At 43.1% G+C, this 576,716-nt stretch overlaps 10 protein-coding genes and 2 long non-coding RNA genes across 27 annotated transcripts; 5 read left to right on the top strand and 7 right to left on the bottom strand.

The window, feature by feature from the left end:
* Nucleotides 1–24,774: 24,774 nt before the first annotated feature.
* HSPA2 (heat shock protein family A (Hsp70) member 2) lies at nucleotides 24,775–27,222 on the bottom strand. Its single transcript, XM_050334940.1, has one exon. It carries the CDS (start codon nucleotides 27,066–27,068, stop codon nucleotides 25,164–25,166), a length of 1,905 nt encoding a protein of 634 aa, XP_050190897.1. The 5' UTR covers nucleotides 27,069–27,222; the 3' UTR covers nucleotides 24,775–25,163.
* Nucleotides 27,223–29,137: 1,915 nt separating this feature from the next.
* On the bottom strand, nucleotides 29,138–57,834 carry ZBTB1 (zinc finger and BTB domain containing 1). 4 transcript variants are annotated; one of them, XM_050334939.1, is made up of 3 exons: nucleotides 57,230–57,390; nucleotides 45,797–47,708; nucleotides 29,138–35,002 (listed from the first exon to the last, which is right to left on the bottom strand). In XM_050334939.1, the coding sequence occupies exons 2-3, from the start codon at nucleotides 47,686–47,688 to the stop codon at nucleotides 34,966–34,968; spliced, it is 1,929 nt and encodes a 642-aa protein (XP_050190896.1). In that variant the 5' UTR covers nucleotides 47,689–47,708; nucleotides 57,230–57,390; the 3' UTR covers nucleotides 29,138–34,965. The 4 variants fall into 4 exon arrangements, with proteins under 4 accessions (XP_050190896.1, XP_050190894.1, XP_050190893.1 ...); XM_050334937.1 differs by lacking the exons at nucleotides 29,138–35,002; nucleotides 57,230–57,390 and adding an exon at nucleotides 57,691–57,834 and having other exon boundaries at nucleotides 39,678–47,708; XM_050334936.1 differs by lacking the exon at nucleotides 29,138–35,002 and having other exon boundaries at nucleotides 39,678–47,708.
* Nucleotides 57,835–60,670: 2,836 nt separating this feature from the next.
* ZBTB25 (zinc finger and BTB domain containing 25) lies at nucleotides 60,671–64,481 on the top strand. Of its 2 annotated transcripts, none has more exons than XM_050334935.1 (3): nucleotides 60,671–60,794; nucleotides 61,477–61,656; nucleotides 62,827–64,481. In XM_050334935.1, the coding sequence occupies exons 2-3, from the start codon at nucleotides 61,484–61,486 to the stop codon at nucleotides 63,962–63,964; spliced, it is 1,311 nt and encodes a 436-aa protein (XP_050190892.1). In that variant the 5' UTR covers nucleotides 60,671–60,794; nucleotides 61,477–61,483; the 3' UTR covers nucleotides 63,965–64,481. The 2 variants fall into 2 exon arrangements, with proteins under 2 accessions (XP_050190892.1, XP_050190891.1); XM_050334934.1 differs by lacking the exon at nucleotides 60,671–60,794 and adding an exon at nucleotides 60,837–61,397.
* Nucleotides 64,482–72,678: 8,197 nt separating this feature from the next.
* AKAP5 (A-kinase anchoring protein 5) lies at nucleotides 72,679–77,414 on the bottom strand. Its single transcript, XM_050335585.1, has 2 exons — nucleotides 77,396–77,414; nucleotides 72,679–77,169 (listed from the first exon to the last, which is right to left on the bottom strand). Exons 1-2 carry the CDS (start codon nucleotides 77,412–77,414, stop codon nucleotides 75,047–75,049), a joined length of 2,142 nt encoding a protein of 713 aa, XP_050191542.1. The 3' UTR covers nucleotides 72,679–75,046.
* A 105-nt stretch (nucleotides 77,415–77,519) lies between these two features.
* Nucleotides 77,520–79,125, bottom strand: LOC126650828 (uncharacterized). The gene is made up of 2 exons (XR_007631510.1): nucleotides 78,989–79,125; nucleotides 77,520–77,761 (listed from the first exon to the last, which is right to left on the bottom strand). It is a non-coding gene; the product is annotated as an uncharacterized LOC126650828 (long non-coding RNA).
* A 2,980-nt stretch (nucleotides 79,126–82,105) lies between these two features.
* MTHFD1 (methylenetetrahydrofolate dehydrogenase, cyclohydrolase and formyltetrahydrofolate synthetase 1) lies at nucleotides 82,106–123,467 on the bottom strand. 2 transcript variants are annotated; one of them, XM_050335401.1, is made up of 28 exons: nucleotides 123,307–123,467; nucleotides 115,169–115,253; nucleotides 112,931–112,990; nucleotides 112,195–112,248; nucleotides 111,685–111,821; nucleotides 111,449–111,549; nucleotides 110,998–111,134; nucleotides 109,484–109,595; nucleotides 104,818–104,945; nucleotides 104,046–104,143; nucleotides 102,881–103,054; nucleotides 102,247–102,383; nucleotides 101,911–101,957; nucleotides 99,486–99,593; nucleotides 99,310–99,384; nucleotides 97,419–97,521; nucleotides 96,177–96,253; nucleotides 95,127–95,267; nucleotides 92,174–92,242; nucleotides 91,499–91,610; nucleotides 91,160–91,299; nucleotides 90,694–90,735; nucleotides 89,588–89,688; nucleotides 88,499–88,676; nucleotides 88,147–88,254; nucleotides 87,297–87,449; nucleotides 83,234–83,342; nucleotides 82,106–83,058 (listed from the first exon to the last, which is right to left on the bottom strand). In XM_050335401.1, exons 1-27 carry the CDS (start codon nucleotides 123,345–123,347, stop codon nucleotides 83,253–83,255), a joined length of 2,808 nt encoding a protein of 935 aa, XP_050191358.1. In that variant the 5' UTR covers nucleotides 123,348–123,467; the 3' UTR covers nucleotides 82,106–83,058; nucleotides 83,234–83,252. The 2 variants fall into 2 exon arrangements, with proteins under 2 accessions (XP_050191358.1, XP_050191357.1); XM_050335400.1 differs by lacking the exon at nucleotides 123,307–123,467 and adding an exon at nucleotides 117,010–117,077.
* Nucleotides 123,468–144,714: 21,247 nt separating this feature from the next.
* ESR2 (estrogen receptor 2) lies at nucleotides 144,715–213,582 on the top strand. Of its 4 annotated transcripts, none has more exons than XM_050336096.1 (12): nucleotides 144,715–144,786; nucleotides 154,971–155,194; nucleotides 176,916–177,008; nucleotides 177,928–178,022; nucleotides 181,336–181,808; nucleotides 186,008–186,183; nucleotides 188,952–189,068; nucleotides 198,523–198,822; nucleotides 204,317–204,455; nucleotides 206,983–207,116; nucleotides 208,881–209,055; nucleotides 211,101–213,582. In XM_050336096.1, exons 4-12 carry the CDS (start codon nucleotides 178,020–178,022, stop codon nucleotides 211,288–211,290), a joined length of 1,707 nt encoding a protein of 568 aa, XP_050192053.1. In that variant the 5' UTR covers nucleotides 144,715–144,786; nucleotides 154,971–155,194; nucleotides 176,916–177,008; nucleotides 177,928–178,019; the 3' UTR covers nucleotides 211,291–213,582. The 4 variants fall into 4 exon arrangements, with proteins under 4 accessions (XP_050192053.1, XP_050192054.1, XP_050192052.1 ...); XM_050336097.1 differs by having other exon boundaries at nucleotides 144,716–144,786; nucleotides 181,487–181,808; nucleotides 211,101–213,581; XM_050336095.1 differs by lacking the exons at nucleotides 144,715–144,786; nucleotides 154,971–155,194; nucleotides 176,916–177,008 and having other exon boundaries at nucleotides 177,864–178,022.
* A 3,047-nt stretch (nucleotides 213,583–216,629) lies between these two features.
* SYNE2 (spectrin repeat containing nuclear envelope protein 2) lies at nucleotides 216,630–388,103 on the bottom strand. The gene is given in 119 exon segments (XM_050335581.1): nucleotides 216,630–217,739; nucleotides 218,519–218,565; nucleotides 218,784–218,873; nucleotides 219,562–219,750; nucleotides 220,245–220,373; nucleotides 220,738–220,938; nucleotides 223,397–223,608; nucleotides 224,896–225,019; nucleotides 225,940–226,076; nucleotides 226,880–226,948; nucleotides 227,304–227,586; nucleotides 228,419–228,613; nucleotides 229,488–229,625; nucleotides 230,905–231,087; nucleotides 231,563–231,713; nucleotides 231,870–232,057; nucleotides 235,507–235,669; nucleotides 247,371–247,537; nucleotides 248,505–248,663; nucleotides 252,261–252,416; nucleotides 254,347–254,472; nucleotides 255,190–255,384; nucleotides 256,828–257,062; nucleotides 258,340–258,434; nucleotides 259,558–259,705; nucleotides 260,050–260,204; nucleotides 260,743–260,871; nucleotides 262,311–262,490; nucleotides 264,412–264,616; nucleotides 265,092–265,225; nucleotides 265,939–266,115; nucleotides 268,453–268,602; nucleotides 269,478–269,633; nucleotides 271,381–271,557; nucleotides 273,137–273,283; nucleotides 273,719–273,901; nucleotides 274,671–274,803; nucleotides 275,008–275,204; nucleotides 277,008–277,139; nucleotides 277,724–277,897; nucleotides 279,156–279,356; nucleotides 279,522–279,641; nucleotides 280,624–280,725; nucleotides 281,805–282,014; nucleotides 282,267–282,419; nucleotides 282,989–283,120; nucleotides 284,076–284,217; nucleotides 284,859–284,971; nucleotides 285,840–285,965; nucleotides 286,950–287,117; nucleotides 288,927–289,142; nucleotides 291,841–291,948; nucleotides 292,707–292,826; nucleotides 293,764–293,838; nucleotides 294,403–294,597; nucleotides 296,987–297,112; nucleotides 300,173–300,355; nucleotides 302,141–302,263; nucleotides 303,232–303,417; nucleotides 303,664–303,801; nucleotides 304,082–304,264; nucleotides 304,593–304,733; nucleotides 307,387–307,542; nucleotides 309,730–309,886; nucleotides 310,673–310,938; nucleotides 311,303–311,518; nucleotides 312,246–312,390; nucleotides 313,358–313,680; nucleotides 315,169–315,266; nucleotides 315,269–317,274; nucleotides 318,390–318,655; nucleotides 319,024–319,179; nucleotides 321,966–322,112; nucleotides 323,151–323,312; nucleotides 324,192–324,326; nucleotides 324,807–325,163; nucleotides 326,015–326,179; nucleotides 326,956–327,268; nucleotides 328,616–328,785; nucleotides 329,515–329,803; nucleotides 329,912–330,031; nucleotides 330,398–330,600; nucleotides 331,351–331,463; nucleotides 332,218–332,383; nucleotides 332,692–332,892; nucleotides 334,073–334,174; nucleotides 336,710–336,871; nucleotides 337,572–337,730; nucleotides 339,457–339,607; nucleotides 340,269–340,448; nucleotides 341,087–341,685; nucleotides 342,833–342,980; nucleotides 343,417–343,574; nucleotides 344,433–344,556; nucleotides 345,158–345,276; nucleotides 345,870–345,945; nucleotides 346,225–346,436; nucleotides 347,115–347,270; nucleotides 347,428–347,553; nucleotides 348,476–348,649; nucleotides 348,921–349,079; nucleotides 350,835–351,008; nucleotides 352,237–352,401; nucleotides 352,555–352,742; nucleotides 352,902–352,998; nucleotides 354,761–354,917; nucleotides 355,584–355,696; nucleotides 357,559–357,723; nucleotides 358,561–358,698; nucleotides 359,447–359,548; nucleotides 360,296–360,396; nucleotides 360,849–361,045; nucleotides 362,682–362,863; nucleotides 363,881–363,973; nucleotides 364,066–364,143; nucleotides 364,404–364,499; nucleotides 365,448–365,509; nucleotides 375,775–375,890; nucleotides 388,078–388,103. Coding segments are annotated over 118 exon segments (21,018 nt in total). The 5' UTR covers nucleotides 375,854–375,890; nucleotides 388,078–388,103; the 3' UTR covers nucleotides 216,630–217,513.
* Nucleotides 388,104–431,025: 42,922 nt separating this feature from the next.
* On the top strand, nucleotides 431,026–449,681 carry SGPP1 (sphingosine-1-phosphate phosphatase 1). The gene is made up of 3 exons (XM_050336168.1): nucleotides 431,026–431,855; nucleotides 441,692–441,781; nucleotides 443,368–449,681. The coding sequence occupies exons 1-3, from the start codon at nucleotides 431,238–431,240 to the stop codon at nucleotides 443,917–443,919; spliced, it is 1,260 nt and encodes a 419-aa protein (XP_050192125.1). The 5' UTR covers nucleotides 431,026–431,237; the 3' UTR covers nucleotides 443,920–449,681.
* A 7,298-nt stretch (nucleotides 449,682–456,979) lies between these two features.
* On the top strand, nucleotides 456,980–481,805 carry WDR89 (WD repeat domain 89). Of its 6 annotated transcripts, XR_007631520.1 has the most exons (3): nucleotides 456,980–457,024; nucleotides 472,835–474,746; nucleotides 477,410–481,805. XR_007631520.1 is itself a non-coding variant. In XM_050336169.1 (2 exons), exon 2 carries the CDS (start codon nucleotides 472,866–472,868, stop codon nucleotides 474,033–474,035), a length of 1,170 nt encoding a protein of 389 aa, XP_050192126.1. In that variant the 5' UTR covers nucleotides 456,980–457,024; nucleotides 472,835–472,865; the 3' UTR covers nucleotides 474,036–476,024. The 6 variants fall into 6 exon arrangements, 5 of the variants coding, with proteins under 5 accessions (XP_050192126.1, XP_050192128.1, XP_050192130.1 ...); XM_050336169.1 differs by lacking the exon at nucleotides 477,410–481,805 and having other exon boundaries at nucleotides 472,835–476,024; XM_050336171.1 differs by lacking the exons at nucleotides 456,980–457,024; nucleotides 477,410–481,805 and adding an exon at nucleotides 457,601–457,655 and having other exon boundaries at nucleotides 472,835–476,024.
* Nucleotides 481,806–497,468: 15,663 nt separating this feature from the next.
* LOC126650464 (uncharacterized) lies at nucleotides 497,469–501,561 on the bottom strand. The gene is made up of 2 exons (XR_007631434.1): nucleotides 500,577–501,561; nucleotides 497,469–500,117 (listed from the first exon to the last, which is right to left on the bottom strand). It is a non-coding gene; the product is annotated as an uncharacterized LOC126650464 (long non-coding RNA).
* A 346-nt stretch (nucleotides 501,562–501,907) lies between these two features.
* Nucleotides 501,908–576,003, top strand: PPP2R5E (protein phosphatase 2 regulatory subunit B'epsilon). Of its 3 annotated transcripts, none has more exons than XM_050335289.1 (14): nucleotides 501,908–502,466; nucleotides 505,181–505,344; nucleotides 544,223–544,419; nucleotides 556,471–556,572; nucleotides 559,220–559,312; nucleotides 563,799–563,929; nucleotides 564,014–564,073; nucleotides 564,722–564,830; nucleotides 565,802–565,855; nucleotides 565,958–566,008; nucleotides 566,862–566,981; nucleotides 568,060–568,187; nucleotides 569,944–570,030; nucleotides 572,709–576,003. In XM_050335289.1, the coding sequence occupies exons 2-14, from the start codon at nucleotides 505,188–505,190 to the stop codon at nucleotides 572,806–572,808; spliced, it is 1,389 nt and encodes a 462-aa protein (XP_050191246.1). In that variant the 5' UTR covers nucleotides 501,908–502,466; nucleotides 505,181–505,187; the 3' UTR covers nucleotides 572,809–576,003. The 3 variants fall into 3 exon arrangements, with proteins under 3 accessions (XP_050191246.1, XP_050191245.1, XP_050191244.1); XM_050335288.1 differs by having other exon boundaries at nucleotides 501,911–502,466; nucleotides 505,184–505,344; nucleotides 569,944–570,045; XM_050335287.1 differs by having other exon boundaries at nucleotides 501,911–502,466; nucleotides 569,944–570,045.
* Nucleotides 576,004–576,716: the final 713 nt, after the last annotated feature.

The raw sequence follows: 576,716 nt of genomic DNA, 5'->3' as shown, positions 1-576,716 counted from the left end.
CCCAGTCCAGGCCTTTGTGTGACAAGAGTCCCCCACCTCTGATGAATGAGTTGGACATCTTAAGCTGCAATTTCAAAGTGATTTACTTAGCAAAGTGAAACCATGGCACTCAACACAGGCACCACTTCTGCGAGTTGATTACAATCACCTTCTGCCCTTGCACCTGAGAGCACCGTGCTCTGACCACTCAGCCTTGTTTTGGGGGCTTCTCAGAAGGTGGCAAACTGAGGTCATTTGTCAGGATAGTGAAACCACTCCTTATTCATCCTTGTTCTTGTTCTTCCTCCTCCATCATCCCATCAGGCATGCTCATCCAGGGTTTACTCTCGCTCCAGCGATGCCCTCCCTGTTAGAAAACATCCTGTTAATCTGCTTGAAACAATAAAGCAAAGAAAAACAGGGGAGAGGGGTACAGATCAGTAATGTTTCTTCGGCAAACCAGCAAGGAACCTTGCCCCCTCTGGCAGAGAAGGCCTGCTCTGCTGTCCCCCAGGGAAAACCAAACAGCTGTGCTGGAAGCCTCGGCACCTTGCACGCTACACGGTGTTCCCGCCTGGAGTGGGCACACGCACAGCATGGATTGCAGACGTCCCAGTGAAGCTCCCCAGAGAGTTTGGCCCTTTTGCATGTGAATTACATGACTCTGTGCATAATGTATAAAGACAAGATGCTCGGGATGCACCCGACGATTCCAAAATAATTACCTGTGCGTTTGTAGCAAATTTCACGCTCTCAGTAAATACCAGACTCCTTGGTTGTGTGGTGTAGAAATGTCCTAAGATTTTGCATGCACAGTGCTGTAGCAATCACGGGATTGCCAGAACGCTGAATATTCAGACAAATGAAGGCAATTCTTAAATTCTCACTTCCAGGCAAATGAAAAGTTATGAGGGTAAGTCTTAAAGGGAGATTTCCATACACTTCAGCAGAGCAAAACTGATTTACAGTGGTGCTGTTTACATGAGTTATCACATTTAAAAGCACTGCAGTGATACCACTGTTATCCATGACTGGATGGGAAATGGAATTCCTCTCATATGGCATACCCAGGCTTGAAAAGATTTTGCGTTTATTAATCATGAATCAAAAAAAAAGGTTCTATTTCTGTTATAGCTAAAATTACATTTTTAAAGCACAATGTAGTAACAAAATGACTTTTTTGGAGTAAAATATATCAGCGATGTCTGATCAGAACAATATTAGAAACTAAAAGTCAAGAATAGGAAGTTGGAATGATTCATGAGCAGGGAAATAAATCCCATTTTGATTTTGAGAAGTTTGGATGAATTTCTGCTCGAATTTATGTTAATGCATATTTCCTTTCCCCAGAAAACATAGGATTTTTACCAAAGCACCATGATGGACAGTAGTTGCTTTGCCCTGACAGCAGTAGCGCTGGTGAGCACTGGTGAACCATGCTTTTTACAAAAGGATGCTTGGCACAGACTTTTCTTCAAAGAAAACAAATGTAGGTGTTGCCTCAGAGTATTTGGACATGTTGGGTTCCCCAAGGACTCACCAGGGTGTCAAATGCGTGCCTCAGGCAATCACACTGTATCTGCATTAGCAGACTGGTCTCCTGCTTTCTGCAAGCCAACATTGTTCCTGTCTCTTAGAGCAGGATCAAACACATCAGAGCAAAGGAGCCTGCTGATTTCTTCCCAAATCACTTGGAAGTGCTTCCATCTGAACACAAGCCAAGCCACATAGCTGCCGAAGATGTAGAAGCCCTAAACTGGAAATGCAGATCCCTTCTTCACTGAGAAAAAGGCCCAGAGTCCCACTGCATAGAATCACAGAATATGCTGAATTGAAGGGACCCACAAGGATCATCAAGTCCAACTCCTGGCCCTGCACAGGACCATCCCCAAGAATCACACCACGTGCCTGAGAGCATTGTCCAAACACTTTGTGAACTCTGTCAGGCTTGGAGCTGTGACCACTTCTCTGGGGAGCCTGTTCAGTGCCCAACCACCCTCTGGGTGAAGAACCTTTTCCTGGTATCCAACCTAAACCTCCTCTGACACAGCTTCATGCTGCTTCCTTGGGTCCTGTCACCAGGAGTGAAGAGATCAGTGTCTGCCCCTCCACTTCCCCTCATGAGGATGTTGAAGACCACAATGTCTCTCCTCAGTCTCAGAGTGCAGGATGACACAATTCCACTACACTGCCAGTAACCATTTGGCATCAAACTTTACCATGCACGCACCAGGGAAGACTCGAAAGGACTGGTTTTTTAAGAGTATGCAGACAGATGAGGCTAGAAACAGAGTGAGCTCAGGTGGATTTTATCTTGCTCAACTCTGACAAGTTTGGCTTAGTCTTGGCTAGTGTAACCTGGGACCACCACCTTGTTTCCTTCAGTAATCAATGGAAAGAGACTGATGGGATGAGCCACTTTGTGAGGTTCCTATCACACACATTTATTTCAATAGGCAACAATTAACCCTCTGGCTGAACTTCTTTACTCCACAGTGGCTGTTGAGGAAGCTGAAGGGCATGGTCTGACTGGACAGATAGTGTTCAGGCAGCAGCAGGTAGACAAGATGATCCCTACCCTGAATTACACCATTATTATCAGGGAAAATATCACAACCAAATACAAATTCATTGCATCTCACCTCCACATGTCTGCTTACAGATTCAAAAACCAAAACCTAGTTTTTCACTCCTATTTAACATTTGTTATCCCTGGCATAAGCTGAATCAACTCCCAATAAATCAAATCTCTACCAAGTCTGTTCTTGAAAAGATGGCATTGCTGGGTCTGCTGGGTATTCTTGGGATTGAATCCACAGCTCCCCTCTTTCAAGGAAAAGCTTCCCAGTTTATGAAGTACAAAGTATAATTTGGGCCCAGATGTTCTGCATTAATCTACTGAAGCCCTGCTGCACAGCCAGTCTCATAAATGGCTGATAGGGCTGTATGTGGCAGGCAGGGAGGTTACTGGCACCTAGAAATGTCACCAAGGGCAATGGAAATGAAAGACTGTACATTTTCTTACCTACACAGATGAAACTGTAAGGCCATGATGAGAAGAAATATACAGAGCAGACGGCTCAGAGGGACCTAAGGCTGTGGTGGGAACTGCCTGCGGTCCAAGAGCCACCAAGGGACTGAAACTCCCCAGCTTAGGGCTCCAAGGGGAAAAGGTTTGGGCTGAAGGGCAAAGGGATGGGATTTTACAGGTACACCTAAGTCCTGGAGGTTACATTTTATCCTAGGTGCTCTGCCCTACAAGTAAACTACTGGGGGAACCAAAAAGGAAAGAAGCATTTGGATGTGCAAGGGAGGGACACGCTCTTGGCTGACAGTCACACTCTCCGTTTATCTTTGTGTCTTTCTCTCCTCAAAGAAGCTCCAGTCTTTCTGCAATGATGTTTTTCTCCTAAGGCAGTGAACAAGAGCACAAAATTAATAGCAGCAGTTGTCCTTTCAGTTCTCTGAACAGAGCATTGAGTATGACTCATGGGGTTATGCCAAGCTGGCATTTCACCAGGGCAATAAAGTTGTTGCTGGTAGATCCTCATTACCAGCATGCAGAGACCTACTGCCCAGGAGAAAGACAGGACCTCTGCATTGCCTCAGAAGGAGAAAATGCAAAATATGGTGTGGCTCAGTTAATTAAATCTGACAGAGAACAAAGCTGGATGTGATGAGCGGGCGAGGCTCCCCTGCTATGCTATCTAGACTGAGCACTCTGCGTGGGCCTCTCAAAAGTGGTCAGTGCTGATCTAACCCAGTTCCCACTGAAGTCAACAAAAAACTCTTCCTGACAGCACTGGAAGAGCAACAAGCAGAGTTACTGGGGGGCACAAAGCCAGGCCAAGGCTGAGACAATAAACTTGAAAATCACCCAGGAGGTGCCTGATGTATCTCCAAGAAAAGATGTGAAACATGACCAAGAACGACAATGGAGCCTTTGTTAAAGAAGCAGCAATTTGCCCAGTGGAAGCTTGAGAGATGCTCTCACCCCCCACTTGAGCCTGGGGTTGTCACACAAAGCCAAATGACAGTCTATCACGGAGGCAGCCATTAAGCAGAGGGTGCTGCAAACATTCCAGCAGCCACTCAATTCTCCTGGAGATGGCACAACTCACCCTCATGGAAACACAAGCACATCTTCCCTGACAGCCTACAGATCCCCACAGATCTGGCTTGGTCCTGCCAGAAACACAGGAAAGCCTGTCACCACATCAACTCACAACTCCTGATGTGCCCCTTATCTTCCTGATAACATCAAGTGTTCCACACATCGAGGGCATCCCCAGCTGCCATCACCCCAGAAACATCAATGCAGAGCAGCCCATCAAGATAATACTTTCAGCCCTATAGCTTTATTTACTATGTTTAGACTTCCATTTACTGATTTGTTTGATCAAGAGGACCACATATCTCCCTGCCTGGCTCCCACCAGCCATAATCCTGCTGACACTTCACATATCATGCAAGGGTAAAGAAGCTTGACTGTGCACACACAGAATGGCCCTTTGCCAAAGAGAACTCCCAGAACACCTCTGATTATTTGGGTTCTTTAAGGATTCTGGTAAATCACAGCATTCTGTGTTCACACTATCAGACTGGAGAAACCTAAAGAGACCCCAGGTCCTTAAATCTAAATGTGAAACCCAGCTTCACCTTTAACATTCTACAGCTCGTGCAGTGTCTTGGAACTGAGACTCTAGTTTAGCAGAAAAACATATGTAAAAGCCAGGAACAGAAAATAACACTAATAATTAGAGTCAAATAAGGCCAAGGGTCTTCACTCTTCTTTCTCCCAGTGCTTTCTGCGCTGAGGTGAGGTACTAAGCCAAAACTGAAGTTAAAGTTTCCTAAAATAAGTACTGAACTAAGAGGCACCTCCCATGTCTAGGGCACAGTTGCTAATTACGAAAATACAGAAAGGGTCAGGAAAACATCCTGAAGAAACAAGCTTCAGGATGGGACTTGTAAGAAATTTGAAAGAGTGAGCAAAAAGCCTTCTAGTAACACAGTAATGCTGATTACAGTATTGATACAGTATTGATTTCGCTGAGCTGGGAAGGGGATGGGATGAGTTCATGCACAAAACAGGAGAACAGCACAGCCAAGGGCAGCCAGGGCAGCAAGTGTGGGGTCTGGATGCAAGGTGATAATGGCTTCGGAGGTCTGCAAGAACTACTGTTGTGCACAGGGGCACGTGGGGAAGAAATGCTTCCTGTGCCATTCAGCAGCTCCTGCCACCACAGCTGGGACTCTACCCATGGATCAAGCCAGATCCAAGGATCAGTAAGGGCTGTGTCTGCCCCACTGGTGGATGGGAACACTTGGGAACACTCTGTATTTTTCCCATTATGACAAATGCCCATAAGGAAACTGGCACTACAAAAAGGTTGCACAATCCCCATCCACTTAAAAGGAGAAAGCCAGACACGCCTATTCCTTCCGTAGCATTGGAGGCACGAAAGGGACTAATGCTAACATATACAAATAACAGGTCTGGAGGAACTCTCTCAAATTCCAGTCTGGGATAGTATCAAGATAGGATTAATGCTGCATTTTATAAAGCATGTAAATGGTTAAGATGAAGATGCTCTTCACCTAAGCCTCTCTTGTTAAAATTTTAGAGAAACCACTTCCATGAAAAATCAATACTTTCACATGAACACATGGACATTTGGCAGATCTGGCAGAGAAAGCACTTTACCAACATAGTATAAGATTTAATTTGTTTCTATGGTGAATTGGAGTGAAAAGCAAAAGCTTCAACACCATTAAGAACCCATAGTTGGGTTGTAAGAAAATATAGTAAAACTGGAGGTGATGCATCATGAAGAGTTCCTCAGCTTTTTAGTCTAAACATTTCTCATTTTAAAATTGAGAAATAACTTAGCAAAAGCAACCTTCCCCACAGTTTCCATTTCACCCAAACCCATGTGTGCTCAAAAAATTCCGAACCATCTTTTATAATCAAGAGTGTTAATCAGTTCTGTCCCTTAGCTCTTGTATTTGGCAGTTCATATAATGGTTTGGGAGGATCCAGATAACATTTGAGGCTTGAAAATGAGTCATCCTGGAAAAGATTATGTTCATCTAATTGCAGCATGGTATGGGAAGTGTCCTATATTATAACCCGCTCAGCGTTAGCCTGACTCTGAAGGCAGCTGTAGTCAGCCACCCTGCTATGACTAACTCACTGAGGTCTCTCCTCACACAGCACCTTTCTTACCTCATGAAGGCTTTAAGACACAGCTCTTTTCCAGCCTTTGTGTTTTCACAGCCTGGACACCAACATCCCAGCCCACTGCCAGCCTCCAACTCCCACTCTGATGGAAATATTAAAGAACACAGTTTCTCTCACTTCAACGCTGGTGGTTTTTTGCCACTAGATCGCTTTTGTGCCTCAATCATTCCCATCTGCCAGACAATGTGAGTGACTGAGGAGGCAGCAGAGCTAACTGGCTGTTTCATCCAGCTGCATCCAGTTCTTGGATCCAAGTTACTGCAGGAAGTTCCTCCAACTGATGCTTAAAAGTGCAGACATTGGGGCTACTCAACAAGTAATGAAATGTTGCCATGACCCTCCCTGTCCAACCAGCAAGAAGGCTGCCTCTGCTCAGCAGGATTTGGGAGCAGGAATCTGGCAGGGAAGACTGCTCCCAGAGTGCCCAGTGAAGTTCTGACGTGCCAGGATGCAAAGGGAACACGTTCTTAATTCTCAGTGTCCAACACCTTGTGGGATGGGACACACTAAAATGGAAGCCCTGCTGGGACAGCAATTTCAGCCGCCCTTTGGCTCCATCATTTCATGGGTTACCTTCTCCTTGTGATCAGAAGGAAACCCAGGTTCCCCCACCCCAGCCAGAAGCAAGGTTGACTGAAATTGTGCTGCAGGAAGGCAGGTGCATGTTTGTGACTCCATTGGGGGACTGGCAGCAGTTTCACAACAACTGACTGGAAGAGTTCTCCTAAAGCTGCTCTGAGAAGATCCCAAGGGAGCGGAGTTATGTGTGGGGACTGACAGCTCCTTTCTGCTGCCCAAGAAGTGAAACATTGTGTGGGAACATGCATGGCTGACAAAAGAGTCCCTGGCACTAGCACGGTGTAAGGTCTCTCTGTCATTACATTCTCCTTCCATTAACCATTTTTTCATGGTGCTTAGTTGCTGGCTGGGGTTAAATCACACCACCTTCACCTCCTGTTAAAAATCCCCTTTTCTTGTCCTCATCATTCCTGTAGTTTCTCTGCCTTCCCATCCTGTCCTGCCTTCTTCAGGTTCTTTTTTGAGATCTCACTACGAGTTTGTCTCCCATTTCAGTTCATGGTTGGGATCATCACATCTAAAGAGTCCTTGGTCTCCAACACTCTGAAATAGCCACGCACCATCTTCCCCACTCAGAGGTGGGAGTCCTACACTTCCAATGCCCAAGCACAACCTCTTCTTACCTCTATTCCCTGCACTTGCTGCCCTTCAGGTACACAGTCTCCCTCACTTGCTAGACTAGTCTTTATACTATCTCAAACTTGGCATAAGAGGAAGTTTATGCAGGGATCAGTGGCAACCAGCAGGCACCTAAGGATTTGCTTTCAAGATTGAGTTAAGTGGAAGTGGCAGGGGTAAGATCCAGGGCTGGCAGTGATTTTTGCCCTGCTGACTTTCATGTTGAGCCCATTTAAGTTTTCTGCTCTGTATATTCAGCAACACTTCCGCATACCAGGGCTAGAGCTCTCCAGTCTGGTATCCAGAGCTCTGCTGCAGCTCGTTGTGGCCAAATCAGTTGGCAGCAGCTCACCAGAAACACTTTTGGAGTCGGTTATGAGATGAGATAGATCTGCAGGAAGATCAGGACGCCTCTCTGTCTCATGGGCCCATAGCCCTCTGTGACTCTTGGGCTCACAAGACATTTATTACCCTGGGCATTCACTTGTGTCATGCAACAGAGACCTTGACCCTGGGCTACTGAGGCCCTTGACACAGCCAGAGTGCCCAGAAGGGAGTGGCTTGTGGTGCTGCTGTGCCATGCTTCATCCAAGGATGAGGTTACAGTACACCTTGGCAAGGCAGATCCTGGACACGCTTAACTTGACCAGCACATCTTCTCCAAAAATATCACAGTCCCTTTTAAAACAAAAAAGCAGAACAGTTTTCGGGGAAGGGGCTCTGGACAGAGGGGATGCAGGAAGAGTGAATTAAGTGTGAATTTCAGGCAGCTAAACCAACGTGCTGCATGACACCACGGTCAGAGGACCCCATTGTAGCATGGCTGGGATCAGATGCTTCCAGAGCAGCTGGGCAGTGCTGGTGGGGACACGAGGCCTGGGGCTTGGGCTCAGACAGTCCTTCTTGCCTTACACAACATATAAGCTCCTTGCCCACAGCCCGTCAGGTTGCCGTCTTTGATCCTGTGTAGCTTATGAGCCCTTCCTGAAGCCAGCATGAAAGCCCTGGAGGTTGGGATCCCCAGGCACTGGCTTTCTCCCCGGGCAGCCTGAAGCTGTGGGTCTGGCTCACCCAGAGACACCACTTACTGCTCTTCAAACAGGCACACGAAGCGCTTTTGGGACCGCCCCCAAACAGGAACGGCTGACACCGCAAGCCTGTATTTTAAACCAATTCAGATCAAACACTAAGGAAATTCCAAACCAAAGAGCTTTCTATTTCCTCTCCTTCCCCTGTAATCCACCTGACTGTCTGCAGGTGCCTGGGAGTGCTGCTGGCCTAAAAGCTACCAACCTCCTCTCACACTCGGGAGAGTTGGTTTTACCTGCCCTATCCCTGATGGGCTCCAGCTCTAAAGCTTCCTACACAAGCCCCCTTTAATAAATTAGGACAACTACTCTGGGCTTCTCAAGGATAATTGCTAAAATTCAGCAGATTTCCCCCAAGAGACATGAAAGGGTTGGAAGCAGAAACAGAAACTAAAGGAGAAAGAAAATGCAGGACAGAAATAATAGCCCTTGTTCCGTTCATGTCTCATCCACCACTGGTGAGTTTTTGTTCTTACAGTCACATATCTCAGAGGTGAATCCTCCCAAGCTGTCCCCAGCAGGGGAATGCCTCATGCTTGCTGCTTTGGAAAGCTGGATGGTTATTTTTGAAGTTAGTTTACAAGATCTTCCCAAACCTAGAAAAAAATCATGACAGCCTCAGGCTTGGATTTACAAAGAATCAGCATGGAATCAACAAAAGACAAAGTCACAAGAAGAGAAAGATGTCCAGATTCAGCCTGGCTTTCTCTGACAGGAACCCCTTCCAATCCTTTATTTTCCAAAGACAGTTTAATGCACAAAAGCAATGGATTCTGAAGTCCCATGAGGCACTGTGGACACTGATATTTCTATGTGGTCTAGGTTCAAGATGGCTGAGGAGTTATTTAGACCATCAGGTCTGGCTCCTTGTCTACAAAATTAGACCCAGCAGATGAGTTAAGCACCTCAAATAGGCAGCCCAAATGGCAGGAATCCCCAAACACACCAGCGAGGAGGAGCAGGAATAACCAGTGCTGTTTTCTGTGTTATTAGGTTATCACACTGGGTCCACAAGAAGAGCAGCTGGAGGACTGCAGAGCATTGGATGTGTCTATCACTCGAGAACAGGAGGCTGACAAAGGACTAGGTGGGTCACCAAGCCCTGTCTCCAAGTAATCTGTCTGTCGGCTTAACTGGGAGCAAATTACAGGCACCACTAACGAGAAACACGAAGTGGTACAGGCATGTCTTGCCTCCTGTCTGTCTCTCCTTGTGGCACATTGCCAGTACTACACAGGAAAGCCAAAGAGCCTCTGAAACTCAATTATATCTTGGAGGAAGGGGGAGGAGTTTTCATCCTGAGCCGGCCACCAGTGACAGCCCTGAGCATGGGATTTATGTGGGATAGGTAGAGGAAAACAAATGACTATGCAATCTCCTTTCACATCCGCTCACATACATCAGCATATCACAAACCCAGGGATTCTTATCGCAAGTGTGATTTTATGTCATTATGATTCTGTTCTGCAGTTACAAAACCCCTTTCACAAGATCTCAGAACTCCACCTTGAGAAACACAGTTTTCTCGCCTGCCCTGGCTACCTCCTAGTGGAAGACCATTCCAGAACTTTACTCCACAGGAGGGGAAAGACAGTCCTTGCTACATTTGATTTGAAATATAACACATATAAGTTCATAATTAGACCGTGTGGATGACAAGAAATGGGAGGTCTTGAATAGGGAAAGATTTCAATATCAGAAAACTCTTCACACCATGACTAATATCTCCCTGCTTCTCCAAGTGAGCTAAGATGCTAAAACAATTAAGGTTGAACTTCAACATTGAATAGGACCTAAAATTGCCTTTTGTAATTTTATTTTTCTTACTTGTATTTATTGTGTATCGAACCATGCTGATAATTTTCTTTATTTATGAATTATTCCTTGCACAATGAAACACCTGTCGATCTATGGATGTAGAACAAATCATTTCCTTAAGGCCACCAATCCTCCAATGCTCTTTTCTTCAATCCAGATCAATCCAGATATATCTGCCCCTCTTTATATCATGGCCTCATGAACTGTGAAGTAAGTAATCATTAAGTGTTTTAAGAAAATGGTCGGTCAGTTCACAGAGATTATTACAGACTCCAGAAAATCACTGAAGTTTCTTACAGTCATGGTTTGTAACCCTCAGTGCTTTTTCCCAAGGCATACAACCCTCCAACACAGCAGCTCCTCAGCTATTCCCTTGGCATCCCCACTTCCACTCTGCAAGGCAGCAAGTGTGGTCACACACCCTAACTTGGGAACTGCTTTCCTAGCACATATTCCTCATGTTGCAACATGTTTCTAGCACCTCAGAGTCATCCCAACCTGCTTTGCAAAGTATTTAGAAATTAAGTCTTAAAGCAACGTCACCCACAGCACAAATTAACACCCAGCAGATTCATTTGTGACTATTTGCAGGCAGAAATGACCGAATGCTAATGTTATTCCTCGGAAATGGCATTAAGGGATGGTAATTCAGTTCAGGGCACTCGCAGAGATTTAACACTGGTGGAAGAAGTAATGATTTATTCAAATTGCAGCATTACCTTGAGGAGCCAAGTCACTTGGTGACCCCATTGCAGCAGGACTGGACCCAGCCACCAGTTTGAAAGGGAGACTGTGGGGGGTGCCATGGGGTGTGAACAACAGCACATACCACTCTGGGAAAGGCTGGGGCAAAGAGGGGTTCCAACCCTGCCAGAAAATCTGCCTCTCCATAGTCAGAGAAGCCTGTGTCCTGAAGAGCACCCAGGACAAGGGGATGGGAGACATAAATAGTCAGACTATAGGGTCTTTGTCCATCGTATTCCATATATATATTGGGCCAATAGAGCAAACAGTCCCTGCTCATATGCAGCATCTCACTATTCTGACCTGAACAACTGCCCTGTGCCTCCAGATTTGCTGGGGCAAGCTTTGTGTGCTTATGCCCCTAAAGCCTTGTACTCACAAAATCAAGGATCTGCATTTTTATTCCAGGGCAATTCAATTTTTTTCCTGGTGAAAAGATAGGTAGAAGAACAGGGCCATGAAGGACACATCCAGTTTCTCATTCCTAAGTAGAAGGTAGATGGTCACTGTGAAGTTTGCAGATTTGCAGATACAGACACCACCAGACCAAAGAACAAAGTCTCTGCTCAAGGGCTGCATCATATCAAATATCAGCTCTGATGGGGACAGCAGCAGCACAGTCACATTAGCACTCCTGGTGCACATAGCACTGTGGATGTCCTGATTAACATGGAATTTAAGTGAAAGTAAAATGGATAACAACTTTGGATATTGAGGCCCAAATTCTTGGCTCCCTTTAGGTAACAGAGTGGAAGGCTTTCAAACAGCTGATAGGATTATTTCTTTGCACCTGTTGAGGACTACATGCATTTGGTTCTGTTTCCCACTGAACCTCACAGATGAGAGATTTTAAACCTCTAATATTTCCTATTCTGCTTCTTAAACACCCTGGTCCCCCCACTAACAGCTACACACACATAATTCTCAGAACAAACTCTGCCATATATGACATACCTTATAACTGCTGCAAATGGTAGTGTTTGCTCATTTGCTTCTTTCAAAAGCAGAAAATCTGAAAGAATACAGAGGAGAAAAACAGTATTTCCTAAAAAAAAAAAAATCACTAGTGTCAGCAGAAACAGCTTTCTAACTTGTAGGGGCAATGCTTTGCTGATGCAAAATACCAGCAATTACTCACATTTTTACATCATCCAACGTAACATATTCCTGCTGTACCCACTCGGACAGGCTTGCAATCTTCCCCTTTTGTCAGCCTGCCTTCTTCCAGGGAGCATTGCACTCATCTTGGGAGATGCTAATGGTTGACCAATACACAACATTCAAGGACACAGTGCTAATTCCAGTCTGAGAATATTATCTGCCTGGTACATACCCTTTTCATTGCACTCAGTTTCAAAGGGACAGGCAGTGAAATGTGTTTTGCAGGTACCCTGAACTAACCTTCAACTATTAAAACTACAAACCAGGCTGGGGATGTTGAGAGAAATAGGACATTTCACCTCTAAGGTTGCGTCTGAAGTTGCTCTTTTAGTTGCTAATATAATAAATTGCGACTGCGTTATTTAGATCAAAGAGGCTTTAAGTAATGGATGAAAGTCAGCTATACCGTGTTGTGAATTTATAAAATTAATAATAATAATAATTTAATCTTTGAAGTGCCTTACACAGATGAATTAATTACCTCACAATGCTCTTTGGAGTAGATGAGAATTACTACCTCGTTCTGAGCGATCTGCAAACAGCAACAAAGATGATGGATGACTTTACCAAAGTCATACCAGGCTAGTGCCTGAGCTAGCATTCAACACCGGGCATGTCTGACTCTGTTTTTGTGTTCAGACCACTCATCCACCACCCTGCTGAAATGACAGCTGGCTTCCTGCTTCGTGCGCTTTGTTCAGACATGATCCTCAGACAATGGATGAAAACATTCCCACACAAACGATCTTGTTTCTTTTTGAGCCAGGCTAGTCGAGTCGAAATACCTCTTTAATGTCTTAACACGCATTTCCTGAAAGCCAATATTTTTTTTCCTTCCTTAAGGTTTTCCTCAGCTGCTGGACCAGAGCTGAGATATGAAGTATGAGCGTGCAGTACTCTGATTTTAAATTACTAGCAGCAGTATGAAGAGGTCAACATCCCAGGACATGAAGGCACATCTATTTTGGCCTCTAGCTGACACTGACAAAACATCTGCGTTGTGGTGAGGTCAGTGTGAGACGTCTGCTTTCAAGAACACAGAAGCAAAGAACAAAGGGGTTTCCTGTGGTCCCCCTGCTCTGTCTCCTGCCCCATATGCCCTGTGCCACGTAAACCCTTCAAGTAGTGCCTCGAGTGGCTTTCAGAAGATTTTGGATGCCAACTGCTCCATTCCAGAGCTCTTCTTTGGGATCACTGAGGGCAGATCAGGCAGAGGTCACCAGGGAGCCCACGCTCCTCCCTGGAGAGCCACCGGGCAGAGTCGTCGGCGTTCCCAAGCCCAGTGGAGAAGGTGGATGAAGCTGCTGAGCCACAGACCATGAAAGGCTCCTGCAGTAGCCGTGTGACCAGGTGAGAGAGATGAGCAGCCCGGCTCCACCTTGGCAAAGCCTTGGAAAATGCCATCAGGGCAGGAGGCAGCATGGGGCAGCGTTGTGAGTGACCCACAGCTGCCACGCTCCACCCGCTCCCTGCCCCTGAGAATAGCACAGGGGGTTCTAGTTTGGGTGGGGGTTGGGGTTTCTTTTTTTTGCCCCAGTGGTTTAAAAGGTCTGATAATGTCCTAATCCACAACTGCCACAGGCATTCAAAGCAGAGTTAAGGACACTTTCTCCTGTGCAGAGCTGTGGTTTCCCCAGAGTTCTGCAGTGCTCTGGTGCTCCCCATTGCACAGGGTCAATACATAACACCAGCAACAGGGAATGTCACTCTGTGGACCCCCCACCCTCACGTCCAGCACTGCTGCCCCAGTGTGTGGCACATTTCTGACACACAGGAGGACTCACACACACTTTAAACCATTTCCTTGTAGCCAGCTTAAGCCCACTATGGAGTAAATGCATATTTCTCGCTTTCTCCATTAACATGATGCAAGAATTTGTCCCACAGTTGATTATTCGGGTAAAAAAAAAAATTAGACTCTGATTTTACTTGGAACTGCTGTATTTATCAAGGCCTAATCCTGCATAATTTGCAACTGAACATCATACTGTTACCTTGAAAAGTCAAGGGTGTTAGTATCATCTTTCCAGTACCACTCACCTTGAATTAGTTTTATCATCTGCAAGAAAACATAGGCACTTTCTATCATTCTTCAGTCTGCTTTTCCTCCTGGTGTTTTTTGTGTGTTATCTGAACAGAAGTTCTCGAAGGCTGCCATTGTAAGAGAGAAAAATGTGTGTTTGTTCTTTTTTGTCTTTCAGGTTATGAATAAATAATTGGAAGTTTGCTAAGGAACATCAATTCTTGGATTAACAGTGAATCAGTGAAGACTAAGAAATCAAATGGAGCCATGCATTAAACAATACATTGCTTTTGCATTTTTTATATAGTATTTATGTAATTGTAGAGTCTAAGTACTCTTAGAGTACTTAGAGGGAAGGAAACTTTTATTTAAAAATGGAATATATTGTGTACATTCCTGATATTCTGAGAACTTTAAATAAACACCAGATAGACTCTGCAGGGGACACTGGACAAAACTACTAGTAACAACATTCTACAGCATCTATATTTTTTTTAAATTCCAAACAAAAATATCCTCTGGAAACAAATGAGGTCTATTAGTCTTTCTTAATTAACAAGAGAGAACTTGCAAACCCTTAACTATTATTTGCGGGGTCACCTTTAAAGCAAAATGACTCTTATTGCTGAAATCCTTCTGCCTACAAATTTAAACCGAGTGAAACGTTGAGGCTTCCTGTGACTTTTTGCCAGGTACCATTCAGCCAGGCAGCCACAAGGCTCTCACAAATTCTTACTCAATCTAATTTGGTAGTAGAGGCTGGATATGGGACAGCAGAATAATTCCATGTCAGCAGTCTTCAGCCCATGCGATGGTTAGACCACAGGGATGAATGTTAGGAAACCATGGCTCTAATCCTTTGACAAAAAGTGGTTATTTCGACTTGTCTGTTCTAGTCTTCGGTTCCAGCTTTCTAATAGTGTTTTACAACTCTTGGATGAAAAGGCCCACGCAAATGCTGTGCCTTTATGTTACACAGCAGGGATTATGAACCATGAAAGAAAAACAGAAAAGGTTGGTGATACAGCATAGCAAGACCTACCAGCACACCACAGGAAGGAGAAAATTCCACTCCTGTGTCTTCAAAACACATCTCAGCTGGCTTCTCATACCAATGGATGAATGACTGTCCCTTGGTCACTGTGCTCCCTGGCTGGGGCAGAGGGATGGGCAGACCCTGCCCACCCATGGGTCCTCCTGTGGCCCTCAGGTTCTGCTGCAAAGGCAAACATGTGGACAGCAGTAACAGGATGGAGCTGGGAAAGGCAGGAGACTCACAGATAGCATGGTGCTGCCTGGGAGGCTGCCATCAGTGAAGGGGATAAGGTGACACTGTTTACGGCCGTATCCTGGTGACCGTCTGCTGTCCCCTAGGAACAACAGATCCCGGCATGCAAACCCCCCTTCAGCCTCCTCTGCACATGAGACTCATGGCCAATGTCCTCTGCTCCTTCCCAGCCCTGCTAAGCAGCTTCCCTGGGTAACATTTTAGTCCAAACAGGGAAAATTAGGTGTTTTCCATGAGATAACATCTCTACAGCCATTTGTTTAGGTTTACTGTGGCTTGGATGGTTGGAAGCTGTGGAGGTTTTCCTGGTTTTCCCAGGACCAGTGGCAGTGAGGGCAGCTGGTCCTGGTCCCTCAGTTATGGGCAGTGATGTCTGTACAGCTCTCTGGATGTTAAGCATACTTTAGCTTTGGACTTACCAGGTCACAAAGTCCCTGTGCGAGCCATCAGCTCCATATTGGGAAGTCGCACCTGGAAATTATTCCCATCTGCTAAGGCAGGTCACTTTAGGGCATGATTTTGAGGTTTGGAATCTTCGGGATATTGTGAAGCCTTTGCTTTTGCGAGCAGAGAATCTCTCCCACATCCTTCACAGCGGATCAGTGTCGTGGATAATGGGTGCTGCTTAGATCACACCCAAAATTGGTACAAGTTATGTTGACAAAGGCACTTTTTATCAATCAAAGTCAAGTCCCCATGAAGGGTGAGGTTTCATGTTACAGCTAACACAGCCTAAAGGCCAGTTATTGATGGAAGAAGCATTCTTGCCCCCATCATTTATCTTTGTGTTGATTATGTATCTTCTCTGACCACACAGCAAGGCAGCTCCCTAAACTGTCAAAATAGTCATGCAGCAAAAAATAAATGAGAATCGTTTCTGCTGAGTTAGCATTTAACATCAGTCCATGGTGGAGTCAGAGAAGGGCCAGTGGAGATGCAGATAAATATGAGGAGACAAGGACAGAATCACACCTCTCAACAAACCAGGTCAGCTATAAGGTGAAAACCAGCCACAACCTAAGAAAATATTGCTTCACTAGGCCAGTGTGTCCTCTGAAAGGATGAAAATACCTGACCTAAGACTTTTAGACAGATCAGTTCAGTAAGACAGATCAGTTCCTGTGCTTTCACCTCTTAAAAATGGCATCATTCATTTCTGCAATAGTTTCCAGCTAAGGAATATGCTCCTGAAAACAACACTGAGGTGTTCAAGACCACACGGGAAGAACAAGTGATCAACGCAATGTGGGGGAAGAAAATTTCCACAAATCAACCTGTCCCTAACCTCCCCCATTTCCAAAGCCTTCCAAACACTGCATCTGTTCTCCTGTAGGTGCTCTTTAAAGGTTTATCCATGCAAGCACAATCAGTTCATGGATAGCTAAGCAAGAATCTCAAATCAGCCTGAAAAACTCAGCCCTGGCTCTGTTCTGTACAGCCATCTCTCTCTTTTTATTTTGACGATCGTACTGTGTATGTTGTGTTCCCTGTTGCTATTGCCGGCTGCCAAGTACATATCCATGACTTGGCAGCCAAGTTACATATTTAAGAGGATGAGAGAAGCAGGTTTGGGAACAACCTCAGATCTCATCCGTGACAGCCAGGCAGCGCTTATAGAAATAGGCTCAGGGGAAAGGGGGACGTATGGAACTGATGGCTCATCAGCACCTTTTTAGAGAGCGGGGCTGTCATCAGCCCCAGGAGACCATCAGCCCACCGTGGCTCCAGTAAAAGTCATGCTAAAAGAACTGGCAAAAGCAAAGGATGTGTTGCAGATACTCAGGGGTACCCGTGCTAGCGTTTGAGGTGCAGGAGGCAGTGGAGACAAACCTTCGGCTGTACTGGAGTTGGGGGAAGACTGTCACAAAAAGATGGGGAGAAACTGAGAATTACCTACATCGAGGACAACCACGGAAGCAAAGACTGGGACTGAGAGCTAAAGACAGAGATGGTTAGGCAGGTGGGGAATGCCTGGGAATCAGTGCAGCAGACAAGTGAACCAGGGGAAAATGAAGACAAATCCAGAAGGCATTTTGGAAGGGAGGGACAGAACTGTCTCTGGCCCTGTAAAGGGGGTAGGACAGACATCAGTGTTAGAGAGTATAGCCACTCACCATAACCGAGATGCCTCAGTTACTAGGAGAGGAGATCTGGGATACTCGGATGCAGCACTGTGCTACCCTTAACAAAGCGCCTGCTGGAGGAGATCAGTCCAGGTATTTCATGAGCTAAGGCTGCAGAGGGGAACATCCCACCTGTCCTGGTGGCCCAAATGAGTATCAATCTGGGAAAAAAAAATTAATTAAAAGCCTGACATTGTGTAACAAAGGCGAATAGAGTCAGCTGCATCCACGCTTCAGCCTTCCAAAAGCTGGAAGCTCTAAAACGAAACACAAGATTACAAGAAATTAAGGTGCAATGGTTGAAACAGTGAAGGCTGTGAGAGAAGCTGATTTCCACATGGACTTCAGTCACAGAATGCCAGGCAAACCACTCCAACCCACATTCAGCCCCAATGTCCATAATTTCATGCTCTCCTCTTTCTGAGACAACAGCCTGGCTTCATAGAAGTCTGAAATGCAGGATTCAGTCTCCACAGCTGTGACTGAACGAGAAATCTACTTTGAACAGTCCAAGAAGTGCATAACACTAAGCTCTGTGAAGAAAAAAGCTCCTTGGCATTTCCAGTGGAAGACCCCACAATATACACATGGCATTCGGCTTTTGCTGATTTATCACCTTCTTTCTGTGGGAACTGTGCACATTTCAGGATTGGAAAGCTATGGATAATGGATAATGTTGTGAAGCATTCAGGATGTGATCGTCATGGCATCCACAGGCAGCATCCTAAGCAATGATTCTTCTTTAGAGCTGGGGCTGGACAGCACACGGTAAATAATGTGTATGTTGAACCATGAAATACTACTTAGAGCATACACTGCCCATTGTGGGCAATGACTGAGGCAGGTGCCCTGCAGAAGAAAAAAAAAAAGTTAAAAAACCTGTTAGTGCATAATTAAAAACTGGGTTATGAGGCATAAGCACAAAGAAAGCAAGAAAAAGGCTTGCTGCAATTGTCATAATTCTGAACAACTGACCTTGCATCCTTAATAGGCTTCTTTTAGTGTTGTTTCTTGTGGTGTTTGTGTGTCCATGGGCGTCCCAGTAGCTGGAAACACTCAAAGTATGTATATGTACCCATTCTTTAGGTATATCTAATGTTTAATTTGGATATCACACCCAGAAAATAAACACATGCATAAACTCAACAAAAATATCACTGACTCACCATCCAGCAATCCACCTCTTCTCTGCCTCTTGTTTCTTCCTGCTGTGTCAAGCTTCTGCCTTCCATACCCACTGTATTAATTTCCTCCTCTTCTCCCAGGGGCAGTTAAATGTCAGCCCTGTTTTCTCTGGGAATATTAGACTCCACGTGTGCTCACTACTGTTTGTATTGGACACACAAGTACAGAATTCAATTTCACAGTAGCTAATACTGTCCATGACTAGGCCATTTACCTGCCAAGCACTCTGCCTGCTCATTAAAAACAGGATCATGCCATATGAATGGAATAAATACTGTCCTTAGGCACAGTACTGTGAACACTGGCGTGGCATTTTTTGCTTCAGATTTGTGTGACATTTGAACCTCCTAATTCCTTTGTTCTCAGCAATTTGCACTGTTTTCACATATCAACACTGCTGCAATTCAGTGCACTCCTTGGATCACCCAAAACAAAGGGAAATTAGGTAGCTTTGTAACTTCTGGAGAGATGGTGTGTCCACCTCACATCCTCATCTTCCCGGGACACCAGCACCAGCCATGCCCCAGAATCAGAGCCCTGTGGCCTCACAGCTACATCCACAGCAGCAAATTGGCTACAGGTGTTTGAGAGGCAGAGGCAAAATTAGCTCCTGAGCCCAGACCAAGGGTCTAAGGAAACTCAGGATGCAACAACTACCCAGCAATCCTCACAGGCACACAGGCTGCTTTTGAAACGCCAGAAAAAACAGCTGCACTTTCTTCCACTGACATCCTCGTGCAATTACTCCCTCTGTGTGGTGTTATCAGGTGAGATTATTAAACAGGAGCAGTTGTCAGCCCTTTAGAATTAGGGGGAAAACTGTGAAAACTTAGCATAGAAGTACTATAAACAAGATCTTCACTATTCAGATCTGTGAGCTTTGAAGGAAAATATGGCATTAGAGAACTTTAGTGCATTAGAGAGATTTTTAGCTTATTACAATTTTTAATTTAGTTATCTCCCACCTGTAGTGCTGGGGGTAGGACTAAGGACTCACTATCATCAGTTGTCTTTAACCAGGCTGTGTTGGTACATTTGCAAACATGTGAATGAGGTCTGAGGCACAGAAATAAGGACTCTGCCAAATGAGAAATAAACGTGGTTTTGAAAGAAATACGTTTCCATTTTCAGATACAGCCTGTCAAAAAGAAATGCTGCTTTCAGCTATGACATGTGATTTCTAGACTGTCAGAGTCACTGTGCAGCAGCTCTTACAAGGATTGACAGAAGGTATTTCGTGATGCTTGCCAGTGAATATAGCAAGCCAACTAAGACCCCTGAATGCGTGGGGGTTTCTATAGAGTCCTGCCTGAAGTACACAGCATTGCCACTTCTGGAAACGTTTTTGTCTCCTCAATCCTGTTCCAAACAGATTTTAACTCCTGACCTGCAAATCATTTGGAACCATAACATTTTGAACAGCTCCAGCTGTGAGGGTACAGGTGCTGCTACCTAAGCACGGGCAAGAATGACCTCACACTTCTTGGCCCAGGATGCAACAGAAATCTGTCAACTTTTGCTCAGGCCAACACGCAAAAAACAATTCCTGAATGGTGGGAGAAAACATCTTTAGCAATGGAAAAGGAGCACACATTTCCTATACTCTTGATTTTGTTTAAGACTACAAACAAAAGTGTTGGCTCTCAGAGGGAAATTTCTCCTCTCTCTAAAATCCCTGGCTCGTGCTGTTATTGGGATGACAAGAGGAACCAGCTTGTCTGTGTCTCCACCCTACTGATGAAGGAGAGAGTAAAGGCAAATGGGTCATGCAAGGGTGGATCAGGGGGTTTTAATACTGCTGTTTCATATGTGGAAGCGAAATATGTTGTTGCATCTGGAAATGCTGGCCTGCCCAACTCTATAATCAGCACGCTGCTGCAAGCAAAATCTGCTCTAGAGGCAGGCCTATGCCATAGGCTTCTGCCTGCATAAATATGTGGATGAGAGTGGTGAGGAGATGTGATACCTGACCCACATAGGTGTGCTAAAGAGGCTTTACTAGCATAACTTGTTTCGCTGTGGGGTAGGGAGGGGTGATAACTTTTCCTGTGATGAACAATTACAGAACATAATTTCGCTGCTGTAAGAGCATCCACATGCTTTGCTGGTTTAATATCACAGGATTCCCCTGTGCCAAGGTACAGTGTCCCTGAAAGAGCTGAGATTAGACCGTGGTACTCTCTCTAAAGGGACACAGAAAAGGAAACTCAAGCCAGGCACAGGGCCAGGCAGGAGAAATGAGGAACACCTTTGAAATAAGTAGAGCTTGGAGTGCTATTACCTTGCAACACATTGACAGGACTGAAAAAGGGAAGTTTAAAATTAAGCACGCACGCTATGTTATTTAATGTAAGTGCCAAGACTGGAAATGTGAATCCCATGAACATTTTTTCCCCTTTCTTCCTGTTCCTCACAAGTATCCGCAGGAGTAGCTCACAATGGGGAAGACAAAATTTATGGTGCAGTCCTGAGATCCTTCATCTCCTTCCTTGGCTGCACCCCACAGAGCCCCAAAACCTTCAAGGAGAACCATTCAAATAAATGACAGGCAGCTCCCAGGAGAAACGCTGCCCAGCCTGCAGGGCTCCACGCAGTGTCTCCCGAGAGATAAAAGGAAGGCTGCTGGGATGTATTCATTCCTGCCTTTAAGATGGTATCACAAGGGATGAGCAGGGCTGCAGCCTGTCTGCTCAGTCCTCTGCAGAACTTCAAACAGACGCTCCGGAGGCGGCGGGGCACGGGCTGACTCACCCGGCCGGCTGGGTGGACACAGCCTGCCCAGGCACGTCTCAACTTTCCAGCTGCCGAGTGGGTTGCCCTCAGCCACCTCCCTTGTCCTCAGCTCCCTCTCCGAGGGCTCTCACATGGCACGTTATTTTAGTAATGCTTTCGGCTTTGTCTTTTCTTGGCTCTTCCCCCTCCCCTGCAAAGCGAGGAACTGCAGGGCGACCTGCACCACACACGGGAGGGGTGGCTTTGCATCACTCCACACCTGGATGCACCGTGAGCAAGGTGCTAAGGCACTTAAGGGGTTTAATTTGGGTGATTAAATTCTCCAGTATTAATGCTACGGGTGTTCCTCCGTTGGAGACAATACCATCCAAACTCAATCAGCAAATATATGGGGCCATCAAAAATTAATACGGCAGTTGCACAAGCGCTGGGAAGTTACAACCACTTTATATTCTTCCTGTGGGCTTTATCTTTCTTGCACAGTCCTGTTTGAGAACAGCAAAGTTCAGAAGCCCAGGCCCCTGATTCTGACAGGAGCAGCTGGCTTTCCCTGTGAGTCAGGACAGTGCAAAGGATGAGAGACACTGGCTGTGAAAGCAATGAAACTGCAGATTTTAGACAAGATTATTTTCCTGGCATTGCAAAATTCATTTCAAACATGCAACTACTCCCCAGAATGACACGTACACACCAAATGCACCTATTTGCAAATGAGGAGCAGCATTTGGGAAATTGACTTTACTTCTTTAAGAAACTGCAAGGGGGTGAAAATACAGACCCACTGGATCCTGTCAGTGGTAAGTTTCCACTAACAGGATCAGAGTTCACTCCATGGTAACTACACTATACTGAAAATCAACTCAAAGTTCTTCTTTGTTTTATAAACTAAGGGAATGAATGCAAGGAATCCAGCTCTGAGCCCTACAAGTTTTCTGCCTCTTGCGTTCTGGGGGGTTGTTCACATACTTGAAAAGCTACTCTGTGCCTCAAGACTTCAAATCTTTTCCCAAGCATGTAAGTTAGCAGAAGTTTCCAATCCTTTACATACCCCACACACGGTCTAGGTGTGTCCAACCAAATAATATTCCCTTTGTAGAAAAAAATAAAATAATTATTTCAGTGTTACCCTGTTCTTGTCCTCAGCCCTTGGGGTAATTTAACCATCTGGACAGGGACTCCACTGTTTTCCCTGCCTGCCCCACTGCTGAAACAGGCACAGGGCAGCAGTGGCCGAGGTGAGGGGAAGGACAGACGGCAGCACAGGCGTGTGACAAACTGCTGTGCACATTTAGCTACATTAGCCCTGCAGTACACTTAAATAACAAAAAATTGTGTTTAATAACTGAGAAGCGACGCTGAGGAATGCAAACCAAGGGCTGAAAAGTAAAGGAAACTATGCAGCAAGAGCAATTACCAGTTGGTTAATAGAAAAAAAAAAAGTTAACCTGCATTTACAACGAAAATGGGCACCACCTCTTTCTTATTGTCATCCCAGGGTAGTGGGATTTCAGTCAGGAAAAAGCGTATCTGACAGAGTAGTACATTTTGCAACAACAGCTTTTCACCTATAGATAATGTCATCCTATTCATAAATATATTTACCTACTAGTTCCTAGCTAAGAAAAAAAAGTCACAGTATGTTCTCATTCTCAGGGGTCCTTTAAATGTCACAGCCTGGAAATTAAGAGGCTGGCTGCCAGAAAAATGCTGGGTACCTGAACACCAAGAGCATCCAGCCTGACTGCAGCCTTCAGAGATCTCACAGAAGCTCTCAACAGCTGCTGAAGTTGCTGCAATTGACTTCTCCAATCTCACTGCGACAGCACTGCCGTTTACCTACAGACCATTCAATAAACCTGAAGTGGTTTTGAACCACTTGCAACAACAGCTGATCCAACAAGCTTTTTACAAGCCCCACATTCCCCCCACGACGACTGTAACCCCCACCTGTAGCCAGTGAAATAAAAACCCACAGACAGTGCCCTGGAAAAAGAGCTGAGAGAAATCCACGTCGTAAACCCGTGTCTTACACCTGTGCTGATGATTAAATACTGAACAAGTTTATTTTTTGTCTGCCTTCTTATCGCAAAATATTTTTGATAGATTTTCTTTTTGAAATATACATCACCTACAAGTTTAAGGAATCAGAGTCCTGAAAGTTCCTTGCGGCAGGGAGGGCTGGCGGGGCAGCACTCGCCGTGGTTCCCGGGACACCAACACTCCCACACACAAACGAGCAACAAACCAAAACACGGCGGCCGATTCCCTCCAGCTGCCCACGGCTCCGCAGTTTCTTCCCTTAAAGGACAAGCCAGCCCGAAATGTGCGTGCCATCTCAGGATCCTCCATGAGAGCTCATTAACTCGCAGCGCCTCGGACTCTGAAACGCTGCCTGCAGAGTTTTGTTTTTTCTTGTTTTTTCCTTTTTTTTTTTTCTTTCTTAAACAAATGAACAACTCTGCAGACAGTTTGCAGCAAAGTCAGGCAAGTTTAACTACTACAGATTTTGCCTATTCTATAAGTCCAGCATACTGGTTTCTTACTCAGCACTCCCAGCTCTGGGGGCGTACTCCCCAGCTTTACTTTGACTGTCTTAAAGAGGGGGGTAAAACACGTTCAGTAAAGTATTGAAAGCTCAGAATGCAGACAAGCAACCCAAGAATAACTCAGCACTTTGTACAGCTGCCCACAAACCGGTCTCTGTTCTATCGAGCCCCAGCACCCGCCAAGCAACACTAATTTCTGTTCTCCTCATTTCCCCACTGTTCTCCCCCAGCCCACGCACACAGCCACCATTCCCGTGCCGGGCGCTCCAGCCCCAGACACCATTTGCGGGGAAGAGCAGGTCCTGCCCCAAAACAGCACCCGCACCTCTGGGGAAACTTTTCCCTGCCGCGGCAGTGCTGGGGACCAGCAGGTTTTGGGGGCTGTGACACCAGCACCCTCCCCAGCTCCCAGCCCAGGCTGGGCTCCCCTCGGGAAGCCCCCGTGCTCTCTCCCACTGCCCCTCGGGGAGCACCAGCCACCCCTCCGAGCCCGACATCCCCCCTGCTCCACTGCCACCACCCTCGTCACCCAGCAGGGCAGGTCCCAGAAGCCACAGACACTGCCAGGAAAGTCCTTTCTCACCTCAACCCCCTCACCCCCCCACCGGCTACTACCCCTTCACAGAGCGGAGAAAAGAGGATAGATTTATGCTTTAAATACATTTTATTTATTACCAAAATTTCCAGAAGCCGAACTGGGCATTTTCTCTTTTAATCTTCTGTAAAGATTATCATGCATAACTTGAAACTTGTCAACTGCAACAGTCAAGTGGTTACTTTAAGAACAGACAGAGACAAACATCCAGAGTACAAACAGCTGTATCTGAATTAACAAAATTTGGCTATTACTAACCTTATAAAGCAGGACGTGCCTTCCCTCTTATCAAAACCAAGCTGACAGATCTGCCTTTATACACACCCAACAGAATAAACTCTGTTATCGGTAAGGACGTTTTCCTTAAACGTTAGAAAAAACAACAACAAAGCAAAGAACGGAGTGACTGTCCATAAACCAGTCTGTCCTTCAGTCCTCTTTAATCTACTTCTTCGATGGTGGGGCCGCCGGAGCCGCCCGCCCCGGCCCCTCCGTCTCCCCGGTACAATTTTGTGACGATCGGGTTGCAGAGTTTCTCCAGCTCTTTCTGCTTGTGCTCGTACTCCTCCTTCTCAGCCATCTGGTTGCGGTCGAGCCAAGAGACCACCTCCTTGCACTTGTCGAGCACTTTCTGCTTGTCCTGGTCGCTGATCTTTCCCTTCAGTTTTTCGTCTTCCACCGTCTGCTTCATGTTGTAAGTGTAGGACTCGAGGGAGTTCTTGGCTGCCACCCGATCTCTGTTTGCTTCATCCTCTGCCTTGTACTTCTCTGCCTCTTGCACCATGCGGTCGATGTCGTCCTTGCTGAGGCGACCCTTGTCGTTGGTGATGGTGATCTTGTTCTCCTTCCCCGTGCTCTTGTCTACAGCGCTGACGTTCAGGATACCATTGGCGTCGATGTCGAAAGTGACTTCGATCTGGGGGACTCCTCGGGGTGCTGGGGGGATGCCGGTGAGGTCAAACTTGCCCAGTAAGTTGTTATCCTTCGTCATGGCCCTCTCGCCCTCGTACACCTGGACAAGGACGCTGCTCTGGTTGTCTGAGTAGGTGGTGAAGGTCTGAGTTTGTTTGGTGGGGATGGTGGTGTTGCGCTTGATGAGAGCAGTCATCACTCCTCCAGCTGTCTCGATGCCCAGGGACAGAGGGGTGACATCCAACAGCAGCAGATCCTGCACGTTCTCAGACTTGTCTCCCATCAGGATAGCTGCTTGCACTGCAGCACCGTAAGCCACAGCTTCATCGGGGTTGATGCTCTTGTTGAGCTCTTTGCCATTGAAGAAGTCCTGTAGCAGCTTCTGGATCTTGGGGATACGAGTAGAGCCACCCACCAGCACAATCTCCTGGATCTGGCCCTTGTCAAGCTTGGCATCACGCAGAGCCTTCTCCACCGGCTCCAGGGTGCCACGGAAGAGATCAGCATTGAGCTCCTCGAAGCGGGCACGAGTGATAGAGGTGTAGAAGTCAATGCCCTCGAAAAGGGAATCAATCTCAATGCTGGCCTGCGTGGAGGAGCTGAGGGTGCGCTTGGCCCTCTCACAAGCCGTGCGCAGCCGCCTCACCGCCCGCTTGTTGCCAGCGATGTCGCGCTTGTGCTTGCGCTTGAACTCCTCCACAAAGTGGTTCACCATGCGGTTGTCAAAGTCCTCCCCACCCAGGTGGGTGTCACCAGCTGTGGACTTCACCTCAAAGATCCCATCCTCGATGGTAAGGATGGACACATCGAAAGTGCCCCCTCCCAGGTCGAAGATGAGCACATTCTTCTCTCCGGCCCGGGTTCCTTTCTTGTCCAGGCCATAGGCGATAGCGGCTGCAGTGGGCTCATTGATGATGCGCATCACGTTGAGGCCAGTGATGGTGCCGGCGTCCTTGGTGGCCTGGCGCTGGGAGTCGTTGAAGTACGCCGGCACCGTGATCACGGCGTTCTGCACCTTGCGCCCCAGGTAGGCCTCAGCGATCTCCTTCATCTTGGTGAGCACCATGGAGCTGATCTCTTCTGGGAAGAAAGTCTTCATCTCCCCCTTGTACTCCACCTGCACCTTAGGCTTGCCGCCCTCGTTCACCACACGGAAGGGCCAGTGCTTCATGTCTGACTGCACCGTGGGGTCATCATACTTGCGGCCGATGAGGCGTTTAGCATCGAAGATGGTGTTGGTGGGATTCATTGCCACCTGGTTCTTGGCGGCATCGCCGATGAGCCGCTCGGTGTCAGTGAACGCCACATAGCTGGGCGTGGTGCGGTTGCCCTGGTCGTTGGCGATGATCTCCACCTTGCCGTGCTGGAAGACGCCCACGCAGGAGTACGTGGTGCCCAGGTCGATGCCGATGGCCGGCCCTTTGGCAGACATGGTGTCGGCTCTCTGCTCTGCGCTCCGCTGCCTCTGCTGTGCCGCCCCCTCCCGCTCCCGCTGCCGCCGCGGCGCGATATGCCGGGCTCGCGCCGCCGCCGCCGTTTTTATAGCCGCCGCCGCCGCTTCTGGAACCTGCCAGAACCCTGACGGCCAATCCGGACGCCTCGCGAGCCTCCCGCCGGCCAATCGCCCCCGCAGCCCGCCCGGCAGCGCCCGCCCCCCGCCTCCTGGCCAATCAGAGCCGCGGGCGCGCGCCCAGCCGGCCCCGACCCCGCCCCTACGCCGCGATCCTTCCGGGTTTTTCCTCATGCGCCACCGCCCTCGGCCAATCAGCGCCCGCTCTGCGCGCTGGCCCCGCCCCCGCCGCGCGCCTCTGCTAGAAAGTTCCAGCGCGGGGCTGACGTTATGCCGATGATTGACAGCGGCACTGCCCAATGGCGGGGCGGGGGCCGGGCTGTGGGGCCGCCCCGCCTCGCCCGCTCGGACCCGCGGGGCGCGGGGCTGAGGGGGCCGCTGGTTCGCGCCCGCTCCCGCCGCCCGGTGCTTGTCATTCCTGAGCGCGCAGCCCGGCGCTGGGGAATTTACCCTTATTTGGTAGCTGGGCGGCAGAAATTCCGCCCTCTCTCCCTCACAGACACAAACACCCCCTCTCTCAGCTTCTCCCCGCTTGTGCCGGGGCAGAGCGGCCGCCGCCCGCCCCCCGGGCGCGGAGACTCCCGAGCTGTCATGTCGGAACGCCCCACACACAAACACACGTACCCCGAGCCCTCCCTCCGCGGCTGAGGGAAGGTCCTGCCGAGCCCCGTTTTAGCCTTATTTCGGCCGAGCTTGGCGGGCTGACACGCCCCGGTCTCCGCGGGGACAGCGGGGCCGGTTTGTCCCCGAGCCTCTTGCCGCTGCTGAGGGGCTGCTGTGGGGGTGCACCTGAGGGCAGGGAATGGCACCGGGCTGTCCCCTCTCATCCCAGCACTAGAACTGTGTAAGGCACAGCTCTCCCCTGCTGCCCCCGCACCAGAACTCAGGGTGTAACCCACAGATCTACCCTCCTGTCCCGGCTCCAGGACTCAGGGAATGGCACCAGTGAGGGATTTGGGGGCCCTGTTGCTGCGTGTTCCTGCGCGGTGACCATTCTTGAAGCGCCTCCAAATTCTTGTCTGTTGTGCTAATGTGAGATGTCGTCACGGCTACGTTTAGCAAAAGCTATGGAGCTATTAACTCGGAGCCAGGAAAGTGCTTTGATGAAAATATATTAAACATGAAAACCTGCTGTGGTTCCTCCAAATTATTCCTCCTTGCTTTGAGACAAACACTGCAAAATATTCCACTTCTAGTAAGGAGGGCAAAGCACCATCCTGAGACCTTTTTTTTTTTTTTCCGGGTAGTCTCAGTGAGTTGCTCCTTTTCAGTAGCTGCTTTGTAAGCATTACTAAAAGTCTGCTGCCTTTAGACATTAGAAGGTACATGAGACAAGGATTAAATTCGCTGTGTGATTAAATCATGTTTCATTAGCTTTGTCCCCAGCCCTCAGCACTATGCTGCAGCAGGTCTCGTAGAAAATATGTCACAGCTTTTCCCAGAGTGATTTGTACTCACATAATTGTTACAGGCACTGGAACTCCCGATCAAAAACATCCTCGTTTCCATTAGTGTGTTTTTCAAAGCCTTTCTATAAGATAAGGGTTCCACCTCTTTTGTGTATCACGTGTATGTAGTTTTGAGGTGGAAGAGCCTCAATTTCTGACCATAAATATTGCATGTGCTTAAATAACTATTATTCTTCCACAGGTCATGGTCTTTTTTTTTTTCCCCACACGAGTTCTGACAGTTAGAGAAATCCGAAAGAAGTCAATGGAAAATGGAAACACTTGGCTGTCCCCACCTCCAACAGGAGCTGCTCTGTATATACTGTGTGCATATTTCTTTGATGGGAAGGGTGTCGGTTTCTCTTGTAGTTAGACCAGTAACTGATTCATCCCTGAACCATCTCTTCCTGTAATTCACTGCTACTTCATTCAGCTGATTGCATTATATGGAGCAGGGAGAAATGCCAGGGCAATACAAAGAGCGGTGGTTGATAAATTCCGTTTCAGCTGAAAAGCTGATGTTGTTTATTATTTGTATCCTTGTGAGGACTGTCCCTTAGGAACCCTAGTAATGCACAAGAACACTGTCGTGGTAGCTGCAGTACAAACTCAGACCTTGTTATTTCAGAGTAAAAAGAGGATTCCTGTCCCAAAAACATATGTACAGAAACAAGAGATGGAAAGAACAAATGGAGGAAGAGATAACACAACAATATTGATATTGTTGCACAATATGCAGTCTTTGCAGCAAAATTAGTTTGATGTCTCATTTAAGTATAGCTGTAATCTAACAGGTTTTATCAGATTTCATTAATTTAGCCCAAAGCTTTTACCTATGTTTTATCAGCCCAGGCACAAAATATGAGCTCCAGACAACACTTGTTTGGGGTTTCCTTGGCCCAATAACTAGTTTGGCCCAGGTATGGTTGTGCTGACACCCAGATGTGCTGATAACCTGCTAAAGAAATGTTTCCAGTGACTGGGTTGCTGCTCATGCTGAGAGTATTTCCTCGGTCCTGTTTATTTCATCACTTTAATTGTTTTGCTATAGAAATTTGGGGGAAAAGATCTTGAAGGAATGTATGAGCACACCATTTTAATGCCAGTGGTGTAAATGAGACACTTAAGGCCATTCTCAGGAAAAATCCAAAGGTCTGTGGACTAAGGCTACCGAATGTTTCATTCAGCCTGTTGCAGAAGTATTTCTTTTCCAGCTGACCGTGCAGGTGCTGTTTTTGTCTTACACAATGATATGTCCAGGTCTGAGCCGTCTTTTAAGCCTCCATTCCTAATCAGAAGTTCACGTGATGTTCTTGCCATTGTCTCTTACTGATGTCCTTAGAGAAAGTCCAGTCTAACGAGAGGGAGCAACCTCTAAAACCTCATTAGACTTATTCTCTCTTCTCAGCAGAGCTATTACCAGCCTGCTTTTTGTCAGCAGTTTGTGAACCAACTCATCCATGCAGTCATCCTCTCATATGGGAAGAGACACATGATTCTCTTTTATGTTGCTTCATATGCAGTCATGCTACAGGTGAGCCAAACCGACTGGTTCAGAAATTAAAGAGTGAGCTTTATGGGGAGGACTTCAGCACAAGTCTGATTTTCGCTTTAAAAAAACATTTGCTGTTATTCCCTCATCCTGAATCTGTGAGCTGTAACTTCCAGAAAAACCAGTCAGCACCTCTGGAAGTGGCAGGTGCCTTTCTGATCCATTAATTTGTGTTTAGGATCGATACTGCACCCCTGTCTCCTGTTTGGCCACGCTGTGTAATACACTGTAGGCTGTTGTCCATTACACCACCCAGCCAGAAATGAAGATGATATGTAGATTTCTTCAGTGAAGCAAGAGCTCAGTATCTGGAGCAGAACTGAGAACTCAACCCTTATCTTTATCTTGATAAAAGGAAATTTTTTCCCCACGTGTTTCATAAAGCACTGGAGTATAAAAATAGGACTGAACCCAAGTTACAGTTCAATCAGACATCAGCCACTCAGATCATTACGATAAAGTTGAAATGCAATCAATGGTCTGTTCAGATCTGACAGTCAGAAGACCTTAGACCTTAAATTCTGATATCCATTTTCCTCATATCCATTTACCTAGAAAAACTATCCAGAAAATTGCATAAGTCAGATTGTATTGGTGAAAATGAATTATTTTATAATACAGCAATCAGTTCAGAAAAGCCTAAGCAACTGCTGTTCTAAGAACGAATAACACTTTGTCATAATACCTTTTCATCACCGAAATTCTCCATCTTGTTTATATTTGCAAATGTACGCATAGTACTTGGAATTCAGACAAGAACTACCAGGGTATAAAATGACAAGATCCTTCTCACAAGGTGTTGCATAAAAAAATCGTATTTATGTGGAGGGAACTATGTAACTTATCTTGTATTTATGTACCTCCAGGTTTTGTGCACAGCTGCTCCTTGTTAATTTAAAAGGCAGCCACAAGACATGATCTTTCTTGAATAAGTGTTCCTTTGTTTTTGTGAATAACAAACAGAGTTCTGCAAATCCGTATAACATGTTTTTGGCAAATTACACAAATGCATGATTAGTACTATGGAAGTATTCAGAAGAGCAGAATATAGGGCACTGTAATTTTGTACTGCCAAACCAGGAGTTCAAAAATCATGAGTCAGATATCCTAAAATTATAAACCTAGTTTAAAATTATGAGCTTAAAAAACATATGTGGCTTTGTTCACCTTCTGGCTTTTTAATCTTTAGCATATGTTCAGATTACACTTTTAGGATTTTCCATGTAATTGGCAGATCCAATTTTTTTAAAATAAATAGAACAGCTGATTACACCATCTCACAACTGAAACCAGGCCGCCTCAGGTTGATTAGACTCAATAAAATCATGGAAGTTGTCAACACTGATTAAACTACTGCTTGATGTTTCAAGGAATAATTATTTTATAATTAAGTGGTTTTAAAGCGCATTTATTTACATAGACTTCTGACAGTTTGCTGAGGCATGATTAAAAGCTGAGGTTAGTATCACTAGTACTAACTAGATAAACTGGTGTGCTGTGCATTTAAGGGAGTCAGTTCTTTATTCCTTCCTGTAACTGCAGCCTCCTTTTCTTGCAGCCACTGCCAGCTCTACTGACAGTCATAAGCAAGTGACTTTAAAGCAGAAAGTTTGCAAGTAATCACAGAGTCAGATCAGAGAAGGACCTTAATAGGTCACTTAGTCTCATTTTGTGTTTAACCAAAATCTCCTTTCTTGCAATTTAAAGAAATTATTTTTATTCATGTTGACTGCAGGTATGAGAAACAGTTGTGCCGTTTTTCTTTGCAACCAGCTCTCATATATATGAAAATGATTGTGTTTTGCCTCCACCATCTCTTCTGTAAAATTACTTAAACTCACTCAGCCTGTGCTCACAAGGGAAGTTTTCTGTTTCCAGACATTCATTGTTTTCTTCTGGATTCTCTGCATGCACCCTGTATCTTAGTTTTCAAGTGCTATGATCAAAACTGGAGACATCACCAGCTCATGCCTCTGTGGTTCTGAAGGAGCAGATTTATACCCCAGTTTAGACATTTCAGTTTTTACCTTTATTTGCAACAGCAGGATGTTGCAGACTCATTTTCAGAATTTGATTGGGAATAACCCATTGATTCTTTTCAAGAGAAATTGAGAAGGCAGATTTAGTTTAGATGTAAGGAAGAAATTCTTCACTATGAGGGTGTGAGGCCCTGGCACAGGTCACCCAGAGAAGCTGTGGCTGCCCCATCCCTGGAAGTGTTCAAGGCCAGGCTGGATGGGGCTTGGAGCAACCTGGGATACTGGAAGCATCACTGCCTGTGGCAGGGGGGTGTAACAAGATGATCATTAAGGTCCCTTCCAACTCAAACCATTCTGTGATTCCATGCAATTAAGCCCCTGTTCCTTTACTTGCACGTCTTATAATTTCAGCTTGCACTTGTTCCTATTAAACAGTACCTTATGTTTTCAGATCACCAGGATTATTTTGAATTCTCATCTTATCTTTTAATGCACTTGAACTATGCTTGGTCTTGTTTGAAGATATTAAAAGGATATTCTATATAGTCCAGGGGGTGAATAAAGGAAACCGAGAATTTTAACTAGAACTGCTCTGATGGGGTTAAAACAACATACTCTAATTATTGGCAGTAACTGTAAAACTGGAAAATGATGATAAATCTTAAACAAGGGAAATGGTGTACTGTAAACACAGACAAAGACCAATACTTCATACTCAGAAATCAATACAGTGGGATTAGTCTCTCAGATTCACTTAAACACTGAGTGTAAGGAATTTTCGTAATTAAACTGTAGCGGTGCTGTAATATTTTCTTATTTTTTTATTTCTAAGATTATTTAATTTTTATTCATCTCCATTTTTCCTCGTCATTAGCAGGTGAATGGGAAAAACGCAGGAGCAGATGAAGCAGGTGGTAACTGGAACTTCACCCTGTTGCCAGGACTGTTATTAACTCAGGTATAAGATGGAATTAAATGAAAATAATAAGCAGATTTGTAAGATTATTTTATTAAAGATACTGTAGCAAAGCACAGAATAAGCTTTAAAGATTATGAAAACTAACTTGGAATGTCTTTACTGATAACTCTACATAGACTACAATTGCTGAGTTACAGAACAGTCACAGCCTGTTCTAGGTGTCCTACACTTTGTATACTGTTGAAGGCCTGTCTTTAGATGGTGCTGTAATATTTCCCTTCTCTGCTTCGTGGTGGTCCTACCATGCAGGTCCTCTCTGTTCTCTATGGAAAGGACATCCCATTTTCATTTAGATTTCCCACCTGTATTGTGCCTTCTCCCTGTAGAGTCCCCGGTGGTATCTGGCTTTGCCCAGATATTGAGTCTTCCCCTTTGCTCCCTAGAGCCAGTGGGGCAGAAGTGTCAGCATTCCAATACTGCACTGAAGGCTTTTAAAATGCCTATATTAATGTTTAAGATGTTATGTGTTAATAGAGCTGATGCCTTCAACATCTGTATGCTAAAACTTTGGGGGCTATGTAATTAGATTAAGCAACCACATTCAAAGATACCTGAACATCTTTTCTTGCATTTGTATAGCAACTTTATAAACTCAAAAAGAGTAAAGCAAGCACAGACACATGCCCTATACAAGCTGCAATACAGACAATATTGTACACACTTGGTAACAACAGTAATGAAAATGATGCCAAATATAAATAAAATTATAGACAGACTCTTCTTGAGATAACAGTTATAGTGAACAATGAAACATCCTTTTATAATCATGAGTAGAATTAGTAAGATGCGTAACTACAGCAGAATATAATCAGCATATTTAGTCTGCTTACATGTCTTAATTTGATCCACTGTTGTCTGGGGGAAGCAAAAGAAATTAGTATTTTTCTAATCCATGCTTGCTCTAATTTGAAGCATTTACTGCCTTATTGTTTTTTTCATTAGGTGGGTTTTTTTACCCATTAATTTAACTGGAAACATTAGGATTCCTAAGATGTTCAAATCTGAACATGAATGCCTGATTCTCCTCTTCAAGCCAGCTTTTGCAAGGCTTAGATGCAGAACAAGGTGCACCCTGTGCCTTGTGAAGATTATTTCACATTTATTCATCTCCTTGTTGGTAAAAACTTTTCACCATTCTTGTAATAAGACCAGAGCACCATTTCTTTACTTTCCACATACAAGCACTGTGCTTCGTGGAAGGTCCTCTTCAGCTTGCAAGTGATGATCATGGCAGCAGGGGGAATCAGGTCAGCTGGATCTCTCTCACCATCCTGTCTTTCCTCAGGGCCCCTCTGTCCTCAGTTTTTAAGATTTTTTTTCTCCTTTTACTCTTTTTCTCTTTTTTTTTTAACACTTGATAGTTTAGCATTGTACGTGAGTATACACTTGTAATGTTTAAACTAAAAAATCTAAACAGTTTTTGACAGCAGCTCTAAGAAGCCTCATTTCAGAAAAGGAGCACTCCAGCACATGAATAGCAAATTCTGCAAACTCATTTCAGTGCAGCCCTGAACACCTGGCATCTGCCTCTTTTGGCTGTCTGCTCCAGGAAAGACTTCAAATTTGTTTGTAACAGGTGTAAATAAGAGTCACAAGTAAGTAAGTTTTATAATACAGAGAAGAGTCCAAAACAACTTTTACTGCATGTTCTAATTTGACTGCTTTGGTGCCTTTTGCGATTGCTGCAGTGTGTCAAAAAAGCAAAGGTGGTGCCAACTCAGATCTGGCACACGTGGTTCTGAGTTTTATGAAATCTTTTGACGACCAGTTCTTCCTCATGTCTTCTTCAAACCTGGTTCTCTCAGTTGTTCAGAAGCTTAGAGGTCCCTATTTCACTACTGCCATGCAGAAAAGAAATGCAAGAAAAATATTAAAAGTCAGAAGCCCACACTGCAGTACTGTATTTGCTAGCACGACGTGGTCCCTCCCACCTCAGCATGTGTGGTTTTACTCTAAATACCCATCCTTCAGTTATATTCAGAGCACCCACCACAGTCAGGAGCTCTTTTTAAATGCCATACAGTTCATTTCCTTCAACCCCTACCCCACCAAAACACAACCTTAAACAATGCTGTGATATTGTTTCAGAAACTTGTTCGTTTCTTTCTCCTTTGCCTTCCATTTTCAAAACAGCCAAAGACTCACTGAAGAGAAACTTCACTTGCCAAACCTCACAGAAGTTATTTTTGATACTCTGTGTGTTACTTTCCAGCAGTGGTTTATGGCTTGGCTTAGTGGATGCTCAAAAAATTGCATGAGTATTATTTCCCCTCAGCCTGGACTTCTCATACCTTGGAACATGCTCACTACGGAATACTTCTTACTGCTTCACATTTGCCTTTATTTTTGGTTGGGTTTTTTTTTCCCTTTTTTTTCCCTTGCCTAACTCAGAGGTAACTGCTATTACTATTTACTTAGCTCCCTCCTCCTCAAATTCTTATTTTAGGTTAAATGCAGAAAAATTATACAAGTATTTGAAATTTCTGTCTCTTTTGACCAAACTATTTTATGACAAATATGAGTAGCTTTGTATCCGATACAAACAGTCAAAAAATTGGAAATGCATGAATGTAACTTTTGAGGGCACGGGGGTTTTTTTGGTACACTGACTTTTTTATCTGGATATGTAAATCACATTGTACAAAGTATATGACTGTTCCACTTCTAATTTACACTTGATGTTTCTGTGCACTCTGTGACAGTCCTGGACTGTGGTTATGTCTACACTGCAGAGCAGGGCAGGCTTCAAGGCTGCACGTGAAGCCGGGTTTATCAGCTCTCTGCATTACTTACCTGCCAGAGCATCCTCAAGGCCAGCTCAGGGCTGAATTTTTCTGGCACACCTCCGAGAGGAAAGCCTGGAGAGTGGTGCTCCACACTTGGTGTGCACTGCAGGGAGCCCCGTGTGACACATGGCCAGGCCCTCACCCACAGCATGTGCCAGGCCCAGGCTGCTCTGCATGTTCTATCTGCCCTCTGTGCCATGTCACACACTTGGTGGGGGGCAAAAAAGCACACTGGGACAAAAGGCTTTTGCTTCCTGCCGTGAGGGTGATGTGGACAGGGGAAGCAGGTCTTGGGCAAAGTACTACTGTCAAAGTACTGCTGGTTCTGGTGGCAAATCCATGTGTCTACCTAACACGTTCTTAAAATCTAGGAGGGGAATTCACTGGACCGATGCTGTTATCGCAAAGTAGCTCTTATATAACTTGCTCAAAAGTCAGGAAGTGCCTCTTTTCTTTTTTTTTTGTAAATTAACAAAGAAGAAAAAAGCCATTCTAACTACAGTATGCATGTGAGCATTACTTTTCCCTGGGCAACACCAGTGTTTAGCACTGCTGTTTATTAGGATGCCGGCCTGCAGATCTCACGCGGCTCACGCACACGACTGAACTTCATTACACCACCACCCTCAAACACATCGACTGTGCTGTGTGGGACCACCTCTGAGTGAGGGAAGGTGGGCTGCCTGTGAATATTAAATATTTTTCCGATGAGACTGCAAAAATACTGCTAATCAGTGCCAACTGTGGTGGTGTGTGGTGGTGAGCACACAGAGCTGCTGGCGCTACAAGCCGACAGCTTGTAGCCCACAGTAAGCCAGATTAGAGGCAAAACGTTGTGCCCCCCTCGCAGGCTCTAAAATCCCCCAGCTGCCCTAAGAACAGAGGCTGTTTTGGGGATGCACAGCTGCGGGAGGATCAGCTTCACCCTCCTCTCAGCAAGCGGAAACGTTGGAGCCTTTGGAATGGGAACACGCGCGTTCCCAGCGAGCCACGAGATGGCGCCCACAGCCCCATTCCCGTATCCCTGAACATCTGCAGAATTCCAGCCCTTCGGAGAGGTTACAGAGGATGCAGCTCCTTCCACTTCATCAAAGTCGGAGGAAGCCTGTGATTAGCTGGATGTTTACAAATAAAAGGAGGATCTGGAGACAGATCAAAGATGACTCTCCAGATTTGGCACGATACCGTGTACTTATGCTGACAGCATCTGTGTGGGTTCGACTGTTACATGAAGTGGCTGAACTTGGTGTATCTCATCATGCATTAAAAATGCTTTTTTAATGCTTAGTGCATTTATTAGAAGTCTGAAGATTCAGCCAGCTAAGAACCTGACAAAAACAAAAAAACAACTCCTCCCAGCTAACAAGATCTTACAGGCTCCGTTTAAGAGAAGCACCATTGGGTTCTTCCTCAGCCTGCTTTCTGCAGTATAAAGGGAATCAAAAAGCAAAGATAAGCACTGTTCCAAAATCCAAAGGATGTAGTACTTCAGACTCAGTAAACAGGAGCACTAGCACTCAAAAAAGCCTGTTCTCCAGTGATCTAAGTAGCTTGGCTGGTCCAATCCCACTATATACGCTCTTCACTGGGAAGTCTATAGTTCATCCAGGGTCTCAGTTACTTTGGCACAGCCCAAATGACAAGGGAGAGAAGCAGATGGGAGATAAAAGATGTGGTGTGTGAACTACACTGAGTTAATGTATATCTGTTCCAAGGGACATCTTTGTTTTGACTCTGTCTAACAAACCAACATAGCTTGTGACGTCTGGAAGGCCACACTAGACTATTCCTACTCTCATAGTAGTGCTCTGTTTGAAGTTGGTATTTCTATTTGGGGTCTAAAGCCACACTGAACTTGATCAAATAAACATTCTCCAGAGGAAACTGCCTTTGAACTATTTAACTCTCTGCACAGCAAACTGAAGCTGAAAGAACTGTAACAATTACTTAAGATCTCCAGTTTTTAAGTTACTGTTCATCAGGACCTCTGTCTTTTCTGGCAGTAGTGACTGTGGTAGCAACAGTCACTAAAATCTAAGTAAAGCACAACCCCGTCTGAAAGCAGACTAGGTGGGGCTAACCCTCAGACTTGCAGGCATGCAGACTGTGTCATATTTTACAGCATATGTAAGTGTACACAGCTTCTGTTTAATCTACCTGATAACAATGCAGCACAGAGATCCGAGCGCTCTCCTGAGCTGTAGGGTATACTAAGACAATTTCTTCATCAGCTCCAAGGGATCCTAGCCTGTATTTCCTCCTCCTCCACTACTACTGTATTTATCCTTTTCCCGAAGGAGGGATATTTTAGATTCTGTCTCTTAAAATGTCTCTACTTTGCAATAATTTAATAAGCAATTAAATAACCAATGGTTAGAGAACCTCGATAGTTTGGTAGCTGGGACTCTCTACCAGCAGGTACCAGTAGGAAACCCAGAGGCAGGGAGGGAGCAGAGGCTGAATCTGAATAAATGCTCCAGTGATGACTTGTGTAAAAGGGAGGAGCGTAACCGATACCAGAAGTCTGGTGTATCTGCTGCCAAAACCAAAAGCAATCTATGGTATTCAGCAAACTCTATTTTTAGGCAGTGTATCTGCATTTCCACAAACTTTCATGGTCTTTGTGGCTTTTGCCATGGAGAGAGAGACCTTATGTTATTTTTCCCATTCATTTTCTGGGGAGTCAGAAGCAGCAGTCCCACTGGCGACCATCCGCAATGTAGTGGGATGGTTACCTAAAAAGGGGAGAACAGGAGTTACTGAGTTGTGTAGGTTCAGCTGAACACGTGAGAACTATTAAAAAAGGCAAGTTCTTAGCCCTGGTCATTGCTTTAAAACAGGAAGAAAGCAAAGCTTCCCACTAAGGAAAACCAAAAAAAAAAACAAAACAGAAGGCCAAAGGGATGAATTTTTACAAGAGCAACCTTGTCATCAGCGGAGATGGGGGAGAAGAGAGGGGGAAAGATTGATTTTTGCATCTTTCATGTTGGCAACACTGCTGCTGCAGAGACCTTGGCAATGGCTGACACTGGTGGCACTTTGCCTGACAGACAAGTTGAGAAACCAAGGATTTACAACAGTCCTGACTTCCAGTGGATTTCCTACAATCCACACAGCTTCCAGGATTTGGAGGCCTTTAAGGAATGCTCTCTTTTCATTGCCTGTCAGGAGTCTTGCGATATCTACAGAACCACAAGATACACTTATCTAAGATCATGTCTTATTTGCAAACAAAAAAAGTACACCCCAAAATCTCACTGATGCAAATCATAGTTGAGTTTGAGTGAAAACAACAGCAGCAACAGGACTCTGTCAAAGAGGAAAACCCTTGAACTATTTTTTTTCTCCCACCGGAAAGTCTAGGTGCAGCATTGTTTTTGTGGTTGTAGCTGCAGGAAGATTGGCTATGGTTTCAGTAAGCCAGAAGGCACAGGAAAGGATTGAACCTTTTCATTTTCCTGCAAAGAGAATCAAAGACATTGACCATGTCTGAACATCGAGGTTCTCGGGGTGAGGTGTGCCATGCTGGCTACACAAAGCAGACAGTCAAAACCTGGCCTTGGACCACTTGCTGATTTCTCATCTCATAATCTTGTTATGTTCCCTTGAATACAATAATATGAAACTTTAAAAACATATTTCCAGCTACTCTTATATTGGGGATGTGTGTGAATTACTGAAAACAGTTTCTCTAAAAGCATGAGGCACAGTATTGTTTTCCTGTGTCTTTAATTAAAAAAAAAAAAAAATCCACCCTACAAGACACTTGAGGGCAAAAATAAGTGAAACAAATATCTGATAGCTTTTCTCCTGTAAAATTGGCACTGGTCATTCAAGTACATGAAAAGGAACATGGGGCTGTTTGTTTCAGGGCTGAATATTTATAGTCATGATGAAGTGACTCCTGAGTCATGAGCTCTGTTGTCCTGTTACAAATTAAGATTTGTCTTTCTTCGTGAAAAAAACAAAATCACAATTAATTCCAGATTTGTAGAAGTGACTGTAAAAGTGGCAAAAGACATTTAATTTATAAAATGTGTACTGATTTTTGCCATCTTTCCCCTGCAAAATCTCAGCCTACTCACATGTCTCAAGAATACACTGCACAGCAAAATTTTAGGATTTTTTTGGAAGCTGGAAGAAAACACAGAAAACTGGTTCATAGCCGAGAACTACAGAAATGTCAGCTTTTAAAAACATGTTCCTAATTTCTAGCCTTCAGCAGACTTTATAAAGTCAAATTAGTCATGCTTCATCTTGTAGGTCTTCCAAGTCTGTGAGAAGTATCAAACCAACTGAGAACTAGGGAAGTCAGAAGATTTGATTTTTAGCACTTTCAGATTAAAAAGTACTTAAAAGTCAGGAGCAAGCACACGGGGATGGTAACAGATACTGCCAGCATCTCCCTATCTCACACACGGAATTATCCTGAGCTTCCAGTATTAGACCAAAAATGAGATGACTTTCTCCCCTTATGAAAAGCAGTGAGGGGCAGAGGGCAGCAGGAGAGCTCCACAGCTGCTCCCGGGCCCACAGCTGGAGGGCATGAAGGCCAGAGGAAGGTGGGAGCCGTTCCTGGTGTTTGGCCAGACAAGGCCAAGCTCATTCCTGGCCCCGGGCCAGGCCAACCACACAAGCCCAGTGTCATGGAGCACTACACAGCCTGCTTCGAGAAGGACTGAGAAAGCTCCAGAGCATATTTGCGGGATGAGCTGAAGGCAGGAAGGTTTCCAGTTCTCACGAAGAGGGCAGATAGCAGAGATGTGTCTCATTTGTAAGAAGCTGGGCTGCCTTTTTCCTTATCAGGAAACAGGACATGAATGTAAGAGTTCAGCTTGCCCGAGGATGCTTGGGGGAGACAGAGACCGACTTAAACTCGGGACATACTTTGAGTTCTGGTACAGCTTGCTTAAGCAAACGAGCCCCCTCCCAGCCACTCATTCCTCCCCTCGTGCCACCCCTTCTATTGTGCTTGCACAAGATCTGACACAGAGACGGAGAGGGAAGCACAGCGGGAAACTGGTCCAGCCAAAAAACAGCCCCATAGGGAATAAAAAAAAATCCAGTTTTTGGATTCAGTTCATTGTGAAGCTACATAAATACGTGCTTTTTTTTACAATGGAGAGGGTGGCACACAGGGGATATGAGAGCTGAAACTAATAGGGAGGAAGAAGGGGCTGCCAGGGCTCAAGGTGGCACTGCCTCCAGAAGCAAACTCACGTCCTCACCAGTAGCTGACTCTTGATGGTTTAGCACTAATGCAATTCAAATGCAATGCTGTAGTCAAACTTTTCACATTTATAACAATGTATTTTTAATATATTCTCCAGGGCAGTACATTTTCTGTCTTCAGCTTTGATTTAAAAATATGCTGAATTGTATTTTCACCATCAACTGAAAATATGAAATAGAGAAGACCCCTAACAAAAGCCTCAATTCTTAGAATTCTGGGATGTTCTAATCTACTCAAATGAAGATTTCGCCACAGACTTGGCTACAAATATCATTATACACAAATGTAAATACTATTTGAACCAACAAGTTGCCAACCAGCATTTACAAGTATATATATATTAACATTTGAAAAATCTCCTGTAAAACTGAGAAAGAAGTGCAACAGCTTTTGTGATATTTTAAAGCTCATTCTAGGTCTTCATTAACTCCCTTTTTTTACCTTCCAGTAAATCCTGAAAGCTAAGAGCTAGGCTGGATACTTATAAATTATTTTCAGGGTTGCAGCCCACACCACTGCCAAAATGAGAAAAACAACAGGACAGAGAGAAGGAGAAGGCCTCCAAAAATAAGAAAAGCAAATCACTTAAAAATACAAGTTAGAGAACCCGGCAAATCTTTCTTTCTGGCTACGCCTTGTGCAATGATACACTCACACCCCCAGTTTTAAAGGTCTTAAGTGCTTTAACACTCTAACACTCCCCATAGTGCACTAAGTAGATGCAAAGGAACAATGTTATGTGACTGAAAAGTACAAATCAGAGGAAACAGAACTCTTAATGAAACATTTTTGCTTCCCCTTCAAGAGACAGCAAAACTTCTAGGATATCATAACTGCCATTGATTTTTTTTTCATGCCTGCTTTCATTCTGTCTCCACATTAAATCACTGTTATCATGGTAGGAGCATTGAAACACCGTCACTTCACTCTCCTGAGGATGCTGTCCCATTCTGGGAAGGACACTCAGGACTGGCCAGCCCAAGGCTGCCTCAGCACTCAGGCCATCTCCCCATTCACAGCAGCCAAATTCCTTCTGTCACTGCAGGCCTTTTCTTTAATGCTCCCATGCTGTTCCCCTGCACGCTTTCACATGTCACCTTAAACACTCTCCCCATCTACTTGCAAGCCAGGCTGACTTGCTTATGCCTTAGCATCTTTGATTTGTTCTCTTATACTGCCCTTGATCACTTCTCAGGCTACTTCAGTCATTTTGCTTTTCTCTGTCTACATATAAGTAGATCTGCTCTTAAACTTCCCTGCAGTGTAATTCATGCTCTTTGTGAGCCTTAGTCTGGACATTCATACATGTGCACTCCAAGGTTTTGTTTCACTAGAACAGGAAAAAACAGCAAGTTGAGTTGCAAAGGTTTAACAAACTTATTTTGTTACTACAACACAGCTTGTAATTGCAAACAAAGGTCCTCCAGGGTGTTTATAAAGTTTGGTAGTACACATAAGTACCATCATTCCCAGTTCCTCCATTTAACTTCTGTAGTTGGCAGGTCTACTTACACTAGGAAGTCGCTTTTTTTGGGAAACATTTCTGGGTCAAGTGCAGACCAATACACTGTTAACAAGGGCTCCTGATCCTGAGCAACAGGCTCCATAAATCACCCTTAGCCCTTCACTGTATTCAAGAGTGATCCCTTAGACTGCAGAGGTCACCTCCTCCTTTTCAACAAAGTCTTTAATCTGGGCTGTGCTGTGGCCCTGCAGCCCCTGGGGCAGCGGGGTCGCCGTCCTTGGTACGAGCTCCGCAATCCGAGTTTGTGCCGTAGTGAGCTCATGGCTCCGGCCGACAGCTCTCCCAGCCAAGCTGAGTCATTCTCACTCCGGTCTCACAGGCGTCTGCAGGACATTTTATCCACTCCTCCAGCCACCCCTGCTATGCCACCTTTGGGATTTGCTTCCCACTGCACAGCTCTAATCCTGCCCCGCTGCCGTTGCCACTCCCTCCCACTCAGGATCTCTTCTCCCACTCAGTCTTCCCACTACTCCAATGCCACAAGACTCTCCCACCAACTCCCGCAGTGCTCTCCAGTTCTCCTTCACAGCTTTTCCCAATCCAGCCACAGCTGATATCAGGAGGGATAACATGCCTGTCAGAGAATCACTTTGTGCAGTGTATGAACCCCCAGCTCCTCCCCTACAGCACCTGACTAACTGCTTCACTCTAAGACAATCATTATAGCCAAATATTTTGTCTTTCAAAGAGTCTCATCATCACCTTAGCAACAATTCCAGTGCTAAGAGGTGTTAAAATACCCATCCCACTTACTCTTTGAACCCTTACACACTGAGCTTCAGCCTGGTTTGGAATGGGGAGCATGGAATAAATCCTAAGGGATGAAGTTCTGAATTAACTGCAATGCTGGAGTGCATCCATGGCTGTGCTCTTTTTGGCCCCAGTGTTGATCAGGACTGGGTTGGCTTCAGCATCACATGAGAAAACACAGGATTGAGCAGTTAAAGCAAAACATTAAAGGTCTGAATTGCACCCGAAGCAATTGGTGCCCAGGGCCAGCTGCCAGTTCAGGACTGAGGTGTGGTGGGGGAGCCTCCTCCATCAGTGCAGAAATGCACACATCTGCCAGCCAAGAGAAATCCTAATGGACATTTAAAACTGAATAAATGCAAGGCAATTCATACTGATTTGAATAGTTTTAGTGGAGATTCTGTACTATGTTCATTTCTCTAAACAGTTTAACATTAAAGCTCAATACTCCTCATAATCCCCAAGAAACAAACTCAACTCTGACAGCAACAAGCTCGTGAAAGCCCTGGAGTAGACCCTCAGCTCCTGGCTCCTATTCACAACCCCACCACTGGCACATGGGGTGATAGAGTATTTCAGCTGGAAGGGACCTACAATGATCATCTCATCCAACTGCCTTAATTGCTGATCTAAATTACTTTCCTCCCTCCACATCTCAGTAGGAGATAGCATTACCCACCCTCTCTGATAAAGTGAGATCTGCTGGGAGAAAGTACTGCTAGGTTTTAACTTTTAATCATTTTCTCCACCATTACATATCAGGATCCTTTCCTCCTCCCCCCCATCACAAATCACACACTTAACAAAGGTTTAGACAGCTGGTGCCTAAGAGTCAAAGCCAGTAGTTCTCTCAAAGGCCAAAGTGCCTCACTGAATTGATGTCAGCTGGTACTTAGCAGGATTTTTAAATTCAATTAAATTAAGAGACAAGCTACGCAGATTAGGGCTCTGCCAGAGTCAGAAAGGAATCTTAAAAGGCATAAAATGTCTTTACATTTATTAAGCAAACTCTGCAGTCTTTTCTCGTTAAATTCTTGTTGAAAAACAAAACATTCATAAAGTATCATGAAAACCAGAGGCAAAAAAACTAAGGTTCACATGAGCCACACTCCCCATTCCCCTCCCCACCCAAGCAATGGGACTATCTTCACACCCATCCTGCTTTTAACTTTCCAACACAAGCAGCCAGGCACGGTTCACAGCTAGGCTGAGAATGCAGTCTCCAGTGCACGTGGCCACGCTGCATTCCTAGGAACCCACCACGGCCACTCCTCCCCTGTATGTTAGCATAAGCAGGTTAAATATACCCACAGAGGTACAGACAGTAAAAGAAAGGCCAATGTCAGTTGAGCAGTTCTGCTAGGACTTCAAGTCTGGAAAACGACCACTGTGCTAGGAACTCCTGGGTTATCCCGACAGTCAGTAACTCCCTTTCCCTTTGTGCACTCCCAGTCCAAGCCTGCGAGGTTTAACTGAGCCTATGTGCTCTCACCCTGGGATGCACATTCCAACACAGCCAAGAGGCAGGGGACCAGGACAGCCAGCTCTGTCCTTACGGCAGAGGCAGAGCACAAAGGATTATTTCTTGGCATTGTTGTTTTGTTGGGTTTTTTTTTTTTCATTTTGAAAATTAATTTGGGGATTATGAACAATTATTCTCTTGCACATTAATCGCTGTGATCTAAAATTTTCACATGAAGAAACAACGCATGGAAATATTAAAGCACTCATCTTACGGACATGGATCCGAGAACTGTTTAATAGCAGTCAGTGAAGGGGTAACATTGTGCTTTTAATCTACAGTTTAAAAATAATGATTTGTATATCTACTTAGTAAAACAATAAAATTAAGAACAGAAACTGATATTAGGAAACAGTGAAAATGTAATAATTAAACACATGATGCTTTTCAAAGCTATATACTTAATGAGCCTAAATAGACACCTATGGTTAGGAGGGTCTTAAAAAAAATAATAAAAAAAGAGACTTATTTTCAAATTTTTTTTTCCTTTTCAATTTTTTTCTACTATACTTATGCTTTGCTTTGGTGTTCTCTCTGCTGCCAACTTAATGCTTTTAACAGTATGTTTATGCTTATGTTCTTTTCAAATGCTTGGCATTATAGTGAGATCTCATATCTTTCCTCAAATTAAATTTTGCTCCACATACTCCACATGTATACAGATGAACATCCATGTGCTGCTCCAGTTGCTCATTATTTGGGAATATCTGAAAGCAGACCTGGCATATAGTCTCTCCAGCTGATAAATGAGATATCATATGCCGTACATGGTCATGTTTTCGGAAGTTTCCTTGATCACAAATGGAACAGACATACCTGGCCATGCCTTTGTGCATATCATTGTGGAGCCGCAACTGGCGCTCTCTTAAGAACTGCTTCCCACATGTCTGACAAACAAACTGTTTTTCCTTGGTATGAACGGTATAGTGTTCCCGCAAGTGGCAGCGCTGGTAGAATCCTTTCCCACAAAGATTGCAGAAATGCTTACGTCTGTGATCCCTCTCGTTCTCTTCCAACATGGAGTTCTTGAACAGATCTTGCTCCAGGCAGTTTGACATATGTTCAACCACCAGGTTTTCAGTTTCAAAACGCTGACCGCAATTAGGGCATCGGAAAGGACAGGCAGAATGCTTGTATAACTGTTTTTTTTGAAGGCTGTTCATTTGGAAGTGACTGTCCCTGAAGTCCTCTAGCATCTCTGCAAACATCATGTCCCTTATTTCCGACTGCTCCTCGGGGTTTTCTTCCAAGTCCATTTTCTCCTCGGAATTCCTGACCCCGTTCATGGTCAAATCCTGGGGTTCTCCACAGGTCTGCGCATGATCCTGTAACTGCTTGCCTTTGACCAGTATTTGACCACACTTGCCACAAGCACATATATTTTCTATGTGTTTGGATAAATAATGAGAGGACAAATCTTCCTCGGTGATTGTTAGCCCACAAAGTTCACAGGGAGCGTTCTCCACGTCTTCCTGCACTGAAGAAGCCTTCCTGTTAAGGTGCCGTGGACTTTTCAAACACTTTCTTTCATCCTCGTCCATGGATAAACGGGGCTTTAAAGTCTTCCGAGCATTTCTCTTCTCTCTCATCTCTTCCTCAACGTAGTACCTGTAGAGCGGCTCTTCCTGTTCATCATCCAGGTCGTCATTGTCGGAAGACTCGTTGCAGTCTTTATCCGCCACCTTAATAATATTAAAATCCTTCAGCTCATCTGTAGGATTGTCCTCCGGTTCCATCTTGATGATAATCCTCTTCCTCTCAGAGGCTCTGCTTCCGTCTTCACCTGAGGTCTCGGAGGCAACCGTGCTGCTTTTCCTGCTCGTGATGTTTGACACGGGAGATGAAGAATCGTCTGCGGCTTGGCTCGAATCCCCCTTGTACTTTTCTGTTTGTGTGGAGATCATTTTAGAAGTAGAGTCCTTTTCACTATAGTCTATCTTCTCAGTACTGTAGTACCTGGCACTTTGGTAGGAATGCCTGTTGGTGCACGTTAACACATGCTCATCCAGTAGCTTTTCACAGCTAAAACTAAACCCGCAGCTGTCGCAGGTGAAGCTCCTTCCGAACCGGCGCGAGTGGGACACGCGCTCTTTCGTGTGAGAGAATTTGGACGTGGTGCTTTTTTTGCAGACATCAAACAGTTGCTCGGGGAAGCTGTTTAGCTGCAAAGCTTCTTCGTCAGGCTCTTTGTTATGGGATGTATTCACTGTTGAACTTGGCGGCTCCATGCCCCACCTGTTCGCTTCGCTGCCATTTCTAGCGAGCGCGTCTTCATACATTCTCACGCCAAATATCATTTTACTATTCTGGGTGCTAGAAGCAGAAGATGAACATTTTAAACTAGATGAGTCTGTATCCTGTATATCTTCTAGACATTCGGGTACGTTATATAGCTGTAAATAGTTCATGGCCACTTTAAATTGTTCAAAATTGGCAGGGGCTGTCATGATTTTTCCTAAATACATGAACTGTAAAATAAGATCAAAGCATTCAGCGCTAATCTTCATGTTGCTTAGATTCAGCTGGGCTGTAGTGTGTTGATGGTTCATAAAAAACATTCTAAAATAGGAGCTGCAGGCAGCAAGGACTGCTTTATGTGCCTGAAAATAAATATCATCGATAGCGATGCAGCAGTCGCACAGAAAGCCCCACTCTCTTTGGTTGTTTAGCTGCTGAAGGACATAGTTGCTATGGCTGGTTCTTGCCATCTTGTACTTCGATTATAGCCCTGCACAGAGAAGAAGATATCTGTTAAATCACGAGCACAAAACCCCAAACCTACTTAAACGCAGGGAGGAACTGCCATCGTTTTGCTCTCTAGATCTTCCTATTCTGACAGTTTGCGGTACAGCTTCCTGTCTGGAGACCTTTGCTGGTAACTACTCATGAATACTGATGCCAGTGAAAACATACATAATTCCATGTGCTCACCACTAGACTTACAAGACTAGTAAACTAATAAACATCACCACCACACATGTCAGTCAGAGCTATGCTGCTTGAATATAAATTAGCAAATATATCTCAAAGTCCTCCAGCCAAGATTTGCAGATATGAATTCTGAATGCAGAACTTCAAAAACTTCACAGGGTAGACTTCTGTAAGATGGCCCCAGGACAACACCTATACAAGGTAAGCTGCCTGTCAGAAACCACTCTTCAGTCTCAACTTGCCCTTTTACCTGTCAGTCCAACGGCACATGATGCAACTCATACTCCAAAACAGGCCAGGCTCAAACTGGTCTGTCCCTCCTCATTAAAGGAAACTAAGAGGCATCAGTGGAGCACCCACACAAGCTACTCCACGCATTCTGCTCTTCATGGCAGCTCAGGGACTGTCTCAACCTTCCTGCAAACCAGGAACCGCAGAGTCAAACGCCTTCTGAGAAGCAGAGGGCAGCCCGGCTGCGGTGGCACGTCCCACGTACGAGCCCGCTGCAGATGGTGACCATGCGAGCTGCGTGACAGCCACAGGGGCTGCACAGGCAGGAAGTGGTGCACGCCGTGCCTCCAACTGCTCTCAAAACCACCAGTTCAGAGCGCTGAAACGTTACCAAAACACGTAGATGGGAAACAGGACAAAGAAAAACTCAGCAATGGAGAACTGAGAGAGCCAAGCAGGCCAGAGGTGGAGCCACGGTGAAATGAAGCCTTGACAAAGACTGGGGAGAAAGGCCTGCGAGTGCTGAGGGTTGCTGCATGTGACAGGACTAACTTGTCCTCAGGAGAAAAGAGGAAGAAAACATATTGGTTTATATTAACAAAAATATCCAGAAGAAATGCACTGTATACAGGAGATGTGCGTTTGATTTATAGAAGAAAAACTTAACCAAGTGTGGCCAGATCCAACAGTTAGTCACGACTCACTTTGGAAAACCTTTACTGATGTACATAATCTGTTCTAACTGCACAGGGTGAGGGAGTGACAAACCAAAAGAAGGTATAAAGAACGCCCTAACTGAAATGAAAAACATAAAGCAGTAATGAGCATTCTTAACATTTTGAAAGGTTATCACAAACAATGCAAATAACTGTAAGAGAGTTGTACAAATAAAGTACAAGCTAGGAAATGACATACATTAAATGGCATTTTATGACTCAGTGAAATGCATGGATTGATTTGCAACCAACTCTTTCAACTGTCCAAAATTTAAACACAATACACACACAAATGCTCCCTTTTTCTTCTTATTCCCCTAACAGCTTACATCTCCAAGGGGGAAAAACGGGTAGAGAAATTACAATTACTGTTGAATTCGCAAGTCATAGGCGTTGCCTGGCTCGTTAAGCAGCAAGCCTAACATTAAGTCCCCGTTCTCCATTCCACAAAGGACTGCCACGGAGGAAATGCACTCAAGCTCCCAAGACAAGAGCATGCTCACCCCACCCAGCAATATTCCCTACTGCCAACTCATCCAGCAGTACCTCTGGATCACCACCAGCACAGGACCTCGTCTGGCAACAGGAACCTTGCGATTTGGGCTGAACTACAGCTGCTGACGAGCATCTGCATGGCAGCTGCTCCTCTCCTCTCAGCCCAACCCTCCACACCCAGAACTCCAGGCAAGCACCCTGCCATAATAATTCTCGGACCGGTTTGGCCCAGTGATGTTCACTGTAGAAATGACACTCGTTGCATGGAATTCATTTAATGGTTTTCTCACTAACTCGCAAAACAGCGGCTTTGAAAGTAGGAGAATCTCTGAAACCACACCTTTTCTACAGACATTGATCATTGTCTAGGTCACTGGGTAATTTCAGATATTTCTGCGTAGCAAAGCTCTCGACATCAAGTAATAATAAAAGTGCACTTCATATTCTTCCAAGGGGTAACGTGTTTTGGACTTGAGGCAATTCATTAGATGCTAAATGTAATTCAGTCTACTGTATCAAGAACAGCAGCTGCATAATGACAAAGAACTGACTTCAACTTCCACACTGTAAGAGTGAAAACCGGTGAGAAAATGAGATGACAGAGTCTAAGGTACAATTGACCTCTTGGTGTGAACTCCCAACACAACAAGAAAAGACTCAGGACAACTCATATTAATCTCCCCATCCTCATACAGTGACAAGTTTTAAATTTATTGTTTAATTGTGTTTTGTCTACACTAAAAGTACTCCATCCTGTCCACCAACAGCAAAACAGCAGTCCAAGCAGCGAGCCTGTACCAAAAAGGTGGCCACAAACTATCTGCACACACCTGCAGATGGGAGCATTTCCAAATGATGGGAATGACGAGTGCCAGCACACAAACTCGCCTTTTTTAAGTATTTTTCTTTTAAAAAGGTGAAAGGTATTTCTCCTCCTGACAGAGGAATTCCTGCAGAGCTTTCAGCACGTGGGTCCCAACACACAAAAAAGACCCTTTGGCAATGGTTTCCTCCTGGGAACTCTGGGAAGAAACAGCTGGAGCACGAGGTGGCTTGAGCAGGATGGCAAAGGGCTCAGATGCATACCCGGCTTCTACTGCAGTAGTACTATATGTAGGTATGAAAAGACTGTTTGGGGTTATTTATGTTAATGAAAGTAATGGCATCCTCCCTCTGGATGCTGTATTAACCTGCTGCATGTAACTGTGTATTTACAGCTGCCAACACTTCCCACCATGAGAGCCTGGGTTGGGCTATTTAAAACTTTAACACATTTCAACCAGCAAAGGCAAAACTTTCCTTCTGAATTGTCTACTTTGGACCGATTTATTTGCCCCTCCACCCCTTCCACAGAAAAGGTCAACTAAAACGGTTCATAAAATGAAGCTAAGAAAAAGTTTTCATATATGTAGATTAATATTCTTTTAAAAATAAAAAGTTTCTCTTCCAAAATCTTTGAAGAGACACTTTATGGGGGAGAAAGCGTTATTTCTTGGATACGTTGTCAGGATATAAAAATCTGCCTGAATTTGGCCAAGCTATAATTTTGAGGGAGAAAAGGTAAAAAATACCAGTTTATTCACACTTAAAAATTTTGTTAATTATTAACATCTCAGATACAGCCTGGCTGAGAACATTCCATCCTCTCGCAGCTCCTTTGTACGTGGGGGCCTGCCTGAGCTACCCCACCTGCAGTGAAACCCCCTTTTTGCACAGAGCTCTGCCACGGTTTTAAACTACAAAGAGGTTGTTTCAGACAGAAGAAAGGAAGTTTTTATGATGAGGGTGGTGAGGCACTGGCACAGGTTGCTCAGACACGTGGTGGATGCCCCATCCCTGGGAACATTCAAGGTCAGGCTCTGAGCCACCCTAATCTAGTGGAAGATGCCTCTGCTCATTGTAGGGGGTCTGAACTAGATGACCTTTTACGGTCCCTTCCAACCCAATTCCATGATTCCATGTGCCTCCTCCACAAAGGCAGGAGCTGATAGTAGGGCTTGCTGGAGATTGCTCCACATGACAATTCCCTGCTGGGCTTTATCATCCCTCCAGGTAGCTGGATGGAGAGAGATGCCCAGTTCTGGCTGATGGCGAGCCAGACCCAGAAGAGGATGTAGTGAAAATGCAGGGAGACTGGGAAATGTAAGAAGGATGTGATAGAAAACCTCTGGAAGTTTGAAGGGCAGGGAGAGGCAGGCTGGGAGCGGAGCGCTGAGGCAAGAGGGGAGACTGGGATTAGGAAGCAGCAGTGGGAATTAAAAGTGGGGGCAATGAGGGCCTAAACAGTGGAGGGAAGCTGCTTGGGCAAGGGACTGGGAAAAGCCAAGGTGCAGGTCCTAGGGCAGAAGGGCTTAAAACACAGAGATGCTTTTGCTAGGGAATGGGTGGAAAACAATTATAGCATTCACCCCTTCAGAGCAGGAACTGCACCTCAAATCTCCAATCCTGCCATCCCTCTGCTATCAGCAAGCATCACAGGCTTCCTGACAAACTCCTTCCCAAAGAGAGCAAGCTCTCAGAAAATGATCGTTTATCATTATTTTGTTACTTTAATTGCTAAAGTGGCAGCGATCTGCATTCATCACCCATGTGGGTGGTTCAGTACTGCAAACTATTTTTGAAGTTTGCTTTGGAAAAAAAAAAAGCAGGCATTAGAATAAAAACAGGTCTTTTTACAGAAAACACAAGATTTCAAAGTTAAATGTGTGCACAAGAAATGCTGTAATTAATGCAGGACTAATTCAGCTGCCATTTACATATCATGTATTATGTATATACACATATTATGTATAGATCATAGTAAAACTTCCCTTACTCAGCGCATCCTATGGATCTGTCCAGGCCTGGATATGAGCAGCAACAAGACAAGATCCCTGCTCACTTGGTAAAGCATTTGGAGGATGTGAAGTGAATGGGAGGCAGGGGACAAAAAGGAGGATCTCACAGCAATGAGCATTTCTTGGAGAACATCATCCCATTGCTGCCAGTCCCACAATAAGTCACTTCAACCTTTTTTTTTTTTAAGTCTGGCTCGCATTTTTCAGATGTCCAGTTTATTCACACAGGTAAACACCATCGGCAGCAACTAAGGCCAGTGGGAGCTATTCTCTGTATATATTAAACACCAAGTGTCTTGGAAAATTAAAGCTCCATGCAGGCAAGTTTGTCAATCCAAAATTTTAAATTATTTCTCATCCTCTCTGATTCTTCTATTTTAAAGAGGGGAGAAATGGCAGCCACTTGTCCAATGGACTACCACACTGCCTTTTGTGAAGCATCCCAGTACTGGAGGCACCAACCTCACAAAGCCACAAGGAACACAAGTAGCTCCAACTTCAGCAAGGATTGATTTGTGCAGTAAATGCAGCATGGGCCACACTGTAAGCAGTGCTGAGTAATGCAGAGGTGTTCTGAAAAAATGTGCTAGGAAAGCATCCGATATGAAAATGAAATCTGAAGATATTGAGTTGGGTATTTTCACTCTGATTTTCAAGTTCCAAGTCTCCATATACATTCTATTGCCCTGGTCAATGTTTATTTTTACACGGTCACACTTTGATTCAAGCTGTTTGTCTGCCACTAGATTTTTTTCTTTTGAGACACCACTTAGATGCGCTATTCAGATGTGACTATGAACAAGGTAAGTTGCACTACTACACCAACCAAATATGTTGTTTGTAAGCCTAACAAAAAAGAACAGGTATTTACTACAGCTCCACGCTGTCATTTCCTCAAATTCAAAGTTTTCTGAGATGTTTTGAAACAAAAGAAGTAAAAGATCCTCAAGCAAAGAACTGGTAAAGTTCTTTTGCTGGCTCCTCTGTCTTTAAAACAGACATACCACAAGGTTCAGAATTTAGGAGCCTTTCGGCTCCTAAAATTAGTAGGTGGTTTTCAAAACCCAGCATTTCCACTGCTGAGCACGCAAAAACATAGCGCTTACATTGTTAGTTACTGGCTGCTTTTCTTTGGAAACCAAGAACAGGCTGGACAAAAGTGCAATAAATGAGTGGAGAATTTGGTGCTAATAGAAAACGAGACTGGAAAACCTCAAGCAAACAACGCCCAGTTACCCAAAGAAACAAGCACGTGGGCAGCAGAAAGCAAATCCCCCATCACAGTCTGACACTGTACCCCACCCTGCCACGGGTTCCCAAGAACTCTCCTCCCTAAAGTATTTTGCCTCTGGGGGTCAGATCCACCAAAGAGCCTGGATTCCTAAATGACAGCGTCAAGATGCTGCAGAGAAAATCCTACACAATGTGTATAAATTCTCCATGTGATGCCCAAGGAGTTTAAGTGTTCAGCTACCGCATCAACCACAGAGCTCTCGACAGGCTACAACTTTTACCTACACATAGTCAATAGGAAGCCACTGAGACTGCTCTGGGACTGCACAGTCCCAAGTGCCTCAGTTCACACAAACACTGCAAAACCAGCAAAGAACTTGGGGCCAGGTGACCACCGTCCACCTCAAGAGTGGCTAAGTTCGCATTGCAAGCATAGCCTAGGTCATGAATTAACACAACTATGGGAATTCCATGTACTGCCAGGGAAAATGTAATTAAGCTCCATTATTCAGGCTATGAAGGACTGAAGGTATAATTTACCCTCCTCCCATAGCCCTTCCAATCGGCTGCCTCAGGTGTGCTAGCTGGAAAGATTATTCCAACGATGGAGATACTCATCTTCAGACACATCCTGATGGCTGAATCAACTCATTTTAAACAGACTCCTGGACAACATAGAGAACCAAGTTTTATGGCACTTGAACCAGGGAAAAGTCAGATGTTCCAAAAACCCCCAACCATGAGCTCTTTGGGCTACTCAATCCCCTCCTCAGCCAGCAGTTCTCTGCTCATTCAGCCTCCATGTCCACAAATGAGAAACGGACGTCAAAATTTAGCAAGTTACAATTCTCAACTGCTTATTGAGAATTAGTTAAAATGTGTTACATGGTCTTAGGTAAGAACACTCCTCGAAAGACCCAGGATACAGTGTCAAAAGCTTGACAGAGTAAATTAAGAAAAGGGAGTTTGTGCTAAAGCCCCATCTCAACTTCAAACAACTTAAGATCAGTTCTAGGGAGTAAAAGTACTAGAAAGATCTTATGCAGTCCTTTAATGTAACTTGCTAGCCACAAAGGACTACTCTAGAAAGTCACAGTTATCTTTTATCTGTCACCTTTACAGCTGCCAGGCAACACGGTAATGATATGTTTAAAAGAAACAATTAGTGGGGAAAAAAATTATATCCAATTTATGCTTTGTGGCAAAAAGATGAGCCTTTTTACCTAGGCTCTCCGAGTTACACGAACTTTCAACTTCAGGAGGCATCTTGGTGGTTTAACCATGTCTTGAGACCCTCAAATGAAGTCACAAGTGCCTTCCAGGAAAGCATCCTTGGCTAAATACAGGTCGTACTTCAGTTTAACAACTTGCTGGATGCACGTGAATGAAGCACAGTAACTTGTGACACACAAGCAAACTACAGATTTTGTTGACTCTTTCTTATATATTTCACATTTTACTTTCAGCACATTAAAAATAAAAATAAGGCTACTAAGGTCTCCATCCAATTAAATAGGTTTAATATGGGTAAAAAGGCAACAGCCAGTGAATTCTGGAGTTCTGCAGTGATACAGCACACACAAAGAAAAAAATTACCAGACAAATATGAGGATATAAACGGTCTTCATGCAAATTATGTCAGCTGTTGCGCCCACATGCTGTGTCCGCAGCAGAACTCTGGGTGATGGTGTTTACTGTGCCCAAGCAGAGGCAGGGCAGGACAACCCAACCACTGGGGAACCACTGGCCAAACTGAAAAATGAATACATGGCTTTTCATGCTACACGAGTGTAAGGTCTGGGGGGACTCTACTGAGAGGTCCAGCTGTAACAACTAAGAGAAAGGACACCGGGCTTTTATCAGGTAACTTTCACTATCTCAGTTCTGAGCAGCTATTTTATTTCCATTCAGCAGGTAAATAACTACTGTGGCTTTGTCCATCCTGGATTTTCAGGGCTCTCCACTGTCAGCAAGAACAGAAATCTGTGAAAGAAGTGGCTTCTCACATTCAAGTAAGAAAGCATCTAAAAACACAAATCCCTGGCTGGCATGAGCACCCTCAACATAATCACTGCGAATTCCTGTGCCAGTGACAACAGTGGTTGAGTCTGATGAAGAAAAGACTTGTGCAAGCAGAGCTGAAGCATCTGTTAAGTCTGTGATCTTATTCCACACAAAACTTTCCGGCTACTAGGAAGAAGTGTCTTCTATTACTTCTCTGAGCTTCCCACGCAGCACAAACCCATGTCTTCATTACCTGCATCCAACCCCCGCGGGTCGGTGCCTGCTGGTTCCCTGTTACCTCAAACAGCAGCAGAGTGCAATTAATACTACTTGTTACTCCTCAGGTTTTCTGGCCAGTCACCCAAAAATCTCTCCACAATCTTGTCAATTCGCTGTGCTGCTGCCTAGGAAAAATCTCTGCCAGTGCTGCAACCGCTCGTGTTTGGCCGGTTTTCCCCACGGCCATATGGTCCCAACGCCTCTCCCCCAGTCGCCATGAAAGCTTAAGTTGTAATTTGGTAAAAATGAGAAGCCCGCATCCCCCTGCTCACGGCTGCTGTGTGGGTTTTTCCAAGAGCTGTAATGAGGAATGTTAAACAAACACCTTTAATTAAAGGAATGTTTGTTTAATGTAATTAAATGCCTAAAGAACACACCGCACTGTTGCAACCCCAGATAGTTTTGCAGCGTGTGCTGTGCCTCGCGATACTCTAGTGCGAGGGAAATAATGCAAGTAAATGACATAACCTGCCAGTAAACATCCAAATATTAAGCAGCATCCAAACCATGCTACCCATTTACCAAATGCCTACGTGTCAAGAGGAACCCGCACTCATCTGTCAGCCGAAACAAGCCAAACTTGAGAATGTGAGTTACAAAAAATGCTGAAAAACAGAAAGGAGTAGAAACCCAGCCCCAAACCCACATGAGTTTTCAGTCCCTTTTACTCTCTTTACTACCTTTCTATCCGAACAGAAAAGATGAGTCCTTTGAGGAACGAGACTTTCGACACCGTTCCCAGAGCGGCACGGAGCTTGTTTTTAATGTGACAAAAGTATTCCCCTTCCTTTCCAGCCGCCTCCGAGGCGATCCAGCGCGCTGCCAGCCCCGAGTGAAACCCAAGTCTCCCGCCTGGCAGGGTGGAGCATTCCCCGGGGCTGCGGCTCCGCTCCGTTTTTCGCCGAACCACCGCAACTCGCTCGAAGTTTTGGGGTGTTTATTTCGTAAAGACAAAAGGAAGAGAAGCGGCGGGACCCGCCGGGGAGGGGGGGCAGGGGGCGGGCGCGATAGCGGCACCCGAGACGTTTACCGCGACTTCGAGCCCCGGAGCCACCCGGGCGGCGCGGTGCCCTTCCCTTCCCCGCCTCACGCCCCTGCACCTCCCTAGGCCGCTTCTCGCTCCCCAGCGCGGCATCCCTCGACCCCCGCCCACCCCGCAGGTGGAGCGCGCCTGCCGCGGCCCCGGCAGTGCGGGCGGGAGGGAAGGAGGGAAGGCGGGCGGGAGCCGGACCTGCCGCGGCGGCGCCGCCGCTCGGCCCCCGCGCAGCCCGGGCGGCGCCGCTCCGAGCGCCCCGCGCCGTGCCCGGCCCGGCCGCCGGGCGCAAGGTCACCGCGGCGGCCGCCGGCCCAGGCACCGGCCGCGGCTGGAAAGACCCTACCTGGCAGCGCCGCCGCCGCCACACTATGGCGGGCCGCGCCGGGCCACGCCGCCGCTCGGCACTTCCCACCTCCCGCCGCCGGCGGGAGCTGCGGCCGCCTCCCCGCCTCCCCCTCCCCGGCTCCCGGCGCCGGGCCCCGCTTACCGCGGCGCGGGGCGAAGCGGCGGCCGCCGAGGGGAGAGCCGTGTCCGCGCCGCTCCCGCCGCCGCTGCTGCTGCTGCTGCCGCCGCGGCTGCAACAAAGGACTTCCGCCCCGCCGCGCTGCCGCTGCCGCAGCGCCGGCTCCGCCGCGACCGCACGGGGCCGGACCCCTCCCCTCGGCGGCCGCGGCTCCCGGCGCCGCCGCTGCCAGCGCTGCTGCGCCTCCCGCCGCCAATGCCGGGCCCCGGCGGGCGGCTCCCTGCCGCGCTCCGCTCTCCTCCCATGCCGCCGGGGACGCGGCGCGGCGCGGGCTGGCCCTGCCGGCGCCCCCTCCCCGTGTGCCGCAAGCCCGGCCCCTGGCGGAGCCCCCCGGACCCGCGGCGGGCGCCCACCGGGACCCCGCGCCTGGGCTGTCCCGCCCCGCTGCTCTCCCAGCCTCGGGAATCCGCCCCTTCCCCGCGCACCCGGGCTCGCTCCACGGATCGGGGTGTCTCTGCTCTCCCCTCGGACCAGCGGCGACTGGTGCGGACGGGGAGGCTCCGGTCCACCGTGTGGGTGTCCGGCGCTGGGGGGTTGTACCCGCAGTCCCACGGCCCCCGCGTGGGACAGTTTAAAGGCGAGAAAACCGCTGCGAGCTGCGTGAGAAAGTATCTCCTCCTCGCTGCGATTTCACACGTTCATACCACCGCCCGCCCTCCTGGAGCTTCACGGTGATGCAGGAGCGCAGGGCTGGCAGCCACCGCCACGCTCTGTCACAGAGCCCGAGGACAGCGCTTTTTTTCATCTTCCCAGGAGCTGTCTCAGGCCCTCTTCCCACCAGTCTCTGGACCTCTCCTGTCTGACAGCATCCAGCTCCTCAGGAACTATCCCATGTGAGCAAGTGGGATTTCCGGCCCCTCTGCTAACCTGCCACAGATCTGAGAGAAAACATAAGCCAGGGCAGGCTTTCCTCCCGGTCTTGCCACTTGACTTTTCCACCCCCAAAGTGACATTTGTCATTCAGCGCAAGCACTGGAACTGTTTAATCTGCACAGCTCTATCATTCAGTCACAGTTTCTAGAGATACCTTTGTTTTTATGTTGTTGCAGCTAAGATCCCTCTTACCTTCAGACAGGCCAAAAGGGCAAACTTAATCACAGCAAAGTTAAAAGATATTATTACAAATTTGAAAGTGACAAAAATAACCAAAAAAAGCACCAAAATAAAATGCCATATTGTTAAAATATACCAGCATCCATCCCTGCTTCATTGACCTCTAAGGTTTTCCTGAAGCATCCCTCCACTATTTAAGCAAACAGGACAAATCCAATTAACAAAATCCTAGTCGTTCCTCCTGAGTTTGTCTGGGGATTTTCTAACCACTACAGAATAAAGCAAGAGCTTTCAAAATGTGTCTTTCAGAATGTGTCTCAAAAAAATCCCCTTGTTTCCCTTTTCACTCTGCCACAGCCTTGCCTCAGGGGTGTCGTAGCAGTGCCAAGGGGAAAAAAACCCCTCTGTGGCTGTAAGGCACCGTCCCCACAGAAGGTGGAGGGACCCCCACAGTACAACTTCTCTGTAGGGCTTTTTGTTTCATAGGAAGTTAAATAAATGGCCTCCATAAGCTGATACCATCATGGTTTTCAAATCACATGGAAAAGTTGCTTTTCTCATGGCTCAAGGGTCTTTTTCTCCCCAGCTCTTTACACAACTCAGGGCAGCACAAGCCAAGAGTGCCCATGCCGGGCTTCTGGCACCTCCCGTAAGATGGGGCACAAGGCAGTCCCCCTTTCTCACTGCCCTTGTTCTCTCATGGCCCTCCTAACCATGCTTGCCTTTCCAGTTTACTTTTTTATGTATTTATTGTCTGCTGAGGTGTGTGATACAATCACCTGCGCTTTGTAGCAAAACACCAGATTTCATTCCTTACCATCGCTTCCATCAGTTTGGCTCCCGCTTCTGTAAAGCTCTTCGAAGTCCTCTTTGGACCAGAGTCAACCTAAATAACACGTAAATAATTAATCATTTAAATAAATAACGTGCCATCGGCAAATAGCAACTCACTCTGTACGCGGGTTAATAAATATGTTAAATAACCCAGAGCACGGTACAAAACCTTCAGCCATCTCCTGCCAACCTTTTGGTGGGAAGAAAAGTAGCTACTGATATTTACAGGAGGAGCAGGATTACAACTTCATCATCTCTCAATCCTGCTGCTGCGAAAACACAGGAGGGAAAGACTGGCCCTGAGTCCCGTGAGCTCCTGGGAGAAAGAGAAGAAATAAAACATAGGGCAATGGAAAAGAGAAAGTTGTGCTGGCCAGTGGGATAAGCAGCAAACACTGCATGGATCGAAGTGCTTTGAAGCCTACACCTAATTTTCTCTGAGCCCATCTCCATCCTCTGCTCAGGCTCTGGCCACTTGGAAACAGTCTCATAGACTGCTGGACTGCTGGCCAGGGGCATTATTTGCCCTAAATATTCAAGAATTGCAATTATGGGAATGCAATAAATATAAAAATATCAAATGCTGAGATAAAGCCAAGAGGGATAATCCAAGGTACTGAATGTCTTCTGCAGAGGCTCTGAGGCAGGAGAGACGCCATGGAAGAGGTGGGTGTGACAGATCTTAGAAACTTCACCAAAATCATGACAAAAGCACACAAATAGCAATTTTCACTGCCTTTTCCAGCTGAGAAACAACCTGTGGACATCAAAACAACCTGCTGGCAGCAGGAGGCTGGACAGACTGGAAGTTTAAACAGGTTCAGGAAGCAGTTTGGTAACATTCATTGTAAAGACACCTCAGAGTTTGTACTGAGCGCCAGAGCTGGGGCTCAGGGGGACCCTCAGGAGGGGCTGCTGGTGGCCAAGGGATCGGGGGAGGGTGGCACTGCTGCCTGTGCCCCCTTCTCTGCCAGGCACCTCACCCAGAGCGGCTGCTCTCGCCTAAAACAACCCCTGGTTTAACATCATCGAGAGACGGGGGGAGGCCTGACAGGGAAATGGTGTGTCCACAGGATTCGTGGTGGTTAAAGCAGCCCCGAGGCCGCAGACACTGGTGAGGAAGTCAGATGGTATCTTCACATCCATTCTCATGAGCGGGTGGACCGGAGAAGGCTCCTTCCACAGTTGGTTTTTTTTTTCTGTTAAAAAACCAACAAAAATCCCCCAAAAAAACCAGCCCAGCAACAACAAAAAAAAATCCACTTCTATACCGACAGCCGAGGTGCTCAGCAGGCCATACTCTGCCGCCGAGAAGCAGAGTGCCCCCAGCCCAGGGTGAGCCCAGGGGAAAACACACACCCTCCCCCCAAAAAAAAAAAAAAAATCCCCCCACGGGGGTGCCCACGATCCCTCCCTCCCTCAGGAGCTGGGGCCGCGCAGGGGCCGCGCCCACCGCCCGGCCGGGGCGCGCAGGGAGCGCGCAGGGGCCGCGCTCACTTTTTCCAGGAGAAGCCCATCCCAGCCCATCCCTGCCCATCCCTGCCCGGCCCGCCCCGGCGGCGGCAGGAAGCGCGGGGGGGCAGCGCCCACCCCATCCGCCGGGCGGGCAGCGGGGGCGGGCGGCCTCGGCGCTTCCTGGCGGGTAAGCGGGGGCCGGGCCGGCACGGAGGGAGGGAGGGAGGCAGGGGATGGAGGGGAGGGCGCTGGTCCCGCTCCCCGGGGGCGGCTGCGCTCGCCGCCTCCCTCTTTGTGTGTGTCGTTCGCTTCCCCCTCCCTCCCTCCCCACCCCCCCAAATAATTTTCTGCTGAAACAATAGCAAATATCAGCGTTTATTTGCAAAGGGGCCGCTGGCGAGGCGGGGCGCGGGCGGCTCGGCCCCGCACAATGGGGGCTTTGTTGGGCGCACAGGGCTCCTCTGTGCGGGAGCCGCCGGGCTCGGCCCCGCCGCCAGCCCCGCGCCCCCTGTGCCCCCGCGGGGCAGTGGGAAGCACCACCGGATCAGCGGGAAAACGCGAGCCGGGTTTAAAGTTAGCGCTGGCACCCCACCGAGCGTAGTTAATCGGCGGGAGGAGCAGCTCCGAGTGTTGCTGGGCAGACGGAAAAGTCCCCGAGAGGTTCTGAGCTCATTGAACGTGGTTTTGGGCACCAGCGGTGGTATCGGTAGGAGAAACTATTGAATTGGGGTGCGGGGACCGTCTGGAGGAGGGAAGAAGCTCCGTGACAGGCGCCCAACTCGTTTCAGTGGTGAGAAACCCACATTTGAGCCTCTGGGAGCTGTGTGATTTCTTCATGAGATGAACATCTTGTTCTCTTTTGCTCCCAGGCACACCATGGATACCACCGGCCACAGCATCCTCCTCCTCCAGCAGCTGAACATGCAGCGGGAGTTTGGCTTTCTGTGTGACTGCACAGTTGCCATTGGAGATGTTTACTTCAAAGCCCACAGAGCGGTGCTCGCTGCTTTTTCAAACTATTTTAAGATGATATTTATTCATCAGACAAGGTAAGAACACACACTTCTATCCTCTCAACATTCTGCTTTTTCTCCTTTCTGAAGGCATCAAAGTCTAAAAGAGTGTAAGTGGGGATGGGATGTTAGGTGACTTGAGATTATTTTCCTAACCCAGCACAGGCCTTGGCTCCCTAAACGTTCCCAGTCCAGAACATACTGCCCTTTAAAACCACTCTCTTAGTCAGCATATGGTAACATCAGGCCCTGCATTTTGGAGATGAGACATTTGTGTGACCAGATAAAATAAACATGTAAGTACCACTGTCTTCCTGCAGCGAGAACTTTGCAGATTTGGAATCCAGGGATAACCTGGTACCTCCTCTGTCCGTGTCCACTACTTTGCATTAGGTTGTAGGCAAGCTGGCTGGGTGGGACTGTCCCTTCTGGCAGGATCCATGGGCTTGAAGCAATCAAGAAGCTGTAGACTTATCGCAGTTCTGCATTTCAGACTCTTGCAGATAAGGGCCAAGACTGAGATCATCATTTCAAGTTGTTGTTCAGATGCTTCACCTGGCCAGGTCAGGAGTGGTTCTGCAGGTATAACAACACTTGTGCCAAGGTCTGGCCCCTGACCTGGAGCTTGGTGCTTGCAATGGATTAAACCCTTCTCAATTCCCCTTCCTTTTTGAGGGTGATGGCCTCCAGCACCTTCACAAAATAACCATTAGGATCAACTGTACCGCCCTTTGGCGGGAAGTGAGATGAGTTAACTGCCTTTCCCTGTAGATGTTGTTTGCTGACACTTAAGCTCAACGCTCATAAAGATTACACAGCAGCAGCAGCTGAATTTATTACCTAAACACAGACATATTCTTTGCCTGGTGTTACTGGAGTGGCACACCCTGGTGATGCTTGCATGGCATCGCTGCAGTGCCGCACAGCTGCGGTTGGCTCTGCACGTGAGTGAGGGGTGACCGGGAGCTGGCCCCTCGCACCGTCCCCAGCTGTGGCTGTGCACATGGTCTTTAGAGTCACAGAGGCAGGCTTGGGCACTCTGCTGTGCAAAACAGGGCTTATGCACTTCTGCAGGGCTTGGCAGGGAGTGCTGCTCGTAAACTGGGAGGCAGGCAGCAGCACACGTGCTCTGACAGCAAATGGGCAAGTAATGGATCAGGACTAGCTTGGATCCCTGTATGTACTCAATCATCTGTTTTGTTTCAGCGAATGCATAAAGATTCAGCCAACAGACATCCAGCCTGACATATTTAGCTACTTGTTACATATCATGTACACTGGGAAAGGGCCAAAGCAGACCGTCAGCCAGAGCCGACTGGAGGAGGGCATCCGCTTTCTCCACGCAGACCATCTCTCCCACATTGCCATCGAGATGAATCAAGCCTTCTCCCCAGAGCCGGTCCAGTCTTCTAATTTGTACGGGATCCAGATCTCGACGGCACACAAACTGGTGAAGGAGCGCCTGGGAGCGAAGGACAGCCTGCCCAAGGCGGGCAGCAGGGCTGCGGCACAGGGCGATCACCCTCAGCTGCAGCTGTCCCTGGCCATCGGCCTGGACGATGGCCCCCTGGACCAGCAGGTCGCTCGCCCCTCCGCCCCGCCCGCCGCCCTCGCCAAGACAGCAGAGGAGCGTCCGAAGCTCTCGGTCTCCATAAAGCAGGAGAGGTGCGACTCAGAGCCCGTGGTGTCCCAGAGCTGCACCCCTCCTTCCCCGGAGGTGGCCAGCCCCGTCTTTGCGAAGGCCAGCCTGAAGGTGCACTTGTGTCACTACTGCGGGGAGCGCTTCGACTCCCGGGGGGGGCTGCGGCAGCACCTGCACACCCACGTCTCGGGCTCGCTGCCCTTCGGCGTGCCGGCCTCCATCCTGGAGAGCAGCGACCTGGGCGAGGTGCAGCCTCTGGCTGAGGACAGGGAGGCTGGGGATGACCACCGGCTCAGGGCCTTCCTCCTCAAGGAGGATGAGCATCAGCTGGAGCATCCAAGCTGCAGCGACCTGGAGCCTCTGCAGATCGGCCAGCTCTCCCTCATCTCCAAGGACCACGAACCGGTGGAGCTGAACTGTAACTTTTCTTTCTCAAGAAAGAGAAAAATCATCTGCACTGTCTGTGGCCGCACATTTTTCCGGAAGAGCCAGCTGCTGGAACACATGTACACGCACAGGGGGAAGCAGCACAAATACAGCCGCTGCCAGAGGCTGGAGAGCCCCGCCACCCCCAGGTTTCATCCTTACTGTGACAGCGAGAGCGTGGGTAAGAGCTCCAGTTTGTCCCAAGACCACTTAGATGAATGTATACTGGAGTCAGATCTCGTCCAAGAAAGTGTTGATACGATCCTGGTAGAGTAGTTCTCGCCCTGTGTTGCCTTCAGATACTGAAACTCTCTGGATGTTTTGGCATTTTCCACCTAGGGAGTGGCTGCTGTCTGCAGCAGGTTTTGTTCAACCACCATTCCCCTCACCCCCAAGATAACTGTGAAGGACTGTGTACTTTGATTTGTGTACTTGCTTTTTTACTTCTCTAACTTTGAAACTCTAGCTAATTCCCATCTAAGTCCTTCTTGGAAGCCTCTGTGTAACTCGGTTACATTTTTCCTAAATGTGAACTTATTCCTGCTCTGCTTTACTAGAGTTAAGACTGTATTGCTGGGTGTGAGGTTTAAACATTGTCCAATACTCTGTGCGGTGCCTAGGACTGTTTGTATCCCATAGAATTGCTTTTCTGAAACCAGATGGGTGGAAATGTAGAGGGAAATGTGTATTGTGTTTCCCAAACAGTTTGTTTTTAATGAAAATAAATATCTCAAGGAGATGAATCCTGAAGTTCGCGTTCTATAACTGCAGTTAATAAATCTTTGCGTAAGTATGTGAAGGAGCCATAAGGCTGCTCTTTTCAAGGGAATTGGCAGTGTTGATGTAGGGGTGGCAACCTTCACTTTGACAAGCCCTGGAGTCCTCGTCGGTACAGCCTTCTAAATTTACTTTTAAACTCTAGGGATTTGCATGTGTTTTTCCTCCTTCCTACTCCTCCCTCGTTAAGCGCTACTGCATTAGCAGAGACAGATTTTGATGCCTCTCTAGGAGCATGTTTCATTATTGGACCAGGACCACCTTCTCTGCAAGGAGGAAGGAAAGCTGCAAAGAAACTGTCCTCTCTTCTTGGAGAGGAGTCACATCGTCACCTTTTTAATCTTTAATCACATTTAATCTTTACAGGATTAAATACCTCGCTCGTATTTTCTGAGTGAAGAAGATTTCTGACTCTGTAAACAGCTTGGAGCAAACACAGTCTTAAATATTACAATCTGTGTATTTGCTAAGAGCAAACATATAATGTGTTATTTCTTCTCTGCTTGCAGAGCCACCATAAAATGTTAACATGCAAGTTTTTTGCCTTTCATATAAACACAGAACGGTTCAAGTTGGAAGGAATTTTAACGATCACCTAATTTCAATCCCCTTGCCATGGGCAGGGACACCTTTCACTGGACCAGGTTGTTCAAAGCCGTATTCAGCATTTCATTTATCATTACTTCTTATCTGAAGGGTAATAACTTCAGATTTAAAGGGGTTTAAAATTGTATGTGTTCCTCTTGGATTCGTATTTTGCCCCTCTCTAGTTTTTTACCTGAAATATCCCAGGCTTCCTGCCAGATGGGTTCCAACCCATCCCACAAAGATGCTCTTAATCACAAGGCCCCGAGGAGGCACACAAAGTTCTTAGAGCGCAAAGGTCTCTTCTGCAGCTCAGGGCAAAAGCCTCGTGAGCTGCTCCCATAATCTCATTACCCAGTTTTTGAGAAGCTGGAGGCTCCCTGCCAGTCCTGGTGGAGCCGAGTCATTGCCTTTGGAAAGGGGGAGCCCGAACAATGGTGAGAACAGTTTACTGTCAGAATGCCTGCTCCAAAGCTCTTTGTAGTCGGGACTCTTGAGCTGTCTTCTTTGAAATTGTCCTGGAGCAAGTGCAGCAATTAAATCACTGCCGAATTAAAAGACCATCTGAGGTCTTTGTAAGGGTCGGCTGCTGCTTCTCCTGGGCAGGGAGCTACACACTCCAGGGGATGGATTGGCCACCGAGCTGCCAAATCGTGTTTTAAGACAAAGGAGCAAAACAAACAGGCTCTGAGCCTGCCCAGATGATGTCACAAAATGCAGGCTGTGGTTTGGGGTGTGCTTCCCTGCTAGCCCCAGTGCTCCTCACTGTGTGTGCCCGTTAAAGGGGGCTGGTGAGAACGCATTTTAACTCTGCTTTAAAAGCCTTTCTTTAAAGCAAGCAAACAAACAGAGCACTGCCGACACCCAGGCCTGTGGATGCTGCATCTGAGCACGCAGCGATTCACACAGCGATTCATAGGGAACATTTCCTAGAAGAGAGCCGTCTGCGTCTCTCCCAGGCTAATAGCATCAGCTAAATCACATCCAGCACGGGCTGCCTGTAACTGGGGCAAATGCCCTCCGGCTTCCACTGACCTCTATTTCTACATGATGGGTAAAAAAAAAAAAAAAAAAGGTATTTTATGATAATTCCCTATTTGTATGTCCATTTTACCAAGTGGGCTGGCTTCTCCAGATGCTCCTTGCTCACCTTGCTACATTTAATTTAAAAACAGGGAGAAGCATCTGCTGGAGTGGCTATAGCTGTAGAGAGACTGATCTATCTACTATTCAGTCCGTAGATAAGCACCTTGTATCGTTTACTAGATGCCTAACTTGCCTGAAGTAATTGGTATTGAAAGTCAAAGGGCTCTTGATGTCTCTGCGGAGATAACAGGGGACAGCAGTGGGGACAGCAGCAAGGATAGCAGGCAGCACTGCTGAAAGCACCTCTAGGACATGCTGCTCATCTTCAGGGGCGTGGGCAGGACTGTTTTGTTCACTTCTTGCCCATTGAAAAGGGAGCTTTAATAAAAACTGTGATCTTGGGTAGAGGAGCCAAGTGTCCCTCAGCTGTGTGTGCTGTGTGTGTGCTGTGGTAATGACTCCATGGTGCTGACTGCAAACACACCAGCAAAGCCAAAATCATACCAAAACCTGGGCTGTGTTCATGTGTGTGTCCTGTATGTCTTTGAAATGTTACAAAAGAGATTATTTTTTTGGTACCTTCACATCCTCTTTTAGGGTATACTTTGGTTAAGCTTTGTGGTGCTGAACATCTGTGACATCAAACATCTGCCAAAGGCATTTTTTGCAACATTTGCAATACAAGAAATGCCTTTTCAGCAGTTTTCTCCTGCAAGCATTAAAGCACTGTTATAATTAAAGCAGCAGAAAAAGCTGGAGACAGAAGTCGTCAGCTCCGAGTTATGTTAACATGAAAATACCGTTCTCTCCAAGTCTCATGAATAGAAAATAATTTTACAGGGCAGTTACATTTGCTAAGCAAGGGCAGCAGCTGCTCCTGGATACATCATGAGAAGTTTTATTACTGTGTGTGGAAGGCACTTGAATTACTGAGTGCTTAACCTTTATGCCGGTGCATTCTTGGAAATCAGCCCAACTTGCACAGCTGGGTTTGGCAAATACTCATTTCTTGTAGTGTTTTGTTGTTTGTTTGTTTTTTTTTTATAAAACCCTAAAAAAAATTGTCTCAGTGTGCAGAATAATGGTATTGATGATTCCTTCTGGATATCTGTAATTGGCTGATAGATCACATGGGCTTAGGCAAAGAAAGACTCAGGGTGAGAATACTTTAAGGCTCAAAGTCTCAAAATTCTCAAGATAGGTAATTTGAAATATTTTGAATTATTTTTAGTGCTCTGATGGTGAACAGAGTCCAACAGGGGCCGTGTTTCTTGGGCTGCTTAGGGTGCAGTAAAGTGTGTAGAGAAAAGTTTATTTATCCCCCTTGCAGCATGGGCTGTGGTTATTTTACTGAGAAACTTGCTTTTCCCCACCTGCTGTGGTGTCCGGAGTTGTGGTTTAGTAGCACTTGCGCAATGAAAGCATTAGGTTGAACTTTTCCTGAATTACCAGTGTCAGAGGAGCGATGTTACTTCGGTGCCTGTTACTTGTGCTCAAGTTGTGCTTAAAAGGTAATTTGTCCCCTCCAGCATTCACCTGCAAATACTCGGATTTTACCTCTTCCACCTTGAATTTTTGGTCATCTAGGGCAGAGTGATGCTGGCATTTCCCTGCTGCTGCCTGGAGGTGATGCTGGTGGCCGGGCCATGTTCACCCCCAACTCCATGCAGGATAAAAAATCCTTCAGCTCCTTTTACCTCCTGCACAGACTGTGGGTAAAACACGTGTCTCCTGCCATCTGGCTGCAGCAGCCTTTCGGGCAGGCTCTTCACTCACATGTTGTCTGTCAAATCACTGCAGAGTCGGTTGACAGCAACGTGCAGGGGGTGTGGAAGGGCTGACATGCCCTCTGTGGGTGCAGTGCCCCTTGGCAGAGGGGTTTGGGATGTTTGTGCACGCTGAGGTGATTGGACAGGGAAAAGAAATTTGCTGTTGGGATGTAAACCTGAAGCAGATAAAAATCAGACTACGGAGTACTGCTATTGTGAGCTTTCATTTTCATTCCTCTTTAGTGTAATGCTGATACTGAACAGTTTTCTACTATTTTGGAAGCAGAAAGTATTAATCCTGTGTAAGTGATGCCTTTAGAAGTGCAGTAAAAAGTGACCTCAGCATATGCAATTCAGCATCATTGAATGGGACCATGGGCTGTCAGTGGCCAAAGCAGGAGGTTTCCTCTTGGCTTGTCACGGCAATCTGCCAACAACAGGTTGTGCCATATCACTGCCATGATCTTCAGATTCCCTGTTTAATAAAACTCAGCCTTTTCTTTTCCCCTCTTGTCCAGGGTTGCCAAAAGGGGCTGCAACTGAGCGGGCTTCCCAGCGCTAGGGAAATATATTCTGTGCAAAAAGAAATTGGGAGGAAAAAGGTAATGAGGATGGATGTGCCCTAAATGATATGCCAGTTAAATATTTACAGCCGGAGCTGTGTCAGGACTGAGTTCCCTGAGATGCAATCGCAGCGCCTACAGGATTTGCATGTTTCATTAGGACACAGTAATGACACAACTTCAAAAGAGCCTACCAGAGGAAATGTTTCCACTAACGCTTCCAAACCAGAGGCTGCACCCTTCGAGCAGAGGTGCAGCAGAGCTCTTAAGACCTTCTCTGCTGCATTAGGCTGGGTTTCACCTGAGCTGAGATGCCCATGGGAAGCCTTGTGGGGTTCCAGGCAGCACAGCATTCCATGGCTGGGTGTACCTCCCGGGATGCATGGGGCAATGCAGCAACCAGGCAGTGTTTAGTCCACATGAATCCTGCTGCTATTGGGACAAACAGTGTAAGAAAACACCACATAAAGGGTTCTGTCCCTTCTGGTGCTGGATTTGCAACCCACCCTTTTCAGGATGTAGGCATCAGGATAGGGAAAACAGAGCCACGAGGCATGGGGGGTGATGGATGTAGGAGAAGAACTCCCCTGGCAGGCAGGACCGCGGTGTCAGCCACCAAGACAGGGATCCGGCGGTGGGCGTGCAGCCTCGCCAGGCTCGGGCCGAAAGCGCCGGGGGCGGAGGCTGATGCTGATGCTCGCTCAGCGTCGCCCCTGTCCCTGCAGCCATCCCGCAGGGACCCGCTCCGGCTGCGGTCGCCCCCGCCGCCCCGCAGCACCGCCGGAGCCAGCAGAGCAGGCACCCAGGCCTGTCATTAGGGCCGAGCATGCCCTGCCAGCCTGTTTTTACCCCCACGGTGCGGTCGTGAGGCGCTGACTCACCGCCCTAATGAGCGGGGTGCAGGTGTGCGTTCCTGTTGTGCCTGTTGCACACCCGCCCCCTCCCTCACGGCTGCTCCACACGCTCCAGGGAGGTGCGGGACGAGAAGCTTCCAGCGCCTCGGCCTTCCCCGCCTTGCTCCAGCTAGCAAATGGGATGCAAATTCACCTACAGGCTGTCTGGGCTGCGCCAGAGCCCGACGCCTTCGTGCAGCAGCAGTCTGGGAGCGCTCGGCAGGCACAGAGCGAGCGGCGAGGGGATGCGCTGCTCCTCCTCCCCTGTGGGGATGCTCGGCAGCTCCGTAGGAGTCGGAGTACTTGCGCTTCCCACCCAGCTGCCATCTCAGCAGTCTCCCGTCACGCGGAGCTGTCACAGCACCGAGCCTTGGCGCATCGGCTCCTCGGCCTCGTGTCTGCACCAGCACGGCGAATGCAGAGAGCCGGCGTGACGCGGTGTTGGAGCGCGGGCCTGGCATCCCTCTCCAGATTTAAACTTTCTCTCGGGGACAGTGGCCAAGCGGCGCTCAGCGTGTCCGTGCACGGCGTGCCCCACGCTGGGACTTGGCACCGCCTGAAAGGACATCGGTACCTGCAGAAGGGACCCTGCTGGGGCACCCGCCCTGGTGGGGGGATGTCACCTCCTCCAGATCAAAGAAGTTTGGAAGACTGATCTCTGCCAGGTCTAAACTTAAGGACTGACAGGGTGACTGCCAGCCAGATACTTTCATCTTGGCAATCTGAATTGCAAAATGTGTTTTCCTGACGTCTCCCTCCCTTTTGTAATCCTCCTCTTTGTCAGATTTTATATATAAAAAAACCCTATTCTAAAATGCTGGGTTTGGGTATTTTTGCTGAAACTCGCTTTTCAGCTGAAAGGACTTTGACCCCACAGCAGCATCCCATAATTTGGCAAAGAAAAACTGCACTCTTCGCAATTTTCTGCAAAAAGAAAGACACATGAAAGCTGTGCCTCCTAAAAAATGTTAACCTATATTGTTGCTTAAAAGACTATGTAAAAAGTAACATCCTCTGATTGGTTTGTTTTTTAAAAAAATCACATTTAATGTTGAGATTTTATCTGTTTGTAAATGAAAATATTTAATTATTTTAATACCACCCAACAAGAGCTAACAAGAACCATTTCTCTGGGAAATAAAACTGCAGAGGTAAAATCATATTAAAGCAATTATTTAAATCAATCTGTTTTCTTGGAGCACTTTGTCATTTTGAGTTACTCATGTTGAAAGCTTCTAGCTGGAAGACAGGCAGTATTAGGGCTTCATTGCCCTAACACGTGAGTCTGTCAGCAGGGTCTGGCTTCCACCCATCCATCCATCCATCCATCCCAAGTGCAGACCACGATTTCTGTGTATTTCACGAGTTTACTCAATTTCTTACATACATTTGTGGAAAAAAAAACAAAAACAAAAGACAAACCAAGAAAACCCCCAAAAATCAAACCCCCAAACAACAACACCAACAAAACCCACAACTGGATTTTCAGTTATACATGAGGACACATATGAGAACTTCCATCATTTATGCAGGGATTGCATCTTGGATTCAAACACGATTTCTGGCTGCGGGAGGGTTGGTCCTTTGAAGCGTAAGGAGCTGCCGTGACCTTCAGCCGCTGGAGATCCAGCCCTGTGCATTTCTAATGCACTTTGGGTGTCCCAGGGCAGGAAAGAAAACACAGTATTTGTTTGTGCCATCATTGTCTACCATCAATTTCCACAAGGAACCTTTCAGTGGATACACTTGCTTTCTTCTGGGCTCATTGTTGACATAACAGAAAAGCTTTTTATCCCCCTGGAAGCCTTTCTGGGCAAGAGTTATACTATTTAAACACTCTTTTCTTTGCTGCTAATATAAAAAAGCTGTGGGAGATGAAAATGTTCAAAATGACACAGCAAAGCAGGGATAGAGAACTTGTTGAATATAAAGCCAAATTGTCCCTGCTGTGAGCAGAGCATTGGAAACATCTGGGACAAAAGCAGCAGCACAGTCTGTGGGGTGAGCAGAAGAAAAACTTCCATAATTCAGAGAGCAGCAAGCAATGTATTTCTTGTATTGATAAGGAGCCAGACAGCTCAAAAGCAATCTGAATGGGGCTATAAAAATGATTGGATATCAGGAAAAGTTCCGTCCCTGAGAGGATTCCCAAACATTGGAACAGGCTGCCCAGGGAAGTGGAGGGGTCACCACCCCTGAAGGTATTTAAAAGGCATGGATGTGGCACTTGGGGACATGGCAGCCCTGGCAGTACTGGGTTAACAGTGGGACTTGGGGATCTTAGAGGTCATTTCCAACCAAAATGATTCTATGATTCTATGTTTATTCCAGTTTATTTCAGCTGTTGGTGAAGAACACGGTCTTAAATCCAGGCCACCCTTTGGTGCTCTGGCACAACCACACAGCCATATCTTCACAGGTTTCCTGGCCCAGTACTCCTCTATAATAGTAAATTTATCATTCCTTCTCCAAAAGAATAAATGTTTTATTCATGTTCTACTCTCTAATCACAAGGAAGGAGTAGAGAGTCTTAATTAAGTCATTAGTGGCTGTTATGAGCCCATATTTTATTCTGTAAACCTGAAAGAATAAATAGTATTAATACTATTAAATATGTATTACCTCTTTCTCCCATATTTTCTGAATGTTGTAGTGTCTAAAGAAATTACATGGAAGATATTATGCAAAAAACACATAAAATAGGATGCGGGGTCCATTTGAGCCATCTCAGAAAGTGCTGATGCACCAAACTCACTGCTCCCCCTCCTGAAGTGCTGTCCCTAAAATGGACCCCATCAGCACCAAACTACACACCTGGGAACAGCAATCCCAAGCCTTGGGAGCAGGAATCACAAACCAGTGGCTCGCAGAGAAAACCAAACCACTTGCGTGGGATCAGCAAGAGCTGTGCCATTCCATGGGCAGCGGGGTCTGACCCCTGTCAGTCTGCAGAGCCTCAAACATTTTCCTCTAGCACTACTGGGCATCTAACAGGGAATTTACCCATGGGGCAGCAGGATGGTTTTTCTTAGCTGCTAGAGATTTGTGATCCCTCATAAATTCCTTATAGCAGTCCCTGGGCAGCCGGGGCTCTGCAGTAGAAAAGATTAGCCAGCAACCAGAAGGAAAGGTTACAGAAAGAGCAGAGGAAGAGCAAGCCTCCGAAGAATTTGGGTCTGCAAGCAACTTTAAGATTTCTTTCTGTTCGCTGTATGGCTGCCTGAAAAAGCTGGACCCAATGGGGCACCAGTGTGAGTTAATCCCTTCACATATAAAATCTCTCCATAGCTGCCCACTCAATCACAAGGCAAGGAAACAACAGGTACATTCAGCTTTAATGAAATAATCATCAGTTCTATGTACACCTATAACAGAGAGAAAACCAGCTACAGAGAGGATGCAAACACAACCCTGGACACAGAGCAACACTCGCAGGGCAGGGCTGGACCAAAGCATTTCTGCCATTCTCCTCCAGTTTGAAGACGTGTTTCGCCTAAGAGGCAATACTGAAATAACACAAAACCCTCCCAAAACCGCTTAGTGGGCTGACAGAAGATGACAGCCTGGCCCCATGGGATCTTTTTCTGTTTATTTACTAGAGCTTGGACATCCTTCTCCACAGCCAACCCCAGCAGGGCCCCACAGCAGCCCTTTGCTCGGCACCAACCTGCCACAGTGCCCACTGTAATTCCATAAGCAACCCCCAATATCAGTATGGCTCTTCTTGGGCGCTGCAGCAGCTCCAAAGGTGCATCATAAAGTCCTTTAAAAGTCCCTTTCAAAACTATGGCGAAATACCTGGAAGGACCAGTACGAAGTACAAAGCCATTAAAATTGCACACACTGAATTATCGATATCTGATAACTTAATAAATAAATACACAGAAAAAAAGACACTTTTTTTTTTTTTTAACACCCTCTGATTTTTCTAAAGTTTCACTTGCACAGAAATGAGCTGTGGCTCTCGCTGCTCGCAGGCCTCTCATAACAACGGAGATGCTTTATCAGAGTTTAAAATGTGGTTGTGCACCAGGTACTAGGGACACGTACAGCCCTTGTATTTTAGCAGGAATCCAAATCCTACGCTGGGAAGGGAAATCTCAGCGCACCGCCCATGGCCAGGGAGCAAGTGCCAAGCGCGGCTGCTATTTCTGTATCGGCTGAGAAATATGCAGGAGAATTTTCTCAGAGGAGCACACTGCCTTGCCCACAGCTGGACATAAATCCCAGCCATGCAGACACAATCCCAAATTATTAAAGGGCCCCTTTCTCTTGGAGGGCTTGCAGTGGGAGGCGGTGCTTGCACATGCACAAACCCCCTTGGAGCAGGGCAGTTCATGGGTTTTGACGGCAGTAGGCTTGTCCAGGCATTTTCCAGCCATGTCCTCAGGCCCTCCATGTCTAGATGTTTTCCCTGAGGACTTCGGTAAGATTGCTCCAGCATTTCATTGCGTGTTTCAGGGCGAGCTACATGGCGTGCCAGAGCCAGCCGGAGCCTGGTGGCAGCGAGCCGGGCATAATGCACGTTTCCCAAGGGATGCCTGGGCTGGGATGAAGGCAGGCGGGCTTTGTGGAGAGCGGGGAGCGGTGCAGGGCGGCTGCCGCCAGCACCCAGGGACGCCAGCAGTGCCCAGACCAAATCAAAGCAATTCCAGTGCCGGCAGAACATCGCAGCTACCCAAACTATGCTGACTGCTAACACGCATGCAGCTCACTGCTATTTATATCACATGCCATATATATATAAAAAAATATGCTACATCTGAGGACAGCTTCACCACGACACCAGGATTGGGAGGGAGGACGGCCAGGGAGGAGAGGGGCTGCCCGCAGCAGGCACCGCTCCCGCCCAGCCCACGCCGCTGATGCCGCAGGGAATTTTCGCCCGTTGAGCTTAATGGTGCAAAAACAGGGCCCCCCTTCCCTGAAGCGCTGTCGCTTTCCTGGCGTTTGTGCAGCCCGGGGTCAGCAAGGCGAGCGGCTGATGCTGTGCTTTAACGTGTCTGGAGATGCACAGGCTGCTCGTGGCAGGGGGAGAGGCCGAATGCAGAACGCAGAACGCTGCTCGCTGCAACCCTCCGGCTTCACACGATGTGACAGCAGCGGTGACCCCGGCTCCTGGCGCCCGTAGGTAGCGAATGCCTGCAGTTCACAACACTAAACACTGGCCTGAGTCCTTCTGACAGTGATGTCTTCAAGTTAACACTGCAGTTGCTTTGCTCTCCCTCATCTCCAACACACCCCAGGCAAACCTCCAGCTGTTCCAGCCCTCCCCCAAATCCAGCCCAGCAGCAGGTCAGGCACTCGCTGCCTCTCAGGACCTTTCTTTAAACACATGGAATATACAGACCTACAGCATGAACACTGGGGGAACCTGGCATGGGTGCTGGCAGAAATGCGGCCTTGACATAAATATGCCAATAAATGAAAATACAGTCACTGTAACACCTTCATTTTTCTGCAGCTGCAGTCAGTGGTGTTGTCTGAGGCCCCAGGGGACACAGTGTATGCAGCAGGGCCTGCCCACGTCCCAGGATCCATTTCACATAGACACACAACTGAAGGGGCATGCAGAATTAACTACACCTCGGCCCTGGGAGCCCTCTGAGCTCTCCACATACCCCCCAGGACAAATGGAGCTTTAAATCACTCCCTCTGCTCTTCCTCTTGGGGGCAAAGCTGCCCTCACAGAAAACTGTTGTGTTTATTCTGTTCCAGGGCCATTTCATTGACCAGCTGCTCTATGGATGACTGAATGGCCGCCTTCACGAGGGAGGAGGCAGTTTCTATGAGGAGCAATTCGTACTGCTCCCCAGTTCTGTGCCCCTGGTCACCCAGACTTTTGTCCTCTGCCTGGGGACCGCCACCAGCCTCAGGGCCCTCTTTTTTACCAACATCAGCATTCCTGTTTGATTTTTTATTCCCTTTTTGCTTATTTTGGTGCAGAACTGGGGACGGCTCGTAGGCCTGGTCGGAGTCGGTGTTGTCAGAGTCCTCAGCCTCAGTGATGGTGATGACGATGCCGACGCCGATGCCGATGCCCGCGTTTGCCTCTGATGTTGCCTGATGGCTGGAGCATTCCTGCACACTCGCTCCATTGTCTCTGGATGTCGACTCACTGAACTCTGATACAGTCTCCTGGGCTTTGCACTCCTCAGGAAGATTTGGGCTCTTCTCTGATTCATCCCCTTCAGGCAGCTCTGTGCGGATATTAGGGATTTCCTCCTGCTCGGTGGTTTCAGGGGCACTGTCGGGTTGATCCTTGGAAACAGGTGCTTTGGGAGCTTCTCTGCCCTCTGCATCATCTGTGGTTTGGGGTAGGCTCCCTTCCTGGAGTTTGTCCTGGGCTATTTCATTAACTGTCTCTGAATCAGTTATCTCTGACTGAATGGTGCACTCCGTACGTTCCTCCACACCAGGTGTGTGCTCTGTTGAGGGCTCACTCTTCTCAAAAGAGTTGTCACTTTCCTTTGCTGTATCCTGGTCCTCCTTCACGATAGCCTGGTCCTCCTTCACTGTAGCTTGGTCCTCCTTCACTGTAGCTTGGTCCTCCTTCACTGTAGCTTGGTCCTCCTTCACTGTAGCTTGGTCCTCCTTCACTGCAAACTGGTCCTCCTTCACTGTAGCTTGGTCCTCTTTCACTGTAGCCTGGTCCTCCTTCACTGCAGCTTGGTCCTCCTTCACTGCAGCTTGGTCCTCTTTCACTGTAGCCTGGTCTTCCTTCACTGTAGCCTGGTCCTCTTTCACTGTATCCTGATCCTCCTTTACTGCATCCTGATCCTCCTTTACTGCATCCTGGTCCTCCTTTACTGCAGCCTGGTCCTCTTTCACTGAAGCCTGGTCCTCTTTCACTGTAGCCTGGTCCTCTTTCACTGTAGCCTGGTCCTCTTTCACTGCAGCCTGGTCCTCTTTCACTGCAGCCTGGTCCTCTTTCACTGCAGCCTGGTCCTCTTTCACTGCAGCCTGGTCCTCTTTCACTGCAGCCTGGTCCTCTTTCACTGAAGCCTGGTCCTCTTTCACTGCAGCCTGGTCCTCTTTCACTGTAGCCTGGTCCTCTTTCGCTGTATCTTGGTCCTCTTTCGCTGTATCTTGGTCCTCTTTCGCTGTATCCTGGTCTTCTTTCACTGTAGCCTGGTCTTCTTTCACTGTAGCCTGGTCCTCCTCTGCAGAGACTGGGCTGAAGGATTCAGATTTTTCCATCGGGGCCAAATCCTCTGGCTCTTCACTGGCCTTGTTCAAAACACCCACCACTTCATTTGCTTGAACGCTGCCCTCTGACTCCTCCACTGCTTCTGAGGGGCTGGGTTTCTTCTTGCCCCTGGAGAACCTCACGCAGGGCATCTTCACCCCAGAGCTGGCCCGTTTCTTTGGGAGGTCTTGTGCACAGCTCTCCTCAGCATCCACCTCCAGCTGCACCTGTGAATCGGACGGCGCCTTCTTCCGCGAGGAGGATTTCTGCCTTCTCCGAGGCCTTGCAAGGTTTTTGATGGCTGCCCAGGCTCCTTTGGAGGACTGTGATGGACTGGAAACTTTTTCCTCCCCTTGGTCGGTGCTGACACATTGGCTTTTCTCCTCTGAGGCTCCTTCGCACCCATCCTGCACAGTCAGCCCCTTCTTACAGGGCTTCTTCCGCTTCTTAAAACAGAGCATGGAGGGTTTCTCTGCTTGTTCCTCTGGCGGGGAGCACGTTGCCCCTGTGCTGGGAGTCTCTACCTCCTTTGGGTTCTCCATTTGAGTTTCCTTAGCTGCCCTCACCACATTCGCTCCTCCTTCGTCTGCGTTGTAGCAGCGATTTTCTTGATCGATGCCTCAGACACAAGAACTGCAGAGATGCTCAAAGTGCATTTTTTCCTCGAACAGTTCTCCAAATAACATTAGTTGCTTTGTAACGAGCGGATGTGGCAGTGAAAAGAAGTTCTGCTGGAGCGATCGCATCCGCTTTATAACTCCCACTTCGTCTTATTACTCACTTGATCACCTCTCCAAGGAATCCTGGGCAGACGTGGTGTTGAACAGGCTTCTCCTTGGCTTTGCTGGCCACAGTCACTCTCATCTCCGGAATAAACCCACTCCACGTTGTGCTTGGTCTAACAGCAGGGACTATATAATGGCCAGTCTGACATACTTTTTTTTTCCCCCAAAGGATGACAAATCAAGCCAAGAGTTAACAATTTTTATTCACCCCACGGACCTGGAAAGAACTTGCACTTTGTGAGCTCTCTGCAATTCCACATTGCACAAGGGAGCTTGATTGAAGCACCAGTGGAACCAGTGGCTGTTTTCTGCCCCCCAGTGACAAGGTCAGATGCTGCTTTGCCTTGGCTTTCCTTTCTCCTTCAGTTCCCTTCACAGGTTACATGAAGTTTGCTGTGAAGTCTGACCAAGGCTTTCATCTTTTACCTGGAACATAACAAACAAATGATAATACCTGTAGAGCAATTAAAAAAAACCCAAACGTATTGAAAACTTTTTTTTTTCCTCTAAATATTTCATGTTGGGAGGCAGACTGGATGCACTATAGAAGTTTATTTCCACTAATTAGCATCAATATCCAAAGGCAAAATCAGGCCACAAGATGTCAACCCAGTGATGCTCCACCACAGAAAGTACTACTTTGCTATTTTATGTGGTAAAAGGGGACTTTTTTTATGTAACTGCCCATATTATGGTGAATACATATTACACATGCACACATATTTTTTTTCCTAAGGTTTGCTAAATCCTTTCCCCACTGCTCCATATGCACTCATAGTTCCAGCTAGGGAAATTACACCCTGAGACAGCAGATATTTTTATCTTTAATGCACCATATGACAATATGCAAAACCAGAGAATACAAAAAGGAGGCTTGTGGAATACAAAAGCCAAATCACATGGCAAGAAGGGAGCTTATTTATACTACGTGCATGCCTCCCATGGCAACCTCAATTAACACCGCGTGTGCTCATCAAAGAGGTGATGTTGTAAGATGTGTGTCACCCTTAACAAAAAAAAAAAAAAAAAAAAAAAAAAAAAAAAAAGGAAAAAAAAAAAAAGAAAAAAACCCAAAGACAAAACGAAAAAAAAAAAAAACCCGCGCTGCCTCGAAACATTATCAGAACGTTTTGGGATAGAAAGATGCAAAAATGTGTTACCGCAAACAACTTCTGCAGGATGGGCTCGGGGGGCTCCGGGCAGGGCTTTTCACGGCGTTCTGTGCTCTGCTTTTCAGGAGCAGGGCGATTAAAGGGAGGCTCCGGGGCGCGCTTCCCCCGCAGCACATTTGGGGTTTTACAATCATTATTACTATTATTTTAATTATAATCTTTCAAGGGAGAAGGAGCGGAGCTCGGAGCCGTGCGAGCGCGCACCCGCAGCTCCCGGAGCGCCGAGCGCAGCCCGGCTCCGCCGCCCCCGCGCCCGCGAAGTTTTGGGGGCGTTCGGGGGTGCGGAGCAGGAGCCGCCCAGCACAGCCGCTCCCCCGCCCCAGGCAAGGGGAACCCCCAAAGCCGGACCCCTCCGAAGGGATGGGGACGGGGGGTGCTCCTGGGGCAGCGCCCGCAGCGGCGGCCCGGGAGCCCCACGCGTGTCGCCGCCCCAGCGGGTCCCCCCGAGGCGGTGCCGCCCCCTCGCCCCCCGCGCCCTCACCTGCATCCTGGCACATCCCGGCACATCCCGGCCCATCCCGGCTCCGCTCCGCGCGGCTGCGCTGCCGCCGCCGCCGCCTCCGCCGCAGCCGCGCCCCCCGGGCCGGCGGGGAGGGCGCTGCCGGCAGCCCCCCGCCCTCCGCCGCCAGCCCCCGGCACGCCCCCCGCCCCGGCCCCGCTCCGCCGGCACCTGCTCGCAGCCTCCTTCCTCCTAGGGGAGAGCATCTCTCCCTCTTCGCTGATCAGCATCCCTTCTTTGCGAGCATCCCTCCCCGTAGCGGGATAGCACCGCTCTTCTGGCGGGCGGCATCCTTCCCTTCTGGAAGGGCAGCATCCCTCCTTGTGAGGCAGGATCCCTCTCCCGCTGGCAGAGTAACCTTTCGTCCCCTCCCAGGCTGTGCACAGCGGCAGCAGACACGAAAACCACGAATACAACTAGAGGCAAAGGTCGTCCTAGGAATCGAGCTGTGGTTTGTAGATCCCAGTGACAGCAAGATGCACGGGAAGGGAGACGGGTGTACACCCCGCAGGGAGGAGGGACCGCTGGCGTTTGCCTGGCTGTGTGGGAAGGAGGGTGGGGGATCTTGCTCTTGGCAGCTGTTTTTCAGGTACCACCTGAAATCTTCACAGCTTTTAGCACACACTGCCGGGGGTGCTGCAGGAGCTACACCTTTGGAGGTGGAGGTAAGGACAGCCAGCTCTTGGCTTTAGACTAATCCCTGCCCAAAATACCAGGGAAAGTGCCTCTTTCATATGAGCTTTTTTTCTGTCCAAAGCAGCTGAGATCTGACTTTAAAAAAATCACGTCTCCAGCTGTTATGATTGATGGGAGAGCCTCTGGAGAAAGGACTACCAAGTGGAGCTGATGAACTACAGGAAACTATAGTTGAGATGCCTGAACGTCCCCATTCATCTCCACGGGGAGTTGACTGACGCCCACAGAGGTTTTGCAGACATTAACTGCTTCACAGCGTGTTTGCACATAAGCAACTGGGCGAAGCAGCACTTTGAACCTCCAAGTGGCTTCCAGTGTAGGCCAGGCTTAGAAAAATACACTTGGCCTCCCCCCTCTTTGGCTTCTTCATGGGAAAAAAAAGGTACAAAACGGGTTCGATGGGCTGAAACGTCAGCCAGGAGGGCAGGAAAGTGCATCAAGCATCATAAGGAATTGCCTTTTTAAAAGCTCCCCTGCGAGATGTGTTTGCTCGCATTCACTCGGGATAATAATAAACTTCATTTGGAAACGGCTTCTCCCCCGGTGTGGGCGGTGGGTTCTAATTACAATCCACTTTGCATTAAAGCCAAGCGAGGCCCCTCAGCTTGAGGAGCTTTTCGCTCCTTGCAGTCGGAGGCAGCAGGAAGGAGGGTGGATAATGTGAGGATGGGGAATGTGTGTGCTGCCTCAGGGGTGGTGTGATGGAGGCACGCTCCCATCAACTCCATTTGGGAACACTTTGCATGGAATTCAATTATTCCTGATGCTCCAGGGGCAGGCGGTGACACCACAGGCTGTGGCCCAAGGGAAATAAATAAAAGGCTCTGCAGCAAGCCTGAGATCTGGTCAGAAAAAGACCCTGGCCCAGCTGGAACCAGTTTTCTTTCTGGGCCTACGCTCCAGTGCTGGTGATGTGCAACAAGCCAACCAAGCAACAATCTCTCCTTTTGCCCCTTGCACTATTCCAGAAAATAAATGTGTTATTTCTTACACGAGGTGATGCAGGACTCTCATTACAGCACAGCTCAAGGGATGGATGGTCATAACACCAACAAAGGGCTCTGGGCCCACAAATAGTCCACAGAGAACAAATTCGTACATAATTAGTTTTTTCTCCAGGCAACAGGAGGAGAAGACAACCTTCCAGTACTTAGTTAGAAAAAATTAGGTGTCCTCTGTGTCCCATTTGAAAGGACAAGACCTAGCTGGCATGCTTAGCTGCAAAGGAGAGAGTTAAAAAAACAACCTATTTATGTATCATCTTTGCAAGGCCAAGACTAGGGAGAGGAGAGATCACATCCCAAGTGGTTGAAAGTGCAGGTTAGGAAACATTCCCCTCAGGAAATGCTCAGGGCCATTTTTTGGCCCTTGGGGCTATTTTTTGGCTCTCATGCCTTGTTGCCACCAGTCCTGCCGTGCGTAGCCAACCCTCCAACAGCTCCTGCCTGATCTGGGGCTGTGCCTCACTGCAGGAGGTGGACTAGCAACCTCTTGAACCATCTCCCTCAAGCACATGGCTATGATCTCATGCTAAACTAAAATGAGGCTAATCTTAGCATAAATTTGCACTTATCCCATCTTTCATAAGCATAAAATGAAGGTGGAACACAGAGCACTCACAGAAAAGCAGTGTAGCAGAGAAGATTAAATGTAGGAACTGACAGCAGACTTGGCAGCATCCACTCTGGCAACTTGCTTGGAAGGGAGACTCGGCCGAGGAGCTGCAGGTGAAGAGGCCTCGTCACCCAGGCAGGGGGCTGGGGCAGCCATGGGGGCACAACCCTCCCAACCCCCTGCAAGGGCCCTGAGTGTGCTCTGACTGCCAGTAAATCCTCAGCAGACCACCATCAAAAGGAAAATTTTAGGAGGCTGTGAATGCATCTCAAATGCTGTTACCACTATTTAAACTGTTCTGCCTGCTTGTGTCACAACCAGGTAACTTTTATATAAATTATTGCCCCCTCTTGAACAACTGAAGAGATATAGATCTCTCTCCATATATACACACACACAATATATCTGTGTACTACAGATGCTCCCCTGCGTTGGTGCACACCTACATCCTGATCCTCCCCGTTCTCACCAAAATCAGAATGTTTTTAGATTTCAGTTCTGATACAAGCAGATGGGCCCCACAAGTTTTAATTCAGATATTCTGCAGTCAGCTGCAAGTACGTCAAATTCACAGAATATTTCAGGTAGTTTATTTCCTACAGATGACACACATCATGGAGGGAGGGAAACCAGATTAAATGCACACACACACCCTGGTGCATTGCAGGCAACTTATTACTGCAATAATCACTCCTACTTGTCAATACAAGGATTGCTGCTTGTGTGCAGTTAATCACAAAAATAAGCTCTACTTCAGTAATCTCAGCACATACATTAAAACCCCAAAAGTTGATGTATTTGCCAGTTTATTTGTATTAGTTTAAAAAAAAAAAAAAAATCGACAGCAACGCTATCTTCTTGTTACAAAATGATTTTTGGCCTGTGGACAAAACCTCCTACAACTCACTTGATCACTATTCACGTTGTCTCTCTTCACCGAAAAGGTACCTTTGGAGGCAAGGCTTGTCAGTGGTGTAACTGCACTTACTGTTGAGCATTAAATGGTTCAAAAGACACATTTGGTACAAGCCACAGTTACGGGCCAGAGATCCAGTCCCTTCACATCTGATATCCAGAGGTTTCATTCCATTAGCAGTAAAATACAGCAGTCACAGCTGGGCTTTCTAACAGGGAAATCTGACGTGGCTCAGGTGCCTGCAGGAATGATGCATAGCAGAAGCCAGGGCAAGCACTTCTGGAGAGAGATGAGGAGCGGAGGGGATTCCTCCTTGCTCCCTCTTTGAAATGACATTGGCGCAGTTTCAGAGCACGGTGGTTTCCCCCCCACAGTGCGAGAAGTGGAACAGAGAACTCAGGATGGCAAGTGGGAAACGGCAGTGTACGAGACTCTCAAAGATAATATATGCTACAAAACCCCTATGGTTAAGACAATTAAGTCCCAAGACTGTTTCAAAGAGCTCCAGCTTTAGGATTTTTAATTATTAAAATCATGTCACTGAATCAAAAGAGGTCACTAAACCCAAGCTTCTCTATTCTGCTTCAGCTACAATTTCGAAGTGGGAGGTCTGTAGAGGAAGTATGGTTTATATGCTCAGTGTGGACTAGCTTGGAATGCAGCAGTGCAAAAATTATTACAGATTACATGTTAGTGGTTGATTCTTCAGCACTCCTCCTTCCAGTCAGTTCTTGCACTACATTCTCAGTCGTATCTTGTTCTGGCTTAAAAAAAAGATCAGGGCACAAGTTCCATTTACTTGACTCATCAGGTGTTCTTCTGGGAGCTAAAAACAAAAACATATTTAATTACTATTATATACTACTGCAGGAAACTTTCAGGATGAATTATAATCAAATGTCATTTGGAGACATATGGCATAATTTGGGATTGGCTTAACTCCATTATCTCAAGATGAGACATAAAGCCCAAATACTGAAAGCCTTCAAGAAGGTACCTACCTTTGGTTCATTATTCCTTTCAGAACAGCCCATTTACTCCTCCTGACACTGGGTCCAAGTCTATATCATAGAAACAGGGTCTTGTAGGAAGTCCTGGCATAGTGCTCATCTGGACAAGAAGAGAGAGAACGTTAAAATGGCAGCAGCGGCATTTTGTGCACAAGATACTGAAGACTTCGATGGCAGCAGCCAATGCAGCTCCTTACACATGAGCAGACCAGCAGGATGGTGGCCATGGACCCTTTTGAAGCACACTGTGAGAAGCAGGAACTCCTGGATGAGTAGATAGGTCTGAGTTTTCCTTTCTATGATGAGCATTCAGTTTGGTTTCTGCAGCTGCCAATGACTGAGCCCAAGATTTGGCAAAGTGCTTGGATAACCCGCTGACCAGGTCACTGCTGGAGGAGTGTTCATGGATTTTGCTGTAGTGAGATAATTACTTGTGGTAGCTTTCTGGGTACTAAAGTGAGGATACATGTTTTAATACAACTTTGCTGACTGTAAAGTCCAAGTTGATTACAACTCTTAAAAGAGTCTAGAACTAGAAGTATTATATAATTAGGAATAATTACTGTTGAGAGTTTAATCAATTTGGGGTTCGTTTTTTCTAAACTGGGATAAAGCTTAGGAAGAGATGAAGAGGTCCATCCTCCTGACTGGAATGTTTTCAGGAGGGCTGTGCAGTGGCAGAGCTCACAGAGCAGCTGCCAGCACCAGGCCTGCCTCAGGCCAGTCCTCTCCGCTTGTCCCACTGCTGAGCACCCCGTTTCAGGGATGCAGAATGCAAGGCTGGCAGGAACTACACTTGGCCTGATTTATTCATGCAGCTGAGAATATTTCTCCCTCCCTAACTCAGCATTTAGCCCAGCAGTACACACAGGCTAGATATGGATGCTCTACAAAAGCGGACAACTTGTGCCTATGTTTGGTAGTTTGTGTCAGTGGTCATTAATTGCTATAATAAAAAAGGGAGACCTTGAAAGGTCTCATTTTCTATCTGCATCACCCAGCCTCAGCTTTCACAGTCAGTATTGTTATGCCTGTCTCCATTAGATTAAAGATCTCTTTGGCAACCTGGTATTTTCTCCCTGAGCAAGTATTTTGCACGCTAATCAAATTACCTCCCCATCTTCCTTTTGATCATAAGTTGAGCAGCAAGGAGGCAAAACTCTGCTGGTGAGGCCTTTTCTGCTGTTCTCAAAACTGTCTGGGGAGCCTTTGGAGTTCCAGCCCATTTTCCTAAGCTGTTGACAAGTGCTAACTCCAGTCCCACAGGTACAGCACCACTGCAGGTCTTCCATGGCTTATGCAGGGGCGAAAGTCACTTCGGGTCTCCTCTTTGTAATGAATTCTAGGGCTGCAACAACTTTTTGTCAGAGCCACTGCCTTCCCAGACAGAGACTGGGGGGGCCATGGAGAGGTCCCTCAGTCCTTATTTTTGTGTTTAGCTGTATGAATATTTTGCTCTCAAGAACCTCTCAGGAAGGTATTAAGAGGTTCAAAGTACCCAGAAGGGTTTTCCTGTTCTCACTTGCCAGTCTCTGGTCATGCAGAGCGAGAAATTTCCTATTTATTTATGTATCACTGAGGAGCCACGGAGCTTTGCAGTTCCCCACCTCCAGATTCAGAGGGCCACAGCAGGGGCTGAGAGAGTGACATTCAATAGAGTAGGAGGTGCTGTAGATGTGCCTGACTTTGCCATTTCTTGCACTTTCTATTTTGAAATGAACAGTCAATTTTTCCTCCTTTCTTTTCATCCACAGTGGCTACTCTGCTATCTATTACTTAAAGGTAGTCTGCTTAAAACCCCAAATTTTCATGCAGTACAGAGTAATTTCCATCCAGGCTACTAATTTTCTGTACAAATATCCACAATGCCGAATGCACTCAGTTATTTTCAAAGCTGAAGTAATGAACTTCTCCATTATCCTCCTCCCCTTTAATACAAGTGCTCAAAAAGAATTCACTATTTACTTACATGAAAAATTAGCCCACATGATTATCATCAAACCCCTTGCAAGATTTCAAATAAAAACTAATACCAACTCAACATGTATTATTTATTGCTCTTGTGTAACTTTCAAAAAAATTGCTGTTTAGCAACTAAAAAAATAGTTGAATAAAGGATTTGACTTCAATTCAGCAGCAGCACCAGAAAAAAAAGCCCAACCAATCTGAGTCCAATGATTTATTTCATTTTCGCTTCAAATCTAGATAACTTTTGAAATTATATTTACTTTAAAATCTCAAAGTATTTCATTGAAGTACAACAGTTTCAACCCTGAGCCAGAAAGCGAAAAACCAAAAACTCAGAACCTGGGAAAAAAATAAAATGCGACATCCTTTGTGATGACTTCAGATAACAAGAGTATGCACACATTGGTGATTATTTTCACCTCACATTTATCCCAAAAGCTTCTCCACAGAGCTACATATTTGTTGCATTTTCAGCTCTCAGTTCAATGACTGCTGCCAAAAATTTATTCTGAGGCTAACAGATCCCCTGCTGAATGGGTTTAAAATAGTGATCTGACTCAAAATGCTCTGGATTGTTTCTCGAGAGGACATCCATTCCCTGGGTTTGTAGACACCACAGAAGAGTGATCATGTTCCTAACCAGAAGACCTACTGTTAACTCTAGAAGAATTAACACCATGATTTACCATATACCCAAGAAAAAAATTAGGAAACTGGGAAAGGAGCAGAAAGGAAAAAGTGCAACTCTATAGAAACTGAAGACACCAGAAAAAGACCCAAATTGTTGGTTTTAATGTCTGAAAACATCTCTCTCTCTTGTGTAGCTCATTAATGCAGTGTACCCTTTCCTTCTCCAATGCTTATGCAATAAATAATAAAAATAAATAACTGTTTGGATTAAATCTTGGCTTGCAAAAAATGCCATTTATAACAGCAACAGGCATGTTATCTTTCATTCTATCCCAAAACACACATTAGTCTTTAGAATATGGATGAACCAGATTTCCATCAGGATGTGGTTATTTTATTTATGTTGGGTAACTTGGAAACCCTTACCTACCATTATTTTTCTAAGGAAGTAAAAGAAAAGGTACCCAATATTTGGCTCTAGCAAGCATTTGAAGGAAGAGCGGCTCCAACTCTTAAATCAGCAAATTTCATCATCTGAGTCATGCACTCCTAATGCTTTTGAAAGTTTATTATAATAAATATGTTGCCATTAAGACTTCAGAAAAAGCTTCAGGCACAAAAAACAAGAAAAAGGCAGAGTTGCTTGCTCCAACTGCCTCATCCCCCAAAATACTCTCATTTGTTACTTAACATCTGCCCAGAAGAGATTCCCCAGGTAAGATTTCCAGAAGATCCCTTCATCTTAATGTTTCTGTCTATGGATGCAAACCTGAACTTGAGTTCATTTTGCAGGTAGCTCCTCTTTCTGCCAGGCAATTCATATCAAAGCTGTTCCAGGATCCTGTTTCCATTGTTGCTACTGTCTCCCCTCTCAGCTGACATTATGCCAATCACGTCAAAGAACAGAAACTAAAAACTCAAGGGCACAGTGAAATGAATTGTTGGAATTGATGCTGAACAGCAAACAGATGGTCAGCAAAACCATGAGAACCAAACAGGAGGGGAGCCCGATAAATGATTAATAGCACAGGTCAGCCTCTCTTTGGAGGTGTCTCATCCAAAGCTGTTTGCTTTGAAAGCTTTGGAGGAGCTGCCTCGTTCTACCCTGATCCACAGGTGCCCGCAGAGCTCACCTGCAGTACTGCAAAGTGCTTTCATCAGGAATGCAAAGTCCAGTGGCAATCAGGTGGACCAAGGATTTTTCCCATGCCCTCTACCAGATGCTGTTCCTAGAATTCACTAACTACAGAGCTCAAAAAATCTAGGAAGAGAGAGATGTGGGACCTGAGAGGTACACTAGGGGAAAAAACTTAAGGCATCTAATACACTGGACTGCTAGAACACCAACCATGACAAGGACTCTCCTAATTTAAGATACTTAAGAGTAACTGATTACTGGAATGCACATCAGGTTTCTTCCCCTCACCCCAGCTGAGGGTTTCACCCAATCACATACCGTTCCCACCAGTGGATACAGGAATCCAGCTCCAACACTGGCCCGAATGTCTCGGATTGGCAGAACAAAACCTGTAGGTGCTCCTTTTTGTTCAGGGTCGTGAGACAACGATAAGTGAGTTTTAGCCATGCAGATTGGCAGGTTTCCAAATCCCTGAGAAAAGAGAGAGAAAAGAAGAGAAATTAGTGGAAAAAACCAGTAACTTTTCCTATACCCAAATGTAATTGCTCTATTGCTCTGTCATTCCCTGCAGACATCAGACATTTTATCAGGACATTTCACTCCTCACCAACTGCTTCACCCACAGCCTGTCAGATCCATTGACCATTCTGCACCCCATTCCTTCTCTTTCAAACTCTCTCTGAGTCCCCCACTAAGTACTAAAGAAAGAACTACCACGGCCCCCAGCATATCCAGTGAGGAAAACACTATAAAAGTGTTAGATATACAACCCTGATAGCCATCTTACTTTCTACTCTCTTCCCAAAACGTTAAACAGCACAAAGTTTCGTTCAGCTGAGATCAGTTGATAGAAATGTTTGCTCAATATAATTGCAGGTCATGAGGAAGTGGCAATTACATGCCTAGAGGATTTTGATAGGCTTGTAAAGGAATATACAAGAAGCAGGAAAGCAGGAAGCTATGTAAGGCAGTAGTAAATGAACTGCAAAAGCAAAATTATTCGAGCACCCTGTAACCAGCAAATGGCCAGTTCACCCACTGTCTTCTCTTCACAGACTTCGAACAATGCAGAAGCAGGTAAGTTCACAAGCATGTCATGCTAGAGAAGAGTAAAAGCAACACAGCAACCAGAAAGCACCACTGCTATCAGATGATGTGGAAAACTCACTTGCTTAGTGTAGATGTCGACTTTCTCCTGTGCTTCTGGAAGTAGCTCGATGTCTCTTGCCCCATAGACCTGCTGGGCAATAAGCCTGATCTTATCTACAACAGGAAGCTAGGGAGAAAAAATAAAAAACAGGCAAGTCAGTGTGGCCAAACTACAAAGATGTGCAGCATCACAGCAGCTTCCCACCCCTTCTATGTGTTGTGCAGTGCCCAACTGTAGACATCAGACTTAATCCCACTTGCTGTAGAACAAAGCTGTACAGTACTTTGAGGGTTTTCAAAACAGGTTTCAATGTTTCACTGGTTAGTCAACACAACGAGAGCCAACTCTCTGTAATACTGCAAGTTCCTACCTCCATGTTATACAGGAACCTGAAGTTGCTGGGTGCCTGGGATGCTCTCTGAACAGCTCGGGCCAGTGCCAGCGCTCCTTTCCCTCCCTCTGCCCAGTGAGTGCACTCCACAGCATCAAATGCTCCTGCCTCCTTTGCCTTCTGTACTACAAGGGCCAGTTCAGCCTTTGTATCTGTCCTGTAAGGAGAAAAACTGGCATGTTTGCACCAGAACGCACACACAGTAAACCAACTGTTTGTTCCTGACACAATCCAAAACCTGTCCAAAGAAATCACAGAACCCTGCCATCAGGAAGCTGCTCACGGGCTATCCATCACAGCCTTCACCTTGGTGAAGGAGGTTACTCCCTGGAGGAACACACAGCAACAGGTAGCTCTGGAACAACATGTGGACATCCATGACTTCTGACAGAGCAGCATTCCAGGCCTTCTGCCATTTCTGTCCTGCTTTCCAGTTTTCAGGAGCAAACTCAAAGGTGTTAGTACTGCAGATTGAGAGATGCTCAGGTGTGCTGTATCACAGGCACACAGCAGGCTAAAAGCCACCATTCTCTAGATGAGACAATATGCATTTACTTCAGATGAAGAACCTTAGCTGCCTACTCCCCTTCAACTGGTACCAGCTTTAACACCCCAGCTCAAAGGTCGCCTGCTCTCCTAAAACAACCACACAGAGGTTCTGTTTCCTGTGCAGTTCAATGTGCAGAGCCCAAAATGTTCCTTAGCAGGGCACAATTATTCCATACAGCCAACCACTGAACACAGTGTGGTCAACAACACAGGCACCTCACCACCTATTATGAGCTTAGATTCCACACTGTCACGGGCACATCTGCCCATAATAATTTGGCCAGGCAGGGTGTTAAGTGATGGCAGATACTAGCCATAAAATCCTGGACTAATTAAAAGTCAGGAATACATTTGAAATGACTAAGCAGAGCTCCCCCACTTCTTCAGCATCTTCCAACAATGCAAGATGCTGCAAACAATACATCAACAGAACTGAAGACAGGAGTTTGTGCTAAACATAACGTACAAAATGCCACAATTTTATACCCATGCATCACTTCCAAGTCCCAGCTCACTTACTTGAAAGCATTGACAGCCACAACTACTGGGACACCAAAGAGCCGTGCATTTTGGATTTGCTTGTTTAGATTGCTGCAGCCATTTGCCAGCAGTTGCAGGTTCTGTAAAGAAGACAGCAAGCAGGAAGTGTGTTTCATCAGGGGCAGTGGAACTTTTGTTCCAAATCCACTACATCCACAGCTAATGGTAAAAATGTCAAAAAAGGAATGACACCACAAAGGCAAATACTCAGTGGTGCTTTCTGAACAGTCCAGACCACTGCATGCTCCTGATAGAGACAGGAAAAAGAATTACTACTTCTAATAATCACTGGTTTCAGCTGTCAAGCCAAGGTAAGAGAAACCACTTTTTGTTATTCTTAGTAAGTTAATATCTGTCCCCATTAACTCCCCACAGTAAAGCCTCAGTCTCCTCTCTGTCACATTTCTCTTTATGTATTAAATATCACCAGCAGTGAATTTCATGACGTCCTTTTGAAGTCTGTGGCAACAGCTTTCAGTTTACATGTATTTACATTTTGCAGCATCAGAGACTATTCCTGGAAATTCAGACATTTCATCCCTTCCTATGCAAAGAATAATCCATGCAGAACCTCCACAAGTAAAAAAGCTGCAGCAATGTAAAGAGAGCCAGACCAATTATCCAAGTGTACACAACTATTAAAAGCCCAAGGATGGAAGGTGAGACTTAAGTTCACTTTCCTCTCTTGCTTGCAAAGGTGTGGGGGATAAAAAAACCCAAACTACAGAGCATATTAGAGAGGCATTCTGAATATTTTCAGATAATATTTCAGCCAAGCAATTACTCCACATTGAGAAGGCTGGGGATACAGAGTAGATATTACTATGAAAAACTGAGCACACAGACAATAAGTTAGGGAGAAACAAAAAGGCTCTGAACACTGACTAGATCAAGTACAATAAATATTTGAAAGAGCAGAGCCAAAGTAACATCATTAAAAAAAACATAACATTGCAGCTTGTATGAGGAAGCATTTCCAGGGCAGCTAAAGAAATGACACACTAGTAACCCAGGCATGCACTGCATGACATCTTGATGTCATGACCACAGTTATTCGGCCAACTGTCACACCACCTCGAGATTACCTCTTCTGTGTATTCCTTTGGTAAAGGCACCCCAGCAGTGACCTGGGGAAAAAGAAGAAAAAAAAAAATGGCGCCCCATAAGATTTTCATCCATGACATCAATCCGTGCTTGATTCATATTAAGTGGCATCAAGATACAACATTCTACTCCATGCCGATCCTTTCTTTGTAAGAAAAAAATAAAAGGAAGAATAAAAGACTTCAGGATGCACTCATGAAAAAACATATGACCGTCTCTGGGACTTTCACAAGTGCCCCAGCACACAGGCTAATAAAACAAGCAGGTATGAACCTGTAATATACTGCAGTGAAGCTGCTGACAAGCAACAGAAACACATCGATTCCTTTTACAACTTGAACCTCAAGACAATTTCAAGCGGATCAAACCCTACAGGGCTTTAAGTGACTGGATCAGAACAACAGGAGTGGCCCCTCAGGTCTATGGAAAACCTTCCCCAGTACTTACTGCAGGCCCCCCTCCGTGCATTTTCAGAGCTCGGACAGTAGCAACCAACACCACCACGTGAGGCCGGAGACCAGAGTAGCGGCACTTAATATCAAAGAATTTCTCCATTCCTATGTCTGCACCGAATCCTGCCTCTGTAACTGGAGTAGGAAATCAAAGAAGAGAAGCTCGTGAAAGGTTGCTGGGTGGAAAAATCACGCTCTGATTATATAAATCAGAAGCTTCTTCCAAGGCAAAAAAAAAAAGCCCGAAGACAGTCATAATAAAAAGAGGCGGATCCCTCCCTCCAAAACAAACAAAAAAAGGGCAAAGAAAATACCCCACACTCGTTGCACTTACCAACAAAACCATCTTTACCCACAAGCTTCAGTGCTATTTTGTCTGCCAACACTGAGGAATTCCCATGTGCAATATTGGCAAAAGGTCCAGCATGAACAAACACTGGTGTTCCCTAGAAAAGGGGGAATGTGGGAGAGAGAGAAAGAGAAAAATCAGAGAGTACAATTTCACAGATCTCCAGCATTTCAGGAGCTAAGTACTGTGGCACCTGAAGGTAAAGAAAAACATTTTTAGAAGACAGATCTTAAAGCCTTCTGATCAGACATTTGTTATCAGTAATAAGGACTACAGGGCAAACAGGATTATTATAATCTGCACAAGTGGAGGTATTAATCCGCTTAGCAAAAGGATGGTTAAATCCCAGCAACTTTGAATTTACAATCTTTGTCATTCTCCTTCATCCACACCATTTAAATTCCCCAAGCACTTCCTGACATTAAAGACAACAGAACAAAGACACAGCAAAGTTTAGTGCATTTCCTCAGGGTCATCCCACATGCCAATGGCAGACCTAGAAGGAAGCCAGCCTTCCCCCCTAGCCCTGAGCCTTAGGCAGGAAACCACAGTAAACCTCCAACTCTGAGCTAAGTAGGCCCACACTGATTGTGATGAATGAAATAAACCAGTTGTTTCTTGGCTCTGAGAACGCACCTACAGCAAATCATCAGTGCTCACCTCTAGAGTCTGCATGAGGTTTGGCTTAATAGCATCTTTCATCAAGACAGCCAGAGCTCCAGTCACTCCCTAAAAGAGAAAAGGACAATCAGTTTCCCTGTGTACCGAGACCTTGAGACCGTTCCTATGTAGTGCTGAGGCTCTGCTTTTGTCCTGGTGGGCTTTCAGGACCAGAACCAGCAGCTGCTCTACACAGAACCACCTCTGGTCAGGGCAAGGCAGGAGAATGACCTTTACATTCCTGTAAGAGGATCTGTGATTTCTGGCGGGGACAGCCTCTTGGCTGTGACCTTGCTGGGCCATCACTTTGTAGCAAAGACATAAAGAACAATTAACTGCTGTTTCAATGCTATGGCAAGGTTAGTAAATTAGAGCAGTGAGAGAGCAACTTTCCAGTACATATGGTTTACTGTAGCCCATTCAGTGGCACGAAATAATGTTCCTAGGTTTTGAAGGCAGATTTGTCTTGAACTTTTTTCCTTCTTCTTTTTAGCGACTCAGCTCCTCAGCTCTACAAACTGGCCTTAAAATGTCATAACAAGCTGCTACATCCTGCTCAAGTCTCCTGTGCAAAAATAACTTTTAAAGTGAACCTTTGTGCTCGTGAGAACAACCAGGTAGACATAAAAAGCAAACACTGCAGCCCAGGTTTCCTCTGAGGTGCAGCCACGTACCCTGATGAATTCTGATTCCAGTGAAAGATTATGATTTCATCCCCATATGCTTTGAGAAGAGAAAAATGAGGGCTTGGTCACCTTTGTGACTGACACAGTCCAGTGAAAACCAAACCAGCTGTTACCCAGCACTTGCAAAAGTAACTGAAATTGCTGTCACGAGTCCTGAGCCAAACGTTCACAGCAGTTATGAAAACCTTGAACCATGATCTCTTTTTCTTTCCTTTCAATTTCAAGTGGATTGCAGCACTCAATTACAGGAAAGATTATTTTTTTATAAGACATTCCGTGCTTTGTTTCATTAGTTTCAATCTTGCCACATGAAAGCTTATTTAACATTTAATGGATAAGCTTTAAACTTCAGTCATCTCCAGAATAATGAAAACTACAGAGCAAGATTTCCATGGCGACATTTCAGGCCTGTGTCACTCAGCGGCACTTCAGTGCATCCCATCTCTAAAAACCTGTTGTCAGTTTTCGATTCCACTCTTCTTCCCAGCTTTTTTTGCACTTCCTGGTAGCACACTCCTGACATTGGTTTTATCACAGCAGAAGGACCCAGGCTGGTCTCTGTGATCACCACATTTCTGCTTGCATAAGGAGTATTTAACACGGCCCTAACGACACGAGCCACTGGCTGCCATCAGTGCAAACATATAACACACAGGAGAACCTGCTGGACAGGTGTGATATCACTCTCCATTCTGCAGTTGCAATGGACAAAAATTAACCATATTTAGATTTAAAAAAAAAAAAAAGAGTAAAAAAAATGAAATCTTGAGATGAAAAACTTCTATCACTGGATTCTACAGAAAACTCAAAGCAGCTCCCAACCCAAGCACCACCTGCCTCCACTGCTGATGGGCAGTAGGAGAGTCCTGTTTTCCAGAAAAAGGGTTTAACTCAGGTACTTAAGGTTAAACTGGCAGCATGCTAGGTGTAAGAATAAAAATCTCAAAGCTGCCTACAGAACTTTGACACATGCCCTCCCCATTCCCAACAAATGTATCACACAGGGATTAAGAGAGAAATGGTTCCCAGTCTAGCCCTTTTCCTGCAAGGCCAGAGTCAGGCCACAAATCTGCAGTTTCTTAGCTTTATCCTGGGAGAAGTAAAACAAAGAAACAAAAACCTCCCAAACACAAGAAAACAGAAATCCCTCAGGAAGATAGCAACAGCTGGGTAAGCCTTAGTGCTGTGTCCACCTTACTGGAAACACAAGCCAGGAAACCCACCCTCTGGATTTCTCTCTCCCACTGGAAATGTTCATTCAGAAAACACCACAAACCTCATTAACACCACGTCATGCAAATTTGTAACACCCTTGTCTCTTGCAAAGCAGGCCGTGAAGTATCTGCTATACAGGCAGAGCTCTAAGCACTAATGCTGTATCTCTATTGACCAGTCCAACAGTCCTGAGCCTGTTCTCTCTCTTGGGGCCAAGTGGCAGGGCACTGTTCACACAGAGGGCTCAAACCCCCTCCCTTCTCCAAACAGGGTTGTCATCTTCAAAATGTTCACTGGAAGAAGTGTCTGGGGCACAGGGCATTCCCCTGAAACCACCACTTGGGAGGGTGCTAGTGGACATGCTCCACGAACATGCCAAGAACTGCACTATAATTATTGCATGGGCAGCTGCAGGACAGTGCTGCAGCTTGCAACTACTGCCTAGGACTGCTTAAACACCGGTAACAGGCATCACCAGTGCCATGACATCCAGTGTTTCGTGTGATGGAAACAAAGGATTTATGTCCCTCCTCAAAGGCTGCCTTATGGAGAACACACACACTTTTTTGAAAAGGTTTTGGCTTTTACAGCATTCACAGCCTCCCAGAATAAGGTATTTCACAGTCTTGTAATTAAGTTTGCATGAGGCTTTGCTCCTGCTCAATGTTTCCCTCACTCCAGGGAGCCCGAGAAGCAGGATGGCCAGCAGGATGCGTTTTGAGTTCTTCCGATTCATAAACATGCTTTTTACGTAGAAGCCACCGCGTATTTCCCCAGTAATTCCTGTGGTGCCAGCTTCAACCTGACACACAGCACATCACAGGACATCACACAGGACCCTTGTCCCTTGACCCAGGTCTTACACACACTCTCTGGACAAGGTGGTAGCTACACTGAAGCAAAAAGCTTTCATTAACTGCAGGGGCTGAGATTTCACCTTTGATCTTTTATAAGTTAAAGATCTTTTCTGCACAGAGCCATCTTTCTGCTTTTCAGTCCAAAGACTTTCAGAAGTAGTAGGAGGAAGCATTTAATAACTGCATGACTCTTACAAGGTCATCTGCTGTAACTGGTTGTCCTTTCTTGCTGGAGGCTACGACCATTCTGCCGAATCGCTTTTTCATATCATCCAGCCCATCAGCCAGTGCTAGGACTGCCATGATTTCACTGCTCACAGTGATGTCAAACTGAGCCTGCGAGAGATGAACAAAGAACGTGAACTCATCAAGATTCCCCAGCAGCAATTCTTACCTCCTGTAAATTCTTGAAACAAGGCCAATCATCACCATCGTAACAAAAAACCAGAAAAGAACCCCCCAGATGTACAAATACACAAGAAATCCAAAGCACTGCTCTCAAACACAGTTAATTTGACTGTTTTAAAGTGGATCTTTTTTCTGCAAAATTAAGTAAAACCTATTTATTCTGTTGACATTATGTGTCTCTCCTGGCACACACATTAGTGATTCATGCAAGAACACTTAACGCTACTAACAAATTATATTTCTGAAGGCTGAGCTTACTAACTCATCTGATTATCATCACTAAACAATACAGTAAATGACAAAGAATCCCAACAAAAACCCCGGATTCTATAGGAAATGAAGGGTATAATTCATCTGACATAATGCAGACACTTCCATCTTAGGGAAGCTAAGCACCCTAAGGACATTTCAAGTCAATAGAAAGAGGCTTTTCTGAGCATGATTCATTTGAACTATTAATTTGACAGTTACTTAAGGGATGAGGGGAGTCACAGCCCAATTGCCTATTTTACTCTATTGATTATACAGTGAATCTAGACAAGCTAGCCTAGCTTTGGCCAGATACACCCCACCAAAAGCATCTGCATTGGTGAAGATGAACCATTGCCATGTGCCACAGTCATCCCAGTCTGGGAAACCAATATTCATGAGAGAACAGGAAAGGAGGAAACAGATAATGAAATATGCACTGATAGCAAATTTAGCTGCTTGGTTTAAAGGACTTTCTGCTTTCTCTTTAACAAGATACTGGTAAAAGATGAAAATATCCGGAGTTACAGAAACTTGCCTCAGGAACACATTTTTCAAAGTACTTATGCAAGAAAAGGGAGCAATTACCGTTCGTGAGAAGCCTTTCTCTGTTGGAGACTGTCCAATAGTGATTTTCCTAAGGAACCTGTCATTTGTATCCAGTACTGCAAGGAATGCAGAGAGATAAGATGTCACATTGCAAGTCATAAGTCACATCTACGCCCTGTGAGAAACACTTGGCCAGTTCATCCATGAAGAGAGGACAGCAGTTTGAGATATCATCCTCTCCTGAAGAGTGGCAAACGCTTCTCAACATGATTCCTCCCCCAAAACTGAACAGCAACTAAGTTAAGACACCCAGAGACACGTCAGACCCTGCCACTGCATCCAGGGGGAGTCTAAATCCATTTGTGTGCACTAACCACAAGACCAGAGCTTCTCTGAAGAGCAGAGCTGTTAGCATTATTCAAATTGATTTTTCACCATCATTAGTCAGTGTGAATTCAGGGAATTACTACAGCCAAAGGGAAATAAAATTATCATTTTATAAGTTAAGTGATAAAACGGTCAGACACTACCATTTAGTGAGAATTGTTTCACGTAGCTCCATTAACTCAAATTGCCTTGGAAACACAAACTATCAAACAGCAGCTTAAATTTGCTGTGTCTTACTATCTGCTTGGAATATTCTAAGTATTTTGTAAAGTATGTCCCATGAGGCAAACTACTTTAGCCTCATTACAGGTTATGAAGCAAATTTTGGATAATACATTTCACACTGTATTTTAACAGAAAGAAGAAAAAAGCAATACTCTTGGAGTCTAGCTCAAGAAAAAAAGTCCATTTTGAAATTTCTTTTGCTAGTGAAATATTAAATCTGCCAGACCAGAGATTGATGTCACCTTCAGGTAATTTAAAAAACCTTTAAAAATCTGTCCTTCATTTGCTGTCAGTCCCCAACAGAGCAAGTGGGTAGATTAAAACTGAGTTTAATCCCAGACCAGAACCCTCTCCTTTCTCACAGAGCAGTCAGGTAAAAAGACTGTTGGCTACAGTTGCCAAATTCAAGTCTCTCAGTGACTGACAAATCCAGAAACACAAACTTGCACCAATTAGCAGAGTCTTAATCTTTGTGAATTGAGTGCAGATTCAAATCCCTGTGTCAGACCCTTTAGAAATGGGATCCCAGCTGCAGGCATCTATCCCACAGACCAGCCCTGTCTTCTTTCTTATTTTTCCAGGAAACACAATTTCAGCTGTACTTGCAAATGTCTCCTTTGACACATGGTTTTGTTTCTTAACAATTCTTTCATTCAGTGTATCTTGTACCTCTTTGCCATGTTATGGTGCCTGGGTCGATGTCCAATCTCACAAATGCGTTTATTTCTTCCTTTGTCAAAGCCGCGGGATCAGTTTTGTTAATGCCCAGTTTCTATGGGAAGAAAGGACAAATAAAAGAAAAAAAGGGTATGGTGAAGAAATTCACATAAATGAACCTTTTACTGCAGCAATGAAGCTTTGGCAGCAGCATCTGCATATTCAGAAATAAGGAAGGGCTGCCTTTTTGGTGCCTCTTCTCCCAGACCCCGCAGCACTGTAAGATGATCCACACCACGGTGTATCTGGAAGCAGAGCTTGCTGCCGGCCAGCTCATAAAAGGGCAAGGCAGACAATGCAGCCCATTAGGGCAGGTTGTCACCAAGCTTTGTGCAAGGCACCTCCAGAAAGAGTAAGAGAGAGAGCTCTGCAGTTCCTTACACGCCTTGTTCTCGTCATTAGTCTCACATGCTTACATCCATTTCTCATTAGTTTGCCTGGGGTCACTGCACACAGCCATACGCGTTTAAAGCCACTGCTTTCAGCACGCTGGTTAAGCGGCACAAAGGAAGAATTAAACAATTCAGTCACAAGGCTGTCAGCATCCCAGAAAGCCGATCTTGAACATACTGAGAGGATGGGCAGTTTGCCAAGTTGCTTAATTGAGAGAAGAATTATCTCAAGAAGCCTGATACAAGCACAGGCTTAGGAATGGGGAAAACGATTCAGTTGATTTATGAACGAGCAAGGTTGTTTTAATTAACTAGACAGTCAAGTCGTATTTTCCCCCTGAAGAACAGCAGGGAAGAAGAAAGTCTGTTCTCTTCCTCTTCAAGCATATCATTTAGAAAAAGAAATAAACAACAATAAAGATATCATCTTTCTGGAGCATTAGCATCCTGTCACATCTCGACATTTAATAACCAGAAGAGTGGTCAGGGTAGAGTTCCCTCAGCGGTCTGTCAGGAACACCAAGCAGTGTGACATAGCTTCTTGCTCAGCAGTGAAAGCAAACCACACATTGTCTAATGGTTGAGACATTATAGCCAATTAATATAGCAGAGTTTTAGCTTGCTAAGTAGTCTGCCTATTGCTCCCAACTTCCAAATGGGTAACTGATCCAGCCTGAATATCCTACAAACAGGCTTGTACTTTAAGTGAGCTCAGCAGGGCCCAGTCTGTGCTCCTAGCTGAAAGGTTCAAGCCCAGTGCAAAACTATGTCTCAGTTAATCCTCATTTTTTCAGAAGTCAGCATGTGAACTAGCATGTGTCCTTATTTCTGAGGATAAGAGGAGCTGTGGGCTGCTCAGCGACTGCCACTCAATGACAGGGCTGCTCATCTAACTGGGAAATCTTTTTTGTAGAGAGGAGGAGTGGGCAATGCAGGGAAGAGGTGTTTTTTCCACTTTTCCTTGTTTTCTCAATCTGGATAAGACAAAAAAATTCTCTCTGTTCTCTTCCTGCTGAATTTTCTAAATTGCCTTTTTTTGTCCTGCATTATCTATATGGCTGTCACATGGGAACCATTAATCTCTAGCTGTAAATGTGTGTAAGGTAGAGAAACCAATTCTAGTCCTTTCTTAAAACTGCATTAAGGACACTGAAATGCCACTACTAATAAAGGACACTAATCCCTTTGCATCTTCCCACTGTGTTACTCACAGAGCACATGACAGAGTTATATCAATGATTCTTCCTCTTGGGGCTGCATCTCACTGTTTTCTGTGCTACCACTGCTATTTCTGTGTTGTATGAAGGGTTGCCACACTTCTGCACACTTTATAAAATAAAAAATAAATGCCAGCAGAATGACCTAGGGGACAACATGAGGGTTTCTGTAACATAGCTCTGCTTATCTAAAGTATGAGTAAGTTGAACAGAACCAGAAACCAGTGATCTCACCTGTAGTCTTCGGATCTGAATGTCTGAGAACTTCCTAACGCCATTGACAGAAGGCACCAAACGGTTGTAGAGAGCCTTGGAGAATGAAACAGGTGGTCAGTTAGCACTGTTGGCACACCCAGAACAGCCTGGTCAAACTGGGCTGGGATCAAATACATCACAGGAAAGGGTTGTACCTGGTCTGTCTGAGTCAGCTCGTGGAACATACGTGCGTCAATAGCAGCAGCAACCAGGTTGTTGGCTGCAGTGATAGCATGGATGTCACCAGTGAGGTGAAGGTTAAACTAGAGGAGATAAAACATATCAGTTACCTCATCCTGCTGCAATTTTCATTTATTTCAATTCATCGTAGACAGATGGAAAGAGAAGTATTAATAGTACTGTTAAAGTGGGTGAGGGTGGAGGGGGAGAGATTGCTCAGTGCAGTATGTGGAAGAGAGGAAAGAATTTCTCTAAAACAGAAAAATGCCTCCCCCACATTTATGTCATTTTACAAACTTCTAGAACAAAGCTCCCAAATAAAAAGTTTTTTGTTTTTATTTTTCCCCCTCCACAAGAACAGTCCTCTGAGGCTCCTTATAACACTTGATAAGACCGTAGTATGGCACATCTGCATCGCTCCTCCTTCACCTTCCTTCTAATCCCCTCATTTGCACAGCAGGTTTCACACACACATTAGCTGAACTTGCTGCTGCTGCTCCCACAAGGGAATCTGAGTTAAACTGGAACTAGCAACCTTGTGCAGCACTAGCAGTGGAGCTGTGGTTGCACAGAGCTCTGCATAAGGTAACCACCCAAACACAGTGTCACAGGCAGAACTTGTACTACACAGTGACACTGCTAGTAGTTTTCCTAGTTCTATCTCATTAAAAGATACTTTGAGTGGGTTTGCCTACGTGAGTTATCTGGCTGCACTGTAGCTGTGAAGCTGGAGAAGGGTCTGGATTGGATATTAAGAGAAAATTTCTCCACACAAAGGAGTTGTCAGCACTGGAACAGGCTGCTCAGGGAAATGGTGAGGGTCACCATCCCTGGGAGTGTTTAAAAGACACGTGGACACAGCGCCTGGGGACATGGTTAAGTGGTGGGCTTGGCAGTGCTGGGTTAACAGTTGGATTTGATCTTAGAGAGCTTTTCCAACTTAAACAGTATGATTCTACACTGTCAAACAGTTTAGGATATATAGCTTCCATGACACACCTGCATTATGGCAGGTGAGTAAAAGGTGTGGTTAAAACAACCTTTTTCCTCTGGAGCAGAGCAGCAAAGGAGGAAGATGAAAGGGAAATATTAGAAAAGATAATATGACAGAAAACTTTACACATCATTTTGTTGAAGCCTTGCTACTTTTGTTGAAACCCACAGAGCTAAACCAGAGTGCAACTAGTCACACACTGATTATAAATCCTAATTAGTAAATGCTAATTGTTGTCTCATTCTGCATAAATGCAACAATAAGCTATTATCTTGGTTCTGCAGTATGAACTCCAAAGTTTTTCACTTACTATTTTTTTTCCTAGGATTAAAGCTGCATGCAGAATTATTACATGATATATCAAGGTCATTATTGTAACTAGTGACTCCAGATACTTTAATTTTACGAGACATGCATTGATTAAAACACTCCCAACAAAACTATGTGTATTTGTTCCACATGGGTCATAATTAAAGAAAGCTGTTTCAGCCAGTTTGGTTCCTAAAGCAGGGCTGTCTCCCACTGCTGCACGCAGTCAAGTATTTTGGCTTGCCTTATTAACACTCTTAAAGAGGAGGAGATTATTTTTCCTGTCACATCTATCATTGACACACGTTCTTGGCACATGACTAAATCAATATTCTGCCTCCTTTAACATTTTTATCTTTTATGGACTTGCTGCATCAATTAGAACAAACAGCCCTTTCGATCGTTCCTGCTTTTCTTCCTGAAATTGCCCTGTGTCAATCTATAGTGCTCAAGACAAAGGCAGAATTCTACAGGCAATTACTCTGAGAGTTGAGGGAAGCATGAGAGCACGAGCTACACGTGCCTTTCAATTCCCTGACTCCAAACACAGAATTTTACTTGTTGCCAAGCCACACTGGAAATATGCTCCACTGCCAGGCCCCCACAGACTGAGGTCTTGACACTACTGATTCCCAATTTCCCTCTTCCTAGTTCATGTTAGTAATCTAAAACACAAGAACACCAAAACAGCTCACAGAAAGAATTGGTGACCACCACAGCTGACAGAACTACTTAAAATGCTTCCAAAAGGCATTAAGCCATTATCATCTTCATTTCAGTGCTGGGAAAATGAGGCATAGGATGTACTTTGCTCAAGGGTATGCAGCAATTCAAGGCAGAGGTGGGAAGGGAACGGAGGAACTGGGAATTTGTAGTTCTGTGAAGTTCCCTGACGATGTAGGCACACTTCTGAATCAACCCAAACATGTTTGCCTGGTTTTTTTTTTTTTAATAAAAGCTTTCCTAAAATCAAGCATGCAGTTCTTGAGAGTGCTACACCAGGCCATAAACTCATGGGCTTTCCAAGTTATCTGACTGCAGTATCTTTCTGAAGTCTGGGAGCTGTACGTGCAATGAGGCTCTGTATAAAGAATTACCTCTTCCATGGGGACAACCTGACAGTAGCCACCACCTGCAGCTCCACCTGCAGAGAGACAACAGTCAGAATATACAATACAAGTGTGTCCAGCCTAGATTGCTATTACATGTGTTTACTTAATGGCTTTAGGAGGCCAGCTGCCATCAAGCAGCTTAGTTTAAATACCAGTACAGCACTTGAAGACGAAACTGAAGAACTTACCCAAAGTTTTCCTTTCTTGAAATAAATGCAATCGTAACTGGGAATTATGTAAAACTCCAGTGCAGCAGAATACAATCTCTGAATGCCATCTTTCCCCACCTAGGCCAACTGCAAGCAACAGAGCAGCTCATACCTTTTATACCGAAAGTTGGCCCCTGAGAAGGCTGCCGAACACAGGCAAAGACATTCTGGTGAAGGTGAGCTCCCAGGGCTTGAACGAGGCCAACAGTGGTGGTGCTCTTGCCCTCTCCCAGGGGAGTGGGAGTTATCCTGCAGCGACAAAGCAGAAGAGACACATTTAAACCCTTGTAGTGGGTGAGACTTAAACCACAGGGACAAGGGTCACCCAGTGATTGCAATTAATGAGAATTCAAATTCTGGACTGGGTCAGACTTCAGCTAATCTTCATCAGTTCAAAACTGGAATGAGGCTGGCAAGTTATCACACAACTGCTGATGACTTTCCTCTGAAACAACTTTCTAGTTCCTGCTGAGGGCAGGCTACTAGATGAGGAGAACTTTGACTAGGAATAGCCTGCCCTTCATAATCCTGACCTGCAGGCCAAATCGATTAATCTCCTGGAGAGAAATGTTAAGCTACATCCCCACTGTTTGCCACAAGCTACTTCCCAAACCACTACATTTTTCACCATGTGATTTACTAAAACCCCATACAGTCACCCTACCAAAAGACAATACAACAAGCCATGCTAGTAATATTTCTTTTCATCTTGACATCAGGTAAGTCTCAGCTAAGGAAGTACCCACCCAGTAACAACAACGTATTTGCCATCCGGTTGGTTCTTCAGACGATTCAGAGCTGAGAGCTGGACCTTGGCTTTGGTTTGGCCATAGGGCTCCACCTCATCAGGGAGCAGGCCAACTTCACTGGCAACTTGTTCAATAGGTTTGGGCACGCAAGACCGTGAGATTTCGATATCACTTAAAGAGAGAGAGAAAAAGGTGAATTTATATGTCAAAGAACTTCTCATGAATTCCCTGCTTCTGGATGGCATGAACTACAAACACCTAATCTGTATTTCAGAAGTGAAGCTTTAACCCCTCCTAGTTAAATGAATCAATATTAGCTACACTGGAATAGGCACATCCTCAGAGTTGCTTTTTTAAAAATAAAAGAAAGTAAATCCCAAACCAAAGAACAACACCCACACACCCCCCAACCCTCCCCCACCTCAAGAATGCCTTCTTGTAGGCAATGTGTTATGCTCCCTTGTGGTATTTCGCATATTTCAGCTGCTCCTTGGGAACTTGACACCAACAACTCCTACTTCAAGATGCTATCTTTTTGCCATATCAGATTGAAAACATTCAAAAGTGATTCCTGTGTGTTTACAGCTTCCTCATGAGGGAATGCAGAGTGGTAGAGACTGATCTCTTCTCTCAGGTGACCAGTAACAGGGCATGGCCTGAAGTTGTGTCAGGGGAAGTTTAGGTTGGATATTTGAAAAAGGTTCTTCACCCAGAGGGTGGTTGAGCACTGGAACAGGCTCCCCAGGGAACTGGTCACAGCACCAAGTCTGACAGAGTTCAAGAAGCATTTGGGTAACACCCTCAGGCACATGCTGTGACTCTTGGGGATGGTCCTGTGCAGGGCCAGGAGCTGGACTTTGATGATCCTTGTGGGTCCCTTCCAACTGTGAGTATCCCGTGATTGTTTCACTATTTGCTGAATCACCAATTATCTAGCAATATTATCAGGATGATCCAAACCTACACTTCAACAGATGTCACAGCACCACTGCAGGTTAGCTCTGCTCCCTCAGGAAGGCCTCACAGTGCTTTCTCTCTACTCTCCAAACCTCAGTCTCAGCCAGTCTACATACACATATGCCCTGTATTACACAAAGCCTGGGAACAGAGGTGGATACTACACTGCATGAATACTGCCAGGAGCTTCATTTGAAAGCATTACCTTGGAACAGGCATCTTTAGGTTAAGCTGGTTGTATTGGATGGTCCATTTTCCAGGTTGGAACTTCTCCAGAAAACGCTGTGCACTCTCCACTGTGCTCTGAAATGAGGATGAGAATCCATTACAGCAACCACCACTGCATGAACCACGCTGGCTAACAGAGAGACCAGAAAGGTTCGCCCCTCTCCTCTGTCTTGCTTTGGAATTAAACCAAGTACTTTCATTAAAGCACTTATTAATAACCCGAAATGAGATTCTGCTTGTAGTTTTCTTAGAAGGAAAAAAAAACCCCAAACCCCACCATATTTATCTCTCTATTGATCTTGCAATGGACTGGAATTTTGTGAGTGTTCTGTGCCAGCAGGGTTTCTTAAGCAAGGCATGGAAAAAGAGGGAGTTGGCTCATACTGTTACTCTCCTTCTTTTAATCCAGTCACCCTATGAACAGTTTTAGAATTACAGCCATTATCATTACATGACAAAAGCCTTTCTCATGGTTTTGTGTGACCACACCCAAAAGCCTTTAAAAAACCCAACAAACAACAAAAAAAAAACTCCCAGAAAACCCAACCAAAAACCTCTGTCTTAACATTTCCTTAAAGCCCATTTTTTATCTCAGTTAACTAAATCCCAATTTTATGGACTAGAAGTTGGAAATCCCAGATATATCTCTGTAAGAGCAAGAAGGAAGCACCAGTTGCTTGGGTAGTGTGCTGGTGGCTCTGCAGCAACATAATTCAAAGCCAAACACAGAGAAGATGACCACAGTGTACCTGCATTAACATGGCCACAGTCATGGGCCCAACGCCACCAGGAACTGGGGTGATGTAGGAAGCCTTCTCCTTTGCTGTATTGTACGCCACATCTCCCACAACTCTTTTTCCACTGGCCTTTGTGCTGTCTGGGGATTTAAGGAGAAAGTAAATTTACACATGACATTTCACCAAAACAACAGAGGAGACAGCACTAACTGAAGTTGAAGCCTTTTCTTCTGCTGCAGTAAACAAAGCAGAAGCTGAGTGCCCAGGAAGCTGCTCAGTAAGATGAAAAAGCTAAAACAACATCACAAGAGGAAGCTGTTATCATAGTTCACTCAGAGCGTGTCAACAGCTCATGCAACATATCCTCCCCTTAAGCACCATTTATCCTCAGCCACACAGATTTCCCTTTCCTAGGGGATGCAAGTTGTTTCTTAGTGGAACATGGCCCACAGGGCAGTCTGAAGATGACTCCAAAACAAATGCAGAGGGACCAAAGAACAGACCAAGTTTTGTATCTCTGCAGTAATAAAATATAAATGGGATGTACAACAGAGATGTCACCTGAACCATCCCCTTGCAGCTCTTACTGTTATCTCTCTGAAGGATTAGTATAGTTTACAATGGGAAGGAGACATAAGGCAGTGGTCTAGATGGAGATGAGAGAAGAAACATGACTGACTTGTTTCAAAACCCCAGGTTTACATTTGGTCTGTTCCATTTTGGACACCTAGGCCTTAATATTGAATAAAATCACCTGCCTTTAGAGAAACTGAAGACATAAAGTGCTGAGCTTTTCAATCAGTCATTGCTATTTTAACGATGGACCAGTAAATACTGCAGTTCACAGAGATCCGTCTTGTCAAAACAAACCTCACAGGTGGCTTAAGAGAGCTTCAGTAGAATAATCTCCTTTCTCTCTGGCAAAAAAGTTTGCTGCATCCTGCTGCACTACATGACCTGACAGTTCAGAAGCAGATATAGCCCTTTTTTTTCCCCAATGGTGACCTTTAAGCTCGCCCATAGAGAGAAAGATAAAACGTGTTATAAACTAGCACAGTCATCTAAGAAACCCACTGATTATAGCACATAAAAGCAGAAAATTTAAGTTTCTCCCGGAATGGCAGATTCTCATTTCAGATAAATGACTCAAGGGAACATCTAAGCAGCATGAAAAACCTGAAGATAGATTTTAATGTTGTTATATTGAAATATTATATTGCATACAATGTGTGTATGTTTGAACAGAACACAATCAATAACTTTACCGTACATTTGGTGAGGGGGAGGAATGGAAGAGAAACCAAACTCCCAAACAGCTGATTATCTTAAAATCAAAGGGAGAACAAGAGCAGCTCCTGCCAACACTAATTTTTAGCTGCACTGTTACTGGCAATTAGCAGCTTGGATGTTTTGCTGTGTTTGTGTTTTAAGCAACACTTCTTCTCCCTAAAGCTCAAAGCCTGAACAAGCACCACAGCTGTTAGCCAGTGTTTCTACAGCCACTGTCAGCTTTGCTGCCCTGAACTGCAGACCAGTCTGGCCTTCCAGCCCAGAGACCAGTTTAATTAAGGCTGCAAAAGGTAAATAACTTAATTTTATTTTCTTCCAAGATGCCAAGCAGGCTTACTGGCCACCCTGGCCAGGAAGACTCCAGGCCCAAGAATGAAGCAAACAAGCAGGCACTCCAAACACAAACAGCCTCATCTGTTACACAGGCACAGATGAGCAGAAGCCAAACAACTCCCCAGTCCCTGCTTCTGCATCTGCACTGCACGCCCAGCAGGGCTGAGCACATCTTAGGAGATATTCAATTAACTGTAGAATATCCTTTGAATGACAGATCACATAGAAGATTTGCCATCTCTCCCCATAAATTCACCTTTCACAATATTCATCATCCCACTTTTAAAAAATACAAACTAGTAACAGGGAGTATCAGTGGCACTATAACCATTCCCAGTGCACGCATCTTTGGCCCTGTAGGTTCTCTAGCCAGCTGCATGACACCAAAGAGAGCATCCAAGGACTTGAGATCAAAGAAGTGAAGGACATGCCTACACACATGGAATGAACAGGTATGATGATCTCCAGAGACAGCTGCACAAGAGACAGCCTGACTGCAGCTTCTGGACTGGAACTAATTCACAGCCCTACTTTCACCAGGCAAGGGTCGGGAATATCCCCATGACTTCCAAGAAAACTTGTGCTAATGTACATGCAACTAACATGTTTCTGGTGGATATATGACTGCAAACACACAAGACCATATAGGACCTTCATCTATAACACATGAGGCCACCTTGCTTGAAGTGTGTTTCTGTTTCTGGACACCTTTGGGACAGGTGTTCCGTAAGGCATCCAACACAATCTGATCCAATATGCTGGTGATGCCAGCTTGATTCTCAGTGCATGAAGATACAAACAGAGAAGCAAATCAAGGTTTTCTACATCTTTCTAGCTCCTCTGGTGTTTGAAGACCATGGCACTGAGATCTACAGAAGCTGATCCTCCTCTGCTGCTCTCACATCCCACTGTTCAAGGCTCCCTGTTAGCAAGGGCTGCAAAATCCTATAGCAGAGGAGGACTTTGTTCAAAAGAGTTGCTTCTTCTATCAGGACCCAGAGATCCTCTGCCTGCTTCGCTTTCCCTTTCTGTGGCAGAGCAATTTCTACAGGCCTGGAATAAGGCATTCAGAGCATTTGCTGGACTAGCCCTCCAACTGCAGCAGTTGGGAGAGAAAGACAAATACAATCCAGCTTGCAAAGTAAGACATGCTTGTCTACTGTAATAGAAGTTTCAGGAGATCCTTTCTTCCTCTCTGTCTACCTGGAGACCTGGAAGAAATTCTGTTCAGCTGCAGTACACATCAACACAAAGCCAGATGTGCCCAAACTGCCTGTTCTAGCCTCCAAACTGGCACCCTTGGGAGTATACATGCCATCCTGCACTCAAAAGCACAACAGCTGCATTTGTACGGGGTTACATGGCTATAATTTGTTATGACTCCAGCTTGGCAAGACTGCATGAAGTCAGTGTCCTGACATGTCATACATCATTTGGGATCTGCCTGTACAGGGTACCCTGACCAGCAAAGTAAAGGCATATCCAGAGATTGACGTGTCTTCCAGCTGCAACTCACAGTTACACCTGGGAGGCACCTAGTTGGGTGCACTTACACCTGTGGTAAGATGTATGGCAACTGTGCTCTTTCTCACCCCTTCACATTCAAAGCATCACCACAGCTAGCAGCAATATTCTATCTGTACAGTGATTTAGCTGGAGAAGCTGTCATTCTTTCCATAGCCCTACAATTCCAGCACTGATTTCCCACAAGATTCATCTGAAAACTTTTTTGCAAGCTATCAGAGGGGAAGAAGAAAGCAAGAAGAACTCAGCAGCTTCAGAAAACCATGGGGGGGGAGGGGAGAAAAAAAAAAAGGTCTGTGGCATCCATCATTTTGAAATGTGACAATTTCCATGGTACTCTACCAAGCCCCGATCCCTGAGTCTCACACTGCCACCGAGCACATTCCGTGCCACACAAACTAGGCTGGGTGCACTGGAAGCTCAGATGTCAGTGCACTGCCCAAGGCAGGCTAATTGCAAAGGAACAGGGATGTGTCCTCAGAGATGCAGTTCACATCAAGCCTGAAAAAACAGGTCATACCATCATATGTCAGAAACACAATGGCAATTTTATTTGCAACATGTCAGCTGGGGAGACTCCAGCCGTTCTGCTTCATGCACATCAGCAGTGACCCCGTGGGTTTTGGCAAAGAGTCTAAGTTTGGGTAGCTTGGAACAAATACACCCAGCAACAAACAGCAACAGCAGATGACTTTTTAATTTTAATTAGACGGAGGACTAATGTTTTTAAATGCAGCTCAATGTCACCTCTGAGGAACAAGACTGCTGAACAAAAATTTCTTTACATTCTGTTAAATAATGGCAACAAAATGACTGATTAATTATGAAAACTACCTTTTAAAAGCCTTGTGGGTGTAGCACAGAAAGAGTGACTAATTTTCCATATCATTCAATATCTGTAATTTGGATTTAAAATGAGATGAAAACAGAAATTGCCAGACTGTCTGTACCTCCGCTATAAGGAAGGAGTAGCTAAGTGAAACCCTACCCTAAAATCCATTATGTTAAAGCACTTTATTCTATGCCAGAGCCACTGTCACCAATACTCTTGCAGAATCTGCTTTGTTTCAAGATAACAGCCATTCAAGCCTAAGAAATTATCGCTGTGATTCAACAAATCCACAGCTACTTTAGGAGACTGCTTGTCATTTCTGTATCTCAAACAGAACAGCTTCATCAGATCTAACTGCAAAGTAATGACAGCAAAGCCATACCCTCACAAGTGACAACAGCAGCAAGACTTCACTGGATATTCTGTTGTATAATTTCCTAGGCCTTCTCTTTCCTCTATTAATCATCAGCCTTGTTGAGGGCAGAATCAAAACTGCCACTGATCTGCTTTAGGGCAGTACTTAAGACCAGCTTTTTTTCACTCTGGTATCTTCAGAGATTGCCATCATTACTTAAGACAGAAGATAAAGAAGTCCACATGGACTAGAAACACCAAGGAAACAGTATTCATGAACCTACTTAGCAACTGCATTTATATACAAATAAACACATCCCCACTCGTTATACATTACCCACGCACCTGGCACATGGTTAATTCCACAGTCTATTACAATTGCACCAGGCTTGATCCATTCACCTTTTACCATTTCAGCTTTACCAGCTGCAACCACCAGGATATCAGCTTTGCCAACCTATTAAAAAAACAACAACACAACAACAAATAAAGAACTGTGTATCACACTGGCAGTGGAAAAAACAGCAACTTAGATCAGCTGCAACTGCAGTGAAACTGTGCTCACCCACTGCCATCAGAGGGATGGAAGGGCACTGTCAGCAATTAAAAGTAGCTGGCAGTTCCTTGGCAAGGACAAAATCCTGCAGCCAGAAATTATGGCTTATTTTCACACTCCTACCCTGAACTATTGCTAGTCAACACTTCAAAACCTCCTCTGAACTCCTCCATGATTCCCAAGTGGATCATACAGACTACATTTAGATAAAATTAAAGCCTTCTGCATATTCTTCTCTTCCTCCCTTCAAATATCCCTGCACATTCAGTGCTAGAAATACACCCAGCACTCATCAGACAGCAGCCAAGAACAACCCCTGCACAGAACCAGGCAGCGCTTCACTTGTGGCAGCACTGCCTTGTGGTTTTCATGTCCAGGACTCTGTAACACACAACTCCAGGGGAAGCTGATTGTATTTCAGCACTAATAAGTGCTCAGGGAGTACTGAATTTGACAGATCTGCTCACGAAGCTGGTGTTAGAGACTCTGACTAAAGCTCCTTGTCAGTTCCTGCATTGCTTCATTCATGTTTGCTTCGGAAGCTGCTATCGCCTGGAATTTTCTTCTTTTAATCTTCAAGGGAGATAAGCTATTTTTTAGATTTCATTAAGAATCAGCACTTCAATTTTTAATCAACCTAATGATGGTCTTATTGAACAGCAACTTAATGGCATGAAGCATTGCGGCGTTTCTGATCTTTGTGAGTTACATTCAAATACACCTACTCGCTTTTCAGCTTTAATACTTGCCTACAGAGCCTGGCAGTGTTGATGGCTCTACAAAATCCAAGTAGGTGGCAGCACAGCAACACACTATTTCTGTCACTCTCACTGCTAAAGAGGAAAATGGTACCAACTCCCAGTGATACAAAATAGACTGAAAAAAACAAACCAACTGAGAAATCATTTGGCCTAGCATTTCTCAGCCATTAGAGCAGAAGACCACCTGGCCTTTTTGGTAAAAAACCCAAAACAAACAAACAAACAAACAAAACAAAAAAACCAACCCCAAACCCAACACATATGCTGCTTTGCCAGCCCCTACACAGAGATTAGGAAGGGATAATTAAATCTCGGCCCTTGCTCAAAGAAAACCAAAATAATAATTTTATTGTTATAATTAAACCCCTCTAATTAAGTGCCAAAAATAATCAGGATGCTATTCCAGCAGAAGTATTTACCCAACCACGCAGTGAGCAGGACTGGGAAACTGTTTCAGATGAAAGACACCCCAAGACCTACTGACTCAGAGTAGCAAGACACCGAGCAGCAACGTGCAGTGAATGCCTCCAGCCTGTCCTTACCTCCTCGGCCAGGGTGGAGGTCTTGGAATGGCAAGTGGTGACGGTTGCATTGTTCCAGAGCAGCAGGTCGTGCATGGGAGCACCGACGATCTTACTGCGACCGATCACTACGGCTCTTTTCCCTGCGACCTGGACACCTGCGCCACAGAGAGTCAGGAGAGAGTGAACAGAGGGCACTGTGCATCCCAAACTAACTTGGACCGCTCCGGAGTCTTTTGGTCCGTGCAAGTCTGGCCCTGGTACTTCAGAACATTATTTTTCTTTTTTTTGTCATGTGTGAGCTGGGAGGGAGGAAGGAAAGACTGTTCTAAAGCTAGCTCTTCTACTACTTGAAAGGAAATGTGGCATCTCGACAGAAGTTTCAATGTGAAGCACAGCCTTGCAATGTGCGGAGTTTCTCCACTTATTGAAGATCCCTGCACTCATGAATAATGTATGGAAGCCTCCTTACCTGTCTGCCTGATAAGTTCCATGCATCCCTTTGGCGTACACGGAATAAAGCAGTCTCCCAGGTCCCCTCTAGAGAGTTTCCCGGCATTGATGCTACTTAAGCTGCATTTTGAAAGAAGAAAGGCCAAGTAAGATTCCCAGCCCCACGATCAGCATTCAAAAGAAAAAATAAAAAACAACAAAAAGGGTTTCTTTCTGGAGTAGCTGTCATGCTCTCCAGGGGTGAAGTCAGTTTACCCATCCACGTCCTTCTCAGGTGCAACAGCATTGGTTATCTTTTCCGTGTTGATGGGTTTGTCGGAGTCGAGGGGCAGCTGCACGATAAAGCCATGAACAGCAGGGTCTGCATTCAAAGAGGCAATGCACTTGAGCACCTACAACAAGCAAAGACCAAACAAACTAATGGCTGATAAACTGAAACGTGACTGATGTAAATGAAAAGACATCATTCTATCTAGATTAAAAGATACACTCTTTACGTTTAGATTTTCCACTCAACAGAATATATCACTCATATTTTTTATTTAAAAAAAAAAAAAAGCTGTTAAAGCTTCTAAATTTTACATTGTAGTGTTTTAATTTTCTTTAAAAAAACCAAACATCTCAGCAGATTACAGCTCTTTTCTCGTGACTTAATATCTATGGGCAAGTAGTCTTTTTTATCCAATGACAGGGCAAATATAAGTTCATATCTTGAGCTCAACACCAAAGTTATATGTTTTTTCATCACTTCGTTATATTACTTACATCAGCTTCTGTTGCTGTGTTTGGCAGTTTTATGTGATTGGCACTGATCCCAATCTGCAAATGAGAATAACAACAAATTATCTCATTTCTGAATTGACATTTGATTGATCTGACTAATCTTTCTATCCAGCTCAATCACAGCTGCATTCTGTCACATTTCCCAGGTCTACCTCCTGTTCCTGTGGCTACAATCCTATTATTCAGAAACACCATCAAAAAAAAAAAAAAAAAAAAAAGATTAGTGCTTTGCCTGTTTAGATTGGTCCTTTAACTGTCCTATTGACCTTTTGACATGAACAACATCATCTTTGCTTGACAGCACATTGCCTTGAAGTGCCAGCAGAGAAGATGCCAGGCATCACTCAGGGAAACAGGGATTCATCTACGTTCCTGCCCTGCTGTAGCACGTAAGGTACCACTCAGTGACAGACACAAGGCAGCTGCACAAGGCCACAGGCCAGGAAAGACAAGAGCATCAGCACTTCAGACACATGTCATCTGTGACGATCACACACAAAGTGGCACCGACTCACACTGCTGTGACCAGTGTCCCTCACCTGGCTCTCAGGTTACACAAATACACTGTGTCCTTGTAACAAAGAATTCAGGCCAACAATGGGCTCTCTAATATGGGCAAAGCTTAGACAAAACTATTTTGATTTGCATCTGGTTTTTCATATTCAGATTTGACTGACTCCAGGAGGATAAAAAGCAGTACTAAAAGTCTGGGCATTACCTCAGCAGCTGCTTTCAGCTTCATATTGATGTAGAGGTTTGAATCATCCCGATTTCCAACCTAAGGATGAAAAGACAGTTGAATCACAGCACAGAATAGAGACTCAGACACAGGTTGAGATGGGCTTAACCTTCAGCTTCCTTGGAGCTACATCAAGGAGACAGAGGTATTCTTGATAACTAAAACACACTGATGGAGGCTATAAGTAGCTGGAGCTAAGAGGGAAATGTTCTTTCAAGTAAGAGGCAGCTAAAGACAAGTTGTCTGATCTCCTGAATAAGCATCTGCACCTGCTGAAAAACCTTAGAAACACAGTGGTCTCCAAAGCAGAAAATAGTCCCTACCATCTGATCTGAGAAAGTTAAATCCTTAGCTAATTAACATGATCAGCAGGTGCTGATAACATTCAATTATCTGATTAAGGCTCTCAGATAAGTTGGGCCTCTTTGATACCCAAGAATCCTAATTTTATGCACATATGTGTGCTTTGATGGAGACATTTTTTCCACTGCTGTTTCAAACCTTGAGAATTTTCCAGCCAAACAAAAAATAAAACAAGAACAAAGTGATGCACAAAGAGAAAGCTGCAAGTGGAACAAATGCCTGTGGTTTTTGGCAGTATTGTGTGCTTCCAGTACAGCTGTACTTCAGGAGACAGCTTGCAACATCCAGTAAGTTTGTTAAAGGTGATACTGCTTCTAACCTTAAGAAAATGAGGGGGAAATAAGGAAAAGCAAACTCTTGTGTCGTGGTTACTTGAAAGAACATTTCCTGGTGCCAGTAGATGTCAGCAAACACAACACATATATTGTGCAAAGGGGGTCATTCCTGACTACAGGGCAAAACAATAAAGATTATCTGACTTTATTTTGTTGAGCTCAGAGGACATCAGATGCCTCTCAAAAAAAAGCACATATTGTGTGGAGTGCTACACAGAACCATCAGAAACAGCTCATTGTCCTGACTTCACTGAAGGATAACAGCAGCAAATATCAGTATTAGAGATGAACTCCAAGCCCAGACTGTTTGGCTGCTTACAAAAGTGTCAGACAGCCAAAGAGCTTTACAGGTTGTAAAGGACTCTGAGACAATCCAGGACTGAAGAGAGCACAGGCCAAGCATGGAAAAATCCAATAATGCAACAAGACAGCAATTTTTGAAGACAGTTCATGAGGTCAACAGTTCAGCAACTTTGATCAAAGCATTCCTTATTAAATTTTATTTAAAAAACTTTCCTACTTCCTTCTAAGCACCTGAAGACAAATTTTCTGTAGAGACAATCTTCTTAAAGCCAGTGGAAAACAAAACCAGAAAAAAACCAACAAAATACAAACACAAATTTGTTCCTGGCATCGAAGAGGAGTGTGGTCTTTGTGTGCTATGGCAGTATTAGCACTGGAATCCTCAGATAGGCACCAAAAGCTCTGCAGGAGCCCAAAACACTGAATAAGGACAAAAGTCACTTCTCTAGCAGCCACTTACATTCCCCATCAATCCTTTGGGGACACACAGTTCCTTCCTGTTACATGACACTTGCTACTGCCAGTCACCTTCTGATATAAGCATAAAGACTTTCCATTTTTTACAGCTCCAAGGGCAAAAAAGTTCTGCCAAACACAGCCCAAACCCCTGTACTGACTGAGTGCTTTTCACCTCTGCAAGCACTTCTGTGCAGACTCAAACACTTACTCACACTTCTGATAGACATCTGATTCAAAAATGGGATTTTGTTCTAAAGTCTTGTTGGTCAAAGGTAGTTTTGGTTGGGTTCTCTCCCTTCCTCTGCCCCTCTTATCTCTCCATGTTCCAACATAACATCAGACCAAATCCCTTAATGAACACCCCATCTGGAAGTTTTCTGGGACAAACACATCTCTGAAAGCTGACAGTCTTTGGGGCTCACTCAAGTGCAGAGACTTGGAACAGAGTTTACAAGCACTGCTTCCTCTTAATAGGCAAGCAGTTTAATTTCACCATTTCACAACCAGAACACTCAAACAGAGAACAGGGTTTGAAGAAAGAAAAAAAAAAACTGAAAAATCCAAAAATGTTTTTGGGCCCCAGTACCTTGGGAAAAGCCACCACAGAACTCTCTTACCATTCCACAGAGAACTCTGGTCTTCTGTTCCTTATAAAATGCTCCCACTGCAAGCCAGCTTTGATGAAGCTCATCAGCTGTGCACTTACCATTGCAAAGCAACTCAGATTTTCTGTAGCTGTCATTAAAGAAAACAATACCTGCAAAATTGCGAGTCCCGGTCTGAAGCCTGGAAATTTCTCTTTCATCTCAACAACTTGCTGCTTCAGTCTGTCTCTCACTTGCCTGAAGAGGGGAAGAAAAAAGAAAACAAAACCAAGGTAGAAGTTAATCAAGGGGCTGACTTCTGATACAGTGATAAATCAGGAGTTGAAAAGGTGACAGATGGGCAGACTGGCGAACAAGTCCCAGCAATTTCCAAATAAGATTCATGTCCATAAATCATTAAGACACTTTGGAACCAGGTTCATTCAAACTTATTTAATTTTTTTTTATTTTTAAGTCCACAATGTGCTTCCTCACCCTCCTCTTCATGGTCACATAGGGATACAAGTGTAAAAAAAAGTTCAGAAATTGGCATGGAAACCCCATGGATTTCAAACTCCCTTCTCAAAAGGAAATCCTCTTTCCACATATGTTGTACTGCCCCCAGTGTGCTTCTGAGTGAGAAAATGCCCCCAGCCCAAGGGCTTCCAAACAAGACCAAGATTTTGCCATGGGAGCACAGAGGAGAATGGGGGGTGGACAGAGGTGAGGAAAAGTAGCTAAACCCCGGTGCACAGCTCAGATCAACTCTTCAGGAAAGGCAAGTTTAAGAATACAGTTGTTAAAACACAACTTTGAAACAGAGCATGAGAGGATTCACTGATTAATTACTCTAGCTCAGATGTAGGCTCACGCTCAGATTACTAGGGAATGTTTTAGAGATAATGAGTACCCATCACTGACAAATTAGCCACAGAAAGTTCAAAAGCCACTGTCACCACCTCCCCCCGTCCTTGCACTGCTAATTTCTCAATCACTCTCTGGCCCAACACGCATGATCCTTCACCAGGGAAGGTGGAGGGGAGGAGGTCCTGGTGCCAGGCCCAACATGCTCTTTCAAATCAGAAATTCTGCCAAAAGCCCAGGTGCAGACCCAGCACCACTGCTCTGCGTCCTCACCAAAGGCAGTTGGGATTCAGAGAGAACAACTGACCATCTTATGGGCTCATGGCACTGAAAGGAGGCTGTGGCACTGAACTGCACACCTAAGAGACACTCAGAAGCAAAAGCCAGGTATGCAAAACCTCACAGGACAGCAGAGGATTGAGAGGTCTGACCTCCACATGATCTCCAGCCCATGTCCCATCCACTATTCTCAGAGAGGAGAAGGTGCCACCATCACAATTAACAAATCCACCCTGTGCCAAACACCCTTCCATTTAAAACACAGGTGGTCTCCTTTGCTGATCGACCCTCAAAGGAGTATCACCAGGTCTTGCTACTTCCCAAGTGGAAGCAGATTTCCCAGACTGGAGGATGTGCTGTTGCTGCCAGTTCATTAAAATTCAAACAGCAAGGGTACAGGGACAGAGTAGGCAGCTGACACCAGCTGGAAGGCTGTGATTCCTCCCACATGGGGAAATTCCAGGACGACAAAAAGCCAGTGAAGCCAACTCTACCCTGCAACTATAAGCTCCAAATCAGAAGTGCCAGAGGCAGGAAGAGAGGGAAATGGGAGCAGTACATACTCTGCTGCAACCCAGCAGCACTGATCCCAGGGGACAGCTGCAACTGGCCCAGCCAGAAGCAGCCCTAAGGCTGTTCCAACTCTCATCTCAGGGGGAGTCACAGTCTCCAGCTACATCCCAAATCATACATCTCTCCTGCTGCATCCCAAGTCACACAGTCAGAGCTCTGCTGCACCTAAGGAGCAGCTTCAGAGTATTTATAGGTGTTTGGCCAAGTGGTTCAAAGTCTCTTAACAAGCTTCAGCAGAAGAGGTTGTTTTCAGCCTCAATTAAAAAACAGTAGTTCCAAGGCTTCCTTTGGCTATTACCTCAAGATGACTTGACACCAAGACTGGCTGATGAGTTCAGAGAAAAGTGTCATAGCAAGGCTTGTCCTAGCAATTCTTCGTGCTTAAGTGACAAAAGTTCATCTCCTGGGTAGCAAAATCACCAACTGCCTCTCCTTACAGTCCGGCTGCAAGCCCCTAGCGAAGGCACCTGAGCTGGATCATGAGCAGCCTGGAACAACAACACAACAATCTCAAGGAGCATCAGAAACCCCCTGCACCTGCTCTGTGAGCCGGGGCTGTGGATAGCTCTTAGAGGGAACTATTTCTGAGAACAGTCTCTGGTGTTTCAGTAAGGAAAAGGCAGCACTGCTGTGTGGCTGGCAAACAAAAAGAAATGCAAACAAGCATGAAATGTATTACAATTTATGATGCCCTCATAAGGGACAGCCAACTGGAAAGAGTCCCAGGTCTAGGTATTACTTTTACTCCAGTCTTCTCAGCTGAAGAGTAACAAGCCCACCCAATTTCCCCTGGCCTCTGTGAAGCAGGGTTGTGGTGTGCTTTACCCCCAGAAGCCACATCTAATCATGTTGCTGTCCTTTGCTGTAATTAGGCATTAGCTCGCTTGCCCTTCAGCTACAGAAGGAAGGTAACACACAAACACAGGAAAGTGGTGCTGTCAGTGCTGATTTGCTTTAGGAGCCTTGAATCAAGAAATCACTTGCTAGACAGCCACCTAGTGTTAGGCACCACTGCTCTCCAGAGACCACAAAAGCCACAGGGGCAAAGGTTTGAGAGAAAATTCAGGAAAAATGAAGAAATCCTTGTTTTAACTTAGACTTACAAAAACTTTATAAAACAATCTTTGCAAGCCAGCAGCTATTTAGAGATACAGTCTGCAGGTCCTCCTAAAGATAAAAGTTCATATTGATAAACCAACACCACTTTTTTACTAGCTGCATGAAAATTCTTTTAAGTCTTCAAACAAAAAATTTGAAATTCTCTGTGGCTGTTTCTCCAAAAGCCTTCACTCGGACTCTGAGACCCTTTCTGTGCCCTTCCACAAACAAACTCACACAGCAAACAAGAGTCCAGGGTCCACATAGGTCAAGGACAGCACATGGCCCTAGGCATACAATGCAACAGCCAGCTCCAAAGATTAAAAAACTTGTTAGCCTTTCTTTCTCTAGGCTGCAACAGTGACTTGAATTTAAATTCATTAAGTGAATTTCCCAGAACAGCAAAGGACAAACCACACTCCTCCAGCTCTGCTGTAAATGGAGAGAGGAGCACAGCTCCCACACCAGGCAGAAACCTCCCCACACACCTGTGGGATGACGTACACACACTGCTCAGCTGGTGAACACACACAGCACTGTACTGAAGGTGACACCAGGCTGTGCTTCTGTCCCTTCTGTGAGTAACAGGGTCCAGGGTCTCTGTGATACTGCCAAACATAGGACCTGGCAAATACCTCCTCACAGGCAGTGATGCTCTAGAAGATGCCTGTCCCCAGAGAGGAGGGTTTGGCCTTACTGCCTGGATCACAGATTCCCCAAGGGTTTCAGAAACATGCAGCAGAAATGCTCTTGCTGCAGCCCTGCAGAAATGGCTGTATGAGGCTGATGGTCCTCCCCAGGTCCTGCACCATCCTGGGCACAGCTGTTGTTCCTGCAGCCATTCCTCCTTACAGCCTGCAGCACTGCCACTGCTCACCTTCTGTTGCTCCCATGACAAACCAACACTGTAGTGTGAAGAAACAAGTTTTCCCTTCTCCAAACCACTGTGGCACCACGTCCTAGCACAGGACAACTGCATTACCTTCAAATGCTGCGAAGAGGCTGCAAGCAACCACACCACAAAACACCCCACCAGTACCCTAATGAGACACAGAGAAGTCTCTCCTCATGGGAGTCACAGGTTGGCTGTGTGAATGAAGTGACATTGGGATGGGAAATGCCTTGGGAGAGTCCATCAAAACACAGTTGGCAATTCAACAGATGCCTCCAGTTGAGGGAAGACACCATTAGACAAGAGAGCTGGAACCAGTTCACAAGTCTCCCACCCTTTCGTCTCGTGCTCCACCACTGCATGATCCTGGCACACTGTCGTTATCTCTCAGGAGAAATGTCTGCTACTTGCTACCACTTCCACACTCCCAAGGCTTTTAATCACTTTTTTTGGTTGTGCCAGCTCAAATATTTGCATGAGACTTCTTCAGACCAGATAAATACATGAAGATGTTTTTGCTTTTTAGATGTTTTTTCATCATGTCTGGAATTTTAATCCAAGGTGGGCTACAAACAAATCCAACGTGGATCTGAGTTGCAAAAGCAATCACCCGTAGGGGGTGGGAGAAGCAGCAATTGAGGCACTTCTAAATGTGGCTGGCTGCCAACAGAACAACAGAGTTTAACTTTAACATAAAGGTGAGTCTTAGAAGAGTTTGCCCCAAACATGAGTTATGATATCATGAACTGTCACGACCAGCTTTCCATGCTGCAGCATTAATGACTCTGATCAGGTCTGCTTCCCAAAACAGATGCTTCCTACAACACCCAACTATCACGTGATTTAATTAGAGGAAAACAGATGAGAAACAGATAAAGACTCAATCCACCTTTGTGGGGTTGCAGGCATTCCAGACAATAGTCTAGGCCCTTCTACAATGCTTTGTGTTCACAAGGAGAGATACTGAGATTTTATTCATTCCCCAAAGGAACAAATGTTCTTTCCCTTCCATCCAACCTGGTGCTGATGTGCACAGATCACAGCACTGTGGCCCTTTTGTCCACCAGACAATGTTTTCTCTTGGCTTATCACCTCTTTGGACCAGGGCCCCACTTTTTTTTTTAATTCTGTGTCTGCACAGCACTGAACACAAGGGGCTCTTGCTCATAATTGGAGCGACCCAGTGTCACTGACAGTTCACTTTAATTTAGCACATCCATAGTGTCGTATCCTTCAGTGCAAGCCTGAAACATTCTGGGTAGGATCTGGTAAATGAGATCTCAGACAGGGGAATTTTTCAGTTCAGACCAGATTTACCTGGAGTTTCAACAGGAGCTCAAAAAAACTTCTGAGTTCCAGTCTGAAAATGCTGAGAAGTTGTTTATTGCACTGTTACTTCCAGTTATAAGCTGAGCCTGACCATTCTTATACCCAGCTCTTTAAACTCAAAGCACCCCTTGCCCTACTCCTAGGGGCTGTGAGGGGTGTTAAGTCTTCCCTGCCATCATAACTCATCAGCCACTCTTTCCAGACCAGGAATGTTGGTCCATTCCTGGTGCTATCAACCAATTCAGGCCAAGCCAGAGGTTTCCAAACCTGGGCACCTTCAGACTGTAAAGAGTGAACACACAGCTCACTGCAGGGGACACAAGTTGTAAAGAAGAGCCACAACCATGTTTTACTCTGAGTGTCTATTTCAGACACAGAAACAGAGCTTGGGTTTTTTTCAGGGAATACCAGCAATAAAAGGTGTATAATACTGTATTTTTATTACTTTCAACCCTCTATGTTCTGCATACTTACTAGTATGCTTCTCTTCCCCTTACTAGTTATTTGTTTACTGTGCTGTTACACAATAACTTGTCTTTTGCAACTCATTTGCCAATAAGGCAAATTTAACTTGTAGCAAAATCTAAGGATTAATTACTAAACAGCCACTCAGACAAGTAGAGGAAAGCCACCCTAAGGTAACTAACCAGCTCAGACTGATACATAACCCATCCAACATTTAATATCTTTCACAGACTGTTCAGGCACAAGAGTTTGTTTGTACTGAGAGAAGCAGCCTTTGAGAGATGCACTAACATCAACACTAAAATCCTATACAGAAAACAATGTCTTCTGTGTTCTCCTTCCCATGCACAACCTAACCACATTCACAATCCTCACAGGTAATATTCAAAGCCACTGAAAATGTCAATTTTCTTTTGTACCTCTTTTGAGCCTTCCAAGACTTTTTAGGGTGTGAACTAACTTTATCAAATTTTCCTTATTCATAGAGCAAGCAAACTCTCTCAAAGTATTTATTCTCTTTACAAGAATTATAATGCCACTATCTACCTGATTTTTGTTTCAATACCTGGCATGACTGAATTAGGTATTTCTTTTGCCTGTCTTTGGGGAAAGGGTGCTCAGTGGCTGGAGAAGAAAGTTCACAATAATTATGAGCTGGGATTTAAGTCACACAAAACCAAAGACTTATGTAGATGGAACACTACTTGTTTGATTCAACTCATTTGTCAATATTTGACTGACTTAAAAACAAATATTTTTTTTCTCGATTAAAGGGTAAAGTAACAAAACCCACCCCCTAAAAGATAGTGACTGAAAAGGTTTTGCAGTAGATGAAAAGTCAGGGACACTGCCTTTCTACAACAGGCAATTCAAGTGAAAATTCTTAGAAAAACCACATGCCTGTCGCTTCTGCTGCTGCTCCCAGACTCTTGGCCTGAAGGTGAACTCTGGATAATGAGAATTCTCTAGACCAGCACTTCTCTAGAGGGTATGGAAGAAAGGCACAGGTATCTGCAGGGCAGATAGCCCAGTTCCTCAAGCCTCCTTCAAACATTCCACTAGGAAAAGGCAGAACCAGGCAAGGCCCACTCCTGCAGAGTAAAAGATGTTTTTGCTACACTGGACATAAATACAGCAGAAATAAAGGAACTGAAGGACAGCTGCAATTATTTTTCCATTTTGTGGTGCCTTCAGGTCAAGATTTAATGACTCTGGAAGGCAGACTTGAGCCAAATACCTTAGGGATGTGCTGGAAGCTAAGCAAACCTTTCTCCTATATGTGCCTATTAAAAGCTCATGTTTGCAGCTGCTACTACAATACAGAAAACAAATAGATAGAAAAAAAATTCACCACTGTATCCATAGATAAAGTAATGCAACATGCACAGGCAAGGAAGCTAAAAGTTTTAACGTGAAAGCTCAAAACACATTCATTGTACTCAAACTAGCATCTTTCCGGTTTCTAATCACTTTTAAATAGCAGTAATATGTAGCTTGAAAGGACATACTGCACTTCAGGGTCACTTTCTAAGCCAGAAAAGAAACCTGCAACAAGTAAATCACTTAACACCCATCAGCAGCATGCACAGGCATTGCAGTGTGCTGGCTCCAACACTGCCAAGAGGATCAGGTGGAATGGAGCACGTAAGACTGAGAGACTGCAACACACAGCTGGCACTGGCCCAAAAATTACCAGGTAAAAAATATGCAGGCAGCCTTTCATCATGGATATTCATATTCAAGGCACATTAGGCCTACTTTTCAGAACTGCTCCACTGCTGGTCAGATGTAGCTGTGTTGTCCAGAGCAATATCTAAGAGCAGGACTCACAGCTTTTCTGACATTACTTCATACTCTTTCACACTTATCCTTTCTGTCTGAACTCCCTGATTATAGACAGGAGGTACCCAATGACCCTACCTAACCAAACTCTGTTTGCACAGAATGTAATGGAAACATTACACTGCATTTTCCTAGGGTTAGGGAAACTTATTTGGCTTTCTTACCAGATGTGTATGTAGAGTGGCAGACAGCAGGAAAACCAAACAAACTAGAGGACACAACACAGGCTCACCTATACTCAGGGCTTACCAGCTAAGTAAATGCTGAAAAGTAGAAGGAAGCTTTTTCCTTTAAGGTCTCTCAAATCTTTCAAATAGCTTTGGCAGGACACCGATGAACATTCAACTTCCTGTTATCCGATACATGGATTAACTTATTTTGCTTTAAAGAAGAACAATCAACGCCTGTAGCGTATCAACAGAGACCATACCTAAAGCACACGTTCCCAACTCCTGCATCCTAAACAGCCCTGCTCACACACAGAGACTGTAGGTCAGCCGGCAGCTTCACACCTCCCTGGGCACTCATCTCATCTCCATCTCGTCTCATCAGCACAGCGATGCTCAGCGGTCGCCACCTGCTCCGTGGGGCTGGGGCTGCCAAAGAGACCCCATCAGACTCACAGCTGGTTTCTGGGGGCGGGGAGGGCGCACTGACAGCAGTTTACACTCTCCCGAAGACCTTTAACACTGTGCTACATCTCGCAACTCCCAGTTTCCAGCCAGGAAGAAGCGAGCTCTGACTGCAACGTAGTTATAAAAGCTTCAAGGTGCCTCCAAACCTGCTTCGCCCCCGCAGAGCCAGAGCAAAGGCCCCCACAGCCCCAGCAGAGCAGGGGCGCCCCTCAGCTCCCCAGCCACACCGGCTCCTTCCCGAAAGGCAAAACCCCCGCGGCTCCCAGAGCTTCCCGCCCCAGGGAAGCCGGCCCAGCGCGGCGGGCAGGGCGGGCGGGCGGCCCCGGGTACGTACGCGGAGACAATCTTTCCGCTGAGGATCTCGGCGGGGGCCATGGCGGAGGAGGGCGGGCAAGCAGCAGGCGAGCGCGGCGAGGCTCCCGGAGCGACTGGAGGACACGCAGCCCCCGCGGCCGCTCCACTCCCGCCCCACGTGGCCCCGAACTTTCGGCGGGCTCCGGCTCCGGCCCCGGCCCCGCCGCGCAAGCGCTGCCCCCGCCCCGTCCCGTCCTGTCCCGCCCCGGCAGCGATGGGGGTGGCCCGGGGCTCCCTCATGGGGCGGCGGGGCTGTGTCTCCTCCCGCCGCCGCACAGGGCAGCGGGGCTGGGACCCGCGGGGAAATGGCCGCCTAAACGGCCTCCCGAACGCCTCCCGGGCGGCGCTCCCGGCCTCTCCCGGTCCCGGCTCTGCGGAGAGCGAGAGCTGGCCCGGAGGGAGCTGGGGCTGAGGGGTGCGCAGGGCTGGGCTCTGCACAGCGAATGCATAACCGTATCTTTAAAAAAAAATCCCGAGTCAGTATAAGAAGAATCTGCGTTTCATGTCCTGTGGAACTCGTAACAGGTCGCGCTGAGACTAGAAGCTAATAGCTGAATCATAGAATCACAGAATGGTTTGGGTTGGAAGGGACCTTAAAGATCATCCAGTTCCAACCCCCTGCCATGAGCAGGGGCACCTTCCACTAGACCAGGTTGCTCAGAGCCCCGTCCAGCCTGACTTTGAACACTTCCAGGGATGGGGCATCCACAGCTTCTCTGGGCAACCTGTGCCAGGGCCTCACCACCCTCACAGGATCACAGGATCATAGAATCTGCTGATCTGAAGGGAACTGTCAGGGTCGTCAAGTCCAACTCTTAGCCTTGCACAGGACCATCCCCAAGAGTCACACCGTGTGCCCGAGAGTATTGTCCAAATGGTTCTTGAGCTCTGTCAGGCTTGGAGCTGTGACCACTTTCCTGGGGAGCCTGTTCAGTGCCAAATCACCCTCTGGGTGAAGAACCTAAACATCCTCTGACACAACTTCAGCCCATTCCCTCAGGTCCTTTCACTGGGCACCACAGAGAAGAGATCGGTTTTTACCTCCTCCCTCTCCCCCTCATGAGAAAGTTGTGACTGCAATGAGATCTCCCCTCAGGCCCCTCTTCTCCAGGTTGAACAGACCAAGTGGCCTCAGCTGTTCCTCATACGGCTTCACCTCAAGGCCCTTCTCCATCTTCGTTGCCCTCCTTTGGACACTTTCCAAAGTAAAGAATTTCTTACTAATAACTAATTATCAAATAAAGAATTTCTTCCTAATATCTAATCTAAATCTACCCCCTTTACTTTGAAGCCATTCACCCTTGTCCTAACACTACATGCCTTTGCAAAATGTCTCTTGTTCTTATTTGCATAATAAGTAATCCTTATTTTTCAGGATTTCAACATGTTTGTCCAGCATAGAGTCACCAAAACAGTGGTTAGCCAGAAAGAGAGCAATGAAGAGGAGGCTTAGAGTGTGGCCTGAAGTTCATAGTAGCTGTCAAGAGTGAGAAACAGGTTCCTAACATTGGCCTGCAAGGGATGCATTTGCAGTAGGTAATCCCATTAGAGCTGGTGAAGGTGCAGCTTCCAGTCAGATCCATGCAGTTGTCCATGGGTACTGTTATTTGTATAACCAAGGCTTTTCTTTACCCTGCAGGCCAGTGCAGACGTTATAGGGCCTTGCTTAGAGAGTTGGCTGTCAGTGGTTTTTCTCACACATATGGCAAGTAAATGATTAGGGTCCAGCCAGAGGTGGAGATGGAACAAGCAGTTAAATGTCACTGAAGCAGACTTGCCCAGGCAAGATAACTCTGAGACCCAGAGAACTGTTAAGGAACTCATCAGTGTTCCTTTAGCACATGGTTAGAGAGCAGGTCCATGACTCAAGAAACTGGTGATAAAAGGTTCAGGGGCTGAGAACTGGCAAATTAGGATCAATGCTGGGCTGACCCTACAGCATTAGATTGCTGTAGGGGAGTAGTAGCACATTCCTCCAGTAAAGCAGTGCTCTAATTGTTTTGGGACCTAGCAACATCTGCCACATGTGTTGACAGTACAGCAAAGAAATGGAGTAACCTCACTGCAAATTAACAAGCTAAGGAGAATCAGGGTTGGATGCTAAAACAGCAGCTTTCCTGCTGAGAGTTGAGGCTTAAAAGGCCTGTGTGAAATGCTTTCCTGTAGAATGCATAGGTTAGGAAAAAGAAAATGTCTGTTCCCAAGAGTTTGCTGAGAAAGCATTCAATCCCATTACTCCATAATGTAATTGATTCAAAAAGGAATTTGGGGAACTCTCAGATTTTGAGAAGACAGAAGTGCAGGCCTCGCAGCTTCCACCTAGGGCACAAAACTGTGAGGATGGAAATATAAGGGCCCTTCTGTCTCAGAAGCTCAGAAGCTTTAAGGTTGCTTTTCCAGTATTCTAGGAGGAGAGTATAAACCATACATAGTTCAAAAGTTCTCTCAGAATAAGGCTTTTCTTCTTTTTGTTTCCTTTTATAGCCTAACAAGTGACACATTTTCTACGTTTTTCTGCTTTCTTTCCCATTGAGGGTAGAGATTGTTACCTTGAGTGATTACACTACCCCAAGTTAACATCATGTTGTAATTGTAGGATTAAAGGTCAGAAATTTCTCTCTAAAAGTGACTTGGAAAAGAGAGAAAGCATTGTGGTTTAGGACTTTTATATGCTAAATAGAAAAACATAGGCATAAACAGAAAAGTCTAGAAAGAACTTCTTTTCCCCTTTCATTATGTATTCCCTGTATTTCCTGGAATGCTCCAACAGGCACTTGCAGTATTATACAGTCAAAACTGAGATTCCGCTATTAGCAGAGAGAAGGGATTTTTCTTAGGCTGCTTAAAATTCTGTGCCTTCTTTGTTTCTTCTGGTACCTTTATCTGAGGCCTGAATAAACCCTTGGAGGGGGAAACGACCCTGTGTTTAAAAAAAAAAAATGCAAAAGATGGAACCCCTTCAGTGAAGGACAGGAAAAGCTCCCCAAAACAACTTTTGCCAAAAAAAAAAAACAAACAAACAAAAAAAAAAAAAAAAAAAAAAAAAAAAAAAAAAAAAAAAAAAAGGAAAAAGCCACATTATTTAAAATATTCAGGTGACCTTATTAGAAGAGTGAGCAGAAGAAACCATTACCATCAGGAGCTGTAGATTCCTACACAGAGCTGCAAACTTCCATGATTTACATGTGTGTGTGAGCAATAAATCTCCCTTCCTGCTTTTCTTAACACTCCAACTCCTGAAAAATAGATGTGTCATGGTGATAGATAAAACACTGAGAATTATCTGAACTTATTGTAGGAAAGGAATAATAAGAATAATTCCAAACAACTTCTTCTACTATTTCTTTACTTTTGATCCAGATTCTCATTTTCAGGAAGGGACAGACTCATGAATTTTAAATTCTTATGCCATAAAATCAGACTTGCTAACCTCCTTTTATCACAGCAGGAAGTTCTTTTGTATTTCTAACTTGTCTCATGTGGTAGTCAAGTACTAAAGCTGAAATTGTTCCTCAGAAACTGTGCCCATCATGTCTTTAGGTAAGAACATGTTCTTGAACATTTATTCTTAATTGTCGTCCTGAGATCAAAATGCTGGAAAAGGAATGGGAAAGGAACAGAAAAGGGATTATGTGATGGGAAATGGCCAAACAGATCCTTCTGCTCAGCTCATATCAGAGCCATATCCAGCCCCAAAATACGGTAAAAAAGTTAAAGCGTCTATTCATGTATAGGAAGTCTCAGAGAAACACACCGGCAAAGGAGACAAACATTGTGAAAATGTTTACAAACAACAAAGATCAATGTTTTAAGCATTCAGCACCAAAGCAGACTTATTATCTAACAGTTGTTAGAATAAAGGATAAAAACAGTTACTTCAGGATAGGCTGAAGCGTAAGAGAGATCCCTCTGCTCTGAGTGTTGCCCCAGCATAGTTATTCTCCCTCATCTTCCTGCCAGCATCCCTGGGTTTGATTTGGCAACTCCCACAGTTTGGTTGTTTACCTTTGCATCCACCCCCTCTTACCCAACATGTCAAAAGTCATGGAGGTTGCTCTTTAAAAAACCCATGAAGGCTGCAAAATGCACGCCAGAAACACTTGCAGTGTTACTGGTGAGCCAACAGCTGTGCCTGTGATGACACAGGGCCCCAGAAGCTGTGATTTGTCATGAGAAACTGATCCCAAATCATCAAACTAAGGAAGAACATTAAGCTTTGCTTCACCCCTTTAAGTGGGATGATTAGGGTAGGACATTGTCTCCAGTAAAGGAGGAGGAACAGAAAAGTTAGGTTAGCTTTATAAACCTTGGTCAGAAAAGAGATTTTGAGGAAACCTGTTTGCAGGACCATGCCAGAAAACCAGTATTAGACTTTGATTCTTCAAATGTTTACAGGGAACTTTTACCTCTTAGAGATGCCCCACTGAACAATGAATGACATTACCCAAGAATGTACCTTATTTGTATGCACCATGATGAGGAACACAACTTTGTAACAGGTTAACAGTGAAACATTTAAATAGATGCTATTGGGTCACTCTCCCTTTAGTCAGAAAATGACTAAACTTTGACGTAAAGCTTGAGATTGACTCAACGTACGTACTTTCAAACAGCCCTAAGCTGTGCTGATGAACTCGGAGATAACTGGAGCTATGATTTGTTCCATCATAAAGTGTTTCTCGAATGTAGTTATCCCTTAATCTCTTTAGCCATATCATGTGCTCTATCCATTTTAGACATGTCACTGGAGTAAGAAGGTGGTGATGCAGCCAGATGTTGCACAGTCACTGCAAAAGTAGCTCTCCTGGTTTAGGATGGTATTTGCTCTCTGGCCTTCTCCTCAGGGTTCCTGGTCCAATGGCTGAAGTAGCAGAACTTGTGGTGCTCTTTGTCCACTTCAGTGCAAAGGCAGACAGAGTGACCAAATCACTTCCAAGAGCAGCTTTAACTACAGTGAACTGATTTTCTGTAAAGCCAGTGAAGGGTGCTCTCATCCTAGCTATTTCTGGCAGGGAGGTAGAGCTGGTTGTGTCCCAGAGTGGCAGTAACAAACAGGCCTCTCAAGGGCTTTCCTGCCCCCTTTCTCAAGCTTGCTGATCACTTGCCTTCCATGAGGGGGGCTCATATTGATTATCTGTCACTCTAAAACCAGCAATAACCAGCTCAGACCGTCTCTGAACTTCTACTTGTGTTACGATGCCAGTGACACAAATTTGTACATACTTGAGTGGATTTTCCGTTGACTGCTTTTCTTGTTGCTCTTTTAGCTGGCTTCCTTTAACTACATCACCTTGCCTTTGAACAGAACTCTTCCAACACTTCCCAGTGACCTCTTTGGGATCCTGCAGATGAAAGGTATCTTGTTAACTGATTGAAGACTTTTTCATCACACTTGATTCCACTGAGAACAGTGCCGGAGTGCTCAATAAATATGGGCTCTAGGTTGTCCTGACTCTTTGATATTAAGAGATAAAATTCAGAGCAAAGAAACAATTTTCTAAGTAGTTTGCTCTCACATATAGTAACCATTTCTGATACTTCTGCAGTATGTTGGGGCACTCCCTGCAATAAACAGCCTGATTCACTGTCCCAGCCTCTCTGTCAGTGGTTTATTACCACATTTTCTGGAAGGATTTATTGATTGCCTAAAGCAGAATACAAACATAAACAATGGAGCTGTGATTAACTACCTTGCCATTCTCACCTCCTTCTAATTCTCTCTGGCTAGTAGTTTTTAGTTAATGGCTTACAGCTACATGGGATGTTCCTTCTTTTTCCAACTGCTAAAATTCAGTAGAAAACAATGAAAAAAGCATTTCCAACATTTTCAAAAGAAATACCACACCAATTTCACCTTTCTAACTGCATAGGGAGTTGCACACACTGACACAGGCAGAGGTAGGCAGGGAGAAGTGTGATTTTCAGGGCTGCAGGTAGATTGTCCAAAAGACAATGTTTCCATTGCAGTTTAATCCACACTGCCTTCCAGATAATTCTCCCAGTCCAAGCAAGGACATCCTTGGCAGAGCAAGATTACATAGCTGATTCTGTACCATCTCTGCAAGAACTTTCACAGGGCACTCTCTCAACCAAGCTAATCCTGTCCTGAAGAGACAGGAGTAGAGTAAAAAGATCCTGTGAAGTCTATGGTGGTAGAAGTCCCAGAAACCAACTTCTCTACAGACCATAACTCCAGCAAGTGGGTATTTGGAGGAAAAAATAGGTAATTTTGCACTTCAGACCTGGGTGGTGCATCATTATGCTTCTTTTCATATCCAGCTTGACACACTGAGCAGTGTTTGAGGATGCACACAGTTCATAGTATGAAGCAGGCTTAAGAAATTGTACCCTCAGTGTGCTTCTACTTATAGCATTCCCAATGCCAGTACATGTATTTTTTCTGTAATTGCCTCTAGATCACTGAACTGTCTATAACAGATCAGACACAAGGTTATCCCATCACAGGGTCATGGCTCTAATGGTGGCCAGATGGAGATGTGTAAGGAACACTATAGGAATGGGGCAAACAGATGATATTCCTGGTCTCCAACCATTTACAGCTGCAAGAATTCCTAAGACAAACAGAATAATGGAAATGGGGGAGAAACAGAGCAAAGTTAGGAACAAACAACAGTCTGAAGCCTGTGCCTTCTATTCTCAGAGGTTCATGAGAGACATAGATAATTTCATTTTGATATATAATATACAGAATATATTGATTTTTCTCAACACACAGGATCTTAGGGTTCTTCCCCTTTTCCATAACCTCTTGGCCAGGTGAGTCTGTTGGTTGGTTTTAATGGTAATAGTATGAGGTACCTTTGAATGCTGCAGTGAATGTTTTTTTCCCTTATCTGTGCATGCTTTTTCTGTCTCTGAAATGTGGATTTATTTGCCCATTGTGCTTCGTTATCTCCCTGTTGGAGTTGTTCATAATTAGGCTTTAATTTCCCCCAGGTTACAAAAAACAGGACAAGAGGAAACAGCTTCAAGTTGTGCCGGGGAAGGTTTAGACTGGATAGCAATAAAAATTTCTTCATGAAAGGTTGGCCAAGCAATGAAACAGGCTGCCCAGGGAAGTAGTGGAATCACTGTACCTGGAAGTGTTAAAAAAATGTGTAGATGTAGAGCTTAGGGGTATGATTTGGTGGTGGACCTGGCAGTGTTAGATATTAGACATTAGACGTCATTTCCAACCTTAATGATTCTCTGATTCTTAGCATTAAAACCAAAAATCCATATTTATCCCCACTGCCCATGTTTGATGATTGTTGTTTGTAGTTAGAAAGGAACAGTAAATTGAAGGAGGAAGAGGCCTAACTGAACTGCTCTGGAAAAGCAGATCTTTGTGTGATGTTCATATGAGCACATGTCCACACATACATGAAACAAACCTTTCCTTGAAGGTCTCCTAATTGAAATATTTGGAGCTGAGTTTTAGATTTGTGAGAGCTCAGCTTGAAAATGTCAAAAAGTGCTGATGCACAGACTATTCAAGTATCTCTTTCTTCTTCATCTCATAACTCTGAACAGTATGAACATAACTGAGCTCAGTGATGAAAGCTTGTTCCACAATTGTTTATATATGTGCCTATGTCTATGGGCACGTATTTCCCAGTTTTATATATATATATATATATATGCCTTATATTACAGACCATTTTATCCCAAAAGTTTTTCAGCTTCTAGTCAGAGTGATCATGTTTCCACCCTTTCCTTTTGCCTAAGAGCTGTGTGATTTGTCTGGTATTTAAAACAAGAACCGCTCCATTTATAAATGATGCAGAGCCTGGTGGAGGCACCAGATTTGCAGACACACGGCCGATGTTTGCCCTGAAGCTGTGGTGTGTGTCCCTTCCCTCATGCTCAGCTGCATCAGAGAAGAAAAGCAGTAAATTAACCTCACAAGTCTGCAGAGCTTTAGTGTCTATCCTGCACATCTCTGGGAGAAAGATTTCTCAAAAGAACAGCACGGCTTGCTCATGTCTGCTGCTGTGATCTCTCTGAGCTTTCTGATTCACAAAGCAGATACAGAACTCATTGGAAAGTCTGTGCCACGTCCTTTGCTGCTGCCTCTGAGAGCTTTAAGTAGTCCAGAAGGGCAGTGTAATGTTTTGTCCTATATCAACCATAGCTGGCAAAAAGCACAGTAATGACCCTTCTGGTCCCCTCCAGCCATCCTTTTGAAGCTTTGCAGTTTGACATCTCTAGCCTGAGCAGCCTGGTGCAGGTGCTTGCCCTTGGAGTAGTTCTGCTCTGCAGCCCCACTGCTTTGCAGAACAAACTGTGGGGAGCCTGTGCTCCCAGACTGTGCCTAGGGAAGAGACAGTGCCTGGCACTTGCCTGGGCCACAGGAAGATGCAGAGCCCATAGACCTGCTGTGGAACAGGAGTATGGTGAGCTCAGCAGGGAGGAGTCTGCTTGGCCTCTGATTCCTCTTTATCGCTTAGAAACCTGGAGAAGGAAATGAATAATCCTTCCAAGAGGAGCTGTGCCAAGCCAGGATGTTTCTGATGTCTCTTGTGCCTGCCATAGCAGTGTAGGACTGCCAGAGAGATTAAGAAGGAGGCTGAGTCCTTGTGCTAATCATACAGGATCAGCAAAGACTATATTGTAGCAAAAAGTCAACAAGACAGCTTGGGCTCTGAGACCTTTCCTACAGTGGATTGTAGAGAGGATTTTTCTTTAGATGTGACATTGTTCATCATCATAGATGTTAGCAACATTAGTGGAATTTTTAAGAGTGAAAAGAATAACAAATAATAGTTGGTTATCCTATAAAGAGAAACTACCATCCTCACCCAGGCCAGGGCCTTAGATTCTGTTGAAAAAGGAGGCTGTCAGGGGCGTTACTAACATAAATATTTCAATAGATTTTATGTAGAGAACTTTTTTTTTGCACCCATGGCGGAGTGAAGTCTTTTAAACTGAGGATATTCAGCCATGCTGCTGCTGTATGTTAGGCTGGATTACTGGAAGTTGTGCAAAGCCTTCTCTGCACACTTGGCAGCAGCCTCTGCTCCTGTAGCACTGGCATCTCCCACAGCTGCAGCTGAAGAACTAGAAATTCAAACTAGAAATGACTCTATGCTGGAATGGAATTGACCCATCTGTCAATAACCTAAGGCACTAGTCACACAGGAAAGGAATAATTCTGTGTGCTTTCTCTTGCCGCACGTGGGGAAGCTGCAGGGTGGAACAGGGCTGTGAATCCTGAGAGGTCACGGCTCTGTGTGGTTGCAGGCCTGAGTCCAGGCACAGGGAGCTGTGTTGGGAGCTGTACATACTGTACAGTGTGTACATCTGCACTGCCCTCAGCTCATGTCTTGTCTGATACAGCTCCTTCCCCACCTCAATGCTCCTCGTGTGAGGCATTCCACAATTACCTTTGGAATGTAACAACTGATGCCGGTAGCTCTCAGTGCGATGTTTATTACATCTTACTTAAGCGGGATTGTTACAAGGGAAAGAACATCCATGGTATTAGCTAAAATTGCTTACAACCACAAACACACTTTCCTTTACCCTCAGTGATTTACCATTTTCAGTTGCCCCAGTTCTGCTCAGTGAGCAGGAAAAGCAGCTGGGATATGGACCTTGGCTTTTGTCCTAGCTGATTCCCACCGGTGCCCATATTATAGATGATGCAGGCTTAGACATGGAAGATTTATGTCATGTTATGACAGGTGTTCTGTGAAGGAGAATTGGCCAGTCTGTCTGCTTGATGTTGGCCATAGGACATCCCTTGAAGGCCCTGGGAAGTTGGGAATGGAGGAGTCTGGTGGGTGGCCAAACAGCACTGCAGAGTAGATGTGGCAGAGCCTGTGCTGAGCAAATGGATGACCTCAGGCTTTCCTTCTAACTATCCCAAATCTCACCATGACATAAACATTTGCTTCTGCTCTTGGACTTCAAAGCAGGCAGCTTGACTGCAAGATGAATTTGGGCTTAAAGCTGAGCAGATTGACTGACTGAGAGTGAACCAACAGTGGTACTCAGATCCATACCCAACCTCCCAGCTCATACTCTCCTGTGCTGGTCACTGCAGGCCTATTGTGCCCAGTCAGGGAAAAGGTACCTTGTGTGACTCCAAGCATTACAGTACTCAAGGCACCAAGATTTTCTGCAAGGAGACACCAAATTTCTCTGTTTGTGCAAGGGGATGCAGTCAAATACATGTATGTGGTCTCCAACCATGACATCCTCATACAAGGATCAATATTCCCAGTGGGCAGAGCCAGCATTAGACCTGTGGGTTCAAGGTATTAGCATGGGGGCCCCTCCTTCCTATTCATGTATATGATCACTTGCACTTCATTCTGGCTTATTTTAGCCCTCCACAGCTTGAGCCCCAGATAATCGTGTATTTACTCACTGTGAAGAAACTAAACTCCACCTCAGACTAAACCAGTGCAAACTGGCCTAAAAAAAATACATTTAGAATTTCTTTATAGTCATTTTCATATTGGAAAAACAAAAAGGCTGGGGACAAGTGGCCACTCTTGATGTCCAGGCTTTGTTGCATCTTTGAAGCCAAGCAAGTTGTGGTGGGATAGAGAAATAAGAAAATTCATACAGGGTGGGAGACATTTCAGGGAAAGGATTTTCTGCAGTGACATTTCAAAGTGATATTTTTCTTCAGTTTTTGGGTTGCATTATGCTAGTTTTTGCAAAAGGTGACACTAATGAGGATATGCTCTTCTGTTGACTCATCTTCAGTGATGAGTGTACTCTGGGTTTATGGAACATGTGAGGATGATTTGCTCTAATATCTGCCACCTTTGGCACTGGGCTTTCTCTAATCTAAAATTTCAGGTGTTCAAAAACTTGTTAGCAAGAGCTCTTTCCAGGTTTTCATGGGAACAGATCTCCCATGTAAGTACTGCATGTCCCTTCTTTAATTAGTCAGAGTTCTCCAAGGTAGAAGGACAAACGTATGAACCAGTGTTCTGTTTGTACAATGCTCCCTATAGCTTTACAATTGGTACGGTCTTGATGTGTGAAGAAATTAGAAAATGTGGGCATAATGCAAGTGTCCATGCCTCCCTGATACTTTCTAAGGAAGACAAGGTGAACTCTTCAGCTCTTAGCACTTCTGATGTGGAGCTGGCTCTCATACATTAAGAGTTTGATTGCGTCACTGGTCCTTTCAGAAATTATTTATTCCCAGAATCATCAGTCGGGAACATTTGAGACATTTACGTCATAATCTCTTAGTAACATTGTTTCCTGGCCTTAATTTAGCAAGTTTTGCTAATGTCTTCTTCTCAGTCCTAGCCTCTGGATCCAGTTGTTCTCTCTGCTGTTGTGCCAATACTTGAGGCTGGAAGGGACCTTTTGAGAACCTCTGGTCAAACTGCTCTACTCAAGCAGGGTCAGCTAGATCAGTCTGCCCAGAGCTGTGTCCAGTTCAGTTTTGAAGATCTACAAGGATGCAGAGCCCGTAACCTCCCTGGCCAACCTATCCCAGTGTTCAGCCAACTTCACATCTCCTTTATTATTGTTGCTTTTCCCCTTTTGTCTCAGCTTGAACCGCTCCTTATGCTGGACTGTGCACTCTGTGCTCGGTCCATCTTTAACTTGTACTTCTCCCTCCTGAGACCCACCTCATGTTAGGAAGGTCTGAGCCAAACCAGAACAGTTGGCAATCCCACCATAGGACAATATTCCTAGAAAGCTTTTCTTCTTGGCACAACTTGAATGTGTGGGCTTGGACTGCTTAAGAAACCATAATTTGTTTTATAAACCCTGAGTGTTGCCTATCCACTGAGAGTAACTTCTGTGCTTTTTCAGCTATAAGCAGTCTTCTCAAATTCTTGAATACTTAAATTCAGTAGGTGCCCTGAATGTTGTCAAGGCAAAAACACACCTGAATCTTGCAAGTCCTTAAACAGGGGAAAACCTTTCTGAATCAGCTTTACAGAGCGGAATGAGCAATTAATTAGTACCTAAAAAGGACAACATAACCTCCTATCAGTTGCTTCATACTTTTTCAGCACTGTATTTTAGGAAGTTCAGAGCATTATTTTGTTTTCTTTTGCGGGATTTGTTATAGTAAGGTTGCTATCGGCAAGGAAAAAGGCTAAAATTCAACCCAGCCTGATTACTTTTTAGTCTGGAATTTGCTGAAGACTTTGCGCACTCACATTAAGTGCCCAGTGAAAGCTAACATTTTAGGGATTTTGCTGAAGTCATAAAATTATGTCCCATATTCAAAATTAGCTGATCTCAAATACTTCTTTACAGCAGGTTAAGAAATGAACAAATAGAGCTGAGTGATGCGAAGAGTGCCCCTACTGAAACCTATACTTGGGCCAACCACTCAGACTTGAGTTTGCCCACAATACCAGGCTAGAAGTCCCTCATTGGGTTTTGGATGCCACTGTGCTGTGGGACACATGGTCCTGAGGTAGTGCTGTTCCTACTGTGATGGAACACACGTGACATCCCAGCCCACTGAAGTTGATGGGAATTCTGCCATTTGCTCTGTGACTGTCAATGACTTCTCTTATCGCAGGTGATGCAACGTCTGTGCTACAGTGATACAAACGTCACAGTGTTGGTGCTTGACCCCGTGGCAAAAAAACAAACAGTTGCAGCAGCCACCAACCAAGGCAAATAAAGAGCTGGAGGAAGGTAGGTTGTACTTTTTTTTTTTTAAAAACTTTTACAAAGTGTTCTGGATACACACAGGATTTCTTGTGTGTTAATTGTGTTCTTGTTGTTAATTATCTCTGAAGAAGAATTTGTACAACATTTTTTAAGTATTGAGAAATACTCTGGCTGTAGCAGAAATCCAAAGTAAATGCTCCTCACAGAGCAAGAGTGGGAATCAGTGCTGGAGAAATATGAATTTCACAAACAACTTCTTTAATTTTACTCTGTGAGGTCTAGAATGGGCTATTTGTCAGCTGTGTCCATTGGCATGCTGAGACCTCTGGAAGCCAAGGGGCCAGCCAAAAGCAATCACCTCAGATGTGGTTTGAGCCTTTCTTAATCTGGCCCTGACTCTGCACAGGTATGGCAGATACTGCATCCAGTAATGGTGGAGGTGAGCACAAAGTGAAAATATGCCCAGAGCAGAAGGGACATTTTAAGCTGCATGCAATGAATGTCACAAGCTCATTTGGTGCTTTTCTACAAAACCCCAACAGCTGTACCTAAACAATCCTGAAGGACTCTGCTGGTAAAAGGCAGTGCTGTGACTTCCCGTTGTGAGGCAGCAATGGGTATGAACTGGGCCTTTCCCCCACCCTCTCATGACAAGTGGCAGTGACAGCACATGCTGAACCCATTCAGACAGTGGCAGTATTCCCAGGGAAGTACATGGTCCCCTGAGCTTCAGGAGTGGAGCTGGCTAGACCTGACAGCATTTTGCCCAAGGCCTTTCCATGCTCCCAATTCTACTTGGAGAGAGCCAGTTATTTATAGAAGGCAATGTGAGTTCTCCTGCATCAGTCTCTTCCCTGCAAATCATTGGCATTTCAAGGAATTTTTTGGCAATGCTATGTTCAAAGTGGTAATATAGTCAAAAGTCTCTCTTGGAAGAGTCTAGATATCTTACTTGGAGAGTCCTTTGCACCATTCAAAAATAAATAAATAAATAAAATTAAAAAAAAAAAAAAGAAGGAAAAATATCAGATTGAATTCAACAGCCTGTGAATTAAGCACAACCCACCACTCCAGCATGTTTTATGAATACTTGCAGTTTTCATTAACTTGAACAAGAACTTTGTGAATCTAATTGTGTATTTTACCATTTGTCCTATTTATTTGTGGAATAAATCTGGTAAAATAAAAAAATGTTAAAAGGCAAAAGAGTTCCCCAGTGTCTGGTGTGAGATCAGTAGACTGAGAACAGTCAACAGAATGGTTTTCTTGTGAAGTGACCTGCCTTTGGTTTTCTCCCCAGAACCTCTCCTACAGCTGTAAAAATGAAACAGGTTACACACATTTCCATCAGAGTATTTTGGTACTGCATTTGCACTTCAACATGTAAAAAAACATGCTCCACTGTACACTGAGTTTAGTGACCAGATGGCCCTTGCACGCCAGAACCTGGACGACAGGACCTGAGGTAGATGCAAATAAATTGTGCAGCTACAGCTGTTATTCAGACGTGTGACACCAAGGGGAGCTCTGGTAACAGAGAAGAGAAACTTGCCCTGCATCGCTGAACGGGAAAGGATGGTGTAAGGCTGTTTCCAGCCCTAGCCTTGTCCTACGGCTTTATTTGCAAAAGCTAAGTGTGTTTATCTCATTTGTTAATAAAGAGCTCTCTTTATGCAGGCAGCTAAAGCTCCTACAGCTGGTGAGATAATCTCCTGTGTCTGTGCTATGGAGCTCCTGCTTGCCTGGCTGAAGACAAAAGATTTCTTTTTGTCTTTCTCGTCTTATAGGTTTCAGGCACAGTTCTACAGGCTACAGATTAATTCAGCTCATATGACTTAGTTCATGCCAAGTTAAAAAACAGGGTACATACTTTATCTGAAGGTGAGATCCTCTGTTATAAGATGACCTCATTTGTATCGAGATCATATATTTATCTTAACAAAGGAAACAAAATACTCACATTTAATTACTTCTTTTCTGTTTTCTGATGGGCAGAATAAAGGCAGAAGGAAAGTTAAGAATAGCTTAAATTGTGGGGAATTGTAAAATAATTGTCAGGGAGCAGCAAGGGCTGGTTGTTCCCTGAGAGAAGGTGAGCTGGGAGCAGAGGATGATTCCAGCCTGGTCGATGTCTTCACTGATGGCTGGTCACAGAATCACAGAACGATTTGGGTTGGAAGGGACCTGAAAGACCATCTAGTTCCAAAGCCCCTGCTATGGGCAGGGATGACAGCCACTAGATCAAGTTCCTCAGGGGCCTGTCCAACCTACCCTTAAACACCTCCAGGGATGGGGCATCCACAACTTCTCTGGGCAGCTTACACCAATGCCTCACCATCCTCATAGTTAAGAATTTCTTCCTAATATCTAATCCAACCTCTAGTTCTCTTTAATATCCAACCTAAACCTTCTCTGACACACCTTCATGCCATTGCCTGGGGTCCTAACGCTTGTCCCAGAGCTGCAAACTCTGTAGTTTCTGTTATCTTTTATATTATTGTACCCCAGTTAGCCCAGTAGCACTTCTCTCCTCTGACTGTCCAGATTGTTTAAGGAAGATGCTGCTCAGTGTAAGGGTCTCACCAAACACTTTTACTTGTGAAAGACTTGTCTAGAGCACAAGATGTGATGATTCCTTGTTTAGTTATTACTGTCTTTCATCCCATCTAGGAGGTCTCTGACATTTTCCTGTGAGTCTTACAGACCTCACGTTTTGTCAGGTGGAACCATATGATTGGACAGGTGCTGTGGCAGCAGGTAGGTAGCACAAAAACCTGGTTAGTTCTTATGGCAAATAGGAATTTTACCCATGAATAAAGTTGCTTGTGTCCTCCCTGTTCTAGATGCCCTGCATGTCCAGTCACACACCTCTTGTTTCTGATACAAAGCCATCCATGATTGCTTGTTCCTGTTGTATATAATGCACCTGCCTGCTTAGTCATTCAGATGCTTCATTTCACTTTAAATTTTGGCTTTTCTGCAATCTAGTCATGCTCTTTATACATATGTAGATACATTAGGATCCTATGGATAATTTCAAACCCACAGTCTCCCCAGTTGAATTTGTATATCATTGCTTAAGTCAGAATTTCACCGGGTCGTTTTCTGACTAGATGGTTGGCTCCTCTGTTAGATCAGCTTATTGAAAAAGATCCCACAGAGTGGCAGAGTTGGTTTTGAATCTGAAAGCTTTTGCAAGTTGAGAGACTACTGTTGCTTTTCAGGGCAAAAAAGATCATGGATCATCTCCAGCTGCTCTCGTTTGCACTGGCCAGTGGATGTTACCAGACTTGCTAACTCTGGCATGACTCAGCCAGACCTGATCCAGATAGAAGTGACTTTTGGATACTTAAAAAGTGATGAAAACTGCTCTAAAATATGGTATGACACTGGTCAACTTCATCAGAAGAACAGCCAGGAAATAACTAGCAGTGACTGATTGGATTTTATAATGTGCTCAAATGGATTAGAATTTCAAAATAGTTGCAGCAGTGCTCGCAGATTCATACCACATCAATTATAAAAAGATATGATAAGGACTGGTAATTTGTTACCTGGAGACTGTACCAACCACCTCATACATGCACAGGTTGGAACTTGTTTTCTCTCACTCCAATGAGTGCAGCAAAAGAATGGCAAATAATTGATATAGGGAAAACATCTATCAAATATCATATTTAGAAAAAAGAAGGGGCACAGTCATACCTATACCTAATCATGTTTTTTTTTTTTTCCAAAGGACTTTTTTAATATGAAACTGTGATTAGTTTAAAAGTACCTACTTCTGGCACTTGTTTCCATGACAACAAGAGCAGCAGCTAGAAATGACATCATTTGAGTTCTTGTTGGTTGCACAGGCTCAGGAAACTGCAGGTGTATACAAGCATTGGGACCAATCAGCAGAGTACAGTTAGGAGAAGAGGAAGGTTTCATGGTGTGTTAAAATCCCTTAACGGACTTATAGGAAATCCTTGCAGTTAATGTTATTGTTATTTTTCAACACCACCAAAAAAATTAGGATAATTTTCAATTTAAAGCTAAAAGTATTAGTAAGAAGTAAATTTTGCTTTGGAAAACTGCACCTCTCAAGCAGATAATAACATTAAGCTTGGAAAAGAGCCAACATGACTGTATTATTGTGACAACATTATTGTATTGTTCTGAGCCTGTAAAAGTGTCTGATAAGAACTTACTTGCCTTTTATCACATCCTTTCCTTAATAGTATTCCTTTACATCTAATTTTAATATGTGCTGGCAAAACATCTTATTATGTGTTGCTGAATCACATATTTACTTTGAGTGAGTTACAATAAACAGTCTCAGTTTTCTATGTGATTTGCCCAAATATTTTCTTGGACCAGAAGTGTTTTGCAATGGTAAATTTAGGCATGAATTCCTCCTTAGCTGGGCAATACTGTAAAATCTGGACAGTAACATAACCAGCATGATGTAGTGTTATACTTCTGAGGAAGTTGTTCAGATGGCTTTCTGTGCAGTCATTTAAACAATCTTGCTTCAGTCATGGGCAGAGGAAAACATAAGGCTTCAGTGCAGGCAGAACCTCAGCGACTGCAACTGTAGCTGCAGATACTGCATCAAACCATCAAATCTCACCTTTTCAACTTTGATTATGAACTGCAAAGTTTCTGAATGTTTGCGAAGTATCAGATCTGAGCAGCCCTGGACTAAGTATGACAGCTTCCTGCTTCTTCCACAAATTCACTCTCCTAAGAAATGCAGAGCGTTCCTTCAGCCCTAAAGTGTATTAAAAACATAATTTCTGAGTCATAACACCTATGAATTAATACAAGGTTTAGCACAAAGTTCTACTTAGAAAAATATCTTATTTCTCTGGCTGGTCAATAATTGATGTCCAAGAAAAAGGGTGAAGAAGGCTCATATGACTCCTTCTGACAATCAGTAAACTAAGTTTAGTTTTTGTGTGAAAGTGTAAACCCCTTTGTCCTGTATGTGCTTACAGGTAATTAATTGTGCAATCTTTTTTTCCTAGGCTCATTCTTCAATAAGTTGTTGCATGCCACGCTTAACAGTGTTGAGTTAATTGTGCTGTGCCTATGTGAAGGCAACAATTTTTCTCCCAGAGGGAAAAACTCCCAAAGAAGAAAACCTAGAGACTGCAGGTACCTCATGTGTATGCTGCTTTTGCAGGCAGAGGTTGGATAGCTTGTGATTGATGAATTTTTTGCAGTAACAAAATGTACCTGACCTTCTGTTGATCAGTTTTGCAGCTGTTACAGCTTTTAACAATTTGGTTGCACTGATGGTGACCTGATCACAACCTCTCTTGCCCCTTTTCCTACCCCTGGAATGTTAAATTAACACAAATAATGCTGGTACCCTCTAGCAGCAGGACATATGAAAAGAGAATGTAACAGGTTTGTACTGATTAAATTCCGGCTAAACCATGGAAGGCAGCAAGGGTGCTATACAAGAATACTCTTTCAAATACCATCAGAGTATGGACACTTCATAATTTTTGGTATTGAGTAGTATCATGTGCATTTAAGAAATATTATGCTACCAAAATATCAGTGGATTGCCTCTCACTAATAGAAATAGGCTATGAGAACAGTATGTGAACAATTTAATTTACTGTTTCCTCTAGGGGGAGGCAATTTGAACAACAGTATTAAACTCTCAACACTCACTGAAGCTATATCTTAACACTCATTTTCAAATATTTTAATTTAAAAAGAACTATTACAGACTGTCATGTATAGTCCCATGCCCAATCCATAAGAGCATTCATTGTCTCTGGGAAGGTCCAGCTGCAAAGATATTCGAGCCCTCACACATAGGCTATGCTGCAGCTTGTTGTAAACAAAAGTAACTATTCCTTGAAATGTTTCCTTAACTTGAACCATCTTATCCCTGAGAAGCCAAGAAATATGAAAGAGATGTGCAATTTTAACTTTGTTGATATTTGCTTATCCCTAGATACCATTTTCAGCCAATTTTGTTCTAAAGAGCGCTCATTCATATTTTATTCTGGATGTCCTACAGGGAGAGACACAGAAGAGCAGCAACAGCGTAAGAGGAATCTGAGAAGCCAGAGGCAGGTTATCCTCTTATATGACGTTAATGGCAAGAGGATCTGCTGGGATTTCTACTAATAAAGGTGAGGGTATTCAAGTCCCTCTTTATTTGCAGAGATTATGGTGGGAGTCATTGCAGTGACTTGCTGGGGTAGTTTTCATGGCTTTGCTCCTCTGTGCTGCCAAGGGAAATAAACTTTAGTCTGTTATAAAACTCCTTCCAGAGGGGACATGCTTTTGTTGTTGGCTCTGGTCAGATCCACCACTCATTTAGCAGGAGAAGGTGAAAGAACTTTTGTGCCCAGCTTAGAAACTCCAGCAAATGTAGAGCTTATTTCTGTGTCGTTGGGTGCAATTGACTTTCAGCTGAAATAATAATCCTTCAGGGTGACAAAGACCGAGCACACACCCCCCACTGTGGGGTTTTGAAGTCTTAGCTATTAAGGAGGTAAGTTGTGATATCCAACTGTGAGTGACATTCAGATAAAGCCACAGGTGAATTTAAATTCTCATGTTCCTGCTTTGTACTGACACTCCATAAACACACCCATAGCTCAGTAACATGTAAAACATGCTCCTAATCCTCTCTCAACTATTAGTACCAGCTCCCACCTGAGACCAGTACTTTCTAAGAATGCACAAGTGGATTTAGCTGTGTGTTAGCATCAGAATCTTTCTGTACCTGCAATGTATCAACAGTCATGCTGTGTCTGGGACCAAGACCTCAGTGGGTGTGAAGAGAGTCAACAGCTCTTCTAAGAAACCAGTATTATCTCCTTTATAAATTTAAAGCAATTTGCCTCTCTCCATTCCTACCTGAGGTGAACTCTAGGTTAAAAACCACAGTGATAGAGCAATGCTGGCAGAGCATCCATGGTACATATTTTTTTGTGCTGAAATTAAAGGTTCCAGGAAAACCTGGTGCTCTCTTTGAAGCGTTATGTACATGGATTCCTCCCCGCAGCCAACATGTTCCTGTAAAGTAATTTCCAGCTGGTGAAATGTCCCTAGAAGAAACATCCTCACCAGCTGCTTCAGGTCAGAGTAATCAAAGGCATCTCAGAGGTACAAAACAACTTTGTTGACTTGCCATTCAACTTGTTACACCCACAAGTACATGAAAGTTTTGTGTAAATGATAAAAGGTGTTTGCTGTTGAGTGACACTGCTGTTCCCATATTATGTTATATACTGTTCATTACTTTCATTCCCTGACTTGAGCCATAAGTAGGACAGCAAAATGTGTCACTTCCTTTGGGCATCTGCCTTTCCAAACTCTGTGATTCACAATACCTTGAAAGAACAGTGGCTGGGGAAGGCCAGCACTGCACTCTTGAAAAACGGATTGGCTGCTCAGGAAATTAAACTTAAAATTAATAGGGAAGCTAAAGTGACTTTACCTTGAGAAATAGAGCAAAGGGAACAAGCAGCAGCAGCTGGCTTCACTGAACAACAAGTAATAGAATGAAAAGGTAGGAAATTCTTCTTATTTATCTCTCCTACTGATTGCTATCGGTTGGCTGCATCACTGTGGAGATGATAAATAACTGCTATGTTATTTAGCAAAAAGGAAAGCATGGTGCACTTTTCTCCTTGTGAGAATTTCCTTGTGCATTAATTTATGGTACCTTGAACTGCTACCTGTTGATGTTCAAGGGAGTATTTACCAAGGGCAAAGTACTTGTTGTTCTCAAGTTCAACAGTGGATCACTGGTTAAAAAGTTATGGGGGTACGAGATGATGCAGGTCCTGAAACTAATCCTTCAGCAAGGAGCACAAAGAACAAGTGCCAGCCTTGCCACAGGCGTGAGCAGAACATTGTTTTTCTCCCATAAAATAAAATAAAATAAAATAAAAATAAAATACAATATTCTGAAATACAAAAGGGGTTTTATCCTTTTTTGGAGATGCACAACTTACAGGGAAACAGAGTACCCTCTATGAAAATTGTGTTGTGGGAATACTGTTGTATTTAGGAGTCATAAAAAGATTTAAGAAGAAAAAAACTAAGAAGATACAATCTTTCTCTTAGAAAACAGTAGTAACATGCACTATTTAACAGGCAGGAGAAAATAAATGCTGTTTTTCTGAATGATGTTGGTAGCTGGTGACCATCATCACAGCCTGAGAAGCAATACCTTGATGTGGTTTGGTACTGATGACAGAGAGGAGATGGTACTGACCATGCAAAATACTGAATGGAACAGTAATATTTTCCTAGAGACAGGTAAAATATTTCCCAAGGTCTAATTCCACAAAATTCCACTAAAGAGGAGAAGAAAAAAACCCTAAGTTAAAACACTCTTCACCTTCAAGGACAAGACCACAACTACCCAAAACTTACCTTTGTTGGCTAAACTCCTGAGCAACAGATTCTTGACAAATTGAGATTGAAACAGTGAAGAAAAAAGATACAATAACTCTCTGGCAACGAGTATTCCAGAAATTTGCAAGATGGATCTCTCTAATTTAAAATGCCATTTCCTTTAGGTTTTATAGTAACTCCTCAAACATAGAACTTTGTCTCTTCCATTTTATTACTGGGCACATCCCTTTCCTGCAATTTTACAGTGTACATTATTTCCAATAGGATTTCAAGTGCTGCAGTTACATCAACTTGAAAAATATGGCACACAGAACTATATGCCTTTTTCTAAAAGAGTCTTTATTTATGTTTTGCTTCACCTGAGCATCATGAAAATCCACAAGCATTGCAAGCAGCCCTGCAGAAAAGGACTTGGGAGTTCTGGTGTATGGAAAGCTGGACATCAGCCTTACCAGTTGATATTCAGGTGAGCATTAATATGGAGTGTGCTCTTTTCTGAAGAGGCTGTGTTTGCAACATATCCTTAAAGGTAAAAATGTTATTAAAAGCCTAAACCTGACAAAAAATAGTTTCAATTTATTTAAAAATACATACAGATGATAGAAAGCTTTAGATGTGTGAATTCCTACTCGACCTGGCAATAGGGAATACTTTTTCAGTGCCTTTTGATGTTATTTTGAGCATCTTCCCAAGGTGACCAGCATCCCTGAAAACCCTCAGATCACCTTGTCCTTCCTTTCATGTGCCTGGAGAACTTCTGGGCTTACATTGCCCTGGGCAATTTGTGGTGCAATAATCAGACTTTCTCCGTCATTCTTTATCATGGTTTGGGGGAATGCTGGACATCCCCAGGACCTGCCCCTTCTAGGACTTCTAGGGAGGAGGAGTAGCTACAACCTGTCCTGCAGTGAAGGCAGGGCCAAAGGATTTTCAGGAGCAAACAAACCAAGAGATGGCCAGATGAACTGTCAGATGGTGCAAACTCAAGCCAATCACACAATCATAGAATCATTAAGGTTGGAAAAGACCCCCAAGATCATGAAGTCCAGCCTTCAGCTAAATACTGCTGTGGCCACTAAACCATGTTTTGAAGTGCCAAGTTTACTCACTTTTTGAACACTTCCAAAGATGGTGACTGCACCACTTGCCTGAGGAGTCTGTTTTAATGCCTAACCACTCTTTCAGTGAATTTTTTTTTAATATCCAACTCCCCTGGAGCAGCTTCCACGATACTTAAAATATTTAAAAATTTAATATATAGAAAAAAAAACCAAAAAAACCCCAAAACCAAAGCATGACAATCTTGAACATATTCATCACTGAAGATCAGTAGCATGAGATTTGGACACCCAGCATAAGGCAGGACCAGGCATTTTGCTGCCTCATGACACACAGGCTGTTTTCCCCTGTTTGTAGCACAAAATGTGGTGTTTGCTGTGAGGAGGATGCTGTGGGCTCCCTTTGCCGGCATAACCTTTATGCCCCGTCTTAACTAAGCTTGAAAGGCTAAGGACTGCATGTGAGGAATGGGAAAAGGAACTAGTCAGATTTGAATTAATAATTTTTCCTTTTCTGAGATTCACATTTGACAGCAAAGCTGGGAGCCCTGGAGCACGCAGTGACTTTTTGAGACCATGGAGCTTCTCCTGCCCTTTTTTGTCCTGCACAAGGCATTGCTGTGGCTCCCAGGGCAGGCCTGCCAGAGTTCATCTTTTCCTTTTTTCCCCCCAAAACACCTCACCTTGTAGCCATGGCAACTTGCTGCCAGGAGCAGGCAGCATCAGTTCATGGTCCACAGCATCCCTTCATGGGCTGCTCCCACATCTGCACCAGGGGTGTGGAGATGCTGGATGAGACTCCACCTTAAATCTGAGCAGGGGAATGGGTCTGTTTTCTTTGGAAAGGCTGTTCCCAACATTTGTGTTTGCTGCTGTCACAAACAGCCCTGTACCACAGTGCACATTTTGTCTGTCTCAAAAAAAAAACAAACCTCTCCACTGAGAAGTGTATTCTGGGGTGAAAAAGGAATGTGATCCTTCTCCAGCAGCAAGGTTAAGGGTGTTAAAGGGATGGAGTCAAGCAGCGTGGGATTTTGCTCTTGGGCTTCTTGCTGTTGTTTGTTATTGCAGACATTTTTTACACCCTGCATTAGATGGGTTGTCCTTTAAGATATATTCTCATTCTCTTCACCCTCCCTTAGTGAAAATATCTTCACGAGGATTTCTTAATGAAAGCCTTTATTTAAGGATTCCAATATGTTGCTCTTCTTTATTCACACGAGCAGCCCAAACCCTTTCCTTTCATTGCCTTTAGGAGTCATCCACCTGAGGGCCTGAGGAAAGAGAAGATGCAAGAGAAGAGCAAACCCCCACACTCTCTTGATCCTGACTGCACTTTCTTAGGCCTGAGAGAGCAACTGGGGGCAGCTCCCTCAAGGCATCACCCTGAGGTGATGGGTGGAAACCTTGGGGGCATCCTGACCCAAGCCAGCAAGGGAGCAGGCTTGTGTGAGGCATGGCTCCATCCTTGCTGTGCACCTCCTGCAGTCCATCTCCTGCTTTGCTTACACAGAAGCATTGCTGTAAGCAGGAGCTGCAGCTCCACAAGTCTTCGCACTGATCCCCGTGGAGTCATTCCGGCTTTGCTGGAAGAGGCAATGCTATGCCTGCAGAGCCATGGGTTCCAAAAGCCAGAAAAAAGGCCACACAGGAGCCTTAGATCTGCACTGCTCATAGTCTGCAGTGCTGATATTCCTGTGTGCCCAAGTGCCCACCCCTGGGTTTCACACCAAGTGTCATTTCTAATATAATGATACTCCTGGAAAAGTGCGAATCTCTTGATTCAACACATCCATTATGACAGTGGAGATGGGGAGACCAGACTGGCTGAAAAAGAGATAAAACTGTGATGACACTTGTAAAACAGGGAGCAATCCACAGGCATCATAGAATCATAGAGTATGCTGAGTTGGAAGGGACCCATTAGGATCGTCAAGTCCAACTCCTGGCCTTGCACAGGATACCCCAAGAAACACACTGTGTGCCTGGGAGTCTTGTCCAAACACTTTTTGAACTCTGTCAGGCTTGGTGCTGTGACCACTGCCCTGGGGAGACTGTTCCAGTGCCTGACCACCCACTGGGTAAAAAACCTTTTCCTGATATCCAGCCTAAATCTCCTCTGACACAGCTTCACACTCTTTTCTCGAGTCCTTTCACTGGTCATAATGGTGAAGACATCAGTGTCTGCCCCTCTGCTTCCCCTCATGAGGATGCTGAAGACCACAATGAGGTCTCCCCTCAGTGTCCTCATCTCCAGACTAAACAAACCAAGTGACCTCAGCTCTTCCTCATACGGCTTCCCCTCCAGACCCTTCACCATCTTTGTTGTCCTCCTTTGGACACTCTCTAATAGCTTTATATCTTTCTTATATTGTGGTGCCCAGAACTGCACACAATATTCGAGGTGAGGCTGCCCCAGTGCAGAGCAGAGTGGGACAATCCCCTCCCTCGCCCGGCTGGCGATGCTTTGCCTGATGCCCCCAGGGCACGGTTGGCCCTCCTGGCTGCCAGGGCACTGCTGACTCATTTTCAGGTTGCCACTGACCAGGACCCCCCCAGGTCCCTTTGCTCATGGTTTCTCTGCAGCCTCTCATTCCCCAGTCTATACACACACACGGGATCCCAGGTGCAGAACCCATCACTTGACCTTGTTAAACTTCCTATGGCTGGGGGATTGCCCCTGTCTCTGATTTGTCAAGGTCTCTCTGCAGGGCCTCTCTGCCCTGGGTCAACAGCTCCTCCCAGTTTAGTGTCATCATCAAATTTACTTTGTATTCCTTCAAGTCCTGCATCCAAGTCATTAATGAAGGGGTTGAAGAGAACTGGGCTGAGGACAGAGCCCTTCGGAACCCCACTAGTGACCGGACACCAGCCTGATATTACATTACATTATATTTGAATGTATTATATTATTCCAAAGAGAGGAGTCTATTGGCAGATTATCAGAGCCTTCTGGATCTGCAGAGATCTATTTGATCTTGTACAGGTGCACAAATGATTCAAACACTCATAGACTAGAGACTGTTGATGAGGCCTTCTTGCTTCAGCTTCTGGAATCATCGGGATCACCAAGTATCAGCCTGATTTCAACCTCAGAGACGTCTGGTGGGAGGTCAGAGCAGTAAGCTCTGAATGATTGAGGAGATTCCCGAGGCTTCCTTTGCCTGGTCTGCCACCAGACCACGGTGAGCAGGGCCAGGGCTATTGCAGTGGTCCAAAATGGCCACTGCTGCTGCAATGTAGAAAGGAGTGTGGCTTCCTTCTTCCTTTCCTCAATCTCCTGCAGCAGACGGATCATCTCCTGACGCAGATGCACTTCACGCTCCAGGATATCCTTGGCTGTAGCCACATCTATCTGGTGATCCTGCTTCAGGCCAGGCTGGAGGGTCAGCAGGAAAAGGAAGAGCATGGTTGCTGCAGACATGGTCCTGAGAAGGTGTGAGGAAGTGGGTTCATCAGGTCTGGGTGGGAGTGAGTTGGGGAGCTGAGGGCACCTGGCACGTCCCCAAAGTCTCACTGGGCAACTGCAACCACCAGGAGCTGCAAGTCCCTCTGCCCCCAGCCCTGAGGGCAGTACTGTGCCCTGTCCCAAGGGGCTCAGCTCTCTCTCTGGGTTAGAAACCCCCTGGGCATCTGCCACATGCCCCATCCAGCCCAGGCTTCCACCTGCAACTGTACTTGCCATTTGTCCGAGTCTGACTGCAGTGGGGCTGGGGCTCTCTGTGGATGCCCCTGGTGACAGCTAGTGATGCACAGCTACTTGTGCAACAAGCTGGTGATGGCCCTGGTGACAGCTCCCACTGTGACCCACCCTCCATGATGTCACAGCCACCAGAGATTCATCACCCAGCTGGAAGCCCAGTCCTGGGCATCATCACACTGAGTGCAAACCCGTCCCAGGGGCTCCCTGGGCAAAGCAGGCAGATTCCCCAGAGCTGTGACTGAAACAACATGCCAGTCATCTCCCTGGTGCAAGTGGAAAAGAACCACCACTAAACCATGTCCCCAAATGCCACATCTACATGTCTGTGTTAAGGAATGGATTGATTATGAAGAGCTGTGTGTGAGGAACAGCCACAAACACGTTGAGAGCCTGTGGACAAAATCTGAGGACCAGGCCAACAAAGGGCACTTTGTGTTCGGAGCCTGCTACAGGGACCTGACCAGAGGAGACTGTTGGTGAGGCCTCTTGCTTCAGCTACAGAAGCATCATGTTCCCAAGCTCTTAGCCTGATGAGGGGTTTCAATCTCCTGATTTTTCTGCTGAGAGAGCAGCACAACTGGCTGTGAGCAATCTGGGAGACTCCTGGAGAGTGTCAACAACGTCCTGGCTCAGGTATTGGACAAAAAGCCAGAGGAGGAGCATTACTGGACCTGGTGCTCACATACACAAATAAACTTATCAGAGAAGTTGAGAGTGGCCTGGGTTGTAGTGACTGGGGGAATTTGTGATCTCAAGGAATGGGCCTGGTGAGGAGTAGGGTCAGGACCCTGAACTTTGCAGGAACAAACTTCCAGCTGTTTAAAGAATCAGTGTATGAGCAGTGGGCAGGTGTAGTTTGCTTTGTAGCCCTGTGCTTCCAAGAAAAACTAAAGGCAGGATTTTAGTAGAATATGTGAGGTTTACTTCAGTGAAGCTTTCTTCCTTTTCAGGCTTCCTTTATACCTGCTACAGCAGTTCTGTTATTTGCTTTTTCTCCACATATGAGATTTGGATTGAACATAATCACTTTTCATAGATGTGGCAGACACCCCTGCTGCTTTTCAGCCTTTCTGATAAATCTGAAAGCAATAAATCCTGCATGATATATGACTGTGTTGAAAACTGCCTAGTCTCCAAATGTCTGCCCTATTAGTTTTGGAATAACCCTGAGTGACAGTGGGCTAATTTCATATACAGTGAAATTTAACAGATTATGAAGAAAAGGTAAGATACATGATTTCTTCCTGAAAACTCTTGCTAAAATTTTTACAATGAATTAGATCTTTTCATAGGAAACCATTTTGTCTTCTTTTTTTTCCCCAGAAGTTAGGAAGTATCCTTTCCCTTCCCACCCTCTGCTGCTTTCCTGTAGTCCCCTCAAAAAAACCTTATTCCCTTCCTTTGTAGTTTTTGGATTAAAGACAGTTGGTGGAATGCAATTGTAATATCAGTTCAGATACTGTTTGCTCTCAAATAACATATTCTTTACATAAGGGAAGGCATAGTGGTAAGCAAGAAATGGATTCACTTTGCTTTAAATGACAAATATTTTAAAAAAACATTTTGTGACTCTAGAATAATAACAATCACAGCTGGTGAAATGTCATTGATTAAATTTTAGTTCTATCAGCTTGTGGAAAGATCCCTTCATTAATTATATTGTTCCGGAAAGTACTTAAATAATTTTTCTCAATGATTTTTTTTGAAATTCTTTTGCTCCTCTTCCCTGTTGTATTATAAAAGAAACAGATGAGTAATTGTGTAATATAATTTTGATGAAACCATACTAGAGATAATAAGACATTTAGCAATATTTTTGTCATTTAATCTATTGGATTTGCTTTTGTTCTCAAAGATTTCAAATTAAAAACAAACTCACGGCCAGTTCTCCGTGAAATTTTAGAGTAAAACGCCCTCCTACACAAATTGACATAACGTCTGCTGACACTTAATTAAAGATAATGATGCAATCTTCAGAATTCACAATGCAAGCTGCTTGCTGGTAAGCAGGAAGATACTGGCTATGCTGTTTAATATTAGATACCCAGTCTGAAACATTTGAATGGTTTTATTTTCCTTGGGTCTGTATTGCAGGTGGCAGCCTCGTATAGACCTACTAGAAGCCAACTAGCCTTGGCATCAGAGAGGTTACAACTTCTTGGCAATAAAGGCTGTGTGAAATACCAAGTTGTCCCAGTTAGATACTCCTGGAACTTGCACTTACTAAAGCTATTTTGAATGTCTCTATAGTACAGGCAAACTATGTGATATATCGACAACTGTTTTTGAGACAGAATAAGTAACAAAATGGGTAATTGATTTCCCTGGCTACTGCAGTCCACTCTTCCTGAACTCCTTGACTTCTGGAGGAATGTAGGAGTACTTTGGATGTTCCCTTCCCCATACTGCAAATGCAGATTAATAAAGGCAGAGCACAGCTCTTTTATTCAGTGTTTTTGTGGGGTGTCATTCTCACTTTGTGGTTAATGAGAGTCTGGAAGCAAATTCTACCAAACTGCCTCGTGAAATACAGTCTCAAGTGAGGAATTATTCATTAACTGGCAAGTGTTGCAGTTCCTTTGTCACTGAGTATTGTAAGCAAAAGCTGGATGCAGGACCACATGGGCTTGCCCTTCTGCAGAGCACCCTCTGCACTACCCTATTGAAACATTATCAGTGGAAGAAAAGCTTCCATGATAGCTCTTCCTGCATGGATTTGTTCACAAGGAAGACATGAAGGAAGCAGTGTCCAGTACCAGAGAGAACTGATGAATTGCAGCAGTCACAGTCACCCTATGTTGAGCCCAGTAAATGGTCACCAAGATGAACAGAGGGATGGAGCAAATAATCACAGAATCAGATAATGGGTTGGGGGACCATAAAGGGACCTTAAAGATCATCTAGTTACAACCCCCCTGCCATGGGCATAGACACCTGCCACTAGACTAGGCTGCTCCAAGCCCCATCCAGCCCAGCCTTGAAGCACAAGGAGAAGCCAGCTGAGTAGGTTTTTTCAGCCTGGAGAAAGGAATGGTCTAATTAATCTAATTCAAATATGTCTATGAACACCCACTAGAAAACACACCCAGAGTTTCCGTTCATGTGAACACTGAAAGGACAAGAAGCAACAGAAATAAATTTCAGCAAGGAAAAATCCAATCAGATATAAAGAAAAAAATTCTTTGGCATGAGGCCAAACCAACACTGTTACAAACAGCCCAGAGGGGTTCTGGAGCCTCAGCCTTTGGAGACAGTCAGAATTTGACTGTGCTGGGCAATCTAATGTGACTACAGAGGACTCTGCTTTAAGCCGTGGAGTTGGACCAGATGACCTAAAAAAAAAAAAAAAATCCATCACTAACCTGATATGTAGGATAGCAGTGAGATCCCTACCACAAGGCATTTGTAAAGCCAGAGAAGTACTTCAAAGATTTGAAACACTGGGAAAAAGAAAGCTTGAGGAAGAAAGTTGACATACAGAGAGAACAAGATAAAAATGAGAGAACAAGATTAAAAAGAAAGAATAGTGGACCTTGTTAAAGGCACAGTCTGATTCTGGCAATTAGCAATTCTGACATCCCACTGACTAATTCAAACTATTTAGCCTTGATGAGGCAGTGACACTGAGTATAAAGCAGGAAGGAACCATCTCTTAAGGCACTGGTAACTCTCAGGTTTCCTAGGGGTTTAAAAACACTCAACACTTCCAGGGAGTGGAACTCCTCTAGGGCGAAGGGGTAGATTTTAACAAGGTAGAAGAAGAGCCCAGTGAGCAAATGAACTGGGAACTCTGTTACTCTTTCCTTTCATTATGTTTTTCCCTCAGGTTTGGTTTTTTTTTTTTCATTATTATTCATGGCTCTTCTTATTTCTCTTTCCTATCAATTTCTCTGATGCTTCCAATCACATACATCCATTTATTCTAGAAGGTTATACATGGGTCTGTGAGAAGACAATGAGTATGAGTGTTGATTTCAGGGTCCTTCTGGCAGCATCCATCTTCTCTGTTCCCTTTGCTGCTGTACAGAGTATGAAGGAACATCTGATTATATTCTTTATGCCCAGGTACATCTTAACTCAATTCAGCTGAATAATCAAATAGAACTGAGGTATTTCTGTTTCTCATGAGATGCTTTGGGATTAGAGCTTTGATGACATTTCTTATACAGTAGACACCATTCATGTCTTTGTACATGGAATCTGAGATAATGTGCCTCAAAGAAGGGAATTCTAAACAGATTTCTAAAAGACAGAGACTATTAGCTGATTTCTTAATAACTTTGGCTACAAGGTGTTCTTGGAAAAAGTGGAGCAGTTTGAAGAATGAGACCTGACTACCTGTGCTCCTATGAATTGTTGCACACCTAACCTGAAGAGAAAGTCAGTGTAAGTTTCCAATTTCACATGCAAAATCCAGTGTGATTGATTCCTGCTATCTTAGGATGGCGAATCGATGTTACCAGGAGGTTGTAGTCTTGTGTCCATTTTTGCGATTCCATGGGAAACTGTGTAATAACTGGATGAGCAGAAACGTAATATATTGAGAGATGGATTATTGATCTAATGAATACTCATTAGTCAACACTAAAAATACAAAAATATTCCTCTTTCTACAACAAAGTCTTCCTACAGGGCACAGAAATCTGTAACTTTAATCTGCAAGTACTTCAGATACAATATTGGTTGCAAAGTACTACTAAAAACAGCAATACTTTCCATATGTTAAGACAAATTTTCTTGAAGCAAACTTCAGATGAAAATCTGGTCAGTAGAGTTGAAAAACAAAAAAATCCATGTTTGCTAACCTTATCTGAAAGTAGAGAGTGAGCATATGACACCTGAAGCTCACCCAGGTCTTTGGCAATATTTTCCTGGTGAAGCCTCATCATGGGAGAAATTTGGGTCTTCCCATTCTTTAGAGGAACACACTGCTTTTCTCCCTCAGAGATTGCTGGACATTTTCAGTGCTTAGAAACAATTCTAGTTTACTTCCCAGGCATCATGTAAGCCATTAACTGTTACTGAAACAGTAAATTCATAAATTCATGAAGGCACTTTGGAATGTATGTTGAGAAGCGACTGTGTCATCTTGCCTTTTCATTCAAACCTGTTCATCAGGTTATCTTTGTTTCAGAGAAGGAACATCAAATGGAGGAATTCAAGTTTTTCATGGTTCATGCTCTATAAAATTAATTCTTGTAGTATGGGTAAGGTTTCCTTTGAGGGAGGGGAAATAAATGTGCAGAACAGCATATAAACAACAGAGGAGATTTAATCAGCCTGAGAGGCGAAGGCCAACAAGGCTGTTTCAATGCTGAAAGTTTCTCAGAACCTCAAAACTCACAATGGTGCTGAGAAACTTCAGGAATATCTCAGTGAAAGGACGATCTCAAATCAACAGCCACAGCCTCAATTCACAATCTGAACAGTAAGTGCAGCAATCCTATTTTACTGACCAGGTAGAGGGCATTGCTGCAGATTGCTAACACAGCAGCACCAAGGCAGTTTTTGACAGTTCTTCTCAAGTCAGATGACTGAGGACAACGTTACCGAAGTTACAGCAGTGAGCAAAAGTTATCAGCTGATGAAGTTCTAACATTTTAACCCAAATCTGTATCAACTGGAACAAGATGTGTCCATCTGATCGTAGGTGCTTCAAGCAGATCAGTAAGTACATCAGTTTCTTCACATACTTCACAAAATTTAGATAATGATTTGAAAATTTGCCCCATCTTATTCTTTCCACATCAAACTTCTTATTGGATGAATTACAGTACAGATGTGTCTGACAAAGCCACTAGTTTGGGGAACTTAGCTTCTTGTTCACAATTTGAATGTTTGAATGTAATTTCTGATTTATTTCCTGTATTTATGACATACATTTCTCAGGAAAAAGACCCACAGCAGAACCCTAAGTCTTTTGGAATGATTTTAGAGGACAAGAGAAAAAGAAGTATCTGGAAAGGTGGTCAGTTTGAAAACAGATCAAGTTTCCACAGGCTGTGAAATAGAAGAAGATGAAGACAGCATATGTTGGAAGCAGTCACTGATGAGCTGCACTCGGCCAAAAGAGCACTTGAAGAAATAGCAAGATGGGGAAAAAAAAGAGCCAGGTACTTTTTTTCTCTGTATTGCTATTGCAGTGAATCATTAAGGTCTTTTAAGTCACTCTTTAAAACCTTATTAAATAGTTTTTGGATGCTCTAGCTAATGCAAGTTGGCTCTCTGTTCAAATGATGGTAGCTTAAGGATTTTCTAAGAGACTTCTTCAGCAACCTGAAAGAATAAGTTTTGTCACAAGGAGAGATAGAATACATTGCAGAAGGACTGTTTGCAATAGAGGAGTCTTGAGAACCTCATTGTTCCTTTAAAAGGCAATCAGGAGTTGGTTTATTCAGAGTGTAAAAAAAAAAGAAGGGGAACAAAGAACAGTTTTAGAGTTTTAATTAAAAACAATCTTGATCTTTTATTAAAAATCATTCTAGTAACAGTCTCACTGCTTTCATATTTTTCTGGGGAAACTATTATTAGCACATTGCTCTGAAAGTAACCACATTCAGTGGTTCACTACAGCATGCTGGCTTCACTGAATATGCTGTGAAGATTATGTACTTTAATAGAAATTAATTGGTTTTAAACATTAGATGCTTAGAGCAATTGTTGCAGTCACCTAAAGAACTAATCAGAACTTTCAACTGTTGGGTTCTTTAGCATCAGAGCAACTAGGATGTCAGGAAATACATTCAGTAAAATCAGAACTGGGATGACAAGGGCACTAGTTTCAAGTGATCAAGATGTGAGACCATATTTATGCCTGGCTCTGCTCTTGTTTGCAATACATGAACAGCTCTCTTTCCCTCTGCCTTTGTATTTATTTATATCAAGACTGCAGGTGTTCAAAATATTTTGGACATTTTAAGCTGAAGACAAAACAGGTTCTTTTCCTATGGAAGGCAGAGAGATGAATGCAGAACAAATGTTCAGTAAATAGGTACACCTCAGGAGAAGAATTATTGGAATGCCTCTATATTATGTTTATCTTAACTCTTCTTCTCACTGTTCTGCTACAGCTCTATCCTATAATTTTTCAATACAAACCCCCTTTGCTATGATATCTTTCTAACATTCATTCTTCTCACAACATATAGGGGGGTTAAAAATATCCTGTGAGCATGGTCAAAGAAGTAAACCTAAATAAAATATATCATAAAATAAATAGATGTAGTTGTAGATCTGGTCAGAGGAAATGTTCTTTGGGATAAAACATAGAGAAGGAAGAAACTCAGACCCAAGGAAATTAAATAATTATGCCTTTTTTTTTTTTTCCTAAACTTTTCCTTCTGAATGAATGCCCAGGTCTAATTTTTAAGAGACACCTCAAACTGCAGGTACCACCACCAGAGATATTATGTTACACATCATTGTCTTCTCAAAGTCCAACAGCTTTCTTTAAAATTGCCAGGGAGTCAGTGAAGTTCATGCCTGTTGCTGTTGAATCTGAATAATTTGCAGAAGAAGAAGGAGAATATATTCCAGAAGAACAGTTGCCAAGCTGGAAAAAAAGTTTTAAAAAATTCTTGAAATTCTTGATTTTATCACAGATGTTCTTATTGTTTAAAACTGTCAAAGAATATGCATAAGCCCTAAAGAGAGGAATTAACACCAGTAACTCTGATTTCTACCTACATTCTAAACTCAACTTTCTGACATTATCCTTCACTGACCAACTGTCTTGCAGAAATCCTACAATTCTGCTGCACATCCATTTTAGGCACTTACTTAGATAGACTTCATGCTGCTTTCAGTTCTGTAGTCTCTGTCTCAAATATTTGGACCAAATGAGGCATTTCTGGGGCCTCAAGAATATATGCCTTTGATATCTGCAAAGGTGGTTAACATAAATCATAGTAAAGGATCTATTTGTCAACTGTTCTTGTGTATTTTTGTGACTGGATTATTTTGCTGCAGGGTAGTACAAGCAAGGGAATGTCACACTTCATGAGAGAACATAACATATGCTTGGTAAACTTTATGTCATGTAACTTTTGAAGAAAGACATGTATTTTTCTCATGCTGTAATTTAATGAATGGATAGCCTTTGGACTTCTAGCAGTTCATGGCAGACAGTAGCCCAGCTTAATGTAATGCCTTCATTATTAGCTGCACTCTTTCCATGTGTGACAAACAAAGAAATATCTTATTTAAAGTATATTAAAAAATGAGAACATTTATTTTCCTTAGCCATTTAAAGTACAAAATGTGAGAGGGAGTGTTGTTTGCTTGATAGCTCTTCCAGAATTGCAATGCTAATCTCACCTGGATGTGGATTCGCAGCTTTATTTTGAAGTACACTCATTTTACTTGCTTGGTCCCCTAACTGAGTTCTTACACTGAATGCTAAAAAAACAAGCAGTATTCCAAAAGAGGCCCTCCTCCTCTTGCCTATTTACTGGCACATTTTCATGACTGAACAAGTGGTAGAAGAAGAAAAAATTATCACAAGTGACCAGCTGCTGATCCAAAAACTCAGAGGAACACTCAGGTGAGTGTCTTTTGTTTTGTTTTTGCAGAACTATACTTAGAATTAGATATTAAAATAGATCTGGAAGTAAGTAAATAATACATACATATGTGTGTATGCATATTATGCTTAATTTTATGTTTCAAGCAGCCTTTTTGTTAAATTGGTTGCATCGCCAGATGCAGGTGGATAATGATGATAGTAAGAGATGCAAAAGTTGCTTTTCACGAGAGAAACCTAGGGATTACAAACTACATGGAATGTTTTAGGATCATTTATACGCAGGCAAGCAAAGACTCACAGTTTAGAAAGTCATTTAAACAAACTTGTATACAGATGGACATCTCATGTTCCAGTACATGGAAAGTATTTACCGCATGCTTTTCCAATTACAGTCTTGTAAATTGTCTACTCCGCTTTTCTGTGGATGGGAAATTGGAAGGAATTAAAGTGAATTAAAAATCAAAAGGGGTGAAAGTTGTAGTCAGGAGATAGTGAAGTCCATTACATGTAGATCTAATACATGTATTTTTTCTTCCCAAAAATGTAACTGAAGAAATAGTAGGCAAGTCCAGTCCTACTGCATGCTACATCATGGTAAACTAGTCTGTTTCCTCACAGCTATGGATCGTGACTTCCAGGGAAAACTTCTTTTTACTACCTTTGGACCACCTTCAAATTGACATATTTCAGGCTATATATCTTAGAGGTGTATTCCAGCTCTGGAAAATATATTTAATCGAGGTTGTTTCACTCATGGAAGTGGAGTTGAGCATAGCAGTGCTTGTGAAGCACTCACCCTGTGACACAAGTGGGTCTTGGCAAGTAGGTGCAGTCCAGGGAAAAGATAGCTGGCACTGCTGGGGCTGCTCTTGGCAGCCCTTGAGCATCCCAGGGGTGGGTTTAGCTTCCCTGACACACAGAAATAGTCTACAAACAGCCTTCAAAGCAAAACCCCTTATGGTGATACAAAATCTCTGCTGTTTTGGTGGGCTCAGATAACTGGCTTCAGGACATTTAGGTGCTGGGAACCTGAACATGCTGTTTGTCTTTGCTCTTCTTTGGTTAATCTTGGCACAGAATGCAAGTAAGGCCTAGTCAATGGAGTCTTGGGATGATTCTGGATTTTGGATGCTAGTTTTCTTGCCATTAATCCCATAGGGAAGTAGTGATTCTGTCCCTGGGGTATTTAACAGCAAGACTTCGACTGACTACAGCAAGGACAGAACTTCTCAGAGAGACCATGCCCTTCCATCAGTAACAGCTTCATGAAGCTAAGAATTTGGAGACATAGCTAGAAAGGAGGTTACTTTCCCAGAAAAAAATAACTGAAATAGTTTTGAAAATGATTTTTCCAACACTAATAAAGAAAATGTAATAGACCATTTTATGCTCCTGTCCTTAGCCTGTGCCTTATACCATGATCAATATAAAAGAAAATTATGTTTCCTTGATTACTCATTCAAGCAGAAAATGAGTCCTTTTACCTGAAAATTTTGGAGTTTCCTGAGTAATTGGATAGCCTTTGTACATCTTCAATTTTTGATGTTATTGGGTAGTTTATGGTATTTACTAAGATGTTTTAGTCTAATCATTTTTTTGACAGGTTAAAATATCACTATTACAGTGGGAACATTCTCTTGACAGAGGAGATCATTTAACAAATTAGATGCTGAATACAATTTTCTGGTCAGCAATGCAGAATATACAATGCATGTGCAAAAAATAGTTTAAATATCAACTAGAAGCTACTTATGTAAATTACACAAAAGAATCCTGCATTGTGCTGGCTTTCTCTTTCTTCCAAGACTGCAGAAGACACTGGCAGAAATAATATGAACATCGCAAATAAATTATATAGAAATGTGTCTGCTCCAGAATTACAGGCTCTCCTTTCAGTGCTGAGCACACTTTATTTTAAAAAATAGAGTTTAAGATTTGAAGGAGAGTGGATTAACCAGCAGTATTCACTCAATTCCCCCTGGTTCTTATAAAAGAGTCATCAGCCTTGAGGGACATCTGCCAAAGACAGGCCGATATCCTTCAAAGCGTTCGCAGGGAAGTTCTGCCAACTTGGCCTGCGAAAGTGTCCCTGAGGCACCCCAGCCCTGGTGCGGGGCCTTGTTTGGATCTGTGACTACTGCACAGCAACAGCAGCAGTTCAGAAGGTGACAAAGAAAGATCTCCCAGTTCTTGCACCTGCTGAAGTTTCAGCAGAGTTGTGGTTTAACTCCAGCCAGCACATCCCCACACAGCCACTTGCTCACTCCTTCCCCCTCAGTGGGATGGGGAGAGAATCAGAACACATCCTCACTACCCATCCCTTGAGACAATACAGAAAAAACATTCCCTTAGTCTATGGACCATCCCAGCCAAATGTCCATAAAACATCCATAAATGTCCACAAAACGCCCAATGAGTTCAATTATTAGTCCATGACTTTGTGCTCCATCTGTTATGGTGGCCACTCAGGACAGTGTTGTGTTGTGTGGAGTCACTGAGCACCAAAGCCCACCCAGGTCAGGTCACTGATGCACTTGTAAAGCTTGTCCTCCACTGCTTCTGGATAGCTCCTGCTATCCTAATTCCAGAACATGCAACTCAAGTCCCAGGTTAAACAATTTAAAGATATTTCCATTACAATCTCCACCCCTGGTCCATTTGAGACAGGTTATATGGTTTAACATTGCAGTGAACTCCTCCATTTGTTCCTGATTCAACTTGGACTTATCCACAAACTGCAGTCACTTAGGGTTGTACCTGCTCCAAGTGGAGCCTTCTCCATGAGCCACAGTCTCTCCAGGGCTGTGCCTGCTGCAGCACACACTTAGCCACAGCCACAGTCACTTTGAGCAGCACCTGCTCCAGCGTGGCCTCACCCACAGCCACAGTCCCTTCAGAAGTGAACCTGCTCCAGCATGGCCTTGGTCCTGCCTGCAGTCCCTCTGGGGATCTACCTCCTCTGTCTCAGGTCTATCCATGGACACAAGTTTTGAGGTGCTCCAGCACAGCCTCATGCACAGCCACTGATGCCTCCAGGTGTACCTTCTCCACTGTGGATGCATCCTTGGGCCACAGTCCCTCCACAGGCTCACCTGCTGCAGTGCAGACATAACAATGGCCACAGGTGCTTTGAGATGTACCTGCTCTGCCAAGGGCTCCTCCACAGCCACAAACATTTTGGGGTGTCCTGCTCCCATGTGGATTCACCCAGAGGTCACCATCCCTTTGACTTGAATTCACCCTGGAGTTCCAGCCTGTCCAGTGCAGCACAGGATCAGCAGTGTTGCTCCTGTCAGCCCAGTGCACTGCCATGGCCATGCCCAGGATGTTCCCAGGCACGGCAGGGTGAGGCCATTGGCAGCACAGCAAAAAACAGCCCCTGATGAGCACCAGACTCTCCTATATGGTCAGGCAAGCGAGCCCCATGGCAAGCACAGGAGCTGCCAATTAATAGCTAAACAACCCTGACAGCTGTAAATTCGATTTAGCACATTCCAATCAATTCTATCATTATATTGAACCCTTTGAGCCCCACACTGGGTGCCAAAGAGGTCTGACGTGGTTTAAGCCCAGATGGTAACCAAACATAACCCAGCCTATTGTTCACTCTCCCCATGTGAGATGGTGGAGAGAATCAGAAGGGTAAGAGTGAGAAAACTCGTGGGTTGAGTGCCATGACCTGGTAATCACAGTGGGGTTGGATTTGGTTGGATTTGGTTGGACTTGATGATCTTGGAGGTCTCTTCCAAGCCAGTTAATTCTATGATTCTATGACAGCGAAAGCAAGAGCCAGGCATGCAAGCAAAGCTAAATATTGAGCACAGAGGCAAAACTAAAATGGAATAAAGCCCTTCTCATGTTTGCCTTTCAGCAACTGGCTAAGTGCCATGATCTTCCAACAGACACAGTGTTTGCCTAAAGGAGAAGTCAGCATGGTAAATATACAGCGGCTCACAGACTACTGTTATTTCTAGATTTTATTTGTGGTCCCAGGAGATGAGTGACTTTCACTTAGTCAGAGATGCAGAGGCAGCTGCAGTTCCTCTTCGTTTCTATAACCTGAAACGTGCTGCAGAGTATTGAGAGAATAGTTTCCTCCAGCCTTCTTCTTCCCTATAAAACTATTTCAGTTGTGCTAAATGCTGTGACTATATATTTCCAATAGTTAAAGGACCTAGTGTGTCCAAGTTTAACTTCTCAAAAAAGCTACTGAGTGCTTGTAAACACTGATGCTAGCTCAGTTTAGTTACATGCTGCCCCTCTAGTGCCGTCCTATGAGAGATGTGATGAGAAACTGAGGTGGAAGGTCATGGAATGCTGATCTTGGCATGCCTTTTCCTTCTTGCCAGGAAGATAAAACTACTTCTTTGGTCTCATCTCACATGGACCACCCTTGTGGGAATTGGTTGAAATTTTCTTCTGGTTGGTGGTGGATTCTGCAATTGCACTCTGAAATCACTGTTTGTCAGTGAGGTAAGGAAGTGGGGTGGGCTGTGCAGAAGCCCAAAGATCTTTTCTAAAATTAAACAAGCTAGCACTGTATGGTAAAGTCTAAATATGTTTGAACAGTAAATGGTTGTGGGGCTCTTTTAAGTGTGCTTGATGCCCACTAGATTGAAATGTTACCAGAAACAATTTAATATCCATATATATATATATATATATATAAAACTACCTTTGGAATAAATTTGAGGATGCTGCAGGTAGGGATGGGAGAGACAAGAGAAGTAAAGAGAGTTTTATTTTCTAGTTCATGCACAGAATCACAAAAAAAAAAAAGGCAATCCAGTGAATATTTGTGCCTTTCATCCTTATATTTCTTCAGGCATTGGACTCATGTATTGTCTTCTTGGCAATTTCCCCATTAGCCCTAGACTGGATGTATCTTTATATGTTTCTTTTGACTTTGTCTTCCTATAGGTAGACTTCTGGTTTTGCTTTTTGTTTGCTCTTTTGTGTTTTTTTTCTCTGAATCTTTCAAAAGAGATATATTAGCCAGATGGTTTTAGTTTGCATGTTACAAAGGTTTTGTCTGTATGGAATAATTGAATAGAGTCCTTATTTTATGTGTAAAATTTGTTCAGGAATGGACTTCTATTGAGAGGCCTGTTCTATTCCTTCCTAATTCCTATCATCGTTATTACTACATCTCTTCACAATGCTACCCAGGCAGAGATTGACAAAATAGGAAATTAATTAATGAAAAGTCTCTCATGTTCATGATTTTTTTGGCTATTCAAGATAAAATAGCTTTGAGAGATAAATCAGAATGATGTTTGCACTCAACTGCAGCCACAGTTTCACAACTGGCACCTTTTTTATTGCATTCGTTACTGATGCAGCAGAAGTTAATGACTGCAGTCTCTGCTGTGTTCAGTATTCACAATCCTGTGGATTCTGTGAATGTCCTTTTCTGACTTTCTTCCTGCCTCCTTGTTTCATGTGAGGATCCCTCAGAGTTTTGCCCTTCATCTTATAGATGAGGAAAGTGACAGAAAGAGATTAAGGTTAAAATGTCAGGTTTCTCTCAATTTTAGGCGTTGATTTCATGTGTTCAGGTCCTGATCCTTTCAAGTGCACTCTGCATTATTGGACTTTCAGATGGAAGCTGCCCTTTGAAAACTAACCATTGTTGCTTCTTGCTTTCCACATCCTTCTTGTTAAAAATCTCTATAAACTGAAGGGTGTTCTAGTTGCTTTTCATTCTAGCAGAGAGTGGGAACAATGATGTTCCTCTTTGTTTAATAATAATTGGAACATGGGAAGCTACTTCAGAGACCACTCTGAGTGCAAGTACAAGCTGGAAGTGTTGATCTCCTTGTGGGTGGGTGTGTGATTAAAATAAGCAAGGAAAGAGGGAACTGAAAAGAGGACTGTGTCTAGTATGAGCTTGAGAGAAAAAGAAAAATTGCTTGGAGCTTTTTGTGCAAAATATTTCTGAAAGAAAAAAAAAGTGAACCTCTGAATGATTGCTACCCTGATCAGAGAAGAAGTGGTTTATGTGTATTCTGCAAATAATACAATCATCTCTGAGAGAGATATGATTGCAGACCTTACATGGTATAACAACATAGGCTTAGAACAGAGCTCAACCATAAACACTCACAACAAAATGGTTTAATGAGCACTTGGATTAAAATCATCAGATGCATGGTAGTTTGGAAGTCCTATAACTGAGCTCACCAGGATAGTCTTCACTTACGTGCTGTGTATCTTCTGTATTTAACTTCCTAGTGCTGTAGTGGGCCACATAGTCCCCTCCCTGAACTGTGCTCCAGGAATGAACACGTTGAGTGCTGAAAGATGCAGGGCCTTTGACTGCCTGGTTTCATAATTTATTGAGTAAACATGCCAAAGCATAAAACCAAGCTTCTTCGGGGAAAAAAAAAAAATAAAAAGGATAAACCAGTCAAGATGAATGACTCTGAACACTGTTTTTTATTATGCCAATGCATTATATAGCACTAGGTGAGTTTTTAAAATTGAGTGGTTCAGGTGCTTATCTTTCCCCATTGCTATTCCACGTGTAGTCAGGAATCTAGGTCTAGCTCTTCTGATTTTGAGAAACCAGGCAACAGACAGCAAAGATTTCAACACAGCAAGTGTGCAGCCACAGCCAGTCACCCAGCTGATTATTCTTCTTGATCCTCTCAACTGGATAGCCAGACTTCTTTGAGACTGTAGCTGCTTTTTTTTTTTTTTCTTGAAGATTTATTTTTTCAAGAGTTCAAGCAAGTCAGAATCTGCTACTTCCTTGCCCCATTACATTTCCTTTAGCAAGGTAATAGGTGAGAAGAACATGTTCTATGCTAATACACTGGCAGCATATTTTCTCTAAACTTCTACTACATTTAAAACCTATTTGCATTTAAGACTTTGCCTAAATTCCTAGTGATTCTGGATGAAGGGCAAACCTGTTTAGTCAAGGAATATACTATCTCTCAAGAGTTAGCCTGGTTGAAAATCTAGAGCTGCTCTCCTGGGAGGATGCAGAAGTCATGTCCCTACTGTAGGAATTTAACTGCTTCCAAAACATTCTTTGTATCAGAGAACCTCAGCTCTAAAACATCTCAGTAAACCAGCAATGTAGAGCAGAGGCTCCTTTGAATATGAAGCTTACCTTTCATTATTGCCTTTATTATGGAGAACTGTTTTAGGTTAGAATCCTTCTATTTGTTGTTTTCCTTGAGAAAGTGATAGAGATTTTGGGGGGTTTTGGTAAATTTTAATCTGGATCCCTTTTCTGTGCTATGAGGCAATGAGAACAGAAGGAGGAAGGCACTTCTTTGGGGAGGGTGTGTGTCAGCCATGGATCTGCTGGATAGAAAAATAGGAAAGGGATGTGGTTTGAGAAGTGGGAGAAGGCTGGTGTAGAGTAAAACTGAAGTGAGTACAGGAATTTGTGCTGTGGGAGAACAACTCACCAGCACAGTGTGGCAACAGGACTTTTCAAGCCCAGAGAAAAGAATGATAGAATAGTTTGGGTTAGAAAGGACATTTAAAGGATATCTAGTCCAGCCCTCCTGCAACGAGTACCCTAATGTTGTTTTTGTGCCACCTGGTGCTGGCTCCTGCTGCCCATCATCCTGTTCTTTTGCTGCATCTTATCTGTAGCTTTGCTTCCCTGGGTGGCAAAAGGAGGGTTTTCTTGGAGGGCAAGGAAAAGAGGGAAAAGAGGGAAAAGAGGGATTCCCAGTGGTTCTTAATGAGTTTGGGCAGGGGATTGACTCCAGCACTGTTTGGGTTGATGGGGGAAGAGGGGTGTCTACAGAACGTGTGGCCTCTAATTTTACCCAGTCTGTACCTCAGTTTCAGCTACAAGTTTTCCTTGCAGGAATAAAGGAAGTGATCTAACAGTTTGCAGTCAAAAGAGCAGTCTTTCCTCACCCATTCCTGCTTGTGCAGCCCTGCCTTTTTCTTGTTTGCCATTTGTCTGACTTCTCAATGAGCGGATTCCTTTTCTTAGCCAAGCACTGAGATGAAAAAGAAAGAAAAAACCCCACCTCTCTCTCCCTCCTTCTCCTTTTGCTGGGATAGCTTCCTGTGAAGTTCCCAAGCTGCAGTGACTTCTCCTGGGTCAGGTGAGCTCCAGAGCCTGCATAAGGGGAAGGGAGGGAGTGTGTGGTCCTGAGAAGGTGAGAGGGAGAGAGAGGGACAATGCTGCTGGTGATGGCAGTGAGCTGTCAGATGAGGAGATGCCCAATCCAACCTCAGCCACTGAAGACTGTTTGTTTTTGAGGGAAATTGAACTAAACTTGTCGCAAAATGAGATCTGATTTAGAAAACTGTAAATTAAAGAGATATGTGGGTAGAGTCACCAGTTTCTTTATCTCTTTGTGGTGACATTGAAAGGAGATACAGGAGTTTCACTACCCTGCTCTTTGAGGTGGCAAGTTATTTTAAAGTGTCTGCATTGATCAAAGAATATACATTTATTTCCTGAAGAGCAAGAAACAAACTCCTTCTGAATGATCTCACCACAGATGTGTACCCTAAAGGAAGAACTCATGCTATGGAAAGGGCTTTGTTTCTGTCATCTCCAGAGGCCAACTTCCCTGCAAGCTGAAAGGCTGGAGAAACAAAGTCTAGTTTTGGTTTGGAGGGAGTGGGGTTGCCTCCTTCATAAGAGCAGACAGTAAGCCAGGACCTCAGAAGAAAAATTATATTTATTTGTAGTAGCTTAATTGCTACTTCAGGACATTCGTGTCCTAATGGACAGGTTCTACTCTAGGAGCTTATTCAAGGCCAGGAGATCCAAGGGAAGCTGGAGGAGTCCACTGTAAAACCATGAGCCACGGCTGGGAGCTGTGTATGGAAAGGCTTAAACGAGGGTAGAAAGGAGTTTGAACAGTGGCAGGAGGGGAAATCCTTTGGACCCAACAGACCAAATCTTGTTTAGGAATATCCTACACTGTATGTGTGATATGGAGCCTGCTGTTTTTTTCATGTATGGTTTATATGGAAGTTTTGGATACCTGCTGAGTCTCTGGAAAACCAGGTTTTCTACATTTAAAAACTTGAATTCAAAGTGACCTATGTTGAACCTGTATTGGATGAGGTAAATTGGAGGAAGAGAGAATTGTCTCTTGCACAGAATCAAGAAACACAAGTTCCACATTCTCAGCCACTGACTTTTAGCCTTTGACTTCAGTTGTCTGCTGCCAAGACTGCAACTAATTGAAAAGAGAATAAAACATGACAGCAATCTTGAATCAAATTGTATGTTGCAATAACTTAATATTAAAGAATTTAAAACCTTAGATAGTTGTTTTCTTCTGTGTGGTGCTGGGGTGGAAGACCTGTGGTAGCAAAGCAAAATATTCACCCACTGGATACTCACAGATGATGAGAATATACCTTTGCCTAAGATAACACAAGGGTGAGTAGTTTCCTTTAGTTTCCTTCAAATTCTTTTAGGCATAATTATGTTCTTTATTTCTACAAATTTAATATTGCATCCTTCTTCCCCTTAAAAACTACATCTCTTTATGGATATGTGAGATAAATGTGTAGGGTTTTGTACAGCTATCTCTGAGTGTCCTTAAGGAGAATGCTACAACAGTTCAGTAATAAGTATGTAAGAACATATAACCACTGATGAACATTGTCCAGAAGGATTCCTTCTGCAGTTCTGTCTTGACCTTTTTCTTCACTCCTCCTTCAGTGTGATCTTTTCACTGTAACACCTCTAAAGCTTGTGGGTGGTGGACAAAATGTTCTTTGTTAGGTGAATCCTCAAGTCAAGCCACTCTTCAAATTGCTTTTAGAGCGTGAATGTGCTAGAAAGCCAAGTCATGACTCTGAGACTTGGGGTGCTAAATATAGTGGGAGTGCTGAGGAGAGAAGTTGGTGCTTTACTCGGGAAGTATTTGGACAGTATGGGCACTGGGAATCCTGTGGTCCCAGGAGCTGCTCAGCCTTGAATAATTTTAGGTGATAATGATGTAAGTAACTCTTTGAGTCTGACACAAGACACTCATCAGGGATGGGCCTGAATTGTCAAGTAGGTAAATTTACACATTTTATTCACTACACCACCTTTGCCTAAAGGAACTGCTTTTTCAGTCTGTTGACACTAATGTATTCTCCTTCTTGCATTTGCACACACAGGGGAGTGTAACAGCCTGAGATACATTTGATTTGGGTCACTTTTGTTCTTGTGTATTGTCTCAAGGCTCCTTGTAGCTGCTCCCTATGTCTGGTAGGCAGGTGTTACTCCACTTACAAACTGCTGTAGCTCAAGAGTCTAATCATCCCTTTCTATGTATGGAAACTCCTGTCTTGACACTCATACCCTCCAAAAAAAAAAAAAAACCTCTGAGGAAAATACATTAAAGGCCTTCATTTTATATTGTTTTAAGAAATATTAATTTACATTACATGTATAAAAGAGAGAGAAGAGAACTTGACTTATTTTTCTTTGTCTACTGCCAACCTGTCCCTGATCATTTATCTGGTTACTCTTTATTCCATCTGGTTATCTAAGACATAAAATCCTTCATACAGTCTTAATTAGACTTGACTGAAGAGTTTTGTTTATATTACCCAAAATAGCTGTGGCTCCTAAATGAGAGAAGATCCAAATAGAGAGGAAAGGTACAATGCACAGGTAACTAATTCATGCTGCTCCCAATGCTCATTTGGTATCCAGGTATTTAGAGTAAGGGATTTACAGGACCAGGGCCTGGTACAGGTTGTTTAGGGGCTATGCCAGGATGTGAGGGGAAAGCAGCCCTTACATGTGCAAAAAACTAAGGTGCACTTCTATGGTATTTAGCAAAAAAATACCCCTTTAGCACTGAGGATGGCAGAGAACATCATCTCGCCCTTGCACAGTGTTAAAGGATTGTCACAGACATAAGTAGGATTGGATAGACACAGATCACACTACATATAACAATTAATCATCAAAAAGCACTGGCATTTAAATCTCCCGTCGCTTGGAAAAAGCTTTATCTGTTAAAACAAAGGAAATTCAAATTAAAAGCAGCTGTGTTTGGACCTGCACAATAGTAATGAGAGGAGGCGAGAAGGCTCAAGGAAAAGCACAGAGAAACAAGGTGGAAAGGCATATCTGCTACTGAGAAAAGTTACATTAGCATAAAATAATTATAGGGAGGGCTGTCTGAGTGGGCAATGATATTACCTTGGTCTGGTCCTGGCTTTGCTTGCACAGAAGCTGTTGATAGCAAAGGGAGCAGAGCTATTTCAGCTCCTAATTCCAACAAGTGATTTCAGAAAGTTGTGTAGACTTGGAGGTATTTTGGGGTCAAAATTCCAATGATGAATTGCATGAGGCTTTATCCAAGCAAACTATGAAGTATGTCAGTTTCCCTAGAGTAAATTAGATTTATGCTCTGCAACTAATCAAGCCTTTTCAAAGCAATCCCAATGTATAATTGAGAACTCGACCTTGCTGCCTGTCTTCATTTTTAAATTTTTGGGTGTTTTTTGGTTTGGTTTTGTGTGGTTTTATTTTTTATAAATGTTAACACACTATGCTAGCTTTGGCTGGGGTAGAGTTATTTTTCTTCATAATAGCTAGCATGGGCTATGTTTTGGATTTGTGTTGGAAACAGTGTTGATAATTCAGGGATGTTTTGGTTATTGCTCAGAAGAGGGTTTTTATTGCCACCAATGAGTGGCCTGGGGGTGCAGGAGAAGCTGGGAAGGACACAGAGCAGGGACAGCTGACCCCAAGTGACCAAGGGGATATTCCATACCATATGGGGTCATGCTCAGCATATACAGCTGGGGAAGAAGAAGGGAAGAAGGGATGTTTGGAGTGATGCATTTGTCTTCCCCAGTCACCATTACACATGAGAAACACCTGCCTGCCCATGGGAAGTGGTGAATGAATTCCTTGTTTTGCTTTCCCTATTAAACTGTCTCTATCTCAACCCCTGAGTTTTCTCAGTTTTACCCTTCTGATTCTCTCCCCCATCCCACCTGGAGGCAGTGGGTGAGCAGCTGGGTGGTGTTAGTTGCTGGGTGGGGTTAAACCACGACAATGCATTTTGCCCAGTGTGGGGACTGAAGGGTTTAAGATAATGACAGGTTTGATTGGAATGTGCTAAATCAAAGGCAGGGTTGTTTAGCTATTAATTGGCAGCTCCTGTGCTTGCCATGGGGCTCGATTGCCTGACCATATAGGAGAGTCTGGTGCTCATCAGGGGCTGTTTTTTGCTGTGCTGCCAATGGCCTCACCCTGCCATGCCTGGGAACGTCCTGGGCATGGCCATGGCAGTGCACTGGGCTGACAGGAGCAACACTGCTGATCCTGTGCTGCACTGGACAGGCTGGAACTCCAGGGTGAATTCAAGTCAAAGGGATGGTGACCTCTGGATGAATCCACATGGGAGCAGGACACCCCAAAATGTTTGTGGCTGTGGAGGAGCCCTTGGCAGAGCAGGTACATCTCAAAGCACCTGTGGCCGTTGTATCTGCACTGCAGCAGGTGAACCTGTGGAGGGACTGTGGCCCAAGGATGCATCCACAGTGGAGAAGGTACACCTGGAGGCATCAGTGGCTGTGCATGAGGCTGTGCTGGAGCACCTCAAAACTTGTGTCCATGGATAGACCTGAGAGAGAGGAGGTAGATCCCCAGAGGGACTGCAGGCAGGACCAAGGCCATGCTGGAGCAGGTTCACTTCTGAAGGGACTGTGGCTGTGGGTGAGGCCACGCTGGAGCAGGTGCTGCTCAAAGTGACTGCGGCTGTGGCTAAGTGTGTGCTGCAGCAGGCACAGCCCTGGAGAGACTGTGGCTCATGGAGAAGGCTCCACTTGGAGCAGGTACAACCCTGTGGATAAATCCAAGTTGAATCAGGAACAAATGGAGGAGTTCACTGCAATGTTAAACCATATAACCTGTCTCAAATGGACCAGGGGTGGAGATTGTAATGGAAATATCTTTAAGTTGTTTAACCTGGGACTTGAGTTGCATGTTCTGGAATTAGGATAGCAGGAGCTATCAGAAGCAGCAGAGGACAAGCTTTACAAATGCAGCAGTGACCTGATCTGGGTGGGCTTTAGTGCCCAGTAACTCCACACAACACAGTACCTCTCCTGTCCTGAGTGGCCACCGTGACAGATGGAGCCCATTTTCTTCACAGTAGCTGGTATGGGGCTGTGTTTTGGATTTGTGCTGTAAACAGGTAACTCAGGGATGTTCTTACTATTGCTGAAGAACCCTTACACAGAGTCCAAGCTTCTCAACACCCCACCAGCAAGGATACAGGGGGTGCCCAATAAACTGAGAGGGAACACAGCCAGGACAGCAGAGCCCAGCTCACCCATGGGATATCCCATGTCATGTGGCATCATGCTTGGCATATAAAACTGAGGGAAGAAGGGGGACATTCAGAGTGATGGTGTTTGTCTTCGCCAGTCACTGTTACAGATAATGTATCCCCCCTTTTCTGCCTGCCCATGGGAAGCAGTGAATGAATTCCTTGTTTTGATTTATTTGTGTGGGTGACTTTTGCTTTACCTATTAAACTGTCTTTTTCTCAACCCACGAATTTCCTCACTTTTAATCCTCTAATTCTCTCCCCTGTTTCACCAATGGGAAGTGTGTGTGACTGTGTGGAGCTTAACTGGGGTTAAACCATGATACTCAGTAAAACAAAGATATGACCCTAAATGGCTCCTAATTAATTTGCTTTTCTTGAAAATGAATGTAGTTACATTGTCTGTGTTTATACATCTGGTGTTTTAAAAACAATGCCAAAGGAGTTTATTAATTATGCTGCCCAGAATGTCCAAGATGAGAATTTTTTGCTTCAGAGCAAATGTTAATTATGTTTCAGGTTTTCCTGTGACAAAGATATAAAAAGTTTGATTTAGCTTTTTAAAATCTCAGTATTTGCTGCCAGAATTGCTGGTTAGTTAATCTTCAGATTTCTGTGCTACACTTGAAAATGCTTGGCTTGTGAAACGATTCCAACATGTAAGAGCTTTAACTGCAGTGAACGACAAATTCAGAAGCTTGTTATGTCAGAAAGGAGGAGGAGGAACTTCTGTTTAGGTCTTGCCTTCCCAGGGAAAGGATACACTGATAGTATCCGTGTAACCTTGCACTGATGAGCAGGCATCACATTGCTTTGGAAAGATTCATATTTGAGATCTGATGACTAAGTGATGGTGGGCACAGCTGCTTTAGAATCACAGATAAAGGAAAGAAGGAAAACAAATCCAGAACTGCTATGTGAAAATCTTGCTGACATGTGATGCTGTCACAGAATTTATAAAGAGCAGAAATCCTATTCAGTGTCAATCAGGTACGTGCTATATTGAATGAAAGATTTATTATTGTAAATGTTGCCAAAGATCTGCAATTGATAGTCTCTGGATTTTTGAACAATAACCTCTGTAAGTTAAATGAGAGAGTTAAATTATCAGAGTTTTTGTTTTGGTTCCAGTGTAAATTTGTTCTTAAAGTCTAACAGTTTATGCAGATTAAATGGTCTTTCAACAGGTTTGTTTTTTTAAAATATTTGTGGATACAGAGAAAATTATGGAAGTTTGTTGTATTTCAGGACTTTGACTTAAGAATCCAGTTAGAATAGGATTGCTGCACTGAGAGCAGGAGTATTTTAGAACATACATTAGAAGATTGGTTTTTTAAGGTTTTTGGAAAACTCCACAGATGAATATGCTAGCAAGGGATAAATGCCTTTTTCTTAACATCACAGTATTAGGTAGGACCTGATTCAAAGCAAATTGGAGTTACTGGAAGTCTCCTCACTGATTTGACTTGACTTTTCAATTTCCAGGTTTCAGACTGATAAATATCTTAGGTTTTGTTCTTACAGTGTAGCTTTCCCATTGAAGTTGATGACACAGATTTACACTCTTTTAATAAGATCTTGAGTTTTCGAGAAGAATCTTCCTAATTAGGCAAAGTTTCTTAAGCCTGTTTCTTAACTTTGTTTTTGGCACTGCTAAAAGGTTTATTTAACAGTAACTAAAGATTGTACAGCACGTGTGTAAATCTTCATCAAACCTATCAGAACCTCTGCCTGAATGCTCGTAAAGACTTTTGGCTAGACTGATCTGGTCTCTAATCTTGGATGTTTTATAACCAAGGTTTTATTAGGGAAAATAAATTTCAGTCTGGAGAGAGAATGGGATAAACAGAAAATTGTGCAGTTTAGACCTTGAAATGGCTGATAAATGTGCTATTTGGGAAAGGGTGCAGACTTGTCATAGGGAGAGTGATGCACAATTACCATTTATGTGCAGAGGAAGTTTTGATATGGTTATGGGTTGCACGATAAACCACTTTTGAACACAAAGTCATTTACTATTTGATGTTCTCAGTGTTACCAGCAATCTATTTCCTCATCTGTACCCTCGAAATTCCTTGCTCATCTTTTGCCCCCTTAAGAGAGGGAGAATTTTAAGACCAGTGCTTTTACTGAAGCAACAAGTACATTTTGTATTTCTAATTTAAAGCTTTAGAACTTTTATTTGGCATTTGAGAAGTCTATTAAGATTCCTCTTTTTGTTTGTGAACAAAGTTCAAGCACAGAACCCCTCTGTGTAAAACCCTCATTTTTACTTTCCTTTCTCACCTTCCCTATAGCTTTTTAAAAAAGATGTAACTTCAGTTTTGCAGGCACAGAGACTGTAACACAGTGTTAGAAGAAGATGGCTGTAGTGCTCTCATTCTCAGGCTGGTCACTCTGTGTGTAAGTGAACAGCTCAACTTCCTCAGGCTTTCAAAGGAGAAATAACAATAAAAATCTGAGACCTGAAGGGATGGAGTAAATCTGATGTTTCTTTGCAGTTGATCTCTTTAGTGCTGCAAATGGGAATCAGTTAATGGAGCATCAAGTATTGCTGGAGAAAGTGGAAACACAAACACTATTTCATATCCTGGTGAATTTGTTTGCTGATAACCTGGAAAACTTAAAATATCACAGGAAGAAAATACCCATAGTTTTAGAGGTGTTCTTAAAATGTTGCAGAATTGTCTTCAATAAGTCAGGCAGTGTGTCTTTAATGATGTTCTGATAAAGAATGGATTAAAATATATTAATTAAAACCACTATAAATCCATGTTAGTATATGATCTCTTTAAATACTCACTGTTTTAGTTCAGGTTCTTGAATACAGACTTAAAGGTGCAAGTAGCAAAGAGCTTACAGTGAGAAGGGGTGGTGATCCAGGGGGCTGAACAGATTTTACACTCCTTACTTTGCTGTGCTCTTCTTCAGTTACCTGCAACCTGCTTTTGCCAGCAGCAAGAAATGAGCACATAGAAGAGTTTGCTGAACCATTCCTTGAGAGACAGAACATAAGAAGCTCAGAAAACAGAAATGCCAGAATAATTTCTCAGTTTTCATTTAATAAGACTAGGAGGAGACATTACAGTTTTGTCTTAATTAATATGTCTTAATTAAAAAGTTAGACAAATGTCCATTGGTGGGAATATCAACAAAATTCTGACTGACTCAGCTGAGACAGGATTTTACTCACAGTGAAAGGCAGGGTTTTGTCTCTAGATGAGACAAATCTAGAACAACTTTTTTTGTTTAAAGGACATATACACAAACTTTTGTTACCTGTGGATGATGTTAAGCACATCTGACCTGGGATTTCATATAGTATTATAACTGTGTTTCATAGTTTGAAAGGTAAGAATAAGCAATGCCTTGGTTTCTGTGTTATTTCAGTGAATTAGTGATGATGGGGGAAAAGTTACAGTGTGATTACTAATTTGTTAGGTGCTTTTAAGTCTTTAAAGTCATCAAAAATCAGGTATCAAAAAACTGTTGAAAAAAAAAACTTTTTTTTTTTAAGAAGTTAGAATAAAATGTCAGGGGAAAATATTTAGTCTTTAATTTGCTGTAAATGTGAAGATGCACGACAAAATGAATAAAATTGGCATAGTTTTTTACAGACATTCCAATAAGAAAAGTAATTTACTATAGCTAAAACCAGAAAAACAGCTAAAGATGTTCTACATTTCATACATAGATTTCATTTCTAGACCATTATAGAAAATACTGTTTATTCCCATTTCATGACTAAAAGGACAAAAGTTTTATGCTTTTACTGTGTAAAGGTAAGGCAACCACAAATTATGTAAGGCAACCATGGATTTCCAAAGCATCTTGTTTGGATATGGAGCAAAGCAAGTTGTAAACCCCACCCCTGGAAGTGTTCATGGCCAGGCTGGATGGGGCTTTGAGCAACATGGTCTAGTGGAAGGTGACCCTGCCTATGGCAGAGGGGATGGAACTGGATGATGGAGGTCCCTTCCAACACCGGCCATTCCATGATTCTATGATTAAACAGGACTCTCTTTGCTGTCAGAGTTCCACAGTGAGGCTGGTCTCTCAGGATCTCCCAAAATGCAGTGCAACCCCACAGCCTTAGTGGCTGCCTGAGTGGCAGTGGTGGAAAAGTGCATGTGGCATGTTTTTCTTGGACAGACACAACTGACTGTTTTGAAATCAATGCTGTCTAGTGCTGTTAGCTGAAGAGGCTTTGGGATCATTGCTTAACAAGACCACTAGTGAAACAGACTGTTTGACTACCTAAATTAATCCTACAGCATAAATCCTTTGCATAGTAAAGGGGCCATCTGGAAAAAAACCACAGTAAATAATATAATTTTATTTGGGGGAGGAGAAGGTGGAATAAGGGATATTGCACATTGGTCTGGCAGGAAAAAAAAACCCACTTCTTTTTCTTCAGGTCATCTAGATCTGAAAAAAAAAAAAAAAAAGATTCCCTGACAGCATTTCTGCAAGGAAGGTTTTCTTTTGCCAAAGACAGCCATGGTTATGACCATTGCTTCTCAACCTCATAAAGCAAGAGGTCATTTGAGGAGCCAGAGGAATGGCATGGTACAGGAAACAGCAAATGCATATGTCTGCTTGGCCAGGAGAAATTAAACCCTACATTTGCTGACACACATGCCAAACAGAAACTCCCATTCTGTCTTTTATAGCTAGGGCAAGCCAGATCTACCAGGGTGGTATAGCCTGAGCCGCAGAAATAAATTAGTTCACATAATTTGGGGATATGTTCCACTTATCTATCCATCTATCTAATGTTGTTACCAATAGATTGCCAGGGGGTCAGGTTTTAGGGGCAATTATGACTTTACTCTGTTGTCCATTGGCCAGGGGGCTCTTAATCCTATCACAGGTCTTTATGCCTAGTGATGGACAGTTGCTGCCAGGGAAGATCTCTCACCTTTGCTTTCATCAGAAGGCAAGATGGATAGTATCTCCCCAGAGAAAGCAGGAAGTTTCAATTCCTGCTCTATCCCTATTGCCTCATTTACTTGTTTTTCTTCACATATTGGCTTTTTTAGACACCCTCCCTTTCCTCTCAAATTTCTGGCTGGCATGAGGGCATTGCTGCCGGCTCTGCTCACTGTGCTACTGTACATCCTCACAGACCTGTGTGTGGGAACTGCTGTGGGAAAAGGGAATAAATGCAGGAGAATTTTCAGCCCCCAATTTATTTATAATACAAGAGATGTTGAATTGCTGAAAGAGTAAACAGAAAGAACTTGACTCGAGTCAAAGACTCTCAGCCCCTGTGCCAGCTCATGTCTCCATCGTGCCAATAACTTAGAGACAGTTATTCAGTAATCCTCCAAGCTGTGTAAAAGTCCTGCTGGGAAAAACGAGGCATTTAATCCGCATGCTTTTGCCCTTTTTGATGGCAGATGCTCCTCAGCAGACTCATACAAATTAAAGATTTCCCAGCAACAAGTGGGGTCCCTCAAGAGTCCATATTAGGACCAGTATTATTTAACACCTTTGGGGTTTTCAGCCTGGTGAAAAGGGTAGACCTTATAGCACCTTCTGGTATCTGAAGGGGCTCCAAGATAGAGATTTCACAGCTTTTCTGGAGATCCCGTTCCTGTGTTTAACTTTCACTGTGGAGAATTTTTCATATGTGCTACTGAAATTTCCCTTGCACTGTTTTGTCACTGTGATCTCTTGTTCTGACTTGTGCACTTCTTCTGAAAAGAGTCTGGATTCCTTGTCTTTGTAACTCCAGGGGAAAGAAGACTGCAGTCTTATATTCCTCTAGAGGGACAAACCCAGTTCCCTTGTTGCCTCCATGTCATATGTATTGAGCCCTGAAATCTATTTATACATATTTATAATAATCTGGAAGTTGTCAGTGTCCTCGGTAACTCAAAGGCTAACACAGGCCAGAGGGTGCTCATTTTGCTTAAGTGTTTCGAAGTATTCTTTCCTGTCTGCTTTTGATTTGCAATATTTTCTTCAGAGAAGGTCTTGAGGTCACTGAGAACAGGCGATTTATTAATTTTACAGGAATGAGCACAACATCTGAGGTCTGGACAGATAGCTGCGTTTTCATTTTGCTTCCCTCTCTGTCTCCTACTTGTTGCATCTAGTCCTTCTCAGGTAATAATAAACTTTTTTACTTGCCTGCCGTCTGTTGGCAATATCTGGCACTGCTGTGTTTAATGAGTAATAAGTTTTTCACAAAACCTGAAGCACAAGTGTCATTTTGTGGAACGACTTTCCTTTAATGATCACTTTCTCAGAAAATGATTCAGTTTATTGTTGCAGTGAATTGTGTAAAATGTAACTTAACAGAATATTAATAGAATGCTCCCCGAGATGACTGAGGGGCTTTGGCTGTGGGGTAGTGGAACAGACACTTGCTGAATCACCTCTATTAAAGAGAATGATTGCACTTTAATTTAAACCCAGCAGAGGAAAAAGGTCATCTTGATTCTCTATTGCAAGAAGTCTTTACTATATATATATATATAAAAATCTAAGCATGTTGTAACGTATGTTGATGGAAGGGTGCCTGAGAACATCCATCACTCTCTTGCTTTTTGTAGTGTTGCATTTTTCTAGGAAAAGCTATTGTATTATGTACCCAAGCAGGCTCTAAAACATGGCACCCTGCCCTCTCTACTTATTTTTGTCCTTTCAAAAACTAAAAAAAAAAACCCCAACCAACCAAACAAAAAAACACTAAAAACCAACCAACCAAAAAAATTACATAAATTTTTTCACACAAGGCTTTTAAAGAGATACTTGGTATAGGTAATGTGCAGTAAGTGGCTTTTGAGTTTGTTCAAGTAGGTCAGATGGCTTAATTATTTACCCATGTGTCTGTTTGACTATGACATCTAAAACAGTTCATGTCCCTCATCTGGTGTGTCTTGCACGGTGACTCTCAAGATATATTCAATTGTTGTAGAGCTGCTTAAAGACAAGAAACTTAATTTTTTTTTTTTTTTTTTTTTTTTTTTTTTGGTGGAGAACATGGATAAAAACATTCCTTTTTTTCCCTACATCCTCCCAGATAGCGGTATCATCCTCTGAGTGCTGGAGACGATGGAGTTGTTTCCTCTCATGTCAGATGTGAATCCTGCCCGTAGTGTCTTAGCTCTGTGAATGGTAAGTGTTACTCAAGGAACTGGCCCAGAGTGGCTGTTTACTTAATAGTGGCATTTCTCTTGTTGAACATCTTGCTAAGCTAAACTGACTTAAGTGGGTTGAAACATTCTCAGACTCCCAGAAGACTGGAGTACAAAAATAATGGACACCTGGTTGGTTTCTGTGTTTGGTACAGATCTAGTGCAGTGCTGATAGACTGGGTCTAAATAATGTGCTTTATAGCTGAATCTTGCTTTTCCTTCTTCAGAGTAAGAGAGAGTGCTGGAACAGGACTTCACTTTAACGAATTAGTTAATTTCTGTTTAATGAATAGTACCTAAGGAATGAGGACATTATACCAGGATGGAACAAATTTATTAGCCTGTTGCACTATTTATTGTAATCCTTGTCTTAAATGGGGTTGTGCTTCCTTCTGAGTTACTGGTGTTAGTGGAGTTTGTTTTGTCCAGCCTCAGATCTTGACATCTGGCTCCTCAATCTTCAGTCCTTCTTTAGGACACAAAACTTCACAGTCCAGCAGTAAATTTTTAAGACCTTCTGAGCAATAATGGACAACTTTATCAGTTTCATTTTATTTGTGAGGCTCTGGGCTTCCCATTTTAAACCCTCTGGGTATAAGGAAACGTGAACTATGTGATCTCATCTAGATCCATAGTCTACTGTGGCTAAACTATTTCTGCCACCCAAGTTAATTATCTCAGGCCAATGCTGTTATTTTTTCACCATATTACAGCCTGCTGAAGACCATGAGTACAGTTTTCTTTAACCTCCTGGACCTCGGAGTCCCTTCTCTTGTAAATAAGTCATAAGCAGTGTGTTTTTCAGGATGGCTGTACTGACATCACATGCTTGTGTGAACTCCCACCCCTAAAACAAACCTCACTCTTGCTTCTGGTAACTTTTCTGTGTGTTTCTAAATACTGTGTGTTGCCCTTTGGAGACAATATGTCCTTCTGCTAAGCAGGCAGTTACTCTGCATTTGCACACAGTGGATTCCCTCTGCAGAAAACCATGACTTAAACCTCAGCTGATTTCAGTTCATAAAACTGTGTAGTAGCAGCTCTGTGTTCTCTCTGCTTCTACAGCATGTATTTTCCAAATGCTGAGGAAAACTATACAAACAGTTGCCTGCTGCAACATCTATTGGAATGTCACAGCAGAATGTCTCTAGCTGACCTAAGAGAGATGTTGCTGTAAATGCTCCTCAGGTCCTTCTCTGCAAAGGGTTTGCAGTTCCCCTGCACTGTGTGTCCTTCCAAAGGGGGCAGAGGGACCCAGTTAGCACAGACAGCTTTTGCTGGACATTCTGGGTGCTCTGGCAGAGTTTCCATGCACATCCTCAATACATGCAGCTTTGCCTACGCAGAAGCTTCAAATGCATGTTGAATCCAGTGTGCTCACTGGGCCCGCTTGTAGCAACCACTGCAAATACTCTTTAGATAATTTCTTAGTTCCATCACTTGCTGCTAAAAAATTATCCGGGTTTACCCACCTTATAATCTGGGAGTGAAAGCACCTTTGGGATTGTCAGTGCTTTTTGCAGTGAAATTTGCAGGATGCTCGGTTTCTCTTGGAGGAGGCTGTGAAGCATCTGGTGGGGGCAGATGAAGCCTGTAGGTTGTGTGAGGAGTGAGGTCAGATTCTCTTGCTTTGGCTGCACTGGAGTTCCAGTCCAAGAACTGCTGGACACAAACAGCTGCTGAAATATCTCATTTTCCTGTTTCCCACAAAGGAAAAAAACAGCAGCTGTGTCTGAAGTGCCTGAGCTGATTTAAATGAGTTCCTGGGTATTTCTACATGATATCTTCAGTTTCATCGACAGTGCAAAGTGAGACAGGAGGATGGACTCTCAACTACCCATTTTAGTCTTAAAGACTATTTCTTATTTTTTTTGTTAATACTTCCACTCTCAGTCCTTGCCCTAGAGGAGAAAAACGTGTCAATTGCCCAGGATGGCATTCTAGAAATATCATCTGGCTGAGAACTTTGGGGAGAGGGGGGTTGTTGTACTTCAGCAAACTTGTGTTTGAATCTTCATCATCTTGCTTTTTGATCATGTGAGGTGAAAAAAGGTAAGAACATTTAGCATCTCTACCTTGGCCACCTGTGAAATAGCAAAGCTGTGGGTGACTGTTTAATTATTCTGTGATTTTTTTGTGTTAAGTTCCTATTACCATCTGTAAAATGATACTGCAATATTGGTTCAGGGGGCTGGAACTTGCTGTTTTGGATACAGAATTGTTTTGGATTGCAAACTATGTCTTTAGAGCTGGAATGAATTACAGATGAAACTTTCAGTGAAGAATAAAGAAAAAAACATTTTTAAATGCTACTGTGAAGTAATGCTTCCAAGACAGGAGTTATGTCTTTGGAGGATGCTATTGGTGGGGCTTTTTTTTCTTTTCAAAATGTTTTCTTCTCTTAAATAAATTGGATATACCTAAATCTGGCAAAGAGTATTTACTGTGGACATTTTAAGGTCTCTGTTTCAATAGCTGAGCCAGATGAGAGGAACGATGGGGAGTACTTGGGGATGGAGAGTGGCAAGGAATTAAAAAACTTCTGGACCTTATGAAACCACTGGAGTTGGGTTGTCAGCTTTGTAAATATCTGCACTGTGTGTGTCTTCTGCTTTCCTAATGGCTCTGTTCAGAGGGACCTCTCAGTGATGAAGTTGCGTTGCTTGCTGACACCCACTGCATGAATTCCTCTGTGGAGAGGGATGTGCAGTGGAGTTCTGGGTTTGGAAAGTACAGAGGATGTAAGTGTGGGTGCTTGTTTTCAAAATATCTGCTGTTACATGTTTGTGATGGGAAAGGGAAGTACCCTGTAGTACAAGGCTGAAGACTGAGGTACAGTTACAGCAGGAGATAGTGAGTTGTTGTAAACAGAATTCATTTCTCCTTCATAACTGTGGACCATGGGGTAATTTTCTGTCTGATGCAGAGTAGTTTTATCCTGGTTGTAACAAGTTACTCCTGTTAACACTGAAGGTGTCACCTTCATCTTTGTTTCGGGCTTTAAATAATTTACTTTTTAAAATTATTGTTATTATTTTTTAAGGGAGTCTGAACTCAACATGTGTCTTAGCCTTTATTTTTTAAGGATATTCTAAAAAGCTTTCTTTTTCTTAATGGTAGTAAATTTGTACATTGATTGTTTAATTACAGTTTAATCTGTTTTAACAAAACATTTTTATATTTTCTGGCTTAGTGGTTCCTTCTTTCTTTTATATAAAATACTTAATACAGAACTTTCTTACTCTTTTAATTCCTTTTTTGTTTGTTTGTTTTTCCATACCTTATTTTCTTAGGATGAATATTTAAACAGCATCCTTCAACCTTGCTTCAAAATGTCCCTGTGTGCATCTTCCCACAAGGACTTTTCTCAGTTGCTGCCTCTTCAGGATATTGGATGCAATAAAACAGAAATTAAAAACTCACCTGCCGGTGTCATCTCTCCAGTTCCCTACAGCTGCAATCAGTCCACGCTGACAGCAGAGCACAGTCCAGTCTATATTCCCTCATCTTACATGGAAAACCGACACGAGTATTCCGCCATGGCGTTCTGCAGCCCTGCAATGATGAATTACAACATCGCCAGCAACTTTGGGGATTCAGAGAGCGTGTCTGCGAGGCAAACCTCGAGCCCCAGTGCGCTGTGGTCTCCTCCTGGCCACCTCTCCCCTCTGACACTGCACTGTCAGTCATCACTGCTCTATGCAGAGCAGCCCAAGAGCCTGTGGTGCGAAGCAAGACCGATGGAGCCAGTGCTGCCCGTGAGCCGGTCAGTGCTATCCGTTGCTTTAAAACTTTGCTGGAAGTTATTTATAGCTTCTTTAGCTCAAGTCTTTTACATTTAACCTCTCTCTTGGTCCCTCTGAGAAACAAAACAAAGCCGAAAAACCTCCACCCGACACCAAATCAGCCCTGAGTTTTGTGGGGTTTCTTTCATGTAGCCTCTGAAATGAGATTTTTTTCCAATATCTCCTTAGAGAACTATACACCACCACAAAGCAGTACAAACGCCTTCAGTGTGGAAACAGTTTACTCTGTGTAAACACAAGTTCAAGACTGCTAGGTACCACTTTGTGTAAAAAAAATTAATTTTGCTCTGGCAAATTAGGTCCTTTGAGTGAAAGAAGTAAAAGTTCATTCTTTTTTTCCTTTTCATACAATGTTGTTTGAATTGCTTTTTATCCAGATTTTTTTTTTTTTTTTTTTTTTTTTACTGTATGTAATAGTTGTGAAGACTTTTCAATAACTTGAAATTCAAGGGAAATGCTCTTTGGTTTTAGTATGAACAGTCACACGGCAGCATGCATCATGTTAAAACAGGGCTGCTACCAAAAAACTCTTTGTTTCTTGGTGTTGTTCTCAACAGACTTCATAAAAGATGTGAATAGCAGAGTCATGGGCTAAATTTTCAGCTGACAAGAAATTCTGTTTGCAAAAATATGTTCTCTTTCCACACATTTACTCATATTGCAAACCCTAAGCAGTGCGTAAATCATCAGCTGATGAAATTACTCCATTCATGGGCACATTTGTTGGATGGATAAAAGCTCAGGCTGTTGCAGGTACTGTTCCTGCTTTAGCAGCTGTATTTTTATTTTTATTCATAGGGCTCCTTATTTAACTTCAGCAGTCATTTTGAGTATGAAAAATAGAGTGTCCTGGCAACAGTTTTAACTCAATTGTTAATAAAGGATTTGTGCTATTTGGAGATCACCCACGTTCCTTCTGCAGTGGGTGAGCTGTCTGCACAGGACTAAGGCATGGGATCCACATCTACTTCTGACTTGTAGGCTGCACAGACCTTCACCCCAGACACCTGACTAGTCACTACTTGGAGCTGGCAGTTCTGGAGTGCTCATCTGCTTTCGGTGTAGGTGTGTGGATTGGGACAGGCTGTTTGGGTAGCACTTACGTACAGAAGAATTCCCTGAGCAGCTTTGATGTGAATAGGGCTAACATCCAAACTCTTCCTGCTTTGGTTAGGGTTCCAGAACTCTGACAGCCCTGGGAAGGCTGCTGTAGATTAGTGTTTGAAGCTGTCCAGTTGATGGGACAGCAGTTGGAATAATCCAAGAGCTCCTGTCTGATGCTCTTCAGTGCCCTCTCTACATAGACAGAAGGGAAGCCAAACCTGCTGCCTGGAGTTTAAATAAATAATTCTTCTGCTATTTTTATAGATTTATAAGGACTATTGTTCATGTAGCTCATGATGACCTAACTTAAAGAGAAATCAAGAAAACCTGGAGTATAATTTTTTTTTTCACAGAATGCTTTGAGTTGAAAGGAGCCTTAAAGACCATCTAGCTCCAAACCCCCTGCCATGGGCAGGGACACCTTTCACTAGACCAGATTGCTCAGAGTAGTAGGATGACTTGTAGAAAATCAATTACTAGTTAATTTTTTAAAAGTCTTAATTCTTTTTATGGAAAATTAACATCTCTGTATAGAAACCATAGAAAGGAATACAAGGAGGCATAAAGAGAGAAATCTTTTTTCCACGTGGTTCCTCAGTAGCAACCAGGGTAAATCCTCTGTTTTCTTGCATCCTTTGGTGCAGGAACATTGTGGGCATCCAGCCAGCTTCTGCCAGCTCATCTGGGGGACCTGGCAGGTCATTTATCTGCTGGGAATTCCGGGATGCTCCAGTCTCAAGGGTGCTGGGAGGTGGTCGCGTGGGGATTGCTGTTGATGTAGACACGCTGCCCAAGCCTGAGAGTCTCATTGTAAGGAGACTCAACAGTTTGCTGGTTCTGTTGTCTTTAAAGGCATTGGTAGCAAATTGATAGGGTCTGAGCCTCCTGCTGTGCCGCTGCAGCTGTCACAGACGGGTGGCTCTGATGCCTGTTTGGCCCACAGGAGGAATTTGTTCCAGATGGTTCCTCTGTGTGCAAGCTGTTTGCCACAGTCTGTGGAAGTCTTCCAGCTTGCATGTGTGCAGGGTGGCTATCACTGCACTTTTAAATAGGGAAAGAAAAAGTGTTTTTAAAGAAACACTTGTCATAACTGGAAGGTAAAAAAAACAATGCTCCTCACCGAGATGTTACAGTCTGTGCTTTTTCTTTATTTTCATCCATAACATCTCGGTGCCTTAACGAGGGCAATAAACACCGCTCTCCACAGCGTATCAATCAGTCACAGAAAGGCTCTCCGGCTGATTTGGAGTCTCTTCTGACCCTCACAATTGGATCACAATTCCCAAGTAAAGCTTAAAAATACTTTTACCTCTTTTACTAATGTGAAACGCAAAATCACTTTTGCTTCCAGATAGAGGGAAACGGGAAGGAATAGCAATGTTTTTCCCTCCTTGCATTAGCAGAATATTAGGCACGTGCACAGTCCCTTTCCTCTAAAGGAGAGTTCCCCCTCTGTCTTCCCAGCATGGCAGAATGGGGGAAAAACTCAGTGATTCACCAATCCATTAATGGGGGAGCGTGTGTCATTGGAGACTAAACTTGTTAAACATCTAAACACCCTTCTGCCCTGCAATATCTGAATGAATTAATGTTTTAAAAATGTCTTTCAGTAACTTAATTGTACAACAAATACCTTAATTTTTCCGTTCTGAAATTTGGCCAAGAAACACCTTTTTCTCCCTTTCAAATTTTCTGCTAGGAAATCGGAGCACGTTCTCCTCAAATACTTATGAACTTGGTAGTTGGCATGTGGGTGTGTTTGTCCTTACCTCCTGTCATGAAACCAGCACAAAGTCTACTTTTAATATATTACTTAAAGCCTCTGACAGCACTTGCAGCATGTTTCCAATGTTCTGTTTAAACTTGCCCCTGTTCTGTAGAAGTTATAAACTGTGCTACCTGCTGTCTTATCCCAACTGATTTTATTTCTCCTCCCTAATCCTGCTGGAAGATGGGATGAGGAAAATTCTAGAGTTTCTAAATTCTGCTTCTGTGATTAACTTTACATCTATAAATTGGCAATACACCTTTCCTTTTCTCAAACTGCTGCTGAGAGTTTGTCCATGACAGTATTTGAAGGAACAACATGCTAAAACCACCAAGAAAATGACATCCAGATAAAAAGGATACAATGGATGTACTTCCTATACCTAAACCCCACATTACTGATAATCTAAGTTCCTTTCCTCTTGCTTTTTGTTTACAGGACTCTGGTGACAGGAATTGGCTGTTATTTCATGTTTTTATCCTGTTTTCATTTTCATTCTGTCACTAAGAATAGTTACTGTATTTTGGAATTATTTGCAACGCTTCAGGAATGTGTATATCTTACTAATTTATAGAGAGCTTTTTTTTTTTTTTATGAATGAAAGTAGTTTATTAATTGTCTTTCTCCATCATTCTTGTATTCAGACTTCCTTCTGTTTAGCATTTGGGTGACCAGCGTGGTTCATCCCCTCGAACAGAAAACATTGACTAACATCATGAGTCAGTCTTGTGGGCTGAGATTCACATCTCAAGTTATTTGTCTCCAGAATGTCACTGAATGAATAAAACCTCACGTAAAGGATGAAATAGTTGAGAACAGATATGCAATGTAATTTTGCCTTACTAACAGTATAAACTGCAGCTCTGTTCATTGCAGCATTTGTCATGTCAGTCTGAGTTCTCATTTTCCCTGTGAAGCTTCCAAAAGGCAAAGTCCACTTGGTTCACAAATTCCTGGACTTGTGCATTTTCAAGAATTCTTCAAGATCCATCAGCATTCCATATGATTTTCCCAGGGTTCATGTGACTGACGTATCAACAGTCCAGTTTTATGCCTTTGAGTATTTTAGAACTTTATAGTCTATCATCACTGAAAGCTTGGGGATCAGACTACATGCTTTAAATTACCTTGCCAGAAAAGACTTAACAGTGGTTCATACCATCCTGTGTTCAGAAAATAAGAAGACTCTATAGAAAGAGGATAGAACACAATGGAAAACTATGAAACTCTTTGCAGTGCAGATTTTATTTCTCCTCTTTTATAACAGTTGCTTTTCTTTTCTATCAGAGAAATGTTAAAAAGAAAAACTAATGGCAATGACTGTACAAGCCCAATTGCAAACAATCCTGGCTCAAAAAAGGATGCCCACTTCTGTGCAGTCTGCAGTGACTACGCTTCAGGGTACCACTACGGGGTCTGGTCCTGCGAAGGCTGCAAAGCATTCTTCAAAAGAAGCATTCAAGGTAGGACAATCAGCTTTTGACAGCTTTGCTCAAATAGGTTGTTTCATGTGACCAGGGGCTGCAGCAGTGGATCGAGTAGTAATGAACTGATCTGAAATCCTGGTGCGTGACGCTGCACTCTGAAAATAGAGCAACATGTGATACGACTGCTCTGTCTTTTGGCTCTGATGTTATCAAGATCTGGAAACATTACAGAGGGAGAAATTGATTTCTTTGGAGAGGAGGTGGAATACACAGCATGGGAAGGCCCCACAGCAAAGTCCTGGGTGGGTGGCACAACAGACCTGTGAGTCTGATGGCAGTTTGTGTCCCAACACTGACGTAGTAATTGTGATTTTGTTGTCATAGACCCGAAGTAGGCAACTATCTGGAGACTTTGCTTGCCAGGAACTACTCTTGACAAGAGTATATTGCCCATAGCTGTTGAATCATAGCATATAATATCTATACACTATGTAGGATATAAAAATACATGTAGCACATATTAGGCACAAACCTGATTATTGTTAATACTCAGGCCTCCACCCCCCAGAGCCTAGGTTGCAATATCTCTTATTCTGACAGATCTCTCTATCGAAGACTTCCACTTCCCTGTTTAAGTTCTTAAATATTTGGTATTTAGTTCAAATTGCTGAGTGGCTGCAGTGTGAATGCAGGGCTCCATGTTTGCTATCACAGCCAATGGAAGTCACTTAGGCACTGTATTGGAGCTTTGGAGCACTGTGTTTCCTTAATCTTGGTCTATTTATCATGTTCTTTGGCCTCGTCTGGGGCCTCTGGGTGGAAAATTAATTGTACTGACATTGGATACTGCATGTGGATATAAACACAGAGAATCCCATCATTTTTTTGGTTCCCAATGTTGCCCTTCTTCTGCCTGCAAAGCCTTCAGCAATCTTCAGATATTTTCTTTTGGCTCAATAAGGCAGAATTGGTGTCACCACGAGAATCAAATTTAATTCAAAACTTGTTTTGCCTTTTCAATTTATTGTGCAAGTTCTGTAAGCTGGTGCAAGTGCTTTAGACTTCTAAAATAATTGAAGAGAACTTTGTCTCCAGTTTGTCACAAACAGAGACTGAATTTGATCTCAAAGTGTTTTCTGTCAAGTAAATGATTTGCCTGCTCTGTGTTGCTCACATGTGCTTGGGCCATCAACAAGTTACCCACTGTGGTCCTTTGTAGACCTCAGTGTACCCTGTCAGGAAATGGTGTTTGTAATTCAAATACAAGAAAGTCAGTTCTTGGCATAAAACACTACCAAGCACTCAGCTAAAACTGTTGTTAGGCAGGATATTCCATATTAAAATAAAGAACTTCTGGGCCTACCATAGACCAAAGTGTTGGGCTAATGTCTAACTAAAATTAGATGGGATGACTGAGCAACTGTGTGTGGTCTCCTCCTCTTGTCCAGGTTTGTAGTGTAGTCTGTTTGTCCCCCATTGCTGAACATCTGCCTGCAAGCTAAATTATCCCAAGGCCATGAGAGTTTTAAATCACTTTATATTCCTCTGTGCTTGGGTTACAGTGCAACAGCGAGCTTCCTCCTCCTTTCCCCCCCATGTTGTGTGAAGAGAGATAAACAGTAATTTGTTTTTCAGTCATATCTGCCAGTAGGAAATGGGACAAACTGTAACCTGATCGCTTCTTTCTAAAATTGTCAGTTCAAAAATTCAAGGTTAAAATAATTTTAATTTTGCAAGGAAATAGTCACAATGGTTCAGTTAAATAATTACTCTTGGGGACCTGAACTCCTGGACTCACATCAAATGAAAAAAAAAAAAAACCACTGTAGTAGTTGTATTTTTGCTTGATCTATTATTACAGTTTGAAAAAAAAAAAAAAAAACAACTTAGAAAACAACCTGGGAGAAAAGACATTGAGAAATGTAAATGACTGAATAATTTTTGAACCCTTTGGTAATTGTTGCAAGAGATAGTTCCACTATTTGACAGTGAATGATTCGACTGTATTTACAGCAGGAGCATACCCAAGTCCAGTTTACAGTAATAAACCTTTGGACCAGATTATTGATTAATGAAATACAACAACGTAAAGGGGTTTGGGTAGGAATGAGGTGAGATGGGAGAGAGGGAGAGAATAAAATAAGAGAAACACTTTTCCAGAATATCTAAAAGTTATACCTTCTACTTGTGCTTTTCTTTGTGCTTACAGTATGCATTATTTCATACCAGTCTTTCTCTCTTGGGCTTTTTTTCTTTCTTTTGCCTTTTTTTTTTTTTCTTTTTTTTTTTTTTTCAATTAACTTTGGTCCAGGGTCAATCCTTCAAAGGCTTCTTCATTCCTGGAACTCACCACTTCAGAGTTCAGTAAATAGAGCTGTAGTTTACTTAAATCTCTACAGGACTGAAGCTGTCTGCAGCGCTCTTTTCAACTCTGCTGAGGAAAAAACCCCTAAAATTTAGTATCTACCATCTGTAAAGTCCCAACACACAGTAAGAAGTTGCAGGTTGGGAGCAAATTTCCACAAGAGTGTATATTCCATTTTCAAAAATGAGTTAGTTTTAGAAGGTGCTTGATTATCTATCAGTCATCACTATAAAGTTGGGCTATGTTTTCTACTTAATCTTGAGACCACAAATGGATGTTTTTAATATAGGATAAATATGCATTTTTTCATCAGTTAAATTAATGGAGCTTAGATATATGCTTATAAAAAAAGTTGAGATGCTTAAGAGCAGGAACATTCGGGAAATGAGGAAGAGAGATGGTTGGAAATGTTGAACTTTCTCTTCTTGTTCTGCTGCAGGACACAACGATTACATCTGCCCAGCCACCAATCAATGCACAATAGATAAAAACAGGCGCAAAAGCTGCCAGGCGTGCCGGCTACGGAAATGCTACGAAGTGGGGATGATGAAATGCGGTGAGTTTTGCATGTCTCTGTTATTTCCTTGGGGTTTGCTGGCTCTTTTTTTCCCTTCCCTTCGGCCAATTCTGTACATGCTTTTTTTCCCGCTTTGTTTTCTTGAAATACTGAAAAGGCACAACAGGGCATTAAGGTAAGGCTTAAGCTGGATTTATAGGAAGGAATGCACTGATTTTAGAGCAGGAGAAGACTTTTCAGAAGAAAACCCGGGGGAAGGGGCAAGGTACAGGTTAAGCATGTGAAAACCATATAACCTCTGCAGAGCTCGGGAAGGCAGGCTGCTTTCCTGCTGTGTTCTGCAGAATGGGAACCCAAGACCTGCTGCTCCCTGAGCCTCAAGCCAAACTGAAATCCCTGCTAATATGGGGTAAAACAGCCTGTGCTGTGCTCTGCTGTTGAAGGTACTGCAGGAACAGTGGTGTCACATCAAAGCAGTAGTTAATTAACTCAGTTTTCTGCCTCCTACAGTGGCAAGAGTGGGTGCCTTGCGAGGAGTGTAAGAATGAGAGCACACCTATGTGAAAGCACTGCTGACAGCTCTCAGCTGGGGACATGGCAACTTTTCCACTGTCCCTCTATTTAATCCCATGAATTCTTAGCATCTACAACATCCCTCAGCAGCTTGACCACCCATCATGTGAAGAACCAGCTCTCTGGTTGCCAGGCTTTTTGCTGGGGCAGAAATAGTCAACAACCAATTTTTATCACTGCACCACTCACAATTATCCAGCCTTTTCTGTTATTCCTTTCTTGTATTTAGAGTGACGTGACCTCAATGTAGTTGTACATTTATGGATGATATTTTAAAGGTTATTTTTAAGAAGAAAATAATTGGAAAGATGTTTCAATATCTAGTGTATGTTCACGGTGAAGGTTTGCTGTTTCTTACAGGTTCCCCAATGTACATGATAGAAACAGGCTGGGAAAACATCACGTAGGAACAATGGAGTGGAAAGGAGAAGGTCACTGTGCTTGGCCCTTCATGAATGCATCTCATTTAATCCCATTTAATGTAGATACACCTATTTCAAGGCTAGGCACTGTTTTCGTCCTCCCACTGCTTTGATCTGAAGGCTTCTGGAAGAATATAATTCCTTTCATTAGGAACATTCTTCAGAATTCCAGCCTACATTTATAGCTGGACAATGATTGCCCTTTTGTTCTTGTGGCAGTATTGTCTTTTAACTTAGAGGCTCCTCTTCTTTTTATTGCTAATGACCTGATTGTATTTAGGGACTACATCATATCCCCACATAACCTTCTTGCAAAATAAGGAAGTAGACAGAATCTGGAAGTCTTCAGAGTAGCTTGTCCCTCAGTCTCCTGGTGGAGATAACCCAATTTGCACTTGGATGACCAGAATCATGGACAGTATTCCTGTGAACTCTTCTCCCTGCAGTAGCATTAATACATTTCTGTTTCTGCAGGAACTTTTCTCTGTGCACAGCCCAGGATCCCCTTTGCCTTTTTCACGGTGACATCATGCTGGCAGTTCTTAATCACACCATGGTCTGTTAAGATTGCAGCCTCCCTGTTCATTTCTAGCTGATAACTCCCAGCGTAGAACTGCAATTTCAATTGCTCCTTGTATTCTTTTTGTACTCCTGAAGTACATTTAGTTTCTCTTGCTCAAGTCAGATGGTTCTTTCTGTGTGAAGCTCCTGTCTTCTCCTGCAGTGATGATGCATCTCAACTTCACTGGCATTTTTCATTAAAATGGTCTTACCTCCATAAAACAAAGCTTGCAAATAAGACTCCCCTCAAAACCTTAACTTTCTGAATGATGCCACTGTCCTTTGTTCATTTTTATGACTGGGAATTTTACTCAGAGTTTTCCAATGGAGGTTTTGTAAAGATTGATCCAAGAATGATGTCATAAGGTGGACCCTCCACAGTGCTTGCCTTAAATTAATCCTTTTATTCTACTTGTCCAGAAAGTCCTGTTTGTGATCAGACCTCATAGGTACTATGGTACTACAAGTAATAAGTTATAGATTGCACTCATGTTGCCTGTGTTCCTTTTAATCTTGCCACATATTCACAAACATGGTTTCCTACAATAATGAATATTTAAGGGACATTAATGAGTGTGTCAGATAAAGAATGGCAGATTGAAACTAAACAGGAAAATAAAAGGAATTGTATTTTTTTAAAAAAAGATTTTTAAATAATGGCACTGAAATTTGAGACTCTTAAGAAAATTTCATTTGAGAGTCTGAACAATTTAATTTGAGAAAAAACCCCATAGAAATTACTCAGAATTGTCTGGATTGCCTGATGAGTTAAGGGGCACCTGTGAGTAATGCTGATGTATGGACACATGGTGACAGACATTTAAACCAGACAGATTTTAAGATTGCCTGGATTGTAAATGCCATTTCCTGCAGACCAGAGCGATTATCTTACAAAGGTTTTCTTGTTAGAGCCGTGCTTTAATACCACTTTTTAACCGCAGAAAACCACAAAAGAGTATGCTTTCTTTTTTTTAATGAACGCTTTTCCCCATCTCTGCTCCTTCCCCAGATCACTTAGTGAATGCCTCGGTTCACATCTGCTAAAGCCCTGGATAGGATAGAACGGTCTGTAAGTGCATTTTTGCTCGGTGGAGACTTGTTGTCCAGCAGAAGTGATAAAAGGAGCTCAATTACCACTTAACAGTTTAAGAAAGCTCTTCATAAAAACTCCTCGCCGTTTGTATCAAATCTTTAGATCCTCATTTTGCATATTATCGATAGACACCTTGAGGAAAAAATACATACTTAGGTATGTGTGTGTACTTAACGTAACTTTCTGTGTCTAAATGTGATTAGGCAGTACATGCCATCTTTAGTACAGTAGGAGGCAGGAGAAAAGTTTGGAGTTTTTCGAGTTTCCAGGTCTGAAATTCTCTTGAATGTTGTCACCTTCATAAATGTTGAGAAGTCAACCCAACAAGCCGCAGGTATTTCGGCAGAGGCCAGCGTGGGAGGGCCTTGCATTGAGGTGATAATGGATTTTCTTACAAAATACACCATCACTGCCAAAAGCACGATGAGGGTCTTAGACGCTGCACCTGCAAATCTCTCTGCAGGAAGTCCATGTTCCCTGCTGTTCCAAACAAGAAAGCTACTGCTAAATTTTGGCACTAGGACTGCTAACAATGGTAGGAAAAAATAATTATGAAAAATTGCACTGTCACCAGGAACAAAGAGAACAGAAATACTGCAGTAAACTCTGCCCAGCAAACTTGAATAAAACAGATCAGGATAAAACTGATCTTCTCCTGGAACTTCCTGGTCTTTGCCTGGGGAGCTGAAATGCACAAAGGCAGTGAAGGAGAGGGGATTTGCTTCATCACTTTGCTATGGCCACTCTTAGAGGAACTGTGCTCTCCTTTGCTTTTTTGCTTCCTGAGTCTCAAATAGACCTTCTTCCATAAGGAGTTTTCAGTTCCCCTCTTGACCTAAGCTTACCTTTTATTTCCCTCCTCTCCCCCACCCCTGTATCTTTTTTTCCCCATGTCTCTGCTCTCGCGTGTTGAAAATGGTCCCAAGATAAGGCTCCTCTCAGACCCCACCCCGCCCCAAGTGGGGAGGCGGAGGGGCCACACTCAGGAGTGCTGGAGAGATGCTGTCCTTGAATACCGGCAAGTCTGCAGAAAGAAAAACAGATTTCCCTGGGGGCTGGTGCAGCTCAGGATTTGGCTCTTTGTCCCGCGCGTGGCTGCTGCGTGCAGCTGAAATACTGTAAGGTGCTTTCCACACAGAAAATAAGCGGTGGAAAAAATGTTTCCTGGCGTTGTCCGGACATCAGGTATATTAATTGCGTTTTAGCTATTACAGAAATGACTGTGATTTCAGCTCATGTTCTCATGTGCACACGGCAGCCAGCAGCTTCTTTGTCAGCAGCTCCGCTCTGGCACAGGCACTCGCCAGAACATTTGCATTTGCTTTCAAAGGTGACTGGAGAGATAATGATTTACTAATGTGCACTGGAGCCAGTTTTGAGCTCAAACACTTACAAAACCTGATTATAACGTATAATGGTAGAATCTGCAGTTGCTACTGAACTGGTTAGTTACATAAGCAATTGCCAGGGGCCAAAATCAATATGAAGAGCAACATGCCATGTGGCTGCCCACTGTATCAGACGGCTTTTGTGATTTTCAGAGAATTTGTAAAGCAGGAGGTGCTTGAAAAATAGTGTGTTTGATTGCCAGTGATACATGTTGTGGCTTGTTCATTGGTAAGTGAACAACAGTCTCATTTTAATGACTTTTTTCCAATGTACCTGATTTCTTATGTTCTTTTGATCATTTATTAGCGTGGTCTGTGGTGCTGTAGCTCGAGGTCTTGACCTTGGTCCAGCATTCTCAGCTGAATACAGCTATTTTCTTGCACAAAATAGCTCTAAATAAGGAGAGTGCAGTAGGAAGAATGAGGGATTTGATCATTTTGCACTTCTGTAACTGCCTGAATTACCTTGGTTGGAATGAATATCAGCTATTAAGTACTACTAGGGAGTTGGTGGTAAAATCAGAGATAGTCCCTGGTATGGGAAGCTGAATTTTGCTTTGCCTTTACACACATTGATCCACATCTCTGTGTCTAGTTAAGACCAAACACTAACCTGGTTGATAATTCTTTATAATATATAGTTTTCTATTCACTTTTGTCTATTGGACACTAGTAGATGTATAGATAAAATTTCTCAGTCTTGCCTAAACTTTGGATTTGAATAGAAAGCAAGGAAGTTCCTTTATACTGTTGAAATGCACTGTATTAATTGAAAAGACTGTTCTCTGCTGTGTAGGTTGACTAGTAAGCTTAAATGTTGTTTTCCTTTCCTTTAAATGCAAGCAGAAAAAAAAATTAAAGTGGAAATAAGTGAGCTGTGTTTTATGAACACTGTTCAATGTATCAGCCTTCATCTGCTTTGGAAATATATGTTGATTAAAAAATGCAAACAATAAATCAGAATCTGCTTTGATTGGGTTCCCCTCCCCCCCTTTTTTTTTTTATCAGTAATTATATTTTCTTTAGTACCAAGTTTTTTATGCAGAAATGTCATAACACACCTAGGTTGGCTTTCTGCACTGGTAAAGTTTGTGATAATAGAAGATGGTTTTATGTTTTACATGGAGCACTATTTTTATAATAAGTACTGGTAGTATATGAAACTTGATTTAGTTGAATAACTTGAAGATGATTGCTGGTTCCCACTAAGAACCCTCCACAAGTACTGAGACCTTTAAATGTCTCAATATCATAAACTGACTGAATTGTCTTCATATGGAGCATGAAGTGCAGCTGTGCAGATGGAAATTGTACAATACTGTCAATTAGAACAGGATGCTGGACTTACTTTTTAATTTATTTTTTTTCAAATGTAATTGTTTTCTTTCATCTTCGTTACAGTACCTGGTCATTTACCTGTGCGTTTACATTTTGGATAGGCTACAAAATGTTATTTAAAGATCTTCACAACACTGAATTGGAAAGGATAACTCAAATTATGGCACCAAAGGCCTGATATTCACACAGAGAAGTGTGGATGACAGCATAGCAGAGCTGATCAGAAGCTGTGGAGTCCCAGAAGAGCCCACTTGGTTCACTTCAGTGCCAGGAACTCATCTAGGGTCAATGAGCTGGTTGGAAGTGCTTTCTTGACCTCTTCTTGCTTCGGGTGGGTGTGTCCAAACTGCTGGAATTTCTCCCTTATTGTGTCATCAGGCATCTGCTCTCTTCTCCAGTTCTCTCTTCAACCAGTTATCACTTTAGTTACAGTCCCTAACTGAACAACTTTCCATGTGTTTAATCAATAGACTGATACTCTTGCATCTTCTTTTGGGGGGTTTCACCAGCTCCACCAGGTACTGCAGAACAAAAACCATACATGTCACACAGCACTTCGTATTTTTTCATAGCCCAAGGAAATTTCTTCTCTGCCCTGTCGATGGCTTTTAGTCCCTCTGTTGTTTTTCTTATTCTGTCCTTCAAGATGCCCATGTTCAATGTATTTCAGATTTCTAAATAGTGCCAACAATGTGCCATATTTCCTCTTGGTTGCAGCCTCTCCCATGCAGATTACTATGGAAATCAGAGCCATGGGTCTCCCTAGGCAGAGCAGCCTGATATCTGGGCATTTCCTCATCTGTCTCCAGCTGTTCTTTCATTCCAGTTGCTTAGCTCACTGTTGACCTTTCCTCTTTGTCTTCCCTGATGGAAAATACATAATTTCTGTGCATTACATTACTTCAGAACAGTCTGCAGCCCACTGTGCCATTCTAATGTTTTTTGGAAGCTGACAAATCACTTCAAGATTTTCCTCTTGACCTTGGTGCATTAGTCCAAAAATGAGGCTTAGCACAGAGTTCACTACATCATCCAGGTGTCTTTGTAGAAATTAGTCTATGCCTCGCTGGCCTGTGACTCTTCCAGGAAGAAAAAGATTTGCACAGAGAGATGGTTGAAGAAATTGCTCTGTGACTTCTGTCGTTCTGCAGATAACCTCTTTTTGGGTATCATCATCAAGTGTCATTTCATGAATCTACCATAAGATAATGTCTCAAGCTCCAATTGTCTCTGCTGGTTTATTATCTTTCCTTAACTGCTGTTCAGCTGCTCTGGCTACTTCTAGGTAGTTGTTATTAGGCTTTGTTCTACCATTATTTGTTCAAATATCCTGTCTGCATTCACCCCATTTCAACGGACCCATATCCCTCTCAAGGATGCAAAATCATTCATGCTCCCAATGGGACAGGCTTTAAACTGGACTTCCAGCTGAAATATACTTCCAGTTCTAATTGTCCTGTTCCACTTGCATACCTCCATACCTGAGGGTCTGCTCCTTGAACCAGCTTTTCCTATTTGTCTTATCCGGTCTCTTGGATTCCTGGGTAAAGTGTGTTCTCCAATGTTGAGAACTTTAATGGTCATCCTGTTTTCTTTTACATCTGACATGGTTTACTGAACAAGCAGCAAGTGAGGGTGGTAGCCACATGAAGTTGAAAGTTCCACATGGCGAAAGTCCTGGCACACTCTGTTGGTCCTTGTCCAGTATTTTCAGTACCTTTAGGTTGTACCTGAGTGGCCTTAGCATCTCACCTCTCTCACAGATTGACTCAAATGCTGTTTGACAGCTGCTGAAGACATGACATGACTATAATCTGAAAAACCATCTCATCAGGAACCTCCACTGACTGTATTCACCCAACATTTTATTTAGCAAAGCCTTGTCAACAATATCTCAAATTTATTTTTTTGGTGTCCCCACTGCCCTTATTTTTAATTTGGCTTATGTTTGGACCTCTTTGCTAACTGAAACCCAGGACCAGAACTGCACTGCCTGATTGGACAAGTCATGGTCTACATAACTCTGATGGGCAGGGATGAAGAATTATAAGAATAGCTGACACCAGTAGCTTGACAAGGGAAGCTGCCACAGTGCCATGGCCCCAGGTCCAATATAAAGTCTGAGTGAGTATTGTTATCAGGCAAATACACCCACAATATCTGCATCCACAGCCAACCATGTAGACCATAACAGACAGAAAATACAGCAGTCATGTGAACACAGCAGAGGAAAATATGTGTATTTAAATGTTATGGATCCTTCCAGTGGCTGGGTTTAGGCACTCAGTCTGTCAAACAGTTGATGTGTGAATCCCCATCTCTCCCCAGCTGATGGCTGTGGGTCTGCAGCCTCACCCCTGTCGCTGATACTCAACCCTTCTTCCCCAAAGGCAGTCACAGAAACACAAGTGTATGGTTTTAGACAGTCATTCCATGTTATCCAGAAGCTGATCCGTGGATCCTCTGTTCTTCCAGGTACCTTGTGCACAGTCTCCCTTGTGTGCATGCACACACACACACATACACACACAGAGAGAGGTCTCTGGCAACTGGTTCAAAGGTATCACCCTACCAGTAGCTGCCACCCAGATCCTCTTGACTTTCTAGCAGGTTTTCTTGGAATGCCTGGTCCCTCCAGGTGAACTGAAGAACCTTTTGTGTTGACTTCCATGCCGTGTGTCATGGCCAGACTGCAGGCTGATCATTCTCCTTTGATAGACCTGAGTAACCTGGTCAGGGTGCTTGTTGTCTCTGTTTAGGTTCTTGCGGTTCTTCCATTTCCATTGCTCTTCTGCTTCCTTGTCTTCAAGCATTTTAAGAAGCCTTTAATCCCATATCCTAATGAAGAAGAACCAGTCCATGACCAGGGCAAGAAGTCTTTAGGCTACACATCAGAAAGACATAAATAATAATAGTAATGTCAAGATAGTAGCAGTAGCAGAAAGGATGTGTCTGTCAAATTTGTTGTGGGATTGAATCTCTATGATACAGCTTATTGTGCTTTAAGACTCCATGGTCTCTACGTATGCAATAATAAATGTTGGTCTGAAATAGATTTATGTTAGCACAGGCATTTTCATATCTATGAAAACTGAACCTGGGAGAATCATATGTCAGTAAAACTGCTGATGAACAGCATAAAAAATTAACTTCTAAAAGATTTAGAGGACAATTTAGCTGTGATATTAGAATTGCGAAGTGTTGGAGGATTCCAGTTTAAGGATCCCTTCAGTAACATCATGTTTTTAAATATCCTGACCTTTAATATGATACAATCTTGCATATCAGTTACTGGCAAAGAATAGTTGTAAATGAGTGAACATGATCCTTGTTAAAGAATAGCTGAAGGGATGAATGAATTCAGATAGCTGAATAATTTAGCAAATCCCCATATGATGTGTTTGGAGAAGCTTTTTAGACTCTTTCCTTGGCAGCTATGCCACCAATAACACTGACAGGGAATTGGAGAATGTTTGTTGCTGTCAGAATGAACCATAAATTAAATATAGGAATTTAAAGGACTGTTCTTTGCAACAGAAACAGCGTTCTGGAACTCCAAAGAGGGTGTTTGCTCCTGGTTGTAGATATCTGAATTCCCTTTGGAGAAACTCCTACTGGCTTAACGGGACGCTGGGAGAAAATGGGTTGCAACTTGTAAGTCCCTGGCTGAACACCCAGCTAACACTGAGGCACAGCTGTGCTTTTTCTGGGGTATTTAATCTGTAAAATGGTCCAGACTTCCAAAAGTCTTTTTATTCCCCCAGTTTACATCTAAAACAGAATTTACAATCAGCTATCTTTATTTGCCTTTAAAGACCTGATTTATATCTTTTTGATGTTGTCAGGAGTTTTCCATTGGACTTCTAAAGTGATTTAACTGAAGTTCAAAAATAAACCTTTTTTTCAACTTCGTTTCTGTTAAGCAGAATAAATTAAAAACCCTCAGTTGAAGTCAGTGGGAACAAAGTTAAGTCAGTGCTGAATGTCCTAAAAACTCAATGTTCAGTATTAGAACACCCAATATTAAAGGGTTTTCCCCCCTTCCCTACAAATATTTGGATTTACATAATTTACGCAATTACCTGTGAGTGCCAACGTGTGCCTCTCTCCCGTGCCAGGCTCCCGGAGGGAGCGCTGCGGGTACCGGATCCTGCGCAGCCATCGGAATTCCGAGGATCGGGTGCACTGCGTGGGCAAAGCAAAGAAGTACAACGAGGCGGCCACCCGGGTGAAGGAGATCCTGCTCAGCACGGTCAGCCCCGAGCAGTTCGTCCTGACGCTGCTGGAAGCGGAGCCTCCCAACGTGCTGGTGAGCCGCCCCAGCAAACCCTTCACCGAGGCCTCCATGATGATGTCCCTGACAAAACTGGCAGACAAAGAGCTGGTTCACATGATTGGCTGGGCCAAAAAAATTCCTGGTAAGAGCTTCAGTCTTGTCCTCGTTTGTTTTAGTCGGTGCTTTTACCGTCAGTGTGTCGTTCTCTGCTCTGAAAGAACAGCACAGTTAAGTGCGTGGTGTGAAAGTCAATCTTTTTATCCTTTAAAATAACGCACAATTTATGGGTCTCAGTAATTGGCCCGGATGTCTTTTGATTTACACAACAACCTAGCCCATAATTTTCTATCGTCTGTTGTTAGTCACAGAGTAGCTCATTTTGCTAAAAAGCATAGCTGGTGTTGTAGGTGATTTCTACCTCATTAGCTATAAAATACCTGACAAAGCTGATTTAGAAGGTTCATTTAACACCAAATTCTTTCCTTGAATCCTGATAGAAAGCTCCTAATACAGCTGATGAAACCTGAAACGTGTCCAAGTTCTGGGTGTTTGCAATCACTTCATTTGTCAGAGCTGCTACACAAAAGCATCAGTGGAGCATAGTGTTGATCTCAGAATTATCGTGTGCACTCCTTCAAAACAAAAATCGATAAGATGCTTTTGGTTGTTGGCAACACAAAGAACATGCACTGAAGTACAACAATATGTGTTAGTGCCTGGAATGTCTCGAATGTGTCCACATTGGCAGTGCACCATTTATCTTCTTACAAACCACAAGTGGTGAGCATTTTCAGTTCCTTCTCCCTGAAGTACCCATGATTAAAAGAGTCAGAATAAAGAATAAAAGCCAGAATAAAAGCAGCCACCATGCAGAGATGATAGCTGGTTAAGCTGTGCAGAAAAACTTGGTGGCTGGCATAGACTAAACCACAGCCTGTGGCCCTTTAACGAGACCTGAGGTGACCAGACAATAACAGTGAGCTGAAAACATGGAATAATCGGTGGAGGTGTAGCAGTGTGGGGCTTGATCCTGAGCTTCAGACAGAGTGATCCCCACAGCTGTGCTTACCTTGCATGGCTAATGTATCCTGCAGTGTGACTGATACTCCTGACCCCATGACCATCAGGACTGAGGAGCCAGCACACCATGGCTCCTCTCTTGGATTTGATGCCAGAGGTGCTCGGAATGTCCTTGTGTGAGCTCTGCCCTGGCCTTTGTGTGCACTGCAAAGAGCTGCTGCTGCTGGAATACACACTTGGGAAAACATGACAGTGATCCTTCCCTCTAGAAGCAAAGTGTGTGCACAGTGCAAGAAACAAACTTGGAGGAGAATATTTCATATAATCCTTAAAGTAAGAATTCAGAGTAAGAGAAGCGTATCCTATGTCAGGTCTCAGTGGAGTGGCTGATGGTGCAACCAGATCCAGCTGCTGGAGCAGATTAATGTCCAGGCTCAGCCACTGTGCTGGAGAGTGTGATGGTTTTAGGGTGTGCAAATCCCAGGTCAGCTGCTGAGCTGCTGGGAGGAGTTGTTTGCACCCCACGAGCATCTCAAGCCACGCTGGACATTTGCAAGGTGACAGTGGCTTTTGCTGTTAGTGTGGGATGTTTTAAACCCGAAGCCTTTATCCTTATTTGTAGTGGTTTAAGAAACTTTGAAAATAACTCTGAAGTAAGTAGTCATAAGGGGTTAAATGGTTTCCATTGTTATAATTTCTTGTCTGATCACAAAAACTTGATTAAAAGGTACCATTTCAGTGGACTCCACATAGTTATGTTTATCTGTTAGCAAGTGAATTATGAAGGAAAACCAGTGTTAGAAAATGACCTCATTTTAAGCAATATTTCAATGAGAAAAAGCCCCAACCTTTTCCATTTTTTGATAGTTAATAGCTTTTATCTTTTATCTCTGTTACCTCTTTAAAAAACCCCAAAAAGACAACCACAAGCCCCAAACCTCAGACAGTTAATTGTTTTATTATTTTTTTCAAAATCAATTTCCAAACCGACCCCAATTTTGACACAATCACTTTTAGTTTATTTTCAACATATGTCAGAAATAATAACTTTTTCTTGGCAGTAGGAGAACTGTGTGAAGAAAATCCACTGAAGCAATCAAACCCCTTCAAAACAGTTCCTGTGAATGCTGACACTTTATCACGTGTGCGTGTTTTTTCTGATCACTCATGTTACACAGAACAGAAATAAACAGCATTTTAGAATAATGCCAAAACATAGATGTGATGTTTAATATACACCTAATTATAAGTAATATTGTCATGTTACATGGTAGTTGGAGCTTTTATTGCAGTATAGGTTGGTGTGGGTTTTTTTATTAAAAAGCTGCGATGACTAAATTTTAGGACACAGAATTTCATTTCATTGAAACTCTTGCCTGATGCCAATCCAAGCCTGGTTCCTGGAGGTAAAGCCTAGGAAAAAATACGGACTTCTTGAGTAAAGGCCTAGTGAGCCGTAATTTTACCTTCTGAAAAGCTGAATATTTTCTTTTGTGTACCTGGGTTAGAAGCCCATTTTCATCTCCAAGTTATTACTGGATCTTATTTTGACACATACTGAAAGTGAAAGAAAATGTTTTTATTTCTCCTTATGGATGCTTATATTAATAGTAACATTTTTCCTAAATAGGAGAAATACATGTTTATATTTTGTGGTTTTTTCATCTTTAGTATTTAATGACAGTCTTTTGTTAAGGATTTTACTCTGTGGCTGTATTTTTGTCTGTAATTTCAGCCTAATGGATTGTATTTTTGTTGTTGCTCAGTAAAATAGAAGCTGACATTTGGATTTTTTTTGCCTTCTGAATTCCAAGTATTTTAATTCTCAGTTGTCAGGCAGCAGAACATACCTTCTGTAATTGCCTTTTGCTTTGTTGACCTGGTCTAAAAGAGTTCAACGTGGTTCATCGCTGAACCTGTATTGCAAATCAATAAGATGTTGTCACAATATTGAAATTTGGATTGATTATGCAACCTAGTGTGTTGCTGACCAGAGCAGTGTGCCTTTTTCTAGTCATTACACGTCCAGCCCAAGTTTTTTTTTTCTCAGCTGTCTTAGCAATTTATAATTAAATGATAAGGCATGGAGCACACAATTTAAAGGATGAGTACTACAGCCACAGAAAAATTAGTCTGCAGGAAATGAGACTTCTGACACTGCAGTGGAAGTTGTGCTGTCCTCAATCTTTAGAGCATGAAGTTGTCAGGAAAAGGGAAAGTATAAGTCCTTCTAAGAGCTGTGCTCAATGGTCATAAATCCCACTGCTGCTGCTGATAATGTGAGTTCAGCAGATGACATCCGTGATAAATCTGGATCTTTAACTACCTGTAGATTGAACACTGGGACTTGGTCTGACACCTCATTCCACTGAGAGAGTTTTTAACCCTGATAACTCACTGTTTATGCCAGAGAAATCAGTACACGCCGGTGTAAATGTTTATTTAAATAAACTCTGAAATGTCTCTCAGCTGTTGTTGTTTCCCAGGAAACTGCCACTGTCAGTTTATACTATTCACACTTCCATGGTTATTTTTCCAAAAGCACCTTTAAATGATGAGTGTGTGTGTGGCAGCTAATCTGTTATTGTCTGTGCATTCTGCAGTGAATTCAGTGACGGAGGAGACAGGAGGGAAGGTACCGCTCACAGGCTGCTGTTTACCCTTCCCATGAAATCAGAAGCAAGGCTGTACCAATGTCAAAAGGCAGAAGTTGAGTGATGATAAGAGAGAGTGAGCATTACCCAGTTACTGTCAGCCTGAGGCTCTCATTGACTGTCTTCCAGCCTGGCAGTTTAATAAGGTTAAAATACAAGGAGTGCTTGTATAAATTACTGACAGCAGATTCTTTGGCAATGCAGAAGTCCTGTGTGTATTTTAAGACCTCAGACGACTGGGAAGAATTACAGGAAGCCTGTCTCCCATGGCTGGGCTGTAAGGATTTCTCTCCATGCAGAGCTGTAGGTGCCAGCTCATCTGAAAATGGAGCACTTTTGCTAAGGGACCGAGACAAAGGAGCTCAACTTTGAAACTGTGGCCTGATCTTCGTTTTGACCTCTGACTGGCACTTCATCATATCTGTGTTTTACTCCTTGACTGAGCAGTCTGCTTTCCCACTTGTGTTTTGATAATCTATGCTTCTGCTCTTTTGGTTTGGAGTGTGTAAATTTTACTCCACTTTTTTTTTTTTTTTTTTTTCTTTTTTCTTCTAGGCATTATTTTTCCCCCTGTTGTTTTTTGCAGGGAAAGGGAAGGTAATGACTGTCTCTCCCTTCTGGCTGTGCTGCAGTGTAATCTAAGGCCTTGCTATAAGTTCTGGAGAGAAATAAATCATAGTATCAGAACCACAGAATAATAGAATGGTTCAGGTTGGAAGGGACCTTAAAGACTGTCTTGTCCCCACAGGCAAGGACATCTTCCACTAGAGCAAGTTGTTTAAAGCTCCATCCAACCTGACCTTGAACACATCCAGGGATGGGGCAGCCACAACTTCTCTGGGCAAGCTGTGCCAGGGGCTCACCACCCTCACAGTCAAGAATTTCTTTCTAGCATCTCTCCTCTTTTAGTTTCAAAGCATTTCCCTCTTGTCCTATCACTTATCTGCCTGTTTTAAAAATCCCTCTCCCACATTTTTATAACCCCCCTATAAGTTTTGGAAGGCCACAGTGAGGTCTTCCCAGAGCCTTCTCCTTCTCCAAAGAGAGAGCAACCCTAGCTCTCTCAGCCTGTCTCCATAGCAGAGGTGCTCCAGCCTTTGGATCATCTTTGTGCCTTCCTCTGGACCTGCTTTAACAAACCCACATCTTTCTTGTGCTGGGGACTCCAGGGCAGGACACAGCACTCGAGCTGGAGACTCAGCACAGCAGAGGGGCACAATCACCCCCACTGAATTGCTGGCCACGCTGATTTTGGTGCAGCCCAGGATGCAGATCAGGTTTATGCACAATGGCATCAATTCTGTTCTTGCTTCTGCAGTTCCATGGATGGAGGCAATGAGGGCACTGACTGTTTCCACTGACTATCCTTGCCTGCTTTTTTTCCTGGTTTACTAAAATTTTGGGGAAGGACAGAGCAGAAAGGGGATGGGATCAACACATTTCATTTACAATGGGGATGAAAGCACAGAGGCCCCAAGATGTGTGTTCTTTCACAGTTACCCAACAAACCCAAGAACATGCCTGCCATGAGATAAAAAACACCCTGCAAGCAACAAACCTTATGTGTTCTGGGGAAAGAACAGGTTATTTTCCTAGGAGTCTTCTGCAGCAGTCTCTGACAAGTGTGAGTTTCCCAAGGGATTCCCTGGTGCCTCCCAGAAAGTCAAGGTGGCCAAGCACGAAGCAGGTCCTCTGCAGTCACTTGAGTTTCACCAGCTCTGTGGGGGTAAATGTGCTGAAAAACCACTCTCCTTTATTCCAAACGTTTTGTGGAATGTTTGACAATAACAAATATTTTTATTCCTATTTGAAATGGCAGGATGGCGCTTCGGGTGTCAGTGCTCCCTTGTCTGCCTTTCTTCCCAACCCACTGTTCTCTTTGCTTCTCATATGCTCATTCTTCTTAATCAAAACAGAGGAAGAAACAAGCTGATTTATTTTATGCTGTTTTCATCACTTTAGGCTTCATTGATCTCAGCCTCTACGACCAAGTGAGGCTCTTGGAGAGCTGCTGGATGGAGGTTCTAATGATTGGTTTGATGTGGAGATCAATTGACCATCCAGGGAAACTGATTTTTGCACCAGACCTTGTATTAGACAGGTAAAAGAAATAAATTTCTTGAGATCACCTCATATTAGCATGTCTGGAGGTGGGTGAAAGGAAGAGGATTAAGTATGGGAGATGCTATTAACATTTTATCCAACACTCTAATTTACTGGTGTTTGTAACAATGATGCCCTGAGGTTCCACGTCCTTATGGGGGTTTAAGGAATGCTGAGCATAAACAGTATTGTTGAACCTGCAAATTCCTGGATTCGTGTGGTGTGACTGTGTGAAGTTTCTCTGCATTTTTCACACCTTCTGCTGGTTTTGTTTCTTTTGTTCAGTGTCTCTAGGTGGTGAAACTCTAGATACATCCTTGTCCATTTGTCCCTACATTCCTCATCAAAAAGTAGGTATAGTGTCAGGCAATATTTGAATTATTTTAGGTGGGTTTCCTGCCTGTTTTCCTTCCTCCCATTACTGCAGACTTCATAGCTATCCATAATAATGAACATTGCACTACTAGCCCAAAGGGATATGAAACTCCTAGCTTGCTGTTGAATACTGAGAATATTTTTTCAAGACAAAGAAGGGTTTTTTCAAGTTTAAAGATTATTTCTCCATAGCATCAGGTACCAAGAGGGTTGATTATGGATTAGCAAGGGTGGTTTTCTACAGAACTTTAGAGGAATTTGACCTGAGCTTCACACCGGTAAAAAGTCAGGGAAACAATCTACTCTCCTGGGTTGTGTTAAAATGTCTCTTAGCCCTTTCAATCCGGGGAAATTCAGATTTGCACCAGTTCTGTGGCTTGCAATTAGTGATTATCATCACACATACAGAAGGCAAAATGGGCTAATAAGAGAAATAAATTTAATTTATAAAATACAGGCAATAAATTGTAATTTACTTGTATAAAATTCAGTACAAGGGCAAGCTGCATTGTTCAGTGCAGTGATAAGAAATTGATGAAAATGTATGATACATGTAATTTCTCAGAAGCTAAAATGTGCTGAATAGAGTGATGTTATTTGATGTGTTCCTTCATTTCCTCAAGACATGGCAGAGTGGGAGCTTACAAGCACCTGGATGTGCTGGAATTTTATTTAAGACGTCCTTATACGAAACTGGTCTGTAGCTTGATCTTTTCATCTTAGCTGAACTTAGAATCCCAGAATGGTTTGGGTTGGAAGGGACTTCAAAGATCATCCCGTTCCAACCCCCCTGCCTTGGGCAGGGCCACCTTCCACTATCCCAGCTTGCTCAGGGCCCCATCCAACCTGGCCTTGAACACTTCCAGGGATGGGGCAGCCACAGCTTCTCTGGGCAACCTGTGCCAGGGCCTCACCACCCTCACAGTAAAGAATTTCCTCCTGATATCCAATCTAAACCCACTCTCTGTCAGTGTGAAGCCATTCCCCCTTGTCCTGTCACTCCATGCCCTTGTCCAAAGTCCCTCTCCAGGTCCTGTGGAGCCCCTTGAGCCACTGCAAAGGGCTCCAAGATCTCCCCAGAGCCTTCAGACACATTTCCTACATAATCCTTGCAGACAAGGACTTCTCTGATTCTCGTGTTCTTGTTTGGAATCTGGCAGCTGTCTGTCCTTCTCCAAAGCTGAAAATTCTCCTTTGCTGTGAGGAACACAGGAAACTGGGTGATATTCAGGCAGAAACAGTAAATGTCTTTAGTTCTCCTGCACTGCTGTGCTTAAATCTGTCTCATAATATTACAGAAAAAAAAGAGCCCTGTTACAAATAGTATGAGAAGCCTCCTTCTGGATATTGCATTGCAGAGCTTAATTGCTTTTTAAGTAGAGTACACGTGAAAAAAATAATCAAAAACTGGAATAGTAACTTCAGTGATTTGAAATGTGCTGCTGCTTAATTTTAGACCCATGAGAATGTCTTAGGCTTGTTTGGGTTTGTTGGTTTTTTTTTCAGATCAAAAAATGGGACCAATTCTAGTCTCCATAAGTTGTATTTTGTAAACACTTGCAAAAGTAGAAAAACAAACAAACAAACTACAAAACCACCAACTCCCCCAAAAATCTGTTTATATTTCAATAACTTCAAAGAGAAAGGTGCTAGGGGATAGGGACAAAGGATTGTTTTATTCTTTAAAAATGTCTTATTATTCCAAGGCACTTATTTAAGGGGGGGGTGTCTTTTTTTATTATTTTTTTTCACCAAGTCCTGAGGCCTCCATCAGGTGAAACCACGATGTTATTGGTTGTGATAACTCCTTGTGAAACAAATCTGGAAAATGATTCAAGGTGGTACTGTGCCCTTCACTGCAGGGTTTCAAACTGATTACCCAGACTTATACTGGCTGAGAGGATAAAGCCTCTTACAGAAATATGATCAATCCTGCTTGCACTTTGGAGAGAAAATCAGTTTCTTATAAGTGCTGACCTTTTATATCAGTGTAATTTTCAATTTGGATTTCATGAGAGAACGTTTTAAATTCTCCCAAAGATGAGATAGATGGGCCTTTTGCAGCCTCTTTTGTGCTTTGAATTTTATCTGCCTGAGTCAGAGTACCTTAATTCTGCTTTTCCAGTAACATTTTGTATGTGTTTCCACAGGGATGAGGGGAAATGCGTAGAAGGAATTTTGGAGATCTTTGACATGCTCCTGGCCATGACCTCGAGGTTCCGAGAGCTGAAGCTGCAGCACAAGGAGTATCTGTGTGTCAAGGCAATGATCCTCCTCAATTCCAGTGAGTGTGTGGTCGGGTTTAATACTCACCAAACTGTACTTTTTATTTTCAGGGTGTCTGGGAAATCAGCCCCAAAAACACTGAAATACCACGTGAGATAAAACTGTTGAAAGAGGATAATGGAAAAGGACTTTGGCTCTCTGGTAGATTGTAAAGATTGTTGCTTGAGAAACTTCCAGGCTGTATCATTTGTTGGGTTTAGGGGCTGTGTCCTGTTGTAAGAGCTGCATGACAGACCCCACGAGGTGGGGCCTGTGGCCCAGGCTGTGGGTCTGTCCTTTTCAGTGGGAACTTTTGCTCCTCTCTCTCTGGATCCTGCTCCTCTGGAAAGTTGTTGTACAGCTCTACAAACCTGTCCTTAATTCCTGTTTCTAGTAAAGCTTGTTACTCAGCTGAGTCATGATTAATTTGACTTAAATATTCCTGTTTAACTGTAGTTAGTTGGTAGAAATGATTGAAAGTGCTCAACAGCTCTGCAAGGTGAATTTCAGGACAGTTGCTTTGTTTTGCAAGCTTTCACACAGGGCAAGGAGTAGTGCCGTGCTTGCTATTTTAGGGTAGTCTGCAGTAAAAACGATTTTTGGCCCCAAAACATTTTGTAGTTAATGCTGTCAAAGTAATCCAACAACAGAATAACAGCTAAACTATTTACATCTACTGCTTTCAGCAAGAAGCTGCTGCATAAATCTTAGTCCAGTACTAAAGTCCAGCTGCCCACTTATCCCACTTCTCTGCCTACTTGTTTGGGTGGGGGTGTTGATCTGCTGCAGGGCAGGAAGGCTCTGCAGAGGGGTCCAGACAGGCTGGATTCGTGGTCAGAGACCAGTGGTGTGAGGTTCAACAAGACCAAGTGCTGGACCCTACACTTTTGCCACAGTAAGCTCATTCAGTGCTACAGGTTGGGGGCAGAGTGGCTGGAAACCACGATGATGATAATGATGATGAAGATGATGATGATGATAGGAAATGAGATTTCATGATGATGGGAGATTTCAGTGATGATGAGGATGAGAGGAAATGGCCTCAAACTGCACCAGGGGAGGTTTAGATTGGATATTAGGAACAATTTCTTCACCAAAAGGGTGGTCAGGCATTGGAAGAGGCTGCACAGGGAAGTGGTGGAGTCACCATCTCTGGAGTGACTTAAAAGATGTAACTTGGGAACATGGTTTAGTGGTGGGCTTGGCAGTGCTGATGTTTAAGGTTTGACTCTGTGATCTTAGAGGTCTTTTCCAACCTAAATGGTTCTGTGATTCTATGGATACCATTACCTCTTTTTTTTTCCTAAAATACCCACCACAACCAAGCAGCCAAAACACCCCACATGTAATCAGCCATGTTTCCTTGAGGGGCTCACTTCTCAAAAAGTCTCTCCTTTTACCTCTCCCTGCTCTGCTTTCTTGTCAAAATCTTTTGCTCCTAATTTTCAAGGCGTTCTGGAGCTCTGTCCTTCTGTAAATATCTCTGGAAGGATTTTTTGGTTGGTTGGTTGGTTTGTGGTTTTGTGTTTTGTTTTGTTTTTATCCCAGGTCTTCTTCTGCTTTATCAGTAATGTTTGTTGTGCGTTTCCAGATCTTCCTAGTGCTGATTTCTTCTCTTCCTTTTCCATATCCCCAATCTCTTTTTTTTCTTGGTTCATTTTGTTTTGTTTTGTTTTTGTTTTTAAAATTTTTCGGTGCAGGCACATCAGAAAAAAATCCACAGTCACTGTGTTTTTTTTCCTTCCTCATGAGCACCAAATATTCCTTTCTCTTCTCTTGTTAGGCATGTTTCCCTTGTCAGCAGAAGAACCTGAAAGCAACAGGAAGCTGCATCACTTGCTTAACGTGGTGACAGATGCCTTGGTGTGGGTTATTGCGAAGAGTGGGATCCCCTCCCAGCAGCAGACAACTCGTCTGGCCAACTTGTTGATGCTCCTCTCTCACGTCAGACACGCGAGGTACATTCTACAGAGTGTGGGTAACATGTAAGGCATTGGTGGTTGTTTATTGCAGCAAAAAAGGAAGGGCAGAATCCAGAGCACTCCTGAGGGGATCCTTTTCACCTCTGTCACTGTGAGGCTTTTCCTTCCTAGCACATCAAAACAGGCAGGATGCTCAAGTGCTTGCTGGCACTCAGAAGTGATGTGATGTTAAAATGCCTTCTTAAGCTTATCACAATCAATTGTTCATTATGTATCTGCCTGATATAACAATATATAACAATAAAAACACAAATTCAGCCTTTCAAAAAACCCCCAAACCATCAACAAAACAACACCCAGCCATCAAAACTCTTCTGTGTAAAATAAAAACCTCCTCCAAAACCAGTCTGCTGTGGGCTTTGGTGGAGCAAAGTGGACTTGGGGTGCCATGTTTTTCCCAGACCAAATTTGTTGTCTTTTGTTTGGAACCACAGCATTTTTGCCAAGTGACTTATATATTTATTATATATGCTACAGCAATGCCAGACTCTTGCTTTCCTCATGGGAAGCAGTTCCTCTTTTCCCTGCCTCACCCTGGACCTCCTTCAGCTGTTTATCTTTGTTTGTGGTACAACAGATTGAAGCGCAGGGTCCTACGAACAGATGCTTTAATTTTCGGGCTGTTTGTAATTTAAATTATTACCCAGAGGCCAGCTATTCACTAAGCTGGCTTATGGCTTGGTTTTGGACTGTGTGTCCAGGGAAAAAGGTCCTGGGACCAGACTGGAGCACTCAGAGGAGAGAGCTGGGCATATCTGTAGTGACACTGGAAAAGGGACGGCCACCTTTGCAACAAACTTCCTGGGAGAGCAGGTGGGAGCAGCAGGGACCTGACTGTGCTGAAGGCAGCTTTTAACAGTCAGTTTGTGAACTGTGGGTGAGTTTGAGAGCTGGCCTTGCAGAACCTCCAGCACCAAGCAGAGCTGAACCCGTCCCATGTCTGGGATGCAGGGCCATCGCCTGGATTGCCCTCTGTGGTGTGACTCCAAGTCACAGCTTTGCAGGAGGTGTTCTGACATTCTGTGAATAAACATTGTGAATCTTTGCAAAATTTTGTATGTTTTCTCATTAAACCAAGATTTTTTTTGTGCTGTGTCTCCCTCAGCTGATATCTGGAGGCAACTTGTTGTGTCCTGTGTCCTTTATGTTCCTTAGTGCTGGTCAATTAGACTTTGTTGCACTAATTGATGCACTCAGTCTTAATTACCAAATGACGTAGGAGTCTTGAGAGCTGGGTGTAGGAGAGGGGCTGCAGTTTCTTCTTTACCATTAACATATTCTTAAGTCTTGAACTGTAGCAGAACCTTGTTTATCTGGAAGCACTGGCCCCCCTCCCAATCCAACCCACCAGGTCAGCTGTCTGCTGCTATTTCCATGGGGATAAATTTGGTGTTGAGCAAATGCCCTTAGATTTCAACCCCTTGAGTGCATCTGTTGTATAAATATGTGTGACTGCAGTGACACTCTTAGTCCCAACCGTGATGCAGCACTGGGTGTTCAAGTTAACAAGGTACTGTTGTATCTCCATGAATAATAAAAAGATTACTTTTAAGCCCTATAGCCATCTGCAAAATCTGACACTGGACATGCAGAGAGTAAACAAAGTGCTTGAAATTAGCCAGGGTAATTCTTCATCCTCAGCCAGGCAGGAGAGGTAGGTATCAGTAAATGCATGTAGTAAATTCCCCTTTTATACAAAGTTTCAGTGTGTGGCCTCCCACGTTTACAGCATCCAAGAGGTTTTATCTTTCATTTCAGTAGGGTGGTACATCTGAATTATTTCCTGAAGTCAGTTTGTGTGGTGTAAAACAAATCTTGGTTCTCTAAATAGTAAAACACTCACCCTTAAAGTATTGGGTTGTTGTTACTGTTGATAGTGGTGAGTGATCTTCGGAGATCACAGCAGCTAAATCCTCCTAGCTCCAAACAAAAAAGGGATTCTTTTGAAGCCATGAGCGCTGTTTTTCTTCTCTGCACTGTTGGATGCAGGTCTCTGACTTACTTTCTGTTCTCCTGCACAGTAACAAGGGAATGGAGCACCTCCTGAGCATGAAGTGCAAAAATGTGGTCCCGGTGTATGACTTGCTGCTGGAGATGCTGAATGCACACACTTTCAGAGGGCAAAGGAAGTCCCCAACCACACACCCCGAGTTTGGCTCCTTGGAGCAAATGGAGCCTGGAGACAGCCTGAGAAACGGGGCAGCCCAGTAACTGTGGCGAGACCTGCAAATGGGAAACCTTTTCGGAACTGTGGGAGAAAACAGAACTGCTGTGATGGGGCTGCTGAAGTGTGACCTGGTGTGAGTTCTCGTGTCTGCTGGGTTTGCACGCCAGTGTCTTGGGATCAGCTGTGGGGTGCACACCTCTCTCCACGCTTCTGTAACAGCTGCACTTTTACAGTGCCTTTTCTGAGACTCTTCAAAAGCACCTTACGAAATCAAGCCTCAGAACAGCGCTGTGGGACAGGGAATTACTGCCTCTCCTTCTCAGAGGCAGGTGAACTGAGACAGGGAGGTAAGGGGCTGTTGTGAGGTGGCAGAAGAAGCCTGTGCCAGAGCTTGGAGTGAGCCCCAAGGTCTCTGTCTCCCACAGCAAGGCTTTTTAAGCGCTGACTGGACAATCTCCTCTTTCGGCATGGGAGGGTATGAAATGTAGAGCATTATTATTTGGGACAGATCTGTTTACCTGTGTGTGCTGGTCCCTGGGGAATGCCTGCTCTGCAGCTGATCTGAAGTGCCGAGATATGAACAGTGTAAAGGAGTTTATTCTGTTCTTAAATATGCAATGGCTGTAACGGCCTTTGTTTGAGGGTCATTTGAAATAGCTTCTAGGGCCAGTTCAGAGCCTCTTCAGAAAGTTTAAACTGAGCTTAAGTTCGTATTTTGTGAGCCTGTTCTTTACACTCACAGTTTTATCTGTGTATAATTCTTCAGTGCTTTAAACGATGACCAAACCGTCTGGATATTTCAGTCAATGCCTACCTTTGAAATGTGTTTTGTCTGTGAGATTAACATGTTGTTTCATATATTTATTAATGATGTTAAATCTGTTCTAATGATCAGTTTCAAGAGGTTGCTCTGTGAATATTAACTGTTTGCATTTGTATATGATCTGCTAATCAGGCCTTGTGAAATCCATTAGAAACAAACCATCCCTTCCCTTTTGACTGGTGTGTGGATTTCTGCCCTGCCCACCCAAAAGCTCTTGCAGGGGATGAGGAAGTGGATGGGAATGTAAACTGGGACCTGTTTTTTTGCCTGCTGCCCTGAGGTTTGCTGCTTGCTTGTTTTCAACTCGCATGGCACCTTATGCTGTGGTTTCACAACTCGTAGAGGAGCCCTCAAAGAGTGGGGATGGGGATAATGGTCCTGGCACTACTTTGCTTTGCAAGTGTGATGACTTGTTTGAATTTCACTGGAGATGTAGTGGGTTTGAACTCCCACGTTGTGCTGATTTCTGCGTGTGTTTAAGCTGCACTGAGCAAAACCATCCAGGTGAAATAGCCTGGCTGACGGCCCCAGTGATCAGCAGGGTGGCATCATTCATTCTGGCAACTGTCACTCTAAATGGGTATGTTTAAATGTAACACATGCATGTTCTGGGCATTTCAGGTATGGTGAAATTAAATTAGGATCACACCAAATGTCTATTTTGAGCCAATAAGTCTTTTGGATTAGACTTCGATTAGTATGTAATAGTATTATTAGTATTGATTAGTATGTATTAGTATTATATTAGTAAAATATGCCATTTGCATATTTGGAATATTGGTCAAACCTAATCTTGGTGGTTTTTTAAAGCCAAGGACAGTATTTTTTATAGGAGGAGCATAAAGACTTTTCAGTGAGTCACACAAATCTATTGTCTTGTTTTGATCTTGTACTATACCAGATACTGCTGCTGATCCAAATTTTTACTTGCTACCTTTTTATTGTTTTTAAGAAACTGTAATATAGCAGTGCCCTTCTAAAGAGGTGTAATATCTACTACAGAAAAAAAAAGGAAAAAAAAGTTAGTAGAGTCTGGAATTCATTGGTACTTTCATTTTGAGGGATGTTTTGCTGTGAAACAAACCTGTCTCAGTGTTTCTTGGGCTTGATTGCATTCTGGCCTCAGTGTCTGTTGTATTGTTCTGTGATTTTCCTTATCCTGTATAATTTCTTTGTTTAATACAGTTTTTCACAGAAATGTTTAAGTGGTTGGTTTGTTTGTTTTGCTTTTAAAGTGCTGAATTAATGTACAATCTTGGAACAAACCTCTTTAAAAGAAAATTGGAAGGACTGGGTACGAATCATGAAATTGGCTTCTTAATGGAAATTTGCAGTGGATTGACTCTGTAAAAGGGCAGTGCTGCAGATTTGTGCCCCATGTCATTATTCATATATGCTGCTGCTAACACAGTGCAAATAGGAAAATGACGTGATTTTAACCTGCTTTTTGTCTTGCTGAACACAACTTTATTAAAAGTTACTACCAGTGTTTTCAAATGGTCCCAAGTCACTAGCTGTCGAGTCTGGGTTCGTGTAGCTGTGTTCAAATTCAGGTGAGGAGGAGGTGCCCAAAGGTCTCAAACAGCTCAGGGAGGGTGTGACAGAACAGCTGACCAAGGGTGCCTGTGTCTCTTGAGAGAGATGTTGGGTTTATCACAGATCTGAACCCCCCAGACTCTCTCAGGTTCTGCATTCCTGGTGTGGGGCATGGCTGTGTCCCTGCCAGGCCTGAGCTGAGCAGCCACAGTTTCCATGTGGATACTGGGGGCTTTTCCAGTTTCAGTGAGTGAATGGAATGCTGAGGATGATGTGTGGTGGCTGAGAGGAGGGGAGGGGAAGGGGCTGGGTTATTGCTTTCCTTCACTGTTTGGCTGCTCATCGACCTTGGTGCTGGGCTGGGGCCTGGCAGAGCTGCTGCTTCTGCTGGGAGACACTGCTGCAGTTCTGGGATGTTTGCAGAGGTGAGAACCTGGTTAGTGCAGGAGGGCTGTGTGCCATGGGTTTAAAAACAATGAGAGAAAGACAAGAAAGGAAAAGAGAAAGGGAGAAAGGAAGGGAGAAAAAAGGGAGGGAGGGAGAGAGAGAAAAAGGAAAGAAAGGAAGAAGGAAAGAAAGGAAGAAGGAAAGGTTTAAACTTTTCCTTGTGCATGCTGTTAAAAACATGCTGAGGTTCCTCTCAAATCTGGAACTAGAGCCAAATGGTAAAACAACCTTGGTTTGTGTTTGTTTCTAAAGAAATGTGGAGCATTTCACAAAGGTGAAATGTTTTGTCTCCAAGAATGGGTGACCTTTTCCACACCTCTGTCTTCCTGCAAATTACCTATTACCGTCTTTTAGTGCTGTCACTTTGCCAGTCAGGGAGGAGAGTGCAGTGGAAAGATGTGTAGATGTGTTGAAACAATCTCCCCTGAGCCAACAGGGACCCAACAGGGTGGGTCCTTCCAGAATGTGTAGCAAACTAAGACAGGTGCCACTTGAAGATTTTTTTTTTCCCAGTAAATATGCATATTTCCATAATCACATGTTACTTCCTTACTGACTGAATGAGATCATATAGGAATCATTGTGGTGAAAGGAGAGCATCCCTTTAAGTGCTGGAACTTTTATTCCTGATGGCTTGGGGAGTATGAAAGATATTTGCTTGTGTTTGCTTCAATACAGTGGTTTAACAGACCTTCAAAATGCAGAGAGTTGCCAGAGTTGCCTGTTGATCCTATTCCAGCTGTCACCAGTGGTCATCCTCTTCTGGGGTAAGAATTTTTGTCTTGTTTGGATTTTATCACAGAATGGTTTGGGTTGGAAGAGACCTTAAAGATCATCTTGTCTCAATCCCTCCTTCCACTATCCCAGATTGCTCCAAGCCCCATCCAGCCTGGCCTTGAACACTTCCAGGGATGGGGCATCCACAGCTTCTCTGGGCAGCCTGTGCCAGGGCCTCAACACCCTCACAGTTGTGAATGTCATCTCACCTAACCCTGTCAGTTTAAAGCCACTACCCTTTGTAAAGATCCCCTCTCCAGCTCTCTGGTAGGTCCCCTTTAGTTGCTCCAAGTCGCTCTTAAGTCTCCCTGGAGCCTTCTCACAGAGCTAAAAACGGATTGAGGCCTCATCTCCCTGCCAAAGAAATAAAGACTTCAACTCAAAACTAGTTTGGGGCTGGTTTCACTCCTCCAAGGCACGTGCACAGGTCCTGCTTGCTCTAACTATTGCATCTGTCCTCTCTTTTTAATCTTTCTTCCCTTCCCTGACCACTAACAACCCACTCCTGAGCAAGATGACGACAAATTGGTGGGTAATACAGAATGTCTTGTTTAAAGTAGACTTCAGTGTCAGCCTACGGAGCAGTGATTGTAATCAACTGGAAATAAAATGATTTAAAATAAGTTTAGGGGAAAAAAGATTTAACTTATTTCCCAGACTTTTTTTTTTTTTGGTGACATTTTGAGATAATTTCTTGAAAGCTCCTCTTTTTATATATTACATCAGCTCAACAATTTGATATAACTGTACATAATGAAAGGAAATTGCAGGCTATGAAATTTTCTTTAGACCTTTTAACACTGTTCAATTTTTTCCCCCCTGCACAGGTTCTTTAATGGCAGAGGAACTGAATATCATGTCAGGAACTGACTATTACCTCTTGGCAGAAAGGTTTGCATGGGCATTTGTGACAACCTGGCAATGTAATAATGGTTTAGAGTTGGATGACTTCTACAGAGACAGAAACTTAAATGAGCTCCATCTGAAAGTACTTGCTTTGAAAAGATCAAATAATGATGGCAGAGAGAGAGAGGAGAGCTTGTCTGCCTGTGTGTGAGGGGTGGGGAGGATCCATCATTTACCTTGGATACAGCACCAGTGTGAGAGCTGTGCAATTGGTATCTTGGAGCACAAGTCTGGCACCTCAACTCAGCTGTATTAGTTTAGTTTAATATCCTGGAAATCAACCATGGTGGGTTTGCCACCAGGGCTGGGAAAAAGCTGTTGGTTTGGTCTTTCTCTGAACATCAGAGCAACAAAACAGTTTCATAAATGCCCCTGCCAGAAGATGGGGAATCGGCAACCAGCAGTGGAGACAAGTGTAGAAAGGGTGGGAGAATTCCCACGGGCTAATCACAGATGTCATTTTCTCTGGGTAAGTATTACATAAATTTGCTAATTCCTAGGTGATTTTCACTGCAACCACACACAAAAAGCATTCATCCAAAGCCCTTATACCACACTGAGCTCTCTTCAACCTGTACTTCCCCTTCTCCAGCACTGCCATCAGTTCCAGGGTGGGAAACAGTTCAGCGTTTCAAACTAGTAATAAGTGTTTGTTAGTTGGTTCAGCTTCATATTCTTCCAATCACCAACAATTGCAAAGGAAAGGCTCTGAGCCACCAAACACAGGCTCCACTTCTGGATTTGTAACCCCTTGCTCTGATAAGCAGGAGAGTGGTGGTGCTTCTGCCAGCACCGCTCCATTAGCAAGCAAAGTTGACTCACACAGGAGTGGAAGGGTCAGCACTGTTGGAACACAAAGCTGTTCCCCCCACCAGACACACCCATAGTCCTGCAGACATTGGCAAAAGTTTAATGACAGTACTCAAACTGTACAACTGAGGAGCAGTGGCAATGCTGACTGTACACAGTGTTTCTCCAGCCACTGCCCAAGTGTCAGTCTCATTTTGAAAACAAAGCTTATAAAAATGCACAATTCTCTCCGAAATACTGTACACTATTCAGCAGGTTAAAAACTGAAAAAAATTCTTCCATTAAAAAAGTCATTACACTATTTGTATACATCAGGGATAGTCTACATAATCATGTTCATCTAGAAAATATGTGCATTATAAACCATTTCCATGCAATGCAGCAATTTCTTATTTCAAAAGTGGTATAAAAAGACAACACAGCAGTCCTAACCACTAGAACACTTTATGTCAAACAGAACAAATGTGCATCGTGTTATCGACTGTGTTAGGTGAACAAAATACAGTAACAAAGATTCAAAAATATGTAATTTCTTTTTTGTTTCCACAAAGTGACTACAGTACCAAAAGATTCAGGTAACGTGAAGTGTGTGCAGTAATCATGTTAAGCAAAGTCCCTCTTCAGCTGCTTGTCTGTCCTGCTAACCCAAGACAGACTGCTATGTTTAAGATTACTGTGATGCCGTTTCTGCATCTAATAACTCTGTATTCAAACACCTTGCAAGCTTAAGAGCACTGCCCCTAACAAAATAGTGTATCTATTGCATCCAAGTAGAAAGTGTGCTGCTTACAGTTTAAAAACCTATAGAAAAAAACCCCAAAAAGTCTGTTTTCCGTACAAAAATGCTGAAATTTCGTCAAGATATACATTTTTGAGATGTGAAATTCGCTGCTTGATTGATGCTGGCAGCATTAAAAAAAAAAAAAAAAGCACCTCCCAGAGTGTTTTGGGTGTGAGTGAGGGTGATTTCAGGTGGGGGGAGGCCCGTTGGTGTAGCGCAGCATGGGGTAGAAGGAGCGGGCGAAGTTGTTTGCCTGGGTGCAGCTGTAATCCTCCTCAGAAGATGGGATCATGCAAGCCAGGAGCAAAAGCAGCAGAAAGAACAACTGGAGAGGTAAAGCTGCTCGTAACACTCGGTAAAAGAAGGAGGGAGACCGAGGGCTGGTTTGCGTGGCTTGGGGGTGGCTTTCACTTCTGAAAAGGAGAAAGGAAAAACAGGCACTTTAGAATTTGAGTCCTCTCCGGGGTCCACATGACCCTTCTGAGATGCAGGGCTGTGCATCTGGAGGAGAACAGAACATGTTAAACACTTTTAACTGTAATTTGGAAGCGTGCAGGACTGCTCAATGGCAAACCAGCTGCTGGTTTGGGTTTACTGTCCTTGCTGCTGAAGAAGAAACATTTACTTGCAATAGCTTAGAGTGGTGAGTTTTTACCCTATTTTCAGATGCAAACTTAACTTCTCCCAGGAGGCAAACAAACCACTCCAAATAGGTGGTGAACTACAAAGGAAAGAACCATTCACACTGATGAGGCTCTTGTCTGCCTTGGCATTACTGAGATCTGAGTCCCAAATGCTCTGGGGGTTTAAGTTCTCCCTTTGTCCCTCATGGTCTGTTTGTCCTAAGTAGCTCTCAGTGGGCAAATTTCTTTTTTCAGGTATGCTGGTGGAATGAAAGGAGGATTAAAACCTAAAATATCCCCCATTTGGCACAAAATAATATTTTCTCAAAAATAAAGACAAGCCAAGGCTGCACATCACTGCAGGGGTCCTGGAGCAGGAGTGCTGAAGGAATCCATTCACCAAGGTGCAGCCCGGAGATGGGAGGCAGAGGAGACACTACAGGGAGGCAGAAATCACCTCCACCCATGTGCCAACCTATGAGGAACAGCTGTCCAGGTTTCTGCTGGCACTCAGCTCATCTCTGCCATAGTCACTATCCTTCAAGAGACAGGTGAATATAAAATAATACCTTGTGCTGCTGCCGTTTCTGCCATCAGCAGTTCTCCTTGCCACAATCTGTTGAGAGAAACAGCTTTTAGTATCCAGCTTTCAGAAACTACAAGGAATTTATCTTTCTCAGAAGAGACAGCTGTAGACTTTAAAGCCTGGCTGTAAATGCTGTAATAAGGTACATGGATCTAAAAGGTAAAATGATTACACTTGAGGGATTTCTACATTAAATCTGTCAAAATATGCTATATGCTGATAGCAAAATATTAGAAAAATATACTTGCCTTCTTCACAGCAGGGCTGGATTTCTCTGCTTCTGGATTATAGTCTCCTGACTCCAAGTCCTCTGGAACTAGCAGGAATGTTTTTGTATCCTAAAAGATAAGGACACTTTCCTCTTTAAAATGCACATTCAAAACTCACAACAAACGAAGTGCTAAGAGCCACCTTTCACTGCCTCTGTAGGTGCACAGCCCACTGCCCCTTCCCATGTAAATAACCATTGGTGAACTGATGCTCCAGTTCTCTGGCATAAAGAAATGCTTTCTCATGCCCAGCCCGAAGGAATTACAAAGGAACAGGTGTATGCAGAATTAACTTGAAAATATCTCTATCTGACAGCTCTCAGGGTAAGCAACCCATTACTATGAACCACAGCTCCTGCGTGTTCATCACACACTCCCAGCCTGATACTTGGTCTGGATCACAGAAATTGAGGTTGGAAGGGACTTCAGGAAGCTCAGCTACTTCAATCTCTTGCTCAAAGCCAGGCGAGCTATGAGACCTGACCAAAAGCCTCACTGAAAGCTTTATCCTCTCTGCTCTTTAAAACCCCTCAAGGATGGAGGCAGCACAACCTGCCTGAGCCATCTCTTACAATACTGTGCCAGCCCTGTGGTGCTGAAGTTTTTCCTGCAGCCAGACCTAACTGTTCTTTTTTCAGCTTTTGAAGGTGGAAGAACTTAAGTTTCAAGTCAGCCTTTTACAAATATCTTTACTCTTAGTGTGTTATTACTTTTCATTAAGGAAGATCCAGGAACAAGTTTTTAAATTTTGACTCACCAGATTTCCTTGTATAGTTTTTAAGTCATGAGAGACTTGTTCAATAAGCTGTTTCAGTTTTGTTCCAATTACATGGACCTTCTCTTCCTCTTCAATGTAGTCACCATCTGACTTAAGCAGCAGGTAAGCAGTGAGTTCTTGAAGGGAGTTTACATTAAGCTGTTGCTCCAGCAGCTCTTTCTCCAATTGCTTAGAATAAAAAACCAAGCAAAAACCAGTACAACAGACTGTTAGTCTCAACTTTAAAGATGTTGTCACAAAAGGAGGAATTCTGAAGGCTTTAAAGAACAACTCAACCTGCCTGAGGATCCACACTGCATAGGAATGGCTATTACAGCTACATAGAAAAAGAAGATCTCTTGAAGAGACTGCTAGTACCTCCTTGAAAACATTTAAAAATAGTTCTAGCAGTGGGTAAGTCATATAGAGAAGACATTCAATTTTGGAAGTCTTACTCCAGCATAAAGACTGTTCATAAGCAACTTAATTATGGTGTGTAATGGAAAAATTGCCTCATATAAGCAATATCTTGGTCCATTTCAGAAACATCCACATGCCTGACTACAGCAGGTTCAAGGACAGATTGCAGGCATCTTGAGACATGAACATCCTGCTCTTATTTTGTGATGACAGCTACTGACTCACTGGAACAGGTGAGGTGCTGCAGTTAAGACTACACTTACCATTAGCTCCCTTTGGCATTCCAGTGTTGTATTGAGGTCGGCATTTGGATCTGTGACTTGTGCCTCATTCCTTCGGCTTTCAGCACTTGCTAACCACAGGATTAGTTTCTGGCTCTGGTCGTGGAAGTCCTAGAGAAACAAAAGGTTTGCACATAAGAGAAAAAACACCTTTGTAGGCTTTGCCTAAAACCAAAATGCCCAGCCCAGGTTAGAAAGTCACCATAAAATTCACCATTAGCGAGGCTACAGAATAGGTTTCTAAACTATTCCACCTATGCAGTAAAAGGATATTTATTATCCAGTTGAAAGATACTTTTGCCAAACCCTTTAAACCCAACAGAGTCAACTTTACAAGAAAACAGAGTGTCTTGGACTGTGAGTGGCTGTTCCACTGATGTGCAGGAATTACCCACCTGCCCTCTTCCCCTCATCCACCCCCCACAGCAGCATCCCAAAGAGACTTGTCCCTTATAAGCTGGCACGTGGTATGCACCTGGCAGTTCAGTAAGGCTTGTTGTAAACCTTTCCTCCAGCTGTCCAGCGCACGAGTTGCCTTCTCCCAGTGCAAGTTCACCTTCCGGAGCCTGTTCTGAAGCTCCTTGAACTCTGTGCTATCTGCCTTCTGGAATTCCTTGCTGCTCAGGTTAGCAGAAAGCAACACTGCTTTGTAGTTATCAAATGCTTTGAGCATGTCCTGCCAGAAAAAAAGAGGATTAGGAACTTTCATGAATGTTGAAAACCACGTTGATTATTTACAATAAAACTGTGCACTCAGAAGAACCACAGGTATTGGGGAAAGCTGTTTGAACCTGGTGGCTTCTCAATACTGCTAAGAAACATATTAAGGTAGGTGGTCTGCTTTATGTTATTTTTTTTTTTTAAAGCCAAAACCTTCACTTTGAAAAAATTAATCTGTCTGGGCTTGTGCTTCTTCCTAAGTCACAGGCATTATGGCTTAATCCACATCTGTCCTCCATTACTCTGAGCTGCCTCTTTCCCTGACACTTGGACAAATATTCCCATAGGTCATCACAGGGTATTTCCTCTTAATTTATAAAGGTTTTGCCACCTCAGAATCCTAGAATAATGCTGAAAGGGACATCTGGAGGTCTGTACTCCATCCTCCTGCTCCAAGTAGGGCCAACTTCAAACTCAGCAAGCTGCTCAGGGCCTCATCTGGTCAAATTTTGAGTATCTTGCAGGATGGAGATTCCCTGTCCCATCTGGGCCCCTGGTCCCACACCAGGTTGTGAGAAATTCTTTTTCTTCTCTCTAGTCAGAATTTCTGTCAGCCCATTTCTCTGACTTGTGGAGGTCCCCCCAAAACCAGTCTTGCCTGTTTCCCTCCTCTCTCTTAGAACTGCAGGGGAAATAATATGGAATTTGCAAAGTCCTGGCTGTATCAGCTGATCACCTTTATGTTAGGGTAGAGCCTGTATTTCTGAAGGTTTTGAATGCTGAACAATACCCTGCACCCTCAGGTTTACAGTTTGAATCAAGGGTACTCAGTCTTTTTCAAGTTGCTCTTGCAGTAGGAAAATAAGAGCTGCAGGATGAATCCTGCAAAGCACACAGCTCCCACTGCTTTTCTTAGCAGCCTTTCTAACAAGAGTGTCAATCCAGATATTCTCAAGATCTACATCCCACTTGCTGAAAACTGCTTGTCTAAATCACATTTTACCCAACAAAGGATCTTGTCTCCCTCCTCCAAGCAACAATTTTTTTTAAATATCAGACAAAGCAAATGGTCCATCACAGACTCCTGAACACCAGTAAACCAGTCTGCAGGCAGACTGGCCTTATCCTTATCCAGGGCAATTGGGATGTCCTGACATCTCATGAAATTCACCTCTTACAGTCTGCTTGCTCTTTTAGACACCCCTATAAAGCCAAGCTGTCTGAAAAGGGGATTTACAGCCAGCTGGACTCCTCTTAAGCAGATGCAGGAGAGAGAAGTGAAGCTCTGCTCCTTGCAGAGGTCACACACCCAACCCCAGGCTGAAGGAGAGCATGGCCCTCCACCCAAGAGGCACCAGCAAACCTTTCCTAGCACTTGGTGCCTAAGCCAGATTGGCTGATGGCATCAGTCTTACTGGAGTGCAGTTATTTCCCTGGCCTAAGGACTACTCCAGGACACACAGGCTTAAGCATACTCTCAGCATGCCTAGGAAATCCCTCCTCTATCCTGCAGGGTGTTTTGTGTGTGAGCATCATCCCAAGTGTGATGCCAAACGGACCGGTAACCTCAGGATTTGGGTGGTTCCATAGCAGGTTACTGGCAGAAGGGTGAGCAGAGAAGGATCTTGCACTTCCACAGCTCAGGAACACTCAACTCAGAGTTTGACCTGAGGTATTCTGTTACCCCAGTCCCAGGGACCAGCACTTACATGTGCTCTGGTGACCTGCTGGTTCAACCTGCAGACCTGATGTAGTCCTGCTTTATGGAAGCTGAGTCATAGGAGGCAACATATTATAACCACACATGCTGCCAAATGCTCATATTATTGTTTCTCTAACTGCTCTGTTACTTGGCTGAAGATCAACAGAGACTGAATTTATTTTGTTTCTTGTTTATAACTGATACATTCTATCCAAGGATAAATCTGCTTTTGCCTAACAAAAACCTGCATATTTTAAAAGGATCAATCTTTAAACTATTGGGCAAAGGTGCTATTTAGAGCTAACATTTTTTGCAAACACCATATTGCTAAAACCCACAGCTTTAGAGCAGATCTTTCTCAGCCTCCCTGTTGGAGCCATGCCTTTAATTCAATTTAAAAAAAAAATCAGCCTAGACTTTGCAGCCTCTTGACCTGGCTAATTTTCAATCTGTTTCTGGATTGCACAGAGGGACATGGCACAAGGAAAAGGTGTTGGTATCACTCTGCAAGAAAACAAAGGGAGAGGGTTTTATTTCAGCCTGACTGCCTGCTGTACCCAGGCCTACTGTCTGCAAATCTCTGCAGATGAAGACAGAAGCACCTTGCCTAACAACCCTCTTTAGTCCTCTCAGCTGAGAGAATTTAGTTCCCTTGTGCCACTGGCACATTCCTATTGGCATCTGTGCTGCCCAACAGATCCCAGGAGCACAAACACAGTGGTAAAGAGCACCAGCATCTTGAAATCCCACTTCTCAGTAGGCAATAACTTACTTTCAACTTCTTGACCCTTTGTTCCAATGCCTGCATGCTCGTTGGAATTTTCCCTTTTTGCAGCTCTTCCAGCTCTTCCTCGGTTTTATCAAGCCAAGCAGAGATGTCGCTGAGATCTGAGTCCAGCTGCTGCCACTGCTGCAATTTCTGCTTCATCCTAAGTTTATTTCTGAGGTCTTGAGCTTGGATGAGCTCCCACCTATCAATAATGCCTGCAAATCATAGAATAAGATACATGTAAATCTTCAGTAATGTGCAGAGTGTGTAAAACTGATGCAAAAAGTAAATTATTCTCAAATCTACTCAAGGCCAAATAATTGCTGTCATGTATTGCTGTTATCCAGACACATTTTTTTCTCGAGGTTTTGCAGCCTGTTAAGTTTCATGTTACTGGTCAAGTTATCCACACAGCAATGCCACAAAGGATTTGAATCACATTAATGCACTTGGAAGAACAGAGAAAATCTAAGGAATTCAGTGAGGGCAGCCGTGATTTGGTGGACACCAAAATTCATCATGGGACAGATATTAGGAAGGAATTCTTTACTCTGAAGGTGGTGAGGCACTTAAGAGTTGCCAAGAGAAGCTGTGGCTGCCCCATCCCTGGAAGTGTCGAAGGCCAGGCTGGATGGGGCTCTGACCAACCTTGTCTAGTGGAAGGTGTCCCTGGCATGGCAGAGGGTGTGGATCTAGAAGACCTTTAAGGTCTCTTCCAACCCAAACCACTCTGTGATTCTGTCTTTCATCAGTTCAGTGGTAAAGGACATGGAGATGCCACCTGTGCAATCACTAACAGTATTTCTGGAAGCACATCTAAGCCCTCCTCAGAGCTTTTCCTATTCATCCCATGTAGGGGTCACAACCCTGGGCCATCTGTGAGACCAGAGACACAAACAAAGTGAGCTGGTGCACGTAGCTGCAGCATTCTTACCACAGTTCGCTTTTGTGATTGCAGTACAACGTGTTATTACAATCTCAAGCACCTGAAATCAGGAACGAGGTCCTAAAAGGTTAAGAACCAGCTTGTTGGTCTATTTGGACAAAAGGACCACAGTGAAGACAGGGAAGAAGAGAGTATATTACCAGCTTTGGCAAAACATTTCTGCAAATGGGTGCTGCAGCATCTTGTTATATGGACTACCAATAGCTCAACATAGCAATCTTATTTTAGACAGACACACTTCTTCGTTTGGAAATCTGATTAAAAGTTTCTGAACAGTAGTATCACACAAAAGTGAAATTGTTCCCATTCATTACAACTAGCAAAGAAGCATATTATGAGAGAGAAAAGTCTTAATTCTGGCAGAAAATGTAAAAGCTTGGAACAGCACACGTGGGTTGGACAGAACTGGGTGAGAAGGCTGCTCAGTGAAACTTGGCAAAATACATTAATTTAGATGATAGTAGTTTATTTTGATTTTGTTCCCAAGGCAAATGTGCTGCGTTTGTGCCCCCACAGTCAGAGGACAAACACCACAGCCCCAAAGCCATTCCCATACCTGACTGCTTCTCTGTTGCTGCCATATTCATGAGCTCTTGGTCATCTTGGGGTTCTTCATCACTCATACTAGCAGAGGGAGTTTTCTCTTTGCTGCTGCTGCTTGCAGAGCTGAGCTGCTTCACCTGGAAGGACATTTTGGTGGGTGAGCCCTGCAGGTTAACAAGCTGTCAAAGGTTAAACTTAGTTTGTATTACTTTGGGGTGGCTTGGCTGCTGGAGCTCTTGCATGTCACATTTAGCACTAGGCTTCTGTGTCTCTACTAACAGGTTAGAGTGGCTCTCTGTGCCTCTCCAGTAAACAAGCACACTCCATAGTGGTGCTAATTATTGCAAGACTGGACATGGTAAATTAATTGCTTTTGCACTGCGTGGTACCAGACAATGTACATTTGCTGACACTCTCTGCTGGATTCTGGGTCTTGGCAATATTGGCTCTAAGGCTCCAAGACTGGATTAATGATGACAAAAGCAGCCAGATACTGGTACCATCCTGTCTGGAAGAGTGCTGACAATCAGTCCAGCTCCACTGAGCCTGGCAGCTGCTGGCAAAGCCATGGCTGGCAAACAGCCACCAAGGCTGAGGTACCCATGAACAATAAGCTGTTCTGGCCCATTTTTTAGTGCCTAGAAGCAGATTAAATGGTGTGCTGCATGCTAGAAAAGGACTCTTCAAATCTGCCTGCTTAGGAAAGGGAGATCTGTCAGTAAGTAGCAAGAGAGGGTATTCACACTGTGTGGGGTTTAAATTCTCCTAGACTTGTCCTATGACAATTGAGGAAGGAAGTTCCTCTAGACACTGACTCTGACAGGAGCCCAACATGGTAGTTCTGAATTGCTTTAAAGAAGCTTTTCTAACAAGTGGATAGAGACTCTCACTGGTTACCCGAGCCACCAGAAATAATGTCTAAGTTTGCATGAAGTGAACATTCCCCCCCATAGCTAATCTTTTCCTTGATGCTGGAGAAGGGAGGAGGATGGAGTTACACAGAACAACAAGCAGACTGTGTGGAACAGGTTCAGTGCTCACAGAGCCTCCAACTCACATAGTCTGGCTTATAGGGAGTACTTGTCTCCGGACCAGACAATACATTTCCAACCATCTCTGCCTGGTTATATCTGTGTTTCCTGCAGACTGGGCTACCTGGAGAATGCCAAGGATGAGCTTCTGAAACAGACTTTCCTGCAACAAATAAAAACAAGACCATACACCGTGAGTGCAAAATCCCATCTCCACGAGGAAGCTGTTGCTTTGTTTAAAGTTAGAAAAGCGCTTTGAATAAAATGGCATCAAGTTATGGCATAAAAATGGCAGTTTTGCAGCTTTCCTTGCAAAGCATGCACATTTGCAAAACATCAACAGTGTTTCAAAGGTAATGAGATGAGAGCCATGCAGTTATGGGACATTCTGTTTTCTTCTGGAAAATGCTTGAATACAGGTATGAGTAGTCAAAAAAAACAAAAGAAAAAGGCTGCACCGTGGTTTTGGAAAGTTTGCATCCCAACAATACCATCACACATCTGCAATGCATGTCAGTAGGTACAAGTAGAGACATGTCCTGAACTGGAGAACGTTTGTTCTGGATTTAACAGACAGGACACACACGGCTCTGTCATGCACCACAAAAAGTACTTGCAGAGTTGGAGCTGCTGCCTTCAGTAATTATGCAACCAAAATTAGAAACGACCAAAAAAGTGATACTACCCAGAGCAAACCACCGAGAAAAGTACCAAAAGACTTCGGATCATTGCAACGAAATGCACGTTAACCACCTTGGCATTTACCAGGCAAAATCTAAATGGTATGTTCTGGACTGCTTTGTAATGTACATGTGGATACTGCAGCGTCAGAACACCATGACAGGATGAGACATGGTGTCCACACAAGGCAGGAAGTCAGACATTACATATGAGAGAGGTTGAGGAATATAGCGTGCAGCACAGGGAGATTGCCATGTTCAGACACATGCATTAGCAGGTGCCTACCAGAAGATGCTTTCAAAGTTTTTGTGGTCATTTTAAGATATGCCTCAGGGTTTTCAGTGATTTCTACATCTGAAAAAAGAATAATGTCATTTTCCTCACTATTCAGTATTTTCCAACTATTAAAAGCAACTGAAACAATCAGGGACAGCAAAGACAAAGAACAAAATAAGTGGTTGGTACTATTTTCAAACATTCTGAAACAGTAACGTTTCTAAAAACCTGATGTTCCTGAAGACAAAAGCTTGGTTTAGACAATACCATTCCCTTCATCAAGAGACCTAAGAGATGAGACTGCTCACATCGACTAATGGTACTTGAAAACCAACCAACCATGTGGGAGCAAGACTTCAATCCCCCTCCCTTCCCACACAGGGACATCCTGCAGTGTCCACGTCAAACCAAACTGCTGGACGTTGGTTCTCACCTGACAGAGCACTGTAGTATGTGGCTTCTTCATCATCCTCGTGAGAGGAAGAACCTCCCACATCACCTGTGTGATCCCACTCGAGTGGGATGGAGTCAACGCTGACAGGGGTTTCACAGCCGGATCTCTCGTGACCTTGAGTGGGGGGCACAAGGTGGCAAAGGGACTGTGCCGATGAGGGTCCCTCGCTGATGGCCTTCTTATGCCAGGGATCGTTCTGGATTTCTCTGGAGTCTTCCTGATCTGTCTCATTTTCAGAGTTATCTTTTTCATCGTCCAATCCCTACAAATAAGTAACAATTATTGCATATTAGTAAGATTTACAAGAGATCCACGCTGCTTAATGGGCTAATGGTTGAGCCACATAGGATGGTTTTGTGGTCAGCTGCAGCAATCAAAGACCACGTGCCTAAAATTAAAAGGAGACATCATCTCTGCCTCCTCCTCTTTTCCCAAAACAATCGTCAGCAGCAGCTCCCTCCTCTCTTTCAAGACCCTCAACCACCACCATAACATCTGTCTTTAGTTTGCAGGGAGGGGTACCCAGCTCCAGATGGACTTCAAGGGTCAGCAAGGAAACGAAGCTCAGGCAGGGGTGAACAACCCCCAGCACAACTTGTAGTTGTTCCTATTACTTCCTTCACCTGCCTTGCTAGTAGATGTTCTTTCTTTTTGAGCCAAAGCAAACTGAAAATCATCTGAATGTTCCCAGGGAAAAGCAGAGTGTGTGTTGCTCCCCAGTCAGGGTTCTCACAGCAAAGTGGACAGATGGAGCCTCACAAATATATAAAGAGGTATTCTAAGCACACTACTGAAATTATAGAAAACTAACACCAAAGAAGCTTTTGAAGCCCTCAAGCCACTACTATACAAATATGAACCATGTGAACTCCTTCCATGCTATTATCCAGGTTCTGCAGATGGAGTCCCACCAGGAGAGGTGTGAGGAGACAAGACTGGCAATGAAGATTTAACAAAGCTGGCACATCTACTGTGGAGCTCCTGACCCCTTTCAGCTCAAACCATTCAGTGCAGCTGCAAGGGATAAGCAATGAGCATTGCAATTCAAACACCAAAATCTTGTCCCAGCAATCAAAACAACTGTTGACTCTTACAGGATCCCTTGAGGTCAGTCTTTGATGGAACCGGGCAACTCGCCCAAACACCTCCTGACAGTATCGATGAAGCTCTTCCAATTCATCTTCAATCAGAGTAGCATCCAAAGGCTCGCTCTTCTGAATCAACTGCTCCCCAAAAACGATTAGCTGATCAATCTTATTGGTGTTCAGTGTTATTTCCTGCTGGAAACCCTATTTGGAACATACAAGAAAAATAATTACTTCTGCATCAGCCCTTTCTTAGCCTAAGCTTTGTCCCTCTTTTCTGGCTCACTGCAGTGAAAGACAAGATTGACATTGTTGTCTAATTTAATTTGGCACAATATCTTTTTACTCAATAGGTCCAAATGTTTGTTTTATTAGCAGAATTACAGTTCCAAATGAAGTGGCATTTTCCACTGATGTGTACATGAATTTGACTGCAGTGTCCTGAGCCTGCAGACGATCATGACACAAGAGTTCAGCTAATCAGAGTTTATTTCAATGTTGGGTACACACAGTCTTTGTCTCAGTAGCAAAGAAGGGGGCCTCCAGCCTACACAACAATAAATCTACATCCCAAAACAATTAACAGTGCAGGGAGAATGGAGAAATGAGCATATGAGCAGGTAGCAAAGACCTAGTATATTCTTTAGAATCATTGCACATTCCTGCTGTCTTATTTCTGCTGAAAGTCCCAGCTACAAACAATGTGCTCAGAGGATGCCAATTCAAAAACATTATCACCACAAAAAGAAACACCTGAATTTAGGAATGTAGCTTTTACTGTTAACCAGTATCTGCTACTTTCCAGCCCAGGTATCACTGCCACTGACATGCAGGGTCAGGAGAAAATGGCAGGACAGAACTGAGCTTGAGCACTGAATCTGAATTAAATACTGTACAGATTAATCTTGATTCAGACAACAGGTCTTAACAATTTACTGGTGTCTTAAAACAAATATAGCCCTACAGAGATCTGGTGGGTATTGTGAAGTTCCAGGAGAGGAGATGATTCTGTCAAGAGAGGGCAGCCCAACAGAATCAGCTGGGCTACATTAAACAACTGCTCTGTAAGGATACGTACATTTAACTGTCGCATTTTGTCATCAAAGTTACTTTTGGAGAAGTGCTCCACGTTTGTCAGCTGGAGGTCCATCTCTGTGAGCCAAACAAGGATGCTTTCCCTTGTCCCCTCAAACTCATCTCTCCGATTGGTGAAGTGCTGGATGGGAAGAAAAGAGCCAGTGTTACAAGACTGCAGCTACTAAAAAGAGATGGTCACAGGACCCTTCTGAAAATAGAAGGTTTTTTTCCAAACTCCTGTTTACTTTAAAAGCCTTCAGGGTACAAATGGCAGCACGCCATGTATAGAACCTGTTCCCTTCCTAGTATGTGATGCTAGAACAGTGCCCTATGATAGCAGACTATTTGTATGAAAGAGGGAATAAAACTTCAGCAGTGCAAGATGCTTCTATAAAGTTCTAGTCTTGATTCCACACTGCAGGCCTTCTCCCACATCATCAGACCAGTGTAACAGTCACTTGGACTCAGGCTTGACATTTAATTTGTTCTAAATTTAAAACAGAAACAGATAAAGGAAGTAAAGCCCATCCCTAATTAAAGTCATTCAAACTATGAGACTGAAATCAGTTCTTACTGATTTTACAATGGAGAAGCTGGATCACGGATGACCATGCCAGTGTAATTAATGCACCGTTTGGGGTGGTAGCCAGGAGGAACTCCTCCTGCTGCCATCCCCCACAGAAGCTGCCAACAGACACAGAGCTTTCCTGTTCTCCTGGGTGGATTTACTGTTCAGGAAGGGGATCATATAACATCCCAAACACCACAACTCATAACTGCACAGATCAAACACCATCACTGCTCCCACAGCCTCATCCACTGTCAGTTGCTTGCCGCACCGCTATATTTAAAAATCAGGCAGTGGCAAGTTTGCCCCAGGGCACAGCACAGAACATCCGCCCAGGGATCAGTTTAATGGACAAGATACTTCTTTGAAGTGCCACAAATACACCCTCAGACAACATTCCTTGTCAGGCAGGCAGTACAGCAGGAGCTGTGCCTCCCCATCACATCTCCACGTTTAAAGCCTTGTAGGTGAATCAGAACTTGGCACAAAGGAGAGCTGAGCTGCAAACTCCAAACCATATCTGCACCACTGGGGCCCTTTTGTCTCTTTGCCTCTTAGCTATGGAAAGAAGCCAGTGCACGAACACATTACAAGGATAAGAGGAAAAGTGTGATAGGAGCAGTGAGACTGGCAACTGATCATCCAAATTTGCATCCTTATGCTCTTCTTCAGCTACCAAGAGCCCATCTACCAAGGACAGGTTTATGCCATGTCCTTGGTGACCTTTCCAGAGCTGCTCTCCTACACTGGCAGCTCAAGACACAAACCAACACAAGACACGTGCATGTTTTGCTCTTGAGAAATTCCTACAGCCAGTGCTCCTCAGTCTCTCACCCCTCTGTGCCATTACCTTGAGTCTCCTCAGAATGGAAGCGACTCGTTTCTGGAGGTTATCCCAGCGCTGGTTTCCTTCGTGCACCATCTGCTTCAGCTTGCTGGCCGAGTCGGTGCGGTTCTCGCGGGCCAGGCGCCGGTACTGCTTGTTGATCAGCTCCAGCTGCGTGAGGCGCTCGTGGATCTGCCGCTGGAACGCCTGCAAGGCAAAGCAGTGAATTCATTCCCCTGCTGACAAGAGAAAGGATGTGGATGGTACTATCCATCAAGAGGGATGATGCCCTCCCCTTAAAAATAGACCTTCCAACTGCAAATTTATAGCCAGAGGAGGACCCGTATTTTAAATCATCTGCTCAGGCTGAGCTCACTAGGAAAAGAAAGAAAAAAACAACCCACAAAGGTCTCTTGCCTATAAAAAGTAAATCTTTAACTTATAAGCAGGATCTTGTCCGTTCAGAGCATTGGATTCTCCACATTAAAAAACAAATCTGAAGACAAATACATCAGTCAGACATCCAGCAGCCACACACTGGCACATTATTTATGTTCTCTGTATCACCAATGCCAAGCTGGTGTTCTCCAGTGACCCAGGCATTTGGCAGAGACAAGAAGTACTCAACAGCCTGATCATTCAGCCTGCTGCTGAGCATAAAAAAGGAAGTTAGAAAATTCACCTCAAATTTCTTCAGCTCCTCCTTTGCATGCGTGTACAAAACCTCTGAAGAATTAGGCCTCGCTGCTATCGTTTCAGATGATTTCAGCCAATCTTCAAAGCGAGAATAGTCGTCCAGAAACCTCTGCCACAGGCGCCAAGTTTCCTCGATTCTGAGAGAGCAGAAATCGAAAGGTTCTATCACAAGCCAACTCTTAATTCTGAATTACCTTTTTCCTTTTCAAAATTCAGCCTGTGGCAAAAGCTACAGTATTTCTTCAAAACGCTGCCCCAGGCTTCTTCAGGAGGGGTAAGGAAAAGGGACTTACTTCATTCGCCTTTCCATAGACATGGCACAGATGTTCCTCCACCGTCTGTCCAAACTCCTGGTAGTCTGCTGGATGGAGTCACACTCTGTCTCATTAGCACAAGCATCTGAGTCGTGCAGCAGCACTTCACAAATATTGAACACGGACTCCACACCTGCCGTGTGCTGCTCTATGTCCCGCTGCAGATCCTGCCATTGGCAAAAGAACAGCTTGAGTGGAAGGAAACACGGGCGGCCACGTTTCAGACATGCCCTTTCAAAATGCTGGAGAGGATGGGGAAAGAGCAATTTGGGTGTCAGGAGAAGCTTATTTAGCATCAGAAAGCAGACGTGCAGCACGAGGCGTGCAGATGACACACAGGCCGACAGGTCAGGACACAACTGCCACGCAAAAAGGGATTGTCCAGCTTTGGTTTCTCAGTCTAAACTCAATCTTCTCATCAACAGTCTGGACAATTTCAATGTGCATTCAAAATCTAAACCTTACATATGCCATAAATAAATTCTTACTAATTTTGACAGCACAAGGTGACTGTCTCATATCAGCTTACTACACTGTAAGACTTGTCAGAGAACTCCCAGCACAGTATGTGTGTTTTAGTGACCGTGTGATCACAGACTGTTAGCATGAAACACAGGAACACAGCACACAAGCACCTGGTGTTACACTACTTTTCTTATTCCCTCTTGTAGAGCTCCTATTTTGACAGACTGTGTTAAAGGGTCTGGCAAAGACCTTTTGTCTAATCTACACTACAGGTTTCTTCTCCAGAGCCATGGAAGTCTGTCCTCTCGTTCTGCACCCATCAGCACTACTAATGTCAATGTGACTGAATGATGAGGGGGGAATAGCCTTATCTAAACATTTCTTATTGAAAAGGCAGCTCTGCACAATACTAACACTTTTTTAATCCATTTCTGGCCTTTCTAATGAAGGATACAGAGACTTTTGCTCGAATAACACTAGAATGACAAACAGAAATGAACATATTTCTGACAACAGTGAACTGGAACTACCACTAAATGCTATTACTGATTTCAGTGAATGTATGAAGCAGAATTGATTTTGCTCTAGACCTAAAAAAAAAAAACAACAAAAAACTCCCCAGAATAAAACAAACAAAACCAGACACAGCTTATGGTAAATACAGAAGGAGTTGAAGGAAGATATTCCCAGACATCAACAAGCTGCAAGGAGCTGAGTATCACCCAGTAGCAATCTGCAGTGGTTACATGGGTACCTGAAGGAAGAGCTGACCCGTAAATGGTCATAAAATGGCTTGTGGGATTTGTAGTAATGAACAGCTTTAAGGAATGTAGAAGCAAAAATCTTTACATGGATGAGAGACTGCCAGAAGGAGCTAACCAGAATTTTTTACAGGTTATTAAGGATTCACAGCTGTTTTCTGAGCAAGATGCATCAGGGTTTTTTCAATACAGGCTCTGCAGCTGGGAGCAGGCTCTACCCCGCTACTGGTACCTGGAGAGTCTCTTCTGAATTATTAAATTCCACTGAATTTACAGATGCATTATTGAAAATGAGAATTTTGACCACAGATTGGAAATTAATTCTAAGTTGCACTATGGTAATGTTGCTCATCCCTTTAGGTTATGCCTGGGTTCATGGAATAACCCTAGCCAGAACCCTTGCTGTATTCCAAATTATTGGACAATAACTGGACAATAATTGGACAATTGTATTAAGTGACACAAACACAACCTAAGTAAGGGGGCCAGGAACATACACTGAGCCCCAAAAGGTACTTTTCCCTCAACTCTGCACAGCATTGCCCAGAGAGCTTAAACAGAACTACACACAGCTAGATCTCTGCATTAGAGAAACACCTTTTCACTCTTAAAATTGTTATTACTTATGTTGTAATCTTTATCCTTTAATTGAACAAACATGCCATACAACATCTCCGTGGATGCACACCACTTTTAAATGTCATTATTCAAGACTGAACAGGTAACGCTTTTCCAGTCATGGATGGCAAATCAAAGAAGCCTGTAGGGCATATTTCTCACCATCACTCTGCTCTTGCTGAAATAATTGTTCAGATAAAACCAGGAAAGATCTTTTTACTTGTCGCATTCAGATAAATGTTTCTCTAATGCAGAGCAAAAGAGGCTTTTTATTTTTTCTGTTGTCTTCTTTAGTCAGCACAATCTTCTCATACTCAGCCTCTCACAAAGTTACAGCAGAAGGAGTCTGGAGGTGCCCAGGGGTCTGTGTTTGAAACAGAATCCGAACAACAAAGCAGTAAGTAGCTCTGAGCAGCAAATGATGGCTCTTACAGCCAGCTGAAGCTTGAATGCTCATAATAAAAATAAATTAGTTTGGACACAACTTCCCTTGTGCCCAGCACTCTGCTCTGCCTGGCAATTTTTCACCGCTTTTGAGAATGCAAAAGGTTTGGATGGGTAGAAAACATTTCGTCGTTGTTTACATGATCATGCACAACGAAGATGAAACCATCAGAGGCACTGGGCCAAAGCTGCTGGTGTTTGACCAGCTCCTGCAGTGGAGTTGGTGGGAGCCACTTCCACTCCTGTCACAGAGGAGCTGAGCCCTCCTGTGATGTGTGGGACGTGACTGCAAGGACAGCCCTATGAACCAGGAGAGAACACAGCCCTCAGGCCTGGGTCACTCAGGGAGTGCAGAAGCCAGAGAGAAAAGATGGGAAGGATGAGAAGAATACCAATAGGTGTTCTTAAAGGCAGATGCTATAAAGCTTCCAAGCTTGACAGATTTATTTGTGATCCTTAGTTTTAGGGCAAATATTCTTGTTTAACACAAAGGCCAGATGACAGCCGAGCACTTTGAACCTGGGCAGACTTATAGCCCAGCCCTGAGCAAAGGCTGACTCCACCAGCAAGTCTGTGCTTTGGAGAAGTTCCTTTTTGTTCCCTGGCTGCTGGTAGGAGAAATTTAGTCCAGGACTATCCAGCTTAGCTCTTAGGATCCCCCTGGTGAGCCACTGCCTCGGATAAATGCCCACCCCCACTCACCCAACACCCAGCGGTGCAAGGCTGGCTCACACTTATTGCCCGAGCAGGATTCATGCACCATCTCATCCAACCCTGAGGGATCTTCAGGGCCTGCCTACTGGATCAGGCCTCAGCCAAAGGTGTGTCTGCACAAGTCCACCCTCCAAAGCTCAAGCATCCTTCTCTGCCAAGCTTGCTCTGCTGTCTGCAAGGAGGGGACGAGAACTGAGCTGGTGAGGCGATGGATCAAATCACAGCACTTGAATCAGTCACAGTCACTTCGCAGGAGAGCAGCGTTCACGCCTTGTCGGTCCAAGTCAGCCTCATGTATTCTGCCCACTGTCTGTGCCCTGCCTAGCCCTTAGGAAGTCTGCTGCACTCAACTGAGCAAATTTAAAATGCTTTTGTTTGTGTTTTGCATGTTTTCCTTGGGTGAAGCGGGGAAGGTGAAGCGAGGGTAGCTCAACACAACACTGAAGTTACTGCAAGCAAATAAAAATTTTCCATGTAACGCATCTTGGCAGGAATATGCCGTGAAAAGCAAAGAGTTAGAAGGGCTAGCTAAAGAAAAGAAACAGATGATTTTAAACCAGGACTAATCAGCAGCATTTTTTAACTCATTTACTCTGGCTGCTGGTATTTCCCACCTGCTGTTCTGCCAGTCTCTTCTGGATTTCTTGGTCATCACAGATGTCATAAACAACAGGCTTGGAAAGTTCAGACTCAATCCGGGCCAACCACGTGCGGAGGTTACTCATGTTTTTGTCCAAAAGTTGTATAAAAGCAAATGTTTCCTTCAGTTTCTTCACCCTAAGCAAATCAGGAAGAATATTTTATTACAAAGGTCGGCAATCAGTGGCAAGGGTGTTCGCAAAAGGTGATGACAGGCACGGCTTCGTGAAGCACTTACTGTCGCACCAAGCTGCTGCCTGGAAATCAGAGCCACGTTTTAGTCAAAACCTACCTAAATTGGCTCAGCAGGTCCCTGCTCTACAGCTGCAAGGTGGTCTTATGGTGAATGCTTTAATGAAACTACACGAGCAGGGTGAATTTTCATCTGCTAGTGAGCACTGGACATTTGTCTAAGTGGGAATTAGTACCATAACACACCACAGTTAAACTAAAACGGGTATCTGTGGTCTGATTTTCCTGCAGTGAATTATGTTCAATGTCTTCTTCAGCAATCAACAGGCCCACACTAATCAGCAAAAGGTACCACTCTGTCTAATAGAGGCAGGATCTGCCCAAACCAGCAGTCCAACTCTCCAGGCAAATCATAGAATCACAGACTGGTTTGGGTTGGAAAGGACCTGAAAGATGACCTTGTTCCAAACCCCCTGCCATGGGCAGGGACACCTTTCACCAGACCAGGTTGCTCAGAGCTCCATCCAACCTGGCCTTGAACACTTTCAGGGATGAGGCATCCACAGCTTCTCTGGACAACCTGCTCCAGTGCCTCACTACCCTCTGGGTGATGGCAGGAGAGGAGAAGGCCTGAACAATGACCACTATAGAGTTTGTAGTGCCACAACATTAAAAGCTCTCCTAAACACCACACTGGAACATACAGAGACGTGACAGACTCTCCTGATGGGTGAAGAATTTAAAAAATAATTCTGAAGAAGAATATCCAATGGGTAGAGAGACTTGTGCAGTGGACAAGCAATGAACCATTGACACTATTTACTTTTCTTACACTATTTGTAGCATAGCTCTCAAACTGCAAACTTTATTTCCAGCCTTGACAGCATATTATCATGTCAACCCCCTTATCAGCCCCTCAAATTATCCAAGTAGCACAATTCCATATTTTGGAAAATTTGTTCCCATGTATTGGAGGAATATTTGCTAAACTACCTCTCACTGCTCTCAAATCTTTCCTTGAAATTCTTATTTACTGCAATTCCCCCAAAAAGTTACTGAAGAGGCAACACCAGGGGGACACTTATCTCTTCTGACTTCAGACTTATTTCAGAGCTTGCCATCTAGACCTTGGTAGTTAATGGAGAAAAAAAGATAATGATTTCTATCAGACCTGTCTTAAACATCCAGATCACAAGATGAGATGAACTGTACCAAAAAGCACGTGTTTCACCCCATGAACTCCAATGCTCTACTCTGCAATACTGTAAACATCAACCCTGCAGATGCTAAAGTCAGGTGAATTCATTCCACGCATGTCTCAGGGAAAACCCACTGCTTCCCTGTGCTGTTCTCCTGTTGGTTGCATCCCTCTGATCTCTAGTTATGGTCCCTCTGCCTTGGGATGGATTTTTGGACCCTGCATGGGATTTTTAAAATGCAAATTTACAAATTAAGCCTTTAGCTACTGCCTGCTCTAGCAACTACCCAGATGAGACTCTTTATTTAAGTCAAGTGCAGTGCAAAAACTTAAAAGTATGTAGTGTGAATGAGACATTTCCCATTCATTGGCCAGTGTGGCTGGGAACTGTCACCAGCTGAACAAAACCAGCAGTGGGACTGCATGTCCCAAAATGCAGGGGAATGCTGAGCAGTCCGAGATGAACCCTGATGTACTTGGCAACACTAATGTTGTGCAAGCTGAGTCTGGGGCAGGGCAGAGGGATGTGATCTCAGGTAGTGCAGGAAGGGACAGATTACCCAAGACAGGAGTGTCCTGACAGGGTACCTGCATGGTGGCTTCATGCAAAGGACCCACTCCTCCCTTGCAAGGAAAATGGGAAGTTTCGTGGCCCACTGTCCTGCCTACTGCCAAACTATCCTAGCAAGTTTTACATGAGAGGGGTCCAAATTGCCTGTAATCAAGAAGCTTTTGCAGCTGCCTGTTGATACGATGACAGGAGATATGCAGGAGAGCTAATCCATAAAGAATATGCCACTCTGTAAGCAACAACTGATCTTATTAGCAACCTTAAGGTAATCAAAGAGGATACATACGTCAGCTAGACACTTGATTTAAGGTAAAGCACTTGTGGATGAGATGTGGGAATGATCCTGCTGGATTTGTTCAGTCCTGTTGGTTACTGTGAAGGTACAGAGCACAGCCAGCAAATCTGGGGTCTCATATTGATTAGCAGCATGAAAAGCACCTTCCCTTACCTCTTGTCCCCAAAGGACCAGGTGCTACTTTCAGTTGTTTTACAAGGAGAGTGAGAAGAGCACAGTCCTCCACTGAGCAACTCTGCACTCTCCAAAAATTAAGATTAATATTGTCTGACTGACGTAACCCTGCAAGCCAGCCTGAAGGACTTGGCCCAAGTCCATGGTCCACCTTGTTCCTGCCTTGCACCCACAAAGCCACTGATACTGGTGTAAAGTGCAAAGCAGCTGCCTCTGCCCCTTTGCACTGCCTGTGCTTTCCACTGCTGCAGCTGATAGAGAGGAAGCCAGTGGATGACAAAAGCACTGAGCTGCTCTCACTTTCCTTAGCAAGCTCTTTGCAGAACTCTGCTCCCAAGCTCAACCTGTATGCAGACAGCATCTGGCTCCCAAGCAAACAGCTGCCATATAAATCTTCCTGTTCCTGGTTCTGCTTCTATTAAGAGGTACTCAATAAACATGTAATTGCAGCATTTTCTTGTGCTATCATGGGCTGGTAGTAATTTATCCAGGAGAACTAATTCTTCCTTCCTTCTTCCTTCACCCTTCCTTCCCTCTTCCTTCACCCTACTCCCAATCAGTCAGTTTGGATGTGATGGTTATGATGCTCAGCAGGGCCTGTGACTCCTCAGGGAGTGTGGCCCACCAAAGACAGGTGACTCAGGAACGCTTCTCCCTGGAGAGATGGGGCAACAAGCTCTGTGCTGAGCACCAAAGGGGACAGCCAGAAGAAAAGCCAGGCCAGAGAAAGAGTCTGAGCCAAACACCTACACTGTTGCATTGTTAACTCTGCATGATTTCAGGCCAGCTGGGAGGAAAACAAGCTTTAATTGCTGCACTGGTCCTGACTGTATCCTGTGGGAATTTATGCTCTGCATAATCTATGATGTTTCCCACTAGTGCTTTGGAAATGTCCCTCTGGCGACTCACAAGAGATGCACACACTGGGAGCATCTGATGCCACAGCTGACCTGCTGAGACCACAGCCTGCTGTCCTGCTCAGGATCATCTCTGCTTCCCTGTATCCCCTTCTCTGCCTGTTATCCACCTGCTTCCCATTCCTAAGCTGCATTATGGAAAAATTCACAGGTCACAAAACACCTTTTTTTGGTCTGCATCTTGGGAAATAGGCAGGTAAACACAGCCAAGGAAGCCCAAAGCAAAACCAAGCGATAGGAGATCATAAATAAATGTCTCTATGACTGCAAGCACACTCAATAAATTTAAAAAGCAACAGTTTTAGAACCCAAGTGTGGTGTTTTGCACCACCATTCCAATATTATTTTGGCTTAGAAACCACTCTAAATTTCAAGTTATGGATATCACCATAAATATGTGGGTCTTTATCTTCTAATGTTAGTAGAAGCAACAGTCTCAAACAGCATCACCGTGGTACTAGGAGCTTGTACTTACTTTTCAGCAATTGTCATGAGATACACCATTGTAATTAAGTAATTTAATCTGAATAGAACATGCCATTTGTCAGTGATTTGACCACCCTTAATGCTCTAAGTCATTAATCTCAAACTTGAGCTAAGCAGACAAAGAGGAATAAAAACCTAACAGAAGTTCACACTAGTGCAGTGGGTGAGTGGGAGGGCAGCCTTGTCCAGATGTTCTTGTCAGCACACACAGGGCCCAAGGTAAAGGGCAAGGGTTCTGCACTGAACCAACAAGCAAAATGATGAAAAACTTGAGCATCTTCCTTGAGCACCCTCAGCTTCCCCAGAAGTCAGAGGGAACTGCCGTTTCTCTGGAGTAAAACAGACTAATTACAACCATAAAAGTCTTACATTTGCAAGCACCATTCTCAGATGCATATCTGCACACTGCAAGTACTCTTGTGAATCACCTGTTTTGAGATGCATCCTGAAGGGATCATTTGTAGGGAAAGACAGTGCTGCTGGGAGCTGGCTGGAGGTGCACAGTGCAAGCCTCCAAGCTTAGGGACAAAAGGTTCCCCCCCAGGTCCAGGGGACCAATCACCCAACACACAGGGAATGAACAGCAATAGAAGTTCAACTGCAGCAGAGGAAACCAGCTCCTCCCAGCTAGCCATAGGATGGAAGGTGCCACCACTGTTGATTGATTGAGTTCTTCCTCTACCAAGTTTGATTTTCAGGTTATTTGGTCAAACAGAAAAGAGTTACTGTGTTTACTGAGAAAAGGCCTACTTATCCATTGTTCACTTCCCAATGAGAGCTCACCTGCCACCATTCAACATGCCTCCAGAAGCAAAAGAATTAGTAGTAATTTAAAAAATCCAATTAAATATCACCACCAGGCAAAAAACAAACAAAACAAAAACAACAAAAAAAGAAAACACACCACAAAAAACAACAAACTCAGACTTGTCTTTTCCTTTACAAGAGGCCCAGCTAAAATAACACCCTGATTCATAAAAGCACTTAGACAAATGCATGAGACGCCTGGGATAAGCCAAACAAAGCCAGTTTCTAAATGTCTTAATCTTCACACCAAAATAGCAGTGGCAGAAAAAGAACAAAACTGGAAGATTATAACTAAAGGCTGGCTGCAAAAGCGAACAGAAGGACTAACTGACCTGACTAGAGACTGGATTTGGGTCTTAATACCCTCAGTGAAGTTGCCCGCATTGGGTTACAAGAGAAACCCATTAAGCTGTCTCAGGTTGAATCATTGTACAGCCACAGAAATAAACAGAATATTTGTAGGAACTACTCAGGAAGTATATATCAGTAGAAGGAGCTTACAGGTTGATTGAAGCAAGCAAAAAGAATTACAAAATGCCTGCCAACTCCATTGCCTTAGATGTCAAAATGCTGCAAGGAGAGGTAGGGGCAACCTCAAAGAAGGTAAACAGTAACATTCAAATTCTAGTGTTTGAAGGAATGAACAACATTCTGACATATATTCCAAACCCTCCTTCACGAGCACAAATGTCATCAGAAAAAGAGACTGGGTACGTTTCTTTGGGAGGAGGGGCTGAAACTGCCCTGCCAGCTGACAGGATTGTTTACCAGCCGGTAAAGCAAATGAGATGCACAGCCCAGGAAACCTTTGTTCAGTGAGTTGCAGGGGGAGCCTAACCGTGTGAGGGACAAAAGAAGCGATTTGGAGAGGTGACACCAACGGCAAATTTTAGGCCTTATTATAAAATGCAGGGACATTTCTCGGTCCTGGTACAATGAATGCCAGGAGCCCCGTGTCCGTGGGCTGTGTGCGCACAGGGAGCGAGCAGCGGGTGAAGCCGGGGGAGGCTTTTCTCGCGTCACCCGCCGGCGAGTCCAAAGGTTGTTGTCACGGATCTGCACCGCCTTGGGTGCCAACCCCTGAACACGGCTGATTTCAAGTGAGAAGGCCCCTGAGCGCTATTCCTGCTGCTAACACACCGCATCTCCCACTTATCCATGGAGAACTGCGGGGAGACACTGGCGCATCGCATCGCATCGCTTCTGCCCGCCGCCGCCGCCGCCCGGGGCCGGCGGGTCCCGCTGCTCCCACAGACCCCACCGCACCCGCACCGCTCACCAACACCGCACTTACTGTTCGCACGAAAAAACCATTCCTCAGCTTGCAAATCCCAAGCTGCAAGGGGGACCGTCTGTGCGACCAGGCAGGCATGGAAGAGGAAACCCCTCCTCCACAGATGCCCTATTTATCCGCCGCTTGCTTTAGCATCCCGCGTGGCGGGGGGAGACTCGCCCTCCTCCTCCTCCTCCCCGACCCCGAGCTGGGGAGACACCGTAGCTCTCCCCCCACCCATTTTAACCCCTACGTTTTGCCTGGGTATTTTTTTACCTGGCGAACGGCCGCATCCCTCCTCAGAACACAACCACGAGAGCTTTATTCTGACACAAGAGAATTAGCACACGAGGCAGCGCACGCCGGGCGGCTGCCTGCGGCTGGCGACAGAAAGGTTGCAGGCTGGAGCCTTCGGCACCAAGAAAGGTGGATGCAGTGCTCATTTCTTGTGCAAGAGAGAGACTGGAGCCTCAGCCCCGGATGATTTACAGCAGAGTCAATCTGAAGCAAACCCAAAAAGCCGAGAGCACGTACATCCACGCACAGGCACCACGCACAAAGATGTATCCTTACTTCCCCTGCGTTCTGCTCTCTCGCCTTTACCATTATGTCCCAGGCATTTAAGCACGAATTAAATCTCCCACACACTAACCTGTCCTCTCTTTAACCTTCCAGACCAGGCAGAAGGCCTCCAGTGCAAATAGCCTGTTATGCCAGAGGACAAAATAACCCCTAATCTTCATTTATGATATCACTCGTTTGTGGAAAAACACGCTGTCATGTTTTCTCTGTGTTATGACTGCCAGAGATCACGGGGTGGGAAAACAAGGCGGAAGTCAGAGAACCTTAGATTACAAGTCACTCCCCATCCAGCCAGTATCAGGAAAAAAGAAGTTAGGATAATCCCACAAAAAATGCAAAGAATGGTTTTGAAATCAAAGGTTTTTCAGTATTCAGATAATCTCCTGCAGACCTGTATTGGCTTGCTGATCGCTCACACGGTAAGGACACACAGTGCCTGGGAAGACATGGCACAGAGGGAGAGGGCTTTGGGCATTTGCACAGGTAAATCATGCCCTCCATGGTTGAACGTCGTGGTCCAGGGTGGTTCAAAACCATATTTGAAATGGCAGGTCTGAGAAAATGGGGAAATAATTCCCCCAGCTTTACAGGCAGACGCTGGGAATGGCGACAGCGTGCAGGAAACAAGGACTCCGACTGCACTGCCAGCTCCCCCTGCTCCCGGCACACATTGCATAACCAAAATAAGCCCAGCCATCAGGGCTGATACAATAATGAATTCTGTCACAGCCTCTGCACCAAAGCAAAGTGTAATCCTCAAAGGACAGAGGGAACATGGAAAGAAAGCAGGCACTTTGTGAGTGAGATTTCAATTATCCAGATTTTTTTTTTTACCAAAATAAATACAAGAATGGGATTTTACAGTGGCACTGACACAAGCCAGTCTGATTCTGCTGGACATTGCTGTTATCATTTACCTGGGGTCCTCTCTGCAGCATATTTTGCTTCCCTTGCATTAATGCAATATTGATCTGCAGCAGTTCAAAGACACCTTTGAACCTGGAGTGCACCCACACTGACTGTGGACAGCACAGCAACACGTGGTGCCTGATAGTCTGTTCTGCCAAAGGGTAAGCAAGGCAGTGGAAAATAAACAGAAACCAGCTGAGGGGTGGTTTGAACTCAGTCCCCAAGCCTACCAGGCCCACTGCTGCCCAAGCAGCTTTTGGGACAACCCAGCCACAGTGAGAGTGCAGGGAGGAGAGGGAATCACAGAGCAGTGGCTCACTGGAGCTCCCCAATAAAGCCTCCATGGACACCCAGCACAGCACAAAGTGATGTCACTGGAGAGCTTCAACTTCCCAGTTTTTCTGCAACCTGAGCAGCTTCAGGATGTTTGGGAATTTCAGCCCCCGAGGGTATGCAGGAAACCATCTGAAAACACCTTGACTTTCCAATGTTCTTTGTGGGAAAGAAGGGCTGACTTGGGTTGTGGCAGTTTAAGATTCCTGGACCCTGCAGTGACAGCTGGCAGCTTGCAAACACAGGGAAAACACCCAGTTGCCAAGGATTCCCATTTAAAAGAATGAGAAGGCACATTTGACCTCTCCAGCTTCCCTGCATTTTCATGCTTGCATGAAAGGTCGCAGTCATTTGAACCCATTCCTGCTACATACACAAAAACTTTGCCTTTCTCTACAAGGCTGAAAACGAGGACCAGACTCACCAAGTAAGAAAACACATCCCAGTGTGCCCCCAGCCAGAGCAGCTGAGAAATGGCATCTGCCTTTCACAGCTTAGCAGCAGTGGCAAGAGCTGCAGGATGCCCAGAGGTACAGAAATGCAACATCAGCTACTGTAGAGACTGATCTGCAGGTTTTTGCTTGTCTATCACCCATGTGCAGCCTGGGCACTCCTTCTCCTACTGCTTCAGCAACAAAAGCAAGAGCCTTTCTGTGTCCATTTCTAGAGTCAGCACAAGGCTCCCTTTCTGCCTGTGTGTTTGCATTCCCCATCCGTCAAATAAGACTTCAGCAGGAGAAACTCTCCTAGTAAGAGTATCCTCTGAGCTGAACAGGAATTCATTTGTTCTCCTTTGCAGGCATGCTAATGCCCTGATGGTTACTTTATCCCATGAAAATTAACATTTTGAGACTTTTCCAAGTTTGCAGCCAGAGCGTGGCTGGGCGCAACACACGCGGCAAAGCTTTTGTCACTGCACAAGCCACGCACGGGCACATAATGAAAGTGTTAAATCCTGCAAGTGCAGCCATATGGCAAATCTGAGCTTGTCACCATGAACTAAGAGAATCACTTCAAGGACTAAATGGGGAGCTCACCTAATTTGTCCATCTGTCCCAGGACGTTTATTGGTTTTAAAAGGTGAAATGAGCTATCAGGAGGAATGCTCTGCATTGATACACCGGCCCCAGGCTGCTTTGGTTTCACGTGGGTATCACACAGCCGTACACTGCTCGACAGAAAAGGTAAAATGCTACTCAGGTTGCAGGGTCAGCCATGGAGTATTAGCAACCACAGAACTGAATCTAATCTCAATTAGATTCCTTTGTGGATACAGGTTATTTCATACTCTTGAACCACAGGATCAAAAAGTGCCTTTCTACAAGAAAGATTCAGTGCCCGAAATGAAGAACTGGCTTTGAACACACAGTTATTCAATATATATTTTCTTCCCCTACTCGATGGCTCTGTAGTTCACTTCCTGCCCAAATCTTGGCCTGCTATGAAGACATAGTAGGACCTTGGTTGCTGATTTGGTCCTTGCCCGTGATGGTGGGTGAGCCACTGAGGGCTTAGGTGCAGTAGGCTGTGGTACACCCACAAGTATGAATACAGGCAGCAGCTCACTGTGTGTTTAAACAGAAATTGCTGAAGTTGTAATACTTGTCAAAAAAAAAAGCTTCAAATGGTCACAGATTTAGCACCCAAAAAACTCAGAAAATTTAGACTTTGCTTTATTTGCCACAGTTACTGATTTGAAAAGACAGGAACAAAACCACCTTCTAATTTCATTATTTCAGGAGAAAGATAAGATTTTCTCCCCACCACAGTTAAGCTTACCACATCTCTCCAGGCAGAATTCCCCTACCCTCAAACCCTCCAAGGCCCTCTGGCACTCCTCCCCTGAGGCATCTCCTCCATTCCTCTTCTCTTGCCCAAGACATGAAGCAGTGCCCAATAAGGCTTTGCACAGCTGTGTTGACATGGCAGCAGTTGTGCAATTCCATGGTCTCTCTTCCAAAGAGCCACAGTGGGTGTACAGCCCCTGTACCATTCCCTAAGGGTTCCCTGGAGCCAACCCATCCTACTGTCCATTGGATGAAATTGTGATGGCAGATCTTCGGGATTGTGAGAGGATGTCTGGGTTGTGAGGGCTCAACCAGCAGGGCCAAAATATTCTGCCCCACGTTCTTTTCATGTCCTCTTTCAAGACAGCATAAATACCAGTTTTTTACTGGAAAGGAAGGAGACAGTCTATCAGCACAGGGCATCCCATCCCACACTCGCAGGTCTGGTGGCAATCTATGATTGAGAACCGCAGAGCTGGGAGCCAAGCCCAAGCCAGGGGGATTAGGTGAGGGAGGAGATGTGCACCCAGGCTGCAAAACACTGCCATTCACTGAACCTCCACTAGTACTGAGTCCAAGAGGACCAGCAGAGCCCATGGGGCTGCCCGATAATCTTGGACCACTGAGGGAGCTGCTTGGAATCACATTTTGCCAGGTTCTTTCAGTTCATTACCCTGGTGCTGAGCAGAAAATTGGTGGAAATCGCAAGAAGAAGCTGGCATATGACAGGCATTTTGGGATTAAGAACACAGGAACAATCATAAAGCATCACACCAATTCTCCAGTAGCTGCAATATCCACTTAGACATCAAATAGTGGCAGCCTTGTTGATGCTCTAGGCAAATCCACACTAATGTACCCCAGGCACCACTGTACACTTGTCTGAAGGTAAAGATTTAAGACATCCCAGGTAGACAAACAAGTGCTCTGTTGTCAGAGTACTGGAATAAGATGTCCAAGTATCTCTAAATACCCCACCAGTTCTTTAGAATATTTTCCTAAAGAATGGTAGAAATGTGCCATGTTTACCTCAGTCTTAACCTGCATTTAAAAATTGCTACAATTCAAAACTAACACACAGCAGAACACAAATGATAGTAAAACTGCTTTAAAAGTGACACGTTACCATCAGATGAGAACAGGAGAAGTGTTGTTATGAAAGTGGAGCTTCCTTTCCTGCACCGGATCAAACACAGAGACACCTTGAGACAAGCATTGCAAGACTATCTGCAAAGTGTAGGACCTTAAGAAGGCACCTTCTGCTTAATCATTCACGGCTCATGTGTCACCATTAATTCAGATCTCATTCCTGATTAAGGCCCAGCACACTTAGCACTGCATTGTCACAGCACAACCACCCACCCACCTTATCTGCCCCAAACTCTGCAGCAGAGCTTCTGAGGGCCCACAGAGGGGGATTACTGGCAAAACAAAACCTTGGGAGAGAAGTTTAGACCAATACTAATTTGGTGTTAGCCTTATTATTTCTGGATTACTAATAAACTCAGCAGGGGGTGAGACCAGCCCAGCATCCTCCTCCTGCCAAGCTGTGGTAGAAACTCAGAGATAATGATGAAATGGGATCGTCTCAGTAAGGCTAATACTGAAATGATCATGATGTTCTTAACTCTGTCAAGTATAATAAAGATGTTTAATCCTTTAAGAAGAGGTTGTTCCCTAGACTATGCAGGTTTTTGTTTTAATTTCAACCGGTAGTATTTTCCATTTCACCATTGTACAAAAGATCCTAAATTTAAAAGAAACTCATATGCTTTTTAAGTTTTTTCTAAGAGAGAGACTGAGTGAAGAAACAGCACTGATATTAAATGAAATTTCATACACTTTTGAATGTAAAGAAGGAACGTTATCATTTTATAAATCTGACTGTCTGCAGAGACAGAATAGATTCTATTCCTAAATTCTGTGCTTTCAGACATAGGGTGAAACAGAGGCTTTTGTTAAAACAGGAGGCTCTCCTAAAAAGCCCAAATGAACTACCAGACTGCCTTAAAATCAACTTGCAATTCAACACGTGCAACAGAGAGATCATTTTGACTCTTCCTTTTAAAAAGCTCCCACAATTAAAACTATATTTTACATGAATTCTTATACCCTGCCCTCTACCATTAAATAAATTAAGACATCTGGTGTCATAATACAGCAACAAGTCATTACGAAGAAAGCATTCACTTCAGCTTGACTCTCACTAATACATTTCAGCAGAACGGAAAAATCGTGTCAGTCTGTTTTTGATGGTTAAGGACACGAGCCTCTGACCTTTATCTGACATAAAACATTGAAAATCATTCTCTTACCGTGCCCCAATGACATCAAAGAGGTGCTGCCAGCGATCATTGATTTTGTTGAGTTTGTCATCTATTTCTGCAACTCTGCTCTTGTTGCTAGCCTTGATGAGCTGATCGCCCATTTGTTTCAAGTGAAGCTTATTTTCACTGAACAGGTTTATTTCTTCCATGCAGTCCTGATAAATATACACAAACATTGCTTAATTACAGGGTAAAACAAAACAGTAAAACCAAAACAAAACTATCTGTTTCTTTTCCCACTCGTGTGATGTGAAGTCAGGTTTGTCTGGGGTTTCTACATTAGCACGTACAACTCTTTCACTTAAAAGAAGAAAATCTCAATGAAGAAGCCCTCTCACACTGAGCCACTATGAAAAAATAAGCAGCTTAAAGACTTGCAAGTGCCAGGAGTAAGTACTCCTAAAAATAGCAACTGAATGTTCTAATTTTATCTGTTTTCCTGATTTAAAGTAATTTTTCAATGAAGTTACCTCAAAGAAACCCGAATTCAAGTCTAGGATGGCTTTATTTTGCTGGTATTCTTATGCAGAGGAGATCTAGGATTAGATATTGAGACCTTTTAGCCATGGGGAGGAACCCAGCAGAAAAATAATGGTCCTTTTTAAAACCAAGCTAAACCAAAAGTATTATAAAGCACTGACTACCACGGGGAAGGGGCAAAATTAAGTTCTATTTTTGGCTGTGGAAACTTCTTGTTCGCCGGGCATGAGACCTACCCTGTCCTTCAATCTTCTTTGCCCTCTGACTACCAGCTGTGTAGATGATAGAGGTGGTGAGAGCAGTGAGCTGCTCCCAGGACACCACTGACCCCAGCAGGGAAAGCTCTGAGCAGTGCTGTGTGTGCACCTGTACCCCAAAACCCAACAACACAGACCCCCACTACTGCAGCTCACACAGCTGACGCTCCATGCCTCTCTGGCATTTCTGTTTGCATTATGCTCCAAGTCTGAACACCAAGAAGATAAGAGATGATGCTAGAAAAGCTCATCCTCTCACAAAAGCCCGTACCTGTTGGCATTTATATCACCTATCACTTCTAAGAAGCAGGAAGTACACGAGGGGTGGCGTCTCCATAACGAGCTGCCAGAACTGCAATCGAAGAAAAGTGGCACTGCTACTCACCTTCTGCAGTTTGTCTATCATGTCTTCAATGCTGACATCTGCAGTCTGCAACACTTTGCTTTCCATTTGCACCAGCCAGGAGCACAGCTCCTTGTTCTTCTCATTGAACACGATCCAGGCATTGAGCCTGTCCTCAATCTCCTGCTTCCTCAGGGACACCTATGGAAAAGCACACCTATTAACTCCCAGCACCAGCCTTCTCAGGGAGGAAAGCAGCAATTATGAGCCTTCTAATTTCTGCACTGCATTTGATCATATTCCATTTTGCAGGAGCAGTTATCAAGTATCTCTTCTTTTCAAAGCCAGCTTGTTATTACATCTTATTTTAGATAGCAGGGCAAGAAGTTGACAAGCAAATACCAGATTCTCTCCCTCAGAAGAATGAAACTGAGTGACAGTTTTATAAATAATGTGCTTATATAATAATTTAAAATGTTACTCGGTGAAAACCTGAAAATGCCAAACAAAGAAGGAATATAAAATACATAATTACTACATACTGTTTAGTATGGCTTTATATATAACACAAGAGAAATAACACCTTGGTAAGTTCTTGTTTTTCTGCCACTGTAAGAGAAACTTTGCAACTCCTGACTGCAATCATTTTATCTCTATAAAAGCCTCCCTCTTTTCTTTCCACTTGCTCACCAGTTCTTGGAGAACTTCCAAAAAAATCAGCATAAAGAATCTATCCTTTTCATTAAAAATATGGATTTTTTCCCCCCATTGAAATTACATTTGTCAAGACTGATAAACAAATTGTCTAGACAGAGGAATTAAGGTCTGATACTGCCTGAACCAGCAGAGCTATTAACACTGCTGCAATATCTCAGAAAGAAGCAGGGTCACTCTCATTCTAGCTAATGATCCCTTTTGCTAGCCTAGGGATCTTAAATATGTATTTGTATTCATTTATCTACTTCTGTGGATTCCTGTACTAAGATACATGGAACAAAGGAAGGGAAAAAAGTACAGGTTCTACTGAAACAAGAGAAACAACCCCTCACCCTCACCAATCAACTTTGTCTAAAGACTGAACATCACATTTTGCTGGTCTTGGCTGTGAATGGTCTTTCTAAATATCACCCCATGGCAGGAAACACTCCCTCTTCACATCTCACATGCACCTTACACAGCATGACTCCTCAGAATTCCATTATGGATTCTTACAGAGTAATCTCTAACACTATTTTGTAGCCCAGAGGGAAGTTTAAGTGTTCAGTGTGGAAGCAAGACCTGCTCCATGTAACACCAGGATCAAAACAGAAGGCAGCAAGCCATCTCCAACATATTGCTTTTGTCCTTTAAATTCTGACTTTTTTTAAGGAGGGGATGGAGAGGTGAAAGTGATTTCTGAATCCTTCATGATGATCTAAGCAATGAGATGAGGCTGAAAGCACTGTCTTGGGACACAGGGAAACAGTCTCCAAAGTTCTCCAGTGGAAGAAGTCTGAGATGCCAGGGACCTCAGGAACTCCCTAAGGGGGTCTCTGCTCTGGGATGCTCCCTTGCACTGTCAGCCTCAGAGGTGTGAAGGGTAAACCCCTCATCCCTCCTCTACACTTGCAACATCTCCTGTGTGGAGATGAGAGTTAACTTGGCCAGTGTAAGAACAGCCTATGCATGTGTGTAAAGACATCATTAAACCCTGACACGAATCCGACTCCAGTTTTGCCTGCTAAGCACAGGGGCAAGGCAGGATTTTGAGAACAAGAAGCAGCTTTGAGCTGCCTAAGCAATACAGACTGGGGGTAAAACAGGAATGACCCAAAAAATCCCAGACAAGCTTCTAGGAACATGAACCCTTCAATCCACTGCTTTGAGCACTTTCTCCTTGGACCAGCTGCCCTGGTACCATCCCCATTTTGCACCCACAGCATGATGTGCATTCCCAAGGGAGGCTAAAAGAACATCAAGGCCGAGGCCCATTCCGTACTGTGGTGTTCATCGGGCTGGGATGTTCTGCTCGCTGATGTGAATAGTTAAATCTGTGACCTACATGCACCTTGCAAGGGCAGCTCTGCAAACACTAATCCCTCGAGTGCATCTGCTCCCTCCCAGTGCTGTGGCCCTGCCCAGCCGAGCACAGGCATCTGGCTGTCCCGCTGCCCTGGCGGTGACAGCTGCGGCTCTTTCACCTCTCCGCATTTATTCTGCAGAGACTTTCCTTCACACAATACATCCTGACTCTCATTTGTAAGCCAAAACAAAGCAGTTGTGCTAACAGCACAGCCGGCAAAGTCTGCTCTCCTGCCCTGGTGTCCAGCGCTGAGCATCAGTGCCGGCCCTGGGGAGGCTCGTCAGGGCTGTGCAAACATTTCAGTGCCTCCCTCCACTACAGCCCCGAACACATTCCTCCCACTAAGGATTCTGTGTGCTTAACACAGTCACATTAATGTCACCTCTTTCCTCTCTCTCCAAGACGGAGGTGAGCTAAACATTGTTCCCTCAGGAAATTAAAATGGAAATTTCGAATAAAAGCTGAACTTAAATTACTGCAGGAAATTACTACTTGGATAGACTGAAGAGAGGTACATAAAAAAAAAAATAGCTTAATTTTCAGGGCTATTCACCACAGTGGGGACAGTAGGCTTCAGCAGCTCACTAAAAAATGAAAAACATAAAAGTTCTTGCATTTATAGGCTTAACTACAGATTCCCATTAGGAAAATGGTTCAGGCATTTTGATTTAAAAATAATGGCCCTTATTTCTCAGGAAGGGGGAGGATGTCTCTGAAATTATTTTCAGAGTTCAGAAAGAGAAAATATTCGTTGTAGACTAACCGTCGCCGTTTAAGGTAAAGATACTCAATTCTTCTTTCTCATTGCAATGCAAAAAATTAACCCAAATAACTATTTCATCACAGCACAGTTTGTGAAATAAGCACAGCTGTTCATTACTCTGGCAATATCCCCACCAAGATTGCTTTACCTTTGCCTGAGTAAGAGTTAGAAACAAAATACTAACTTGCTTTGATACTTCTTTACAAACTGTAAAATAAAAGCTATTAAGTTGTGAGTAAAGAGAGGCAAAAGTTTAGCTGGCTGGTGTGTAGAACCACCCAGAGTAATGTAAGACCCCGAATTATTTTACTTCTTCCAATCCTGTTAAGAGGGCAAAGTAAACACATTCAAACTGCATAATAACCTAATGAATCAAGTCCATGTGACTTTGCTGTAAATGCTCCCCAGCAATTTTACATGCAACACTAAATTAAGTGTAATACAGCAGCAAGCCACAAAGAATGCAAATATTTCGCAGTATTTTACTGCTGCAGCAAAGACAAGTCCATTCTTAATGTGTTTAAACCCAAGGAATCGTTATTTCAACACATATAAGTTTTCTTTATCAAGTCTCCTGGCATTTTGTTTTAACTTCCCCCTTCCTTTTCCTGCTCCATGCCCTCAGGCAATTCCTGTGCTCATCCCTCCCCCCAGCCCTCCCTCCCTCCCTTTGGCAGCCCAGAACAAAGGCACCTACTCCAGTAAACAGCTGCATCTGGGCTCTGTGCAGCTCGGCACTCACTGCTTACAAAGGGTTTGCAACAGAAATCTCAGCAGTCTGTGTCCAGGACACAAAGGGCAAACTCCAGCCCGGGTCAGCTGCCCCAGGAGAAGCCCCATTCCCACCCAAAACTGCAAAAGTGAGCCAAACCCAAGGGAAACTCCATCTGCTGACCCGCTCCCCCACCCCGATCCTGCCAGGCCCCACGGACACACATCCCGCTATAAACCCCCAGAGGAGGTGAAGACTCACCCGCAAGCAGAGCTCTTCCCACTGCCTGTGCAAATGTTCCACTTGCTCCTTGAGCACCATCATGTCCTCGGTGAGGATGAGGTGTGCCAGCTCCGCCTTCATGGCCTGCAGCTCCTTCATGTCGTGGGCCCAGTCTGTCAGCGACTGCTCCAGCTCCTGCATGGAAACGCACCAGCACAAGCCTTGGCACTAAGCTCCTCGGCTTTCCAAACCTGCTCGCTAATCCCTTGCCTGGCCTGTGGGGGAGGAGAGCAGGGAATGTGCAGCTGCCTGTGCCGTGCTCTCCAGCAGGGCTGGGCTGGTTGGGGTCTCCCTGAGCCCACCTGAGCCCCACTGGAGCTTTGGGATGTGCTCCGGCTGATCCCCTGGTACCACCACTGCATCCAAAAGTGCCGGAGCGCAGCCTGGCCCCTGCGACTCCCCATGCTCCAGGGCAGCCTTTGGCATTTCACACCCAGGCTGAAACATGCCCACTTCTTTGGGGTTTCTTTTTTCTGTTTGTTTCAATGAGAGTTATTTTGGGCAAGTCGCTTTCCACCTGCATTTGCTCCAATTTCAGGTTATTTACTTAAACGCTAAAAAAAATAAAATCGGTTCCCTTCTCTAATGAATGATTTCACAGGCACTTCCTCAGATTTGTCAGGAATGTGGAGCTTTTAAACTGCTCATTCACACAGACATGCTGTCTCTCCTGCTTTGCTCCCCCAGCTTCCCTTGCTCTTTATAATGAAGTTACACATTTTCCTTAACGGTGTTAAAATTGTCACCTAAAAAACAGAGGCACCACTGCCTGCAGCTGGGAAACATGAGACAAGGTCCTGGGTACCAGTTTGGAAAGAGGTTGTTAGGAAGTGTCATTGGCTCATCTAATAAAAAAACCTCTTACAGAGAATCCAATTTGTCTCATTTTAAAGGGAAAAAACCCCTGCGAGTGTTTGTATCAGAAGTGTGCTGGCTCTGAGCCCAGTGAGGATTTTCACAGGTCTTGGACCCAGCTTCAGCACTAGAGAAAAAAACAAACAAACCAACCTGAGACTAAAATTTACCTGGGTTCACAATAAATTACTCCCTACAAATGTGCACACATATATTTATATATCCTAACAAGGGGCGAATCCCTGAATTAATGGAGCTGTGGAATTTCATGGGACTTTGCTAGCCTCATATAAGGTCCAGGACTGACAGAAAAATAGCTTTATTCCATATAAAAGTGAAAAGCAGGGAGAGGAAAGGGGGGCCCCCTTCTCCCCCCTGCCATTTTGGTCCTTTACTTTATTCAACCGTGACACCTGAGAGCAGCATCTGCACTGGCACCGTCTGACCCTGATGCCTCTGCAGCTGAATTTCTCTTACTGGAACAAGAGGCAGGAGCTGTGTGCTGCCACCTCACAGATAATTCAGGGCTGCCGTGGGAAAGGCAGCCAGCACTCACAAAGAAGATTTCAGACAGCTGATAATGAGTTCAAAGCCTTGGCTCATTAATAAGCTTATTTGTTCCCACTACATAGGTCAACAATTCACTTCATAAAAGGATGATGAAAGACTGACCAGTCCAGACAAATGTCTCCTATCCCTTGGAAAAGCTTTTCACTCCATTTAACTCTCATGGTGCACTATGGGCTGCAAGGGATTTTGCCACTCCCTTACTCTTAATTTTCCTTCTCTGTAATTACTCCCAGATCCTGCAGGTGTGTGTGTTGCTTTGCAGACTTACAAGGTCTCTCGCCTGAGGAGCTCCCTGTCCAAAATGGATTGGAAAACAAAAAGGGAGATTCAGTCATAGGGATGGCAGCCAGTTCAGCTAAGACGAGGAAGTTTTTCCCCTTTTGTTTCAGAAACTACTCATTTTATAAATTCAGACTGTAAAGGGAGCAGAAGCAGGAAAAAAAAAATCCAAACACTACTCCTCCTCCTCCTTGTAATCTTCTTGGTCAGCTGGACTTTGCAGATTGTCAGCAATCAGGATGGTGTAAAAGAGAGAAATTCAGTGTCACTGAAGATCAGGTAAGAGGGAAAACTGATTTCACAAGGGAGCAGGTGGGGTGCAAAGACTGTGTCTATTTAAATACAATATGGCTGTTCATACCTTAACGTGTTCCTTGGCTTTGTGGAGCTCTTCGTGTTCCACAGGGAGTGGATCTTTTACTTTCTCCTTCAGCTCTCGCAATCTGCTTTCCAGTTCCTTGGTTTGCTTTTCAAAGCGGTCACAAGTCTGCTCAAGGAGACCCAAGGAAGTATAAAAGGTGAGGATACTTTATCAACTTTATCAACACTGAAGTAATGAAGCAATCACGTGCTCTGTTCTTTTTGAATTTTCTTTCTTGATACATAGTACCACCCACAAGGATTTGGTGCTTGGCCTTACAGAACTTGAAGCCTCTGGTGTTTAAGGCTTGCCTTATAGAGCCTTTCTGCTCATTTTGTTTTGTTCAACCCCAGCATAGTTTTTGGACTGGGGATTGGATTGATGACAGTATTCAATTTTCAGACATACCTATGTGCTACCTAACCATGAAAGCAAATTCATTGCTCTAAGGAGATAAATACAACTGACCCTTCTGTTTAGAGGTGCAACACGAGGAGCAACAAGTCACATTAACTCTCTCTAAGCTAAATTTTACCTCAGGCTTCACAGCCCAAAGCAGGAACAAGCTCCAGGCCATGGGGATCATGAGAACAATCAGAGCAGGAACATCCATTGTAGCAACAAATGGATGCCCACTCAGTTTTCTTTGGAGAATCAGGGGACCACAGTTTTGGCTTCCCACAAGCTCTGACAGCACAGACAGGCACTTCCCTCAGAGCCCCTCTGGGTGAGCAGCAGCTCAGCATGTGCCTTGCTGCTGCAGAGCTCAGCCCTGGACATGGTTGGACAGGGAAGTTCTCGAGACCCAACACCAGAGGAGCAGGTGGGGAGGGCATCATGTACCTGTAGGGTGCCACTGAACTGCATCTTCTTCTTCTCCAGCAGGGCCTGGGTTTTCCCCCAACTCTGCTGCAACTGGCTGAGCTCCTCCTGGAGAGCAGCGCTGGTCTCGGGATCGGAGACAGCGCGCAGCTTCTCCCCGACATCGATGGCTAAGGTGTACATGGCCTGCCACCTCTGAAGAATCACCATCGTACTCTTTAAAAGAAAAAAAATTTAAGTTTCTAAGGTGTTCTTAGGAAGTTACAGAAGTGTGTTCCTGATATTTCACTTGGGAAGATGCCTCACTCAAAAGGAGTTTCAAGGTACTACTTTGTTCATAGTCATGAGAGAGTAGCGAATAGATCATCTCCTATCTGCTTTTTTAATTTCACAACAATCATACTCTCTCTGATATTTTGATTTATAAAATCTACAATAGCTTTTCCCAGACTGAATCTATAGGGTAAAAGTGCAGCAGTTGCAAAAAGATGGACATTCAGATGTTTGAGTTACTCAGAACAAAAAGCCAGTGTAAGTTCTGTTAGCACCTCTACCATCAAAAACTTAAGACAAATTTTTTCAGAGATAACAGCTCTGTTAATCATGACATATCCAAGTGAAGCAAGCCAGTAATAATAATAATAATAGTAATTTGCCTATAACAAATTTGCCTAAAAATAATTGGTAACACAAGGAGATATGATCATTGTTTCTTTCTGTAGAAGAGCAGCAGGAGGGAAAGGGCAATTTGGAGTAGGAGGGAGAAGACTTTCTGGCTTTTCTCACTAAGGAAAAGCATGAGCATTAACTTGTAAAATCTACTGGAAATCATCTGTACACAGCAGGTAAAAATAAAGATGAAATAAACAAGGCAAGCACCAAATGGAATACTGGTAATGTGTTAATCCATCAACATTAGGTGTGTGGGTACACAATATAAATCTTGGACAGTGCAAATGGCATTCAGTAATATGTTTTTGAAAGGTTTTGGATTGCCTGAAGCAACCTTGACCAAGCACTGCTTGTTTTTACTTTCCTATAAAACAAAGAGGTGCACAGTTAAACGGAAAACCAAAATATCCAAAATTAACACAGGAAAGTATTTTTTTGCACTGCATGTGAAATGCAGAACTCACTATCCTGAAGAACTGCTGCCCAGGTCTGTGTATCCTGGTCTGATAGTTCCAAAGACAGACCCTCTTTCAAGTGCTTTATCCTCTGCTCCTGGCATCTCCTGCCCATCCCGGCACACACAGGACCTACAGGGCCTGGCCTGCCACATGTGTGCCTTCTTCCTTCAGGCAAACTAAAGGGCCTGAATTCAGCAGTCATGTCAGTAAGATACAAACCTAGAGGTTACCCAGTGACCAGGGTTTGTCTAATCTTCTGGCATCCCCTATTTCCCTTCTCATATCAGTAAGATTTCAGCACACAAGGCTACTAAATGTCAATGCTGACGAAGAAGTTTTTGAGTGTAACAAGCCTTTCACAACGTCAGTATTTTCTCAACTGTGCACAGCTTTGAGAAAAAGTGTCAGCAACCATTTTTCCCCAGAAAAGGCATGTGATTTTAAAGCTTTTTACATTACTGGGCAGAAGCTGTTTCAGGCTGAGGAAAAAACCCATGTATTTTAGATTCATGAGAAAGAAATACAGTACCTTGAAATCATGAATTACATTTCTAAGCTGGTAAAGGCTATAACAGTCCTGGCTCTTCACAGCTGTGAGGAAGCTGTTGGTGTCATCAAGGAATCTGTTGAGACTCTGAAGGGAACTCCTGAAGAGCTGCCACTGGCTCACGAGTCCATCGATATCTTTCTTCCTCTGCTGAACCATCCGGATAACGTTCTGCCACTGCTCTTTCAGCAAGGTCAGCTTGGAAATAAACTCTGTCCTGAAAATTACAAGTGTTGAGGGTTAATTTATTTTGATCTCAAGGCTGGACATTACAATAGTTGTGATGGGTTTCCGTTTGCAAAGTTGTTTTCCAATTATAATACCCAACAATGCAAAAATGTCTATGCAGTCCTAAGCTCAGCCCTGCTCTTTGTATTCCATCTTTTAAGCAATTCCAAAAAAAAACCTTTTAAAGTGATACAAAAATGGACAAGGCAAGTCAATCTTGCAATTGTGATATAGCAACATACACAGTACAGCAATCAGACACAATATGAATGAAACACTTCTCTGCAGAACAAGAAGGTCAATGCAAGTGAGACAAGGTCGCTGATTATGCTGCAAAATTGATCTGCACAATTGCAAATTGTGGTGTTGTGGAACCCATTTAAACAGTTTTTTGGTCCTCTTATACAACGTGGCTAAATGATCCAGCAGATCTAGCTGGTTGATTAGGACAACCCCATCCATCAACTCTGTTCCTCTGCAGGAGGCCACGACCCCTGACTGCCTCTCACACAAACCCCTGTGTTTGGAGGGGTAGCTCCAACACAACAATCCAGCAGCTTGGCTTGGCTTAGCTGAGCCCTTCCTTCCCTGGCAGCTTTAAGCCAAGCTATGGACTTCACAAGTGGCTGAGGGGAGCACACACACTGTCCTGCCAACTCCCTGGGAGCAGCAAGCTCTGGCAGAGAGGGGAATGTGTTCACAGCAAACACTCGAGGCAGCTGAACCTCTGCTCACAAGTATTAATTGCTGTTTCTCACACCACATTGATTAAGAGGGAAGTGTAAGATCATACTGATAAAAAACAGGTTTAGCTACCATATGTTTTGGGTTTCACCAGTGACTTGTCATGTGTGCCAGGGGCAGAGTGGAGAGTCCACACCTCTGCACTTTGAAAAGTACAGAGGTCTAGGAAGAAGGAAAGGATCCTTCATATGCAGCACCTCATTACCTTGTGTAAGAAGGCAGCTTCTCAACCACAATCACACAACAAAAGCCTCCTGTTCAGGAGCAATTATGTCTGTTAGGTAGAACAGCCAGTTAGTATCCCAAATACCAGTATCCCAGTCTGGCCAGGTCACTTGTGTTTCCTTCTTATTGCACCTCCTCACACTTTTGCAAAATATGTCAGGAGGTTATTTAAAGAGTGAACCCAGCCAAGAATTTGGGTTTATGTCCTCAGGAGAGCAAAGATTCAGTACCAACTCCAAGGAAGACAGCTTATTCACTGAATTACCAAGATCTCAGGGAGCAAAACAAATGGATTACCTTTTCTCTGCTTCTCCGGACTCCAAGGAGAGTAGAACTTTTTCTATGATGGAATTAAATGTCTGCTGATTTATGGAAATCTCAGTTTGCAGCATCTGAAAATACCATGAGAACAGCAGTTTTAACTATTCACTTAACAACCTTTGCTATGAAAGCTGCTTCTGGCTGCTCTAGAGTGACAGGATTTATTTCATTGCAAATGCTGCAAAAATGTTATTTTCAAGTGCTATGTCAAATGCACCCTAAAAGATTTCACACTCTTTGGATACCAGGAGGAATTTGCATATATGTGATAGCAGAACCCACCACAAGCTGTATGATACAGATAAACTGAAACCTTAAGTTTGTTGGACTCATTAATGAGAAATGCAATCTAGACTGAAGTCCATAGAAAAGGTGTAATACACCTAAGGGTGAATTTACTCTTTATCACAAAGACCAAAAGTCTGTTCTATAAATTATTTCATTGCAATGAATGAATTGGTTGGGAAAGGTCTAAGTAAAAGAGAAAATAACTTTCTGTGGACCCCAATGAACATGCAGAGAGTTAACACCCTGTGGAAACAGCCCCAGCACTCAGGGTAACTCGAGGCTGTCACCCACTGTGGCAGAACAAGCCTCACCCTAATGGCTCATGATGTTTAGCATTTACCAGATGACTTTCTTGTCTTTATTTTGGTTATTTTTCCATTGCTAGCATCATGCAGTGTGCCTCCTCCTCTGAACAGATACTGTCACACACATGTGAAGCACCCTCTCTTCGTAACAAATAGCAAGTGTTTGGGAAGATGCCAGTGAAACAGATTTCCACCAAAACCTAACAACTGGTCAAAATGGAAATATGCTGGGAAAACATTTGGTTTAAAATGCAGCTCTTTCAGAAACTGGTAGGACTCCTGCCAGACCTCCAGCACACTGCCTAGTCCAGGCTTCAGTGCTCTGGACAGGTCAGACAGACAATTACACCTCGGGGCTGGAGAAATCTAGGACTTCCACAAAGCATGCACTCCTGAAAGTCTGATCTCTGCAAAAAGGGATCCATCCATTTTGGAAAAAGATTTTCACGCCTCAGAGGTTTCCTTTGAATAAGCATTTAGAGAGTGAAATGCTCTGTAAAACTCTGCCCAGGTCTAATTTCAAGAGGCATAGAGTTTTCTAGTGATTTCCCCCCATCTTCACCACTCAAGATGTTGCTTCCATTTTTAGAGTTAGCTTTACCTCATATACTCTTTGTTGCTCTTGCAGTTCTTCAAACCGGCCTGGAATATCTGTTTTTAAGGCCTCTTTCATTTTTTCCAGGAATTTCATCCATTTTTCACATTTCTGAAAGAATTTCTTTTCATCATTTTGGGTTCCCTCAAGCATACTGTAAAACAAAATCAGTAATCAGACACTGTTGTGTTGGTGGCTGTTTTTCTGGATGTGTTTGCATATGGTCTAATGTAGTGGCTAATAATGCTAAAATAGTGGGGGGTTCACTTGGCACTTTGCTACCTTCTTTCTCTGTGATCATTCAGATTTTTGCCTGAAGTGGGACTTGGAATACAACACAAATAGCCACTGAATAATTGAGTAAATTGCAAGGGCAGAATTCAACTTGGAAAGCCCCAGAGAAAGCTGAGAGCAGATTTCCTGTGCTCTAACTCAGTTTTGATTTTCCTCACAGAAAAGGAAATTGTTAGCAGTGATTTTTTTGCTTGCATTTCAGACCTGCAACATTCCAGAGCAGCTGCTGTTTTCTGACTCCAGAGCCGAGTCAGGCTTTGCATTTTCTTCAGGGTGAAGTCACTGAGTGGCAGCTTAATGCTTGCTTCATTCAAACTCTCTATGCTTGGAGAAAGTGCAGCGAGCTCCAGTGTGTGATTCTGGAAGTCAAAAAAATAAATTAATTGCAAAAAATATCGCCTTTCTTTCATTTCAAAGAAATATAGAAGCCTAACCTCTTCTGCAAGAAAGATCTGAGTGTTATACATCCAAAACACTAACCCAAAAAACCCCAGAATTTCTGTGTCCACTTCAAAGAATAAAGCAAACAAAAAAAGTCATAATTCTTTTACACAGGGCTCGCTTTTCCAACAGCACTGAATAGACACACTCAAGAGCTGGTGCTTGCAGATTTACTTTGTATCCTACATCGAGGGCAGCAGGGCAGGTCCAGAACAAAGCTGGGGGAAAAGATCTTCTGTCCACCCCAAATATATGTGATTTTCCTCCCTTCCATGCAGGCCTTGGGCCTACACTGCAGATCTTGAGTTTTTAAACTGAAATCATTGTTTTTTGTGTTCTGGATGAATTACAGTTCCTCTGATGGAAGTGCTGTACTGTGATGCTCAGGTCACAGAGAGCACCTTGAAGTAGGCAAGAGCTGAGAAATATCTTTTTGTACTTGGGAATGCAACATACCATGAGCAATTCTGAGTTGTCTGTTCCTTCCCCTAGGCAGAGGCTGTCAAAGGCATCTGTGCAATTCTTGACACGACCCTCCAGCGTGTCAAGGCAGTTGTTGAAATCCTCCAATTGCAGAAGATTGAACTAGGGTGAATATTGCAAATTTATGTTAATTACTATTTCATACACTTTTATTCAGAATACAAAAAGGAGCAACAAGCACTATTATCAGGAAAACAAACAGATGTTAAAGTCAAATTCTAATGTATTTATAACTCTCTTATTGAACTTTATTCAATTTTTTTTCCACTGGGTAAATGGAAAATGTAAGCCAAGGCAGAGAACGAGAAACTGAATCTCAATCCCGAGAGATTCATAACTATCTGGAAGGAACAGGGCTTTTGAGATATCTTTTGTAGCTTTGGGCTGTTTGATTTATTGGGAAATTGGAAAGTAAAAACTCATCAAAGGGGAGAAACTTGTGAAAGTGAGCCACACACAGGGCCTGCTCCCATGTGCCTGCAGCCAAGACTGTGCAGCTTCCACGAGCTCTGTGGTGAAATAACTAGGGCTGAAATTCAGTTTTATTCTCTAGTTTGGTTTCTGTGCATCAGAGAGAAGACCACTGGTAAAATTTTTTTCTTTCTTGCAAGAATTAAACTTCACATCTCCAAGAACACTTAGACAGCAACACTTTTATAAGGAATGAATGGCAAAAATCGGTGCAGGGAGAGATTTTTGTGGTAATACTAGAGGGTTACATCAAAGAAAATGACTACCCAGAAATGAAATTTTTCATGCAGTGAGAAGTTCACAGGGAATATGAGAAATCTGTTATCTTCACAAAGATATCTGGCTTCCAGCCATTGAACTATGCTGGTAGATGGAGTCATAAATAGAGTTGGCTTAAAATTTCTCGATGAATTTGGGTTTACTTTAGAACTGAACAATTATTGAAATCAGACTTTTTTACAGGAACAGAGCAGTTTTACATCAGCAAATGTCCAGCAGTACATTTGCTTGGAAGTTTTCTCAGGAATATCTGCACAGAGGAGAAGTCAGTCCTGCACTTCTGAGAACAGACATCATATGGGCAAGCCCGGATTCAGGTCCCTCCCCACTCTTCCTGAACAGGGATGTGAATCTGGTCTTCCAAATTACATCAAATGGCCCCAGTTTTCTGTTTGGTTTTAGGTTCATTACCTGCACTGTTATCAAAGCAAACTGAAGCCCTTAGTTTTTTTCCAAGGCAGAGCTGAGGAAGTTCACAACTTACTCCAATGTTCATAGAATAAAAATACATTTCCTAACCTTTAATCATCTGAGGCCCCTGCATTGCTTGGGGGTAACAGGCCCCCTCACAAAGGCTTGTTAGAGCAACACAAGCAGGCAAGGGTGAAATCCTTCCTTCACCTGTCCCTCTGGCTTCATGTATTACTCTTTAACATAGTTGATCATGCTGTCAAGCTTTTTTATTTTACTGAAATTTCAATTCAAGAACCACAGGGCTCTAATGAAGAATGTAGCTCTAGGTAAGAAGTTACCCCACACTGACAGCTAATTTAATATTGAAAACAAAACACCTGAAGTTCATCCAACTTCCTCTGCAGCATCTTTTCCAAATAGGTGGCTCTCTGGAAGGGCTGCAGCTTCTCCACCAGAATGTCTTCAGCAGCTGTCCCAGCCTGCTGTTTTATCCTATCGGCCTGCAAATAAATCTGGGCACGGCATCCTGCTATGTTCTGAAGGCCATGCTGTAAATTCTGATGAGAGAAGGGGAAAGAAAAAGAAGTCAGTAAATTAATCAGAACATCATTCATGTGCCACTTTCATTTAGTATCTTTTGTTGCTGTAACTAAACTCTTTTTGTGGAACTCATCTGGGAGCCAAATTCAGCTCTGGTGAAAGCCTCAGTCTTTTACCCAGAGGATAATGGGAATTGCATCCTTTGAGTCTAGTTCAGTGGAACACCAGTGACTTCAGGCAGCGGGATACCACGATTTTCCAAAGGAAATTAGGGAGGGAAATCAGAATATCCCTCTCTCCAAAATGGATGTACAACGGTAGATGGAAGAACTGGCCCATGCTGCAGATGAGAAATGCTATTTAGTTACAAACATACCAGTATTTTGGATCCCTTAGGGACTGGGGACTATGGGTTTGGTTTTAATTGTTTCCCTTTACTACAGAAATGATCCTATAAAATTAAACTCTATAGGCAATACAAGAACAAAGGGTGTAATTTTAGACTCATTCAATGTAGTTGATTTTTTTTTACCAAGACAACTGAAATTTACTTTTAATCATGAAACCTCCTGAAATTTGCCACTGTCTTGTTAGTGTCTTTTCTGAGAGTAACAAACAAAGACTTCTGACTGATAGCAAAGAGCAGAGACATTTCCCTAAAAAGCAAAGTGGTTCCTGCTTCCTGACCCCTATGTTTGGAAAGGATCATATTGTAAAGTACCACTTCAGCCACTGAATAAATAACCCATTTTGATTTCTTACTCTTTATACAGGACTTTATTTGTTGTGGTGACAAAATTCCACAGAACTGTAATCTTTCCTAGGATACTTTAGAAGAAAATATTAGAGGGATTAAATTAATATTAGAGGGATTAAAATACAACTTTTTAATGCACATGTATTTTCAAATACATGTAACTTGTATGCCACATCACTGATCCCCATTCTTCTAACTCACCACTTCCAAAAAACCACGATAAATTCCATGTGATCTACCCACACACACCAGTGCTAATGGCATTCAGGTGGTCATGCCTTGCTTAGCAGGTGCAACATTCTTCCCACAGATTTTCAGAAAACACAACGCCTTTTGCCGACATATTGATGAATTTATGTCACAGCCATTAACAGATCAGAAGAAAGTGAAAATGTTTTGGTCTAAGCTGTGCTGCTGTCAGTTGTTTATGACACAGAAAGAAATACGTGAGTTCTCTTTCCTGTAATGTCTCTTATTTGACCATATGCAAAGTGGAGCGCTCTGGACTTCTTCCAGTACATGGCTAGAGATTCATAAAGCATGATGAATCATTGCTCTGTCCTGAAATAAGGATTATGACCTTTCTTTATTGCAGTCTGAAGGAACCAAAAATGTCAGAACCTAATGACAGCTTTGCTGTTGAGACAGTCCAATGTACTTTGTGGTCTCAGCATGTGATCTCATTTACCTGAAGTCAAAAGCATTTAGAATAATCTAATGAGCTCATAAATCTGTGAACTCATGAGACCAGGCCAAAACACAATACCAAATACAATTAAAAGCAATCTGAAGACTGTAGAAAACCTAAGGATGGTCCCATGCTCTGAAAAATTTTTTTCCCTAGCTACTGTTCTATGATCTCTTCTCCCAAGCAATGTCCCATAAAGTAAATAATTTTTCTTTTAATGATTCCTTCCAAACAGACCTAATTCTTTGTGTAGAGCAGAAATGGGCAGAGCTGGAATATGATTACTCCCTTCTGCTCTCTTCTCATCATATGCTAACTGTGGTTTGGTCCAAGGATTTGGGCAAAGTGTTTGAAAGAAACACAAAGGTGCCTGTCAATGCACAAACCCCAGAGATTTTATCTTTTCCATTGACTGAACTGGTGCTGTTCTTTTGATCTGTTTCTCAAGAACAGATCTTGTTTTGTGCCAGGCAGCAGAAAAGCATTGATGTACCTTCATATCCTGTATCCTCTGCTCCAGGGTTTCTATCATGTTCTCCTCAGGCACGTGGGCATCCAAGAGCTGAGTGCACTGCTCATTGTACTGCTGTAGCTTGGCTGCTGTCTCAGTGCACAAAGCATCGAAGGGCTCCCAGAGCTGCAGGGTCGCCTGCGCTGCCCGCAGTTGATCTGTGATCTCTTCGTTCACTGAGTTCCACCTGCCAACACATCCAAGGACAAGAGCATTTTCCTGGTGGGTTCTTCTCCAGACTATGATCTGGCATAGAATTCCCATGGCAGTTTCTTTGCTTTCACACCCGTGTTACTGGAAGCCTGATGATACAGCTCAGTTTGTGCTATGGGACCCCATCAAGAAAAAGGTATCCAGTTAAAAGGTACCAGTTCCCCATCCTTGGAGGTGTTCAAGGCCAGCCTGGATGGGGCTTTGAGCAACCTGGACTAGTGGAAGGTGTCCTTGGCCACGGAAGGTGGGTTAGAACTGGATGGTCTTTAAGGTCCCTTCCAACCCAAACCATTCTGTGATTCTGTTCCTCACACAGGCACCCTTAGACAGATGAGTTTCATTAATACAGATTTAAAAATCTGACAGACCTTCTAGTCCTGCCTCAGCAGCTTAGCTTTTTTTTTTTTTTTTTAAATACTAATAACTGGGGTCTTATTTTTCAGGCTTACCTAGTGTGTGCCTCTGTGCACTTCTGGTCAATAATCTCTGCAAAGGATGGGGAGCAGCTCTTCTTCAGGTTAGTGGCAGCAGCCTGGAGCTTGGCCCAGCTTTCTTCACCGTTCTCCGATTCATCTTGGAGAGACTGCAGAATGGATTATTGCAATTAATTGTGGAGATGAGCAATCTAAGTATAACTTCCCCTATAGACTGGTAGGGATAGGGGAGCAATAATACCACGCTTTTGCAGCACAGATTCAAATGTTTGCAAAAAAATGTAACAGCTTTTTCTAAAAATTAAGAAGTTAAGAGAGGTAAAATTGTCCAAGCTAAAACTAAAAGTCATTCAGGAGACCTTGGGTTCCCTTTGTTTCTGCATTGAGTCCCAGCATGAATGCCCAGGCACCTCCTTCCAGGTTATGCTTCAGCCTTATGGCAGAGCATCTCCCTGGCACGCACAAGTGAAGGGACAAATTTGCTTTCAATGAATGAACCGAGAACCAAGCAGGAACGGTGAATAACATTTACAACAAGCACATGCAGCAATGTCCAAGGGTTTCCTTTACCAGCTGTATTTTCAGCCAGACTTCCTGCTGTCTGTGTGAATTAGATTTGGACTGAGCAGACATGAGCTAAACTGCACCAAAGTTGAACTTATGCTCTGAATAAAGTAAGAAGTCTCAAAATAGTCCTCAGTGCCTCTGGAGGTAAAAAATCCCATAATAATATTCCACTGACTTGAATGTCATTATAATAAAGTTGTTCAGATAAATTTTTCTGTTGTGTTTTTCAGCGTTTGTTTGTTTGCCTAAAGGCATAGAAGGAAGTAGAGAAATAAGACAACTTCAGTAGATTTACCTGGAGAGTTTTGACCTGTTTTTTCAAAGCTTCCAATGAAGCTTCTTCCCCAGAAGGTTTGCACTGGTCTATGCAGTACAAATATCTTGTTGTCATCAGGCTGACTTCTGCATAAATTTCATCATATGCTCTCCACTGCTCCAGTATTGACTGCATTGAGGCCTTTAACTGTGCAACCTGCAAACAAAACACTTTAGTGACTACTTCTTGGGATCTTGACAATAAATCACCTGTAAATTTACTTACAAATCTAAGATTACTGCTCACAAGAATTTCACTAGTTGGAGTATTTTCCTACTTGACAAGGAATTGTGTAGGCCTCAAACAAAGCATTAAACTGTATTTAGAGCAAAGTATAAGATTGTGCTGGCAATTAAAATTTAGCTGGAGTTCAAGGCAGCCCTATTCTTTCAGCCACAACTTCAGAACAAGCCGAAAAGTAGCACGTACTGAAATAATGAACTGCTTATTCCTCTCTGCCAAAATCAACCTGAAGTGGGAAGAAGCTGAGAGCCTTCATCTTCTTAGGAAGCAAATAGTTTGATCCAGAGATCAAGTTTCCTTTCAGAGACAATTTGAACAGAAATTGGTTTGTATGGAAGAAGACGCCACTGCAACGCTCTGGAGAGCTGTCATCCCTCTTATGCCGTTGTGCTCTAATAATGCAGGCCCACCTGAATCCCAGGCTAGCAACTTCAGGGTTCTCATATACAATTAAATGATGGATGTCCTCTGTTTTCTCTGTCACTTTTACAGTTATCTAATCTCTATGGGGCAAGCACAGCTTCCATTTGCCACGTACTCCTAGACTTTGCAAACACAAAACCACAGTCCTCCCGCCGTGTGATTTGTCATTTTTATTCTTTGGAATCAGGGAACTACATAAAGCATTGTCCTGGTTAGACAAAGCATTCATCTAGTTCAGTACCCACTTTCAGTCATGCCAGGACCAGATGTTTTGAGAAAAGCTTGAAAACAGGGCAAAAAATGCAACCATGTCTCCATGAGACCCGGCAAAGCCCAAAGGAAGATTTCAGTTCTGACTTTGCATCCACACAGTGGAAGATGACAAATTTTCTACATTACAGTTCACCCTAAATAGACTGCATAGCTCATTTTATCCCAGTATCCCAGTTTCAGGCACGCACAGGCTGAGGGATTAATCATCCCTATTCTCTTTTGAATCATGGTATAGGTGGGAGGAATCTGTAATTGCTTTTTGTAGCCTGTAGCTAATTACTGCCCACACAAGGAAGATGGAAAGACATCATTCTCGGGAAATGTCTCTGGGGCCACAGACTCCCAGTCTTGAGCTCAGCCTACAGACAATGTAATCAAGGGATCACATCTCTTAGCCCTGTATTTGAAATCCCAGCCTGGCTCTGCTCAGAGTAGCCACCCGTGGGAAGGAACCTGCACTCAGTGTTTCTTTGCATGCACAGACAACTCGGCTGGAGGAATGTTCTGCAGTTTAGAAGTTTCATAGTTAAGTCATAAAATTCCTAAAATTAACATGACCCATGGTGACTGTAAGAAGAAAAAAGCACTAGGCTGCAATCCTGGCAATTTCTATCCCCAGCAATAAGGCAGAAGGAAAATCTTTCTTCATGTACACAGACATAAATTTCCCTGCTTTCTTGGTAAGAAAGAGCCAACATCATTTTTGTTGAAACCTAAACCCAGAAGCAGCAGATCCATCCTGTACTGACACCTTACATGGAAGAGTTCAAGCAAAAGGGTTCAGGTTTCACAGTTTTGAGGAATAAAGGCAAGGCATTTATAATAGAAAGTGTAAAGGAATCTTAACTATAAACATAAGCACTACTTCATGTATAATTCTCTACAGTATATGGTTATTTATTATCACACACTTAAATCTATAAATGTACTCATTATTTTATTTCCTGCAGCTATCAATTACATCCACATAAGAAAAGATCAGTTCCAAGTATAAAGATAATATACCTATAAATACAAGCTGCTGGGGAGTAAATTTGCATGGGAAACCAACCTGCCAGACTATCCTTGAAGCAACTGGAAACTGCATAGGATTTGAAGATGGCAGCAGCCATCCCAGTGACTGGATGGAAGAGTCACTGGGAGCTGGAAAAGCTGCAGTTAGAATGGGGTAGGAACAGACAGCTTCCACCAGCATATAATAGGGGAGAAACAACAGGGTATGAAAGAGAAGTATATCAAGCGAGAGAGCCAAGTTTTCACCTTTACAGGAAAATAGCTATTTCTTTATTTTCATAACCTGCAGATGGGGGTCTGTTCCTTCACCCTCTGTATTCAAACTGTTTCAAGATCAGACTAATTTTTGTTTCTCAACTTTGGAAATACATTAATTTCCATTATGGTAAAGACTTCAAAGGAAGTTCTTAGGAAGGTTAAGAGTAAGGAATACTTTGCACCTTTTTTTGTACCAGCTCCTGCCATCCCAGGAAGAAGATTAATAACACTGGTGGTCAGAACAGGTAGTGGAGGAAACCTGAACACAAGTAAAGCTTTTACCTGGTTTACAATGCTGTCCTTCATTTCACACAGCTCAGCAAGCCTGAGAGACTGAGCTTCTGGGGTCTGTTCTGCACTACCATTCGAAGCCAAACTCTGTTTGAGATCATCAAGAGTTTTGGATTTAGCTGTGAGTTGATTTTCTAGCTCCTAATTGAGAAAAAAAAAGGAAGATAAATAAGATTTTTTAATGAGACCATAGGAAAATATCTGCTGTGTGAAGAGCTTAGATAAATGTTTCTTCTTTAAAACCAATTTTGCGTAATTCTTCAGCCATACCACCATCATTTCAACTCTGATACACAACTGCTTCACAGGAATTCCAAGTGACAGTGGCTGCCTCAGAGGATCTCCTGCAGGTAGAACTATAATCAGTCCCTTTAGTGTCAGCCTGAGCACTGGACATCATGCTTGGGATGGAAATCATCAGGAGCTAATCCTCAGTTACCAAGCAGTACTAGAGATGGAAAAAGCTTTTCTATTAATGCAGCTGATCACCTGTATTAACTTTGAGGGATCTGATACCTAGAAAAATACAACAAAACCAAAGGACACCAAGATTCTTGAGGCTGGTGCAAAAAGATTTTATTCTAGGGCAGAAGTAGAGAGAATTGATGTTTTTCCAAATAGGACTGCGTGCTTTCCAAGACACTTCAGCCACAGAGCTCTTCAAACTAATGGAATTGTTGGCTTTTGCCATGGCTGTGCTGAACTGAGAACAATTTTGAATCTCAGAATATGATCTGCAATATTGCTACACAACACTCCAAATACCACGGAGCCACAGCAGATGGCATCTTCAACTGGAGGTAAAACCCACAGAATAGCAATTCACATTAGAAGTGCATCTGGCTCTATCACCTGAATGTAACAATGCTTTAATTAAAATTACACTGTAGTATTCTGCTAGGAAATGGCAACTTCCTTTGTGTTTTTTCTGTTAAAATCTGTGCAGTTCTTCAGTCTGGATTTGTCAAAGTGCTAAATAGGGTTTCCACAACAATATCACTCATGTAATGCTTTACCTTGCAATCATCCAGTGTGTTCTGTGCAGAGATCAGACTGGCTGGGGTTTGCAAGGATCTCAGTCGATCACTCTGAGCTTCCAGCCAGTTGCGAAGAGTCTGTGCTTTGTTCTCGTTTTCAGAAATATCCTCCAAAATGTGTTCCAGGTCTTGTATCTGAAAGTTACAGAACTATTTTAATTTACTTAAACCCACGGGTGGGCAGAAACAGGGCTTCCACTTCCGGGACAAAATCTGAGAGTACAAAATCTACATTGAAAATAGTATTTAGAGAAAATATTTTGAAAGGAAAAGCTAAAAAGCTGTGCAGGCTCTTTAGGATCTGACCTTCTCCTTAGGAAGAAACAAGGCAGTGTGTGTGCTGGAGCTGGGAACATGCAGACCTAACAAGCTGGGGGACCTTGGACTACATGGACACATTCATACAGAGTCTGAAAACTTCATTCTCATTAACCCCACCAAAATTACTGATAAGAAAGGGACTTTTCTTGTTTGAAGATCTTCAATCTTGGCTCTGAGGATCTGTTAAATCCTAGAATGCAGTTTCTTGAAAAGGGTTAGAGAAGATAACTTTTTCTCCTACAAAATTGAGATTTCATCATGCAATTGAATTTTCTGCTTGAAAATGATTTTGGAAGATGTTCTGAGCTGTAAAAAAATTGTGGATTTTCCTCATTTGATCAGTGATCTTTGTATCTGGATTGAGAGAGGGCAGCTTCTCCCAAAGCTGTGCAAATTGAGAAACAGAGATGAAAGAGGAATATATTAGTAGAGGGAATCATTTCAGCAGCCTCATGGTTGAATTTGGGATTCTAACCTTCCCCATGTCTTTTCCATATCATGAGTCACATTAGCTTTTCTGGGCACACAAACAGCAGCATCTAATTCTGGATGCATGGATTATTTCTAGCCTCACTAGAATAGAGCAAAGCTGAGGCACTGCCTGAAACAGATTTTCTCCAGAGAAACAGAAGATATGCTGGTACACTCACTCTAGATAAAGAATTTACCTATCAGCTGCTGGTCTTTGAAGCACTCCACTGGCAAAGCATTTAATTACTTCAGGAGGAGGACAGATCCAGAATAACTCATTTCCAGGGACCCAGGAGGGCTGGAGCAGGCCTAGGAACTAATCCCTGCTAAGCCTTTTCTAGCAGGGTCATAGGTTCCCCCACGGCTGTCAACACTACTAACTTAATAATTACTTTTTTTGGCAAATCCAACAGCTACAACAGGAAAACTGAGGGTAGCTTAATATAGCCCTATTTCTCATTGCCATCATATGGCATGTGGAGGGGTTGCTTGGTTTCTTTTGGTGCTGTTTGCTGAGCAAGGCCTGTCTGTCCAAGCAGTGCAGCACCTCCTCTTTCCACAAACCACCCAGTGTTTCCTCCCATGAAGTTTTAAATGCCCCAGCTTTCACAGCAGCCCAAAGATAAACAGATTTCACTAACAGGTTCCCCTGCAGACACTACCCTGAATTCTTTCTATTCCATAGTTTTCTCAATATAGGACTTCTTTGTTGACTTGTCACTGACTGTATCTTCTTCATATGAGGAATCTTATATTTCCAGCTAATACAGTCAACCTGGGTAAACCCCAGGCTGTCGTGAAGAGCAGATTTTGTCTATTTTCACTCCCTACAAGTTAGGAGAGAGTTTACCCTCCCACACACCTTGCTGAGGTTTGGATGCCTACCCACTACCTGGTAGCTGATGTGTTACAAGACCACTCTGTAGGTGCCCATGAGACAGCAGGATGGACAGAGAGCAGAGCACAGGGAGTCTCACCACGTTCAACAGCACGTTCAGACTCAGGGAGAAAAGCTGCTTGCAAAATACAAAGCAGTGGCCCAGGCAGGATCAGAGTTATGAGGGAGAAAGCCATGAGAACTCAGCCCCACCTTTCTGTTGAGGGCTGCCTGCAGTCTGTGCCACCGCAGGTTCATCTCGCCGAGGCACTCAGCGAATTCTGTCCTTTCGTAGCGCTTGCTCTCCACGTCGCAAGTGCTCATCTGCAGCAGCGACTGGTTAACAAAATCTACCATCCACTGCTTGAAGTTCATTTCCATCATGTATTCCTGCAGGGAAAAAAGAAAACAAACAAACAAACAAACAACAGAAATGTAAGCCAATTGGTTTGGTAGTTTTAATCTGATCAGTTCCAATGATGCTTCAAGGTTTAGCTATGGGACACTCATGGCTGAGGCCAAACCACGACCTAAAATATTTTTCTGGAGGAGACCTGGCTGTAGGAATAATCCTCAATATCATTACGTGGGTAGTTCAAGGTAGGAATAGGGAAGGAAATCCAGGGGTACCAGACCCTCTACTTAATCCACAGGACAATGCCATCACACTACCACAGGCCCAGATTAGGCTAAAACCAAGGTTTTCCCACACTCCTGCAACTCTCAGGCAAATGGAGCAAGAGCTTCTGCTCCTTTACCAAAGTATCTGGTATCAGAACAGAATATCAGAGCACCTGGAAGGAAGAAGTGTCCTCCAGCATGAGTATCCTTGCCCACTGAGATGAGTGAGAAACTGCACACAAAGTGAAAACATAAGGGAATGTCTTTTTATTTCAGAAGGTCTTAGGAGAAGAGAGGAGGAAAGGGTTTCTCATATATCTAATACCCAGAAAAAAGTCACCAGGGAATACACAGTAGAGGTACTAAAGCCACAGCTGATTACCTGAAGGAATTTGCGTCCCTCATCCCAGCTTTGTCCTCAGCATACACATCCCCATATTGCTGACAAGCATAGAAGAAACCTACAAACTGATCTCTACGTTTCCAAAGGATTAAAAACAGCACCTCACCTACATGTCCCAATTGCTAAATCCACCTGCTATAGACCAAAATGTTATCTATGTGCTATACCAAGGCACTTGGAAAGAAATATTTATGTTGGCACTTGCCTTACGTGCAGTGCCAAAGTGCCTGCGAATTGCAGCTGCAGACTGAGCTGTCAGACTGTGTGAGCCCAGAGCAGAGCTCGGCAGCTCTGTGAGGGCAGAGCAAAATATGGCTCTGCAGGGAGCTCAAATATGCCCCGAGGTTGGGCTCCCTGGCACCTGTGGAGGTAAACAGCTTGAATCTTTCCTGTGGCTGGGGCAATCAGCCTCTGCCACTGATGCTTTGGCATCTGAACAGTGCCAGGACTCTGCTGCAGCCTCTCTCTCTCTGCAGGGATGTTCATCTTGTCCATCTTTCCTAGTAGGTTATTTCTTTTGATGACACATAATATTCAAAACCCCCGTTCTCTATTAAATGGATCCTGGTTATGGAGATACGTTCCTTCTTAAAAAGACAGGCTAGAACACAGCACAAACACAGTCTCTCTTCCTAGGGAAGCAAGGCTTTCCTGCTCATCCCACTTTATAATCTAAATGCCAGAGAGAGAACAAGCAAGACAGATGGGACAGCATGGGGAAAAGGAGATTACAGCACAGCAGGCAGTAGCTGTATTGCAGGACAGGCAGTGTTTTCTGTGTCATGGAAGCATAAGGTTTTAAAAAGGAAGATTTTAAGACACCTTTGCGACCGAGGAACCCTCTTGAGAGCAAGGGGAAGGATATGACAATGCCTGCAGGCTGTTTCCATCCTTTTTACAGCCAAACACCTTGCAGAAGGCCTGGACTTCCAGCTTCCCATTTACCTTGTACTTGTGAAGGAGGCTCTTGACTTGGGCAGCACTGCGTTGTGAATTGACTGGCTCCTCGTGTTCCTGCTGCTGTTCCACACGGTCCAGCCAGGTCATTAGTTCAGCAATAGCTTCCCGTGATGAAAGTTTTTCCATCTGGAGCTGGGATAAAGCATATAATGAATCCTCCACACTCTGCTTGTTAGAAATATCAAGGAAAATGACATTTCTATTTTTAGAAAGGCTCAGGCACTGTAATCGCATTATAGGGGCATGAACTTGATAGTGAGCCCTGTGCTCCAGAGGGGCAAGTGGCTTCAGAAAGGCTCAGGAATTCATAAATGTCAAATAAAAATATTTCTTTTTGTAACAGACTTTTATGTAAAACTGTAAAGATAATAAATGTATGCAAAACAGCCCAGGAAGAACACTGCAATATTTAAACTGCAGTACAGTATTAGGGTTATTCTGAAAGCAAGACAGACAGTTAACTCGAATAAAGGTAGTTTTGGGGAGCAGTCAACTGAATCCCAGCAGTAACATTTTAATGTAATTATTTAGCTTGAACTGAGAGATGGCAGCAGAGTGTCTCCTCACCTGGTGAAGCTTTTCTTGGATGGCTGGGAGCTGTGTAATCAGTTCTGCCCATTTTTGCTCAAACTTTGCCAAAGATGACCTAAGTGCTGCAGTATCAGCTTGCTTCACAGGGAAGAGCTGGTTGGCAGTGCTCACCACTGATGACTTCAGGGAAGATTTTTCATCAACTTCCTTAGAGAACATCTGAGGTGCACAGGAGAAATTTAAGAGATGGCAAATATTTATATATGTATTTAAATGAATCAGACAAACCTCGTTTTCAGTCACAGGATGAAATGCTTCAAACACATTTTAGCAAGTTACTTCTTCCCTCCATCCATAGGGATGGGAATACTCTGATTCTCACTTCACAGAGAGGTTCAGGGAGGAACCCCAGCCCTCAGGTCTCCAGCCAGCTCACATCTACCAGTCCAACCTTCACGATGCTCTGCTTTCCCTCTGTGCACTGTTCCTTCTGTCTGGCCTCACACTGGGGCTGAACCCCTGGCTGGTCATCCAAGGGGAGCACAGCACAGGGGGGCAGGCAAAGACATGAAATGCAGTTCAGCATTATTTCCCTTTCCTGACTTTGGCTGAGCATCTTCATCCCTCCTGTACCCTGAGCCCACGCTCCAGGTTCAGCTGTGAAGTGGCCCATCAGCTTGGCAGAACTGCTGTGTCTGGGGTTTGGCATCAGGAGCAAGACAGGACCAGTGCCAATGTGCTGTACTTGCATAGGAAAGAGATCCTGGCTGGGCTGTGAGCTCATCACAGAGGATTCCATTCTGATTTCCAGTCTCTGGCCAGCCTCAGGATCTGAAGGAAGGTCTTTGGGGGCTTTGGGGCACACACTCATTCAGTGCTGTATTTTGTGGGCAGTTTACACCTCATGGCAAATACAGAAACCCCTCAGAATCGTCCTTTTCACCATGTCACAATGCCTTATCTAAACCTGGCAGCAGAAATGACTTACAAACAAGCTGCTGATGTTGTCCCTGATGGTGGGAAGATCTTGTGACACGTTGAGAGACTGCTCCTTCCAAAAATTCATTCTCTGCTGAGCAGATTCCAGCCATTTCATTAATGCCTCAGAGTCTCTGTTGTAGCTACAAGGAGGATATAAAACACAGAAAATTACATCTAGCTGAGGCTAGGATACATTTCTCACCCTCCAAATTGTCCTCCTCTGTGTGAGGAGGTACCTGTGCTGCTACAGGACCCTGCAGAAGCTTGACTACAGTTATCACCTACAGAAAATCACAAACTGATGTCTAACTGATCTCTCTAATTGCTTTTTGAGTTACACCCACCTGACCAAGAGCTTCAGTAACGTTTGAAGTCGGTGTAGTTCGTGGCCAACTTTTTTGGTTAAAGACAACCACTGCTCTTCCAGCTTCCCAATCTGGCTTCTTATTTCTGGACAGCTCACAGCAGTCAGCAATTTCTTCCCTTCTTTCACCATCTGGTATAGCCTGGCATGCTTTCCATCAACACTGATTTTGATTTGCTGTCAAGAGTACGGGAAGTTTGCAAAACAATAATATTTTAAAAAGAGAAAACACAGCTAGGAAAGCACATACCATTTGTTCTGACTTCTTAATCTCACTCTGTCACATATTTTATTTTCCAAATAAGAGTGGGTTGGGTTTTTTTGTTTCCCCTGGATAGATCAAGACAGATCTCAACATGCTTTCATCCATAATCAGAATGTGTTATGATTTGATGGGCTTTTCTGACCCATGCAAACCTCAGGCAATGGACAAACACTATCAGATCTGGCTGCACTGTGCAAACAAATGGCTGTTCCCACCAGAAAGTTATTGTCCTCCTGTTCCCCTGAAAGTCATTGTGCTTCCTTCAGGTTCTATCCTATTTAAAAAGAAATGTTACCAGCGTTTTGAAGGAAACTCTTGGGATAATTATTGAATAATGGTGGCAGAGAGGAACAAAGAGTGAGTAGTGAAGTTCATTAAGGGAAAAAAAATAGGAGTGGTCTGGTTTGCTTAGTCAGCATTTTACCATTACTACACTTCACTGGAAGGTCAAAATCAGGAAAGGATAAGAAAGAAAAAAACCCAGGAAGCAGATCAATCCCAGGGAGAAAACAGAAAGTAGCAATTGTGTGATGTGCCTCTCACTTCTATCTAGACATGTACAATATTGTCAATAGAGATATTTCTCTCACAGGAATTAAGTCACAGAGAATTTTATTCTGCCCTGTCCTTGAAACTGTGAAGGTCCAGTGCTGAGACTCCACTCAAAAACATCTTCTAAAGCCTTACTACTTTGTTTCTGATTTCTATAAAGACAAATAAAGAGTGCAGAGCTAGTTAAAAAGCCAAGGAAAACTAGGCAACTTCACCCTCACTGGCTATGCAAATATTGCATGTCTCCTGTCTCAGTGCAGCTGGGATCAAAAACACCAGAGGGCCACTGTGATCTTAAATATCTACTGTCGATAAATTACAAAAGCTTCAAGGTAGCTCAGAATTTTCTGCAAATATCCAGTGATCTCTTTCATGCAGTCAGCTAGATTAAATCACTATAATCCTTTCTGCCTTTATAGCCTATGAAGCTAAATATCAAACTGGACTCAATATGGACCCAAACACTCATTAATTCAAAAATTTCTAATGGAGTGGGTCCTCTGAAGACTGAGAAAGGTCAAACCTCTGAGGAATGCAGAGCACTCTCTGAAAATACATCACTAAGATTATTGAATACTATTTCTTCTTAATTTTATAAAACAACCATGAAGGCTGCTTTCATATTCTTATATTTAAATGTGTTTAAAAACAGATAAAATATTTCCAACTGCGGTTTAGGTTCTAAATAAAAATATGTAGCTCTGCCATCAGAGATGCAGCTGCAACCAGGGTTGCAATAGGGGTTCAAATACTTCATATTTTCAGGTATTTGAAGGCACTAGGTTGATTCTCCTCTTCCACAGGTTTGACATCATGGCATGAAGATCATTCCTGAATTACAGAGAAGTGGCTCTGTGTTCACTCCAAAGCTCCTTGCTGTATTTGGGATCCATGGAGCCTGCACACCATCTTAGCCCAAATATTTACATTTGCAGACCAATTTCTAAAGCAGCTATAGTCATTATTCCCACTTAGAAGAACTTGTACCTGTGGCTGAAATTAGCAGCCTGGTCCCCTGATACTTTTAAAAAGGAAGTTGTCAGCTTGCATCCACACACAGGCAAGGAGACAATGGAAACAGGGTCCTAAAAATCATCATCATCTCATATTCTAACTGATCTTCTGGCCAGCTCTACAGATCCACAAAGAAAACACATAAATACCTCTAGAAGTGCAATCCTTTCCATTAATCTTTCTTCAGTTTCTTCAACCAAACTGACAGAAGGCAACGTAGAGGCAAGTGCCTCTAACTCCTTATTGAAAACCAGGCATTCCTCATCAAACACCATCCATTCCTGAAAAACACACTGAGTCATTAACACAGCCCACATCCACCTGTGTTTTTGCTACACCAGACTCAGGCCTTACTGTTTATTTGAGCATCAGCAGCTCTTGCTTTAATGAAACATAACATGAGAACAGGTGAATAATATGGAAATATTAAAGTGAGACATGATTTCACCAGGGATGAATTGATTATTCATTCTCCAATATCTTCAAGGGTTCTTATTTTAAAGTGGTGTACATAATTTTTTATCCCCTAGGTGTGTTTTAAGATTAGGCTTTATTTTAGAGTGCTGTTGGTATTTTTGTGCCTTAAAAGGCTCTTCTGTCAGTCCAGGCACTCAAAAGTTATTGAAAGAAGTCATAAAGTTCCACCCACATCAGAATAATAAGTTGAAATGTCCACTTTCAGAGATTTTCAAGGATAAAGTTGGTTTACTGACACACACAGAATAACTAACAGCCTGCTGCTGTCCAGTGGAGCCAGGAAAGGACAACCACTAGCCAAGGAATCACTGGTAGAAAAAGAGTTGCCTTAGATGAAACTTTTCTTCTTCCCTCCAGCTTTTACTCTGGGTTTCTTTTGACTTATTACCTTTAACAGGCTCTCTAAGTGGATACCATACTGGCAAGCCTTCTGCTCCAGCAACCTGACTTCATTCACCAGCTCCTTCCAGAATTCCTCTCTGTTTTGCAGGACGGAAGGACTCACTCTCCTGGAAAAGGCCTGCATGTAAGCCATGCGGGTCATCAGGCTGCGGAAAAAGTCCTGAAAAAAACAAGTTAAGGTTTGCTCTTTAGGAGAGATCACACAGCCACAGCAGGAGGGGACTCACTGAGAAGCCAGTTTGAGGGCACAGCTGGAATCAGGAGCCTACTGCCCAAATTCTGCATCACCCCAAGATGGGCAGTCACTGATCATTTTACAGTTGTCAGAAACAAGCGATGAGCCGAATCCACTGTTCTCATTTACGCATTTCTAAAGAGAAAGATCTACATTTACACCTTCAGTTTGTATGAAATTCAGAGATGCTGTAGGAAGATGACGGAAAGAAGAGTTTAGGTATAAATAAATTTATAGTTTAGCATGAGGTAGTTATCACCACACAGTCATTATCCAGTTTGTCTCATCTGGATTCCAGGTGGCTTCAAGCAATAAGTAGTAGGCAGGGAACAATAATCTTTTTGTATAACTGTAAGGTAACAGTTTGATTTAGTTATGGCTCTTGGTAAATGTCTGAATCTCAACACAGCACTTTCCCCCACAAACAAAAAAAAAAGGTTTCAGGGTCTCCAATCAAGACGTTCTTCATTAAGAACTAATAACTGGTACAAGAATTTCACTCAAGGACCATACTCCAGGCACAGGCTGTGTGAGCAACCTGAGCATTCCCACCAGGGTAGAGAAAATGGCTTTTGCAGTTTTCTTTTGCTTTGTAAACAAATCCCTAACATTCAGCTTTGCTAAGGGCAAGTTGGGAGTGACAACCACCTATGGTTGACTCCTATGACTTTGGATTAGTGGTTTGCAGAGCTCAGCACCTTGAAGGAATTTTTAAGGAGTTTAAGCTACATGGAGCAGTTACATCAAGGCATTGACATGGCAGAGACACCTTCCAGTGACTAATGCTGGCCAGGGCTGCTTGCCAAGTGCAGGACAGTGAGGATGCAAGTGCAGAATGCTGAAAACAAAGGCTCAACTCTCAATTTCAGGAACCTCACTACTGATTTACTATCAGTACTTAGAAGGACGTGTTTTCCTTACACACCAATGTGTTCTGAGGTAAGCAAGAGTAGTAATTTATCACCAAAACTGCATTTGTAATAACAACCTCTCTTTTATATTTTAGTGGGTCCTGTTTTGGTCTATTGAAAACCTTTGTTCTGTTTTCTGTACATATTCCAGTCCCTCCCCCATGCTTGAGCCAGTTATTCTTCTCTGTTTCACTGGAGAGAAACCCCTCACAACAAGCAATGTTTGTTCCTGCTCTGCTGATCCAAGCAGTGCTGTGATAAGAATCTTATACCTTGTGATTTTTCAGGTGAGACTGTAGAGCTGCTCTGCTTTTTGCCAGGTGCTTTGGATCTTGTGCCACCTTCTCTCTTCCAATAGCTACCAGCTCTGCAAACCCTCGCAGTAAGTCCTCATACCGGCTTTCACTGATGGAAGGGGAGTTCAGCTCCACATACTTTGCTTTCAGAATCCCCCACATGTCATCCAAAACATCCTATAATGTAAACACAGTTAAGTCATTCATGAAGAAGTAAATCCCACAACCCCACACATACATTCCCAGAATACAAAATAACCATCAGCCTTTTGATGCTGAAAATCCCTTGCTTCGAAAAAATCAAACCTTGCTGAGTAAGTGGAGACTGTGCTGTCCTCTTACCTCTAATTTATAAGCTTCCTGGATTAAGGTGACAGGTAACTGCATCCTTTCTCCATGGCCTCTCAATTTTGCCACTTGGTTTTCAAAGTTTTGCAGCTCCAAAGCACAGGCATCAACTTTCTGAAAGAAGGACAAAATAAGGTACTAGGAAGAGTTCCATTCCATTAAACTGTCCATTAATCAGTGGTAGAGCAGTGGATCCAGAGGCTGGATCTGTGCCAGCACTTTGGAAGATCCAATGAGTCTTACAAACTAAATGCACAAGACTGTTCAAGAGCAGCCATTAAAAGGAATCATGGACTCAGAAACACTGGGGTTTTTTTTATGAACCAGAAATACTCAGTTAGGAATGAACTGAGACAAGTCCTCTCTGAAGGAAGGAAAGCTCTGTACATCTGGCATTCCTTTTCCAAGAGTGGTTACCTGACAGAATATACCCAAGGCAGCAATCCCTGCTAGGGGATTCAGCAGGGAACACAGCTCTCAGTCTGGCAGAAAATGATGCCTGTAAACAAGGTTATGAGCCTGCAATAAAAAAGTTTCCAGATACCCTCTTTGCTTCGGCAACAAGTAGGTAGATGGCCAATGACCATTCCTAGGAAGGATATGTAGCCTGTTAATTTTTAATTCTCTGCTAATCCCTATAAAGGTCAAAGAAAATAGTTTAACTGGTCAAATTCCGTATGACAAAGTGCTCATAAATGCATAAATGAGTAGATATAAATACTAGAGTCCTATTCCCACATAAAAAAACCTCGTTTTGCATATAAGAAGGACAAATGTGTGAAGTGCTGTACTCTGTGTAGCTCTTTTTTTTTTCCTCTTTAATAGCATGGGGTGTATTTGCTCTGAGAGGTCGTGGAGAGACTGGTTTCTCCACTCCAACGACTAAAAGAGCTGAAAAAAGGTCTGTCTACAGATTGAGGTGTAGTGGAAAAAAAAAGGGGGTGGCAAATATGGTAAATACTGAACTCTCTCCTTTCTCAATTTTAAAACCTAGGTGAGACTCAAACTTTAGAAAATATGAAACTTAATAGATTGCAGAAAACTGGAAATAATAACTAATGCTGTAAAAACTCTCCTTTTCTTCGAATAAAATTACCTGAAGCTGTTCAGAAACATTATGTCCATGCAGTTCATTCAAGCATTGTTGCAGAGCAGCTTTTTTCTCTGTTAACTGATCATAGAGCAGCCTGGCTTGATTCTGCAAAAGAAGCAAACATCAGAAATATATCACATAGCAGGAATAGAGTAATGACCAGACAAAATTACCCAGCAAACAACACGGTTACCCCTTACAGCAAAAGCACGTTTTTCTTCTTTAAAAAAAAAAAACCCGACAAAATAAAGCATGTGCATTATTGGCTTAAAGCAGTAATTTAGAGAGGGAAATTCTGGAGTCTGTGTAGTGTAAGAAGGCAGATTACTCTGTCCCAGTGATCCTTTATGACTGTAAAAATCTGTGAAACTGATCAAATTGTTCTCTTCTGAAAATAAGAAAATGAGCCCATTACCGGCTGACTGATGGAGCTCCATGGATTCTGCATAAATAAACATTGCTAGACTAGTTCTGCTGCGGTTTGGAGACAACATCCCAGTGCTCTTCAGAGGAACTGCTTTATTATTCAGCAGTAAAGAGCCAGGCCATCTTGCAGATGATGAGCACACTGAAGTTTTGCTGGACACTGCAAACTGTATTTCAAAGACCAGGCTCTTTCCTTACTTCAGACTAAATACCTGATCTGAGTGTTTTCCAGCAACAGTTAATTGATACAGCACATCACCAGAATCTAAAGAAAAGCTTCTCATTATCTGCTTTTCTGACAAAGAACAAAAAAAGGGCGAATTTGCAAAACTGTGTCTTGTGCTACTGAGGCACAAAATCTAAAGGAACAGTAAATACAGTGGGGTCAAATCAACCTCCAATACATTGCTCAAAGCAGCCCAGTGTCAGACACGGCACCACAAGGGAAGATGGGCTGCTCTCCTGAGGACACAGCAGCAGCAAGAATACATGAAACTCTCCTTGGCCTAATCCCTGGGCACACAAACTTGCTTTAGTTTGTAGCTCAGCCTGCGTGGGGTACCAGGTTACATCAGCACTGCACACAGCACTGTAACCAGCAAAATTAATTTGCTTCTGGAGAGGCCAAGACAAGTTTGTTTAGTAGCAAAAAAAAAAAAGAAGTCCATTAGAGGTTGCTCATCTGTAACCCAAATGCATTAACACCGACAAGTCTAACAGATGCTGTGAAACAAGATGTGCATTTGGCAGTGGAGTACCAGATAATTGCTATTATGATCCAGCCCAGCTTTCATTGAGTTGCTCCTTGAAGCAGTGGCAGCTTGAGTCTGTTCCAGCCGTGCCTGCAAGTTGTTAAAGCACTCGCAGAACACATCTGTGCTCCCACCAGCACAGCTAATAGACTTCAGGAGATCATCCTTTTTATCACTCAGATCAGCGTGAAGTTTTTGCAGCTCGACAGACAGAGTCTAAAGGGTTGAAAGAAAAGTAACATGAGTGAAAATGGTCTGTCCGAGGACTCTCACCTGTAAAAGGCAGCAGGACTCAAGCTGTTAATTGTTAAAAGCATCAGGCCCAAATCTGTGCAATACCAAATAGTTTGGTGCTGTTATTCCTGACCAATGCCAGCAAAACAGAGGGGAAATATAAGGCCATATATATTCTGTTGTAACAGAAATCCACTGGGATTTCTCCTTCCCAGAATGGCTCAGGACAGTTACCTCATAAAGAGCCTGCTGCACGGCTGCCTCTTCCGTGGAGAGGACTGAGGTGTTCAACATCTCCTCCATGTTATTCAAACATCGGCTGATCGCCAGAAGCAACTCAAACAATTTTCTGTCCAAATTGGAAGAGACTTCCTCTGCCACGTTATCCTGAGTAAATGCAAGCCAGAAGTTTTCAGCACCTTCACCCAAGGCATGGCTAAGATTTATTCACTCATATAAGGTTAGAGGTTTGGTCAGCTAATAATAAAATGGAATTAATTAAATACTGAGAGGCAGACTCATGAGACAATTATATGCATGTAGCATTCAGAGCTGTCAAGGACAAAGCTGAGACAATAACCCTTTATTTATTGGGGAGTGGCTGTGGTCTTTCAGGTCTCTAATCTCAGGAATGAGCATAAGAAATTTGTCTTGTCAGCTCCGATCCTGCAGATTTATTAAAATCATTTTCCTTGCTTTATATAGCTTGAAGATTTTTACCCACACTAGCAGATGTTTGGATTCAAGTGGCAGAAGTATCATAGCTGAAACTTGAAATGTTTCCTCTCAAAATCCTAAGCTGATTTCTACATTATAGTCCACACTCACTGCAAAAGCTCACTACAGCGAATGCTGCTTGCAATAATAAGATTATTGACTGTTTCCCAGTGTCCCAGCAGTGTCTTGTTTCCAGAATCCCTGGTATTTTTTGCAATGCCAGGACATGCCATTTTTACCTGTGCATGCACCACATTTGCTTCCTGGCTCAGGTCTCCCAGCTGGACAGTGTAAGTTTTCAGTTCTTCCACAGTTGGGGTTCCTGCACCTGTGAATGTCCCTCGGGGCAGCACGTTCATCTTTGTTGTAATCTAACATTTGGAGAAAGAACACTGACATTAGGTGAACAGCTCAAATGAAGACAGGGCTGTGGGCAAGGAAATAACACTCCTCTCAAAGAGCATTAAAATGAAACTTTCAAGGCACTAATATAAAGCACCTGGATAGCAGGATCTCTTTTTACTGGCAAGAGTTGGGCAGGCTATGCCCTGATGGGAGACTGACTGAAAAAGGAGCCTCTGATTCCCAGCTCTAAGGGCTACAGCTGTAGTTTGTGTTAAGGCAACCCCACTGCCCACTTCAGGGTTAAGTCTTGCCTGCAAAAGAGCTGAATTCATTCTTTTATGGCTGATATTCTTTCATGTATAGCAGCAATATCAGAGAACAAGAGATCTAATTATTCTAATTTAATGTGAACAAAACTGTTAATAACAGGAATTACAGTTTTGTCCCATCAGTAAAATTCTGCAGTCAGTTCAGAACATAAACACAGCGTGCTCTTGTTGCAGTCCAAATTCTGCTTTTGAAATGTGAGAATGAGAGAACACAATGGTGAATGGCAGAACACAATTTTAGCCAGGGATCTGCTCTGACCAAAATGTTCTCACTTGGGGGAACTTAACCCACTTAACTGACTTAACCCACGTCCAAAAAAATCAGCTGGGAGCTTGCTGGCTGACTCTCTTAGTTCTCTTGAAAGAATGAAGCAGATAACATCTAGTCAGAATGTTAACTACAAACACTCGCCAGGTGCTCCCACACTGTGCTTAGTAGTCACTACTTCAGAGACGTGATTTACCTCAAAGTAAAATTAAAAGGCAATTATGAAAACACTATGCCAGTAACAATCTCCTCTGGAGAAAGCTTGAACAGCTTTCATTACCTGATGAAGAGCCATGCTAAGGTGACACAGGAAGATACACTAATTGCTATCTTTACCACAAACAACTGCCCACAGAAAGAGTGTTTTACTGAACTTAAACAAACCTGAGGTTCCACAAGCTGGCAGAGAGGAGATTTCACCTTTGATGACAGCTCTTGTTGTAAATATTGCCATTTATTTCCCATTTGATCCTTTGGAGCCAAGGTGGGATCAGCCTGCTTGCTCTTTGAATCAGATTCTCCATTGCTGTATTGAGAAGACATTGTTAGAATGGCAAATACTGAAACAGAATAAGTAAAACCAGGTTTGTAAGACTTCTTGGATAAAATTAATTTCTCTTTCTCCTGCCTCAAAACCAGCCTGAAAACAAGTGCATGGGTGATCTTTAATCCAAGCTTTTATACATTTCTTTGGGCTTTCCCCTTCTCATGAAACATCCTAGAGGCCTGCTGGCATCCTCCACGTCTGTAAATGACAACATGGGGAGCACAGTCCTGTAGCAAGTCTCAGTTCCACACTGCAAGGTGCATGATCCCCATATCCCCTTTTCATGCTGCCTTTGAACCTGGCTGGGTGTGTCTGTGCATTTGTACAGGGCTGTGAACAGACATACCCAACTGGCCTCCAGGGGGGCCTGTTTTAATTTACAGCAGGTGTCAGTCCTGCCTGACAGCCAGACTGACTCTGAACACTGGAGTCAGCCCAGGATCGAGGAGGGTGTCACACGAACGAGCCTCCATTTCTCTAGACTGTCGATGGCAGGAATCCCCAGTTTGTGCCATTGTTCCTCTAAAGGCACACAGAACCAATGGCACCACTGCAAACCTTCAGCAGGTTTAGGCAGTTTCCCATCACTGAATCTGGTAACTGAGTTTCTTATTCTGTACCTGGATTCTGATTTCTGAGTCACGCCGTCCTCAAGCTGTGGCTGCATTTTATCCACGCACGACTCAATAAAGTCAATGAGGCTTTTCTGCTCAGCTGCTTTTACTTTCAGATCCTGTGCACAGAGAATAGCATGAACAGTTATCTGAACTGTAATAATCTGAAATGATGATTGTGCTTTTCCAATCACATTTTAAGTGAAATCATTTAGCGATGAAAATAAGAATACATCTGTCAGAATAAAGTGCAGTTTATGTGTAAACATGACTACACAAAACAAACAGTTTTCTGCAAACATGTATTTTTATGGAATGTATTTCTGCCTGAGCTGAAGATTCAAAAGCAAAACCCATCAATCAGAAACAAATTGTGCAGACATGGAAATTTAAGGGCCACCTACTGCAATCCTCACACAGAGAGACTGGCAAGGGAAAATGGGGATTTGCTCAAACAGGATTTCCATCAGTCAAAAGGAGAGTGTCAAGTGAAAAGTGAGCAATTCTAGCAGCTCAAGCTGGATAATTTTCTCCAACTCTATTCTAATAGCATCAAAATAGCAAAAGTTAATTTTTCAGATAGTTAAACAGAAGTAGTTTGCAGAGCACAGAACATCACAGGATTTTTTTATTGTACTAACAACCACAAAGTCCTAGTGAGTTAGCCCATGGGAAAACATACACAAAGCTTTAGCTTCAAATTCATCTTCAAAAGTAATGTCAATACATGGATTCAGGTTTCATAACACATCAGTACTTCAAGGATAGGAGACTGGAGGGATGGTGATGCCATCTGAATCATTATGAAACAAGGCAAATGTCAGGGTCCCACCAGCTTTGCAATATCACTAAACCTTTTGGACAAGGGATTTTAGGAGTGAGACCTTTCTGCATCCTGACAAACTTCTGCAGAAGCTGTAAATGCAGCTGTTTCCCCCACCCACAGGGGTGTGGAGCAGCCTGGCTCCTGGATGGGAGGAGAATTACCTGTGGGTGCTGGAGACTGTTGTGCCAACTGAGTGGCTGTTCGGCAAGGGCCGGCTGGGGCACACTGAAGCCATCTGAGTGCAGGATCTCCAGGGGCTCTGGGTCCATCCTCTCCCTGTTGTTAACCTGTAAAGAGAGACCCAGTGGGAGAAAGCTTCCAGACTTGACAAGAGAGCAGAACCCCTCAGGTGCAGTTTGGGGAAAGTGCAAAAGAGGAGCTATCTCAGACTTATCATACACAGAATCAGCAGCAATTGCTACTTTTGCAAAGATTTTTGTCCAGTTCCATTTACTGAAAGTTTAACCCATTCTAACCCGCTGCCAAGGTCCTCACATTTCTCCCCCAACAGTTACACTTGCTTGCCTTTGCCAGTTACCAGATGAGGTGATACTAACCTTCCATTCTTATTGTTTGACCAAATTACAGGGATGTGAAATTTTTACTTATAACTTTGGTCATGTGCCTGGATTCTCTATCTGTCTGTGCTCACAGAGGTATTTCAACAGGAGCCTTTGCCAGCACTAATTCTCTCCTGGGCCATGCAAGCTCCCTGTGCTCCTCCAGCACTGAAGAGACTGTAGCTGCTCTTACACAAACACATCAGGTGGGCTTGTCTGATCCCTTGTACAACAGAGAGGGAATGAGCTCTGAAACCAGGAGTTACTGTCTCACCCACTGGGAAACTTAGCAAAGACTGTGCAGCTGTGTCACAGTCACTGGCCTTGCTGTTTATGCATTCTTCAAAGAGAAAGTAATTGAAAGGCCTCTCTGCTGTGATACTATCCCAGACAAACACCATGGCATTTTAAAGGCATATAAAACCAAACCAAAACCTCAGTCCTTTTCCTACATTCCTTGCAAAACGTTGACTTCTGTCAATGAGCACTTAAAAGCCGAAAAGATGCTGTTCAGGGACTCATTAAAAATCCACTACTTGCTACAAACTGCGAGTAATTATACAGCACTATAAAGCAGAATAACAGCAACTGGCATTGACTTCTCTCCCTTCCTTGCTTCACATGGTGAGCTCTAACTGTTCTTCTGCAACTGCAGACCATTAAAGCACCATGACTCTCACTCTTGCCCTGCACAACATTCATATTCTTTACCTGCTCTTCATTGTACTTGTCCTGAAGCATCATCTGGACATTTTCCAAATTGCGCTTCACTTCCTTCAGCTTCATGGAAAGAGCCTCTGTCTTTTGTTGGTAATCTGCACTATCTCCACAATCTTCCAGTAAAGAGAGGACCTTTTGTTCAATCTCTGATAACCTCACCTAGAAGGGACAGCAGATAATTATTCATTCTTAGAAGTACAACGCTCTTGTCCTGACAACATTCTGAAGGCAATGCTCACACTACCCCTGTCCTGAAAGAACAGAAATGTATAGGCAAGAGAAATAGCTGTAGCCCCCCCTAGATTTCCTCCAATATAGACCCTTTTTATTCTGAACAATTAATTACATTTTAAGCACAGTTAATCTTAACACTGTTTCAAACAAGAGCATCTGCAGAAAGTTTTATTAATTGAGATATGGAGGAGAGCAGAAATTACAGACTCCGTTTGAATGTGACCAAGAAGACAACACACCTCAGTGGGGGAGAAAGGCAGTGCACAGACTGCTCACATCACCCTCTGGGAGGAACTATGATGAACTACCAATGCAATGTTCCCATGTGTCAGCCAGGCCACTGCAAACTGCTGGGATCTGGTTTTTGATTCAAGCTGCTTTGAATCAAAGTGCACCTCTGCATACTTTAAACTCATGTTTTTAAGCTGAGTGTGGAGACAGGTATTGTGGCTCAACTTCTAAGTAATTAACTGTAATAAATTAACTGCTTTACATCATATGCCCATATCTAGAGAATATTTCTCTTTGTTCTATGTGTACTTTTTTGTGCAGGTCTTGGTTAGGTTAGAAAATTCTCTTCCTCCTCTGAGTTCTCATCTTTACATTGAGCCAGACATTTCAAGCCAACAGGAACCGAGCAGCTCTTAGAGCTGCCCAAAGCCTGCTTGTTCTCACCAGCTGCAACTGCCCTGTTGAGGCCTGTGCTGACACAAACCCTGAACGGGATCCAGATGCATCCAGATATTTAGGTGCACTCAGGATCCTAATTCCCCCAGAGTTCAGCACTTGAGCACTTGGCTGAATCACAGCCTAAACCCAGAGGCTCCTCTTGGCAGGGACTCAGTTCTTATTAAAAAATAAAAACAACACCCAAACCAGCAACAAAACAGGTGGAAATGTCTCCTGGTAATTTAAAATGGGGACATTTTGGTATTGGCTCCTTTCTGGTGAGTGAATTTTGTTGCTCTAGGTAGACTCAGTGCTTGAAGCAAACTGGCACACCAGACTGGCACCGCAGGGAGCTTCAGAGTGGCTTGCCTGCATTCTTAGTGTAAATCTGCACTTGCTGCATGCCAGGACTGCCTCCCACCCAGCCCCTCATGCCAGTCGTGTTTTCCTCCTCCCATTTTCACCAACAGGTACCACCCACTCCCTTTGTTCCACTGCCACGGGGCAAGAGGCTGCCCTAGGAGTGATGCAGTAGGTCCAAATATCACCACTGAGGGCAAGGGAAAATACCCATCTTTCTACCTATGCAGAAGTGCAAAAGTAGAATTTTAGCAGCTTGGAAGCTCTTTTATACCAGTCTTTTAAATTACTCTGACAGAAACAGAGTGAAACTGTCAAAAGAAAAAAAATACTCTTTTGTTTCTAGCTGATTTATAATGATTGAGACCAATGAAAAACTGCCTTTTCATAGAGGATTCAAACTATAATGAGCCATGTTTTTGAAAACAATCCAAAAAAGCCCAAAGCTTTACAAATACTCCAGAATTCCACCTAAATCCCCTGGATGCACACAGATCCCAACTCTAAAAATAGCTATTTTACCTAAGGCCTTCCAAAGCTGCACCTGAACCTGAAGCCAAGCAGTCACCTGTTCCCTGCACGGTGTGATGAGGTTGGTGCAGCAGGGAGAGCAGAGCAAGCACAGCTTTTCTGCAGACACACCCCCCAGGGAAGGGTGCCTGGTTTGGGTGGCAGCAGCAAACCCACTGCTCCTCTCCGCCTTACCTGGCAATCCGCAAGCTGCGGCTCCGCCATCTGCTGCGCGTGGGGGGTCTGAGGGGCTGACCTCAGGGACATTTTAGTTTTGTCTAGCCATTGTTCCAGCTCGGCAACCTGGGCCTGGCACACCAGGAGGACGGATTCTGGCTCAGGCTTCCCGCCATCCAGCGCTTTCCCTCGAGAGCCCAGGGCGACGCTGGGGACTGGAGGCGGCCGCTGGCTCTGAAGCGAAGCACATGAAAGGAACACGCTTAACCCTCTGGTTTGTAATTCCTTTCCCCTCCCCTCCCCGGTGAGAAATGATTAACTTTCACACTCACAAGAGCTCCGAAACAACTCTGTCACCTTGTTCCCAGACTTGGGAAAAAAGGGGGGGAGAAAAAAAAAAAAAAAAAAAGAAGGAAAAAAGAAAGGGAAACTCAGCAGCTCCGAGATCCAAGATCTGGTGTAACAGGTTTCCAGGCAGCGATTTGCATTTGCATTTGCACGGCTATACCTGAGCACCAGGTAATTCCTGAGCGCACAGGAAGCGGATGACTCACCATTAACCAGCTCTCCCCCCAGGAGAGATGTTTTTCTGTGGGAGTTATATGTAAAAGCAATGCAGTTTGGAGCTGCAAAGCAAGCTGTTGGGCAACGCTTACAAGCTACTTGCGTGTGTTCCAACAGTCAAATGTGTTTTACTCAGGTTCTAGGTCACCCTAGGAAAAAAATGGTGTATTTTAAGTATTAAATGTTGGGTAATTCTTATTTGCCCTCCTTTAAGAAGCAATATTGCATTGCACACTTCTGTAATACAGAGAAGTCCAAAGTGCTTGGAGATAATCAGCAGTTGCTTGGGAGGCTGCACAGGTCTGTAAGTGCCCCTATACATGCAAACACTGGAACTTAGTAAGTAAATAAAGCATGACACCACAAGAACAAAACTACTTGTATGCTCCCGTGGCTCTAGAGCATCCATTCACGCAGCTGACATGGTCAGAGGTAGTGTACAAACTCCATGTTAAAATGAGATTTGTCCAAAAAAAAGGGAGCAAAAATGCATTGTTTCAGCTATCAGTGTCATCCTAGAATAGTTTGGGTGGGAAGGGGCCTTTAACAGCCAACTAATTGAAACCCTTTGCAGTAAGCAGGGACACTTTCCATTAGGATCAGGTTGCTCAGAGCCCTGTCCAATCTGACCTTGAATGTGTCCAGGGATGGGACATCCACAGCTTCTCTGAGAAGCCTGTTCCAGTGCCTCACCACTCTCCCAGTAAAGTAATTCTTCAATAATTCTTCAATAATAACCAATCTAAGTTCACTCTCCAAGTTTAGAACCATTACTCCTTGTCCTATCACTCCACTCCCTGGTAATTTGTCCACTTGGCCAAAAGCCACATCCTCTGCATGTGCCAGGAAGGATGTGGTGACCCAGGCAGATCTCCCACAAAAAAATGTAGCCATCCAGGTCTGGGGCTGCAGGGAGTGCCAGAGCCTGGCAGTGGCACTGGAAGGCAGTAGGGACACCAGTTGTGTAAGGTGTGAGCAAGCTGGACCATCTGCTCAGCCTGGTGGGAGAGCTGTGAGAGGAAGTCGAAAGGTCAAGAAGCATGAGGGACTCTGAGGAGGAGATTCACCACTGGAAACAAACTGGAAGAAGACTGGCCTGGCTGAACAGAGAGCTTTTCCTGGAGCTCACACAAAAATAGGGTATATCACCTTTGGAAGAAGGGACAGGCAACTCACGAGGACCACAAGGATGCTGTGAGGTTATGTGAGGACAAAATTAGAAGGGCCAAAGCCCAACCAGAACTTAATCTGGTTACTGCTGTAAAAGACAACAGAAAATGTTACAAATATATCAGCAACAAAAGGAGGGCTAAGGAGAATTTCCATGCTTTACTGGATGCAGGGGAAACACAGCAGCAGAAGATGAGGAATAGGCTGAGGTACTTAATGCCTTCTTTGCCTCAGTCTTTAATAGCAAGACCAGTGTTGTCCTCTGGGTACCCAGCCCTCTGAGCTGGGAGACAGAGACAGGGAGAAGAACAAAACCCTCATAACCCAAGGGAGAATGGTCATTGACCTGCTATGCCACTCAGACATGCACAAGTCTACAGGGTCAGATGGGATCCACACAGGGATACTGAGGGAGCTGGTGGAAGAGCTATCAAATCACCTTCAATCATTTACCAGGAGTCCTGGATAATCCTAGTGCTCAGGGGACACCTTACTGCTCTCTAAGCTACCTGAAAGGAGGTTGCAGTGAGGTGGGAGTTGGTCTTTTCTCCCAGACAAGGGACAGAACCAGAGGTAATGGCCTCAAAGTTGCCCCAGGGGAGGTTTAGGTTGGATATTGGAAAAAATTTCTTCACTGAAAGGGTGGTCAGGCATTGGAACAGCCTGCCCAGGGAAGTGGTGGAATCACCATTACTCCAAGTGTTCAAAAAAAACATGTAGATGTAGCACTTAGGGATATGGTTGAGTGTTGAACACAGTGGTGCTGGGTTAACAGTTGGACTCGATAATCTTAGAGGTCTCTTCCAACTTTAACAATTCCAGGATTCTATGATTCCAAGAGCTGAGGCCGCTCTGCCACCAGTCTGTTTTTCCTGGCCTTCCTGGAGCATCCATGTCTCCACACACTCTTTTATATATAACCTATAGGCTGCTGCACACTCCTGCCTTAGCCTTTGCATGGCTTCCACAAAGCAGCAATATATATGAGTGTCAATGTCCTTAATTTCTCCTTTAATTCCCATTTAAAAATCCCAGAGTTGATGTATGTTTATATCACTTGAACCCCTCCATTCACGCCTGTGTGAATTCCAGCAGCTTATTACTTCCTGAAAATATTTCCTTTTGCTCCTTAGCAAATCGCATTTTCAAGGAGAAAAATCAGAATTTATCATCACCCAAAGCATCAAAACAAACTCACCATAGCCAGACTGCCATCACCTGTGCCAGGGCCGTCAGTGCTCTCCGAAGTTGGCAGAGATGTCTCTTCACCCTGTTTACTCTGCGATTCGATTATTACATCCTCATCCTGCAGAGACAGAGGCAACAGTGGAAATATTTGTATCATTCTTAGTGCAGATGTGGCACCTCAGAACATGGGTTAGTGGTGGACCTGTTAGCATTAGGTTTACAGCTGGGACTCACTCATCTTGAAGGTCTTTTCCAACCTAAAGGATTCTATGATTCTGTGATCCGTTGCCTTGTTGTGCTAGAGAAGCCTCAAAGAGCAGCAGCCACTCAGCCTATCCTGGTCTCGGCCCGAAAGTATTCACAGAGTTTTTTTATGCCTGTAACACTGGTGTAGAGAAAAACAATCAAACCTATCACAACATTATTGAGACAGCAAGAAGAACAGAGCAGAGTGGAACCAAAACTGTAGCTGACTGGGTGTCTTAGACGCTGATTTTCTCACGTACCAAGAGAATCTCTTCCACAAATCATCCCCCACGTTTTAGAGACTTTCCAGGAATTAGTGAAACAAATTGCTGCTACTAAATATGCTCTTTTGTCTTTGTGGGGTTTGTATGGCTAAAAGGAATTAGAATCATAGAATCACATAGACTGGAAAAGACCCTTTAGGTCACTGGTCCTACCAACATGTGCAAAAGAAAAAGAGATTTTAAATGGCAAGATTTAGTGTGGTATGGAGGATACAAATAAGGCAATCTCGTCCTGCATTTCTACAGTTCTCTCACTTTGTAGACTTCAGCAATACTTAGGACTTGTGCAGATCTTTTCCACAAAGATGAGTTCCCATCCCCGTGGAGATGAACCTGAGTGCATTACCTGAACAATGCCATCCGACAAGGTACCAGAAGACCAAGAGGCTGCACTGTCTTCCTTGTGCCTTTCATCATCTCTTTCTGAAGGCCAGAAGCTGGCATCTTGCTCTGTGGCTGGACTTCCCTTTGAAAGCAGTAACAGCTCAGCTTTAGCTTTTGAACAGGAGGCTCAGATACGCAGTGTGAAGTACTGCAAACTTCTAGTTTTGCTCTATTTCTGCCTTTATTTTACTTCCCACAGCTCCCCCCTCCTTTGCTCTGCTACAAGATGAATGGCAGCTGGATGACACTGAGAGTTTTCTCTAGAGACCAGAGGGTATTCCCATTTTTTTATACTATTTAAAAAATAAATAAAAATACCCAAGCAAGAAATACCTGTAAAAAAATCTGCATCAGCCAAGGTGCAGAATCAGAAAGCTTGTTATTGAAGTGCCTGGATCAGAGTAGTGAGGCACCACCTCTATCCAAGCTGTTTGGACTTTTTTGCACTGTCTAGCCATGGAATTTTTCTCCCCAAAAGCAGTTAACTTCATCATGAATTGTTATTCCCAGTTTTGCTCCTCTGCAGTTCAGCTGGGCACTCAGACTCCCCAGATTCAGAGCAGGGTGTTGGACAGTGTCTCTCAGTTTCTCCCATTCTCCCAGAAATCTCTATTTTAACCTCATTCCCAATAGCCTGATCATACCCTTTTTATTTCAGCTCAAACACACAAATAATTTTTGTTGTTTCTTTTATGTTTTAGCCCACATATGACCATTGGTCTGTAGGCCCATATTTTGCCACTAACATGTCCATAAGGGGATTTTTTCTGTATAAGAAATCCCACCAAAAGCAGAATCACACATCACAGAACGAGGTGCTGTGTAATATTCCAGTATTACTGGCATTGGAATATTGGTAAGCTGGCTTGAGTGCAGTATCTTCGTATTCTGGACTGATAACAGATATTTCAATTTGTTCTGAAATATTTCATATTCACACATTTTTCATAGTTCATCCCCTACCAAAATCATCTATCTCACATACACAGCTGTATATATAAGATATATACTGAACTCACCTTGCTGTGGAAAGAACAGTCTTCTGATTCTTCATCTAAAGAAGGTAGAAGAGATACCACTCCTCTTTTTTTCAACTACAAAAATACACACAGAGAGACAACCCAATTAATCATGACAAGAATAATAAAAGCCTCTTCCCTTCTGCCTTTAAATGAAAAGAAAGTTACCACTTGGGGTCCACTTTTGGGGAAGCACTGAACATCTGGCACCCTACATTAATAAGTGACAGTTGCAGGTACTCAGCCCCCTGAAAACTGGGACTTGATGCTGTTAAGTTTCAACATCCCAGGTATAACAGGGCCACATTTATTTTCCCTCCATGATAATAATTTACTGAAAAATCCCAGAACAACTGATTATCCACAAAACTACACATCGAGCATTTCGCTGTTGATCGTTTGATACAAACTTCATGTTGAATCTGCTCCTGATAAAAAATAACCACGGGCACCTTTCTCCTGCCTTCTCCTAGAAATGCACCACACTCAATCATTTTGGGGCCACTCAGAAGCACAAAGGGGAGGAGAGACAGTACAGGTTCACAGCTGAGGGGTGCTCCTCTCTCACACGCCACTCCTCCAGGAGGAAGAAGGGTTATTTACCTTCCCTCTCCAGCTCTCAGGTAAATGATCCCTTACCTGCTGACCAGAAACATCAGTCCCAATCGAGTTACTCTGCGCTAACACAGAGGCTGTAGATTCATCTGCTGATTCAGGCACGTCTTGCTGTAAGCGCTGGTGAAGCTCAGCCATGGAATTCTTCATCCCGGTAAGGATATCTTCCTTCCTCTGGCACAGCTTGATGATCTCTTCTTTCACAGCTTCCATTTCTCCCTAAGGAGCAACAACATCCGTAAGCATCCATTATTCTTACTTAGCCAAACAGGAAGGTAACAGATGACACCAGTGATGCCTCTTACTGGGGCTGGGGCTATTTCCCCCTTTTTCTTTTTCAGGGTATTGGGACAGTTCCCCATTGCCACTGCAGGAGGTGTCCAGATACATGAAAAACAGCAGCAACAGCTCGAGCTCAGGGCAGCACTTGCCACTTGTAGTGCACCAGTCAGCAGTCTGGAAGGAAACTGTGGCAGGCTGGAACTAATTCCAGCTAGGTCCTGCATACCCATGGGAACACGTTTCCTTCAGGACAGTGGGAATGCAGATGGGTTACATTACTCTGTGTGTCATGGCAGGTGATGTTAACTTCCAGCTACCTTCCCTGGAAAAACCTGACACTGGGCACTTAGGATAGCCTTGATGAGGGCAAAGTCGGCAATAATGGTAGCTCAGGGCTGAGTGTTTGCTGAAGTTAAAGAAAGGAAACAAACCCATTTGATGGTTTTTAGGGACATGTCTAGGGACAAAACTACCCCATGTCTTTGAATGTGATACTTGGAGAAATGGTCCCCAGTAAAGTGCAAGGAAAATATTTAATGTTCTGCAGGGACTAAACGATAATCCAAGTAACTCTGCACTAACAAAGGGGGGAATAAATCTGTCTTGTTCTCCATCCTGGCCATGACATTTGCTCTAGCCAGTGTTCTGCCCTTGGAGTTTTCTGCTAGGGCTTTCCTTACCACCCAGCCTCCAGGTGAGCAAAGAAAGCACAGCAAATAACAGAGTAAGACAGGGCAAGGAATAAACTGCTCTACTCTCTTAATTACTGAAAGTGCTAAAGCTCTTTGAAGCATTGTTGCTTGCTTGGAAAACCAAAACCTGGCTAAATATCCCATGACACACTGGGCTCAGCTGATCAGAGCAGGCTTTGATGCTGGGCTTGAAATCAGAACAGCAGTGACTCCACACCATGCCCTATCATTAATGATGTCATGCAAGTAATAATCTTTGACAGATAAAAGCAGTAAGACTGCTGGTTCTGTCTTGACTACAGCTTATTCTGTTAATAACTCAAACGTGGTGGCATGACAGGGAAGGGGGAGGCAGAAACTCCAGCAAATTTTCAAAGGACATGGGAACTCTGCTTAGACAAGGGTGTTTTTTCTCCTTTTCAACACTCAAAAACCACAAGATAAAATCTTGCAAAGGTAGAGGCAATAAAATGTCACTGGAATGAAGAAACAGCCATCTACGACAATTTGGCATATTTTCATAAATGCCCACTAAGAATAATATATCTGTTTGTTTCACTGCAGCAGGAGACTCTCCAGCATACATTTACCATCTACTGTTTTTCAAACTTAATTAGCCATGACTTCCTCAGAAACCAAATCTTTATTAACATCACTTCTTTATCCAAAACGTCTCAACAGGATGGGCAGTTCCATCGCCCACTTCTGCACACCAATGCTACAATTCTGAAACGGGTTTTCTGCTAAAACAAGAGCTATTAAACAGAAGATCCTACACTCAAAGAACAAAACCAAGTAAGAACCAGGAAATGAGTCATGCTTAGTACTACATCAGGCCTGCAGCACCCAAGCAGCTGACAGCAGAGCAGTCATGTACTCAGGAGCCTACTGAGTGATTATAGTTATTAGGCAAGTACAATGTAAGTGTATTGACTTTATTGTGACTGACTGGAAAAAGCTGAGCATTTCAGAGGCACTTTATAAATAGTTATTACATTTAATCAGTAATTTCCTGACTTCTGCAGTGCTGTCCTTAAAACACATCTTATTTTGGCATTAACAAATTAATTCATCCACTACAGAAAGATGCTGACTGCAGGGAGAAAAGCAACATATGCTTATCAGTTGATGAAAATACAGTGCAGTGGTGAGGAAAGAAAGGAGTCTAATGAATGTAACCCTAATCAGAACCTAACCCTAATCAGAATCCCCAAAAGTACCATTACATGATCGGTAATCAGAAATGGACTCAGTTCTCTCCTTATGCACTGTCCCAAGCTGCTACCTCAGGAAAATTGGTGGGATGCTGAGCAGAGGTGAGTTATCAGTGCTGCATATTGTTTCACCAAAACAGCTGTCAGCTGTCATGAAAACAGCACTCAGTTTCTCTTAGAAATTGATACAGGTACAAATGACACATCAAAATCAATAAGGAGTATATTATGAAAGATATACCCAACTTGCAAAGTAATATTAACTGTAATTAACTGCATGGTCACACTACGGCATTCAATTGTCTGCTTGACTCTGGTGGGGAAGGCAAGAACACTGCTACTTCTCAGTGCTCTGCATCTTCATGATTAGTGTTAGTCAGGACAAGCAGCACACATGAGAGAGAAAACAATGAAACCCACCTCTGGACAGGGAGTCTCCTGAGCCTGCGGTTGATCTTCATGTGATACTTCAACCAAGTGGTTCTTCAAGAGTTGTTTCAACTTCTCAATTTCTTGCTCACATTCTTCTGTTTTCTTTACAGTTTCCTGTGAAATCGTAATCTTCATAAATAATTTTGAATTCAGGAGTACAGAAACAAACTAGCCAGTGACACAGCAAAGGTGAACTGAAGAGCAGTGCAGCCTCCTTTGCACCTCTAGTTCCGTGTAACAGAAACTGTGTTTGTTCTGCTAACTTTGCACAAACTCACAAAGTTTATCATTCACTTGCTAAGGACAAACAAACTGCTCTACCCACAAGTCATCACATTCCTTACAATTTAGAAAGGTTGGGAGGGGGGAAAAGAGAAATTACAGTGTTTCATATCAAGTTAGAAAGCCTACCTGTTTTTTACTGGTGCTGAATTCCTTACTGCCAGCTAGTTCTGCACTGAGCAAAAATGAAGTGTGCTGTACACCAGGCAGGCACTGCAGCTCAGAGGATAAGCCAACTACAGCATCTGACAATTTGAATACTTCCCATAAAAATGATAAGCAGTCCCACCATGTGAACTTCCACTTCTTATATGGCTTATAGGAAAACATATCATATGTTATAAACAGCTAAATTCACTTTTACTCATTTGACAGGAACAGCAAAATCTCATCGACCCCCAGCTTGACTGTTCAGGGCAATCTCCCCACACATTCATATTTGTCAGTCACAGCCTGTCATGGTGTCTCTGGTAATTTAGATATTGTCACATTTACAAATCAGAATATTTTGTGAAAACACTGGATATGCACAGCACTTGGTGGCTCTGTGTTTTCTGACCCACGGGCTGAGAACCAAAGACTGTCTAAGGACTGTTCCTCAGGTGTCTGCAAAAGGTAATGAAGAAACAATGAAGTCAACAGGCTTGAACTTACTCAGCTGACAACAGCAACCTGAACAACCTGGCAGGTCAAAATCTCACTGCAAAGTATGCACAGACTCTGACTTTCAGAGCAAAGAGTCTCTCCTTGAGCTATGAACAGAACAGAGCCATTTCTTCAGTCGCTTCTTCAAAATAACACTCCCTCTCAAGAAAATAAGATTCTAAGTGATCATTATTATCTTACTTACAAGTTTTAAAAGAAAGAAAAGCCTATTTTCCTCAGTTAATAAAAGAAAGCCAAATTGAAGAGAAAGATATTTAATTGTGGCCTATAATCTTTGTGCTGTAGCTAAAGAATCAGAGGAGGAAAAAAACCAGAATAGGTCTTCTCCTGCCCAGTTTTAAAGTCGTTCTAAAAGGGAGATTCTCTTACCCACAGCGTCACTTCCATATGAATAGGAGTGTTTAGCAATAGGTTAAGTGAGTACTACCTCAAATTTCGTTGGCTAACTAAAGAATATGAATATTTTGTATACAGACTCCAATCTCTTCCATCATAGGTCAATATGTGATAAAGTCATTTGCCTGAAGATAACTCATCTGTTCCCTTGCCTTCCACTCAGGGACAAGAAAATCTGATTTTGTCCTTTATCTAATACACCAAATTATACCATATCTGTCAGACTTAATCTCTTCCTGCAAGTGTTGCCTCTCTTTTGAGTTATTTCCTGCTTAATATTTGCTCTTGACTTTTCATATTGTGGTAACACTAGAAGACCTACCCATGGAAAAGGCCCACCTGTCTGCAGTGTGTTTGTCTTGGAAAAGCTCAGTGAAAATGAGCTCAGTAAGCCAACAGATATGCAAATACTGCCACTCTCTTACACAGAAAACCAGCAGAAGCAGATGTGGCTTCCAGCTCCTCTTCCTGATGACGTTATTTAGGTGTGGTACTTAACGAGCCGTAATAAAAACCAGAGGGCAACGTTCAGCACGCATCCAAGCCACCGAAAATCCTGCCCCAAAGCACCTGCAATACCTGGTACAGGTTTTTTGTTTCTGTTATATTTTTTCAGGTGTTACAATGCAATTTAATTACACAAAAGTTCTCAGTGTAATATCCCATTGTGTCATCCACGGTAAAATATGGGCACACTCATCCACACACTGATGCCCAGGGAAAGAAACCCCAGGTATGTAATTCTGCAGGAAGCTTTTTGATGCAGCATTCAGAATGCCATCTTTTAATGGCTTTATCCTTTGTTACATCCTAGCTGGTACTAGACTTGTATTGTATAACTGCTGATTTCAAACCATTTAACTGCACTGGAAAATCTCTTTTGCACAGTTTCATACACTAGCTGCCAAGAATTGCAATTTTTCCAGTCTGTTTTCTCACAGAGAAATTTCACTCAGCTACAGATTGATGGATGCTTACAAGGTAAAGGCAAATGCTGAGGAAAAAAAGGTTACAGCTTTACAAAAAGGAGAAAAGTAAAGAACTTGACCCAATGCTCCACACAAACCAGTTACAAGTGTCATGATAACAAATCAATTGCAAAGCACTCTGTTTCTGATGGTTTTGAAGTGTTTTGAAAATTTGCAAGCATTTGATCTGGTAACTCTGAGAAAGGTACATTTTACCACATCCCTATTTTCAGACCTAAGAAGCTGTATGGATTAGAAAAAAAAAAGGGGATCACAGGGATCATACAGATCTCATATAGTTATTGCTTTTTTTCTGAACTCCACGCATGCATTAATCATGTGGCATGTTCTCAGTTTTTTTCTTTATGTGGTGCTCTTAATTTCACAAACTGGAAATCAAAGATGGACATTCACATCTGAGCTGTCACTGGTGTCTGCCTGGCCTTTGAAATGCCCAGTTAGATGGTCTAAATTATTCTGCTTTACTGTAGTGGGTTAGGAAAACCATATCAGCAAAGATAATGTAGCCTTCTTCTAGGTGCTGTCATCATCCTGCCAAGAAATGGATGGGCCACCTGAGAATTTTCGTACCTCTGCTGACGCTGGAACGTGTGTAACCCAACTCCAGGTTGTCAGCTGTGAGTGAACTGGAAAACTGAAATGTATTTCAAGACTACTCAGTGTGCTTTGCTGAAGTATCAAATTAAACAGGAAAGAAAAAAAAAGAACAAAAAAATCCCCAAAACACTATGCAGAAGATACAATAGTCATAACTAAAGCAATAAAAGCGATATTATTTAAAGACCAAAATTACTATAAAATAAAGGCGGTTTAGGTGACAATAAAAAAAGAAAGCAATTACCTCCAGTAGGTCATTTTGTTCCTTAGTAATTTTTTCTAATTTCTTCAGTTCTCTCAAGAGTTTTCTTGCTCTTTTGAAGACTGAGAAAGGCTGCATTTTCATCCCTGGTAGCTGAAGTGCTTCTTCATAGGACTGTATATGAACAATAGTCTTCTGCATGGGACCAACATGCTCGAGTATAACCTATCAGGATACGAGACAGATGATGGATGTCAGAGTGAGTTAGAAAAATCAACACTGAAAATTTATACTACTCTCATGATGTGCAAAAGCTCTCTTTGATCAGTTTTCCATTAAAGAAGAATATTTTAATTCCCATATGGGTCATTCACTTAAGAGTTGGACTCAATGATCCCTTTGGGTCCCTTCCAATTCTCAGTATTCTGTGATTCTTTGAATCTTGGAACAAAGAACTGAAAAATCCACAGTGAGGTTGTCTAAAGCAAGACAAAGACACATCTTTCATTTACAGTTCTTCTTCTGTCAATGTATACATACATGAAGTTTGCAGAGTGACAAAAAAACCATTTACATTCAGATTAGGCGCTATTTACTAAGCAGGTCATTTCAAAGTAGAGTATTATTGTCAGTGAAAACAGTTAAAAACCTGGTGTAAACCCTTTGAGGTGTCACCCTAGCAAATTCTGGGGTTTGTTGTTTGTCCTGCACACCAGTGGTTTTATGATGGTCCTATAAACAGTGTATCAACACAGCTGAGATGATGAATCGGGATGGAAGTCAGAAAACCTACAAAGGTGGTTTTCCTGTCAAAGACAGCATTTCATATCACAATATCTGAAATGAATGCACAGTTTACAATCACCTTTATCAGTTTTGGAGGAACAGAAATATGCAGTTTCATACCACAATACTTAATGGAATGCTCAGTGATCAGCTTCAGAAAGACAGAATGGTAATACCAACAACATAACCTCTTGGTTCTCCTGAAGGAGTATGAAATCCTACTGAGACCTCATTCAGCTGGGAACTTCAGAAGAAAAAAAAGAACAAAACCAAACCACCTATAGGCTTTTTAATTACTAACATTTTTGTTAAATTCCCTCTCAAGAAGATTTCATTATGAAATGCCCCAGTTGGAATAAACGCTTATTCTCTCTTTCATAAGCAGTCTGCATCAGGAATTTTTTGTTTTTAGCGTATTATCCTGGCTTTGATTTAAAAGAAGGACGTGAATGTTAATTTCCAGAAGAAATATCACTTTAATTTCTCCATACAGTGCAGTCATTACAAAATTGTTCTCTGGATAACTAAGCTGCAAAGCTTTGTTATGAGAGTTACAAAGCTACGAGAGGTATGAGTGGTTCTTGCAGCAAGAGTATCTGAAAATTAGGCCATAAACTTCCCAAAAAAATGGGCATCCTCAAATATGGCAGCTCTGTCTGACAACATGTGCTTAAGTCACACACTCAGGTTCTCCATGGGCATGTTCCAAGGGTGCTTCAATTTTAAATGTTTTGTTCAAAACACGACTGTGCTCCTTGAAAGGGTCTCTCAGCAGTCTCCCCTTAGGGTTTACATTGATCAGATGTCTCGGAGGCAAACTGAATTCCTGTCAAATGAAACTAAAGCAGGTGATACTCTCCAGAAGAGCTTTGGAATACACTCAGCTACTAATGGATGTCCATTCTACAGGATCAGTCCAAAGTAAACCCCAAGACACAAACAACACAGATATCAAGTCCTCTGCACCAATTTTTTTGCCCTATCGATGTGCTCCTTTGGGGTTTTTGACTACTTGCTACTGTAGAAAGATATTTGAAATAACACTTTCAATCTTTGATCCCAGAGCTAGAATTCGTGTCATATGAGCATTTCAAGCTCTCATACTAAAAATTTGTTCCTGGTGGTTTCAGTCACTAAGCATCCTAATGCTTCTGAAAGCACACTCACACTAACTTCTGCATCCATTTATAGGGGAACAAAGCCCATGCAGGAGTTTTCACATACCTGTCCATGTTTAAGTTGGTCTTTAGGAGAAAATTCTAACAGATCTTCTGATGACAGGATTGTCTTCATTTCTGCAACATCCTTCTCAAACACTTTCACATGAGATTCAATGGCATCCAGTTCCTGGATTTTGGGAACAGAGGGAGTATTTGCAGACAGTACAAATACCACAGCCAGCTTGCATTTCTGCCTTTCACTTACATTTAAAAAGAAACACTGAAAAACAAGTGCAGCCTATGCAGGATATGTTAATGGACGCTCTCAATCTAAAGGTTAGTTACGATAAATTACTTATCATCACAACTTCTGAAGGAATTAAGTATTCAGGATCACCTGGTCTGTTTTAAATCCTGAATACAGAACTGACAGAGCCTTGAAAAGTCACATTATAAATGACCAGTAGTGCGAAGACAGTGGTGACAGACAGCAGCAAAGGAAACTATTCCAATTACACTGTTGCAGTTTCCTGTGCAGAGTCTTATGGAAAATGAATCACACACAATACAGCTGCTTGTGAATTCTCACAGAGACAGAGTCACAGAATAGATTAGGTTGAAGGGACCTCAGGAGGTCCCTGGTGCCTGTCAAAGCAGGTCACCTGGGGCCTGATCCTGTTCAGATTTGAGGATCTCCTCAGGTGGAGATGTTATCCCACCTTTGGGCCCCGATTAAATGTCTGACCAATCTCACTGCAGAAAAAAGTCCTTCCTAGATGTAATTTCCTTTGTTATACTTTAGGTCTGCTCATCTTTTCTCTGCACACCTCAAGAATGGTCTGGCCCAGTCCTGTCCAGTCTCCCACTATGCAGCAGCAGCCACCAGTAATATCCACGCCCCCACCCCCAAGCTGCCTCTTCTGAGCTGAACCAGCCAAGGTTCCCAGCCCTTCCTCCTACACCTTGTGCTAATCCTGAGCTTTACAGCTTAATTAGTTAACGCCTCCTGATGGTTTGTTTCCAGACAATTAATTTCCTTGCTTGGCACAGCTACTAAAACCAGCAGCCCTTTTCCCTATGCAGGTAATACAATCCGTATTTCATAACATGTGATGAAGCTCTGACAAAAGGCACTGATGGGTCACCCAGACTTACATCAGCCACATGCAGGATCTGTGGAAGAATCTCGGCTATCTCGTGCTGTAAAGTTGCTACTTGGTCATCTATTTCCTGCAGCTGTTGCATTACACTGCTGGTTTCAAAGACTGGTGCCAGCTCCTCCAGCTCCAGGTAAACACCATGCAGAACATTCTGCTTTTGCTCCGAGTCTTCCAAAGCCATCTGGAGACAAAATAAGAGCTTGAGTTTGATCCATCACTGGTGAACATCAGCACTTTCACAATACAGATCTAATGTCCAACATCTAAAAGTATCCATATTTCATGAGTGTCAACTGTAACTATTTTAAACTCGAAGGATTTACTGAAAATGGTAAATTATTTACGTCAGCAAGACGTAAGAATGGAAAATTGCATCTGTACAGAGCAGCCGGTTCTGACAGGGCCACATATCTGCATCAACACTTACCTGCAGGTCATCAGTGTGCTTGCGTAAGCTTTTTGCAGAGTCACCCTGAGCATCTGTTCTTAGCAAACAGTTGGTGCTTTCTATCCAATCTTTCACGTTCTTCAAGAGTTCATCATATTCTTCCATCTTGTTGGCAGCCTAGGAAATGACAGGATTTAACAGGAAGGCACAAATGAATTGCTGTTCACTGTGTGGGATAAATGCATCCGAATCCCCACACCAACCCACTCCAACCACGGTGCAGACCCACCAGTCCTTTGGGGTAGCAGCTTGGAGGCAAGTTTGCCACTCCAAAAACTCTAGCTGTAATATGTCAATGCACTTACAGCAGGCTTGTGACTCTTTACTCATTTAACATCCTCTGATGATGTTTTATGCAAAGCCTTCCCTTTTAAAGATGTTTTACAGTTGCATCTACCTTGTTTAAAATGGCAGTTCTGCGCTCGGCAAGCTGTGAGACCTGCTGGTAACGCTGAAGGGGGGTCACCAAGATATCCATCAGCTCCTGTGCATGGCAGGAATTCTGCTCCACTATATCTTGCACTTCTGCATCCAGTTCATTGAGTTTGTAATGCCAGAGGTCCAGCATATCCCAGATTTGCTGCACGTGGAGGAAAAGGAAGTGAAATGTAAGGTCAGACTCAAAGGTAACAGCAGCGTTATTTGTTCTTCACGTGTGGAATGGCAAAGATTTCAGAGCTGATATGCTGAGAACAGAACACTCTGCATCTACTGGACCGATTCACAGTTGACAAAACTATGTCTTTTCCTGTGAGAAAGAACTGGTAAATATTCACCAGCTAAATGTTTGCTTGTACTTCTCCTTTCACAGACACAAAATGAATGGAAAACCACTTTTTGCTAAACTGGGCTCTGTAGAAACAACCAAAAATCTTTTAACACAGACTTTTTTTTTTTGGCAAGATTACCTTCTGAACTTCTTTGGCTTTGGCAATGTTTTCACTCTTCTGTTGCAACATCTTTTCAATAGCTTGCAGGCCATTGTTAATAGTTTCTGCTTTGCTTTTCAGCACGTACTGAGGAGAGCTCTGCAAGATTTCAGAGCTAACCTGCCAGAGCAAAGAGAAAACGATAGGAGAGATTACAAAGATCTGCTTGTTTCTGTGCACCACCTCACCAAAAATATTCAAATTCTTTTTATGTTTCTCTTGACAAGTCACTTAAAAACACAGGAGTGGAATTATATTTGCAGGGAGAAGCATCAACATGAGCAGGTTCAACGTTTACGTGGTGCTCAGTAATTCCTTCTCGTTAAAAAATGAGTGCCTCAGAAAGGCAATCCCTGAGGAAATAAGCAGTGAGACACTGCAGCTCCCTGGCTGCTTTGCTTCAGCTGCCCCTGTTCCCATCCCTAACAGAGGCTGCTGATGCTGCACTGTGGAAAGGGTCACATTTAGATTTCTGCTTTAAGAAACCCAGAATGACACCTTTATGTCTCAGCTGACTGCTGTGGCTTCCACGTAACAAGTAAGGGAATATGAAAGTGCATCAATGTGCAGTGAATTCCTAAATATAAACTTAGAGATTTATCACTAAAATAAAAAGCTCTGAGCACCATCAAGTCTATGGAACTTAATTTCACTCTGCAGAACTCCACAGAAATGAGAAATTGGTACACTGGAGGGCCTGATTTTCTGTGTAAAGAGAAAAACTCTCTTCAGTAAGATACCAGGTTACTATGGATTAGATGAAGTGCAGGGAGTGAGAAAGTCCTTGCTATTAGCCCAGAGTGACACCTTTTCTTACTAAACCCTGCCAGCACCAGGAAACTGATAAATTGTGGTAAATTCTTTGTGTGCTGCAGCCCTAGGATTTAGGAGGCATATGCACACTGAACAGTTTAATGCTGCCTTGATGGAAAAGATTTTTAGTTCAGTAGTTATTCTAGTTTACTTTATCCATGTTGTGGGAAGAAGAATTGAAATAATTTTTAGTTAATAAATTTATGATCCATTTTTCTTTCTCAATTTTATTAACATTATTTATAGGTGCCAACGTAAGACCATTATAAAAGCAGCCATAGTAAGATGTATTGATAAAACTGCATTAATCAAAATGAGTATATAGCAAAAAAAACTACAGTGCTGATACAAAAGAAGCTCTGAAGTCCAGTCTGTACTTAGTGCCTAAGACTCCTTGGAAAAAGGAATCCAGACTGTAATCACTAAACACCTGACCATTATCCTGACCAAATGTGCAAAATTATCAATGGTTGTAGTGCCAGTTTCCAAAACAGAAGAGAATCCTGGATGAGTGATGTGACACAGCTGGAAATGAGAAAGCAGATCAAGCACTGAACTTATATATTTCCTCAGAATAAAATGCTGCATCTCTCAGTGCTCTGGTCATCAGCAGGGCAGGATTTTAATTTCAAAACATCTTACTGGGATAAACTGATTATTTATGACATCGAAAGTACAATTTATTTACACTGTTTGTTTAGCAGAGTTAGAAGAAAGCAGAATGCCATTAAAATTGACGAGTTAACTCAATTTAACACATGTGGGTCTTCTAGTACGTAACTAAACTGACCTCCAGTTCCTCTAGGATTTCTTTTGTTTCCTAAATGCATTTTGGAAAATTCCAAGATAGTTTATATTGTTTTCCAATACCTAAGTGTGAAAAGCAAATGTTATCCAGTTTCCAGGAGTAGTTCTTGCACTCTAACATGTAATATGTGTCATGTGTGTGCACTGGGATCATCTTTTAGCTCGGTAAATGAAACGATAAACAACAAAATACCTCCCCAAAACATAAATACTGTTTTACTTCTCTCTCCTATCCAATTGTTACTTCTGAAAAGATGGTTCCATTTTGAAACAGAAACTATAAAGTTAACTAAATTAAAACTAATATGCTGTAGTTAATATGCCACTAATTTAATGCCATATAGAATGAATGATCTGATAGACACTAACAAGTAACTGGATTTCAAAACTGTTTCACTAAACCTTCAATTTTTATCAAATTAACTGAAATTTAGCCTTTAAAATTAGCATTAAACACAATTATTTCTGAAATAAAAAAGTGAAATGGTAATAATAATATTACCAGTTTACAAATTGACCCTGAACTTACAGTATTACTCCATTTTCCCTTAATTTTAATCCCATTTAACTGTTTATATCCTCTATAGATAGAAAAAAAATGCAAAAAAAAACCCCAAAACACTGATGTAAAGTTATTTATTTATTTAAATTTCCTGCCTATTTTTATAAGAAGGCAACCACATCCCAAGGGATGGTAAAAAGAACTGTACCACGATACCCTACTGCGTGTGCAAATTTCATTAAAAAATTCTGTTTCAAAGTCCTTTTTAACTCAGTTTTGAAAATCCATTCTCAGTTAAGCTACGAAAACTTCCCAACCAACTTTGACTACTCGTTCACAGTTGAAGAATCAGACTGGATAGAAGACAGCATCCATAATGTATTAAAACTTTATTGCTAGAGGTTCTGCCATGTCCAATTTTAATAGAGAAGAAAAATAATATAATCACACAGCTTACTGTAAGGATATTCTAAAAAGAGACAACTGGCAGGAGGAATCTTTCCTCATGCATAGATTTTCACCGAGGAGGAAACGCTAACAAAAATAATCGAGGTTCCAAGTTGAAATTTGTAGTTACAACGTTCATCAAATACTGCTGTACTTCTTTGTGCATTGCTAAAAGGTATGTACGAAAATTACATCATCAGTTACCTTCTCTTCTAGGTCTTGCAGGACTTTCTTGCAGTCCTCCAGCTGTGTTTCGATCTCGGCAGGAACTATCGTATACATTTCAGAGTACTTGATCCGGAGTTTCTCCATGATATCCTGTAGAGCTTGACTTTCTTTACCAATCACACTCTGAAGCTCCTACAAAATTAAGAATAACTTCAGCAGTTTTACCCAGTTTTTACTCAGGTTAACACATATACACAGTGTGTTTTATATTTCCTATAGTGACTAGTGGTTTGGAAAAGTTGTTTATGGGACAGCAAACCTAATTTGACTACCTCTGCAAGGAGACAAACTTTAAGAAATACTCACTCATTTGATCAAATGATGCTTTTCAATCTGTAAGAACTAAACAAACTTGATACTACCCCGCATGGGGCGACTGACGCACTGACGCTCATTGACAGGTACAGCAAAGGACCCATTTGAGGTGCCCCCACGATTAAATGAGAACCTCTGTGCTCCCCCTTTTGCCAAAAGTGCATTTGCTCTTTGAAAGGCCTTTAATAGCCAACGTCCACTCCTTCATTATTATAAACAACACAAAGGCCACAGAAAGCAACAGGTTTCAGGCTGAAGTGTCTGCTTTCAGGCAATTACGCAGAGCAGCACAGTGGGCTCCTTTCAAAGCAGCAGTTTCCAGTTCTGCACGAAGAATGTCGGTTTTATGAGATAAAAGAAACCTGAACAACTGTCTACAGCCTGTGGCCTAGAAAGAAAATCCCATCTAAGTCCTCTTGCAGGAAGAATGAAGAAACTCATTTGTTTTGGAGGTTTTCTAGAATTTCAAGTTGGAAGGTTCTGTTTGCTTGCTTTACGGTTCCTTTCCCCAACGCCCACCTGTTTGAGAAACTCAGATGTTAACCCAAGTTATTGGGAAAAATTGTCTAAAGCTCCTACCAGGCAATGAAAGACATTAAATTTAACTGCCTTTTCTTCTTCAATCAGCAGTAATGATAATCCATTAGCTCCCAGTCTTCACTTTATCTTTTCCCTCACACAAATACAATGCACAGAAGAAAGATGTTTAGAGACTGAGACTGATTTATTTCCTGTCATCCCACAACAACTGGGTGTGATATTAAACAACACCCCCAAACCCATGAAACAGCTGCGTGTCTCAGTCTCTCACAGAGAAGGCTGCTGTTGTCAAATGGCCCAAGTAAGACTGTGCCAACATTTACAGGAGTTTATGGATTCCCTGACCTGAATTTGAAAGAATCAGTTACAACGCTGGTCTCCAAAACAAAGCACGTCTCTGCAAACTGGTTTCTGTATATTAATGCATGTTCACATTTCACAGATTATTTAGCTGCAAAGCAGATCCTATAGATGAGTTTTAGGTGCTCAGAGTAGCACAGGTGGAATGTGAGGGAAAAGAGCAGGCAAACACCTACAGTAGTAACATTTACTCCTGGATACAAAGAACTCAGCAAAAAAAGCAGACACAACTCTGTATTCTAAGTAACTTTAAACAGAAAGCCAGCCCTTTCAGACATATCCACAGTAATGCTGTCCATGGATTTTCTGAACTTTGTCTTAAAGGTGTAGCTAACATTTCTCTCCTATGCTAACCCTTAGGAAAACACTCCCATATGTCACCATGGTCTTAGGCTTCTCTACTCTTCCTAACCCTTTGCCAGCTTTAAGCACCCACCTTCTAAAGAGAATGAACTGTGGGGCACCCAATTAGGTTTTGTATAAGACTCAGCAAAGATAGCCCAAATTTGTAATAGACCTTGTTGGCTAAAGTAAATAAATGATAAGGTTCTTTAGTTAAAAGATCACTCGATTAAATACAGTTAAAAATAAATTTTTTGATCAAGATTAAAAAAAATATGATAGCAATATAAACACAATATGACCAAACTGAAACAAATATAATTAAAATAATAAATAAACACATATTCAGGGGGTGTAAGGAATAACAGCATTTCATGAAGTCAAGAAATGACAGAAATGCATTTTCCAGGTTAACCTCCCAATACGAGACATCAAATCCAGAGCACCTGAGGCTGCCCTGGCTAGATATGGAGCGGGAAAGGATGAAGGATGCACCCTAAGTGATCCTTCCTAAAAGGATTGCAAACTGACTTGAATTTCGTGCAATTTGGAAACACTTCTGAGCCTGCTCATTGACCCACACAGAGGGGAAGGCAGGCAAACCAAGGACATGGCAGGACCTGTCATATCCTGACAGGTTCATTCTCTTTAAGTCCATGTGCATACACCTTGCCACTAATTTTGTTTGGAGCAAGTTCAAGCACCAGCACAAACCAGGAGATATCCCAAATGTCCCCACACAGTAACAGAGCCGTTACCAACCTCCAGTTGTTCTGCCTTTCCATCAGCATCCTGCAATAACACAGATGCAGCATTCTGTAAAGCATTTGTCACAGCACTTATTTCTTCAGTGACCTCGTTCCTCTCTTGAATCTCAGCTTTCACAGAATCCTTATGGTCTTGAGCCTTTTCATACAGCCTGTGAAAGATTGCCAGAAAGAACACATTCAGTTTTAGACTCTACACTAAGTAGGAGCAAAGAGCATGCTTAATAGATATTTTACAGATATATATCCAGATCCACATTTGTCTGTACTTTAGTAATATTTTCTGTAAAATCTTTGAGTTTATGTCATTTCTCGTCTCAGTTTCTTCCAATTTATTCTTCAGATATTGCTAAACAAAGTATTTTTGGTAGACCAGATCAGATAGCAGGCATGTGTAAACAGCAAAGAGAGGTCAGGCTCTCAGAGTCTGAAGATGCTGGCAGAGCAGATGATGTTCACAAAGATTCCCATGTCCAAAAGCAGGCACAGAGAAGGGTGAGTACAATCATAAATTTGCAAATATTTGGGGAGAATTTTAGACAGTGGCACTCACTTAGTAAGACAAAAGTTGCCATTGCTGCAAAAAGCACAAGGTTTGATTTTTCTAGGAGTGGCAGACCCACATGTCTCATTCAAGGTCACAAAAGCTTGGAACCAACAAAACTGACTGTCATTCCTTCTGATTCCTACTGCACCCGAACACAAACTGCAGCCCACACGGCCAGGCTCAGGTCTTCTCCCTAAATAATATCCCCAGCACCCACACTGCAGACAGCAGATGTGTTGGATGGAGCATTGGTCTGAGCAGTAGAGCATTCACTGTCTTTTTAACTGCGTTACAGCTTTTATATATTCTTTAATATAAAAAAAAAAAAAAAGCAGCCGTGCTTATAACTAGTCCTATGTCATATCTTCAACAGAAATTTCACCCCACTTACTTTTTGCAGCGATCCTGCATTGCCTTTATCTCACACAAGGCAGGCAGGGCAGCTTCTGCCTCAGTGTCTTCAGACGTATTCAGGATGTTTCTTACTCGGTGAAGAAGCAAGAGCAAGAGGAGCTGTTGCTGGTTGATATTTTCTTCAAAGGAGTTCACAAAATCTAGTAACTCTACCAGTTCCTCTCTGGTGGCCTTTTCTTTCTCTTTAAGGCTCTCTGGCTGTTCTTCCTGGAGCTTATCGAGAATTATTGTTTCGCGTTCCAGCTAAGTAAACACCACGTCAAAGCATTAGAGAAAGTGTTTTTTTATTCCATCACCTTAAGTTACATTATTCATTTACTCATACGGGTGACTGAGTAGTGGGAATTACATAGCCAGAGCTTGAACCTCTGCAGGGTGCCAAAATATTTGGGTTTGCTTTAACAAAGCAAATAACCCCATGCAGAGTTGTCCTGGGTTCACGGAATTTGCACTACAAATATCCCCACCATTTTTGACTTTGGGTTCAAGAAAGGGTGAAGATAACTGGCTGACCAGTGGGTAGCTAAATGATGTTCTGCACTGATCTCAGCCCTTTACAGGCCATTTTACTGACAGCCACATCCCTACCACATTTCCCCAAACTCACCTCTTCATGGATGAATTTCCATTCCTGCTTTAGTTCTTCACAGTTGATCTCCAGACCTTTCGCTGCCTCGAGCAAACCCAGCCAGTTTTCCCACAGCACTGTCACAATCCTGCCCAGGGCCTTGTCACTTCCTCTGCATAATCTCATCAGCTCTCCAGAGATCTGTCTCAGCTTCACAAGATCCTCTTCAGCCGAGTCAATGTTGGAGACTAAAACCTTATAGGAGAAACAAATAGGTAAATAACTAAAATGCTACAGTCAGAAGTATTAGTGAACTATTCAGTAACATGATTAGGATCCTCTAAGAAAAGGGCAATCACTCCACTAAGCTGGTTAAATACAGTCATGATGAGAGAATTCTGTTGGCTAAGACTACAGAGAAAGATGGGGTAAATAAAACAAACAGAAGAATAATGTGCCTGGGTAATTAGGTTCTTCTTACTTCTTTCTGGTTGTTTGGAAGGGAAGAGAAATGTGATGGATTTAGAGACATATAAAATTACAAGCCTGTAGTATGAGTACTAAAGGAGGAGACAGCAAAGAAGTTGCTTGTAACCCAGGTCTGGTGGGGAGGCAGCAAGATAGTCGTGAGTGGGGAAACTGGAAATTCTGATTTTCGGTTCTGAGGGAAAACACCAGCAATGTTAGAAATCTGATCAGTCCTGGTCCTGCAAAGAAGCAGGAAGGGATCTGAACAGAAATGCAACACGAGCTTAAGCACAGATAATGTTTGATTCCTACAGCAGTGAAATGCACTCATTTCACACAGCCTATTCCAATCCAGTCTTTTTGCTGGGTACATAAATATATTCTGTGGTTTTATATATACACATATATAAATACAGGAGAAAGAATTTCACTTCTTTCCACTATAGTATCATTTGGTGTGCAGAGCTGCATTAGTTTTGCACGAGCTTTTCAAGTTCTTCAGAGCCTCTCTTACCTTGCTTTCTTCTAAGTGCTCCAAAGCTTCCTTATATGACACTGGAATTTTAGACAAAGACTGTCTAAGCATCTTTTCCAGTTTCTTAAGATTATCACACACTTTATCTTTGGTTTTTGTGTAGCTTTTGTATTTTTCAGAATACCTGTAAGATACAATTAATTGACCGATTAAAATTTGTTGTTGCTCCTTTCTCCAAACACAATGCCCACTAGAATAAAAATTAACATAAAAACATCTCCTGAACTAGTAGTCCTTACTGTTTTGCAAGTTATCATCAATTAGCATTTGTCACACACTTCAGGTTTGATACCTAAGATATTTCAGAGGTGAAGGTACAAATGTCCCAGAGGCAAATGGAGGTATGTATATCCATGTATCAGCCAGGGAGCTGCTTGAAGGAATTGTATGTCTTGATCTAAGTTTCCATCCTCCTCAGACACACCCAAAAATTAGTTCCCAGTTTGTAACACACATTCTATTGTTCCTATGATGTGTGGTCTGTATAATCCAAATTTTTTTCCCATATTTTATAATCTCCTTTCTATTACCAAAGCATTTTTCCATTCAATTCTTTGACTATACAAGTGGATCCAGAAGCACTGGATCATGAGCAAGCAGTTTAAAATTCCTTTACTTTATCTCCCAAACCTTTTCTGTACATGTATCTGTAGCCCCTTCAGATTTCTTTTGCACCTGAAGGAAGGAAAATAAAGCCTGTGTCTTGTTTGATCTTTACTTTCTCAAGCCATCCAAAGGCATGAATTAGAACCCTGCTGAAAACTATTCTAACCTCCACTAGCACTGGACTAGAGACTGTGGAAATGTGCTTTCCTCTGATTCTGGCACCCCATGACCCTCAGTGAAGGGTGTACATGACCCTCATATAATTTTTGGACTGTGCAACAAATGACTGCATTATAAATTCATAGCAATATGCTAACTATGTGTAATTTTCCTTACATTGAAATCACAGCTGGGAACAGCAGGAATGCTTACACTTCTTTCTGCTGAATTACCTGGTTCTATCAGAACAGGAACACCACCACATTTATTTTCAGCCATGTTTCTCATCATAAGGTACATTCTCTAGGAAGATCTCCTAAACTTACCTATGTTCATCAGCTTCCTTTCTCTGAGCCTTCCTCCTTAATGCCAAACTCTTACCGACCAGTTCTGTTAAAGTATTTTCCAGACATGCTTTATCTTCTGGTTTCACTAGGCTTTTCAGCTTGGAGTGCAGGTTTTCTACGTCAGCCTTTGCAGAGTTGAACTCTTCCTCTTGCCATTGTGGGGTCTGACAGATCTCCTCTGAGCTCCAGAGCTCGCCTGCCCCAGCCTGGATTTGAGCTTCGTAGTCCTCGAGCAATCTGGCAGCCCTCTGAAGGGCCTTGGTATGAAGATCAGCAATCCTGCATGCCTCCTCCAGAGCACTCTGAAAGCATTAAAATGATGAAGAACAATCAAGAAAGGTGTTGTACTCCTCTGGATCACCAGTTGATCTTAGAATTTCACACTCAGCTGTCTTGGAGACCAATACTCCCAGAACTGGCCTGAGGAGGTAAGGGAGGACACGTGGCAAATGCTACCTAAGAGAGTCCCAGTGCCCTCAAACATAGGACAGGGGTTATGAGGGAACTGCTAATACTGGAAAAGTCCAGAGAGAAGGATGGCAGGGCAGAAGAGGCCCAAGATTCCATCATGGACATGGCACTATACATTCCTGTTCAGACAAGGCAAGCCCACATGCTGACGCTTTGTTCTCCTCCAGGGGATATCTCCACTATGACTTGCCAAACTGCTTCTTGCTAAACCCTCTTCTCGTAGGTATTTCTACACAGAATCTGTGACTTTGTCAGCTCTTGGATTCCTGCAGGGCAGAGAAACTTTGACACTGTGCTCCCCACACAGTACCCAAGCTGTGAAGCACAGCAAACTGGGAAATCTGGCAGCAGGACCATAAATCCACCAGGGATGCTGAGTGCCTCTTCCTGTTACTAATTACCACCTCATATTTTGTCAATTGCATCCACTGATCTCTTGGGCAGGCAGGGCACAGGTCTTCTTGACCAGGCCACAGTTTCAGAACCTCTCTACTATCAGTCTTCTGGTTTCCAATGTTAACTTATTCACTGATTCTTGATCCTTGTATTAACACTGCACTTTACCTTAAGCAGTCCTTTTCCACACACAAAGTCTGCCTCCACCCTCATTACCTCTCTCAGACAGATTTTCCACTTTCCCTCCCTAACAGGTTGAACAAAATCAGTTTTATTGACTGCCCTCAACACTCCTCATCCCTCTGACAGTCTGTTCCAGTTTGAGTGAACCTTTCCTGACAAAAGCACTGAGAATCGAGTCAATCCTCCAGCAATGCCTCATCAATGCCTTATATACCTGTGTTAAAGCCTTGAATCCCAGTTGCCTTCCCTTTGCTCAACCTTCCTGAGGCCTGATCACATTGGTTTGACCTGTGCTTTACTCTTCTTGATCATTCCCAACTGGTAAAACTTCTTTATAGTAGAAACAAGGAACTTGGGTTTTTTTTCATCGTTGCTACTATTGAAAACATTATCCTAAAATCAGACCCAAGAATAACTGCAGAACAACTGCACTCAGTCTCTCTTCAGCTGAATATTTCAACACAACCTTTTCCTCTCTCCTCTTTACCATTGTTTTCTTGTGCTCATCTCCACTGACTGGTTTTTATAATCGAACTGAATACAATTGATTTCTTTGTATCCTTAGTTTCTATCATGACTCCTATAATATCTGCCAATGCAGAGATGATCACAGGCCAATTCAGCTATTGCAGTAAATGAGGATATAAGTCATGAAAATACAAATGCTGCAGTCACAGACACTGATCTAATTACTGGGGCAAGGTATATGTCAATACCTCACTTTCACTGAATATACTTACAACACGGGCAGCGATGTCTGTCTTCACTTGTGCTTCATGACCTTGCAGCATCTCTAATTTTGTTTCTATACCAGCAGCGAGAGATTTTTCTTCTTGATTTCCCCCTCCTTTTCCATTAAACGTTTAAGAGCAGAAAAATTTGCTTGCACCATATTCTGAATTGCTTCCCATCGCAGTTTGTCATCCTGCATTGTTTTCACATCTATCACAAGTGGCTGCTGGAGCTCTGACTGAACATGCTTTATAATGTGGAATATATTTTCTACTTCATTCTGGGCATCTTCCTTGTGAACACTCTGGAGCCCAGAGACCAAGTTTTGAAGAAACTTATTCAATTCTTCAACATCTTTCTCCAGGCTCTTTATTTCTTTTGTCTTCGATTCTTTGAATAGTGTATCAAATAACTCATTTTTGTTTATTTGATTTGCTGCCTCCCGAGTTAAGTACAAGATCTGTTGAACTGTCTGCAGCAGAATCTGTGCAGATACGACATTCTCAGCAGGAGAAGAGCTAGTGCTGTCATTTAGGATGTCAGCTTCTTTTCTTACAGTGGATGTTACACTCTGGATCTCATTTAGCAATACTTGAATCTTATCCCATTCCCTAACAACATTCTCAAAGTGCATTATCTTTCCTTTAATTTTACTTTTTATTTTAGAAAATTCATTTTGCAATTCAGCCAGCTGCAGTGAGTCCCATTTCAGACCTACACATTCAAAGATTTCTTTGTATTTCATTATCTGTGACAAATTTGCCTGAAGAGCTAATACTTTTTCTTTAAGTGCTTTGCATTTCTCCTTCGCTCCCTGCTTGGCACCTACTAGTTCATCCTCTTTCAGGTTCATTTCCCCATTCTGTAGATCGTTAAGACCCTGCTGCAGTGCAGCTATCCCTTCAGCAAACTCTCTGTAGACAGCGATCCTTTTTTCCACTTCATGAATTTTACTCTGAATTTGCCTCTGTGTCTTCCTCGTTCTGTTCTTCAGACTTCTTAACTGATCAGTCAAAAACAGTTGTTCGGACAGGCTCAGCTCCCCAGCTGTGACCTGACTCTCCTTGCAGTGAGATGAGATAAGCCCCTCTATTTCCTGGATGTCCTTTAGCATCTCCTGCAGGATGTTTTGTTGCCTCACTAACTCCGAGCACGAGCTGCTCTGGTTCATGTCGGGCCTGGCAAGCAGCTCAGCGTTTCGGAGCTGACAGTGAACTTTGTCTATCTCTGCAATGAGCCTCTGCCTCTCCTCCAGCTGCAGCTCTAGGTGCTGCAATCTCTGAGCAGATTTTAAAACAAGAGCCTTGTATGAATTCTGCAGCGTTTGTAAAAGGAAGGTCATATCGGAGACCTCCTCTGGCTCCAAGCTGGGAAGGATGTGTTGGAGCCCATAATCCAGCGACACAATCACAGGCTCTCTGTTTACAACTTCTGTGCTCATGAGCTGACAAGTTCTGATCTGTGATTTGACATCACTGGGGAAAAGTGCTGCTTTCTGATCAAGGTGGGACAGTGAATCTTTGACCCATGAAATATTTTCTTTCAGCCTCTTCATCATTTCATGTTTCATGAGAGCGGGACCAGTGATCTGAGTATCCCCTTGAGCTTGTTGTGCTGATAACGCTTCCAATTTGCTCTGCAAATCATGTATAGAGTTCTCCAAAGCCACCTTCTCTTGATCACTCCAAATTCTTTTCATCTGCAGTTCAATCCTTCTTTTTAACAGAGAAAGTCCATGTTTAATGTCCTGTAACCCTGTGGTCCACATTAGAGGGTCTTTGGCTTTTCCTGCAGCTGAGGAATGTAACTCTGCTTGTAAATACTGTTCCTGGATCAGCCTCTGAATATCCTGTGCTTTATTCATAAGCAGGTTAAATTCATCAATTTCTGCCACAACCTGATCGTGTTTCTTTTGCACTGTTTGCTCCACGTGTTGCCACCAGTGCTCCAGTTGCCTCATTTGGCTTTCGGTCAGCACTTTATCCATGCAGGTCAAATGCTGAGATAAAATTTCCTGCTGACTTTGCAGCTGGTTTAAGACATCTCTCTCTCTCCTTAAGGACTCTATGCATGCCTTAATTTTCTCCAGGAGAACTGTGTTGTTCGTAGGACCCCTGCCAAAAACATGAGCAGTGTTTAAAAAAAAAAAAAATATTCTCCTAAAACATAGGCTAGATGCTTTTAAAAACTAATTTCACTGTTTAAGATACAATTCACCCACTTTATTCACTTAATCACACATATCCCTCAATGTTCTCTCACAGATTTCCTAATCACCCTTGCAATATCATTGTTTCTTGTTTTATCTTTACAGCATTTGTTATTCCTAGATACCTCTGCAGAAAAGATATATTCTATTGTATATTCCCTAAAATTTCAGTACATACTAATATAGAATGTAGCCCCCATTTAAAGTTAGAACAAATGAAGTTTTTAAAATCAACAATAGTGTTGTCATCTTTGTGAAGTAACAATAGTTTATGGCAATTTCTGGTTGACAATGAAGATAAAACTCAGTAATAAAAATATTTTGAAATTCCCATTCATTCAAGATTAATTTGGAAGAGTTTACCTACTCATCTTTTATTTCCAGGACTATTTTGAAATGCCCATCTAAAATACATTTAGCAGTTAGATTTTTATTCCATTTTTTCCAATTTCTTTGCTATAAATTAAAAATTTCGTAAATTTTAAACATTTTCAAATTATGTTGATACATTATTGGTACAAACTAATTGTGTTTTGAAGACTAATTCACAAAACATAGTATATTTCGTGTGCATCATGTCTGAATTGGCACTGTAGACTCATTTACTGCCATAGAATTCTTCCTGTCAAATAAGGTTGGTTTTCAGAGTAAAGACATATATCCCTCAGAAGAGAAATTAGAACTAGTGGGTCCTTAAAGACAAATGAATATTTCCCATCTGCCATACTTTTGCAAGAATATTTTAGGACGGATTTTCTAATGGGTTTTTAGCCCAGCAACCATTTCTTTGTTTTGCCTAAAGAATAAAGAGAGCAGATGTTGCTTAAGGATAGCAAAGAACTACCAGAAATGCTTCTTTTTAAGGCTGTTTACAAACACACAAACTTGTAAGCTTTCTCTTGTTACCCAATATTAATGAAGTGGATAAAACACCATATTCTTCTCTGAGCATGCAACAAGTTCAGTCTAGGACCGTATTTGTTCTGCAACCTCTTAACCAAAACCTTCAACTAGACTTACATTTTTATGTTATCTTTTTCTGTTGACAAATTTTTCATGGAGGACTGTGCAGCAGACAGATTTTTCTGGTATTCATTAATTAAACAGTACTGTTGTTCCTTCACTGCCTTAACAGCATCTATTTCTTGGAGCAGCCTGTCCCAGCAGGGCACCACAGGCTCCGTGGTTTGCAGCTCTGCTCCGGTTGATCCTGTTGCGTCGGGAATCGCTTCTTCATTATGGCACAGAGATTTCGCTTTCCACGTTTCCAGTTCATTCTGCAAATCCTACAATCAAGCCCACCACAGAGAGGGGATTAAAGGATGATCTTAGAACACTCTCAGCTTTCAACACGAAATACAGTTAAATACTGATGCACCTACAAACATATGCCTGCTCCTCCACACGCAAAGGAGCAGGGGTGCCTGTGCACATCACGGGAGCACACACGTGCAGTCCCAGGGATCCACTGCTGCACTCCAGAAGAGCAGCACAAACTATGGGATTTATGTGGTCATACTTGCAGTAAGGCTCAGTGTTTGTGGACAAACCTCAGATAAGACTCTGTGCAACAATTTTGGTTTGCCCAGGTGAATCAGAATTCTGTAAGTGTATCGCTGCCTTAACGACAAGAATGGCTTTGCAGTTTCCATACCTCCAGCTCTTTTAGTTGTTCATTTATAAGCACCATATCCAGTTCAGCCACTTCCTTTTTCAGCTCATTGACCTTTTGTTCCTCTTCAAAATATTCAGTGTTTACTTGCACTCCAGGAAATAGTTCCTTCTGGACAACCACTTCTGCACCTGTGTCCTACGATGCAAAACAGGATTCTTATTTCTGAAGGTCCTAAACCAGCAAGTTTTCTGACTGCTAGCACTTGGCTTCAGATGTTTAAGCCATGCCTAAATCCTGCTCTTGTTTCTCCCACAGCCTCTGTGGGTCAACCAGCACCCAGAAACTGGAAGCTGCCACCTCTGCAGTCACCCTGGCTTGCCAGCTATGAAACCTCTGCCCATCATTTTAAGTCTGAAACTTTGATATCCCCACCTTCAAATAACATCCTTCCTGCACCCACATCTGCTACAGATGAATTCACATTTGTCATGTCTTCTCCCTCTCTTCCTTACATATCCATGGAACTTCTTCCTCTCTTCACACCCACATTCCTTCTGCTCAGCACCTGCCTTGACTTCCTGCTGTGTCCTTCACCAGGGCATTATTTCAACTGTTCTGCACAGGGCAACTCGTGCATGAAGCAGCTTGGCTGTGACACAAAGCCATGACTGCCACTGGCACAAGTGCTATCCAAAATCTGGGGTAAGATGAGAGCGTTAGGGAGCCGTGTCTCAATCAGGGTGGGGAGGAAGGGATTAGGAGGCTCCAGAGCCAGTCCCTGGCACTGTCTCTGATTCCCACGACAGAAAGTACAAGTCACTTGAGGTGGGGCCATGTTTAACATCACCTTCAGCTGTTGCAGACAAGAATATAAATGAAATGTCACAGGTTAATTGGGTCATGTGGCAATACCTTAAAAATCTTTTTGCATTTCCCTTCCCTCAGTGCTTGTCTGCATCTGCAGATCTGTTCCACAAATACTTTGAGTCAATGCATACAAATACACAGATACAACTACAGTGTTGAGCTTCTCCATGATACTAACGGTAGAAATGAATAACAATAAAAAAAATTCTGGTTTGATAAACTTACTGTATTGATACTTTAGATACTATTTGACTAGGAAGCAGCCAGTTATCTGTCCCTTTGGTGGTCATGAGCTATACACAATATACCTGCTTCCAAGTATGGGAAACAAACAGCACACAGGACGCATTATCAGAAAAGAATACTGCTGTTTGTTTGAACTCTTTTGGTTGTTTTCAGTCAAAACTGAAGGGGACCACTGCTGAAATAGTCAATCAGAGAGCTTTTCAATTTCTCTGTGTACACATCCGTGACAGTTGTATCAATTCAGACATAACATTTTATCTCAAGAGACTCTGGAGTGCCATAGAGCTGAAGCAAGCAGAACAACTCAGCTAAGCTATCAGAGCGAGGAAGAAATCCACTCTACAAGATTGAAACATCAACGCATCAAAACACACAAAAAAGTAAGTGTCCTGACTTTAAGAAAAACCTCAGGATTGCAGTGTACATGTCCTGCTTGTCTGTATGATGTTCTCATTGCACACCGTGGCACTGCCTCCCTGGATACAGACTGGTGGGGCCACACCTCAAATCCTGCGTCCATTTTTTGGACCCCTCACTACAAAAAAAGACATTGAGGTGCTGGAGCATGTCCAGAAGGACAATGGAGCTGGGGAAGGGTCTGGAGCACAAATCTGATGAGGAGCAGCTGAGGGAGCTGGGGGAGGCTCAGCCTGGAGAAAAAGAGGCTCAGGGGTGACCTTATCACTCTCTACAACTCCCTGAAAGCGAGGTGGGGGTCGGTCTCTTCTCCCAGGTAGCAAGTGATAGGACAAGAGGGAGTGGCCTCAAGGTGCATCATGAGAGGTTTAGATCAGATATCAGGTAAGATTTCTTCATGGAAAGGGTGGTCAGGCACTGGAACAGACTGCCCAGCCAAGTGGTGGGTCACCATCCCTGGACGTATCTAAAAGACTTGCAGATGTGGCACTTGGGGACAATGTTTAGTGGTGGACTTGGCAGTGCTGGGCAAACGGTTGGACTTGATGGTCTAAGAAGTCTTTTCCTACCTAAATGATTCTATGATGATTGCTTTGTTCTTTAAACGTTTTTCAATAGAACCCAGGATTATCTCCATCATTTTTCCAGGAACTGAGGTTAGTCCAACAGGTCTATAGTTTTCTGGGTCTTCCCTCACACCCTTCTTTGTAAATTGGAATATCACTGGCTAGTTTCCAGTCAGCATGAACCTCTCCAGACTCCTAAGACCTCTGGGAAATTTGGTTGGGGTTTCCAGTTGGAGCAGATGTGCAAGTCCCATGTAAGACCTGCCAATGGACAGGCCACTTGTGGATCTACCTGTAGGTTGAACTTGAAGATTAGATCTGGCCCTACCTTCAGGTTAAGAATGTGGTGTCCAAGATCAGCAGTCACGGGGCACTTGGGATGTAACTCCCTTACTCTTAAAGAAGAGTAGACTTAGTAAAGTCATTTAGTAACAACCTTGTCACTAACTCAGCTTGAATCCATGCTCCTTTCCCTATTTTATTTCATTTATTTTCTTACACTGGATCACCCTTGGATTTCAGTTTTCTGATCTGCCTTCCTTACGATGGCAAAACTATCACAACTAATATAATAACATGGAAAGAAGTTGTATTGATTAACAATTAAAAGAGAAACTGTAAATGTCATAAAATAAAGACTGATTATGATGGCTCTAAAAACCACTTTGAACTCTCTTTTGAACAGATCCACTGAAAAACATGATGTGGTTTGCACTTTGGATAAAGTTCAAAACTATCATGGACATAAATAAGAACTATACACAATGCTCTTGATTTTGATGTAACAGTAATTGTCTCTTTTAAAACAACTTCAGCTGAAGCCCATATGGAAACAAAAATTCAATGGCTGGTAAACTTTGCTTGAAATAATAAACCCTGGGTTACCTCACGTGCACAAACTGGGGGATCAGATCCCAGACCACCTTTCTCAGTTGCTGCAGATTCCAGGGCTTGACTCTTCTGGCACACCTTCTGTTGAACCTCTTCCACATCTTCTCTGTATGAGTGATTCTTGACATCAGTAGGTTTCTCCTTTTGGTGTAAGAGAAATAAAAGAAACGAGTAATCAAAAAGCCCTAATCAAACTTGCTGCGTAGTAATTACAGTGCTTGAGATGACAAAGTTATGAAGCCCATAATTATCGGTAGATGAGCAAAACCACAATTACATCTCATCATTTACTGGGGGCAAGGTTATGGCAGAGGAAAGCACTTAGAAGAAGTGCTGTAATTCTGCTAAAAACTTTTAGAAAAATTGCAGATTGCAAGCGTTCGTACTCTGACCCACGCTGCTCCCGTTATTCTGAGCAGGGACCTGTGCACTCCTGAGCTCAGTCTTGAGTGCATTTTTTGAAAGGTTTAGCGTTTTCCTGAGGCTCCCTGCACTTGTGCTGCAGACAGAGAGTCTGTGGTTACACACCCAGCCCAGAACAGTCCTGTGGGCAACCTGGGGATTTGCTGGATGTAGCTTTCAGTATCTCACACAGTTGCTAAAACTGAAGTTCTGAGAAGAGTCTGCAACACCCCATCAGGGAGGAGATGACAGCAATGAGACCCCTGTCAGCCTTTCAATCTCCAGTGGGAACTGGGCCACTCCCACTCATTATAGCTGCAGCTCCTAAACACTGCTCTAGTATCAGAATTCCCCTTGTACTGGGGTGCACAAAACAGGACACAGCATGTCAAGTACAGCCTCACACACGCAAAGTAAATATGTAAATAAGAAATCTACATAACTGGAAGAGACTCAAGTGTAAGTATATAATAGTATTCAAACAAAATGGTCAAAAGACTTCACAAAATACATCCAGGTGACTTGGAATGCAATATCCCTTGGAATGCAGTATCCACAGCAAAGTATTAAAAAAAATCCTCTATATCCTAATTTTAAATGTACAGGAAAGGATTAAGTGAGTTAACACATACTAAGTATACAACACATCAGACAAAATTAGCTCGGGGTAACTTGAGATTTTTATTACTTATTTATTAGTGGTATCATCCCCACTGCAACTAAGCTTATGCATGTACCCCAAATTCCACACTCTGGTGTAATCTCATGTCCAGTTACCTCTGCTGGATGGGTTTCCTTTCTTGTTTCATCACCTTCAGAAGGAACACCCTCCTTATGTCTTTCCAGTCCTGCTTCACCTCCCAGAACTGCACTGTCCAGCACATCCTCTTGGACCCTGTCCTGTCTGTCCATACCTGGGCTCTCCTTATCAGCCTCCCCCTGATTTGCAAAACACAAGATGTCTACGATCAGTAAAAGTCACAGTACAAAATTTAAGTTTCCTAAGAATCTTCCCACTCCACAATCTGTCTATTCTACTTTCAGTTTAGCTTAATGAATAAAGGAAAAGGTTTGTGTAACTAAAATCCAGAGTATCTTGGAAACTCCTGCTCAGATCAGTTTAACCTATCAGGACCTTAACCTCTCAAACAGCTACAAGACAAAACAAACAGCAGTAAGTGCTCACATGACTTTTAATATGATTATAGAAGTTTCTGCTTAGACACATTTGGTAACTATTGATCTTGCACCTTCTCCAGAAATCCCAGCATGGATAGTTTCCACTCTGGTATTTTGATGGTCATCTCTCCCACATAGATTTATTACTCAATGGTCAGATCAATGAGGGAGTACTCCAAATCATTCCCTCAGCTCCAAACACACGAAGGCATTTACAGTATGAATGCCCCGAGGTCCCCTAAAGACCAGCAATTCCAGGTTAGTGACCTCTGACTACCTACAGTGACAAAACTGTAGGATGGGAATGAGATCTTTAAGGTCCCTTCCAACCCAAACCATTGTGTGATGCCATGATTTTATAAAATCACAAGTATGTGGCAGGTTTTGCATCATAGAAAAAGCACGTCCAAGCCCTGGGGGCTTGCAGAGACAATCACATTGATATCTTGCACACTTCATGTCAGCAAGGCTGAGGGGGTGATCTGGAGAGTATAACTTATCATTCCTTCCATCAGATAAGGAAAATATGTCTCTGTAAGACTACAGATTTTAAGGAATTGCACATGCATTTCTAATGAACACACAGCCACACATACAGTTCCATACACTGCCATGTGTTAGAAGGTATTTGTCAGGTACCTGAACAGCCTGCCCCGATATGTCCTCGTTGAGATTGATATCCTTTAACGGGCTGTCTGACAAGAGACTGCTTTCCTCCAAAACTGGATCATTCTGCTTCTCTTTCTCTGACATATTTCCATTTACATCTTGACCCTAAGAGAAATGATAGAAAAGAACATCTGCTTGGGTGGGTGACCATCAATGTTGTATTTTAACATTAAATCTCTGAATGGCAAAAATTATTATTGTTGCAAACAAACAGGACAAATACTGTGCTGCAGTTCTAAACAAGTCTTGCTGGTTTAAGAGAAGCTCTCTAAGCTCTTTGGCAGAGGTTTATCAGCAATTTTCTCATTTATACACCCTCTCCCCCATGTCCTGACCAAGGATACCTGCTCTAATTCCTGGCAAGAGAAAGCTGTATGCATATTATATTTAAATGGAGAACTGCAGTTCTGAATACACGTTACTGGTTTGTTACAAACTTGTCATGACAAGTTAAGGGAGCTTCTCCACATCTTTGAATTATACACATGTACTTACAAAAGGCTTCATTTCCATGAAATAAAGGATATAATATACAGAATATATTTGCGAGACAGGTGCCTCTTTACTGTCAACAAATAAACTCACATCACGCATTTCCAAAGGCTCCATCAGCTCCACTGCTGTGGGGGTCTCTCCTGCAGCCACACCACTGTCACAAGTGATCTGTATCTCTCTCTTCAACATTGTATCTGCCTTATCTTCCATTTGTACTTCATTACCAAACTCATCTTTTAACTCAAGGGCTTCACTGAAAATATTTTCCTTCTTTTGCTTGACATTTTCAAGTCTTTCTTCCAGACTCCTGTGTTCGCTCTGAAGTGTTTCAATCTCATCCTTAATAAACTTCTGTCCTGCTGAAGAGGTGTTTTGTTTAACAGTTTCTGCTAAAACCAAAATCTTCTTTAAAGTGTCTTCATATCGACTAAGAGGTCCTTGTTGTTCCTTTAGACAAGAAAAAAAACATTTTATTTGAAGTGTTTTCACTCCATCTAAAGTCAATCTCCAAAACCAAAAATATTTGTTGTCAACAACAAACTGTGTTGAAAAGTACGTGCAGACCTATTTGCTGCAGGAAGTCAAACACTAAACCAGTAATTTTGTCAGCCATTTTTCTGCACAGAGATCACCTGGAGCTATAAGCAATACAATGATAAAGCAATCCGATAGCACACTGTGCGGCACATGATGATCCTTCCAAGTTTCTTAACAGATAATCCCCCCCACATCTCTCCTGTTCCATTTTAGTTGTTAGAGGTAGAGTAAATTCTGGAGGAGGCAGAATTGCAGTGACCCACATCTGAGCTATGGTCTCAGCTTGCAGTAGCTCTCTACACTCAGGGATTATTATCCATTCTGCCAAAGAGCAAAAGAATGTCCATTCTTGCATGAAGGACGCTTCTTACAACTGAACTTGGCTCACTGACACTTTCCTAAGCTTTCCACACTGGTTAATTTAAAGACACTTACTAACACCAAATTTAATGATCTCTTTCCTCATTATGCCCAGAGAGGAAAAATAAAATCCCAACCAAACAAACTGAAGAAGCCTGTGTGCTTGAGCTAGGACAATTCCACCTTCAGTTCAGCCAACTGAAAGTAAAGGTCCCCTCAGTTCATTCAGAGTGGTTTTAGGTCTACAATTATCTTGATAAAAGGAACACCATATATACTACTTTTTGTTTAAGAAAGGTTTCTTAGTTTTTCAGTTTCACACCATTAGCAGTTCTCTTTTATAAATGTGATGGTCTCCAGGGCACAGATCCTTTTTCCATGATGCAGAACCTACAACGTACCTGTGACTCCAACTGGTTTTGCTCAGCTGATGGTTGTTCCAGTGCTGGACCTTCACAACCAGCAAGCTTCTCAGAGATGGTTTTTAGCTCAGTGCTCAGGGCTGTTACCATATCCTGAAACTGCTGGTGCTCCTGAACACGACTCTCTAATGTCTGCACGATGGTCTAGAAACCAAGGAGATTCTAGGATTAGTCCACCGTTATCTCAACCAAACATAACTCAGCCACAGACTGCCACAGCTTTTCCAGGACCTCACCAGCACAACAAACTTGCTTGCTTTCCATCAAATACCCAGCTAACCACATAAACATCCTGCTCTCTTCCCAGCACATCAGGGAGTCCATCACAAATGAAATTTCTATTAGTAGCAGGAAGCAGAAGGGTTGGCATTCCATAAGAATGTACTTCTAAAAAGGATGTTTTCTATTCAGAAGGGATGATACAGGCAGGATGCCACACAGGGTGCACGTGCAACTATACTGGGTGACACCAGTACAAACAAGATGGTGGAACAAACAATACAAACAAAGATGCTGGAAAAGCATCTCCGAGATATTTTCCAAATTCATTCATTTCCTTATATTCTCCAACCTACGCGGTTTAGAGAATATAAGAACAAATGTTTCACAATCTAACTATCCAAAGCTGTTTACACAGGTACAAAATGTTCTTCACACTTACTTTGGTCTCATCTGTATAAACATTTATCCCCCCACAGAGCACAAGGCAGTGACTGTGAGCTCCTGGTGCTCTTCTTCTCACAGTAAGAAAGAGAGAGAGAGGAATTCCCTGCCCTTTTTTCAGAGGAACTGCCTCCACTCCCAGCTTTACCCATAAACTTCCCATCTGAATGATCTGAATGACACTACAGGTAAACAGTGAGAACTGCAACCAATAGGAATACAAAGAATCTCATAAGGAAAAAGATTGAGGTTCCAACCTGGAGTTGGCTGAGTAGATTTTCATGTTGGTGCTTTAAGTCTGACCATTCCACCTCTGTGAAGCAGGGATCTCCAGTGTGACCCTGTGGATGATCCTTCTGGCTTTTCAATTCACTGAATTGGGAAGTTAAGCCTTCTACTTTCTGCAGGAGGTCGGCATAGTTTGCCAGCTGAGCTTGCTTCTCCTGCAAACCAGGCTGAAGGGCAAAGCCCATCTCCTGTTGCTGTTTCTCCAGGTCCATCAGAGCCCGTTTCAGATCCTCTTTGATTTGCTCATAGTGCTCCCTGTCACACTGAAGTTGCTCTTGAGGGCTAAGAAAAAAACACTGTGTTTAACAGTATAAAGCAGTCAAATTCATTGATTACCCAGAAAACGTCAAATTGTGAACAAGGCAACCATCAGGATGAACTTGAGTGTATTGAACACTTTTTTTCAGGTTTTAATAGCTAATCAGACTAGAATCTTCAAGGTGATGAAAAGCACTGAAGTTACTGCAGATGAACTGGACTTAAATGCGAGACAAATGACTAAGCCTCTTGAACCTTAACATTTAAGCCCACAGTTTCAAGCATCTGAGATGTGATGCTCATGCTCTGTATTTTTCTGCTTTTCATTGAAGCAGAAGTACTGTTTCAAAACTGCAATATGGTTATGAATCTGTTTTCTTTGACTTCTCATGACAGTCTCCTGAAAATGAATGTTCTGTACACATCACGTTGGTTGAGATGGGAGTGGGGGAGTGGTTTAGAGGTACAGACAACAAAACCAGCATATGCAATAGTTATTTTAGTACAGTCCAGTGATTACTTCCCTGACCTTTACAGAGGATTTTGATTTGTGTGCTCTATAAGCATGCCTGCTGATCTGCTGCAGGTCAGCAGGTTGCATTTGTCCACAGGAAATATGCAGTGAGACACTGGGAACATTTGCATGTTCACACTTAGCGATGAAGCTCAGATAGTTTCCAGATGGAACTTAAATGCCAACATTTGAAAATATGATCCCACACAAACAAATCCAAATAAATAAAACCTGGTTATAATTCTGCAAGGTACAGCAGGATAAGTGAGGACAAAAGGAAAGCTTAAGTGTTTTGATTTTGCCCCTCAAGATTTGTATTTTTTAGCGAATGTCAAACGAAGCACAGCCTCGCACACGTGAAGTGCTCTTGCACCAAGTCTCCTGTTGCAGCTTCTCCCTGCTGTTGTTGCCCTGGTGCATCTGTTATTCACAAGCCTGATCCTACAGGTCCTGAGCATCTTTTCAGACCTGCTGAGCACCTCCTCTCCTGTCTTCACCACCCTGTGAAGAGGATGCTCTGTGTTCTGCTGGGTTGGATCCAACACAGCTAATGCTCCATCTTCCTGAGAGCTACTTGTGCTGTTTTTACTGAGTGCTCAGTAGGAACAGAAGGCAACAGAATATTCTCTGGCTATTTGTGGCTACACCAGAAAATATCTCTAGCTATTCCCCACTTGACTATTCAGTCCAAACTGTGACCTGCCCCTCCACAATATTGCAGAAATACAAGTATTTTTGTAGGTACCTCGTTCTGCTCCCGAGGAGCAGAAATTCAATGGTACTGATGCAGGAGGAAGAGAAAAAAGTCAATAGAGCAGTAAATGATCTATACTGCCTCTTGGCAAATTCCACATTACCTGCTATATTCAGTGGCCACCTGACAGATGCTTTCCCACTTTTTCTGGAGCTCAGAAATGGTCTGCTGAACCTCTGGCTTCTTATTTTCCTCATTTTTCAGTAAAGTTTCTCCTACAGCTACCATACTCTGTATTTTGGCCTCTCCTTCTTCTCTGAGGGCTGTGATTTCCTGTATTAAACAAGATGCAGAAGCAATACATGAACAATTGTTTTTTTGGTTACAAAATAAAAAGTATTAGCATTGTTCTTTCATACTTTGCACACTGCTGTTCAAGACAACAGAATTCTTCTTCCAATATATTACATAGCTGATACATAAACAGATAGATGATCTAATTTTGACAGTCTGGAATAATCGAGCCAATTTATTAATTATTCTCTACATAACAAGAAACTGTGCCCACAATTAAAAAGAACTGCTTCAAATCTCATGCCACAATATTACTCATTTCCTAGGTAGTCAGAGCAAGGAGACACTGCAGAGGACACTGGGGCTTGAGACACCCATGCAGGCAGTGGAGCAGCCCAGCACAGTGGCCAAGCAGGACACCTCAGAAGCCACACACTCTGCAGAGGCTCTCCAGACACCCCAGCTACATTTCTAACCTCCCTCTCCACCCCTGGAATAGGCTACAGTGGGAAGGACATGGCCAAGCACCTCATGAGTTCAGTGCTGCTTCACCCAGAGCTGCAGCAATGGATCTCATCTTAGGTGGGAAATAAACTATGCAAAATCCAAACAAAAAATACCAGACATCCCCTGCCCCTCCTCAAATAAGCCACAAAACTACAGGCCATGAGCAGTGACAGTGTCTTTCAGGGGGTATTGACTCATCAAGCATTCCCCCAGTATTAGCTCGAGCTGTGAGGTGAAAAAGGAATACACTTAACACAATACCTTTATCTGATTAATCCTTTGCTCTGATGGCACCTCACTTTCCTGGGATCTCAGTTTATCAGCAGCCTCTTCAAGCTTTTTGATCCAGCAAGAAACATCCTGGGCAAGCTCTTCAAAGTTTTGTTCCTCCACTGGAAGTCTCTCAGTGTTCCCTGCCATTCCACTTACATGTGTTACCAATGTGTGGTACCTGCTAATAAGATTACTGGCTTCTGAAATGGTTTCATACTCTGTCAGCCCAGCCTCCCTCAAGGAACTTGCTAGCTGAGCCATGGAGTCAAATGGTTTTCTGAAAAATAATAATTAAAAAAAATTAATAAACATCTACTTGTTGTAACAACATGGAACAATCTTGTTTGGAAGACAGTTCTTAGACAGAGACCAAAAAATACAATACCTCTGCATTAATAGTGTTTTATAGAAGTTTTCAAGTTTAGTCTCATCTTTATTGATCTCTTTTAGTTTTTCCTCCTGAGCAGTGAGCCATTCTTCCAAGGCCGAGCTGCTTTCTTCAAGGCTAAAAGTGTGTACAAATACAGAGTCAGGTCAAAATGAGAGGCATTACACAGCCCAAACCTGCTGACAACAGTGTTTTGCTGAGCAAGTAACATAAATATGACGTGTCAGATCAAGCAACACTTAGAGCACAAGTTTTACTTTAAGGATATCAGTTCATGATCCTGAAACTATCCACAGTGTCCATACAGGTATGCCATGAAATGAGAAAAACCACACAAAGCATATAACAAAACACTCATTATCCTTTAAATAAATACCATTTTTTATAAAAGCAGGGTTGTTTGCCATTCCCTATAGGTGTTTAATAATGAACCATCTTATACCACTTGTGATTAAAATGTCAGAAACTACAGGAGCTTCTTACCTACTGAGCTGCTGGAGAGAAGCACCAAGTTCCTTTTCCCGTTTCTGACATTTGGAGATCAACCTTTGCAGTTCTGCTTCTTGATCTCTCACACGGCTGTTCAGGTGGTTAATGCTTGCTTTGGGCAAGTAAGGCTTCACTTTATTCAATAAAGTTTTAACCTCTTGGATATCTCTATCTTTGCCTTCAGACGTCAGGAAGTGCTGAAAAAGAACACGAACACAAGATGTGTTTGCTGTAGTATAATGGATATTTATGTTACAAGAGTTTTTCAGCTCCTGTTATCTTCACCAATATTTTTTGTCCATGAAAAGGAGTATATGTTAATTCACAGTTTGCTGACAATTCCATTTGCAAATGGAAAAGTTGCTGTTTGTAAAATAAGGAGAAAGTGAAGTAGGTGACTTGTTTTTTCTTCTCTACAGCACAAACATACACAGAAGAAACAGGAAAGCAGCATTCAAATCTAGCACTGACATCTCCTGCTGCTGCTTAACTGTGATTGCTTCTTGCAGATGTTGTGGCTTTTCCATCTGTTTTCTGTTGATTCTGTCTGACTCAGAGAGAAAATCTGGCTACAATGAAATGAATGCATATTTTTCACATTTGAGTCCATTGGGGGGGTCAGAATTTCATGTTACTCTGTACATATTTGACTTTCTGCATCTCTGCACACTGAAGGACTTGCTCAAGGTCCATTGACTTTCACTAACTACTGTTCTGTCTCTCACTTGCCCAAGTATGTCTGAACTTAAACACCGATACTTCATTTGAACTAAGTTTTATTTTCATTCCACTTATTGTCCTAATGCTTTAAGTTACATGAAATGCTCTTTCTGCCTCAAGTTACAAAGCCAGTGCTGGTGAATTCACTCCCAGGAATAGTCTCCTGTGTAAAGAGTCAAACTTCAAGAACAATCAGCTTTAGAAATTAGAACATTTTAATTCTTTACCTTTAGCCTCTGTAGTCTTTCTTCCAGTATCGGTTTTGTTTCTGAGGGGTCAAAGCAGTCCTTCAAAGACAGCTGAGTGCTGCTGAACCAGTCATTAAAATTCTTGCACTGACCTGAAAAAAAGATACATTCCAATTTTCTTCATTAACTGTATCCTGTAAAAGAAAATCCTATTTAACATTAAGATTTCAGACAATTTACAACTGTATTTATCAGTGCTACTGTCAAAGGTTGCTTTTTACTACAGAGAGTGTGACTGAAAATGCTGCAGCTCAAATTTTTTCTTACCCAACATTAATTGACAATAAACCTACCTGTTCACTGGGAAGGGACAGTCTGTTACACACAGCAGTCTGGGTAAACAAGACCTGGAATGGCCTATCGGCAACTTTTCTCATTTCCACACAAATTAATATCACTTCAAAAATATGTAAAGGTATGAGACCACCTTTGGGTCGAATTCCCCAATTGCACAATTCTGTGTCTGCTTAAAACAAAAAGCAGTAACACTGTTCATTCTTATAACTAAGTTTAAGTAAAAAATTACTGGAAAAAATAAAAACCTTGGATTTCTGCATTTTTAAATTAAATACTCTGACATTTGTTCCTGAATTATGTTTACACTTCTTTTACCTATTTTTTTTTAAACGTAAAAATAAGAAACAAAATACTTTCATCCAGACTGAGTGGTTTGTTGGGATCACAAGCCATTTTTCTCCAAATCTTTATCTTGTTCAGAACCCCGAAGCAGTTTGAGATATTGAAGCAGTTTCAGACATCAAACCAATTAACTGCATAACCTTTAAGTCATTACGGTGGTCAGTGCAAACCTATAAAGGCACATAAAGGTGAAATGTGTTTGCTTACGGTTCAAAACATCGATAAAGTGATCCTGAAGCACATGTTTCTTGTTATTAAATAAGTCAGTGACACATTTAAGCTGCTTATTTAATTCATCCACATCAGGACAATCCGTCTCTTCTTGGAGCAAAGCCACATGGTGTTCTTGTTGCAGAATTTTCTGGTGTATCTCCTAAAGTTGAAAAAAACAGAGGACCATTTTTAAACTGCTTGAACATATCCTGGGTGGAATATTGTTGTTGTGCCTAGGATTAACCATTTCCAATAGCTGCAAGGGTTAACTAACTACATATGGTAATGCCAGTGAAAACAGGCTTTTCCTTCATGTTTCTGGTAGTTTAAAGAAATATTCAAGCCAGGCTCTTCACTTGAGTTATTCCAGCAGTTTACAACTTAGACAGGACAAACTCTTCTGAAGACTTGCCCAAGAGAGAAGCAAAGAACAAATTTATAAAACATACATAATTTCTACTATGTTACCTCTAATTCAGTAAAGATTTCTAAGGTGTCTGAAGGAGATAAGGCTTTCAAAAGTGATTCAGTCATTCCAATCTGTGTCTTGGCCAGATCAAGGTCTCCTTTCAGTTCTGTTGTATTCACAGTGAGTTCACTGGTCCCTCGCTTCGGTGACAAGAGTTCTTTTATTAGCTCCATTTTTTGCACAACAGATGACCTGATGACCTGAAAATTGGAAACAAACATGCATAAATTATACTGCATTAAATTCCTAGAGTATTACAAAAATCCATGATAGATGTAAAAAGAAATTAAATTATCCGAAGCCCAGACATTTCAATCACAGTTTGTTCCAATTTGTTCCCCCTCCCACTCCACAGACTGAAAAATAATAGTATTTAAGCCCTGCTTTTCTGAGGACAAATAATCTCAGTCTGTCTTTATTAGCATATGTACCAGTGCTGCTTTATTAACAAATTTATTTGTCAGTCTACTCCAGTGTCTACTCTGAGCTGGATTAAGGCCTTACATGCTCTTCAGCTGCCACGAAAAAGAGGGTGGCAGCTTTCTCTGTAACAAACCTCCCTGCAGTGATTCCATCAGGGCAAATTCCCCACAGTGACCCAAAAAACAGGCAAGGGCAGCAGAGAGGTGGGGAGTTCTGGCTGGAGACTATTGACTAAGGAGCTACAGGTCCTTAACCTCATCCTTAAGGCTCCCACTGATTTGCAGGAGGCAGGAACTCGGTGGGATCGTGGCCACACGCTGAAACACCACCCCAGGGACTCAGGGCATCTGGTGCTCCCAAGGAGCACAGCGTGCACAGCACAAGGTTACTGAGTCCTTTCCTAAGCTCCTTAGATCACTTTACCCAGTGAAACTCCTCTGAGTTCACTGCCTGCTGAGGATAAACACAGAAATAGCCCAGCGGGGTCAAGCTCAAGGTGCATCTGACAGACACTGCGATGGGATGCTTAGGGAACTGCTGCAGGATCAAGGCAGGGCTGCCATGGTCTTAAACAGTGCAGGAGGATTTATTCTTTGCTGTGTGAAGCTCATACAAAAGGATGATGAGATCCATTGGGCCTTGTTGCTGGCCAGTAGCTCAAAGTCAGACATCAGTGATATTGGCCTGTTTCGGCAGGGCTGCAAAACACCCGGGTCAGGCCCAAGTCCCAGCGAGGCCCAGAAGTGACAGAGGGCTTTGTGTTTAAAATGACAGTTTTGGTTCTAACAGCTCGAGACAGACAACAAATGAAACGCCACTGCTCAGAGCCAACAAGATGTCTCCAACACTCTTTGGATAGATTTAAGTCAAACCAAGAAATTAGTGTGGCAAAGACAATCCTGAAGCAGGGCTGCAGTAACGAGTTAGGACAGATCAGCTGTAAAAGCTTCCTCCTACCTGCAGCTCCAGTGGAGGTTCATTACTATTCAGAAGTTCTTCTATCTCAGCCACCGTGTTGTCAAATTTCTGGAGTTTCTGCTCTTGGACTCGTAGGCATGCCTAAAGGTGGAAAAACAACATTTGTGTTTTCCCTCCCCAAACAATTACATTTCCGTGTTTCTGTTAGAAAAATTATATTAAAATATTCTGATTCTGCATTTTGGCACGTAGAGCTGTCACGACTCACCCATTTCCTGATTGTCATTTTAGCAACTTAGACGTTTTTTTGTATTAGAGTCAGAAAAATTCTATATTTCTCAGGCAAAACAGTTGTTAATGCAAATTTAGCATAAATTTAACTATCTCAATTATTTTGCTTCAAGTAAATTTGCAGGAAAATAATCTTAATTTTGCATTCATTTCTTGCTGCTTCTGTTACAGGGATATTCTCAGATGTTACAGACAAAGTCAAGAACTGGCATCCCAATGATGGTACAGATCACACTTTGATATGGATGGGATAAAATATAACACACACTGTAAGCACTTTTTAAATATAAGTCTTCTGCGTATTAAAAGACCTCTACTCATTTGAATGGATTTTGGAACAAGTCAGTAATGTGAAGGTAAAATCCCAACTTCAACTTATGAACAGGGTAATCACATTCTCCCAGGCAATCAGCAGCAGGACAAGAGGGCACAGGCTTAAGCTCTGTCAGAGGAGGTTTAGGTTGGATATTAGAAAGAAGTTCTTTACAGAGAGGGTAATCAGGCCTTGGAATGGCCTGCCCAGAGAGGTGGTGGATTCACCGTCCCTGGAGGTTTTTAAGACGAGGTTGAATGTGGCACTGAGTGCCATGATCTGGTAATCACAGTGGGGTTGGATCAAGGGTTGGACTCGATGATCTCGGAGGTCTCTTCCAACCCAGTTAATTCTATGATTCTATGATTATCTCATATCCCCAGACCAATATTCTAAACTCCCCCAGGACAAAGCATTCCTTTGCAGTCTCTGTACAAGGAACCATCAAAACGTGCTGCAGCCCTTAAAAAGTTTGCATTTGCAAGCAGGCCCACAGGAGAAAGCAGCACTTTTCTCACCCTGTTTATACTGAAATTATCTTTAAATACACAGTGAAATAATTCCTTACTCTTCTTCTGTGACAGGCATCTTGAACACACATGCACCAGTGCCCGGCTGGGCAGTCACAAAGGACCCCGGGTTTCAACCCTATGTAACATGATACACATTGACACAGTTGGGAGGGTTTTTTTTGTAATTAACAGATGTTTCAGGATCAACAATAAAAAGAATAATATTAAAATTATAAAGGAACCTGATGCCCCTCACAGATGCAGAGCAGTAACCTCAGCACAGCCACCTCTAGCACAGCCCTTCCTAAGCACGAGCAGAGTCACACCTGGGGCAGTCACCTCATGCCGGACTTGAGCAGCTTCCAGGTTACAAAATGGCTCTTAAATGCAGTTTCCAGCTGGTGCATTTTTGCTGGAGCCTTCAGGGACCTAAACTACCCCAGGTAAATTCTAACAATACACTGGTAAACACATTAATAATGTGACAAACTGTCCACTGCTGCCTAGTGGATACACCACTGTTTCCCTGGGAAGATCCATACACAGAGAACACCTTGGCATTTGACTGCTCTGCAAATTAAAACAAATGAGCAGTGCTAACAGTTGGAGGAAAACTGCAAATAAGCATAATAAAAACCAGGGCATCTGTAGCTTGTAAACACTGAGAAAAAACTGCCTGCATATTTTCAAACAAGTGGATACAGGCTAGATTTACGCCTCAACCCCACTCAAGCAGGAAATTATTTTGGTTTAGTAGACGCCGGTTATAACCACAAAGCAGCAGCACAACTGGTCCATTATGGCCCTAAAGTCAGAAATTAAAATATTTCCCCCGTGTGTGAAGCTCTTCAATGGCACAGGCCCAGTGCATGTGTTTTTACACCCAACTGCACCCTGATAGCAAGAATTAATGCTATAATCTGTGCAAAAAGGGCATGGGCAGCCCAGGCTCTGCTGATGTCTGCCCGTGTGCAGCCCCTGGAGACCCCCAGCAGCCAGACACTGCTAAGGCTGCATTCAGTCACACTGGGGAGCACACTGGGACAAGGAGAAAATAAACCACCTCTGCAACCTCTTCCTGAGCTGTGTGTTGCCCAGCTGTTTTTGAGGTTCCAGTATCTTCACTGATTGGCAATTTCTACCTAGAAAACTAATCATTATCCTAGACCTCTTCCCTTTCTTCTCTAAGCACATGGAAATACATGCAGCACTGTACTGAGGGCTCCAAGCTTTCCAGGCCTTCTCTTTGCACTATATTTGTACAGCACAAGTGAACGACAGGACTTTTCTAGTCTAAAGCAGCATTTGCAGTGCTGCATTGACTGAAAACAATTTAGTACACCCATACACTACCTATGCATTAGTTACCAAGACCTGTATCCCCACTGACAGGCAACACCTTCGGTGACACTACCCACACAGAGACAACTGCAAATGTTACAACTTTCTTTGCTTTTCCAGTGCTGATATTCCTAGGCAAAATTTTTAGTGCATGTTTATAGTATAAAGTCCATATCCTTATTTTATAAATGAAGGGTAAAAAATTTGTATTTGAATTACCTTCAGCTGTGTGAGGTCCTCTTTGGTCAGGCAACGGTCTTCTGCATTCTTGAGCTCTGCATTTGCCCAAGCCTCGATTGTGCCAGATAAACTTAGAAGTTTGTCCCACAAAGCCTGAGCTCTTCCCAAATTATCACAGTAGTTTTCAGTCTTTTCATTGATCTAGCACGAGAGTGATAGAAAACACAAACACAGATTTCAAAAATGCTGAGTTCTATTCTAGAAGCAAAAGTAGCACAATAAAAATCGGAGTGAGACGAAAACCCCCACAAAAACAAGTGCAGCAAAGGGGAAAAAAAAGAAAATCTCGTGTCTTCACAGTAAACTGGTCATGGAGAAGATATTTAAATCCCTGCCACACATGTCACCAAACATACCAATCACAACAGCAGCTTGCCAGTTTTAAGGCAGGTTTAGGAAGGAGCCTTGCTCATTAATGTTTATCTACCCCCTGTAAATACCATCTAATCTCAGTATTGATGCACTGCTTACATCGACAGTGGCAACCATGTCTCACCAAAAGCACCAGCATTGTAATTTTCCAGACTGTCTCCCAAGTCTAAAGCCACAGAAGTTGTGATGGAAGCTTACAGATTCATGCAGAAGGCACAAATACTGCCTTTTTGCATTTCCTAGAATTATTTACTGCCAAGGAGTACCCACGATACAAAGCACCTGAGAGATCAGAAACATTACACCAGTAGACACTCTGCAAGCTTTGCTCTGGTAAACACTTGGATTTATCTCTTAAGAATCTCTGCCATGCTGGACTTAATTTATTCCAAATATTACACCCGTGTCAGAATCAATTACTATAATGCATAACAGATAAGACCACCCTGATAATTTACTTTTTACATACATCCAGCCATCTGTCCACAATAACGTTAGCCTCGTTCTCGAAGGGAGGCTCCTCAAAGCTTCTCATTTTATTCAGCTGGAATTGCAGGTTTTTGCAGATCTGATTGATTTTGTCTACATCTTCAGAGTGATCATTAAATTCCTCTTTTGCCTCTTCAATCTGTGAAACAGACCACATGGATATTTAAGAGCACGTTTGCTTACGACTGTTTATTCAGCACAACAGTTTTAACTGATGGGCAGTTCTTTTCAGTTTAGAGAAACAACAATATTAAACAAAATCATCTATTTTGTACACTATGGTGAGATTAGGAATGCATCCTGTGTTGTTATATCCCTGTCATGCAGATTGGAGTATTTCCCTGCTAGAAATCCATATCATTTTGTTATTTTACTGGCTGCAAAACAGTTGAGTGGGAACTATGGATAATTTATTTCTAAGAGAGCCAAAATCACAGTTTGCTTTAAAAATCTTAAGTGCAAGATCCGTGGGGACTACACATCCATACACAGAACCTCGGTTACAGAGATAAACAATGCACAACGTAATCATCTGAGACACTATTACAAGTCTAAAAAACACAACCCAGCATTCTGATCCCCAGGTTTTGAAGTATTAAAAAAAAACAAAAAAAAACCTGAAAAAACCTGAAACATCCATTTTTCCTTTTTTTTTTTTTTCTGTATAAACACTAAACTGCTCCTTTGTGTTTAATCGGAATGCCAGTGTTTACAAACAACACGAAAGCTTCCTGGAAAGGAAACACTGACCTCTAGTGCCAGGCACTTCGCTATCAGCAGCTCTCCTTATTTCCCAGGGACATTCTGGGAAATTACATCTTCCCATACGGACACTGCCAGCTGCTGAGCTCAGGGAGGGACTGCAGAGCAGCTCCCACAAACCAGAACAAAGCAGGGGAACTTCTCTGCTGTTATTTTATATAATCCTAAATAACAAATCCCCAGCACTCAGGGACACGAGTGCAGCGTGCCACAGCCATTTCAGAGCATTCAGAGATTCTGAGAGGGGGAATTGGAAAACTCAGGGTGAGGAGGAAAGGGCTGTTACCACAGAGGGGTCTCCATACAAGCAGGGGCTGGGATGTGCAGCCATCGCCCCTGCAGCTGCAGCCCATGTGGTGCGTGAGGGGCCAGAAGTCTCAGAGGTGGAACCAAGAAGAAACCCTCAGCTAAAGGGGGGGTGGAACACACACACCATCCATTGCCTGAGGGAAGAAACCACTTCCAGTCCTTCTTAAATTTAACCATCCCAGGCACTGCCTGAGAGCAAACCTTCCTGAGTGACATAGGTGATGCCTCATCAGAAAGCCTAAAAATAGGATCTGAACAAGCAGTTATATAACCCAGCCAGGAAACGTGAAACCTGTACAGTAACATGGTCATGATGGACATGCTGCTGTTCCCCTAATCCAGCTATACCCAGTGGCTGTATTCATTTAGCCAAGAAGCTGGCTGTCAAATTTTTGTCTGAAAAGGTGGAAAACTTTAAACTAAACGAGGGGCTGTCCAGCAGTACCTGCTCATTCAGTTTGAGTACCTCATCAAGTAATGTAAAAGCTACTGCAAATGTTTGACTGCTATAGAAGACAGCTTGGAGCAAAACAACAGGACTTCATCCCATTTTCATACTAGATCATAGTTCTTCCAGGAGGTTTGGTGTTTTTTAAAATCCCTCTCATTTAACAAAACCTTGATTCGTTAAGCGAAAACAGACTTAAACAACTGAATACAAAATAAGGGTATAGGGTCCCTAAATGAATTTTGGAAGCCAAAGTGAAAGCAAGGTCTTAACATCTGCCCTAAAGGCTGAGGGTACAAGGACTCCCAGGGAAGGCTTTTCTTTCCACCAAGCTCTTGTCACTCACCTTTGTTATCAGTCTGTTCAAATTCTCCTTCCCCATGTAAGAAGTTTGCTGTGAAAGCACAATCTCCTGTTTCTGGATGATGCTGGTCAGATTCGTTTTGCAGCTCTGGTATTGCTTCAGGAGCTCCAGAACCCTTGCACACTGCTCCTGGCTATTAAAAACAGACTTATTATTTATGTCCTAAGCATAAAACTGCAGCCTGAACCTCCTGAATGAAAACAGATTATTCCCACTGACCCTGGGCATGCCATGAGAATTAACCAGAACTGTGTCGGTCCATGCAAAGCCTCTGGGCATCTTTAACCAACATAATGGAAGGGCAGATGCCCTGGCTGATCAATTGTAGCTTCTCCCAGTCCCCACTCGCACAGACTTATCAAACCAAACTCCTTTAGTCTTTTCCTGCATGAGAGACTTTTCCCAGCTGTCCTCTTCTATTTGTTACAGTCTGACTTTTCTTCTGGAACGTGCTGGCATGAAACTCACAGCAAATACAGAAGACACATCATTCCCAGCAGCAGCCAGGTTTTAATTTGGGATACAAATTAAGTCCAGTACACTTCATTGCATACCTGCTAAATTATGAGACTGAGATGTCTTAAAAATATACAGAATTCATGAGCTTTGGCTGCAAACTTTGATGTGCAATTCTTGGTTTAGTGATAGTTTACATCACCATAATGGAAACGATTGCTACTGTATCAATATTTCATTTACTTTAAAGAACAGTCTAAGGCTTTTTTATTGTTTGATTTTAAAAGCAAACTTCTTACTTGTACAATACTACTTTAAAATGTAGCTTTTCTCCTCACCATTCAACAAGCAAGAGCTTTGTATCCTCCCATAACCTCTCTGTAGCTCTGCACTGCTCATTTGCTTCCTCTGCTTTTTCCTCATTGATCTGTGGGAGCTTCTTAGCAATTTCTTGCAGAGGTTTCATTTCAACAGCAGCACAATCCAATTCCTTTTCCAATTCTGTTAATGATTTTATCCTTTATTAGAAAAAAATGAAATACAGCTTTATATTAAAAGTAATTCTTTGATATGGTTCACAATGTAATTATTAAGTTCCCTAAAAATTCATCCTGAGCTCCACGTGCTATATTAAATGACATCATAAAAAATCTAATTTGATCTTCAGTTCACGTAATTTGACACAGGACTTCAGATGAGTTATGCTGACCTCAGCTCTTTGAGAAGGTAATCCAAAATCCTAAAAGGCAACTGGGTCTGTATGAACTTAGTGAATTAATTTGTATTAAAAGGCAAGTGCATTCTGTCTATCTTACACTGCAGAGTTTCACATCAGGTGCATCACTGCCTGGCAAGGGGACCCATCTCCCTCTTTGACAGTTTTCTTGCTGAAAACTAAGGTCACAAAAACCAACCTCCTCCTATTTTTTCTTCCTCAGTGGTGCTTCAAACATACACATAGAGAGCAATTAAAAAGAAAAGAAAAAATGGAGAAGGTTTCCTTATTTAAGATGTGATGGAATAAATAAAACTACGCCCACAGCTTCTGTCAACGCTCCACAGATACTTCAAATTTCAGTGCTCTGAAGGGGCCCTCGAAGGGGCCAAAGGCTTGACTGAAATTATGAAATTAAAAGAGCTTTAAAAAAGAAATCACCTTTTCTGAATAGCTGGAATTGTTGGATCCTTCAAGCCTATTTTGTTAATTCTGTCACGCAGATCCTGAATGTTTTTAAGGAGTTCACCGTTTTTTCTGGAAAAAATCTCACACAAGTCTTTTTCTTCTGTGAGCACCTGCTCACTTGGGGGATTGCAAACCGTATTTAGCTTTTCAGACAAAGTCAGAACAAGGTTTTCACAGCAAGTCTTTCTCCCACATTCAGCATCTTCCAAACAGATATCAACAGTTTTCAGGCGTTCGTCCAAACGTTTGGCCTCTCCTGCCATGTGAGAAACTTCTTGTGCAGCCTCACTCAAAGCTTTTCCCTGTGTTTCAGGCTGACCTGGGGGATCTGTGAGACATCTGATGGAAGACTGAATCTTCCTCAGTGAGGCCATAAAAGCTTCCAGATCTTTAAGGACTGTCTCGCGGATCTGCATTTTACTGCTCATTTCTTCAAGCTGGTTTTGATAGTAAATCATGATTTTACTTGCAGCTTGCAGGTCTATTGGATTAAATTCGTCCCTTGCTGAGCTATCCAGGTGCTCCAACTGTTTGCACACTTCAATCTGATTTAATATGGATCTCTGTAGCTCCTGAAATCGAGAGAATGACCGACAGTGTTAGCAAGTGAAAGAAAATATATATTCTGCATTCAAGTGAACCTATGACTGAAAATCAAATTACAGTAGCAGCAAAACAAGTGTGATAAACAGGGTGGTTAAGAAATAAAACCTATTCTGGACTTCAGTGGAGGGAAGGAAAAAGAATAGCAAAAAAAGCAAATAAAATGGTATTCCACACACAGGGAATTTGATCAGAACTACTGAAAGCCCAGCAATCTCTGCAGCAATCAGACAAGAAGGAGAGAAAGATGATGAGAGTCCTGGCACTGAAAGCAGCAGGCTCTCACAGCAGGATGTCAGTCAGAGCACAGGCAAGCACGTGATATTTATTCCTCTGCCATCTTTTCAGTTCTTTGTGTTTTACTTCTGCAGGAGACTTCCATGTGTTTAAAAATCTCCTGGTGCAGTCTGCATGTTCTCTGGTTACAGCCCTCAAAGAGCAGAATGTCAGTGTTGTGAAACTCCAGCTGTGCAGTGAGCTGGGCAAAAAAATCTGTGTCCTTCCAGCCTAAAATGGTCAGGCAGAGAGTGCACTCTGCCCTACAGCTTGAGAGACCTAAACCCTACTCCACTGGAGAGCCAAGGGCACACAAACACAAACGTTCAGTCCTGTGGAGCTGTCAGTGTGCTCAGCCAAGAACAAAACAATATTCACCCTGCCTAATGGACCAGGGCCTCGGCATTAGGTATTGACAGCAAATGGACAATTACTGCATCCAGGCAGAACTTCCAAATCCATCCCAAGGTGTGCTCAGATACTGCAGCAGATGTGACACAGACAGTTCAGATCAGCTCACAAATTAACACCATATTATGTAGATGGTTCCACAAAGCAATATAAGGCAGGTGGGAACACTGTAAATCTGCATCAAAGGGAAGTCCTAACATCAGACAAAATGCTGGTTTTTACAGCAGAACCTACTGAGGGTCCCTGGCTGCCTCTACAGGAACAATGGCATTTAAAGTGAAGGCAGTGAAATGCTGTTACAGATTTTAGAAGGTTTAGGAAGTCTTGTCAGCAGTTCCAAACTCCTGAATGAAAATCCCAGGAAGCTCTCTACTTCCTAGACATTAAAACCTATTCTGGCTAGGGTGTGGTCTCTGCATCCTCCCTTACCTTCAGTTCCCTGTAAGCAAGATCACTGTTCATCAGATTCAACTGCTGGATGTCCTTTTTCTTCAGCCGCTGATCCAATTCACGGAGAAGAATGGATTCATTTTCTATTGGCAAAACAATTTCCAAAGCAGTCCTTAAAGAGTTCATTCTGCAAGACAGGTAACAAAGCATGAACTGGGAAGGCAAGCAAGAAAAGTCACTCTACGCTTTACAGCACAAAAAGCCACAAAAATAATGTAATTGACTGTCTAACAGATCTAATCCTCCTCCTCCTCCTGAGGTCAAAGGAGTTTTTCTTTCATTAATGAGAAAAGCAGTGTGAATTGCTGTGAATTTAACCAGAAGATGAAAGGAAATAACAGCAATATATGGGAATACTGCACAGTGGTGTTAGAAAGATCTGGCTCTGTGCTTTTTGGGGAGATTCACGTTATCTGCCACGTGCATATGAACCAAGACAAATCAAAAAAAGCTTGATTTTATGCAATTAAAAAAAGGTTAAAATCTTGCAGGTATTTTCTGGAACACAACATCAGTTACAATGAAGTATTCCTTAGCTAATATCATAAAGCATTACTTTATACCTGGTACTTATAATATCCTGAAGCTCTTTCCACTCTCCTTGTAGCTTGTTTCTTGTCTCAGAGACAGCAGCCTGCTGCACTTCAACCCCAAGATTTTCTAAGGTAGATGAGATGTTTTCCAGCTGTGTCCAACCAGAACTGATTTCACTCTCTATCACCTAAGAGATAAGCAGTGTTAATTGCATTAATATGATCTTGTCTTTCTCAGTGGACTGGACAGTTCATAAAACTACAGTCACAAGAGGCTCTTACAAAAACAGTGAAAGTACCACCTGAAAGTAGGAGTATCTCTTGTCTCTTTTTCCCTTTAAGACTCCATTTTCAGCTGCATGCAAATCTCTAGCAACTTCTTATGATGAAAATTTCCATGTCAGATGTATGCCTTGGCTACATTTTATAAAGGGCTCAATAAATGTGGGTCAGCCATTCTTACCTCAAGAATGAAAATATCTCCACTTAGCCACGTTCAAAAGAAAAAAAAAACAACCAAATGTAGAACTGAACCAAGTTCTGAGATGCCAGTTAAGCAAGGCCTTGAAAAACTGCAGTAATAAGCCCTCCAACATCAATACTGTGCCTTTTGTCACCCCCTTGAGGACCTCACAAATCTAATCAAGTTGTAACTCCTGGAAAAGTTCCATTCCACACCACTGCCACTTGATGGTTCAACTGTGCCAACTCCTCCAGCCCTGACCATCTCTATCACTTACCATTCCTGCCTACAGAAAAAGCTGCTTTCTGTGGGTTTTTTCCCCATTACACCTATTTTAGCCTGCAGGTAACAACCCAAGAGCCACCAGTTTCTTCTTGCAGCCACACTTGAAAAACTCCACTGCTAAGCAGGAATGCAGTTCTGCTGAAACCCAAAGCCTTGATTTCCCTTACACTCCTAATAAATCTGGTTACAAGGATGCTCCTTTTCCCTTGGCACTGTGTGTAACACAGAGGGGTGAGGACTCTACATGAGCAAGTCACAATTCAGGCACCAACTACGTTTCTAGAAGACAAATACTCACCTGTAGTTCAAGCAGCTTACTCTGAAGGCATGAAGTGCCCTTTATTTCCTCAGTAAAGCCAGATGCTGCTTTATCTCTGCTGATTTGTATAAGCTCCTCCAGGTTACTTCTTTGTGTGTTATAGCTAAAGAAAGAGGCAATCACTTTCAGAGAGAACATTTACTTCTCATTTAATGGAACATGGCAGGCTATGGGACTTGCTGACCAATAGATTACCATGCAAAATAAGCACAGTCTGTTGCAAATACATATTTTGACTAAGTCCCAAATGAATGGGCACAAATGAGGCCACATTAAAGAGATGAGGTATTGTTCACCTGGCTAATTTTAAAAGTATGAATGCCTGCCTGCATTCTCTAAATTCAGTTTTATGAATTTAAAAATGTCGGTTCTCTAAAAACTCATCATACTTTTTTTTACCTTGCAATATCTGAAGTTATTAGTAAGGTGGGTACAGACTTGTCTGGCCCAAGAAAAGGGCAGAAGTAAAACTTCTACAGCTGTAACTGCTTTTACTATAAAATCCTGAGCTGATGTTTGAAGCATTTAGCTGCTGCAGTGCTTCCTTATCAATTACAGAGCAATATTAAGTAAACTGTAGTAGGAAGAGAACAGAATTCTGCACAGCAAAAGTGCACCCTATGTTTGATATATTCAATTAATCTATGAATGTTTAGCACAGTATCATCTCCTGATACACATGTATTCTATTTTCTAAAACTTACCTCTCTAATAAAGCTGGTATGGCCAAATCACTGTCTTCCTCAAATTTCTCTGCACAGCTTTCTCCATTGTGATGTTTCACATCTGGTTCCAAAACTATATTTGCAGCAGGTCTTGAGGGCTAAGTAAAAACGAAAAGGTTAACAGTGACCTCCACATCATGCTGTGTAATAACACAGGGAAGCCCAACAGCCATCTGTGAACTCCTGAAGGGAGGAATTGCTTGACGTGTCCCAAAGGAGATGAGAGATGCCACTCATGAACACAAGATGTGTTTAAACTCAATCACGACCCTAAAGAGCAAATTTCTGAATCCTTGCAGCCAGCTCATTCATTCTTTCCACAGATACAGACAAATACCTCCAAGTCTTCATTATTTTTCCTCTCTCTGTCCTCTGAAACTTGTTCAAATTTCTGGGACACTATGGGGGATTGCAATATGAACCCAGCTTCTCACGTGGCTCTCACCTGAAAACCATTTTTAGCACAACATAGTGCAAGGCTGGGGACTCACATCTCCTTGGGATGCCAATTGCTGTCCCTTGCATTTTAATTTTTAATATTTACTTAGTCTAGATTCAAAAGTATAGGGGGTTTTTGATAGGCCTGAGGTCCCATCACAATGAAAACAGTAAGAGAACCACTTTTTCCTTCTGGCAATCATCTCCCTTTGACACGAGCACTGTTTTTCAACAATAAGCCTGAATTTCTTACCTCCTGTACCGAAAGGTTATCGATTTCTTGAGAAGAACCAGGCTCTTCTCCATTCTCAGAAGCAATAATGGAGCTCCTACAGTTTAAAAGGAATTTCAGCTTAAGAACAAAATATGAAACACAAAGGGAAAAAAGAAACCCTAGCCAAAGATTAAAAACATTGCAGCTGTTGACCAAGGGTAATCAAACGCTGTCCTTGCCAGTTCATGAAACTTAATACTAAATGTTTAAACGTACAGTTTGTCCAAGTAATGTCCATAGTAATGTACTTGGTAGCACATTTACACTATCACAAAATCCAGCTGTGTAAATGATTTCTCTGAAGCCACAGCACATCGTGCCCTCAGCCACCCACCCTTTGTGAGGTGCCTGTCCTTTCCCAGCACGAGCCAGCAGTGCTGTGGAAGTATCTGCCACAATCTGTTGAACCTTCTCCAGCTTTTGTTCACAGTCTGCAGTGAGTGCCTGCAGCCCTGGAACAGATCCTTCTGAGAGTCTTCCCAGTGTTTTAAGGTCTTCTAATGACTTCTGAAGTTCCCTCAGGCTGCCTTCATGTGAAAAAAAGGCCTAAACAAAGAATAATGATATAATAAACTCATGTTAATTCATGAGGATATGCAATTATTCACATACATTTTTTTCCTACTTCCACTATCTTCTCGGATGAGTGCACTTCAAAGTGTGAGCTGTCAAACCAAGAAAGAAACACTTATTTTCCCTCGATTCTTTCTCAAACAGAGTCAGGACAGAAATCAGGATTTCTGGCCACGTGTTTCCCAGCTGTATTCACAAGACTACACTGACTGCTGCTTGATTTTGAAACTCATTATGTTACTACAGTTTTAACTACTTTGGTCCCAAGCCTTCTTCACCCTGACTGACATCAGATAGGCTGCAGATATGACTGCAGAAAAAAATCTGAATTTTTTAAAAGTATTCCTCATCAATAATTATACTTACTAGGGTAAAATCAAGATAAGTAAAAATCTGGAAAAAAAGGAAAAAAGATACCATCTACTTAACGAGGAGTTAATTCTAAAAATATGCAAGAACACTAATATGGGCAGTCAAAAAAGGTAAAGAACTAATTTGGGTGGTCTCTTTGTTCTGTGTTTACATAACATAGAGCACAAGAGCCCCGTTTCACAAGAACAGGCTGCCATAATGCACCTAAAAAGGAGGAAGAAGGACAGCAAAGCATCCACAAAGGGAGGTAAGTGAGCAGAAAAGGAATGTATCAGGTACCTCATGTTCCTTGATGAGCCCTTTGGTTTTATCCACGCTTAGGAGTTTCTTCTCTTTGCCTAGCTGCTTATTGATTTTTTTGAAAGTTGCATTAAATTTCTTTTTTTCCCTTTCTACCATGAGCTGGACAGAGGATATAATTTCCTGACGAACAGCCTGCAAAATTCAAAACACATTGTTCCTGTGAGATAGTGAGACAGTATTACACAGCAAATAAAAACCTCAGAACATAATGTGACAAAAAAAGTGTTTTTTCTAAGATAACAGGCCTAATGAGAACAGACAGTGGATTCCTCTTCCTGGATTATCTCACCTCCCATCTCCTACGAACATCTTCTTCCACTACCAGCTTTGCATGATCAGATGAAACATTTTTCAGCTGTTCAGCCGCTTTCAAAAATGTCTCAAGGACTTTGTTGTCCAGAGCATTAAAAGCTTCCTGCAAAAAAGGCATCATAATGAAAAATAACAGAACTGAATGTAACTTATTTACCTAACAAAAGGACATCAGCAGCATACAAAAGCCGTGCATAATGAATGTATACATTGCATGTGGTGGCCCTTGTGTGGGTGACTGCAAGAGCATTTTCCACCCCTGCACATCTGCAAAAGGCTGCAGGCAGTTTCAGTGTGTGCTTCATGGAGAAAAGCAGGTGCTGATCTTGCAACTCCTCTTTTAGGGGCAAATTTGGCATAAAAGAAGGAAGATGAAGGTCCCTGAACTCTGCCTCTTCTCTAGGGAATCTACGTGGCCACGTCCCACGTCAGCAAGAGGGTGAAAGGTCTCCATCAGCAGGATGGGACTCTGCAAGGTGGCCTGGAGTGAGGCTCTGAGCCCCTCCTGGCACATGCACACCCAGGCCTCACTCTGCAAGACGAGGCAACACAGATTTTGGGCACTTCCATTTTTGATATCCCTTTTAGAGATCCATATTTTGAGACTGGACACTTTATTTACCAGTTACCTTCTGGGAAAAAGAGGAGATTCTGTATTTATTATCACGCTTTAAAGGCCTGTCCAAGAATTCAGGCATGGGATTCTTGATGGGAATCTTAATTATTGATCAAGAAAAAAAAAATGGTTGTAGTTCAGAACACAATGAGTGAGTTCTGATAGAATGATGGAGTAATTTAAGACAGGGCACCAAATAAACTGCCACACAGATTTATGTTTCTTCATTCGAGTTGTCTGCCAAGTTAATATATGCTGACAGTGCTAAACCAGAAAGCTGAGAAAAGCCTTTATAGCTACCAAAATAAAAAAATCTGATCTTTTCCTCACTGTGGTACCTTAAGACTTTTAGAAACCACATAGCACTGCAGAAATACTCAAATTCAGCAGGTTCAGAAAACAAACCCACCTCATATCTTGAAATACATTCTTGAGGGCTTAATTTCTGACTGACAAGTTGCACAGCCTTTGAAATGGAGGCCTCGAGCTCTTTCTGGGATTCTTCAAAATTGAGCAAAGCCTCCTTTTCTGAGGGTCTCTTCCCAGATTTGGACAGGATGTTGTTCATGTCACCCATGACAGCCTTGGAAGAAAGAGACTCTTTTCAGAGCATGCCTGAGTGTCAGTAATTACATAAACTTATTGCTTCATCACATCACTCAAGTTTTTCAAGTTGAGATACGATCTTTGAAATGTTCTAGATTTTGCCCTGGCAGAAGTCTGGGAGACTGATTCCAACAGAACAAAACCTTTTCTATTTTCCGTGACTGATAAGGAGTGTTTCTCATCACATAATGCTGAAATCAGAGATATCTCCACGTGTACAAGGTGCAGTAACAACAAAAAAGGAGTACCTCTAGTTTGCCTCTGGCTTCTTTAATTCGTGCCTCCAGCCCTGTGGTGTGAGAATGCTGCTGAGACACCTGACTTGGAACGTTCTGCATCAGGGATTGCAATCTCTCTTCTGCTGCCACAACTTGTTCTCGGCACAAGGTTCCTCTTGCAGCCAAACTCTGGTTGAACAAAAAGCATCAGAAGCCTTTACAGTGTTTATGTCTCTTTGTTTAAATGCACTGAATGGCAAAGCCAGCCTTGATCATGGAGGGTAAATATTTGGTCGAGGAAAAACCTTATATTCCAATTATGGTCACTGTATTGCACTGCAAAATCTCTGTGAGGAGAGAAAGAAATTTGCTGCCATCCACAGGGGATTCTGTTTGCTGAAACCATTTCTTTCTGTCAATGTGATACCTCCCATGTCTCTGCCTCAGAGCCAACATTCTCCCATCCAAACAGCTTTCCAAATGAATGTACAAACCACACATTTGGATATGCATTGTCTGATCATGAAGTCATCCAAAAGTAAGCACATATCAGGGCTCAGCTTTTCTTGTGCTATTCAGTCCTAAAAGGCAGGAAGCAGCTGGGTATTTTACATGCAGGAGCAGCGTGCCACGTTTGAATATTTATCATGAAATGTCCTTATTAGAGCTGTTCTGACCTATGAATATTCAACACATTTTCCTGTTTGAAGTTGTCAATTAGCATTCTTCTAATGATAATCAGTGCTTTATTCTGGTTCCTGACCTATTGGCACTGCAGGTAACAAGCAACACGATCTCTCCTGCTCCCAGACATGGAGATACAACACCAGCCACATTTTTGGAGGTTGTATTTCATGGTTTCCTTTTGTTGCTTCATGGTTTTTAACAAACTAGTGCCACAGTGCAAAATGAGGCTTGTTTTATAAACGTGTGCCCAAGATTACAAAAAGATGAGCAGATTCTTTTCACCACCTCACACACCCAAATCTGTCAACTAAACACAGTCCTAGAAGGCACAAACCAACAGTAAACTAACACTGATTCTGGTTCACAGGTATTGTAGGTAGATTTAGTGAACTGAAGAGTATTTCTGTTTAATTACAGCAGTTAGACAAAGGAGCTTCAATGAAACATCCTTCTGATGGTCACCTTCACACCACTGGGTTATAGAGGCCCTGCTGCAGAAACAGTAAAGGCAACATAAGACACAAAATAAGACAGTGCTTCAGTTTCCCCAGTGCAAAGCTTGGCATCTTTGTTCAGTCTCACCTTCACTGGCAGGTGAAGAAAATAAATCAGACTTTGTATTGAAGTTGCTGAGTTACATACACATATTTTCCCCTGCCACCTGCTGGGGAGAGTAATCCCTGGCAGAGAGATGTGGGAAACAGAGACTAGTGGAATTTCTTGTTAGAAGTTAATTTGTGCTTGCTGTGGATATTTAGAGCAACTGCCCATAACCTGATATTCCAAATTACCCCACATGCTGCTGAAAATACTTCAAGTATCCCAGGTTTTGACAGGTAAGCCTTGAATAAAGCCAAGTTGTTCCAAACCTCCTCCCTGCACTGGAGGGTAGATGATAAAAGCACTGTATGACCAGGAGAAATTCTCAAATTGTCAACTGCCCCGAGTGCTGTGCTGGACAGGAGTAATTAATATCACTCAAGAACAAGCTGCTGATCAGTGGCACCTAAAGCACTTCATTGGCACCTGTTTGTCATCTGGACACAGTGATGTTGGAAGATTCATTTACAGCTCATCTAGGAGCAGTCCTGAGAAATAACATCAAAGCACTGGCACTGTCTTGACTTTTTACCAGTGTTACAGCACAGAAACAACATCAATTTCTGCCTCACTGATGATGGCTCATTCTACCCCAGCCACAAACCTGTGCTGAAATACGAGAATCTGATGAATGAGTATTTTAAGCAGTATTTTCACCTGCAAATGTTCCTCTGTCTCAGGTTCCACAGGCCCCTCGTGACTGATCTTGCCAAGCAGACATCCAGTCTCTGCTGCCCACCTCTCCACCTCTCCAAGGAGCTCTTCAATTTTCTCCAGGCTCCCTGGAAGTTCCTTGTTTTTTTCAGCAGCATTTGTACTCTCTTCTCCAAGCTATAAATGAAGAGCAAAATAAGATGTTCATTCCCATCCCAGTTCATGGGTCTCTCCATTACCCTCCTCCAGCACAGTCACCACTTGGGGTATTTTCCAGCTTTAGCACCCAGCAGGGATCAAAGGAGAGGTAAATGCCAAACTTATTGGTAAATTAACAATGTGAGGTTCAGTTCCTCAACCCTGAGGACAGGTGGGACAGTACAGACTTGAGCCCATTTGTCCCCTCCCCTATAAGCAGCCACAGCCACACTAGAGAGGAGAATAAACTCCTGGGCTGCAGCATCTCCCAGGTCATGCCAGGAAACTGTCCAAGAGAACAATAGCTGATGTTGGCCAAATAAAGATCAGGAACTGTGCTAACAGTTTTGTGGTACTGGTAGTTACAAGCCAGAGCTCAAGCCGTGCCTTTTGATATACAATAAAAAAAAAAAAGTAATATATATGATAGGCATAACATCCAAAGCAATGCCAGAAAAATAACTTCTGAAGTCCTTAAGACCTTTTAAGGTGCAAGAAGCCTCTCTCTCACTCGTTCCTCAATGTATTTCCTAAAAGCATCTCTTATTAAGGAGTTTTTTAGCAAACTCTGGATTTCCCTCACCCTTGGGAATATGTTTCCTCTGATTTTATTGCATTCTCACTAAGCTCATCTCCTATAAAAATGCAGTTTACTGTCACAGCGGTACCTTTAACAAATGTCAATGAAAGGCTCAATTTAGTAAATTAAGAGCTCTAGTATTCCCAGGCAGAGTGAAAATGTCATTCTTGTGAAAGCATTCTAGGAAATGTAATATATGTAGTATTAGGTAGGTAGTTTAGGAATTTACAGCAGCCTAAAAACCTATCAAGTGAGTTCTTGAAAAGTTGCACAACCTCAGAAATACCTGTGCATCAATAACTACTTTCTACTATCTGAGACAGAGACTGTAAAATTTAGCAAAGGCTCACAGGAGAATCAAATTCTGCAATAGGATTTCCTTTCATGAGTGGTTTTAAAATTTCAATTTAAAAACGAACATTTTCCATCATATTATAAAGAGCACTTAATAACTGAGTCACAAAGACTTGGGATGCCTCTGTGTGTTCTCTGCTCCTCCTGTTTTAAAACTAGGAATATTCAGTTGACTGAAAGACTGATGAATCTCTGATTAGGAAGCTGATAAGTCTAGAAAATATGACTTTGAAGGCTGCATGGCAAAAGAGTCATATGAAACCAGTAACTCACAAAGTGTGTCCTCTTGATGAACTTTGCCCATCTCCTGTTCAGTTTCTTCAGCTCTTTGGCAATATTTGATCCAACTTGCTCTTTGCTGACTTCGATGAGATAATTTCCAGCTTCATTTAAGGAACCATGAATCGAATTCCTCTTTGCCAGGACCTCAGCGGGGATCTAGACAGAGGCATTGAAATCATTTAAAGCAGAAAGTTTAATTTCCAAAATGAGGAATAGAAAGGCAACAAAAACAGCCACTGTCCCTTTCCTTCCAGGAGGTTTCTCCAAGTACCTCTATCTGTCATCACAGACAGAAATCCAACCACGTACCTCTTTTGGGTGCTCATTTCTGTTTTCTTCCAGCCACGTCTTTAACAAGTGGTTGTTTTCCGTGTAATGACTCCAGGAGGACAGGACTTTCTGCAGGGTGGCAGTTACGTTGGAAATATAATCTTTGCACATGGAAATCTTGGACTCCACCGTCTTAAAAAGTCTGCTGATTTCTTGAGGGTCTCCGCCTAGGACATCAAACAGGGATCATCGTTATACATTTGGAAACAGAGAGGTTAATTAAACAGAAACACTATTTACACAGAACAGCAGATGGAATTAAAACTGGTGACAGCACATCAGTTCAAAACAGAGGTCTTCATCTCAACTTATGTGCACAAGCTCACCTAGATCAGGACCGCATACATTTTTGGGTTTCAGATCGTCACAAATTTGAGTAGCAGTTTCTAGTTGTGCTTCAACTTTCTTTTCTTCAAGGAAATTCTGCCCAAAGGGAAAAGTAATTAATATAACTAACACTGAAGCACATAAAACTGGGTAAGAAATACAGCTTGGGACACTTTTCAAACACGAGCCTACAACCTGCAGGTTAAACATAAACTGAGCAAAGCCCATCCAGCAACTCAGCTGCCCCCTTCAGTCTGAAACAAACCTGTTCTTTTGTTTTGCTTGTGCAGAGAGTAACGTTGATGGGAATATTAATTCCTGAATGCCACTGCATGAGCCACAGCCCTGCATGAGTCAGGACTGCTTGTTTCAAAAAGTTACAGCCCTAGGGCAATACTGAGAAATAACATCGGTCAGATGATCAAGTCAGGCACAACTTAGTCACGTAAGTCAAAGAAGTGCTGAAAGTGAAAGGTGCACAGAAATACTGATGTGCTTAGTTCCTGCCACAGATGAAATAAGATCCAAAGTGGGCAAGAAAAGGGTGAGAGAAGAAAAACTATATTCTGTCAGCTTGAGCAAGACCATGGACCACAACTGCAGAAATAACAAGGTAATAAATATAATGGCCAGTCTTCGCGAGCGAAGATCTGGGGAAGGTCTTTCCACCTTCCAGCCTGCGCATTGGATTTTTTAGGTGAGACACAGTGTGCGCGGAACTGAGCCCACCCTTTAATCCTAAGGTTCATCTGCCGGGGCCAAGCGAGCTTGGACGGTGGCAGCGAGGTCCTTAGGACGTAGGTGGGTTGCCTTTAAGGGCTAACGAGCCCCACCTGCCCGGGAGTGGCCCTGACCGGGAATCGAACCCGGGTCTCGGCAGTGATAGCGCGGCGCCTTTACCGCTAGACCACCAGGGGCTCCTTAAACAAGGTAATAAGTATTTATGAAACCAACTGAATCAACAAACTGTGCTCAGATTAACTCTGTATTCCCACGTCACCACAGGGTAAGGTTGATACTGCTCAGGCAAACCGCTATTTTATACAACTTGTTGCCCCCTTTCACAATTCTCAGGCTGGTGAAATTCCCACTAATTCAACTAGGGCTTTGCCACTCTGAAAAGCTTCTGAGAAACTCTTTAGAAACTCCAGTAAGATGGAATTCACATTCCCATTAACTGAAGATGGGGAAAAACTGATGGCTTCAGCATTTTCACCTCTGCCTTTATTCCTGATGCAATATTCTGTGTCAGTATTTGGGGTCAGGTAATCCATCCCCTCCTAGAACACTACTTGTGGCATCATTTTAGTAATTTGCCTCCAGAAGCTGAACTAACACAAAATTTAACAGAACAGGACAATTCATATTCACCGTTAAGCACAAGGAGGTAAAGCAGCAGGGAACAGGAAGAGGCAACAGCAAAAGGCAGTGTTAGGCAGCAAAGTGAATAATGGTTGGTTTTGAAGACAGCAATTCCTGAAACTACCCCAGAGAGGTTTCTGTGGATTGGAGACAGGGAAGAGCTGCTACTGCTGGGTCAAAAATTGTCTAGAGAGAAAGAAATCTTCAAAATAAAAATAAAAAAGGGCAGAGAGAAAATTACAGTTGTGGCTTCCATTACTTCTCCAAACTGAAGAAAGAACTCTCATTCAGAGCAAAATGTGAAGATGCAAGGGGTGAAGTAACTTTCTGTGGAAGTTTATCTGCCCCTCTTGGCATAAATCCCAGATCTCACCAGTCCACTGTGCTTCTACCAACTACCACAGTATCTTCTCATGAGGAAGACAGAAGCCTGAATCAAAGAGAGCTGGCAAAGAAGAATTACTGTCAGGGTGTGATACATTTATCTTCAACTCACATTCCAATTTTCCAGCAGTGATTCCACAGACTCCTTTGATCCATATTTCATGTCCCAGATATTCAGCTTTAACGTCACCTCATTGGCAATAGCTGAGCACAGTCCATAGTGGTATTCAAGAAAAGTGCTGGAGTTTGTGAAATGAATGTTGCTGAACCTACAAACAGAAAAACGTTCCAAAAGTTTTTTCATAACCATCAGATACATAAGGCCTTAACATGTAAGGTTTTTACCCTAAAAAATCAGAATTACATACATATAAATATTATTATGCTACGACAAGAATAACATCTTAAGATAACAACCATTCATTTTTTTAAGCAGCAATAATTTTAGTCAATATTGTCTGTTCAATATTTCTTAAATGCCCAGAAAAGGGGCATCTGCCACCTGTATGTCAAAGTATCTCAAATTATAGATACAGATTCACTGGCCATATTTGAAAACATCCTCCCAACAGACATTTGGGACTGTACAAGCTGTAGATCTCAGTGATTTTAAAAGGTGGAAATCCCCACCACCAGGGAAATGTTTACATTCAAAATATTCACGTTTCCTATCCCTAGTGGGTGTTTCCTATCCCCTCTAGCAAAGGACATCTAAAAAGGTCCTGTTAATGAGCTCCACTCTGTACACATAATTAACACTCTTTGGACCAATGAGATCCCTGCCTGCCCCACTTGACAGTCTGTGCTTAAGTGGAAAATGCTCTTTTTCTGCAAGGTGTGGATAAATTATGTGCTCTTTTTGGAACAGCAGAACAAGTCAACAGCAGAGCTAGAATACAACATAGTCAAAATAGAGGAAATATGAGCATCACCACCTTCTTTTCATTTCCTCTAATTTTTCAGGCAAGACCAGTGGCATATTCTTCTCATCTTCATTCTTAAATGACTGAAGGGTGTCCAAGTGAGTATCAAAACAATCCATCAAACCCTGGGGAGAAAAAGACATAGTCAGGCATTCATTTTAACCTAGAGCATTTCATCTGGGAACCTGCAAGCCACCTGCCAATAGGGTGAGAGCCATTAAGAACCAGTTAGCACAAGACAGTCTTCCAATCTTCTTCACTCATTAAAGTGTAATAAAAGTATTTGACCTCATCACCTTCTGAAGTGCATATTTAGTGCAGGACTACTGCATTTCTCTTATCATCCAGTTAAATATAAGGAACATGAGCCTACACTACTCCTCCTACTATCAGTTTTTTCTGCACTATCACCTTTAGGACATAAAAGTGTCATTGTAACAGTTTCAGGATATTAAGTTGTTCTTAGTTATGTGTCAGCAAAGACTGACAGCAAAACCTGTTGAATAAACCGGTCGTGTCAGTCAGTCCCTTAACAGCTCATCTGACTGCTCAATAATTTTCTGATCTAACACCACGATGACAGCACATCAAATTAACCATTTGATGGCCAGTATCACATGATTGGGGAATATTTTACAGTCTCAGCACCGAATTCTCTGTGTACAAAAAAAAACCCATAAAATGCATTGCACAGAATATAAGCATATTTGCAAGTGGTATATAAAAAAATATGCTAAAAGTTCATTTTTATGTAATAAAACTTGCTACAAAGCATGCTAATGGAAATGGTTAAATCCAGGGACAGCCCTCAACCACAAAAATAGTGCACAGATCTTAAACATTTGATTTTGTAACCGTAACACTGTACAAGTCACACAGTTACGAGCATTGGTGGGTATTTCCCTAGACCTTAACAGAAAGTAAAATTTCCATTAGAAGGCACCACCTTGGCAATATGAGCCTGACATGAGGTGTACTAAGAGGACTGACCAGAGGAAGGAAGGAGACAAAATTCTCAGCAGAATGTGTTCCCATCAGAAAGAGTGGATTTGACAGAAATAAAGCATTATGGGTTTCTTCTTCTCAAGGAATGTAATGATTTTTATCTACATATTCAATGGGCAAAACAAAACCCCTTAACACGTTACATCTCTGTCTTTATCTCATTCTTAAAAACACTTTAACTACTTAGGCTGCCCAACAAAAATCTTGGATCAAATGGCTAAAGGCTGGCAAAGCTGTTAGGAGTTAAAAAGCCATCTCTCATCAGGAAGTGACTAGCAACAGTACAAAAAAGGGGTGTTATGAAGACACTTGCAAGAACCTCCACTGCTCATTCTTTCAATTCTCTTTAAGGACCTGACAGAAAAAAAAAAAGTGAACTTGTTCATAAAAACCAAAGAATGGCATTATGATGATCAACAGGCATCACCATATCCGCTCTTTCAGAGTTTTCAAACCCAAAAAGGTGTTTAAATCATTAGCAATGCAAAGATTTCAAGATCAGAATAAATAACTTGCATGGTACCGGGGTATCAAAGTATCTCCCACTGCCCTGAGTAGAACTACAGAGTGATTCAGCAAATATTGAAACAAACTTGTTGAACTCACTGGAATGTAACCTCGAGCTCAAGTGCTTTTCTGAATAGGTATGCATTGAGCACAGATTTAAAGATAAGGATGCAATTACCCTGTGTTATTACTTAACAAATAAATTGCAGGAACCACATAAAAAAGAATATCATAATTTACTCATTCAGGTAGTACTCAAATTTAATCTCACCCCAGTGAAGTCAGAAACCTTCCTTATAGACCCATGCAGTTATTTAATGAAACTCATCACTCTTCAAAGGTATGTTCAGAAGAGCTTCTCATCTTCAGAAGATAAACATACGCACCCCGTTTCCCAAAATGTCAAACAGCAATTCCACACCAAGTGCTCTGCTGGGTCAAACTGAAGTAGAATGTTCCTTTGTGCTCAGCATACCTTAAATATTACAACCTTTTCTCTGAAGAGAATCATCGCTTTAAACGGGTCCTGCAAATCAGGCAAATCTTCTGCCTGCAGATGTTCCACCTCCTGAAGCCAAGCCTCAATGCTGCCCAGAGGGGAGGGCAACATCTGGTCCAGCTTCGCTTTCCACTCGTTAATCTTTAGGAGGAAAACAAGTGATTAAATTTCTCACTATTATTTTCTTCCCCATCCCCAAGATACTGAATAAAAGTTGCATAAACTGACACTCCAGACATCCCAGAACCTCACTCCCCACGCCAGTCACCATCCAGGAAAGGAGTTTCCAGTGAAGTCAGTTGCAAATCAGTTATGTTTACCTGAAGGCCAGGTTTGCTCCCAGCCTGTAACCTCTGTAACACCACAGAGGATTTGGTGTTACTAATCCTTCGCTGGTGACCATCTCAAGGCCCAACAGCTGGAAATTTTATAGTTAACTATTTGCAAAAATAGAGGGGAAACAGAAATGAACAGCTTTCTGTCATGGGGCTGACAAAAAAGCTCTTCCAAAAAGAGCAATTAGCAGCATGGCCTGACACACCCCTATTTGTGGCAGAGGGATCTAACACAGCCAACCTCACCGCGAAGCACTGACCAACCAGGTCTCACTGTATCAGGATCTGTGCCATGGGAAAGAATATATTAACACACTTTTCCCAGCTGCATCACTGTCTGAGCCGTGACTTTGTCCCAAAATAACCTTTTAAGCATAAATAGGCCAAAAACTTCCATCAGAAGGGTGCTCAAAGATAACCAGATGCAGGGCATTTTCTGCAGATGTCTCACAGTCCTGAGGCTCAGGAGGCAAAAGGGTAACACAGACTGTCTGGACTTCAGGTTCAGGGTCAATACCTCTTTTATCACTCCAAATAAAGTAACACCTCCCCACATTTCCCAGTGTGAATTCCTGGGCAGACTTGGGTTTCGTCATCAAACATGGTCACACTGGAAACGAGGTGAGCGAGAAATGCCTCTGACCTGAGAGATCACTTTATCCCACTCTTCCCTCATCTGCTTCTGGTCTTCACTCGGCTCAGCTTCACTTCTTTTTGATGACAACACGGGCAGAAAGGCGTTCTTTTCTTGATTAAATGTTTCCATAAATGACATCATTTCCTAGGGATAAAACAGAAGAGTAATTCACAGAAATCTTCAGATGGAAGCTCATGGAGCCAAGTACTGCCTTTGAACACACTGGTATGACTTCCATTAACTTCAAAGGGTGTGATGCATGCAAAGGCAAGATAGCAAGAGGCACACTTATCTCCAGGCAGTACTTGGGTCTGAAATTACAGGTGCCATTCCCTAAGTCTGTATTTAATATAATGTCAGTGCAGTCAGAACGTGGTTCTCCCCTCCCAGCAAGGGAAAGGGGAAAATTCCTCTCCTCACAGTTCCCCATGGGCCATTTTATTATAAACTCTGGCAACAATAAAAACTCAAGGAAATTTTACATCAGCACAACCTACAGCCAACATTTCAACTACTCCTCTACACCACTAGTTGGGTAAAACCTACTGTTGTAATTATGACAGAACAGTGAAGGCCCTGCAAAGGGCCTACGTGCTTGAATCTTGTGCAAGCCTTCAACTACGTCAACTAAGACACTACTTTACTCTCTCCAAAAGAAATGAGCTCTGCTCAGAAACCAAACAATATATATATCTTTTCCATAATAGCAAGGATTTTATCCTACCTATCCTTCAATCACATGAGGGCATTTACCAAATTCATCGTCAGATTCCCAACTTTTGCTTGAAAGTTTATCACACTTCAGTTTAGGCAGTGAAGATGAAAAGTACTAAAAATATTCCCAGGAACAGCTTCGTTTCACAGAAGCAGTTAAACATGAAATGCCACTTACTTTGCACTTCTGGTAATATGTTTCATTCTCAGTGTCAATCAGCAGCTTTGCTAACTTCTCCTCCTGTGCAGCCAACCAGCCCATGGCCTCTCTTACTTTTTCCTGGTAATTAGAGCAGAAAATTTCATTTTTCCATTTTGCGAGCCTTGTTTTTAATTTACATTGTGCCATAAAACAACACTCGTGGAGCATAAGATAAAGTCCGTTCAGAGCTACTGAAAAACAAATTGCTGGGGACTCTGATGACTTTTGGGTGAGGCACTGTAAGGCAGCAAGGCCAAAGTTTTAAACCTGGCACTGGATATGTGCATGCATCAAAAGAAGTGCCTGACTGCAGTCCTCCTAAAAGGAGATTATTGGTATGGAGATATGTGAATAACCAATTAATACATAAACTCTCATAGGACAATACAAAGAATAAAAAATGAGGTTTTCCAGTCAGTGTCATCTGTGAGTGACAACTTCTGTCCACTTTACATGTCAGCTATTAAATGCAAAGCTGGTTGTTCTGTGTATTGGCAAATCTGTTCATCTCTACCCCAACATCTACAAAGACTTCAGAGCCCAGAGGAAAACAACCAAGCTTGAAAATGCCCTCTGTAACAGTTCAATGAAAAAAAAGATTACTTGCACAGAAACTCCACTAAAAACCTGTAACATGGAGTCTTTTCTACCACACAGGAGCATCACAGGGTTCAAGCCAAGTGAGTCCTGTCAGTAGCAGAATCAGAGGCTCTACTGCTTGTTACTGACTCAAATTAGAAACGGGGCAAAGGAAGCACTGATAGTCTTGGCACTCACGATGCATGTCTGTTTAAAAATGTCCCAGTGACAACCCCCATGACATACCTGCATGTCTTCCTCAGACTCAGGCAAATTCTTGGAGTATTGCAAAAACTGAGCCACATAAGTCATGATTGATTTTTCATCTGGATTCACAATGTCAACATCTACAAGAGCCAATACAGCATTTACATAATTATGCAGCCTTCTAGGCCTGATCACATAATTACACACTATGCTGCAGTTATTAAAACACATTACCATAAACATGTTTATTTTGCAACAGCCCACTTAACATACCATTGACAGAAATTAATATGTAATGAACATTTTTTCCTTGGGAATATTTTAATATAACGTGATTAACTAACGAAAAAGTTTCTCCTATGAATAGGAATGTTTCATATCCTTTCTTATGCATATTGTTCCTGCAACTGTTGCAAAATCAAAAATCATACAATTCCTAAGTACAGCTGATTCTATAAAGAACTTACAGTACAGATCAGTGTTCCATTTCAGACTTAAGCACAGTCTTACTTTTTCCTGTGTTCAAGGCCTACAGGATTATATTAATCTCACTCCTGATAACGAAGATTTTTTAAAAAAGCTGATCATTTACCTTCAGGCTCAAGAAGCCGTGGGATATTCAGCTCCAGCTCTGCAATTCTGAAAGCCTCTTTCAGGTTTTCTTTATTGCTTCTGGCTTTTGCCTTCTCCAAATCAACCAGCCCAGGTCGTAAGGTTTGGATGATGGCTAAAAAAGCCAGGCCACTCCTCCAGCTGGACTTGAAATCAGTCACGCTGATAGAGCCGTGCCTACCCCAGAAATTACTAGAAACAAAATATTAGGCTGAGGAAACAGGCTGGAAGCATAAATTGAGAAATAGAATATAAGTTGAGTAAAATGGAGTATGAACCAAAGCCAAGAGAACCCTGCCACTGAACTTCTGCAGAAGCTGAGACAGACAATACAGCCAATACCACTAATTGCTTTAATTATGTACTTTTCTACAATTACCTATTTTTATATTATTCTTGAAAAACGACTATTTATTTTTTTGTCTTATGTTGCATTCTGAAGATGAAGCCTTGCTGATCCAATACCCTTTCTGAACATCACCTTTGTGCATTCTATGGGATGGACAAACAACAAGCAAAGCACTGCAGAACATGAAATATTTGTCTGTAAGAGCACTGAGAACTGGAACCAGTTCTGCCATTTTACACAATCCAGACCTTAAAAGTGATGTATTACTGAAAGAAAATATTTCTTTTTCTCTTATTTAGTTTAGTGTCTTTAAAACATCTTCTATTAAGCAGTGCCTGGACAGTGCTGTGAGATGCCCAGGCCACAGTGAATTCTGGGACAACTTTCCAAAACCAGCCTGTATATTATGAGTATGTTGCAGCATGGAAAAGATGTGAGATTTCGGATGATTAGTTACAAAACAACTGGTCAGGATTTACAAGATTTGTTCCTTTATCAAAACCTACAGGATTCACTGATAACAAAATAATTCAATGTAATGACAGTTCAGAAAGGATACTACAAACCAGACAGCAATATTGCTGAAAAACAGGCAAAAGAAAGAGGAAGATTAAACGGACAAAGAGATGGTTTTTACATGCCAATTAATCTTGTTCTGATAAAACACAGCTAAAAGGCAAACTTCAGTGCTATTCTCCCAGAAGAAAGTGTCTGATGTGCTGATGAAGGCCTTTATCTCCCACTAATAACGTGGAATATTAGTAGGATGTTATTACAACATAAAACAACCAAAGAGCTGGAGAGAAAGGACTGACATTACTGTAAAACATATTTGAAAGATCCTGGAGTGAAGCAGCAGCCCTTGAAAAAAGGGTAAGTGGCAGAAAGTCTGCTCCTTGAAAGAAATATCAGTATTTGCTGTAGACTGTGCTGTGAACACTCCCACTGAAGGCAACAGTGCTGTCTGTACATTCGAGCATAAGGAAACATCTTATTAGAATTAGGGACTGGCACCTCCAGGATCAGGATCCTTCTTGGGGATCATGCACTGTTTTGACAGAAAGACACGAGATGTGGGAATCATAGAAATCCTACATTTTCCATTTTTAAAAAAATTAATTACTGGAATTTTGTGGACCAGTGCCAAACATGAGGATTAAACCTAGCAAATCATGTAAACATTCCACTAGACCTATCACACAGAAGCCCCAAAAAGGAACAGCAAAGCAACTCAAATTACATTGCAGTATTTTATTATTTAGATGAGCTTCACTTGACTCATGTCAAAACATTTAGGGCCTGATTGATGCTAAAAGGACAGGTAGCCACATCTGAAACTTAAAGGGATTTCTGCTAAGCTGTCGCTAAGCCATATTAAAAAACAGGGGGAAACATCACCACATTTAGAGAAAAGCAGTAATACAAAATGTAGCATACTATTTATAAGTCTTGGATGGAACTTACAGTGAACACTGTTCTTTAGCCCACAACAAAAGAGCCTTTGTAGCAGACATCTTCCAGCGCTCCTTAATTTTAGCACTTTTTTTAGCTGATCTGCTTGGTTTTGCAGGGGAGTCAACAGCACTTGAACAATCAAGTGAAGGCTGATTGTAAGTACAAGCAAGTGTCCTGGCAAGTTCTTCAATCTATCAGAGATGATGGGAGACTTAATCAGGCTTCAGTGAAAAATTACCAAGACATCAATGGCAGAACACCATGGAGAATTAGACAGGGCTCAATCACAGCTGTAACAGTAGTTTCCCTCCCACCCAAAATCAGATCAGGCTTTTTAATCTGCACAATCCGAACTACTTCATGCTGAATTCACATCTTTAGGCAATTTTTTTGGCAGGGTATATTCACCCAAAGACTTGCATGTTATACTGTGGGTACCAGCAATGACATCAAGGGTCCTTCTCACTCAGATTCTCCTTCTACCAGTGACAGCAGCTTGTGGTAGCTGTGTTTTCTGCTGTCAACAGTGACATGCATTAGACAGGCTCAGAGTTTGCCTGGCCATTCAGAGTGGAGGAAAACCTACTTGATAGACCCCAGAGATCTGCATTTGGTTAGAGCAGCTTGGTTTAGGTAGAAAGGTACCACACAGGCTGTGTGCAGCACAAGAATCTTCAGCATCAAAGTGCCTCTACCATGAAAAATATGGGCTAAATACTGCTAAAAAAACTTTGCTTCTGAGCTTCTTATTGTATAAGAAACATTACTATGGCAGCCTTCCTGCTATTTCAGACACCTGGTACTGAAAAAAATAATAGCAAGAATTGTACATTATAAGCACAATCATCACTGAAGAGCAGGGCTGCCTCTGAGGGAGGTGGATGTGAGCCACTTCACACTATTTGCTCCATTTGGAGCTTAATCAATACAGGCCTTAGGCAGGCAAAGTTTAACCTCCTTTTTAATTTGTTACTTCAAGAAAAATCTCTGTCTTTCCTTCCTACCATTTGCAGTACATACTGCTCATCACTGCCATCACCACACCAGTGAAGCAGCACTGGTGCATCTCCTCTTGAGCTGTCACTTCCAGATGTCAGCAGATAATCTTTTGCTTCGTTCTAATTAATCTCATTTGGCAATCACATAACACATTTTTGTGCTTTTTTCACCCCCCTACTAAAACTCTCTTACATGGCTGAAATACTTACATGAAAATGAAATATAATGGTCCAGATTAGGCCAAGCACAATGGAAGGTTTTCCTTCGATAATGTCAGCAACATGAATATTTATGAGCTTCAGCTAAGAAGGAAAAAAAAGGGATCATTGTTAACAAAGAAAATGTTCCACCAGCTAAACTGGCTTTAGTTGGGAATTTTGAAGTTAATACTCACTGATCTGCTCTTTAAAAATGTCAAAGCATTTTCTATATTACTTCTACACTGGAAGGTATTAAATCCTTTTTCCCGTGGCTGCGAAGCAAAAAGAACATGTTACATCCTCAAGTGTACAAATTAATTTTATTCCACATTTTGATAAGGGAAGTCCTGCAAAAATTCACAAATTGCTTTGGAACAACTTATTTCAGTGTGATTCAGAGTCAGTGGAGTAAACTCGCAGCTAGCTCTATGACTCCAGAAGGATCATTCATATGGTTACAATTAAGCATATCCAGAAATCTTTGCTGGATTTGACAAAGGATTGAGGTAATATTTTTATTACTCTCTCTTACCAGATGTTGACCTGAAAGCACTTCCAGCAGATCAAGAAGCAAATGTCCTTGCTGGATGTCTGTATACAGGTCTGAGATAACAGAAGGAGGCGTATGCTGCAAAAGAAATTTTTTTCTTTTGTCATTTTGAATTCATCACACTACAAAACATCACACCTTGATTACTCTGTTATAAAATGTTTAGCATCCTTTATTTTTTCCTTAAGCTGGAATAAAAATCCTGCATTTTAATCAGCCATATCCTGCTTCTTCTATCCCATTATTATGTTTGTGTCTTATTCCCCTCTGCCCTGCCTCTGTGTTTTGTAAGGGTTATTTTAGGCCCCACTTTCAAGTATTTACATTTTTCAAGGAAGTATGTTGCAAAAAATTTTGAGAAAGGGAAAGCTACACAAAGCAGTTAATTCATATTTTGAGACCTTAACCAATATGCCCCAAGTACAAATTTGAATATAAAGCTGCATAACTAAGCCTCTTTTCACCTACTTGTAGCGAACATAACACAAATTTATCATGAGTTCAGCAGCTTCTGCTCAAGGAGGGACCAAAATAGGATTTTTTTTTCTTACCTGAGCAAGTCAGAGCCCCAGCACAACTGCTGGAGCTGTTTTATGAGAGCTTAAGGAGTGCCTACACTACTATGTGGTTTGTCTTAATACTTACCAGTCACTCAGGTCATCTCATTAAACTCATGTTCTTGGATTGCATAATAGAATAACACTTACCTAATCACAGTAAATCTAACTGTAAACACAGAAACCCATAAAACCCTGAGACATGTGCCACAATTCACCACAAGATTTACCACGAGCAAGGAAGAGTGTCATCTACTTAGAAACCATCCCTTACAAATGTTCTTGGACATTCACCAGTACAGTGCTGTTGCACTTCTTAAACAAATGCTTTCCAGGTGCTACTTTTTCCATCCAGTGATGAAAAAATCTCGTACTAATTTTGTTTATTCCAGAAAAAATCAATCTCTATACAGCACATCTGAATCAAAAAGGCAAAAGGTATGTCTTTGTCAAAGAATCCCATTCCTACCTTTGCCAATATTGAATTTATCCAACTAGTGAAGGTCTTCTTCTGTGTGAACTCTCGCTGCACTGGGAAATAAAAAAAATAAAAGGAAAAAAACTGTTAATGGAAAAAATTATCTGGTTTTATTTCTCTTTCTTAAAAAGTTACACGGCATTCATCCCAAACCTGAGGTCCATTCTTCCAGATATTATGTTACTATTAACTATTATTTAATGTCAGTTTTTCTCAAGTCTTATTTTAGAGATGGTATTTTCTCGCTTGCAGAGTTGATCCTGCAAAGTCCTATACAACCATCAAGCACGCTCTACAGGACGCAGCAGAAAGCAACTAATGAAGGTTTTCTCAGAAGCTCAGCAAATACAAACAGTGGTGTGAACACATAACTCTACAAAGAAATATGTCTACAATAACTCTGTTCATTCCTAATGTTCCTTGAAAGACTCTGGGCCATCATCAGTAGAAGATACATCTTGAAATTCGGGAAAAGCCACACATTTAATTGGGTGATGGGACCAGGATGCAGGCTGTGATAAATGCAAACCTGTAGGTGAAGCCACACACTGAGATGTCCTGGCTGCCAGCCGAGGGCCTGGAGAGTTATTTGGCTGTCATGGGTTGAATACAACCTCTAACAGCAACCTCTTCAGTGCTGGGCCCTCCCCAGGGTATACAGATTATTAATCCAGCCAAAAAGGAGCTCGTAGGGTTTTAAAATAGGTGGAAGGAAGTGTTTGAACTTGCATCGTAGCAAAAAAACAGTGGAACAGAACTCAAAGTGTGACCCAGGGACACACAGAGATCCAGCTCCGCACCCAGGTTCCTCACGGTGGCACAGGGCGAGCAACCACCCCCGGCTGTGAAGGGAGACAGGGAGTCAGTTAAGCCCATGTTTCAAAAATCAGAGTATTTAAACTGTTTCTCACACCAGAGTAGAGCTCAAGAGATGGGAAGGCCTTTCTCCATGGCCTGTGGGCAGTAGAGATGAAAAAAAGACAAGTTCCCCCGAAAGGTGAAGCAGAGGGTGAGCAGCAGAGTCAGACCAGACCAGGTCCCCGGCCTTGGTCATGGCCAGTGGATTATGTGACTCCCCAGCTCGTGCTCCCTCCCAAAAAACCACCTCATTCCCAAGAAGCACCACAAAAACCAACCATACATCCCTAGAGGCTGGATGTCTGTACACAGGCCTGAGGTGACGGCTGGAGGTGCTGGTCCCTGAGATTACAGACCCCCATTCCACCAGCAGCCATTCCAAAGGCTCGTGGGGACCAGCCTGAACACAAACTCCTTCTTCTCTCCCTTTCCACAGCAGCCTTGACTGCAAGTGTTGGGACCGGCTTCCCAAAATAGATCAAAAAGCAATAGCACGCCTGAAAGCGGCCTGCCTGGAGCTGAGGGAAGGTGGTCATCCCTGCCTTCTCCCCCATTGGAATAAACACCCAAAAGGCTACACTGGCTGTTAACAGCCCAGGCATTACAAAGCAGGTCAAATGGACTATTAGCTGAGGAGGGTGAGACTACACAGTTGGGAGAGCTGATGTTTCGGTCGCCCAACCCGTCACCTTTGGCCTGTGCCAGCTGCAGGGCTCTTCCCGCCCTTCGCTCTGAGGCGGCCGCGTGGCGACGGGCAGAGCCCCAGGGATAGATATCCTGCAACGCTCATGGCAGGCAGCGGGGAAGCAAAGCCTGAGAGGCAGCAGAGGCAGAGAGAGGCTCGGAGCTCCCACGGACAGAGAGGCAGATGGATCAGGGAATGCCCATCCAGCGCCCTGAGGGGAGCACAGGAGAGGCCTATCCATGTCCTGCTCCATGGCCTCAAGGCAGCTCCCTGAGGGGCTGTGGGTGGTCTGGCAGGGTCAATGGCCCATGGAGGGACATGGGGGGCAAGGCAGCTGGGGGTACTCCCTGTACCCTTCCCAGCTGGGATAAATCCTCCCAGTGCATGGGAGAGGTATTTGGACAATGACCAGGCCATCGGCTTGCATGAAGAAACACACCTAGGTGGGAACAGACCATCTCTTCTGCCTCTGAAAGCAAGCTCTTGCACCGAAGATTAACTAAATGCAAGTTTGACATCATAAGGCAAGTGAAAGACTACTCAGCAATAGAAATGTGTGTTTTGGTAGGCTGGGCAGGATGAAGGATACAAAAAATATCAAGTCCATGGGGACAAAAAAAAAAAAAAAAAAAAAGGTTGACTCCTCTGCCCATGAAATGAAAATGCCACTCAGAGGAAAAGGAAAAACACTTTACTACACTCTGGGAATTTGCAAACACAAACCCCAGTCGTAGCTGTCTTTTCATCATCCAAGATGGCCTGAAGGAGCTTCATCAGCTCACGAAGCACAGCAATTCTCTCGAGGATAACCCAGCCTCCTGCTCCCAACACCACAGGCCTCCTTCTGCTTCCCTGGGAGGGTGAGTGGCCACAAAAACATTCATGCATTATGTGCGCCGAGGACTGTTTTGCATCCTGTAGTTAAGGCGTCTTTCAACAGCCCTCCTCTGATGTGCAACCCTATGATCCTGTTGGAGCATGAAGCAGTTCATTTCAATGCTAACTGCATTGTTTTACAATTCTTCATAAGCATCAGAGATCATGCTGAACAACAGGAAGATAAGGGCAATCTGAAAGATGCAGACAAAAATGCAATGACAAAATCGTGTTTTGTTCGGGAAACAGAACGTAAGTGCAAACATGCTCACGAGGAGGACAAAAATAGCGTGGAGATACTGGCTTCATGTTAGCACAGGACCCAACCACACCCTTTGGTTGAACACCATGTGGGAGCCATTCCAATTACTCAACAAGCAATTATTGGGTAGCTGCACTCAGTTTTATCAGGCAGCAAGGCAAGGCTGGCATTGCTCTGGCACTTAAAAAGGGACAGAAAGCAAATACTGACTACTGTGCCTGACGCAGTGACTTTTGCAGCTACAGCTCTCCTCAAACAGACACCACTGCTGCTGCTTTGGAGAACTTGCATTTGGGATCAGTGACAGAAAGATGGTTAGGATGAGACACTTGGTCTTGTTTTGGTTGACGTCCATATGAACATGCTTCGTTATGCAATATGGGCCAGATACTGCAAGTGTTGATTCACACGGGCAGCTCTCAGGCAAATGTCTCACCAGGTGAAAGCAGAAGGCAGTTAGTTCACTGCACACACCTACGAACACTTTAAACCCTCCCCAACAGCCACTGCCTAACACAATCCACCAGGCTGCCTTCCAAGCAGCTGCCGCCTGAGCTGCAACGTGCCTTATTTTCCTACCCAAATAAATAATAATAATAGACTTTCCCCCCTGAATTAATAACAAAACTCCATTCTCGCCAATATTTCCCCAGATTGTAGTGCAGCAGTCACTGTTTCCAGGCAGGCCACACCACACACAGCTCGATACAGATGTGCTTCTGGCACCGTGGCAGGCAGTCGTATTGCAATTTTCAGGCTGAGTGTGTTTTCCCTCCCAGCTCCCCTCTGATGCTACTGCTCAGAGGCACTAATGATTTAATCAAGCTCTCCAATTCTTATCTCTACCACGTGGTTAATTAATACGGATTTTTATTTTTATGAGGGTGAATGGATTCTTTGTCAGGCCTTTTCGTAGGACTCCAAGTGACCTTGGTTTTTCTCTTGCCCTAGTTTTCAAAATGTCACTGACCCAGAATAGGAAAGCTATCAAAAAAACCTCTTATCATTCCTTCACTTAGGGTCAAAACTCACCAGCCCAAAAAAGTGGATCTGAGAGAACAAAATAAGAACCTGCTAATCTGAAAGCACCCAAAATCTATCGTATTTCACCCTGTGTTAACAGCTCTTCAGGGAGGAATAACACAAACAAGCAACGTGTCATGCAGGCTATTCAAAAATCAATACACACTGCTGGACAATGACTGTTTTATTCAGTAATGAGCTATCAACAAGTGCTGCAAACCAGACTGATCATTAAGAGCACAGAGAATGGCAAGGACCGCGTCAGTGCTGAACTCTCCCAGAAGGAAGAGGAGAGCAGAAGCATTGCCAGCCTCTGTTTTACTCTCAGTCTTCCTTTAACAGTGATACAGAAAAAAACAGGCTTTAAAAATTAGTCTCCTCTCCTCTGTTGCCTTTTGTGCCTCCCTTCCTGAGGTAGGAGAAGGGCAGCTCCAGAGAAAGCACCGCCTCCTCCCTTGGCAGTGAGCTGAGGCAAGCAAATCATGACAGAACAGATGTAGCCGTCTGTCCACGCTCATCAAACACTGTCACCAAAGAGCAAAGAGGTTTTCCTTCTATCACAAGGACTGGTGCATCACTGTCAGTGAACAATTTACAACTGTATGGCTTTTTTTCTTAAAAAAAAAAAAATATATATATATATAACCAATTATTTGAAATTAATGAGCACAAGCCTTTCTGTCATCTTCTGACCTCTGTTTCACCAGAAGGAATTACCTCTTGTGCACGATATTTTTATATCTTCCTTTCACCACCGGGGTCAGCTGCGGCTACGCCTGCAGTAGCAAGCAGGGGAGCTCATCAGGAACAGATCAACAGATCAGAAGAGCCCGTGCTCACCACGCAGTGTGTCCACCACGTGTGTGGGAAAGAAAGGTTGTGTTGGACTAACTCGAGCCTCAGTGCCCACAGACAGTCACAGCACCTTCCTGGGGCATTTATTTAAGTTTCATCTAAAATAACCTTTTCTACACTCGTTGACAGCTCAGAAAAATGAACTGAAGCGTGGTCAGCAGGGATAACTGCGAGAGCTCCTTCAAGACATCACTGCTGATCTGAGCTAACACACCAAGCAGGTACGTTCTGTAAATGACCAGAACTATCAGAAGAAACCTTCACTACTTGCCAACCCCAGGGAAAGAGTGAGCAATTCACCCCTGAGACCTTTGTGTAGTCCCTTCCCTTCCACCCAGCCACAGAGTTTCACTTTCTGCAGACAGGAAAGCAGGCAGAAGAGTTATTTCCAGCATTTATGTTCAGCAACATCGTGTTAAGCAATTAAAAAAACAAGTATGTTTTGTAGAGATTGAGAAGTTTATCTAAAGCTCAGTGAAGGTGATGAAAATATTTCTACAGGAATAGGTCTTTTCAAATCCAAATATTGTATAAATATTAACTAAATCACTATTACCACATCTGTGCAGCAAGTGGGAACTTCCCTTTCTACACTACTCCTTTCAACCTCCTTTTCCTTTCGAAAGCAAATTGTCCAATTTACCAAAAGTGCTGCATGTTCATACCAAGTTTTACCCTCCTGGCTTTCTATCGACCCTTTTCCTTTTCTTATTGCCAGGATGCTGGAGCAGCTCTGCTCTGAACCACCACTGTCTTTACTCCACAACAGCCCATGAAGTGAAGCACTGCAGTACTGGGGGCGCTGACAGAGACTGCAGGTCAGATTCTTAAAGGTACTAAGTCACATCATTTAGATATCAACATACTTTTTTAAAAATAAGGGCTTGAGTGGCTTTTGTAAGATTTTAAAAAACAAAATCCACAGTGATCAGGGATCTGAATGCAGGGGCCTCCAGTGCCCTTTGCAGGTGCCTCAGAAGCTGTCCACTCCTTAGGCATTTTAATGCCAGTTTTTCACCAGTTATGCACCCGATAATGCCTTTAACAAACTGAAAGTTATCTAGCAGGGAACGCATTTATGCAACTCTACAATCTATTTTTTACATTTGGTGAGTGAAACAGACAAAAATAACGACGACTGATTTTCTTTTAAGGCAGTGTCATGTGTCAGTTGCCTCCCCAGTGCCATCAGCCCCATCACATGCCACGAGGCCGAGCAGTTACGGGAACTGCAGACCAGCCCCTCTCCTGGGCAGCATAAACCAGGCACAGATTTCTGTGCAGCTCCTATTGTAGCTTTTCAATTTGTGAAAGTCACCCTTGAAAAATCATCCTAAACATTTAATGGACTTTTTTGATCATTCTGGTTAAAGGGGGAAAAAAAAAAGTGTAGTTGTAATAAGCGAGTGACCCCAACAGATGAGACACACTGTTAGAACAAAAAAAAGCTGTGGAAGAATTAGTAGTCTACCTGACCTCTGGATGAATTAAGAGGGTCTCAAAAATATATCTCTCAATCTACTACAAGCTGCACAACAAAACCTATCCATACATATCTCCATATTTGCAATTTCACTTGAGCAGAAATCATTCATAAAGGATTAGACATATCTGCATGAAAATAGCATCATTCATTTATATCATTAAACTCTCTTCAAAAAACAGTTTTCTTCCAAAACTCTCTTCAGTTTTAGCAGCCACATTCCTATATGATCATCCTTTGGGTTAAAATAATAAACAGTAACACACACGCGGATTAATAAGTGGAGCCAAAAATTAGGATCCCTGCAGTTAATTAAGCAGTGAAAGAGTAAGTACATGCCCCAAACTCCAAGAGCTAAAACACACTCTCTTGTGTTTGAATTAGCTCAGCAAGCATGGAAAGAAAAGGGAAAACAGAGTTCTGCACAGGCTTGGTGGGAAGCGCCACATATAGGGTGTGTTTGCTATTCTAGGGAAGACAGAGGAAGGAATTGTGCATGGAAGGGAAAGTGAAGGCTGGATCCTCCCACAGGTAAAGACATTTACATTCTGAAAGCAAAACATGACCCTGCTCCAGAGTGCCACAAACCCCGTTCAATCCCTGCTGTTGCCATCCATCCACGAGCAGCTGCGCATTCCCCTCAATCCTGCACTCCTGCTCATCAGCAAAGAGTGCTTCCATCTCCAACAGCTCCTAAAGCAGTGCCACGAAGCCCTTCTCTTACCAAGCAGATGAGCTGCCTCCTCACCTCAAGTAGCCAACACCAATTTTGGATGTTGACTGTGCCTGTTCAGTTTTCAGAAGATTGAGCACCAGGCTGGATCCCTCTCTGGGGCCAGCCTGTAATGCAGTGCTGGGAGGGAAATACGGGAGGAGGAGACACAGGACAGGGATCCTGCTTTATTCCTCCCATGCTCAGTGCCAGCCAAGCCCTGAGCTCCTGCCTGCCCCTTCCTGCAGCACAAGTGACTTCAGGTTTCAAAGATGGTTTGTGGCACAACGGAGCATCTCCCTGGTAAGCATCCTCTCTTCACCAAAATGTTTGCAGCCTTGTCTGGCAAGAGAAACCCTTCCCTTTAGTATTCCCTGACTGGATATATCCATAACCAGTCCAGCTCCAGGCTTTTCACCTGCACTTCTACCTGGCTGTGCAAGGACACAAGCAGCTTTGCAGCCGCTCTTAAGTTGTGCTGCGTCAGAAAACTGGGAGAAAGCAGAGAGGTGCTAAAGGAAAGGGCAGGGATAATGTTGATCTTAATCTGATTTAATTTTATTATAACATCTAGGGCAGAGGAAACGAAAAAGGAAAAGAAAAGAAGCCTCTCAAGTCCTGACATGATGCGTTTTCCTAGCGATTCCCATTTCTTGGCAGGGAGGCAGTGGGTAACTATTACTCTCTGATCTGGAGATCAGCTTGAAAACTGGTAAAGGTTAAAGAGCAATACACAAATCTGAAAAGATACACATATGAGGGTTTATATTCTTGCAGCGTTTTACTTCAGCCTCATGATTTTGTGACTAGCTTCATCATTTGAAAATGTCTGGAGATTGGGAGCATTAGAAAACACATTGCTTTCATTTCTTTACCTGTTTTCTTCATGTTTTCCAAGCTTCATTAAATCTCCCTAAAATAATTAGCTGACAAGAAAGATGCACTGAGGACAAAGTTACATTTTTATTTATTTTCTAATGAATTTCTTTATGCAATCTTCTAGGACAAATACTACTAAGGAGAATGAATGCTCACCCTAGAACACTCTTCTACCTAAAAATACACTAACATAAATTCCACTAAATGAAGTTTTTATACTATTAAGCCACTACCAATAATTGAAAAGGAATTCTATAATAATGAGAGCTACTAAGAAGGAACCTCTTCACTAATTACGTAAAGGAGGTTGGTTTTGCCCTTTCCTTCTTTTTCTTCCCAAAAGTGCTGTCCTCCTCACACAAGACTGTAACTAAAATCAAAGTCAAACATACTTAAAATAACAGACCTACCCATGGCAGAGAAGGGAAAAAAAGAAAGCTCACCATTTTCTTACATTTTTAGGAATGAACTCCACAGTGTTATATAACCAAACAAATTGACACATTAAGTTGATCTTGTCCTAATTAACCAGACTAGACAAGTGCTCTATCCCCACTGGATGCCTTTCAGGAATAATGGAAGATTGGATCACAAAGAATTAAAAAGCAGATTGAAATACAAGCAAGACCTAAACTACATCCAGACTAGATCTCACTCCTGATTTTCCCTATTTATGAGTGTCAACCATTACACTGCTATACATGGTTGGACATATTCTTTGAAGCTATTTCCTAGCAATGTGAAAAGCAGATCATAACAAGTTTTGCATCCATCTTCAGTCACACCAAATGTAAGCTGCTTTTCTGACAATTATAAGCAGCTATTCCTTGAAATTTCTCCAGGTGAACCTGAAGATTTGAATCAATCAACGTGTCTGGCTGCTTCGCAAATCTCATCCCAAGATTCCTATTAATGGAAAAACCTGTTTCCCTGAGTGACCCCATTATTCTTAGTTGACCTTTGCTACCATAGAGCTGAGAGCAGAGCTACAAATGGTTCCTACATGTCATGTCAGGGAGCGTGTCTTTGGTGCTTCCTCACGGCTGTGTCGCCATTTGCTGGTTTGACACCGAGCAGATGCTGCAGAGCCGCCTCTCCAGCGACAAAACGTGTCAGTACCATTTGCTGTATCTTTAATCATCACAGAAACTGCTTATGTCACATCTAAGGGGTGTCTCTGGATGCTTTACAACAGCCAGGCACAGACATCTTGGCCCCAGATTTGAGGTGTGTTCATGTAGGAGCTCAAATTATCGCAGCAAAGAAATAGTCATTTCAGTTTTACTAAGCAGGGCTCCTTCAATGAGATACTGACCAAAAAACTCAACCGTTTATTCAACACAACGCACCAGTTCGACTTTCCAGAAAAACACATGGATTTCAAAGCAAAACCCTATCCTAAAATTGCACGTAACTTTAATTCTGCCTTAAAGCTACAGAGTGTTTTCCATATCTGTTTCCCGACAACAGCCGCCTCAGTCTTTCTACCAAAGGCTGAGTTTGACTGGCACAACAAATGTGTGTCTGACAGGCTGTGCTTGGTGCAACTGGCTCCTGTCTGCTACGAGATTTTGCTTGTTCTCCTGAAAATGTAACACTAAGGCAAAACAGGAGAAAATTCACCATTAAAGACGGCTTGGTTTTAGACCACCATTAACACCCACTCGCCACAACACATGGCTCCAGTGACAACATCAGTGCAAATACGGATCGTGGAAGTGACTTGGCAGGATATTCTTTTGCACCATCTGTTTTAAAACATATTTTCCCTCAACTAAGCACCGTAGAAGTTTCCCTGCATGTGAGTTAAGAGGAAGTATCTCTGTGGAAACATGAGTTAGCCCATCCACTGTAGAATCACCAGGTTCTAAGCACATTAAAAACCTGCCTTCCAGCAGGGCTAGTCCTCTGCTGCCTGGGCTAGACTTCTTGACAGCCTCCATCAATATGATTAGAGGAAAGTCAACCTTCCCATAAAATTCTTACAGAAGGAAATTCAACATGTGATTAAGGAAAACCCAAAAAGCCTATCTGAGAGGCCAGCTTGGATACACTCATCATCACTTAAATGTCCAGGTGGATGCCATTAAACTGGAATAATTAAAAAAACAGCCAATGAGAACTTCCTTAACGAGTTATAACCCATGGCAAGAAAGGATGAAAGACTCTGACCCATAAGAAACCACAAAAATTGTCTCCACTTGGAGGGGATATAGCAGTAAAAACAGAAAAACAAATAAAATAGAATAGTCCTGTAGTCCATGGCTTCATTAGGACAGCTTAATGCAACCAGCCAATTGTCAGCAAATTCAAAACAAGGAAACTAATGAAATGGTTTGACTGTTTTCATGCTGCTGGTTCCTTTGAAAAAAGTTTACAGCAACACTTTGTTACTATTCCAAGTAACGAATCATAAGAACCAGTGAGCACATCTGTACCAAAACCAGGCAACAGATCTGAAAACACCACGAGGAAGTACTGTGAGAGGTGTTATCTTTCTTTTCACTGCTGAAGCGTCTCTCATGAAACACAGAAACATCTGCAAAGATGCACCAACATGAACTAACTATGCCCATTATAACATTTATACAGGTTTCTCAGAATTTCTTTCAACTTGTAGACATGGTCACAGATTTCTGACAAAAATCTAAATTACAAAGGCACAGAGACACTACGGTCACTTACCTTGCAGCGACAGATGGAGATCATCTATTTCAGAGGAAGCCGGCTCCTCTGTGGAGGCAGATGACTGTGTTGATGCCATATTGAATTCTATGCAGATTCTTTAATCGCTTTCTAAACTGAAATTATATTAAAAAAAAAACAAAAAACAAAAAACAAAAAATCAGTACATTGCTACATAAAAATTGATGATGCTCAATGATGATGTGGCATCGAGACATGTGTTTTGTTTTGGGTTTTCTTCCCTTGGTCAGCTGTCTCCTCAGTTTATACAGAATAAAGCAACTTTTCCTACTGCAGGAATCCAAGCATTGCTCCTCTGACTCCTTTTTAACAGTGACCAATACAAACCACGGATCCCACTGGATCTTGCCATGAAAAAAAGCACTAGGATTAGGAAAATTTCAAACAGAGTTGCTTGCTTTCAGAAAGCCAAGATGACAAAGGCTCACAGTGCCTTCCACAGACTTGTAGCTGCCAAACCTCATCTTTTTAATCTTTGAACTTTTCAGATCTCCCTTCCTGCCTGCATAATTGTTGCAGACTGGAGACAATTTAGGCAGAATCTGCAAAGACTGAGGTGAAATGAAAAAGCAGTGGTTGTCATATGAGAATCAACACAACTGCTGTCCCTGTTTAATACCTTTTCCCAGCTCCTCCATTTTCCCCTCCACGGATACCTCCCCAATCACTAATGCAACTTTAGAAAATTATATGCTTTACCTTTCTTAAAAACCTAACAGTGTTCCTGGTAGTGTAGGAGCTATATTGTTCAATTCACCACTGTAGGAAAAACTGGATGTTTAAGATACAGACTCACTTTTATCATGAATTTAAAAGTTAAACAAATTCAAAATGAAATTAAGCTGAAAATTAAGTAAGGGCTCACCCTTAAGCAAGCTTTGTTACCTAAACAACTGTAACCTTTTCACCAGAAGTACAGGGATTTCCACACCATATATTAATAACTCATCCACCAAGTATATGTCAAAATAAAGGGCGTGAATAGATGAGTCAGGAAATACAACATTAAAGAATGCCAGAGAAATTCTTACATTCATTCCCTTGTGCACATGAATCACAAGGCAGCCTTTGTTTACTCCACTCTATACTATTTTTCCCTCACTCCCTGCCTCCTTCACTGCACAGAAAGGACGACGTGTATTTCTTGAGGAGCTATTCAACATTTTGTTTTCCTCACCCTGAACAGTGCGTGCCCTTGTGATCTATCCAAGAGCTGCTGTGATGACAGGATTATTGAGTTCCTCACAAGATTTTTCTATGGCACTCACCACCCTGGCATCTGAACACTTCACAAACATCAATCAATTTACATTTGCAGCACCTACGTGAAGACCAGGGATTCACGGAGCAGTTTGGGTTGGAAGGGCCCATCTAGTCCAACCCCCCACCACAGGGCATCACTTCACTGATGACAAGTGAAGGCACAGAGAGAATAAAGGGGGAAAAAAGTTCCTAGTTTTCCAAAGAAATACATATTAGCTCACATGACTGAAGCACTGATTCCAACTGCTGCAGTGACCATGCAGCGCTTCTGCGAGTCACCACCAACTTACAACTACAGCTCAAGGCACCAGATTCAAGAAACGAGAGTTCTAGCTGGGACAGGTAAAGGTGAGACCTGTCTAGATGATCAGAGAAAATTAAAAACATATTTTATAAGAGTTTGGCTTGCTCATCCTGGCAAAAGTAGGAGGAAAAGGACTAATTTGATCTTTGGCAGGCACAAGAACGTGATGGAGAAACAAGCCAAGCCCTGAGGTTAGGATGGAAATGGTAAGATTTCTAAAAAGCCAAGAAAGCCAACAAGATGCTGGGCAGCATCAACAGGGGCATCAGCAGCAGAGATAAAGAAGCCCTTATCCCTCTCTGCTCAGCACTCATCAGACCACACCTGAAATACCGGGTTCAGTTTGGGACCCCAATGTACAAAAAATTATGTGGACAGGCTGGAGAGAGAAGAGCCACAGAAATGACCAGGACAGGGAGGTCTGATGTGTGAAGAAAGGCTGAGAAAACTGGGTTTGTTCAGCCTCGAGGAAAGAAAGCTGAGAGGAGACCTTATTACCACGTTCCAGTACTTAAAGGGTGCCCACAAAGAGGATGGAGACTCCCTTTTTGCAAGGAGGCACAATGAAAAGATGAGGGGTAATGAGTACAAGTTACTGCTGTGGAGATTTCAATTAGACACAAGAGGAAAATTTTCCACAGTGAGAACAATCAGCCACTGGATTAATCTCCCCAGTGAAGTGGGGGATTCCCCAGCGCTGGCACTGTTACGATTTGGGTGGACAAGGTGCTCTGCCATCTTGTCTGGACCGTGCTTTTATCACAAAACATTGGACCAGAGAATCCTTGAGGTCCCTTCCAACCTGGCCTTGTATGATTCTGTGATAAACACCAGGCTCTTACAGGAACTGAGCAAGGACAAGGGCTGAGCAAGAACCCAGCAGTGCTGCCGATGCCCAAGGCAATGCAATCTTTCCTGGGAAACTCCTTTTTTTTTTTAATTCCTCTCAAGATAAAGCCATACAAACCCAAAGTCTGAAAATGCAAAATGTCAGGTGGCCTTAATATCTTTCAGGTATCACTAAGTCTTGAATTTCACTTTTTGATCACCATCTTGAAGGCGATGACAAATAACCCACATGGGAAGTATGTAAGCAAATCCAAACCACCTCATTAGGTCTGTTGCTTTTTTTTCCCAGGACACAGGGATAATTGGGATGCAGGGATGCATTCCCTCCACCTTGAATTTTCCAGTGGTCAACTGTAGGCCTTCAGAGATATTGAAGAAATAGTAAATCGTGGGCAACAGTGAATCTGCAGGTGAAATAAATGGGCCTGCCTGAATTTGGACCTAAGGTTACAACTCAAATTGGGTATCCGTGTAAAGGAAGAGTGACAGGACCAGAAGCACCCACTACTGCCACACTGGCATCCCCAAAACCATGTACATGTGTATGTTCCTGTGGTTCTGGGGCACACACTCAATACCAGTGGCAATGCTTGCTCTTTTCCTCTTTCACGTGTTTATTCTGATTTTTTTCATTTTTATTTTAAACTAAGCACTACTTAAGGATTTTCTTTTAAAGGCACAAATGCAGCACAGAACTCTCAAACAGTAGACACACAAATATCTGTTCAACTTCAAAGTATCCAAATTTGGGATGATGGCACAGGCAGAGCCAAGTCACGTTCACCCAACTTGCATGATGCTAAAGTCACTGGCACTGCAGATCAGAGAAAGGGAGCAGGATTTGGCATTAAAATTCCACTTTTAAAAAATATGCGAGAGCCACGAACAACATCAATGGATGTTTCATGAACAACACAAAGTGTATTTTTAACCCTTCTGGGTCTGTTCTTCCTCTGTCCCCATCCCGTGCCAGCTCCAGCAACCACAGAGCACCGAGTGTCTCCTTTTATGTGCCTGTACTGCACTTCATGGGATGGGACCCCAATCTCAGCTCACATCTCTAAGCATTAAAGTGGATAAAGCTAATAAAACCTCCAGCATTTCAAAGTAGAAAGGATGTTGAGCTCTAAAGCATGAATCAACTTAATTTGCTTAATTTATTAATTAATTAACTTGAATCACGGCACATGATCATAGAACACATTTAAATGAGCAAACGCATATGCTCCCATTTTCTTTTAAAGTCAATTTATGGCCTCCTTTCCAAAAGGATGGGAATTTTAAAACTCTTTTCTTTAAACACAGACATCCCCTCAACAAATCCACAGTGCAGGTTATGAAAACACACAGCTAAGAGCAGGTAAATTTTATGCTAAAGCTTTCATGTCCCTGAAACCCTCAATTCACCATCCAACACAGCACATACATTTTGCCCTGCCCCAACTGAAGACCCCACAGCTGCTTTGAAAGGGACACACACACACACTCTTGGAGGATACACCTGCAAGGATTAATCGTCTTTAAAAGTACAGATTGTCTGAGAAGGGATTACAGAGGGACAATATGGTAGTCACTTTGTCCTCCTCCCTGCCCCAAATTTCATTCAAATAAAGCATATGAAGTATAACTGTATCACTGCAGCCTCTGAAGAGTCTAAAAGCAACAAGCTCTGGGTAAGACAGCTCAGCAATGCTTTTCACAGGCAGTAGGAATGATCATCCTCTTTGCTTCATATTTAAGTCAATTGTTTTGTTTCATAGTGACTCAATGGACTGCAGAGCTAAACCAAACCCTTCACTTCCACGAAATGCTGGACAACGAGGAAACAAACACAGCTGGTGCTGAAAATAAGTCAAGGGCTTTCAAATGACACCTTTCCAGTGGGGATAAAAGGGAAAGTGGAGAGAACAACCTTGTCTTTCTCTCTCTCTGGAGAGTCTGGCATTAACACAGGAAAGCATTAACTGCTTACACCTTGGGATAACCTGTGAAGTATCACAGGGTCAAAGACAGTTGCAGGAACACTGGGACCTTATTTCCAGTGGCTTCGTTTCCTGTGGATTAACTTATATGAATTGCACCAGGGCTCCTGTGCAAGCTCATCTTTTCCTCATCAACACAGGTGAAATCACACAAGAAAGGTGCATTAGAAATGTCCTCCTCGAGAGGAAAGCTTCCCACTGTGTTCTCCAAAGGAGCAAATTCTTGTCCACCTGGGCTCAACTTGCAGCTCCGATGGTTCAACCATCAACAAAAGCTTTTCCCTGTGGTAAGGACACTCATAAGACTCAACCCCTTCTTCCCTTACCTCCCCAGCTATTTCCACAATGGGCACCTAAAAACATCGGTGGAAATTGTATCAGCACAGTTGCATCACATGGGTTCAACTTGAATTTATCTTCCTTTCCCAAATTCAGCTGAAATCAGCTGGCAGAGTGGCAAAAATCACAGGCATTAACATACAAATAGGCACACTGATAAAGAGAGAAACCTAAGAGCAGGTAGTGGACTGGAAATCTCAAGGAATTAACCTGAAAATAACCATACCTAGGCTTTACATTCCATTATCATAAGAATAGACAACACTGATTTAAATACCTTGTCTCCAGTGAGGCTTAAGTCTTAATGAGACCTAAGAGATGCTCTCCTTAAGCATGGTCTCTATAAGGACATTCTTGTCTCAGAAGAAAGAGGGGGAAAAAAAGTTTCAGATGGATTTAGAGGATTCATTAGAAAGGATTTCATAGCCTTAACATCAGTTCAGATCAGGGTGGTTTGCAAGCCCTGGCTTTCAGCTGTTCCAAGTACTGCAGATGGTAAGATTTCATTGTATGAAAAACCCCAGCAGTCACACAGTACACTCCTTAGGGTGAAACCACTGCCATTTTCAAAACAATGTAACTACAGTTAAAATGTACGTAACTACAGTTAAAATAGAAAAAATGTATTTTATTCATTATGTAAAGTTACTTGCACAAAACAGGTGTGCACAGTATTTAGGAAGCAAGGTAAACTAGCTGATGTGATTCCCATACTGTCCCATGCTGTAGGAGCATTTTTAGCCCTAGAGTTTACAGGTAACTCTTGCATGTCCCTGCACAGATGGACCCTCACGGCCCTCCCTGTGAGCCAACCCTGCAAAATCACACGGCATGAAATTAGCTCAGTTATGCACTCCTTAAAGCCGAAAGCAGCAGATACCTTGCAAACGAGCCCAGCTAGAGGTAGCTGAATATTATAGCCCACTGTTAGTAAATCCTGGCTCCACTGGTTCTGCCTCTGCAGACACATGCCCCATATTTTCCCAGTTACGTTCACTACATGCTTTCCACTGGTGTTGCAACAGGCACTGCAGACATCTTTGCATGGCATCTCCAACCGCTTGTTTTTACTTTTCCTCCTTTGAAGTGCCACTGATTATTTATGACCCACTAGGGGACTCAAAGACTTTCCCTCCAGAGAGGCCTCTCCATGTAAACTGAAGTCTGTTCCTAGCAACAGATTATTATTACTCATGTGCTCAGCCAAGCCAACGTCATGAACAGAAACAGCAGATTTTTATCTTTGGTGAGCCAGTCCAAAGGAAGTGGAGCTCCACAATGCTGATGGACTGAAGACCCTTTCCTTTTTGGCTATTAACAAAGATCTCCATTTATTTTACACTGAGAAGGAAGCAGTAACGTTCAGAGGTGCAAGTCTTGAGCCTTGCAAAGTGCTGCTGAGCCGCCACCTTTTGGTAAACCATCTTTCTGTAAGTCTGTCATAGCCTCCCTAAAGGCAAATTGCTGGCATCCAAATCTTAACAGTATGACCTAAAAAAATATCACAGAAAACCCCTTACGTCAAGTTGCCTTGGGTTTTGCTTTTTTTATAACATTTTCTTCTCCCCTCACTTCCGATGGACTCACACCTCTGTTAAGCCTGACAAATTCACACAGCACTTCAGTTTGATGGTCCTTCTTTCTCCTCAACACTTCATTTACAAGGCTTTCACCATTTTTTCACCCAGTGTCAGTGGTGGGGAGAAAGGTCTGCTTAAAGCATGCATTTTCCATGATCTTTGCATTTAAATACTCTTTTTTTTTCTTAAGGCCCTACTCCAGACCGAAGCTCATCCCCTCCACATTTAAAGTACTTGCCAACATCGCTCTTGTGGGCCAACTCAGATTGTATCATGTCCACAGCTGGAACAGGATCACACAGCAAACACACTGATCCCCTTCCCTTCAGAGCCACATTCTCAGGAAGCAAAAATCAGGACAGCACCACTGACAGATCCACCTTGACTTCCCCACTCAAGGAACTGACACCTTCTCTCTGTCTAGCAGAAAGACGTCATCCACTAAGCAATAATGACATATTCTCTGTGCTTCCCTGGAGGAAGAAAAGTGCTCCCATTAGGTTTCCATCCCTTTGAAGGTGATACAGAAAAGAGGCTATAGCCTTCTGATCCTACATAATACCCCACAGCAGTCTGATGGGTATCAGCCAGTCTTCTAATAAGTAGTATTAGTGCATGTGGCATCAGAGAGACTCTGCACTGCCTGGGATGATGCTGAAACAAGCCTGGCCTTGGGTATTCCCATGCTTTCAGTAGCTGGAGATGAAGGAATAAAAAAGGGAAAAACTTGGAAAAGACTGAATAACTCTGCTGAGATAGAACCAAGTCCAGAGAGCATTAGATCTTCAGGAGATTCAGGGCTGGGCACAAAGCTGCACCCACTGCCACAGAAATAGTCTTGTCTCAAGGGAACTGACGCTCTTCAACCATATGCACAAGTAAGGACTCCTCCAAAGAACAAGAGCTGCAAGACCAAGACATCTCCTATTAGTTTATTTATGACAATCAGAAGCAGTACATTTTTGTTATGCAGGGACTTCCCAGTGATCTATTTATAGTTTCTGAAAACCAGCCAGGACAAGCACATGAGTATACAAAAGCCACGCCACTTTTTAAGGCCAGCAGAAGTTTCTGGTTTGTCTTTGATTTACACATCAGTAATGCTTCCTGTTACAGAAGCACAATGGATCTTCTCATTGCATTAATCAATTTAAAAACACAGTTAGGAAAGTGTCTTTCTTGACGTTTTCTTTTTTTTTTTTTTGAGGGGGGGGGTGACAATATATCAGTCATCCTGGTACAATTGCACAGTTTGAAAACTGCACTAACTCCATGCTGCTGTTAACACACACACAGAGAAATGCTTTTATTAACAGAGCTAAGCCTTGTTCACACAGCCACGAAGGCTGACCCATGGAGGTGCATGATGCAGTTACTTGCCCTCAGAATAAGAGCCCATCTCACATTTATCTGTTCCCAAATGGAAAGGCAGTGCCAAAGCACACTTACTAAAGTTGCAGAAAACATTCACTTTTCAACTGGCTTCCAAGAGCTTCCACACTGTTAATAAAAACAAGAACTGCTCAGGACTCAAAATCACAGTTTATGTAAAAAGGGTGAGTGATGAATGTCTGGAGGCTTGGGAAACCGATGCCATGCCCCTCTATCCCTCCAAGGTCCACTGTGTGCAGGAAGCCAAAACACCGTAGTAACTTCACGACTCCATCAAAACTGAGGGTTTGGGCAGCGATTCAACTGCCAAAATACAAAGCCCATGAGCACATCCCAGCCCAAATCTACCTGTGCAATGCTCAGAAGCCTCCAATTATGTGCAAAAAGCCACGTGTGTTGCCGTGAGGCCAGGATGGAAAAGCTTTTCCAGAGCAGGGGTCGGTCCCACACGTCCCTGCCGCCCGGCGCCGGCCGCCGCAGCCCCAAGGCCGCTTCCCGCAGATAACGGGGCTGCGGGGAAGGGTTATCACAAAAACAACATGAGGAACACAGGCTGGCTCCAGAGCCGTGCCCTACCTGGGAAGCACATCCAGTGCACAAACATGACCTCTTCCTACACACTCGGTTAACTGGGAGCGCAGGCAACAAGGTGGTCATTGCTGTCATTTCAGTCCTAGAAGCCTTTCTCCGTGTTCACACGACAGACACCCCTACCTGACCCCCTGCCCGGCTACCTGGGCTGAGGCAAGGCCTGTAGCCACACACAGCTCTGAGTAGCCACGCTCTGCCAGCTCTCCTTTGGGCAGGGGGAAGGGGAGCGGCGTGGCCGCGGCAGTGCCGGCGCCGCAGGGCACAGACAGACCTCTGACCTTCAGCCGGGCAGCTCCCATCGCAAAAGCCACACACAGCTCGTCATGGCCCTTCCTCGGCCTTCTTGGCCCTCAGTCAGATTTTACAGTTGGGACAGGAAGGGAAGGGGGTGGGAAATGCCTGCAATCAGAGCAAGTTTAGCTCTCACGCCCGATCGGAATGAACTGGACAGCACTGCCTGCTTTAACCAAGCAAAAGGCACTGCAAGAAGTTCTTTTTATTTACAAGTGTTTCTTTCCTTCCCCTGGATTGCAACCAAAATTCTTTGGTTAATGTTTTAAAAGAGATTCACAGCCAGTTTCCCATTAACACTGGAGCCACTTTACATGGTAAAGGTATTTAAAAGGAATTTAAAACAGCAATATATAATAATTACACCTGCTTTGCATTAATGACATTATATTAGTAAGAATCAGGCTCCTAGTTATATTCTGCCTTTGAAGGGATACAAATGTTTCCTTTCCACTGCCTTCCTATTTCCCTTTTTCCCCCAAGTAAATGAAAGAGTAAATCAGATGATTAACAAACATTACCCTGTTGAGTGAAGCTCACCTAAGCAATAAAAAGCCTGGAGTTTCTCAATTAAATCATAAGGTTGCTCAGAAAGATCTTCCTGAAGAGCAGTAATCTGCTCTTCCAGGAAATTTAGAAAAGGGAAAGCTAGGAATAGTGGCAATCTCAACACAGGAGTTTTCACTAAAGCAGGGACTTGTTCTAATCGAGCAAAATCCCTGGAAGCAGCAGCGCAATGTTTGCACAACAGAGCAGCAGACAGAGCCATTGACGGCGTCGGGAAACGGGAGGAAAGCGAAATGCAATGTGGATCTGGGAGCCAAAAGAGAAAGGGCATGTCTCATGCTAAACCTATCTGCTCTGGCAGTATTCCTGCAAAGATCACGAACATGTTTTGATCACTAAATATAGCAGAGAAATGGAATCCACTGCAAGTAGCTCTCTCCGGCAGCGCTCGCTGTTTTGCGCGGGCTGAGGAGAACACAAAAGAGAGATTTGTCAAGCAAACAGCAAGTGCAGCTTGCCAAATTTGAAGGGCAAATTACAATTTAAATGATAGGTCCTATCCTGGCAGCTGTGAATTCATCGGCTTCTCTCTCAAGCATGTCCAATCGAGGCTACAGCAATGCAAAATACTGCTCTTCCCCAGCACACCTCTGCTCGGACTCGGAGGGGCCGCCTCTCCCAGGAGCGAGTTTTTCATGTCCCTGTAATTCTTCCAGCTGAAAACTCCCCTAGTCAGGGCCTTGTTTGTTTGTTTTACGCCTTCTGTCCCACACACTTCAAGGTCTGTGGGCAGAGCAGCCTTGCTACAAGCACAGCCTGCACGTTCGTGTGCCTGTGCTGGTTTCGCACACATGAAAGGGGCCCCTCGACAGCGGCATCTCCCACGCTGACAGTGCAGGACCCTCTCCACCAAGCAAAACACTTTCTTTACTGCTTCAGACAAATAAAATGTCTTTCTCTTTGCTTTTAAAGAATTAGTTGCTTTAGGGGAAAGAAAAAAAACACGAGCCACAAACCTAAATCTCTGATTTATAGCGCAGTTTCAAGCCTGTAGAGTAACTTTTTGTGTGTGGTGAAAACCAGGCCAAACGCTGTTATTCTTACCAGTGCTGATGCCAGAATGGACCAAACAGCCAAACAGCACATAGCCCATGAGAAAGAACTTGGTGCTACGCAGTAACCTGCTAGATTAAACTGATCTTGCTACATAAAATTTAAAAAGGTAAAGTACAGTTGCAATTGCAAAGCCAAGTACTCCAAATCAGAAAGAGCCCAAACTAAAGGACACCTTACTCGTATCACACGTTCATTCCCCTTCTGCACAGGCCTGATGACAGAGTCTCCTCATCCGAGTCTGAATCACGGAGTGTCCAGGCTGCTTTCCCTGAGAATCGGGATTTCTTACAACGGAGACAAAGCAGGATGAATGCCCGTGAGCCCCGTGCATCTCCCTCGCTGAAAGGCACCAGCATTACTAACACAAAAGCTACTTATAGACAAGTTCAGTCAAGCAACACAGCACACGTTGCGTAAGCAGAGCTGCCCTACCATCCTCTCCCGGGCCAGGGCCAAGCAGGTGAGGTAAGACACGAGCCACAGCTCCTGCCTGAGCCAACTCCAGCCCACTGAAGGGTGTTCCTGTACAGTTTGCAGGGACGCAGCTCCCGGAGCCACCATCCAGAACGAAAGCCCGGCAGGGGGATGGTGTGTGATCACCCGCGCGAGCCCTTGGAACAGGATGTGCTTCAATTTCCTCACAACTCCGTTACTGTAAACTCCTGGACGGGCTTTTTGCAGAGTTTTTGCAAGAAGAAACACGTTCACAGTCACCTCCAAGCTTTGCAAAGGTGATGCCTTCACTCACCAACGTTATCTGTAAAGCCATTCCAAGGCTACCTACAGCGCTATTAATGCACAACTGCTCTGCAGGAACCGTGTTTGCTCACGCTACATTGCACACGTATCCGCTTCCTCTCACTTCGGAACTCCTGAGGTGCCCTGGGCATGTAAATGGGAAGAAAATCCAGATTTTTCACTTTTCCAAAGTGAAACCAGCTCTGCTCTTGATTGCCTTTTACAATAACAAGCTCTGGTTTCTCTATCCCAGGGGTATTTCATCACCAACTTCCCACCCAGTTCTGCGTAAGAAACAATGCTGCAAACAGTCTATCACACACTTTTTTCCTATTAAAAAATCCACCAAACAACCCTAAACCTGTCAGCCTGCTAACTGTGAAACCATTTGTTACAGTCCAAGTGGTGGATGAAGCAGAATGACAATGCCAGGAAATACCTGGAATTGATCTTCAACGTTTATTTTTGGAGACTGGCTTTTCTCCCAGCTCTTATTTAATAGTTTGCTCTTTCCCTCCTCTCCCCAGTTGTTCACTCTGGGATCAAATTGCAATGTTTCACCTCCTGGAGTTCACCCACAGACCCCCTAAGAAGTACTTCAGGAATCAAATCCTGGCTCAGACAACATGTTCTTTCTATTTCATGGCTATCATATTCTTCCTCATGTATCAAGAAAGACAGGAGAAGGTTCTGGTATTTGTCTGAAATCAGACTTGCACAGGATCCATTTAACACTTGGTACCTGCCTGTGCTTTGTATCTCTGCTACACAAGCAAATTCCTTCAGCAAAGTCTCTCCCTAGACACTCAGCACATTTAGCAAAAGAAGTCTTTCTGCTGTAAACTAGTTCTCTGCACAGGAGGAGGAATTTTATCCTTAGCCTACCTGGGTTACGTGCACAGATAAAAGTTAGGCTTTTTCCAGAAGAAATAGTGATTTCTTTTCCAGGCTGCTGAATAACACAGTGGCAGCAGCCACACTTCAGAGGAGACCTGGGCACAGCTTCCTATGTGGCTCCCTAAGCCTTGCATTTATTGATAGATAGATCAATAGATAGATAGATAGCATGGTTTAGACATGTCTGTTTAAAGAGTTTCCACACACCACCTGACCAACACAGAATAACCACACGTGCTGTCCTGGACCACCACAAGCCTGAACTGTCACCCGTTCCCTCCTAAGTTTAGCTGCTTGTGACTGGGAGCACACACAGTGGCCCATGCCAGCCTCGTGGATGCACAATAATTCAGCTGTATGGATTTTTGCAAGAGAAAGGATAGGGAAAAAAGGATGAGCCTGTATAATTTTGCAGAAGGAAGTGAGTACCTACCGGGTGCTGTCCGTCACAGAGAGCCAGGCAGCCAGTCTCGCCCCCAGGAGCGCAGCAGATTGCAAGGCAGCTGCAAGGAGCTCAGGCAGGGCAAGGAGCACACCCCTGGCAGCCCACAGTGCCCTCATTGCTTCCACCTCTGCCACTAACCTGATGTGCGACCTTGAAAAAGCCACTCAGCAAATCCCCTCCGGCCTCTTATTTACAGCAGATCGTCTGGGGCTGCGGGTCCAGCCCCAAGCTTGTCAGAGTCCAGTGACTGACCTGAGGAGGAGGAGGGATTTAAACTGGACACTGCTGTCTGCCCCCCAGCCTCAGGTACAGCCACAACGCCTTACACTGCTCAACCCACACCGAGCCTGGTGGAAATGAGGACACCGGGAGCCCTCCTCGGTGCTCTGCTGGGATGTGAGACACTCTGGCCGAGATTCAGCTCTCCTGACACTGAGCAGCTACAGGAGCGGTGCCTCCGTGTGCGCTCATTGTTTGAACTCTGCAGAAACAATGGAGAGAAACAGGCACTTTTAGGGCAGTTTGTCCGATGTATTTTTAGATGTCCAGCTCAGTGGGGATGAATCACGGCTCAGAAGTGTCTGCTCCTCTGCAGTGACTATGAAAGGAGTCTGGAGAACTTTCTCTCGTGCAGATAGTTATGTTATACGGTGTGGCAAGACAAATCTCGCCCTTTTTAAGATGGGGGAAAGGAGGTAAACAAAGCAGCATCCCCTCGGGTTACACTGAAGTGAGAAAGAGCATCTCCAGCAGAGACACACTGTGCAAGTGCTCTGTGCTTCCCTCCCCAAAAACACCTTGCAACCAGATGATACACAACCACCTTCACCCTTGGGCTTGGCTTTGCTAGAAGAGTTTTCATTCAGTCACTGAACTTGAATATTTCACCAAATATTCCTGCAAGCAAAGCTACATGTTGTTCGAGATACAAGAGCCTCCAAAAAGCTGGGCATGCTGCTTTTGGAGCAGGTTTTATTTCTCTCCCTGCATCATTTAGGTGATTATTAACAGCACAGAACAACCCAACATCAAAAAAGAGGTGTCTCTAACGCAGACTGAACTGAACCCACTTCTGAAGTGTCTTTGCAATCGCTTCATGGCCAGCAGTACACAGCCTATGTCCCTCAGACCAAGGAACATCCAGGGTATTCAATTCCATCTCTGCTTCACTCTTTCACTCCACCATTCACCAACTTCTGGTCCTTCTCCTGGCAACAAACAGGCCAAAAGATCCAGAAAGCAAAACTTTGTCCTGCAAACCCCACATTTCTGCCTCCTCCCTACATTTCCATGAAAGTAATTACAAGTGTTTTGTTTTGCATCTTAATTGTCATTTCCTTTGATAGAACTTGCAGCCTGAGTCTTAAAGCTTGGATAACTAAGCACTATTCTTTTCTCTTCTTCCTCCTGCCTGGACACAAACCTTACTGCTTGTATCAGGGTCGGCAATTCCTTACAAACCTCTCGAGCCAATCTGTGCAGCTGCATTGTGTAGGGAGTTATCAGCAGGCTGCAGGAAGGTTAGAAAGCAAACATGCCTCCCCTATGAGACCAAAGTTGTGCCCAGAGTGAAAGCTCTGCCCCATTTCCCCTCCTGCGGGGAGATAACAGCCTGTTCAGCTCCAGCCCTTTCCCCCACAGAGCTTTCTGAGCCCCTCCTGCACACGTAGCTGGGCTGAACAGAAGTGTTATCCACACTCCTTTCTTCTGTCCCTGTCACAGCCCCCACACACCTCCACAGAAGCAGCTTGTTTCACCTCCTGCTGAGAACTCTGTGATTTAAGTGATCTACAGAGGTTGTCTTCTTTGTACCCTCACCATCACCGGGACTTGTGTGCAATCCATGAAGGTCACAGGAAGCTGGCCAGTATTCAGCAACACTATTTACTCTTCCCATCTCCACTCTCCAATCTTTTTGCAATCAAAATGCTCCAAACACCAGGGGTCTCTCCCCTCTCAGCATTATCCCAAGCCAAAATACAGTCCATCCTTCACAGTTGACTGTTACTGGCACCCTTCATGCTCCACAGAACATAAGTCAGTCCAGGAAGGGTAAAGCTGTCAGATCCATGTCCTGTGGGCTAACATACACTATATTTTTTGATTCATAGTCCAGTAGTTGCAGGTTCTACTGCAGGTATAATCTCCTGCTCCTTCTGCAGAAACTGTGTGTCAGCATAGGAGGGAGTGGGGTGAACATCACCTGCCCCTTAATACGGACATACACTTGTGCTCCCTGACATATATTTACACTCCCAACCAATTCATCCACATCAGCTGAAGTAAAAACCTGCCCCTGACCCAAGTCCAGGGGGCACAGATGGCAAAAATCAGATCAACCTGATCTCCCAGTGGCTCCATGGCCACCTCTGTCTCAGCGACAGGAGTCTCCCACCCACACTGACCAGGGATGAAATTCCAGCAAAGAAAGATTAGGTGAGAGGTGTATGAAATGTCACCTTCCCCTTAATCACAGCTTATGGATCCGGTCCCGAAGTGTTACTCACACAGTGCTCCACACTCCACACGTATAATCCCACCGCCTAATCCAACTACTTGTTCAAACAGGCACGTTGCTAGGAGTGGGTCCTTGCCACCACTGGCTACATTGTCAGCGTTCCTCCAAGACCACGTCCTCTCCCACATCTAGAGAGCCATGATACTCCAGAATAAACTGTGGGAAAGGCAGAGCACACGTGTTGCACACACAGCTCATCCCTTCGACGGGAGCAAGGACACAGCCCATGGCCATCCTCTCCCACGCTGCCAGATCGCGTTGGGGAAACACTTCAGTTGTGGTAAGCAGCAGATAAGCATCTCTGCACACACACACAGAAAAAGCATCTCAGCTGGTAGATTTTAAAACCTGCATTTAATGTGCCTCAGGGAAGAATATAAATTGGGTAAATGGGCTGAAAGGCACAGCTTCTCTAGGAAGGGTTAGGATCATCTCTTCGCATCTTTCGGCACAAACCCGGCCATTGAGAGTCCAGATCTGAAACAGAGCTGCAGTTGCTAAGAAAACAGCGCTGCAAACAGATGTCAGGAGATGATTCATGGAGTAAGGGCATATCCCTGTACTACAGATAAACCAAAATGAATGAGGCTCTTTATACCTGATCTCCCAAGCTGTGCTTCTTCATACCCTCTTTGGGACTTTCTCTTTACTTCCTTTCTACATTCAGATGTCGAGGAAACCAAGTGGAGCTGAGCTCACTGTTTATGGAATAATTACCAGTAAAGGGGTTTTACAGTGAGTATAAGGAATTCCGAAAAAGGGCTCAACTGTGGCCCATTTTTCCCCCGAAACAAAGCAATTTTTTTCCTGAAACATGAAGCAACTTTTCCCAGAAACATATCAGAAGAAATAAGACCCACCAACAAAAACTTCAAAGGAACAAACAGTAACATTTTTTTTTTCTTTTGTTACTTCCCCTTATACCATAAAACTTAAAATTAACAGCTAGGGAGATAAAGCATTTTCAAGCTATTAGATCACTAGCCAGCAATGCATGCCGCTCCTTGAATTACTTCATTGTGTCTACGCTTAAAATCTTTGCCTGACAAATAAATAAAAAATAGCTGGCACACTACAGGACTGGCTGAGTGCTACTGACACCAACAAAGTTCTCAGTTACTTTAAAGAACTTTCAGTCATATTCAAATTAGTTCCTTTCTTAGAATATCCTGAATCGTAGAACATCCTGAGTTGGAAGGAATCCACAAGGATCATCAAAGTCCAGCTCCTTTGCCCCTCTTCAAACCACCACGCTTAAATCTTAACACTGTATGATAGCAGCAGCACTTCTAAATAGTTCCCTGAGGTTATTTGTAAAGAATTCTTTAAATAAAGGAACTTTAATATATGTCTCTATAGATAACTAGGGTAAAAAAGCAATTATCATTCATTACCATTCATTATGAAGAAGGAAAGGACAAACATAACTTATACACATCTGCATGACGTGTTTGTACAGCATCTCACACAAGGGGGGCCCAAACATCGCCACTGTACACATCAGTATAGGACAATACATTATTGTGGTCACTGCTGGTTTTTCACCACTCCTCCAAACTCCACTGTCCATCCCTCTCTGCCTCAACTCACCCCCACTGCCACTGCTGGCAGACAGATGCCAGGGCTTCCTCTCCCCTGCCACCTCCTGCTCACTGCACACCACCCCATCTCCTCTGGCTTATGACACGCTGCCTTCTGCCTTGGAAATCAATTATTTAGGCTGCCCTGATTTCAGCGAGAGGTGGCAGCGTGTGTGCGGGTGCCATTATTGTGGGCAGCGCGAACAGCCGCCACCGTGCTCCTTCTCGGAGCTGTGAAGCCTCCCCAGAAGTGGCCGAAGCCCATGACACAGCCCAGCAGGCGCCAGCAGCCCTGTGTGTCCCTCCTGCAGCTATTGCATTTCACACACAGACATAAACAGACGTGCCCGCCAAGCTACGGCTGCGATCGCTTGGCCAACAGTGACAGCAACGAGCCAAGACCCTGCACGTGGCACTTACGTCTTTGTCTCGTCTGTCCCGAGACCGGAGATCGCCCTGCAAGCCGAGGGGGAGGAAAACGCGGGAATGATGGAAAGAGGGGGAGAGGACAGGCGGGACAGGAGGCACCCTGAAAGGGGGGAGCAGAGGCATGAGGCACACACAGCCACAGACCTGACAAAGGCTGTGAGAAACTCAAAAACACTTGCTCAAAGTTTTCTCCCTGTAGATTCCGAGTAACTTGAGGAGGGTGCACCTGCTCTGCTTCCCGATGCCTCCAGCAAATCGCAGGAAAAACGGAGAATAAGCACTACGCCGTTTTGGGGGGAACAGGGATAGGACTGAGCCCAGCTTTAGTTGTGGAGGTGAAAGGAGGACAAGGAGCCTTCCCTTAAATCCACGCACACACAGCACCGGACACAAAGTCAAGTTACAGACAGGGAGCTCCACGTGCGGCATCCCTTGGGCCGCACTAACACAGATCCGTAACAACTGCTCCGAGAGGAAACAGGCGGCTGCCTGGAGCCCTGGAAAGATGGAAGGGAGGGAGGGAAGGCAGGAGGAAGGCTGGTAGCAAGGCGGAGAAGAGAAAGGACCCCATGTGCGGCGGGAAACACAGAGAGCGGGAGCCCTCAGCGGGCAGCGCTTCATCCAGGGCAGCAGCAGCGTCCCGGCAATAAAACACAGAGCCGGGAGCATGCCGGTGCCTCCCGCGTCCCTACCAGAAAAGTAGTTGCTCCTCTACCCGGGAACTTTGCCTAAGTATCTCCCATCAGTTCCCAAACACACAACCAGAGCGATAACGCCGTTCCAAGTGGTACCCGCGGCTCCCGCGGGAAGCGCCGCTCACCTGCCCGCGCCCCCTGCGCGCTCCCCCGCCCCGGGACGAGCCGGCTCCGGCCGGAGCTCCGCCGGCAGCGCGGCCCCCGGGAGGGCAGGGCAGGACCGCGGGGGCGGGAGCGAGCTCCGAGAGAGCTCCAAGCGAGCTCCAAACGCGCTCCCGCCGCCGGCCGAGCCCGCCACGCTCCCCCCCGCGCCGCCCGGCGAACTCCCGCCGCGCTGTTTTCCTCCCCTTCCCGGCTTTTGCCGGGCTGGGAGAGGAGGGACCCGCTGCGGGAGAGGGGTGTCCCCACCCACACTCCCCGGCGTCCCGCGGGGGGCGCGGGCGGTGCCGAAGGTGCCGCCGGCACCGAGGGAACAAAGGCGGCGGCGGCGGGGAACAAAGAGCGGCAGGTACCGGAGCGGGGCCGGGCGGGGCGGCGGCACCGGCGGGCCGGGGCAGGGGCCGGGGATGGCGATGGGATGGGGCCGGGCCAGGGCGGCAGCGCCGCCGCTCCCCGCACAAAGGCGCAGCCGGGCCGCGCCGCAACTTCCCGCGGGTGGGTCCCGGCGGGGCAGACTCACCACGGGCGCAGTCCCGGCATCGGCGGCGGGCGCGGGTGGCGGCGGCGAGGGAGGGGGGAGGAGGATGATGAGGAGGAGGGCCCGGGCGCTCCCCGCCCCGGCCGCTGCCAGCGAACGAGCCAGCGCGCTCCCCGCCCGGGGCCGGAGGGCGGCGCGGCCCCCGCAGCCCGGCCCGGCCCGGCCCCGCCTCCCCCGCCGCGCCGGGAGCGCTCCCGGGGCGGCCTCCGCCCCCCTTGCCGGCAGCTGCTCGCTGTCCTCACCGCTCCCGCCCCGCCGGGACACCCCCGGCACGCCCGCGCCTGGCGGATGCCCCGGGGAGAGGAAGGGGACGGTCCCCGGCTCACCGCGCCCGCCCGTCCTCACCAGCCGCGCGTGGGGTTTCCCGGTGTTTTCCCTCCCAGCGCTTACCGGGACGGCGCTGTTCGTCCCGCCCCTCGCGGACAGCCAGTCAGGGCCACTGGGCGCTGTGTGTCCATGTGCTTTGAGGAAGGAATTGTGCTGGAAGTAAGAGAACCTGCGTGTTCTAAGAAGCGTTTTCTGGTCTGGGAGGATTTGGGGTCACAGGTGATACAAAGAAAATTAAAATGCTTCATTGTTGTCGCAGATTGCAGCACCCCCAAATCAAATTTAGATCATCGGAGACATCTCCAGTTTCTGCACAGCCTCTATAGCCTTCCTCAAGTTAAGCTCCCCTCACCTCAGGCACAGATCCCAGGCTTGAACCCTCTCTTCCAGATGCAGACTGTCCTCAGCTTTAGAAACAACATCACCTGGCCTTGCTCAGCCAGAACTCTGGAAGCGCAGTTGGGGGTCAGTTATGTAAACGGGGGGCAAGTTGGGGGTCTCTTAAAACTTCAGAAGAGGGTTTTTGGAAGGGGAGAGAGGAAGGAATTCCTTAGATTTTTTCCCATTTGATACTGGATAGCTTTTGCCTGCAGAGTTCACAAAGTGAGAAGATATAAATATTGAGACTGAGCTTGGCTTTACACAACTAGAGGTCAGCCAGTTATCCAAAGTGAAATGTAACTTTCCAAAAGCCACTTCCTGCCAGTGCTGATACATGGGGTTTCTCCTCAGTATGTGCTGATAAAACATCAACCAACTTAAAACAGGGAAACTAGTGAGGTCTTATATTTGAAGGCTAGAAATCTAAATGGACCTACTTACTCAAAGCTTCTCTTTATACCAACAGGTGTGTCTAGAGAAACCATGCCAGATTTGGAGCCCTGATTGTCTGTAAGGAAATTTTTCTTTTCCAGACAAAAGTGAACCCAACATCTTTTTGAGTGTCTTTTCAGCTGGAGCCTGAGAACACAGTGACTTGCAGAAGCGTCAGTCAAAGCTGGTTATGACTTGACTGCCCTGCCTTGGCAAACACCTGCTCCAATTCATGCCGTCCTGGCAACAAATCAACCCGTGAATGCTCTTTGTGTACTTTTTTTACTTGTTTTATTGAGTTATTAATTAGTGTTTGTATAGTCACACAGTTGTCTGGTACTCCACGGACACAGCTGAAGGCAAAGGGCTGCCTTGGGGATGTGCTGTAGTTTCCTAATTCCTGTGTTATGGCTACTGTAATGCATATCCTCAAGGTGGAATAAGCATTTCTGACTGAATTATGACTTTTGACTCTCAGTTTTCAGCCTTGCAGTTAAAGCAAGGAGAGAAGAAGATAAATATCAAAGCTACACTCTGCTGCTTAAGGAATTATTTCAACTCCCCCTTGATCACTTGAGGCTCTTCCACATGCCATCAAATTCTATAGAAGTTGTCTCATGGAGCCTTGATCTTTTGTACCTCGGAGAACACCATCCCACGGTATTCTCTCCGTGTTCTCACTGCTTTTACCCTGCCATGAATCCCACGGCTCCTCATCCCAGCGTGCCCAGCACTGCAGGCACCTGCCAGGCTGTGTCAAACACAGCACAGGTCCCAGCCCAAGGTGCTGCCTTTCACTTAATTTACATATTTCATAATTAGCTTGTAAAGCACTTTAAAGACATGACACTAAGTGTTACTAACAGTAAATAGTATTGTTGGACAGGCTTAATGCGAGCAATAGCAATACCATAAAAAACCAGATCCGAGACACAAAGGTAGAATGAAGTCATATATGGCTACATTGTATACAAATCTCCAGGCTTTTGATTACTTAGTACAGACTGATACTCTGAAAATAAGCTTTCATCTCTTTTTCCACACAGCCCTGCAGCCAGGAACTGCTAATGCCCTGTGCTCAGGCTGCACCTGCTTTGACAGGTATAAGGGTGCTGCCAGTGAGGTGGGCAAGTGGCTGCCGTGGATCAGCCTTCGTGGAAGGTGAAGAGATGGAAGCTGTGTGAGCACAGCTCTCTCCTGCTGCCTTTGGGTGTCCAAAATGATGGAGAGATCCATGGGGCACTGGGGAAAAGACCTGCAGAGCAGCACTGCAGGCTACTGCTGGCAGTGGTGCAGGTAACTGCAGTGGGGACAAGAAGCCCTCAGAGAGCTGGATGTCTTTTGTACAAGGCACCCGGGTATCTCATGCAATGCTACAGGCTTGGGGAAGAGTGGCTGGGAAGCTGCCTGGCAGAAAAGGAGCCAGAGTGTGCCCAGGTTACCAAGAAGGCCAGTGGCATCCTGGCTGGTATCAGCAATAGTGTGGCCAGCAGGACCAGAGCAGTGACTGCCACATGTGCTGGGCACTGGTGAGGCCACACCTCGAACCCTCTGTTCAGTTTTGGCCCCTCAATTCAAGAAAGACATTGAGATGCTGGAGCGTGTGCAGAGAAGGGCGGTGGAGCTGAGGAAGTGGCTGGAACACAAGTCTGATGAGGAGCAGCTGAGGGAGCTGGGGGTGTTTGGCCTGGGGAAGAGAAGGCTTGGAGGAACCTTCTCGCTCTCTACAACTCCCTGGAAGGAGGTTGTAGCCAGGTGGGGGTCAGTCCCTACTCCCAGGCAACCAGCAACAGGACAAGAGGAAATAGCCTTTAGTTGTACCAGGGGAGATTTTGATTGGTTTTAGGGGAAAACTTCTTCACTGAAATGGTTGTCAGGCATTGGAACAGACTGCCCAGGGATGTGGTGGCATCACTATCCCTGGAAGTGATCAAAAGGCATGTGGATGTGGCCCTTGGGGACATGGTTTAGTGGTGAATGGGGTGATACTGGTTGAACAGTTGGACTCAGTGGTAGCAGAGATCTTCTTTTCCAACCTTAATGATTCTACGATTCTGTGATCTGGCACTCACAGGTCCCGCATGGACGAACAGCATGAGCTTCATGGTGTAATTCAGAGTTTGTGTGTCTAGATTCCAGCATTGGAGGGAGATCAAATGTCCCAAGTCCTACCCCCATACCATCAAAAACCAGGAAATAAACTCTCTAACCTGTTTGTTGGGTTAGAAAGTTGGCATTACTTTATTTAACACTGAGGTACAGAAGGATCACTCCACAAAATCTGTACATCAGTTATCAAAACTTTTTACTATTAATACATTTTGGTAAACAAAGGAATAAGTGTTTATTGGTTACAAGTTACATAGTTCTCTTATTAATTAGTCTTCTATTAGTTAATGATTCTCTTGCTTCTCATGCTAATTAGTCCACATGCTCAGTTTATCTCTTCTTTTGGGTCAGGGGGGTTTCTTGAGTCAGTGGTCGTGAATCCCCCTACCAGAATTACCTTTTACCCCCTTGGAGCTGATTTCAGAATGATTACTGAGTTGGTTTTATTAGTTTCTCCTTGTCTTGGGAGTCCTGCCAAATGTCCTGGTTGGCCATAAATTCTGCATTCTTTTGTGTTCATTATCAGTGGTACATCCCAAGCCATACTTCCTCCCCCACATCTGAGAGCCCTAAACTTCAATTTGTTTTTTTCTAACACATGGACATGTGTTAGAAAGCTTAAAGCTTAGAGCTTGCTTGTTAACTGCTATCTATTTCATGGATTAAATCTCCTCTCTTGTTGATTAAGTCCTAACATTTTACCCCACTGCTGCACAGGCTCCTTTTTAAAGAAACATAACTCGCTCAGTAACACCCAAGCTGGATAAAGTGTTAACTCTGACGGGTAGTGAGGGCTCTGCAAACTAATTTTGTTTGGATACTCCCAGTTATGTCTGCTCTGTAGTCTGCCAGAACAAGTTTGGCCTGGTGACCCTCCTCTTTCCCTTGTGTGCAAACCCCTGTGCCAGGCTGGCACATCTGTGTGTGCTGGAGCTGGAGCTGGGAACAAGGTGAAAGTTAGCCCAGAAGAAGAACACCTTGGCTCAGTCTGGATTGCTCCCAGGATTTGACTGAGATGTGGACACACAAAGAGGTTATGTCAACACAGCAGAGGGGCCAGCAGGATCCAGCACAGAAACATGAACGCACAGCACAAGCTGGAGCTGGGAACAGGACACTACAGCAAGAAAACAAGGAATCAGCACCATGCCAGAAACATCTGTCTCTGTGCCCAGCTGCTCTCTGCTCCCCCCATCCCTTGCAGGAGAAAGAAGAATTGGGAAAGGGAAGGAAGGGGTGAGAGCAGAAACTCACCTATGGACTTCCCAAAGGACCTTCCACTGTGCTGATGCAGCAACACCGAGGAGATACAGCTGCGTTCTGCAGACGTCCTTTTTGGTGGCACCACTTCGATGGGCCAGTCAGGTTATTCTCCCTCCGCTGTGCTGGTGCAGCTCTTTGTGCTGTTGTGTTGACAAACAGACCAGGAAACTGCTTAAAACACCAGCACCCTCCCCACCTCAGTTATTTTTATCCTGGCTCAGTTCCCAGACACAATTCACCTCATCTCCACTGAGGTGCAACGGGAGGAAGAGTGCTGGAGTGGGAAAGTGTAGCCTGCAGCAGGCAAACAGGGGTCTGCCTAAATCCACTGTGCCCCTCAAAAAATGCCCGTGGCCCAGCGCCTCGGGGAGAGTTTCTCTTCAGAAACCGTGGGCAACCTGTTTGTCAGAATTAGGGAGATCAAAAAAAAAAAGAGGAAAGGAATTTTGAATCCGTGCAGGCACGTGGAGCATTTGCATACTATTTGCCTCTGCAGAACATAAAAGGAAATCTGACTGTAATCATGTTAGAAATGCTCCCTCTTCCCCTCCCGTTCAATCCAAGTGTTATGTATGACACCGTCCCCGGCGTGTAAGGCGGCTCCAGCAGATCACTGAGGCACCAGCGCTGCCTCCAACACCCGGGTGGTTCTGCTGAAGTCAGTGGAAACCCTTCCATGGATAAAGTTGCACATGCTTAAATGCTTTGTTAGGTCACAAGCTAATTTAAGGATGGAGGAGCGCAGCTCCAAAGGAGAAAAATAGGTTAATAACACTGAAGTCGCAGCAAATCTGTAGGAAATCTCCTGGAACAGGTCCATAATTAGTAAAACACTTCTCTAAGAGGATATCCTCAGCTTTTTTTCAGTTCTCTTTTCTCCCTGATTTTGCTTGTGGATTGTGGTTCCTGGCTGAAAGCAGGAAAAACTGAAGACTTCTACACTTAGAAAGTAGTACCTGACCCTTATAGCAGCATCCAGGAGCTGGCACCATGCACTTCCATCTTCCTCTACAGCACTGCATGAGGGGGGTGTTCCAAGGGGGAGGCTGTCTCATGGTAACCAACACTGAACACACAGGTTGGTACAAACTCCCATTTTTTCATAGCAGAGGCACATCCCAGGTTAGTCTCCTGAGGAGAGGCACCTGCCATCTGAACTGAGCAGGGTTCATTCTCTCCATTTATAATGCAGGCTCGTGTGCATGAATAAAGGTTTCCACTCTCCATCTTCCCACCTCCCAAAGTGCACCAGCTTCTCAGTTACAGGGTGGGAGGGTTTTGTCACACAAGGAAACGTAACTTCAGGTTCCTCTGCGAAAATCAGAATTCAAAGGTGAGCACCCCCAGCTCTCAATATCAGCTGAGTGGAGTCTCTTGGATCACAGGTTTTTCCTGAGGTACTTCTGACCTGTACAAGCCCTGCTTCAGGTGCTGGATCCCACTTGAAACCTTGCATTACTGATGGGCTTACTGGGCTTAGCAGACCATGTTTTAGGAGTCTGTTACACTCCTGATCAGATCTGGTCAAGGTCTTACAGACCTCTGGGAGCCTGTAAGACCTTAACCCAATCTCACCAGTAAACTCAGGCAAGGTTTTGGGCTCAGAATCCCCTTATCTTAAACCCAAATGTTTATCCACTTTTTTCAATGGTATTAGTCAGTCTAATAAAAAATATTACCTCTTTTATCCTTGGACTGTCACTGCTGCAACCCTCGTGCTGCAGAGTGTTTGTGAGGGCACGGTAAGGAGCCTGCAGTCAGGACTCCACAAGTCCTGTCAGCTTCACCCTCAGCTCCAAGGCTGGCTGGTGCCTCCCACACACACTGCAACACACCAGCAGTTTGGCATCTCAGTTTTGGCTCCGTTTCTCAGAAGAAATAGAGAAGATTGTGAGAAGAATGTGAGAGGGACCTGCCAAGAAACACTGTATTTCAGCTGGCCATAGCAGAAACTGGAGAAACACAGCGTAGAGGTCAAATGCCAGGTCTGGATTCAGGAACCTGCAGGATTTACAAGGAAATAACAACAGCTGGGCAAGCAGCTGTTTGTAAAATAGCTCCAACAGGCCACCTGTAAGCCCAGGTGCTTGCAGAGCAAAACTGGGCAGCAGAAGGTACCCAAGGGCTTATGAATTTTCCTTTTGCTGGCCTCCTCTGACCCCTGAAGCCCTTTCACTGAGCCTCAGGCAAGACCTGCAATAGTTTCACTTTGAACAGTGATGTTTTAATCTCTTGAGAGCATTTCCCTTCCTTGCCATCTCCAACAATGAAAAGGAAACCAAGAGAAAACCAGCAACCTCTGCGATGTAGGTATTGATGGTTCTAAGGGACGCAGCTGGGCTAAGGACTGCAGGAATCATGTCAGCACATCCCAGGCACCCTTCTCACCCCTCCTTTGTCAGGGTAAGGCTCCCTTGGGCAGCTCTCAGGCACCAGCACTTTGCTTTGCCTCTGCTTCCCTGGCACTCCTGACATGTCTTGGGTGGCTACAGCCCATTTCCAACCATGATTCAGTGGAGAACAAAAACGCTCTTGAGGGTAGGAAGTGGGGCTAAGGCTTCTTTGGAAGCAGGATTTAGTAATCCCGATTGCCACCTTTAAAAATCAGTGCCCTTGGGCCACAGCCAGCCCTCAGCTCTGTCAACATCTTTACTGCCAACTTTACTAACAGTCACACAAATGTAAATCTACTGTGAGAAGAGGATTAAGCCCATTCTGGTTTTATGGCCTATGAAATGTCTCCTGCCCTGCTGCCACTGTGCAGTGATACATAACAGAGAAAAGGGGAATTCAGGCTGCTATTGTGTCTTCAGAATTTTAAAGGACAAAAATATGATTCCAGAAACTTTACCAGCCAGTGAAGTGCATATGTGCACAAGGTTTCTTCCAAGTCAGAAGCTAAAAGCCTTTACCTTGCCAGATGCTGGTTGGAGTACATAATTTTTTTCCCTCAAAATAAGATTATCAACAGCAATTTTCCATGCATTCAAGTTCGGGATTTTGCCTGCAAAGGGATTAAAGCTCAGGCAAACATGAGCCTGCCTGGATACTGCCCTGTTACATGTAGAGCTCTCACTTGGGATGAGACCTATGCAGGGGGTTATGTAGGAATCCCACTAAAATGATTATTCCTTCACTGATGACTCAGTTGGCTGATATTTTCAAGGAGGACTGAGGGAATTATATTTATGGTTTCTAAAAATTTCAGTTTGATGTGGATTCCTGACTCCCTTAGGTTGATATTTTCATACAAAAGACAGTTTTTTATAAAGGGTTTTTGTAGTATAAAATTTATTATTGGATTTCCGTTCTTGGGCTGGGAATATATCTTCGTTCCAGGTTTCTATAATCTTATAGCATGGTTATATATATCCTTAGCAGGATCTGAGCACCACTAAATAATTGTAATGATTATTAACAGTGTAACTCCAGTGAGCTGTCAGCAGAAAAACAGCCAAGCTGAATACATATTTCAATTAAAGATGCAGAATTATGCATATTTATGCGCAAGCCTGAAAAGCAGATGATATTTCAAATGTACTTCGGGGCAGGAGATACAATTAATTTTTCATTACCTTTATTACTTATCCCAGTCTCCAGCTTGAAAGTCTCATTCATTCAGTCCTTAGCCCTGTAAAGTTGCTGTTGCCTTCAGTGTAAGAGTTTCTGAGTGACTGAGACTTCTCTGGTCTCAGGGGATAGGTAGGGACTGTAATGAGATACTGCACCGACCCTCAGAGGCACAACTGATAGCATTTGGCAAAATGGGAATCCATCTCCCTGGCAGACACTTACTCAGCCTCTCTGCCTCAGCTCTCAGTCCTCTGGTGAAAGTCTCTTGCAGATCAGAAAGGAAAGCAGGGCATGAAGGCAATCTGGGCATGAAGGCAATCTGCAGTGACCTCTTGTTTTGGTATGTAGTGCTGTTTGTTTTGGCATTGGGGATATATTTAGTAAACTGTCATCTGTTACAATTCGTGTGGGGACAGCTCCCATATTTTGAGAGACGTTTGCTTTCCTGCATTGCCCAGAGTCTGTAAATTGCTCTGTCATTTACACACTGGTCTATTTTAAAAGCAGTGTGAGTGGACACATCCTCTCCTTTAAACCCACCGTGAGGATCTTGAGCTCCCAAACGCTTGTGCAGGGTTTTAGCCAAGTCCTCTTCTCCTGAGCAAACAATCTGATATTTATTTGTAAACAGTTTTCCTGAAACCAAGGGAAATGCATGTGGAATGAGACACTGCTGTGTTTCTGACCGTGTGACAAACTGTCCCTTCAAGTGTGGCCTCAGCCTCCCAGAGGTATCATCCTTCCTGTGACAGGCCCAGCTATTTTTGGCCATCGAGGCCCCAGTGTCAGCCACTGGGGGACCTTCTGCTCTGCAGGAGCACGTGGAACAACAATCCCATTCCGTGCAGGGAGCCACCAGCCAAGCATTAGTGCCAGTCACAGGTTTGCTGGCTCATCCGCTGCCTGGGGCTCACCACAGAGCAAGACCTTGCTTGCAACTTGCAGTGGGAAAACCAAACATGTTATTTTGTGTTTAGCCCAAACATCAGCAGTCACCCTCCCATCTCAAAGAAAGGGAAGGAAAACGACAACAGAGAGAGCCTGTACCAGCACAAAGATGGGTTTAAATCATGAGGACCAGGGCAACACTGCTGTCACCTCCCCCCCAGCCCCTGCAGGCACCCACAGGTGGGACCCCATGACACCCAGTCTCCCCTTATCTCTCCACAACTTTGCAACCTTCCATCCCCACCCTGGGAATGTCACACCTCACAGCAGGGTGGGTTCACCCACCGCCCTGGCTGCCAGTCCTGGAGACAAGCCCAGCTCAGAGGCAGCCACTCACAGCTCCTGAGCTGGATTTGGGCTTCCCCAACCTTGCAGGGCAGCACTAACCCCTCGTTCCCTCTGCCGATCAAGACTACTCCTCTCATTATCACTTCTAAAAGGCTCCTGGCACGGGCTTGTCCTGTGCAGGTCCCACACCTCTTACTCAGATATATCCTACCAAGACAGGGGGTTTGGGTGCAGCGAGGAACTGAGCTGTTCCCTCCAGCTTTGAGCACCACAGGAAGCTGCTGGACATCTCCTGGGTGCCATACAGTGAGTCCCTGGCCCTTTTTCTGCAGAAATAAACTAAGAGCTTTTCCCAAATTTTAATTCCTAGAGAATATCCACTGATGCATAGACTAGTGCAATACATTATCATGTATCACACACTGCTTGTCTTGGAAAAAGCAAGGTCAAATGAGTACACCTTGCAGGCACAGCAGGAATTTTGTGGTGGTTGCAGTTCTGCCGGGGGTTGTTATTATTAGGGTTTGCAGTGCATAAAATCCAGGACTCTGGTGTGGCAAAGGGACATATCACTGCCACCAGCTGCAAAAAGGATAAGGAGAGCCTGTGCACAGCCCTGCAGTGTCAGAGGTAATGGAGTCATTGTGGGCACCTGTGCAGGAACTTGTTCCTGATGAAGGCAGGCAGAGGTTGGACCTGTTCAAGCCTGAGTTGGCCAAACTGGTGCTTGAGCCTCCTCAGGTTTGGTCAGGCAGGGAGCAAAATGGTCCCAGTGAGCATCTGGAGGAAGACTGGAGCAAGAGGCCCCAGCAGAGCAGACACTCATGCAGATGAAGACAAGGACAAAAAGGGGGAAAACGTGGGGGTGAAGAGAGACAAAGTCCTGGCTCAGGTGGAGGGTGACGCAAGACTTCACTGCTGCTCCAGAAGGCATTTTTGTCCTTTCCCACCACCTCTAGCCAGGTGGCCTTCACATCTCCTTCCCATCGGACTGGCTCTTGTGGGAGCCATAAATCCCAGCTTAAATGAGCTGATGGAGCTGCAGAACAGTCTGGAAAAAGGTGTGTGGTTGGTTTTCAGTTGTATGGCTGGAACCAGTGCTGGGAGCCATGGTCGATGGATCAGAGAAAGGGAGAGCAGGAAGGGCACAGCCTGCAGCTTCTGACATCTCTGCCCATGCGGGTGAGCATGAGCCAGCATTTTGTCTGAGCTGATCTAAGTGGAGCAGTCACAGTAGGGTGATCCCATCCCGAGCTGCCCCAGCTGTGCCCTCTCCTTCTGTCCTGCACCAGGTTCAGTGGTGAGAGGTTACCAGAATGACTCAGCTCAACTATCAGATCCAACAGAAAACTGAGGAAGCCTTTAACAGCAAGTGTGGTCAAACACTGGAACAGGCTTCCTTGAGGGGTGGTTGATGCCCCAAGCCTGTCAGTGTTTAAGAGGCATTTGGACAATGCCTTTAATAATATGCTGTAATTTTTGGTTAGCCTTGAAGTGGTCAGACAGTTGGATGAGATGTTTGTTGTAGGTCCCTTCCAACTGAAAGATTCTATTCTATTCTACTCCGTTATGGAGTTACTTCCTGGGATGCTTTTGGTCGATCAGATCAGCTTACTGAACAAATTTTTCCCATGGATATGTCCCCACTAGATGCAATGCAAAGAGAATAGTCTTAAATGTGTGGTTTTGTGATGTGGCTGAGCCCGTTCATCTGCCCCCAGCCCCTGAGGGGCATAGTCTGTCCCTGTTCCCTCCCCATCACACTTGTGGCTGGGCAGGACTGTGGCACTGGCACTGGTACCCACTGACCACGCAGCCACCTTGCCCTTCAGGGAGCTGAAACAACCAACAGCTCATTGCAAGAAATAAAAATAGCCTCAGTCTGGGCTGGTTGAGCACCCTGGCACGCTGTGCCTGCGAGCACCGAAGCGAGGGATGAGAGGAGATGGATGTGCTGTTGGTTTGATGAGCAGGGCTGTGCCCCAGAGCCACCCCTCCAGTGTGACCTTGGAGCAGAGACAGAGCACAGCAAGAGCTGCAGTGCCAGCAGAAGGCAGAAACGGCTGCTCCCAGGCAGATGTTCAGTGAACTGTCCCAGCACTCCTCTCTGCAGCGAGATGCAGCACAGGGCTCCAGATGTTCCACCAACCCGGCAAGAAAGAGCCAGGTCAAGGTCTCTCCGGCAATGCAAAACAAACTGCAGGCAGATGTGCATGAGCAGACTGCATTTCTACAAAAGAACACAACTTTTAGGACAGAACTGAACTCTTGCAGTGCAAGGGAAGGTAAGCTGAGTGTGGGAGAGCACGTGCTTGCTGCAGCAATGAAACGACTCATCTCCAAGTGCCAGATGGGCCCCCAAGAAGGCCCTGCATGACACAGAGATGCTGTTGTTCCACTGCCACCATGGACCAAAACAAGATGTAAATCTCTCTGAAGTTCAAAGTCTTACTCCATGCTGTTTTAATAACAAAGTTCACTGTGTCATTTGGCTCCGTGCTCTTTATTCACTTCAGACAAGTCCAAAAATGAAATGGGAATCGGGTAAGAGGCCAGAGCTGAAGTTGCTTCATAGCTCATGTTTAGTTCCTTCCGTTACACTTTCATTTTCAGTGCCGCTAATCCTTTATTTTCGTGACAACTTTGAAGATCCATTTTAATTATAATGCAATGAAAAAGCTGAATCCAGAGATGCAGCTGCAGAAGGGTAATCGCCTCCTGTGCTTTGTATTTAGAAGAGGTGATTAACTGTACATTCCAGGGACGGATTGAAATGATGAATTTTAACAATGTCAAAGTTCAACAATCAGGAAATCTTAATTTAAAAAAAATCCATCTGGTATTTTAAATTTCATTTTACTATGGTTCTCCACAGTTATTTCAATTTTTAAAGAAAGATTAAGTTCAGTGACTGTTGGAATTAATTAGATGTGACTAACCAGGAGGGCACCTGTGGCTTTTACTTATTCAAGTGAGTCTGTATCTTATATGCATTTATTCAAATTCCTAATTATATTTTAATAAAACTATTAGAAATGCTTTGAATAATGCTTTGGGTTTTTTAAATTATTTTTCACTTAGGTCAAACTGGATGGGGGTTGGGTTGCAATTAAAAATGAGTAAACAAGTGCTTTAAAATGTAATTTTAGTCAATAAAATATCTTAACTGTCCTGAATACAAATAGGAAATGACACAGAACTTATTCTTTTAAAAATAAAGTTAACTGATTCATTAAATAAACAAGCATTTTCTGTAATTGGACTGGGAGGGATTTTTCTGAATTTCAAGATGTCAGAAGTGCTGGCTCTCAACCTCAGCTGTCTCCTTCTCTTAGGTGAAAGGAAGAAAACAAGTTTTCCTGCTTTTTCTGTTGCCAGTTAGTTTCTTGAGCTGTCCTTAGCCAGGTAGCTGCATAAACTGGAAATAAGAAGTACTCTCTCTGCCCCTGCAGATCAGGCTCTTGTGCCAGCCCTGGCTGCTGGACCCTCGGACCCGACAGAGCACCTCGTGGGGAGATCGGCACCACAACCTCCAGTCACTTCACAGCCACGTTAAACCCCTTAAACTGCTGTGGGTCATATTTCATTATAAACAGCTTTATTTCCAACGGAGTAAATGCAATTAAACATCTCCAAGCATCTCAGTGGCTGTTTGGAAGGCGCTGGGTTAGTAGGTGGGTGCCCATCGGCAGGACAGATCCTCCTAATGAAGCCAAAAGCCGATTTTGGCGCAAATCTCCCCCAGAGAGCGTTTGGTTCAGTGCGGGCTGGCAGGGGGGTCTCCCATCAGCCTGATGAAGGCCTGGAAAAATGAAGGACCTGCATTAAAGGGTTTTCATCAACCCCCCGTGATTCGCAGAAGCAACGCTGACATCTAGTGGGGAAGCGCGTTGTTCGGGCAGCAGGCAACGAGCGAGGACCGGGGAGGGATTTTTCCAGGGAGGAATTACCACCGCTGTCGGTAACGGTTGGAAAGGCATCAATAATGAACATTTTGAAAGTCTGTGTCAATGGTTTATGTAACCCCGAGTGTTTGGAGGAGAGCTGCTACCCGGCACTGAGGCCAACCCTGCTGGTTTTCACTCTTGTTTTAAGCATCATGGAATCAAATCTTCCCATTCCAGCCCTAAAACCAAAGGGTTAAAACAGCAGAAGGATCGGATCTCGCTGTCGAGCTTAACTCTATGTTTTGTACCACAGAGATTAATGGTGAACGCTTACATAAACACTGAACAGAGGCAGATGCTGGGTATTGCTCCCCTGCAATCGTGTCTGACAGTAGCTGTGGAAGCCTGAGAAATCAGAATTGTTCTGCCTGCAGCCCCTGCCCTCTCCCTGCTTTCAAAGGACAATGTGCCAACAAGCTGCATTAGAGGAGAAGTTAAGGGAGGGTGTGTTTCCCTAGGAACCTGAAAAGGCAATAGCCAGTTTTATGGTCCTGACTGATAAGAAGAAAGATATGGAAGGGAATGATAATCCTCCCTGCTACCACCACAGACAGCAAGGAGAGGCTGGAAAACCAGGAGAGAGCTGTGCATTTAAGGTTTATTTTGCTTTCTCAACTCAAAGTGGATGAGGTCTATCCATAAGCATCCTGTCTGAAAAATGCTATTGCATGTCAGGACAAAGCCTTTAGACTGTAAAGGGTAAATTCCTCCAAGAACTAATTTTCCTACAGGAAACATGGAGGCAGGGGCTTCCCCAGGGGAAGGACAGCAAGGCAGTATTGGCAGGGCTGCCTGGGCCCACAAACTAGTTCTGAGTATGGATGAGAAACCTATGAAAAATCTGCTTTTACAGTCTTGAATTATAAGACCTGTAATCAAGCAGGGCATAATCTCAGAGAATATGTAGAAAAGAATGCCTACTTTTCACTGACTTAAGGAAATTCCTTAAAATGAAGGGATTTCTATGGCTGCAAACAAAATTTACAAAACACACCTTGCCTTTTGACAAAGAAAAAATGTAATCAAGACCTTAAACAATGAGTTTGGTTACAGAGAGAGCCAAAGCATTCCTCAGTTTAGGCTTGTTCATTAAAACCTAACTCTAATAGAGAACTCTCTATTGTTCAGGATTGCTGTAGTGCTCAGCCTAAACCTCAAGGTAAATACTTGACTCATGTTTTCTGCTCTGGGAGTGTATTAAATAGACAACAAAGCTTCTCCCCAGATAAAGGGTCTTGTGTCTCACAGTATCCCTTTCAGCTGCTGCAGAAAGCCTGCAGACCCTGCAAGGCTCCCAGCCTGACTTGGCAAGAATGACAAGAGGGATGCTGAATCCTCTCATCGACACACTGTAGATGCCCATGGAAAACCTGGAAAGCAGGACTGCTTTTATGAAGTGATTTCCACTGTGGTTTCCACTGTGGCAGCTTCTGTTAAAGCAAACTGTCTTCACGAGCAGTTCCCAGTGCCCCAGGTTATTGCAGCCATACAACAGTATTTTACTCATTACATTTCATTACCTTTTTTTTCTCTCTTTTGTTTGCCTTCGCAGTTTGGAGCTTTGTTAAAGCCTTATTGGGACCCTAAATTGAAACTCGGCAAAGCTACTCACAGACAAAGCAAAGCTGCAGCTGCTGGGAGAAGACAAACAGTGATCCCTGCCAGCACTGAGCTGTGTTTGCTCAGTAAAGCGGGCTATGTGGAAACAGCGATGTGCATTGAACAGGCAATCACATCTGCATTTGGCTGCCTGCTGGTGTTCCCTTCCAGTCCCCAGTGCCAGATCTAGAGGCTGAAAACCAATTCCCAGCATTGCCTCTTTGGCCAGAACAGTATCAGTATCACAGACTTGCCATACACGCTTACATATTTATTTTCTCTTTTCAGACACCCAGACAAGGCACACCAGCACCCACCTTAGGACCTATGGACAACAACACTGCGCTCTGCCTACCATGAGTATGGAGGTGGTAAAGCTGCTGCCACCTTACGTGTGCCAGCTCATGTCACAGGTCCCTGCAGCTGGAAGGCAACCTTGAAAGTTACTGACCAAACACCTCCCAGTCCCATTAACTCTTTCCCATTAACTCTTTCCCATTAAAGTTACCGCCCACACAGACATCTGAACTCACTGCCACGACTCAGGAAATCTCCGCTCTCCACTCAAGGTGACTAAGCAGCAGTGCTCCTTTTTTACTTATTTACCAACAGTGGCTTGTTTTCATCCCCACCGTGTGCCCATAAAGCACAGGTCAGTGCTCAGGAAGCAGAAGGCAATGGAAGCAGAAGGGTTCATTTCCCAGGTGTGTGTCCAGGGCTGTACAGAGAAGGGCCGACACACAGCTCCCAAAATACAAGGCCCCCTTTAATCTATCCTTGCTCAAGGTTTGAAGTAGGTTTTTATGGATCAGTAACTCACAGGTTCACAGAATCCCAGAATGGGTAAGGTTGGAAGGGACTACAGTGGGTCACCTGGTCCAGGCTCTCTGCTCAAGCAGGGAAATACAGGTTATGCCTGTATTTGTTTTCTTGCTATCCTGGTCAAGCAGCACTTTACTACAAGATTAGAATCATAGAATGGTTAAGGTTGGAAGAGACCTTTAAGATCAGTAAGTCCAGCTGTCAACCCAGCACCACCACCATGTCCTCAAATGCCATATCCACATGATTTTTGAACACTGCCAGCAGTGGTGACTCTGCCACCGTGGTTCAATTTCTTTGAACTGACTCCTTTGTGACCTTTTAAAACTCCCCCCAAAACATGAGGGAAGTGATGCAGAAGTACCAGGTGCAATTTGCTGATACACAGAACTTACACTTTCAAAAAAATTAAAACTGACTGATTCATTAAACAGTGGTCAGAGAACTTGGACTGTGGAAGGGCAGCAAAGAAACTTCCTTGAAAAGCCAGACAGTGAGGTTGTAACAGCTTGATGTAAGAGATTTTTAGTTGAAGTACATGGGTTGCCTTGAATTACATAGGAGGCTGCTAGATTTCTACTGATTACATTTTTCACTGATAGATGCAGGAAAAGCATTTAAAGGAGGGATCTGCACTGGGGGAGATTTGGGAATCTGGGCATACCAGGAAAAGACACTGTAGAAATTTCATCAGAGACCATTTGCTCGTGAGCTTTCTGTGTTTCTCTTTACCGTCACCGAGGTGAATGAAGTCCAAACCAGAGGGACTTCACAAAGCCCTTCAAATCTTTATTAAACCTTGGAAATGAGAGACAGGTAAACAGACTTTCTTAAGGGTACCAGCATCATGTGAGACTTGCTGCATGACTGTGGGTGACATTTGCTTACAAATCCCCCAGTAGCTGAGGCTTTCTGGAGAGCAGAGGGCCCTCAGCACGCGTGTGAACAGGACAGCTTGCAGGTTCTACAGTCGTGCAGGATGTCTCAACCCATGGGAAGTGCTCATGGAGACAATCCACCGAGATTTCGGCTGCCACACCTCTGGAAATCTTTAGTAAACAGAAAGCACTTAACCAGAATAAAGCAGTGGATACGTGGGAGCCTCGAGTCCACCCATAAACACCAGTGCTTCCAGGCACTCAGGCACAACCACCACACCCAGTCACCCAAATTAGCCTCCTGGTAGCTTTAATGAGCACGGAGAGCCAAATGTGAGTGTCCCGGGAGGCTTCCATGTGCCTCCTCACACTCACACAGGTTTCTCTTCACCTCATCTGGAAAGCTGACTAATTTACTCTGAGCTATATGTGATGTTTGTGCACACAACCTGGGAATGCTGCTCCTCACAATGGGGAACATTTCAGAAATTCCCTTCCCAGGTCCCTTTAACTTTTTGCCACAGATCTCTATCCTCCCTGGTTTAGGTTCCTTTTTGCCCGCACCACACCTGCCTCAAGGATACCTGAAAGGCTTATGGTGGCCAAGTGCTGCAAAAAGAAGAAAAAAATTAGTGTCTTCCGAGCAACACCCCGTGGGTTGGAGGAGGTCTTACGAGGCAGCTGTTGGGTTAGTTGTCCTTGCTCCCCACTCCAGCATCCTGACCCCCCTGGCTACCAAACTCCATGTTCACTGGGTACTTGCAGATATTTTGCTACATGTCTTTGCTCCTCCTTTAGCTCAGTGGATGCAGTTCTGTCAGCTCACATTCATAAATGCTGTGATTTATTTGCTGCACAGATTGGCATACTTATGCATTTACCATGGGCCTGATGTGTATTTGCAGATGCATTTATGTAATTAAACATTTAGGGGTAATTACTCTAATTGCCTAGCTCGACTTGCTAAGCCTCCCATTCCGAGGATGGAATTCATTTACCTAAAGAGGTTTCTTCTTCATAGTCCCCTTCATTCATATCTGTCCCTTACACAGCTGAGGGCTTTGCCATATCCCCTTTCCCACTCTGTAACTCCTTACATTAGATTTGGGCAGTGCCAGGGGATGCTGGATCCTCAGAGCTGGATGCACATGTTACAGGTGATCTGCAGCCAGGTATGCTCAGGTGTGATTGCTTGCACAGCCCCATGATTTCCAGCAGACATCTAACCCAGATGTGGCTTGGCATGGCAAACCCTTCTCCCTCTCTACATCCCTGCTCAGCAACCAGCACAGGCTGCAGAATCCTGTGAGGTCTGGCTGTGCAGTGCTGAGCTAATCCCTCCGTGTCTGCAGAGCTCCCTCACCCGTGTGTTCGCAGATGAATTTGCAAACGAGAGAATGCTCTGCTTTGAGCACAAAGCTGCAAAGACCTTGACATTACAAAAGCCAAGCCTCCAGCCCGTGGGTTGTAGCTTTGCATTTTGACTATTTAGATAAGAACACGCTGCCTATTCTATTACTCTTTACACAGGCTCAGGTTTAATCATTGCTGTGCTGAAGGGAGATATGCCTTCATTCCTCCAGTAACTCTCTGCTGCTTGTGCTGAGGGGAAGAGTCCTGAAGGAATGGAGCTGTTGTGACCATCTGCCAGCTCCTCTCAGCCTTTCTGAAGGGGCAGAATGTCACGTGTCGATCATGCACTGCCCTGCTCAGCCTCACCCAGCAGCTTTTTACTGGAAGGTGAATTTTTGTTTGCCCAAATTGGATGGCTTCCCCGATTCTTCTCAATAGACATGGAAATTATCCTCAAAAAAGTAACCAGTGGGATCCAGAACAGAGATAAGGCTAACGAGTGCTCTCTGCAAAGGCACTGACTTCTCATGCCTTTAAGCCATGACACAATGAAGATTAAAATAAATAGTAAGAGATGGGCCTTTTCTTTATGGGCTTTCTTCTCTTTCTGGGCTCTGGACAGCTGGACTTGGAGCAACTCCTGCATTTATTTGGACAAATGGAAAGAAAAATGGGGCAAACTAAAATTCACACTCTTTTGATTCTCTGAAATAGCTCTAATTGAGGTTTTATTGTCTACACAGCATATATTAAGCAGGTAATGATCCAACAAAGTTTTGTGGTACTGTCGTTTGGAAAAATTATTAATTTGTTTGTGAGTTTCATGCACCTACAATACACATTCCAAACTCCCAAAAATATTAACAAATAGCCTTTAAAGCTGCACTGCACAGCAGCCCAGCATGAGAACAAATCTTTCCTTGGAATTCAGAGGTCCCGCTCCTGCCCGGCACCATTTCCCTGTACCACTAGGGGGCTTTTCCACCCGCTAGTTTGTATCTCTTTCTCCAAAGTCACTACAAGAACAAATCCTTATACTACAAGTGCAATGAATCTGCTCCGAAGTGCAACCATCAAACCAGTGAAAAAGAGAGAAGAAAGCTGAGACATCCTTCAGCAGATGAATTCTTAAATTCCCATACATTTGCAGTGAAATCTTCACCAATCTGTCCTTCTAATGCTTTGTTTTGAGTTAGTTACAGCTGGCTGGCTAACTTCTGCATTTTGAGCAGCATGAGGTGTCTGCTCAGATATATTCCTGTACAGCTATGGAACTTTGCAAAATAGTGTGTGTGTCTAATTTTATAACAGACTTTTTTGTAATTCATGAGCATAAACCAATTAGTAACACAGAAACAGGATGTGTACCAGTTAATGTAATGCTTTGTCTCACCGTGTTCTCAGGAAGAGTAAATGCACATTTGCCTTTTCAGATATTTTACTCCTTTTTTAAACTTAACTTAAACTTCTTACCTACAGATCTTTACTCACACCTAAACACTGCAAATATCTGGCTATAGTATCTTTTTCAAGGAGCACTCAGTGTCTCAAACTCTCTCTAAACAGAAAACCCCCAGAGGGTCATTGACTGGAGTACAGACCAGCATGAGTGGAAGGATGAGGGTCACAAATCTACAGTTGTGTTAAAAAAAATACACCCCCCCCACTGGTTTTTCTGTAAGTTTCACCATGTTGAGTAGCAAGTACATTATTGGAAGTTCTTCCATCATCCCCATATCACCATTGGTGAATCAGAGCTCAGATCAGTCCAGCAATTTAATTACCTGGGAAGCATCATCTCCTCAGACAGTAAGATTGACAAAGAAATAGACAACAGGTTAGCTAAGGCATACAGAGCTTTCGGCAAAGTCCATAAAAGAGTTTGGTGAAACAAACATCTGAAGAAAAGTACAAAGATCAGCGTTTACAGAACCATTGTACTGTCTACTCTTTTATATGGATCAGAATCATGGGTCATTTATCGGCACCACTTGTGTCTCTTAGAACACTTCCATCAGCGCTGCCTCCGTACAATTCTAAACATCCACTGGACTGACTGTGTGACCAACACGTCTGTCCTTGAACAGGCAGCAGTCACGAGCATTGAGGCCATGCTGCTGAGAACACAGCTGCGCTGGGCAGGGCACGTCTCCAGGATGCAGGACTGCCGCCTCCCTAAGATCGTGCTATATGGGGGACTTGCCACTGGCTGCCGCAAGAGGAGACACAAGGACTGCCTGAAACAATCCCTCAGCCTTGGCCATATCGATCACCACCACTGGTCTACCCTGGCCTCCAATCGGGAGGCCTGGAGACACACCATCTATAACGCTGCTGCTGCTTTAGGGAACACACGCAGGATCACTCTCGAGGAGAAAAGACAACACAGAAAGAATTGTGTTGTCATGGTTTTACTGGTTTCTAGAAACTAAGTAGGAATTTTTCCCTTCCCCTGCCCACTGCATGCAGAGCTATTAAGTGAACACTTAAAAGACACAAAAAGAACTGGATCTCTTCTTAATTGCCCAGAACTTAGTCTCCTAGGAAACGAGGGAGATGAAGGGCTCCTCTTTACTTTTTTCTCTCATCTCCTGGGAAATGGCGGGAGGAGTTTTTTGGGGTGGCTGTGGCTGGAACACAGGTCAGAGTGAAAGCTCGGTCGTTCCTGTTACTCCCGACCTGCTTGACAGTTACGGACCCTGCTTGGATTTTTCATCAGAGAGCAGCTGTTTTTCTGGAGGTTTTTTTCCCCTTCCCCATTCCAGTTTGTTTTTTTCCTGGTGGTGGTCCTTGCACACATCAGGGGGAGAGAGAGGACTGTGCAGCACAGTTTGAGCAGGCGAACTGAGTGAGTTTGGGTTTTCTTTTTCTTTTCATTGGGAGGACTTTCCTTTTGTTGTTGTTCCCCTTCCCCCTCTCCCTCTCCCCTTTCCCAGTGTGTGGGAAGGAAAGGGAAACCCAGTTTTTTATTGGTTTCTCTGACACACCCCGGAGGGTGTTGCCCCCTCCACCCTCACGTGGTGGCGACCAGTGATCCCACAGCACCCCCTGCTGGTCAGCATAAGTAACTGCAGATTCTGCATCTCCAGTGATCCAACAGTGCCACCTGGTGACTGGCACAGGACATTACAAGCTCTGCATCTCCAGTGACCCAACGGCGCCCCCTGTTGACTGTGGTTGGAGTTGCACCAAAGGACACAAACTGAACTGTTTACTTTTTTTCCTTTGCTTGTTCATTGGTTTGTTTTGAAGGGGATTCTCTGTGGGTATAGGAGTATTGTTTGGTTGTTTAACTTGTTTTTTTGTGTTTCTGCCAATACACACGTACCTTTTTAATAAAGGGCTGTTATTTTTCCTTTTCCATAATTTTTTTCCTTCAATCGGAGCCTCTTAATTTTGGATTTATAATTGTTTAAAGGGAAGAGTTTGGGTCTTTTCTCATAACTCATCCTCAGCAAAACACCTGTGTCTCATTTAAACTGGGACACATGTCTTGTCGATGTCAGCTGGGGAGTCTTTCTGCTGTGCCTTCTGCAACTGGACTTGTCTATCTCTCATTGGCCCTTTTAGCCATCAGCGCGCTTGCAGCAAGCGTGGGTAGAGCTCTTCTCAAATCTTTGTTCGCGAAGCCCAGCCATGATGATGATGATGATATTATTGGAAGTATAACACAGCTGAGTTGGGCAGAGATAGACCTAAGAGATATCAGAAGTTTGGCAGATGAACTCAAGATTTGCATTTTTCATTCATTTCAGATTCTTTTTTCCCTTTCCTTTAATATTTAACTCCTGTTTTCTACTACAAAAGTGGTCATATATATTCACTGGAGATAAACATGGAGGAAATCCTGATGAGTGCCTTTCAGTGGCGTGAAAAGTTGCATCAACAGCTCTTTCAGGTAGAGCACAGTCAGACACACAGGATTCACATGCAAAGTTAGGAGGGTTAACGCTGAAACTAATTTTGCACACATCAGGTAAAATTTCAAAGAGGAAAGACAGCTGATTGTGAAAAAGCTGGTGAAGGCTCCTGCTTTAGAAAACGTCAGAGAGGTGTGTTTGGACTGCATTGCCTGTGTAAAGCTGCTTTCTATCTCCAAATATTCAGCAAAGAGGGACACAGGCTGGCAAGAGTCTGTGAAAAACATGCTTGGAGCTGCTTTGTGTTGATGCAGCAGTACTTGCTCTTGGTTCCCATGTCCCAGGTGGCACCATTTTGATCTGAGTCTCTGCCCTGATTGCAGCAGCTTTTTACACCAACTGGTTTTCAATAGGCAGCTTGCCCAGAGGCCCTGGATCAACAGAAGATTTCAGAGGGAAGAGGAGGATCATAGTTAAATTTCTTGGAGCAAACTAGCGCTCAGTAAAAGCTACACCAGGGGAGGTTCAAGTTGGGCATCAGGAAGAATTTTTTCATGGAAAGGGTTGTTAATTAAGCATGGAAGGAGCTGCCCAGGGAGGTGGTGGAGTCACCATCCCTGGAGGTGTTTAAGGAAAGACTGGATGTGGCACTTGGTGCCATTGTCCAATTGGCAATCCAATGTTCAGCCATAGGTTGGACTCGATGATCTTGAAGGTCTTTTACAACCTCAGTCATTCTGTGATCCTGCAGTGATAAAGCTGAATAAGTAAAGCAATTAGGAATACAAGATGGTTTTTTTTCATTATACAGGTGCCTTTCAAGCTGCCTTTGTATAGCATAAGTGTCTGTGGTACAATCCAACTAAAAGCCGTGTTATCACATTAACCTGCTGCTGATTCAAAGTCGATATACTCTGCTCCTAGGAGGCTTTTCTTCTGGTGCTTGGCACTGCACAGATGCAGGCACACAGGTTTTGGTGGGCATGGAGCACAGGCAAGAGCCTGTGGTATCTCAGTGATATGCTAGACCCACCTGTAGTGCAATATGTAGGTGCACATCTAGCCTGACCTTTAAATTACAATGGTCCTGACCAAAACCAAGTTTTCATTTTTCATACCCAAGTCCTTTCATCACAACCTGTGCCTCTGCTTTGGCCTGGCACAGTTTAAATTACCAGGACAGCATGAGGGTAAGCCCTGCCAGGCAGTGCCAGCACTGTTTCCCTCCAAGTGAGTGCTCCTTATGTGGCTCCATCAGCTGAAAGGCACTGGATGACTGGTAACGCTCAGGACAACCTCTGATCTCTTGGCTGTCCCTCAAGCTGTATTATCGCTGCAAACATGCACTTCCCTTAATCTCTATATAATCTCCTTCCAAACAGAGTAATTAAAAAGCAGTTCCATGTCTTTTCCCTGGCTTCTTTCAGGTAAGCATTTTGCAACATCCCCCTGCCTCATGCCAACAGTCTGTAAATTTTGTCCTGTGATTTTATATTATTTAATCAAACTTTGTACTCCTCTGTCAGTTCTGCTTTTTATGCATAACTTTTTTCAGGTGAAATGCTCTCTTTCTCCCTCTTCACCTCGTGAAGATTATTCATGTGCCCGCAGAGTCCCTGTGGAAGCAAGCTCTGATCCCAGCCTTGCGTGGTTTTTAAGCACTCCCCTCCATGAATTTCTGTCATTTCTTCCTATCTCGCTGTGCCCACAAGCTGAAGCAGACAGACAGCTGTGGCACAAGGGCAGAGGTGAGGTCTCTGTGCCAGGGCTGTTTCCTGGCCTGCTGCAGGTCTGGATGCTCAAAGGGATTTTGGCAGGGTGGTTCTCAGCGAGCACAAGCCCTGGCAGAGGAGGCATCACCCAGATGGTGATCAAAGTGACAGCCTGGGGCTGCTGTGGGAAGCAGATGGACACCTCTCCCAGCCTTGCTCAACCTCCAGGGCCAGGGCCACCTTCTTGCCCACAAGGGCCCTGCCCTTCTCCCAGCCCTTGGAGACACCCACAACAAAAGCTCCTGGCCATGGGAAGATGTGATGTGCTTTCTGCAGGGTCAGTGGTTCTGTTAGGTATTCCTCTGGAAAGCTTTTCTCTTGTTATCTTCAGGATCATCCTCTCCTTTGTTTTTATGCCTTTGTGAAATAGTTCTGAGCCAAACATGGGACACTTGGATGCTGTGCTGCTTTTCCTGGTCTGCTATGCTTAGACATGCATAGGACTTTGACGTCCATTTTCCAGCACAACAAACAAAGGTTGTTATAATCCAATATTCTCAATTATTTTGAGTGTGCTGAAGAACCACACAGGGAATAGTGTGAAAACAGCTTCTGCTAAGTATCAATTTTGTTTTATCAAGGACTCTGCTGGCAATTTATACCTCATATTTTTAATTGTTCATGGTAAGGAAACATCAGTGGATTCAGTGTAATAATATTTTTCTACGTGAGTGCCAAGGTTCCTGTGTCTGAAATGCTGTATGGAAATAATTCACAAAAGTAGGTATTCACTGGCAACAGCTTTTCTGGCACTTTTCATCAGTTGATTTACAAAGGAAATCAGTGCCCTTGTTTCCCTGTTGCTGGTACAGAAGTACAGAGAGGAAAAAGAACTTGATAAAATGTATGCCTGCTAACAACATGATGACTTGAAGAGGTGTTAAAGACTTTTGGTTCCTCTTGGTTTTATTTGGAATTAAGAGAGCCCTGGAGGCCCATTAAACAACTATCATCGTTGACTAAATAATTTCTTTACATTTCAATCTATTTATTGTCTTTACAGAGAATATTTCAAGGCTAAGAAAGGAAGCTGGATCCTAATTCTATTTGCAGTAGTCCTACAGGCTTCTCAAAACTCATTTCAAACATTTTATGACCTTGTCGAGGTTCAGATATGCTCAACTCTCAGCCTTGAGTGCCATCCCTGTGGCTCCAAAGGGATGTGTGAGCACGACACATCGAGATAAACCCTTGCAGAAACACAGCATTGGTCGGTATTTTCACTGGAAATTAAACATTTCACAGTGAGGTATTACAAAGAGCTACTTTTTTGTAATTAGACATTTAGGAGCATAGTGTGGCTGCTTTAATTTGGAGATCACTGGATGCTGAAAACCTACATAGACTGCCTTGTAAGAAATAACCCTGAAGGTAAAGTGTGCTCTTCTCCAAGGTGTTTTTTTAAGTGCCACCCAGGTTCATGCATACAGTCCTCCTCCACCTCTGTGTGAGAAAAGCAGTTATATTAGTAATTATATGTGGCCAAAAAAGCTGCTGAAACCAGCATATAAATGACTATTTATACAAACTTTTTAAACTTCAGGTTTTAAACCATTTAAGCCAAAATACATAAATCAAGCCAGATTTGTTGAACACATGGCTTAAGTCATAAAACTTTTCAGATCATAAAACTTAACCAGGCTTACAGAGAATCTGACTTGGATTTCAGGTTTGTGATTATATGCAGGCTTTCTTGCAGGTATTTTGCATGCCCTGACAAATACAGCTGCATTTTGGTTTTCACAGTGCCGGGGTCCTTTGAGCACCAACACACTCTTCAGCACTGCTCCGAGGGGTTTGGTGCCCATATCCAGGGCCAGCTCTGTAACTTGGGGCAGGATTGCAGGGAAAAGAGCTGTGAGAAGTCTCCTCCAGGCTGGGCTATTCCTGGCCTTGAGCCTGATCCTGCCCTGGCCTCTTTGACTTGCCTTCCTGGCTTGAACATTGCCCTTCGTACCTCAAAACAGACACTGAGCTCTTTTTAAGTGAGCCTGACACATGGCTTTTCCAAGCACCTGCTTCAAAAAACAAGCCACCTTGTTAAATTAAAGAAAAAAACCTACCACATCTTCATTACAAGTCTTGCAGGCAGTTGTTCTTTTAGTTAAACAATAGGGTCTGCCACTTGAGTGAAGTCCTGTTTGCCAGGATTTCACTGAACATGGCATGCAACAGCAGCACGATGATGATGATTAACAATCTCTTGCAGAGTTTAGATGTCATTTCTGTCTGGATATACAAGTCCTGGTCCCCTTTTAGTGAGGGGTTTGTTGGAGGGTGGTGATTTTGCTGAACTGAGGAGGTGTTCTTGTTACATCTGCACCTGAAATACATCTGTTAGTCATTGTTTCACTGTGTTTGTCTTGTTCTCTCCATTATTCTTTTGCCACACCTGCGGACTCAGAGGGTGGAAATTTCTCTAGGACAGGAGGGGAAGTTCTATTTACACACTGGATAATACTCAGAAACCTGGGATTCTATCTGTGAAGATTTAACATTTTACTTGGGGCTTTGTTTATGATTTGGTTATTTGAACAATATTGGATAATTATTGTCATTCTCATCCAAGGACATATGTTATACACACCTTCAAGCAACTGTGCCACTCTGTGTCTCCAGTTTCCTGATGAAATCCATGTTCACTAGGAAAAATGAGCAAGAGTCCTGTCCTAGGTAGGACTTACAAGCCATATCCCACAAAGAAATTACTGTACTAAGGGAATGATTCTGTCTGTGTTTATTTTTTTCCAGAACAAATCCAATTTTGTCTTTGTTACTGGCATTGTCAAGAGGACTTAGCCAGTGCTTTCCTTCAGCTGGCACTTAAAGGGTGAGAAAAATATGGTGAAATATAGCAACATAACCCTGGTACCACCATATGACCAGAAATGTGAGCACTCCACTGATGCTGGAAGGGTTACAGAGTAGGACAGAAGTGGTTGTACAGTTTGTGGCTGCAGGAGCTGTGCCAGACACACTGTGCACACAGAACCAAAGGGACTTTTAAGATTTCTCCTGACTGCACTCATGGCTTAAGTGTCAACCAAACAAATGGAGATAAGAAGACAGACAGAGCTAATGAGTACAAGGCATATTAAAAAAGGTTTATGTGCATCATATAGAGGGGGACAGTAGGACAGTCATAAGGCAAAATCACATTGCAGAAGGTGAGCATCTCTAGCCTACAAGAAATAAGGAGAAAACCATCTGATTAGCCAGAAAACCTGCAAAATTTAAGACAAAGTGAGTGCAACAACTCCAGTCTCCCTCACGAATAGTGTCTTGTGTTCCTTTGTTGTCTGGCTAAGCTGGTTTGAAAAGCCCCTTCATCAGCAGTATGTAGTTTCCAGCACAATAAAGGTGCAAAACTACACAATCCTTAGAACACTCAGGTTCTTCGCTGATGAACCTACATTGCAAGTTCCTCCAGTCTTGTTATAAATATCTTTTTTCCTAAAATACAGTGATCAAAAGGTTACACAGTCTCCTACTGCCTCCAAAGTGAATAACTTCTTTAAAAAAATGCATGTCTTACTATAAATAACCTTTTATTGTTTGGCTTTCAGCAGCCACAGCAGATCACGAGGTGCTATCAGAAGATGTACCAGCAAACTAACGCAGAGCTCCTGCATCCTCAAGTTATGCTTCAAGCATGGTTGCTCCACAGCTCTGCAATCAGCTATCTTGTGTTCTTGGCCAGTTTCTACCATTTACATATCCTGACTCCAAATCTACAGCTGCGTGACTTAGTTGCATGACTAATCTCACTGAACTCCAGGGGCAGGACTTTGGGGCCCTCCAATAAGTGTTGCAATTCCCAGTATCTGTGGAGTCAGGTCACCTGATTGAGGCTCTGCTTCCTTTTCAGCCAAAGCAATTAAGCTCCATTAAACATGGACCTCCTACAACCCAATCACCAAACTACATGTCATGTACTACCTTGCTGGATCTCTTTCTATTCCTGTGTTTTACAGACAGGAGGACTAAACTCAGGAGGAGGGATGGAAGATGCAGTTTCCCACATTATGCCATGATCTAGTGGCTACAGCAGCCCTCTCAGTCATGAGTGGGTTGCATCCCATCAGGACAAGATGAAACTGAATTGAGATTTCCATTCCCCAGTTAATTACATTTATTAAGATATTACGGAAAGGAAGCTCTGGTACTTCTGTTCCCTCATCCTTCTCACAGAAGCCTCTGGTTTCTCTGTGAACAGCTCTGGACTCAGCCTTATGAGGCTCTGAGTGTGCACAGCAGAGTAGGTTTCTCCAGGTATTCAGGTGGAAAATAGACCTGTCTTTGCTGTGTTCCCGAACCGTGGCAGGATTCAATGAGAGCCTGACCATACCAGTCACTGACACCTGTGCAGTCATGGGCACTCCAGTTTAGTGACCTGGGGAACTTCCAGAACAGATGAATATAGGATCAGACAGCTGCCACAGAAGGAGATTTATAGGTAGCTTTCTTGAACTTGGCCAGAAGAATGCACCTGAGTCCCATTTCCGGAGCCCAAAGTAAATATGGTAGAACTCACCCACCGTGACAATGCACTTTTTCAAGTGCATTTAAGGACTTCAATGTTTGAGGGCAAGTCACATCACCCTATGTATTCTAACTCAGCACCACAAAAATGTTAATTACTTTCCTCATGATGATATTTTAAGGGTTAATTTACATTTGAGGAAATGGCTCAGGCTCCCCAGGGAAGGGGTCACAGCACCAAGCCCGACAGAGTTCAAATGTTTGGACAACACCCTGAGGCATGTGGTGGGATTCTTGGGGTGTCCTGTGCAGGGTCAAGAGTTGGACCTTGATGATCCTGATGGGTCCCTTCCGACTCAGGATATCCTGTGAATCTGTGAAATATCACAGACACTCACATAATTCTGAGCACTTTCTGTGCCATTAAGAAGAGCAGCAGTGCTCGCTCTACCCTGGGAGCGAGAGCCGGCAGAACCACCGGCTCCATCCAAAATACTTGTCATACAGGTTCTGAATCGCCCTGGGATGAAGGGGTTGCATTACCTGGAAAAGGGCGCAGCAGTAAGGAAACAAACTGTTCTGAGTATCATCACTGAGCACACCTGCTCTTTTCCTGAGAACCTCCCCAGGAGTGGGAGTGTGTAACACCCCGCAGACGGAACACTGAGGGAGGTGCATCACTGGCATTTTCACCAGATTGGAAAATTGGTGATGTCATGGATGTTCTCGATTCATCTGCAACAAACAGGAGCAGTGAATTAATATTGGCTATCATGTTGTTAAAAGGGCTTAGTAAGGTCCTTCCTGGGCAAGAGCTCTGACCACTAGACATTTACATTAAAAATGGGCATTCTATATTGTTAAAAAGTGAGTTCTACCCAGTTATTTATAAAAGCAGTCATAACTGACTACCATCAGTAGATCCTGTATTGCGCTGAATTCAAGGGATCTCACTTTTAGTCCTGCCTGAGGTGTGGGATGGAGTTTCAGAGCCATCCTCCTGTTTGGTTTGTTATCAGCCAGCTCCCCACAGCTCTCTCATCCAGATCTGTTCTGTCTGTCAAGGTATCTGCCTTTTCCATTGAATAATCCTATGAATTATGAACACATTCCCCAAATTGTGGCTTCTCTTCCACCTCCAAATTGAAAATGAGCAAATGTTGTCAGAAATAAGGGAAGCTTTCACTCCTCCTACTCTAGCGATGAGTAACTTGACACACCCTTGGACGTGAATCTCCATTTCATAATCTTGGCAATTTGGGATTTTCCAAGAAAAAAAGTCCAGAACTGATTAAAAAACAATCTGTGCATTCTAAGGCAAATTCCCATCAGCTGTGTATCTTATACTTTGCATCCTGATTCTCTCATCATACCAATCTGTCTTCCCTAGGGATTTATTTGGCACGTACATGCCTTGCCTAGTTACCTACACATGAACTTTTCAGCCTGACGGTAAGACTTGAACGTGCTCCTCCCTTTCATGTCATAGGATGCCACGTGGTAAACTCTCTGCTCCTGCTACTCAGGTTGATTCCCATGCATTCCTTCCCATTCCTGTGGTGTGGGGTGCATCCCTTTGATGACTCTGAGGAATCAGAATGGGTCTGGCTTCTTGAAAAAGTGCTTTTTTTTTCTTTTTGTTCCATGAAGCTGTAACTCCTGGGATGTGATCACTCTGATGGGAGTCCTAGGCACCCCTGCAACTCTGGGATGCCCTGTGGAGGGGCTTGTTTTCACCCTTGCACTGGGGGTATGCCCTCTGAACACAGTTCTGCTGCTGGGGAACCAGGAGCTGGGATCCCTGTTACTCCAGGCATGCTCCAACAAGCAGCCTCCTGCTCCCAGGAGTTCTCAGCAGCTGTTTGCCCCTGGAGCACCGTTGGCTTTCAGACACGGATGTAGCTCCCACCCCTGCACACAGAATTGGATCCAATGTGCAATAATTGCAGCTGACTCAAGTGAGCATGAAAGAGCTCATTCCTTTCTCAAATGAAAAATACATTTAAGGGATCTGCAGAGACTACAGTGATAAAAAGGCTACAAGTTGGGCATGACCACCCAAGTCCAGCCAATGGTGGAAGAAGGAACCCTCTACTTCTGGGCTCCAATTTGATGAAAGGCTGGGCACGAGTTTTGGTTGGTTTTTTAACCCTACCCTTCCTCTGCCATCTTGCTGGTAATAAAACACAGTTATAAAATAGGGCAGTAATGGCACCAAACACATGCAGGCACAGCTTAGACTTGTCTCTTCCACAGAAAAACAGTGTGGATAATAAAGGAAAGCATGGGAATGAAGGCACAGTCACTTAGTCCGAGGGAAAACAAGCAATTCTGTAATTTAATCCCTGGTAGCCAGAGTGAAGAAACAACTTCCAGAAATGAGAGCTTCATGCCCACAACTGGGTAGTTCAAAACCCAAACTTTTGAAAAAGCAGGAGTCTAAACCTCCTCCTCTTTTTTTGATTTCTTGTTTCTGAAAAAGAGCAAAGAAACCCCTGTCCACCCACAAAGCAACCAGACTCTCCCCCAGCTTCCCAAATTCATTTCTTTTCGATTCCAAGTCCTGGGATGAAGAGGCAAAAAGACCAAGGTTTTTTGTTGCTTTAGGATTTGTTAGTCTCTTTGAGAAACCATAGGGGAAAAAAACCCCAATCTCCATTTTCTCACTACGCAAACGGCAGATTACTAAATAAAAAAATTAAAATTACAGGAACCTGGGAAAATGGAAGAAATGGAAGTATAATGAAACTGTTACCCAATCTGTATCTCTTTCCCAGTAGTAAAATTAAGGGGGCGGTAATCACATGTTCCACTCCCTCACAGAGTTGTTCTGACAAGTTGCCAATTAATGACTGTAAGACACTCTCATGCTATAATTGAGGATATAAAATACTTTAAGATAATGTTTAAAATGGAATTATCTCATTTTTAACACAATAGAAACACTCCTTAAACAATGTTGTCTTATCTGAATTATGTTTAGAATGGCCTGTGACACAGTTAAACACGTGGATTTAACTTCAGAGAAGAATGAGAGGACTGTAACAACTGCATTCCTAGAACAACTTTACAGAGGGAACCCCAGCACTGCAGTCTCTTGTATTTTCAACTTTTTACTCCTGTTTGCTGTAACAAATCTCAACATTGCACACCTTGCATCTGCATATAATGCCTGGTCACTAAAATTCTGTGCCTTTCCCAGATTATGTGCTAATAAAGACACGTGGGGAAAACAGAAAAACCAAGGCAGGCAGGCTGGGCGGACTCTGCAATCATGGGCACACTTGGCTCTCATCTAAATGAGGCAGCAGTATAATAAGAAATACATCTTGTGACATGAGAACATGTGCTGCTGTGCCACCCTGGGCGAAAATAGCAACACACCAAAGCCACCTGATTCCATCCCCTGGAAAAGCCAAGCTTGTAGCTCTGAAGCAAAACACCCACCATTTAAACAAAGCCTGTGCTTTCTGCTTTTGTTGCTCATGATGCCATTGCTAAGTTAATGTTATTTGGGCCTTAGCCTTTCATTTTATCCAGGCTGCCAAGGGATCAGACTTCTGAGGTAACCAGTGACCTTTCCCTATCATACCCAAATGCCACAGCACTGTGTGTGCACAATTTAACAGATTTACAAAGTAAATAATGCAGGCAAAGTGTTACAAAACCACCAACAACAACAACAAAGGGCTCTCTTACATACAGAGAGCATTATCCTGCAGAAATAAATGCATACCCAGGCTAAAATGAAATCAGGGCATTGCAGCAAGTCATTGAACTATTTTGTTTATTCCAATGGTAAAGTTTTTAGCAGAGCAAACAGAATACCAACAAAAAAGGATACAAGAACCAAGCCTTATTCTTTCCAAAGCACTGAATCTTTTTTTGCCCATGCAGAATAACATAGTTGTTAGACCTTATCTAAAAGAATTGGTTCATTAAATACATTTTTACCAAAGGCAGTTAAATTCTTTTAAGTTCCATTGAAAAAGCTTTCCCTGGGATTCGTGAGCAGCAGCTTTTACGGAGATAAGCAACATTTTAATACCTGAAATTGCTTACTAAGAAAACACTGTGCAGGACTCAGGAATGACCAAGGGCAGCATAAATGAGCTGAAAACCCTTCAGCATGTTCCTTCTCCCACTCCTGTAACAGAACTTGTCCAGCTCCTTCACTGAGCTATTGCAACAGCTCATACTCAAGAACAAATTAAAACACTCTCAGAGGTTTTTTTTCCTTACAGCAATAAGTATTAATTAGAAATAAAATCCATTTTTCCTTATTCTCCCACGTATTTTTCAAGACTTAGAACAAATCTCACAATAAATAACTTCTTGCCCTCTCAAATCTGGGCACTCAACTCACCAGTTTCCTTAAAAATTAATAATAAACATGGTATGGTTAGTACATTTTACTCATTTACATTCAAAATCATCCAAAATGAAGCTTTCCTCTGACTGTAGGCACTTTAACATCAGTAATAATAATACAAAACCCTAGCAGCATCAGAATAATTATTTCAATGGGAAAGCAGCCCTTCAGACCTCTGTGGATGCTCCTTTCCATCCTTCATCGTGCTGGGAAATAATCTTAATTCTCTTCACAACATGCTATCAAACACATCTTTTGCACAAAAAGATGACAAGATTCAAGCTCTTTTTGATGATGACAGACATACAATCCCACAATCCTGGAGAACATCCCACCACCTGCTTCTTTAGTTTTACTAGGGCAGAAAAACAACTGGCTGCTGCTGCTGACTTGGATAAAGTAAGTTGTTCAAAGCTTTCCAAGGCAGAACCACTACGTTAAATACACTCAGTAGCCAGTGGCCAGCCAAATGGACACCAGGCAGGATGTTCTGCTTCAGAAAGGAACTCCTGGTGCTGCTGCTGTCACACAGGCAGGGCAGTGACAGCAGCAGCTGTGAGTGTGATGTGTTCTGCACCTCATTTGCCGTCGGTTCCCACAGCTGTCTTGTCAAATACAGCCTGGAGAACACGGCTGGTTTGCCAGACATCCTTGGAACTGCTCGTGTTACGGGTGTCACGCTCAGCCAGCCCTCGTGTGCTGAGCTGACACGGATCCAGCCCAGCTCCGGGGCCACCTTTCTGCAGATGGTACAAAGAAACACGTTCTCTGTCCAAGTTCAGTTTTAGGGCACACTCCACACTCCTCTTGGAGTGCCCACTGCAATCCTTATTCACCTTAAAATGCCCAAAGGTAATTTAAAAGCTACTTCAGTGTTAATGTGATGTAATTTTTACACTAGCAGTTCAAAGTAAACGAGTTTCAACCACACACACACACAAATTCTTTCTGCTTTTTTAAGTTACCAAGCACATACCATAAAGACAAGGCTTTATCCTTTGTAATCACTGTGACTTTTTTTCCCCAGTACAGTTATTCAGATCTCATTCCAGAATTCATCATCAAGTTAATTAACAGATTTCAGTTTGTTCTGTGTTTAAGAGGAGGTTGTTTGTGGCCTGACTCTGGGAAAATGCACAAAAGAGGCAGCAGCTTGTTTTTCAGCTCCTGTCTTTGCATTTTCTGCCCAAGAGCCGGGGAAGCATGTAAATTAGGGAGCACATGTATCTTGCAGGATTAGCATTTCTCAGAAGGCCGAGAAATGACAGCACACCTTCCAATCTCAAGATAGAAAAATTGATCATGTACCATTTCAAGGGCGGATTTTTTTCATGTTTCCCTGCCAAGCTGCTGATCTGAAATCTTATTTATATTTCATTCATCCCCCTTTCAGTAACAGCAGCTCCTCTGTCGGTAATATAACTGTTCATATTATAATGCCTCAAGTGAGGTTAAGACTCAACGATGAAAACATATGCCACGTACAAATATACATAATGTACAACATGGGAAATCCATCAGGATTCATTTGGTGCAGTTACCTGAGCACTCTGGATAATAATCCTCCCTGAAATATTTCACAACGTGAATATCAAACACGTAAAACTGCCTCAAGGCCAAGGGAATCAGAGTGCACCAAATGAATTTCCTTGTAAAGATCTGCTCCTTCAGAAATTTAAATGAAAATTTAAACAGAGGAATTTTTCCAAGTAATCACAAGAGAGTAAATTTAGGAAGGAAAAGGCCAAAACCTTTAGATATTGTCTTAGTAAGTAAGTTCTGCAGCCAAAAGCTTAATTCAGATCAGCTTTTTTATGGTGCATAAGTATTTTGAGGTAAAAAACATTGATTCCAATGCTCATGGTTACTAATGAAATGTCTGCTTCTGGCACTTAGAATTTAAAACATGATGGTCCCACTAGATCACCCTGGTGCTGTGCTTACAGACCACCAGATTTCAACCTGTATTCATCCAGTACCATAAAGCACAATGTCTGCTCAGCTAAAAAATAATTTTCAGAAATACATCTAATCCTCAGCAGAAGACATGAAACAATGGCATATCCTCAGCTTCTCTTGGGAATGTGTTCTGGTGGTTAACCATGGAAAAATGTATGTCTTATTTCCTATTTGAATTTGTCTGGCTTTTGCCTCTGGCCATTACTTCTTATTATGCCTTTCTTCAGGAGATAAAAGAGAGCCCTTTAATATCCTGTATTTCCCCCCAGGAATGTTCCTATACACTACAATCAAGTCACCTCCCAATTCTCTTTCAGATAACTTTTAACAGCATGAGCTCTTAAAACATTCCAGTGTAATGCGTTTTCTCCGACCACCAGAACACTTTGCCTCGTTCTTTTGCTCTCTCTTATATTCCAACATGCTCCTTAAAATCTGAAAACCAGTGCTGTGTGCCCTGTGACGACATTGTTGAGGCCAAACATGAGAGGTAAAATAAACATTTTTTTAATTCCTTTGTTTATACATTGATTAATCCTTTTCTGCCATGGCAACACACAGGAGAGCCCTTATCTGATTGCTTTCTTATCTGACCCTTAAATCCTTCTCAAAGTCATTACCTTCCCAGGCTGTAGTCTTCTGTTCTCCAGTTATGGCCTCCACTCTTGGTTCCTAAGATGGACAACTATATATTTTGATGAATTAAAATTCACTAAGTTTGAACAGGCTGCTTCTACCAACTGTTCTCATCACTGGCCTGTCCTCATCATTATTTATGATTCCATTAATCCTGGAGCTAAATTTTTGCAGAAGCAGCAGCCACAACTACAGCAGGACCTGCTACTGGAACCTTTTTAGACACCACCTCTTTCAACTAAGTGTTCATACAGCTTTCTTTTTCCTGAGACCTGGGAGCAAATCCCATTTGCATGGGTTTATTGGCACAGCAGGCACCTAATGTTCATGAGAATATCATGCAGCACTGAGTCTTGAGTCAAGTACCTCCTCAAAACAGTATTGATAGCTATTTTAACTAAACCACTGTGTAGATTTGCATCAATTTCCTTCATGTCAACTTTTTATTACTTGAATCCCACAAAAGATTTTTTTATTTTGGTTAGATAACTATCAAGTTAACCAGTCACTGGGGTGATATTACCTACCCTTTCCAAAAATGGCACAAAGTAACATTTTATCACTTGTTTAACCTCCTAATTTTAGGGCAAGATCTGGAGCATTAGCAAACCACAGATCAGCGCCGGCTGGACAGGCAGAAGCATCAGAGAGCAGAGGTGACCAGAGCTCGCATTTCCCACGGCACTTCCAGCATGGAAGCCCCAGCAGCTGCGGATTTTCAACGTACCTGTTCACAAACGTTCCGGTCCCGCTGAACTTCCAGCCCTGCACGCACTCGGGAGGAGCTGTGGAACCTCCTCCCGCCTGTGGAGATGGGGTCAGGCACGACTCTGCCTCAGGCACGGCAGAAACCTCCCCGAGCGGCTCCACAGCCCTGCGGGTCACTCCCTGCCTAAACCGGCCCGACCGCCGGGGCTACGACCGCTCACAGCCTCAGCTTTCCCTCTCGTGTTTACACCGCCAGATTTCGGCTTCTGGAGGCAAAGAGGAGGCAGAGGGCAGGGGCGGCAGGCGCAGACCTTGGGGGTGCCGATGCCAGGCGTGGGGGCTGTGGCTGAGGGCAGCAGCAGCTCACCCTGTGTTAGAATCATAGAATCACAGAATATCCTCAGTTGGAAGGGACCCACAAGGATCATCGAGTGCAGCTCCTGGCCCTGCACAGGACAATCCCCAAGAATCACACCGTGTGCCTGAGAGCGTTGTCCAAACGCTCCTTGAACTCTGTTCAGGGCTGGGGCTGTGACCACTGCCCTGGGAAGCCTGTCCAGTGCCCGACCACCCTCTGGGTGAAGAACCTTTTCCTAAACCTCCCCTGACACAGCTGGCAGCCTCTTATCACACAGACTTCAAAACAGAAGAATGTTTGAATTTCAAGTTCCTCCTGTCTGGAGATCTACAGAAGGAAAGGCAATTAATTTATTGGGGGCCAGCCGTGCTAGTGACTGCTCTACAAGTCTGATGCTCCAACAAGTCTTAAACTGCGCCAGGGAAGGTTCAGATTGGACATTAGGAGGAATTTCTTCACAGAAAGGATGACTGAGACATTGGGCTGCCCAGGGAGGCGGCGGAGTCACCGTCCCCGGAGATGTTTAAGGAAAGACTGGACGTGGCACTTAGTACCAAGGGTCTGGCTGACACGGTGGTGTTGGGTCACAGGTTGGACTCGATGATCTCGAGGGGTCTTTTCCAACCCAACTGATTCTGTAACGAGGACAAGGAGGAGGAAGAGAAGTAGAAAGAGAAAGCTCCGCACCGTTCCCTGGCCAGACGCCCACCCTCCCTCACTGCCCCCGCTCCTCCTGCCCCTCACGCTCGAGGCCGCCTCGCGCCGCCCGCCGCCTCGCGCAGCGCCGGGCCCCGATTGGCTGTGCCGCCCCAGGGGGCGGGACCGCGGGGGGCCGCAGCCAATCCGCGAGCGGTGGGGGCGTCCCGGCAGGAGGGTCCCGGCCGCGCGCGGGAGGGGGGAGCTGCGCGCAGGCGCGGAGGGGCGGGGCCGGCGCGGGCGTGAGGGAGGGAGGGAGCGAGAGCGGGGCCGGAGCGGCGGTGGAGCCGCGCTGAGGCGAGGGCAGCCCTGCCGCGTCCGTCGCGCCCCGCGCCGCCTCGCTCTCCAGCGGGTTTCTCCTCAGGGAGCGGCTTCCTTCCCCGCGGAGCCCTCGTCCCCTCCCACCGCCCATCAGGAGAAGTCCCCTCCCGCCGCTCCGAGCGCGCCGCCGGTCCCGCCGCTCGCTATGTCCGTGGGCCAGCGCCTGGCCCGCCTGGCCGCCCACCTGCAGGACCCGCGCAAAGTGGCCGCGTTCCAGCGGCTCTGCGGCGTGGAGGGGCCCTCGGGCTGGGCCGGCGCGGAGCAGCGGGGGTCGGTGGCGAACGGCGGCCCCGCGGGCGGGCAGGCGCATCCCGCCGGGAACGGCGCCGGGAACACCGCCGGGAACGGCGCCGTGCCCGGCGCGGCGGGACCCCCGCGGCCCTGGAGGAGGAGGCCGCGCCGCAACTCGCTGACGGAGGAGGAGGACGGCAGCCAGGAGTTCGCCACCCGCAGCCGCTTCCTCTACTATCTGTTCAGCCTGGGCACGGAGCTGGGTAACGAGCTCTTCTACATCCTCTTCTTCCCCTTCTGCATCTGGAACCTGGACGCCTGGCTGGGCCGGAGGCTCATCATCATCTGGGTGGGGGTGATGTACCTGGGGCAGTGCACCAAGGATGTGATCCGCTGGCCGCGTCCCGCCTCGCCGCCCGTGGTGAAGCTGGAGGTGTTCTACAACTCGGAGTACAGCATGCCCTCCACCCACGCCATGTCGGGCACCGCCATCCCCCTGGCGCTGCTGCTGCTCAGCTACGGCCGCTGGCAGGTAAAGCTCGCACCTCCGCGTCCTCGCCCGTGCGCTCCCCAGCCCCGGGGTGTGAGGATGTGACAGTCCTGATTTATTCTGGGAGGGGAGGTGGCTGAGTTTGTTCGGGAAAAATGTGGAATTAGTGCCTTTCCCCCTCCCCTCCCCACATTATTTATTTTCTTTTCTTTTTTTCTGTGACCCAAACGAGTGCTCAGGTAACAAGAACTGTTCTAACAATTCTGTCCTGTGAGTGGAAGTCTTGCTGGTTTTGTGGATTAGCTCAGCACGCGCGAAAAGTCTGCGGTAACAATCTGCATTTTGTTCCTGTGAGGGTTTTTTTCCAACTCGTCCCTTCTTCGCGCAAAGTTTGGATAGGCACCCGATGTTTTTACAGGCGTTTGGTTTTACAGAGTGAGAATTTGGTGGAGAGCCAGCAAGTAAAGCACTTTTTGCTGATCGTTCTTTCCCTCAAGTCACTTTGTAGCCTCAGTCAGTCTGTAGCTTTCCCTTAACGATTTCAGTTTCATTAACCACAAACTGTAAATGATTATTTCTGGGTTTTGTACTTTCAGGTGATCTTACACCTATCAGTGTGCTCTTAATTAGCAGGAATTGATAATCTCTAATCTTTTCAGCACCTTCATTCAGCAGAATCTCTAAGGTCTGCCTGTGGCACTTTGGGTCAATAGATGAAGTTAAAATAACACTGTTGATCATCGGGTTTACGCAAGCAGTGGCATGTGCTTCGCCACTTGCTGTTAGAAGTACGGCAACAGCAGCGACTCCAAGGGAAGCACATCACGGATCCAGCTTTAAATCACTGCACCAGTGTCAGCGGTAACTGAGGGATAAGGCTTTCCCAGGCAGCAGATGATCAGTGTAGAGTTTTGAGGAGTCTGTGTGTGTAATGTTGAAGAAGTTATGCAATAATTCGACTCCTAAGTTGTTAATGTTTACAAATCCTTATTATGACACCTGCCTGGTTTAAGTCGGATATAAATAATCTCGGCAGAGAGAACTAACGTCTCGTTCTAAGCTTTAGGCAGGGGCTGAACTCTTGTCTTCCCACTCGCTGATAACAATCACCAGTTGTCGGCTGTCACGGGCTGACACTTTGTGGCTCTATCTCAGTGTCTAGAATGAGTGGCTGAAAGGAAAGAGATAGTTAAAGGTTAGAGATTGTATTTGGCCTCTCTTTAACCAAAGCTTTTGTATCTGTTTTCTGCAAGGTGATGAAATGTGCCCAAAAGAAAGCTATTAGGGATTCATATTCTTTGCCAGGAAAATGTGAAGGATCACTGGGCTAGAGTTGTGCAAGGATAATAATGTATAATATATATGTGATATATAAATAATAATGTCATCTTTTGTGGGTGTTGAAATAAATAATTTTCACTGAGATTCTTAACCTCAAAGTCGTTTTGATCATGTTTCATCACGATCAATGTTTGATCATTTGAATATTTGATTATTACTTGTTGGGTGTGCAGGGCTGATGTCAGTTGGAAGAACGAACTGGATTTCTCTTTCTTTGCATGTGGGAAACCTCATTGAGCAGTAGCAGTCGATCAGCTTTGCAGAGACTGATGTCATGTGTGCAGAGGAGAGCCCATCTCAGTTTTAGAGAGCCAGCACAGTGACTGTGTGTGAAATGGTGTTTCTGCCAATGAACCAAGTTCGATCTTTGGTTTGCCAGCCCTGTGACAGCAGTCTGTGAAACACTGTGCTCATTGACCAAACATATGATATATAATGAATGCATATTGAGAAATCATAAGCATTCAGCCTTGTTACTCGTCCAGAACTGTGTTTAGGAAATGAGGAAGCAAAGTGTTTGAGTCTTAGTTCCTTTTTCCTGTGAAATGGGTGTGAATAACAGACCTTGAAGCTGAAACCAGCTTCTGCTATTTCAAAATACTCATGTAAAAAAAAAAAAATCCCTTCTGATTTTTAAATTATCTCCAAATATTAATCAGAAGTTGACCTATGGTATGTCCAGAATCTCTTGATTCACCTCTAGAGTGAAGCTTTCATCTGATGCTTCTTCTGTTCTCCATATTTTACTGGTGTTGAAAGGGAGTAGAATCTATGTGACATCTTCTTGTTATGCTTTTCTGGAAATAGATGGTGTTAAAAAAGACTGACCTTAGAACTCCTTGGAAAGCTATTAATGATAAATTATTCTGATTTTTATTAAATTATAAAAATTCACCAGTAGATGCAGATGGTTAGATTTAAACTCGTTGGCAAATGTTGGGGTACAGTGTTTCTGTATATATTGTGAGTGAGAAGAAGCATTACACACACCCTGATGGTGACAAGTCCACGTCTTGGGACTGTTGGTTGAGAAAATCACAGTGGAGTGAGGCTGTGAATTGAAGCAGGTACAGGTGTGACTCCCTGCAGGGACTTTACTGTGCAATACAGGTAACTTTGAGTTGGTCACTTTGAGGTTAACGCTGAACCAAAGAAAGCTGCTCGTGCTCCAAAAGATGTTATTCCAGTGAGAAGGGAATCTCTTTTCCTGTATAGCTTATTTGGAGTTTGCTTTCAGTGAGCTATGACTTCCTACTATTGTGTGATAGTTCTTTTCTATCAAAGACAGTATATTTGAGTCTTTTCCTTGAAGAACACAGAGAACAGAGCAAATCTGCTCTTATTTTTCTATGTATGGCCCAGACTGTCCATTTATAAACATGTTTTGATTGCAGTAGGGTTTTTTTAACCCATTGAATTTGTGCTTTCCAGGTTTTCAATGCCTACAAGTATTGCTGTTAAAATTATTTTCCTTTCACGTGCTATTCAAAAGTATTTTTGACTATATACAGTAAAAGTGAAATACTTGCTACAAAGGCAATTGCTCAAGTAAAATATTTTCAGTCACTATGTATTTTAAAGATGGTTTTGACAAATTATAACAATGAGAGACTTTGGACATCAGAAATATTCACTGAAACTTTCAGAGAGAAACAATTTATATATTGAGATAACTTTCATAATATCTAACTGTTCTGTCCACTGTGGAATATAACTTTTCAGTTTCTCCTTGTATTATGAGAGCTTACCTGAAGCTTTTGATTCTACTTACATAATCTCTATTTATTTAATATGTTACATATCAGCAGGGAAAACCACTTGTTTCAAAGGTACTTCAGTAACATTGAAATATAAAGCTCATGCCAAAGACTCATGAGAATTTAGGAATGTTACAGATGTTGATTCTGTTTTTTCTGTCTTTGAAGCTCTGATGCTCTGAAAGAGGAGGACAAACACTTAAAAGGCAGTGGGGTTGTAACTCTTAATACGATGTAGGAAAAAGTAACCTTTATCTCTTTGAGGAAAACCTGCTTTCTTTGAAATATTGGCAGTTTGAGCCAGGCTGGCTTATCGTGCCCTGAATGGGGAGGAAGAAAGAGTGTGAACTGCTAATTAGCTACAAAATCTCCAAAGGCTCAGGCTGACACTGATGGAAAAAGTATTTTTTAATATTTTGTTTGATGATGTTGGAGCACTGATTTCTGATAGATATCAAGACGTATTTTATCAGAAATGGTGTTTGAGTTGGGATGGCACCTGAATGTCCCATAACCCTGCTGGCTTATTTTGAGAAGGAAAAAAAACCCCAAACCATCCAGAGAGACAGAAAACACAGTTTTCTCCCAGAGTTCCTCCAGGATGCAGCCTGGCTCTGGCAGTGGCTGTCTGCATTAGGAAATGATGGGTTTGCACTCCTTCCTGAGCTCTGCATTAATGAGCTGAGTCAGGACCTGCTGACTCTCACTGCAGGCCACCGAGCAAACTTCTCTCAGTTGATGTTCAGCAGGAGCCCAGAGCCTGAGTTGATGAGTAGCAGTTCCTCTGTAACTAAATTAACCACCGTTCTTAGAATGGCTCCCCCTCTGAAGCAGGTTATGGTGCTGAACGTGACAGCACTGCCCTCCCTGTGTACGTGTCTGCCAGTGTTTGAGATGCAAAGCCTCTCATCAGTGACTCTTTCCACCCTGCTGATGCTAATGGTGACCTGGATAAACACCCCAGCAGATAAACCCACAGCAGATGCATCTATTCTGCAGTGGTTTCTCTGGTGCATTTCTCAGTTTTCATTTAATTAGTGCTCTGTTGACTCTGTGGTACCAATTGTGTAAGCCTGTCACGTGGTACTACATCAAGCTCCCTTCCAGAAATCTTTTGTCTGCACCAGGACTTTTATCAAGGCTGATGAATCTAATCAAATGAGGTGGGTTTGACAGGATCTGTATTGGGATTTCTGAGACATCTGATCACTCTCTGATTCTGATTGACCACTACAGAATATTACCTCTAGAATTGTCTGCCTGCTCTTCCACGTCAAAAGACTAAATTCCTATGGGAATAGGGAATAACTGGGGATGAATGAATTGTCTAATCAAAACATTGCTACAGTAAGAATTTTACAGAAAGGGGCAAATCCTAGTTTCAAGTGTCTGTCCTTGCTGAAAGGCTTTCATTATTAGTAAGATTGATGTGGTCATAAACTGCAAGCTACACAAAATCTGTGTGTGAGAGCAAGTACAGACTCCTTTCAGGAGACACCTCACCTCTGGGAGGAGCCCAAATGGATTTTTGGCTGAAATACTAAAATGTTTGGAAGAGATTTTGACAAAGAGATGTGTGTTTGTCTAATTGTTTTTCTTCCATGTGTTTCTTAAACAGTCAAACAAACACTTCTCACATGAGAAGCACAGCTGAAGGAATGATCTGAAAACATAGAATTACCCACTTTGAGAAAGAGAGATGGGAGTTTGGAGGGTCTCAACACTGGCCTTGTCTCTTGTATTTGAAATGGGAGGTCTTTTGTGGGCCATATTAATGCCTGCAGTTTGTAAAGGAAGCTGAAAAAAGTTGGGTGGCCTGTTCGATTCAGGTGTTCTTAAAAGTTTGAAAAGAGCACAGCCAGTTCTTAGAAATCTCCCTGGGGAATCTGTGCCAGAGGAATACAGCAGCCTGTCCTATTAAACCCTGTTGACTGGCATTAAATATATTTTTCAGCTTTGCCTAAGCAAATCTTTAATTAATGTAAAGGATCTTGGGGGGAAATACGTAAAAACAAATGCTGCAAGGTTGGATACAGAGGTTTTTGATGAAAAAGGATTCAAAGGAAATAGTTCTCAGGCGGTTTCTTCTTTCTTGGTGGATTGTGCACATGTAAAGCACTCCCTGTTCTTTCAAATAGGGTGTGTTGTTTAAGCCTGAGAGAACACTTTGCAGAAAAACTGTAGTTTTAGGTGTTGGGGCAATAAACAGAGCAAACCATAAGATTCTTGCTGGCTGTGTTCAGAGAAGGGTTATTTTTTAATGACTGCAAGGAAAAGAAGTAACAGGCTAATTCCTGTTGTTACTCCTTAACTTCTTTTCAGATGATGTGTGGCAGAAAATTAAATATATTAACTCCCTGCAGGACTGGCATTGAAAACTTTATCTTGGAATTTAAAGAAGTTCTTGTAGTGACATATAACACTGAGGTCTTTATGCTTTTTGATATTAAGGTTGGTCAGTGGGTGCTGGAAACTTCTCCAGTGTAGAATGTGCTTTAAAAAGTAAAGAAATGAGCATCTAGAATGTCTTTTAATAATGTTTCATTATGGGAGAAAGAATTTTCTGACCTAGGTCAAAGCCTTTAGGACAGATTGTTTCCTTATGAGCATTTTTAAACAATGGTTATGTTATTAAGACTCTTGGCAAAAAGTCAGATTAAGGGGAGGGAGGAGGATGGGGAAGGGTTTTGTGGGGGATCCAGTCAGAAGCTTGCAAGCCTGTTTTGGAGGATGTAATGGAATTTTCTATTGGATGGGAATTTTTTGTTAAAAACTTAAGGCATAACATTCTCAAAGGCTTCCTGGGAATAGTTTTACTGCTGTTTTCCAAATCTGATGAATTTAATTCAATTTCTTTGATTAAAACAAGATTCTGGATATGGGAACAAAGTTGAGATCTGAGACATGATGAGTAGTTTATTCAGTCATTTTTATTCATAGCTTTATCTTAACGTGTGGAGTTAAGAAATCAACCTTTTTTTTAAATTTATTTTAAATAACGTACTTGTTTTCTGGAGATTTTTTTTTTTATTTAGACAAAAGAGAACAGTGTGCAGTTCAAAAACTATTCCTCACACTCAGAATTGTTGAGGTGGCACCCTGGCTGTGGAGGCACAATGGGTTTTTGAGGATATACTTCAGATGGTCTTAGTTAGGACAAGGAGACAGGGCTTGAGGTGTTTGTGTCCAAACTGGGCTGTTCCCGACTGTCTGACTGGCAGTGACACCAAGTGTGGTCAAGAACGATGATATGACAATTCTTTCATCAAAAAGAACAAGCTGAGGGAATGAAACCTGGTTTTTATGTGTCCCTCTCCCAGCTATGATCTCTGACAACCTTTCAGGCCGTCGCCAGGAAGGACATGTGGTGCCACTCTGCCTTCTGATGCCTAAATCAGTAAAAACAGCAGTGAACTGGGGAAGAGGGTAGAAGTGAGGTTGTCATTTGCCCTTTGTCCCTCTGTAAGTCTGATTTGACATGCCAGGAACCGTGGGAATAAAACTGCTGGAATTCAGCAATTCATGCCTTAATATCTCTTTTTTATCTAGAGTCTGTCAGTGTGTCGGCATACAACTATACAGAGAAAATCTAAAAGTTTATAGCTCAGAGGTGATTGATAGCTGTCAATTTTTGAATTCATGAATGCAGTATTTTCCAAAGTAAGAGACCCAAGTCAACATAGCAAAGTAAAAAAGTGGCTTTCTTCCATGAACACTTGAGATAAACTTATATTGAAATTTTCACACTGGTCTCTCATAAAATGTGCCTGTTTTAAGTAAAAAACACAGTAAAAGCTGCTTGTTTGTTTATTTTTTTCTTTAAAGATTCAATTGTGATTAGGAGATTTGTGAAATACAGTATTATAAAGAAAACCAAATATTAATGCTCTTAAGGCACTGTACTAACAGAAAATATTTGTTATTTGGGGGTATTTTGCAGGCCTAGACAGTGGGAGGTTACAGATACACAGCCATGGAATACACCACTATATGTGCAAAATACAGGCTGTCATTTTCTAGATGAAACAGCATTTAGAAAATGTTTGCTGGTACCTCAACATTGCATTATCTTCAGACAGCAATTTCGAAGTACATTTATGGCATCAGCTTTTTGTAAGGATCAAGGTGATGTCCCCTGTCGGTGGTATGACTCGGCACTGCTGCTGAGCGCTCTGCTGAGCTCCAAGCTGTGTGGGAGTGTTAATATTCTCCTTTAGTCACCTTGTGCACTTAGCCCTACATGTGAGAACAAAATACATGGTTGTTTTACCACCCCAGGGCAGAGTTTAAGCAGGTGCTACCAGTCTGGTGTCCTGGGAATTCTTGAACCCAGTGGCTGCCTTTGCAAGGTAGAGTGAAAACAGGCCAGGGAGGAGGCAGAGTGTTGTGCTTTATTTGTGATCAGTACTTAAAGAGCACCTGTAAGAAATGTGGGAGCCAACTTTTTAGGGCCCGTTGTGATAGGAGAAGGGGTGATGGTTTTAAACTAAAGGAGGGTCAGTTTAGATTAGATTAAAAAAGAAGTTTTTTAGAGGGTGGTGAAATGCTGGCACAGGTTGCCCAGAGAGGTGGTGGATGCCCCATCCCTGGAAACACTCAAGGCCAGGTTGGATGGGGCTCCGAGCAACCTGATGTAGTTGAGGATGTCCCTGCCTGTGGCAGGGGTTGGACTAGATGGTCTTTAAAGGTCCCTTCCAACCCAAACTGTTCTACTCTGTTTTGCTACAGAGGAACTAAGCTGGCCCGTGTTTTCAGATGGTTTAAAGGATATTTATTCAGCATTAGAGTGAGATATGACAGAGCCAAATACTCTTTCCAAAATATTCTTCAAATTTGGAGTTTCTGACGGTTTGCTTTTTACCAAACACCCCTCCCTTGAGATTTCTTAACTGAGAGCAGGCATTTCTTTTTTTAGTTTTCAGAATTTATCCTCCTTTCCCCACTGTTTACAATGACCTGCTCAGGACTCTTAAAACAAGGCTTCTCACCTAACTTCTTGTTCTCGGGATCTTGCTGTTTAAGCTCCTCTGACCTCTTCCCTCCCACAATCCCAGCTTCTTACCCATGGGATCATTAACTGCTGTAGCCCTGCTGAGCCTGGCACTGCATTGGTCTTCCTGCTAAAGCTCCAGCTTCTCTTTCTGTCAGGTATTTCAGAAACAGGACAAGTCTTTATTTATTAAAGAAAAGCCTTACCAACCTGATGGGACCCTGAAAGCACCATAGATGCGTGCCAGGAAACAAGGATGGCCATGTGGTATCACGTGGTGGGCAACGCAAAGCTCCACTTCATGGGACATAGGGGGTAGCTATCCCTGCAAATACAGCATTCCTGCTTTGGAATGGGATGGAGTGTGGAGCAGCCCCATGCAGGGAGGTTGTGTGGCTGGACTGTCCTCCTGGTGCAGGCAGCATTCCTCCTTTCCTGAGCTCAGTGGCCGGGGAGGGAGAAGCATCGTGAGGAAGAGCGATGGGGCTGCTCTTGGCCAGGGTTGGTCTCTGTGGCCGCTGTAACAGCACCTGCTCACCCTGCAATCCTGTCCGAGTGTGACCGAGTTCCTGCTGTTTTGCCCGTTATTAGCACAGTTCTGAGAGGCAGGAAACTGGATTTGTTCCTTCATCATTTCAGCTAGAAATGAGTCACAAGTTTGTAATCTTGTTTAGGTCCAATTTGTAGCTGAATGTAGTAGAAATAAAGGCAAATGTTGCTACAGGAATTAGTTTAGCCTGGATGTGACACAACTGTGAACTGGGCATTTGGAATTTATTTTAAAGTGAAATCTTTGTGTGAAATGTAAGCTTAATTTGCTGTCAGTTTGAGGAAATTATTTTAGGTTTGTCATGCTAACATGGTTCTGGAGCTGAGAATTCAAACAACACTGGAATAATGCAGAAGACTGATAATCTTCTCTCAAACCTTTCACTCACTGAAAGACTGATTTAGGAACCTGACAGTCTGTTCAGTGACCATCACAGAGGGCACAGGACTTTCTCCAGTAAAGTTAAAGATATTTTCTGTAATTTGTTGGATATTCTACCCTTCAGGTTACCCATAAAAGGGGCAAGGGAAAGGGCAAGAAAACTGCCTGTAATTCTTAGATTTTAATCCTAAATTTGAGTACATCTAGACTGCCTGTTTATATTGAAAATGATTTATCATAGGAAGTGAAGCAATTTTGGAAACATGCCATTTTGTCTTGTGACTGCTGCTTTTATAGAACTAATCATTATTTTTTCATAATGAAAAAAAAGGAAGCTCTATCCTGTCCTGTAGAACGTTTTGCAATATGTTAGTGGGGAAGGTGTAATATATGAATTAGCATAGTTTTATCCAAAACCTAAGAAAGTTAAGAAACTAAGTTTCTACACATGTTGATATGTGCTTATTAAAACAAAGTATTTTGTTTTTTCCTGGTAAACAGTCCTTGTTAATAAAAATAAAAAAGTCTATGAGAAGATGGAAATAAGTGCAGATAATTATCTCAGCATGGCAAGAACTGCTGCAGAGATGGATACTGTGGGAAGGTGTGATCTGAGCACTGATGTTCACGTATCCTGAATGCAAAGGAAGACAAGGGAAAAGTTGAAAGCTTGACTTAAAGTTTTGAGTTTATGAAAAGGTGCTCTAATAGGCATGGGGGGAAGGAAAGGGCAAGGAAAAGGGTAAGCATAAGTGGCGTTAATTGGAGTTAATTATAGAGTTCTCATAGAGTGATTTTTTAATTATTATTTATTTTTTCCAAATTCTAATGCAGTTTCTCTGTTTTTATTCCCTACCAGTATCCCTTTATGTTTGGACTGATCCTTGCACTCTGCTGGTGTTCCTTGGTTTGCTGTAGTCGAATTTATATGGGAATGCATTCAATTTTGGTAAGAAAATAATCCTGCTAAGCTTCTGTTTTAATGCTGTTCTGAATTCATAAACTGCCATCCCACTGAAGGTTTTACAGTGCAATAATTGCATATAGATGTATTTTTTTGAATGTCCTACCATACAGGAACAGAGTACTTACATTTCTTCAGCACAGAAATTGATACAATAGCTAAAAGTGGATATCACAGTTAATTCATACTTGTCTTTTATTAACTCAGTCCACAGTTGAAACTTAACAGCTATTTAATACTGGGATTTAGTGCAGAAATTGATGACTACTCTGAAGTGCAGACTAAATTTTCCTCTACAGAGAAGATATAATTTTGCAGAATGAGAAAGTGGCTGTTAATGTTCACTTGGGTTCCATCTCAGCTGCTCAAAGCACATTCATTTCAGAGAGCCACACTGCATCCGGGGGGTGTCACTTCCCAGAGTTACTAGAACCAAATAACAAAGCTGTCATCCTTAAAAACCAAACTAATTTATAAAATAGGGTTAAAAAACCCCCAAACTGAAACACAAATGTATGCAATGTAAAAATGGGGAAACAGGAACACTACAGAGGGGTAACTGGAATGCAAGAGTGCTGATGAGGATGGTTTCTGAGGATCACGTGCTAGAAGGAGAAAAGCCAACAGACAGAAAAGAGCAAGCCCGGTAGGGAGTAGAAAAGCTGGTAGATGAACACAGTGTAAAGGGAGCATGTGAAAATAAGGCAGCTCAGAAAAACTGAATGGCATTTTTGCAGCATTAATTAGGAGGCTTCCCAAATTAGAACCACTTGTGTGGAGGATGATGTGATGGACTGATAGCTCAGCTGACACATAATGTCTTAGAACAAAGCAGTGCAACAAATAGTGACCAGACTGGGTTATTTGGCAGTTTCACACCTGAATCCTCTGCAGTGTTTGAGGCAATACAGTTCACCACGTGTTGCCTGCAATAAACACCAACCATGGTGCCTGAGTTTGGGGGGATTAGGATGGCAAATAGAGCAGGAAGTTGTGGTTGCTTCAGGAATGAGCAAGTCTGATGTTCATATCAGTCAATTGGATTAGAGCTTTTATCAAGCATTCAGTTAGTGGAAGTGAATAAAAATGATTCATTGAAGAGGGAGCACTACAAACCCTGCTGATCCAAGTCCCACCTCCTGGCTCATATGGAAGCCAGGGAAGTTAATGTCTTCCTCTCCTTTGATAGTTGGAATAAGTTCTCCATTCTTGCCAGTGCCATCACCCACACTGAAAAAATGCCTCCCTTACATCTAGTCTTAATCTATCCTCTTTTATTTTAAAACCATCACTCCTTGTCCTGTCACAACAGGCCCTACTAAAAAGTCTAGATCTGCAACTTTGATCATGGATCATTTGATGGTAACTTTGTTCATTATCTGGTCAGGATGCAGGTGACTTGTTAATAGATGATCAAGTGTAATTCTTTACCTTATCTTTAAAAAAAAAAAAAGGGAATCCACAAGTCACTTTTAGTATTACAGCAGCCTAAGCTTGTGTTCTTGCTAATGTAATTTAAATTATTTTTTTAAATAGTTATTACACTGAAACCATGTCTTTCTCTTCAACAGGATGTTATTGCTGGGTTTCTGTATGCTATTCTTATCTTGGTTGTCTTCCATCCAGTTGTGGACCTGATTGATAACTTCAACTTGACTTACAAATATGCACCCTTAATTATCATCAGTCTCCATTTGGCCCTGGGCATCTTCTCCTTCACCCTGGACACGTGGAGCACGTCGCGGGGAGACACGGCCCAGATCCTGGGCTGTGGTGCCGGTGTGGCCTGCGGCTCTCACGTCAACCACATCGTGGGCCTCCAGCTGGACCCTCCTCCCCACACCTTACCTTTATCCCTGTCCTCTCTCAGCGTGACTGTGTTTGGAAAAGCCATTCTGCGCTTGCTGATCGGAGTGATAGTTCTGCTGTTAACAAAAGTAGCGATGAAAAAAGCCACGATCCCCCTGGCCTGCAAAATATTTCGCATCCCACACGACGACGTACGGAAGGCACGGCAGCGCATGGAGGTCGAGCTTCCCTATCGCTACATCACGTATGGAATGGTTGGCTTCTCCCTCATGTTTATTGTTCCCTGCCTCTTCCATTTCATTGGTCTTTCTTGATGCGGTTGGAGCTCGTTAAACAGGGAGAACAGAGTTGCTTTTCGAAGAGGTGCACTGGTTTGCTGCGGGAAGGCCGGCGAGCTTGGCTTCAGCAGGGTCTTCACGTTAGCAGCAATACAAAGCAGGCAAAGCATTTAGAGGGCTTTGCACATCTCTGGGGATGCTGTAGGGCCAGCAGTCAAGGATCAGTCCAGGAGAGGTGCTGAACTCTGTAAATGCTGTGTCTGGACTTATTGCTGTAACAAAGTCTGTGTGTGTGTGATGCAGTGAATGTATCTGGGATGTCTGTCAGTCTGTACCTGTGTACACTGACACTTTAACAGGTGTGTCTGACAACTAATCAGAAGGCTCCATTCATCATCTGTTTGCCATTTCATGGTAATTCACTCAAGTTGTTGGACCATAGACTGCTAAATTTGCTTTCTTCTGTTCTTTCCTGAAGTCCTGCTTCAAGATGTTTCAGCTGGTAGGTATTTCTAATGGACCAAACTTGTAATGAGGTTGAATTTTTCTAAATAAACAAGCAGAAGCCTTTTTCTTTAGCCCCCTCTACAGAGAAAAATGTCTGGATTAGCATTGGTAGGTATCACTAGAGTATATATAATTCAGGTACTGTATTTTATGGTTTAATAACTGTGCCTTTCTGTTGCTAAATTAAGAAATGCCATATATACTGTGATGTAAAAATGCCTAATTTTATTTAAAATCTTACATAATTAGGCAGATATTTTGAAATGTTAGATTGTCCGTGTTGCTGACATGGTTCAAGTTAACCAGAATATTCAGTTTTGCCTGATCAAAATTGAGTAATGAAATGGCCCAAAAATTGTGTCCGTGAGCTCAAGATGTCTCAAACGAACAATAATCCCTTTTGTAAGTATTTTTAACGTGTATTGTAAGCTACTGGAAGAGGATATATTTTTCTGGAGATTGTTTATACAGTGAACAGATATTCAGAATTAATTATTTAACCATATAAACAATAAAAACACCCCATTCTGCAAAGAAATGGGCTTCACTTATTATTCCAAACTAACCTAGAAAGGGCCACCGCTTTTAGGTATTTGGTTAGAAAATATAATCCTTACTCTAGAAAATATACATATTTTTATGCATTAACATACTATATTTAAAGGTGATAATCACTTTTACCCAGTTTAGATAGCTATAAGACAATGTAAAGATCAAATTAAATTTGTAATCATTCGGATTGGCAGACTGTGAGCAGTCGGGACAGTATGGTCAATGCATGAACTGTTTGTGCATATCTAAATTTTACAGCTTTTCATGATCCTTTTCCCAGTGGTGAGTAGAATGTGACCCTCCAACTGTAATTTCATGTGCCTCTTTGTTTCATTTTGTCTTGTTCGTGTGTTGCCCGATCTGTTCTTTCCATGTCAGGAACTGTTACTGCAGGAAGTGCTGTCTTAGTGACAGATACAAATTACCTAGTTTTGTATTGTATGGTTGTTTTTTTTTTTATTTTTTTCAGGGAAAGCATCAGTTGGTTGGGAAATACGGTAATTAGATAGGATGCAAAGCTTACATTTTTCATAAAGAATATTTTTAACTGAAAGGTTGTTTTTTTTTTTTTTTTTTTTTTTGTATTGGAGATCTATGTAAGATTTACAAAATTAACTTCACTTTCCTTGAAGCAGACGAGGTTACGGTACAGTGGCACCAGATGATGTGAAAAATAACTTTTCTGATGCATTTCTCCAGTGCATCCCAAATGCACCACTATGAATGTATTCAAACTGAGGAATTCAGAGCTGAGGGGGTGTTGAACAACTTGTGCAGCTGAAAAGACCTTACCCAGTAGAAAATGGTTCTCTTGTTTCCGTGCATATTTCTGCATTTGGGGTTTATTTCTACCTGCTCTTCTTTTGCAGTTCAGTGCTGAACGTGCAGTAAATGGTAAATTGCTTTCCGAGGTTTTGAGGGTGGGATTTCCACTGGTTTGGCTTTGCACACTGAGATAGCCATTAAATAAATAGCTGGGGGAATGTACACAAAATGCCTTATGCTTAAAGCCCTGAGAAAGTGCTGTAGTGTCAATTATATTAAATTAGTCTGAGGACTGGTGAAAATAATAGGCTTTCAGCTTTCTCTGAAGTTTAGGGCATATTCTCCTTAAATATCCTAGCTTTACAGTTTATAGCAAAAAAATGTTTAAATTCTAGCACAAAAAAGTGAGCAAAGCTAATTTTTAAGGTACATACTGGACTTCTAGACACTTCAAGTTTCCAGCATACAGAGTGTAGCTAAAGCTGTCTTTTCTAGCTGTCCTTGCTCTCTTGTAGTATTAGTGGAACATGAGGTGTGCTGTGGAGGATCTGGAAGGGGTGGAAAAGATCACACACAGATAGAGCTTTCAGCAGGCTAAGGAAAATTGCACTGTAGCTTATTCTACTGTTACTCCTGAATATATATTTTATATTTTTATACATTACACTGAGTAACTTGGAAATGTCAGGGTCCACGTACCACGGTCTCATCCCCAGGAAATGTACATCAGAGTGTTTATGCAGCACCTTCACAACTCTGTCTCTTCAAACTGCAACTACTTTACTGAAGTTTACATGAGAAAAAGTTTTACTGTTCTATTTTCATGTTTTATAAGGGGTTAGACTCGAGAGGGCAGTTTAGCACAAATGTCATGCAATACAAAATACTGTTAGAGAATAAAGAATCACAGAAATGCCAACACTTAAACATCCAACGTAAATGTTTGTATTGTAGTATTATTTTGTTTACTAATAGGCTAAGATTCTTTGGAATTGGGCATAACAAAGCAGCAGGTGAACCTGGAGCACTCTTTGCCCTAACCTATTCCTAGAGTTGAACAGGAAAAATGTTTTTAGTATGAGCATCAGCTGGTACCAAATGGTTCATAAATAAATTTAACATAGCTTTAAAAGGTAGGTAGATGTCTTTACAGAAGGACAATATGCTTGAAACCCTTTTCACGAAGTAGTGCAAAAACATATTCCATGTCACTGGTAAGGAATTCCCTCCTTGCCAGGCTGTATAGTCTTATAAGGAGAGAAATCCTACTTTATAGAAGCAGATAAAAATGCACATTTATTACAAAAAGCTACGAGTTAAATTCATCTTGATTACTGTATGAAATAAAACTTAATACCAACAGGCAGGTAGAGAGTGATTTGGCACAAAAGTCTGTTTTCCAAGAGGCTGAGGGGACTCAAATTAGACTTAGATTGCCATAAATAAAGAAGCAGGATCTTTTCCTGACCTGTCCTCAGTCAGCACTGAGCGTTTCATCCTGGGTGAGGTTTAGAATCTATTATTTTGACAAAAGCTTCACGTTTATGAAGTGATTACTTTAGCCTGCCACACCCCGAGCCGGGGTTGATTGAAGCGTCTTTCTGCTGTGTGATCACCTGTGAAGCTGCTCAGTCTCTGCTCACCTTGCTTTACCACTCACCTTGAAACCGCGGGGGAAGGTGGGAGGTGGGGAAGCTATTTAAATTGGCAAACCAAAGGGAGTTGTGTTGTGTTTATTTGCTTGGAGTTTTTTAAAGGTTATGTACAGCTTTTCTCAAAAAAACCCCATAAACCACCATAAAGATGCGTTTCTTATAAAATGGCATCTCTAAATGTGATACATGGCTTTTGTGTTATTTTTTTCTTACCAGAACAGTGTTACATTGTCTGGATATTAGAAGCTATTATGTTTTCCTTTTCTTTCTTTCTTTTTTTTTTTAATTACTGCTCTCAGTATTTTTTTTTACTCCATTTCTTGCTTATTTCCAAGGGAATGTCCAGAACTTTTTGTAAGCGATTGCTACTTATGTGAAGATTGTAATTTTGAACTTGTAAATACTTAAGGGCTGTTAGTGGCTGTTAGCTGCAAAAATGCATAAAAACAAACCTTGCATGCTGTAAGTAAATACATCTGTTGTGCTGAAAGTTGTTTCTGTTTCAGTATTTGCTTTCTCAATACAAAATTGAGATTTTTTCACTTAGAATACAGATGATATTAAGTAATTGAGTGGTATGAAGGGGCATTGCTGTCCAGCTCCTGTTAACTTTACTCAAAGTTTTGCACCTGGTTCCTTCCATATTACACTGAGGATGAACCCTGAAGGACAAGCCCATGCTCTGACCTGCTTGCAGTCATCAGTGTGTGAGGTGACTGCCCTTCCAAGGTGTGACAGCCTTGCTTTTGAGGTCTGAGAGATTGTTCTCGCTAAAATCACACTTAGCCCCATTTTTACAAGACTTTTAAAGGGCTTAACTTGGAAGCTGTTTCTCAGTAGCTGGAATTGGTTGCACATTTGTAACAATTGATGCTTCCCCCTCTGTAGCAGAACTGTGTGAATGAGGAGACCCCAGAACAATGTCAGTAGATAAAGTGATGACAGAACAATTGATTTATTTGGGTATTGTGACTCAGCTTACTGTAATTGATTCTTGAGTGTTTTCTTGGTCTAATGTAGAGTGTTTGTAGGTTATACAGTTTGTTTCTGTATTCTACAAACAAGTTGGAGGAAACTGAAACTCTTTTGTGGGAGGAAGCCTCAATGAATGATTTCATGGCAGAACTGCATTCCAGTGGAAAGCTTAAGTGGCCTTTTTGTTTCAGAAAAAAAAAATACAAGCCTGTTTTAAAATTTATTGAAAGTACCATCTTTGTCAAAATAATAGATGAATTGGGTCACTAATGCTGTTTTTCTTCTTACAATACTTCCTTAAACAAAGGCAAACTGAGCTGAGTTTGGGAACAAAATATGACATTGTTTGGCAGAGAAGATACGGCTCTTTAGGTGTTCTCTAAAAAGTGATGCTAAATTTGAAGCACATTTAACCACGCATTAGATAAATGTCTTTGCACTCCATTCTGCACTAGAAATGATTTGCATGTTGGTAAGAGTCCATTTGACGAAGCAAAGCAGTGATCCCTGTAGGATCAAAGGGGAATAGAGGGTAAATGGGATAATACTACCTTAAAGATGTTGACCAGTAAATGTAAATAAGAATTCCCATCAAGTTGGAGAATTTTATTAGTCACTAAACTTTGACTAAATTAGTCACTAAGTTTTCTCACAAGTTTATTTTTGTTAGAAAGTGTAATGAAAGACAAGAGATGGAAATTAGATCTTAAGAAAACTCTAGGTGTCTAAAGTATCAAAGCTGATAAAGATCAGTTCAGGAACAGGTAACGTGAACAGTAAGAGCAGAGTCTGGGGGATTTTGTATTAAACTTAATGCACTTAAAACTGATGCCAAAATTTGGCCTATACTTGATTTATATGAAATCTGTAGTACAATATAGATATACATATATATAATATATTGTGTATTGGAGTTAAATTTTTTTATGTATGGATTTTTTTTTCTTGTTGCTGCATTCCCTGATAAAAGGAAGTGTTGATAAAATACAAACCAGCTTTGTCAGTGTAAGGTAAGGCTGTATGTTAGTAGTATTTTGGGAAACAATGCAGTTGTAACCCAATCTCTCAACCTCTTGGAGAACTTCATTAAAAAAACCACACCACCAGCCTTCAGATGCAAGCCCCGAGTTAGCTGAGGGTCATACAATGGTTGCTGTATAATAAGTGTACAGCTGATGTTTTAAACATCAGTGCATTGGAACTTTTTGTTACACTATGGTTAATGATTTTGTACTCATGGTACACTTTCTGCAGTTGTCAACTAATATTTAAACTCGTATTGACTGGTAACTGAAGTGTTTAACTTCATCTGCAATGAGTGGGTAATAAACTACTGTTGGAGTCCGTTGTGTTCTGCTGTCTTCATTCCTCCCAGTGCTCAGGAACGCAGGGTTGGACACACCACAAGTGTAAGACACTCATCACAAGAAACCTGACATTCATATTAGCATATAGCAGTAATTGGTTCAACAATATTTTCTTTTTAGTTGTGGGCTTTAGAGGCAAAAGTTTAAGGAAAAAATAATGAGATACTGAAATTAGAAGTTTTTTTTCCACTGCCTTAAAATCTGGACTGCTTAATTTGATACATTAAAAACCAGCCCAAGCTATACAAAGATGATGTTTTATCACTTGTTGTGTGCTGGTAAATGAATGTGGAAGCATCTCTTACCCTGACAGGAGACTCACTCTCTAGGAAAGAGCCTGTTGTGGGGAAGAAGTAGTTTCCCAAGTTCTGGCACTCCTGAAGTTTGGGGTTCCAGCAGGTATCTGGTGGCTGCCTTGGCTTGCACTGCAGGGTCAGTGTAATGAGATAGACCAGTTCTTATTTCCTCTCAGAAAACAGCCACGCAGTTTGTATCCTGCAGGGTCACATTCCAGTAACTTCTGCTCATCTCCCAAACCTGCTCTAAAAATCAGCCAGCTGTGGGAATCTTTTTTTTTCCCCAGACTCATTTTCATGGAATGTATGCAGGCAGTGTATTTGCCTGAGCTTTGTTTCTTAGGACACCAGGCCAGCTCTAGAATAATACTAATTCCAAACGTTGTGGATTTTGTTTTACCTGGTTCCAACATGCTTTAACTGCTGTGTGATACACAAGCATGAGAACGTGTTAGTTCAGTTGTATATTTGTATTTAATTAGTCTTAAGTTACTTGGAGAAGTGTAGCAAAAAATGTTAGTGAGCACAGCTCCTGCTTCCTCTCTTGCTGCAGTTGTACAACACCCAGCGAGGACAAAGTCTGAGCAGTTGAGTGATGTATGTGAAAGGTATCACAGAACACACCAGAGGAGGTGGGAACTGCCCCCTGAAAGGAAGCTGAGAGGCCCTTGCAGACCCATTTGTTGGGCACTGCCCAGTGTTCCTCCTTGTTTTGCTAAATGGAAAGATTTATGTGGCACTAGTGCACAAAATTGTACTTTCTGCACTTTTTACATAAGGTAAGAACTCATCCTTCATGCTCAGGAAATCTGGAACTTGCAGAGGTTCTTTTTTTTTTTTTTTGGCCTGTCAAGGCCTTTTTGTAGAGCTGTCAGAAATGTAGATAACCAGGGTGCTAATTCCAAGGACCACAGAAATACACAAACTGTTAGTTACTAGTTTTGAATTTCAAGATAATGTTGAAGGTGCTGAGACAAAACCAAACCAAAATCACTCAAGGAGCCCCAGAAAGGATAACCTCAAAAAAAAAGTACATGATGGAAACATCAACAAATGTAATTAAATCATACCTCTTTGGTGAGATTCTGTTTCTCATTCCACTGATATTTGTAATTGTTTGTGGTCTTTGCTGAGGAAACAAAGGTTTATTCTAAGTCTTTATAATTAAATCCTTGTTTCTAAAGCAGATCTCTGGTCCCTTTCCTCATAAAATGACTCATAAGTGCTTGGTCTTTCTAATTCTTCATTCTGAGTGAAATAATTTTGAAGGGATTTGGGGTAAGCATTCCTCCTCTGCTTAAACAGCTGATGGAGCTTAATTGATGGACCAAAGCAGTTCTAGTTTGTGCCATGAACTGAAACCAGAAAGGTGTGATTGAAACTCTTTTGATCAGTCCCTCCTGGCCAAATATTACTGATAACTAAGTGTCCATAGACCTGAGATTTGGCTCTTCCTCATTTGTGTATTATTTCTTGCTCTTTCCACAAGACTTTTAGATCACAAGAGAGAAACTGATAGAGGAGAACCATATAAACCTTTACAGGTAAAAATAATCTGTAGTGAGTTTAGCTCTGGTTTGCATATAGATTGTCTAATTTGATTTGACGTTTTGCTTGCTAATTACTTTGCAGAAAGTAAAAGCAAGTTCCTGCCCAAAAGCTTAAACCTGCAGTGCACTGGGAATTGTCGCTTCCTCCTTTTTATATTTTTTTAGTAGAGCTTTAGTCTGTGAAGAACAGATGGATGTGGAGAAACTTGTTTTCCTTTTCTGAAGGATTTTCTTATCACTCCTTTAATTGTCAGGTATTTATTACACCTTTTATTATTGACTTAACTGAATGCTCAGGCTCCATACAAGTGGCATATTCTGACCTCATGCAGTAGCTTTCCTGGATGGTGTGGCAAATCCTTGGTTTACAGATGATGTGGTTTGGATCCACGGCTGGTAGGCTTCCTTTGATGTGCCTCTGACGTTGTGACCCTGCCTTCCCCTCCTGGGACCGACACTTCCTTGTGGTTATGTGTTGTGGGAGCTGGAGAACAGTCCATCACCTGTACTAATTCTAAAGCAGTTTGGTTGCGAGTGGTCTCAGGTTTGATTTTGTGGGTGGATTCAAAGCCCGAAACCATCCCCAAAGTTTGTTTCCTGAAAGTTCTTTTCCCCTTCTATGTGTAAGGCTGATCTGACATGGTAGCTTAGCAAGCATAAGCAGAAAGCACATTCTGCTTCCATATCAGAGAGAAAAAAATTCCCCTGAATTATTTAACCCCTCACGTGTTTGATCATCTCTCCTGGTATGCCGGTATCCACATGTGGGTGGTAATTCTTGCTGCAGAGAAGAGTTCAGTCCTGGTGGCTAATCAAATCCACAGCTGCCTTGGGAAGATTGCCACAATAATGCCTGTAATGAAGAGTTCCTTTGCAATAGCTCACCTCATGCTGCTAGCAAAGGGATGTAATCATGTTTGCCTCGTACAGAATGATTACATTCCAGAACATGATGACCCAGATTTCTACTAACTTGCAAAGATTTTTTTTTTTAAACTGAAAATTCAGAGAGGCTGTCAGCTATGCTCCACTGTATGCAGCAGGTACTTTAATCATTTGGTTCTGGGGATTTACAGTTTACAGCATTATTCACGCTGTGATGGCTCCTGATTGCTCAGTGGGCACTGCTGTGGACTCCAGTGGATCGGCTGCAGATGCTGGAACTATAAATTAAATAAAGCTTTCACTCAAATTGACGCTTTCCTCTTCAAGAGCTGGAATATTTTTCTCTGGGCTGATGTATGTAGGACACAGTGCTTTCTCTGATCGTTTTTAATAAGGTTTGAAGGCGCAAAAGTTGCCAATATCTTTAAGACAGTGGTGAAAGCAGAGAGTCAACAGGTCTGGCATTCAGACTGACTTCATACCAATGGTAATTAGCACTGCACTGTGCTTGCCTTGCAGCAGCAGTTCAGTTCTTTCCTGATGCGCTGGCTGCGTGTCAGTACTGGTGTTGTGTCTGGACTTCAGGCTGACTAACCTCAATAACGTGTAGTTGAAATGAAAATTAAAAATGCTTGTGGTCAGGTTTGACTCTTTTCACTTCAGAGGCCTGTCCTGGAACCTTTTTTAAACATCTGGTTGCTGAGTTTTCGTTCTTGTCAATGCAAATAAACATCTGTTTCAGAGTTTGTATATTATTTATAATCCACTTCAGTAGTTATGTACACACTGTATGAACAGCAGTTCTGAAATACGTATCGGGTCTATTGGCCCAGTACTTTTCTCTCCCATGAGCTCAGACTTTTTGGGGGACAGTTTAGTGTAACTGATCTCTGTGTCAGCCGGTTCCAGTTGGGGTTAGAAGACCAGACCTCGAAGCAGAATTGAAGATGGTACCTTCCCAACAAGAATGTGCAGGGCGTGTGGAGACCGACAGACCCACTCTCTTAGGAACTTGCCCCCCCAAAAGTCAGTAAGTTGCAGATTTGAGCTGCTTTGTAGCATGTCTGTTGTATTCGGGAACCTCTCGTGTGGTGGTTGGCTGGGGTTCTTGGGAAAAGCCAGGAAAAAGGGGAGTGGCTCGGGCTTGGCTCTGCTGTTTCACCTCTGTACAAATGCAAAAAGAACTGGCAATGTGTTAAGGGAACTGTGCACTTTGGGTGCCCTCTGCCACCCCTCAGGTGGAAGGAAGGGTCCTGCTGTAGCATCCAGTTTGGTGTTTCTGCTTCAGGGAGGAATCGGGAATTCTTGCCGCTAACCAAATTGCCAATCAAACCCCAAATCTCAACACGTACAGCCCTAGCAGGGGTGTTCAGGTAATGAGGACAACCAGGAAAACAAATACTTGTCTGCAGTCTGTTTTCCCACCTGAACCATGCCTGGAACATCCATTCAGCCTTTCAGGAACAGCTAAAGGAAACAGCTGGGGAGGCTGAGGAAGAGCTCACGGCGCATGGCCCAGTTTTCTGCTTTCAACTGGATCAAACATAAAATCTTAACCTGGCACCCCGTGCAGGTCGTGGCAAACTGAGCACTGCTACTGCAGCATTGTTCAAACTGAGAACTGCTGCAAAGAGCTGATGGACACAGCTCTTCTACTGCAGGATGCAGGAAGGTAGCTCAGGGTTTGTGAAGTTAGGTGCTGTTAACTCTGAGCTGACCTAAAAAATGGTGCCCTTTACCAACAGCTTGACTTTGCAATCAAAACTTCTTTTTACTGTACTACGTAATTAGAGTGTATAATTTAATGAGCCTTTGATTTTGGTTTATTAAATGCTTATTCAGCACTAAGAGGTAATTAAGCATTAAAGTACCTTCTATAAATCCAGAAACTTGATAATCATCAGTCATAATAAATTTGCCTCATTTCTACGTTTTGTTTCAAGGTCTGCAGATAGAAATGCAAAAAAAAGATTGAGGGAGGTTTTCCAACTCTCTGTTCCCCTAATCCCCAACAAAGAGATGAGAATTGAAAGTGAAACCAATGAACTGTACCTTATAAAGATGTTCCAAATAAAGCCCTTTCTCCAGCAAAGCACATTACCTTCGGCAGCAGGAATCTACTGATGGAATTATGTTTATTGATCCCTGGTATGCAACACTTTGTCTACATGCACATACGGGCTGATTACATATTGTTACACTGTAAAAGTCGGTATGGGTGGCCAAAATATCCTGCCACACAACTAGCCTTGACACACTGGATAGGTAGCCAAGTAATTGGAGTACAACTGCTTGATTTGATTGTCTTTAACTGAATAGTTCCAGTTAAAAGTGTAATGACCATTACTGAGAATTATCAAGCCCTATGAACATTATTCATGAAGGGGCATCTTACAAAAAGTAATCTCAACTACATCTAGGTACCTTAATTTATTTCTTTGCTTTGTGTAGTACATGACTCTAAAATAACAGCTCTTCCATTCCCCCTCCCTTTATTTTAACTTTGCTGGGTGTGCAGGGGGAGAAGAAACCCTTCTCACTGACCTGTACCTCACAAAGTGCAACCCAAGCCAAAAAAAACATTGAAGGAAAAGAAAATGCAGAAAACATTTGTGGTGCATCATGGCAGCATGCAGAAGTTGCTGGCTATACCCGGGGACGGTTGTGTCACAAATTATGCAAACACGTGGCAAAAAATTCTCATTCTAGGCAACTTCCTTTTTTTTGACCTCAGTCCTAGAGTACATGACACTGAGACTCGGATTCGTTTCAACTACTTCTCTTTCTTTTAAGGTGTGGCTCGTAAAGATTCCTTTGTCAAAATACCTTTTTGTGTCTGTGAAGTAACTGTCAAGAGTTACGAGTGATCTCCGGAGCATGAGCTGTGCGCTTACTGTGGTGAACTTCACAGCAGTGCCCTATGGCTCAGCAGTGTTGATGTGCTACCAAAAAATAATGGTACTTCCTGTTGGTACAGCTGGGTTTGTCTGGGAGTGCTGGACACCAAATCCGTGGCTGTACAACTGTGTCGTTCCAGTGGATGCTGCAGCTGTTTTTACCACGTGAACAATGAACAGAAGGTATTTGATGAATGTGTGGCAACACTGACAGCCCTGGGGAACTCAGATGAGAAGCCAATAACTGAAGTTATGATTGTAACCCTGACATTTGCAATACAGTCTGATAGTGCACGTTGTGGCTTCAGTGAAATCACACGCCCCCTGTTTGGAAACCTTCAGAGTGACTGTCACTGGTGTGAGCAGAGATTAGTGCTGGGTGACAGCTCCAGTGGGATCAGGGTTCACAGCGAGGGAAGGTATTTACTGTGAAAACACCGAGTGTGTGATTTGGGGGATTTGTGCTTTGATGTCACGTGCTTAGATATTTTTCTATGTTCAGTCACCGTGCAGGAAAAAAACGGCCCCCAAATAATTGTTAAGAAGCCAAAATAAACAAAACAAAAAGGCACTTTTTGATGGGAGTTGGTGGATTGGTCTGTCCTGGGTGATACCTGCCTGGCTGAAAGGGTTCAGTGACCTGTGCACCTGTGACTCCTCACAAATCCAAATATCTGGTTCTAAAAAACTATTTAGAGAGGAGACTTTAAGCTGAAACAAGATAAATTATCAATGCAACTGTGAGATACAAGTTGTCTCTCGCAGTTTTGCAGAGTGATCACAGAGCAGGGTAATCTCTACACACAGAAAAAAGATTGTGCTGACAGGAACTTAAATACATAATTTATGTACCTACATAAATAGAAGTAATAACAGTAGATATACTGGAGCATGTAGAATTAATTAAAATTTTGTACAGCACTAGTGGCAGGCAACTGAAATTATCAGTACTTTGCTTGACCTTCTGCTTTGGGGTGGCCATGAAACTGAGGTACAAGTTGTGGTTTTTACACTGCTCTGTGTTTACTGTCCGTGTGACTTGACCACGTCCATGGGTTTAGATAAAGCTCTTTTTTATCCTGCTAGAAAAATATATACTCGCCTCAAATGTTTAGATTTTGATTTTTAAAAATGCCAGTGGAAATGTTAAATAATTTCAAGAAATATCTCAATCAATGTTGATAGTATTAGTTATCACAGCTTACAGCACTTATCAGAAAAGATCACAAATGTAATTTTCACCGGTACAAAAATAAAGATACAAGTTATTTTTACCACTGAATAACATCCACCTGAGATTATGGGCTAAGTGCAGTACCTGTCAGTGCTGAACAGAAAATTCGGAGCAGAACAAGGAATTCTGAATGATAAAACTTGGGGCAGTGTTAAATAAAACGTTAGAAGAAGCAAATGTTAATTATGCTGTCCTTCTGACAGCCTGGATGTGTCAGCCTATTAAATGGTAATTGGGGGGGGAAAAAAAAAAAAAAAGGAGAAAAATACTGTTTGGAATTCTAATTGGAAAAAATAAGGGCCTGGGAAAACGTAGCAGCAACCTGAAGGAAAAGGAAACCTAATTAACCTTCCCTGTTCTGGGTCCCTCATAGGAGATAACCCTTCTGTGTTCCTGCTTTCCTGGAGGATGCCGCTCCATGTGACACCTGCGCAGCTCCCGGACCCGCCTCTCCACAGGTACCACCGACGGCGTCAGCTCCTGCTGATGAACTGTGAAGGGAAATTCAGCCCCTCATCCCGCTGACCTCATCCCATCCCGGGGCAGGTCCGAGCGCAGGCAGGACTCCTCCGGCCATCAGGCCATGAGTGTCCCTCTCCGGGCGGTGACACCCCCGAGCGGTGACACCCCCTGCTCTGTCACCCCCTGCTCTGACACCCCCGGGCAGTGACACCCCCTGCTCTGACACCCTTGAGCGGTGACACCCCCGGGCGGTGTCACCCCAGCTCTGACACCCCCTGCTCTGACACCCCCGGGCAGTGCCACCCCAGCTCTGTCACCCCGCGCCGTCACCGCGGGCGCCGCAAATGGCGGCGGCTCCTCCACCCCGCCGTGAGACGCTGTGGGGCGGGGCTTCCCCATAAACCAATCAGAACGCGGTGATCGGCGCTCGACCACGCCTACTCATCCGCCTGCACCAATCGCCTTTCCGGGCGTCGCCAGGGAGGGAAGATGGCGGGCGGAGCAGCCAATGGGGTGGCGGGGAGAGCGCGGGGGGCGGGGCTTGCAAGGCGCGCACGCGGCGATGGCTGGAGCGGCTCTGAGGGAGAGGGACGGGGACCCCCTGGAGAGAGCGGGATAGGGATCCCGGTAAGGAACACTGGGGACATCGGGATAGGGACCCCTGGAGAGAGCGGGATAGGGATCCCGGTAAGGAATACTGGGGACATCGGGATAGGGATCCTGGTAAGGAACACTAGGGTCACCGGGATAGGGATCCCGGTAAGGAACACTGGGGACATCGGGATAGGGACCCCCTGGAGAGAGAGGGATAGGGGTCCCGGTAAGGAACACTGGGGACATCGGGATAGGGATCCCGGTAAGGAACACTGGGCACACCGGGATAGGGATCCCCTGGAGAGACCGGGATAGGGATCTCGGGTACGGAACACTGGGCACACTGGGACCGGGACCTGGGTAAGGATCACTGAGGGGGCTGGACGAGAATCCCGGGACAAGGATCCCCTGGTGGGCTGCTGTGGCAGGGACCCAGGGTGAGGGACACCGGGATAAGGACATCGTGTCTGGGCATCTCTGGGTGAGCCACCAGCCCTCAGCGCTGCTTTTTCCTTTTTCCTTTTTCCTTTTCCTTTTCCTGGCAATTAGCGGCTGTCAGGGTTAAAGTCAGGACTGTCTTGGCTAATAAGTCTGATGAGGAGCAGCTGAGGGAGCTGGGAAAGTTTAGCCTGGAGAAGAGGAGCCTCAGGGGGGAACCTGATCGATCTCTACAACTCCCTGAAAGGAGGGTGTAGCCGGGTGGGAATCGGGCTCTTCTCCCGGGTAACAAGGGACAGGATGAGAGGAAATGGCCTCAAGTTGCACCAGGGGAGTTTTAGATCAGATATTAGGGAAAATTTGTTCACTAATAGGATGCTCAGGCATTGGAACAGGCTGTCCATAGAGGTGATGGAGTCACCACCCCTGGACGTGCTCAAAAACCATGTAGATGTGGTGGACTTGGCAGTGCTGGGTTAATAGTTTGACTTGATGATCAGAAAGGTCTTTTCCAAGCTTAACGATTCTGTGATTCAATAAAATATGTGTATGAGGAAGTTATTCGGGTAAGTACCAGCTGACCTCACCTGGGTTTGGTGAAGGTGAGGGACCATTATTAGTAAGAGCAATAGCCTAAAACAGAAGAACTAACAGATCCGGGAAAGGTCAGAAGAAGAAGTTAAAGTTTTGATTTGGGTTTTTTGTTTGGTGGGGGTTTTGTTGGTTGTTTTATTCCCTTTGGAAAAAAAAAAAAAAGTGAAAAGAAACTTTTGAATAAAAAAGCAGTTGGAGAACTACCGCCCTCTGCCAGTTTGAAACCACTGCCCCTTGTCCTGTGACTCCAGTTCCTCTCCATGTTTCTTTAGGCTCCCTCCAGGTACTGGAAGGCCACAATCAGGCCACTCTGAAGCCTTCTCTTCTCCAGGCTGAGCAATCCCAATTTTTCCCAGCCTTTTTTTTTTTTTAATTTTATTTTCTTTAAAATGTTTCTTTCTTTCACTGCACCAGGCCTGAGGACAAGAGCCCTTTACTGAGCAGCCCAAGCATCTGTTCTCTGTACCTGGCTGTGTGGGAGGCCTCCTGTAAAAGCAGATGGTTGTTCCATGGTGGCAGCACTTCCTGGCTGGGTTCTGCAGCTTTGTTGTGCTTTTGCTGGGACCATACAAATAATGGGATCCTCAGCTTTTGGGGGGGATGGAGGGGGAGGTAAAGCAGAGGGAGATCAGCTCTACCACGCCGACCAGCCCTGTTGATACCAAGTTGCCTGTGCAGACACCTAAGACTTGGTTTTACTGGGTGAGTGAAAAGATGTTTTCTGTGTGGCTCAGCTTCTCACCAGACATCCAAAAAGGGTGTTGAGGCTTGTGAATTGGAGAGTTGGCAAGGCCAGGTTTTGGAGATGACTGTGCTTTGGGACTTGAATGCAGTTTAAGGTGCAGGATGGACAGTGGAGGACATAAGAAAGGCAGGAAAAGAGTTTGTCTGTAGCCACGTGGGATTAGGAAGTTCAGCTTCAAACATACTTTGACCTCCTCAGACTTCAGCCTGGCCCAGTACCCACTTTCCCCTCAGCTCTTCCTCTTCTTATGCTCCTGTACTGTCACTTTTCCTTTAACCCAAGGGTTACATGAAGTCTTGCTGGTGCATTTTCTTCTCTCATTTCCTCCTGCTTTTATTTTAGGTTAGTTAAATATATGTGGAGGTAACTTGTGGACACGACTGACTAGGGAGTATTTATTGGCTTCCAAAGTAAATGGAAGGCAGAGGGACTGGGAAGTAGTATAGAGAAGATGATTTCTTTGGTAGGTAAAGCTTTAGACTCTGAACAAAGGATGTCTGATGCCAAAACATTGCCCTCAAATTAAAATGAAGTCGTTAGGATTAATCGTTTCTATCACGTATTTTTGCCTTAGCTGACATTTTGATGCAAATTTTAACAAAATATTTCAGTGGGAACAAAGCAGGAGATGGAGGTGGGCAGTTCACTGGAAGAAGAGATTAAGCCAATCTGTAGCTCTGAGAAAATTGTGCTGAAATTGCAGGACAAATCCTGAGTAATTCCATCAGGCTGCTCTGAAGGTCCCAGCATAGAATGTGTTTTCTGTCCTGTTTCTTTGTCTTTACAGGATATTCGAGTCTTTTCAAAAATCAAAGTATTTTGCAAGAAGTGTCAGGAAGCAAATATTGTGCAGCTGTTCATTTTAACAAGTTCATATTTTCGTATGAACTCTTCAGTCTCATACATTTTTATTCTGTTTCTTATGTCAGATATTAAAGTCCTGAAGGACTATTACATCATCTAGTCAGATCTCCTTTGCAACATAAACCATCTGTGCTGTTGTTTATACCCTTTACAGACGTAAATTGATCTCCCCTTTTCACATTTATCTGCAGGCATTTCTTGCAGATCGTCAATATTATCAGGTTTTCATTAATAGTTTTTATCACACTTTTTGTATTGTTGAAAAATGTTTTGGGGTGGCCTTAATGTTCAGTTTCAGACTAAATTTGCAGGAGATAGAGGAATGAAAGTGTTTTAAAACCTAAACCTGATTAAACTCTGTTGTTTTGCTCTTTGAGACTTGTTTTAGATGACTGCACTGTGGCCTTATAAGGGCACTTGCTATTTTTCTTTAATTCTCTAGTTTTCCAGCTAAATGAAAGCTTAATGAATGATCAAAACTAAGGGGTTCCAGAAATCCTTTTTCATAAAGCAGCTGAATCTTATCTGTAAAAAAACCAAGTGCATTAAAACACTCATAGTTCTGCTGTATTAAACTGATTGAAAACCAAAATTAGCCTTAAAGTAAAATGATTGTTCTTCTGTATTGTTAATCATCTTCCTTGCAATTTCTTTTTTCTTCAGTGGAATTTTACTCTTTTTTTTAATATATATTTTTAGTTGATAAGCAACTTCTGACTTGCAACTTCTGACTCTGCACCTAGCCATAACTACGGAGGTATTTCCTTTCCCCCTGCCTGTTATTTCAAGTCTTGTTAAAAATAAGATGCAAAAGTGCTGTACAATTGCTGAGCAGTGAAATTGGTGAAAGGACAAACAAGCATTTAACTAAAATTGACAAACTGCTTGCTAGAAGGAGTTATATGCTGGCAGTACCTGGGATAGGAAGCTTCATATATTGCTCACTCTTCCATAATTTGAGAATCTTTTCATAATAATAATTTGTGTATCTTTGTTGCCATGGGAATGACTGAGAAAGCTGGAATTAAGTGTTATTGCTTCTTTGTGCAATCAGAAGGGACAAGGAGATGGTTGTGAAAGCAAAGATGCTTGTTTAGAAACAGGTCCTTTGCTAGCAATCCTGACTTACTTATCAGCAATCCTGAGATTTTATATGGTTTATGAAGGAATTTTTTGTTGTAAAAGGAGTTAATTTTAGTTTATTCAGTGTCTGTCAGAATATCTAAGGAAGTTCATGACTCAGTTTTAAAAGGGAGAAAACCAGATTTCGGTTTAGTTTCAAATTTAGTTTTAGTGGTTTAATGTCTTTGGTAACTACTACCATGTATGTGTATTCAGTGTTCCTGCTTGAGTAATGTTTGTAGCAGCCAGATACGAGATTGAGAAGGGGAAGGGGTTTTTAGCTGTTGGGTTTGGTTTGTTCACCCTTCCTCCCTGGGGAAATTTAGTGTTGAGTGTTTTGGACTCTGTTTTTGGACTTGCTGGATGCTAAAAGGAGCAAATACAGACACACACACACACACAACTTAGTCGTTCCCTGTGGGTTTATGTGTGCATTGCATGGAAATAAGAGTCTCATCTTGGTTTATCATGAAGTCTGAAAGATTAAAAGCTCCGAATTGAAGTCCAAAATGAGACTTCCAAAAGGAACGTGTGTATATGTTTAACCTCTGACACCTCAGAAAGAAAAGTTGTGGTGTAGTTGAATTTGGCTGGGTTTTTTCCTTCCTAATTTTTTTGGCGCTAGACAGCTCTGAGTGAAGGCTGCGATTTTTTTTGATTAATGGTCTGATTTGGGGTACTGAGGCTTTTAAAATGATGAGAAAAATCCCGGTACCTTTAACAACGTGCTTTGCAGTACTCCCGGCTGGGTGTTCATCCTCTGCCTCGCGCCCCAAATCGATTTTTTTGTTTGTTTGTTTGTTTCCTTGGATGCCGCTCTGTTAAGGAGACAATTAAGCTGATCGTAACCGAGTAATCGTAGTGGAGGAATATAAAGTAATAAAAAACGTGTTGGGATGAGAATCGCGACTGAGCCGCTCCGGGGGGCGGTCACTGGCGACATCCAGTGGCCAAGGGCGGAATAACACCCGCGGAATAACCTCTGTTCTTCCCGACTCCCGCGTCCCAAAACTTCTGGGGATTTTCCGCCTTGGCACGTGGATGTGGCCGCGTGGAAGGGCACGCGCAATCCCTTAGGATGTTATCCCGGCAATCCCGGGGTGATGGAGAGGGGAGGCGGCCTTAAACTGGAAGTTGCATTCTCTCTGTGCCCTCTTACTGCGGTCTTAATTCTGCTTTTGCTGTGGGGGTAATCAAGTGTTGTCTCGCTATTGTCTGCCCGTGGTATCTTCCAGAAAGAAGAAATGAGCCAGCTTATCTCGGAGCTGCTTGTTTCTCAGCCTGCCTTCCTATTTTTGTGTTCCTTGCTGGGCAAGGACAGTGCTGGGTGCCAGGCTGACGGGGTTATAAAAGCAGATGAAGACAGTTTAAAGGTTTTGCCCCCACTGTTCTAATTGGAAAGTATTTTGTAAGATAAACTTTATGATTTCTGCTCCATATTTTATTTATGGCCAGTTTATACTCTAGGACTCTCATGCCAGTATTGTTCTTGAGCAGCTCCCCTCCCTCCTCAGCCTTTATTCCTTTGATGTGTTTGTAGATAGTAATCGTATCCCCTCTCGGTCTCTATCTTTGCCAAGCTACACAAGGCAAAGCATCCAGCTACTTCTTTTAAAATAAACAATCCATTACCTGGATCATCTAACCCTTCCTTCTCTGCCCTTGATTGTGGCTTAGTTATCAAGAGATTGGCCCCAGCAAAGAGCACTGCTGGGAGCCTGCTATGTGAAATATGGGTTTACTAAAGCATTGAAAACAAATATGATATGAGAGCAGGGCTATTAAAATGCATAAAGCTCTTGACTTTGCTTTTTATCTTTGCCTTATTTTGGGGCAGCAAGCTGCTGAAGATGTTGGAAAGGTGTTTGTGGATCTCAGAAAAATAAATTCCCCACACAGGTCTCAGGGGTTCGTGGGTGCTAACAAAACCATACAGTTTTTGTTATGATTTGGGGATTTGTCAGCAGGGATTGTGTTGCTGCATACAGAAGATCTCTTGATCAGAAAGTCTGGAGTATCAATACCTGTACACTTTGTCCTTCCCTTTCACAGTTCTATTTCTTAGGACTGAGTCCTAAAGCACTTTAAGAGTGGAAAAAGCAGTTGAACATGAACTTCCAGTGTGGTGTAGAAAACCACTGTGCACTTGGGTGTTACAAAAAGAGGAAAAGGAAAAAAGAGAAAGCTGATTTTTTTTTTTTTTAAATCTGTTATGGCATTGGTGAAGCTGCTGCTGGAGTGCTGTGTACGGTTCAAGTGTAAGCACTGTCTAAAGGCTCTTGAAAACAAAGAGCTGAAGAAAATGTCTTGCATGGGTTCAATGTGCACATTCCTGATTCCTTAGCATCTTTTATGGAGACTCAGAAGTAAATTCTCTTAAACAGGATGAAGTCAACACAGCTCTGCAACCCTTTATTTCAGCCTCTTCCATCCTCCTGTTGTCACTTACATGACATCTTTTCCTTGTGCCTGCTGCAAAGCATTGAAAATTGAGCTTAGGGCATGATAAAGATTCAGCAGAGCCTCCAGCTGTCAGACTGTGCACAAAGAGCATGTTTTGGAAACTGATAGTCTGTGAACTGTCATGGGCACACAGGGATCTCCAGTTTCTGCTCTTGCTTTGAAACTGGAGAGGATCTGACAAATTACCTTGATGTGGGGATGCTCTGGATCGGATAAATATAAAAAATGGATATTGCCAGGATATCACTGGCAAAGACACCGTAGTCATCTGCATGTTCTGGGGGAGCAAATGAGGAAAATGAGGAGAAGTTGTTTCCCCTGCTTAGGCTTGGCAGATGTTCGTGCCTGTGCGACACATCTGGAAGTGCAGAGAGTTGCTTGGGCATTGATATCAGTGTTCAAAATTGCCAAGCACACAAATGTTGTGTGTGTTGTGTACAATAACTGTACATGTAGGGGAATATCCTCCTACCTGTTCCCCAGCAACTGCTTTAAGGTTGGGTTTTTAAGGAAAGAGTCTTGAAAACATAATGGTCTTGTGTTTTGAAGAATGAGCTCTGGTAATGAGGTGTGCTTAGGCTAAATTACTGTTGTGAAAGAATTTCTAAACTATTCTGGTAAATAAAACATTTTATGCCATTGTAGGTATTTTGGCACCTGTGTGTGGTAATAGGAGGTATTTTTTCAGTTGTAGTAAAATGTTTTTATATCCTTTTATTATGGTTGCTGCTAAATTTAGACTGAAATTTCCCAGGCTTCCTGTGGTGTAGAAACAAATTATTTGGAAGAATTTCAGCAAAATTTATTAATATTTGGGAAGAATCTTCTTACTCATTTCCAGGTTTCTTTTATATGAGGATGTTGGTAGCAAATGGCAACGTCTAAATGAAGGAAATAAATGATGTTGTTTCAGAGTCACTAAATTATTCATGCAGCTGCATAAGTAATCCTTTCCTTTCACCTTTCTCTGTAGGGTGGATCACTGGGATTGCCCGTTCACGTGATGGTTTTGTTCTGCTTAAAATGGCCCTGAAACTCACCGCTCCTGGAGTCCTTTCCTGTAATGCCAAATTTGACAGGGCAGCGGAGCACTTTCTGACCGTGGAATTTGCAGGTGCATTGCAGAGTCGCTCTGACTTTGGCATTTTATCTCGCAGTGTAGATGCTCAGAACCAGGCTTTTCCTTTTGAAAGTCTGCTGCTGGCTGCACTTACTGGTGTTTGTGTACACAAGGGCTGTGGGTTGGGCAAATGCTGTCCTTGTTTTGCTGATTGAGAAAGTAAAGAGTGAATGTTGCACCTTGCTGGGAATTACTCAGTGAGCTGTTCTGCCGCAGTCAGGACTAGGGGTTGTCCTTGTAGGCCAGGCTCTTGTTCAAATGCAGTCTGATAAGTGGCTTCATTTCTGTCTTCCTCATCTGTGAGATGACCATCTTGGTGCCCGGCTCTAGTGCCAAGTCGGAGAGTGAGCTGTTGGACCTTTTAACAAAAGCAAGCGCTGCTGTAACACGAGGAGGTGTGTGAGGAATAGTTCAGAGAAAGGCACGAACCCTCTCTGAGCTGTTCATGGCCGTCTCGTGGAAATGTGAATGGAGAAAAACTTAATACTACACACGGCAGAACATTGTACCCTACGTGTCTGATTTCCAGCAGCTGTTGTCTGTGTGTTATTTGAGAGGCTGATTAGTTCTGTATCTTCTTTCCTAAGTTTGTGGTTACAAAAAGTCATGTCAATATGGTGTGTACAGTGGGAGGTGCTCACGGGAGAAAGGAAATGACTTTTCTGTGGTCGCTGTGGTCTGATGAGATAAGCACAAGTGCAGAGGGCTGAGACTTGGATTCCCTTCAAGTTCTGCAGCGTGTTGGCTGGAGAGCTGTGGTTCCACTGCAGGCACTCACCGGCACACAGAGGTGCTGTGTCCCGAGGCTGGGAGTTGTCTGGCATCTTCTGGAGTGTTTGTGTAGCCCTGGCACGGTGAAATCTTCTGGAGCAGCTAGGGGCACACACCATCAACCTTCTGTTCCGTGTGGTGGGGATGTTGACGGATGTATCCTGGATCCCATCGTGGGAGGAGGTGGTTGTTGGAGACAAGGACAGTGTCCCGGCTGGTCGTGGTTGCCCTGGTGGATGCTGTTCCTTTAGAGGGTGATCCCCACACGTTATTAGTGTGCTGGGCTGGAGCACAGGTCAGCTGAGCAGCTGAGCACTGCTTGTGCCTGAGAGGAGAGGGGAGAAGGAGGAGCAAGGGGCACAAACCTCATATTTGACCCCCATCTCAGTGCAAAATCCAGGGCCCAGCACTTAGGATCGTTTTCCTGTCCTGTAGAATCAATCTGAGGATGCGGCATTTGTTGTTTACCTGTTCAGAGGCTGTGAGTGAGCAATTTAGGCATAGGTCAGCTTTCACAGACTGTTTATAAATACAGTATACCTTACAAAAAAAAAAAAAATTTAGAATATAAGTATTCCAATTACAGGATCTCTTTCTGTAATTTACCCTTTGCCTGGGACTCCTTCGGGTCTGCCTGTATAAAATAGGATTGCTTCTGCTGCAGCTTCTGTCAGCTTGATCTGAGAATAGCCAGGAGAGTAAAATAGAGCATCTCTTATCCTCTTATCACTCCTTTATTGGATGACCACCTCATCCACACCTGGACACAGTAGCATCCTCTACCTGGTGAGGTCACTATGAGGAAACCTCTCCCCTTCCAAGGAAGTTCCCAGTTGGGTCCAGCTGCTCGTGCCAAGGTGGGATTTCAGTGGCAGAGCTTCCTTTGTGACTCCTCTGTTAGTGGATCTGTCACCAGCAAGGAACTGGATCAAAAGAGGAGACTGAAGAAGGGAGATTCTCCAGTATATTTGAAATATTGTTTGACAGAGCTTCTTAGAGTAAACAGAAATTGTGTTTCCCATACTCTATGTCAGGGTCTCCTGAATTGTTCTGGAGAAGGTAGTTTAGCTATCTGAGCATCAGATTTTAGTAATTTTGCCTTAATTTTGAAGCCAAAATTTGTAATGTCACTGTTTTTATAGTTTTTTGTAGTGCTTTCAAGCTTACTTGAATTTTTTATTTGTACATTGGGTTGTTCCACACTTAGATTTTTCTTCTGATGATTTGTCTTCTGGGTCCTTTGCAGATTTTTACCATCTCTTCGGTTGAAGAATTTATATTGATTAGCTCTCAGTTACTGAAGTTGGAGTTAATTTATTGCAATTTGGACCTGAAGGCATGCCTACATTTTCTAAATCTCTCCTCTCTTCACCATATTTTCCAGGATGGTGAATCAGGATAGATCTTTCTAGTTGAAATACAGAATCTTACACACACAAAACAGTATTGAATGTATGCTTTTTATGATTTATGCATTTAAAACTATGCTTGGTCAAATCCAAAAGTTGCTTTTGAGTTCTCTCTATGGATGTCCAGTATAATATTCAAAAAGAGGTTTTATTTTTGTGTTGACACGAACACCTGTTTATGCCCCCAAAAGATGAGTTCACAAAAGTTGTAATTTCCTTTTTAAAAATTTTTTTAGATTATTGAACACCAAAGCACTGGGCACCTGGGCCTTTTTCCCTTTGTTCTCTCCTACCTCTGACTCTTATTTTTTCTGTCCAACCAATACAGTTGTTTAAGGCCATTTCCTTCTCTCTCCCACCTACAGCTCCTCTCTCCTGTTGCTGAACAGGATTGTACCCCCAGGGTCAGTACTGGTGGGAGGGTAGGAATTGATTTCATGGAAGGCAAGTAGCTTGGTAGACCTAATTTTTTTGATCTTCCCGTAGACTTTGTTGCTGCAGTGTTTTATCTCTTCCCTCCTTTCTGCTCTGCTGATACAATTTTCTCTGTGCTGCAAACGAAGGACTACATTGGAGTTTCTTTCTTGCTGTGCTTTACATTTGGAAACGAGCTGCAGCTGATTTGAGAGGATGAAATAATTCTCTTGGCAGTTCCATCTTTTTGTCTCTGCACTTCAGCGTGTGCTCTCGTGCATCTCATTCCCTTCCTGCCTGATGACTAAACGCTCTTCTCTCCGCCTTAAAAACGGCTGGAAAAACACCTGATCCCTGTGCTTGGGTGACACAGCACAGCCAGCTCTGGGAGTGTGTGTCCTGGAGAGATCAAGCATTCCCAGGGGGTGCTCTGTGCCTCCCCACACCGCTTCAGATCGTTTGCTGATCCGTCTTCTGCTGGGAAGTGGTGCCAGTGAGGAGAGGTCTCCGCAGGCTCCTGCATCGCTGGAGAGCAGAGCACTGACGTGTCCTCCTTGGCCAACCCCGCCTTGGCAGCCCCGCTCCCAAATGCGAACCACATGTCGTGTTTGTGCTCACGAGCCGCTTCCCGCTGCCCAGAGCTCCGGGCCTGCCCTTGAGGCTCTGCTCTCCAGCTTTTAATAATTGTGAAAATAAAGGGAGGGTCTGTTTGTATTGTTTGCAGTAGGGAAGAACAGTGCAAGATTTCATCTGCTGCTGTTCGGATCCCTTGCTATTTTTGGTCTTTGACCTCTTCGGAGGAGGTTGCCAAAACTACAGGTTGTTTTCGTTTTTATGACGTGTTTCTGCCCTCCTACTCGTAAGTTACTCTTAGGTTGCTGATTAAATCTTTGAGAAAGTGCCATTTTTCCACATTTTTCCGTTGTATTTTTCAAAGGTAAATTTATGTTTCTGTATGTTTTTGAGCTAACATTCCATTTTGGAAAGGAGAGCTGTGCAGTTTGGCAGCATCTTCTGTACACCACTAAAAGGAGAAGGAAAATAACTTCTGAGTTCCTGGTTTATCTTTTGAAAAACTTTCTGGATTAGAAGAAGACTCAAGCTTGTTGGCTTGAAGTGAGGCTGCACAAACAGCCCAGCAGTATGTGCTGGGACAATGTTTAGTGTTAAGTTTGTGCAGATAGGTGCTTGCTTTTCATTCCTCCATCATTGGAAAGGGCTGCTTTCAGCAAAACAGTTTGCTTCTAGTTTGGCTTTGTGGTTGTTTCCACACTCCACCACTGAGAAACACATAACAAAGGCATCCGAAAATCCTGTCCTGCCTCTTTGGCATCAATTCCACTTCGTGCCTTCTGTTCTAAACATTGAGATTATTTCTTTTTCAGAGGAGCCTCGTAGGATGCCCTGGAGGTCAAAATATTTTAGGCTGTTTCAGAGAACTGTATTTATTCTGAGTTCCCAAGATGTGATGAGTTTTGAGCGTCCTTCGAGAAGCCTTTCTGGTAGTTGTGATATCCAGGAGAGTGTGCAGGGGTTGCAAATAACTGTGAAGTTAATTCATAGAACAGATCACGTGAGGGTAGTGCCAGAGGACTAGATAGAGTAACACAGAGGTTTCAGGGTTAATTTGTAAGATGTGGCTTTATCTTGCTCAGGGGGTGCAGGTGTGGATGCATCTGAAAGATGCAGCTGTTCCCAATGAGGAAAGGTGATGACCGAGGATGGGTGATGATCTCTGTTTCGATCACAAGTGACTGGCCATAGCCAGGCACCTTCAGCCAGGTACTCGTGTGCCACCCAAGTCATTGCGGCTTCCTGGCACCTTCACACCTGGATTTTGTCAGTGTTGAGATTGTAGATCCACACTGTGGGCCACTGTGAGCTGGAGAAAGTGAGGAACCTAAATGTAATTAACTGAGCAAAGGAGGTACCATGGGGAAATAAGAGCTTTTGGCCGGTGCCTTCTGTGATTTCTTCTGAGACTGAAGCAGTTCAGGAGCAAGTTGTTCATGCCCTAAGAGTCTTTGTGTCAGAGTTTGTCACTTTAGCAAGAGCAGTTCCCCTCACAACTGGCTGTTGTGCTCTATCCACAGTGTGCCGGGTTTCAAAGACACCGGCTTTGCCAAAGGATTCTTTGTGGCAGGAACAAAACAGATAACTCTGTTGTTGAACTTAAGGAGTGCTAAACTAAAAGTGCTTCAGTGCAGAGGACCATGTGCTTTGTAGGTGGCTGCAGTCCAACGCTTGGTTATCTTCTATTGTGTTTGGAAGGACCATTGTTTCCTATTTGTCTCATAAATTTAACACAGATCCTATTCCTGCCATTTAAACGTTCCCATCAAAATACAACAGTGACTTCCCCTTCTGAAAAGGAAGGGCTGGCAGCTACACCCTGAAGTTTGAGCATGAATTGTTTATATAACCTTCAATCACAATTTCATAATAGTCTGAAGACTTTCCTACTAGGGCAGACATTTTACCGAGTTTTTAGCAAAAACCTGGCTGTCATCAAATGCAATTTTGAGGCTTCTTAGTTGTTGCAGTGGAAATAGAATTGAAAACTGAACCCTCCAGCTTCCTGATGATAGAAATTGCACTTCTGTCTGAAAACATGAACAGCTTTTTCTGGTATTTCAGAATAGCTGTGCTTATGTCATTCGGGGTGAAAGCTTAAGAGCTGTCTTGGGCTAATTTTATATCTCAAAAAATACTATTAAATCTGAATGAACTTCTGGGTACTTGCAGAGTTCCCTCACCCTCCCTAGCAGTAAAAGCTCTGACATGAGTGTTGGAGAAACTGCTCATTGAATGATATTCTCTATCAAAGTCAGTAATATTTAAACAACTGCAGCTCGCTTTCCAAATGGATGACATTTGTCAGGAACATGTCTGTTTGAGTTTACTTGGCCTTTGGAGTAGAAAAAGCCTGAATATTTAGAGCTTAAAATTCAGGTCAGCTTGGAAAACTACATTTTTCCTACAAGAAGTTTACAGAGAGAACCTGTTTTTTTTAGTCACCATAGCTCTACAGGAAAGCTGTTTTACAAAAACTCCTGTCTCCACCCTCAAGCATGTGTGTTTGAAACTGTATTTAAATAGAAGCTTCCATTGTAATTCTTCAGTAAATTGGATTAAGTAGACGTTTTCCTTCTTAAAAATGTTTTATTTCTAAAATTGGTGTTATTAATTTGCATGGGAGTTTAACAGTTTTGTGTTTAAGCAGTGCAGCAAACAGCGTTTGGGAACAGTTGGCTTTGTGTAATAGTTCCAGTAAAATCCTGTTTCATTTGAGGGCATACCCAGAAAAGCCAGAAAGGAGTGAGCTCTGTGGGTAGGTTGTACACAGGGTAATGCCAGAAAACGTGTTCAACTTCTTGTCTTCAGAGGGGAAAGGAGTTTCCACAGGATGTCTGCTTTTTGTGGCAAAAATGGCTTGTAGATGTGCTCTGAAAGGTTGCTTTGATGTAGAAGATTAACCTGGGGACCTCATTGTCAGGATAGTACTGAGGCAAATCGCTTAGGGAGATTATTTGTGACTTGGGAATTAAGTTTTTATGTGTGCCTACTTAAGCTGTTTCTTAAGAATTTGCTCGTTTGTCACATGGTGTCAGGAGTATTTTGTGTGCACCAAACCAGGAGGAGGGAAGGCAAAGCCTGAGACTACAAACAAGGCCAAGGAATAAAAAAAAAAAAAACAAAACCAGAACAGAAGGCAGTTTTGTCATAGCAACTTTTCCTTTGTTTTTAGTCTCTCATGGGCCATTAAAATAATTACTACTAAAACAAGTAATGCATGGAAACTTGCACATTCCACCCCTAAAAGCCCAGCCTGAAGAATTTGCAGAAAAAATTGATGATAGGACAGCTGGGAAGGCATGAGAATACTTTCTTGCATTCTGGATCTTCCTGATTTTTACTTCATTTCTGTTTGGATTTTTTTTTCTAAAGGGTGAATTCATGCCTGTGGTAACTGGGATTGGCTGCTGGCCTAGTCCTTAAGGAAATACTGGTACCAGTGAGAAGTCATTGGATTGTTGACCCCTTAGAACCTGCTGTGATTCCCTCAGCATTTGAGTTTTGATCTTTTTTAAACACAGAAGAGGAGTCTAATTGAACCTGTGACTTTAACAGAAGTCCCTTGTGGCTGGCTCTGCTCAACATACCCCACCTTTGTCTTCCTTTAAAAAAATGGTTGTAGTTTGTGAACTCACTAAAACTGTGTATTGTTCATGGTAGCAAATATCTCTTTAAAATTTAAATGCCTCAATGTTTTTTCTGACTCTGACTTGATGGAAACCTTTACTGAAGTTACAGAATTGAATTTTCCTTTGTGTTACAGAAAGGAGCATTTCTTTTTTTCCTTTTTTTTTTTTTTTTTAGGGCATATTTTAGAAGTGAATCAATGGGTGAGAGGATCAAGAGAATATTGTTTAATGTTGGTTTTGCTTGGTAAAGTTTGCACTTGTGTGCATGGCTGAAATAGTTTGGGTTTCTAGGAGGGTTCAGTAGTGCTGGGGAAGAATTGCCTCTGAAGAGAAGATTTTTATCAGCTGCACTAACAGCCAGTGTTATGTGGTTTTATAGGAGGCTCAGAAAACACTGAGGTTCTTGGGAGAATTGATGAAAGAGGCAAAGATAATTGCAGTGAATTCCACTGATGTCACATAGCCTGTTTAGGTGGTCCATGATATGCTGACAGGTGTTTCTCTGCGTCACTGGGCACCTAAATACTTGCAAAATTATCTCATCTGGCCATTTCAGGCTGTTGTTCTGTGTAATTTTGGTCTTGTTCTCTGCCTCCCCTGTGCACGTCCCTCAGCACAGAAGTTCACTTAAGAACTCTCCTGCAGCTGTACTGATGCAGCTATTTGTGGGCTCTGCTTCCTAGAACAAAACTTATTCCTCTTCAGGTAGTGGTGATGACTTCATTTTGTTCCCAGTTGTGGAGAACATCACGTTACTTTATAAAAATAATAAGGCAAATTTAGCTAAGTGACTCTCCTAGGATTCACAGATAGGCTGTTTAATCTGTTAAGGGGATTATCTGGTGTAGTGCTTACAGACAAGAGAGACTGAACTCCTTAACTCAGGGAGCCCTTTCCTGTTCTCTGTTCCTGTGAATGAAGTTGTGGTGGGGAAGGACACGGGGGCAGTTGAATTTTGGCTTCGCTCTTCGCTTCTGCACGAGATCCTTTCTCATATGTAACTTTTAAAGCTAATCCTAATTAACAATGTTATAATTAAAACTCTCCTGGGGTTTTCTTTATTCCAGGTTTCTGGCGAGGTTGGGAACAGCCCTTGAGATGGCTGCAGTGGAGAAGGTCGAGGAGCAGCTCGCGAGTCTGCGCATAGCCAAGCGCTCTGCGCCGAGCGAGGAACCCGCTTACCTGCTGGACATCGACCTTTCCAGACCTGCCCAGTCTGAAAACGGTCGCTTTGTGGCAGTTTCCTGTTCCAATAAGTCCATTAGGGTGTACAACAGGGAAACATTACAGTTCCTGAGGGAGTACAGCAGCCATCCCGGGATACTCAGCGGGGTCAGATTTGCACACACGTGCGACAGCGCGGTGCTCTCAGCCTGCAGTGACGGGACAGTGAAATGCTGGGATGTTCGTTCAGCCACTCAGAAACCTGTGCAGGTATTCAGTGGATATCCTTCCAACGTTTTCATCAGTTTTGATATCAGCTGCAGTGATCTCATCGTTTGTGCTGGGACAGAAAAAGTTGAACAGGACACGTTTCTGGTGTTTTGGGATGCAAGAGGCGTTACAGACTGTGCCAGCTCAGCTAAGGAACCCTTGGGAGTCTATTCTGAAAGCCACAATGATGACATCACAAAAATCTGTTTTCATCCTGTTGAACCCAATTTGGTAGTTTCTGGGTCAACCGATGGGTTGGTCAACGTGTTCGACATCAACAAGGATAATGAAGATGATGCTCTGATATCAACTTGCAATTCAGATTCATCAGTGAGTTTTATTGGCTGGTCTGGGAAAGATTATAAACAGGTCTACTGCCTGACACACGATGAGGGATTCTGCTGGTGGGACACGGCTCAGCTGGACACCGAGGAACCAATAACCCTGCTGCGTGTCCTGGACGTCAGAGACTCGCTCTGCGCCGAGAACCAGAGCCTGCGTTACCTGGTGGGGGGCTGGTACCATGAAAAGGCAGAGAAACTCTTCCTTGTCGGGGGAACCTCCACAGGAAACATCCACCTGATCAGCTGTGGCACCGATGGGCTGGGCCTGGTGGGGACCCTCTGCGGGGGCCACTCCGCCACCGTGCGCTCCTTCTGCTGGGACCCGGCGGATGAGTCTCTGCTGACGGGTGGAGAGGATGCTCAGCTGTTGCTATGGAAACCCGGAGCTGTGGAAAGGTCCCTCACAAAGAAGGCATCTCTGAAGATTGCTTCTTCCGTGCACAGGAGAGTGAGAGTTCACGACAGCTCCCTGAAAAGCAGGAAAAAGTAAAATGCCGGAATTGGGAATCTCTGCTGTGTGGAGTTCTGGTGCTGAATCTCTCAGGCGATGCTTGGCTGTGCTTTGTTTGGAGGTATTCTGTGGAAAGAACTGTGGTGCTTGAATTCCCCCTGGGAATGTATTTCAGTCATCAGAAGAATGTCTCTTATTTTTTTAAAGTTGCTAATATTAATCAGAAAAGAGTAAACATCTGCACTTGAGTTCTCGAACAACAGATGTTAAATCATATTATATAAAACTATTTCTGTGGTTATTTAATGTCTCAGGCAATATTTAAAATGTGTAATATAGGCCTGTGGCTTGCAAAGTTTGTTACCTTCCCAGTGAAATTCACTGGCACACTTGAAAAGCTTTTGTATTTCGTGCTGTATTTTGCTTTCTTTACAGAAAACTTAACGAAATTGCTCAATTTAGTTAAAGATTTTATGTCACATCTTAATGCTTGAGGGAATTACTTATTGATGAAACAGAAAATAAGTAGTTTTGCACTGTCACATCACTGGTTTAGAACGAGCTCATAAAGAAGCAGTTGGTAGACTCATATTTTTCATAGCAGATATTAAAATATTCAAGTGAAGAGGAGCACGTGATTCCAAACAGCTAATTTGTACGTGTATGAGAACTGTTAAACTGGCATCATTTAGAGCATATTTCCTGCATGAAAATACCTAAGAATCTTGTAAGCAGCTTCATTCTGTCATGGTAAGTGCACCTGGAAGACTGGGGAGATCTTTGGTGGGTTAAAGACATTGATAGGTGTGATTATTCCAGTGGTGCTTAAACCCCAAATCCTGACTTTTCAAATTAGCTGGTATCACATGCCAAGTGGGAGTGTTGTCCTGGAGTTCAGAAATGGTTTCTGAGGTGCAGAGGATACCTCTGGTGTAGGGTTACAGCTGTGCTGAAGATGCCTTAATCAGCTGTGGAAGTGAAGCCTTTTCAACCACAAGTGTTGGGTTTCCACACAGTGTTTCACAAACTGTTAATGTCCTTTAGCCACAGCTGTGAATCCATTGTTGTTTTGGGTTTGCCTGTTGGTGATAATTGAGATGAGTCACTTGTTTTTGTTACTGCCCGTTATTTAAAAGTGCAGCTTCAATTTAAAAATCACATTTCTCTAAACCTTTTTTTTGTAAATTCAAGTTACCCCCAACATCCACATCTTTTCAAATGCCTTTCAGATTACGTGGTGCTATTTTGAGACCAGGTGGGCAGCAAGTCTCAGGGCTACAATGCACTTGGATCTTGTGCCCTCTCCAGATTTACTCTTGACAGGTTTATGTGGAACACACAGTTCTGTAACTGAGTGGACCAAAAGCTTCAGACCCCTCTGCTTCACTCTAATGCCCTCAGGGGCCTGAATTGGTTCGGTAACAAGTTGGGGGTAGGGAACTACAGGATGATTCTGAGACCTGTTTCATTGCAGGTGCAATGTACAAATTGCTTTTTAGATGGTTATCCACTCCCTCGGATCTTGACACGCTCAGGGGAGTAAAATCACTGGATCTGTTTGACACTTGGTTTCTTGAAGATAGTTTTGTGTTCACACAGAGAAGTGCACAGAGAGGGAGCCTGTGGTGGTCTCCACTTGCTTTCAGGTGTGTGTTGAGTGCAATGTGACGTGCTGTGCCAGCTGTCCGTGAACTAAGGCAGCAGAGATGGGAGGTCTGGTACTGAAGTTTGCAGTATGCAGCCCTAGCTGTTACCTTGTTTCTGAACTGGGTGGGTATCGATCTGTTCTGTATCAGTGACAGTTCAAGTCGTGATTTTCCCTTCGAAGCTGATTTCTCCGTGCACAACAGAAATAGCAACAGGAGGGGTAAAACGTGTGTGTGTATCTTAACATTGTGCAAGAGCACAGCAGCTGTCACGAGACTCAGGCTTGTGTTGCCTCTGAAAATACTCGATTTTGTTGTTTGTCTTCTGTGTTGATTCAATTTCAGGTTAATACCCATAAAATAAACATAGATGGAAACCCCATGTGAACAAGTGATCAGCATTGCTCGGTTCTGTAAGCTGCAAACACTGTTTTATAGACCACAGGGCACAGGCAGAATCCATATGTGAGCACATAAATAATAATAATAGACTCGAAGTTAGGCAGGTTAACTTGTCTGAATGTATTTAATCTCTTATTATTTTGATGTCTGTCAGTTGGCTTCAGCGTTGTTAAGAACCTTAAAATCATGGAATCGCAGGATGGTGCAGCACCGTGCACTTGGCTGCGTTGAGTGCCACAAGATTCCCATGGTCCCACATCTGGAGCTTGCCCAGGTCTCTCTGAGCGGCATCCCCATCTTCCAGGCGTGTCATCACTCAGCTTGGTGTCACCTGCAAAGTCGCTGAGGGTGCACTTGATGTCATTATTGAAGTTATTAACCGGTACTGGTCCCATTAGAGACTCCTGAGGGACCCCTGTGGACACTGAGCTGCTGACCAGTGCTCTCTGCATGTGACAATCCACCCAATTCCCCATCCGTTGAACAGTCCAGCCATCAAATCCGTATCTCTCCGGTTCAGAGAAGGTTGATGTGGGGGACTGTGTCAAAGGCCTTGCAGGACTCCAGACCTGACCTTTATAAAACTTACGTAATTGAAACTATGTGCAAGTAGCATTCGGAAATCATCACTGTGTGAACTGTTTAACCCCAGGGGAAGCTTTAATTTCCGGAAGCAGGATCAGATTTTTTTTCCAGTTAATGAGAAGCAAAAATCCAGATAGACTACTGAAATGCAGAAAACAGTGTCCATCTTGATTCAGAGCTGATAGTAAACCCGTTGTACGATATATCTGAGCAGCAGGAGATTATCCTGCTGTGAACACGTGAAAATAAACTTACTTGCATTTGGCACGTTATTAAATTTACTCTTTGTTTCTTTTTCTTTTCTTTGTAATTAAAATCCAGTACTTGCACACTCACAGTTGCTGTTGTTCAGGTAAATGATGTATCAGGACAACATTCCGTTGTTGGTGGGTAACTTTAGGAATTAACTTGAGCGGAGGATTCTACCCACACATTGGGGTTGCAGTGGAAATTATCTGACAGACCTAAAGGTGTGAATTCATTTCTAGGTGAAATTTGTTTAGCCAGTTAAAAGCTATTTTGTGGACGGATTGTATATGGCACGTGTCCTGTGTATTCAAACTGTGCTGCTGCATTAAAATATTCCTTAGCAAAGATGCTGATACAGTAAAACATCTTAAAGGCATGAAGTGTGAGCTCTGTGCTGTGTTCAGAATGACAGCTTTGTCTTGGCTGCTGCCCTGGTGGGGCTCTGTAGGTCAGGGTGTTGTATGAAGCGACGCATTTTGCCATGGGAAGCGCTGACTCAGCACCTGCACACTCCTGTCTTGTGTTTTACAGGCTTACAGACTGGTTGGGGTTGGAAGGGACCTCTGGAGATCATCTGGGCCGACCCCCTGCTCGAGCAGGGTTTGAAGGAGACTCCACAGCCTCTCTGGGCAGTGTGTGCTGGTGCTTTGCCACTCTCACAGTAAAGAAGTTTTTCCTCGTGTTCAGATGGAACTTGCTGTGTGTTGGTTTCTGCCTGTCGCCTCTTGTCCTGTCACTGAAAAGAGCTTCTTGACACGTATCCTGAAAGATCTGTGTTTTGGGGTGAGCCACCCTTCTGTCAGGATGGAGCCCAGCCATGGGGGTTGGGCATGGACACAGTTAATTGCAGTGTCAGTTGATCAGCAAAGCTTTTGTACTCCTGAAAGAACTGACCCTTTTGCCTACCTCAAAAAGCTCATCTGCATTTGTCATGGTTAATTTGGAATTACTTCTCTCCACCCCTTCAAAATGGTCTTGTTATTTGGTTTCTTGTATTTTTTTGGGGGGAGTGCTGATAGTAGTGAGTTGTGTCATGGTACCTGATTTTCTGGAGGGGGATGAGTCCTTTCCCTTTTATCTGGGAGCTCTCCTGTCCTGTGCATGGGCTGCTGGACTCTGCACTTCTTATCACACCAAATGGAGGGTGGGAAGCAGAGAGAGGGAAGAAAAAAGGGAGGTTGGCTCCTGCTGACCCTCTGACAGGACATCTGTCCAGGGAAGCTCCTCAACGAGGAGTTGGACCCTCTACCTTTTGAAATACAGCTAAGGGCTTATTCTTGAGCTTGTTGTAAGCAGGATAGGACCTCAAATAAATTATGCAAGACATAAGCACCCTTCAAGCATAAAAGCCAGTTCCTGTTTGTCTGTGAGATGAACAATTTGGCAGTGAAGCGTGTAAGAGGCAGAAGGTGTTCGCTTGCAGGGGCCGGGTGTTCTTAACTTCTGTGAGCAGTGAGGAGAGTCGCTGGTTGAGCCAGTGCTGCTCCCTCTGCCCTGCAGGAACTGATGGGTTTGGGGATTCCGAGTGCCATGAAAAAAGGGAAGGCAGGAGTGAGTGTGGAGATGACAGCTAAAGGTAGCAGTTCAGTCTGTGAATTGCCGCTGTTGGGTGTTTATACACCACTCTGTTCCTTGGTTCCTTGTCAGAGTTATTTGCAGATAACCTGTCAACCGATTCTGAGGATCTCTGATAACTTCTTGGATTCTGTTTCCTTTTTTCTATACCATTTTGTAACCTGGCACAGGTTGTTGGCTGATGGCCTCAGCTTGCTGTCAGGGTGTTCTGTCCTGCTGGGATTTCAACACATGTTGTTTCTTCCAGTCTTCCTCCTCATGCCTTTAGATACTTTGAAATCTGTATTTTGAAAGTTTTCTACTTTTCTGGAAATAGACTGCTGGAAAATACTATTCTATATACTCCTCCTGCAATCTTGGCACTAGTATCTTTATGGGAATAGATTACATTTTTTATATCAATTTTGGTCTTATTCTCTCATGCTCTGACTAAAGATTTGATGGTGCTCCAATCCCATAAAGGTGGTACTTGAGCAGCCTGTTGCCACAGGAACTCAGAACTGGCAGTGAGAAATGCTGGGAGGAGCTCAGGAGAGTTCTCAGGGCTAATTTAAAATGATCATTTTGAGAAATCTACTAAAAGTGACGAAACAAGAAGGTCCAGGGAACTCAAAATACGCAGTAGATTACCAAAGGACTGTTGCCTCCCAGGTAATACATTTGATATTACTGCTTTGGTGATGATACTGGGCTAAAGCTGAAGAACAAACTCAGACCCAGAGTCCACTTTTCTGGATGTTTTTAATAGAGGAATTTGGGATTACTGATAGAGTTGAGTACCTGTGAGTACAATGCATGCCAATTCTCACTACTTCAGGTCCAGATTAAAAACTACTGAATACACACACAGCAGGTCAAATAGCTGCAAGTGACTCCCTTAACTTTTACTGGGACTTGTGGAGATGAATGTCCATAAACCCAGCCCAGTGGTTCTGATTTATGATTTCTGATTTATGTCTTTGATTTCAGCACTGTGGGTACATGAAGAATGAAGACAGAAAGGTAAACAGAACTGATTAAGTGTTTGTAACACTGCCTTAAACTGTAATTATTGCTGCCAAAAACGGTTCCCTGCTGCTGGATGTAAAGTTTGCATTCAGAGTTTTATGTTTCTTGTCTTAGATTAATTTCTTTAAGTGCTTTTATTTCTGCTTATCACATCAGACACGAGGGAGGAAGGAGTGCAGACCCTGGTCTGGATGTTCTGGGTCTCTCAGTGCTCTGGCAGCTACTGCCCAGCTGCTCTTGCCTCTGAAAGATGTTCCCATGTTTGAATTGAATTGTGTTTGAACAATTTAGGATGTTTTTTGGGTATCTCCCAGCGCTGCAGAGCTTCAGTACTCACCAGAGCACTGTAGAGGGTAATAGTTGGTATGTGAGCTCATCACCATGTCTTGGAAAAATTGGGGCTGATACACTTTGCTGGTGGGAACCCCCAAACATTCACTGATGGAGATCTCAAATGTTGCTTTAACAGACTTTTAACTCAGCCATCTAGAGAATGCAGAGTGCAGTGTTATCTAACAGTTATTTGGGGATAATTTGAAGGAGAAAGGCTCAAGGCTTCTCTGTAACAATGATCTTGGTGAACTGTCTCAATTTAGGACTGATGCACGAGGCATCAGGAGAAATAGGGGGATGGATGTTCCTTGGATCAAGTAAGATGGTGTTTGAGCTTCACACCCCAAAAATCAAAGTCTAGCTGAAGCCAGTAATGGACAAACTAATGTTTATTAGCAAAAAATCAGCATTTATAAAGCAATCTTGTTCTGCTGAATGAAGACACGTAGTGCTGTGTGGGTCAGAAGGGATCCCTCCAGCCAGCAGGCTGGGAACATGGCAGGAATAAAGAGCTTGTGTAGCCTTCTAGGTGTGTATGGTGTTAGAGCCACAAGTAGATCAAATGATTGTTGGAATGAATTCTTATATTTGGGTTGAATTTGTTGAGTCCTAACTGTTGCAAATAGGAGAAAGTATGAAGGCAATTCAGGAATGTAAGAACAGGAGCACACAGGCATCCCACCACATGCCAAGGAATGAATAGTGGCGTTTTGCTAAAACATCTGGGCTAAAATAGGCCCAAATCCTTATTTATTTTTAATAGTGTTATTATTTTAACATTTCTGTTGTGGTTTACTGCCAGGATGCCTAGACAGTGAGGGAGCTGTAACTTGGTCGTTCTGAGCTAACTCAGTGCTATGTGCAAGGGGTGAGAGCTGCTCTTCCCTTTATGTGCCCACCTGCCATCCAGGACACTCCTGTTTCCCAGTTTTCACCTTACTTTTGCTGCAGATGTTCTGAGTCTGCAGGTTTATTGTATTTCATAGAAGAATTTGCTCCCATTTAATTTTTAAACTTTGAATGCCCCAAGACTGCGTGTAAATGAGACATAGCTGAAGTATTTGTGGTTTCTTACAAGGATGTGTATTAGACCCATTTGCTGATTTATTATTAGACAGATTTCCTAGATTTATTAACATGTCAAAGTTAGCAAATGGAGAACTATCTATTTATGCATTAATATGACAGTCTTAACTGTCCTGTCAATAGTCTTTAAATACAACAAAAACAAGGCCTGGGACTTGATTATAGTTGACAATTTCTGTAGGTGTGGGTGTTTTTAGAGTTTTGTTGATGAAACAATTCCGAAAAGCTCCATAGTATCTTGTAAATGAAGGGCCAGCGTTTTCCAGATGGCTCTATAAATAAATTTGGTAGATGCAGAAATAAGTAAAGGTATTTCAAGAGCTCCAGGCGTGTTTTTGCACATAATGTTATGGTGAGCTAACAGAGGAAATGAACTTCCTTTTGTTTGCAAAATATAAAACCCCTCAAGTTCTTAACGTTTTTTCCACACGCCGGGCGAGTGAAGCTCCTGTGCAGCTTTTTCTTGTCGATCCCAGGTTTCCACGTGCACCACAGTCAGGAACCTCGGAGAGGAAAGGCCACAGTGAGCCCTGCACAGCTCAAGTGGACACAAACCAGAGCATTCTGGGGGGTCAGAAGCCAAGGTATAGGAGATTAAAGCAATGTGTGGCTGGCCTGGAGCAGGCAGTGCAGAGAGCAGCTACTGCTGTGTTTGTGTTGCCTTTCCATTCTTTTTTCTATTTTTTTGTTAAAGATGTTTTAACTTACCAAGATGGCCAGTGGCATCCTGGCCTGTATCAGCAATAGTGTGGCCAGCAGGAGCAGGGCAGTGACTGCCCCCTGTGTGCTGGGCACTGGTGAGGCCACACCTCAAATCCTGGGTTTGGTTTTGGGCCCCTCACAACAAGAAGGACATTGAGGGGCTGGAGCGAGTCCAGAGAAGGGCAGCAGAGCTGGGGAAGGGTCTGGAGCACAAATCTGATGAGGAGCAGCTGAGGGAGCTGGGGGGGGGCTGAGACTGGAGAAAAGGAGGCCTCATCACTCTCCACAACTCCCTGAAAGGAGGTTGTAGCCAGGTGGGGGTCGGTCTCTTCTCCCAGGTAACAAGAGACAGGGTGAGAGAAATGGCCTCAAGTTGCGCCAGTGGAGGTTTAGACTGGATATTTGGGAAAATGTCTTCATGGAAAGGGTTCTCAGGCATTGGAACAGACTGCCCAGGGCAGTGGTGGAGTCACCATCCCTGGAGGGATTTAAAAGATGTGTAGATGTGGCACTTGGGGACATGGTATAATTGTGGCTTGGCAGTGCTGGGTTAATGGTTGAACTCAATGAACTTAGAGGTCTCTTCCAACCTTAATGATTCTAGGATTCCATGATTCTCTAATATCACTAAGAACCTCCTGTATTTGTTGCCTGTCTTGCTCTTCTTGATCTCAGACAATTCCTGTTCTTTAGGCAGAGGTGAACTTGGCAGTTACCGGGATAACTTCCAGCTCTGGCTCACCACACAAGCACTGGGATAGCACCAAAGGAACAGGAAGCATACTATTTTAAAATATTTTTAATCCCCAAACAGCAAGAATGTTACCAAGTGCTCTAAAAGCACTGTCTTGCTTGCTGATATTTTGGGGCTTCATATGCAGCACACTGAAAGAAGAGTGGGAAGATCAGAGCATTGTGCCCACCTGCTCTGTTACCTGTCAGAATGTGCAGAGGGATCAGGTGTGTGTGAACCCCTGCTGAAATGGTGGCCTGAGAGGCACTTTGTGTAACAGAACACATGGAGGAGCTTGGAATCACTTACAAAATGCAATCAGCTCTCAAAAGGGTTTTAATATGGTTGATATTAAAGCAACTGTGTAAGTGGAATAGTCTAAATATATACTAGGAATAATAAACTATTGCTAATCTTCTGGAAGAAAATGGTGCTCTGTCAGTCAAAGATTATTTTTCCCAGATTTTGAGAGAGGATTTAATCTGCTTCTCTACCCCCCCCGCCATTATCTCCAGTATAACTAAAATAAACCAGCTCATTTTTAAAGGTATGTTACATAGTTATTCTCAAGGAGTGAAGTTAAAACCTCTAAACTTTAGAACCCAAGTGGAATCTAGGTTTCTAAAGGCACAGATTTTTTAATATAAATAAAATACGCATTTTGTTCCATCCATTATTCTACATTTAATGAGAAGAATGGTCTTGAAACCCATTAATATATATTAGCTTTTGGAGAATAGTACAAAACAGCATCTCCCTTTATCTTCTCCGAGTGCCACTAACTTACCTGCTGGTGGTGTTTGTTGTGGCTGGAGGGACCAGCAGAGCCCAAGGTTTTCCTGCAGGGATGAAGAGCTCTGTGCATGCTGTACGTGGTGTTCTATGGATAAACAGTGGATGGTCCTGCCAGAGAGCTTGTCCTTTAAGTGTATCAAACAGGGAGTGGGTGTTGTATTTTTCATTTTACAGGGAGGGAAAGTGAGGCAAAAAGCTCCCCAGCTGCACATAAGAAATCTGTGCCAGAACTGATCAGTCAGGAACTCCTGCTTCGCTCCCATTCCTCTGCTCATCGAGGCTGCTGCTGCTGCTTTATAATGTTTATAAAGTTCATAATGTGACCAGCAGAAGTAATTTATTGTGTTAGTTTAAAGCTTTGAAGCCTCTGTTGAGGTCTAGAACCCCAGAGGACAGAGAGAACAGGAACAGAATAGGAATAAACCACACAAGGAAGGGGAAAGGAGATGAGCACGCCAGCAAGGCAAGTCACGGTCAACAACCCCTCACCTTTCCCCAGCCCCCTCCCGATTTTTGTCAAGCTTTTGTGGACCAGGTGGCAGGCAGGGGAATGTGCACCTGGCTTTAAAGAGTCCTTGAAAGAGAATAAAGTCATGGTTTGGTGGCTTCCTGAGAGCCCCTGGGGAGAGCGAGGGGGGGGCAGCAGGGGAGAGAGCAGGAAAACGTTCATTTGGAAGTCAGACAAAGAGGTGATAGAAACTCCTCCTAGATGTGTATCAGGCAGGAGTGGGGCAGGTGTAACCTGTGTGGCCTGTCCGGTGCTCCACCAGCGCTAAGCTGCAAACTCCAGGGCTTCTGTAGGGATGGCAAGGGGACAGTAAGGCCCCAGAGTCCTGTTTTCCTGCTGTTTCAGGAAGCCTCAGAGAGCTCGTGTGGCCCCGAAATGTGCTGGAGATGCAGCACGCATCTCCTGGGTGACACATAATAATGAGCCTTCCAAGCACCCAGTGGGAAAACGCCTGGAGGGAGGAGGAAAAGTCGGGATAACTGTGACCACGACGAGGCAGAGGGGCAGGGGCACAGCACCGCCAGCGTCGAAGGATGTTTGGGAACCGGGCTGGGGTGTCCCCCGCGGTATTTTGTGATGGTGCCCTGCAATGCGATCTCTGTTTACATTTTAATAGATCCATTTAGCAAACGCAGCGGTGGGATTCCTGCCAGCTCCATTCGGCTGACGTCGTTTTCCTTGCTAATGAGCAGGAGGGGAAGGCAGGCACAGGCAAAGGAACTGCTTGTGCCAGTCCGGCAGGAGCCGGGCCCGGGGATGAGGGGAGCGGGGCTGTAGTCGGTGCTTTAGCTCAGTGTCTCTGCCCCGAGCAAGGAGTTTTACCAAGCTCTGCCCTCACCCCCCTTCGTGCTTTGCACCTCTAAGATCGTGTTGTGCTCCTGGAGCACAAACAGTCCCAGGGGCTGGGCCCTGCCTGCCCTCCCCTCGCCCGGTGCTCACCTCTGAGCCCTCGGCACAAATGTCATGAGGAGTACCTTTTCCACCCTTTAAAGACTCGTCTGGGGAACCCCCGAGTGGGACCTGCTTGATTTAAACTCGGGGCCGCTCGGTGGACACAGTGCCTGTGTGACTGCGGAAGGTGGCAGAAAAACACCTGATCACAGAGCGGGGCTCAACTGCAAGGGGGCCAAGGTTGAGCCCAGGAGGCGGAAACCTGTTCAGAGGGAGTGGTAGAGAGAAAAGTCCAGGCTGTGATCCTGTGTAGCCCCAAGATTAAAGCTGAATGGAGGCTTTTTACCATGGGTGATGCTAAAGCAATCTTGTGTTTTCATTTGTTCTGTTCCTCAAAGAGCCAGAGGGGAGAGAATTAACAGCGAGGCTGAGGCATGGATGTGGAAGAGATGGTGTGAGTTGAGACCAAGGAGCACAGAGAGGCTGTTGCCTTCTGTCCTCTGTTGTAGTGACGGTGTTCTGGTGTGGATTTTATGAATTGCAGGAGCTCTTAATACCACACACACTTGGGATGCAGCGTACAGCCCATCTGTGCTTGGTTGCCACTGTACATTATGTAAGAAGATAATGATAAGACAAGTCTGTTTCATTTCACTTCAGTTTGCTAAACCCATGGATCTCTCCTGCGGGTCTGGTTGGTTACCAGCAGTTTAGCAGTGTCGTGTTTAATGCCCTAAGGGCACTGGCAATCCCTTCAAAATCATCACTCTTGGAAGGCAGGACAGGTCTTAAATGGCTGTGAGCATTCACAGCCTCCATCCTGGGAAGGCTGGAGATGTTTTGTGCACTGAGTTGGGTCTGGCTGGGATGGAGTTCATTATCCCCACAGCAGCCCTGCCTGAGCTGTGCTGTGCATTGGTGTAGCTGGAAAGGTGTTGATAACACACCAGTGTTTTGGCTGCAGCTGTGCAGTGCTCCACAGCACGGAGCTGCCTCTCCAACATTCCCCCCTCACCAGCAGGCTGGGGGGGTGGGCAAGAAGCTGGGAGGGGACACAGCCAGGACAGCTGACCCCAACTCACCAAAGGGATGTTTCAAACCATACAGCGCCTGCTGAGCAATAAAAGCTGAGGGAAAGGGAGGAGGGAGGCCATTCCTTCCTTCCTTACAATGTTTGCCTTCCAGACCAACCACTACACACTGAAGAACAACTTCCCAGGAAGTGGCTGGACTTTCCTTGCTGATGGGAAGTAGAGGATAAATGCTTTGTTTTCCTTTGCTTCTGTGCATGGCCCTTGCTTTGGCTTTGTTTAACTGCTTTTATCTTGACCCATGAGGATTTTCCATCTTATTTTCTCCCCCTGCCCTTGTCCTGCTGGGGAGGGGAGTCACAGAGTGGCTTGGTAGGTACCTGGCTTCCAGCCAGGGTCAACCCACCACAAGTACACATTTAGGTTTCCCCCCCCAGCCATGGAAAACATGGAAAACAAACCCTAAAAACCTGCTTAAAAATCTCCATTGGGAAGCAAAGTCATATATTGCCTCTGTCACCCTGGTATACTCAATAACATGTGGGAGAAAACCTCCCCCCACAACAGCAGACCCCCCTCTTGGGCTGCTCCCAGGTGAGAAAGGGCAGCTGTTGCCCTTTCAGAAAATTGTACAAATCCCCTGGTGCAACACCATCTCTGAATGCTTTGAGGTATTTACACTGTATTTGTATATTTGTAATAAAATTATCCTCTGGGGTGTTTGGGGTGTACCAGCGCAATTCCAAGGCTTTCAGTCCCCTGCATCAGTGCCAGTATTGCACAGGGACACCTTGCTGGGGCAACTGGTAGGAGTCTCAGCTCTGGGAGAAGGTGGTGGTGGTGTTACTGTACCACCTGTACCATGAACCTGCTTCAGGCTGTGCTCACTGGAAAGGATTCTCTTAGTCCTGGGCTGCTGGAAATGAAATAATGGGGATTTCCAGAAATAAAACAGGGTTGGTCAAGCTGGCAGCTCTCACAGGGATGCACAAATGCTTTTGACTCAAAAGCCATCCCATCACTAGCTTATTGTGACAGTTATACTCTCATTTTGAGGGCAGTTTTGTTGTTCTATGAATAAAGTAGTGGTAGCAGTGGCTGGATTTTACACTTGTAGGCCATGTAAAAGCAGCTTACCCACTGTCATTTTCATCTGGGACTAAGAATTTCCCAATTTCTTCCCCATCTAGCCTGGCTTAGATCTAGACTTATCTCCATAAGACAACATTTTCATAAATTTCAACATTGTCCAAATGTTTGGAGTAAACATTTGCATTTCAGTATCTTCCCTGTGTTTGTTTTACCCTTGTTCCATTCCTACAGAAGTTTTGCATTTGTTGCTTCCTCCATAAGGAAACAGAAAGTGCCAATATCGTTACATACCTGCAAGCTGTAAATCCTGAGCTGGCTTGAAATGAGCACACGTGGCAACACAGCCAGCATTAGTAATGTAAAAATATACACAACAGACTGAGTTCTGCAGATAATTGTCCTTTCCCTGACTTATGGTGCTTTAACTCAAATTCAGTATACAGTACAGCCTTGTGTGCCACTGAAATCTACTTACATCTGAGAAACAGGAAATACTAAAATTAAGATTGCGTTTTCTTCACAAGAAATGACAACTATGCATTTACCAAGGCGTCATGAATATTTTTACCTCATATACACTTTTCATATATTTAATAAATTTGAGTATATTTTTCACATGCTTATAAATATTTCCTTTTTTTTTTTTTTTTTTCCTCTTCAAAATCATTGCCCTGACAAAATTTGGGATGGCTCTTTTAACTCTTTGGCCAGGAGTATTAACTTGCATTGAATTCTCCTCCCTTCTTTCCCCCCTAGTTAAGAAATAGCCGCTCTTGATAATTCAGTTTATTAATTCTCTTAAAGGCATCGCGCCTTCCTCGCTCCCATAAATTCTTGGCTTTCCTTAATTTGAAAGATTAGATGTTAAAACTTCACATACTTTAAAAATATGAAGCCATTTCCCTTAAAATGCCTGTGCTGGCCTGACCTTTCTAAATGTAGCTGTGAGGGGAAACTTGAGCTGCCGGCAGCACTGCATTGTTTCGGGACTGTGTGGATGTGTCCGTGCTGCAGGTGCATCTCTGCTGCCCTTGTTGAGTGTTTTTGATTTTGAGTACTTTCCATGATCAGGAAAGATCTGCAGTAACTTTGTGCATCCTGGAACATGGGAGTGACCAGAAGCCACTAAAGGACAACATAAGGGACAGTTCTGTCCTCCTCAGAATGATGCATAAGTACCCTGAAGGTTTTTAACTTGCATTTGTAACACAGATGAAAGCAGCAGGAACAAAGATATACTTAAATACGCACTTACGTATTTCATAACTCTTTTAAAAAGGTGTTAAAGGACAATAAAGTTAAGGGAGAAAATAGTTCTGAGAAAGAAAGAGAAATCAGCAATTCACAGGAAGAGGAGAACAAGGAGGTGGTAGAAACTTGCCTGATAAATTGTGTATCACACAGTGAGGCATTGAGTGGTGTGGTTTTATAGTCCTATACATGTGTGTTTGACTATGCTATTTTTGTCCCAATTTCCTCATAGGTTAAAAGCTGCAAAGAAATGGTTCTAAGCTCAAAAGAATGGAGAAATGGCTGGTATTTCTAGAGGAGAGGTATTTTCCACTTACTGGGAAGGTCTGAGAATTCTGCTTGCAACACTGTTGGCCCTGATTCCTCCCTCTTGTTTATATTTTGAATTTTCAAGTCACATACTGAATTATGCCAAGTGACAGAAGGGAAAATGTCTGCGTGGAGCAGAGTCATGACCCCACAAGGAATTGGCTTCCTTGGTATATCAGTGTTTTCAGTGACCCTCTGAGTGAGAAACAGAAAGAGGAATGATGAGCCAGATTTTCAGACAGGCACACACAATTAAACACATTTGAATGTGCCTTGTTTGCTCTCGCAGGGAGTTGTGTTTCTCTCCTGAACAGTTTGAGGCTTCTGTAACTTTCTTTAATAATCTCACAGGTTGCTTCCATCTGCAAGGGCTTGATCAGCTGGACCCTGCTGTCCTCCTCTCTAGCAGTGGCATAGCCTCTGCCAGGTTAGGATAGATTTTGGGCAGCTGTGAGGCACACACAGCAGTTGGAGGTGGGGGAACATGAGCTAGATGTGGGATATACACGTGATGCAGGATCATGTATGAGTAGGGAGCAAGAAGGTGAGAGGCTGAGTGTGTTCACTAAAGGTTTCTGGCAGTGTGTGGTTTAGGCTGTGACTCCAATTAGCATTTTCTCTCAAGATTTGCAGGGCTGTGCACGTGGCCCATTGCTTCTGAATACAGCAAAAATCAACAGAAAATGTATTATGGTATCACAGGATCATAGAATGGTTTGGGTTGGAAGGGACCTTAAAGATCATCTCATTCCAACCCCCCTGCCATGGGCAGGGACACCTTCCACTAGCCCAGGTTGCTCAGAGCCCCATCCAACCTGGCCTTGGACACTTCCAGGGATGGGGCAGCCACAGCTTCTCTGGGCAACCTGTGCCAGGGCCTCACCACCCTCACTGTCAAGAGTCTTTTTCCTAATATCCAATTTAAACCTGCCCTCTTTTAGTTTGAAGCCACTGCCCCTTGTCCTGTCACTACTTGCCCTTGTAATAAGTCCTTCTCCAGCTTTCCTGTAGGCTCCTTCCAGGTGCTGGAAGGTTTACACTTTACAGCTTTCTTGGTGAGGAATAACTGATTTTGGATGCCTTGTTTGACCACTGGTATCATTCATGACGATTTTACTCAAGGCCCACTTGTGTAGAACCGTAATTTTTTGTATGGGTGGAAAAGTATTGGGAAAAATTATTTCACTGAAAGGGTTGTCAGGCACTGGAAGAGGCTGCCCAGGGAAGTGGCTGAGTCACCACCCCTGGATGTGCTCAAAAAATGTGTGGATGTGGCACTTGGGGACTTGGGTTAGTGGTGGGCTTGGCAGTGCTGGGTCAAAGGGTGGACTTGATGATCTTAGAGGTCTCTTCCAACCTAAATTATTCTGTTTGTCTGGTTTTGCTGTACAAGAGTTTATATTGTTGTCCATCTTCCCAGATGAGAAGTCTACATGCATAAACACATGTCTTACTGTAGCAGGCAAAATGGTTCACAGGTGCTTTTGCTGAGTTTGAAAAACTCCGTGGAAAAGCCAAAGAGGCACCGCTGGGGGGGAAAAAAAAGTGCAAAAATAAAGGGCAAGAAACAGATAGAACTTTGTGGTTCATACCTTATTTATAAACACCTTTGAGGGGGTCAGTACAAGCAGTTTTAAAATCTTTCTTCTGGATTAAAGAAGCAAAACAAGGTCAGGAATATTGCAACTCTCAAAATATAATGAATTATTGGCAGAGTTCCGTGACTGCAGGTAATCCACCTGATTTCAGTGCCCATCTTTCTGTGGCCAGGAAATACAATAATATAAAGCAAATGGAAACTCATCTCAGTATAAGGGAAAATGTTGATAGGTTGTTTTTTCTGTAATATTGATTTTTTTTCTGAGCACAAGCTTTTGTTAAAAAAAAGGCATCTCAAGAAAGTCTTTGGCCATGTACATCAGTCAATGACACTTAGTCCCATTAGTGGGAAAATGGACATAACCACCTAGGGAGTCTCTCTTCAAGGAAACAGAAGCAGCTGTTGGAACACAAGATGAACAGTCTCATCTTTTACTCCAACTAGTTAAGAGATTTTGATCAACAGTGTGTTTGTTCTGTTTAGCCACAGAAATACCTCACCAAAGAGGATGATGCCCTTATGCGATGTTACACAGAAAATGCCATCACTGTGAACAGAATGCTGGCCAGAAACCCTGTAAAATCTCTGGTTTCAAAGTTCCTGCCTCCTGGGGAGGCTGAAATGACCAAATAGTGAATGGAAGGGCAGGATGGCTCATGAGAAAGTGACTGAGTGCAGTGGACATGGTAAAAAATGCCTTAAGATATAATGAAATTGGGCTAAAAAACCCCAAACAATTAATTGTAAATGAAACTGGAAGTGTAAGAAACTTTGATTTAGGAAATAATAAAGACTTCATGGGTTTTGGAGTGTGATCAGTCTACTGAATCCTTAATGGAAATATGCACTCAAGAGCCACTGGGAGCTTTCCACACTGGTGTGATGGAGGAAAATATTCCATGATTAATTGTGTATTGGGTTTGCATGACCAGTGAGGTTCTGGCTGATGAAGGCATACAAGGATAGCTGATGTTAGACCAGCTTGCACTCAGCCTTTTTTTAACAAGTATATCAGGAGTTCTTTAGAAATATTTCCTGGAGTTGATGATCCTGGAGGTATTTTCCAACCTTATTTGATTCTATGCTTGTAAACAAACGGCAGCATTTTTAGGGCCTCTGAACACAACAAAACAGACATGTAGCCCACTGAAGATCATCCATGCTGAGAAGTGAGTACACAAGTTCTAGAAGAATGCAGGTGGTCTTTCAAAAGCCTTCTCCTTTGATGCTTAATACTCTCAACATTTTATGGAAATGGGCACAAATAGTTGACCCCAAGCCTGTTACTCAGTGGAGGAAAGTTTTAAGCAAGAAAAGGTGAAGCCCACTCCCAACTGCCTTTCCCTCAGGACACAACCTCAACGTTATTTTTAAGACATAATAGAGGCTATTTGGTTAGACTTGTAGCCAAAATAACTCCCTTGTTGCTTCCTCTTAGTTAATAAAATGAGATGGAAATGGGTCCTGGAACACACACACACAGGGTCAAGTCTCAGGCTGGGAACAGGTTGCCCAGAGAAGCTGTGGCTGCCCCATCTCTAGAAGTGTTCAAGGCCAGGCTGGATGGGGCTTGGAACAACCTGGGCTAGTGGAAGGTGTCCCTGCCCACGGCAGGAGGTTGGAACTGGATGGTCTTTAAGGTCCCTTCCAACCCAAAGAATTCTGTGATTCTGTGACTGCTGCTAATCCACCTGGCACTGAAGTGCCTTGGATCCCAGACACAGGGTAAGCACAGAGACACCAGTGAACTGCTGCTGCAGGGAACCAGGATAAGACATGTGTCTGTGGCACACGTCTCCTGAGTGTTACCTGAGGTGTAGAAAACATACATCACCTCCTGCAGATCCTGCCAGTACCCTGAGCAGGGACTGTCTCTGAGCATTAAGGAAAAATCCAGTCAATTCTAAGAAATGCCATCCATCTCCAGAAAATACTTAATCACAGGGAAGAAAAACCCCAAACACACCGAGATTCTAACATGGTGAAGTATTACACAAAGGACCTTGAGGCTGATGAACAAAGACCTGCAGGTGAAAGCTGCTACCAGTCCTCCTGCAGCTTTGTGTGGATCAGCAATTTAAGGTAACCCCCACTGTGCATCCAGTCCAAAAAGCAAGAGGGTCTGAGCTACAAAGAGTCACCATGTAGGACTGATTTGGGCTGAACCACTTTGTGGTTGGATCCACGCTGCCACCTTCAAGAATTATACTGGGTCTGCATTTCCAGAAATAAGTCTTGTTGCATGGGAAATGTGATCCACCCTATTCCACACGGTTTGTCAAAGCAGCAGCCATCTGCTGGGGTTTATAGAAGGCTGAGGAACACAGGATGTTTACTTTCATTCAGATGTGCCGTGGATGTGCCTCGTATGAGCAGACTTGTCACGGTCCTAACGAAACAACTGGGACACTCAGCTCAAGAGAAAAGCTTGTTTTTGGGGAGTAAAATTAAGCTTGAACAAGACAGCATGACAAATATACGTGCACACATGCATGTGCATAATCATTTGAGTAAAGGTCAGCAGAAAACAGGCCAGAAATGCCAACAAATGTAGTGCCAACTTTTAGACTAAATTAAATGCTTTCCGAGGTGTTTTATTGAAACCACTCCCAAGAGAAAGAATCTACAAAAGGCAAAGATAAGGAAGGGCCCAGCTGCAAAATAAACCTACGTGGCAAAACTACAAGATGAGATTAATTCAGATAAACTCTGCAAAAAGGGAATTTGGGATTAATGACAGAACTGAAACATGGGGTGTGCACAACGTGAATCCGAGACTTCTGAGGATGAGACAGAGGCATTCCCTTATCAGTGGCAGTGATCACCAAGGCCATGGAAGAGGCTCGAGAGGGAACTGGGCTCAGGTGTCTTCAACTGCAGGAAAATGTCATCCACAATGAGAGTAACTTCAAGCTGCTGTGAATGTTGGCCACAGAGGGAAAAAATTCCCACGAGAGTCCAGAGGATGCAAGCACAATTCTGCAAATGCAGAAAGAGAATAAATCCAAGAAGTAACCAAAGATGCAGATGGAGACGCTGGCAACAGCATTAGCAGCAGCTAAGGTTGTTTTTGCCAACAAAGGAAAAAGTTAAGTATAGTAAATCAAATAAAATTAAACATGCAGCAGCAATAGATGCCCTACTTTTTTTCCTGCAAATGCCTTTTGCCATTTTTTTTCTTTTTTTTTTTTTTCCCAGAAGGTAATGAGGATTTTTGTAAATCTCAGTTGAAAGCAGAGAACCTTACTTGTATTTCTGTCTCATGGCTTGAGAATAAGCAGGCAGCACTTCAGACGGCAAATATTTTTGCAAACTAAAATGAAATCAAGAATTCTGCATCCATGGCATTCTGGCTGAAATATCCTGCAGATGACAACCAGCAGGACCAACACTACTGGCAATTTCTTTGAAGGAACCATTTGAATGGCATGACAGGCAAGGGCACCGTGTGAAAGCTTTGGAGTGTCTGTTTGTTAGAATTCTGCCAATTTGCTAAAAGCAAAGCAGTGACTTGCAGTGGGGAGCAGGAGGAGAGTTAAATTGCTTACACAGATGTATCAGAACAGTTTGCTGAGTTGCAATGCTACCAGGAATTATGAAGGAAAAAAACCCTCCGAAGGATATTCACTGTCATGTATCAGAATGGTAGCGTGTAAGTAACTTCCTGCAACATCCCAAAGAGAAATAGCTGGATCACGTCGGGAAAAGGCCTGAGGTGGGTTTCAGTGGGGGTGGAATTACATTTGATGCAATCAGAACAGTCTGAATGTCACAGAATGAAATTCTGGATCAGAAACAGTGTACTTTGGAAGAAAGTTTAGTAACTCAGAAAGGATGTTTTATGTAGAAGATGAAGAAAATCTATTTTCACATTTTCCAGGATGTGACTTACATAGTATTTTAAGATCCTGAATGAAGCTGCAGTGAGTTTTCGAGAAGGAACCCAAGACAATAATATGAATTTATACCTAGGTATAAATCAGAGAAAAGGAAAAAAAAAATTACACTTTAAAATTGTACTCCAGCAGGCATTGAACAGCACTGCCCTGGAATATCTCACACTCACACTACGAGATGGTGATAAAATTTCAAGAACTAAACTGTACAGAGATAATGGAACTAAAAAAAAATATCTCAACAGCCCATCATTAAAAGCCAGTAACTGCAAGAAACTGTAATTATTCTAAAATAAACTTGCAGGGAAGAGCTTGTCTGAAGGGCTCTTGTTAGCCATTTGTGTTCTAAAAGCTTTCAGTATTAGCATTTCACTGTCTGGTGTGCTTTTGATGGACTTTAACACATGAAGTACAGGTGCCCACCTATAGAATTGCAGCTAAAGATGAATCTGCTCTGAGGCAGCTCACCTAGAAAGACACATATTAGAACTAAACATCACTCAGAAGCACACAATTCTCTTCAATATTATTGATTGATTGATTGATTGATTGATATTTGAGCTGGAATGGTTCAAGTGGGACCCCCAATTTCTGTGAGTGTACCAGATATAGCTTAGGATGAATTTTCCAGGAGTGTCCTATGGCACCACTTGGTGCCTTAGCAAATCATGGGGTTAACTTCTCCTTGTGCCTCCTCAGAAAGGGAAATCTCAGTTCTGGTTTTGATCAGCTCTCATTCAAGTCTTGGCTATTGATTCTTGCTACAAATTCTTCCAGGTCCTACCTGACACTGGATAAGGTTGAAAATTCTCTAAGTGTGGGGGCTGGACAGCATGTCAAAGAAGCCACCCAATAATGATAATATGCCAAATATTATCACACAGTTTATATTGGTTCAAATCATTCTGTATTTACTGAGATAGCTTACCCTAAATCTGGTGTCTAGACTTCTCTATAGAACCAGTTTCTAAAATTGCTATTGGTGCATTTTTATTTAGTGGCAAATAAGCTTCTACAGTCATTAATACGTTGCATATGTAACGTATGTTGCAAACATGTACATGAAGTACAAGGTCAATTTAATCTCCTTGATACCCCTGAGGATCTGGTTTTTATAAATTTTCTTTTACTGAACCTGTTCACACCTTTTGCCTTCATAACAGGAGGTGAGAGCTTGTAATATTCCATCTTACCAGAGGACACAAGAACAAATATAAAGCAGTTTTGAGAATTAAGTCAGTCCTTCACCCATCTCCATTCCATCGAAGATCTTGACAAACCTCTAGCAAATTCAGCATGAAGTTTTTTTTCTTCTGAGCTCAAGATCCCCAGTGTATTAATCCTCTTCTTGTGTGAGAATTGAACCAAGCCATCTTATTTTTTGGCTTTCTCTGTATTCTCTAAATACAGTCCATACCAAATTACCCTGAGTTAGAGATAAGGAAGGATGCACAATGGATTTGTACAATGGTATGATGATGATTCCTGTTTATTTGCTATTCCTTTCCTAACCTTGGCATCCTCTTCTCTTTCTGCCATGAGGTGCTGGAGAGGCTTTAATGCCATTCCTTCTCAGTATTTCCTACATATCAGTCCTATCAGTGCTCCTTTAAAGTGAGACAATCTCATCTCTTCGACCAAGTTTTTCAACTTCCAGCACTTGCACAGAAGAACACCAGTTTTGCTCCTATTCCAGTCATCTATTTTTGTGAGGTCTGCTTAGTCAGGATATTGTTTAGGTGTTTCTTTGCTATTTTCTGTCTAAATCCAATCAATTTCTGTCCTTTTCTAAGATTTATAGCTTTTGGTTTTCAACTCCAGTTCCTCTCTCATGTGAAGTTCTTTCTTACTAGTCATTTACAGGGCAGCTGTAATTCTCTTACAGGGTCATGACAGAACTACAACCTCCTTATTCATTTAATTATTTCAGTGGCAAAATTATCATATTTGTTTAACCCTGACAGTAGATCTGGGAAGGCTTTAGAAAATGCTCTTATAACCTTTCTTTTCCCGTCCTTCCCATTTTGGCAGTATTCATACATATTCATTCACTTGTACTGCAAAATCTGGAACCCATTAAAACTTATATTTTAAACTTGTTTAAGTGCTGTTAGATCCTCTCTGATGTTAAGCATTCCCTACAATGCTGAGCTTAGCTACTGACTGTGGAAGACTTTCCCTTGCCATAATTTGAAAACTTTAAAAGTATCCAATAGGTTAAAGTTGTACCATGAGACAGAGATAAAGCAGGTTGAAAAATACAACACGAATACTTGCTTGTTCTGTTTCATAACAAAGGGAACAAGATATCTCTGTCTCAGCCTACTCCAGCCCCAGGGACGTTGAACTTGGGGAAAATCCCAAGAGTTTTATCAACTGCTATAACCATGAGGGATGTGCCAAGCTTGGGAGGGAGCCGGTAGGTGCCTCACTGGAGATGTGGGAAGTGTTACAGTTCACACACTTAAAGCACTGCTGGGCACCTTCAACACACACAGGTATTTTTTACTCATTAGCTCTTTTCAAGGCGTGAGGTTGCAGATAGGAACCTGGGCCTCAGTAAAACGTGCTCCTATGAAGAGGGTGGTTTTATAGCAGTGTACATATTGGCTTGTAACACATTAAATGCAGAGATAACTGAGGAGAATCATAGAATGGTTTGGATTGGAAGGGACTTTAAAGACCATCCCATTCCAACCCCCTGAAATGGGGAGGGTCAGCTTCTACTAGACCAGGTTGCTCCAAGCCCCATCCAACTTGGCCTTGAACGCTTCCAGGGATGGGGCAGCTTCAGCTTCTCTGGGCAACCTGTGCCAGGGCCTCACCACCCTCGCAGCAAAGAAATTGCTCCTCACACACAATCTAAACCTACCCTCTTTCAATTTGAAGCCATTCCCCCTTGTCCTGCCACTCCATTCTCTTGTCCCTCCCCATCTTTCTTGCGGACTCCCTTCAGGTGCCGGAAGGAGGTTTGATCACAAAGCAAAGGAACAGAAGTGGAGCTCGTTTCACTTGGGACTCAGAAACGCCCCAGTGGCACAGGGGGACCAGGTAACACACGTGGCTGTGTCTCCAGGCAGCTTTCAGGCACCAGAGGCAGCCCCGTGGGCACTGCCCCGGGAGAGAAAGGGGAGCACTAGAACCTTCCGCGGCAGTTGGGGGGTGACAGCTGGGAGTGACAGTTGGGGAGGGCAGGGACAGTTGGGGAGGGCAGGTTGGGCGAGGAGAGCACTGCAAAGCCCGAGGAAGGCAGAGGCAAACGGGCAGCAAAGGAAATCGAACCAAAAAATTCAGAAAACTTGGCTTAAAGGAGCGCCTGGGGCCTGAAGGCAAGTTAAGACGCTGGGGGAGGGGAGCAAAGTAGGAACAAAACCGTGAATTGGGAATCAGTGAGAGCAGTGTTGTGCTGGGAGGAGGCAGCTCTCCAGCTGCCGAGGAGAGCAAGCTCCTACTTATCTTGCCATGTTGACTAGAGAAGCAGACTTCAAATGACGCAGTGTCTATAAACAGAGAGGAAGAATTAGTTCCCATTCTGGTAGTTGTGTCTATGACCCTAAAACGCTTACACCCCCCCCATCCCCGCCCCCCCACACCAGGAATTCAGATCCTGAGGGCACTGACAGTGCTATCACAGAGCTGATGCGAGGAGGAGCAGGAGGCAAGGAGGAACAAGCACTTGCTTATTATTGCAGAAACTTGGTACGGCGACTAAAAACGTCGCCCAAGAGCCGGACATGCCGCTCCTCCCCAGAATGTAGAACACATGAATCAGGAGTCAAGTGCAGGGTAAACAGACTTAAGTAGAAATGCTTTCTTGTTAGGTGTGAATTTCATTCAAAAGTAAACAACAAAAAAAAATAAAATCACAGATTGTGCCGTTTCAATCACGCTGATGGAGCAGGACAGTTACTTTGATGTGGTGTTCCACTGTGTTCATTTTTGTTAAAAGATGTATCAGAAAAGCCTTGTTCACATGCTGATTTGCCTCTTCAAACAGCTCTGCTGCTTCCTCCATAACGCTTTCTCTTTCTGGTCTTTTTCCTGCCGGTCTGAATAATTAGTTCTCTGGGGAGAGCAAGTCTTTTCTTGCTTACTGGTATTGGAACAGGGAATATCTGAACTAATCCCATGGTACCCCCGATAATGCTCCTTTTGACATATCGGAGATCCTTTATGGAGCATTATGTGACCCTTCCTCTAGACAAATACATGTCAGATGTGCCATGTGAGACGTTTACAAGCTCCAGCCAGATCCATTTATGTTTATCACTCAGCAGGGCAGGACTTCCACAGGGGTATCTCTGTAGCAATCCCGTTTGATAAGCTGCTATGTAGGGAGCAGAATGCCAGTGTGGATGAGAGCTCCGCACTCCTGCCTGGGTGGCCATAACAGATGGTCTATAGTGGAACTTCAATCACACACACAAAAAAACGTGAAGTGGCACAAATCTGAGTCACTGGCACAAACATCTCTGTTTTGGAGGACTCTTGACTGCTGTTCTGAGTGTCTGGGTGCTAAACAGCGCAGTGCCGAACTGGCAAGGAGCTGGCCCTCAAAATTCCTCTCCAGTTATTTTTTAAAAAGCCCTTTTGTGAGAGAGTAAGGCAGTGCCACTTTTGAAAAGGATAGGCTTGTCTTGTACCTTCGACAGCAGTGGAGAAACACGGATCAAAAGAACTTATTATTGCTTGTAAGTCTCCAGGAAGGGCTGCAGGTACTGACTGTGCACATATTTTCATCTATATGCCCACACACTTGTATGGGAGATGTTGGTCATGTGAACTTTATCTGATGAAAGTCAATTTTTATTCTTGCAAATTGGTATTATATGTATTTATACAAACACATATACAAACATATAGAGATACACATCTATGTAAAACACCTGTTGTACTTAGTTCTTCTCCATCTGTCCTTGGAATTCACTTATCCATTTTTTCTAAAGTAGCAATTTTTACAAAATGCAGACCATACAGAGAATAGGAGAAGGACAAGTTCCCCTTTGAAATATCAGCAGTTTTACATTCATATCTTATATTGTGCTCTTAAATCTCCTCACAGATGAGGACTTCACAGATTAAAGGAGGAAAAAGAAAGCGATCTGGAAATAAGTGGGAAGCCTACTCTGCAAAATCTGATGGCCAAGCGAAACAGAAAAGGTAAGATTTCTGTTTATTCACTGACAAAGCCTGTATTTTTCTCGAATTGTTACCATCCAAACATCAACTGATGTAAAACACATCATAGAAATGCTTTACACAAGCAAAATGGACCAAACATACCACATGATGACCATCTAAGAAATAAACTAGCGGAATGCATTATTTACCAGCTTGCTCAGCTGTACTGAAGAACTAATTCTGTAGCTGTTACACGAAGGCAGAATGAGGAGTAAAAACCTCTGTGTGCACAGGACTTGGACAGCAGTGTTGATTTTTATCCCTTCTGTGGCACTTATTTGAATAGATACCCACATCATAGGCTTCAATTTTAGATTTTTAGTGTTTTACAAAGACGGATTTCTTCTCATACTGGGAAGAGTGAAGTACAATCATGTAAAATGACTTGCTCAACTGCACCTGAAGTGCCAGTGTAGCCATCAGGCTGTGCTAGAACTTCCCTTCTGCAGAGTATGCTGGCAATAACTTTCCGAGCTGCTCATTGCACTGTTCACATCAAAAGCAGCACACAGGACAGTGAACAAAACTGAGAATGAAAGTATGTCACTGACAAAACACAACTAACAGAATTAAGTGCATATAACAGCAAAACATGTTTGTCTGCAAGGTTCTGTCCCTCACTGATGGGAAGTTACACTGTTTCCACCATATTTTACCTTTTATTGGTATAACACCACCCTGTCCTTGACCTACATTCTTCATTATCAATTCTTGCTAACACTTACATTATTTTAGCTGCTTTAGTTTAAGTGAATTTCAAGTTTAAAATATTTAAAAACATGTACAAATCTCTCTTCTAAACTTAGTTACACAACCTTTCTGTAACCACGGCACAGTTCAATCTAAGTTCTGCTTTTTCAAATACAATTCTTGCGAGAAATGCAATCAATTTACAAAGGATGGCAAATTCTACAGTTTTCTGACTTAACATCATGTGGAATTTTATTCCAAAATGTGTTTTGACTGCTTGATTATCCAGCAATAAAACTGAAGGCATAGCATTAGGGCCGCTGCAGGAAGTAATTTCTCAAGCAGCATTACTGTCTACTTGAGGGAGAAATAACTGGCTTGGTAGGTCAGCAGAAATGGATGCGGGGGTAAGACAGGTCAGCAAGACTGTGGATAGATCAGACTGACTCCCAAGTATTTGTGTTGGCACATGTACACAGGAATGTGGTCTGTGACAGGCAGGACAGCAGATGCTGGCACTGTTGAGGCCTCAGTTGTAGCAGTGTCCAGGCTTGGGTGCTACACTTCAAAAAAAAAGATGTGAATGATTTTGAGACAACACAGAGCCAAGAAATAAGCATCTTAAGAGGTTTAAAGATGTGTCACACAAGGAAGGATTGACATGAACTGACATCGCTTTGTCTATGGGTAAAAAAATTTAGGGGAGGTCTATTTCTTAACATATGAAGAGATATTTTGAGAGATGAGAGGCAAAACTGCTCACATCTATCAGTTATACTTCAGTGGCCGTGAGCTTTTAGCTAGTGCTTCAGGTTCCTCAACGTGAGCTGGACCAGGGAACTTAGCTGCCTGAAAATTAGCAATTTTGAAAGTAGTTTGACAACAGCTCGCATCACTTTAAATCGAGTCTGACACAGTCCCACGCCCTCCGTTATGCCAAAAGCTGAGTCAAGAAGCTGAGTGGGACAACTACTAGGTATCCTTTGCAGGATTAGTAACGTTGAGAGGGTTCTGTACCTGCACTAAAAGGAGGGATGTGACTTATCCACCAAAGCAACCAGCTCTCAAACTGTCCTCGAGCTCATTTCCTAAAAAATAACCAAACAAACTGTACCTCAGAGGGATTTGGCCATATCAACACAGGAGGGCTGCTGCTCATATAAGTCACCTTTTTTTTTTTTTTTTGTGCCAGAAATACAGGAGAAACAGTGGAGAGTATTTTCAAGTGCAATAGCCATATTAACACCATTACAGAATCACAGGATCAATTATGCTGGAAAAGCACCTCTGAGATCATCGAGTCCAATCTTTGACCCAACACTACCGTGTTAAACCAGACTATGGCCCTGAGTGCCAGGTCCAGTCTTTCCTTAAACACCTCCAGGCATGGTGACTCCACCATTGCCCTGGGCAGCCCATTCCAATGCCTAATCACCCTTTCTCTGAAGAAATGCTTCCTAATGTCCAACCTAAACCTCCCCTGCTGCAGCTTAAGACTGTGTCCTCTTGTCCTGTCACTTGTTACATGTCAGCTCTCACCTGGCTATATCCTCCTTTCAAGGAGTTGTAGAGAGTAATAAGGTTCCCCCTGAGCCTCCTTTTCTCTAGGCTGAACAACCCCAGCTCCCTCAGCCGCTCCTCAAAGATGTTCTCTAATCCCTTCACCAGCTCCATTGCCGTAGCCATCCGCTATATTTTGGGGAAAACAAACGAACCAACCAACTGGGACCCAAAACAAAACCATCAAACACCAAAGCCATCAGCTAGATAAGTTTAAAACAAAAATTTATGACATTTTAACCATACTATCCACAAGCAGTGGTTGTGCCGGTCCCTGGTTCCAAGTCTATAAAAATACACTTGGTTGGGGGGGGGGAAATAAAAAAGGGTGGTGCAGACAGCGTTCACACGCTGGGCTGAGAAACCCAAGGGTGCAGAGAGGAGAGGAGGTGCAGCCGCTGCTTCCCACTGCGGAGCCAAGGAGGGAACTGCGGCCGTGCCCGCAGCGGGTCCCTCCGGCCGGACCCGGCGCGGCCCCTCGCCCGCCGCCCTCCCCGGGAAGGGGCTCCCACGGGGGGCTTTACCTCAGCCTTAGCGGGGTTTTCCCTCAGCAGCGCCGGGTTTTACCGCTCAGCCGAGGGGGGCCCCGCCGCTCGCCCGGGCGAAGGATGCGAGGGACCCGCGGGGCCGCGGGAGCGGCGGGGCCGCGCCGCTGCCGGGGGAGGGGGCGGCCCTTTCCCGGCGGTCCCGGCGGCCAAGGCGGCTCCGGGCGCCACTGAGGCGGCGCGTCCCGGCGGCGGCTCCGGTGGGCGGTCGGGGGCGGTCCGCGGGCGGGGGGCGGTGGCAGCAGCGCGCTCGGTTGTGAGCGAGCGAGTGCGTGCGAGCGAGTGCCATGGCCGGAGCCCGCTGAGAGCCACAATAGGAGCGCGACCCCGACGCCCACCGGGACCCTCCGCTCGCTCTTCTTCCCCCGCGCCAGCGCCGCCGGCGGAACCCGCGCTCCCGCCCTGCCCGGCACTGCCCCCCCCTTCTCAGCGCCCGCCGCTCCCCCTCGGCTCGGCTCGGCTCGGCTCTGCTCGGCGGCTCCCCCCCCACCACCCCACACCACCCCGCCTCGCAGGGCCCTTCTCCGGGAATGTGAAGAGGCAGCGGCACCGCAGGCAGCGGGGAGTGCACGGGACTGAGCGGAGCCGCCCGCGCCTGAACCCGCCGCCGACGCCGCCCTGCGCCGGGGAGGCCCCGCCGCCGCCGAGGCCGAGGCCTACAGGGCTCCTGCGCCGCCGCGGCAGCGACCGAGCCCGGCGAGAACCGCACTCGGGCCGCCGCCGCCGCCAGGCATCGGCCGCGCTCCGCCAAGGCCGCCGCCGCCTCCCTCCGTCTCCGGCTTCTCTACCCGGGAGCGTCAAGGTAACTCCATGGCCGGCCCGGCGGTGCGGGAGGAGGGCTGCGGGAGGACATGTTCCAGCTGCGGAGATCCCGTCTGGAAATGACAGCCGGGAGCGGATAATTGCGCCTCTGCTCCCTTTTGCCCGCCGATATCCGTCGGTATTTTCGCGTCTCCCACCGTCCCCCCACCCCTTCCCCTCCCCGGGGCTGAGGGATCTGATGAGCGTGGCTTCGTTATTTACCAAAATACTCGGGGAATGAAGCGGAGGAAGCGGGGAGCGGGTGGCCGGGTTTGCAGCTTTTCCCCCTCGCACACAATAAATAATCTCGGGCTTTATTCCCCCCCCCTCCTCCCTTCCCCCCCCGCCACTCTTGGTGGAAACAGAGTATTTCCCTGTGATAGTGTATGCAGGGCAGCGAATGTTCATTTGGGGAGACGAAAAGGAAGATCAGTGTTTACTGTAACGTTGTTAGGCTGGATGGAGTCTTGTTGAATTAGAATTAGATTTTAATAATTTATAAAGCAGGTTAGGGAAACTGTTACTAAATTTACAGCGGAGAAGTGTCAGTAAAGCTCCTTGCTGACACAATGATCCTGCAGTTTAAGTGATCTACTTTAGTCCCTGTCCATTATTATTATTTCTTTTTTTTTTTTTTTTTAAATTTAATTTGGAGGGATCGTGCAAACATTTCTGCAGGGATGGTTACACTTTAATGATGCACGTGATGAGGAGGGGAAGCTTTCTGATGAGATGAAATAGGGCCAAACCGATTCAGGTTTAGGGAATATATTTTTTGCTGATATTTCCAGAATTTGGTTTATGTAACAGGTAACTTTGTGTTTGTATGTTTTTTGGCGGACTGTTGAAATCCTAGAAGTGGGTTGCTAAAGTACAGGCCATTCTATTTCAGTTTATCTGACTTTTTTTATTTATTAATCTTGGCTGGGGCCTCAATGCCCTGGTGATGGTGGCATTTTTTTTTTCCGCCCAGATGATAAACAAGACCAGTTTAAGGTACGGGTTCATGTTGCTGATAGTATATTATATTTAGAAAGCCTAAGCTGGTAGTGAAAGAATACCTCAGGAGAAATCAAAAAGATGGAATGAGGTTTTTTCATTATTGTAATGCCAGCTGCACAGTTCAGCTCCTGAGTGCTGCACATGCTTCCTCGAGGAAGCTATGGAGTTTATACTCCCATTTTTCATAGGTTTAGTGCACCTATATGTGATTCTGCATTAGGCAGTTCTTATCTTTCAGACCTTGTTTACATTGTTGCAACAAATCATGCTTTCGAAAGCTTTTCTTACAAAAGACAAGCCCAAATAATGTCTGTTTCAGGGGGATTTAGTAATTTATGAAGCCTGTGAGTAATCAAATATTTTAATAAAAATAAGTACTCGAAAGTGTTCTCTATGTCGTGGAATCAACTTCTTGTAGCAAAGGAGTCACTTTGGTAATTGAAGTCAACAGACATTGAGGATGAGTAATGCTTTCCAAGGACACGTTCTAAGACCCTGATCCTGCAAATGCTTACGCCGATGCTTAACTTTGCACGAGTGTGTGGCCTGGCTGAAATCAAGGGAGCTGCTCTCGCTAATGATCGTGTCATTAATGCAGATGGGGCTGCTGATTTCAGGGGAGCTGCACACGCTGGTGAAGTTAACTGTGCACAGAGCTGCTTGAAACATGTAGGCCTGAACTCCTCCTGTCTCGTTTCTGTTGAGTATTACTCATGTATTTCATCAAGATCTGGTGAGCCTTTCTAACACACAGGACAAGACTGGTAAATACAATAGGTGAATGCATTAATTCACTGTTTAAATGTTTCCCAGTAGTATGGAATCAGCTACAGGAGTACTACCGAGGCAAGTTGTATAGGAAGATGCAGTGTTTATTGCTTACACCAGCTGAAGTTGGGAAACAAACAAACTTTTGCTTGCAGAAGCCTTTTTTGGCTCTCTGCCTCTCCCTGCAAACCTTGTCTGGCTTCTGCCCTCAGAACAGCTACAGCTACCACACTGCTGGTCCTACAGAAATGCCAGAATGGGGAATAACTACACGTAAAGAGACTCACAGGAAAATAACTGAGTATTTCTAAAATGGAGAATAAAGAAGTGATGTGTAGAATTTGTCAGGGAGCTAGTGAAATTGTGAAGCATAGCAGTACTTTCTGCTATACTTTCTTACCTTTCTATAAAATCTTGAATGCGGGTGTGGGAAACAAATGGAATTTTTCATCTGTCCTATTTTTTTTTTTTTTGTTGTTTGGTCATATGCATATTGGTGACTTTAATGCCAAAAAAACATTTGTACCTTTTTGTGTACCCATTCTTTAGCATACATGGTCCCTTGCAGAGTGAGCTGAAATTACTTCATCCCAAAGAATACAAAGGTTAAAGCTACAATCCTATGTCAGGTCTATAGGTGTGTGAATTCTGTTGACATAATGATGTCAGCATTAGATCTGAATTTTTCCCGTTGCAGGATTTTTGGCAAATGGGAGACACAGATAAAAAAGTGAGCAAGAGGAATTATTACACTAACGATTAAGCTCCATTGAGTTTATTCCATACAATGTATAAATGTTTCGGTGGGTTAAATCTCTTAAGCAGTTTAGGTGGGTGAGTTGTCAGCAGGAGAGTGGTGCAGAAAGAAGATATTTGGGAAGTTTAGGCTAATCTTTACCCATTTCACTCATTTGGAATATATTTGTAACCTTTGTTTTCCTTCAGTAGGGATATGTCCTCAGCACCAACTACTCCTCCATCAGTGGATAAAGTAGACGGATTTTCTCGGAAGTCCGTCAGAAAAGCCAGACAGAAGAGGTCACAAAGCTCCTCCCAGTTTAGGTCTCAGGGCAAGCCTATCGAGTTAACTCCCCTGCCTCTGCTAAAAGGTAAGATCAAATACGGGTTTTAATAAATAAAACAATTTTACCCTACAGCCAACTCCTGAACTCAAAAGTATTCTGTTGTAAGAAATTGCAGGGAAGTTTTGCCAGCACTGAGAAATGTTTCATGCCAGATAAATATGTATTTAAGCTTTACAGAATATTTTATCTGTGACTTGAGGGCGTGGTAATTGTTTGCAATACTTTTGAAAGTTTGAAGTGCTGATGTTAATCCATACCATGACTTGAATTGTCAAGGCACTCAGGCTATGTGTGAGAGTGTTTTAGTTTGTGCATCCTCAGCAGTTGACACTAATGTCAACAATAATAAGTTGACACTAATTTTGGAAAGGATAAATGAACTTGTGAACAAGAGTTTAACTGGGTTTTGGTATCTTTCCTTGAAGTGTGGATCTGTAACCTGTGACAGTGGTGCCAGCTGCAGCCCACAGGGGTATTTTGGTTGTCCTGCAGCATGTGAGGAGGTGGGACCCCCTCTCATACCACTTGTGGATGGATAGCTCCCAGCTCCTGGCTTCTGCTGGGTTTTGAAATCAAAAGGTCCCATGAGCTGCAACCTCTCAAGGGGAAAGATGCTGCCAGTCTAGTCTTAGGCAAGACCCTGCTGTTTTGAGATCCTGCATGTCCCAGCTCCAGCTGAATTTCTGCTGGCAGATTTCACCTCTGATTTGAGAAAGAAAATTATGATCCAGCATACTACTCTTAAAGAATGCCAATATCTCTGTGATGTCTTGAATGCTTGCTTCCCTAAATCCCAACTGTCACCTAATTTCAGTACAAATCCAGGGGCCAAAAGCACCTCTCAGAATTAATGTCTGTCTTGTGAGGAAGGGGAAATACCCTTTCAGAAGTCTTTAACATTGAATTCTCAAGCAGTTTATTTACTTCTGTGGATTTTTTTTTTAATGGCTATTCTTCATTTCTGCTATAAGTAGTGAAAATAAGCATGGTTGGTGCTGATAATTCTGGAAAATAGCATGTTTAATAGGTTTAATATTATGTCTGTCCCTTCTTTTGCTTTGTGGGCAAGTATATTTCCCACATTCCCTCATCTACCTGTTTGACAAATTTGTTAATCAGTGTATTGAAATACGTAATAAATGTGTGACTGCACTTTGGTTTAGTTCTTAACCCAACTTCTTCATAAGAAGATAGAAGTTGCAAAATAAAACCAAACCTGAAACCAACACCCACAAAAGCACTCATACCTTAATGAGTGTTTTTTAGTTGAATTAAAAGTAGGATTCTGGGATTAATTCCAGTGGAGTTATCCTGGAAATATCATGGGCTTCTTCCTGTAGGCTCTCTGTAAGAGTGCACAAATGGCCCTCCTGGGTCAAAGGAACGGTCCATCCAACCTCCTGCACTGGGCCTGATGGTGACTGGCTTGGATTCAGTATTTCTTATTTTATGGTTGGTTGGTACTAGTGGATTTGATTTTGTAGTCTGCAATGAATATTATTTGTGATTCTTTGGGTGGTCCCGTGCAGGGCCAGGAGTTGGAATTTGAAGATCCTTGTGGGTTCTTTCCAGCTCAGGATATTCTATGATTCTATGAAATTTTCTTGCTGTTTTGTGACAAGTATGATGAAGAAGCTTCTTCAAAATAATTTTAAAGCTCAGTTTTACGCTTCTGCAGGTAATTTTTGATAGGCAGGTTACTTCATACCAGTTGCTGCCCCTCAGAGTTTATCCTTCGGCTTAAAGGAGGGGATTATTTGAAAACATCGATATCGGTGTTTGTATAAATGAAGAAACTGGTGCTCTAATTATGTCATTCTATTTTGTTGTCCCACTCAGGGAGCAAACAGGGCATGGGCACAAGCACAGGGAAGACTCAGCCTGTGTCTGAGGACCTGGCCTTGCAGAAACACGGGCTCACGCAGGTGCTTAATTGACTGCTGCAGCCAGTCCCGTGGATTGAGATATAAAACTATAATAAGATAAAACAAACAGATGGGGAGCAGAGAGTGTTGGTGAGACATTTATGATTAGTGTCACGATGAGTTACAGTGGTCCAGCTTCAAATTAAGAATCTGATCCTGTGAGTTAGTTTTCCCTCCTTGCCTTAATGCGGATTCCCAGAGGCGCAGGGATCTACCTGGGCAGATTAATTTGTGGGATTTGGGTCTAACAGTCTATCTGAAACAACAACAGTGGTATTGGGCCCTGCTGAAGGGACACTGGCAGCTAAAATCATGCTCCTGTTTGGAAATATTCTTGACCTACATTAATATTTGTAACATTCAGAATTATTAAACCTGAAATAAGTGAGGGAACTATTTTATCCTACATTTTTCATACTTTACTTGGCCGGTTGCATGAAAGTCCTGATTTTTTTAATAACTCTTAGGTTTATACTTACCTTCAAATAAGTGACCAGTCCTATTCTGTCCAGTAGCCATATGATTTCCAGTTTTATCCTTACTGTTCTGTCTTTTAAACCAAAATAAATAAGAGATTTCAGAAAACAGCTGAAAAATGAAGCTTAGTTTGGACATCTACAGTTGCTAAGCTTGAGCTTAAGCTTCCTGGTTTGGGTAAATTTCAAGTTTAATTAAACCTCTTCAGAAATGTTTCAGTACAGGAAATTTTTAGAGGACAGTCCTCGAATTCATATTCATCAGATGTATTTCATATCCATGATGGAGAGGTTTTGCTGACGAAAACATACATGCTGTGCACCCTTCTATATTTTATTTTATGGCTCTATTGCATATTGACATTGGCAGGCTGCCTTATCTCAAGCAGCACTTCATGGACCTCGGCATCTTCTCTGGTTACAAGAATCATGTATGCAGAAAACTGGATAACTGCTTGGTCCATTCTTTGCAAGTTTTTATACTCTGCCTGTCACCATAATGATCTGAGCACCTTCCAGTAGTGTATTAAGTGACGTGACTACACATCTGTCACATCTTATCTGCTCTCCTTCCTTTCCCCGGGGACAGAGTGAAATGGCTTGTTTTGGTAGTGTTTTAATGCAGTCTGTTGCCTTCTGTGAACATGCATGCCTGTATTGCAAAAACAGATAAGTCAGTGTTGTTGTTGTTGTTCATTTGGTAATAGAAGTGTTTCAGGAAAGAAAAGTAGAAGAGAACGGTGTGTTTTGATGCTGTGTGCAAGTCTGAAGGATAAGCTATTTAGGAAATGTAATAAGAGCAGCTGGAATTTTCATTATTGCTTATTCCAGAAAAAGAAAGTATAGAGAAATTAGGTTGTTAACTTTTTTTTTTCTTTTTTTAAAGTGTGTGTATGGTATCACTTTGTAAATAAACATTTAATGTATTTAGAAAATAAGATGTGCCTTCTGTGGCTTTGTTAGGCTGAGGTTAGGCTTTCAAAAGCCCCAACCCAAAAAGCTGCTCTGTCTGCCTACAGTAAAGACCTAACTTTTCTGAACATTTAATTATATTTTTATTTATTGTGTTATGACTAGATCTAATTTGGAGTTACCTTTTTTAATACAACTATTGTCCAGTATAACACTTTAAACCCAGCCTTTTCTCCTTTGTTTCAAGTGTGGGGGAATGGGATGAGAAATACAAATTGAAGTTTTGATACAATTGCTTTTTGCATATATGTAGTCTTATGTATGTGTCTAACATGCATTTTTTGATGTTTTCATGCTTTTCCCTGGTGTATCTTGCAGTGCTTTATGGATTTTGGCTTTACTTTTGAAAAGGCTGATAGTATCATCAAACCTGGCAGGTGCCTCAGGTCCTGGTGAAGGGCCCTTTTTTGGGATTGAGTACTTCTACCTCTGTGCTTTAGTCAAATCCCTCCCAAGTTTGTTATCCAAGTTTGCTGTGTGCCTGAAATCGTGCTTGTTCTGTAGAGGAAGACAGGATTGTGGGTGCATTGGATAGGTGTATTATTTATTGGATGGGTGTATTATTTATTGGAGGGCTATTTTACTTTCATTTTGTATAGCTGCTCTTTTTCCTTAGAAGTCTCTAGAGGTGGATCACCAGCAGTGCAATGTTAGAAAGCATTTGGGTGGAAAAAAAGGGTATTGTAGCACTGGACATGTGAAAACAGATCAATGTCAGTATTTACCTGCTAAAAGGGGAAGTTAATATGTGTTTCTACCCATGTTTGTTGTGGTAGGGGAGTGTGCAGAGGATGAAGACATACACACAGGTGATTAAAAAACATCATATACCTTATGAATACACATTGAACATCTTGAGAAATTGGAGAGAAAACTCTCATGTGACTCACAGTATTGTTCCCACCCCCTGGCCCTCACTACAAATACAGAAGTTGGGTGAAGTAAACCTTCTAAGAGTAAGACTTAAATTTTAAATAGTTTGTATCTCATTTTTGTAATTTCAAGGTGTGCTTCTTTATTCCCCCCCCTTCCATGTTTTGCAGTGATCTGATATAATTAGGGTAGCTTAATTTCGTGTTCTCTGCAACTATTGTATGTTTTCAATGAATACAACTCAAAGTATGATTTTTATTTTTAGATAATTTTTCTCCTTAAAATACGCGCTCAGAGCATAAGTTCTCTGTCAACAATACCAATTGCTTTGCTACCTCAATATTATGAAATTTGTTGAGCTTCTAATACATTTATCAGATAGTTTCCATGGCATTAAAGAATTGGTGTAGTGGCAACAAAAGAGCGTTGCATAGTCGAAAAGGGAAAATCTCTTTCCACTTGCTATTTGCTTTTGATCATTATATTATTTCCCTATAGCTGAGATTTTATCATAAGCTTTTCTTATGAATCCTGTCTATAGGTCAAACGCTGAAGTTCCTAAATAGTAAAAAAATCCTAACAATTCCAAAACTCTTGACTGAGAACTGCAAGAAGGGCACCTTCTTGTTCAAATATAGGTTTCTTTTGAATTTTTAAAAGACCCCGTTATCATAAAAAAGTCTGACTCTTTCAGACTTATGGATGCCACCTAGAACTCCTCATATGGGAAGCAAGTATGATTTGAGTTGTAGAAGGAGAAAGACAGAGCTTCTGTTTTCTGTTGACTTTTATAGGGGCTTCCTTCTTTTCTGTGCTGCTCTCCATTTGGGAAATTTGGAACGTTTTACAGATATCAGATACACTGATATCAGTAAACTGTTAATAATAGAACCGAGCTAAATACTTCTCCTAATACATAAACAGGAATTTAGGGTCGCAGCAGTTATGATTTCTCAAAATAAAATCCAACTTTATTTACATAATTGGAAGTAGATCTCGGGACTCCTGATTTATTGCATGGAAGAAACGCTGGGACATGGTTTGTGCTGCACATAATCAGTGGTGAATCTTGCATCAGTCCTGGAACTACTTCTAGGAATTTTTGTCCATTCTGGCCGATACAAATATGGACATAATAGGTCATCTCTGTGTAAGATTTGGGGATAGGGCCACAATCCCAAAAGGAAGAAGGACTTAACCCACTTAGTATTTTTTTAATGAATATATACAAGGTTCTTGTCATATGTAATAAATTTCTTCACTTTCTCTTGCGCTCTTGGCAGTTGTTTCTTGAATATACACCTAACTTTCCTTTTATTTTGTTAACATCTGTTGGTTGTAGTATATTTTTTTCCAATAATCTTCAAGGTTTCTGGGTGTTTCTGGAAAGGTATTTGATGGTGTTTAGAAAGGGCCACGCACTGACTGCATTCTGTCTTTTCGAATTTCTTGTCGCTTGTTACTGTCTCCTACTTTTGGAATGCAGTTTTGTAGGGCAACATTTGTAGAGAACGGGCATGTGTAGGAATGCTGACTTCAAGTTAAGATCATGGTAAAAACAGTACCCCCTTATCTCAGGAGTGTGTCAGTGAAACTGCAGTTGGGGAGGAATCCTGTCATCTTACCCCTGATCTTCTAATGTTTCCAGTCAGTTCCCAGTATTTATTTCTGAGTCTCTCTGGTCTGGCAATTTTCCTGTAAGTGTGATGTTGGAATTTTTTTTGTTTGTTGGGGGAAGAGGGTTGGGTTTGGTTTGGTTTTGCTTTTGAAGCCTTCAGTGTCATTTGTTTTACTTCCGGAATTTCTCAGTTCTGGCTTCTGGAAGAGTTCAGTCATGATGATTCCTACCTAATCTTTTTATGTTTTCTTCTTAATAATTTTGGAAGTGAAGTAACTTGTTAATCACTGTGTAAAAATGTATTTCTGTACTCCTCACAAGGTTGAGCATAAAATCTTGATAATTTTCTGCAGAATGTTTAGAGTTCATCACAGAATCACGGAGTTACAGAATGGCCTGGATTGGAAGGGACCTTAAAGATCATCCAGTCCCAACCCCCCTCTGCCATGGGCAGGGACACCTTCCCCTAGACCAGGTTGCTCAAAGCCTCATCCAACCTGGCCATCATCAGCAGAAACTTTTGGTTTCAGTCTGTATTTGTACAGTATGTCTTTATAATAATGTTTCCCAGTAATACTCTTATTACCACTTCTCTTCTGTGCCCAAGTGTAGCCCTATGGGTCTGTAATAGAACCTTCTGTTTCTGTAATAAGTACCTCCTTTATATTCCTTTCCCAAAGTACCTTCAACAAACACAAGTTCTGGTTCAGCCATGCAATTATTTCTGTGTAGTATAATGATTCTTGAAGTATAGTGCTGCCTTTATAACTGACTATGATATGGAGCTTTACTGTTGTGAAAGAGCACGTTTTCCATATCTCTAGAATTATGTGTGCATTTATAAAATTGTGTTTGTGTATATTCAATGTGTATAATCTATATCTGTGTGTATAAACGAGCTGTAGATATATTTAACATCTTAGACAAAGTTTAGGTTTTGAGTTTATTTAATTTTCTCTTCTGTTTTTAAAGTGGGATATTACTTCTGCTCATTGGAAGAGCTTTATAGTAAGGCATCAGTCCTTTCACATTCATCCTTTGTAAGCTGCAGCCTCCCTGAGAAAAGAGCACTTTCATTAATGCTTTCTGGGGAGTGGGAGGAGGACACACAACTATTTTTAGGTTCAGGGTAACTTCCCTTCACCTACAGTTTTCTCATTCAAGCTATTACTGTTTCTTTGGCTCAATCAGGCAAAAATCTTTAGCAGTAGCAGAGGAGAGGACTTGGAGAGTTCAGTGAGTTTTGGTGGGGTGGGTATTTATGGATTGGGGGTGGAACCATGTAATCCTGGTAACTGTCTAATTCACAAATATCAGCAAATGGGCACACACAGACCAGAATCTCCTTTCAGCAGGATATGGCAGGGTTCATCTGAGTTTAAAACCTCGCTGATTGTGTCAGTCTTGCTTGCAGTTGCAGTGACATGAGGGTGTTTTCTGGTGGCAAAGCTGCTTCGAGAGGTTCCCAAGTGCCAGTGGTGCCTCTCATCTGCTGAGACAAGTGTCTGTGGGGCCACAATGTAAACCAGACTGTTAAAAACGTTCTGCCTCCTCCCGATTTTAGTGGTGTGCCCGATCCTCTGTCATCTCAAACAGTTAATTCAGCAGATCTGAAATGGTGGTGGGATATTAATGTAGGGTTGGTGGCTTCTATGTGTGTGGTTTTCTGCTTTAAAAAAACCAAAATCAGCCAACCAAAAAAAAAAAAAAAAAAGTTGCAACTACAGTCTGAGGATCTTTATCAAATGTTTCAAAAGATAAGGCAGCTGTCTAAAGTCAAATCACTGCAAAATACTTTTGTGCCCTTAGTTGTTGCACTTGATTAAAAAATTTATATGTTTTGAACAAAGTCTTGAAGTCAAGTGACAAGGGAATCAGTTTTGATCAGGAGTAATAATGATTCACAGTAATGGAAGGTTTTTCACTTGTAGTTTTTTCTAATTGATGCTGATGTGTGTATAATTTTGAAAATGTATATATTCTTAGCTTCATTTAATATAACAACTTTTTTTGAATCTCCTTTATGAAGTTGATTTTTCAAGTCACAGTATGTCTATTTTTAACTGCTATATTAAGTTTTATTGCTTGAAAACAAAGTACGTACTGTAAGAATTTTATTTTAAAACACCTAACATTTTAAAATACATTTAATAAAAAAAAAAGCTCATTATTTTACACATATTCCCTTTATTGATTTTTTTACCACTCTTTTTTCCTTTGCAGTATGTAGGACAGAGTCTTGACTGTGGTATTTTCCTTGTATGGGAAGTTCTTTCCCATGGTCTTTCCCATGGTATCTGCAAGAGTCTGGGGCAGGAAGGAAAACAAAATAAGAGTTGCTGTACCTGGTTAAATGGGCAGAAGGTGAAAAAGTGAAATGGATCCTTTTCTGGGTAGCTTCCTAAAATAAAAATCAGAATAGCAGATTGCTGTAAAGTCTGTTGTGCATCATTGGACATATTGCCAGCTCTTCTGTAACAGGAGCTTCTTGTGTTCCCTGAGCTGAAGAGCTTGTTCTAATAACTTAATGTTGGACTTCAGAACTGCCTGATTTACAAGAGATGTGGAGGCAAACACATGTTCTGATTATAAAAGTTGGTACATAATTAGGTTGGGGTGTTTTTGAAGATTTTTATGAATTGAAAAAAGATGTATCTGCTGCAAAACATGAATCACAGACTCAGCTGTCCTTACTTGGGGGGTATTTTGCAGAAGCTCTAGTAAACCATCAGTGGTATCTCCAGGATGATGAATAAATGCTGGTAGCTGTGTGTGCCTACTGGTAAAAGTAGGACTTGACCCCAAGTTGGAGATAATGATTGAACAGAATACTCAGATACAGCAATTTTTAGTCAGAAAAATCAGATATCATCATGAAGAATAAGGTTAAGCAGAAATTGTATGTTGTCTGAAGAAGTAATTTATCTGTCAGATTTTGATTAAAACAGTGAAATAAATGTAACTGATGTGATTGTCCATTTTATGGTTTTCATTGTGAATAGTGGCTGGGCATAAATGTAGTTTGGGTAATGGAGGAGGTGTTTCTTTGCATCTTCTTTTATCATAAGCTTAAGAAGATCTGTCATCAGAATTGTTATTTTTAATGAATTTCTAACTCCTTGAGCATCAGGAAAAAAGGTATGGTGTCATTAAGAAGTAACTGTAGTTTGTGTTGGATGTGGTCTGTAGTTTTCTGTGGTATTCCTGGAAGATTTTCAGGAAGTTTTAGGGATACTTTGTGTGTGATTTCTTACTTTTTCTCAGTGCCTGTCATACCTACCTAATCTTGGCTTTTTGTCGTTTGGCATTTCTGTGCTTCCACACAGTGTCATGAATTTAATATTACCATGACTTCCTTGGCTTCTTTTTTGTCTGTGCTTGTACCAAACTTGGATTTTCAGGTTTCACAATGTAGGTGGCAGCAAATTTGTCTGTTGCTTTCAAGGTTTTCAATATGTTGTCATGTGGGTTATGTTGCAAAGGAAGTCTACCCCATGTTAAATTTCTCAAATTGCAGATTGATATCGTGGATAGTCAGAAGCTGAGAAAAGGATGATTCCAGATTTTAGAGGAATTAAATAGTCTTATTATTCTTTTATGTCACCCAGTAGGATGTACTGTGAAGGCATAAACTTTCATTAGTTTTCTTGGCAAGCTTTGCTCACATGCTCTGCACTTTCACATTCCAACAGCAGGACATAGATGTTATATGCAGTCTCTGTATAAATAAGAAGGTCTTTACATTCTGATTTTACATAAGGTTAGCTGTTCAAAACTGCTTATGGAGAATATGTTTTCCCATCTGTGTGGAAACAAAGATGCAAAAGATGGTGATTACAGCTGAGATAGTACTTGAATCGCTGTAGAGAACGAAACTTATTTGTTGAATATTGTCAGTGTTACCAAGGGAGAGTAAATTTGGCAGCTTGCTCTCGTTTGGTGTTTTCAAATAACATTTTTGGGATAGCTTTTTGAAGAAGCTGAGGTGGCACTGTGTTACTGGTCATCTTGGTTCTCCTTCACTTTGCTTTGTCCCACCCAGCCCATACTTCTCCTGTTTTCTTGCTGGTTCCTTATCACTGCCTTCCTTACTCCCACTTATACTTCTTCCTGCAACCTCTGACGGATACGATTACGTATTTTTCCACAAGAGGGTGATAAAACTCACTCACATGTGTATAAATGAGCACTCCAGGGGGAGGGGATTGCAGAGGTTATTGACAATCTTAATAAAATTAGCCAAATTTATACAGAAAAAAAGTAGTCTGCTCATCTTAAGCTCCGTCCATGTGTTACAGTGCCTGTTTGTCTGCGCTTCTGGAGACAAGACTGGACCTGTCAGGATGGAGATCCACCCTGTGAGGAGCATGCCAGCTCCATCCTGCCTGTGTTGCAGTAATCAGACCTCATTCATTGCAAGGCAGTCTTTCCTATTTGTTATTTATGCAATAATTTTCCTTGTCCATTCTCCCTATGCACTCTACTGAGTGTTTATTGCTTTTTCCCTCCCTCTCCTGCTTAGTAGGAAACAGAACCTCCTTTCCCACCAGTGCTGAGAAACTGCAGCGGTTGAAATTTCTTCTCATCTTTAAAAAGTGCAAAAAGGATGAAAAGGCGAGGCAAAGAGAGAGAGAAAATAGCTGCTGCTGTGATTTGTCTTTAAAAGAGAATCTTAGTGAAAATCTGTATCTGTTTTTGGCAAACCCCAGACCTGAACAGGTATCTTACTCAGGATTAGAGGCCACTCCAGCTTCTCTTATTAATACTCTAAAGGTTGGTGGAAATAAGTGGTTATTTAGTCCTTCTGAGAAGAGTAGCTCCAAAATTGTGTGTCTTAAGCGATGGAGACTGTGGCTAAAGTTCTGGCACTTGGCTTTGGCTTTTGGAGAAGTGGTGTGGTGTGTTGGATGGCAAAGATTCAGGAGCAGACCCATTAGGTATGTGGGGAAGGCTTGGGATTCAGGGCTTTTTAGATGCACTTGGAGGAAAAAATAGCATATCAAGGTGGTTGTTAACCTATATTTTGGATGCCATAATCTCAAAAGAAGTGTGTGTTGCTGTGAACTGTTTCAGAATATCATCTGAGCTGCCAGATTAAATCTCTTTAGTCACAAGTAAAAAGAGCTGCAGTGAGTCCTCTAACATTAGAAAGAGACAAGCAAATGAGGTTTATACTGTGGGTTAAACATAAGCCAGGCAGTGAGAAGGCTCCTGGAAAAATTCTAGACACTTCATTGCCATGAGTCAACAGGAGTCGTTGCAAGGAAGGAGAAAGGAACAAAGTACTTGGGGTTATGTTTACTCCATCCTCCCATTAATTGTGAAATTCCAGGTCATGGAGTGAAATTTCTCACTCTTCCTTAATTTCAGGAAGAACAGACAAGTGTCCCAAATAATAAATTAAAAAATTCAGTCTTTTTCTTAATAGATAACCACCGAGTTGCTGATATTAATATTTTTTCTCTTTCTAACACTGGGAAATTACAATGGCAGGAGAAATGTGTTGAAATTCCCAGGACAAGTCTGTCCCTTTTCCTGTTCTTTCAGTGTCCTGCTTGTCCCTAAACTACCACATCTATAATGTGCAGTCAAGTTCAACAAACAGCCTTTAGAACTTGTTGCTTCATGGGCAAGAAGGGCCAGGTTTAAGCTTTGGTTCAGGTATCCCTAAACCTCAAGTGGGACAAAATGTTCCAACTAACACATTTGTGGGGAACTTCCCCACCCTCAAAGCAGAAAAAAACAAACCTACAAAACCTCAGTGTTTTCTGTATATGCTTCTGAGCTGATTCTGAGAGAGTGTAAGGGAATTGCAGAGATTCTGATTTCCATTAGCAATGTAAAAGTATTTTTCTTAAGTTTTTGGGATGTTCTCCTAATGAAAGAATGCCACAATACCTGGAAAAAGAAGTAAGTGGCTGGAAGCCAGGTTTTGAAGCATCTCCAAGCAAGTTTCTCTTACTTCCTGCTTGGTAAGGAACAGTCATTCCTCTTGCAGAAGCTTTCTCAACAAGGATTTTGCAGAGAGGAGCGTTGCCATCCCCTGCAGTGTAGTTTCTGAGGTGACCTCACATGACTCGAGTGCAGCGTTGCTGGGTCTCCCCTTGCTCTGTGCAGTTGTTCCCAACGTGAGCAGACATTGCACTGCAGCAAAAATTCATTTGAAGAGCCAACACCTTCAGAGTGGTTTTGCTTGTGGCGAGATGTGCCAAAACTTCATGGTCAATAAAAAGCAAATGGTTTGGAAACGAGCATATTTTCATATTTGTTTGCTTTTGGAGAAGTAGTATACTTCTGGATTAAAAAGCTCTGATATTTCAAATATAACCAAAAAGCTTTATACCACCACGTAATATACAGTAAAAAAAAACCAGTCTGTTTTTCATTCCAGTTGTTCTTTTAAGCTCAAAAGCATTCAGTACTTGATAATGTTTTTGCCTGTGTAGTTTTAAATGCCCAGAGGAACAGGACCTAGCTCGTGTCCAGAGCTGCAACAAAGTCAGTGGAATAGAGCACCCACCTGTGTGTGCTTCATTTTGGGAGAAGAGTTAAATGGGTAAAAGGGGAGTAATTCAGCCTTCCCCCATCCCTAGGTTCAATGGCAAGGCAGACACTGCCACCCTCTCTTTTGAGTTTGTGCTGCATTTGTGGTTAATGCAGTTTTTTGGTATTGTTGTTTCCCAGGTTTCTTGTCCATATTGAATATCTATATTTGGGATTATTTTTCCCAGCTGTATTAGCTGGTGTTTTTCCAAGCTGAATTTCAGTTTATTTTCTGGCCATGTAAGGAATTTGCCTACGTTCCTTTGTATTAGTTCTGACTTTACTGCTACTCAAAGTTCTCTATTTAATATCCTCAGATGTTATCTATATGCTATTTTAATCATTAGATCATTAAGGAAATTATTAATGTCTGGACTAAATTGATTCTTATATCTCACTGGCATTTCTTTCCAGTTGGATAATTTGAGATTTTTATCCTTTTATTTCTAGACTTTTTGGCAGCACTGTGTTTCTCAGCCTCTCCTATCCAAAAAATCAGTTTTAAATGTAGGACTTTTAGGGAAAACTGGAGTGTGATTCATGTTGGAATGGAGTAAACTTTGTAAATCCAATCACAATGGAAATTGAAACTGTGTTATAATCATTGCATATGTATCTTCATGTGGATTTCAGTATACTGTCTTTGTACTTTAATTTGTACAGTAGTAGTTCTTAAATGATAAATTATTAAGTAAATATTTTCCTAGTGGAATGTGCTTTCTATTTTTGTATATCATCTTGAGAACAGAATGTGACTCCTTTCTGTATGGTCAGCTATTTGAAATACTTGCCTGTGTTTGTTCTAACTGCATAATCTATAATCCTCAATATGTCTTTAATCCACTTTATCTCCTACGGAACTACATCTTCGGAATAGGGAAGAATGTAGTGTGATAGAATCTAAGGGTATAAAGTTCAGGAAGATTAAATCAGTTTCTGAGGTCAGTATTGGTAGATTTTGGCAAATAACAGATAGAAGAAATGACTTAATAAAAATAAACACTAAATATTTTCATGCCTATGGGATGAACAAATACTAAGTAACAAAGAGGGTTTGTGGTATTTCATATCCGGAAATAAGATAAAATTAAAGAAGATTAAAATCTTAAAAATCTCCTGCACTGTTAAGGGAAAGGAATAGATTTATTTTCTGGTTGTTCTTTATGGTTCCTGTGTGAAGTAGAATTGAACTTAGAAATGTTTACCTTTGTGTACATGACTAAGGCAGAAACCAGAGAGCACATTTCTTAGCCCTGACCACAGAGAGTGAGTGGGTGCATTAACCTGCAGCAAATTTAGCCGTGGGTTCAAGGACAGGGGTGGGTGCATTTACACACGTGCTTGGGAGTCTGATTCTGGAGAGCTGAGTGTGCCCTGGGGTTGGTGAGCGTGGCTTTGACACTTTCTGTGCTGGTTTTGTTTGGGATTGCACAGAGAGCTTGTGTTTGATTGCTTCAAGTCATGGAGGAGGAAAACTTCTGAAACAAACTGCCTGCAGCCTGTGTGTATTGATAGGCAAATATTGATAGGCAAAATGTGACCCTTAATCAAAGTTATTGGTGTTGATGATCAGCTATGAAAGTGTCAGGAGGGTTGTTTTGTTTGTTTGTTTTTTAAATTAACCACAAACAAACTTTATGTAGAACTCCTTTTTTTATGTTCAAATTATGAGTATTAGTATTGAAGCATTAGATGCAAACACAACAGGTTCTTTTTCCCCCCCAAGTGTTGCTTTTGTATGTTTTGGTAACTGACAGCAGTTGAAGATCCTTAAATAAACAAGCTGTCAAAGGTCGGATTTCTGTGTTTGTCCAATAAAGGTATTTGGTACCATTTGTTAGGGGATGATGGGTTTCTAATTTCACCTAGTGACAAATAAATCTGATTTTTACAAGGTGTTTGGGGAGTGGGGATAAGTGATCATGTTAAATGGCAAACTTGCATAGCACAGTTTTTTGTTAGTGAAACCACTCTGTGTGGCTGGATACTGGGTTCAAACACCACCAGTACTTCTATTTTTTGTTTCTGAGTAGTTGGTATTAAAAATATTTTAGAAGTAAGATGATCAGCAATGTTAAGTAAATCCATCTTGTCAGTCCTAATACAAATGGAACATGCATAACACTGGGAAAAACTCAATTCTTATAAGTACTAACTACAAGAAAAAAGTTAGTGTGGAATTTCAGTACTCTGTGTCTGTAAAACTGAGGAGAACCTTGTGAGGAGATGTAAATTGGCAGAGAAGCTTATTTACATGAGTAGAGATTTCCTTCATAGAAGGAAAAAAGATACCATGTAAAGCAGCATGGCCCTGTCCACTACATGCCCTTAAAAATGCTTCCATCTGATCCATTCTCTGGGAAGGATGGGAACTGAATAACACTGCAGTGAGTGATCCTGAACACTGAAATGTCTTGTTTTGCCACCTGCATGTGCCACTGTGATAACACCCACGTGGCTGCAGGGAGGGAGGGCCTGCATTTTATTTCTTCCGGTGAGGAAATAAGAGGGAATTCACTTTTTTTTTTTTTTTTTTTGCCTTTTAGACTGCAAGAAGTTTTCTACCAGCTTCACTGCTTAAGCTCAGATTGTGCTTTCTGTGCTGCCATACCATTTTCAGTAAAAGAGCAGTTGCATGGAGACAAAGAGGCTGCTGATTTAAGTCTCAATAGAGAAGTCTGTTAGGCTTCAGCTGTGGGAGGATACTAAAAGTAGCTAAGAGGTTGGCAGATGCTACCTGGACCAAAACTACTTGAAAATATTAAGCAGCTGTTTAGTAGGTTTGCCTAAAAAAACATTTAATGACTGGAAGAATTGCTGGGACAAATACAGCAGAGGAATTCTAGTTTTAAAAATGTACTTTCTGCCTGGATGTAATTTGCTGTTCATGTTGAATAAAAAAAGCCAGAGTTAAGCTACTAATACTTTGCTAATGTTAATGTGAGGGGAAAAGAAATCCAACCCCAAGCCCTTTTTTTTCCCACCTGTCTTACAGTTTTTGTGGAAAATTATGTCAGTTTTTGGGACATTTTGAACTTGATTTTCAAAGGGAGTAATACTATTCCTTAGTAAGTTAAGCTGAAAGCTGTAGGGTTGTTGTCTTCTGAACTTTTCAGAAAGCTCTGAGTATCTGCTGCTCTTCATGTTATTCTAAGCTGTAACACCACAAAAATTTCCCTGAAGGGTTTATTTTGTGCTGCGGCCTTTGTGAGCATGGTAAGGAAGCCAGAAGTGAGGTGGTGGGACTGGGCCTGAATTTCTGCTGGGTGTTTGCAGAGCTCCATGAATGGTCCAGGAGGGGAAGTTTTCTTCATCCCTGCATGGGCCTCCTCTGCAGGTTGGATAGTCCTGGGAGCTGCTCTAGTTTTTAATGCCAAACCAGAGTTCAGAGGCTCTTTAGCAGTATCATTTCTGACCTGTGAGATGCTGTGTGGGGCATGTGGAATAAGCTACCCTGGAATTTTTGTGTTTTTTTTTTTTTTCCCTTTTAGCAGGTGCAGAGGGAAAACGAAGAAGTTGTGTGAAGCTTTTGTTCAGTCTGAGTAAACACAGAGAGAAAGCCTAAGGAATCCATTGCTCAGGACCAGAGTAGTTGATTTAAACAGGAGTATGAACTCCTAATTCATTTCTAAGTGTGGTTCCCTTTATGACTTGTTCCCTGGGGAGAGTTGATTAGAGGAACTCTGTGCTGGGTCATTAAATAGTTAACATCAAGGGAGGTAGTTTTGCTGCAGAAGCAGAGGTTTGCACACGTGTGGGTATAAGCGTTTCCAGTAGAGCACATTTGATACTTAACCTGCAGAATGTCAGAAGAGGTGATTAATGTTTTGTGCCTTTGGAATAGGTTTAATTTTGTGTGCCTGGAGCTTTCTAGCAGGTGCTATAGAAACTGGGGAAAAATATTATCTTTTCAGCATGTCCCACTCATAGCTCACATCGAGCCACAAAATGATATTCAAATGAACAAGAATCTCTTGTTTGAATCTAAATGGAAAATGCACTTTTCCATGGCCTACTTATCCCAAAAATGATCAGTTCATTGTAGGCAAATATAACTAAAACCTAGGAGACTTCTGCAAAATTACACGAAAGAAAAAAAATACTATTCTCTTTTAAAGGGAGGCAAAGAAATAGGAAGAGATTTCTCAGAGTCTGTTGATCCATCAGCTGCTGGTTCTGCTTCTGATAGAAGGGTTTTCAATTTTCATAAATATGTTCTTTGGTATCATACTATACAGTAACATGGCTATAATTTCTGTACACACAGTTTCCTGACTTTCAAATTGTTTTCTGAATGTGTAAAAATTTACTTCTGAAAGAGTGCACACTTGCCCATGTAAAATGGTTGCTTTAGAACTCCCCTGCTGGTCCCTTGCTCTTTGTCAGGGGTGGTTTTTGTGCCTTCAATCAGCTTTTTGCTTTGTCTGTGGACACCAGCCCAAATCTGGCCGAGTTCTGAGACAGCAGAAGATTCTTTTGTGTGTAACAGCTAGATAGGGTTATCATCGTTAATGATCAGGCATTTTAGCATCTGTTATTAACCAGAGTGTACATGTGTCATCCTCACAGAGCAGATGAGGGTGATTTGTTTCCTGTGAGGTGTGACAGAGGCATCGGTGTGGCACTGGCAAGATCAATATGAGGATGGATCCTGGGCACTCTTGAAGAAGCTGTAGGAGAGTAAGAGAGATGCAGATCCATTAAATGATCAAAAACCCAGAGGAAAAACCTTATGCAAGACTATTTAAAAAAAAATCTGTTTGGATAATTTATTGAAAAGCTCGAGAGCAGATACAGTCAGAATGTCTTATGGGGAGAAAATACCAGGCAAATACAAGAACCAGTGCTGTCAGCTAAAGCCAGAAAATCATATGGTTTTAATAGTGAGGAAATGTCTGTGCTGGCTGGAGCTGTTTAAAGTGATGATAAATTCTCTGTTTGTGTGTTTCCTGAACGTCGTGACTCTTGGTTTGTAAAGTTGTTTTTGCTGAACACACGTTGCTATGTTAGTTCTCAGAGGGTTGCTTCCCTAGGAAATCTTAAGGACTGTTTCATTTAGGTTAAACCTGCTCTGGGAGCCCCTTCCAGCTTGCACTTTCCTAAATCTGCAGCTGTAAACCCCCTCAGCTTTACCCATTTCAGAAGCTTTGCAAGTTGCTGGAAAGGCAGTAAGGAATTTGGGAAGAAAAGTGAGGCTTTCATGAGTTAGACTAGTTGGCTGTTTCCTTGGAGGAATTAGACTTGGTTGTTTCCTCTTCTCTGTATATCTTGGGTGACTCTCTGCTGGTTGTTGAGAACTGCTCGCTTGCTGTTTTTGCTGCTCAGCCTGAGACACTGGGTGGTGATTTACAGAACAGATGATGACTCAAAATCAAGTGAACTTGGTGGGAACTCGTCCTGAATACTGCACAGCAATAAGTAAACATTCAGAAAAATCAGGATGCCTCCAGTTAGGCATTAAGAATTAGTGTGTGCTTTTAATCTGACTCTTTTTATATCTGTGTTCTTTTAAATTGATATCTGGTGAGTAGTACAGCATAAAAATGACAGCCTTAAAAAAAATTTTATTACTGCTAGGTTTGCGGAAAAACAGGATAAAAATTACATACAACATTATACAAACTCTTAAGATTTGCTTTTATTAGAGCTAAGCAACCGAAAGATTGCTCTAATTTTATTTTAATAGAAACAAGTCTGATTGAATTATTTCTGTTTTTCTTTTCAGAAATCAGACTGTCACAAACATTTTTAAAAATCTTGATTAAAGATAATGAAGCACCCTAGTGAAATTCAAGTATGATTCAGACTGGAGCAGTGTCTCTTCATTGATTCATCTTGAGCCTGAAGTCCCTTCTCAATCAGATTTTTTTGTTAGTAATAAAACTTGAAAATTAATTATTCTGGGGTTTAATTTATTACTTTAATTCATGATTTCATTATGCAAAATTAATTTTTCTTCCTAAGAGTACTGTACTGTGGGTTTTTTTAATTTTTTTTTTCAACTGAAATCCATAGCTCATTTTGCAGCTTCACCAGATCTCTTTCTTCTCATTGGCACACTTTAAAAAGCCTCACCAGGTTAAAGAAGGGCCATAGATTTAAAATAATTTTAACCTGAGATCCTGCTTAAGCTCTTCTATTTTCTCACCTCCTGCTGCCTGTCCTGACTGAGCACACCTGTCTTTGCCTGCCCTCTCTCCCCTCTTTGTTTACTGCTGAGGACGAGGCTGATACCACGTGCACTGGAGATCCCGAAAAGAGTTCCGTGTCAAAGGCATTGTGTGTTCACTTGGTGTTCCCTTCTTTGGGTCAGGAATCTTAGGGAATATTGAACAATGTCTCCCTACACTGTGAAGTGTTGTGTTTTTTTTTTTAATGGCATCAAAAAGTTCATCTGTGTGGTCTTTCAGTGTTTATTCCACTAATTTGGTGGTGTAACATGCAGTAATTTATTGTGCTGTGTTACGTGTCCTTACATTAACTTTTGCCCTTCTTAGGCATTTGCCTTCCCATTCCCAAACAAATATGTTAAAAACAGTCAAGCAGATCATTGAAGGTAAAAGGGAATGGCTGCCCTTACAGAAGTGAGTGAAACCTCAGTGGTGCTGATGATATGGCTAAAAAAAGAAAGGGAAAAAAAGGAGATTTCCTGGCTGTTCTATACAAACAATTTAAAAGTTATTCGTTGATTTACTTTTTAATGGAATTGAGAAAATGAAACAATATGCTGGTGACTCTCAAATTCACGGAGATTTGATATATATAGTTAAATATATCAAATGACCATATCACTGTATATCAGTGAGTTGCTGAAATGAAAGCTGCTCAGAGTATCTTGTTGAAAAATGATTCTGCTCTCACTGAAAACAAAAGGCTTGTAATTCGACTCTGCCTTTTTAAGAGTTTCCTCCAACGTTGTTTCAAGGTAGAGTTTGAAAGAGGAAGTAATTTGTAAACTGCTGAAATACAGTTCGGTGTCAAAGCAACCGGAGAATAAAATTACTCAAAATAAAAAGTTGCTCTTATTTTGAAAGCGAGTCAAGAGTGGAGGCGCTTGCTTTCTGCACAGCTGCCATTGGCTCTGCAACCCCCTCGTTTCTGCTGCTAATGATAGATAGGAATATTAATAATATAACTCATGCCTTGTCGTATTTTGCTGCTTAATCATCTTGTTTGGCACACCCCCGGTCATGTTCTGTGTGGCCATAATTCAGGAATGAAAGCGCTGCTATTACAGCCCAGTAATCAAAGAGGCTGGGATTATGCAGATGATGAAAGGACTGGCCAGCGTGTGTTTATCCACGAAAACTGGAGTGGAGTTAGAGCCAGGAAAGAGCCCCGGAGCTGCTTTCCACGCGGGACCATGGCCGTGGCTCCGACGTCACGGCTGCCGTGAGGATCCAGGGTGGGTGAGCAGGAACCGGGAGCGCTCTCGGGCTGCCAGACGTGTGTCAGCAGGATCGCTTCGGGTTTCCGCCATGGAAAACTCCAGCTCCGACAAGTCCGGAGTAATATTGTCTTCCATGTGCTGTTGCTGCTGTCAAAAGTGGTGTTTCGAGGAGGTTGGTAATAGTTTGTTGGGAAACAAATAATTTAGAAGCAAAGTTTCCTGGATGTAGGTTGGAAAGATGAAGAGGGGCTCTAGAATGAATCTGAATGTAAATAGAATTAAAGAAACAGTAATATTTTTGTTTCCTCCTCCCCCCCATTTGTTTTGTTTTCCTTCCTTTTTTTTTTGTTATTTTTATTTTTTCTCCTTCCCCCCTTTTTGTTTTCCTTAATATTTTCTTTTGTTTTCATTAGTGTTTTTCTTTTTTTTTTTTTTTTTGACAACTACAGTTTTAAAATCTAAAAGCTGAACCCTGTGAGTTGCTTGTGATTCAAAATGTCACTGTGTTAGTCAGGATAACTTTTTTTTTTTTTTTTTTAAATTAAGAGTAGAAGACAGTTGCCTGCCTCAACCCTGGAGGTGATTGTAGTTGAGGGGCACTGTGAAGGACAGGATATAAGAGGATAAAAGGAAGTATCTGAAACAAATCAAACAGGAAAATAAGTTTGGTTGGGTTTTATTTGTTTTTGTTGTTGTTGTGTTGTTGGGTTTCTAAAACTCAGGAAGCCTTTTCTCTCTCATGGTTTTTAAGTGGAGTTTGATCTTTAAGTATAGTGCAGGTTCTTCCAAGACAACCATGATTTTTTGTGGTTTCCATGCTCTTGTCAATGCATGAATAACAAATAATAGAATGGGTGGGGAGGAAGTTGATTGTAATTTGACTTAAAAGCATGAATGTTTTGACCTCAACGATTGGCAGCTTGAAAAGAATGATTTGCTGTGCTGTTTGTGTGAGCAGTTGGCTTGTTTGGTGTTAATCACCATCCAGTTATGAATATAATTCACTCGTTAGACAAGTGAATTAGACTGTAGGCCAGTGCTGGACTTGTAAATACCTTCAGTAAGAACTTGGGTTCAAAGGAGGGATTTTATTTAGAGTGTTACACTGATGCAAAGAAGCCGTATTTGTCTGGAAATACTCATCTTGTGGATGTGATGAAGGTAAGGCTCTTCACGTTGGAGAGGTCTGAAAAAATAAGACATTTTTATTATAGTTTCTTATGTGGTTAAAAGCTGTGTTTGGTGGAATGTTTTTCTTTGCTTCTTCTAGTTGTTTATGTTGTAGGCTCTTAAGTTTTGAGTAGAATGCATTTTGGTTTGGTTTATAACGTAAATCAACTATTAGAGCAGCTGATACCAATATTCAAGAATATTCTGTCTGTGATTGCTGTAGCAAAGCAGTGGACTCAGAGACAAACTGATCCTTATTTTTTTAAATGATACTTTTATTTTAATTTTTTTTAGAGCTTTATGACACAGTGAGTAGAAATCAGATCAATATATAACCTGATCTTATCTGCAGAATTATCCTAACCTTGAGAGGCCTAAAATCTGAGGAAGCTTAGGATCAGTCTCCATGTTGGAACAGTGTTTCTTATATTTTAGGATTAAGACCAGTTTTTGTGTTATTCAGAAACAAGTCTGATTTGATTATATTAGCACTTTGCCTGATTAAGGATTGCTGAATTAGGTTCACTCTTTGAAAGGTGAAGGGAGATGTGTGTTAATGTCTGTGTTACTCTGGCTGGTGTGTTTTGTGGTAACATTTTTAGTAAGGCAAGGGCTGATCTCTGTGTTGAAGGATATTAAGAGAGACTGTAATTGTATTTCAATTTAAAAGAGAGATTTGTGTTGTATTTTATTTTTTGTCCATCTTTTTGCCAAAGTTAAGACAAGTTTTGAAGTTGTCATTGAACATGCCAGGCCCTGAGTTGGTTCTTCTCCAGTGGGAGGTAGAGAATTATTTCCAGAATAAAGGTAAAATCTACTTTTAAAAGCAAGTTAGAATTATAGTTTTCAAAGTGTTCATGTGAAAGTTGTTTGTTTTCTAGAAGATTTTGTACCAGTCATGTATTCTTAAATATTTCATAGGAGAAAAAATACTATGTTTCAGTTTGGTTTTTAGAAGGGACACCAGCATTGCTCATTAGGCATAATAAAAAAAGAAGCTTAATTTCAAAATACCAGTCCAGTGGGATTTTTTTACACCTCCTGTGTATTCTACCCCTTGGACATTCAGAAAACCTTAGGAGTTTCAGGTATTATAAGTCAGACATTTGTTGTGGGCACTGGGTTGTTTTGTTTTTCTCTTACACCCCCAACATTTTCAAATAGTTCTCAAATTCTCCTTCCTACAGGTTTTAGTGAGTTCATTATGTATAGTAAGAAAAAAAGCTTCCTGATTTTTGTTGTTGTTGCAGTTGATTGGGTGGTTTTTTTGTTTGTTTTAAAGGCTCAGGAAGCCCAGAAATATAAAATGACCAACGATGGTCACCTTAGACCTACCCAAAAGTAAAGGGTGAATGGCAGCTTGTGAGGTGGTGCCAAAGAAGAGTAGGATCAGGGAAGGGAGAACCGAGGGAAGTTGTTGCTCAGTCACGGAATCAGGAAGCAGAGAGGAACTGGACAGACCTGTTGTGTGAAAGGAGCTGGGCTGTATCAGGTGCAGGGCAGGGACTTGGAGCTCCCTGATACCAGAACGAGTTGGGTTGAGAGAGAACAGAGGAGCAGAGGGAGCTCTGCTTGAGCCCATTTATTCTGCAAGTGGCAGGGGAGGGAAGTTATAATGAAACTTTATTCCTGAACAGGTGATGTACATTATTGTACAGTAATACAGTTTTGTTTGCCTTACAGTTACTTAAATCAAAAACACTGATTGATAACCTTGCGTCCATCTACAAGCTGGCAGGATTTTGGAGTAATTTGATTTTTTTCTCAGGTGATCTGAGCTACTGAAGGGAGGGCCAGGGGTAAATACTTGTACCATGAGTGCCCCTAAGGTGGTGCTGATGCCTCAAGGAAGGATTATCTCAGAGTGGGAAGAGTAGTACCCAAAGCAGAAGAACCTGCCATTTTCCTGGTTTGTTGCACAAGCAGCCTTTTTAATTTCCTCTGCCTTGCTGTATCCTGATCAAAACCTCCCATTAGGCCAAGGAAACCTGCGTGTCCAGGTAAGGCTGTGTGCAGGGAGAGAGGATAAACTGGGCTGTTCTTTTTCCTCGCCTTATCTGAGTGAGGACAAACAGCTGGGCAGAGCTCATCCCTCTCTGGCAGAGTGCGGGAGGTGACGCTGGAATGGCAGAAAAGGCCCATGGGGCAGTAGGGACCTGTGAATCCAAACCACTCCAAGGGAAGCTGAGTGGATGCTTGCCATGGAAAGTGATCTGTGTCCTCTCAGGCCATTTGGACTGATTGGAGCTCAGTACAACCAGAGATCCCTTAGATCTTTAGGTTTGTCACAGATTATCACAGCTCTGAGGGCTGACTGACCTGCCTGACATATCTGCCTTGGAGATGGATGAGAGGAGCCTCCTGTAAAATAATCAGACTGTCAGGCCTTTGCTGGTGCAAAAACTACTTGGATATGCCTGAACATCCTATGCAGAGTTGGAGTATGTAACTAGGAGTGGCCAGGAACTCCCAAACATTTTTTTTCCCAGCATTTTGGATGAGCAACTGTGAGGTTTGGGAGTTGGAGAAAGAGATGCTCTCGAGCTGGGTTCTGGGGCCTAGGTTGCCTGGTGCTCCCTGTGATGGGCTCTGTGTGTCCTGTGGGGGCTTGTTCTCCCTCTACTCACTCCCTGCTTTCTCCAGGCACTGAATGCCCCTCATGTCATGGCAAACAGGGGGTTCCTCACTGGCTTTGAGGTACTGCACGTCTGAACCCAAACAGATGTGCACCTCTGTTCCGTGAGCGAGTCCTTGCTGGTCCTGCTGAGTCCTCAGTCTGGACCAAAGTTGTGCACAGCCCTACACACCTGTTTCTTTAAAAACAAAAGTAATCCCATCCAATATGAGAGGGAAGTAGGGATGTGCAGAGCTGGTGATGGTGGTGGTTTGCAAGGCAAGGATTTTGCTGTCTACTGTATGTCTTCATTCATTTTAGCAGAATCCCATTTAAAGCAGATCCTTTTTGCCTTCATTTGAAGTGAAAAGAAGTTCCTTTCTCAGCAAAACAAACCATCATAGAAGCATTCAGTTTCTGATTTGCAGAATAGATGATTTCAAGTTCTCTTGGGTCCAGCATGGAAAAAGTACTCCACAGTTTTACCGGATGCTGTGTTCTCCAAAACATCCAATTTTTTTTAAATGGCTGTTTCTTAATGATCCACAGCTGAAGGTCCTTCCTTTTACTCTTGGCAGGCTGAGTTGTCTTCATGGGGTGGAACAGGATTTTTCTTTTGTCCTAGGAAATAGTATTAATCCTGCCAGTATTTAACTGAATCCAGGATTACTAATCTGTCAAAGCTCTGCTTTTAGATTTTACAGATGATATTCAGGACATCTGATAGTTGCATTCATGTTGTCAAAAACACATGCTGTGTTTGTCTGTGGTAACCTCAGAATTTCTAGAAGGGATTATTTATATTAATATTAAACCATTGCGGTCTTTATTAGTAAAAATTACTCAAGTTCTCTTAATAAAAAGGTAATTTTCTAATTTACGTACTACATTTCTGAAGTAATGGCTTTTAAATACTCAGCATTCAAATTTGCCTTTCTAGTGGAATAATAAAGTATTTCAGAGGCTCTAAAGTAATTTAGAATGTATTCAGATAATTTAGTTATTTGCTTTTCCTCAGTGTTTTACTAGTAAAAGTTGTCTAACTAGTTTGTCTGTCTGATGATTGGTTTTTCCTGTTTGTGCCAATTTGGTTCATAACTATGCAGAAGCAGAATAGTTGGGAGGAAATTCCAAGATGCTTCAACTTAACTTTTCATCAGCAAAGTGATTAAGAAACAAACAGGGCTCACAGGGTTGTCTGAAAGATCGTTTTGTAGCTGTGGAACCGGCAGGTTTGTCATGTCCATAAGAAAGAAGTCTGGTGGAAAAACACCTTTCCAGAATGGGTTACTTTTATGTGTGTATTGTCTTTGCCTATTTCACTCTTTAAAAATAGAACTTTACCTGGGTTTTCTGTCATTTCTTTTGAGGAGGTCCTTGGAAGTTTACAGGTTTGTGTAGATAATTTGTGGGGAGGCGGGGGGGAAGACTGGTGAATAGGTACGGTGGATCTCTAGTACTACAGTTATCTCCTGTTTTATGTGGTGCTCTGTTATGGGATTTAGAACTTTAAATGCATAGAACTTGTACAGGAAGGTCACTATTAAAAAAAAGAAAAAAAAAAAGTGTGTGAGTGAAACTGCTGTAGAATCTTAGAAGGGAAATTCCGGTTAATTTGTACGAAACCCTGGAACAGATTTACTGGAAGCTTCCTCGTCTGAATGAATGCGAGTGTGAGGCACACAGATTCCTCAATGCAGCAGCTCAGAAAGAGTTACTCAACCAGGTTACTTTTCCAGTTGTGACTAAGGGGCCAATTAGCAGCATCCGGAATGAGACAGCAGCGCCAGGTAAAAATAGATGGCATTTGGAGAAGCTGGGGGCTGTCTGGGAGAAGGTCTTTGGCTGTAGACCGAGAGAGACAGGAGAGAGAGGCAACCTTCGGAAAGGAGTGTTACAGGAGTGTTACAGGCAGGATTGGGAGAGAAACTCTGTGAACACACAGAGATAGGACGAGGAGCAATATGAAACTGGACCCTCAAACTGACAGGGCTGTGCTGCTGATGGAATTCCTGATCTGGACTCTTCGCTCCCATCTGACAAGAGCGATAAGGCTGGCATTGAGATGAAAATGAAACAAGGCTGTAGCATCCTCTGAAAATGACAGGAACCAGAGGAGTGGGTGGTGTAGAGCTCTCCAGGTTGTTAGCTCTTATGCTAAGGATTGATACATTAATGCCTCTGTCAGAGGAAGGAGTAAGTCACACACAAGTAGTAGATTTGTTTGAAGGCAATTAGTTGACTCCTGCTGGCATCACTGAGACCAAATAATTATGTAACCTGCCCAATACCGGGAAGAGAACTGGATGGCGTGGGATTTTGCTTTCTAGCCTTTGCACTTATAACTTCGTCCTGTGGCCACAACAGCTCCAACAGTTCCTTCTCTGTCATTTTCGTAGGATATTGAAGCCACTGGATTAGTATAGTTAAAAACTCTTTTGTTCCTCAACTGACCTACTTTGGCTGCATGTTAGCTATTGGATTGGGAAAGAGCCATCTGTATATGTGCCCGCTGGTACACCCTGAGTGTAAAGAGAGCACAGAATGCTGTCTGCCTTCTCTTGATAAAGTTCAGTCCAGTGGAGGTAATTACCTAAAAACCTCACTTTTGTTCTAAGTGACACGTTCCACTCAGCATTTAATAACTTATTAGTGAATTTGATATTTCGTGGAAAAAAGAGAAGACATGAAGGATGTACCTGAAGTTGTGTCTTTAATTACATAAAGGATGTATGTAAGTTAAAGAATTCTTGCTAGTGGTCAAGTAGGGAGCCAACTGCTTCCTAAACAGTGTGGGTATGGTAGGGGATGTATCTGTGTATCCTTATGGACAGCTACAAAACATGTTTCCTAGACATACTTCCTTTCTGGATCTGTGACTTGTAACTACAAAGGCTCCATAAAAATGCCTATAAAAATTTATGCTAATTCACCAATAGTGTATTTGGATCACCTCACTTATGAAGAAGAGCTTTCAAACTTACCTGGATTTGTGTGAACCTGTGAATTACACACTTTTCCTACTGAGTGTTTCTCCAGTAATTTTCATGGAATACATAACTGATGAGGTTGCTCTTCCTTTTTTTTTCATTAGCAAGCAATGAGGTTTCTGCCAGTTAGAGCAGAGGTGTAATCACAGTTCTGATGAGCCAGAGTAACACTCCCATTGACTTCAGTTTGGCCAGGAACACCAGCTGAAGATGAAGTTTGCGACCACAGCACAGCTGGGGATAAATATTGCTGGTAATCTAATGTCAGCTTATCACCTTCAACGGAGAAGCAGCTTAACTAATGAGTAGCTTGGAAGAGGTAGAGAGGGTATGATGATGAACAGTATTGTTTGGTAACCACAGAGGAAATGTTTTAATTATATTTAATGCTTAAACTGTTATGTCTGGTTAATATTTGTAACGGTCTAAACTAATAAAGCTTTGCAAAGTGACTCCATGCTCAGCAGAGTGATACCTTTGGTTATGATGTTAGTTGCATGACATAACCTTGTCCCTATAGTTTTTTATTTTTCTCTTGACTTGTTCTTTAGAACTTAATTCAGAACTCTTTATTTGTTATGGGTCCAATATTTATTTGTAAAGGTAATATGCTGTTGTAGGCTGATAGTCATATTGCAGAGGGTCTAAGTAATTTCTGGAGAAATTCACTTCAGGTGCCAAGGCCTGGTGATCGTCAGATTCACACTGTCCTGCAGCAGACAGCATTTCTCAGGGACACAAAAACCCCTATGATGGGTTTGCACACATGCAGGTAAATATATTCTGCCAGAAACCCCGTGCATTATTTTATTCAGTGTTTTTGGAAGAGGTCAGAAGTAAAGAGCATCTTAAAAAAAATTCCCTGCACATTATGGTAGTGCAAGGCTATGAAAAGAGTAGTTCTTTAGACAGTTATAAATATTCTGAAATTAGGTCTTTGCTCTAGAACCTTGTGTTAGAGAGAAAAAATGCATATCCCATTTAGGGTTCAAGAAGCAAAATAAAAAGTTGCTGTTAAAAAGAGAGAAGAGTGACCTAATATTCTATGTCAGTCAAAACTGCAAGTTCTTGCAAAAATACCCAGTTTAGGTATAACAGAGCAATGAACTCTAAAGGTGAATAATTACTAGTAAATGAGTCTGTCATTTCTGTAATTTTAAAACTGATCTGAGCCACCGTGTGATTGAAAAGATCCTATTTGTAAAGGAATTGCTGTTATTTTTACATGGACATATGTAATGATAATACAAGTAACATAAAATATCCAGCATAACACAGATTACCCAACAGGTTATAGAAGAGTATTATATAAATGTCATGTTTTTTGCTTCTGTTGCTGAATAGTTCCAGATCCTGAATAATCTGAAGATCAAGAGGTTGCTTTAGAAGTGGTCTAGAATGTGTTGGCAATGTATATCAATGTATTGCTGTGCACCAGGGAATGTGAGAGAGCTCTCAGTTAACTGCAAAAAACAAACCAAAATAAAGTAGATTTATGTATTTATTTTCTGTCATTTAGACCTGTAGTGGGCTTGGCAATGTGAGAAAGGGTGTCCCCTCGACTAACAGCTCTACTGATTCGGGTTATTGTCACAAGGTGTTGAAGAAGAGTTAGAGCCTTACAGATGACCACATCTCTGGGCAGCTGGTGGAGCCTGAGCACTGGAAGGCCTTTGGCAAGGAGCGTACCTGGAAGGAGGGACTGATGTGGTAACTGCCTTCCTTGACCAAGAAACCACGTGGATTGTTTTGTGGATCCAAAGTCCCCACATGGCATCTTCTGAGTAATGCTTTCGAGTTTCTGAGTTGGCAGGGAGATGTTATCCCAGCGTGCACATCAGGATGCACCTTCAGGTTTTCCTGTGGCTCAGCCAGGATGTAGGGGGGATAATGTCCTTGTGCTCAGGAATCACAGTGCCCCTGAGGGACTTGCTGCTGCAGACACAGCATCCCTTGGAACCCCGGCTTGCTTTTGGGATGACATTGAACACAGCAGGAGGTGTTGATTCTGATCTCAGGGGGCTGAAGCCAGTATTTAGAAGACTAAGTGAATAACCAAGGCCAAACCCAGATGGTTTTGTTGTCATACTGGAGCTTCTGCAGTGAAGAGGAGATGTGTATAACCAGGGGGATCCGTTTGGGGACTTTAGAATGAACTCCCGGCTTGTTTCCGCATCTTCCATCATAACTTTGGGGCATTTTTATTAAATCTTGTCATTTTCCTACTCAAACGTAACACCTTACACGTGTGCAGTTCCATGAAATTCTTACTGAATTACACACATTGCTTCCTCTGTGGAGGGAATGAGGGAGCAAACAGTTGGATTTCGTAGTGCATTACTGGAAAATGCTGGGAGACTATTGTGGTAAATTAGCATAGAGTAGAATATATTCTTGACTAAATTTATACTACCAAATGAGAAGGGAATGGAAGTTGTGTTTTCAGGGTTCAATTAAACTCTTCTCAATGTATAAGTAGGGTTATAGAAATGTATACTTTATATGTATGTATATTATTTAAGTTAATAAATGTGAATATTTTTAAATATAAGCCTGAGCTCTTAGACAGTGGGTTGTGCATGTAGAATAGCTCTCACTTAATTATTTCTTTCACTGGAGAATGAAGTACTCCTGTGACTTCTGGGATAAATTAATGGGTCAGTATCAAGCAAAGTAGCAATCCTGGCACTTGCTCTGAGCCTGCTTGGATGAGAGTTATGTTTTGGGTTTCCTTTGCTCTTGGTTCAGCTTTTTTGCAAGTGTCTGAGTGTTCCTGAATAAATTTCACAGGGCAGCTCTGTAGTTGGAGCAAAATGAATGTTGCATATTTTTATTTGGACAGATGGCACTTTCAGAGCACTTACTAAGCAAGATAGAATTTTTGCATTCTTACAGGAAGCATGTACAGATATATAATTTTATCATTATTTCATTATGCACTTAATGAACCGAACGAATGAATTGCAATGCAAATCCTGAATGCCTTGTGACCGCAGTAAGAGTGGAAGGTAAGTGTAAGATTGCTGTGGCATGTTTGTGTTCTTATGTTTAATGATCATTACAGAGCACAAGCTTCTCATGTCATGCAGAAGAAAATGGTGATCTGATAAGAATCTTATCAAAAGGAAGACAATAATCCTCTTAAGGATTCTTCTGCCTTAGGTCAGCAGGCCGTCGTGGGTTTTTTGCAAAGGTGTTTTTTAGTGTCTTGGAACTTGGAAACATTTTTCTGTGTTTTAGATTTGTTGCCATCTAGGGAACCTGGAAACAATGTACTGTTCATTATAAATGGCTGGTCTTGCCATATTCTACTATTTGCCATTAGTTTACAATGAAAAAAAAAGTGTACATGATACAGCAAGATAGAGCTGAAGCTGCAGTGTAATCCATCATTCCCTCTAAAATTAACAGAAACCAAGTCCAAAATAGAAGTGACACGAGCATAGCATGATCAAGTTGAAATAATGAGCTGAGACTCGGTGTCTCTATTGATGTTTTGGGTTCCAGTGCTCTACTAAGAACTGAGGAGTGGATGGAGGATAGCAGGGTCCTAGAGTCTAGCTAGGCAGCTGAAGATATACAGAGAAGCAACCTGGAGGACTGTTCAAGGTTTTACAGGAAAGGAAGACAGCAGTGGGGTGATTCAGTGGAGCATTAAGTTACTGTTGTGCAGCTTTGCTCTGTGTCGGGTATTTGAGAAATCCCTTGGAAAACGAGATGGCTTTGTTTACGTGGTGTTCCTGTCTCTGGCCTTCGTGATGTGGTTTGGGGTAGAGCAGCTGAGCACATGGGTAAGTTCAGCAAATTTTGCATTTGCATCTACCCTGCCTGTAGCTTTTGCTATCAAAGTGTCTGCAGAAAAACCTGAGTTTAATTGTGGTGTACAACCCCTCCTGGTAAGGGCTGAGAGGAACCAGTGGAGGGTGGCACTACCAGTTAGACCTAAGCAAAGATGTGAGGAGTAATAGTGACTAATCCTGGAGTCTCAGGAAACAACACTGCAAGGAGTTTTCCTGTGCAGTCAGTCTTGTGTTTGTAATGAAGCATGATGCTAAAATTTGGAGATCTATAAGTTTGTGGAAATTTTGATTCTTAGACTAAGGATGTTCTAACACAGCTCTGGGAGCTCCAAAGCTTGAGTTGATTGTACAGTGTTTTAGTGTTGTCTCCCCGGGGTTTTTCTACACACCCAGCTAAATTACTTGGTTAGTGTCAGAAAAAAACCCTCAAACAATAAACCAACCAAAAACCTACCACGGATACTGTAAGTGGAAATATGCTTATGTTTAAATAAATACAGAAAGTAGAAGACAAACAGTGTGAATTTTTTTTTCCTTTTTTAAAAGAACATTTGCAATCCATTGCCTTTTCCCCTCTCGTTTTGGAGAAGACTTTGAAAAGCAGCAGTCAAGTGTTTCATATCTAATGGTAGAAGGTGTATTAGGCAGAAGGTGTGTGCCAAAAGTATCCTGATAATTTTTTCACTACCTTATGTCAGTATTCTCAGGTGGCAGGACAGGCATGGGCAGCAGCTCTCTCTGGTGACTGTTTAGCAAACTTGGTGACTTCAGGTCTCTGAAGGTTAGCTTGTACTTTGGAAGTGCAGTTCAGTAATAATCTACTTAAAACAACGAGCATGAGCTTTCTGAGCCAGTGTAAAAGAAGCTTGAGTCAGTCCAGGAAATTGGCCACAGTAACTCTCAGTGTTTCAGCAAAGTATTTTCGTCTTATTTTGGGATTTTATGCCACGTATTCAGTTTAGGAAATTGAAATAACATGTGTATTTTTGCCTGGCTTTTTGTTTCACTTAAAAAAAAAAAAAAAGAAATCACTAATAATTGGTTTTGAAATATTAATAAAAATTGGGGGGAGGAAGGGGGAGAAAACCACCTAGAAAACCTGTGATCTACTTGGAGCTAAAGTATAGGTGTTAATTTGATGTCTAGGCAAAGTCACCATAAATAATGTAACGAGATATATTAAAGATGTCAGAGTGTCAAGAACCTCCAGATATGTGGCTGCTTAATCATATCTAGCCCCTAACCACTAACTCAATCATTCTTGTTTTGCTTAAACACTTGGAGCTCCTTTTGCAATATTCTGCTATTTCATGGTGCTACTTATTGTCCAAACAATTTTTCCTCTCTCTCTTTTCTAAGTCTCCTGCTCCACCTCATCCTCTTTCTCTCTTGGTCTTTCAATAATGCTTTATGTTGTTTCCCTGCCTTCTTTTGCTTCCCACTCTGCCCTCTTCTCATAGCATTCAAAGATGCTTTGCTGTTCTTCCATCTCTACTCAAATTTCTTGGTACACTCATCTACCCAGTCTTTCCCCACCAATTTTTCTTTGAAGTCTTGTCATTTGACTCATTTTCCATGCCTTCCCTTTTATCTTCTTTGACTTGGAGCATTTTTGGCTTGTGGGTAGAATAGGTAAGCTTTGACTGTCTTGGTTTACTCCGTCCAACTCTTCCCATTCCTTGAAGAACTAATGGGGAAGTGTTGAAAAGTGCTGTCAGCTTACCTAAGGAAGAAGGCATTGCTGCCTGATCATGAAAAGACATGGTTACTTCTGAGTGGTGATTATTAGTACTAGATATGGCCAAATATCTTGTGAGCCCCTGTTTTTGGGGGACCTAGAGCAGCAGTTGGTGTACTGAAATGCCCTGCCAACCTTGTCTTCCATTAACTGCTCTGGAATTCTCACTATCCACTATGTATTTCCTTGATTACATATTATTATCCAAGATGTTTGATGTAACAGTTTCATAACAAGATTTCTCATGTTAGGTTAGTGATGAGTAAGAGTACCCAAACTTGTAAAGCCAGGGCACCCTGGAAGCTCTTCTACTCACTTGAGGGTGCACATCATCGATGCCAATTCGCACCAATAAAGTCCTTTTGCAGCGAGTGTTGATGTAATAATGTTTTGCTGTGGCTCATCAGTAGCTTTGACAACCAGACTTGCGGTCTTGGTCCACTTCCAAACTGAAAGATGTTCACAGCACAGACATCATTGGTGGGATGAAGAAATGTTGGTCACAGATTACCAAAGCGTAGCCTGGGGGGATCTTTTCATCGAAACTTTGACTGCTGTGGCTCTGGATTGAGCTCCATGGGTGAAAGTGAAGAGGTTTAAGCTGTTGCCTGCACCATGTGAGAGTAGGCAAAAAGTTTAATTGAAGCTTCACAAAGTTTAAAAGTATGGTTTTTAAAAATATGCTTTTATTAAATCCTTTTTATTGTCAGTTTGATTTTAATTCTTGGTCTTGTGATGAAGGAAACAGCAACCCTTCATCCAAGTGTTCTGTTCAGAGTCTGAAGTTTGTAAGATGTTACATACATGAGTAAAGGCGGAATTTTGATTAATGTATTTAAAAGTATATCTACATTATAAAATTTTGGCAGTGTCTATGACTAAGAATGTGCCTGTTAAGGAGCATCGTCTCCTGTTGCTTGTAATGCTGCCACATCTGCACTCAAGGCACTCAAATGAAATGTCAGATCTACACTGAGTTCAGAATACTCACCCCAGTTAATAATTTGTTGGAAACCTCTGTGAAATGATCAGGGAGTGCTGGTAAGCAGCAGAGGGATTCCCGGATCCCTGCAGAACTACCCAGGAGATTCCCACTTAGTGAGAACCTGTTTGGTTTGATCAGGGAGAAATTTATGGCCAGGGAAATAATTCTCAATTTTGCGGTTGATTATCCGAAGAGGCACAGATTGTCAGGAAATGGGTGGATTATGTCCTGTGTTGCATTTCTGATGGTGCAGTTCCAGTGTGCTGGAAATGGGATGCTAACGCCGTGCTTTTCTTGTGCGTGTTCACTCGTGAAAGTCAGCTTGAGTTTGTCCCACTGGATTTACTGCTGTGTGAATAATTGCACTGGTTGGGTTTTTGGAACACAGTGCCCTGCTTGTATAATTATTAAGTGTAGAGAATGGGTTGGGATAACAGCTTTGGAAAAAAAGCACCTCAGAATGATTACTGACTTGGCAAATCATTCATAATATTGACAGTCAGGCAGGAAAATTAAGTGAACACTATCAGGATAGTGATTATTTTTTCTCAAGGAGTGTGTGTGTAAGAAAAAGAGGACAAACATTTGTACTTCTTGAGATCTTATGACCAATATCACACATTGTGAGAAGTGGCTTGTTCTATGTGACAGGACTGTGAGTTAGCACAAGCTTGGAGCTGCGTGTCACAAGGCCTTCTCTTGAAGTGAGTTTCTCAAAGAAAACCAAAAGGCTTTCAAATTCAAATTTGCAAGTTTTATTTGAATGAAAAAACTCAAAAAGGTAACTTCTCACAAAACAGAATCTCCACAGTGATTTGTGAAGAACGGATGTAGGCAGAGATTTGTGCACAGCTCGTGCTTTGTGCAGGTTGGTCCTTGCTGCAGGTTATGTTGGATGAGGTGGCTTTGTGAGTGGCAGCAAAAGGAGAGAAATTTGTTTGGGGTTTTGGAGCTTTTTTTGTCACAAGGAGATTTTATTTAACTAGAAAGGAATAGTCCTAGGTCTATTTAGTTACTGGAATAGTCCTAGGTCTATTTAGTAACTGGAAGACGAGGAAACTGGAGAGAAATTGAGGAAATACTTTGCCATTAAGTTGAAAGGGAAAGTAGAAATCTTGCCATTTAGTTGAAAGAGGAAACAGTCTCAGAAGCAGAGCGAATAGAGAGTTTTCAGATGTTGGAACGTTATAAGGAAGTGCTTAAAGTTAGTGTAAATAAAAAAAGTTACTATTAAACACTCTTCCCCCTTCTGGAATTTGGTTTTAGTGTGTGTTTTTATTTTCTCATGTTTAATGTGCTGTTTACTTTTACTGTCATACAAGAGGATGATGCTTGTTCTTTATGCAAATGCCATCTTCAAGCTAATGAATACCAGTAATGTATGTACTGGAAGCAATATTTATTCAGAGGGCACTTTGATTTTAACTATTCATAAACGTCCTGACAGTGCATGTGTGGGTGCAGGGCAGCGTGGGAGTGTCCTTTAGTTCTGCTTAAGGCATCCTATGCAGTCTGCATCATTGGTCTCGTTTTATTCTGATTCTGGGCCGTACACTGCCCTGTGTCTGCAATCCCGTGGCTTTTCCTCACAGTTGCCGCACTGTTTTAAGCAGCTCAGTCCCTCCCCCATCTTCACTTCCCTTCCTTATACCCTTCACTGCAAAACTACAGGCTGGAGTGGATCAGGGAACCGATCCAGGTGCTTCCCCTTCTCGTGGTTGTTCCCTTACCAGGGAGAGGAGAGCCATAGCTCCATCCTCGGGATGCAGTTTCTCTGGTGCATAGTTTGCTTTCTATGAGCCCAAATGAGTTACTGGTAAATTACTTTATTAAAACATGAAGGCAGTAAAAACATTGGTATGTTTTTATTGATGTTTGAGACTTGCAGTAAAAGTGTGCTATCAGGTTTTGTGTCTTTAGTTGATAAAAAGATGCAGAAGACAGAGATTTATGAGAAGGGATGGGCTGGTTGGATTAGGATTATTTTGGGAAAAGGCTATTAAGAGAGCAACGGAATTGCTTTGGCCATTTTGGAATTAGTACTTCAGCCCTTGCAGTGAGAATTGTTAGTCCATGTCTAAAAAAAAAAATTATATCACTTTCTGTCAGTTTTTCTGGTAACTTTATAAAAACTCGACACTGTTAAAGGCTCTGATTCTGTCTTGATTATCATTGTTCAGATGTATTAGTGCTTGCTTTCACTAAGCCAGTTTCCCTTGAATCTGTGAATACTCACTGTATTTCAAAAGCTCTGTACAGTTTTAAGTGGCTAAAGAGAAAACTGACAAGCTTGAAAATTAAATTGTAGCAAGGACCTTCTGAAAATGAGGAGACTTCTCACAGTCATCCAGACAGTTTATCTTCCTTTAAATTTTGATTTTAATAAGTTTGTACTCCTTTGTGCAATGGACATAAATCACACATGCCATTTAATAGTGTAATTTTAATTTTATTTTATAGGCTATTAAAGTGTTATATGTATTTACACAGATTTATTAGAGCAGTTGCTCAGTTTTCAGTTCATTCTTCTGAAAGCAAATACAATGGAGATTTTGGGGCCTGAATGTTTTGCTGCGTGTTAGGACAGGAGTAAAATGTTGCAGAATTCATTGAAAGCTCTGAGTATCTGCTGAGAAGAAAACGATCCGCTGTTTTTCATCAGCTCACTGAGAATGCCTGTAAGGAACTGTGGGTTTCATTTCGAGTGGTTGTGTTGAGGAGCTCAGCTTTGTTGCAGGGTCTGTAGGTCTGTACCCCAGGTACCAGAAAAAGAACCCCTTTTCCCCCACCCCAAAACCCCAAACCAACTAATGGGGAAAGCTGGGAACACAGCATACTGATTTTATTTATATTTATTTATGCTGCCCTTTTCTTGTCTTAGGACTTTCTAATTTTTTACTCCCCTAATTTTTTAATTTACTGATTTATTCCCATACTTGTCCTGTTTCCAAGTACAAAAAACCCCTAGGCATTAGGTGTTAGCCTGTTCCCAAGGCACCCCAAATTCCCAAGAATAATGAGAAAAATTTGGAGTGAAACTTCTTGCAGTCTTATTCCCTAGTGTGAGTGGTAACTTGCTTAATAAAGAAAACCCAATATGACCAGAACAATTGGTTTGTGAGGTTTTATTTTGTGGGGCTTTGAGGGTTGTTTGTTTGTTTGTGGTTTTTTTCATTGGCTGTGGCTTGGGGTTTTTTGTTTACCCCTGTGTTTCATATGGCTTGTTGACGTAGTTAGACTCCCATGAATTTCTTGTAGTGTTCTAGAGTGGTTTTTCTTGAGCAGAACTTAATTATGTTTTTCATTTTGTTCCCACACCTCCAACAAATCCATTGCTACAACCTCCATGTACTTAACTGAAGAAAAAAAAAAAAGAAAACAAACTTTTATTGCTTATTTTAATGCTCCAGTAATTTTAAAATTTTTATTTAATACCAACTCCGTTTCAAATGAGTGTAATTTTGAATCATATATATGATTCTGGTTTTAACTTGTGCTGAATTGTGTCTTAAGGGATTCCCATTTGATCTCAGCCTGTTTTTCTTTGACTATAATGTCCTTGTTGGCCAAAGCAAATGCATACAAGTCATGTAGAACAGAGCAACCAAAACCCCATTATGGCCATGTCACACCAGAGATTTTATTGGTACCTCTTACAGCTTTTCAAGGTCTGTGGTGTGTTACAGATAGTACAAGGAAGAGTGTAACTTTTAAAAATAATACTTTTGAAATGTAACCAACTGCAACTTCATTTTTTCCCCTCTTCTTTTCAGCTTATATTTAGACTCTGTCTTTTGGAAGAAGCTGTTAATCAAGTAACTGTTGCCTGCTTGCTTATAGCTGGTGAATTCTGAAGCCCATTCTCCTTCTCTGGGTTATTTGAACACACGTAGTCAAGAAAGCAGTCACAAGGACTTTGCATCCCCAGGCCCTTTTATCTTCTGTAGGGCTGTAACCTTAGGTCATGAAGAAGTGCTCTTTTTTGTAATGGGTGAAGGCTGACGAGTTTCTCTGTCTCCCTGGCTCATCTTGGGTTTCAGCTCTGCCTGCTCGGAGTGTCTGAATGTGTGAGAGAAACGTGGCCAGTGGAATGGCTTTAGGGTGACCTGGTTTGGGGACCTTCAGTGTTGTGGAGGTGTCTGGGGAGGATTCTTCTTCCCTGTAGCTCTCGCTGGGGTTCTGCAGGACCACGTTTCTTGCATCTTCAGAGCCACAGATGGTTGTAGCCTTTGGGAACGTGGGGTGGACAGTTCTGATGATGTGAAGTGCGGTGTCGTAACTATACCACGTTGCCCCCTACACCTCTGTTTCCTCTGGACACAGATGTCACTGAACTTACCAGGCCTAATGAATATGAGGTTGGTGTTTGCTGCTCAACAACATCAGTTAAACTTTACCAAGATTTTGGTGGTTCTTTGCAGGATGCAATTTGCTGCCTTTTGAATCCTGTCACTGCTGCAGAGCTGTAAACAGAGAAAGGTTGAATAAACCATTGCACCTTTATTTGTACTGCAATCCATGTTTATTCTTTTCAGTGTTTAAGCACTGTTTTTAATTAAATTTAAGCACTGTGTTTAATTAAAACAGTTTCCTGGTACTTAAACCTTAAAACTACTTAAAACTACCATACAATTACTAAGAGCTTCCAGCGTTTACCAAGTATTCCTTACCTTGACATATTCTTGTGTCAGCATTAAGAAATTCCATCTTAAACTGACTTTTTACTGGTATGTCCAAGTTTTAAGAAACAAGTATCAGTTCTTTTCTATTACAATTTTTCTAGTTGAGATCAACTCAATTTTTCATTTGCACGTATATATTGTAACTTGGAAAGTCATTTGCAGGATTTTGCTGTCTTAAAACAGGCATTGGTGTCTTAAAAACAAAAAAAGGCAGATCAAAGGAAGTGAAGTGCTCCCTAGTCTGAGGGCAGACTTGCAGAGTGAAAATGTGTGTTTCATTCCTGCAACTTTCTGCTATTGTTAGCCTCTTGTGTACATGAACATTGGAGAAAGAAAGCTGTCTGTGTATTCTTTTGATGCATTTGGTAAACTAACCAGCCATTAAGATGCTGACATGCCTCTTATTATTGTATTAAGTCTTTTTATTTGCTAACAAATAAGAAATCAGAGCAAAAGTAGTGAATAGCAGTATTCTCCTTATTTTATTGGTCAAGCACATGCTATTTTTTGTGAAAATGTTCCTATTGATGCATGTTATGTGTTCATAGTACAGCAAAAAAAAATCCTCATTGTGTTTCAGTTTCAGTTGATTTTGCTGTGAAGAGTGTCAACGTGGGGGTAATGATTGGATCTTAAAACTTGTTTGTGGAATTACAGTCTTGCTGTGTATTCATATATATGTATTCATGTATATTCATGTAGGGTTATAATTGACGCAGTGTTTTTAGAAATATAAATTAATCAAGCGTGATGTGTTTGACAGTTCTTTCATCCTCCTTTGGAGTGTAAGTTAACAGTGGTGAACGCCAGCCTCTGAGTAGTGGTGTATTGTAAAATGAAATCTTCAGTGCTGTTGTGTTTGCATTCTCCACTTAAGGCTGGACTTTCTGGGTGAACTTTATTTTCCTAATAGCCAGTGATGACTACATGTCTTCTGCAGTATGCTGAAGATCTCAAACACACAGCGGTAAATACGGTTCCTGTAAGCGGTTCGTATGTTAATGTGAACTCTGTTTTACAAAAATTGTATGAATGCTGCTTTCCTTTGAAATTGATCTTCAAAAAGAAAGCCTGTTTTGTATAATAAGATGCCAGACTCACAAAGATTTCCTTTCTTGTTTCATAGACGTTCCATCTTCAGAGCAGCCTGAACTGTTCCTAAAGAAACTTCAACAGTGCTGTGTCATTTTTGACTTCATGGACACGCTTTCAGACCTTAAAATGAAAGAATACAAGCGCTCCACTCTTAATGAACTGGTGGACTACATTACAATAAGCAGAGGCTGTTTGACAGAGCAGACTTACCCTGAAGTAGTTAGAATGGTGAGTTCCTTCTTTCTCGTGGTCTCTTTAAATCCACTTGCAGTTCTAGTTACGTGTTGTGGGCGAAATTGAACCTGGAGTAGGTGGATTAAATGAGGCCTTTGGTTTGTATTTGCTGCTAGACATCACTTGGGGATAATTCTCCAGAGACAAAAATGTTAATCTTTATATATTCTTAATTAAAGTCAAGGAGATGATGGTTATTTATAATCACAAACCTATGAAAGGAAACCTGGATTGTTTCCTGATGGAGAAAACCAGCAGTCATAAAATCTGAGTACGTCATGTTTCCCCCCACCTGCCCTCCCCTCCCTCACCTCCCCAGTTTAAATAATAGAATAATTTTTGCAAGTTTCTTATCTTTCTTTGAACCTTCTCCAAGCTCATAAGTGTCTACTTTAGGCAGAAGTAGCTTGAAGTATGCACAGATAATAATTTTAAAATAATAAATGCTAAAAATATTGTATAGGATCAGTGTGAAAATGTCCTGGTTGTGGTATGTGAATTTGTTAGCAGCTGTCGTTAGAGTGAGCAAGATTACTCAGCAAAATAAAGCCATACCTTGTATATAGAAATTGTCAAATAATAGGTTTTCAGTGTAAAAATGGAAACAGTACCAGATGTTTCGTGGTGAAGGTTTGTTGGATTGACAAAATCAATCACTGCTTTAAAGTGTTTGTTCTGTACTACCATACAGAACCCTTAAAACCCATTACCTAAATGAGAAGGCAATTAGTTAAATATAGATTTGGTGATGTTGGTTTCCTAATGATGGTGTGTGATCATGGAATCCACTGGCTATGTGCTTGCTGTAAAAAGAAAAGCATAAATAGATTTTACACTGCATTATATATGCTCCTCACTTCTTTTCTGACACACAGATACATGCTGTGTTACTCGTCTGTAATACTTAAAAATAGCTGTAAATTATGATAGAACCACCAAGCAGTTAATCATGAAAGGGAAAAAACCCAGAATTTAAGGGTATATGGAGAAATCTTAATATGGCTTCTCTGTGTGTGTGCATTGTCAGAAAGCCTATAATTACGTGATCAGATTCTTCCCCTTCTCCCTCACCCTCCCTTTCCTGCTTCTGCACTGGACCAATCTCCTGAATGAAGTGCTTTTCAGTCTGTTGTGTTATTTGTTCAGCATGTGGTCTCATGCACCGTTCAAATACTGTCAGAATACAGAATGATTACTTCTTTGCTCACTTCTTCAGCTGGTGCTGCACTGTAGTATCTAAATGGTTTGTGAATGTTTTAATCTCCTTTGTATGCCTTGTGATGAACAAAGTGCATCACACCCTTTGCACAGACAGGACAGTGATGCACAGATAACTTCAGAAAAATGGGGGACTTTTTCAATGAGTAGCAGGTGCCTCCAAACTTACCTCTTCACAGAATTTGGTAATTCTTTCTAGCATTTCTATTACTGAGGTTCTGTTCCCATGTTGGCTTTGGTTGGAGTTGTTTACTGCAGCAAAATCTGCTGAATAAAAACTCTGCAAGTTAGTGTTGTCTTAGTTTGGGCCCCAAGAAACAGCAAGAATTTGATTGGTAACTGCTCATAAAGTTCAATATGAATCATAAATTATAGTCTATGAAACAATCTGATCTTGAACTGCAAAAGAAGTGCAAAACCCCTTTGGTAGTATGTCCTACTCTGGCCCTGTAGGACATATGTGTTAATTCACACAACAGGTTTTATCTTAAGGAAATGATGCACTGCCTAAAGAGTTTGCAAAGCATGGTTTTAAATAATTTCCTTAAATATAGTCTATGTCTATGATATGGAGGAGTCACTGGAAACAAAGTTACGGCCTGAATGTTTCCTGTGGATTTTGTAGATATTTGCTATTGGAGCTTCAGGAATTCCAGTTTCAACTTAGCTCATTTTTGATGGACAGCTGTATTCTGTTGCTTTCATTGCATCATTCCCTTCTTCAGTCTACTTCCTTCAGCCTTACATTTGGGCTCCAGTGCTGAACCCAAGCTGTGTTTCCTCTTCATTGCCGTGGTACTGAAGCAGGGGAGGACTGCAAATATTCACAAGTCCTGTGTCTGGCTAACCAATGACCCTGACTGCCCAAACCTAGATTTTTTACAAATAAAAAGTTGCATAAGTATTTAGGGAAGGGGACATGTTTTGTCCTAAAGAATTTCCTGAGAAAATTGTAGCATTTATATTTTATAAGAAGCTCTGGCTTGCAGCAGCCACCTGTGCTTTTGATGAAGGTGTAAGCTGTTGGACAGCTGGAGTCCCCTAGTTGTTCCTGTGGCTTTGGTGCATTTGCTGCTGGAGAAACACTTTGGTGGTTGTATTCCATGTGAGCAGGATGCTGTGCTCTGGTATTGAATTTCTGTGAGTGAATCCATAGCAGATGCATGAATGATTTCTGTCCATCATCCCAACGAATGCTAATGCAGCATTTCTACTAAACCACATCACCAGGGCCTTTGTGGCTTGCAGGTTTTTTGTACTTTGCAGGTAGAGGCTATCTGGGAAAAATGCTTTGTTCCCCTCCTTGTCTTTGCCTATAAAGGCCAGACTTCTCCAGCACTCTGATTACAGTTACATGGACCCTAGAGGGAGAGGTAGGGCTTGAAATGTTATATAGAGTAAGTTTTCAGCACATACTGCCTGGTCAAGAGACAGCATTAGTCACCTTGTCCTGAAGCCTTGTGTTTGGTGTAACCCGTGCTTTGCAGTTAAGTGCAATTCTTGTTTCGAGCAGATTTGTGCCCATGATCTGAGACAGCATTAACTGTGCCCAGTCGACTTTGTGAGAGCAACTGCTGCCTTTGTCTGCTCTCGGGGATTTTCACCAGGGTCTCCAACTGTGTTCACAAAAGAGCTGTCACGTTGACAATCTCAGACCTGTCATGATAGTGAAGAAAACAGCAGTATCTGTGTCCTGACCAAATTAGTGTCCCCACTGACTGCCTGCCACAATTGTCATGGGAGTGTTTTGATTGAAAGACCAGGATCAAAAAGGAGCCCAGGTGTTCTTTGTCCCTTTGGAAGGTCTCTTCCCTTTATGTGTAGTGTTTATGAATCTAGGAATTAATATTTCCTGCTTGACCCTTTGAGATACTGTGATTTGGAGGTGAAGGGAAAAAAATAAAAAAAAGCTCTTTTGTAAGTTTTGGTATCATTTAAGAGCAGGGAAAAAAAAGGCCCACCAGTCTGAAATTGATATTTTAAGTTACTAGTATTTGTAGAGAAGGATGAATGGCTAAAGTGTTTTCTCATCTTACTTTTTTGAACATTTTAGATAATTAATAACTGTGGAAGAGGCTTTTTTTGTTTTAAGGTTTTATAATGCACATTTATGTTAGTGATCTCTGTTTGTGACCCGACAGGAATTTGACTCTGTAGATCCTGGACTAGAAAAAGGTTGCCAGTAAAATTCTTCAGAAGATCTGAGACTTTTAATTGCTTCTAAAATGTGGTGGTGTTTTGACATAAGGATTTGAAAAACAGTCATTTGTGGTAGCCAGCGTAACTCCTGGGTGTTTTTTATGCCAACCATGTGAAATTCATGCCATTAAAGCCTTTATCTGTATTTGCAATATCACATATTTTCATCTTGTTCTCTTGAGCGTATGATATGATGTTGCATATAGCTAAATGTGAGATCAGTTGGCTCTTTGCCAACCTGTGTGCAAATCTGCTTCTTTAAACCTCTCTATTTAGCTTGATACAGTGTTGAGCATGTTAATTGTTATTTAAAAAAAAAAAACACACACACATAAAACCCACACAAAAAAATAAAATTGAATTTCCTAATGGCCACCAAAGCAAGTTGCAGTGGCCTCGTCACTGTCATCAATATCAGTTGATGGGAAGGGGGATTGGGATTTGTGTTAATGGTCATGAGCTGGAGAGATTTATTCAGCAGGGCATTGCTCAGCACGCTTCCCCTGCAGTTTGATGTGTTGTTCAGAAGGGCAGATGACATTGCTTAGAATTAGGTAAGTCTCAGGAAAAAAGGCCCTTGCCAATTAAGCCACACTCTGCTGAGAAGGAAATGGCACTATTTGGACTTTATGAGCCAATAATTGGACACTTAATCTAAAATTTGTTCTTGTCCGAGCAAAATGGGGAGGCTGAAACTAATGGTACTGATTTTGCTGGTAGATTAAGCAGTGGTAGTTGAATGAAATAAATGTTTGTTATTATCTGTGGTATCCTAAAGGGTGTCTGTGGTAGAGCTGTTCATGTTTTCTGGGTGTTAAGACATAGATTGAGGAAACTGATTTATTTCATTTAAAAAATCAGATGGGAAAAATTGACAAGCTGTTAAACTGAGAAATCTGGATGAATTGTTGGTGAGCAACCTTTCAGCTCTCCTACTCGATTCTTCCAAAATTGTAAACCCAAGCCCTGACATTTACTGGGGATATTTACACAACATCCAGGAACAATTGCCAGCCCATAGGAGATTGAATGAAACTCTTTCGGGATACACCTTTTAGAATGGTTCTGAATCGTTCTGCTCTCTTCTAAGTGCTGAAATGCTTTTGGCAGTCTTTATCTTTTCTGTAACGACAAGTCAAGGAAAATAGGACTGTAATTTCTGTACAGCCAAAGTGAAACATCACATGTCATGAGGTGTAGAAACTGTGTTGAGCAACACAGGGAAAGAAACTTGTTTAAATCAATACCCAAATAAACACAAAAAAGTGCGTTTTAAAGGTCAGATTCTGGGTTGTTGATGTTGTTGTTGTTTTTTCCTTTTGTCTCTCCTTTCTACTGGCATAAATCTAGAGGGATTGCATTCCTTTTACTGCAGGTTTGTCTCAACAGATGTGAGGGCAGAGCCTGTTCAGGAGTTTGTTTGTGACAGACCTGTTAAACATAAAAAATATCTTGTTAAGCCATGATTTTTTTAGCATGTTAAGGAACCTATTTTTAGGAAGTGTTCTGGCTGTAGACTTCATAGGCATTATGAATCTTTTTATTTTCTAGAGCTTTAGCTGTATCTTATGACTAAGTATGACATCTTGGTTGCTAAATGTTCATCCTGTTTAGGGTTCTCTGTATTAAAATGTTCTTGGATAGAGATTTTTTTTGCAGGTCTACCTATATCCAGTCTTACTTTTTTGATTTACCAGAACCCCTGTGCATATGTTCCTGTTGGTTCTTGTGTTGGATTTCAAAGTATAATACTGAATGTCATTTTGGCTCTAAGAGAAATAAATTAAATCCTAGACTCTCACATGAATTGACAAATAATGTCTCTTCTCTAATAGAAATTTTATGTCAGTTGAGGAATTTTGTAAAATTTTAAGAATTAATCTCAAACTCAACTTGAATCAGTAGAAGTGGAACAGATTGTTTCAAAGCCATCTGAAATGCTGAAAGGAAAATTCAGTGTCTTTTGACACCCCCCAAATGCATTTTGATTAAACGCTGTTGTCATGTACGTGCAGCAGTGATGGAGCAAGCATGCTATTGTTACAAAAAATAGGTAAAAATCACATAGTATTTTCAATTCTGTTCTTGTTTCTTTAGTGTGAGGGTTATCAATTCTGTAGAAGCAAGAAGAGAATCTATCTTTGATTTCTTTTATGTATTATTTCCAAATACCTTTGTTAGATGTTTTTGTTATTCACATTCTTCATAAACCTGGCTCGTACAAACCCCACAATGCTTATTAAAAGAAGTGACTCTGATGTTCTGTGCTCCTCTCAAAAAATCAGTTGGAGGCAGCTCCTCTTGAAGCAGTTGTCCCTAATAATTTTTCCTGACAGTGTGGAATTACATTTACCTGTATCCATTATTCCTGCAGTTGGTTACTTAGGCCTTGCATCCATCAAACTTTGTCTGCATAATAGTACAGAGAGTAGGTCTAGAGCAAAGAAATAAACTGGGCAAAGAGTTTCTTTCTCCAAGAACTACTTATATAGACTGCAGCTATCTATTATTATTATTATTATTATTGTTATTATTATTATTATTCCTTTATATCCCCTCACCCTATTTTGGCCGTATCATCCTCTTAAGTACCTTTCAAGCACAACATGAAATCTTCTGGGGGATTGTTTTGCTGGGTTTTGAATTGTTTGTTTTGTTCTTTACTTGGGAGTCCGAGACAGTGTGAGTTTTGTAATGCTGTCTAGAGTTCAAATTCATGTACTGGCTTTCACTTCATGTGGTGCCTACTCTGGAGGTGAGGGGCTCTTTCTGCTGGTCCTGTGCTTTAATTTGTCCAAGACACTTGAGCTACTGCTATGATACGCTGTTTTGTATTGCATAGAATTAGCTGGGCACACATTAAATAAATAACTCTTCCATAGGATCATCTCAAAACTTAGGTACATGGAGATAGATGAGGGGGTTACTCGTAGAGTACCCTCCCACGGTCAGGTCTGGGTGACCTAGAGTGGAATTTCAGAGCTCCAGTTTCCAGCAGCAGGAAGCTGTACCGGAGGTGCTGCCTGGGGATGGATCTGGGCTTACCCTTCTAATTGAGATCATAAGTGTCTTAATCCACTTTGATTCATGTGATACAGAACAAGATTAGAACAGGGGGTAATGGCTTTAAACTGGAAGAGGACAGAGTTAGATTAGGTATTAGGGTGGAATTCTTGACTGTGGGCGTGGTGAGGCCCTGGCACAGCTTGCCCAGGGAAGCTGTGGCTGCCCCATCCCTGCAGGTGTTCAAGGCCAGGTTGGACGGGGCTCTGAGCAACCTGGTCTGGTGGAAGGTGTCTCTGCCCATGGCAAGGGAGTTGGAGCAAGATGATCTTTAAGGCCCCTTGCAACCCAGACTGTTCTGTGATTCTGTGAGAAGTCCCAGGGTTTGTAAATTAGGTTCATTTTAGACAAAACCTCTATTGCTGGAGTGTAGCTAATGCATTTTTCAGTGCAAGAGATTACTAGAAAGAAACTCCTCCCTCCAAACAGACGCGGTGTGGACACTGCACCTGAGCACTGGCCCTGTTGTTCTGCACACTTGTTCCTCTTGCAGTTCCCTGCCAAGAGAAGCATTACCCAAGAATCTCAGGTTTGCTGCTTGCTCATCTGTGGGGATGGAAGCTGCTACCACCACCAAAGTGGGTGATGGTAAACTAACAATTTAAGAGCCTTGATCTAGAGCTAAATTGTTGCACATTACTCATTGAATTTTAGAAGACTTAAAGGTCAAGAAAAGAGGAGAAGGATTGTTTTCCCCCCAGCCTGTGATCTGGATTGTTGACTGTGCTCACAATCCAGTGTAGTTCATTTTGATGCAGCCAAGTCAAAAGTAATGCTGCTTGGCAAAAAGAGAGCACATAATAGTAAGCCCTGAAAGACTGTATTCAGGCAAGCAGTGGTGCAGAAAAGGACCTGAGCATTGTGGATTGCTATCATGAGCATCTTAATATGAATTTCTGGTACAGTGCACTGTTCAGAGAAGTGAATGTCGATAAATTAGTACAACAACATGCAGGAAAAAAAAAAGAGGGAGATGGTCTGGCTTTTTGTATTTAACCCAATGCACTTGTGCACAAGTGGGAGGTCAAAGGAAGGAAGCAAAAATAATCACAGCATTAAAAACAGAGAAACCAGCAACTGCCCGGGTTCAGGAGCTCTGTTTTTCCATTTAACAGCACAGAGGTTGAAAAGTGTCATGCCTATATAAAAATACCTATATATAGATAGACACATACTGCATATGCAAATATATATATATATGCAGATGTAAGAGAGATCTGGTGGTTTAACAAGAATCAGTGGGAAATCAGGCACATTCAACCTTGAAATCAGAAGCAGTGCTGTAGTTAAATAGTAGTAAAACTTTAGGAGAAGAGAGCTGGTGGAATCATTTACAATCTTTTAAGATAAAATTAGATACCACAGTTTGTAAGATGTACTTTAGTCAAACTTTTGGGAACAATTCAGCGAGTTTTATAGAGGGATTATAACTGAGTGACTGCAGTAGTCGCTTCAGGCTGTAGAGCATGTAAATCCATAAACAATATTGAAAAACTCCACATATGCAGATATATTTCAGAAGGACAAGTTCAGTGTCTTTTGCAGGGACCAGTGTTGTTGCTGGGTTAGCCTGCCTTCATGTTACAGCTTAATTACATTTTATTGTTAATGTATGCTGTTATTATGCACAGCAGTTTCAACACTGTGTGCAGAGATACTGGGTTTCAATTTTGTAAGTACATGGGGTTTATTTGGACAATTCCACATATTTTTAATTGAAGAACAGGTGTTCCCTGTGAGCTACCTGGGTATTCACTTACCCTGGTTTTATATAAGGAATATATTAAACTTCCCAGTGTTTGTGTTTGGTTTCATTTCAGGCTTCATTCAGGAAAACTGATAAAAATCCTTGTTTCAAACAGCACAGAGTAGGAGTGCTCAGCTGCAATTGAATTTGTGAAGTGTTTCTGTTACAGTATTATCATTTTTATAGCACTCCAATGAGGGACAAAGAGGGAACTTCTCAAAGCATGCATTTTGACTTCAGACTTGAGCCTCTTAGTTCTTTCTTTTCTTAAAGGTATTTCAAATATAAATGCGGTGACAAAATCAAAGCTTTCTTGAAGCTTGATACTTTTAGCTGGATATCCACTGTTTTGTAGTTCTGCATTGCCAGGTACCAGTCATTAGATCTGCTCAGATTTTGAAGCTCAGTCTCTGTGGGTCTAGTGGAAGGTGTCCCTGCTCATGACAGGGGGTTGGAATGAGATGACCCTTTAAGGTTCCTTCCCCCAAACCATTCTGTGATTCTGTGAGTTGTGCCCGACTGACACACTGACATAATGCTTAGAGGTTTCTGGGCATCTCCAGTCTTAAAAATCTGCCATTTCAGCATTTCCAGTCTGATCTTGGAAATTTTAGATTCAGTGCCAATGAGTCGATTTAACTGCTTTGTTAAATTGGTTTCTGGACCTTGGGTGTTCAAATTCTGCCTGATGGGGGATCTGGGATGTACTTCCCTACAGCCAGTTTGGTGTGTGCTTCTGAAAGGAACAGTCATGGAGCACAGCGTGCAGATGTTTGAGGACAGAGAGGGGAGATCTGTCACGATACAACTTTCTAGAATAGTAAGAATTCTGGTTTGCCTTACAAAAATATCATCTGGGCTTGGAGGTGTTCCTAATCCAGTGGCAGATGGAAGTCAGTATTGATCCATAGTCATCTGTGTTGGGTATGGGAGAAGAATCATCAGGGACTGTATATGCAGGCTGCTGGCAGGGATGTCCTTTGGCTTGATGATCCAAGAGAGGTCAGAAGAGAAATGATTCAGCTATCCAGCTGAAGGAATTTTGGCATGCTGCTCGGGCCCAGGGATAAATACTAAATAGGTACCTTATGCCTGTCTGAGAAAAATTCTTTCCAGATTCGATGTAGCCTATTCCCATCTTGGTGTGGTGGCTGTCAAAGTCTCCAATGTACAGCTGGGCAGTTCATGCATGGGAGAACTTGGTGCCTTTGGTTCTCCCTTAGAGGCTTATAAACATTAACCACCCAGAGGCTACTGATTTAGATAAGCATGCTATAAATTGACACTGCATGTAAATGAGCTGTCGTGCTGTGTTGTGGTGATTAATGCAACTGTAATGGCACACATTATCTTTTAAAGTTATGATAACCTGGGGAAATCACTTAAAGATAACCTGTTCTTTCTGTTCTCCTCGGGAGAATATCTGCATTTTGGCTCCATGTAGCTCATCCTTACTTCTAATGCAAAAAAAAAAAGAAAATTAAAGAGAGCAAAGTGTATATAATGAGACCATATTCTAGCTTTCATTGCATTTACTCTTGCATGTTAATTTTCTTATGCAAAAAACCTGCTTTTGAGTTGCCTTGAGACTGGAGTTTTTTGATAGGCACTCTCTGGAAATCATACTGGTTTTGTTCCAAGCTCATGATCCAGGTATCAGTGCTGGCACTTAAATTAATTGTTCCTGAACCCTTCATACTTTTGGCATGCTGGTAAGGCCCTGGCACTAGCTGCTTGAGGCTTGGTTTGACTTAAGTCTTATAAGAATTTGTTTAGCTTTTTATTCTGAAAGGGTGTACTTTTCCTTGCAGGTTTTGCTTGTGCCATAATTCAGTATTTGTTCCAGTTTCTAAACAAAACAGCTGATCAATTCTTAGGTTTTCTGTGATCTGTTGGTACAAGTTTCAATAATACATGCATGGTTAAATTTGCAGAAAAAATTCTTGTTTCAAATGAAGTTTAAAGCAGAAAAGAAAAAGCTGCCTTTGGTTTTCTTAGTTTCCTACTTTGGTCCAAATCCTGAGACAGCTGGGATTTTTTTGACTGTGAATCCTTAACCAAAAATGCTTGAGTAAGTATTGTAGAATCCCATGTGCTTGGATCCAAGGTACATTTCCCCCATTTTATTTGGGAATCCCTCGGGTTGGCTACCCTCTTTTGCCCTGTGCTCTACCGCAGGGATTGTTCTGTCTTGCTGATTCTGATTGCTCTCCCTGCTCTTTCATATCAGGGATAGCAGGAATCCTTGAAGGAAGACAAACTGTAGCATGTGTATTCCTGGAATAGTTATTTGACCTCTCATGAGACTAGAAATGTCTTTTCATGGAGGGGCTCTTGAGAGAAGTGAATGAGTCGAGGAAGAGGAGGGAGAAGGGAGAAAAAGCTTCTCCTAGTGAATGCTGGCAGTCACTTGGCAGGCGTGGGTACAAGGCAATTGGAGTTCAGTGTCCGTCAGCACGGGCTGTAGCAAGTGCTGTATCTCTCCATGCTGAAAGCCACGCGGCTTGAAAACACGGGATTTACATACGGAGTGGGGGCTTCTGTGGAAGCCGGTGGTACTGTAAGTGCAGTGGCACACACCCTCTTGTGGCAGAAGGGAAAAGTCCCGGCACAAACCAGCGTGGCCTCTTTTATTTTCTGTGCTCACTGGTTTGCCTTCCCTACTCTTCTTTTGTCTTTCCCTTGTGTTCAGTGAACATCCTTATGTGCTTTCCTGCATTTTTCTGTTTCATCTTTCTGTTTATGCAGCACCTGAGCACCTGAATCTGCTCTGTTTGTCTTGCAAATTCTAATATTTCACTCTATTTCAATCTGTTTTTATCAGTATTTGGAGTGCATTTAAACCCTGGGCTTTAAAGTGCCTTTTCTTGCTAAGTTGCCAACATATTGAAAATATGCCTTACAGACTAACTTTTAAAGCATCTGCAGGAGCAAGAGGCTGGAAAAACAAATAATGACATTCAAGAACATACTAGTTTTGTTTCCTAAATAGCTTAGTTTGTCTGAACTATTGTGAAGGGGTCATGTGTAGATTAGGAGATAACAGGCTGCTTTTCCCAGCTGTTTGATTAACCAGCTTAGAGACGGGTCAAATGCGCAGGAGCAGAGTGCGAGGCAGGCACATCATCACCTTCCAAGTGCAGGAAGGGCCCTACAGCGTGTTTGCAGTTTATCAGATTTGCTGCATAATAAGCTGTACGCTCCATTCAGCACTCTAATTAACCCAGGAAAGCACTCTGCTTCAGTCTCTGCTGATAGCATGAACCTCACAAAGCCAAGCAGTCTCACCAAAGTACCTCTAAATAAGATTAGGCAAAGTGAACCAACCATGAAATAAAATGTGGGCTAAGTGTCGAGCAAATACTATTATTTGCTTTCATTTAGTACCAAGTACTGGGCTTGGCATGAGATGTCCAGGCATTTAATGTGTGAGTAGCACTGGCAGCTCTTAACAAGTGCTGACAGATGAGACCTTAATCATTCATGTTTTCTCTCTGCAAAGAAAAGTAACCAAGTGTTGTATGAACACACTTGTAAATGCATGCTGGTGGTGTTTCCCCCAACTCCTAAACAGCCCACTGGTGCTCAGCAGGATTGGGAATCGCATTTTGGTGGGCTCCTGGAGTGTGTTGGCAGACGAGGTAGCCCTGGCATATCAGTGGAAAGAGGAAAAGCCGAGATTGGTGGCAGGTTTGTAAAATGACAGACTCCTCAGCCCTGTTCTGAACTTTGTTAGAGTGAGTACAGGCATACACAGCCCTCAAATCTAACGCCTGCTTGAAGAACAGATCTCATCCTTCTTTTATCTCACTTTTCAGGTATCTTGCAATATCTTCAGAACTCTCCCACCTAGTGACAGCAATGAATTTGATCCAGAAGAAGATGAACCCACCTTGGAGGCATCGTGGCCACATTTACAGGTTTTTGATTATTTACCTCAGAAGAAATGCTTGTCATTGCTTAATGTAGCTCATCATTTTCTCAGCTTTTTTTTTTTAACCTGTGAATTAGACCCTGTTAGTCTGTGAGACACTAACATTTATTAATCCTGTTCATGGCTATAATATGGTACCTACAGAGACAGGAGAGAACTTTCTGATATTCGCAGAATGTTAAAGCTTTCTTTAAAAATTATATTGATGGTGTCCCTCATATTCCTGTTTTCCTTCACTGATTTAAAAATTATTTTGTTTTCCAAACTGCTCTGATGTGCAAGGGCTTTTCAACAACTTCAGCAAGAGCATCATGGGGATGATACTGCTGGCAGTTTTGCTTTACTGAGGGTAGTTTGTATTCATACAGAAGTGCTCGTGTGTTGGCAGCTGCTCAGAAAAACGAATGATAAGCTACATCCCTAAGACCTTCTTCCTCTCCTTGAGTCAAGGTTTGTTTTGAGGTATTTGTAGCAGGGTGCTCACTGCTGAGTATCATCCCTTCCTCTGTATTTCAGTTGTCAAAACAAGGTATTTTGAGACCCCCACCTGGACTAGTGTGTCCAGTTCTGGGGTCTGTAACACAAGAAAGTTGTGGACCTATTAAAGTGGGTCCAGAGGAGGGCACAAAGATGATCAGAGGGCTGGAGCACCTCTCCTACAAACACATGCTGAGGGAGCTGTTCAATCTGGAGAAGAGAATGCTCTGGGGAAAACTCATTGTGGCCTTCCTGTACCTGAAAGGGAGCTTATAAAAAAGAGGGATGGTGATTTTTTTACACAGGCAGATAGTGCAAGGGGGGATGTTTTTTGTACTAAAAGAGGAGAGATTTAGATTACATTTTAGGAGGAAATTCCTCACTGAGAAGGCACTGGCACAGGTTACCCAGAGAAGCTGTTCATGCCCCATCCTTGGAGATGTTCAGGGCCAGGTTGGATGAGGTTTGGAACAACCTGGTTTGGTCTAGTGGAAGGTACCTCTAGCCACGGAAGGCAGTTGAAGTGAGATGATCTTTAAGGTCCCTTCCAACCCAAACCATTCCGTGATTCCATGATTTTGAACCAGGAACATCAACTAATTTTGGAGAAAGCATCCTTGATACTAAGGCACTAATTTCCTTTATTGGAAACATAGATGCAGATCCTGTGTGTGTTACTCAGGAAAACGACTTACACTATGAGTAAATTGAGAAGAAGCTTGCCTGAGTAACATCAGCTTGTGGAGTTGGGGAGTTTCTGTGAGCAAAGGAGCACAATTGATCTCAGCCTGAAACACGGGGATTGTATTTTACAGTTGTGTGCACAGTCCCTGCCTGTGAGCTGTTTGTTGCACTCTTTTGTGCTCTCTCATTTTGAGTCTGTGGAAATGTAGGTTCATCCCTCATTTATATTTAAATTTCACAGAAAATACGAATCTTAAAAGCTTCAAGGCAGCTCTGAAGAGCTCTGCCTGCCTGGAAACAGCACAGGCATAAGTGTCTGTTACCTTGTGTTAAGTGACATGAGTGCTGTAGTTTTAAAAGTCATTACTTACATGGAAATGATGGAATTTCTTATCCAGCGGATGACTCGCCATTGTCAGGAAGAAATTCACCAAAGTATTTGTGAGGAGTCAATGGAATTGATTTCCTGATGATTCAGTGTTAGTTATGTAAGCTGTCACTTTCTCCACATCTTATTCCTAAACCTCTCTCCCCCTTTTTGATTTCCTTTTGCTTCCTTGGAGAAGTCAGAGAACACTGACATGAAGTAGCAGCAGCAGCAGTTTTGCAGCATGTTGTTGTCATGGCAAAGTTTAAAACTATTTAAAAATGTAATTTTTAAACTTCCTTTCTCCTTCCAGCATCGATATTCAGACTCACTGAAGGCAGAAACGAGCAAGTTTTCAATGGCTGCTCTTTATGAAAAGGTTCAGCAAAGAGATTTGCTGGCTGGTAGCTCATTATCAGTGACAGATCAGAGCTACTGTCTTATGAGGCCACAGCAGTCTCTGTTTCACTTCACTTCCTTGTTGCCTGTATTTTATACTCTTCTTTTTCTCCACTAAATGAAAAGTCCGTTGCTGTCCCACTGAATAGTTTAGGTAGGGATGGAATTGCATGAAAATAAGCAGATTTTCTCCAGCCCCGAGGCTAATCTTTACTGTAAGTTGGGAACTTCTGAATAAATTCTGGTTTGTGTTCTTCTTCTGTGTTTTAAGTTGTAGTAGAACACTGCTCTAAGCAGTTTCTAATTTAATTTAAATATTTCCAACTGTTTCACCAACCCTTTCAGAATCGTAATATCTGTATTTGATGTGACTTCAGCAGTTCAGAGGGCAGTTTAAATGTGCTTTCCAATTACTTAAGGAAGCTTTACAAGATGATAACAAGCATTACAAGATGGCAGTGCCTGTTCTTGGTCATGAAATGTCTTTGACTGGAGTTAAATAAGCAAAAGCAGCTTAAAAAGCTCATGTAATTAATTCTAACTAAGAGGTAGCAGTTTGATAAAGGAGGAAAATAATTTTCATTTTTTTAACCCTTTGCTCTGTGGAAAAATAAGTGCTTAATTTTCTAACAAAATAATTTAGGGAAACAATAAAATATGAAGAGTGATCAAGTCATAAATTAACCATATTTTTTGTCTTTTGCAGCTTGTATATGAGTTTTTCATACGATTTTTGGAAAGCCAAGAATTTCAGCCCAGCATTGCCAAAAAGTACATAGATCAGAAATTTGTATTGCAGGTAAGCTGATGGGTTTTCTTTGAGGCTTCACGTTGCTCGTGAAAGAAAATTCCTTTAAAAAGGTTTTGTTTAGAATTTGAAAATGTAAGTTTATTTGCAAAAGAAAAAGGCTATACCAGCATATACAATGGAAGCTTTCAATCTATGGAGGTAGTGGAAATAAGTGTATGTGTTTGTATGTCAGTCTCTGTTGCTATAGATGCATAAAATAAATGGTTTGGATCCAGTTTTGATACCTCAATCAAAATATTGGGCTTGCCGGTTATGAGAGGGAGCTGAAACAGTAACTGCTGAGAAATGAAAGGTTTACCATCAAGTCTCAAAGTGCTGCTATCTAGAAGGTCTACTTAAATGCCAGTTTTATTGTGTCTTAACACTGTTAAAATATTTCTGTTGGAAGGGGAGAATATTTCTCCGTTCTCTCTCTGCAGGAAGGGGCAGAAGTTTGTTAGCAAAGCTGCTTCCAGCATGGTACTGAAACAGCGATGCTGTAGTGTTTGGGGAGGAGGTAAATCAAAAGGCTGTGTAAAGCCTGAGATCTGTTAAAAGCATGGAAGGAGAAGCAGCATCAGTAATAAACAACATGGGCAAGGCAAGAGGCAGCTTTATTTTTGTAGTTTGCTTGCCATTGCTGTGGCTAAAGGGAAGAGATGACTTTTAGCTGCTATCCAGGTATTTTACACATGTTCAAGCTTCCTTGATTTCTCACGTGCTTTGTTACTTCACTGGAACTACAGTAGCCAGTCCCCTCTACTGAGAAAGTTTTGTCCAGGCCTTGACAAACACCAGAACAGAGGTGGTTGAAGGAAATTGTTTTCTGGGATAAGCCAGAACACTCCACAGATACAACTTCTGTCTTCAGCTTTTGGGGATAGACCAAAAGCCTTCTGTCTTGGATTTTCTGTTCCCACTGTAAATTTTTTGTATAACCACAAAGTCAGAAAGAACTTTGTGTTTGATGCTGCCTATAGCTTGCTTTTGAAATCAGGGAAATTCAGAAGGATTCCTACTTAGTTAGAAAAGGGCTTGCAGGCTGACACTTGAATAAAAAACAAATTAGAAGTGACAGGAGATACTCAGCATTTCTGAAGACCTTTCTCCCACCCCTTACCATGGAGCTTTTATTTTTTCCCTGTAGTGCTCAGGAAATACAAGTTGTGCTTTTACTGTTCATGTGTGTTGTTTGTATGAAGAATACCTGAAAACTGTGGTTAAGAGAGCACTTTGTCCTCGTGCTCAAAGATTCAAAGAAGGGACTTCGATTTCCTTCTTAGTGTCACAAGACCTTTTTAACTCTACAAAAATAGTAGGATGTAATTATTGTATTGTTTTATTGTATCCATCTTCCAAAAACAAAAGCATTTTTCATCTGGATCAAACCTCTGGTGGTTTGCTTTTTTGTTCACCTCGATACTGATTTGAACAAGGAGGTGCAACAATCTGATCATCCAGCACCTGGTAGAGATGTAAGAAGAGACATGACAGTCACTCTTTACAGCTTTTTCCAGGCTAATGTTAATTTCTTTAGATATAGCAGGATTGCATTAGAATGCATACATGTACTCTGCTTCAAAATCTAGTGAAAACAACTCTTAGATGCTCCTTAGATGTTATGTGCTGCTGAGCTTGGTCATGACTGCCAACATCCCACTAATGCCCTTTCAGGACATTCAAACCTTGGCACAGTTTGGCCCGGGAGAATGGGTCTAAAACAAGGATTTTTTTTTTTTTTTTTCTTCTTAATCCTGCTAGTCTTTATTAAGTCTGCTAAATGAAAGAGTGGTATCTACTGAAAAAGAGGAATATGAGGTTTTAAAAACCCCATTCCAGAAAACGTACGATATGACAATCAATAGGTCAGAAGAATTCTGAGGATTCATGTTCTTGCCACGTGGTTTGGTGATGCACATTTATAAATTGCTGTGTACAGCGTGTCAATTTAAAATCCACATTTTTCTGTAAAATGTTCCATTGAGCCATATATATCATAAGCAAGTAGATGTATTTCCATGTGTGTAAATGTTTGTGTTTAACCTATAGGAACTGGGCTGTCCTTCCACTTTCTGTTGTACTTGTGTGTCTGGAGTAACTCCTGAGAATCTGTGATTACAGATCACTTACATGGGAAACTGATTTGAGACTAAAGGTTCATTAAGCACGTTTGGTGTTTCATGACACTGACAACACAAGTGTGCCAACCTTTGAAATCAGCTTTCTCTCAAAATTAATTTATTTTTTTTTAATTTTATGAACTTTATTGTGGTGTTTCTTGGCAGTAAGAATGACCATATGAAAAAATGATACATTTTAATGCACTTCTTCCCAAGCTTTTTCCTGTTTTGCTTGCTTTTTGCCTTTGGTTTTTTGAAATATAGCTGTGTTTCTGGCTTTCAGTTGTATGTTTTAATAAAATGCTGTATGTGCCAGTGTAACTGTTCGGTTCTAAGGCCTGCTTATATACAGTCTGAAATGGTTGGCAGTGGTTGCTAAGAGACATACTATTCAAATATATCCACAAGTCTCTGTGCTATGTAGGTTGCTATTTTGGAAAATTTATTTCCCTTTTCTTTGTGTGTTTAGAATAGCCACATAAATTATGGAAGTCTTGCAGCTTGTCCATAAAAATAAAACTTTATTGTTGAAAGTTGATACAAATTGGACAGAGCAAAATAATAGTCTTTTTTTTTTTTTTTTTTAATGAGAGGCTTAGTTTAGCAATGTTTCCAGAGAGGATCTGTATAAGAGAACTGGAAATATAAATACATTGCAGTCCAGTAAGAAAACGAAAAACAAAAGTGTTTCCAGCTGTTTGCTGTCTTAGGGTGAAATGTGCTATTTGGGGAAGGATGAGGTGACTATTTATTTATTTAACTGTAGAACTAATTGAACAAAGCAATGTGTTCATAACCTCTGGAGGGCAGCTGACAAACCTCATAGTTTCCTCATGAAATCCCCACCACAGATTCTTACTGCAAGGAGAATACAGTGAGATCTCATTACAAGCTGCAGAAACATCCAAAACAATGAAGAAGAGTGTGTGCATCAGTCCTAGACCTGCATGTTAAAAGTCAAAATCCCAGACAGCTTAATAACTTTTAATCATATTTTTTTCAGCCTTTTTTCTTTCTCACCTCCTCAAAGTTGTATAGCAATTTAACAGAGATGTATGTAGCATACATACACTGACAGATCTACTTGTAATAGGTATTTATAATTTATCTGTTTGTGAATCTAAGATAATTTTGCTTTCTACCATTCCCGTAATAACTTTCTGACAGCATCTTACACATTTGTAAGACCTCTTTGGAAGTTGTCTTCGTTTCTTTTCCAAGACAGGTGATGGTTGACAGTTACTTTCCTTTTCATGCAAGAGAGATTATGATTACTGTCTAGAATTCCCTGGTTTATGTGCATTTGGTGCTTGATTTTTTTTTTTTTTTAAGTAAAGATTACCTTCTCACTTTTTCCAAATATCTACCAGAGTAGCCAATGTTGTGGGGTCACAAAAAATGAAGAAAGTGGCTAAGGGGAAGCTCATACTTTTGTGGTAGAAGAGTCAAGGGGAATAAAACAAAGATCTGCAGGTGCTATTCCTGCTGCTCATTTCATGCCTTACTTCTTAGAGGCAGCTTTGGGTGTCAGTGTTTTGGGATATATTATGTACAAGACAAGGCACTGGAATATGTTTTCTTTTGACTGAGTCTCACATAACCATTTTGCTGTTTTAAAATTTTATTTAAGAGCTACTTACTAAATGTGGGTCTTCTGTTGTTGGGTTGTTCTGATTTTTTGTTTGTTTGTTGTTTGTTTGTTTGTTTTTGTTTTGGTTGTGTGTGTGTGTGGTTTTTTTGTGTTTTTTTGGGGTTGTTTTGTTTTGTTTTAATTGACATTGATACTAATATTAATTAATTAATTCTCCCAGTGCTTTGATTTTTGTCAATTGGTGGAGATCCTGTAACAGCAGATCCAAGGCTGGCATAGACTTTCCCTCTTGAGTCTTTCCACAGCGTTCATGAAGGCCATGCAATCATTGGGAGGCTTAAGAGCTCATCATATAAATTACAAGCAATTAGAAAAATGTGACCTTGACACAGTGTTGTGAGAACAAGAATATTACAGCAAATGAGGATCTTTTAGTTCTGCAGACTTGAGGGAATGGTGGATGTTAAAAAAGGCAGATTATCTTCATTTGTAGATATTCCAGCATCTAAGAACCTATGTATTTATTCTGGGGAGGAGGAAGGAAGGCAGCATTTTGGAGCCAGTTAATCACAAATTGATTGGCCTGAGTTTTGTGATGATGTACTGGGGTTCCAACAGATTCCTTTAATACTGTGTATCTACACCTTGGGTACCATGGGTGTTACATTTTACATGCCTGTGCTTTCATATTTTCATATTTTCATAATTTACTTTTATATAGAAATCTGTGTGTCCCACTTGTCAAATGTCCCCTGTTTGAGTTCTCTTTTTCCTTTGAATGCAGCTGTTGGAGCTGTTTGACAGCGAAGACCCTCGAGAACGAGACTACCTAAAAACAGTCTTGCACAGAATTTATGGCAAGTTTCTGGGTCTTAGAGCATTTATCCGAAAACAGATTAATAATATTTTTCTACGGTAAGTTGTGGAAGAAGGTATTTTTCTCTTGTGAACACTTTAGGAAACTGATATATCGCTTATATTTAACTTTTCTTTTTTTAGATTTGTTTATGAAACTGAACACTTCAATGGCGTAGCTGAACTGTTGGAAATTTTAGGAAGGTAAACGAGTCTTTGTTTATTATCTGTCTCAGACTTCCCTTTGAGACACGTCAGAATAGTGTCAGATTCGGAAAAAAGTATTATCATAAGCCCTGATTCTGAAAACAGATGTGTGCACATGCTCATCTTTAAGCCCATGTGCAAATCTCTGTCACATCTTTGCCAAGAATGTATAACTAGATGCAAGTTACAGCCAGAGAGTTTGATTGATTTTTTTATGTGTGTGTGCATTAAATTTTGTGCACTTCACCCTTACATGATGTAGAATTATTTTTTTTTTTTTTAAGCACAGTAGAGGCGTGAATGTTTCGAAGTTAATCTAATTTTGGTAGGTTAATTACTCAGGACCACCTCGCTTACATGAATTTACGGATCACATAGACAAGGTCTTACCTGTTTGGCAACAGGTTTGTGCAGCTGTTTATGTGATTATTCCTAAGTTGGAGCTGAATTGCTACCTAGAGATGTAGTGCCCTGCTAATATAAAGCAGGACCAAAGTCAGCACCTGTTTACAAATGGCATGAGCCTGCTAGTTGTAAACAGGTGCTGACTGCTAAATATATTTTAATTTACAAAGTGCTTGTTTGGGCCTCCGTATTGTTTTCTGTGATAATGACACTAACAAATATTTCTTTTCTGATTTCTAGTATTATCAATGGTTTTGCTTTACCTCTGAAGGCAGAGCATAAACAGTTTCTGGTGAAGGTGCTGATCCCTTTACACACCGTCAGGAGTTTATCACTCTTCCATGCACAGGTAGAAATTATAAAAGTATTTTCTGCTCAGTTATATTTTTTTTTAGGGTTGCTTTGGAAATTTAATTATGTAGCACATAAGAGGTGGGGGGAATATTCTGAAATGTGGAAAAAAGACAATAGGTTTCCTTTTAAAATTCATTTGATGTGCTTTGTCTGATAGATGCCTTGTTTCTGTTCTGATTAGGTACTTAAAATTGTTAACATACATCTGTAATAGTGTGGAGGTTTTGCTTAGTAGTTAAGCTCTCTCTGTAGGTTTTCCTCTCTGCTGTTTTCTCATTCTCACAAGTTTGCCTTTCCCTTCCAAGAGGATGTTTGGGTTTCCTTAGTCTTGTGCTGTCAAGGCTCTTCTTCACCCTGGCAACTTTCTGAATAATAATATCCCCATTTTTGCCTCATCTTCAGCATTCTCCCTCACAGATTTCTTAATACTGCATTTATGCTCTCAGATATCTTTTTATAGCTTCATAACATTATTTTTCCTCTGTTAAGTGCTACCTGTTGCCCTTCTCTCTGATTTGCAGATAGTGCAGTATTTCTTACGCTGATAAAGCTGTGCTTCCTAAATACGTTACTCCAGGGTTTAGGTGTCGGCTCATCCTTCAAGAGTTCCCATGATTTTGTTGATGTATAAAATGTGTAAAAAGACACAGTTTCAGAGAGTAATAAGTTTCAAAACATTGGTTGTAGGACTGTGTTTAGAATTGCAAGTTGCTCTGATTTTAATTGCATATGTTGCTTTGTCACTCTGATTGTTTCTGTGAAGCATCCCGTTGTTTCTCGTGAACTGAGCTTTCAGAGCATTTGCACGGTGCAAACTGTGCATCTCAGTTTGAAGTTGGGTGCAGTTTGAGAAAGCTGAATAGCAATTTGCCTTGGGTGTCTCTTTTTTTAAAAAAAAATGGGTTCTTATGGTTTCTCTGTAGAAATGTTCTGAGTTAATTTTCTTAAATCCTTCCCTCTTCACAGCTGGCGTATTGCATAGTACAGTTTCTGGAGAAAGACCCCTCGCTCACAGAACCGGTAAATATTCCTTTCATACTTTTTTTTTTGCATCATAAATGGTTTATCCCGTTGAGAGAATAATAAAAAAATCTTTTTTTTTTTTTTTTCCTTCTAATTTAGGTCATTAGAGGTTTAATGAAATTCTGGCCAAAAACCTGCAGTCAGAAAGAGGTAAGTGGTACGCTAGTATAACGAAACAAAAGAATTATTTTGCTCTAAAATATAATAAGCAGGGAATCTTTAAATGTTTCCAGGTAGATGGTGGATGAATCTTGGTATTATTTCTTTGTATATTTCTATTTTTTTCTATACTTGAATTCTGGCTTTTTGGGCAATTTCAACTCTGAAAAGTTTGATAACCATGTTTTCTTTTCACAGAATTAGCACTGGTACTTCTGCAGAGAACTGGTGCTGGCATTTTTTTTTTTTTAGAAACGAGAAAATAAACATAGTTGAGGATAGGTTGGAAAACTCTGGTAAACTCGGAATTGTTTGTATATGAGGGTAGTATTTTTCCAGGGAGGATGAAAGATATTTTACTGTCTAGTGTTTATCTGCTGTACATGTAAATGATGCAGTTAGGCCTTTGCAATTTTTGTTTCAAATTCTCGATGCAAATCTGAGTTTCCCTAATGAGTTTGTGAAAAAGCAAAACTATTATTTTGAATATTGCTTCTAAAAACAAGGTAAAATTTAAGAGACTCTCCTTAGTTAGCAGAGTTTAAGCTTTGGTCAGATTCTTTGTATGAGGCAAGGTTTTGAGAATTGAGCCAGTATGTCCATGCTAATTTTGTTGTAAAGTGATGTATTTGAAAATACAGCACTTGACACACTTGTCCTTCTTTAAAGAGACTGAATCCAGAAGCTGCTAAAGGTAGAACTGATCATATCATTTGAGAGGGTCTTGCTGAGCTTGTGAGGCTTCCATTTCTCCTTGAAGCAGTAGGATTTGAGGGTTACCAGCATTTTGCTGATCAAGATGATTTAGAAGTTTTATATTTAATGCTTTCTTCCTTGTCTTTAGGTTATGTTCCTAGGAGAGCTGGAGGAAATCTTGGATGTAATTGAACCATCACAATTTGTCAAAATCCAGGAACCGTTGTTTAAACAAATTGCCAAGTGTGTCTCTAGCCCTCATTTTCAGGTCAGTGGTAGAGGTTATTGTTTGTGTAGGAATGTATAGTCTCAGTTTCAAATGTAACACCCCTGCAAATGTAATTATTGTTTTATGTTGTGTGGTTTTAAATACTTGTCTTCTGTGGAAGAGGATATGTTGTAGTAGAAGTTTGGTTCTGAGCTCCATGTTAGAGGTATCTGGGGTTACAGCCCAGAACTTGCTGTTCTGAGCCCCACATAAGGCCTTAAAACTGTATCCAATCAGACTTTGAACCCTTCTGACTGTGGGTGACGGGTCCCTGCCATAATAGACCGTGTAGGATGTGTCTGCTCCCCATTTTTGGTGCAGTCTTGTTGTTTTCTGACTTACTTCTCTCTGTAACCAGGAGATGTCTGGTTAGAGGTGACAGAAAACATATCATCACATGGTATAATGAGAAGAAGGGGAATGAATAGGATTTAGATGGAATCATATGTGAAGAGGAGGTAGAGTTCGTGGCCAGTGGTGTCTCCATATTAAGCCTGGTGACCTACCCTGGCACAAAGGCAGATGTGACTTCTCTGCATTTCCTTGGACTACATTTACTTTTAGCATAACTTAGATCAGCATCCTCCCTCCTACTCCCCAGCTCCTCCCCAAGGTGATCACTGTCATTGTTACCTTCCCCACACCGAAGATTTCTCCTCCCTTGTTCTCCTCCTTGTTCTCCTCCCCTTTCTCTGTCTCCTTCCTCTGGTATCCCAGCCCTATTGTCTTCCTTCCAACTGCAGTCTTCCTGACTTTGGGGGAAAGGGGAGATGGGAAGTGTCTCTGCTCTCCCTTCCCCTCCACAGCTGCAGCATTAATGCAGTGTCTGCACCTGGTCTTCAGTGAGCAGCAACATCTCGCTCAGGGGAAAGAGGGAGCGGATGCTTGGGATCAGAATTATAGGATGAAAACTTAATTCCATTAATGCATGTTATGCTACTGATTGGAGTTGTTTAATTCCAAAACTAATGACTCCTGTTAATTTGTCTTTTGTGAAGTTTCTCTGTGATTTGTTTTTCCTTTAGAAAATTACAAAATTGTAGGTATCTGAATAATAATTTGTTCCTTTGACTCAAAGGTGGCTGAAAGAGCGCTGTATTATTGGAATAACGAGTACATCATGAGTTTGATAGAGGAGAACTCAAATGTTATACTTCCCATCATGTTTTCCAGCCTTTATAGGATTTCTAAAGAGCACTGGAATCCGTAAGTTTTTTGCCTTTAAACTTTATTTTACTGTTCTAGAACGAGAGAGATCCAGACCCAAAGCTGGTCTGACCAAGTGCAGCTCTGCTCATGCCAATATAAATTAGTCTGTACTTGAGCTTGTCTCAGAGTGTTTTTAATTAACTGGTATGTGTACAAAAATCACTACCTTATGGGATAAAAATAGAGCTTCTCACAAGCTGGAAAAAAGAGAAATTAGATGTTACATTGTTATGGAAGAAAAAGTGTTGCTCATCAAGCTTTTCTCTCCTACACGGTTTTTTATAAACTGGTTGACTCTTAAGCCAGATTGTAAATTGTCTAGAGAAATATCACTTGGCATTAATAAAGCTTTGTGGCTGTATCATGGACTGATACCTCGGGGAGACCTCTGGTACTGGCATTTTTTAAACATCTGTGAAGCATACAGACATCAGTATATTCTCTTTGGGTTGTTTTTTCTAAATCTATTTAAATACAGCTGTTCTCTATTACAGTAACTGAGCAGTTACTTCATGTTGATATCCTGATCATCAGGCATTTTTATTTTAAACTGAATGACCTAGTAGAAAGTGTTTTAATGAAAAATACTATTACAGTTAGGTGCCATGTATTCCATACTTGAGATGGCTACCATGTAGTAAACCCAGTATTTTTAATGAGCTTGTACTACATTCAGGTCTCAGTTGTTTTAAGACCTTACTATAAAATATTTAATCTTTTCAAACATTAGTGTTTTTGTTCTGTACCTAGGCAAGCTCTCAAGTTTGTGTGCTTACCTGACAAATCTAATGCTGCTGGAAAGCTTCTGTAATTAGCACTGGTCACAAAAAGACACTTTCCATGGCATTACCAGTCTCCACATGCCCCTGCTCCTGCCTAAAACTGTGCACTGGGATGCTTTTGGTAATGAGAATACTCCAGTATCCCAGTTTGCAGATTGCTGATACTCTCAAGAATTTTGTTTCTTTGACACACAAGCCAGATAAAGACTGATGTAAAATAAAGAAGATAATTTAAAGAATTTTTACATATTAATAAGAAAATCTGCCACGCAGGCAACAAAATTAAAAGGTTATTGAAAGAAGTGAAAGAGAGGCAGGGGTATGTGGGAAATGGCACATAGTTTGTCTTCTGTATGGATTAGCTCCAGAAGGTTCCTGGCATTTGTACTGTTGATTCACTGCCTCCTGGCTGAAAAGCTGTTTCTTAAGCAGCTCTGGGTCTGAACATGACAACCATAGCAGTGGATCAGGAACTGTGAAAGGGGAAATGAATATGAAATGTATGAGTACAAGGAAATCACTCCTGAAATACAGCCTTGTGTTTTGCATAGAGGCAGTGAATATTCAGCTTCATAGAAAAGTCATAAGGAAATATGAATCACTCTCATTTTGTGTTTGAATTCTGTTCCTTCTGCCAGCATTGATGATTTGAATCCCTGAAGTTGCATTCAGAACTGCTCCACGGCATGAGGGAAGAGTCTGTAGTTATATGTAATAGCTTTCTGTTGTTACCTTTTACCCTGGAGTTTTGGCTTTCTCAATTTCAGTAGTCAGTAGAGACAGGGAAGCTGATTCTCACCTTTAAATATGTTAATCAAAAGTAGTTTCACTGAAATCGAAGAATTTACATTATCACAACTTGCAAGAACAGAATTGGTCACAGAAAGGCCGGGAAGAGAAGACACTTTTATTTCACGTTTGATTTCACCTGCAACTAATGGACTCCTTTCTTCTTTTTCAATTTTTCACAGGGCTATTGTGGCTTTAGTCTACAATGTGTTGAAGGCATTTATGGAAATGAACAGCACCATGTTTGACGAGCTGACAGCCACTTACAAGTCAGATCGTCAGCGGTAACTTTTTAAAGCTTTTTTTGTCAGCTGTGCATAAGGCCTGCTGTTTAGTTCTCCCCTTACACTCAGGTGCAATTGCATAATCTCACACATGGTAGACACAGTGCCCCATTTTTCCCCTTGCCTGCCCATTGGCTTTCTCCTTGCAAGGTGTAAGTTTATATGTGTAGGTTGTTCTTTAGCCTTAATAAATACAGTACCCGCTGCATTGCTTGATAATCCACATTGTTCATGCAATTCCTTTTGACTCCCCATTCCAAGGGACTTATCAAGGTCTTCAAAAGTAATAGGAAAACAAGAGTTTAAAGGTAACACTTTGCTTAAAGACTTCACAAAAAAAAGTTACACTGAGCTTTGGAAGGAGACATGAGGGAAACCCCGAAGATTTGTTTTCCAAACTGCTGTTTTTAGACTGGATGTGGTCTTAAAGCAGAGAGAGGCATCTCTCAGCCCTTTCATTTCTTATTCAGAGGCCTTGCTCTGTATCTGAGTCTTTTAGCATGCAGGATCCATTAAATACACCACTCACAGAAATCATTAGTTCTACCCCAGTAGCTTTTTGTCTTTCCTTTTGTTTTCCTTAATCGTAATTTTCTGGTTACAGTACAGCATCTTTTCTCAGAAGTTTTACTTCATGCAAAGTGTCAGGTGAAAAAAATGAGGAAATTTCAGGAGCTCAGAACAGTTTGCAACTTCATTTAAGTCACACCTTGTCTGTGACTCAGGGTTTCCCCTGAAGCAAAGCAGGGGGCACTGCACATCAGTAGACCCTGTTAGTACAGTCTGGAAAGTATCTTGGAGGCTGTTTTTTGACTTGTGTGACTCCAGTCACACTGGCCTTTTGTTTTGCTTTGTTTGAGTTTTATACACAAAAAAATCATTCATTAACATGGTATTGTACCACAGTTCATTAATATGGTATGGCAGTGGTAAAATATTTCATTGATGTGGTATTTTTCTTTTAGAGATTTGGAGATTTATTTGAGCAAAGATGCCAGATCAGTTCTTGATAGGTGTTGATAATTAAGGTTCAATCTGCTAATGCAGTTGGACAGCAGTGGTTTCTTAACAAACAGGCAGAGAACTTTAGGACTGGTCATCAAATCCAGCTGTTCACTGAGGGAGGCTGGTGACTTAAATCAATTTGCTGTTGCACTTTTCCCCCCTAAGATAAGAAACTCTGCTTTTAACAGGACCAGGCACTGAAGTGGTGTGTCCCATGGCTGGGTAATGGGGAAGTTTATTGGCTGAACTGCACAAAGAATTTTTCTTGCACCTGCTGACATTGTATCTCCTGTTTGGGGCTGGTGCTAAGCATTTCACCATTTTTATTCACTGCTTATAATCTTGAAACATACAAATACATGAAGGTATAAACTGGGATGTTTACCTTAATGTTTCCAGAAAATCTTTTAGCATTTTAATAAAATCACGTGTCAAAAGGGTAACTGTGATACCACTTAAAACTTGAGAAGTATGTTCAATATTAATGACTTGGATAGATCGAATAGGTAAGTTGGATGAGGTGATCATCCTCTAACAGTCCTTTAGGTGAGCAGGCATATATTTCATAATGATTAGAAGATAAATATTGGTGGGTAACCTGAAAATGTAAGGCTATTTCATTTATTCTTGTATTTAATTTTAGATACTTTTAGTAACAATGAGCTCTTTTTTTCTTCACTGTTTTTGGGAATTTGTCTGAAGGCTGTTTGTATTTTTTTTATAAGTTTAAAATACTCTTGGGAAATTAAAATTCCAAATAAATGAGCCAGATGTTGGTGTTTGACTGAATCAAGATGTGTAGGAATGTTTCTAATCCGCTGAAATATTTTTTAAGACTTTTCTAATGTGACTGGCAGAGAATCTGTATTTCTGTCATTGTTAAGATTTCCATTTCCACTGAAACTATAAGGTGATGTAATAGAACTTGAAAGCATTTTGTACCTTGCAGTACCAAGGAGATTTATTCAAAGTAAGCTATGGCAGAGACAGGAAACTTAGAAAGCAAACAGTGCAGGTAAAGTAAATGTTAGGTTTGCTGTCTAATTTTGTCAAATCAACCATTAAAGTCTGTTGTTAAAGCAAATGCTACATAGATCTGGTAGGAATTTGGTGTGGAAAAAGAGTGATTCAATGAACAAAAGGCAGATCTTTTAGCTTGAACTTTGCCTTGGCTGGTGCCTGAGCTAAATGGAAGCCACCGGTCAGTGGAAGTAAGAACAGCAATTCCTAAAGAATCAGGGAAAGCTTCTTCTAGAAAATGGCTGTTATTTTTAATAATAAAAAAATGCCATGCTTAAATAAACAAACTTGAAAATAATTAAATAATTTAATTCATAATGTTAATTTTTATAATCTTGACCCACTAGGCCCGTAATAAAAAGTATACTGTATTTTTTCTTCCTCATTACAGACTAGTGTCTATGAACACTGTCACTTTGCTCAGCTTATGTTTTATGTTCTTCTCATACTGCTTTTAGTTATATTTATATAGGTAACAACAAAAAAAAGAAAATATTTTTAAAAATTAAATTTATTGGGAAAATTGCAGTTATGTTCTTGAAAATTAGTGCAGCTAATAATGTCAAATATATATATTTTAACATAAATATTATACAGCCTTCTCTCCTGCTAACACTTTGTTTTATTTCATCTGTCAGTGAGAAGAAGAAAGAGAAAGAACGTGAAGAACTGTGGAAAAAACTGGAGGATTTGGAATTAAAGAGAGGTCTTAGACGTGATGGAATAATTCCAACTTAACAAAAAAACAAAACAGCATTATTAACCTGTGGAGTCACACATTTATGTAGTAGAAGATGGAGCAACAGTTTTCTGTATTGTGCAACTTTACAGTAGATTTCACATTTGTTTCATTATTACAACAGCACTGTATATACCTGTCTCTAAGTAAAGGAAAAAAATAAGGACTTTAATCCAAAGTTTGGACAACAGATGGACTTCTCAGAACTTTGCAAACATAATCATTGTTTTAACCCTTCTTTAAAACCAGTCTTCAAAGATCTGTTGATGAAAATTGCAATGTCAAATTCCATTGTCAGGACCTGTTCCTTATTTATCATTAGCAGAGAGTATAATACAACTTTCAAATGTGAACAATCTTAAAATTTAGCTTGTCTTTCTGCTAAACTGTTACGTGTATTTATAGTAAAAGAGAAAAAAGACTGTCATTTCCTTATGAGTTTGTGTAACATCCTCCTTCTCTGGATAACTTTACTGTAATTTGACTTTTTTTTTCCTTTTGCACATCTTCATAAGTTGAATGTCCATTCAGATCAGGGCCACGAAAAACACTGGTCCTGAATAAAAGTTTTGTTTACTGGTGTGAGAATTTTTTTAGTACCAGGCTGTCTCTGGTGCTTCCTTAATTTGAACATTAGGAGTTAAAAAAACAAGTAGGTGATAAACGTAGTAGGAAGGGGAGCTTTGGATTCGTGCACCTTTTTATTGCAAATCCAAATTAGTGTCCACAATCCTTGAAAAAATGGGCAGTGGTAACACCCTGGACTTCGGTACCTAACCAGTATTAGTGATGCAGCATTGGAGGCACGTACCAGAGTTGGGTTAGAAACACTAACTGCTAAATTATTACCGTATGTTTTTATTGGACCATTTAGAAAGAACACACATGCTAAACAACACAAGCGTGAAATTGATCTCCAGTGGTCATGGATCTAATTGGAAAATGAGTTGAGGTAGCAGTATGGACAGTTTGGAGTTGTTGCCTTACTTTTTAATATGTATTTATAAAGTGTTCCAGCAAAAGAGGATGTAGCCTCTAAAAAACATACTTTCGTGTTTTTGTGGTTCTAGTACTATTACTCATCACAGTACCAGCCCTGTGGTCTTAGCTGGAAAGGATTCTGGATAATACACTTCTGCATTCTCATCTGGATGCTCATTCCTAACTACTGTATTTGTTACCAAAAGTGGTTCTACAAATGCTACTGAAAAAAAAAAAAAAAATTCTGGAAATCCTAATGTTCTGAGTATTAATAATAAAGTTTAAAATGCTTTTATATCAAAGGTGCATTGTGACCAAATTGTTTAAAACAAAAGAGGAAAAAAAATTACAAAAAAAACAAAAGAAGAGGGCTGTATTATAAGTATACATTATTGGCTATCTGCTTTGTATTTGAAAGTGGAATCTTACATCTTTGGTAGGTAAAATGCTGATAAGACTTATGTACAGTATATATTTAGCTAATGCAGTTGCATTATTATATACCGGAAGGTATGTGTTTCGGGATTTTTCTCCAGGATGCTTTTGAACTGTTATAGACATATGACAACAGTGAATTGATAATCCTAAACCATCAATCCAGCAGTATTTACAGTATAAAACTGAATTGGTGTTCATGAGTCTTTGTGATAGTTGCAAACATGAATTTATGACCTGTTGCCATTGATAGAAATACAGTATAAATACAAGCTTGTATATTTTTCTTCCTACCATTTAAATATGCAGTAGGATTTGAAGTTTTCTTGTTTTCAGGCACGGAAAAGAGGTAAAAAAAAGAATTCCCTCCTAGACTACTGACTGTTTCAGGATTATCAGGTCACAGTTTGTACTCCTCGGTCTGCGCACACAAATGTTGTAAACACAACGTTTTGTAAGAACTTGACACTGTTAATTCTGGAAAAAAAAAAAAAAGTGGAACTAGTCATATGCAACACCAAACACGACATGGTTTTAATGGGATTAATATGAGCTTCTTTTAAGAACATTGACTGGGACGCAATGTAAATTAGGCAGTTACTGTCATAGTTGGAACATTTTATTTTAAAGTGCTGAAGCAAAGGTGCAAGCTGAAATACTGAAGATTAAATAAATTTATAACAAATCATGTCCCTTAGCCCATTGATTTTGACAGTCTTTTATTTCTGTTACCAAAAAAAAAAAATATATATTTGCTAGTGTGACTTCTGTGTGAAATCATCATACAGTACAAAAGGGTGGACTCAAACTCATGCTCAAAGACTATGTTCCATTGTGAAAAACTGAGATAGAATGGAGGAATAAAACGTCATGTTTTTCACCTGGTGGAGTAAAACACAACAATGTGAAATTAGAAAAAGCACCTTGTCCTGTACTTAGAGCTTAGGTGAGTGTTGTTTGTTCATAACTATTTTTGGTTTCTGACATGTCATCCTGCTATTGATCATACGAAACTGACGAGAACCTGATGGGTTGCAATATTTTGTTACCTCTGATTGTTACCTCTGATGTGGGGATAGTGGGGTGTATCTAAAGTTTATAGATGACTTATCACTTCCGAGAAGGAATGTTTAACGTGAGAACGGGACGCTGTGATGTTATTAGTCACTTGACTCTAAAGGCTCACCCGGCAGTAGGTTTGCACTGTGCGATGTACCCAAAAGAAGCACTTGCCACAATGATACCACCGTACCCCCCGGGACCCACAGGCTGCCGCAATCCCAGCGCCGTGTCCTGCCCTGCAGTGCTCCCGCCGCTGTCGCTCGGAGCTGCGGGCCGAGGAGGAGGCGGCACACGGGGCCCAAGTGTGTGATCAGTGCATCTGTTTAATTACAGCTTTTCGTTCGCTTCTTGAGTTCCAGAAACGACCTTTTTCGTTTGTGTAAATGTTGTTACTCACGGCTCGTCCGGCGGGCGTTGGGGTGGCCGCTCGTGTGTCCTGTGCCATATTGGTTTCAGGAGGAAGGGTTGGATGCTGTCTGGTCAAAGGAAAAGAGCTGCGTTTTCGACGCTGAGGGCATTGCATCGGGTCATGGGGATGTAACAGCTGTAAAAGTAAAGTTCCTCTCATACACTTCAAACCGAGCACACGTTGCTTTCTTCCTCCTGCAAGTCTCCCCTTATTGTTTTTCCTTTCATTGCTTTCGAGTGTTCTTTGTCTCCCTTCCAAAGGTTGGAATGCTTCAAATAAAAGTATTCTAATGCCATTGGAGCGTTCACTAACAGGCTCACAGTAAATTTAATCCTGGTTTTGTTAGCATAAATAAAAGGGTTTAATTTATTTATCTACTCTCGTATATGGAAAGATCGAGGGTGTTAGAACCAAGAATTGCTTGAGTAAGAAATGGAGCAGCTGTACTTACATTATACGTGCGTAAGTACAGCCTCAGGCTCTCGCTCTGTGGAAAAGAAAATATATTAGGAGCTCTAAAAAGCTCGCTATTATTTTGTGAGGAGCAGGAAAGACGAGATTCTTCTCCCTCCAAGTAAAACCCAAATAGTTTGCTTTTAGTTCTGTGTTGGAAAACAAAGGTGCCCTTTTCTCTTAATTGTGTGACAGCACCATCCCAAAGCAGTTGCCCTAAAAGAAGACAAAGATGACAATGCTCAAGATTGAAGAATGTTTTTATTTATGTGTGGCTTTTTTTGTTTTGGCTCACGTGCTTCCCTTAGCAGCTCTGGAGTGAGCCATGAATTAGTTTTTCCTAGTTGGTATGTGCAGCGTATTTTATATAGCCCAGTTTTTCGTTTTGAAGTCTATGAAGCAGTATCTTGAAACAGAACAGAACTGATTTTCATGGAAAACTTTTATCCAAGTGTTGCTTCCCATCCACAGAAGCGTACGCTTTTTATCATGACCTCTCTGAAGAAGAGTTTTTGTTATTTGGATCACTTTAACTGTAAATATGTTGTATTCATAACCTCGTGGACC

Source organism: Myiozetetes cayanensis, unplaced genomic scaffold (genome assembly GCF_022539395.1).
Source record: "Myiozetetes cayanensis isolate MyiCay16 unplaced genomic scaffold, myiCay2020 scf6-25, whole genome shotgun sequence".
Taxonomy (NCBI): domain Eukaryota; kingdom Metazoa; phylum Chordata; class Aves; order Passeriformes; family Tyrannidae; genus Myiozetetes; species Myiozetetes cayanensis.
Note: the sequence above shows the minus strand (reverse complement) of the source record. Positions and strands in the feature narration are given on the sequence as shown.

Coding starts and splice junctions, on each gene's coding strand:
- HSPA2 (XM_050334940.1), bottom strand. CDS start 27,068: ATGTCTGCCAAAGGGCCGGCCATCGGCATCGACCTGGGCACCACGTAC.
- ZBTB1 (XM_050334937.1), bottom strand. CDS start 47,688: ATGGCAAGAACCAGCCATAGCAACTATGTCCTTCAGCAGCTAAACAAC.
- ZBTB25 (XM_050334935.1), top strand. CDS start 61,484: ATGGATACCACCGGCCACAGCATCCTCCTCCTCCAGCAGCTGAACATG. Junction 61,657..62,826: donor ATATTTATTCATCAGACAAG/GTAAGAACACAC, acceptor GTTTTGTTTCAG/CGAATGCATAAAGATTCAGC.
- MTHFD1 (XM_050335400.1), bottom strand. CDS start 117,062: ATGACACTTTTCTCTGAACTCATCAGCCAGTCTTGGTGTCAAGTCATC. Junction 102,384..102,880: donor AAATACGTTGTTGTTACTGG/GTGGGTACTTCC, acceptor TTGTCGCTGCAG/GATAACTCCCACTCCCCTGG. Junction 99,594..101,910: donor AGGTTGTCCCCATGGAAGAG/GTAATTCTTTAT, acceptor TATCTCCTCTAG/TTTAACCTTCACCTCACTGG.
- ESR2 (XM_050336096.1), top strand. Junction 181,809..186,007: donor CCAGTGCTGCCCGTGAGCCG/GTCAGTGCTATC, acceptor CTTTTCTATCAG/AGAAATGTTAAAAAGAAAAA. Junction 186,184..188,951: donor CTTCAAAAGAAGCATTCAAG/GTAGGACAATCA, acceptor GTTCTGCTGCAG/GACACAACGATTACATCTGC.
- SGPP1 (XM_050336168.1), top strand. CDS start 431,238: ATGTCCGTGGGCCAGCGCCTGGCCCGCCTGGCCGCCCACCTGCAGGAC. Junction 431,856..441,691: donor TCAGCTACGGCCGCTGGCAG/GTAAAGCTCGCA, acceptor ATTCCCTACCAG/TATCCCTTTATGTTTGGACT. Junction 441,782..443,367: donor TGGGAATGCATTCAATTTTG/GTAAGAAAATAA, acceptor TCTCTTCAACAG/GATGTTATTGCTGGGTTTCT.
- WDR89 (XM_050336169.1), top strand. CDS start 472,866: ATGGCTGCAGTGGAGAAGGTCGAGGAGCAGCTCGCGAGTCTGCGCATA.
- PPP2R5E (XM_050335288.1), top strand. CDS start 505,188: ATGTCCTCAGCACCAACTACTCCTCCATCAGTGGATAAAGTAGACGGA. Junction 566,009..566,861: donor AAACCTGCAGTCAGAAAGAG/GTAAGTGGTACG, acceptor CCTTGTCTTTAG/GTTATGTTCCTAGGAGAGCT. Junction 570,046..572,708: donor TACAAGTCAGATCGTCAGCG/GTAACTTTTTAA, acceptor TTCATCTGTCAG/TGAGAAGAAGAAAGAGAAAG.